Source organism: Apteryx mantelli, chromosome 10 (genome assembly GCF_036417845.1).
Source record: "Apteryx mantelli isolate bAptMan1 chromosome 10, bAptMan1.hap1, whole genome shotgun sequence".
NCBI classification, from domain to species: Eukaryota; Metazoa; Chordata; class Aves; order Apterygiformes; family Apterygidae; genus Apteryx; species Apteryx mantelli.
This window is the reverse complement of record NC_089987.1, coordinates 2,020,975-2,574,950: the sequence shown is the minus strand read 5'-3', so window position 1 is coordinate 2,574,950 and position 553,976 is coordinate 2,020,975. Positions and strand designations below refer to the sequence as shown.

The following is a 553,976-nucleotide window of genomic DNA, read 5'->3' as shown; positions in this document are numbered from 1 at the left end:
TACACAGTACACCTATCTCCGTGGTATGTAAACACTCGGCAGGGGTTAGCAGCGTGATTACAGCTGAGCTGCCAAGGGCAGTCATTCCTTCCTGTATTTTCCTATAGGTTGAGTCCAGGCTGTTGAATCTGAGCCCACTTTCTGCAAGATTTCATTTGAAATTCAGAGTATGGTCCTGGTCTGCATAATCGGATAGGTGTGGGACAAAACTGCAGGAGCAGAACCTGTGGAAATGTGACAGAAAAACTGATATTTGAAATATATGTTTTTAAATTTACTGCTGGGCAGTGTTCTGTGCTGAGAATTAATTTTTATTTTAGCTGATTTATAACCCTATGAAAATGGGCTTCAGTCTTGGAAAAAAATGCATACACTGCAAATACCAGAGGTGTGCTATCCAGTTTCCATACAGCCCTCCAGCATTCATATAGAGCATATTTGTAGGGGTGTCACAGCTGGCTTTCTGTTGGCCATATTTTGCTGAAGAACTAGGAATCTTGGCAATTATGAATTTTGTTGCTCTTCCAAAAGTAGAATCGACACCGTTACTATATGGTGAAAGGTTTCTCCATAGGAACTACATCTCGTAAGTTAGTCGGTAAATGCAAGATTGGAGAAGAGTTGTCATTCTCTGCCTTCCAGAAACAGTATTCTCCTGTGTGATTACTCAGGGTCCTTATTCTGCATTTTCTGTGTGTCCACAAAATTGTTGAAGTCAACAAGGAGTACAAGTTTCAGGAAGAGCATAATTTAACAGAGGTGGTCAAGAAAGAAAGCAGATCACCTTGTTGCAAGGAAACTTTGAGAGGAGATGTCTTGTAAGAGGATTAAGTGTTCAAGCAAGACTGGGCCATCGTCCTGCAGACATGCCCCCGGGGAGGTATTTGTGTTGACTGGCTCACCTCTGCGTTACGGAAAAGTTAATTTCAAAAGTAATAGCTCCAGCTGCAATGGCTGTCTCTTCTGAACAAGGCCATGTGATTCCTGTAAGCCATCCTGGTTCTGATGTGGTTTGGTGATTTGACTAATAATCGTCTTTATTTTCAACGTGCTGAGGGACCAGTAGCAGTGGGTGCTACGTGATGGCAGGCCCTGTACCCCATGGAGGGTCCAGTCGAAGGCAAGGCAGGTGCAGTGGGGGAGAGAGGGACTGGCGAACACAGCAAAGGGTTTGATGGCAGCAAGATGTTGCCTTAGGAAGAACTAAGAAATGGACAAAAACGTGATAGGAAGGGAAGAAAGCAAGGGAGGGCTATGAAAGAGGCAGGTGTGGAAGTGAACAGACTCCCAAGGAGAGGAAAGAAATGGATCAGGAACACGCGCTGGGCAGAGAAAGACCAGTCAGAGCTGTAGTGAGTTCTCTGAACCACGTTGCTGTGTCCGGCTGCTACTACCCAAATGTGAGACCTACTTCCACCCAGCAATTTGCTTCTCCTGCAAAGTCACAAGAGATGGTTGTTTGTGAAGGCACTACTTGGATTTCAGTTACCCAAGAAGTGAAGAGAAGCTTTGAGAAGCCACCCAGACTCAAGTCTGGGACAGGATTAAGGAAGGTACATTAGGTAACTTCCATCCTCTGCTGTCATGGCCTGAGCTTCAGTGTTGCAGCCATGCTAGGACAGCTTGTGATGCTCACCAGTTTGCATGGACAATATTCACCAGAACAGAGAATATGGGCAGCTGTTTTTATACTTAATGGATCCTGAGAGAAGATGGAGAAGCATAGGTGGCAGAAGGCAGAGGAGGAACATGCTTATTCCCCACGCAGTAGTTTGGCAGAGAGAGGACATGGTTCAGCTGCAGAGGAAGTGCACTTAGAGCTGCTAATCGTAAAGGGTTTTACAACTGATAAGTAGTGAAGCTGCTCGTTGCCCTTGGGGTGGAGCACGTTTGCACCGAGGTGCGGGGTGGACATGCACAGTAAGAGCTGATGAAGGGACTGCAGAAAGCAGTTTTATAGCATGAGACTGTCTTCCATCTGCAGAATAAATCCAGGCAGTTTCACGAGCTAACGGTTCAAGAGATGGTTAACAATGCAGAAAGGCAGTGGCTGGATCGCAGTCTTCCAGCACTAACCATCGACAATAGGAAATGCTTCAGGTACAGCTCTCTTCACTCACAGCTCAGCAGTCCTTTTTCTTTTTTTTTTTTCTGTTTTGGAACATCCCCTCCGCTCCATGAAACTGGAAAATTTCAGTGGCCTGGCTCTGTGGGAGATGCCGTTTGCAGGCCCCGTCTCCTCTGCGGGCTGGATTCAGCAGTGAGGCTGCGACTGCCATGAGGGGCCAGCATGACCCTTCTTGGTAAGGGGAGCCAGAGCGTGGCTTGAAGGAGCCCAAGTCTGTGGTGTACGATGGGAAAACTGATGTGTAAAATGGAGATAAGGGGCAGCGGGATGCTAGCTTCCCTGAGTTGCCATGGGGTCATGTACAAGAACAATTTGGTTTTCAAGTGAAATATTTGAGATTGGGCTGAGGACAAAAAACAAAATTAAAGAACCCACCTAGGCCAGGTTTCCAGACAATTTTTTTTAATAATGACATTCTAATGATTTAATTTTTCATCTATTAAGAACTTAATTTTCCATCAAGAAACAAGTCGGGTATAATTTTTTTCAATCAGGCCTACATTTCTTAAGTTTTATTCTTTCGGAGTGCCAGGAATCACAGTGAGAGGGAGGAAGTGAACTTTGCTTGCGAGTGCGATGTTGCCAGCCTCCCCTCCCCTGGGGGTGGCTTTTGGGCTCAAGGGGAGGAAGACGCAGCCTTGTGCTCCTGGCAGCTTCACTCCCGGGGCTGACAGATCCCGCCTGCCAGTGCAATGCATCTAGCAGCCCTAGCGGAGGGCTGCTTCAGTGGTAAGGATAGATACCCGAGTGCATGGAAGTGAGCAGAGCATGCATCTGGAGGTGGAAACTGGTCCTGTTCCTATTTTGAAAAGCCCTTGTGTCTCAAACCTGTGTTTTCACTGTATGTGGTTTCCATCTTCCTTGCAAATAATTTCTGCTGCTGTTGAGGGTAGGAACCTCAAATGACTGGCCGTTCTCCTGAGGTTTCCACATCCCCTTGAGATGCTGGCTGCAGTCGACATACTCCTTTCCTGATGAGATTGGCCTTGACCCAGAACTGAAACCGCTCAGAGAGGTTCACACCCAGATATTGAGTCCCTGCGGGGCTGAGGTCAGTGGAGTTCACAGCTGAGGTCTTGGTGCCGTTTGGTTCAAAGCTGAAGGGATTTTGCTGTCCTCAGTTGGCTCTTTAATACACACAGCAATAGCGGTAGCATAATGCAATTCTTCATGAAAGCACTGTTTAGCTTATCCTTGAGGTTTCATGCATTATACATTAAATCTACATTCTGCACTAGGCCATGCTTGTTCCGGATGGTAGCTGGTGATTTCGGCAATGCAAGATGCGCTGAAAAATGTTAGTGTATTGTATAGAGCAGCCTTTGATTTGCCCCTTTGCACACGATGGCCCAGCCGCAGGAGGTGTCTTGGGAGAAGCACTGCCCTCTGCCTGGAGGACGTTCGTGAGGGAGGTTATTGTGACGGGGATGGCTTGGGGTGAATTCTGCTTAGCTGGTCCCTTTCTAAAGGGACAAATTGTTGGCAGATTATGTTGCTTCTCTGTGAAAAGACTTGTTTTATAAAAAAAATGCGGCTTATTCAGGCTGCAAACAGATGGAGCTTTTAATCATTGGAAATCATTTAGACTCACCTCCAAGGTCTCCAAGCCTGTAGCGTGAAGATGGGGTACTTGTCTTGCCTCACCTTTAAGGTAAAAACTAACTAAATAAGAAACTGAAGGATTTAACACAACCTTCACATCCAGTAAATCAGTACGTTTCACATTCAGTATTGCATGTCGCTGTTTTTTTCGCATTCATGGTATTGCTGGCCCTTGCTCTTAATAAGTTGTGAGCAGACCTCCAAACTTAAAAGGTTGGCTTCAAAATGATGAGGTGTCATTGCCTATTACACTTGGGGATCTTTTGATTTACCTCCTCTTGGGTTTTTTGAATTTTAATAAGCACTTTGCTCTCATTTTAAACTTCTCTCTGCAACCCTAAATACCAAAAATTCAGTCCTGGGTTTTAAACAATAATTACTGGAAGTTAATTCTTGCATATTCCCATGACTCAAAGCACTTGGACTTTGAGAGAGTGCCTGACACCCTGGGATATGCAGCAACACAGCGAGGGCTGCCAGCGCTGCCTTTCTATACATTCCGGTGTCTGAGCTGTTCCGCTCCTTTTTCCAGTGGAAACTTAACCTTCAGCTTCTAAACTCTCCAGCATTTTTTGTTGTTGAGACACAACCACATTCTTTAAAGTCTGTGTTCCCGCTTCCCTCCCGCTCCTCCCCCCCCTGCCTCCAGTGTGACTCCCGATTAGCACATTTTGGGGGGGGATTGTGGGATTATGATCAGTGTTTTCTTTAGCTGCTGGGCAATTTCTTCCACCGTCCCAAAGCAGCCGCTGTAACTCTGGCTGGAGGCAAAGGTGTTGGTTTTCTCCTGCTTTCCTGTAGCCCAGAACAGCCTAATGTGGGTCTACGCTTTTTGCAACCTGATCTCTCGTTGGGGTCAGTACAGTCTGGGGCATGAATTTATACATGCCCTTGGCAAGCCCTGGAAGGACCATCACAGCCTTGGTGGTAGCCTTTGGCAGCAGCTGTGATGCAGACACGAGGGTTTGCAGAAGCCTTTGCAAGAGCCCCCAGCAGCCTGCTCCTGCTGCGTGCGAGGGGCTCCGGGCGCTGCTTCCCTAACGCTCCCAGACTGGCTCCAACCTGCTGGGGAAGGAAATCCTCTGTGTTACGGACAGACAGGGAGCACTGCTGAAAAACAAGTCGCGAAACAAACCTAGAAGCGGGTGCCCGCAGGAACCGAAGCAGCCAGGCTCAGCCGTGCGACGCGTCCTGGCTCGGCGGGTGTTAAAAGCCGGGGTGTCGCTCCCGCTCTCCCTGCGCCACGCAGCCCCCCCAGCCGCAGGGCGGGCGCGCGGCTCCCCGGGCGCGGGACCTGGTGGCCGCGGGCAGCTGAGCGCGCTGGGAGAGGACTGGGGTGGGAGATGGTGGCCTCTGCGTGGCAACGCGCTCGAAACCACCCGGGAGCGCCGGCTCCCCGCTGCCTGGGCAGGGCGGGTTTCAGCGGGGGACGCTGGTTGGTTTTCATGAGCGTGAGATTGCCTGGAACTGAGATTTTATTCCTCATTTAATAGCTTGCTAGTGCCAGGAGAGGAATTGGAAGAGAGGGAGTGTGCCTCCCCCTCCCGGGAGGCTGAGTAGCTCCCTCCTGGCCTCCTGGGTCGAGCCTGCAAGGTGCCGTGCTCGGGCTAGCGCTGAGCTTAGCAGCTTGCTGCCTGGTCAGCGGCCTTGGGTGCAGCGTGCGGCGTTTTGGCACAGCGTCTGCCCTCCGTCCTGGGTTGCGTGACCGTCCCCGGGGGCTTCTCCTCGTCTTCCTGGGCAGCAGAAGGCGGCAGAGCCCAGCGGGCTGTTCAGGTGCTTTTCTCTCCGTGTGCCGGGATCGCCTCCGTCTGTGTTCGTGGTTTGCCCTCCGGGTGCGTGGGGGTGGCCGAGCTGTTGTGGTTTGGGTTAACTCCCTCTCGGTTCAGTCACGTCATGCTGTGCTGCCGGCTCCGAGTTCGGAGCGGTCACATCCGCCTCGGATGCGGAGCCCGTCCTCTTCCTCCCCCTGTTGTTTCGAGCAACACGTGGTGCCAGTCGCGGGGCTGTGAAGCCTCGCTAGGTAGATACTGCCCCTGTTTCCCAGGGATGTTTCCTATTAGCAGAATAGCTGCCCGTTTTCCTCTCTGCTCCTCCAAAAACCTCATCCTTCCTGGTCTTGTGCTCTTCAATGGCATTAAAGGGCGGGTCTGTATTTATTCCTCAGAAGCCCCTTCTTGTAGCTTTGAAACATTGGCAGGTGGATGTTGTGAGTGTCTAGCTTTTCCTGTTGCTAGATGTTGATATTATCCTTTTTCTGCACCTCTCCTTTTTGTCCCTATAAATTGTCCCTTAATTGAGGGCAATGGCTTTATTTAATTTTAAATAATTTTACAATGACTTTGCTAAGTACCATGCAACCATCTGCTTCTCCACTCTCACTCAGAGAGTGCCAATTTTCTTCAGCTAAAAATTCTGTTGTGTGTTGCAATTAAAAAAAAACCCTCAGTGTAAACCCTTGCTGTGCCTTGTGGAATGATGCGTTTTGTTTGCTGTCGCTGGTGCATGAGCCTTGGGCAGCATCTGCCCTCCATGTTCCCGTGTGCTCCTGCGCTGGGAGCTGGAGCGATGCTGGGCTGGGCTCTGCCGCGGAGCTGTCCTGCGACCTGCTCTGCATCAGCCTTCCCTGTTCCTCAGTCTCCCCACCCACCTAGGAAATGGGAGCGAAAAGGCTTTTTGTTCTCTCTAGTAAAACCATTGTGAACTGTGGGTGAAAAGCAGCCTCTGGGCCTCATCTGAAACCTTTGGAGGTCATTTGAAAGACTCCTGTGATTTAATGGTCTTTGGAGTGTATCTTATAACTTTTGCATCACTTGTGTTTCAAGCAGCCTCTCATCTTTCTTATCCAGCAGACTGTTGTGTCGTTGTGGTTGTTATTGCTGGTAAGATGTTGTGTTTCACCACAGTTAAACACCTTAGTGTGTTACAGGCAATTGAATAGCCCCCCCGCCCCATGGCTGTGTGCATCAACATGCTGAACAGATGCATTAAACTTTTCAGTCTAATTAAGGAAAAAATTGCCACGTGCCTTTTCAGATAGAACCTGCTGATAATGATCCTTAATCTTGACGTTCTGTTCCAAAGTGCGTCTTTCCAGCACTTAGTAAAAGGAAGAGAGGGGAAAAAAAACCCTATTCCTCTACCAGGTCCTCCACGCGAGTGACACAGTGCGCTTGCGTGGTCGTGGCAGCGTCGTTGCCGAAGCTGTTCAGGCTGCCTCCCGGCGTAGTCTGCTGCTTGGTACTGCCGTCCCATCTGTCAGGATGTGCTTGTGTTTGGCTTCTCTTCTTCCTTCCCTGCCAGCGGCCCAGGGCCAGCCCGCGTACCAGAAATGCTGAACCCCCCCGGGAGCTGCACACGCTGAGTCCTGGCTTTCAGCTGGAGGGCTCAGCCTCTGGCTTATGTGTCAGATGCCCAAGCATCGTAGAGGAGGTGTCGGGATCTGCAGCAAGGTAACCGAGAAGAGATGCTGTGGGCATGCTCTAGCATCGCTCTGCAGCGTAGGTAGGTATCTGAGCCCTCTCGGGGAGCTGGAGCAAGTCCCTACTTGCCTTTCTCCCAAAGCACAGCCGGAGGCATGGCGTGCCCCCTCCCCAGGCGACAGCGCGGTGCTGGGGGTGCTTGCAGCCAAGGTGGCAAGCGTGGGTTGGTTTTCTTCCTCTGCTACAGGGGATTCAAGCTTCTTTTCCTGCCTTGCAGGAATGTACCTTTGCTTTACTGCTTGGCAGTGGTGGGGAGCACGTTTTGACCTTCCTGGTGAACCCGTTCTGCCTTCTCCCCGGGGCTTGCTCCTTGGCAGGAGGGTGCAGGGCTCTGCAGCCTAGTGAAACCCAGGTCCCGCTTCACTGCATGTTTCATTTAAAGCACAGATCATTATGATCTGGCTAAGTCTGGAAATAGGTGCTGAGTTCTCCTAAGTAACGTTCATCTTGCCAGACTGGAAGCAGAATATTGGGTACCTGGAAGTCTTTAAAGTTGCCTTAAGTGTCTGTGGTCCCTAAGTGTTTCTAGGATTAGATGGCAGCCGAGTTGTGATTTTTCAAGAGTCTCTCTGCGGACTTAATTCTAGGGCCTGCCTTCACTTTTTTAATTACCTGAGGAGCTCTGAAAGCATGACTTAGGGTTCCTGATATTTATAGTTGCACTCTTGAACCTCTGCAGCAAGTGTTTCCATCCTTACTTGGGTATATTTTCAGGAAAAAAGCTAATTCCTCCTAATTTCCATTAATGTAGTTATCTTCTGTTCCCTCAGTGTTTTCTTCCGAGAATATGAGTATGTACTGGCATTCATATTTTGGGGATTAGCAGTTGGATAGCACTGAAACTGCAGAAACTTGTAATAGGAAATTACTGTTTTTCGTGGGAGCCCTGGAAATGGGAAGCATGAACTCTGCAAAGCTGCTGCATCTCATGTGTACATTTGAGCCCTCTGTGGTATGGTGAGTCCTCTGAAACCTCTTTTTTGAAGGCAAGGACAGCTGGAGCTTTCCCCCCTGTAAAATTTCACTGAAACTGTTCTACTTTATCTACAGGATACATGTTTTCTTCACAGCAGTGGTGGCTGTAAAGAAAACCCTTCCAAAAAATCCCATCTGTGATCAAGTGCAGTGCAGCTGACACTGGAGAGGAGATGGGATTGCCTAGAGAGTGTGGCTGGAGGGAAGAAGATCTTGGTACCAATCTCATCCCTGAGAGAATTATAGCACTAGCATTAATGTCACTAGTGCCCATTTCACCTCTTGAGTCAGTGTAATGGATTGGCACGTTTCCCTAGCCCAGGCTTTAACATATCCTCGTCTGCAAAGTGGGCAAAAAAGTACATACATTATGCATTGGCACTTGGAGCTTAATTTATTAACATGTGAAGTGCTTGGAGATGTTTGGGTGGAGAATAGAAGTGCAGTATTAAAAGCTGGGAGTGGAAATAGGAGGGATCAGGAGATGGGGCTGTAGCAGGATGTCTGATCCTGGCAGTGCAAATCCCTGGCAGCTTCTGCAAATGGGTGCTAGAATCTCTTGGAAGCAGCATCCTGCTGTTGTCCCCAGATACCCGACTTGCCAGTGAGATATAAGAGGGTGTTCGACGAAAAGGCCAGACCATCCCTATGGGCAGACCGGAAAGCACTGGGTTCGCTGGACTTTGCACCAAAGGCGCGTGGGGAGGCCCTGCACGGCCATGGTGTGCCGGGGGCGTGCGCTGCTGCAGGGGGCTTGCTCTAAACTCGGTGGCGTGGAGCAAATGGGAAGCCCACTTCTGCATTAGGTTACAGCACAGTCCGAGTGAATTAGCATCCCATTTTACACAAACACAGAGGAACGCAATCTTGACAGGGAGATGGAGGTATCAGTATATCTCTTTAATGGACTTTGCTACCGAGAAATATTATGATTCTGTTGAAATGTAATTTTAATAGAGTTTCTCCATTTTCCCTGATACTCTCTGCAGAGCCTTTTTTGCTGCAAAGGATGCAGTAGATAGTTTGAATACTGAGTCTTTGTGGGCAGTCTAGTAAAAATATAATTATACTGTTTATCATTCAGTAAAAGCCTGTCTCCAAGAGGAGTCCTTTTAGGAAAGGAAAGGGTTTTTTCTTCCCTTTGTTAGGGACCAAAATTGAAATGGAACACTTGATATCTTAAGCAGCTCTCTATTCACCCGTCTTCTGCCATGCTAACAAAAAAGAAAAGAAAAAGGGAAGACTTGATGTTTCCTCTAATGCCAAAAACTACAAAGAAGGTCATTTTAAGTTTTACTAGCTTGTTAACTTCAAGTTGTTAATTTGAAGTGCAGCTTTCCCATGCGATGGCACAGCCTAAAAATGTTCTTTATTTGGTTTTTGAGATAAATAGCTAATACAGGGAGATTGCAATCTTTGGAAAAGATACTGGGTCAGAAGAGCAAGGAGGGAGACGCAATAAAACCAGCAACATGGACATAAAACTGATGCTAATGGAAAAACAAAACATAACCCTTTGCTAAATGCAGGGCAGGGAGTCTGGTATAACGGCTCCATCATCGCTTGCAGCTGGGCAGAGCGGTGGAGCTGGTGGACCTTACCCCTTCAGCAACAGCTTCTTGCTAGCACGTACAGTAGCAGGTGAGAGGTGGCTGCGACTCTTTGGGTGTACAGTGTTTTCCTTATTATATCTGGTGTGACAAAGAGCTTCTCCTGTTAGCATCATAAAAATAAAATAATGGCATGAAGCTGAATAAATGTGATCTATCGGATATCAGCATCTGATTCCTTTAAGCAGAAAAGGTAAAAGTGGGAATTAGTGCTGTGGCGCATCTGGGACAGCTTAGGGATGTAAATGAGGTGAGATCTTGTGGAGAGGTGGTATCTTCTACTACAACCAGCCAGATACGGATGAGCTGGTGGGCGTACAAGACCTGAGGAGGGGTATGTATCTCCAAGATCTTGCTTGCTTCCAGCTGTCACTTGGTTTAGTGAGGGACCAAGTCAAACAGCTCATCTGGGCCTGGTGATGGCCCATCTCAATGGGCCAGTCCTTAGTGCTCGGTTTCTCCTTTTGTGTCCTCTGTCTACTGTGTATCCTGAGGCATTGCCACTATAGGAAGTAGCACTTGTATCCCTTAGTATGATAGGAACTTGAGCAATATTGGGTGTCTGTGGGGACAAAGTGCAACCAATAATGTTAAAGTATGTATAGGTATATATTTAAGAAAAAAATCGTGTATGTTTTTATATATATTCTTAAGAAAGCGTAATCAGAAATGCATAATTCAGCTCACGCTGCTCGCGGTTCCTTCCCTGCGTGTCCGCGTGGAGCGAAGGCCGGGAGGAGCGCTCCCACGTCGCTGGTGCAGGTGCGCGGCGCTTTGGGCTGCTGCAATGGGCACTCGGGCTTAGTGCGTTGGGCCTCGGGCTGCGCTGAAGGAGGCTGACTTCAGCAGCTCTCTGGCATGTGGCAAAGGAAGCCTCCAGCAAAGAAAGCCCTGGAAGTCGTTTCCCTTGCCTAAGCAGGAATCGAACAAGCTGCAGCTGTGAAGGATGCGTGCCGAGGAGCCGGGCTGAGCCCGGGGAAGAGGCTGGGGGATGGCGGCTTGGCTGGGCTGGGTGGCACGTGACAAAGGCCCGATCCAGACCCCGGCGTGCAGAGCTTGGCGCCCAACCCTGAGCTTTCAGATGCTGCAGAGTTGCTGAAATACGGTGATCATTTCACTCTTTTTTCCCCCTAATCCCCAGTTACTCGTCTCTGCGCAGCACAGACTTTGCAGCTCCTGTGCTTCGGTGTGGCCAGGAGCTCAGCCAGGGCCAAAGCCTGCAGCCCCTGAGGGCTGGATCAGCCCAGGGAGCAGGGTGGGAAGCTCCAGCAGGAAGGAGACGGGATCTGCTTCTGTCAGGTGAGCCTGTGGGCACAGGGAAAGGCTAGTCCTCATATTTATCTTTAGAGGCCAAAGAAGGTTGAAGAGTCTCCTTTATAATCAGAGCTTTCGATGCACCTGCAGAAATAAGCAACCTCATCTCCTAGGCTGGAGCCTTCCTTGGTCTGGGCTCCTCGCAGCCGCTTCCAGGGCCAGGATATTCGGGACTCCCCAGGCTGCACTTGGGGCACCCCGGCCTCACCTGCGCTCTGGAAACATGAGCTGACGGCAGAGCAAAAGGTACAGCTGACCAGAAAGCAAAACTCTAGTCCGTGCAAATGTAGAAGCTTAAAATTTAGTTTCATTCCACAAAGGAATGAAAACAAGACCTTTTAAAATGAATGTCGTTCCCCCCCACCCACCCACCCCTTCTTCTTTTGAATGGAACTGAGACAAAACGTTCCTTTTTTGGATTGAAAAGCCTCCTTCCCCCCCGGTTTGCCTCCCTGTGTCTCTGGAGGCAGTGTATGGCTCGCGCTGGACCTCAGATTCTTTTCCACCAAACTTTGTCAGAACTAATGCACGTCTCTGCGAACTGTTTGGGCAGCAACGTTCAAGTTCCTTCGTTGCAGCCAAGAGGAACCATGTTCTGAATCCCAGCCCCAAAGAACTGGGAAGAAAAACTTAGTTTCCAGCCAGCAAAGATGGTCCCGTTTAAATCCTGTGCCACAGAAAACTTCCTCTGCCTGGTTCCCGTTTTAAGCAGCGGCCGTGCGTGCCGCCGAGCCCTCGGGTCTGGTGGCCCGGCTCTGCCGCCGACTTGCTGCGCCGCCCTGGGCAAGTGGGTCCCTGCAGGTGAGGACGCGTCTCCGAAAGTGCTTCGAGACAGCCAGGTACGCAGCGCTGTGCTGGAGCTGCTGTTGCCAACACGTATCGTAATTTCATTTATTTATTTATTTCCTCCCCTGTGACTAAGGGCAAAGCCAGCTTTCTTTTTTTCCAAACAGCTTAAAAGCCCATTTCGAGTGTAACTTTTGGCTCCTGGAGCCTTCGAGAGAGTATTGAGTTGCAAAAGGTGGTGGCTGCCAGCTCCTATATAAAACGCTGCATTTGTCAACCCCCCTGCCGTGGAAGTGCCACCGATTAATATATCGGTTCCTGCGAGAGGACGCTGACCTAGATTTTGCTTTAGCTGTTTAGGTGGAGACTTGACTACAGTGTGGCTTTTATCTGTCCGCAAAATAGATTTGGAGGATGTGGAGCCTACAGAGAGCTTTTATTTCCCTTTAAAACTATTGTGTTCACATTTGCTACCTTTTTTTTTTTTTTTTTTTAAATCTCACTAGCTGATCCCTTCAGGGGTTTGGGAGGTCAGTGGTTAAGAAGCTGATCGGCCACCTAAGAATGGTTGGGGAATCCGTTAATTCGGACATGTTTCATGGCGTAACTCGATTATCAGACACCTGAAAGAGGCTGGAGATAGGGGCAGCTGTAAATGTTTTGCCGGGATGAGCAGTTTTTCTGTTAGGTCTCTTTGAAGTTCAAATGTGTTAAAAATATGATCGTCACACCCATAGGCAGCCATTTCTTATCTGGCTTATTTTTGCCAGGGGACTCTAATGCAATGCACAAGGCGTTTGTATGGAATTTCTGGTGTAGTGTTTTACAGGGTGGGAAACGCAGGGTGTCTGGGGCAGAGTCCAACCTTGGAGTCTGCAGTAAAGGCTCACTAGAAATGGGCTGAGACTTGACTTGACGCCGCTTTGCAATTGTAACTCTTGCACTGCAGAATCTCCTAGTGCTTTTAGAGCATTAGTGAGTTGAGCTTCCTAATGCTGCTAGCCTCCTCGTCCGGGAGCCGAGCTGAGAAGTCGGGTATTGCACTTGTTGCAATGCCGTGGATTTGAGCTAGGGCAGAGTCAGGAGAGGTCTTCCTGATGCTAAATGCAGGAAAACTTCCTCAGTTCAGCTCCTCTAACCATTGTAGCTGTTCTCCTCCACGTCCGTGTTTCAAGTGGCATCCAAAGGGTAGGGGAGAAACGGAGCTGAAATGAATTCACTGTTGGGTGGAATTAGCCACAGTCCAGGTGTTCGTGTGTAGTGCTAACAACGGCGCACCTTGTCGCTGCTGGCGAAGTGGCGTGAAGGAAAAGAAAACGGTTAGCGCAATTGCTCTAGTGCTTCCCGCTGCAGCTCGGCAGAATCCGCTATCTGCCTTTGATTTACCACGCTGTCTCTGCCACTGAAAGAGTGCATAAATTGTTTCTTTGAATAGTAATATTTACAATGAGGTCTTACTCATTTTTGGGTAAAGGACAGTCCAAGCACATTTCTCAAGTCTTGATTTCATTAGCCCAGTGCTGCAGTTCATCAAACCCCATAAATATTTATCTTTCCAGCATTCTTTGTATGATTTCAAAACATTGGCCGTATTTTAGCAGGACACTTCGTGTTGTTTCTTGTGCAATAGCTTTCTCTTTACCATAGATACGCTGACAAAGAAATCTCTGATGGCCATAATGAATGGAGAGGCACGTTTTCCTCCAGACGTGTTTATAAACCTGGTAAAAGCCGCCTCTGCATCAGCGCTCGCAGAGTGGGTGGGGAGCGAGGGCCGGTTGGGGATTCCCCCGTGAATGTTATGAGTCGAAAGGATTTGCCGCTCTGCCAGCCCCGCACACTTAGAAATCGTGAGTCAGTGGTTAAAAATCATGAGTTTTATTTTTATTTTATAATAAGTAAATTCAGGGCTATTTCAGCTTGTGTTCTGACATCTGAGGTGCTGGGTAGAATCAATACCTACGTTCTGGGTTTCTCTGCAGCCCCAGTGGCTTGGGATTTGTTCTTTGACTTTAATGAAGTAGCTGAGATTTTCACTGACTCATGTCAAGGTGTTGAGACTGAGAAATGCATCGAGTGTTTGGAAACTCGTGGATAAAGCAACCCGAGTTGGCAGCAGCGGCTGTGCTGAGCGGTGATGGGGTCGGTGCTCCTGGCAATGGGGGCGACCAGCTCTTGCCTGGGGTCACAGGCTACCCGGGGAAAGCTCTTGGCTTGTGTCTGCTCCCTTTATAAGCTGAAAAAGACCATTTCATCTAGAATGAATAAGAAGTTTACTTGGCTTTTAGTGGCATTTGGATTTTTAACCCTGTTTTTGGCGCTCTAATGGAACAGGAGTCAGTTGCAAATCCATTTACACTTATGGAGGACGCCGTTATGGAAATGACAACCCTGTCCCTGCTGATTTAGATGTTTGTTTAAAGATTTATTAGTGTTTCTGATATTTTTCTAGTGCTGAGATGATTTAAAAATAAATAAATAAATAAAACAAAAGCTGTCCATGGGGGTTTTCACAAGTTTCGGTGGAGTGTAATGGGATGCATGGTCTTTCTTGGTGTTTGTGCTATCAAGAAATTGCCTGATAGACTTTAAACAGATGTGAAGAAACCAGCTGCTTAAGAAGCCTACTTATGAAATGTATTCATATTTAACATTTTTTTGAAGACTTTTTCAGATTTTTTCTTCAAAGTATTTTATTTGCCAAAAGGGGAAAAAAAAAAGTTTTTGAGGATAGAAGAAGGACAGATAATTAATATTATTACAAACCTAAATGGCTCTTACTTTATAGGATGATGCAGAGTCCATGGTTTAAAAAAATCACCTTCTACTCTCCCCCTAAAAGACTCTATTTCTTAATGAATAAATGTGCTCAAAAGCTATTCTGTTGAGTATTTTAGTGGGTTGGATGATCTTTATTTTATTACCTTCTGAAAAATATCTTTATTTTAAATTCTGAAAAAGCATTTTTTTTTCCTTCTGTCTCTTTTTTTTCCAGGCAGGTTTATTGATTCAAGCATGGGCTCCATCCTGTATGAATTCATCTCCTGAACACCTGTGCCAGGTATTTTTTTCCTCTTATTATATCTGCATTAGCTTGCAAGGTTTGTCTGTGCTTTCTTTTCATATAATTTCACTGCAGAAAAGTCCATATACTTTACTAGATACTGTCTTTGGCCTTTGGCGTTGTTTTCAAGGGACTGGGTTCACTGGAATCCTTTATTTATTTATTTTCCAAATGTCCCAGATTCTTTAATTGCAATAAGTAGTAGTTGAATTTACCTGCCTTCCTACTCAAAAATTGCAGGGCCAAAGTTGCCTCACCGACCTCATCAAAACCTCCAGAAATGGACACTGTGCATGCTAAACCTATTTCTGGTTTCTCGGGTTGTTGCTTAAATCACGTTAAAGCAGAAAAGCTTTTAGTGAAACAGAAAAACTGCCTTGCCGTTGACCACTTAGCTCTTATACAACAGCGTTACCTAGAAGTCTTTCAATGTATTTTACAGAAGCTCTGTATAGTCGGTCCCTTCTAGCAGATGGAGAGTCTAGAGGCACCAAGAGGTAAAATGAGTTATTCAGCCAGAAATGACTTGGGAGTTAGGAGTTATTCAAAAGCAGGAGGGCCTCCCGTACGCTGGGTCTGTGTCCTGCCACCTGCTAGTGATTAGCTGGTCCGTAGCTGCTGCTTCACTTACCAGCTGTCCCCAGGTGAGAGCTCACCTGTGGTGCTGCTGAACAAACTGGGGCTTTACTGTTGGTTCCACTCATGGAAATCAGAGGGTGACGGGGCTCCTGGAAATACGGGTGGTACGAGTGGGCCTTGCAATATCCCGAATGGAGTCCTCATTTCCTTACTAACACGGTTGCCCATGGAGCATGTGACTGGGGCTGGATGAAGGACCTTGGTCTCCCTGCTGATTTCAGTTGTGTTCTCGCAACCTTGAACACTGGGCCTGGGAAAAGCTATGGTCTTCCCAGCTGTTTCTTATCATGGAAGTACTATGTCAAAGAAGAAAAGCCCTGTGCGTGACCTGAGACATCCCACATTTCTAAAGTATCTGAAATACTTTAATACTTTTGTCAAACCAGTTCTCAATTTCCTTTCATCATGTTGAAGTTATGGTATTCTCTGATGACCACAGAATCCAAGGCAATGCAGAGCTCTGGCTGTACAGTTCAACTGCACTGAAGTACTTCATCCATGTATGTGATAGTTTTCATGTGTTTTCTTATTGGTGTTTACCACTATACAGTACATGTAACTATTTCCTCTTGGAAACGTGTATGGCTATAAAAGTTAAGAGGGGAGAATAAAGTTAGGTCAAACTTGCCCTCTTCCCCTGCAGAAGGAAAGAGCTGAACAAATTATGTAGTGCATAGGCACCGAGCCATTTCTCGTCATAGGGTCAGGATGATCCTCCGTGAATATTTTTCCATCTAGAATTTGCTAATCTGCTTTGCTGGTATTTTTGACCACACTTCTTTGTTTATTCCCCAACCACTTCAGATGAGCAAAATTGCATTGGCAAGAACATTTGTGGGAAAGCAACATCACGTTGCATATTTGTGCGAATGAATATTCACAAGAGAATCCGCATTGAAAGTGCTCGCACGGCCGTTTGCGAATTCTCTTTCGATTACTCACCAAAGAGACTTGTCGAGTGTTTATAACTGTTTGGTGGGCAACTGGCAAACAAGTTGGGAAGACTTGTAATTTATCTAAGCCTTTAATCTGCAAGTCTGGGGCAGAAATAAAAGCAGCTGGCCTGGGTGACTAACTGAGTGGCACTGGTAGTCGAGACTCATAACGACTCACTTCTGTCCATAACAACTACATTTTGTCTGTGGAGACTATTCATCAGAGTGAGGTGATGAAGAAATCTGTGGAAGAATCACAATCTGTTTATAGATTGTTATGACTTAAACTAAGAGCTGGATTTGTTGGATAAATGAGCAGAGCATTATTTGATGAACATTAGGGAAATTTGAAGACTTTATTTACCTTTCAGTTTTGAGTGTTCTTGAAGCAATTACCAGCTAATGACCGTGCTTCTGGAGTGCTGTTATTGAGTGATGATTATCTCCCAAGATTCCAAGATTCTTTGCCCTGAGTGCCCTGCACTCAGGGCTACTTTGATCTGTTTCTCTATTTCCCAGCACTTTGCCAAAAAACAAACCAAAAAAACCCCACTTCTATCCTAAAAGAGTTTTCCCATAGTGGAGAAGTAGTAATAAGTTGTTCCAGTGGTGGCTTCATGGACAGATATGGTTTTTTGGTCAATACTCTAAATGGAGAACAGCTACTGTCAAGTAAAACTTGTATCATTCTTTAAGGATCTGGTTGACAAAGGTAGGTGAAATATAGTTAGATATATTTTGAAACGCTGGACCTTAATCTGAAGAAAGCAATTAGCATTTTACAACATCAAGAGCACATACCAAATGGATTAAGAATTGGCTGATACATCTGAAAAAACAGTCATCATCAGGGAATCCTCATGGAAATAGGAGAGGTCGCTAGCAGGGCTGGCTGGAGTTTGGCTCGTTGTTATTCCATCATCTCATCAGCGACCTAAAAGTCATGATAAAATTACTGCTGATAAAGCTTTTGTATGGCCCAAGATTTGGCTGGGAAGTACACAGTGGTGAGAGTAAAGAAGTTATGCAATGTGGTCTGGAAGGCTTGGTAAACTCAGCCCACTGAAATAAATGTGCTTTTAAGGCACATGCGGCTCTACATGTGAGACGGAAGCAGGCAAGCCATACCTATCGCATTGCCGACCATGGCCTGGACAGAAATGCCTTTGCAAAGGCTGCAGGACAAGTAATAGAATTAACTCGCAGAATAACAGTCTGGCAGAAAAGGCCAGTGTGGTGCTGGGATGCGTATGCAGGAGAGCCATGTGCAGGCCTGGGTCTGGTATTGGTTTTAAAAAGAATGTCAACAAATAGAAGTGAATATGTAAAGGAGCTAGAAAAAGATTTAAGAGCTGGGGAAAGCAGGACTCTTAAGAGCTCTGCATCTACTGAATTTATGAAAAAAGATGGAGAGGTGACTTGGTATTTACATGCCAGGATCATTATGGGGAGAAAACTTGGGAAATGAGGGGAAAAGATCTAATGAGAATCTTAGCTGGAAGCTAAAACCAGACACAGTCAAACTTAGAAACAAGGCACATGTTTTTGTGTATGAAGGCCACAGAGGATTTACCATCTCTTGACATTTGTCAAATCAAGCCTGCATGCTCTGAGAAACGTGCTTTAGCCAGAACCCAAACGAAGCTTTAATTCTAGGGCTTTAGTTATTGGGCCTAATACAGCCAGGCGCGTGGGCAAAACGTAGCAGTCGGTGTGATGCAGGGGGTCAGAGCAGATGGTCCCGTGGCCCGCCAGGACGCAAAGCTCTATGAACAAATGCATTTGAAAATCCCGTTGTGTTCCCCTGGAAAGGACTGACACTTCTTGAGATTAAAAGGAGAGCTTGAGACCTGCAACCACAGTAATGTCCTTGTTGGCTGGAGTGTTGCAACAGGTAACGCTTGGCTCAGCCAGTTCTGTCTCCAATATGTTCATCAAAGGAGCTGAAGCGTGTAGGACTAATGCTCATTACCAGCTATATGGCTTTGGCATTTTCTTTCAGAGATTGCTATAAATAATTTTTAGAACAAAGTTTGTCTAAACATCTCCCAGTAGTTGGTCATTAGATTTATTTGGGTGCCTTTACAAAATGAATTCTTGAAATCCAGGGCAGTTTCATGCCTTTCTCCAGGAGCTCTGAAGCATGGGCAAATGTTTTTTGCCAAGGCAAGGGTAGCTCTTGGGTATATTTTTTTCCTTCCTTTCATATCAGTCTGAGCCTTCAGGCACCTACACTATAGGTACCATTCTGTTTGTCTCATTCTTCATTGTTTTTATCAGAAGAGATGCTTTTGATGAGGGAGAAATGTTAATAAATATCTTTTCTTTTCCCTCCATTCATTCACTAACCAAAAGAAACACTGTCCTTTGATCAAGCAAATATGATAGGCTTTTTGTGGCAAAAATGGGGAAGGAAAAATACTTTCAGGTCACATATGTGACTCATGATGATTTCTTGTCCTAATCCAATGCTAGGCTATGTTGTGGTGAAGCTGGGGGATTGAGCCCAGTGATGCTCTGTCCTAGAGTCCTGAAAAGGGCAATGTTTTTATTGTTTTTTCAAGCTGCAGGGTGTCCATCTTGCCTCTCAGTCAAATTCCATTTTCCTCTATTATTGTAGCTTTGAGTAATCAGAAAACTCTTCACTTTCCATTTTAATTATCTCTATTCTGCTGAATAGTTTCCAGATCACAGGTAAATGCCTCTAAGTAATAGGTAAAATAACATTATCCATCTGCCTCATCCTCGGCTGAAGGCTGCTGTAAATCTGTTGCTGTGATGTTACTGCCCCTGTGGCTCACGTGGCCCGGAGACAACGGCCTCAGACTCCCTCTCCCGCGATGAGGGGCTTTGGTGTTCTCCTCTTCTCTTCGCTGTTATGCGGCTTCAGCGGGAGAGGAAATACCGTGGTGTTGTCAGCTGAAATGTAAACAGAGCGTCCATCATTGGTCAGGAATCGTGGCGGTTCATCTGGTCTTGCGTTTGCTCGTAACCACGAGAGAAGCAGATTAACGTAAAAATACGCTGGTGCGTGCATGTGGTTTCTTACATTTAAAGCTAACCAGATGTTTGAAACATCTTCCTGAAACACAAATGATGATATAATGACTCCGTAGTAATGCAGAGCATTGGCAAGGGAGACATGAATATCCCTCCGAGTGGCATGTAGAGATGAACTCCTGATTCGTAGCCTTGGAAGGGTTGGGAAGTTCACAGGCTGCCTAAGGACAGAGGGGTTTCGGTCTAGGCCTGTGCTCTGTCCTCGGTGACACACGACACCTCTCCGGAGCAAGAGTATTTTCAGGTTAGTTAGTCTGAGAATAGCATCCAGTGCCAATCAGCTTGGTACTCCGGGACTTCTGCAGAAGTTTGCTTCTGCTGCGATGCCCCTTTGGCAGAGGGGTGGAGGGAAGCGCTGGGCTGCTTTGGGGCGCCTGGCCGGAGGGTGGACCTCTGGCTGGTGATGGACCTGAGCCCCCCAGCTGTGCCCCGCTGTTCACGTGCTGTGGGGTGCTCCTCTTCTTCCAGCATAGAAAGAGGAAGAAGCGCATGAAAACCAGACGTGATGACTAGACAGATACTGGTTTTGGCCTCTTGCCTGTAAGATTTAGAAAGCTAAAACGTGCAAGGCGGGGGGAGGCTACAGCGCTGTGGAGCACAGGTGATCAGATATGAAGGCTTTGGTCCCAGTGCCTCAGCAGACTGTTGTTACTGTTTTCAGAAAAATTGTGCATATGTTTCTTTTCATGGCAAATGCACAGGTAGTAATTTCCTGCCTCACTTACGTTTTGAGGCTGCGCTCAGTCAGTCTGTCTGTTTGTCCTCTGCTGCAGACACGCACGGCAGTGTGGAGCATGTGGCGCCTCTCAACACCTGCTGCAGGAGAAACATAGAAGCCTGAAATTGGGACTTGACAGGAGGGGGATGCCTTGGCTTTAAATAATAATAATAACAATAATAATAAACCCCTTTGTGTTAAATGTGTTTGGGTGAGTTACCGGGGAGCGAGGAGGAGGGGAAGGAGGCTGTAGAAGACGTGGTGGTTGTTGCAGTGTCACGAACGAAGTGGCGCAGAGAAGGGTGTCGCTCTTGGGACGAAGGTAAAACATAGCCCGTGTCATCCGTGGCAAGGTAAATGTGGAATGATTTTGCTAACGTGGGTGGACTTGAGCAGTGTTGAGGCAGGAGTAACCGGTCAGGATCGGATCCCGCACGGACGCGCTCTGCGGGCTTTCTGCTCCTCCTTGCACCGCTGGTTTGCTGCTTCAGCTCTAATCCTGCTTCTGTCCGTTTTGGTTTTCCTACACCCACTTAATAGTAGACGAAGATAGTTGAAGTGCTGACACTGGTTTTCTGCTCGATTTACAAGTTTGAGGCGCTATAGAGTGTCGCTCCAATTTGTAACCAATTACTTTACCACTGGATTTAATCAGAGAGGTTTGGGGCCCGTTTGATTAAACCTCAAATAATCGGCCAAATTTGGATTGCTTATCCAGAGTTGGAGCTCCGAGTCTTGGAAGCTCTTACCTACCGCGTGATCTCTATCGCCCCAGGTTTCTGCAGCGCTGATGGCTGCAGCCATCAAGCTGGTTGTAACCTCGAGTTTGCTCAGTGTGAAGTCGATTATAATCTTGTAATGTTTGAAAAATTATAACATTGATAATTGTGGTAAGATAAATGGGTTGATTTTTTTGCTAACAGAAGGAAAGATGAATAACGCTGGTCACTGAAGTGGAGGATCAGCTAAGGTGTTTGGAGAATTAATTGGCAGGTTTGCTTCTAGCTGCACAGTTAATTCTCTGGACAAGGTCTAATTGCTTGGCACTAGCACAGAAAATTTCATTTTCAGCGCATGATTAATTTGTGCTGCTTTATCCCCTGAGCCTACAGAACAGTGCCCTCTCGTGTGCAGCGCGGAGAGGAGCTGCAGAGGATAAACCCGCTTCCAAACTAGAAACATGTTTAAAAATGTCAGTAAGAAAATAGACTTACCTGTCCCAAAGCACGTCTTTTCTTCCTAGTTTTTATGGTGTGATGGTTATAAAGGCTTTTGTGTACTGAATAGGCTTCTAGCTGGCTGGGGGGGAAGGAGATAAAAACTCAGCAGAAATGGGGTCAGAACAGAAGAAAATGCCCTGCCTGCTTTTGGATAGGTTCCCAGTACAGGAATAGCAAGTAGATGTTTCTAAGAGGAGATTCATGGAGTCTGAGATTGGGGTCACTGAGGAAGAGCTAACTTAATAAAGATGGCCACTACGTTTTTCCTCAACTTATTTTAACCTTTTTAAGTCTATCCTCTCTATATGCAATGATTTGGAGTTTCCTGTAGAAAATCCATACACTTCCAAAAATATAGCTATACTATCACACATTCTCTAAAGCGTTAATTTACTGGAAATAATCTGCTGTGCCTTCATGGCTTTTCCGATAAAAATGCAAAGGAGCCAAATAGTTTGTGCTCTCTCGCATGCTGCCCTTGGCACGATCTTCCTTCCAGTCCTGCCGCATTATGGTGCTGTGCGGAGCCACCTGGTCTGCTGGTTGGATTCTGCGTGACGAACAGCGGTCTCCACGCGGTAGCAGTGATCCCTGCGTTCTTCTGTCTATTGGCCAGTCCTCCAAAGAGCTAATGGTTTCGGTCTTTTGTTTCTACAGTTGCTTATCTCAGTAAAGTTAGCCAGCCTAGAGCTCATCCATTCTTTATATATGTTTATATAAAAACAACAGTGATAACTTTGTCTCAGCTCTACTCTCAGTACAATGAGGAAGGCACTCTTAGCTACATGAGGACTCACTTTACTGTAGCAATGAAGCTTGTAACTGAATAGGCAAATATATTCTTTTTTTTTTTTTCCTGACACCGATATTCTTGTTGATAGATTCTTATATTTCTGCAATAACATCTTCTGCACACTACTATTAAGAAAAGGGGGCCTGTGAAAAGGTATCTGCCATTTGCCATTCATATTTTCTTCCTGGCAAAACAGATGGTCTTCCTAGTTAGCCTATAGCATCAGAAATGTCCAGTTTTGTACTGACGCAGTATTAGTGTTAGGCTATTTTTTCAGAACATCTCCAACTTTTGACTTGTTTCAGGGATACTGTGAAGAGAATCATAATATGTTCCAAAAAATTTCTTGGCTATCTTGAATTTGCAGGTATATAACTACTGATGGGCAGAATGTTTGGATGCTTTCCTTAAATCGGACTCCTCTTCCGTCTCTGCTGCTGGCTAGATATGAACAAATAAACTTACAGAACAGTATGTGTAAGGCTGACATGTGGATTAGAAATGCTGTAGTGCACTTTGACTAGTTTTATAATAAAAGCGCCTGTGGAAGAATGCTCTCTGGCAAGAGGAGCCAGAGCCGGCTCTGGGTGGCAGGATGTCACGCTGCAGTGTGCAGAGCGCCGCTGTAGGAAATTACTGTGTGCTGGGAATCAACCTGCGTGGTGCCGGGGGGAAGTGCCTGCTTTGTGACTGTATTTGGAAGTAATTAATCTAGGGATAAGACTTAAACCTGCAGTGAGGAGAACCCTGTTTTGCTGGTGCCTCCAAATTTTGTTGCTGTGAAAGGAGAGAGTAGAGTCTATTTTTGGAACGTGTTATGGCAGCGTGTGTCTGGTTGGATTTATTTAAGCTCTTATGAGGTGGAGGAATGTATGTTAAATAAAATAAACATTAGTTTAGGCGCTTTCTAGAACGGGGTGCATTTGCCTGATTTTTAGGAAGGGTGATGCATTTGGATGAGGGATTATAATATGCAGTCAGGTTCTCTTTGAGCTCACTCCAATGGCTGAGATTTGATGTTCAGATCCAGTATGCTGGATTCAGCCAAAGCAAGTTATAAGTGGAATGGAATTGCATAAATCAGAGATATAGTCCGCATGGGTGAGCCTCTATAGCTCAGAGCCCCGTTCAGCTTTAGCAGAGCTGTGTGCACAGCGCAGCATCTTCCCGTTTGGATCTCGCTGCAAGATCTCACTGTTTGGATGTAAATTGCAAGTGATGGCATTTCCGATGTTCAGTCCCATTTTACCTTTTACCTCCAGTAGACCTTTCTGCCTAAGTCATTGCTTATGTTTATGAGGAGGTAGCTTCCAGAACGTGCCTTTTGATCAGTGGTTACTTGCTCACCTGCAAACAGCCAAGGGGAATACCAGGACCTTTCATGCTGGCTCAACGGACAAAACAATGACCCTTGTCTATGGGGTAGGACAGCTGGAACAATAGAAGGCACCACTCAAAGCACTGGCCATGGAGAAGGCCTGAATCGGAAATTATTCAGGGTAGTTTGTAGGGTTTTCCCAGAGTGCTACTGTGAGCACAGGGCTGGAGCACTGACTGCATTGCTGGTGTGTGATTCTGTATGTGTCAGAAGTGGAAAACGGGCCAGGAAAAAGCAACAGAAGCAATGGTACTGTGCCCCAAGGAGAAGCCAAGAGAAGGAGAGACTTTTCAGGCAGAGTATTGGCTATAAAGGTAGGCTTGGGAATGCGTGCGAGGAAACTCTCCTTCTGTTCCTGCTTGAGTCAGGGGAAAATGACTTTTCATGCACATTTTTTTTACTTAAACAGTGAGCTACTGGACTCCTTTTGGAAACAGGGCAAGAAGATCCTGGATATTAGCTAACAATGCAGGTTGAAAGGTCCGGTACTGCCCTTCTGATTCTTCTGCCCATTACTTTGACACCTGGGTGCTTCCCAGTCTTTGCTCTAACCTTGCCACTGAATCCGAAGCAGAGCAGCCATGTCAATCCCGCTGTTCAGGCCAAGGCTCTGTGCGCGCTGGAAGTGCTGCCGAGCTCTTCAGCTGGACCTGGCGTAGCTGAGTTACGCTGGTGTCCTCACCGAGAGGCAGGGCTCGTGCTGTCGAGTGTGGCGGTGGGCCCGGGAGGTCCAGCAGCACGCGGTCAGCCGTGGCTAGCGCAGCGGCCGGGGCAGGCTCGCGTCTCGCGGACCTCGCTGGGGGAAGCGAGAGGTTGGCCTCGGAGTTAGGGCTTCCCTCCAGCACATGCCAACAGGTTTGTCATAGACAGGGGGGTTACAAGCGGTGGAAAGTGGTTTCATGCTGTTCTTCTGGCTTCTGAAGGCTCAGAGCTCTGAATTTCCTGTCTTTTGTGAATTTAACACCAAAACTGCGCCCCACCTAACATTGCTTTGCACTTAAAGGCTGTAACGGTGATTTCATGTTAATATAATTCTTCTACTCAGATAAAAATCAGATTTTAACAAATGAGAGTATGCATGGACTGAAGACTTATTGCAATATCTTTTTAATTATCAAGGGGGGAATCACATTTTACAAACTACAATAAATTGAATTTTATTATGGTTCATGTGAGGACTTATTTAATAGCAGATTACATTAGACAATAGCAAAATCCTTTTTCTTTCGCTAAGGTTTATTTGAAGCTTGTTGAACTCTTAACTAGAAAAATGAGCTGTGAATTGAAACAGAGGGTTACAGATATGGTCCAAAGGATGGTTGGTATATATGGTTTAGATTAACCTAGTTTAATTCCAGAGTGCAAACATTTTTAACATCTGTGAAATAAAAATCAGGCAGTTGTGCTTTATTAAGATTGAGCTTCTAATTTTTTCAATAGTTAATGTATTGAGTCTCAGATACTGAATTATGTCTGTTTTTTTTGGAAGGAGTTTCACATTTCCCCCCCCCCCCCTTCTTGTTTGTAATCACTGATAACGCCTGTGTTATGATAACTCAGGGCTGTCTGAGCCTGCTGCCATTGGCAGATACAGAGAGAGGATGACTTTTGTAATGAGGCGTATCCAACCTAACGCAGTACCCGCTGGGCTGTAGCACATCCGTCTCATGGTGCGGGTTATTGCTGGCCCTCCCTCCCTCCATCCCTCCCTCCATCCCTCTTTCTCTCATGCTTCCTCCGTTGTCACCCCTTGACTGAGCCACAGAATGCCTATTTTCAAGGCTGTGGCTTCTTCCTCCTCTTTTTTTAACATAAGGTGCATATTGAAGTGGCAGCGTAAGAAAAAGTATAGAGAAGAAAACAAATGGGGTGATGGAGACTGGGCCTGTAGCTGATCACAGCTGGGACTTGATTTGGTACTGAATTCAAGATGATAGAGTTGGGTTGTGGCAAGGCTGGAGACCTGGACCAGAAGAGGTCCTGCAGATGGCACGCAGCCACATGATTTCGTGTTCTCTTTAATAACACTGAAGCGTGTAAAGCTCTTGAGCAGCTTGTGCAGCTCTCAGTGATGACAAGTTCCCTTCTCAGGTTTCAGTGTGATGGTGTCTTGCGAATGACTAGTTTATTCCCTGAGTCTTAAGTTCACAATCACTGTGATGGTCAGTCCATGCAAAATGATGCTTGCAGTACTGAATGCTCTTGTTGCAGACAAACGTTTCAAGCTGGTGCTTGCTGGATATAAATTCTGTCCGTTGACAAGATGTCAGTAGCAGGGGGTCACTCTGCAATTCCCCCAACTTGTTCTGTGTGTTCTGAGATGCAGCAGACGACACAACTGAGCCCTGTGCTAATTGAATAGGAAGAAGCAGGTTAAACAACTCAGTGTTTCTAATCTTGCATGTACAGTGGGATGCCAATATGATCAGGTTTATGCTTCCACTTTAATTGTACTCCCAAGGAAAACTTTGGAAAAGAGAGCAGGGAAGAAATCCAATAAAACTATAAAGAGTTGCAGACATTTTCTGGCCCAATGGCTGCATCAAGCGTACCCTTTTAAGAGATTATTTTCATATGCATGCAGTCATCTCAGAATTCTGGAAAGGAACAGTTTGTCTGTGATTTATAATAAATTATTCATCCTTTTTATTACCATAATAATCGCTTTTTACGGTTACCCAAGTGAATGTTATTATGAAAGCACAGAAAAATCTATTAATTATTTTCCAGGATTTTATATCACTTAGTTTCTTCCTAGAGTTTTCCCATTCTATGGATTTTGATGTTATCAGAAAGCAAAGCATTTATTCTTTTTCTAAGATGAAAGTCTCCAAGCACATTTATTTTGTGTGTTGTGCAACAGCATTGTTATTTGTAGAGCTAGAGAAATATGAAAACAACTTAGCTGCAGAAGGTGTCAGTCTCTTCAGCTATCAGTGGATGCCCCTTCCCTGCCTTTTGGTCATGGAAGCGATATGGATTCTGGGTGCACTTCTGCTAGCCTCGTGGAGATGTATAATTGATCTTCAATATCTCAAAAATGGGGGTGGTTTTCTTTTTAAAATAAAAAACACTGACTTGTCCCAGGAACAAATGGAGGTAGGCTGAAGTGGAGGATTTTTTCCATTAGGAGAGGGAGGCTCTAGTGCTGTTCAGTAGGAGCCCTGAAGGCCAAAACTCATGCAAGTTTTAATACAGAGGCTGTTAAACTCATGAATGGGGTTTTATGATGTCCTTCTCTGGAGTGCTGAAGGACTAGACCCCTCACCAGACCTGTATTACGTTCATTGGGTTTTCGAAATAAGTAGTTGTTTAATAGGCTGGCAGCTTGGAGTACCATGTATTGCCATTTCTTTGGGAAGTTATGCTGCCCTAACTGCATAGAAGGCATGGTCTAGGTTATTGCATTAGGGTGCATCTGTGGTGTCTTCGGAGTATATAAAGGATTTGGATTTAGAAATAAAAGCTTTATGGAATATTGTTGGATGGCATATAGTCGTGGGTGTTGTACAGTGTGGGAGTACAAAAAGGAATGTGTAAATACTTCTCCTGGAGTCTTTGCATCTTGGTTTTGATGGTCTGACTTTTTTTCACGCTATCTCGACTGTTGTCTGTAATGCTAATTTGGTCAGCACCTAATTATGGATGCACGTATCTCTCGCACGATACAGTCACGATATCTGCAGTGAAAGAGGATGGAACACAAGGAAAACTCTGCACAGAGTAATAACAACCTTGGACTTCCTTATGCCTCCAGATCAGATCGAATGAAGCTTCCAGAGTTGGCTGCTTCCAGCTGTGCAGAAACAGCCCTTAAGAAATTCAATTGCTTGCTTTTACACATTTGGGTCTCCTTAAAAGGAACCTGTTAAATATATGCACGCAGTTCTTGCGTGATAGCATTCAGTGAGATGTTAAAGAGTAAAATGTTAATAAACGCCCAGCACAGCTGGAAGATTGGATCTTGGTTCATCCTGTATCGCTCTGGTTTGCTAGTCGCCCCCGCTGCAAACACTGTTTTTTGACCCCGCATACATCTAAGAGGTCACAGTTCAGCAGTGCAGTGAAGCACATTCGTAGGTTAAGGCATGGGACTAACCTTGTTGGGTCCAGGGAGACTAGTCTCATGCTGAAATAACTTGCTGAACTGGAGCCTAAATACCTAAGAAAAAACATTCTCTGAGAAACCTTTCCTTCTGAGTTTGTTTTACGTTTTACATCTCTTTAGCCTCTAAGTGCCTTAAGGGTTGGGAACATGTCATCTTCTGGGGGCTGTGCAGAGCCAGATCACTGCTTAGCACAGCCATAATCCTGTCATCTCTAGTTTAGATCATGAGCGTTTCAGAGAAGGAGCTCCTCTTTCTTTTCTGTATTAGCAGAGCACCAAGAGCCCTGTCAATGCTCGGTAAATCCAACAGCCTCTTGGGAGTTGATCTTTCTGTTAAAGTGCTTTTTGCTTTAAGAATGATGGAAGAACTGTATTTTATAGTAGAAAGGAAAAGTGTACAAGAACAGTATGGCATCTTTCTAATGTGTACATGATTCAAAGAAATAGCACAGAAGAGCAATTAAAAAGGCTTTGCTTGGGTGAGATTTGAAAGAGACCTTCTGGCAAGCTTTACAGAGACATGCCTAACAGATCAGGGGAAGAAACCTTAAACTCCTTTTGATGTGGGAAGAGATGCAGAGGAACAGGCTCTCCTGCCAGGAGAGAGGATTTCAGGGGGAAAAAAAATACAGAAGAACTCTAGGCTAGTTAAGTGGCTAAAAGAGGGAAGGAGGGTCAAGAGTAAAGCTGGAACACGTCCAGCGAGACTTGAAGAGAAATAATCCAAAAAGGAGGTAGGAAGCACCACCCTCCTACCTAAATTTCCTAGCTGCAAGATGCAATATTTCCACTGCAATATTGGCACGCTGTGGGGCAGAAAGTTGCACGTTGGCATGAAGGTGACACATCCTTCAGTAGAAGCTCTGGGAGGTTTGTGTACCACCAGGGTGTGACATGTTGAAATCCTCACTCACACACAGAGTGCTTTTGATCCAAGGTAATTATTGATTTTCTGCCAGTCTGTGTGTGTCCTTCCAAGAAATAGTCATTCACATTGGCACTGACATGAGAGCTGCTCCCTTTAACAGGCTTTAGAGAAAAAACAAAAGTGCAATATTACTATGTATATCTAAAAATGGCCTAGCCACACACGTTGGTTTGGTTGGAGCAGTCTTTGTAATCACTTACCTGTGCCTGAAAGTGGTAGAATAAGCTTCATAGGTAAATGTGATTGCCAAGGCATTCATCTCCACTGTACAGAAACAGAGGAAAGAGCCTTACCTGGTACATGCAATGTCAAATAGCCTTTTTTCCAAAACCATTCCACAGAGGAGACCATATGCCAGGGATTAGTTAAAGATGTTAATTCTAAATAATAATCAATGTTTGTTAAGAAATCAGTAGGTTTCTGGCTAAAATTAAAGGGAACTTTTAATTAGTGTACCTCTTTAATAGAAAATATGAATTCTTTAAGCTAAAACTATCTATATTTATAGAAATATACCCTTTCCCTCCCTGCCACCCCAATTACTTTGTCCTTCTCAGTGCTCTTCTTTCTATAAATCACTGAGTATTGCTTTTTGTCTTTGTGTACTTTAGCCATTTAAAGTTTGACTCTCCTCCTATATCTGATTTGAACCTGGATTTCCATTATCCTATTAAATGGCCTCCCTCGTGGGTTGTTCTGGAATGGTCAGTTTTCCAATTTCACGGAAATACTTGAAAGATTTTTGTGTTCATCTTGATGAGAAATGGACAATTTCAAAATGGTTTTAGTACAGCTAAATTTATAATGTACTGCTGGAGAATATGTTGATGAACTCAAATATTTGTAGTGCAAGGCTTCACAGAAACTGATAATGTAAAGGTTCAGAGTGCATGTCTCCTTCCCTTGGGGTTTACTCCTTTCCTTTTTCACACAGTGAATCCTGGATAAGTGTACTATCTACCGTTTCCAACTGCATCACTCATTTTCTTCTTGGCCCTGTCTCTGTCAATAGACTAGTAGGACTGGAAAATGCAGTAGCCTTCTTGCCATCTGGTTTCAGTGTTGGCTTATTTTCAACTTAGACGTGGCATTGGAAGTGAGCACTATTTGGGTGCTAGGAGGAAGCAGAAAGAAGCTAATAACAGATGAATTCTTTACTGACAAATGCCAAGTAAGCCACAGTGAGGGAATAATGGAGGTTGCTTCTACAATTTTTCCTTTTCTAAGTTTGTTATATTAATCGGGAAGAAGTACTTAAACTTCTTTGTGGTTGCTCAGTGTAGCCTTTGGCTGCATGCACAGCGGTGGTCAAAAAAGCAAACAGAAGTGTTAAGAGGCATACAAAACACGTGGAAAATATCTTGCCATTATATAAATCGGCTGAATGCCCTTGCCTGAAATATTGTCTCCCATCCTAGTAAATTCATCTCATAAAGGATATAGCAAAATAAGAAGGAATTTAGAAACAGGGGAAATGAAAAAGTTTAGGGATTTAAAACTTGGAGCTTTTTCCCCATAAAGAATTTTAAAATCACTGAAAATAGTATAAGGCAAGGAGGTAAGTTGACTAAATGTTCTTTCTCAGAATGTACAACAAGAAGGATGCCCAGTTAAAATGAAAATCAGCAAACTAGATTGTCAGATGTTGCATACCTTGCAGAATCACCCTGTGATCATGGGTTCCACAGGTTACCACTGAGATGAGAGTTTAATGATACTCTAGAAAACCAACCAGACAAACCCTAGAATATCTAGGAGTATGACTATTAAGAGAATCCAAATCTAACAAATCCAAGAACAAAGATATTTGTAAATTTTTGTATTTCTAGTCAAAGCCAGTTAGGTAAATAGACTGTTACCTTTGTGTCCAAGCATGATATTTTTGTGTTTACACTCACAACCTGGAGGAAAATCTTCCACTTCACATCCTGCACGGAGACAGAGGTATTCTGCTCAACAAAGCTGAGGTCGTTCCAATGTGTGCATAGGTGAAGCCAGTAGGAGAGCTATGGTGGTAATGCTCTAGCCTATTCTTGCAGTTCCGGGAAAGAAGAGAGATTTTAGCAGTGGGATTGCTTCTGTGAACCAGAGTTCCAAGCACAGAGCAGATTTGGGGATTTTGGGGGTGAAGAATCCCATAAGCCAGTAGGATCTCAATGCAGCTTCCTCTTGCCATCCTCCAAGGAACATGCTGTCCCTTATCTGTCTCCTCTTATCCATTTTTCTACTTCCATCATCTTTCATCTGCCCTTAATTAACTTTTCCTATTCTGCTGAGTGTACCTACTTCAGAGATTAACATTAAGAGGAAGTGCAAAGTTTCAAGAGAATTGAAAATCAATTTCTCCATCTTCATGTACCTGTCAAGGATTGAGTGCCGAGACTGGAATTTGTCTCCAATAGCTGATGGTATCATCTTCACCTAAATCACCTTTCCTGCACTGCTTAAAATACATTAGCCTGAGCACCCTGGCTGAAATCCAGTTCAAGTAAATAGTATTTGGTGAAATAGGAAGCAGTGGCTGTTTGAAGTGGAGGAACTGAAGTCAGTACCGACTCCTCAATGTATGGCAAAAACATGGTCTTGGGGTTGGTGGAAACAATGAATGGTCAAAACTTCTGGGTCCTCATCTCTGACCAAAGCTAAGCCCTAGTGGTTATAAAAAGGATGAGCACAGGGACTCTTGAGTTAGACCTATTCTGCTGCTGATCTATGTGATCTATGGGAACAAGGAGGGGGACTGTTTCTACATCTAATCATTTGCAGGCATGTGATTACAACATTTTAATGATCATGGACTAGGTCAGTTTTTAATTAACTGAGCCACATGATAGGCTTTCATGTTGCCAGCAAACTCTTTTCTTATTGATGTCTAGTCTGATGTTACAAAATAGCAGCTGTGCCAGTGAAATCACAGATTTATGGGTTAAATCACGTTGTGTAGCAGATTGTATTTCCCAATCCCAAACTGTTTTGCTCTGATCTGGATGGGACATGCTGGGTCTAAATTTTGGTGTGCAACAAGTCTTTCTTTGAGATAAATGTTTTATGTAGCAGGCGAAAAGTAAGAAGAATAATGCTAAAAAATACTTGAGAAGTGGCTAAGAGGGACGTTACAAGGAATCACATGATACTGCGGTCCAGTGGAATTTAATACCATTACTGATGGAATCACATGTTTTTGTACTAGTAAGAACCAATAACACCCCTTTCCTCCCCCAAAGGACTAAATATAGCCCAGAGAAACTCCAACCAAGGACTGGCACCAGATTGTAACTTTTCCACAAGCCCTGTATTGTGGCCAGTATAGAATTGTACTGTTCCAGGAGTAGATGGCAGAGGAGATTGCAGATTTCTGAGTCAGTCTACTTCCCCCTTTCCCCTTCACTGCAAGGAGAGATGTATCCTGTGCTGGCTCTGTGCATAACTTCACATCCATCATCGTGCTTTGGAAAGGGCAGATGTGTGACTTTGGTTTTCCTGGCCCATGTGTATCTGTGGAACATAGCAGTCCCCCCCGTTTTCCTCCTAGCTGTGTGATGGGAGTGGAGGAGATGGCCCCCCAGTGATTAGATAGGCCATGACCTTTCCAACATCGATGCACAAATCTGCTTTTTTAAATGCACATCTTGACACTCACGCACTGCACACGTGCTCTGCCCTAGACCCCTATTACATGCTAAGCATGAAAGTTTTCCATTTATTTCCTGGAGGTCTGGAGATTTCAAACAACGCTGTCCCTTTGAGCCATCCAGGTCTGGAGTGTATTTAAGCGCCGAAGTATAGCCAAGTTTGAACGCACTGAAATCTCTCAAAAATGTGCACGTGACCAAATCTTTCCTTATCGTACACTTCTGTTGAGCCAAGGAAGAACTCCCTGGTGATGTCAATCTCCAAGCCAGGGCGTGTTCTGGCGAGGCTTTAATCTTCCCTGAAAGTGTCCGGTACTGATCTCTTGTGAAGTCAGGGTTTCCAACCTGTTGCGCTGAGGAGTTCTGGGCTCAGAGGACACTAGTCTAACTTTTTTTCCATGTAACATAGGCTGTTGAATTATGATCCTTCAGTCATCACACTTGATATGCTTCTCTTCTCATTGTTTTAATTGGATTTAGCCTAGTTCTCTTATATCTTATTTTCTGCCAGCCTGGAAACTCGCTTGATTAAAACTGACTTGGAGCCAGGGCCACGCCGTCTGACACTGAATTTGGGCACCTTTTCTGTTTTAAGGAGGAAGGGAGGAGTCCAGTGCAGACTATGAAGTGTATTGCCTGGAACTGATATTCACCTTTACTGTTTCCAAGCAGATGTGCTAAACGAGGAAACTCTACATTGCTCTTTTGAGTTAATGTTAGCTCTTCTGCAACTTTGACTTGAGTGTCTCAGGACTCAAGATACACAGTAGGAAGGAATTCTTGCATATGGAAGTTCATCTCTGCCCCATGTCTCCATTAATTCAATACACAAGGCTTTTTTCACTGGAGGTTCCCCCCAACCCCCCCCCCCCCAAAACAAAAAAACAAAACAGAAACCCAACCCCTAGTGAGTTATGCTGCCTAAGACTCAGTGGCCTGACTTAAGGATCAAAGTTGGGTTTTATGATAGTGAAATTGAGCAAGGTATTGGCTCTCTGAGTCTGATCTAGAATTGAAATTTTGGGAAGGGAGAACAGAGATAGAGAGTATAGAGTTGTCCCCTTTGTTTGCCACAGCTTTCCTGTATCACCTCCCGTCTGCTGACCCTGGGAGATGCCTGCAGTGCCATGCAAGGGTGAGAGGTAGTTCAGTGAGCAAGCTGAATACCAGCAGTAGTTCACCTGTGTCAGCTGTACTGACTAGCAGAACTAATTAATTGAGATGGAGTGCTGTGTTACTGCTTTACAGCATTCTTCAGTAATATGTTTTTTCAGAGAGAAAAAACACGCTTCGTGGGTTTGTGTGCAAGCTATGTGGATGATTGTGTTTCTCTCCAGGTTAATAAAACCTCTGTTCATCCCATTCAGCTTCAGACCCTCTGTAGTGAATGAGAAGAGATGGGCATCTCCAGAGTCTGACTTCAGCCTGACTAAGATCTGAATGTTTCTTTTAGAAGTCTGCCAGAAAGAATTAATTATAAAAGGTAGTCAAGGGCAATTAGACTCCTAATTTAGATACTGCTGTGGAAACTGAGGTATGTGAATATCCTAGACCTTTTCCTTATTTTGGAGGTCCTTCTCTCTGTTTTATCGCGCTTGGGTTTTTGGAGCATGGTGTGATAGTGCATAGGTTCCTATAACTGCAGATGTTTTTCCAAAGGCAGCTTTTCAACAGTTATTTTTTGGAAAGCACAGTGTATATGTGTGTGCATGCACACTGGTATGTTACTGGTGGTTATACAGGCTCTGCGGCAGCCTGTGCATAAATAACAAATGATGTGTGGTCAAATAGCTGGTTGCATGCTCATGTGGTTTAATTTTTAGAAAGCCATCTATTCTGGGCTTACCTCCCAATGACATTGGCACTGTCACTTGCAGAAATCATCAGCTTATTGCTTAAGCTTGTCTGAGCAGGGGCAGATAGGATGATCTGAAGCTTGCTGCAACTTTACTAGCACATAGCACTTTTACCATATAATGTTATGGAAGTCTGTAGGCAAATAGCTGATCCTACTGTGTTGCCTGTAGCTCTGGTGGAGGAGGCTTCATTATAGGAAAATCTGAGCTTTATGAAAGCAGCAGCGCACTTGTGAGACAGGTAACTCCTAGTTACTGGCACAGCTTGTTGACTTTCCTCACCTTTCCTTGCAACATAGGTGACAGGTGGATAACCGGCTCACCTCCTACCTCCCCTGCTCAGCAGTCTTGGCCACCACTGTCTTTATTTTTTGAGACGTAGAGAAGCTATAAGCACTGCTAATGGCTGTGACAGGTCAACCATGTGATACCGTGAATGTTGTTTGTTTTGGGGCTGAGTGTGAAAATAGCAGATAATGCCATGGTGGTTAGTTTGCATGGGAGATCATTGTCTGATAAGTGTAGCATAAACATAAAAAGACCTACAGAAGAAAACACTGTAAGACTAATTGTAAAACTGGTGTTGATGAAATAAGAGCCACCGGCATTCTCCTCCTCACATTTTTTGCCAGGGAAAACACTTATGTGATCGACATATATTCAGTTTTGCTTGTGGGGAGGAATGAGCAGCAGAACTTGGAGAATTTCTGGTGATGGTTTATTTCCAAGACACTTGGCGTTAGCCTTTGATGTTAACGGTAATGCTGCTGTGGAGTTCAGTGGTTCTGCAAAGGTATTTCAGTCAAGTGTTTAATTCAGATATATGTATGAAACAGGATACAGTTCTCACAGGCAGGTTTTTTTGTTTCCAGATGATGCCAGTGCCTGTCATGAAAACATCTTCTTTCCACCATCCTGCCTGCCCTCTCTTATTGCTATCCATTTTGCATGTGGATTTCAAGTAACGGAAAAAGGCTTGTGAGCTCTGATCCCGGGTCATATCTATTCCAACTATTCTTGAACATGCCAGTCAAGAAGACATTGCATCACAGCATAAGATGAAGGTCTTGCCTCTATAAATAAAAGCTATTCCAAAAGTTTTGCAGAAGATTGATAGGATCAGGATGTATTCGTTAGCAGGGAGGGCTGGCTGAAATTTGGTGGTCATAACTCACCCTCAGTATGATTTGGGAAATTGAATCTGTTTTGTGTATGTGTGTAAGGGAGAAAAGGGCCTAAAAATGGAGTGAGTTGTCATCTTGAGATATTTTTTATGGGGGAATAAAATATTTTGATATTTTTCTACTGGAATGCCACCTTTATTTTAGACTTGACTAAAAGAACATACCCAACTCCTGTGTGCAAGCACATACACAGGGTGTAAAGTGAAACAGAACACTTCAGTTGACCTGAAATGAAGTTTTATTCCCCTGGTCTTTGCTTCCTTTTCATGGAAAACTCAAGATTTTCGTTTTGTTTTTTTCTGATCTGGAAGGAAGCCACGTTTCAAAATCTGAATGCTTTCTGAGATGGATCTTACCTTCTCCGCAGTGCTGGCCTTCTGCTCTGCTCCAGGTTCCTCAGAGCCACTTGCAGCTGGCTGTCACCGGTGCGGATGGGAAGTTTGCAAGTGTTTGCAGCTGCACCATTCAGGCGGCTGCGCTGAGTCCATTCCAAAAATCTCTGTTTTCAGCTCCAGGGGTGAACACTACAGATTATTAGTAGCATTTGTATTATGGTCACGCCAAGGAATGCTGTTCATGAACTCAGCTCCCTCAGTGGTGGGTATGCTGTGCATTATATTTCTCAGCACCTGGGGCCTCAGAGTCTGAGCGCTATAGGACCTTCAGGTGCCTCTGCTCTGTTGGAAGAAATAAGGGCACAAGCATGATGACAGGGTATGGCATGAGTGGACTTACTGAATAGGTTTGTTTGAAATGGTGTTGCTGTGTGGATGCTGGAAGAACTTCATCCCAGGGCATCTTTCCATTGCCCCCTTTGGGCTCCGTATGAGAGCTGCTCGCCCGCTTTACGCGACTGAAATCCCGCTCTGGTTTCTTGGTGTAATATCGACACACCCTTTTTTATTAAAGCAAGGCCCTTGGGGAAAGGAGAAGTTGATGGGGTGGGGACCCCTTGGTGTAGCTACGCCAGTTCCACGCCCAGCCTTCAGCTGGTCTGCTTGCGATCATCGTTCTGGGGAGCAGCGGACCAGGTCAATTACTCCACAACGGCTCCATCTATGACTCTTCAGTCATGCAGCTGTATCAGAATTACAACAAAAACAACCTCAGTTATCCTAGTTGGATGTGAAAGCAGACGCGTGTTCCATGAGAAGCGGTGATGCCAGAACGTGGAGGTCAATGTTGTTCAGTGTTTTTTGGCAAAAGAAAAACCTATCATATGGAAGCCGGTGCCTGGGGAATCTACATGGAGCGGTGAGATGAGCTTTGTGCATGACTAGAGATAATGGTGCTTGGGGAGATGATTGAGCCAGGGAATATTGGAGAGCAGCTTTGTGAGGCTGCCAGCAATCCCCCCAAAACCACTGGCCGCCCTTTGTGATGAAGTCACTGGAAGCAACATAACCACCCAGCCAGGGAGCCAACCTGCCTCCAGAACGCTTGAAGGCAATGGTGAGTTTCTGAACCATACATCTGAGGCCATATTTTAAGTAGGTGTTTTTATTCTCATCCATCTGTGAACACGGGTGCTCGTGATACTGCCTTGTTCTCCCCAGTTGACTCACAGAGTTGCCAAGTTTCCTTTTTTTCCAACAAAAGGCTCTCGGCTCTTCTTTCCTGGAGAACAAGGTGCTTAGTATTGTCAGCTACGCATGAGCCATCCCTACAGTAACAGACTTATGGTATGGACCCTACAGAGCATCCCTGCAGTAACTGCATCCAAGAGGATGTAGGCAATCAGGCAAATTTGTTCATGAAACTATGGAAAACACCACTGATGGTATATTTTTCAGAGCTATTTCCAACCTCCCACGTTAAAAGATGAGCTCAAAGTACCACGTTTTGGCTCTGGGTTTCCAATTTCTACAGACTTATGGGACTCTGAACAGCAGAAGGATGCAGGCTTGAAATTACCTTACGGCATCTATTACACAGATGCTAATGTGGAATGAGTGATCAAACCTTCAGCAGCAGGAGGGACCTGGGAGCTGGTGGAGATGAGAGCTAGACCAGCATGGCAAGCCAGAGACTATCCCAATCTCCGGGAGAAATATGAAGCCCGATTGCCCAGGTGGCAGTCAGAGCCCCGTTGTACCAGGCTGTAATGCGGTTTTGATGAGGTTAGCATTTTGCTCCGAAGAAATCTGCAGCTTTTCATTGTCACTCCCAAGAACTGGATCCACTCTGAAGTGAAACAATACATGGAAAATGGAATATTTTGCTTATTAAAGTAACTTGGAGTTCCAGCTTGGAGGTTGGCAACCAAACCTCTGAGAGGCTAAGGAGCTGGAGAGTGCACCGTTCCCCCCTTCCAAAAGAAACCTCAGTTTGTGCCAGTACTTTTATTTATAATGTTAAAATAAGTTGAGTACATTAAAAGGTATTATTGAGGGAGCAGGACTTAAAATATATCATTTTTATGTTATTAGGCTGTTCTAAGTGAGGTGTCCTACTGCAGGCAGATAGTCTGTCCCTCTGCCTAGATTCCACGCTGGAACTTACTGGAAGCTTTTCACCACAAGAATCTGAGAGAAATGATTATTTTCAAGAAAAGAAAAGGGAGACTGAGGAAAATAATAATGAAATACATAACCTCAAACCACGGTGGAGAAATTTCCTGACAGAAATTCGATGTCTCACAGCCACCTGATCGCCCCTGCTTATGCTAGGGGTTTTAGCAGCTGCTCGGAAGGGTGCTGGGCTGGCTGGAGGGGCTCGGGGGCCGCACCTGGGGCTGCGCGGTCGCCCACGGCCCCCCCCCCCCTTCCCGCATTCCTGCTTCTCGTGGAGCAGGAGAGAAAGCAAGGGAAATCCGGAAGGAATCCAGACGTTTTGAAAGCATCAAATAATTGCATTGACCTTTACTAACTGTTCCATCATGTTAACGTCCCATGGTCTGAACTGTGACATAAGGAAGCGCTGATGTCTGGGAGAGGACTTCGGCGTAATAAAGGTGTTGCAATTAGAGCCAGAATTGGGAGCCAGATATTCAGGGGAGGAGGAGAGAGGGAAGATATCCTTACCACATCCTGTCTGTGGGAGCCCTGAACATTGAGCTTGCTGAATATTTCATGTCAGAGAAAGGTCTCCGTGTCCAGCTGAATTCCCCGCAGTGAAGAATTTACAAGGGCTAATTTTTCACAGCAAAGTGCGTATGCTTATTCAGTAAGCATCAGGGTTGTGTGAGTGTGTGCATGCCCAGTTTGACAGCTGCGCTCACATGTGTGTTGGGCTTGTGCAATAGATATTTAAGTGTTTCAGTTAGGCATATGCCTCAGTACAAGCATTTTTCACAGGCATAAAACTGAGCCATGAGCCGGTCACTGTAAGGTTAGCTAAGGTACAAACTCTGTATGTGCAATGTGAATGTATGCACACACTGTATGTGCAGCAGGAACACACGTGTGCACGCTCTTACCCTGCTGTGATACCAAGTAGTTGAAGTAGCAAGTTTGTCTGCGAGCTCCTGCTCCTGTTGGAAAGGTGGTGCAGCATTGCAGCACATAGGTGGGTGTAGGAAGGAGGAAACATTCCTCCTGGGTCTGGAGGGGAGGACAGAAGACTATGAAGCAGATTAGTCCTAGTGCATTTGTCCACACATGTGCACGCATACTCATGTCTCTAGGAGGGTGGAGAAGCTTGGGCAGAGCTACCGACAGAGCTACCTCGCTAACTGGCTGACCATGGCAGGAATAGTGCAAAAAAGTGTCAAGAGAGAAATTAAATTACACTGAAGTTGATCAGAACGGAGCTAAGCAGTATTCAAATGGGACCCATGAAACTATACAGAGATGAGCAAAACAGGATGTAAATTTGAGAAGTTCCTGGCGTCTCACCTGGACACCCTGGGGCGATCAGAAAGTGGGTTTCACTTGCCTAAATTGTTGGGAGGAGAGTTGAGAAAAGGGGGAGGAGAAGTGATGGAGGTAGTGAGCAAAGGGTCTGGGGAAATGGTTCTGGTTTTGATCTACTTCTTGTATGGACTTGCCCATCTTTCTCCAGACTTTCCACCTATCTGAATCCCTCATGAGCTAAGAATAAGCTCAAATGTTTTTTAGCTAGAAAGGACTTTTCATCTGAATGTTAGAGGCTTCAAAAGAAAAGTGCCTTTCATCTTAGCTTGCATTTCAGTGAGACTCTTTCTGATGTCAGGGAACTCCTTTCAGTACTGCACAAGTTAGGTACTAGAGGGGAAAAATGATTTAGGAGACGGAGTGCTAAAACTTCCTCTGAAAGCTCTTTGGATGTGCTCTATATTATTAAAGCATTATTTAATACTATGACGGAAGTGCCTGGAGGCCACAGCTGAGATCTGTTGTGCAGAGTGTGATACCCGCACAAAGTGAGGAACAGTATGATTGGAGGAAAGTGCAAACGAGGTAAAGGAGAGCCACCATGTGGGAAGGAAAAGGGATGCAAGGGCAGGCAAGGTGAGTGGTCAAAATCACAAAAGAAAGCACAGAATAGCTCAAGGTATCCAGCACCACATTTCTTGAGGTCTTCCTTTTCTAGGCTTTGATGTCCTATAACTGATGCAGCTGTGGACAGGACGCGTCCTTAAAGCTAGTCTCAACTTATTCCTGTTTGGCATCTGTAGTTTCCAGTCTCATATATTCCTGACACCCAACAAATGTTTCTGTCTTGGAGAATATCAAAACAAAACATTGCTGGCAATGCTCTGAAGTTCTAAGTGAAATAGAAAGTGGTGGTTTGCAGCTGTAAATAAATGACTTGGGAAAAATTTCAGACCACTTATGTACGCAGAGGTCAAGGAAGTCATGAACATGAACTGAAAAGCAAAGGGGATCTATCCATTAAAATCTGTTTGCCTACAAAGGGCCTGTGTTCCTGCAGAAAGGATTCTTTGAGCTTTTTTCTGTCAAACCACATCACACCTCCCTTTGATGCTTTTAGTTGCTGCAGTTTGCCTACAGCAGCAGATAGCTATGAAAAGGATGCTCAAGACACAGGCAAAACCGCTACTTGGGTGTGCCAAATGGTGAGCAGACTGTAGGAAATGGTTTTAACTCATTAGCAGAGGACCCATGCCAGGGCTGGGTTTGCGGGACATGTGTACTGCGTGAGGCCACCACCAAGTCAGAGGAGGGAACTTTGTGCTGGCTCTAGCATGTGGGGATGGGAAGGAAGGCAGCCCCTTAGGGCATCCTCTCTCTGCTTGGCAGCACTGGATGGGGCTGGAAGTTGTTCTTCGCACAGCCCTTGGTTAGCTCTGTAGCTTTGGACAGTTGAGCAAACCAAGCAAGCAGCTCACACAGGGCTCCTTTAGCAAATCATCGGTTGGAGTAGGTATCGCTGCTGAGATGGATGAATTGGGACGTGCAACTTCTCAAAAGCAACGGCTTGCAGAACTGCTAGAAATAAGACTGACCTTCACAGAGAGGCTGAGGTTATATCTAATAGCTTATCCTGTACATCTCTCAGATTGAAATACTGTCTTCAGACTTTGCCACAGCTGCCGGTGCTCCTGGTTAGTGGAGTTGGCATAGCTCGGCTGTGAGATTTGTGCAGAACGCTTTCCTAGTGTTCTTTAAAGCTCCTTACGTGGTGGGTCCCTGTGGGGCCTGTTCACCTTCTCCTGCAGCGGGGCAGGGCATAAGGCTGAGCTCATAGGTCCCCTGCTCCTGGGCAGGGCTCAGGGCCGTGTGGGAGAGCCCTTGGGGAACTGGAGGTTCCCCAAGGCGCTTGTCAACACTCAGCCTGATTGCTCGAGCTTGTGTTGTGGCCAGAGCTTTGGCTTCAGTTATTTCCCATAAAATGTTTGACTTAACAGTTAGAAAAATCCTTATTTAAGGCTAAAAACTCCCTTTGGGATATGAGAATCCTTGAGTGTCTCCTACCCCTGACATCATCATCAGTAACAGCGTCCCTGCGATCAGGCCTACCGTGATAGCTCTGCTGCTGATGCACAAGCCAGCACCGACCTGGCTCTCTGTCTTGCAGCTGTGTTGGTAAATACATGCACAGGGTAATAGGAATGAGGGCTGTGTTTCAGGAAAGCAGGCCAGCACATGTGCATCTTTCTTGCTCTGTAACATTTTTGTATACAAACTTAATTTTTCACTTTTATTTCCCCCCTCCCCGCCCCAAATCCATGCTAGCAGCACCAGGACAACCAACCAGCCAAGCTGCACAGGGACTACCTTTGACAGCTCCCATCACACTGGGGCCTTGGTGCACAGACTGGAAGTCACAGGGGTTGCTGCAATATAAATATCTCATAATTAGCTTGCAGTGTGGATTTTTTTTTTTTAGGAAGTTTTTACAGCTCCAGAATCATTTGACTAATTTTTTGGCAGGGAGGAAATATGCAGAGAATCCAGGAGGAGGATAAATTGCCTTTGGTACCGAGGCTCGCATTTAAGTTGCTGCAGGGCACAGACAGATGATTGCTGTAGAAGTGGCAGCAGATGTTCAAGGTGTTGGTGTCCTGGGCTGTTTGGCAGCAGCCCCTCCAGGCGGGACACCGTCCCCTGAAGGGAGCTGTGGGCACGAGCTGCATGGGTGCTCTGGTGCAGACCTGCAGCGCTAGCCGTGAGCACCTCTGATGAGGATTAAGCCACCCCAGCTGGGTCAGCACTGAAGCTGGTGAGGAGTGTTCAGGCAATCTGCTAATGGGACTCAGCTGGGAGATGGTAACACACAGCTGGAAGTAAAACCCCCATCTGCTGGGGCAGCTACCTTGCCAAAAGCCTGCTCCAGGCTGAGACTGTGTTCTCCTTGGAGAGGCTTCTGGAGCTGCTCTTGCTCCAGTGAGATGGTTTTGACTGGGATTGAGGCTATTTTACAGCTGCTCCTCAGAGCTGGCGTTGTGGAAGCCCTGAAGTCCTGGACCGATCAGTGCCCCAGTGTAAGTGGTGTGGGGTTGCTTGGCTGTGCTGTGGGGTCTGTGTAATATCCACTTTGGAAATGGGGTTTGTGGAAATTGTTCTGCTTGAGCTCTTGGTGGCTCCCCGTCGGGAAGGCCAGTGCTCTTCACCAGATGTGACATATGCTGAAATAGTGCAGCCATGTCACGTTAGTGCACTTGGCTGAACTGCATGCAGCATAATGAGTTTTACGGACTCCTGAAATATCTCAGTGATACACCTTTCCTCTTCTGCACAAAGCAGCAGCCCACCCTGTTGTGCTTTGGCTTCCTTGCAAAGTCCTCGTGTCTTAGAGCTCTGCTTGCCTTGCAGCCTGGCTGTCTTTGCCATCCCTACGCATGGCTAATCCTCTCTTTCTCACTTCTGCTCACTTGCTGGCCTCAGCGGCTGCGAGTTGCCCAAATGCTGGGGCCCATTTCGTGCAAGCTGCCTTTCCCTGCAGCCTACGCCGGGAGCAGCAGCTCTTGCGGAGGGGTGGTAGGCAGGAGACTAGGTATGAGCTTGAATTTGGTGCATCCTCTATGGTTAGCCTTGAACAAATAGTTAAATAAGGAAAGACTAAAGGAAAATAAGATTGCTTTCTCTGTTACTATTTTTATTTCTCTTTTACTGTGTGGTCTGCTCATTCTGAAATTACAGTGTTTTCTTTTCCTCTTACCCTGATTTAGGGGAAAGGTTTAAGCTTCCCCCTCCTCCTTTGGATTGGCTCAGCTCATCAATGGGAAAAATGAGGAGCTTTCTTAGGAATACTGTGTTCCCTCCTTATTTCCTGCCAGTTGGCATCTCTGCAACATCTCCACTGCTGCATACTTTTGGGATGCAGTGAGATTTCTCCTGCTCTTTGAGGTTTGCTGCTATTTGCTTAAATTTCAGTGAGATCTTCTGCACAAACACGCACCCAGATTTAATTGTGAAAAGCTGATACTGAGATGAACTGTCTCTGGTTCTGTTTTCTTGGTCTAGTCTGTGTTTGCTTGGGAAGGCACAGGCTCTGGTTTGGGTTTGTCACAGTCCTTTCAGATAAGGTTAGATGTGTTTTGTCTCTGAATTGTAGCAAACAAAACTGTTTCCATATTTATTTGCATACCATGTGTTTACCAAGCCTAACTAAGAGCTCCAGTGTGGCATTTCAAATTTCCCTTCTTAATTTCCCGATCCAGCTGTTCTCTTATTAGTTGTTTTGTTCCTAGTAGCTGGGGTCCCAGATGTGCTCAGTGAGGCAGGAGCAGCTGAGTCGGAGGGAAACGCGGTCCGTGGCCACCCGCCGCTCGTCTGGAGCGGAGCGAGGACAGGCGCCTGCCGAGATGCTCGAGCAGCCTCCGCTTCCAGCACGCGGGTGCACCCGCAGTGACTGTGTGCCGGTGTCCTGTTTGCCGAAACGCTTCCCCGTTCTCCAGGGTGGACTCCTGCCTCGCAGCTACCGAGTTCCTGCATCTCGGGAGCCACAAATGACTCTTGAGGGTGCCAGCGTTGGTGGTCCTGTCCAGAGGTGGACACCTACCAAAAATGCTGACCAAACGCTCTCCAGCTCGTTTCTCGTAACCCATCAATCGAAACGTAGCCTCTTTGGGCTGTATTGATGTGGGTTGGATTTGAACAGACGATTAGCTCCATAGACCACTACCAGTTCCCAGAGCTCTGGAAAAAAAACAAATTCTTTCTATGGTGAGTCACCTTGCAGAAGAGTGCAGCCTTGAGTCCAGGGCTCGCACTGTTTTGATGTTTGCCTTAGGGCAAGTCATTTTTAATGCTGTTGTACTTGTTTCCCCAAAGTAATTTGAGTGTACTTCCAATAGACACATAGTACAGGTTCCAGGAAATCAAACATGAGCCACGAACGCTGCACAGGAGATGACTGCAAAGGCTTCAGCGTCCGAATCCAGCCTCTCGATCTGCTCAGAACAGCTGTAACTAGAAAAGGGAAGGGGGGGAAGGAAACACACTTCCTTAGGGGAAGTCAGTTCTCAGATCCAGAGCACGTTCAAGTGTGTATCCAGCTCTGGAAGCACAAATTCCATGGGATGAGCAGTCGGGAAGTCTTGAGGTCTAACTGGGATTTTGACTTTGGCTTTGAGCTCTTTTTGGCTTAGGTTTCTTGCCTGGAAAATACTGGTTTGATCATGCATTGCCACTTCATAAAGGTTGTGAGGACTAGCTAGCTGGTTCCTGAATGCATAAAGATTGTAATAATACTTTGCATTTAAATACTCTGTTAGCTTATTTCCCTTCTTTAACCTATCTGTGATACATAGCTACTCTGGGTTTTCCTCTGCAAGGAGTGATACGCATTCAATATGTCTAAGTGATGGAAAGCAGGAGGTGGAATGACATCATCCCACCCTGCTTTCCCAGTGCAGAAATTTAATCTGATTTTACAAAAGTAAACCTTTCTCTCTCTCTTTTTTTTCCTTTTTTTTTTTTCCTTCCCCCACCCCATTTGCTTAGAATCATTGCCCTTTTTCAGAATGGGCAAAGTGTGAAAACAGATTGGAAAGTGATAGAAGATGTAGGTCACTGTCACTTACTCTTCAGCTGTTTTTTCCTCTGAGTTCAGCTGCGTCCTTTCCTAATTGCATCCTTTTTCCTCTGTATGTTTGGTTAGAAGCAGAACCTCTTCCAAATCATATTTGTCATTTTCAACAAAGCTGATTGCATCCTCTGAGCATTTAAAAAAAAAAAAAGCTTGTAAAGAAGATTCTAGGTGAATTCTTCATTCTCGTGAGCCAGACACTCTGGTGTGTTGGCTCAGAACGGGACAATAACTACAAATAGCTGAAAAACAGAATTCTTATCCCTGGAAAGTTCCTGTATCTTATGATACAGGGCTCGTATCTGGGGCAAGTAACAGTGCATGTGGGGAAACATGTGGAATGCTGTCTGTCAAAAATGTGGTTTAAAAAAGAACAATTTTAAACTTTGATAATGTCTTGAGGATGTTGGGAATTTAAATACCAAATTTTGACTATAAAGTGCATAGTAAGTTACTAAAAATTATGTAAGTTTAAATAAAATGTAAAGGAAAAGTGCAACAGAACACTCCCATCTGCTGTGAAATTTTTCCATTGAACTTTTATATTTATATTGACAGATTCCCACAGAAAAAAAGTTGCAACTTAATTTTTCAATGGTAATTTTCCCTGTTTAAAGCTTTTAGTTGGCTTACACCAAGGCTGTCCATAAACCCTTCCAGTAACATGTTATTGAGTCTGATACATGGTTGAGGAAAACTTTTCCCTTGTCATTGGACCTTTGGACCTTCATTTCTTCAGTCTTTTTTTCATCCTGTCTGTGACTTTGATGCTGTTGCCTCTGTGTGTGTGTTGGGGGGGGGGGGTTAATTCTACTAACTCCTGTCACCAATGAACTCATAATTCATGTTTTAGGTTGAGCTGAACAAATTTGGAAATGGGCTTATGTTTTTTGTCTTACTTAGCAAGTTCCCCACCAACAGTGGTTTCGATCACGGATAGGAGGATCTGGTTTCTTCTCATACAGTCTCTTGAAAATTTGCCAGCATAAGCACCTCGCAGTTCAGGTCAATGGTATTTGTAGGCTAAAAGGTGCGTAAGAATATCTTTTTCTTGCAGACTTTCCTGAGATCTCTTTTCTACCATGAAGTCAGCTGCCCGAACAGCAGTGCTATAAAACATCTGCTACCCTAACCCAATGATAGGCTTCCATGTCTTGTAACAGGACCTTTTCATACAATAATTCAAATTTAGAACACTTGTGGTCACCGTGGTTTTTGGATTTTGCTAGCCCGTAAGACACATGAACCGTTGTTTGAAGGTAAAAAGGGTACTCGTGGTGAATTATGCTATACTTTCCTATGCCTCTGCTTAATTCTTTGCACAGGCAGGGCTCTGTCTTTTCTCATGACTTCTTGAAAAGCATTATACCGCTGAACCTTCTGCGGTTGCAACCATGTGTAGAAGTATTAACGGCTCAAAGGCAGATTCAAAGAGAACGCTAGAGCATTTCTTCGGAAAATATACAGCTATTGAACAGATCCACAAAACAGCGATTGGGTAAGAGCTAGCGCTCTCGATGCAGACCTCCAGCGCGCTGCTGCTGTTTACTTATGTATCCTCGTAAAGTTTAAATATAAAAGCTTACATGTGTGCTTCTTTATATTGACATTTATACTGTACCACACATGTGAACACACCACCTCTGAAGTGCTTTCAGATTGCAATTCTTGCTTTTTGCTGTGCAACCAGATTTCGGGGGGGGGGGGTGCACGCGCACATGCACACACACAAAAATAGACCTAGAGAAAAATGGCAGGATGCTGGGTTTTTTCCAAAACACTGCAGCCTTGTCAACAAACAAAAAGGCTGAGGATGACCTGGGTGCGAGTCAGCGTCCTTGTTACGAACATCCTCAGGCAAGGGAATGCCTGTGTCCCAGCTCTGTGCAGTGCAGGGAGCCTCGTTTTGTTTCCAGACTGGATAATGCTCCCCAGAAAAGCTCTTTCTTACAGTATTTTCTAATTTCCTGGATTCCCAGAGAGGGGTAGAAGTTTACAAGCTCAAAGTAAATGGGTTTTCTAACCTCAAAAAAATGTCTGTCTTCAGTTGAAATATTGGCGATAAAAGATCTTTCAGGGCGTGGGCCATTTCTTATTTTCCTGAACTGTCTGCTCATCTTAACAGGCTGTGTCCAAATAAAAATCTGTAGCTCTGAGCAATAAAAACACATATCTTGAGAAGAACCAAGCAGAGAGATGTGGCGCTGCTATTTTCTTCCAGCTAATATGTTTGTGCTGAGTTCCCAAGCATTTCTGCAGAACAACAACCCAGCAGATGTTGTGAATAGCTCAGAATTTGAACAAATGAAACTTTGAACTACATATTTTTAATAATCTGTCTGGTTTACTGGCATGTCAGAAACCTATTCATGGGTGCAGAAATGGGATTTGCCAAGTCACCCAAAATCACAGACAGAAATGCCCTCTGGGAAAGACATGATAGTCCATAACTTTGAGTTTCAGTTGCAGAAGTGACTCTTTGGTATAGGTCTAGGCCTGACAGAAGTTGGCTGCGGTGAGTTTTTAGCAATGTTTATTGAGTCTAGATGCAGTTCTGAGCAGGCACAGATGTAATTACGCATCAGGCTACGGGGAACGAGCAGGGGAGCAGATTTGGAGAGCCACGCTTGCGGAGGACAGCTCTGCAGAGCGTCAGCCCTGTTTCCAGGACTGTGATGGTCTCGGCATCCGCGTGTGGGCAAGATTACAAGGTGTCTGCTGAGCTGAGCAGTGGAGACCAAAACGTATGGCTTGGGCAGTCCACCTCTGGCATTTTGGTAGGGTGGCAGCCTTCAACCCTAGCTTTTCCCTTCCTGTGGGACCATCCTGTGATTTCCACAGGTTTTGGACAGGAATAATGCAGGATGAGAGGGGAGAGTTTGAGAGATGCTAGCCAGAGGGAAGAGCAGATTGTTCAGCATAGCAGGAGAAAAGAGAGACTTCTAGCTCCATGGGAGTCCCCTTGGAAAGAGGATCTAGCCAGAGCTGTTACCTTTTCTGCAGGGCCCCAGCCAGGACTTGGAGGCACCGAGGCTCCGCAGGCGACACGGCAGCGATGCGTGGGATCGCGTTGCCAAAGTCTGGGGGTGGGACAGGCACTTGGACAGACCACCTGCAGGTGCTCTGCCTTTGAACCCGCTGTCTCCGCACCAGGGAACAAATCCCGTACGTTTTTGTTAGTGAATGTTCCTGCAGGCTCTTCCTTGACACTTTCCCAGCAGCAAAAAGGACTACGGGCTCTTCTAAAAAAGCTTCTGTCTGTTTATGGGACTTGCATGATTTCGGAGGTACTAGTAGCTTTTATTGTGGCTGACATGCCTTTACTGTGAAAGATGCAGTGCCTGATGTGCTGGCTGGGATTTTTTTTTCTTCCCCTTAATCTGTCCCTTTTCTTTTCTTCTCCTTCCCTTCTCCACCCCAACCACGTTTCCTCCACTTTGCTGTCCTGTTCATTTTCACTGCATTATTGGCTTTAGCAAACAGCTGACTCTGCCTAAATATGGTTTGAAATCTTTGCTCTTTTTCACTTTTTTTTTTCCTGTTATGGATAGACTCTTTAGAAATAGATTTTGGGGCTAGGTTGTTCATATAGAAGGGGAAGAATTAAGAAAAATAATCTGCTCTTCATGAGCTTGGTTTAATCATATGGTGAACGAAGCTTGTTCCATGAATTATTTCTTTTTATATCTATAACGAACCACTGCACGCAAAATACGAACTTGTGAACTCAATTGTATGAGCGTTATTGGAAATCTTGCATAACCAAAATATACTGGATACCAAATAATATGGTATGTAGTTATCAATCATTGTGTAACTTAAATCATTCTCATGTGTCACTCCAAGGGATGCTTTCAGATTTGCTTTGGATGGGTTTTCTTCACTGGAATTAGTTGAAAACATGTTTTCACAGGTGCCAGTCATCTCCTTTGTGCATGAAAGCTTAAAAATAATTTCATTTTTTAAGGATAATTCAGTATTTCTTAAAAATATTCTATTTTTTTATGAGTGCAGAATGAATGGTATGTAAGTGGGAGAATAGAATAGTGTCCAGATTTTCATCTCCATTCGTATTTATCTTTGCTTAAAACTTGAAAATAAATGTGTAGATTTATAACTGTGCCCTGCTGGACCTCAGCTGTTGGTGCAAAGACTCAGGACCCTCTGAGTACATCCAACATGCTGCTCCTGGTCGGGGAGCTGGAGCCCCATCTGGCATGCAGAGCGCAGTACAGATCGCACAGAGCAAGCGTGGGCTGTGGTGACCCAGCAGGCCTGGGAGCAGAAGCTGGCTCTTCACTGTGCATGAATAAGGTCACCTTAATCTTGTGCTCTCATCTGAACTGAGAACAGCCCAGTCTGGGAGGTCATAAATAGAGGAGCCGGTGCAGACTGAAGCCTCTCGCTCCCAGCTGAAGTTGTGCAGCAAAGGCTCTTGCGGTTGCTGTTGCTTCTCAGATGCACGGTTGATGTCTGACCACTTGGGCAAGTCAGAAACTTTGAATCTATTGAATCGTGCAACAGCAGTGCCTAGACAAATTCCTGTCTTAATCTGGATTTGAGGCAATATCTGAAATAAGAACACTCCTCTAATACCTCTGCTGCAAATCTTCCATTTTAGCACGTCTTCACGGTACTCTGCAAAACTCAGATGTTCCCCTTCTATTCTGCCAAATCTTCAGCTGGTGTAAATGAACATAGAAGTTCCTTTGAGCTCAGCAGAGTAACATGACAAACATCTGGCCCCCTTGTATTATGTATATATTTGGACTAAATTTGTTGTAATGTTAGTATCTTTAATGCATTTATGCTGTGGTAGACACAAATTAAACTAAACTTCTGCTGAAAGCTGTGGAGGACTTCAGATTTCAGCTATGTTTGTTAAAGTTTATTAAAAAAGCACGAGAGCTCCATTTAGTCAAGCTTTCAGACCTTAACTCATAACAAGGGGCAAGTAAGTTTTTGACTTGGGGATTTGGTATGTCTGAGAATGTCACTGAAATTTCCCATTTCCTGCTCTTTACTGTTGGGAGAACGTTCAGCCTAATCTGAATTGGTGTAAAAGATAGAATGAAGATGATGCAGCTAAAATGCTAGCTGTTCTATGAATGTGCAAGTCTTCTATGCTGTTGTAAGAATGAGGTATTTCCTGATGTCTTCTTGGATGTCATGAAACTTTAATAGCTGGACACTGCAGAGGAAGTCAGATGGGAATGAATCAAGGTAAAACATGAGATTCCTGCTTTTTTGGTATGGACTTTCCTTAGCCTCATGCCACACACAAAAGCGGAAGGCAAACTTGCTTTGGGAGAGAAAATCCTCTTACAACTAGAGCCAGAAGCTGGAAACTGGACCCATGGACTGTGTTTTCGACTCTGTCACTGAGCTGCTGTGTGACCTTGAGTGTGTTGTTCAGCCTTGCCATGTTGCTTTCCCTCCTGTCAAATGCCAGTGATTAATTTTTGGCTTTCTTCTCGAGTGGTGCTGGCTCACTGGAGGTCTGCTGAGATCAGTCGGGATGCAGAGGGCTTCTCCAGTGGTAGACTCTAGCAAGAGGAAGCTTCAGGGTGACAGTTTCTTGCTAGCAGGATGGGAACTGTCCCCAGCAGCAAACCTTGGTGCACACTCCTAGCACCGCTGTGGTGGCACTGGAGCCAGGAGCTGGGCAGGTCCCCCTCGGAGCCAGCTCCGTCTGGCCTGACCAGACAGCAAGGTTGGCTTTTTACAAGTGTCTCACTAGGTGCTACCTGGGGGTGCTCGCAGAATCCTGGTGAGAAATGGAAAAGATTGAATGTGGAAATTTGTGCAAAAAAAGGGGGGGGGGGGAAGTGGTCTTTTAAGCAGCTTGGATTTGATTCTTTCATCAGGACATCCTCCTTGGCAGCTGAGCCCTCTCCTGAGAGAGCTTTCCACGCCCCCTCTCCTTCCTGGAACGAGAACACTGTCTTTGCAGATGGCAATTGTTTGTTTTGTGCTTACTGATCTATGGAGCAATTTAAGGGTGGGAAAAAAAAAAAAAGTCTCCAACCTTTCCTTTTTTAAGTTTAGTAGGAGTAATCAGTGCATCTGTTCGTGTTGTGTGTTCACTGAAGCCATCGCAACCCCTGCAGGGCTGCAGTCAACGGTGAGCTCCAATCGGATGGAGGCATCGAGAGGTTCGGATGGGGCGCAGGCTGATGCTTGTCCAGCCCACAAGGGAGCTTGCAAGGTGCAAGCAGCAGACTCCATGCAGGGGAGCTGCAGCTCATTTCTGGGCTCCCTGCAAGTCCCCGGCAGGGAAGGCAGCTGGTCAGAGTTGCTGGGGAAGGTAGATTACACCTCAGTACATGTCTAGGTGTGTGGAGGGGAGGCAGCATGTTCAGAGAGGAATTTGGAAATATTGCAGATTTAAGGAAGTGAGGCTAGAGCTGATCTCGAAGCGAGACTGGGGCTTGCCTCGCCACCTCTTCCAGTAGCCGTCTTCCTCTGCAGGAAGGAGTTCTTCTCCATGACCCTGCTCACTGCTCCAGCTCCTGGGCCTGCTGCCTTCAAAAATGATGCATTTGGTTAGGCTTTACATGAGAAAGACCAAGATACCCAGGATGCTGTTGTGCATCACGGGCTTTCCAAGTGTCTAATTTGGGTATGCGTTTCATGACAAATAAACAGTTTGAAGCATCATATCACAGCTACTGCTGGTGTCTATTTACTGACCCAACGTGGTGCTCCTGATCACAGATGCTGTGTCCCAGTATGCTGTACAGAGGCCTTGGCTTTGTCCTGCTTCAGCCTACCTGGTATTGTCTGCCTCTTAATTTCACTCTCTATAAGATCAAAATGTAATGGAGAGAAAGTGAATGGTACTTGAAACCATAAACTATTTGTGAGAGAACATAACAATCACATTTATTGTAGAATACTTTATATACGACCTGAATGATTCTTGTCTGTGAGGCTCCTTCTGGAGGCAGGGACGTAGCACTGTTCTCCTCAAAGCTCTCTGCCAGTGGCCATGGGATTTCTAGTTTTAGCCTCTTTGGATTTGGCATTAAGGTAACACAGCTGCACAGCTGGCCTTGATGGAGCTGTCAAGACTCTGCTCGATGAAGTTTTCGGAGGACAGAATTTCCCATCCCAGAGGCTCTGTGTTGGAAGAGCTCTTAGGAGGCAGAGTAAGCCGTGTTAGACTTGGTTTCCATCCCTTCCTTTCTCTCCCATCTTCTGGGCATAAGTTTCAGTCAGTGGAAGGAGACACTGACTGCATCTCCATCCATACTGCAGTCCTCCTCTGTCGACTTTGGGAATGTGTACGGGGCCTCTCCTGAAAAACGGGAAAGCACTTAACTGCCGGGGAGTGTTTGCAGGATGATGCAATTAATGACTGTGCTCTTTTATAGATGCTAAAGTTCAGGATAGTCTACCCCCTTCTTCACACGTGGGACAAGTTAGATCAGGGTTGACAAAGAGGCTGTGGAGAGGTCATCGGCCCCGTTGGGATCCCCACTGAGGACCACACAGAAGTGGTTCTCAGCATCTTCTGCAGACATAGCTGGAGGTCCCTGCTCTTGCCAGGGGACATGGCCACTTCTCCGCAGCAAGGATGAGTAGGCAGGATGGAGTAATCGCATGAGCTTGAGCCAGCTTCTGGATCACCCACCACTTGCACCAGCTGGATGCGGGGACCTTTTTCTCAGAAAGGAGCCTGAGAAAAGATAATCAAGAGAATCCCATGGGATCCCATTGCCCAGAGACAAATGTGAGGAAACATGGAGTTATACAGAATAAGAGGGCACCAGCCTTCAAGGTGAGGATCTTCCATAGTTTAGCTAGAGCCCACGAAGCCCTGCCGCCCACGCAGCGGCTGGAAGCCCTTGCGCTCCAGAGAAGGCATCCAGAGGAGGAAGGCCGGCACGAGTCCTCTTGCCCCCGGGGCTGTGTGCCCTGGGGCTTGCCCTGGAGTGACCCGATTCACATCTCTACCCTGTCCCACGTGCTCCTGTCCCACCTCCGCGCTCAGACTGATGGCAGGGAGGGTTTGCTGGGCTCTTCCTATCAGCCAGCAGGATCTGCAGGCTTGTTTCCAAGGGGAACAGGGAGCGAGGGGGAGTTTGGAAGGTTTTGGCAGTTTTCTGGCTGGGACTTTTTTGTTTGGGGGTTTGTTTGTTTGTTTGGTCTGAATGGTTTTTCTCTGTTTGGAGCTGGAACTTTGCCCAGAGGTCATGGTGGTGTTTGTGTGGTTGGAGGAGTTCTGGAATCAAAAGACCTTTGTGTTCTTCACTCTTGCTATGAAATGCAAACGTGTGCATGCTTTGCAAGTTTAACTGAAGCTTTAAAAAAAAAAAAGTTTGCTTTTTTTTTTTTTCTTTTGGAAATATATACCTATTTGCTGCTGTACCAAAGCCTACTACATATACATACACGCATGCACACACATATAGTCATTGTTCAATCTGAAGAAAAGAAAAAAAGGCAAACTTCTGGAAGTGTTTTAAAACAGATCAAGGCACTAAATTGTGTGTCTTTTCTCTCAGAACTCATTAAAACGTTTTCCTGTCCTAATTCTCTTCCTGTGTCCCACACTGTAAAACAAAGGTCTTGCCCTGTATTGTATCATGCAAACTGAACTGGTGATCCTCTAACTGTGTCTTTGGAGATAAGATCTGTGGGATTCTGCATGTGCATTAATTCATTTGCACATATGTGCTTATGTAACATTAGAGTCCTAATTGTCCGCACAATCATTTGTGCATTTAAGTGAAAGATCAGGCATCCATACAGTGGACCTGCAAGTGCTTGAGCAAAATAACAAGCTCAAATATAAAGATAAGCCACCTTCTGAAATCTGGATGCTTTCTAATGGGGGCTTTCAACCTGAAACACAGATTTGTGTGTTCAGGGAAATGTCTTTCTGCATAGCAGAAGCGGAGGCTGCTGTTCTCTGCAAGGGTGGCTCTGTGGTCATTGCCACTCATACACTGGTGTACTTTTTCAGAGCTATTTCTGTTGATTATGCTTGTGGGTTGTTGAAAGCAAGACAACTCCCCTATGCAATTGAGAGACACTTTTTGCTCAAGTAGAAGTTATCATAGGAAGTGATTACAGTGACTGTTGGGGGGGAGAACATGATCAGAGGATGCAGCTTTATTACAGAATGCCTATTTTGTTAATGAGGCTTTCTGCACTGAGTTGACTCGTAATCCCTGATTTCTTTACGAATCTTTGTTTCCGTCTCCCTTATATTGTCTGATGCCATGTGAATGCATGCTTCAAAGATGTCTCTAAGAGAAGGAACTACGTGTGCAATATCAGTATTGTCATGATTGACTTTAAGGTTCATTTTGACTTGAAGAAAACATGAGCCAGATTTTGTCCTGCAACATGTTGCTATGCAGACCCTTTGCTTTAAAACATAATAGTAGTTTAAAGCTGATAAAACTGGCAAACCCAGGTTTTTAAAATAGCTCAGTTTATTTTCTAGCTCATGTGATTGTAGCCCAGCATGATTATAAGACTAGGCAGGAACTATATTTCATCAAGTGATGAACTTGCAAGGTTTTTTTTGTTTTGGTTTGGTTCTGCACAGGTTGTTTGGCTTCCTTGAGCTCTAGCTTTCACTCTCTAAACTGGAGATAACGGAGCAGTCTTCACTCATAGACAGTGACTGAAACAGGGAAATTGGAAGACTCAACCAGGGTTTTTAAAAAAGTCCCAGTAGGGAGCCAATTAATGTGTAGTAAGTGATGGAAGAGACTGCTGGAAAGCTCAGTTGAAATTCCGAGAAACACTAGTATATCCTATTTTGAGCGATACTTGTAGGATGCTGAGAAGCATTCAGATGCAGCAAAGATGCGACTTGGCTTAATCCCTTAGAGACACATTCACATTTTCCAAATTTCGCAAGCCATGTTTCCCTGCTACCCATGACAAGGGCTGTGTCATGCCGGTTTGAAGTGCTAAATGCCATACATGTTGCGAACTGATGCTATGTCTGAAAGACAGTGACTCTGAGTTCAGACGCTTTAAAGCAAGTTGTTTTCCCACGGTGATTTTTGTCTCACTGGTGCTAGTAGCTCAGAAGTTAGTTGGACTAGCAGTGAGTCAGATCAAATCTGGATGGGTTGGAGTAAATCCGAAGGATTCTCTCTCTTTGGGAAAACTCTGGCTTGGATTAAGTTGCTATTTACTTTTCTAATGCAAAGGTACTCACTGTCCAACTAAAACTGTGAAAACTTTTCACATTCTTGACATCCCATTGAAAGTAACTTTTACAAAATATTGACTTTTTAAATGATGCTTTTCTTAAACAGCAATTCTTCCACTACAAAATACTGCAAAAAGCTGTCAATTTGGTTGAAACCTCCTGTCCGTTCCTAGTCGCCGATTCTTCTGGGTAACAGTTAAGTGGGAACTGCTGACTTTCTGCTGGTAAGTGATTTACTGCCCGCCTGGATGGAAAGGAAGTGGGAAGGGGTCTTTGGAGAGATGATCCTCACATGTGGGCTGAGCAGCTCTGAGGGAGGATCCCATAAGCACCCATGGCTAGAAGTGGGTTGAGTTGAATTTGTCTCCTTTTAAATATGTTTATTAATAAAAACACCCCACCCATCTCCCCTGGGAGATATTGTCCTATGAAAGGATGAGAAAAGCATCTACTTGCTCTTTGCTGCGTCTTACGCTTAAATGCCTGTTTTGCACGTAGAGGAACTGAGCTGAAAGACAGGTCTGCTCCATGTTTGAAAGGAACTCAGGGAAATGCTGTGTTGCACTGTCCATTCTTGAAGCCATTAGTCCTTGCGTACCACAGAGCATCCCAAAGACTGCGTATGTTTGGATTGAGATTCAATGTATATTTGAGTTAGAACTAAATGTTATAGCAGAGAGTTTTCTCTCTTGAATCATAGCAGCACTGTTGCAATGAACACAACAGGTAATTCATGCATCCAGAAAGTCCCAAGGGAACTACTAAAGACCTTACTCATTCCCTGGGTCTTATTTTACCTCTGTACCAACATGACTTGCTGTTTTGGGTTCTTACCGTTTTCTCTGTATCTGCTCTGAAAGGATAGAGACTACATGCTTTAACTTGAGCAGTTCTGACTTAAAATGAGGCAGAGGGTTTTTTTGAGGATAGGGAGCAACTGTTTCTTCTGTTATTCCAAAGAGTTTCTCAGGAATCTGAAAGAGGTATTTCTTAGCAAATGTTTATTTCTTCAGGGGTGAAATTAGGTGACCTATATTCCACGTAAGAGGTGCATGATAGGGCTTCTGCACAGGATGGAATTTCACTCTTGATGAATAATAATCAAATCAAAAAGAGGGAAACCACGTATAACTCCTGATCCCTTTTGGATTCGGGCTGTTCCCAGAAGTGAGTGTGACTAATAGGTTTGCTCTGGGGCAAGCTGAATGTTTTGAAATAAAAATAAATCCCAAAGCCCAGACTGATATGTGTGATGTGAGTCATCTTCAGACTTCTGTAACTCCTTCCCACTCTGTGGGATCAGAGAGCAGATCCCTGCTGAGCTTTACTGCGAGGGACACAATAGGGCATGGAAAGTCCTGCTGCGAAATAACTGCAGGGTGACTAAACCTTGCTTGAATTTGCTTTGACTCACTGGTGGGAGTATTGGGGTGTATTATCAAGATATTGGCACGGAGTATAGAGGACTGAGCTGCCTCTTTAAGATTTTGAGGGCTGGTTGGTACGATTGGAATTACTGCCTGTGGTCTCCTGTCCTTTCAGGAGACACATGGTGGTGGTAGCCATGGGAAGCTGCCCTGGAATGGCTGGAATGAATTGAGACTACAAAGTGTGATGGTTTGCAGGGGATGGTTACAATAGGCCAGTGAATTTTGGACTCTGCTGCTCAGTAACAGCAAAGTTAAGCAGTGCGATAGGGTGATGGTGCATGCGCCTGCTCAATATAATGTTCTCCCTGAGTAGCAGTGGCTTTCAACGAGATGCAAAGTGGCAGTTCCGAGAGCTTTGGTCGTTTTTAAGTAATGCCCAGACTGTGCACTTGCTCTTTGCATGAGATTGGATTTCACCCTAACAGAGTAAATGCAGGTCTAAACTGAGCTGAGCAAGCCTCAGCTGGTGCTTTGAAGGAGCTCAGGTCCTTTCACAGTTTTGGGTGGGAACCATGTGGAATGCAAAAGAAAGGAAAAGGTCACATGATTTCTACCAAAAAGCAGGCAGAAGTTGATTACTTGGATTGTGTTACCTTTGAGTCACTGAGTTTGGTTCCAAGAGAAATTAGTTGGAATTACAATCGATGCAAACCAGAACTGGACAAAGGTGCTATACGAATGCCAAAGAACCTGAGAAGTTGCCAAGCTCCGCACAGAGCGGGCTGTGTTTCTTCGGAGAGGTAATGTGTGCGAGGCCTCCACTTGTTCCCACGAGGGGATGCAGGACAGTGACCTTGAGAGGACTGATCTACAGTGATGCAATTAAAATTTACTTAGTGTATATAATTATCCACTTTGTTCTTTTAAGCAAAAATCTTTCCGATAACTCTGCTTGTGAAATGTGTCTCAGGGTAGATAAAAAGGAAGTTTAAAAAAAAAATCCAATATTTTTAGGCTGTATAATACTGAAGTACCAATTATTTCTTGCCAAAAGCCCTGATAAAGTATCTATATGTTTTTTCTTTTAATCAAAACTGTGATTTTTATATACAATGAGATATTCATGCCATATTTTTTGTTTTATGGAATATTATGTTATTTTAAAATTTGTTCCTGATTCAGACATTGAAATCCCATTGGGATGGAAGCAGATCTTTCAAAAAGTATTCCCCTGTCATTCTCACAAATACTTCTTTCGGATATTAAGAGGTCCAGTGCCTATTCATAAATATTTCTGGGTTTTTAAAACCCCATGAGGATCCTGGATTCCTGTATTTAGTTGCTTGCATCAACAGTTGCAAGAGAAACGTGAATTTGGAAGTAGATAAATGGAAGGGCTGTGTATCTTTAAAAATGTTTTTCTTTGCAGTAAAAGTAACAGGATTATTTATAGGCAGTTATTTAAGTTTCTTGTACTTTTAAGCAATATATATTTATTTACTTATATTTATTGAGGCCTGCTGGGTAGTTTTACCGAGGTCTGCTCAGCAGGAAGGGATGTACCAGCACCAGCCTGGTCAGGGCAGCCAGAGGCTGCACACAGCTTCCATGGTGGCACAGGCAGTTGCTCTCCAGGAAATGAGAAGAATAGCAAGAAATTTGGGAGCGTGAGGGACTTTGTGTGGGCAACGCTCAGATGCAGGCTGGGTCTGGACCGGAGCCTGCTGCCGGAGCAGCTCGGCTCTAACACGCCGGGAGCGAAGCAGAGCAAGCTCGGCGCTCTGTCGTGCGGGGAATCCTATGGCAGCTTCCAGACTGACCAGGCTCTTCTTGATGTGTTTCCCCGGGGAGGGAGAAGAGAGAAAACAATGGGATCTTGGTGAGAAATTTTTGTTTCTTTTGAAATTGTAGGAAGGAAGCTGGATGCAAGAGAACAGAAGCCTTTTGAAAACTGAAGAGATGTTTGCTGATTTGTTTGTTTCTGGATAATCCCTGCATACATTCTTAAATAATCAGAAATGGCTCTTTCGAGCACTGGTTCTCACCTAGCCTGGACGTTGGCTCAGGTGGGGATTTACCAGAAGCAGAGTAGCGAGGAAGGGAAGGGATGTAACCCAGTCTGCAGTGGCCGTTGGCCATGCCAGTGCGGCATACGAGCTGCCATGTAATGGGGAAGACCCCAGACAGCTTTGCTCTCCCCCGCGATTTTTCAACGTTTTCTATTTCCTACTGAACACTCTCCATCCTCCCTGCAGGACAGATGGTGGGAAATGCCTTTCCAGGGCAAGGCAGCCACGAACTGCTCATTCTTTCTTAACGCAGCTGAGCCCCGAGTTCGCAAAGGAGCGCGATAGCGTGGCTTCAATGCGTCAAGGCCTCTGGCCCCTTTCTCAGCTTTGCCTGTGGTTGAGCCAGTCTCAAATTAAAGGGAGCTTCATGACTCAGTTTTGGAGATTTTGATGCAGTCATTGTCTGGTTAACTTATCCCTTAGGGTGGAAAAACACCTCTTCACGGAGGGAAAGAGCAAAAACCACTTTGAGTTTGTGAATGTGTGTCTTAACAGCTTTACAGAGGAAGTTTAATACTGAAGAGGGGCCTGTGGTGTTAGCTCTCTCAAGCCTATACTTTTCAACCTTGTGGAGTTCCTCCTTAACCGCAGATTTATCGCGTTAATAGTATTTATTTTAAGAAGACATCCTGCCCCCTTGTGTGAAGTGTGGTGTTCTCTGTTGTTGGAAGCATCACATACATATAAACCAGAACATGCTGCAAAATATTATAATGACTAAACCGGGCACTTCTGTGCATTAATTCTGGCCAATTTGCTGAGAAATGATGTAATTTGTGGAGCTGGCGTGATGAGAAGATCACAAGTCAGGAGACCATAAACCCCTTTCCACCTGCCTTTCCATATTGGCTCCAAATGGTAGGAAGGAAAATCCATTGTTTAACATCCACACAAGCGTCTCGGTGCTGGAGCAGGCGCGTGTCCCTCTTCCTTGCAGAAAAGGGGAGCGCAGAGGTGAGCATGTTCCCTGCTTTGTTTGCAGGGGGCTTGTGAGTGTGGTTGCTGGGTGCCACTGGCAGGGGTGTCTGAAATCCTGCTGCAGATGAGCTGCTCTGGCTCCTCAAGCTCTCCCCTCCCCGGCCTCCTCTGCCCTTTCGGCACAAGCTTCTTCCAAGGGAAAACTAATAAAACGCTAACTCTCTCTTCCCTGTTACTTTGGTCTTCTCACTCCCCCCCTGGCTCTTTCCCCAGAACATACTTTATTCTTTTCCATTGTAAATGCTTTGTTCGTCACCCTTGCAATCCCCCCTTAGTTTCCATGTAGTCTCTCATCCTTTCCATACCTCCAAGCTTGCTGAAGATGCCATTCGCAATCGCTGCTTGCGATTCCTCTCTGTTGATTCCTTTTCTGGACTCTGCCTAGTCCAGCTACTCCTGCATGTTCTTGCTATAGCCTCTAGTGACCTCAGGGCTCTGTCCTTGTCCTCCAGGCATGGCTCGACCGTGCTTTTCTTCTGACAATCCTGTCTTTCATTGACTCCTGTGATGCCATCCTCTGTCTCTTGTTTCTCCTCCAAACTTTCTCAGGGCTTCTTCTCTTTCTTCTTTGGAGATTTTCTTTATTTGTCTCTGAAATTTTTTTGTCTTTCCTCAAGCCACCTCTCAAGCTCAGGGCAAAATTTCTGCAAGCATCTTGGAAGCGTCTCTGTCTTCCTTTTTCTGATCATCAGGTTGCTGCTGTATTTGGGGCACTGCCAAGCAAACTGTCCAGTACTGTTTCATAGCTTCCTTTAGTCCTCAATCCCCTGAATCCTACATAATTCCTTTATTTAATTAGCAAACTTACTGGGTCAGAGGCCATCTTTTTGTGCTGTGTTTAAAGCACAAGTCTTCAGAAATTGCTTGCCTTGCATAAGAATCCACCACTTTGATTGTATAGAGCTTACACAAATGTCAACTTTTTGTGCTTGCAAGTTTTGGGTGGGATTTATGGATCGGCCAAAGTTGTTGAATTCGCATCCAAATATGAACATGCCTGCATGACTAAAAGTTGTCAGGCTTCTGAATCTTCATTTGGTCTGTGGCCCATCTCAACATCTGAAAACTAGGATTCTCCATTTGCCCGTTTCCTGGTTGTTAGGGTTGGACTGTTTGCTGCGAAGGAATTTGTGTTCCAAATTTGTGCTTGATGTGGGCATAGGCTGTTTGCAAACTGGCAGAGGTTAACCCAGGGTAGGTGTATGGAGCTGACTCTAAGTCTCTTGGGTCATTGTCTAGAGTCTTAGCTATGTGTTTGATTTTCTTCCCAAGTTAAATCTCTGTAATGTTTTAGCTTGAACGTGCTTATGTCTGCAGCAGGCAGACCTCGATGTTAAAATTCATCCAGTTTTGGAGGTGTTGGTAAGTGGAGTTTCTTCCCTTCCTGTAATAGGAGTGACAGACAAATGCAGAGCTGAAATTCAGTTCTTAGGTTTCTATTTCATACTTAGTTTAAGAATATTTGGATCTGATCCTCTGGTTTAGACCCGTCTCACTTGGACATGTTAGTGAAGTTTGGTGATAGTCTGGAGGTGCACACTGTTTGGGAGACTGGCTAGGCAAAGCTTTGGTGGGAGGCCAGCTGCAGAGCTAACTTTGGGAATCTGTCTTTGCAAGCCTCCTGAGCGTCTCTAATTGCAACAACCCCCGTTGTCAGAATGTCAGGCAGTGGGTTTCAAGTGAGACTGGTAAACGCTTAAGTCGGAGTCTGAAATAGAGACAACTTGGCAGCTGTGTGGTGCAGTGTTTTATATAAAACAGACTAGTATAGGATTCCTTAAAGATAGTCTTTCTCTGTCTCCCACTGCCTGAAAAGCCACATTAACACACTCGGAAGAAACGACTTCTGAAAAGCCTGATGTTCTGTGGCTGTATTTACACTGCGGAGAACTGGGCCCGTGCCAGAAGCTTATGCAAACAACAAGTATTTCAATTCTAACAGACAGAAAGATGACAAAGCTTTTAAAGTTTTCCCCCCCCCCCCCCCCCCCCAATGGCAAAATTCCCAACAACAGCACTCTTCATGGTGTTTTGTTCTGACAGCCAGAGCATTGCCAGACTTGCCAGTTCAGGTCACATCCACAGACCTAAGAGGCTTTTCAATTGTTCTTGAAATTCTGTTAACTAAGGAACAGATTTTTGCCTCTTAAAATGATGGCTTGGGCTCAGTTTTGCTCTTTGGATGAATGTTTGTCCCTGGATAGAACCAGTTCCCAGGAACATCCTTAGGACATTTTTTGAGTCAATTGGCAAAGCCACCTCTGAGATCTCGACTCTGGCTCTCACTGATTTAGTAATACTTGGGCATCCAAACACTCTAGGCAAGATTTGAAGGGAGAGCCATGCAACCCTAAAAAATGAGAACTCAGCTGTACATCAAAACTATTCAGCCTGCTCCACCCACTTGGATAGCAGATTTTCTTCTCCTTTCTTAACTTACTTTTTGATTGGGTTTCCTATGATATTATCCAACAACAACAAAAAAAATCTGCGTAGAGTTAAGAGACCTAGCTGGAATGGGTCACGGGACATGCGCATCAGGCTACCTCTGCTGCGCCGTGGTTGCTGTGCAGGATGCGGAGATGCTCATCTGGGTCTTAAAAGCTGAGTCAGCTCTTGTGTTTCTGTTCCGGAAGTAACTCGCATCTCTCCTCCCAGCAAGGCACTGCCAGCTTATGGACATTCCCCGCTTCTGTTTGCAGTACCCTGGAAGCAAGAATCATCAGCAGGCCATGAAAGCATCCAAGGGCTTGTGTGCATGGTAGGGCCTTTCTCCAGGGAAGGAAGGGCAGGGCACTTCTTTCCCACATTTGCAGAAAGCATCCCTTTCTGAGCAGAATTCACAGGCTCATCCTAATGCTGTGTTTATCAGAATATAGTGTTCTGACCAACTCCTCTACAAATGCATCAGACCTAGATGAGACTCCTGTGATGACTTGTGGATTTCCAACTTATGAGTCAGTTAAGGGTGAACATAAACTTTTGCAGTGACACAGCACTGAGGCAGACTGACCACTTCTTTGCATGCCTGGATAAGTGAGCCATGGAGAGGGGAGGGTCTGGGCTAGCTGCAACTTCTGCTTTGTTTCTTACTAATTTTTGAAATTATTTTTCATATTTGTGGTGGTTTTGTGGCTTGGGTGGAGAGGTATTAAAGGGAGGGACGTTCCAAATGGCTTGGGAAGTCTATCCAACATGTGCTGTACCCCCCACACCAAGAGTTTTGAGGTTCTGGGGATGATACTGTGAGCATTTAGCATCTCCCCCTTGGCCTGGAAGCATCGCAAATCCATCTTGGCCTTATCTGCTGAGGATGGCTGATGGGACAGGCTGAGGCTGAGAGGAGACTATGCAGAGCACTCACTATGACCGGTAAAACATGAACATCAAACTGTCCAAGTATAAACATATACACATATAAAGTGTATATGAGCTCTAAATAGATTGTCTATTATAAATTGTGTACTCCATTAGGGGCTACTGGTTGCAGTGCCTTCTTTTCTAGGATTTGTCTATTGCCAGAGTCCAGTCATCCTAGTTCAACACTTTGGAGTCTCACTGCTATAGCTGATAAGTTCTGTATGAAATAAGGGTTCTGTATGCTCTCAATTTGATAATTAAATCCACTCACACCAGCTAATCCAGAGCACAGATTGCCTCTTTGCTGTCTCTTTACACGCACTACTAAGGAAGTCCTGCTGTAAATAGGAATATTGCAATGGGCTTAGATGGCCTCTGACTAAATAGGAAGAACTGAAGTTTAGTTCTTGATGTTCTAAATGCTGCAATCCAGAGATGATTGCCTAATCTTAGTCACTTGTGTGATGTGGGAATCCTCTGACCTTTAAGGACTTGTTTATAGATTCTTTACTGCACCTGAGGAAGACTATGCTGTTTCGCAGGTTGGTTTTCCCAGCTTTGGGAAGGAGATCACAGAAGTGACTGGTCAGTTATTTACCTTCACTGAAAAAAGTTTTGCTATTTTGTGATTATTTATTTATTTATTTATTTTTGGTGGTGCTGCTGACAGCTAGGATGAAGAAACGAAAAGGCTCTGTATGCTTAACATGTTAGCATTGTTTCTATTTAGAAAAGATAACACCAAGCAAACCTTTCCTAATGTAACCTAATATTCCCATGAAATTTTATGGGGAAATGTAGCTCAAAATGCAAAAATAACATTATCTTCTGACTGTATGGATTTGGCCACTTGTAAATCAATAGGATTCAGCTGGCTGGCAGAAATCGTTTGCCCTCTGGCATACAGCTGTTCAAAAGAAAGCTCAAAGGCCTCCGATATCTCCCTCAGCTAGGTGCTTTTCCTCTTGGCTTGTCTCCTTTTCTGTTGAGCCTGTGTCTGTGTGGTTTTGCGGCCAGAATATTCAGCTAAGAGTTCGGTGCCCTTGGAATCATTCCATGTCTTCGGTGGGCCTGCCGAGCACTGGAGAAATTGTGTTTTCACGCTTTGCCTCAGTTTCTCCATTGGTAAGACAGGTTCAAAGATACTGGCTTCCTTCATGAAGTGTTTTGGGAGATGTTGATTAAAAAGGTGGTGCTATTCTAAAGCTGCTGACTAGTAAGCTTTCCTTCTGTCTGTATTTTTTCAGTAGAAGTGGCTTAATCTGAGGTTGATCTGCTCCAGAGGGCTGTCTAGAGTTGCCTTCAGGATCAAGCACAACTGCCCATTTGAGTTTGCTTTCCAGCTACGCCTTGAAGCATAGCAATTAAAGCACCTCTCCCCTTCTCCGTCTCGCCAGCAGCTGTACCGAAGCATGTTTTTTATATTTTAAGCTCCCCAAGGCAGAGATTTTTGTGGTTCAGGTAGTATGTTTTACATGCTGTAAAACATTGCATGCATTTATTTTATGATATGGAAATAATAATATACAGACATTGCTTCACCTGTCTCTGCAGTGTGACCGCTCCTGGAGCGGAAAGTGGGAGTTGCTTAACAATATAAGCAACACCTTACAAATGCTGACAGAAAGACAACTTTGTGTGTGATTTGCATGCTTTTTTTTTTTTTTTTTTTAAGGGGTATTGAACCCTGAAAGTGTTTGCGATACCACCATACTTAAGCCTGGATGTGTCGATCAGTTAGCAAAAGCCTTTTCACTGCTAGTTATTTTTGCAAGATAAATCCCATGTATGAATTGTAGCATTCTGTTGACTTCTATGGGAATTTGTGCAAAAGCCTATTAGGGCATAGTTCTTTGCACTAATAACCTCACTATTAATTTATGTGTTTAGGACTAGAATTCTACAGTATTACAGCACTGAAAAATGCAGGTAGGCCCCTTGGAGAATGCCAAAAACCACACGGATGCCTAAGAATAGGAATCTCCTAAGTATCTTCCCAGATCTGCATAGTGTCTGGTGTAAAGCCCAGTTGTATCAGTGGATAGGTTCCCAGTAACTCAGTGTGCTTTGGAGCAGGCCTGCAGCACCAGTCCTGTTCTCACAGGAGCTTTATGGGCTTTCACTGCTTGCAGCATTGGGCCCAAGTAGCATACCCCCAAAAGTGCAGATTGGCTTGGTGTACCCCATCATAACTTAGTTCCCCTGTCCCACTGAAATATGCTAGACAACCATGTGCTTAGAGACCTTTTCTGCAAGGATCTTGTCCATAAATTTGCTTTACATGTGAAAGTAACTTTTCTTTCTTGGACTGCTCTCCGTTGGCCAAGTGCTGACTCCTGGAGCACCTTTGAAGTGATTTACATGATATAAGGGACAGGCCAATTATCTTTATGGGCATTTTACACAGAAGTCGCACCTTTTTAACAATCTGTAATTTATTTTATGCATCTATCATGCAGAAATGGGCTCTTCTGGCATGCACGTAAAATACGTATTTTATAAGGCAACGTTTAGAAGTCGTTGTCTTAGTGCTTCTCAGAGGACCTTCATCAGGCAGTTTCCTTCTTAGTATGAAAGAAACTCACATTAATTATGAAGAAGCTGATACAATTCCAAGGCTGGAAGCTGCAGGGCAAAGAAAATTTTGGGGGTTTTGGAATTAGCATCAGGCAATTCAAGGCGAAGGGGAGAAGGGGGGGAAAAAAAGAACAACTCCAAAGTGAAACATGTGGTTGCTCTCTTGCCTCGTTTGTATTGTCAGCCTTGTGATTTATGCTGGATGAAATTCATTCCAGATCATGAGAGCAGATTAATAAATGTTTTTCTGGACTTGATTGGAAAGATATTAGTCTCTAATATGTTTTACTAAAGGTGTGGCACGCCTATGTTTTGCTGATCAACTGCTTTCCCTGAGTAATGTGCTCTTACCATGACACTGATTTGTGGCATCCACAATACATACAGCAGGTTCAGAGGCAGATAAAACTTTTCCTTGCTGCATCCTGTTCAATTCAGAGTCTGTTTTTTAACCTAAAGTATGTTCTTTGTCCAGCCAAAAAAGCCAACCAACTTTTCTTTTTACGATCCTTTATTTGCCAAAGGTATTAAAACGTATATATTCCTGCAAGGAAGTTGCCAGATAAAACCATCCTTACTGTGTGTCTGCTCCCAGGTAGCTCTGCCAAAGAACAGCTCTGAAAGCTCCCCTCTGGTCTAGATTTCCTCCCGACTTCAGCCTCCCTCTGTGACAGAAGCCTGTGAATAGGAGCAAAAGAAGTCTTCCAAGAGAGCCATGAAGACATGACTTATCTTTACACCTCCTGTCTTGAGACGTGTTGGCAGAGCGTTATGTGTGTGGAGATCAATACTTGCACATGTGTTTATGTACACCACGTTCATGGTCTTGCCACGCTACTTAATTCTCGGCTGTTTCTCCTCCATCTGTGCTAAATCCTCTCAGAAACGTTTAAGTGACCAATGCCTTAAAACAGCCCTCCCGAGCGGCTCCGTACTGAAGTGAGTGTTTGGAGATCTGCAAGTTTGTCTCACACGAATGAGTCACCACCACTCTGAGTCAGTTCCCCTGACAGCTCCTTGAACGTGACTTCATTGCTTTAGGTTAAGACTGACTGATAGCTGAAACTTTCCCAAGAAGAAAGATTAATGACAGTGGAAATCAAAAGAGTGGGAGCTGCATGTTTATGGTGACTAAAGCAAAATGGAGAGCTGGACAAGAGGAGCACGTATTGGGATGTATGCCCTAGTGTATATCCCTGTGTTGACAATGTACTTCGGGAAGAAAATCACTAATATTTAACTTTAGATGCGCTGGGTTCATGGAAACCCCAAGATGGATTTATTATCCCTATCCTCACTGATATTGTACAGGGCTTTGCATCTGCCTTCCTATCCATTATCCTGAATTTTAGATCTATGGCTTAAATGCTGGCTAGCCTGAAGAGCATGTGGCTTTTTCTGCAGGGTTCAACATATGTAAGTGTCCCTATGGAAGGAAGTCTAAGAACTAACACTAAAATAATCCACTCATCAGCCACCTTCTGAACTCCCAGAGCTTTTCACTAATCTTTCCAACTTCCTTAACTGGACAGTGCTTCCCTTTGCCTGCAGACAATTAATGATGTATTTGGAAGGTCGTCTGCTTAATTGGATTGGAGGGCTGGCTTTAGCTGCTCAGCTGCTTGTTAGGCTATGATGCTTTTTTACCTTTTGCTTCACCCTTTCTTTTGAAAGTATCTTGAGACAAGCAAAGCAGCGTGCCCCAGGCTGATGCGTTTTACAGCTAGACTTTCCAAAACCCAGACTGTAAAATCCACTAACTCTGCACCCGTTATCTGTCCTGGAGAAGCTCTGTACCAGCTTGAATACTGGGGGGAGATGATAAGCTAAGAGGAAACACGAAAGAGATGGGGAAAAGAATTGTAAAAATTTCTGAGCACCCCTGTTTATTGCCCTAGGTTAAGAGTTGGGGCTATACTATCCGTAAAATATCAATGTCTTCCTAATAGTGTCTGCCTAAATGACAGGGCTGGCAGAGCCATCGGCAGGAGTCTGTTATTGCCATAGCCCTCGCTTTGTGGGCAAATTCAGGACTGTGGCTTCATGAGTTCTCTGTCCCAAGACCTTGTGTTGGCTCCAAATGCAAAAAAGTAATAACATAAAGCAAAGTAATTAAAGGCTTGGGAAACGGTTCTATGGAGAGCTTTCTGTTTTGTGTCAGAAATGTAGATCTGACTCAAGGGTCTGGTTTAAATATGATACAATCATAAACATACCCAGTTGTTAGAGAATAATGGCTGTTTAATTAAAGAACACTTTTTAGTGCAAACCAAATAAAACACAACAGCTGAAAGCTAGGGCCTGCAGTGAGGATCCTGAGAGGAGATAAATGCAGAGGAAGATGTGGGTGCTCTGCATCCTTCTGCCTAGCATCAACAGTGAAGGTAAAGTGAAGCCAGATGTCAGCTCTGCTGCGCTGGCTGAATTCCAGGTGTGCGCTCCCTTAATGTTCTGCCTACCTGGGGCTACTCTGCTGGAGCAGCTGCTGTGCTGTAACCGGCTGTATTTGTTGCTCTGGTTCTTAAAGCTGGCATGACACCGCTGTGATGGGATTTAAGGTTTGTGGCAGCCGAGGGAAACACCTGGCTCATCAGGGTCAAATTGATTTGCTTGTGCTTTGGGCAACTTTGGGCCCAGCCAGGCTTGCCAGCTGCCATTCCTTAAAGATGAATGAGAGGAAGAAATCCCTGCCCAGTTTGGTTTTGCTGTTTCCACTTAAGCAATTTTTCTCTTTTTAATGCTGTCATTTATTTCCCATTCAGGACCCATCTGCTGTGCAGAGCTACAGCAGGCTAACAAAGTTGAGACTTTCCACCTTTGCATCCTTAATCCCATTTTTTGCTGTCAGCCCACCCAGGCCAACATGCTGTTTCTCCAGGACCACCCACTCCAAAGGGATAACCTGCTGGAGGAAAGATCTGGTTTGACCCCTCTGTAGTTAGAATTTATGTGGAGCTCAGAGGCATGAGGGAGCTGTATGGCTCTTCCAAACTCCAGGGGGTTGGGGGTTTTGGTTTTTGGGATTTCTTGGCCTCTGTGAAATCCTGTGGCAATGAGTTCTGCAAGCTCTTTCATTAGGTGCGTGGAGAAATGTTTTGAATTCTCTTAGTCTTGAGCTTGCTGAAGGTTTCTTTGTTGTGAACTGTCCTGTTGCTGTGCTTGCTAACAGGTGTCACCTAAAATAAATCTGGCCTTGATAGAGATGTCATCGTAGTGGTGAATGTATCATCTGTTTTTCTGTCTTTAAGTTTTCAGGATAACTGGCTTTGTGCACATCACTGACTTTTATACAGTCCCTGAGTAATTGGATTACAAATCACTGTGGCTTTAGGTGGCGTAGACCAGATGCATAATCTCATCTGGCATATTTTTTTGATACCTCATTAAACGACTGAAAACCTTTTGGTTGGGTTTCCAACATATTTTTTTCTGCGTTTGAACTTTTCTTGCTGTGTTACTCATCTCTTAGAACCGATTCTAGCCGGTAGGAAACTCTTTCGTCGTTTGCAAAACATGAAATTGCTAACTGTTGAGATTATAACTGTTACTGTAATTACGTGGCATTTCTATGCCCGAGTGACCCACAAGCAGGTTTATGTCCAGGTGCCCTTTGCGCTGCCCTGCCAGCAGAAGGGCGATAGCTTCGTGGCCAGGGTGGCAATGCAACTGCTCCCCTGACTCCTCAACCTGCGCGTTGCTGTTTAAGAAAACACTGTGTCTTCCCGGCAGCAAGGAGGGGACGGCCTGGCTCTCCATAGGAATTTTTGCCTGTTTATTCCCATCAGCATCAGTTTTATGCAGCTGTATAAGGCCCCCTGTTTGAGATTGAGATGGAGTAAGTAGAAGCGAGTCTTTCTTTGCTCTTGGCCAAAGGTGAAGACCCTTGAGACAACAAGACTGTCCAAGAATCCCTTATTAAAGATATATTTTAGCCATGCTTAATGGTTGCACTTACCTCCTGTTTCCAGACCTAGAAAGTATGCAAACAATTTTCAACCTGACCTTTTAAACTGAATATACTTAAACATACTGGGCCACGTTCCCCTGGCAGCCGCCGTGCTCGAGCCTCGCGGCCGGGGTCCGGGGCTGCGCCGCGCGTTTCTGAGCGGGAGAGCTCGGCCGGGGCGCGCTCGAGAGCTGACTCGCGTGCCGCACCGCGGTCCTCAGTGTCACTAAGGCCGTGATGCGAGACACACGACGTTGGGGGCACCGTTAATGGCAGCAGCTGCTGTGCTTTACTCTTGTCAATGGGCCGAGGATTGTAGCGTATAAATAACGCATCTAGTGATTTGCTGGGCATCTGGTACCATGGCGAGTCAGATTCTTTTTGCATTTATTTTTATGCCAAGCTCGCTTTTCTTTCTTCCTTTCAAGAAGAGAGTTTGCTTTTCATGGTTTTTGGATGAGTTTCTTTTAATTTAACTGTTTGCTCAGGTGACTGCCACTATTGGAACCTGGGCCAAAAGCAGGAGGGAGAAGATTACAGTGAGGCTCTTGTTTGCAATGTATAATGTAAAATCTGTTAGAATTGAGGGGAGGAGAGGCTTGTGTATTTTCAGTGAATTCACTTGAAAGTAGTGGCATATCTTAAAGTGAAAATCCTGCTCTAACCATACTCCAACAAAACTCTTCTTTGGAAATGACTGTGAATCCATATATCCCATTGCTAAAGAAGAATCTGTCCTTTGAAGTTGGTACGCTTCAAGAAGAGACGTTTTTGTTTTGCTTATAACTTCCTGAGATTAGACCAATTTCACTGCGCTTCGGTGGAGACTTTGCAGCTGCTGATTCGTAGCACTCGTCTCAAATATTGACAAACTAGCAGGTTTCTGATCTTGGATTTTTCTTTCAGCTTTTGGCTTTTCAGAAACCAAAGCCTGAATATTTCCATTAACAGGATTTCAGGTTCTCGGAGAGGCTTAACATTTCTAAGGAAAACAGTTTTTTGAAATGTCACATTATGAGGAGGCGGCTGCTTTTCATTTAAAAAACAAACTTTTCAGTTAACAAATAATACTTACTGGCTCCGCAGAGGTGCTGGTGAGAGCGGTTCTCCCAAGCGACCCATTCGAGAGCTGGGAGGCCTTTCGGGAACGCGCTTGTGCTGCCCCGACGGACATGTGGCACCGGCAAGCAGCCACCGCACCGGGAAGGTAGCAAAACGGGCAGCAACGCTGTGCCCCAGTGCCTGGAATTTGTCGTGTTGTACATTTATTATTTATATTCATTGCAAAAGTGCTGTGAATGGAAAGGATCCGTTTTGTCTGCTCGGTCCTTCTCAAATACTTCTCCAGTATTTCCTAAGGTAAATTAGAAGTTTAAATACTACTATGTGGCTGACTTTCCAAAGCATTTTTAGTGTTTGAAAATGCAGGTGAGCACCTACCATGCTTTAAAAGAAATTCCATAGTGGACTAAACATCCGAGTCCTGGGGAAATCCCCTCACAGGAGCCCTTCTGCGCCGGACGGTACCTAATGTCGGTGAAAGCCAGGCTCTGGCAAGGTGACTGGTTACAGACCATCACTTGCTTGTTGGTGACTGCCCAGCTTCGCTCATGGCAAACACGAGTGGTGCAAAGCAGCTTAAACCTCTTTTAAGGCAGATTAGGCTTGTTCCGTTTACCTCCTTTTTGCAAAGGGCTAAAAGCGTGGGCCTGGCCGGTCGTTGCAGAGCGCCCCGCTGCTCGTGGTTCCTGCGGTAACTCATTTGGATCCAAAGGCACGTGGCACTGCACATCTCGGTCGCTTTGAAACGTTTGGCCAAGACTCAATGAATGCTAGCTTGTACCTTCGCTCTAGAATATGTTTCCTTTCTCCTTATTTTCAATCCTTGGACACGAAGCTTTTGTAATACTCCCCCTGAAAGCATGAACCTCCATAGAGTGTGAAATGGTTAGAGTCCTGAGAAGCTTTGGTTAAACCCGCAAAGAGCTACAGCTCAGCAGCAGCCAGCACCCAGCAGGTACCAAGACGCTCTCGGCCAGTTCCCAGCTATAAAAACACGCCGCTCACGCAGTTCGCACAACAGGCACAGATGCAGCGTAAACGGCTGCCAGTGAGAGGGAGGGATGAAAAAGACCATTTGGATGCGAAAGGAAAGGAGTTGTGCATACCTTCCCAAAACAAAAATAGTAGCTCTAAATGCACTTAGAGTTCTTCTGGCAATCATAACCAATGGATGGGAAGCGCATTAGTATGTTTTCCTGGGTTGCAGCAAACAGATGTTATTGTGTCCGCTGAAATCATGGCAATGAACATGAAGCCGAGCTTCCCTGCTGCCCTGGCATGAATTTTGATCTCCCTCTAGTGTAAATCAGGAGAGACTCCATGGAGGGCAATGCTGTTACACCATTGTAAGCCAGAATTGGCCTTGCTTTTGCAAGTCCCAAGGGTGGTATTTTGATATCTAGAAAATTAATGCTTGAGATGGATCTGACCCAAAACCCTGGATTTGAACTCTTTGCAAGTTCAGATCCGGATGCAAACTTCACAGCTGCACCCTATTGTCTCTGAGCCCAATAAAACCCTCTCTCTGAACCACCCACAAGCTTAATGAAAATGTAGATTGAGATCAGATCATTATGGCTTTGAGCCAGCACTGTGAAGCACACACAGTAAATAGCCTGACTCTTCTCTCGCTCATGGTGATGTAAACTGTAAGCAACTCCAAGGAAATCAGCTGGATTTCCTCAGCATGGAGCCAGTTGTAAATGGGAACAGAATAAGGCCCTAAGTTTTTTTTTTTTTTTTTTTACATTTCTGTTTTGAGGAGCAAGTGAACTCCCATCTGATGCTGACCTAGTCTGAGAGGTCATCTCCTTCAAGGAGGAGCGCTGCCAGGAGCTGGGACTGAATTTGTCCTGATTACCAAGACACATTGTTGGGGAACGTGATGTCAAATGATGGCTATTTTTGTTCCAAACTCAGCCCTCTTCTCAGTTTGTTAGGAAAGCTGATACTAGTGAGGAGTAGAAAAGCCCTGGGGGAGGAAAAAGGGGAAAGAAGGAAAGAGGGAGGTCTAAACAGCTCGGGCAGCAAGCGTGTGGATCCCTCCTTAGTGACAAGACATTTTCTGTAAAGCAAACGCCAGCATTAGACTTTCGAGGGAACTTTTCGCTGGAGGCCTGGGGTACGGGTACGTGCGAGATGGAGGTCTTGTCTTCTGCTGTCTCTCAGTCCTTTGCTTTACCGAAATGAGAACAAATGATTTAGCTCAAATGACTGTAAATTAGTCCAAATGGAAGATTTGTGTGTGTGTTTGAATAGAGAGCGGTCCTTGCTGCCTCAGTCACAAACTTGCTGTATATGTGATTTAATTTTCACTGTGCAAGTTTTCGCATCTGGAACAGTAATATTTACTGACGTTTCCTTGAGAGAAGGAAGACCTAGGTCTTAGGTATAAACTTTATCAGTGCTTACTGTAAGAATAAAAAAAACCAACTGCTATCCTCTTCCTTCAAAGAAATAAAGGGGATTTTGCTGAAATCATGATACAAGATCCCAAATAACTACAAATGCCAGACCTTCTCTCAAAGTTTTGACTGTATGTCAGGTAGTTTAGGCTGCTTTGCATGCATTAAATTACCAAAGCAGATTCCTCCCTGAGAGCTGTGGAGGCTGGAGCTCCTCTCCCATCCTTTGCTGTGCAGGCTGAAGTATTAGCTATAGCTCCTGTTTAACTGTTAATTTTTCAGACTTCAGTTTTGGGGTGAGTAGTATTTTTGTCTTTCTTTTAAACTGTATTTTCGTATAATAAACTTGCAGGATTTGTGCAGCTTAAGTCCAACTTCTGGTGGAATAAACTCAAAGTTTTGCTTGTTCTGCGGGGTTTAATTTTTGGATGTTGTTCCTAATGAAGGGTCCAATCTAGTTCCTGTTATCACTGATGTCCACGTCTCATTTCTTGAGAGCTGCCTTCATGCAAAAGCAGTTCTTTGCCAGGTATGGATGCGTGTGTTCATTTTGCTACATACTAAGAGGTATTTGAGTGCCAATTTCTCTGTTCTTGGTCTCTGCCGGAGTGGAAGCGGTGCTAGGAAGAGAAGAAAAGTCTCCACTTGGAGGAAGATGAGATGACTGGTTTGGAGAATTTTAATTTGCAGGGTCATAGGTCCACTCTTTTTTTAGAGACCATTTGCTCTTTTCCCAGAAGATGAAAGGATTTTGCTGTCAGCACTGACCACTATTGAAAAAAATCTCTAGAAACCAAAATCAAGTGGGACGATGGTTCTGCTATTAGCATCTCCTGAGGCTTGTTTCTGGGAAGCCACCATTAGAAAACCCTCCGTCCCTTCCATTGTGAAAGCTGACAAGATGGGCTGGCAAGGCAGAGTGATACAGAAACGTTAACAGCTTGGTGGTGGAGTCATGTGTTTTTGGAACCGGTGTCTCTGTTTATTAGATCACTAAACCTGTTTAAGAGTCTGTTACAGATGTCTGGCAAAATTCCCTTCTCCCATTCCCTTTTTTTCCTGAAGAGTAAGCAAAATACGTTTACTTCTCTTGCTTTCCTCCTAAGAGAAAAACTTAGCACCTACAAATTGCTTTTATCAAATAGCTTTTACAAGCTGTTTCCATATAATGTCCACAAGAAATTCAGAGAGGATCTACATTATTCACATGGTTGCTATGATGGAGATTTGCTTGTAGCTCCAATAGTGGAGCACTTTGTTTTTGGAGCTTGCATAGATCTGGGTAACCTTTTCCAGGATGAATAGCTTATTTGCTGAAAAATGCAGTTTGGGGGTTGACTGAAACTATTTACTGAATTGGCACTAGTAGCTCATCTTTTTTTTTTAAACAGCTGCAATGTTTTGGTTCAGCATTCTCAGAAGTAAATATTCACGTTCTTCCATTCTGCAGTGACATTTCATTTCATAACTTGCCTACATTTTAGTCATTTTTGCAAAAGGGAAAAATTATCCAGACTACCAAACCAAAACTAAGGGATTGGTCATGCATTTTGGTTGATCTGAATGTAAAGGATTATTTTTTGTTTTGTTTTTCTTTGCTGAGGCAAAAAAACATCAAAAGCTTTTCACTCGTAATGAAAATGTAATGTTGCTCTGCCCATCAAATCTGCTAGTGAATCAACAACTTCTATTTTTTTGCATGATTGTAAGCCTCAGTCACCAGTTTTCTCATCATGGGTGCTTTCCCTGCCTTAGTTTCTCATCATGAGAATGAATTAGTGTTTTATTAATGCTCTGATCATGGGAAGTTGCACTAAGATCTCCCACATGCACTTTCCCTTGTGCCTGTTCTCAAGAGCGGTTGGCTCCCAGCAAGAGCCTGCTCCCCTGCTAACTGAGGTCAATGGTCGTTTGACTATAGACTTCAGCGCACACAGGTTAGAAGCTCTTAAAATGCAAAGGGTCAAGATTCAGATCTTAGTTAACTGTGGTGTAAATCAGCAGGGTGTATATTAAGATCAGGACGTGTTTCTGTGAACCATCCGATTTGCTGCACAGAGTTTAAGCTGTTTGAATGCATCTACGAGACTTCTGTATTTTCCAAGACAAAGCATTCTGTGGAGTCAAAGAGGATCCCTGCTGTGGTTAGGGCAGCGTGGGTAGGATGCACAGGCTCTTACTCCATGACACTGATGCTAAAGGCATGTGCTGGTCTGGAATTCAAAGCCTAAGGCTAAGGCACGGTCTCACCGGTGCCAAGGAAAGCTGGTAAATGGTCTCCACAGTATTAGTGGATTGCTGCACAGTTGGTTAGTGTTAATATCCAGTGCTTGAGAAATCAATGGAAAATGAGTACAGCCTAGTAAATGACCCTGTGACTAACTAGCGTCCAAGTTGCATTGCAGCTAAACACTGTCTACCGTGGAAGTCTGCCTCTGGGCACACTGTCCAAAAGCCCCAGCACCTCCAGACTCAGCATGTTTTTTCATCTGCCCATAGCAGGCAGAACGACAGTCACCTTGGCTTTGAAATATAACCCATCTCGAGATGAAGCAAATGCCAGGGACTCTGCTGTGTGTGATACTGTGCTGGTTTTTTCCACGTCTTGAGCAGCAGGGGCAAACAAGTCAGAGCCAGGCACAGTGGTGCCCAGGGGCTGGTGTTAAAGCATAAAACTGAGGATAAAAGGGGCGAGCTGCAGGTCTTGGTTATGTTGTCTGCCTGCTTAGTAAAGTAAAGGGATAATGATATCACCTCTAATGGTCATTCCTGTGGAAGGTACCCCGGTATTTACTCCTGAGGTGCCTCTACCCCTTGCCTCTGCAGTGTTAGAGCATCTCAGGACCTCCGAGCCCAAGCAGGGTTGTTCTTGCAATCCCAGGATTATTCGTGCAACCTCCCATGCTCCCCTCCCCGCTGGGGGAGTTGTGTGGTGCAGGGAAAGGCAGGGTAGGCAATGTGGTGGCTGCAAGCAGGGGTAGGCAGCTGCGGAGAAACAGCAAATCTGCGCGGTTGGCCTCGTGTCTCGCTTTTGTATATTTGCTTCTGTTGTTTGAGAAAGTTTCTGCAGGGAGGAGGGGGTGACATAGCCCGAGCTGGTGCCAGCAACGGACTAAACGCTGACGCTGACTTTGTACCGGTGCCTGGGGAGCGCGAGCTGCCTTGCTGCCACGGGCGTGCGGGGCAGGGCGGACCCCTTCCCTGTCCCACGCGGCGGGGGGCACGTGTGAGGGGTGGTGGGACACAGGGAGCTGCACCACGTTTGCCTTTTTGCAAGCACTTGCAGAGCTGATGTCAGTTGAAAAGCTAACCAAGGTCCTTCCAGAGCTTGTCACCCAAGAACTTGGTGTTCTTGGGTGGAACAGTGCTTTGACCACAAAGAGTAATGAGTGATTGCTTAAATTCTGTCAGCACCTCCAGGTCCCAGCGAGCGTGCTGCCTTCTGGTGTGCAGTGTACAGGAATGTACATCCTTGGCCACAAGCTAGGATGAGCTGGCGTTTGAACCGCAGAGGCTTGTTGTTTGTGTTACGGTTTCGGCGTTGCATCAGGGCTGTCATGTGAAGCGATGACTGGAGTGAAGGTGCTGACAGACTCGGAGGGAGCTCCTGGTCCCAGGCTCTGTCCCTGGATGTATGGAAAGCCAGAACGGTCATATCTTCTCCATCTTCAAGCACTCATCCTGCCACCATTTGTTTCAGAGCCCGTTACTCCTTGTTTAGAAACTCCCTTTGGGACGTGCGTCTTCATGTACTTCCTTTTGCTCATCCGCGTGCTCTGTTGACCCCTCTTTGTTTTCCCTGCTTTGCCAGCCGCTGCTGTCTGGAGCAGTTTGTCCATGTTTCCATCATTTTCCATCTTTATTAACGACATGTCAGTTGTCCCATCCCCATATCTCTTGCTTTCCATGCACCTCACATAGTCTTACTGCAGTTGTGTCTCCTTTGGAAGTTGTTCCATGCAGATCGAGTGCACTGGGAAGTCGCAGTACGCCGTGTTAGACAGCGATGTTTCTGCAGAGGGTAAATGCCACAAGTCTGTGTGGCAAACTCAGAGTGACCCAGCACTCTGCCTCTTGCCAAGTACGTATGGAATGAGATGAATGTGCCCTGTCCTGCAAAAAATGTGAGGACTGGACATGTGCAAACCTCACTTGAAAAAATGGACTTCTCTCCTCCTGGGGTCTTCCTGTGTAGGTGTGCACTCTCGTGCTGACCAGTGTCCCACATGCAGGCAGAAACCAAATGCCAAAAATCTGCCCTAGTATGACTACCTCTTGGGATGCCACCAAACACTTTAAGATAACTCACTGATCTCTTTATATGCAGTTACATTTATTTATGTATTTTGTGGAAATGTTCCTGAAAGTTCCTGCAGGTAATCTGCACGCTCCTAGGGACTGCAGAGGTTGATAGCTGCGTGTGAACGATGGGCACGTGCGCTTCAGATTTGCAGTCCTGAATCTGCCTTTGGGGATGTAACTCCTTTACTCCAAGGCCCCCACGTCCAGATACTTCTGTGGAAGGCAGAATATGCAAACATTAAATGCATTTTCATATTTCTGTTTCAGGCCAGCTTTGACTTTGCTTGAATGTAGTGAAAACAAACAGATGTTCTTGAGAAGCCAGGGTGACCTGGAAACTATTAATTAGGTAGTGAGTGAAAGAGGAGATTGCAGTGTTTGGATTTCCTTTAAGGATAATTATTTTTAGCCTCCGCTGACGTAGCCCAGGACAAGCTAACAGCAACCTGCTGCTCGGCCAGAGGAGAAATCTGGAAAGAAAGATCCGTGTAGTTTCTAAAGGCGATGGCAGCTGAAATGCTGAGATTACCTGGGATTAGTTTAATCAAAGCCTAGACACTCATTTTTAAAAACAATGTGTATGTGTGTTCCTAGAAAACAACGATTAAGGAGAATCATGATATAGTCTTGTTCCTGGAACAGAAGCCAGAAAAATTCTGTTTTGAGGTCATTTCCATTCCCTTCTCTATATACTTCTGCTCTTTCATGTTCCTCTTGCACTGGAGATGTTCAGGTCTTCCGCAGAGCTCAATGCAGTTTTCATGGTGTCTTTAATCCTGGAACATTTGTGGAATATGACAACAAATGTGCCAGAACTTGGGATACCTGAGGGGTGTTTGTCTCACAGACCTTTTTACTTAATCCGTTTTCTGCTACCTGTTAAAAGAATCAAAACAGCAAGGCTGATTTAGGTTTTGGGAGGCTTCGTCTCCAGCTACCACCTAACTGCAAATGGTAATGGAGCTGCGAAAAGTTTTTAAAGGAGATTATCCTGTTGGATAGTGCCCTGTGGCCAGCCCCAAGGGAAAAAATGACTCCAAAGATCTATGAGATGGAGCCTGCCAGGAAAGCACAGCAACAGGGAAGGTTCATGTGTGTTTTCAGTGTCTGTTTTAGTTCCAACAATACTTTGTTCTTTCTGCTCAGAGTCTCTCTAGCTGTTTGCACAGGCAGGGATTTATTCGTGGTAGGTATTCATGGATTGCACCTCACTGTCACCTGGCTCTGGTAATGTGCTCCTCCTTGAGACAACACCCTATGCTTTCTGCTTTTCTTTGCAAAAATCTCTCGAGAAGCCTTTGTAGCAGCCTCCACCTAGTGTCACAATAACCAAGCTTGCAAACACAGTTGGATCTTTAGTTTGCAGTTCAATACCAGATGAATCTCTTTCCCCAAAGAATAACATGCTCGCAGGACAGGCAACTCAGTTTGCTGAGCCATCTAGAACTGCAGGGAAAACCTTGTGTATGCAACAAGGAGGCTGCGGCTGGGCTCCAAGCATCAGGAATGCCTCAGAATGGATGTACTGGATTGATGACAGTGGAATATAATTACAGAACAAAAAAAGAAATACACAGAGCAGGCTGTATGTCCCTACCCTCTGTCCTACACAAAGCAAGACCTGTGTTTCTTCCTGCCAAGATGTGAGCTGTACTAGTAACAAGCTCTTTGCACGCATGCAGTCTTTCATCTCCATTATCTCTGTTCTTCAGATGAGACAGAGCAATTTGTTGGCCCAAGGATGCGCAGCAGGTTCATGGCCAAGTAGAAAATAAGACTTCAGTTAGTGACTTGTCCCTTGCTCTAACCTCTGGCCACAAGAGTCAATCCCCAAAGCCCACACCACCGGTCCTGGTACATTAGCATCTCCCTTCAGAGCTTTGCTGCGGAGCAGAGAAGGGGAGTTAACCCCAGTGTTGCTTCACACAGCTGTGTTCCCCAAGCTCAGCTAAACTGGGAGGCTCGTAGACTTGATATTAAATGACCCCAGCTTGGTTTCTCCTGTCCTTCGTAAGCTCTGCAGCTCCTCCAGGCTAAAGGCCACACAAGCTATTTTAGCTGCATCCTGAGCTTCCAAGCATCTGGGGCATGTTCTTAGAAACCTTAGACTCGTGGAAGCAATGCATGGAAGTGGCCGGGGTGGAAGGGCTATGCTCATTTGGCCTCTGGGGAACGTGTGGGAGTCCTGGTATTATGTTCAGTTATGGAACTTCACCAGCTTAATCCTCCAAGAGGGATTTGTGCTCTCTGAACTGCTCTGGGAGAGAACCGGCCAAGGAGGAACAAGATAACAACACCACGTAGCAGAGGATTCAGAACGCGCTCGCTGCAAATCCCCTTCTTGGGCGTAACTTGGCAGGCCCCTCTTGATGTTAATGTTGACGTCAGTGGAGCTTTACCAGCTATCTCTGCCTGAGGATCCAGCCCAGGGCATGAAAGCACTGAAGGATATCCCAACAGGTTTAAAATCTGCCTCTGTGCACGCACGCTGTGGCACTTGGTTTCTTTAAGATCTAGAAAGGTACAGCATGGGTTCACTGGTGTTTTTCAGTGCTTTCAAGCACAGAGTTACACAAAGCAAGGTCCTCTGGCGGGATAGATCACTGCCCTAGATCCAGCAAGGCACTGAATAGGAAAGAAGGTGGGTTTGATGCTGGTGGTCACCTGCCTCTGTACTTCTGCTACGTATCTTCTTTGTGCTCATCCCTCCATGAGGGAGGGCTGGAGGGAACATGTACTAAGTCATGTAGCAGATCTGATGGTTGTTCTCAAAGTGGAGATCATGGTTTGGGAAAGTAGCTTCAGAAATATTGAAACACCAAGATGTCTGTGGGTCCGTGTGAGCCAGCACAAACTGCATCCAGTGAATGATCACACAGGCCCCCAGGGCCAGTGTTTGAAGCATCAGAAAGCAATGTGTGGCACAACGTCCCCTCACTGTGTGGCAGCAGGGAAGTTGGCGAGAGGTGTGGAAGGCAACTATCCAAGCAGTAGCAAAAAGCTGCTGAAAACCAATGCTAATTGCCGCCCTAACTACCCCAGACCTGATCTCCAGGTCCCTTTTGATGATCACGTGTCTGCCTTTTCCCTAAAGAAAGGCTGCTCTTTCTACAGGGCGAACGGGGTGCTGAGTGGTGGGATGGGTCTGGTACCTTCTACAGGACCATGCTGATTTTGATTTCATTTTCTCCTTCCCTGTTTCTGCGAGGCTGGGCAAATTTCCTAATGTGGAAAACTGACCATGGGCTCACTCAGCCTATGCTTTTCACACCTTCCTTGTGGCTCTGGATGTGCCAGGGCACATCTGTCACATTGCACTGATGTGTACCTAGCTGTGAGTGATGTAGGCTAGGACCTACTTACTTATCTTGTTTGACAGCTTGTCACCACCTAACAGTTTCCGCACCAGGTCAGAACCATGTCTTTTATCATTGCTGGGTGGGGAGGAAGACCTAAATATGTGTGCTTGACTTCTATTAAGCAAGCTTCACATTCTTAACTCTATTGGAAATCAGTCATCCCTGTGTTAGAAATTATCTCCTCCCCCTGACAAATGAAGTTGTAATAATATTTATTATGTTCCCAATTCATTTGTGGGGAGCAAGACTTGACTTGCTTTGTTGGGCTTTCTCCGGGAAAAAAAATGATGGACTGGGCTTGTTTTTGTGCCACTCTAGGTTCACACAGATTTGCACCTTGCAGGGACAAAGAATTTCCCTTTGCGGCTTAATCCATGATTAGTCTTAAATTACAGCCTTGGTGAGAGGAAGGGGACTCTGCCCTCCACTGTAGGTAGGAAGCTGGAAGTGCTGTTTTCCCTTGGAGACGTTCCTGATTGTATGAGTTACAGTGAAAAGGTGTTTAATTTTATAAACTTCCTACTGCCCTTTCCACATAATACTACCATAATCCCGTCTCCAGAAGATCGTCGCTAAAATGGTGGTTGTTTCAAGATGTGAGGAGAGGCAGCAGAGCGTAAATTACAGAGGCGAGGGCTCGTGGTGGTGTGGCCGGAGGCTGTCACATGCCGGTTCTTCTTAATAACCTCCTGTCGCTGACAAAAACATCGGGGAAGATCGGTTTGCACAGCTGAGGGGAAAAGGTGGACTATACCTCCTAGCACATCATCCACCTGCATCAGACCCGTCATGACCTGACCCAGCCTCAGCTTCTCCTCTGGCTCCGCTGGGATTTGGGTCAGGGCCCCGAGCCCCGAAGTGGGTGCAGGGTTTCACCTCCTGTCCCTACATAACGAGACCAACTATGCAAGAGCTGCTGGCTCCTCTGTTTGTGGAGAGTCCCATGATCGTTTTGTGGGATTGAGTCTTCTGACCAGCGAGGACTGTGTCCAAGTTGCTTAAAATTCTGCGGCGCATGTTTGTTGGGAGAGGCATGAGTTTTATAAGCGTTGTCCTTGCGAGTGAGGAGAGCGCTGAGTGCGTGGCCTAGTCGCATATTCTGAGCATGAATTGTATTACTCTGCTGTAGATTCTCTCTCTCTTTTTTACTTTTTTAATAAAAAATAGGCTGGCTGAATAAAGCGAACGATTTGAACATTCGCTATAGGAATAACAGCAAATCGAAGCGATGTTTACTTAACCTACAGTGAAAGACCCAAACTTTATGGTTTTTAATTTTAATACATATTTTACACAGGTGAGACGACAATGTTGTTAAAAATGAAAAGATTTGTTGATATAAAGCACAAACAGGCTGCAGCGCCAGAGCCTCCGAAGTGGCCTTTCCTCCCCTCGTCCAGCGCACCTGACGGGGTGAGCATAAACAGACCCACCGCTCCTCCGACGAGCCCGGGAGCCAAAGCCCGCCGAGCGACGTTAGCCTGAAAAAAATATACGACTGTGTTTATCGGTTACTGTTTGTAATTGCTGCGGGGGATAAGCCTGGCCCGAGTTTCGAGCGCAACGGTGTGCAAGCGGGTGCTGGTGCAAGCGCGCTCGGTGGCGGCGGTGGCTCGCTCGGCGCGTGGGTCCGGCGCGCGGGGCTCAGCCCCAGCGGGTGCTGGAGGCGGCAGCGGTTTGCAGAGCGCGAGGCCACGGCTCTCCACGGGCTGGAGCAAATGCCAAGGTAACAGGTGGAGGTAGCGTGCGTTTAGGAGCTTGCATGGAGCATGTATTTTCTGTTGGGCTGCGTGATTTATGTTCAACTTTAAAAAGACTCTCCAGAGCTCTCGGTTCAGTGCCATATTTTTGAATTTGCATACATCACGCAATAAATAAATCAAATCCCCATCAGCTTTGCCTCTGAGCAACATCCAGCTGCAGTCAAGTAGAAACACAAACAGGCCATTGCTGCGTCCTTCAGATCTCCTTGCTCTGAGCACGCCTCGCGTTTGCTGGCGCGGAGCGTTCGGAGTCGCGTGGCAGAGGGACAGGGAAGGTAATTCCCGATTCTGCTACTGACTCTCCAGCATGATCCTTTCCATTGCAAGTCACGTTAATTCTTGTGTCTGTGCCCCATTTTCATCACTGCTTCTCTGTCCTGTTGGTTTTGGGAGGAGGATAATCCATGCTCGCGCGGGAGGATTGGTTTAGGAATCAGTCCAGTTTGGGTTTTTCAGGTACCACCCGTTCGTGGTTCTTGCTGACTTGGTGGGGATGGAATTTCCCAGCATCTCAGCACGCTGGCTCAGCAGTCAAGAAATTTAAAGGAATTTGAAATAAGTGGGCATGAGGCGGTACGGCATGGGAGAGGGAGATACCCTTACTGCCCAGACAGCCTCAGCTCTCCCTGGCAGAGCCATCACCTCTTTCACGGCTTGCAAGGTTTTAGACTGCTTATGGCAAACGCTTGCCGAGTCCTCATGGGCTGAACCTGGCACAGGCTGGAAAGCACAGCTCCTGGAGCTCCAGCATCTGGGCGCTTGCAGCCGTGACCGGAGGAAGCGGCGCTGGGGGTTTCCTGAAGTGGCCTGCGTTTGAACGGGCACCAGGAGGTCCCACGGGGCAGTCTGGCATTTCTGCTTTCACCGTGATTTCCCTGGGTACAAGCTGGTTCAGCTACTGCACCGTGCATGATGGCAAGGTGCAACAGAGCACGCAGGCTCTTTAGGTGCCTTGAAAAGCATGGCCCCATCAGAAAATTAAGCACAAATGCTGGGAATTGGCCCCAGGTGGGCAGTGCTGAGCATCCATTGCAGGGGGCAGAGACGTGGCGATGCTGCTAGATTTGGAAGCACTGCCGGGTAGCGATGAGACCATGAGCGCTCAGCGTGGGTTGGAATTACTCTTCCCCCATGGCAGGCAGGTGGGAGGGAGGGATGAGAAGAGGAAAGGTGTGCAAAAGTCCTCGTGCTTTGTGACTAAGGGAGCAGTTCCCTCCTTGCATGTGCGTGAATTACCTAAACACTTGCAGAAAACACCAGGCTCTACAGATCGTGTTCATCTAGTGTAGAAAGGCACAACAAGAACCACGGGCTGATGAAGCCAGACACGTTTGTAGGTATCAGGCAGACATTTCTGACACCCGGCTCGACTGCTGTAACAAACTGCGAAGGGAGCTGAGGAGATTTTCTCTCTGCTGATAGCTTCCACTAGATGTCCTTCTGCATGACGCTGCACGCAGCGCCCCGCGCTCAGAGCAGCCTCAGCGCAGTCGGGTCGGCCTTTGCTAAGGCAGCGCATCAGAACGGCAGTGACCGAACTTGCCTTATGCTCGGGGCCTGCACTTCACTTCCAGCGTGCCAAACCTTGTGTTATTTATGGTTGCAAAGAATAAAGCAAAAATGAAGTGAATCAATTGCCCAGACTTCCCTTTTACTGGAATAAAAGCAGAACATAGAAAGGAGACTATTAATTATATGATGGATCTACCTTCTTTGAACAATTACACAAAGAATGCATTCCCTTTTAAGCATCTCGATTGCTTTGTGTGCATGCAATAAATCTTGAGATTTCTGTGAGGCTTGTTGCAAATCTTTTGGGGATTTCTGATTGCTTCTGAACGAAACAGTATAACCGCTTGGAGAAATCCCTTGTAGACCTCTGTCCTCGGTAAAAGTCTGCTAGCTGTAGCTGGGTGACTAAGTAGCTAAAGGTAGCTGTAGGGTGTACAGCAAATGTCCAGCTGAATGCCAAGGGTCCTCCTATGTTGCATACGCTCTAAAACCTGTTGCTACTGCAGCCCCGTGTCGAGGGCTCCTAGGTCGTAGCTCGGCCATTTCTGCGCTCTGGCCCCCGGATCGCTCCTCGCTTTATACTTGTCAGCGGCACCTTGGGGCCTCTCTGCGCAGAGGGAGAGAGGTTTCAGGGTAAACACAAAGGCAGACGGAGCTGGAGGGGAGCAGGGAAGGGAAGCAGCTTGTCCAAGATAGGCGCTGAGCCAGGCACGGATGACAGCACTCCCGGTTCTCACCTAGCTTAAGTAACGGCAGTAGCTCCATTGCTGCCGTATTTAAGTGCCGCTGCAGGTTTCGAAGCCTTTTCACTGCGTGCCCTGGTGAAGGAAGGACGTGCCGTCACCCTTTGCTATGGTGGGGACAAAGTGCAGAAGCGCCAGCACACCTGCTCCAGAAGCATTTGAGGCACTTAAAAGTGCAGCTGGACAACTAATGGGTTTTCAAGAACACCTCGCCGCTTTGAAATACTTTAATCATCTGACTTCCCGGGATTTGCTGCAGCGCGCAGAAAGCACGCAAGGGAGCAAGCCCGGGTTTCGGGCCAGTGTCCCAGCTGCTGAGCGCGTTGCTGCTCACGGGGGACAGCTTTGAGGGCTGCCAAGCAGTGAGGGCCACCGTCACAGCTCCCGCGGGTCCCTGCAAACGTGCCTGAGCTGAGAGGGGAAGTACTGGGGTGACACTGGGAAGACCAGCTGGTTGCCCAGGCCTCTCAGAAGATGGGCAGGAATATTTCCAGTGTTGCAGGAGGGTCTTGCACAGGCTGGTCCTTCTAGGGATGCTGCCTTGCATGGGACCCGCACTAAGTGCTGGCTGGCTCCCCTTTCTTTTGCTCTAGAAGTACAACCTCTCAGGCTGTAAGCAACAGCACTGGCAAGAAGTGATCTAAAACTGTGGTCATTCTTCTATATACCAGCGGTTATTTACTGTTATCTGTTATCCAGTATTCTAAATAATAGCAAAGGGAAGGGAAATTATCATGCTGTAGGTTCCTTTGATTCCACTTTAGACATGTCCCTGCCTATAAAAATATAGTGACTATTGGTACATTCCTTCCTTATCAGTAAGACTTAGATTTATACTATAAATACATTTGGTCTCTGGGCCGTCTAGATTCATTTTTACAACCTTACCTTCCTTCCTAGTGTTGGGCTGCATGATGCTGCCTACTCAGATTTGTAGCTGATCAGAGGTGTGGGGTGTTTTTTTTTTTTAAGTTGACTAAACTGTCTCTGTCACCTCGACTGCTAAAACTTAGCCAACACTTTTTTTTTTTATTGAGTGTTGACTCATTAGGATGTCAGTTGTGACTTGACTCATATGTCTCAGCTGTTTCTGAACTGCAGAGATAACTGATCTAAAGAGGGAACAGCCCAGCTTTCCTAACGACTTAATTCCTCTGGTATTCTCACTCAGAAAAGCAACCTGGGCGAAATGCTGAAGTCCCTGTTTAGGCAGAAACTTTTTTCCTCTCACAGGCATCCAGATTTGTTCAACACTAGCTAAATATGTTTGAAATATAGACCTGTCTTGCTCTTCTATTTTTGACTGCTGTCCCTCTGGCCCTGAAGCCTCCAAGAGAGGGAACTGTAGAGGATATTAACTTTTGGAAGATGGGAAGTTGCCATTTATTGGTGTTAGGTGGTTCCATTGCTTTGTAGATTTACGCTTTGTACTATCCAGTTTTCCTTTGGTGATTCTGAATAACGTAGAAAGGAAAGTTGAGGTCCAAGAGGCACTTAGTGCTGGGCAATGACTGGATGTGCGTAGTGCAGTTTGCTGCTGGTTAGAACAGATCATGCAAAATCACCAAGGAAGGAGATTTAACAGATTTTTTGCAGTGACTTCTTTAAATTAAGAAAACAAGATATAAGGTAAAAAATGCTTTTCATTTGGATTATAAGGTAGAAAAACCGCTCTCGCATTTTATGCATGCGCAAACCAAAAGCATGTCCTAATAGGCTGCCGCCTTTCAAATCTTTTCTGCAGTTCTGGAGCAGTTTCGATCTTGTGGTGTCACAGCCCCGAGACGAAGGCCATCGAGCTATGGGAGCGAGGAGACATGTTGGGGCTCATTTTTTGCAGTAAGGCAATGCTTGCACAGCCCAGATTTGAACACAATCTCCCCCACGTAGTGACAAAGCCTGGGGACGAAACGAGGCAATTCCTGCCGGAATCGCCATCCGACGTGAGAGCCCGCTCCCCGACCTGGGGTTGCAGCGGGCGGTGTTGAACTGCGCATGATGGTGACAGCTAGAAGCGAGGAGTTCTGCCTAAGGGCCTCACCGTTGCTCAGGCAGGTTTTCTGTAGATTTGGCGTTTACTTTAAAGCAGCAGGTCTGGGAGCAGGCATGCAGGAGAGGATCCTCCAGGCGGACGCAGTACGTGGCTGCTGCTGGCCGCGGGGGACGGACCGGGGAGACGGCACGATGCTGGGCTGGAGCAGCTCCTGTGCTTGAAAGGCTCCTCGGAGGCCACGGGCTTCACGCAGCGCCGCCTCCGCCATCCTCACCAGCTCCGACAGGCTGTGCTGCAAGGAGGAGGAAAGAGTAAAGGTGGTGAGAAGCTGGATTTGGTGCAAAAAGTGTCAGTTGTTGAGAGCAGGACAGAGTGAAGCCCTGAGCCCCATCCAGTCCATGTGGCTAGGCAACATCAAACGGTAGGCTCTTTAGGCCAGGAGCCTCCAAACATCCACACCTGCCATAACCTTGATGGGGACTCACCAGCAGTAAGCGAAAGAGGCTGCAGTAGCCACCCCTGCACTAATGCGGCAGCGTGACCGCTCGGAAAGGAGTAGTCATAGAGGAGGAGCTCCACATAAAAGCGGAGAACCAAATCTCGAACCGGTTTGTCCCCTGTCCTTGGCATCTGGCTCAGTTTGCACCAGAGATGCTGCTAGGTGTGAAACTCCGAGCTCGATTTCCTCCTCCGGGCACCTGCGTGTCAGCGGAGGCAGAGCCATGCTGTGAGCCGGCTGGCTCGGGGACCGGGAGTCGCGGAGCTGCGCCGCGAGCCCTGGCCAGGGCGATTCGTCTGGCAAATAAGCTAGCCCAGGCTAAACTCTGTGCAGATGCGCTCCTAGACGGTTAGTCTAGACCTGTGCTCCTCGCCCCGTGAATCAAGCTACTGCTGCGTTTGGTCGGCTCGCTGCCACGTGGCCACCACTAGGCAGGAGAAGGTGGAAAGTTCTCACGGTGTCCCTGGCTGTCGCTGAAAGGTCGCATTATAGCACACAAAAGTTTTGCTCTTAAGGTGGATATTGTCACAAGAAATAGAGAACGTTTGTGGAAGCAGTCAGGGAGAAGAGGTGCTTTAAAAAACAAAAAAGGGTTGTTTCAGCTTTGCTCTGCTGACTCTGTTAGGTTTGTTATGATTCCTCTAACGTAAGTGAGTATAGTGATGACATACGCAGATGATGCTGTGTTGGATCTAGCTAGCAAAGAGAAGAAGGGGTTAGCCCCAGGGAAAATTTGGATTTTTCTCCTTCAGAAAATGAAAGGCTGCAGCCCAAAACCCAAAGAAATTTATTCTCAAATTTTTGATGAATGGTTGATATCTTCTGGGGAAATGGATCACTTAAAAGAATTAATCAAAACTTAATTTGTCATTAAAATGCAGTTTTGACGTTTGTTAGGAGACTTTTGATCAGCTCTCACACCTGACGTGCGTGCATGAGTTAGATCTGTGAATGTACACATCTGTTTGCTTTAACTTGCAAACGGGTGCCAAGAGATTAGAAGGTATTGCCAGGAAAAACTCAAGTTGACGAATGGGAATTACCCTTCCTAGGATGGTTGTGAATGTTTTTAGGAAATAAAATCTCTTTCTGGTCTCTAACAAGTCGTTTGTGTTATAGGCATGATCAGTCAATCATCTACCATTTTATTTTGCTTTAGTTCAGCAGCCTCACATCTGTGTTCGCTTTGAACGCACGAGTGGGCAGACTGTCCTGCACGCTGGAGCTGCACTCAGCCCCGATCCGAGGGGCAGTGAGAAGGGAGGACGGCGCTGCTCTCCACCACAGCACCACCAGCATTGCACGGCATTTTCTGTGGCTTCACCTTTGCCAGAGGCCTTGGAAACAACAAACTCGAGATGTGCAATTGCTGGTAGGGGTGGTTGGCCTTCAAGAGGGAGACTACCCCTTGTTTGAGCAGAGTGGCTTTAGATTTAGGGAAATCCAAGTGCATTTTCTGTTTTGTCACGTGTTTCCCCAGTGGCCGTCCTTGTTTCTCCAGTCTCTGCCCTCGCTCTGAAATGGAGACGCCAGCTCTGCCCTCCCTCACGCAGCTGAATGCATCCAAGACTGTGAAGCTGTCAAGTGCTTTGCCAGTGGGGCTGTAAAAAACATACGAGAAGGAGGGAAATAAAATGACCTGCCAGAGGTGCACTAGCAGGTCTTTAATTACGTGCAGACGGTCAACAGAGGCAGGCAGCCTTTTACCAAACCTTGCTGAAGTATTAAGGAAGCGTAAGCCCTTTGGGGGAGCTGTTGCCTCATGTGCCACCTTCAAGTTCAGCCTCTTGGCCTCAACCCACCCTTTCTCGCCCAAAAGCTGCCATCGGGGGGGACCGAAGGGTGCCGAGGGCAGCTGTCGGGAGGGTCTGGTAATGCCCTTTGCGAAGAGGGATGTGGCCACGGTTCTGACCCTGGCAGGGGCACAAGGAAGCCAAGGAAGAGGTTTTCTGCAAAGCTCAACTTGTCACCCCTGATGGCTAGTGCAGAGTACGAGACATTGGATGTTGCTAATGGGGAGACTGGTGGTCCCTTTGGTCCTTGCAGAAATCTAGGCCTGCTGTTTTCTCGAGCACTTCCTGGATTTCTAAAACATGTTAAATATTGCTAATCTCAAATTTATGTTGTTGGTAGGTGAAGTTTATCTCCCTAGCAGTACCTGAAATGTGTTATTTTTGGGGTGCTTGCTACCATCACAGCTAGCTAGCAGATGCACCAAGCGTGTTGCAAATAATTCACCCTGTGCTGATGATACTCCGCTCACAAAGGAACTGCTGCTCCTCGCTGGTGGGACAGCTATGGTACTGCTCTCCTGCATGGAAATTCCTATGGTCTGAAATAGCTGTAGGCCTATGTTGAGTGCACGTGACCAGGCAGGTCGCTGGAGACACGAGGGTAGTAATCAGCCTCCAAATGTACTTAATATTTCCTCCTCTTCTACTCAGAGCAGCCGATCCAACTGTGCAAGCTTGTGTGTGTGTGTTTGTGTGGGCCGGCAAGGGAACTTCCTCTTGGTATCCCAGGTTGAAGACCTCCAGTGTGTTCCCCATAGTGGCATGTTTGTTTTCCCTTCTCCTCAAGTTTGAAATGGAGCATGTGCTTTCCAGTGTCCAAATAGCATTTGGATGTTGCTGTCTCTAAAGCTCAGTTCCATTGAGTTTGCTTCTTTTCTTTGGACTAATAATTAGCCTTCTAGCCCAACAGCAATAAGGTATGTTTTGGATGGAAGCTCGGCGTGGCCAAGTGCTCAATATAGCTTCTCCAGAAACGTATTTGTCCTACCACCTACATTTTGGAAGACTCTGTTCCCAAAGGAAAGAGTTACCTGGACGCTTTTCTGCTCTTTTCTTTGCTTTTTTTTTCTTTTTTCTTTTTTTCTTTCTTTTTTTTTTTTTTAGGATTGAAAAAAGGCGTTTCTTTTGTCCTTTGGATGCAGTTGAATTACAGGCACCCTCTGAACACCCATCCATCCCACAGAAGGTGCCAGAGGCAATTACATCTTGGAAACAGCTTTTCACGCAAAGGCTTGCAGCCGGCATTATCCTCGCAACCAGGGAAACGCACTGCAGATTGGTTTGACACCAACCCCTGCTACGTGCTTCTGCTGCTTCGCTCAACACATACCTCCCAGGCGCAAGGCGCTGTGTGCAGTCACTGTGTTTCCGCTATTTCTGTGTTCCACCAACACCCTGCTGTTCCTCTCTTCTTTTCTTCTTTTAATTTGTTTTTGTTGGTCCCATAAGCCAGTTGTGTTCCCTCAGCATTTTCCGACATAAGCTCCATGCCGGTCCTGCACCGTTATCTGCCCCGGCGTTGGCGGTTGAGATGCGGCACCCGTCGGTGGCAGGGGGGAGGACGTGCGGGCAGACGGGGTCGGTGTCTCGTGCCTCGTCCTTGCTTGCGTTGGGTGCACTGACTCCTGCCACGGCCTTTGCTGCTGCGTCAGAGTTACTGCGTTTATTAACGTGTCGGTTGTGCCTGAGCAAGGTGAGGTTTCGTACAAAGCGGAAAGGAGCAGTCAGAAGCCAATGTGAATTTAATTTTGAGTTATTTTGTCTTTCTCTTCCCTCAGTTTATGTGTGAGCTTTGCACGTGCATGTCTTAGGACAAGGGGATGGACATGTGGCTACAGCGCTGCCTTCAGCCGTTCTGAGGAATAGAAATAGGCAGTTTGGGAATGCCAGGCTGTGGCTTTAGGTTACACCCCGGAGGTACTGTTATAGTCCTCGCTCCGTCCCTGCCCTGAGATGGCAGCATGCTTCTCTGACTCTCCTTCCCATGGGGAGGACTGGGCTCAAGAAGAACTGAGGATTCCTCTAATCCCATCCATCTGTTTCTGGCAATGGGTGGAACCTCCTTAGGCAGTGAAGCAGTTCCCAAAAGCCTCCGGTCTGAAGAGCCTGAGGAAGGTGGTGCATACAGGTTATGCAGGAGGGCTGTGCAACAGGCACCTGATTTCCTCTTTCTCGTTTTTCCTTCTTCATATTTATCTTTCTCAGTGCTCATAACAAAGGCTGAGGTTTTCTATTTGCATGGTTTTTTTTTTTCTCTGTGAACTATCTCTGGGATCTTAGTGAGTCAGTGTCCCGTGAAATACCAACGTGGAATACCAGCATGTTACTGGTTGAATGCAAAAGCTGCTTTAGTCAGGAGAAGGTCTGCCACTGCCGTAGGTAATCTTTGGATCCGATGCAGTACGTGTGGCACATACGGAGGAGCGTATCCTACTCACGGCACACCTTGATCTGCCTCCAAGCTCCTTGTGTTCCCTAGTTCACTGCAGCCTCGATGAGCCCTGACTCCTCATCCGAGTGTCCATCAAAGCCCCTCTGGACATGGTGCTGTCAGCCCCACTCCACTTAGGGACTCGTGAGAAACCCCAGACAAATGAGAGGGAGGGAAACTACCTGTCGCTTCCATCCCACCCTTTCAAAATGGCCCTTCTTCAGTAGAGGACTTCCCAGCAGCTGCTGGGGATGGCGGTGCAGGTGAAGCAGGGCATGGCCACCCATAGCCCCGTGGACCTTCCCTGCTTTTTCCTGCGGAAACCTGCTCTGGATGTCATCAAGTCCCTGCTGCTGCTGGGTGGTGCTGCTCTTGCTGGCTGTGGGGGATGTTTGAGGCACCCTAAAAGGCAATTGTATCTGTGCAAATCCGTTCTTGCAAGCACCTTGGGCAGCTGGAGGCTGTAAGCGGACGCTTGCCGTGTGGTTTATCAAATCTGCCATTAAACCAGGCAATGTCTCTGTTTTTGCTCATAGCTGCAGGCCATGGCTCTGTGAGCTTCGTGATGGTGGGTGGAGTTAAATCGGAAAGGCTTGTCAAAGACGTCAAGCAAGGAAGGTAAAACAAGGACCCAGAGTCGCTGAGCAGAAAAAGTGGGAAGTTTTTTTGGAATTTCTACCTGTTTCCAGCCAGGCTGAAGGAGTTTATTTTTCGCTTTTCAAGACTAGTCCTAGGATCTGTGGGAGGATACTGAGTTCTGGGTAAAGATGGGGTGAAACCATTTGTGAGGAGCTCCCAGGAGAGTCTACAAGGAGCAAGATGGAAAGAAAGGGCAGGGCCAGGCTGCATTCCCTCACCCAGCAGCGGGCAGAGGTGCCTGGGCTGGAGAAGAGGTTGTGAAGACCAAGGAAGGACCTTTTATTGGGTGCAGTTATGGCTAGAGGGCTGAGCCGAATGTGCCAGCATGGCGAGGGTCTCACTCCCATGTTCCTGGAGCTGTGACACCGTGGGAGGGTGCCAGAAGATGTGCAAACTGGGATTCTCGGGACCGTGCAGTGTGTGCAAAAGTAGCAAAGGCAGAGCCCTGCTCCTTGGAGCGCGGGAGGAGGCAGGGTCCAGAGCCAGGCCTGTGAACGTAGGTATCCCCTCCAGCTGCTCTCCTTAAAGCGTCACTGTGTTTACAAAGCTTTCCAAAACATGCATGCACCCATGGCTTTGAAAAAAGTTGAGTATCAATACATCACCGAAAGATAAATGACACGAAGCATGCAGTGTCAATAGAGTGAGCAATTCAGCATTTTGAAATGTTTATGAATTCTATCAGGATATCTCCTGCTTCGGGCCAGTAATCCAAAATGTCCACAGCGCTGGGTCTGCTCCTCTCGGCTGTCTGCCTGCTTCTATTGAAATAAATAAATAAATCCTGTCATTTGCAAACAGCTGCACTCTTCCCTGCTATTTTTATTTTGGAACAGGATTATTTGCTTCAGAGGGAAGAGGTTTTACATAAGGAGCTCAAGATGTTCCCAGTCTTATTGCTTTCAACTTCCTCTTATCTTATTCCATAGCCTTTTGGAGAGCGGTACCATCAGGACAAGGCAGAAAAGGATCAATGATTGTCTTTGATTTGCAGTGTGAGTCAGCTGTGGTGTTATACGGGATACTTCAGCATTCAAAAGCTGTGCTGGGAGGTGGGATGCCACATTTTATTATAGGGAGACTCTTCCTAAGGCCTAACGCAGCCTCCCCAGCAAAGCAGCAGGAATTGTCCTGCTTCAGCCGTTAAAACTTGAATTTGATAGTTCGCCACGAGCATAACCTTTGCTTGGGAAGACTGGAAGTAAGGAGGTTTTTTTCCATCTCGAGTTCCTTTGTTGCCTTTATCCTCATCTCAGTGCCGTTTATTCCAGTGATGGGAGATACTGCGGAAAGGCTGCACGTGGCCGTGTGTGGCACATCAGACTGACCCCACGATTTGGCTCCAAATCCTGTTGATCAGGGTCAGCGGGTGGGTGGACATCTGAAGGCAACGGCCAAGTTTGAACAAGTCAGCTGTAAGTTCATATCCCCATCCCGTGTTTCCCACTGCATAAGGAGGAAAATGCATGTTTGACTCTTCCCCGGATTTTGGTGTGGTGCTGTTTCGAGAGTTGCAGAAAAATAAGGGGAACGTGTCATTTTGCTAGCGATACTCGGGGAGGACCTCTCTGTAATGTGCACGACAAATGGAGGCTGAAATGCTGGCAAATTCCCTCAGCTAACATAAACCCCTGCTTTTCCATATATAAATATATATACATATGTGTATATATGTGTATATGTAAATAAAAATATGTCTGTCTCTCTCTGTCTCTTTTCACTGCATCTAGCACAACAGCCAAAGAAAAGAAAACTAAATAGAAAACAGCACTCGGCAGTGTGGGCTGGAGCCCAGTCAGTTGTCAGAAATTCTTCCTGCCAGAAAGATCTGGAGATATCTGTACAACAAAATAGTCTTTTAATTTTACACCAATATCTGCAGCGGACAGGATATAGAATTATGATTTCTGGTTCAGATGGTGTTACTGAAATAACAGCAACGTACAAAATTGACTATTAAACTTCAAAAAGAGTATGAATGACTGCTGGTATTTGCATATCAGCAGAGCAGCAGTAGCCATAAGGATAGATGAAATTTGTCTCTGTGGCATACTTTACTCCTAGAGCTGGGAAATAAATAGGCACAAATAGCCAAGGAAATGCATGCTTTTCTCTTGTGTGATTTTTAAAGCATATGCTACTGGAAGATGTGTAAAAGACTTACTCTAGCTGGAACTTCTCACATGGCTGCTTAGGGCCCTAAAATATTCTCATCTGGAAATGGAAAAGGTTCTTTATTTTGTTGCAGATTTAATTAACAGTTGCGCTTTTTCCCCCCTTTCTGAACAGCTCAGAGCTATTGCAGTTGGCTCCTCTGGTGCTTTGCCTTACGATATCCCCCTCCGGTTTCTCCTGACTTATTCCTGGTACTCTGGGTCCCGGACTCTGCCTACTTTTTCTGCATGTTTCAGAACCATAAACATGATTGATCACTTTTTTTAGCAAGCTGTTGAATTATTTATGGATCTGCTGGGATTCTCGAACTGCCAGCTACAGGCACGCGGCCAGCGGGGAAAGGGGCCAAACTGTGAAAGGGAAAGCCTTCGCACACGCTGAAACGAGCTCCGAGGAGATGGGATGCGTGGTACTTGCGTTAACGTCCTCCGAAAGGTCTCACGTGTCCGTCCGCGGCGGCGGCCGATCCCCCAGCGCTGCGGGAAGCGCGGCACGGCCGACAGCGGGCTCGCCCGGCGCTCCATCGCGGCGGGACGCCCCGGCTCTCCGGGAGCGTCAGGCTCGGTGCAATGAGACGAATTTAGTTCTTGGACCTTTTAAATTCTAGAAAACGGTTTGTTGTCTGGACTGCGGCGTTTTGCAGCTGTTGCCTGTTCGCAGGGTGCCACCGGCCAAGACGGAGATGCCTCTGGAGCAGCCTGAGCTTTGCATGTCACGGTGACACGCTGAGCAACACGTGCTGGGCCGGCGGACGGAGGGGTCAGGCCGTGTCCGCACGGACGCGCGGGAGGGGACGAGGAAGAGGGTGAGGCCGGGAGGAAGAGCTTGAGGAAACCGCGCGGCCGGGGCGGCTGGACGTGGGAGGTCGGGGCCGCGCCGAGGCGGAGGACGGGGCCGGAGGAGCGCGAGGACGACGCGTCGGCAGGGCGGACGGCGCGGGAGAAGCGCGCGGAGCAGCTGGGCTCCCTCAGCCCAGCGCCAGCGCCTCGCTCCGCGGCGCGCCGAATCCGCGTGCGGCGGGAGGAGAGGAGGAGAGCAAGAGCAACGAAAGCTGTTAGCGATTAGCGCGGTCGGTGGCCTGGCTTTCCGGAGCTGTTAAAAGCCTTTAATTGTCCCTTTTCTAGCTGCGTTCCTCTCAGGGCTCTCGGGCCTGGGGAGAAACTGCCTGAAAAATAGAAACCATTCATAAAAAGAGCCGGGGACGGCTGGGTGAGCTCAGCTCCGCTCCGTTTGCCGTTCAGCCCTGCGCGCGAGGGAGGACGAGGGTGGCGAACGCGCCGCGAGGCGAGCAGAGCCGGCGCTTCGGGGCGCTCCGGCTGCGCTCGCTCCGCCCGCCCACCGGCCGGGGAGAGCTTCCTATCGCCGGAGCGGGGGCTGCTGCAACGCGGTGCCGATCGTCCAGTCCAAAAAAAAAAACAAAAAAAAAAAACCAGTTTCTCCACCCAGCCCTGCCCCAGGGCTCCTGCAGAGCCGGCGGCCGCCTGAGGGCTTCCCCGGCGGTACGGCTTGAGCTGCGGCTCGGGCTCGGGACGGCGAGCCCCCTGGGCGAGCGGGCGCCTGCGTCGCCTCCGAGGCTCCCCCTCCGAAGGAAAGGTGCTGGGGATGGGGGGGTTGAAGCTTCTGCATCTCCTACTCTAATTAGGATTTATTAAGAGCAATTGCAAAGCAGATTAAGGCTGTCACTAGCCAGCGTGTTTGAATAAAACAGAAAATGTTTGTTTTGCTTCAAAATTGCTTCTGGTTAAAAAAAATATATATTTTTTTGAAGCACATAAAAGATATCCCGCTAGCGGAGCTGCAGATGCCTTTTTTTTGGCCCTGAGCGAAGCGCCGTCCCCAGGGTAGGCACCTTAACGAAGAGGAAAACGGAGCTCAGCCCCCATCTCTGCCTCCACGGGCCGGGGCGGCTGCAATCGCCGTTGCTTGCTCGTCTTCGCATCGCCGCCGCGACGAGACCCGAATCGAGGCCGGCGTGAGCCAAGCGCTGCCCTCTGCAGCCGCCAGCCCGCTCTGCTCCCGCCCGCGCCGGCGGCTCGGCGCTCCCGCGCTTTAAAAGCGCTTTTGCAGCAGAAAGGTGCTGTTTCGCGATGCAGGGCTGCAGCAGATCCGAAGCGCCTTGCGCGCGCGGTGCGGCGACAACGGGCAGAGCCTGGGTGCCCCCAAAGCGTTGCCGCCTGCCCGACGGGTGACGCGGGCGGTAAATGACAGTGCCCGTCGCATCTGATGGAGGACAAGACCGAGTCCCTCCGTGGCGGAGTCTGAAAACGCAGCGGCCCTGTTGTCAGGTCTCTAACCTGGCAGCCGCTTACGAAGCTTTAAATCCCACTGCAAACGAGGCCACGGTTATTGCCGTGGAGGCCTCTTTAAATTAACAGCCAATAAAGAATACAGGTACATAATGTTCTTACGTGCTTACCCACAGGAGCTGCAGCAGCAAACGAACTGCTCTTAAGCGATTGAACGGATGACAGAAGTGTTACTGGAATTATCCCGTTCCCCTCGCATAGCTGGGCCTTTAGTCATTCTGGTGCCGTTATCCACTTCGGAGTAGCTGCGTGGTTATTAATGTGTGAATTTACTGCAGATATGCCCAAGAGTTCCCCTTGCGCACCGGCGTTTCAGATACTGAACAGAGGCGAGAGAAGGGGGAGGGATGGCTGGAGCACCAAGAACTCAACTTGCCCAGGTACGCGATGCCCACCTGGGGGCAAGTGCGGTCCTGCAGCACCCCCAGCCCTTCCCGCTGCAGTGCTTTCCTCTGCCTCCTTGGCATCGCCTCCTAAACGCTCTGCCGGGTGCCTCCCTGGCTTCTGCTCGTGCTCCATGGCCTGGAGAGAGCCCGCTGTCTCCCTGCAAGAGTCGTCCGGGTGCAAAGGGGCTACGTGCAGGCAACGAGGCCCCTTCGCTGGCCTGGCTTACGCGTTCGCCCCTTGGAGGTGCAGTAATTCCATGCTATTTGCAATATCTTCCTATGTTAGTCACCGCGTTACTCCGTAAAACCAGGGCTCTGCTCTGTCTCCGTTGGACATTTCCTGCAAGGGTGGGAGTTTGTGGCCGGGTCCTCGGGCTGCTGTGGGCGGGTGGAGAACTGTGGGTCTGGGCTGCTAACGAGCGGCCTTTTTTTTTTAGGAGATTTTAGTAAAATAAGTGCAGGTACAGGAAAAGAAAGGCATACGGCATGTGAATGAAGGAATATAATGCGTTCTGTTGCTCAAGACAGACAAAGCTAGAAAATCTTATAAGAGGAAGAACAGATAACTTTTTGACCTTATTTACATTTTGTAACTTCCACGGGCCTGATGAATGGGGGCCAGTTTTTTAAGAGCATTATAGCAGCTGTGTTTCTTAATCCTGAACCTCTGGGGTCTCTCTGTTCTGCTTATAGGTGTGCAAGTTTGGTATTAAAAGACTGATTAAAATATAATATACATTTTTGAAAGGTTTGAAGCAGCAGGTTTACATTTTGAGAGGTTTGCCCATGGTTAGAATGATGTATTGCACTGTCACTACAAATTTATGGAAAAAGGATCATTATCTTTGGGAGGAAAAAAAAAAAAAAGGAAAAAGAACCGGCGCTAAGCACTGAGGCATGGTTCTACAGACTCTAAGCAGATGTGTAATGACGCCTGACCTGGCTGATGTTAAACTCATTGGGCCACTTTTGCAAGTGTGGTTATGCTATGCCTCGAAGTTACACGCGGTTATGGGGTTTGGAAGCCTAGCAGAGACCTTGCAGGCCAGGCCTATATGGACCTGGCAGAAATATCAGCCAAGGGCTGATAGCTACAAAGATGGAGTACCTGGCTTGGTCCATCTCTGTGTTGCAAAAAAGCTGGAGGCGGATGGAGTATAATAGGGAGTATCACTTCATGCTCCTGGTTTTTATACTCTTCCCATGGCTCTTAGCCACTGTTGGAAACAAATACTGAATTAGATGAGTCTTTAGTCTCAGCATGGCCCTTGCTGCGTGCAGCCCGTATGGCTTGCATCACCCTCCGGCTCGTGTGCAGTGCCGCTGGAGAGCACGACGACGACCCCGAGGGCCTGTCCTGGAGGGGAGCTGAGGCCTTCGATGCCGAAGGACAGATTTCCTCCTCCTCCTCCTCCTCCTCCTCCTCCTCTTGGTACAGCAGCTTGATCTTCTTTGGGGGGGCTGAGTTTCCAGCTCTCTGCGTGTCCCTGGCTAAGGGAGCCTTGCTCTGCTAGGACTGGATGAAGTACTTTAAGACTTGGCCTGCTGTTTTCCCTGGGAATTTTGCCTGAGTAATTTGTGAGTAAGGATGTAGGCATTTGTCCACAGGATGGCTGTAACCAACCAAGCAAACATCTTTTAAAAGTTAGGAAAATTCAGAGGTGACGTGCAAGGAGAAAATATTCTTGCTTTTTTTTCTTTTTTTTTTCCCCCTTTTATGATGTAGGAAGGGTGGAAGTAGTTATTTTAGCTCCTCTTCTTTTTTTCATAGCAGAAATACCACTGTTGGTTGTTGTTTTTGTTGGAGGTCTCCTTGAAAAACTAGTATACTTTGGGTAGAGAGAACAGCTTTTTTTCAGCTCCCAGGTGCAGTGTCAGTAGACACTTTGTATTTTCCACCTTAAAAGTTTTCTCCCAAATATGCTCTCAGGGATGGGGCTGAAGGGGTGTTGAGAGAGTTATAAAATTTCTGCTAACGCATACCTTTCCCTCTCAGTTTCTCGGTGTCTTGCAGCAAGCTGATCAAGTCCCTAGTCATCCCCAGAGTTTCAGGTTCAACCATACCTAGGTAAAACAAGCAAATGTAGGGTTGTGACTGGGCCCTAATATGCTGCAGAGGAGCAAAGAATGGGCACACGTGTGGCTTGCAAGGGCAATTTTCAAGCACAGCTCCAAGCCAGAAGCAAATGGGCTATGAGAATAGCCTTCCCTTCAAAAATGAGCCTGAAAGTGAAATCTTTAGGTACGGCTGCATTCCGGATATATTATAGCGATAAAAGTGCATTTTTTAGTTGAGCTTGGAAGCTGCCAACTGACATGATGCCAGTTCTAGATGCCTGCCATTAACCTTAAAACAGTCTCACATTGTTGGATTAATGAGTCACCCTTGTATCAACACAGAGACAAGCCAAGCATATTATTTCTTCTGAGGGAAATTACTGGAAAAGACAATTCCTTCTTTTTTAAATTCCCACTTTACCTCCAGGTTTGGCATCCAGTAGCCAGCTTTGACTGTTACTCTGCAGCAAGCTGTGGGGTTGGGCTGGGGTTGTGTGAGGGAAAGGGAACGGGACCAAACCTGGGTTGGGGACGAGTTTGCCTTCCTAAAATATCCTCTGATGTCACGGCTGCTGGGTGTGGAGCGTGATCGGGTTTTGGAATGGGAAGAGGACAGACTAGGACTTCTGCTGCGAGGAAAATAAACAGAGAGGAGAAGTCTTCCATTGATTGGGGCTCCCGAGGAATTAGACAGGAATTTGCCTCACGTCTCTGCATATTTTTCTCCTTACCTCTAAAAAGGTTGAGTTAGGAATTTTAAGCCTCTGCTTGCTTACCAAAATCAGCCCTTTTCTGAGAAACACAAGGACTGACCAGATTGAGGGCAGGAGCCCTAACAGACGATTGCCTATTGGAAATTCTAGGCAGCTTTATACTCTGAGGACAGGTTAAAAAATAAATAAATAATGGTGCTAGTCGGGCGCTGATGGTGGTGACAGCCTTCACCCCCAGGATCGGGTAGGAAAACATTGCGCACAGCCTGATCCAACTCTGCAAAAGCGCTGACTTAGTGCTCTTGAGAGCAATGACGCCTTCCTCCTGACCAAGAAGTGAAATGAAGGCGGCATCTATGGGCCGTCTTGTCCAGCCCTTTGCAAGGAGAATGTAGGAAAGGTGAAGGTTGCTCCCTGGGAGCGAGGTGCAAAGGGAGGGTTACCGGAATATTCAAAGCTTCTCTTTCTCCTTTCCGTTTCTTTCTACCTTGTTAGGTTTGCTTGTGTTTAGCTCAGTCTCTGCAGCTCCCTGTATCTCATTCCCAGAGTTATGTTAGGGGTGTAATTGCCTCCTCTTAGGAAGAGGCGTCTCTCTGTGCTGTCCCTCCAGTCCAGCGTGCTGTCTCCAGAGCTGGCTGATGCCAGATGCTTTAGGGGAGCACAGAAACCCTCCATAACACACCTAATTCTGCAGTGGTATCCTATGGGAGAAATTTCTTCCTGCCCGCAGCTGGTGCATCTGTACATTGTGCACAAACGTCATCTTGATCTAATATTTGTTTGGAAAAAGCATGTGTTTCTCTGCACTTCCAATAATGAACTCAGAGTAACTTCCCTCATGCATTCACCTTCTAAATATGCTCTCAGGACTCCTGAGTGCACTTCCCACCCATGTTTCCCTAGCGCAGCAGAAGCGGTGCTTTGTCCGTGAAGCAAACACAAATGCAAACCCATCCCGACACGATCTGGAGCTGCCTGTGAAGACTTCAGCGTTAAGACGTGTGTCTATGTAGCAAGGATTCCCACTTCTTCCTTCTCATTTTGGAAATGAAGACCACAGTTTATTCAAAGGGTTGTTGCAGAGGCTTCTGTGATTAGGTGTGCGTGTCATGGGTGGTGTGGGGTGTGCACTGCTGGGGCTGAGAGGCAGATGCTGTCACTCATAGATAACCAGTTCAAAACCATTCACTGCCACAGGTCCCGCTAGTGGTGCAGAAGTACCCGGCTGAGCACGCCTGCCCTGCGGGTCTCCTTAGGGTACTTGCTGTCCTCAGGAGCATGCAATCATCTCAGCTCAAGCTCGCGCATGGGGGCATCCACATAACAAAAACCACCAGCCCTGCTGGGAAGTATCGTCAGATGTGCCAAAAGGGCCGATGACTCATTTCTCAGCTAAAGGTGGCCCCACAAAACCAGGGTGAGGATGTGCTGGCAGGGGGCCGTCTGCTTTGGCAGCATCCCTGCCCAAGGAGCATCGGTCCTGTGGGTTAGGAGAATGTCCTCTTTGGGGATGTTGGCCGAGCAGCCGAACACAAGCCTCCTGTCTGGAAAAGCAGAAAGGGGAGGAAGGTTGAGGGAAGCTGCCTCCTCGCTGTACCGGTGCTGGTGTGCCCAGTGCTCAGACTGGCGGCTCTGAGCGAGGCCCGGCTCCCTCCAGGGAAAGCAGCCCGGCTCAGCTGCTAATCTGTGTGCCAAGTGAGGGCAGGGAGCTGCATTGTGTATTAAAGCTATGTTAGCATGAGGAAGTTCCATAACAAATCATATTTTCTCTTGACCTTTCAGTTTCTGGAAACGTAGACACAATAAACAAACGTGGAAGGGATGAGCTTATGCTGAAATATGAGGATATAGCAGAGTGGAAAGTATAAAGCAAACAAGGAAGCAATTAAGTGCACAATGAAGGGAATTAACCAATATGCAATCCATTACGTATTTATTTATACTCAGAGGCATAACTAATAATAAACATAGGACTTCCACAAAGAAAACAGTCTCTGTTCCCTATTTTAAACAACCTTATGGAGTTGTGATGGTTATAGATGGAGAAATTCCTTCTATCACATTATCCATTTCCTGGTTCTTCTTTGCAGCACAATTTTTATAGCTTTTGTCTGGCTTTACAGAACGCCTGGGAAGCCTGCGATGCAGCTCCGGTAGCATCTTCGAGCAGAGGCAGTTATTGCCTTCAAACTGTTTTGTTTGTGCAGAGCGTAGCAGAAAGGAGTCCTGGTCCGCGTTGCAGCTTCTGGGTATAGTCATTATATAAATATTAAATAATCATCGTTGTGATCATTGGCTTCGAGACAGGCAGACGAGGGGATTGACTTTGCTTTTGCCAAACCTCATTGATCAGGTTTCAGTTCAGCAAACAGCAGTTCACGGCGTGTTTTGGGTCCCGTGGGCCTGACTATCCCAAAGTTTGGTGGAGGGAATTTGGGGAGAAGAAATAGTTTTTCTCTGGGCCATCTGTAATTGGTTGGTTTGAAATTCAGTCTGCAAATCCAAGCCACTTTGACTCAATGGATCTTGTGCTTGCTGAATTGGGCCTTTGCATAGATAAGTGGCCTGATTTTCAGAGGCAGCGGGTACCCGCAGGCCACAATGACTTTAACAGAAATTTTGGACATTCAGTAACTCTGAAAATAAAGCGCCTTTTGAGGTGCTTGGTGATGTGTTTGGAGATCCAAGTGGATTTACCTCTGTGAAGAAGCTACCAAAAATAAGATAACATAGAAGCTTGCAATGTGTAAACCCTTCACATAGATGCTCTTAATATGCAGTCAGAGTTCCTCTGAGCACCTTCACTCACGCACCTCTGAAAGCGGCGTTTGTTCATGTATGGGAAGGGTGTCCATCTCGGGAGTTATTGCAGTCTGCCCCACGCATGGTGGGTTCCCACCTTACCTTGCTGCATGCTCACCCCCGCAGCTAGGCAGGCCCAGAGGCTCATGGAGCTGCAGTTCCCGTCTCGCCAGGGTACTCCTGAAATGTTTCTGAGGGTCCTGATGCAGGGTCTTGTGTCTGAACCAGGTTTGCTTTTTTTCTCCTGGCAACGTTGCATTCCTACTTTGAAGCTGCATGCAGGACCCTGACGGCACCTAAATGGACACCTCTCAGGGCTGGCAGTAAACTTTAATAATGACAAATGAGTATCTTATCAATTGCTGTTAAAAACATCTCTCTCATCGTACTGGTGGTCTATACTCTGATGTTGTTGAGAGGCTTACATGTCACCAAAAAGGTTAGTGCACGTGTGGTTGTGTTTGGAAACATTTCCAAGTCCTTATTTTGCTACCAACATTAAGCTGGTTTGAAGAAATTTTCCCATTCATTGCTGCCTTTTTGGCTGCTGTAGGGCTGTTTGTGGCATGGCCTATGTGCACGCAGTGGAGGTGGCGGTCACCCGGCACGATGCTCTCCCCGGAGCACGAGGGTGCTCCACCGAGCCGTGGGCTGCCCTTTCCACGAGGAACACAATATCCACGTGTCTTGGCTCTGCCGTTCAGAGCTGATCACTGCTGGCCCTTCTCAGGACGATAATGCGGTGCAGAATTTCCCTCTTACAGTTGGGTCTGGATATTATTATACAAAGAAAAATAAATTGTGATCCCTAATCTTGGTTTATTTATGGATCTGGCTTTAGCTGTTAAAAACCCTATTTCAGATGTGATTAAAGTTCCCTTTTGTCATAAAAGAGCATTGGCATCAGACTGTCTCTCTTTGGAGAAGGGAAGCTTTGCTTCTCTTGTGGTCCTGGTGCTTCTGGTTGCTTTGATACACACGGGTGTATGCAGCTTCCAGTCTCTTCCCCGATGGGCTACCACCTTCCCCGGGGGAGGCAGGGAGAAGCGGGTGAGAAATGGTTTGCAGAGTTATCCCTTATGCTTTAGGATTGCCTGCAATCCTTTCAGATGTGTATGTCAAGTGACATTTATGTTGTTTATGAGATTAATTAATTTGCATAATAATCTGGGGATGTAAAATGTTATAAACGTGCTCATTATTGCTGGTTGCTGTTATTAATCGTGTGTTATTTAAAGCAGTGTTGTTTTGTCTTCTTTCTCCATCTAAGGACAGGAGCATGATTTCCAGCTATGCACAGTGATCTTGCAAAGAACATAGTTAATGCAGTGTTGTGGTTGGTATAATAAACACTCGATACATTCATGAACATATGGGGAAAGTATGGTGAGGTTTTTTCCCCTTATTTGCCAATTAGTAGAATGGCCCAGTAGATGTTGCTTGAATGTTTATATTTTTTCTTTTCTGAGTTTAGACAAAGCATGGGAAACATCATTCTGCAGTTCTTTTCCAGCCGTTATAAGGAAATGGAAATGAGGAGGGATAAAGAGATCAAGTATAGAGAACGCTACTTTTTCTAACACGTCGTCAGCTCTTCTATGTTTGATGAGCTGCGGCTGCCGCAATACACAAGTATTCAACCACTTCAGTCTCTTTTAATTATTTACCTTCGTGACGCTCTGCTAAGGCAGGGGGATGCTGCTGTTTCGTGGACAGGGAACTCTGACATGGCAAAGATGGAATAACATGTTGCTTAGCAGGTTTGTAACAGAGGAGGAAATCCAAGATCCTTGGTAACTTCTTACCTCTGGACTGCGTTCCACTTGTCCTCAAGGTAGCCAGCCTGTGGCTTGTAAGCCATTTGAGTGTGACTCTTGTGCTGGGCTTATATCGTGTAGCCAGAAGTTGTTAAATCCCACCTGTGTGAAGAAGTGAGCCAGCAGGGTCTCTGAGGTGGAGACAGCTGAGCCGGTATGGGGCACATCTGCATGGCCCACCCAGTCCAGCCCAGCTGTAATGCATGGCAGAGCCGGAGCCCTGGAGAGCCAGCGGCATTTCCTGCCTACGAACTCCTCCTGAAGTTCCCCTTGGCTCTCGGGGTACACAGCGTGTGTCTCGTGGTTCTCGGGCATGTGAAGATTTTGGTGCTTGGTTCACTGGGTCAGGAAAGCTGGCCATCCCCACCCTGACCTTCCTTCAAGTTGCCTGTTCCAAGAAAGTATGATACTTCCAAGAGATGGACCAGAAATTGTATTTTGATCCACACATGCCTGAACTTGAGAGGAATTGAAAGCCAGACTTCGCTGCTGAACCAAAACCTTGGATCTTCATACCCCTGAACTTTGGGAAAGTTCAGATTTGGAGCTGAATGTTGTGGTTTGGGCCCATCTTGAATACTTACCTTCTGAGCCACTTAAAACAAAATAGCATTTGACTTACAAAACAGTGGACAAGTTGAATTCATTTTCTGGGTCTCTTCTTTCCTCTGCAAAATGCCATGCAACTTTCTGTGTGGTCAGTGGAAGTTATGTCTTTAGCAAGGGAGTAGAGGCTCCTACATCTAAATTAAACATTCTCAATGGGATGTTAGGATACCTTGGTTGCAAGTTTTGAATTAATAACGTGAATACATAGCCAAGGTTTTGGTCCATAACAACGCATAACACATCCTGCACACACTTTTGCCCCCTCTGTAGAACACCAGAGAGAACATTAATAAAGGGCCTTGTGGCTGAATGCACACTATATTCTGTACCCAAATTATGCAAACTCTTCATTTTTATTTACTAACTTTAAAGTCACAGCATGTAATTTATATGAGCTCCAGTGCACTGGCATACAATAGAAACATCTGTGTACGAGGAAGACTCCAAAGAGCAGTGACTGCACAGCAACAGAGAGGCAATTCAGGAGCGGTTCTTGGAGGAACATGTGTTTCCCTGGGTGATAGTTTGGTCATTGGTGCTGTACAGAGCTGCATCCCAGCAGGGATTTCCTTTGTGTCCTTAGAAGGACACAAAAAAGTCATAGCTTTATCTGCTCCTCCCATGTTTGATTACACATGGGGCTGTTGCAGCTCGGCTGGGCTCCTTTGAGAGCACCACAAACCACAAAATGATGTAGAGGAGAGAAGTTAATACCCAGGTTTGGGGAGCACAGAACAGCTTAGGAGGTTGGTAATGCGCTATATGGAGTCTTTCATTGCTGGGTAGCATCCAGGCCATGACTGAAGAGCCCTGCCATCTAATGATGGTTTGGTGACTTACGGAAACTGGGATGGTGGATCTCAGTCGCAGACATGGCAGAAAAGATGCCCACACAGCAAAACCTGCTATCACGAGTGGTGTAATTGGCAAACTTGCCGATAACCTCAACAGAAAGTCTGAAACCCTACCCACATTTTTGAAGGGGTTTCTCCAGGAAAAAGAGTTGGAGAGGAAACATATATTCACCCATTGTGAATCTGGAACTTAGTTCAGATTTGCTTTGGTTATTAAATGACCTTATTGCTGGATTTTTAATGTGCTTTATTTTGAAACTTAAAAAAAAAACCTGTCGTCTTCATCCAGCCTCATTCAACTGGACAAACAAGTGTATTTCAACAAGGAATCATGGCTTTTAATCCTTGATACCCCATGGATTTAGATGGTGCTAGAGAAGTTATGTGACTCCTGTTCCCAGTTGGTCTCTGCTGAAAGCTGGAGCCACCCACACTGACGTTGGGTTATTCCTTTTGTGATGCCCCTGCAGGGAACAGAAGTTGTCGTGGCAGCAGCGGAGTGTCCACAGTGATCCCTCGAAGGTCTCGGGCAGACTGTGTCTGCGCGTGAAGGGTGCTGGGAAGGTGGTGTCCCTGCAGGAGCCTGACTGCCGAGGCTGCTCCAGGTTTGTCACTGACGTCCTGCGTCCGGCCGCAAGCTATCACTGGGGTGGTTTGGGAATGATCTCGACTGAACTGGGCATGGCGTGGGTGGCCAGGAGTGCTGCGTCTTGCTTGTCATTGGAAATCAAACTACTGCTCTGGCTGGGTTGACTAAAAGAGCTTGCCTGGCAAATCTGCCTGTTCCCTATAATTTTCCTAGCTCAATACACTTGTATTTCTTCCATAGGCACTGAAGAATTTCCCTGGGAAGCAGCAAGCATTTACCTGGCAAGGGAAAATTAGGAAAACATGTGATATAAACATAGCCATTTTTAGAGCAACTATTTAGCGGCTGGAAATGCAGAGGAGCCAATAGCAGGTGACCAGCCAGTTTTGTGCAGACGACTCCAGACGTTTTTTGAGAGAGTACTGCTCTGCAGCACGTTCTGGCGTTGGCTGTGGGCGCGCGTTTGTGAGGCTTTCCTGTAGCGGCTGATCCCTGGATCAAAGAGGGGATAGGTCTCGTTTAGAGAAGGTCATCTTTAGCTTCAGTAGAAGAGGCCGAGCTGTTGCAGCCGTGCGGGGTTGTCCCGGCAGGGCGAGCAACACGGCTTTGCAAAGACGTGTGCTCTGTAAGTCGCGGGCTCCCGCGCCTGGCATCGAATTTGCACCTTTGGGCCTTGCCTGTCAGCAGCTGTGTTCTGTTTTGCTTTCCCCTGCGATCGGTTATTGTCTGCCTGATTTAAAGCAGACAGTATTAAACATACAGCTTGTCCTCTGTGGGCATATGAGGTAAATGTATCATTCGTTTGTTTTTGTGGCAATTATACTTTTTTTTTTTCTTTTTACATAATTATTTTTGATTGTCGTCTTCTGACAGTTTCTTGGCCGGGATGCGCTGCAGCTGCCCTCATTAGGGGCTGTGCCAAACACAATCTTTTTGATATTGAATATTAGTCGGTGGCTGCAGCCCCAGATGGCATGTGTAGTAGCAATTGAATCCAATTACATCTGTGCAATGCTTTTTAAATTGAAAGTCCGGTAGAAGAGAGATGCTGAGCTCCTCGCCATTTAAGTGGCTTGACTAGACTTTCTCCTAGGACTTGAAATATCGGTAATCAGAAAGAAGGGGCTGTCCCTGTGGATTAAACTAAAAACATAGTAACACGACATGCTTTCGATGTCGTGCTTTTCCATGCATGATGCCCACGTGCCTGTCCTTTGCATAGGAGAGCAGTATCATTGCACCCATTTTACAGGTGAGGGAAAGTGAGGCAGGGAGCAGTGAGCAGGCTCATCTGACGTCACCTGGCAGGCCAGCGACAGGGCTGAACCCGGAGCCTACACCTGGATGTCCCCGTCCAGTGCCACGCTTGCTTGGCAGCGCTCCTCGGACGCCGGGCTGATTTTGGAGCGTACCCCTGGCTGGGGTTGATCAGATCTCTCCCCTTGCCCCCACCCCTCCTGAATTTTCAGATAAACATGGTATTTTACTTTGTTTTCCTCTCCTCTGCTATACTGTTGTATAACCTTGTTTGGACTATTAATAAATGCCAAAGGATCTCCAGCTAATGGATAAGCTAAAAAGCCCCTGGGAGTGATGAGAAGTTTGGGTGAGATGTGTTGGCCCTTGAGTGATGGGGAAACATCTGCATGTCACTTGGTTTTACTTTGTTGCTGTTGAAAATTTGCATTTATCGAGGCTTTCCAGGAATGCGATAGTGTTCTCCAGCGCAAAAGCATGAGTCGTTGTTCGGCTGCGACAGTGAATACCTTCGAGTGTGTCTTGTCCTGTGCACAGTGGAAGTGGAGCATATTTTATTCCCTTCCTCTTTGCCGCAGACTTTTGCGCATCTGAAGGCTGCTGTTGTGTCTTCCTTCAGCTGTCTGTTTTTCTTTCTGGCGTACGCAACCCAAATCCTTTCACTCTGCCTTTCTCAGCTGCATCTTGGCCCTCTGCTCCACATATTTAAGGCTAGAAAAGTCTAATCGGTGACTTACCGGTGTGTGCAGCTAGAACTCCATCTTGTTACCGCCCGCCTGGGAGTCCTTTGCCTTGCGAGTGCAATTTCTCTACTTGTCGTCCTCGAGCTGTTGTGAGCCGCCTCGGGCCAGGGCCGCCCGCGGTCGGCAGCTCCGCTCGCGTGGTGCCGGCGGCGCGGGCTGCGCGACGGAGCCGCTCGACGGCAGCGCCGCGGCGGCTCGGACAAGGTCAGTGCGGGGCACAGGCAGATCCTATTAGCTCTGCAACCTCCGTGGATGCATGCTGAGGGCAAGCGCATGCATGTTGGGGAGAAGCAGAGGAAAAGGGGTCTAAAGGATTAGCATGGATTAGTTCTGCAACGTGAGAGTTTGGGAGAGGAGCGGGCTGCGAGCTTGCGCACCCCTGGCACAGCTGGACGCAGCCCCGCCAAATCAAAAGGCCGCCGGCAGGAAAGCAAAGAGCCGCCCGTTGCGGTGGCGGAGAGCCCTCCTCGGGGGCAGAGGGGTGGGCAGCCAGGCGAAAGGAGGACAAGAAGCTGTTTTGGAGGGCGCAGTCAAGTTAAGCCTCACCCTAGCACAGTGACTCTGGTTTCTCCAGTCGCCTGCACGGGCTGGCGTCGCTGTTACCAGCCAGGGCTGTCAGAAATGATTTATGGACTCAGCCTTAATACTCACAGGGACAAAAATGCAAAGGGAAACGGTACGGCCGCAGGCAACAGGCAGGAAAGATGCTAGGGGTCTGGCGAGACCCGCCGCTTGCTTGTTCCTGCTTTGCATTAAGCTATTTGCTGGGACTTAAAAAGCAAAACAAACAACCCTTCCTGCGGAGGCGAACGGCGGGGAGTTTGCTGGGAGGGGGCTGCTCGGCTCCGGCGCGGGGGGCTGCGTCCGGGGCCGGGGGACCCCCGGGGTCGCGGCGCGGGGCGCTCTGCTGCGACCGGCCGCCGTCCCGGGCCACAGCTCTTGGGCTCGTCCAGCGCAGACCTGAGCTGCCCCAACGTGTTTTGTGTTAAATGTTCTTTTAATCCCTTGCAGACGACGTAGATGTGTATGAAGTTGATTGCATGTACATGCTAGGTTTGCTTCTTTTTTCATTTATATCACTTCTTTTTTTCCTTCAAATGTAAGCCTTTGGGGGGTTTTCAGGGAAGCATTCTTACTGTGTTGGTTGAAACCACTTCTTCATTGGAAATTCTCCTAATTTTTACTCAAAAATATATATAAAGATCTGATACTTGAAAGCAAAGCTAACCAATTTTGTCAACCCAAGATGCATTTGTAACGTTTCCTAATTAGCTGAAAATTTTGAGGAAAACTATTTCCAGTGAGAACTGGGCATTCTTGTGCGCTTGAGTTCAAAAGGTTGTCAGTAAATAGTAGCACTTCTCCTGGCGCTGCAGTTGCATTGCGGATTTCCAATCCCAAAGGTTTCAGATGCGATTCAGTCAGAGCTCTGAATTTCTGACGCTTTTTCTGAAACGCTTAATGCGAGGAGTTTCTGAAGCTTTGCCGCAGTTGTTTCCCCATTAGCAGTGAAATTCTGCACGTTCTCTGAAACCGGCAGAATCCAGGATGCGAAATGACGCCTGTTGCAGTGCGATGCGGGCTGTCGCTGACGAGGAGCCGCGTTAGCTGGCGACGGGCCGGGTGGGATCGAATTTGCTCTCAGCTTGAGTGACGCCCGCCCACCCAGCCTGGGACATGGGTTCCCGGGCAGCCGGCCGTGTCCGTAAGGGTGGTACCGCTCCCCAAACACAGTAGGTCTCTCTCCGGTTGTTTTTTTGGTGTCTCGCCAGCGGAGGAAGCGAGGAGGGGGGAGTTGTCCTCTGAGAAACGAGGAGTGTTTGCAGCCCTCAGCTCCCTCCCCGGTCCTGCTCTCTGGGACAAACTGTAGCTCATAAATCTCCTGCTCAGCAGGGAGCGTTTGTGCTATAAACTAATTAGGCAACTAGTCAAATACCACAAACACCTTTGCCCTCATTAGAGACCAATAACAGTCGCGAGGAGGTGCTGAAATGCCTCATTAGCAGCGAGCGGGGCCTCTTCTCTGGGGTGGGGGCTACAAAAACAAACCATCAGCCCAAGGATGCAGGAGGCCGTGACACTGATTTGGTGCACTGCTAATGATTTACATGTCAATTAGCTAGGCCGACGCCACGTGGGAAGTCCTGGGCTTGCGGGGCCCAGTCTGAGCCCAGAGGCGAGGCCCGTAGATGGCAGGGTGTATCTGTATTTGCTGTGGAAACAAGGGATTTGGCGGTCTTCTGGGATGAGGAACTTCTCTTGCTCTGCTTCTCTTCATCCGCCCTGCTGCTGTGCTGGCTCGGTGCTATTCTCCTTCTCCCTTTTCTGAACCCCTCTTCCCTTTGGTGGTTTTGGTTACGGAGGGGTCATCCAGGCAACGCAGATGAGCACTGGCCGGGGTGCCGAGGCATGGTGCATGGGTGCTGCTCTGCCTTCACGCAGCCCAGGGCTTGGGGCTGTCGCTCCAAGCTGACCCTTGAGCTGTTTGCCAAAAGGCAAAGGCATAAAAATGGAGGTGGAAATTCCTCTGTGGCACCAGCTTTTTGGAAGCAGTGGAGGTTGAGACACGTAAGAAAAGAAATGTTGGAATAACGTGAGTCAGGTGGGTGTGCGTCAGGCTGGCCATGGGAACGCTCCAGCGCGCTCCCTCTGCGTACACCACGTTGCTCTTGAAGGCCCCTTCGTTGCAGCCCTGGGTTGTTTCCAAAGCAGCTGGGTGGGAGCCAGAGTCAGGGCGACGCTGTCCTCCGGTGACTGCAGTTCTTTCTGCTGTTGTCCAGAAAAAGATGTTTTTCACACCCAGCGGTACCATTGCAGTATCTAGAGGCGCCCCATGAATGCAGGTCTGCATAGAAATAAACTGGGAAATATCTCCCAGGCAAGTTGCCCTTTTCCATACTGCTAAAACAGAGCTGAAACTGGTAACTTTATTAGGCCTGTGCTCTCATGGCGTCATGAATGACTTCAGGCTTGTCCAGGGAATGCTAGCTGGGAGATCAGAAGCATCAGATGGACTTCTTGACCAACTGCACTGCCTGTCCGGATAATTTTGTGTGCGCTACAGCTACCTGCATGGACAAAGACGCCTTCCACCCTGCACCTTCAGGGGCCAGGACTGCTCTGTACTGGAAGAGATGTCCTGGGGAAGTTAAGGTTGTATCTACCACTCAAGTACATTAAGAATAGTTTAGACAGACATCCCTCAGATAAGCCAAGATACGCAGCTGAGCCTACCCTGAGGCAGAAGGGGGCCTAGATTTGTCTTTCTCAAGCTTATTAATTGAAGGAGGGTTACACCATTAAAAAGAAAAAATCCAAGATCTGCCCTGTCCAACAGCAGCTGCCAAAATGCAGCACCCCTACAAATGGTCGCCTTTTAGAACCACCAAAAATGAAGCTAAATTCTAAATGTTCATTTGTTATGTGAATTTTTCCATGCTGTCTTTGCTTTGTTTGCAGCTGGGATGGGACTGTGTATGTATGTGTATCTCTTTTCCAGTTATTTTGTAGAATATTGGACAAGGATCACCAGGCAAGGAAGGCTAGGCTGTATGCTTTCCTTCTAGATCCTTTTCTGCCCAATTTTGAGACAATCTCAGAAATAATTTGGTGAGTATTGAAGTGAGTTCGAGGTTCATCCCATGATAGTGTCTGTTTCCCACTTCAGATCAGAGGCTTGGTTTTGTGATGTACAATGAGATGTTGCATCTAGTCTGGATTTTAGCTTCCTGGCATGTTAGTGGATAACCCTCAGTGCTCAAAAAACATAACGCAAAGCAGTGTCAAGCCAGTGAAAGACAGACAGTAAGAAGACAGTCTCTGAATGAGGAATTTTCTACAATGATTGCCACAAGTGGCAGAGAAAATTAACTGTGCTTAAGCCAGGCAGAAATTCCGGATTGAGAAATTAGGTTGAGGCTAAGACAGGTCCTCTTCTTCTGCCCGGACATGTCCTGCTAAATACCCTCACCGATTTCTCCAGTGGAGCAGAAAGCTGTAGCAGCATTCTTTGGATGCCATCCAGAGAGGCATGTGCGAGAGGGGTTGTTCTTCAGTGCATAACTACAGAGATTGTGTGTTTGCCCAGGTTTGTGTCACTGGGAACAACACGGAACAAATGGCAAATTCCTTATAAAAGTGGTTTTGTGGAGGGGTAAAATCTACAGCTGCAGCCACTTCCAGATGTGTGATGAAGAATGACCTATCTCCCCTGCCGTCCCTCCGACTTGAATGCCTTTACATACTGTTCTCTAGCTCTGAGGTTCACCCCAAAAGGCCCGTTAACACTTCTACACAGATGTGTTTGGGTGCTGATGGGTCCCTGATTCATTTGCTTTAAAAGCAAAAGCTTGCAGCTGGTTGAAAAAGCAAGGGACACATTTAGTAAAAGTAATAATAATGCTCAATGAAGAAATCCCTAGTGGATTTTCCCAGCCTTTGCTGCTTAATGAACCAACTGATTCAGCCTGTAGTGTTGAAATAATCCTTCTAAGCACAGTCCCATTAAGGCAGGGGAAAGATTTTATTGCAGAACTTTTGTTAATGAACCAAGATTTTGCTTTCAAAGGAAGAAATGGGGCTTTCTCTGTCCTGCCTTTTAGGTGCAGGTGAATTCATTTGTATTTTTTCCCTGTGTTTTAGGCTGACACCTAATCATTGGTATAGTTTGGAATGTTTCTTTCTCTTCTTTTGTTATTAACCAAGGGACAATGGAGAAGTTTATAGAAAGGAAATCCACTGAGTGCTATTGCATACAAAGACAGCACCTCGAGCTCAGGAAGTCCCTGAGGTGCAAATTTTTCAAGTCTGGGAGAATATTCTGGAAAAAAATTCAACGTATGTTTATTCTCTTCTTAAACCCTTCCCAAAGCATCTGCTTTTGGCCACTTCTAGTGACAGGATACTGATCTAGATGGACTTTGGTTAGCCATTATTACAGTCTTAAGTTGACTATCATCAGGTTGTGGCTATGTCTTTTATTAAATAGGATTAGAAGTGCTGAGGTACAACTGCATAGATCTTTCTTCATCTTCTTCATCCTGCCTTTCTTCTCTCCTTTCTTCTGTCAATCTCTTTGCTTTTAATTGGCTTTTTCACTGACTGTGGTACCACTAGCCTTTCTGAAGAGGTCAGTCTTGGGTGAGGTAAAGCTGTGCACCGCTGCTTTTGTGTGGCTTTATCTTCTACCCTTCAGAGCACTCTTGAGGCTGCTCAGGCCTCCAGCATTTGAGTGCTTTCCTCTTGGGTACCACTTGTGCCATAACAGTGTGACCACCATCATGGAGTACTGCAAATCTTGCTCTCCAGATTTCCAGATGAAGGATTTCCTATCTACATGCCCTTTAATGCTGAAGTTCCCTTGCCAAAACCAAGAAAATTGACTTTAATGAATAACAAGTATTCACACATGGAAGGAATTCTGGCTCATACGAGAAACTCCATTGATTTGAGTGGCAAAGCTGAGCAGTGACTGGGGGAAAGTGCTGAGGGTGTATGTGTTCAGGACTTCTGCCACACTTTCAGAAAAGCTTTGGGCCCACTTAGGGCACTCAGAATGCATGCAGATTTAGTTCACTATTCACTCGAAATCCCCTCTCAAAATACAAATAGGGATCTTTATTGAAATCCTTCCCTTGTTGAATCCAAAACCAAAATTCCCCTTCCTTTAGATAGGAACAGGATTTTCATCCCTGCAAAACCCTGTGTTTGGTCTCTGCCTACCTTAGGGAAGCCCAAGGTGAAGAAAGCTAGTTCACGGTCAACCAGACAAGTTGTAGGTGAAGCTGGTTAGAAGAGAGGAACTCAGGAGAACTAGACAGTGTTATCTTTCTTCCCATCAAAACCGTCTGGCCCTCAACTGCCAAATTGGTGCCAAGCCCCAGTGACCTTTCAGACTCATAACTATGCTTAGAAGATTTACAGCGGAAAGAAGCTACTTCTTGTGAGGAAATTCTTGCTCCTTCCTCCCAGGAGAACACGTAGCCGCAGTGATTCATATGTTCAGCATCCTGGCTTCTCATAACTGTCCAACATTGTCTACAATGCACAAACTTGTGGAGAATCCATGTTTGCTCACCACTGTGAGACAGGGTGATGTAAGCTCTTGCTCTGCCTTCTCCTGACTTTCCAGACTGTTCAAAGTTCAAAGCTTTAGTCTCATCGTTCAGGGTCACCCTGCAGGCCAGCCCTGGCTCAAGTGCTGACTGCCTCTCCTAAAGTGATAACATTTTAAAAGGGCTTTGGAATGACGAAAGTCCCAGAGTCCCGGAGGAAATGGAGGTGAAGCTCATTGACAGTCAGGGCCTGAGTTTCCAGAGCTGCCTAAGCCAGTGTCTGCCTGTTTTCAGGCAGTGCTGGAAACCACATTTAACATTTGCACTGGAACTGCTGTGAAGATTTCATTTTGCTGTCCACCAAGATGTTCTCTGCAAGGTACTGGTTCCCTTTAGGGTAACACATGGAGAAGAAATTCTGTTTTCCTTGGAAATACATGGCAGGCTTGCTTTGGAGAAGGTCTCCATCCTCTCCACAGCTCCCAAGGAGTAGTTAGCTACCAATAAACTCCCACAGCAGGCAAAACAGACTCAATCCAAAAGCCTTGATGTTTGCTGGGGTGAAAGCTGTCCTGTATGCAAAGCAACCTGGAAAGCTCTGAGAAGCGGAAGTTATGAAGGTCAAATCTGAAGTCAGTCATCAAAACTTACTTAATGAGAACTTTCTGCACTGTTGGATTGCTTTTTGGCCTTTCCCTCCACCCCTCTCTCCTGAACCCCTCCAGTATGCAATCTCTGCTAGGATAACCATAAGCTATAATCATTTTGGATACTTCCAGGAGATCTGGGGGTGCCAGGAGAAGACAATTCTCTGCGTTGGGTCAATTCTTCCTCTTTTTAGCCCTCAGTGTGAGCCAGCAGTATCAGGAGGCTGCGAGCATTTGTGGGATGAGGAAAGTTCTGCAGAACATGCCTGAAATAACCTTCTTACTGAAGGCAGTCACTTTTAATGCTGGGTTAGCCCTTCCGCCTCCTTTCCCCCTGCCCCCAGGCGAATGTGCCTCCATGCCGGGAATGCAAGAGAGCACAAGGCGTGCACACAGCGCAGGCTATCTGGAAAGGAGGAACGGAAAATAAACAGACACTTGTGGAATATTTTTTCTCTACGGAATAGACAGCTGCCAGGCAGAGCTCATTTCTGAAGCCCCGAGGAGCAATCTATGCCCCTTTTGTTCCTACCACTTTAAAGGGTTTCCATTTAGGCCTTCAAGTGGACTGGACGTACCTAAGGACGAGGCCCTCCCCTTCCCTCCTGCACGGGGAACTACCTGGCAGTGCTGCGAGCCCCGCGCACGGCGGCTCCCCGGTGCTCTGGTTGTTTGGTGCTTCTGGGAGCTTGGCTCCGACGCGGAGCCGCCTTTGCAAAGAGCACTTCTCCGCGGCAAGGCCACTGCGGTTTCAGGTTTGGTTGCAGGCGGTACAGCGCTGTTTATTTATCTGCCTCCTCGGGCTCGGGCGGTCACCAGGCAGGGGCTCAGGTTACAATCGCAGGCAGGGAAAAAGAGACCCAGTAAGGAAGGAAAATGGGCCAAAATCTCCCTTGCCCCCTATGATGCCTGAAGCTCTGAGCAATGGAGATGCAAAGCTGAGTGGTAGCTGAGCGCAGCTGTCCAAAGCAACCGGATGAAGCTGCAGGGATTCAGGGGCTGATTTTACCCAGGGAGAATTAATTATAGCCTCTCTGGTGATGGTTACTACCAACTTCCACCAGCTTGCCTGTGGTTCGTTGCAGGGCAATACTGCTCCCTTCACCATCAGTGGGCACTAAAGGTGTCCAGCTGGGGACCGCTGCACGTCAAGTCAGGGAGATGATTTGTAGGAGCTCCAGTTATTGCATCCCAGCAGAAGTTTGGGGCCTTTGGGGCTGAAAGCGGTACCACAAGAGCACATGGGAACAGAGCAGGGCTCTTATTTCCCCCAAATCTCCTCTTGATTTACGATGCGCCTGCTCAGCAAGGAGGAATGCCAGCGCTGCAAGGATTGCATTATCTGGGCTGCGCTGCTAATGAGGCCGTCATGTTGATTAAGTGTCAGCTGGGAATGTTATCTTGGAGAGGTCTCTCCCTCCCTCCTCAGTGACTGACACTTCTCCCCGAACAGGCGGACTGGAGAAAGTCCTCAAGGCTCTGCGTTCGCATTAAAATAAATAGCAGGAGAGATGGAGCAGGGCTGGTGGCAGATGTGTGCACAAGATTGCACAACTCCTTGGCGCGGAGGACAGAGCTGCCCAATTAAAACCAGTTACAGATGAGGAGAGGGGTGGATGCATGAGAGAAGTCATTTTGGATAATAAATAATTAGGCTTGAAACACTTAGGAACGGCTCGCGTCGAGGGCTGCTGAGGGAGCGGGGGAATGAATGGATGAACGGAGGAGGAATGCTGTTTAACTCAGCTCTATCTGCAGGCTGGACTTTTCAGTATAAAACTGGCAGCGCGGGCATAAAGCAAACAGGTGACTTTGGGAATCGCTTGACTTCCTTTTCTTCCCCTCCAGCGTGTTCCCCAGCGGCGCTGATCTGCCAATTCAGCCCCGCACGGCTCTGAGTGTAAATGACACATCTGGCAAATTTACCCAGGAACTCCAGGCCAAATCTCTTTGCTTTGCTAACAACTCAATATTTTGTCATATTCTGGGCCACCCATGAACGCCAGAGAAGTTAGAAATGCCAGCAAATCTGTTTGCCTGTCTGGCTATGGCTGGTGGGATCTGGCAGCAAGGAAGGTGGTCATGAGCTTCAGCTTGTGACTTCCCCCTACTTTGAGTTGATGGGCGCGTGCCGAGTTTGATCCCCGCTGGCGACTGTCACCCGTCACGTGGCACGGTGCGGAGTGTGTCCCTGGAGCGGGGCAGGGGCAGAGCTGCCGGGCATCAGCTTTGCCCGGCTTCCAGCTGCTCTTGGGCATCCACAGCGGGACAGAGGAAGCACAATCGTCATCAGCACCTCTGCAAATGCCCGTTGGACCCCTGCCTGGGGAGTCCTCTCCTCCCCGGCCCAGAGCGGGGTAGAGGTAACCTGGCACTCGCCGTGGGCCGTGCAGCAGCGCGGCCGGGCGGTTGCGTCTGCCCGCAAGCAGTGCGTGCATGGCTGGACCATGCAAGGGAGCAGGGCGGGACGGGACGTGTCCTCTTCTAAAGGGGCATTTAGACCCTGCATGGCCACTGCTGGGTCCCAGCCAGGACTCTTTGGCTGCCCTGGAGAAAGAATTTAATCTGGCTCAGTAGAGGCTACTTGTTTTGACTATCCTTTCGGTATGCAAAGTGCCTGGAAATGTCTCTCTTATTCACATGGGCACCTGGGCATATGTTTTCAAGAGAAACAAGCACGTTGTTTGTAGAAGGAAGCGTCCCGCGTGAGCCGCATTGCGTCCGCGGGATTTCCAGCTAGCAGTTTGGTGGTAGGGTGCGTGGCTGGCTGGGCTGGGGGAGCAGCTGTGAGTCGGCAGTGATTAGTGAGTCAGTCTGAGAAACGCTGTTCCCGACTTTGCCCCGGACCCCAGGCCGGACACTGGTGGGAACCACGGGGCTTTGGCCCGAGCCCTCGTGGTCCTGTGCTGCTTCAGCTTCACCGGGCGCCTTGGGGGATGGGGAGGGCAGAAAGGCAGCACTTCTGCTGCTGCGGTTTTGTGCTGGGTGCAGGGGTGTGGGGAAGCCGGGGATTGCCACCCTGGAAAGCAAAGACTGCCCCTTCTTAAATCAGCCGGGGTAGGTCACTGCCTTCAGCGTCCGGGATGGCATGTTGCTGCTTTATGTGAAGTTAACGGAGAAAAGCGAGCAGAAGAAGTTCAGGTGCTGGCAGCGTGTGCAGCGCTTGCAGACGTACGGCTGACATCTGCTGCTATTGCAGCTGACTCTCGGGTGCTCCGAAAAATCAAGCACCCATCCACCCCCAAACAGAGCAAAAACCTGAAATACCCACTCATTTGAAAGGCTCTTGGTCCCAAAGCTATTTTCCATGCCTGTGCTCACCAGTGGACAAATATGGGGGTCAAAGCCCCAAAATATGGGGCTTTTTGTTGTTACTTTTCAGGGTTTGGGGTGTTTTTTTTTCCTTCTCTCTCTAAAACCTAGAGAGAAAATCTCAAGGCAGTTTGTGCAATAGGAATTGCTGAACAAGGTAATTGCTTAATGCAGTTCCTTGGAGGGACTCTCTTTTAAATGGAAAGAGTAGTGTGTTGATTTGGTCACCTGCCAACCAGGAAATACCAAAAAGCTGAAGATGGACCCGTTACAAACAGCCTAACCAGCCTCAGATGTCCCTTCAATATTGGAATAGGGAAGGTAATAGAGAGCACATGGGTCCTGTAAATAATGAGATTATTAACAAATACACAGAAATAAAGCCATTTGGCTGCCTCGGAGAAGCACTGAAGCCACTGGTTTCAGATGAAATCTCTAAATTGCCCCCGACTGCTCTGCAACGGGTGTTTTTCCTGCAGCCTGTCAAGGCGAGAGGTTCTTGCACACCTCCCACGCGCCCTGGTTTCATCCTGCACCTCTCTCCAGCAGCGGGGCTGGAGCAGAAGGGAGGTGCCGATGCTCCGGGACGTGAGGGATCGGCAGGAGAAGGAGTTGGGGCGCTGGGTAAACGTGCAAGGTGGAGGAAGCTGGTGAGCTACCAAGGAAGGTGGGCAGAGGTGCGAGCCAAGGTCGCCTCCTCTTGCCCGCTTGACCCCTGTCCTGCCGCTGCGACTGCGGAGCTGGAGCCTGAAAACCTGGGGAGGAAGGAAGTGAGTCAGAGTCGGGGGACGGCTGGGAAAACTCGCAGCCGAGCTCTCAAAGCAGGAGCCCCGAGTCGGGGGTTCAGTCCCTCCCTTGGCATCTCAGCCAGCGCCGGTCCCGTTTGGGAGGAGGCTGACGGGAGCTGCAGGTGCTCGAGCGGGTTGTAAAGCAATCAGGTCGTTTGTCTCCGTGCCGAAAGATGGATCAAGGAGCCTCGCTCGAGGCATCCAGCCTTGAAAATATTGGCCCGGTTTTTAATCCCCGCGTCTGGGCTCCCATTCCTGGGGCTGGGACAAGGGTGTAGGCAGCCATAAAGGCAGCATATGCGCGTGTGTACAGTTTTCCCTTTAGGGGAAGCAGGAGGGAGAAGCGCGGCAAAAGCAGGGCGCCTTCGCAGCCGTGAGGATGGGGAACCCGGATCGCGTGGCGTGGGGCAGAGGCGACGCGAGCCGCGACTGCGTGGCGGGGTGGGAGGCTGCAGGTGCAGCGTTCGGGGATGGGGGGACCCGCTCCCCTGCACCGCCGGTGAATCCCCCCTGGAGCAGAGCTGGAGGTGCTGTGCCTGTGCTGGAGACAGCCATTGGACCTTGAATCCTGCCCTTCTCTTGCGCTTCAGCATCACTGCTTGGCCTTGAGAGCATTCGAGCTGGGAAGTTTTGAGCCATTTTTAGCTGCCTGGCTGAAAAGGGGACGGGCGGGAGGAGGGGGAGAGAAATGCCATGCGGTTAGTATTACATCCCCGACACAATAGGAACTTTTATTAGCAATTTTCCATTGTGTTGCAAATGGCAAAGATCATTGTTATATTTGCATGTTTCAGACTGTCCTGGAGAATTAGCTCTTCTCCGTGATTGGATAATAGTTTTCACATTGCATTAGCTTTGGTGTATGGAGTGAGATACAAAAACCACAGCTAAAGAGCACCAGTTCTCCTGTCATTAGAGCCATCCACTCCTATCTGGTAGTTCAATCTAGGAACAACCACTATAGGAAGCTCAGGCTCTTTGTGGGATACAGAAAGGGGAGATGGCAGGTGGACAGTACTTTTACTCCAAGGGTATTGATTGCACTTTTCAGGCCAATAAAAATGCATGCATTCCTGGATAAAATAACAGTAAGGACCTTCCTTTGCTCTAGGATAACCCACGGATTGACTAGATTTATACTTGGCTCTGTGGAGGACATGCAGCTATTGACAGCCTGAAAGAAATTAGGCCAAGAAAACAAAACAGAAACAACTGGGAATCATTGCAGCTTTCAGTCTGAAGTATTGCCTCCAGGATCACAGGACCCAGGCTCTTTGACTCCATGCCATGGGCCTGGTTTTTTTCCTTTGAGTTTCTGCACGGTGCTTTCCACAGCGGAGCTCTGCTCTGTGCTGTGGTCTGGAGGAAGCTGCAAGGCGCGTCTTCGCCCAGCACATCCACCAAGCTGCTGCGGATGGTGGGAAATCCCTCTGCCTCTCCCTGTCTTCCCCTGTATTGCCAGGTGTGGCTTTAAAGCCCTTATTAAATGGCAAAAGTCACTGCACCACTCCCTCGATCCCTGGGCCGCCTCTTGCAGCTCTTCACAAGCTCTCGAATCTCTGTACCCCTCCACTACAGCAGGAATCCCCAGCTAAAATATCCTGCTAAAGGGTGGGAAGCTGTTGCTGCTGAAGGTAAGCTGTTCTCCTCAGTCTTAGTTCTTCCCAGAAAGAGACAAGTAGGGAAGAAACTTGCTTGTGATTTATAGAAACCAACAAGTTAATCCAATTATCCCAAGAAACATCATTAAACTGATGTTGATTCCAGCCTTGGTCTATTTTCTCTTCTTCTCCCAACAACATTCCCATCTTTTGAGAAACTGCTCTTGAGTCATTTTATGGCTTTGCCAGACGTTAGAAATGAAACTCCATATGCTGCAGACAGGATTTCCATCCCAAGGATGAACTTTGCACCAGGACTGGATAAAAGCTCTCAGGCTATAGACTGAGCTTCACCGGGCTTGATGTGATCCGAGTGCAGATACCATACGGATGCAGTACCCTCCCTGCCTTCTGCTTTGCTGTTCCCAAACCCCGGCTCTGATGCGTAAGCCCAAGGGCAAACATGCATGGGTACTGTACAGCGTAAAGGTCAGCGTGATGTTAGGGCTGCAGAACATCTATTTGTCCATTCTGCTCACAGAAAAGGCCTTCATATTTTGTTACCATCTGGACAGCAAATGCGCCCTCCTAAGGGAACTTACTTTTGACCTTTGCTCGTTTTGTTTAAGAATGAGCATAAGGCAAACGTGTAACATTTGCACCAGGGACCTCCTGTCAGCACAGCAGATAGGTCTGGAGAGCTGACTTGGCTGTCTTGCTTGTGTCACATTTTTATGATACATGTATATAAAAGCATGTATTATACTTGTATTTAACTTTATTGTTTGTATTTGGCTGAAGCTTGGGAAGAGGGAGCCTCTATCTGAAGAAAGGTAGTTTTTAATATTAGACCTGTGATTAATAGTTTTAATGGGAACAGCGAGTCCCGCCGTATGCCGCGAGCTTCACACAATGTGCCTCTTCATTGCTGCGGGGCGACCGGGAGGCGAGGGCGTTTGCTGGGGGGCCTCTGATTCACGGCGCCCGTTGCATGGATCGTGGCCGTTAGCTAATCCAGGCTGCCGCAGCCCGTGGACGCGTCGGTGCTTGTCTCATCGGTTGGTGATCGCTGATATTTGGGTCGTTCCGGCGCCCGCCGGCTGGTGACCGTCGGGCTGGCGTAGCTCTAGCGCGATGGGATGAGCGAGGACCTGTGCCTTTCCGTCGGTGTCGCGTGGATTCGGCTCCCAGGAGCTGCAGCGTGCCCGGCAGACCCCTGCCTGTAGCTCTTGCTGCTTGTTGCACTTTTCAAAGTCCTGGAACTCAGCAAAAACCCCAGCGCAACTTCTGCAAGCTGCGACTCCGAGCTCTTTTCTGGAGGGGGCGGAAAGTGCCGTCTTCCAGTCGTCGAGGAACCTGCTAGCTGAGCTGTTCAATTATTAAGATTGCTCAAATAGCACAATTAAAGGTATTTATTAAATAAACGATTGGTTTATCTTTCTCTTGCCTTGCACTCAGCGGATGGATGTTGAACCGTCTCTCAATGACTCTACACGGGTCCCGCTGCGTGAGTCCCCCTCCATGAGCACTAGCGCAGGCACGGGCTGAATCGCGCCTTTGCTTCGGCTGATTGAACGAGACCAGCCGGGTTCGCTTTTTCTGCTCGGTGCATACTTGGTTTCTTTTGCCTGTTTCCTTGCACTGGCTGAAAAGCTGACCAGCGCGGGCTCTTCCAGATAGGCCTGGGGATGTTTCCATTTGCGCAAACAAAATGAGACGGTAAAAGCAAACCAAACAGCTTCCTCCTCTCCCCCCTTCCCCTCCAAATTAAAGACCATTTCTCTTCCCTTGTTCTGTAGCATGACTTTGTTTTAAAACGCAACCCCCAGTTCGGATCGTGCCACTTCTAGCACTGCCCCTTTAAAACCCGAATTTGGCAGCAGGTCGCGGCGGCTGTGGCTCCTGACTTGAGCAGATGGCTTTAGTTAGGCCACATTCGGTGGCAGGTCCCTGGGATGCTGAATCTCTGCCTCGTTCTCTCGTTTTCTGTCATCAATAAAGCCATTGAGAGAATCTTTAATAAATAAACAAAAAGCATTTTCAACAGACAGTGGGATGGAAAATGACTCATAGGAAAACAGAGTATAAAGTATACTCTAGTATTAGGTATTACATGTGTCGAGTTTCTGTTTTGGGTCCAAGAATGCTGTGGTTTTTCTCCAAGGATTATGCCATTGTGGAATAATGTCATTGTGGAGTATTTGGTCAAGATGAGCTGATTGAGTCTGGTGGTTACTTGCAAATATATATCTCTGTATTTTTCAGAGTTTGGAAAATCTTTGACAAGCAGTTTTCGGGAGACTACGGTCAAATTATTGCCATCACTCCTTCCAGCCCTGCCAAATACCATGCAAGCTGCTGGCGTCATGCTTTCTCTCTCCCTCTCCTCCTTTGCTTTTCTTCCTTTGTGTAGGTCCTACTTTTTTTTTTTTGGCCCTGGGAATGGGCAGGATCCTCCATACTGGCTTAGACCTAGCAAAGCCAATGGGACCGGTCCTAGAGGAAGGCTGGAAGTGCAGGGTCCCCACGGGACAGAGCAAAACGGGAGGGGAAAAAACCTGCATAAAAAAGAGCATGGCAAAGTGGGGCCCCCCCGCAAGGCCAGTGGGGCATGTCAAGTGACATGTGGCCCGTGCACATGTTACAGCAAGTCGTCTGGAGAGTCAAAGAGGTGTCCGAGGAGGGCTGATGCCCGGTTTCTCTTTCCTTGCATCTTGTGATCCTCATTTCCAGCACAGTAGTCCCTAGAAACACTGCTGTATCCGGTTTTGGTAGGAGGTGGTAGGGTATCATGCTTTTTTCCCATTATTCAAGTGAGCTGATGATTAGAAAAGGAAAAAAAAAAAATCTTTTACGGTTTGGTTTCCAGCCTTTCTGTGGAAAAAATGTACTTACTGACTATCCCAAGTCCTAGCAACTGTGCAATCGCGTTAGCTGGTTACCGTCGGCTCTACCTACACCGCCGGCGTTGTGCGGGGGCCTGACAGTGGTTTCACAGCTTGGGGTCAGCACAAGGCAAATTATACTTAAGCGCCATGGAAGAATGTAAAGGAAGTGTCAAAGGATGAACTTGAAGGAAAGGGATTATGTTGTGGGTTCCCTCTTTTCGTGAGTCGATGAAATATTTAAAGAGCAATATATACACAACTGTGGACAGTCTTCTAAAATTGAAAACACTTGAAGCAAAGTGAGATCATTGGGATACAGAAGGCCTCGTTTTCAAGCGGGTCCTGGTCAAAAATAAAAAATAAGAAAAGGCATGTACACACAAAATGCTGTTTCTGGTTTTGCCAGGCCGTCACAGTTATTCGGGGCAGCGCACGCAGGGCTCACCGGAAGCGTGGTCCATGCGTGACTTTCTGGTTGGTTTTGGCAGTGTTAGCGGGTAAGGGACGGGGAGCATCGCGTGGTGTGTACCCAGGCGGAGGAGCCTGCGCACCGGTCAGAGTGAAAACGGAGATACGCCCGCCGGCAGGGAGCCCTTTCTGTGCCTGGATGGGGTCTCGGTGGCTTTGAGGACAGCAGCTATTCTCCTAGGAGAGGCCGCGGGAATCGGGTGGACCAGGAGGCGGCGTCAGTCCCTGGAAAACCCTTCTGGTTGCATCAGATCACTGGGTAGGCCTGGCGTGGGCCATTCCTCTGACACAGTTATTCTTCATGGGCCTGTTGACCTGAAATTAAACCCTTTGGAAAGCCGAGATTGCAGGCAGCCTTTGTCTGTCCTGCTCCGAACACGTGGAGACTGGGGCTTAGCTTTGGGCAGGGGGCAGAAACGTGGGGGGACGCCTGCTTGCCATTCACATGGATGTTTTAAGTGGATTAAGAGGGGAACAATTGCTCTCCGCAGCTGTCTTAAGGTTTAAGGATTACCTGTAGGGCCTGCTGGAATCCATTTTTGGATGACTGGAGATTTTTTCCTATTTGCAGTGACAGAAAGTGTGTCCAGTGGTCTGGAAACGTACCCCATGCTGTCAAAAGAATGACGCTTGCTCTCTCTGGCTCGTGCTGAAGGCTCCCCCCTGTCTGGCGAAAGCAGCAGCCGGGGTGAGAGGTTGCTCCGGTTTCCCCTCGTTTGTCATGCTGGCAGCCGGGCGGCCTTGCAGGAGGTCCGGAGAGGGGGACACGGTGCGCACGGGGCAAAGCAGGGACAGGTCCAACAGGTCTCAGGTTGCTCCACCACGTGGCTCCTGCTCTGCAGAGGAACAGGGAGAAGACGGGAAAGCGAGAGCTGCCCGTGCAGTCCTGCCTGTCCCCTGGGATTCCTTGTTACCTCCTCTGATTTCCTGGAAACGCTCAGATTTAGCACCGGGAATAGTGTTGGAGAGTATCAGCCTTCACTGCTGCAGCAGAGTTGGTGCAGCTCGGTCCTTTCCTCTCCCCGGACGGAGAGGGAGCGCTTCTCACGAGGGGCTGCCGGGTAACTAGAAAGACCGCAAGGTATTTAGGGAAGGACATGCAAATATTGTAGGCTAGGAGGGACCCTGACTCTACTCGCAGCATTATCCAGCTGGAGGAAGGAGCATGGTTTAACCTCGCGTTGGATTTGCCCGTGGTGCTCCTAGTTCCCAAGCTCTCACCTGGAGAGCAGACGTTAGCCCTGCTATCGCAAGGGACGCTTGGTCTGCGTTTCAGTCTTCGCTTCTAAAATTTCCTCGGCACTTTCCTCCCATCGCCGTTTTCGCTACTAATACCCCGGGATAAAGTTCTTAGTGAAGAATCGGAGGGGCGGTAACAGAGACCTTTCTGTTTGCTAACAAAACCTCTTCACGGTTCTCGTTCTTCCTGAAGGTTTCTGGCAGCAGATGACAGGCTGGGACGGCAACGGGAGAAGGAGCACGGCTTAACTCCGCGCGGAGGGTCATCCAAGAGCGCGCCGCTGCCTGCTGGCATGTGGACCGGGTCAAGCGACAGTAAGGAAATAGTTTCTTATTCCTCCTCTGTTGGTAACGCGCTCACCAGCCCAGCGCAGAACGTTTTCCTCGCAGCGCGCTTGTGCCCAGGGCCGGGGACTAGAGGCAGGACTTGACTTGGGACGTTTTGCTCGCCGCGGGGCAAACGGGCTCTCGCGGCACCCGCCGAGGCGGTGGCTGCAGGAGGCAACGGTGGCCCGTGGCCACCTGCAGCACGTGCAAGGAACGTCGGTGCTTTCGGCGGCACTGCAGTCATCCGCGTTAGTGTTCGACCCCGCTTTTGGCTACAGCTGAGCCCCCGCTTCCTAAAATCACAAGCGGTAGGGAAAAACCAGTGTATTTATCCTAGGGTCGCTGGGACTTTGCCTTCTGCGAGGTCTGGGCTCGTCTTGCGGCGAGTGGCGGTGGAGGGGGGGGAGAGCCACGAGCCTGAGCGTGGCTAATGGCAAGCAAGGTGTTTCCTTCCGGCTGTTCCCCGTAGCAGAAGTCTTTCCTTAAAGATGAAGGCTGCGTGATATTGCCTAAAGATGGGAAATGGCCTTAGATTGTGGGCATTTTGTGCACGCTGCTTTGAAAGTCTCGGCTCTAATGAAACTATGAGTTAGAGTCAAGGTAAGGATGAAGAAATGGCTAGTTAGATGCTTTGGGTTTATGTATTTATGTATTTCCTCGGGTGACTTCTTTTCTAAAATGCATCGTGTAACATGCTGGTCTGGCGACTTGTTGAGATTGAACATCCTCGCATCCTTGTCCTGCACCTGTACCTGAGCGTTCTTACTGAGGGTTGAGGACTTTGTACTGTAAAATACAATTATGGTGGTTTAGAGTGCTTAGCTTCCCTGGCCAGACTAGTTAAGATAGGGACCGTTCAGAAATTGGGAAAGGGGGTGTCTTTGCGGGAGAAAATTTGTTCCAACTTTTGCTGGTCGTAAGGTAGCAAACCTATTGGCACGCAGGTCGTTTTCTTAATTTATTCTTTGTTGTTCGTTTTGTGTTATAGCATCTTAGGCTGAAAGTTTTACAATCCAGCGGCTTTATAATAGCATGAATCGGGAATTATTTGAAGTGATATTAAGGGTAAGGCTTGCGCGAATAAAAGCAGAGTTGGAACAGTGGTGGGGAGCTGGGAATGCCTTGAGCAGCACGGGAACCCCCGTCAGCCAGGTTAGATGTGCGTGTGCGTGCACGTGTGTGACACAGTAGTCGTTTCCGTGTTTTTCCCGGATGCTCCGGGAGGACGCAGCGCTGCGGGTCCCACGTGCCTTGCATGGGACAGGCTCTCACCCCTCCCTCCTCCTCCTCCTACTCCTCCTTCTCCTCCTGCCACGATAAGATGTTGCAGCCCAAAGTCTGACCTACTTTTTCTTACGCTGTGTCTTTGCAAAGCCGGTGTCGCGCGCTGTGTGTTGTTTCCAAATCCGAGGTGTTAGGGCAGTTAAGGAAAAAAAAAAAAAGAGGAAAAAAAAGGGAAGAAAAAAAAATAAAAGGGAAAAAAATCCCTCTAGAAGCTCAGCAACAGTGAGCAGCCTTCCAGTAAGGGCAGTGCGCTTCCCAGCTCTCCCAGCAACCCTGCAGTAAGAAACTGCCCGCAGCCCACCAGCGGTGGACCAGCGAGTGTCGTGCAGAGGCTTGGAGCGACCCTCTCGCATTCGAGCAACCATAAAAGAGCGAAACCAGTATGCAAATGGCCAGCGGAGTAAAAAGAATGTCATGAAAGAGAAACATATTTCACTTCTGAGCTTCTAGGGAGTTGGAAATAATGTGGAAAAAGATGTTGTTATTTAATACTGATGAATGATCCTCTGGCAGCACCATTAATCAAAGCTAATCATCGAAATGTTTTTGGGAGAGGAAATTTGTATGCACTGGTTTTGATTCCTGTATAGAATAAATGGCTTCATCGGTTTCTTCTATAGAGCTTGAAAACCGTCCAGTGGCCTGCTGTTTTCTTGACCGTCTAATGACTCAGTAAAATCTAGAGGGCCCAGCAGAGGTTTTGCTGGCATTAAGAGCTTGATTTAATGCTTTTAAAAGCAGCTAAAGGAGTCAGATGCACATTCTCCGTTGGCTCTCAGGGCTGATTTTACCCGTGATTTTAGCTCTGATTTTTTATTTTATTTTATTTTATTTATCTATCTATTTATTTATTTATTTTTGTCCCTCCTGATCATGTGCATGTTCGGGTACCTCTTTGGTATAGACTTGCGATTCACAGAGAATGATTTATTTTCCTGCATTTCAAGGTGATAGCTCTATGAATGATCCTTCATACAGGAGCCCTGCAACATTTACGCATCCTGTGTCGCGCCTGCTGAGCGCTGTATTTGGATGTGCGAAACGCTTCTTGCTTTTTTCGTATCAAGACGATTACTCTTCCGATTGCTCACCTTGCAATTGCAGACGTGCTTCTGCATTGCAGGTGTCACAGAAAAGACTGGCTCAAATGCCTTGTTTAGCAAGTGTCTGGTTAAAGACTGTAAAACCCTGCATCGAGGAGCCTGAAAATTGCTAGGCTGAGCGTGCAGCACAGCGCGGCGCACCGCCGGGGCGGCAGGGAGGCCGTGAAGCTGGCAGCTTCACCCCGGCTCGGGTAGATTTCGTGGGAAATCTGCTCAGCTGCCGGGGAAATCGCCTGAGGCTTGGCACGCTGGCCTGCGCTCGTCGATCCTCCTCTGCTCCGCGTGCCCGCGTTTCACAGCGCTTTCAGTGCCAGGCGCGCACCGCGCACCGTTAACGGGGCCGCCCAGCCTTGCCCGGGCGCCGAACGGGCAGGTCACCTCCGAGCTTTCCCCGGAGTGGGATTGGACCCTCTCCCCGCAGCAGGGTGGCACAGGGTGCCGACTCCAGCATCGGATTTATTTCCCACGCGCGGATCACGAGCCTTCACCTCGCTCGGAGTTTCCTTCTCTTCAGTGCAGCTGCTTTAAGGCGCAACAGCGGTTCTAGGTCAACCGTTCTGGGTGACTAAATAGTCGAGTCCAGTTTTATGAGTCCCCCAAGTTTCACGGAGACCGCTGGCCACGGAAGACCGCCGGATGAGTACTTGCAAATACTGACCGATACGGTCCTGCGAGCGATCGCGAGCCCAGCGTGAAGCTCTGCTTGGGAAAATACTTGCAAATGGTTTCCAGGGTGGATTTGCACAAAGGCTGGAAGATTTAAAAGCGCAAAAATTTGTGCTTTTTGTATGGATTTTCTTGCAACTGCAAAAGGAAGGTGAAATTCATCAGAGAGACCTGAACCCTGGGCCGTTTGTTTAAAAAAATGCAGCCTCTTGCCAACGTGATATAAAGAAAAACCGGAGGCGCAGCAGTGTAAAAGCTTTCTATCCCGCCGGATACTGCAGAGGCAGGCTTGCAAGCTGTTGACACAGGCGCCCGTGCACACAGCACCCGTATACACGGCAATTAGGCGAGCGGCAAAACCGGGAGTTCAAATGCAAGGGTCAGCCAGCAGCCTCCAACCACCCCACGGCTGTCAATATTTATACCAACCACAGTCAACATTAAAACCTTTTACGGTGGGGTTGGGACCACCGTGCAGAAGAAGAAGAAATCAGAGAAGGCAAACGCGTATAAAGTGCCTCGAAAATCCCCCTGCCATTGTCGTGTTACCTTCCTAACCCCTTCCTAACCCCTGCTCACGTCTTTGTGAAAGAGCCATTATGTGCGCTGTGTGTCAGCAAAGAAAGATGTTTGCTTTTTTCTATCAGTCTCAGTGGTTTAGATAACTTTTTCCTTGTAATTCCTGATGCTTATTTTTTCTCCCCAACAGCTGATAGCTGAATATATTCCCAATCTCAACACTTCGCCTTTGGTGTTTGTTTAATGACCTTCACTCACTTCAGTGGGATTAAGTTTGTCTGTCTGAGTGTTTTGGTTAGCATTAAATTCCCTTTATTTCGGGAAGCTCATTTCCACACCGTGCTTTCTCCCAGTTGTCTTCCTGTAAGTGAGGAGGGTAGTTTCTGATCCAGGTCTCCCCTCCTCCCCACTTCTGTTTTGCAATTTTTCCTTTTTGGCTTGCAACCGGGATTCCAGTTCTGCCTCTTGGAGCGTTGCAATCTACCTCGGAAAACGGCTTCTCGAGCAAGGGGAAAGGCTCTGCCGCCGGGGTGCAGGAGCTGGCGCCGGCGGTGGCCGGGGGAGCGTGCCCGGCCGTCGCCTGCAGCCCCACAGCCCCTCGCCGGCCGCTGTGCCCGGCTTGCAGCGCCGCGGCGTGTGCACCGGCTCACCAGGTGCGGGCAGGTCTTGTGCAGGGGTTCTGGGCTTGTGCACGCTCGGGGTTTTTTCGTTTTTTGATGCCACGTCCAGTTGGGGCCCCGCGGGCAGGCGGCCGTGCAGCCAGCTGGGGACAACGAGGCTCCTCCACGAAACAGCAACCAAAACGCTCCACCTGGAGGTGAAAGCAAATTATAACGGGGCCTCTGTGGCCAGCCAGTATTTTTAGATCAGGAGCTGGACCAAAAAAGCGAAGGACAGATATTCGTTTTGTGTCAACCTGAAACCAAAGATATTTTAAGAAAAAGAATCCATAATTAAAAAAAATAAATAAAAGGCATGGAAGAGTGCAAACCGGGCGGCAGAAGGGGGATGCACTGCCTGCGGCGGCCGGGGCTCCCCGCACCGGGCTGCTCCCCGGCGTGCACCGCGCTCTGCCCCCCGCAACAGCTTTTTTCTGTTATGAGCAATTTACTGAAATGTCATCGCCCAGAATAATTAGACTTATAATTCCCAGCAGCTCAGGACCGGAGGGAACCTTGGGGCCGTGACACAAGCAGTATCTCTGTAGTCTGAACAGCAGCTCTTTGCTGCCTGTGCTCAGATGAACGTTGAACCGACGGCACCGGTGATGCGCTCCACGGGGCATTTCCACCGCTCCTGCAAACTGAAAAACTCCGTCGTCTCTCAGGATACTCAGCGCGTAAATATTACTCCAAGGGAAATTAGTGCTGAATATATGTGGAAAATAACAACAACAGAAAAAAAGTCTTGCAACAATTACAGGAAATTAGTGAAAGTGAATTACACTAAACAAAATTACCCTGCTACAAAGCACATGTGTTCCGAGGAAGAACTTGAAAATCATTTGAGGAGGTTTTTTTTTTTTTTTTTGCAAAGCTAATGGATCTCATAATTTTGCACAGTCCTATTGGAAATAGGAAAGAACCTGCCGTGTCCAATTAGGAATTAGAAGAAGAGCAGCAACAGGGAGAAAGACTTCTATTGCAAAAAGTGACTTTGTTCTCAAGCTCCATGACATCCTGCTGAACTGGGAATTCTTTCAAGTACAGAGATATTTGCTGGTATCATAAAAATGCTGGTAGCTTGTTGCCAAGACTTCTTTTTTTCCCCTCACCAGATGCTGTCACTGCAAGCACCACCATCCCATCCCCAGGAGATCCAAGCTCCGGTGCGTGCATAGTAGGCGCCTTGTTTCACCCACGTAAATTTGTGCTGATGCTCTGTGCCAGATTTGGCCTTTCCTCTAAGGGAAGTGTTTTGTGCAAATTTAGGATTATCTCTTGGGAGATATGGGTTCATTCTCGCTCAGGCAGAGGAGAGAGGGGACCTGGGTCTCCGTGACCGGCCGAGCGCTCCAATCACTCGGCTGTTGGTTAAAAATGCAGAGAATTGGGGTGAGTGAGTTGCGGTAGGCAGGACATGGCATTTGGGTGCGATGGGGCGTGCGAGGTGGTTCTCGCCTGAGCCAAGACTCCAGGCCCCAAAATGTGGACAAAAGCACCGCGCCTCATGCCGGGATCAGTATTTAGCGTTTTTAAGTATTTACTGCTGTTTCAGGAAGCAGGAAATTCCTAGCACTATGTGGGAAGCACAAAGTTTGGTCACGCAAAGAGGGAGGAAAAAAGTTACTTGTAAAATGCGCTTGATCCTGGTGGGATTTAGTAGCCTCTGATGAGATTATTCTTTATCATTGCAAGGGCATGTCACAACTTTGGAACAGAGATATCTGATGGTTTGAGTCAAACCGGTGCAGCTGATCTCTTTGGAGGGGTAAATATCATTTCTCTCGCGCACTCCTGGCAAGGTATTTCTGCCACGGCCAACAGCTGGAAGGGCCATGACCTGCAAGTCCCCCTCTGCGGAAAGGCTGGGCTTTTCTCAAATGATACATTGGGTTATCGTAAAAATGGAGGAACTGGATTCAGTTCAGGTTTTCTAAGGTTTTTATTAGCTGTGTTTTCAAAGTGGGCTCCAGTTCCTTCTGCTGGAGTATGCCCCACCATCGGGCTTTGCTCTCCTGGCCATGTCCTGCAGCCCGTAACGAGCTGTCTGGGGGAGGTCAAATGCCTTCAAAATCAGGTGTGAACTGAGACTCACTGAAAACAGATCTCGTCGTTATAGCAACCAGGGCCCTTGGAGGTCCATGAACAGCCTCAAAATAGCCGTACTGGCACTGGTTGCTGTGGCAGTGGCAGGGCTTGGGTGGCCTCTTATCCAGTCGGGCCGAGATGGATGGTGGTGTCCAGCAGAGACACAACCGCCCTGGCTCCGTGTGTGGTTAATCTGCTCTAGGGGTTCATGTCTGGCTTTCCAGTGCAGATGCCTTTTGGCCCTCACACCTGATGAGTGTGGAAAACTTTTGCTTTGCATTTGTCATGGGTGAGATAGAAAACGTGATGGAGCCGCTCTTTTGATGAGCGCTGGGCAGTGTCAGTAGGATCATGCTCCCTTATGTTGGGGTAGATGACTTGCTGGGAGCTGGTGGCAACCACTGGAAGGTTAAATACATTGATGCCTGTTGGGAACTGGTCCACAGGCCAGGCAGGGAGCCTGATAATGCAATTCTGAGCAGGTTATTTTAGGCTCCTTTCCTCAGGGCTTGTTTTAACAGGAGAAGATGCCAAAGCAAGAGCAAGTCAATGGAGAATACTGGGTAAAAATGACCACAGGCTTTCTGGCCAGGAAAGGAAAAGATGCCCTTTCCTTTTAAAGTGAGCTAACTTGCCCTGCATGGAGCTTGGTTGATTCTCAGAGGGGCAAAGAAGGACTTGCACGTCACCTTTTGTGGAGTTTTGCTTCCTGGAAGGACAGCTCCTCAAGGCAGCAAAATGTTTTGCAAAGCAGCTTTGCATCCAAAGTCTGCAAAACACACGATGTTGACAATCCATCTGAAAAGCTACAGAAAAATATTCAGACCTAGCAATGAGGGAGGCTCGGAAACTTTGGAGAATATGTGACTATCAGCTTGGATGCTTTGGATAAGAGACCTGCTAGGACATGGGTAACCTCTTGTTATTCTCTTTACTTCACTAGCTGTCAGTCAAGAGCGGAGCTTTTTCACGTGGCTCCTGTAGTTAGGCTTCACCTCAGCGGTGACCTTGTAGCCACACCAAGGTGGTAGCAGCACCAGATGCCCTGGTGTCTCCTGCACCGCCTGCAGCTGGTTGGTACCATAACCAGCCAAAGAGGCCTTGGAGAGGGGACCAGAGCATCTTCTAGTAGGGCCCAAAATATTTTTGCCTGTGTGTTGGCTGTTCTCCCATTGCAGTTTCTTCAAGAGGCTTGCCATGGATAACTTGGAACTTAACCGGGGTCCTTGAGTCAGCAAAACAAGATGTTTCAGAAAGGGCTTTTGCACAAATCTGAACGCCTGACCTGTGTGCTCTGACTAAGCCCAGATCACTCGGCTTTATCACGGCTTTTTTTCTCCTAGAAACAGAGTGGTGGGAAATGTTAGGAGTGACCCTGGAAACGTACTCAGACTTTGTTGGAATCCGGATACCAAACTCCTGATAAGAGGGAGATTTAAAAAATTAAAATAACCATTAAACAAGAGTCATCTCCATGGAGCACGGCCCTCTTCCCCTCTCTGGGCCCAGTTCCCAACACATTCCATGGTGTGCTCTGTTGCTGGATAGAAAACAGCGTAAAGAATATTGATGGTTGTGAGTAATTTTCTGCCTGGGGGTCACCACATGCTGCTGGATGCTCGTTCTTGAGACCTGCATTTGAAAATCCTACATGACGCCACGCCAGCAGGGCAAGCATGGTCAGCTTCCAAGATCTCCACCCAGCCAGAAAGGAGATACGGCTCCTCTCGAGCTCCCAGTGCCGATAGGGTTTTGCCTCCCCCCTTGCTGCAAAGCAAAGCTTCGAGCTGCAGGCGACCGTGCAAGCTTCTAGCCGTGGTTGCTATAGGACAGCTCTGGTAAGAAATTTTACTGAGGTGGCAGAATTGAAGTGACAGTAATCAGCAGTCCATTTAATTTAAGTTTTTCAAGTGTAAAAGGACCCTTGTATGTGAATTACACGAGTCAGCACAACTGAAGTGGTGGACTCGGTTTTAAATAGCACTCTATTTTGGACTGTCTTGGCAGTTCGGCAAATTCTGGCTGGAAAAAAGGGGCCCTTAGGAACTGCTATTAAAACTACCTCAAATACCAGAATTTGCGGTCGCTGCTTTGCAGAATCCCTGCTCCTGTTTGGGGTCTCCGAGCTCTGATCTCTACACGTTGCACGAGGGGCCCCGGCACAGCTCTCCTCTGCGTGGGGGCCCCCCGTTCCTCCTTTTCGAGGGTGAACCGATTCCAGCACCTACCGGTGAGCAACAGCCGGTAACAGCGGCAAAACGCTTCTGCTGGCTCGGGCTGCCCCCCTTAAAATACAGCCTGGATGGAGCGAGGAAGGATCTTCAGGAAGCTCGACACCGTTCCCCCGCCATCAGGTGAAAGCTGTCAGCTCCCTCCTCTGTGCTCACAGGTAACGCGATGACAGATTCGATAGCAGCTCGGCCTAATTGACAGATTATTTTTTCTCCCCGTGAAGTTCACTGGGAGGTCAATGCACTTGAGGGGCTTTTTTGTTGTTGTTGTAGTGGTGATTCTTCTGGTTCAGGCTGTTTTTTCTTCCCCGGGGTTGTAACTCCTTTAGTAGATGAAGAATGGATTCACCTGCCTTACCTTAGGCATCGAAAGCTTAGACACTTAAGCCTGTGCTAATCACCCTCGACTCCCTTAATAGCATCAGAAAGGCAGTCAGCACATCCTCAGACAGGTGTCTAAGGGGAATTGCCTCACCAGCCTGCAGAGGACATGGCTTTATGCCTGCAGGTCTTTATGCCTGGCAGCTCTCACGTGTCCCCGTGCCCTGCTCATGACCGGCAGCTGAGGACCTTCTGCCTCACCCGTTCGAAGCTGTTTAGCTGCAGCTTGCAGGAGCTGAGAGCCTCTACAAGTTCAAGTCCTTCAAAGGTCTAAGCCTAGTTTGCTTAGATGCACTAGAAATGGGACTTGAATGACCAACTGTTTTCCCCTGCGGTCCTAAAGGAGCGATGTCTTTGGAGAAATATGCTGTCTAGTTCCAGGTTGTGCTTCTAGCACGCCTGGGTTCCTTTCTCCACAACAAGTCGAGAGCTTATGGGTAAGGATCAAAGGGCAGGCTAATAGAGGTGACACTGTTGTGGGTGTTTACTACAGGCCACCTGATCAGGATGAGGAAGTTGATGAGGCCTTCTACAGACAGCTGGAAGTAGCCTCACGATCCCAGGCCCTGGTTCTCATGGGGGACTTCAACCACCCCGATATCTGCTGGAAAGACAACACAGCTAGGCACAAACAGTCCTGGAGGTTCCTGCAGAGCATTGGTGACAACTTCTTGACCCAGGTGGTGGAGGAGCCAACAAGGAGAGGTGTGCTGCTGGACCTCGTACTAACAAACAAAGAAGGACTGGTGGAAGATGTGAAGGTTGGGGGCTGCCTTGGCTGCAGTGACCATGAGATGGTGGAGTTCAGGATCCTGCGAGGAGGCAGCAGGGCACCAAGTAGGATCGCAACCCTGGACTTCAGGAGAGCAAACTTTGTCCTCTTCAGGGACCTACTTGGAGGAATCCCATGGGTGAGGGCCCTGGAAGGAAGGAGTGTTCAAGAGAGTTGGTTAATATTCAAACATCACTTCCTCCAGGCTCAAGAGCGGTGCATCCCTATGAGTAGGAAGTCAAGCAAAGGAGGTAGGAGACCTGCATGGATGAGCAAGGAGCTCCTGGCAAAACTCAACCAGAAGAAGGAAGTCTACAGAAAGTGGAAAGGGGGACAGGCCACTTGGGATGAATATAGGAATGTTGTCAGAGTATGCAGGGATGCGACGAGGAAGGCTAAGGCCCGTTTGGAATTAAATCTGGCTAGAGATGTCAAGGACAACAAGAAGGGCTTCTTCAAATACATCAGCAGCAAGAGGAAGACTAGGGAAAATGTGGGCCCTTTGCTGAATGGGGTGGGTGCCCTGGTGACGAAGGATGCAGAGAAGGCAGAGTTACTGAATGCCTTCTTTGCTTCAGTCTTTACTGGTCAGGCCAGCCCTCAGGAACCCCAGACCCTGGAGGCAAGAGAGAAAGTCTGGAGAGAGGAAGACTTTCCCTTGGTGGAGGAGGAGTGGGTTAGAGATCATTTAAGCAAACTTGACACCCACAAATCCATGGGCCCTGATGGGATGCACCCACGAGTGCTGAGGGAGCTGGCGGACATTATTGCTAAGCCACTCTCCATCATCTTTGAAAGGTCATGGAGAACAGGAGAGGTGCCCGAGGACTGGAAGAAAGCCAATGTCACCCCAGTCTTTAAAAAGGGCAAGAAGGAGGACCCAGGGAACTACAGGCCAGTCAGCCTCACCTCCATCCCTGGAAAGGTGATGGAGCAGCTCATCCTGGAAGCCATCTCCACGCATGTGGAGGAAAAGAAGGTGATCAGGAGTAGTCAGCATGGCTTCACCAAGGGGAAATCATGCCTAACCAATCTGATAGCCTTCTATGATGGAATGACTGGCTGGGTAGATGAGGGGAGAGCAGTGGATGTTGTCTACCTAGACTTCAGCAAGGCTTTTGACACTGTCTCCCATAGCATCCTCATAGACAAGCTCAGGAAGTGTGGGTTAGATGAGTGGACAGTGAGGTGGATTGAGAACTGGCTGAATGGCAGAGCTCAGAGAGTTGTGCTCAGTGGCACAGAGTCTAGTTGGAGGCCTGTAGCTAGCGGTGTCCCCCAGGGGTCAGTCCTGGGTCCAGTCTTGTTCAACTTCTTCATCAATGACCTGGATGAAGGCACAGAGTGCACCCTCAGCAAGTTTGCTGACGATACAAAACTGGGAGGAGTGGCCGATACGCCAGAGGGCTGTGCTGCCATTCAAAGAGACTTGGACAGGCTGGAGAGGTGGGCAGAGAGGAACCTCATGAAATTCAACAAAGGGAAGTGCAGGGTCCTGCACCTGGGGAGGAATAACCCCCTGCACCAGTACAGGTTGGGGGTTGACCTGCTGGAAAGCAGCTCTGCTGAGAAGGACCTGGGAGTGCTGGTGGACACCAAGTTAAGTATGAGGCAGCAATGTGCCCTTGTGGCCAAGAAGGCCAATGGTATCCTGGGCTGCATCAGAAAGAGTGTTGCCAGCAGGTCGAGGGAGGTGATTCTCCCCCTCTCCTCAGCCCTGGTGAGGCCCCATCTGGAGTACTGCGTCCAGTTCTGGGCTCCCCAGTACAAGAGGGATGTGGCACTACTGGAGCAAGTCCAGCGAAGGGCCACAAAGATGATTAGGGGACTGGAGCATCTCTCTTATGAGGAAAGGCTGAGAGAGCTTGGCCTGTTTAGCTTGGAGAAGAGAAGGCTGAGAGGAGATCTTATCAATGTGTACAAGTATCTGAAGGGAGGGTGTTGAGAGGATGGGGCCAGACTCTTTTCAGTGGTGCCGAGCGACAGGACGCGAGGCAATGGGCACAAACTGAAACACAGACACTTCCATCTTAACATGAGGAAAAACTTTTTCACTGTGAGGGTGACAGAGCACTGGAACAGGTTGCCCAGAGAGGTTGTGGAGTCTCCTTCTCTGGAGATATTCAAAATGCGCCTGGATGCAATCCTGTGCAATGTGCTCTAGGTGACCCTGCTTGAGCAGGGGGGTTGGACTAGATGATCTCCAGAGGTCCCTTCCAACCTCAGTGATTCTGTGATTCTGTGATTCTGTGAACAGCTTGCTGTGTGATATGGGGTAAACCTGTTACCTGCAACTCAGAGTACCATTTCCGAGTGGAAGATCTGAAAGGAAAGGTTGTAGTGGGAAAGCTGTGTACTCTAGCTTTCATGTATTTGCCTTTATAGGAAGAGAGTATATCATTAATTGGAGGCAGAGGCCAAAGGTTGTTATACATTCCAGCACCTTTTAAAAAGAGACCTTTGCATAACCAGAGTCACAGAATAGTTGGGGTTGGAGTTGGCCCTCTGGAGTTGGCCTTGTCCAACCCTCAGCTAAAGCAGGTTTCCCAGGACTGCATCCAGTCAGGTTTTGAATGTCTCCAAGGATGGAGACCCCACCACCTTTCTGGGCAACCTGTTCCAGTGTTTGACCACCCTCACAGTAAAGTGGTTTTGTATGTTCAAGTGGAATTTGCTGTGTTTCAGTTTGTGCCCGTTGCCTCTTGTCCAGTCACTTGGCAGTCCTGAGATGAGTCTGGCCCTGTCTTGTTTACATCCTCCCATCAGATATTTATACACACTGATAAAATCCCCCTGAGCCTTCTCTTCTCTAGACTAAATAATCCCAGCTTTCTCAGACTCTCCTCGTATGAGAGATGCTCCAGTCCCTTAATCATCTTTGTGACCCTTCACTGGACATGCTCCAGCAGGTCCATGTCCCTCTTGTACTGGGGATCCCACACCTGGACCTAGCAGTGCAGGTGTGGCTTCATCTGTGGAGAGCAGAGGGGAAGGATCACCCCCCTCGACCCTCTGCCCAATGCAACCCAGGATGCCTTTGGCCTTCTTTGCCACGATGATGCATTGTCCAGAAAACACACCGAGCAGCCAGCCTGCTTTCAAAAGTCCAGGTGCCTGCCTCAATTTACGGAAGTCGTGCTGCATCGCCTTCCGGCACTCATGGAGCTCCCCTTCCCTCCGAATCAGCTGCAGGAAGCCGGGAGCAGCTTTTGCGTTGCTGCCGGTTGTGATCTGGCTGTGAGCGCGGGATTGACTGTGCCGACGTTCACCGCGGTGACACCTGCGAGCAGCAGCTGCTCGGGGTGCACCGCGCGATCCGGCTGCACAAGCGCGCGGGGAAGAGCGAGCGGTTGCAGAGGACCCGTGGCCCCGGCAGGGCTGCGCACGGCCGCCGAGGTGGCGCTTAGCTTCATGGCGGGGAGCGAGCCGGCCTCTGCGTGGCCCCCCGCGAGTATCCCTCACCTGCCAGCGAGCTCCTCTGGCACGAGTGTGTGAAAATTCACGCTGGTGCCTCTCCAGCTTAGCAGGGTAGTTCAATTGCGGTGCAGCGACAAGATGATAAGCAGTGAGTTGTATCTTGGCAGTGCTGCACTAAAGCAATGTCAAAACACACCTGCATTTTGCTGGCTAGGGTCGGTTCTTCCACCTATGAATTTGTCTGGGGGGATTAGAGGGATTTTATTCACTTGCCCAACAGTTTTCCGTGTCTGACAGCCCTAACAAGCCTGACCTTATCAGATGCGTGCAGTATTTCTGGCTCATCCGCAGCACGACTCGCAATGCACATCTTGTGCAGAGGCGTTGCAGAGCATCCATGCGATCAGGGCGGGTTTGGAAAGCATCTGACTGTTGTGTGTATGCACCGCAGTTGATCTGCTTGCGCATGCTGCATCTGGCACATCCCTGGTGCCAGCTCTGCTATCCGTATGTTGAACAAACACACACAACGCTCGGAAATCCTGTGCCCTGCGCTGCTCCACGAGTGATGGGATTTGCACGAAATCAGGAATGCCGGCTGGACCGACCCGTGACATGTCCCTCTGCAGCGAGGTTATCTGCAGGGGGTGTTCTCTGGCAGCCAGACACGATGGTTGGATATGAAGAATTTTTGGCTTAGAAATAATGCTTTAACTGTCAGTAGACCATCTCACACCCACTCTATTCCCCCCTGCTCCCTTTCCAGTCTTATCCCCTCTTCCCTAAAGAAAACCATCCCCCAAACAAAGAGGGTTGTTTTGTCTCATTGTCTTCTCTGGCAGTTGGAAATAAAAGTTTTTCCCATCTATCTTTTTGGCATCTGTTCACACTCTGCAGAACCCTGTTGGTTTTGCACTGATTCTTGCTCTGAGACTGACTGCAGGACCATGGGAAAGTCCTTATAGCTCCTCTGTGGTGGGGTAGCGATACGCAGGCTGATTAACGGCATCGCTGCCCGCTGGATCCTGTGCCGAGTGCGTCCTCGGCGAAGCCCGTTGGGCGACGTCAGCTGTGGCGCGCGAGGGTCCAGCCCTGGCCGATGGGAGCCTGGGGAGGAGCGGGGAGGGAAGCCAAGGGTTTTTACTTCTCGTTGTATTCTTCACACACACAAATTTGTACTTTGATGTAGTTTGTCGTAGCGAGTCGCGTGCATCCCTCTTGGGCAAGAAGTGGGGGCAAAACCCCCAGCTGGTTCTGGCCTGGAGCTGGGTTGTGTCTGGGAAGGGAATTATCCACCACGGCTTCTGGCATTAGCGGTGGCTCAGGAGGCCCCTGCCAATCAGACACGAAGTATCCCCCGGTTGGGAAGTGGAGCGTGCAAGCTGTGTCCCAAGCAGCGCCCCGGTCCTGAGCTGGGAGCTGAGGGAGAGGAGAGGTCGTAGGTGGCTGCAGGGAGACCCCATGGGCTCCTCTTGAGCCACCCGGCCTTGCGCCGAATGGCAGCACCGGCGTAGTCACCTCTGGTGGCCTCGCTTCAGTCTCCGTCCCCGTGGCCCTGCCTGACGCCGAGGGCTGCCCGCAGCAGCAACGCAGCCCCACGTGCGCCCGCCGTCGCGGCCTTGCTGCAGCCCTCCAGTGCAGGCTGGAGACTGCAGCCTCTGCTCAGGCCTGGGGGAGGGGGAATTGGGCAAAATACCCCAATCTTTGCAGCCTTTCTTTCCAGCCAAAAGTCCTTTCCTTAAGCTAGAGGGAATGTAAGAGTTCCCTTGAGGATGGTGTGGCCCTTGCGCAAAGCGGAGCGAGCGACGCGAGACGCGTGTGCTGCCATGCCTCACTCTCGGCCGATGGCATCGGCAGGGCTACAAAACGGTGTCGTTCATCCTCATGAAAGCCTTGACAAAATGTGTGTTTCTACTTGACTCTGCCCATTCACTGTTTAGATTATTATTAATCCAGTACATTTTTTAAAGCAAATGAGGTTTCAGAACGCCTGTTGATAAGATCTTTCTTGCCCTCGGTGGAATCATTAATTCAATATGCTGAAATACCATTTTAATTAGTTTGCACGGTGATCCCAAGAGCAATGAAATAATGCTCTTTATTGTGTGAGTATGTAGTGTGCTGTGCGTAATCCTATTCTTTATCTCGTCTTCTGTTCTGTCTCACTGGCAAATATTAGTGCATCCTGTCTCCCAGTCATATCCTTGTGCGAGCATGCCAGCAGTCTTAAGTTAAATACTCAATGTTACATTAAAAAAACATTGTAGTTATTACTCGACTGCCAGAAAAATCAGAGTTACAGGCTGCCCTTAATTGCTTATGTTGTAGCCAGGTATTATGACAACCCCCAAGCGGTGTGTGTAATATCACTTATCCCTAAGCCCCAGTCTTCCTTCTCTCTGCTCTGTTACTTGTTGCTCTGACGTAGTAGGACCTAAAGCTGCCCGAAGAGGCCAGAGGCTAGTTACAAGCATTTGGTCAATGGCAAACTCTGCTCCAAGGAGCGCCAGAAGGGCCCTATGAGTCCTGCCCCCTTGCACCAGGACCTCCAGCCCCGGGAAGACGGGATGGGGCTGGATTAAGGGACTCACCTAAGGTCATCCAGGTGCTCTGCAGTGAATACAGAAAGTCTTTGCTGTGTAGGGTGTGATCAAAGAGTTGCTCTGGTTTAATTTCAGGTGGTTTAGCTGTGGCCCCATGAGCATGCTGTTGGGGTACTGTCTATCAGTAAGATTGCAGGTGCATGCTGATCCACTCTGACCAGTTTGGACCTGTATGTGAGAGTCTACGTACTCAATCAGTGAGACTAAACGGACTTGGCTGAAAGGAGCTCCTGTTGCATAGACAGGCAATGAAGCATGAATTACCATGGTGGGGTGGTGGTCTTAAATGTACGCAGTACCAGATTGTGACGTGCTGATGCTGTCTTGTTAGCAGTCATGTCAGTGCTCTTGTATCCGCTGTGTCATGCTTGGTGTGGAGCTTCATTTAGTCCCATCTCTCTTGTTGCCCAGAGCTGGCTGGTGGTTGCACTTTCCTCCAGCAAAAGAGAGGAAGAGGAATTGGAGATGGATCACTTTCCTCTTTCCCACGCTCCATCCACCTTTGTTCCTCTGTCTTCCTGCAGAGCATCAGGGCTGAGTGGTTGCAGACACTGGTACTGGGTTGGCAGTTATCCAGCATAGTGATGCGAGGAAGAGGAGGTCCCAGTGCCCGTTGGGGCAAACTGCTGCAGTGGGGGAGCTCCCCAGGAGCCCCAAACACACAGAGCAGCCAGGGAGTCGGGGCTTGGCGAGGGAAGGGACACTTGCCCTGACCCTGATTTGCATGCCTTGAACTCTGCTCCTTGTCCAAAATATCCAGCTCACCTCCCAGGATAGACAAGGATGCTGGCAGGGTGGTGTCTGAGAGATTGCTCCCCTCTCCTTTCTGCGGGCAAAGCTCTGCTAGCTGCCGCAGAGGTTGGGTAAGTAGCTGTTGCCTGCGGCATCGCCTTCCAGCGCTTACCGCCCACCCTGCATGCCGCTGCTCTGTCCCACACCGTGAGCTAAACCAGTCGCTTTGCCAGAGCTGACTTAGGCACCAAGCACGCAGGCAGCTCAGCTGGCACAGCCGAAGGTGCCGTGGCCTTCAGCCAGGGCTAGAGCCAAACCTGCGGCCTGTGAGGGGCAGGGACAGAAAGGGACGGCCTGAGGACACGCTGTCCCAGCTTCAGCTTTCCCTCGGAGGAGATCAGTGATTGAGGGGGCGAACCGGAAGATGTCTGCGGCTGCAGAGAGGACCTGCCACCGGACTGCTCAAGTTTCTCCCCAAGAGTGGGTCTCATTTTGGATTCCCTGGTGGACATGGCATATTTCATGGATGATGCCTTGTTACCTTTTCTCCTTCTAATCTGATCCGTGCTGATGAATTAGAACTAGAGTCGTTACGGGAGTTAGTGCAGCATGTGTCCCGCGCTGATGTTACTGAAGGAATGCACAAAGCTCTAAGGGTAACTGCAGATGGACATAAATCACCCTCGCTGCTCATTTGCAGTGCTGCAAAAGCAGAGGGATTTTTGTTGCTAATGCCCTTGGTATGCATCTCTTAAAAGGTTATGTCATTTAATGGATGTCACAGAGCTGTGGTGAAACTCCTCCGTCAGATTGTGTCCCACTACGCTAAGCTCTGTATTTAAAGCTGCTTTTATTCTGATTTAGTTATAGTACTATTCTCTCATCTCTTTGGCACATTCCTTGGGCACAAACCCACTGTCTTGTGTACCTTCACATGACCAAGCTGCTGTAGACCTACATGTCCAGGGCTAAACCCCTCAGAGCCTTCAGTAGCTGAAGCACATCCTTTGCTAGTGGTGAAAATTGTGGGGATTTTGCAATTCACCTCTTCAAGGAAACACAACAGAGAAAGCAAACACAGATCCAGACTTTGCAACGATTTCAAAGAAACCCAGGCATTTTACTTTAGCTAACCCAAGAAACACACAGATCTAGACAAAATAATAAATGCCCAAGTATGTTTTCCTGCCCTTTTTATTTAATGGCTCTCGAGAGTTCTTTGAACGTAAGTCCAAGTCCTTTAAATAATCCCAGATCCTTCCTCTTCCTGCTTTCACGCACCTGAGCTCTCCTCTAGTGCACAGAGCACTTTTCTCACTTCTGTATCCGGTTTCTAAAAATGACCAGTGAGAGATCTTCTCTTTGGTAATGTTCCCATCCTTTTGCAGATGATTCTTGTTCAGCTGCACCGTGTGATCCAAGTCTCTCACCAAGTCTGTTGCGTAGTTATTTCAGTGCTGGAATTCAGCTTTGAAAACTGGTTTGCCTAAACGTTACCTGTGTGTCTGGCTATCGAGCATCCATGGGAACTGAGGATCATCAACGGAAGAAAACAATGAGAAAAACAGATAAGCTCCATATTCAGTCATAAAATACAGCCATAAAATATTCTCAGCTACCAAACAGAATTCACAGGCAGTACATAGGTTCCCAAAATCATCACAAGAGAGTCACATTTCTTACATGCTAAAGTTTTTCATAGAGTATTATGATAAGTTTGAAAATTTGTTGTACAAAAGCAAAGATGGAGGAAAATCTTTAGCCATAAAAGCAATTGAGGTTTGAAAATCTTTCTCATCCCTGCTCCCTTTGTGGCTGTCTTCCATTTCTAAGCCAGAGACCATTCCTACTGTCCCATTGCTCCTGTGGAATGACTTCCCGTTCCACAGGAAAGACCTGGAGATCCTGGTGTAGGTAGGGAGACTTCCCTTCAAATCTCAGCTCTGCTCTAAATTTGCAGCAGCTTCATCTGCCAGAACTTTAGGATCCTGAGCAAGGCAAAGCACTCAAGTTCCTTCTATAGACCATGGAGCGAGTCATCTCTTGAGGGAGACTTATCTTACTATCTTAGAGGCTGACGCTGGGCTGGGATGAATAGCCTTTTTGGACTGCCTAGCTTTTGCCTTTGGTTGCAAAGGAAGCCTAAACCTGAAGTTTGCATTAGATGCTTGACTTGTAGGAAGCTGAAGCCAGGTGAGATGGATCCTGCTCCTACAATGTGAGCTTTTGGCCTTGCTCAGCCTCATTTTCTTTCTCTATAAAAGGAGGTTAATAGTACTTCTCTACCTCATGTGAATATGGCAAGGATAAAGATGAGAGTGAATCTGAGATACTCAGATACTGTGAACTGCGTAAGTGCCAGAGATAGAGATGGGCTCTAAAACAGAAGAAAGTGAGCAAGAAGTATATGGAAACCTTATAGGCTTTTATGCTGCTCTTGTACAGTATAGAAGAACCTTGAACTTGATGCTACCTCTAAGTATCTCCAAATCAGGGAGGAGCTGTCAAAGCTGGTCCAGTTCTGTCTGTTGAACCAAATAGCTTTGAAGAAGAATAAACCCTTAATGGTTGGCTGAACATGCCAGCTTCTTTATCATAGAATGTGATTTACAAACCATGAGGAGGTGGTATGTGGCTAAATAAATACAGTTCGTCGGATAATGTGCCATAAGTTCAAAAATATAAGAAAAAAACTCTTGGGGCTGAGTTGCCTCCCAGGGAGGAGGAAGAGGAAGGACCAGAACACAGATGGTGTGAGAGAGATGCACTGCAGTGTACAGGCAGATCTCTGCTGGGACAGTTTGCAAGGTGCAGCATATGTCAGCTATGAAAGCAGCTCCTGGAGCTGCCCGGCAAGAGCCTGGCATTGCAGGGGCACGTGTGGAGCTGTGCCAGCATGAACGCTTTGGCCCAAATCCCATGAGCTTTCCTTGGCCCCGCTCCCACGGCTGTCCGTGGGAGGGGAGCAGGGCAAGAAGTCATTTCTGCTGTGCCCAGGGAGGTGAAATTCAGCATTGCCACTCTGCGTTTGAAGTGAGCTCCCATGTGCACTGCCGCCGGGGAAGGCACCCGCTCTTGCCTTGATGTTTGATGCGGAGCAAGGAGCCGCGGCCGGGTCTGGTTTGCTGACGGTAGCCTGCGCAGCGTGGAGGGTGCCCGGCGGTCCTCTGTGCCCTGTGGAGTCTCCAAGGCTTTGAAGTTCCATGCTTAGGTATAGTGCAGAGTCAAGGAAGGCATCAGTGTGCACCGCACATACAGCCTGGGTTGTATACGGGCTCCAGGATTGCCGGCCGGGTGGTGTGAATCCACGGGGAATAGGGCTGCCGGTGCAAGCTTGCATGGCGTGCTGAGGCTGCTCACTAGCCAGCTCGCGTTGCCGCTTCGGTGCATCACGGCGGAGGCTCGCTCCAGCCGGATGACAAGATTTATCTGCAGGCCAGCCCTCACCCTAATACCAGCAATACGCCTTGCATTAGGACTGAAATGTTTATTCATTGTTTTCATCCGCCCTCAAACCCATGCAGATGGTTTGGTTTCTGCTGCCGTCGTGTGCAGACGGTGCGTGTGCCTGTCAACACTTGGGAGCACGGAGGCGACTCGGATACCGAGCGGTCGGGCCCCGTGCAGCGCTCATGCCTGCAGGAGCGGGAGCAGGTATCTCTGTATCTGCGGTTCTGCAGGGGATGGAGAGAAGGCAGGTGAGAAAAGAAATGCGTCCCAACCTCTGGTCGGTTGGATTTGGAGTGACCGAAAGGCAGAGGCTCCTCTGCAAATGTCGTCTCCTCCCTCTGCCGTGCTAGAAGAAGGGATTTGTCTAGGCAGGTCCTGTCTCAGATTCCCCAAGGGTAACGTTGCTCACCGTGATATGCTTGCAGATAACCCTAAGACTTTAATTTTATTTTTTTTCCCGCTGCACGCAGGATGTGTATGGCTTTAATTTGCAAGTAGGGTAGGAAGAGACATAGACTCAGGATATCCTTTTCTAATAATACCCAATATCTTTTAAGGCATTACCTGAAAACTTGGGCAGACATGCATTTTATTACATACTTGCAAAATGATTAGGGTTATTAGCCTTAATGTGCACTGTAAAAATGAATAGTGGAATTTAACCCAATTGTGATAATATGGAACAGCAAAGAAATCCAGTTATGTAGCCTGTTACTAACCAGAAGAAGGGAACCCTCTGAAATGCTATTTTTCCAGTAGGATGGCTGCTTTCTAATTAAGTTTATTAAGTAATATCAGAAGCATATGGAAGTGGAAATGCCATTGGTTCATCATGAAGCGATTAAGTTTGTTAGAAAGTGAAGAGCACAGACAGTAATTTCTCATTGTTAGTGCTGAAAAGATAATATCTACCCGAGCTTATCTGCACAGCTATCTATCTAGTGCATGGCTCTTTAGCCAGCCCATTTGCTTGGCTTTTACCTTCAAAGCCTTTTTCGGTGTTATCATAGGGATTATTTTTCTGCTAAAATGAGAAGTAATCCCAATATTCCCTTCATGGAATCTGGGAAGTTATTAGGAATTTGCCCATGCGCATTGCATTTTTACACTGTATTATCCTTTGCCGATCTTTCCTTTAAAGATTTTGCTGCTTGAACAAATCTGTCTGTTTTCAGCCTAATCCAGCTATAGTACCTGTCTAGTCTAAATAATGCTACTTATTTTAAACCTCTTCCTCCTTTCTGCTTAATCAACTGTTGATGTTGCTTCTCATCATGAGCTTTAACTCCGGCCCTATTTTAATGAAGCACTTAAATGGGTGCTTATCTTTAAGTGTGTGACTAATTCCCGTGGCCAGCCTCAGCACCGCTCGCTGCCAGGCCGTTCGGCTCCTCCGGCTGGGAAAGCGCGTGGGCTGCTACTGGACCCGGCGGCCGAGAGCGAGCGGTTGCATTTAGCCCCTTGGAGCAGGTTTTGGGGCAGATGCCGGGCTTCTCCGCTGTCTGGTGCGTGTCACATCTCGCCTTCCCATGACACCGCAGCCCCTGCTCTGCTAAAATACGCTCTCTTCCGACCACCAGCAAACTTCCCAGCTGAGCATCGAATTGCTGCGTGCACCCCAAGGGCTCCCCAGGCCAGGAATTACAGGGAATTTCGCCCGTCCTGGGAGAGCTTCTGTAGCTCAGGTCTGAGTCTTTGAGATGGCCAAAGCCAGAGCAACTCAACCGAAACCCATAGCACCTAGTTACTTCTGGCCTCAGCAAGCTTTGCTTGTGTGTGCATGAATGAGCTGTTTCCATGCAGCTAATTTAAGAAGGAAGAAATTTGTGCCAGAAGGGGAAGTGCAGGGAATTGCCGGCTGTACTGTGATTAAGAGCGTTACTCCATTAAACCGGGGCAGCTACTACACGCTTCCGCGCTTGGGGGATATCGAGCCGCCCGTCCGCGCTGGAACCGATGCTGCTCACGGAGAGCCGTGCAGCCTCTCCCGGCGCTGGCTGTCGCGCCCGGCGGGGACGGAGGCTGCCGACGCGAGGGCAGGCAGGGTGTCGCTGCAGGCAGCTGCCTCTCGCTCCGTGGCAGCCCCGGAGCGGCAGCCGGCTGCTGCAGCGCTCCAGGTCTCGGTGCAGAAGTGGATCCTGCGCACAGCTGTCTGCCGTCAGGCTCTGGTTTTATTTATTTGTTGTAAGCAAAGTCTAGCGGGCCAGAAGACACTTGTTTCGCAGTTGCCATTTGTCTTAATTGCTTCGTATTTCCACACCTCTGCGTTGCTGGCAATGACTTCGTTTCCTCCAGAGCTTTCCTGCTGCTCAGCATCTTTTGCGGGAAGCTTCTGCCTTTTCTCTGGCGCGGGCCCTGCTGCCCCGTGCAAGCTCTCAGGGGACGGTTTCTCGTCTGCGAATCCCCCGCCTCGTGCACAAGCGCTTACTCAGGCCGGCATCCCCCCGACTCCGGGGAGGAAAGCAGGCAGGGGAAGAAGGAGGTGCGCAGCCGACTTCTGCAAAGTGCTAAGAGCGTGCAAATCCCCGAACGCTGTCGTTTCTGGATAAAACGGCGATGCAGTGTAAAGGCCTGCGCAGCTTCCTACCCACTGTTGCTTTGCGGTTTGCACGGGGACGGAGGCGGCTGGAGGGACAGACCCGCCGGCAGCCTGCCCGAGCCCTCTCCGCCTCCCAGCAAGTCGGCCGGGGTCACATCCTGCCTGCAGGGTGGTTCGGATCCCGAACGGGATGGGGAAAAGTCACGGTTTTGTTTGAACGTGGCTGGTGGCGGGTTTGCTGCTGCTGGGCTGTGGCCTCGCGGCGCTGAGCTACGGACCGGCAGCCTGCCTGGCCGGGGAAGTTTCTCCCCGTTTCTAGAAACTGCCCCGTGCCCTCGTCAGCCCCGAGCCCCTCTGCAGCGCCCCAAAGTCGGGCAAGTCAGTGGAGTGACCCAGGTGGTGTGTTTGCATTTAAGCACATATTTAAGGATAGGTGTGAGCTTAAGCACCTGCTTACCTTCAGCTGTGGGCTTAAGTGTTCTCCTGGGTCAGGGCTTAGGCCACGAGTTTGGAGGCTGCTGAAGCTAAAAATCCATTTTCTAACCTCTGATCCGGAATGCCTGCCTTTCTTTCCCACTTCTGCGTTGCTTTTGTTCCAGGAAAACTTTTTAAATGAAGGCTCAGCCGGTGCTGGAGCAGCATACGGGTCCCACCGTGAGGACTTCCGTGCTCGTCTCTGCTTAAAAGCAGGGGCAGGGGAGGAAGACAGGGAATAAACTGCCACTGGGATGATGCAAGTATAGAACCTGCCCGGGGACGTCACCGTACAGACTATTTACTTCAAAGATGCGCCCTTTGCCATGGCAACCGAGCGCCGAAGGCACATGCTGTACGAAGCAGAGGGCCCTGCTAAAGTCATTGCCGCGGCCGGCAAGGTCTGGTTACAGCGCCGGGCTCGCCGGCCGCGCGCGCCCGGGCGGCGGGAGGCTTTCCAGCAGCTCCTCCGCGCTATACGTCTTTCCATAGGAAACTCCTCCGGGGCCCAGCACGCTCTCCGCGTTTTATGCGATTGCACAACCCCAGGGCTGCTGCTCCGGTTAAGAGAAGGGAGGATCTTTTTTTCCCCTCCGCTTTTAAACAAGCTGTCGTAACTGCAGGTCTCAGAGCTGGCTGCGGCGCGGGCTGCCTCCCTCTCCCTGACCCACCGGCACGGCCGCGCCGGCGGCCAGGAAGGGAGGAGGAGCGGATCCGAGGGCCGGGCCGGGCTGGGCGAAGGCCGGAGCAGCGCCTCTGGCTGCCATGCACCGCCGGGGACGTCCCTCGGCTACGTCGCCTTGCAAGACGCCCGCGGAGACTCGCAAGACGTGCACCGTGCCAGCGCCGCGCGTTGCAGAGGGGTAATGTTGCCCTGGGAGAGGCAGGCGGTTGCCTAAAGTCCGTTGCGGACGCCCGCTGGCCTGTGAAAAATGGGCGATTTTTCCACCCTCCTCCTCTACGCTCGCAGGAGCCCGCGAGCCCGGCGCCGCGAAGCGCCCCGGCGGGGGGGGAGCGGACGCGCCGGAGCGAGGCGAGCGGGTAGCAAATATCGGAGCCCTGGCAGCCGCCCAGCTCGACCGCGCTTGTGATTAATGGGCTTGCAAAGAGGAGCTTCGCCTTCCTCCCCGGCGGCATCCTCCCGCTGCAAGGCCCGGCCGGGCCCGCGAAGCCGGCGCCGCTGGCCGTGGACAGGTTTCCGTGCCCGTTGCAACCTGCTACGCTCATGCGCGCCGTTGCGGGCGCCCGAGAGGAGCGTCTGGCCGTGGTATATCCCGCAAACCCCAAACTTATAAAGGCTGCGCATGGAGGGCTGAAAGTGTAATTTCGGGGGCTACTTTATATTATAGAGGCAATCGCTCTTGAATCCTTTTTTTTTTTCTTCTTAACTAAGAAAAAGCATTTGGCTGCGGCTGAAGCGCTGTTGCTCATTTAGCTAAACAAAGCACGGGGCTGTTTGTGTAGATATTATTTCTCTGGAAACACTGGTTTTAGTTAATCATTCCATAACTTCTGTTGGATTCGATGTTTATGTATTAGTCAAAGCCTCTTTCTGGGCATTTATGACATAATTTTGAAGTGTTGAAAAATCAACTTATTCTCTGCCTTCACGGTCTGATATCCTGGAGCATTTTTTCCTCTGCGAAGAAAATCCTCATAAACCACCTCATTCTTCAAGTGAAAGAACAGCTGAGAAAAAGAAGCCGAAACGGAGCTTTTGCTGGCTCGGCGAGTGAAGCGGCAACGTCCCGCTCGCCTGACAAGCGCAGCAGCTGGCGGCCGCTTTTGCGCGGGGCTGCGAAGGGAAGGTGCGTCCGGGCGGCTCCCTGGGGCTCGGACCCCCCTTTCCCGGTGCATCCGAGCCGCCGTTCCCGCGGGGCCGCAGCGGCTCCTGGTCCGCCCGCGGCGCAGCAGCAAGCGGAGTTAGGGGCATGCATCCGCGGGCAAAGCCGAAGCCCCACGTTTGGGTTTCTGTAGTGAGGGGGCTTTAGGAAACCTAGGAGGAAATAGAAACGTTTCCATTACTGCTTCGTTTCCATTAAAATAGTTTTTAGAAGCGCATAGGCGGCTTAAGTAACGTAAACACATCGGCTTTGTGCTAGCGTGCCAGAACAAGGGGGTGAAAATGATTATTAGAATAGGTCAACCATGGGAAAAACGCTGAGGAAACCTTTCTCTACCCTTTTGGATGGCTTTCTGCTTCGTGCCGTTCCTTCTGGTTTGTGGCGAAGTTTGCGTTTGGGGGGATTTTGACATTTTCCCCTCTCTCTTGCCCTTTCTCGCAGTAGCAGGGGGGCTGGCAGGAGTTTCTGAGGAACCTCCGCACTTCCACAAGTTTTTCATATTTTGTTTTTCCACTATGTAACCTTTTAAAAATTCTAGCCGTTAGAAATATTACAATGTTTCATATTTCCTTGGCCAAACTGTACCACTTCTGGAGTTAGAGCTGCTGCTTAAAAGCCACAAAAGGACAAAATGCAATATAAAAAATTTCCTAACAGAAAGAGTGGAAAACCCACTCTCCTCCACGTTCTTCATTCTGCCATATTCAGGGGTAAAAAAGGTGGGAGGAGGGAATAAAAAGGAAGAGTGACTCTAAATTTCAGTCCCAATGAAATATTAATAAAACAGAATATTAAGGCAAACAGACGTAAGAAAAAATTGCAAAAGATTTATGTGCATTTCAGGAGAGCTCACTCTTTACTGGTTTTCTTTCCAAGAAGGTCTGAAATCTAAAAAGTTGACCAAAAATAAAAAGGCAAAGAAAATGGCTTGTCTGGTTTTGCTGGCCAGGAAACAAAATGTCAAAGATGTGGTGTGTAAATGGTGACAAATACTATGCATTTTTAATTTCCTGCAATTTTATTATTATTGTCTGTTATTGTCTGGAGAGATGAGCTGAACCGAACACTTTATTCGGATGTATGGCGGGGACGTTGGGATGGGGATACGATCACGTTTCTTTACAGCGTGCTTCGGGCCTGTCTCGAGACATTAGTAAATTATTTGCCTTAGTAATAAAATCCGTAGTCAGGCAGAGTTCAGCCCATTTGGGGTTTAATTTATTTACCGGGAACAAAGAGCGGGGAGCGCTGGCGCGGAGCTGAAGCAGAGCACTTCGCTGCCTTGCACGTCGCTGCCGGCGCCGCCGCGCCGGGAAGGAGCCAAAATCGTCAGGCGCTGGCGTAGACGTCGTTCTCCTCCCCGTTATCCCAAGTGATTTCACTGCATTTGTCGAAATTCTGGGGGCGACGGGGCCGTCGGGCCTCGCCGAGCTGCCTCGGGGACGTGGGAGCGCCAGCGCCCTGCGAAGGCCATCCCGAGGCTTCGTCCGAGCCCGGAGCTCAGCGTCGCTGTTTCGTGTTGCCCCATCCTGCGTTTCGCCTACGTTTTTAATATGAGCCTAGATGTTAGTAGAGCCTTTGAGAAGGGGGGGAGAACGTGAGCGGCTCCAACTCCAAGGAACGCTGCTTCTGCCGGGCGGGGGCAGTCCTGGGGCGGCGGATAGAGCATCTCCAGAAAGCAGGCTCTGAAAGAAAGGATCCCAAAGTCTTTGAGGACAAATAAAAGGGCCTTTTGGAAGATCCTCTTTGCACCGCTTCGTTTTCCCTAGAAAGGGGGGGAGCTGCTCTCGTTGGAATTAGCATACACTTTCGTTATTATTTGTATGCATGTGAATAATTACCTCCATATGTGGCCCTGCCGTTTCTGCCTCCTCTTCTTCCTTCTCCTTCTCTTATTTACGCGTCCTGTCCAAGATCAGCACTTTTGCTGGTGTTTTGTTACTCCTGTTTGCAGTCCCGCGGTCGCGTCACAGCCCGGCGGTGCCTCTCAGTGGCCCGGCTGAGCTCATCTCCACCGTGATCCCGGAGTAAGAGGGCTGGACAAATTCAGCCTGTCCATCAACACGGTGCAGATGCCGGCAGGGTCTCCGCAGGGATTTGCTATCTAATCGCATTCGTAACCGGCTGGCGCTTCCATCACACGGGCTATGCAAAGAGCTCGAAAAAGCCGGGAAAGCCTTTGCACGGGAAACCCAGCGAAGTTGCTAAGAGGTGATTTCCTCCTCATAAATTGAGGAAAATGAAACACCGACTGACGCAATGCGTTGCTGCAGGCTCGTGGGGAGATGCAGATAGGACAAGGACAGTGCCTGGAGTCCACCCCTCCTTTCCTGATGTCTTTACAAGTGCCTACCTGCGATGCTTTCACTCGGTGGACAGACAGTCCTTGGCTTTGACATGCACCATGGCTTAAAAGGACATTCGCTTCCGTCCAGATGTCTCAGCTTTTGCAAAACCCAGCACAGGGAGCCCTTGCAAAACACCAGTGTGTGGCTGCGCTCGTGCTTCCACCTGCTCCTCCTTGTCCTCCTGGGCCAAGGGCTTCTCATGTCCTGCTCTTCGGTGCTGCTTTTCCCGACTCCCATCTTGTGGCCTCCGTTTCTGCTGCTTTAAAGTGAGTCATAGTCAAGGAGAGCTTTGCTAGGCTTTTTAGGACAGCAACATTTTCCTGCTTCCTTTGCTCAAGCAGAAATATGAATGAACGTGAGGATCACTGAAAAGCTACCATTTTCCTTGCAGCTCTGTCTTGATTAAAAATGCCGGCGTGGTTTCTATATTGGAAACGGATGATCCTTTACAAGTGGCTCCACTGCTCTCTCTGACACCTCGTAAAAGGACCAGCTGCCTCTGCAGGCTGCTCGCGAGATGCTAAAGCTGCCGGATGCCAGCAGTCCCACCCCGCCGACCTCGGGCTGGGGGTGCTTTCTCTGTCCTCGCGCAGAGGAACTCCTCGATACGTTTGTGGCATTCTGGATGTGTAACGGCATTGCTTTGGACAGTGGTTTAATTAGTTTCCAAAACATTTTGTATACAGAAAGTGCCGAGGGCCAAATCTGCTCTTGATTACCTTGTTTTGATTTTCCTGGAGCTAACTTGGGCTGTGCCTTGCAGAGCTGAAGAAAACTGGCGCTCTGTACGATTGCTGTTTATTGTGGATATCTAAGGGCACATGGACGCTTTTGCACGTGTACGCACCCACAAGTGCACACACGCACAAACTCCCCGGGCGCATCAGGATGCAGGTCTCTTCTCATGCTTGGTCTCTCTGCGCATTTTCCTCCAGCAGTCCTGATCGAGCCATGCTCTCCTTTTATTCTTCTCTAAGATCTTGAGGTGGGTCCTTACAGCACTTTGGTTGCTTTTCTCTTCTGATTCCCAAGTAGTTTCCAGTAGTGGCTCCTCTTGAAGTTCAGTGGCGATACGATGAATGGAAAAAAGAAACGTAAGCTCAACTGCAACAGTGCTATGTCCAGAAAAGTCTTGATCTGGTTTTATTTTTACTTTTTTCTGAATTCTCAACTAGTCAAGTCCCTTCTGTTCCTCCCCCAGTCTGTGTGCATATGTGTGCGCTGACCCCATGCAGATGGTTTGAAGAGGTAAGCTGGCCCTTTTGGCAAGTAGAAAGTGGGTCAGTGTATCAGGACTCCTCCCTTCCCCCCCAGCTCCTGTAATAGTTTTCTGGAGTAGTCGTGTCGATCCTTCTGAAATTCCCTTCTTGGCAACTTTGTGGGTGTGAGTACTTGTAAAAACCCTTTACTTTTGGCATGGAACAGATGTGCCATAGTGGACTGAAAATGCTCTTTCAGAATAAATGCAGTGATCTCAACTTGGGACCTGATTTTAGTTTCATTGCTCTTCTTCTGCTAGAACTTCAGTAGTGCTAGGGGTCCAGAGATCTGACCAGGCCGGTTCTTGCATGACTTGCTTTCTCCCTAATGTAGACCCGAGGAGCTTAGCTCAAGCCCATGACTCTCTTGAAGGAGACCAGTCTGTGGGAAGCTATCCAGAATTGCCATAAAGATTTCAAATAATGGAGAATCCACCAGGCATCTTTTTTTTGCTTCATGGTAGCCAGTAACACCCTTGTTGTGTTGCTGGGAGAGGTGGAGTTTCCAAAGTCCTGCTTCCTCGCTGCTCCAACTCTCTTATGTAATGCATGCATTTGCGTTCCTGTGAGAATTCCTTGCGAGCTGTTTCTGGGGGTGGGGCAGGGTGGAATTTGGCTTTGGGAAGCTGTTCAAAGTGTCTTTTAGGACAGAAGATGACAAGGCCGATGATGCAGAATGTACATACTTGTGCTCTTTCCTAGAAGGAGAGAAAGAAATCCAAGTCCTCTCTCACAAAAGTCAAACGCTCCTGCACGGGGCCGGACTGCAGCGAGGATTTGCACAGCGGCGCTCGTTAAATGATATGCAGATGTACGTGAGAGTCCGCTGAAATCAGTGAGCTATTTGGAAACAGGCTGGGCTGGAAGCGCTGCGCTCTTGGCGATTTGGGGAAAAGCTGTTTGCGTTTCTCCCAGCGGGGCTGCCGGCCGTCGCTGACCTCCGTGCGGCTCCAAGCGGTAGGTGCAGCGCGTCCCTCGCCGCCGCGACGGGCGCGCTGGAGGGCGGCGAGGCTGGGCTGCAGCCGTCCTGGCCCCGGCGCGGTGCCGCGACCCCCTTCCTCTTCCCACCTGGGGGAGCTCCATAGGGGCTCCGTACCCCCAAATTCCCGCTGCACCAACCCGAGGCGGCTGGGCACGGCCGCGGCTGCAGGAGAGGCCGTGCCTGGGCAAGAGGCGGCTTGCAGAGGGGCTTGCAGGGGTGGGAGCCGGCAGAAGGGGCAGGTATCAAACTGCAGGCACACAAAGAAGCCATTTTAAGGTTGCCCAGGAAACAGCAATTCTGGAATTTCCTAACTTTGGCGTGTTTGCTTTTGCAACCGTAATGTTCTTTTAATAACGTTGGCGGTGTATTCATGTGTGTCCGGGCAGTCAATAGTTTATAAAGTAGCGTCAATCTCTGGAGCCGTGGGATTGTCGGGGGGTGGAAAGCCCTGTATAAATGCGAGCAGTTATTTAGCATTTATTGTTTTCAGATTTTTCGCAGAGAAACCCAAAAGTCAGAGGATTGAACCGCTAAGCACTTCAAATGAACGGTTTAGGGGTAGAAATCCTGCCTCCTGAGGCTACGGTTGCTTTTTAAAGAGGATCATTTTGGAGATTAGTGTGGCCTTTAAAAGAAGAAAATAAGAATCTGGTTGGACTTGCTCTTGATCCCCTCAAATCGAGTCCGATAAACGCAGCTCCGATCCTCCTCCCGGCCTGGCGCAGCGGAGCTTGGGGGACGGAGCGTGCAGACCTCCAAATGGCTTGACGCCCGCGGCCGCGGCAAACGCGCCCGCGTTCGGAGGGTTGCCGTACCGCGGAACAGATGTTTGCATCTGCCGCCGCCGCGCGTGGCGGAGCGTCTCCCGAGCGGATCCGAGCCCCCCGGGGCCGCGGCCGCGCTCTGCCGCCCGCTCGCGCGCGCGCGTTCTGTCCTCTCTCTGTTTCTTATTGCGAGCCGTCATGATTTGCACGTTAATGTAATATCATGATGATAATCTGGCAGCGGCGGGGCTGGATGCAGCGTAGGAAAGTTCCTGCGTCTCCGGTTTCCATTATTCTTGGAAGGGAGGGCAGCGCGAAAGGCGGAGGCCGAGGCCCGGCGGGCTCGAGCCCGCCTCGCGGACCGCCGGCCCGAGCGCTGGATGGAGCAGCCGAAAGCAGGGAAGGGGACTGACTCCGTACGGTGCTCTTCGGGCTGGAGGCAGGAGCTGCGAGAGGTGCTGGGGCCCGAGGAGGCGCTTGGTGGGGCCGGTCCGGAGGAGGTGTCAAGCCACGGAGCAGGTACGGCTCGAGCCGGGGTTGTGCCAGGGTTTTTCCGAGCGGAGGAATAGAATAGGAGGGTTTGCAAAACGGCACCCACATCAGAAACGCCGCTTTTCCAGCCGTTCACCGCAGCCGCGAACCCTGTAGCGCTCGGTGGTTTCCTCGAAGCCCCGGCGGCCGGACTCAGGTGAGTCTGAGGTTCTCCGCTTCACTTAGAAAGGAAAGGATGTAACTGGAAACCTGAGAAAGTGATGCAAGAGCTTGCTAAGCGGCTACGGGCTGGAGCAGAAAAGAAAATAATCCAAATATATTTATTTTTTTTAAAGCCTAATTATTTTTAAGTCAGTATCACTTTTCCTTTTTAAATCTGACTCATGACTTCTGAGCGCTTGAGGTGGGAAGGCTGGATGTGGTACAAATACGCTTGACTCCAGGAAAACCTGGCAGAATACGGGGCTTCAAAAAAAGGGGAAAAAAAAAAAAAAAAAGAAGAGCTAATCCCTTTACGTTTTCTGTAGCTTTTAATGCTCTGCTACCTCCTGAGCTGCCTCATTCCTTTGTGCTGCCGGGGTGGGCGTCTCTGCGTTGCAGAGCTGCCTTGCCTCCGAGCAATTAGCCGAGTTGAAATTCCCCCGTGACCTCGGGTCATCGGGCTCCTCTCTCGGGTTTGGCATGTGTCAAGCTGCTAAAAATCCCGCGTGCCGCGACTGGTCGCGGCGGCCCTGGGGGCCGGGGAAGCGGAGCAGGTGCGGCCGGGAGCAGCGGGCCGGCAGGCGACGCTCCGGTGGAAGCGCGGCGCCGCGGGCGAGACCGTGAAGGAGCGGCTTGGCAGCGAGCCGCCCGTGACAGACGCCGACACGCTCTGCGCGATCACCTGCCCCCCGGAGCGGCGCCGCTCCGGCTTTCCGCCGGCACACCGGCGAAGCCTCCCGCCCGGCCGCCCTTGCAGGCGCGCGGTTTCCAAGCATTTCCAAGGCGGTGTTCCCGACGGCGACGGGAGCGGTTTTGGTGGAGACGCCCGCGCGGCGCAGGGTGGGCACGGTGCATCGCCTCCGCGTGTGTTGGTGTCCGGAAAAAAATGAAGCAAATCGGGGCAGTGCCCTGCGATTCGGCTGCTAAAGACTAAGAAGTCGCTCTAAGGTCTTGGAGCCCCCGGCCTCGGCGAGATCCGCCGGGAACTGCCCTTGACATGCGACTCCAAGGAGTGCTTGGGAGGGATGAGTCAATTAAAAATATCGGGATCAGGACGTGAACTTGGCCCGGATTTCCATCTGGGAAGAGCGAGCCCGTCTGAACCCCGTGTCTGCATGCGGCCGGGGCCCCGCGTGGCCGGGGGCGTTGGCGTTCGTGCCCGGGGACGGACCCCATCCGCCGGCACGCGCAGCCGGCGGCGCTCGCCCTGCAGCCGCACGAGGTGGGCTTCCTTAAGCAGAAACAGCTTGTCCGACCAAACTTCGCGTTTTCTTTTCCTTTCCACAATCAGAAAAGAACTATATTGTGATTAGAAATTGAGTGTTTTCTAACAGTTAGAAGAGTTTCCAAGCACTGACTCTTTCGTCGTTGTTGCTGTTTTGTTGGTGGTGGTGGTGGTGGTGTGTGTATCAAGAAACACAGAAAATTCCAAACAAACCCTTTTAATAATATCATGGAAATGGCTTTTTTTGGCCCGCTTTCTCCTGCGAGCTCTGTCCAATCTGGCAGGAGTGCGAGGAGGATCTGTTCGAGCAGCGTTGGATGCAGGCGAGCGATGGAGGAAGGAGAAGACCTGAAAAGTCGGGATACACTTGGAGGCAAGCTGCCTCCGGGAACCCAGGGGAGCAAATGGAGTGGGAAAGGTGCTCGGAGGTGTTGACAGATGGGATGGAGCAGGGGGACGAAGGGAAACACGGCAGAAAAGAGACCTGGTTGAAGGGATGTGACCCGTGGGCCAAGGAGATCGGCAAGCCGGGGCTCGCTGGCCATCGGGAAGGCAATGAGGAGGAGCGGGATTTAGCAGCCACAGGCCGGGAACGCTGCCCGGCCAGGGAGCGCCGCGGCGTTGCAGCGCCGTTGCGAATCGCCCCGTGCACCAAGACACCAGCTCTAGAAACGCTCCCAGTCCTGCTGCCTCCGAGGCACGGAGCGGGGGAACGACCCCGCGCCGCGCCGCGGCCGGCGAGCCAGCCCTCGCCCGTGTTTTCGCAAGACGCCTTTTCTCCAGTTTCTTCTGGAAGATTCCTCTTTTTCACAGCTCGGGCCAGCAGCGCCAGATGCTGCGTTTTCGCCCCCCTCTCCCCGGCCGCGTTGCTTCGGTTACTTCGGAGGGCTCCAGCAGTCAAAGGCTTTGAAATGAAGTTATACCAGCAGCGGGAAGCGATCCAAGCGGACGCGTGCCAAGCTCTGCAGAGCGGCCCGGCGGCTCGAGCTCCTCCGGCCCGCCCGATGGAAATCACCCATGCTGGCCGATAACGTGCGCGTGATTCACGCTCTGGCGAAACATGTGTTATAAGTATAGGTGTCAGTTAAAGTCCGGGCCTTAAAGCTATTTTAATATGGTCCTCTTTTAATGCAATTTCCTTTGTTTTTTTCACAGTAGTGCTCATAAAAAGCTGCCAGAAAAAGAGGAAGGCAAAGGCTAGCACAAATTTTTGGTTTTGAAAACGCTCAGAGGCGGCTCTTCTTCCAGGCCTGGTGCCCCAGGGTCTGTCGGAGAGCGTGACGTGGTGCCGTGAGACGCGGGAAGAGCTGCCTCTGCGGCACCTGTCTGGCCAGCGGCTTTTTCCACCCGGGAAGGACAGCTTATTCCCCCGGGCATCGCGGATATGGAGAGCTGCAATAGTGGCTAATGCTAAGGCAGGGGAGGCAGCTGATGGAGAAATCCATGGAAAACAAAACAACGGGAAAGCTGAGAGTCCTGAGAAATCAAGCCTGGCCCTTAATGAAGCACTACAATTGGATGGAAAATTTTGGCTAAAACAGTTTCGCGCCGGGGAAGAAAAGCAAACCGCAGCACCAGGCTGTTGCGTAAATTCTGACGTGTTTCACTGAACTGTTTACCTTGAAAAAAATGGAAAAGCATCCCAAAGAACCTGAAATATTTCAAAGTGCAAAACCTTTTTGAAATGGAAACATCTTTGGTTTCCTTTAGAAAGGCCCAAGCACTGAAATAATTGAGGTTGATTTGGTTTGAATGAAACTTTGTGCTCATCCTGAAACAGGTCTTTTCCCGCAGCTTTGCAGGTGGTGTTGGGAAGACCTTTCCGGGTGGCAGGGGGGCCTCTCAGCAGGTATCCGTGTGAGCCACGGCGGTGGGTTCGCTCTGAGGACCAAGGCAGGGCTCATCGCTCTCATCCGAGGGCGGAAGTTTTCCTCGTGATATGAGTCCATTTTCTAACTTTGGAGGAGGGAAAAATAACCTGCCTTGAACTGGGTTGGAAATGAAGCACTGATTGCTTTTCAAAGCAACAAAACACAGTTTCTTTTCAAACCACTCAGTCTTGCACAGAGGCTGTATTTTCTTGATAAAAGCAGCCATTGATATGCGGGTTTGGTTAAGAAGGAAAGGGGATCGTGGCCACTTTGCTGGACAGGCTGTAATGTGGCTGTCGGTATTTGCAAACCTCCTGCAGCTACAAAAAAAGTTGTTGCTATATTGCTCTTTGCTCCCCTACTGCAAATCATGGAAAAATCTGTCCGGCACAGTGAAAAACAAAATATACAGCTTTGGCAAGCATTTCTCCATCAAGGACCAGTGAACCTTCATCAGCAACCCTACAATAACAAGCTACTGTCTTCAGTGACGGAGGAAACCAAGCATTGGTAAGGGAGGGGAGAAAAGATTTTGCCAGCTGCCAAAGGGTGATGAAAATGTGACAAAAATTGCTCTGTACCTGATGAAATACATGACATCCAGGGTGCTGGGACGGGTGACCTGGTCTGGCTGCTCGTCTGTTAAATCCCTTTCCTTGCTTGCCTTTCTAGCGAGGCGTTTGGAGAAGCTGGGGCAGCAGCAGCATTATGAGAGGGGCTGAGTCCGTCTCTTCTTGTGGCTTGTTTCCTTTCCCCGGAGTGAAGCACGGTGTCCTCACTTCTGAAGCACTTTGGGAGCGTTCCTCCTCGTGTCCCTTGCTTCCACGGCTGCTGTTTATGGCATCTGCATTTTTCCGGCTGACCTCTGCACTGTCTCCGAGGCCTCTGCTCATTCCCTCTTCCCTCTCCGCTTGGCAGTAACGGTGTCAACAAAGTCTGACTCCCAAGAATGCAGCTTGAAAGTTTTCTGCCTGGTTTTGGGGGCCGTTTCTTCCCCCATGCTGTCCTGAATTACTGAATGTATGGATCTAGTCTTTGATGTTGACAGTTTTTCTGGCTCGTGACTGCATTGCTGTTGGAGACACATGCTGATTGTCAGGCATTACTCAGCGAGGCCTGTTTTTGAAACACAGTGTGACTGCCTGGGAGACCCACTGCCCTGTGAATCACGCTGATGTGAATCTGGGGTCACCAGCACAGTCTGCAGTCCCTAGCTGGCGGCTCTTTCGCATGTGGTGAGAAGCGAGTCGCTGCCAGAAGTGCTCCTCCTGGAGCTCTCGGAGGAGACGGGAAGGTGGTGGGTGGAAGCATGAACACCAGCAGGGACGGGAGGTTCACGCATGCCCGGTCCGCTCGGGCTGCTGTAGCACCCAGGCGCTGGACAGGATTCCCAGAGTTGGTGGGAGCATGGAGCGTGAAGCTTGAACCCTCTGTTCTCAAACTGCACCGTGTTGCTGGAGGAGCGCGCTTCTGCTCGGACGTGTATTTGGACTTTTGGTGCATTTGTGCGGGGCTTTGGGTGGAAGCAGAGCTCAGCATCTCAGTGATGTGCCTCTTGTCCGTTGCCAAAGTTCTGCCTCCTCCTGTACAAATGCCTGCGGCCTCCGTAGGCAGGTCTGGTGTCACAGGCAACAGGGGGGCAAGCTTTTTGTCACGAGAGTTAATGACAGGATCACACAGGATGATCTTGCCCTCCCCCAAAGCGCATGAGGAACAGATGAGGGGTGGAGGCAGCAGGGCCAGACTCTGGGTTTTGCACTGTCATTTGAAGCACTGCTAGAAGATGGCAGATGCCCTTGCTCTGAAATGACAGCATTCATTGGTGGGGTCAAGAAGTTGAGAAGTAGGATGAATTTCCTACAACAGGGTGGAGAGAAAAAGCTCTGGGGATGGTGGCAAGGATGGGATTCTCCAAACAGCTGGGAGTCAGCGAGCTCTTACACATGCCTTATTATTCCTGTTGGGTAAGGTCCAACTTTTTGTTCAAATTTAATTTCTGGCCTTAGAACATTATTGTCAAAATTCTTTTGTCTCACTCAAGCCTCTTCAATACCATCCCAAAACATCTCCCCACAACACAGCGGCCACTAAATGCTTGCTCCTCACTATAGAAACCATGTGTACAGTGGCTGTTGGATTGCTAGGAAGCCTTTTGCTTCCATGTTCTTTCTCCTTCAGCTTTTCATCACTGTTCTGCTTTTGGTGTAGGCTGGAGCCGGTCCATGGGATCTTGCTAGTCTCTTGTTTGGGGACTTTATAAGGAGGTTTCAAGGAAGCTGCCTGTTTCCTTTGCTGATTGTAACTTCCCCTTTCCACAGACTCCAAGAGCCTGGGAAGGCAAATGTGTTCGCAGCAGGCTTTTGCCAGCTGCGTTTCAGAAATGCTGCGGGAACTGGCATGCCCGGTTTCGTGATGGCATCATGTCTGGATGGTGCCGGCCTGGCCGGCATGCGCAGCGGGGCGAGGGATGCTCGGCTGGTGGCGCGCAGGGAAAGCTTGCAATGCTGTGCCTCCGCTGGCTCCGCTTGCCGGAGCGCGGAGCAGCCGCCAGACGGGAGGAGGGAGGCCTGCGGCGTGCTGCGTGACTTGTGCCGTCCCCTGGGGATTCCTCGGTGATGGCTGTTCTCTCCGTAAACAGCGAGGAGGCATTCGGGGCATCCCAGGAAATCAACACGACGCGGCTGTCGGAAGTGTCAGAGCCCGTTAGAAGTGTCAGCGTGCATCCCCCTGGCAGCCGCGCCGCTGCTTCTCGTCCTGCTGCTGTTTACCTCCATCTCTCTTGTGATTTCACTCTCTCTTTTTTCCATGAATGCTTAAAGCTTTAAATAGCAAAGCCTGAATATACGCACTGCCAGCCAGTAGCTGACTGGGAGCTCACCGCCGATAACCGAGCCTGCCTTCCCGTGGCCGCGTGCGCTGTGGGTGTCCCTGGCACGTTGCCACCAGAAGCATTGCTGCGACAGCACAGGAGCCTGCGAGGAGCCACGCAGGGCCCGCTGCAGCTCAGTCACTTGTCACCCACCTCCCTCTTATGTCGTTGGTGAAGGTTTGGTGGGGTGGGAAGCGCTTCGCAGGCAACGAGGATCCGAGCTTGGGCTTGACCCGCTGCAGAGTCTCTGGAAGAAGCAGAGCAGCTGTTAGTGGGTTCTTCTCGAGACGGAGAGACGATATTTTGGTCTTGGTCTGCATGGCACTAAGCAAGACAACTGGGGAAGTCTGACACCAAAAATCTCCGGAGAAGCTTGCAGCAGAATGAGTAATGCCACAAAAAGGAGGGCTTCAGGAATGACTAGACCATAAAGTCATTGCACGTGGCGAGCGGCTACGGAGGAATTTGTTTGCTTCTGGCCTGGTGATACCGCACAGCAATTTGGAGCGACAGATCGATGCAGTGTTCAGGTTGGCAGAAAGGCACATGTGCTTCCAAGGCCACGGCCTTCCCGTGCCTGCCCTTAGCCATCCGCCCACTTCGGAGAGGGAGCACTTGTCCTGCTGCGGCAGATGTCGCGCCCAAGAGGAACCTGCAATCCTTCGTTTCTGGGTCATCAGCGAAAGATGAGCAGAGGTAACCTGCGTTCACAGCTCCTCTACAGCCAACTATTTTGAACTTGTGGTGTGCGGATCTCCAGGGTTTGTGAAAGGAGACAGAAGGGAAACAACTTGTGCAATGTCTCCTGTGGTTGTGCAGGAGAGCCTTCCCCCTGGGGGCTGTGCCACCACTGGAACGTAGTCTGTAAATGTTCATGGGACGCAAACCCCGCTCCTAATTGTCGGTACTGGCACCGTCATAGAGCTGGGGGGGAGATCTGAGTATCAGGGACCAGGTGAGGAACAAGCAAACTGTGGTCTCAGAGGTGGGCTCAGCACAAGCAGCACAGCGGGACCTAGAAAGACAGCTATCCTTAAGACAGCGCAGCATCCTCAAGGAAAGATAAATGAGGTTTATTACTGAAAGGGATGGAAGTGCACCAAGATGCTGCTGCTGCTGCTGCGGAAAAAAGGATTTCAGCCCCTACTGACTTCCCCTGCTGCCCCCAACTGCTTGATCGCACAAGACTGAGACAAAACAACCAGACATCCGCAGGAACCCTTCGCTCCCCAAAACGGCCGCCTGCCGGTTTGTAAGGCTATTTGCCCCGAATTGCACGGCTGGGTTTCAAGTCATGCCCTTTTCAGAGGAATGATGCTCCCAGGTGGGAAGCCCCAGAGCTTTTAACCTTGCATCTGAAGTTTGCAAGCACAGCCATGAGGTTGTGGACGCGCAAAATTAGAGGCCATTATCAAACATCTGGGTCTCATATCTCTGTTTACCACAGACTCATTTAGAGCAACATTCATGGCATGTTAAGTCATTTGGCATCCTCAATTATAGCAGAAGATGCTTTCCTGCAGGAGAAAGTGTCTCTCTTTGATTTGGAGTACTAGCATGGTGTGCATCCTGCTCGGTCTTCACATCCATTTGGCTGCAAGGAGACGTTAAAAAAAGCAAACTCTGTTGATTTCAGCATTGTGTGAAAGTATTTTTCCCATCGTTCTCAGTTGAAAAGCATGATTTAATTAACATTTTTATATGTTTATTATTTAAGAAAGCATGTGCTGCCTTTTGGGGTTTTTTTTTGGTTTTACCCAACTTGTGTTTGTTATGAAATGGTTGAGTCATATTCCATGGTATAGCCAGAAGAAAGGGGAGAACAGTGTGAGGGACAAACAGAGAGAACCAGGAGGGAGAAGAAAAGGGGAGACCTTCAATTTGCTGCCCGACAACTTGGCTCCATCAGCCGCCTTTCCCTGTTTCCTGGGTACAGGCTGCTGGCCACCAGCCGCCACGAAGGGGCGTGGGGCTCTTCGTGGTCAATGCTGCTGGGTTTGAAATTGCAGCAATTTAGTTCTTTTACCATAAGACCAATTTGCCCCAACCTGCCTGATACGGGGATATTAAGTGCTATCTGAAAACCTGATGTGGCTCTCAGCCCCACTAAGCTCCTGAAACTCCCAGGAAGTCCTCTGCTCCCCGGCACAGCCACCTCTTAGGTAGCAGGCCTTTCGCCATGTCCAAAGGTGTGTTTGTCTGAGACACGTCCTGCCCAGGTCTCGCTCACACCCCAGCAGGATCCCAGCGCTGGGGACAGCAGGAGCAGCTCCCAGCCTCGTTCTTTACCACATGTGATTGCAAGTGGCTGCTGAGGTGAGGGTCCTCTTTGGGATGGTCAGAGGACCCCGAGCGGGTCAGGAGCCACTGGGCAGGGAAGGAGCTGGAGGTCGCAAGGAGTTTGGGTGTCTTCTGCAATCCCAAAATGGTCCTCGAACAGAAAAGCTTCTTAGTAAAGGTCTGTTAGACTCTGGCACTTGTGTTGAGCTGAGCATCCTAGACCTGTGGAGTAGATCCCTCCATCACATGCAGACAAGCCCTCCCTCCCAGCCCAGAAATTTCCCTTTATCCTTATTATTTGGATGTAGAATCTGTCAAGGAGTAGGTGCCAGCTGTACCTACAGGCAGTCTCAGATCTTGGACCCATAGACTTCGTCCTTTGAGCTTGCCCACACATGGAGTGATTCAGAAGAGACATTATCTGTAGTATCTGTTCCCAAGCAGTGCTTTGTGTGTGGGCGCTGGTGTGATTAGAGCATGCACACACAGAAAGATTCAGGGATAGCTGCTGTACTTTGAATTCACGCTCTCTGGTAGCCCACGCTAGCTCTCAAACATAAACGAGACCTGCAGTTCTCAGTGCTTGTGCTAAAGGTGCAAGCTGTGCATGCACATGTGCTTCCTCCCTCTGGTTATGATCCGAAACCATTGGTTTAAGCAGTACGGCTTGGGGTGGATGGCTTTTACGTGGCTGTTTCCTAATCTGCGTAAAGGAACTGTTGGGACGTACTTGCTTTCAGAGGGAGGCCACGCAAACCAGTAAGAGAAATCAAAGCTCATGATGATGTGCTTGTGCCTGGTGTGTCGGATAGTGTGGACCTCAGCAGAGGCGTGGTGCAAAGACCTCACTGCTGTGAGCAGGGGGTTATTTATGGGTTTGCAAGCCATAAGGGAAACTGCCGGCATGGTCCCTCAGCAGTTCCCAGGGTGCTTCCACCCACAGCAAAAGCCTGTGAATAAAATCCTCCTCATCCACCGCTGTTGGATGAAACGAGATATCACCAGAGGCTCCTTGTTGCTTGGCAGCAGAAAAGGATCTTAGGATCTCGGGAAATCTGTCCTAGCTCCTCGTTCTCTTCTGAGCATGGCTTGAGGTCATGCTGAGGGTCCAGAAAACCCTGTTCAGGTTCCTTACTCGGTTCTCCTGGAGTCTATCTGGTCAGTAAGGTCAGGTAAGCAACTTGTGCCGGTGTCCGGCTGAAGAGGCATAAAACTGGGCATTGACTCTTGATGCCGAGTAAAGTCCTCAGATGAGAGGCTGAGGGTGAGAATCGGTGCCATTGAGGCCCGCTTTAATGTCCAGCTCCTCCCTGCAGGCTTTCACCCAAGGAGGGTGGTGGCTGTAGGGAGCAACCTTCTGTTTGTGTGTGTTGCTGTGGTATAATATTCCCAGGGACTGGTTTTGCTGCATTGTGGCCTTGCTTAAAAAAAAAATAAATAAAAAAGGCAAAGCCATTTTTGGTCCAAGCCCTTGAAGCACATGCTTAACCTCACACCAGCGCTGGAGGTTCCCTCGCGCCAACGCTGGAGGCTTCACTCATCGCGAAAGTAAACATGTGCTTTAGGGCTCTGAAAACAGATTAAAAACAAGTATTCTGCCCTGACGGGGAAGGATAAACATTGCTAAAATGTTATCGTTTGTGGGACTGCGCTCTGGGTGCTGCACACAGCCGCAGCCGCAGGAGCCTCTTCCACGGCACGGGAAAGCGCCTGGGGTTTCGGGAAACTTTTGCTCCGAGCAGCTGGAGCGTATAGCAGATTTGTTTAGCGTCCTCTGCGCTTATAGATGTAAACAGAGCCCCATCTTCCGGGGGGGTCCGGCGATGGGAGCAGGCTGCCGGCGCTAAACCCGGAGACGCCGCTCCGGGGGGCACGGACGGCCCTCAAAGCCCCCTCGCTTGGGGACACCGGTGGCACAGAGCTGCTCGCCGGGGCGGCCACCTTCACGGCCTCGATGTGCACGGCTCCGGGGGCAAGGCGGCGTTAGAAACCCACCGTGGTCCCACCGCGGCCCTGCACGGCTCCGCCGGACCTGGGAACTGGTGGCAAGGGGCTCCCGCGGCGCCCGAGCAAGCCCCCATCCTCCTCGTGGGCTTTCTCCTTCCAGTTATCCTCCAAAACCTGCGCCTCGAGCGCCTCTCCGTTTCCTCCGGGAGAAGCCTTAGGAAGCAGGGAAAGGTATATAATCATAAAAAATAATAGCCCTTAGAAGCCTGGGTCTTACGGCTTCTGCAGAGGGGCCCGCAGCTCCGCGTACTGCTCGGCCTCTCCGCGTCTCTCTCTAGGTCTAAAGATAGCAGTGTCTGCAGCTGAGCTCGTGAATCAGTAGTAAAAAATGTGGGTCACCTCCTGTGTGAAGAAATGAACGTTCGGAGACTCATATGCTCCTGACCTCATTTTGCTGCATATGAATCAGGCCTTTAGTGCGATGGACCCCACAGCTGCTCCTACTACAGCAGCTTTATGCGCCATTACCAAACCGCACATCAGGCCTTCATTAAAAGCTTTTTGGGGCCAGTTTTCTCAGTTGTAACGAAAGGGCGTTAATTGGATGAGAGTGCAGGCGCGGCTTTTGTTCCTGTGGAATAAATCTGGCCAAAAATGGTCAAAACGGGCGTTCCTGCTGTGCATGCATGCACATGTGCGTGCGCACCGCCGTGCACCAGCCCGGGCACGTGTGCATGCCTGCTCACGACATTCGTGCGCGCCGCAGCACAGAGTCTCCGTGCGCCGATGCCGCGCGAGCTTCATGAACGTGTGCGTAGGTTTGTGCGCAAACACCGGTGAGCGCATGCATGGGGACACGGAAACCCCTTCGTCCGTGAGCCCAGGGCCACGACCTGTGCATGGGCTTGCGCGCAACCCCAGGGGTGCATGCAACCCGGGCGTGCACCCAGGCAAGGCTGCACGGACACACATGCACAGTGTCCGTATTTTCTTTTTTTTTTAAACCTACTGTTGCAAAATCTACTCCCGTTTTTCTTTGTTAAAGTAAAACCTGACATGGACTCCAAAACAGCTAGAAACTCTAAGGAGAAAGCATTAGAGTGGCATCTAGGAGACCTGAGTTCAGCTCTCGTCTCTGTCACAGGCTCCATGTGTGGTGTTGGCAGAGTTGCTTAGTTTTGCCGTCCCTCAGTTTCCCCTTCTGTAACCCAGTAATTATGTAACTTTTCTTGCCTCCGCCTCAGGAAATCAGCTCCGCTGTGGAAGCACGTGGGTCCTCTCTCGAGGGACACCATGCCAAGAGGGTGGGTGAAGGCGGTGGCACTTGGGGGACAGGACACTGCACGGGAACGGTCTGGCTCTTAGCACCCTACGCGGCGGTGCAGGTTTCCGTGACGTGACGGGTGAATCAATGCCCCCCGCGAACTGCTTAGCTCTGCCTCTCTGAGCCTTCCTTAAGCAAAATCATTATGGTCGTGTCGGGGGAAATCTCATCCCAGAAGGTGGAAGGGCGCTTTCCTCTTTGCATCCGCCTGCGCTAAAAGGTCCGGCGCGGCAGAGGAACGTTTTGCCCTTGTTGAGCGGATAAAATTGGAACGCGTTCAGAGTATACATTGCAGCCATTAACTGCAAACCTCAATAGCATATATTGCTTTTGGACGGCGGCTGAGTCTGGTGCATGCGGCGGTCGGTGTTTCTGCTCCCGTTTATCTTTTGCTACCCCACAGGGCTTCGCGTTTCAAAGCCTGGGAGTCAGGAAATAGTTAAGTGCTACAGTATTTTGATTAGCAGAGCCTTAAAGTCAGTAAAAGACAGTGAGAGAGAACTATCAGGAGCATGCTAATGAAGTGAAGTCATCAGCAGACACCAGAGAAGTAGTCCTGCCTGCTCCGCGCCCGTAGGGTGCTGCTGGATTTGAATAACATGTGTGCAGGTGGACTTTGCTGCTTGCAGACCTGGGCTCGGCTGCCTGGCGCGCGGCGCTTTGGATATTGCGCTCCTTCGCTGTGATTTTTCGTCTCGCTAATGATATTTCCAGCTCCGAGGGAGCTGCCGGAAGACTGGAGATAGTGCAGAGAGCGAGACTGTAAAGCCAGCAAAGGGCAGCTTCCGACTCCGCGCGGGAAAGGTGAGGGAATTCTCTGGGGAGAACCCCTTTGCTTTGCGCGTGTGGCAGGCGGTCGGGGGGGTGCAGGCGCTGGGGAGGGGGCGAGGGGGCCCTTCGCGGCGCTTCGGGGCCGGCGGCAGCGGCGGCGGCGTGGCGCGCTCGCTCTGCCTCGGCATCCCGAAAGCCGTGCGCGTCGCGCGGAGCGCCGGGCTGCGGCTGCCGCGGCGGCCGTGCCGTGAGCCCGCCCGGCGGGAGGCAGCGCCGCACGGCACCGCCGGCGCCTGCCGCGCGCAGGTGGGAAAGCTGCTCCGGGCGCCGGGGCAGAAAAGCCGGGGCTGCTCTCGGAGAACGCCGAACAGAGGAAGCGGCAGGGAACTGCCCGAACCGAGTCGCCTTTAGTCGTTGCAGGGATCGCTAGTCCTTCCTTGGAAATACGTGGACGACTTAAGTAGCATTGAAAATAGCTGTTCTCCTCTTCTGGGGCTTTGCAAAGAAACTCTGCCAAGCTTTCACCCTCCTTTTCTTAAAGTGTGCGCAGCTCCCCGGGGCAGGTCCTACCTTTTTTTTGAAAACGGCTTTCTTGGAATAATTTAGAAACTCGGGACACCGCGGAGCTGTAGTTAAACAGTCGCCTGAAGGCTGAATGCAGTAAGTCTTACTCAGAGAAATCCACGCTGGAGCTGATGACTCGACAATGTTGTTTAATTTATAAAAAGCCGTGCTGTGAAAACGCACATTTTTGTTTATTGGGAATGAAGGAAAAATGCGCAGAAGAGGTTTTGCTCCTAACCAGATGCGATTAACCCGTTCAAGATGATGAATGCAGATGCCTGTTGCTCGGATAACGCCAGCGATGTGCAGGCGGCTTTGCAGCGCCTGGATATGGGCACTCCAGTAACTCAGCCTCTGTCCCATGGAGCCGACAGCTCAACTGCTGTGTCGAGTTTAGCGCTTGTACCGGTTCTCAGCCACTCTTCGCATCTGTCCTCAAATTCTGTGCTTTCTGCCTCACAGTAGTTCTGATTTTATATTACAGGAATATCCAGGTTTGTGCCACGGAGAGTGTATTTGGCTGTCGAAGACAGACACCCAGGTTCTGGGTTTATATGAATTCCCGTAATACACTGTTACTCATTTCAAATAATGTTTCCTTAAAAAGAAAATCCGCTGATTTTATCCATGTGGAAATTAACATTAGGAGTGAAGCTGTTGTCGAAACTGAATTTTGGGGGGGCACAGGGATTCCCAGTGAAAACGGTGACACGTGTCTCTCTGCGATCCGGTATCAGAACCAGCATGTTTCCTTGCATCCGGTTACATCAGGAAAACCTCCAGGAACAGCACTCCAAGAGCGACGTCCCTCTATTCGTCTCCATCCCGCCCAGACCTAGACACCTACGCACCGCCGTCACGCCGAGCTGGAGGGGCAGCGTTGCACGTTTCTCCCCGTGCCGTGTCCGGATTTCCCGTCGGGATGGGCGTCACGGGAGGGTTTGCTCTTAGCAGGTGCTTCCTGCTAAGTGCGCCGCGTTACGCGCCCGGCGGTGCCGCGGCCAGCGGGTGCCGCCGGGAATCCCCGTCTGCTCCGCCTGCCGACCTCGCGCCGGGGGGTTTCTCCTCCATTGCAAACGTGGTTTTAATTAAACAGGTCGCCGGGAAAATTCCAGCTGGACTTCCTCCTCTCTCGGCTGATTCCCCGGCCCCATGCGCCGTGACCAGGCTTTGGGGGGCTTTTTGTCCCCCTCCGCGGAGGTGCCCCGAGCTCTCGGGGTGGCGTTGGCTTGATGCACCCGCCGCGTTTGCTTTTTAACGTGACGGTTCGCTCCCCGGCCCCGGGGAGGGCCGTGGTTTACCTTGCGGGCGCCGTCCCTGCCAGCGGGCTGTCGGCGCCGCTGCCGCCCGTGCCGAGCCGCGTGAGAAAAAAGCCGCTCGCCGCCTGCCGATTCCTCTCCTTCCCTGTAAGCGAACAGGCCGGCGTTCGTTAGTGGCACGGCTGCTCTCGCGCTCCGCGGCGGGATCCGCGTCCAGGCGGGCGCTCGCCAAGCGCCGGCTGCAAAGCGGCCGCTCCTCGCCGTCGGCCTCTCCCGCCGCTTTTCCGAGGAGCGTGCTTTCCGGAGCCGGAGCGCGCCTCGCCCCGCCGAGCGCTCCCTTTTCGCTAGTCTCCCGAGCCGCGGTGCCGCTGGAGCTGCGCCGTCCCGGGCTGGCGCGCGGACGTGCCGGGCACCGGTCCCGCGTTGGGTGCCGTTCTCGGCGCAGTTTTATCGCGGCGCATCGGGGGCTGCAGCACCCGGCAACCCGGCGGTCCTCGAGCGGGAGCGGACCGCAGATCCCGCGGCCCTTAAATACCCTCGAATCAGCCTCCATCGCCTTTGGCTTCGCATCCTTGGAAGAGAAAGGTGTTAAAGGGCCAGTGCCCCACTACTAAGCAACAGTTACCAACAACCTTAAGCAAATAAAATACGTGCGATTATGAGAACAGGGGAACTTAGCGGCCTCCCAGCATCTCCACCGTGCGAGGCAGGAGTGCGCGGCCGCCGCTGCCCGCTCATTCGCAGATGACAGCATCCGCACATCGGATCGGCTGGCCCTTGGGGATTAGACATCCCCGAATGTTTACGGCGGTTTCAAAATAGCCTGCGTTTCTCTGGCTGCTCAATAACACGAGCAAGAAGCGGAGCTTTACATGTTTTTGCCCTTCAGGCCTTTTTTTAAAAAAAAGTGCATTGTTGAGGGTCGTTGCCGCCGTGGCGTGCTGTTTCTGTTTGCATTTTTGAGTGCATCTGTCACCCAAATCCAGTTGGTGTCGTCTTATTGCAGAACAGGTCATCGAACCCTGAGCACGCGCCAGCCGAGAGCGAAGGAGATTCAGCCGAGGAGGCGGCAGCAGGGAGCGCGTTAGCCCAGCGGCGCTCGGGGCTGGTGTCTCGCGCAGGAACGCACGCTCTGAGCAGCGCGGGGAGTATCGCCGGCCACGGGCGGGAGTCGTCGGCAGCTCTCCCTGCGGAGGCGCCGGGTGCGCGCTCCCCGGGAGCCGTCTGTCCAGGCGGAGAAGGACTCGGCCTTCGGAGGTGCACGTCCCGCTGCCGGATCGCGGGAATTCCCCTTGCCGCCTTGCGCTAGTTGCCTGACTTGCACTTTCTGCGGCGAGAGGGGATGAGTCCGGGTTGAAGGCGCTTCCAAACAGGCGGAGCCGTGCGCAGTCGGGAAGGGGGCTGCACCGCTTTGCCTTTATCCAAGGAAAAGGGCACGTTCGGGGGTGAGGCTAGAGGCCGCTGGAGGCTTTTTCGTCATCCCGTGGGCCGTGTCGCGGCCTCCTCGGCTTTTCGGCGATGCTGCTCCCCGCGGGGAGACAAGGACGGAGGCAGGGCTGCCCGAGGGGCTGCGGGTGAAGGTTTCTGGCCCGCGGCTGAGCTTCGCGGTGGTTTGGCTGTGACCTTAGCTGCCGCACGTCACCGCTGCAAGGTGGGAATTTGGGATGCCTTGTGCAGGCTGGTCGGCACCGAACGCAGAGACCCTTGCGAGAACGGCGCTAAGGACAGGCAGCGTGCCAGGGAAAGGTGATCCCTCGGAAGAGAGGGGTGCATCCACTTTTCCCAGGGTCCAAACTCACCTTACCCTGGGAATTGCTTTCCTAATGTGCAAATTCGCATCAGTGCAGCACCAAATCTTCCCGGTCCTTGCGGTGCCTACAGGTTCTCCCTCGCGTTTCCCAGCCCGCTCGCTACAGCCTCAGCCGCCCCCCGGGACCTGCTGAGGCTCCCCGAAACCTCGGCTCGGTCTCCGCCGCCGCGCGCTCGCCTTTTCCTGCGCAGCCGACGCTTGCGAAGAGGATGGAGCCCTTCGGCCGAACGCCCCCGTCCCAACGCAGCCCGGAGCCCCTTCTCGCCTCCTTCTCCGTCGTCGGTGTTTAGGGCCGGGAAGTCTCTTTGGATTTCGAAAGGACTGACACCAAAACCGGCTTCGCCCGAGGGGGGATCTCCCCAAATCCGCAGCAGCGAGGAGCAGCCTGAGAGAGGTAATCGCTCCGCAGCGAAAGGCCGTCTCGGACGCTCTGATGAGAGTCATCAGCTCCACGTCTTGCCCTCGAGATGCTCTTTGGTGGCTCAGCTGGCATCTGGTTTCCACAAGTGGTGAACGTCCCCTTCGGCCGCAGCGGTGCCAGGCGAGGTGCGATTTCCCGCAGGGACCGCGCGGGAACGCCACCTTTTCGCGGACCCCGATCGCCGCTGCCCGTGGCGTGGCCGCGGTGGGCTTGGCTCCTCGCTGGAGTTCGTGGCTGGATTTCTGCTGTTCCCCCTCTTCCGCGCTCCTCCCCGCCGGGAAGCGGTGGTGCGGGAGCCTTGCTTTCCCGTTCCCGCGCCGGTGGGGCAGGTGGCACGGCCCCGTTGGGGCGAGGAGCGCTGGCCCTCGCGCTCCCGAGCCTGGCTGGCTCCGGCCGGCAGGCGGCAGCTGCGGCCAAGAGACCTTTGCTTAAGGAGTCGCATCGGTCTCTGGGAACTTGGCGCCGCTCCGCGACTTGCACAACGCTCGCGAGCATCTGCGAACGCTGCCACGCGCCTGCAGCCCGGCCGCGGGGGCTCCCGGAGGCGCGGGGAGGGCGAGGCTTGGATGAGGTTTTCCAGGAGCTGCCAGCCTCCTTTGCTTTCGGAGGACGAAGAGCGTTAGCCACGGGCCTGTAGCCCGGGGGCGACGCATCTTCCCGAAAGCATCCTCCCCAAATCCCCTCTTCAGTCTCGCTTCCTTCTTCAAAGCTCAAGGCAAAAATGGGCTTGCAAACGGCAAACTTTTTATCCCTTGACTCGGATTAAAAGGGAGTGAAAAGAGAAGCTTTGGGCTTGCATTTTTTTATTTGAAGAGAAGAAGAAAGCAGGGGTTCATCGCTGTACCCCCGTCGCTGGGTTTGGAAAGGTCTCTGGTAGGGCACGTGGGCCGGGGAGGCTGCGTGCAGATTTCGGACAGCAGCCCGGTTTTTGGGGCTGGAAGCTGAAGTCCTGGAGTACAACATCGCCATCTGTTTGCCACATGCGAACATACAGCGGGATAAATCCCAGCAGGAGAAATCCCAGCGGATGAGCCCCAGCAGGGCAGCTCCCGGCAGGAGCGAGCCCCGCGGGGGAGCCCCCCCCCGAGGCCGGGGACCCTGCGCGGCCCCGGGCGGGACGAGGAGGCCGTGGAGAGAGATGCAGCGCTGGTCTTCTGCAGGAGCCGGCGGCTCCCCCGGGCTGGGGCAGCGCGGCAGCGCCTTGCCGAGCTCGCAGAGCCGCCCCGATTGCACCCTCGCTCCCATCGCTGGCTCCCGGCGCTGCCCTGCTCGGCCGCTTCGCTGCTTGTTATTCGGGCAAGACTCTCCTTGCTTTCTCCAGAGAAAAACCCCTTTGAGAGCTTCCTCCTTCCAAAACACTCGTGCATCTCCTAATGCAGGAGCTGGCTGGGCAGGCAGGTGTATTTAGCCAAGGTGCGCTCGATGCACGCTGCATGGGATTGCAGCCGGTCTGCGGTGAAACGCAGAGCCTGGCTCCAAAACCAGGTGCTTCTGCTTCTTCCGAAAATCAAGGTTGGGCAGCCTCCGTTCAGGGAAGATGCCCTAGCAAAGACCAGGCTTTTTAATGCCCCCGCGAAGCACGAGGGGCGTTAAAATACTTTGTCAAAAAGTTCCTGTGCTTCCCCCGCTTCCGTGAATGGCGAGCGCACGGGCTTTTGTTTGAAAGCGGCCTTCTAGGAAATGGTGGGACAAGACTCAATTCCTCGGGCGTGGAAATGCTTCGATTCCACCGACGACCGCGGGCACGCGACGGGAGGACCCCAAGGGTGACGCCGCGGCGGCCGCTCGCGAGCTGTCTGGGAGACGCGTGCGCGCGCTCACGCGCTCGTGTGCCCGCACGCAAATGTTTTCTCTTTCGGAAAGCACTAATGGGAACAAGCCAACGTAGATTGTTCCGTTAATGTGGATTTACAGCACAGATCTGCTACTGTTTTGTCAAGACAAACAGGAATAAGTGGGCTTTTAGTGCTGGGAGAGCTGGCCCCGGGCTGTGTGCTGTTTACTAGGAAAGGGCAGCTGCTCGGAGGGGCTGCAGGGGAGCAGGAGGGAACAAACGGCAAAAGACGGAGACGGAAGAGCCGGGATTTGATGAAGGAAGAACTGAGATCAGGGACTGCGCTCTGGCCCCATATTTACACTCAGCCAAGTGCATTTTTTTCCCCCTAAAAGTTTTGGCTGGCGAACGCGCTGCTCGTTTTCCCCCTTTCCGTGTGTATTTCGAAAGCTGCCTTCTGCTCCCGAAGATGTGTCGGGGTTTGTCAGAACGGACGTAGCGCTCGGTGCCGCGGCTCGCTCGCCGAGGAGAGGTCTCCCGCCTCTTCTCCGAGGACATCTTCTCCCTTTCCCCCGTGCTGCATCTAAAAAAAACACCCCTCTCTCCGCATCCTGCATCCCGGAGCTGCGCGCAGCATCCCGGGGTGCATCTGCTGCTGCTCGGCACTGCACCGAGCGGGCGCTCCCGCTGCCGGGGAAAGCGCGGGGAGCGCGGTCGGAGCCCCGGAGCCCGCGGGCGCCCGCCCTGGCGCGGGTCGGTGCCGGGTCCGTCGCTGGGCTCGAGTCGGAGGTGTGAGATGACTGGAATGTGCTTGTCTGCGTTGAATATGAATACAGGATTGTTCTCCTTGTGCCATTAGTTACTATGCAAAGGCAAGTCCTAAAAAAATATTGAATTTCCTCTCTCATAATTTTGAGGAAAAACACTTATCCGGCATTAAGCGGCGATTGTGAGGTATCCTTTCATCTCGGCGCGCAGGGGAGTTGCTGCCGTGCCCCCGAGCGCGCGGGCAGGAATGTCGCCCTCTGTGCCGAGCGGAGCCGGGCTCGGCGCTGGCCCGGCCTCGGGAACGCGCCAGCACCGGGCACAGCCCGCCGACCCGGCGAGCACCTTCTTCCTGCTCCTTTGCTTTGCTTTTTTATTATATTTTTTTTAATGCACATGCAGCTTGATACTCTGTGAAAAGCTTCTTTTTACTCACGCGTTTGAGCAGAATTCAGGCCGAGCTGCTGCATCTACAATAACGTTTTAAAGAGGCTCCGTTGGCCGGAAAAGGAGCTGCGATGGAAAGGGAGGAAAGTCCAAAGGGGGTTAAGAGCAAGTCTGCAACGTTTATGACTGTGATAGCGTTGCATGGTAGAGCGGGGCTGGACTCGGTGCCCAGGTGCCGCTACCGGTGCTGCGCCCCCGGGTCTGTGTTAAGCTGCCCCCAGCTCTGCAGCGCGACAGTGACTTCGGGGTGACACACGCACGACTGGGGCCTGCCCGCTTGGGTCAAAACTAGGTGGAAGAAGACAGCGTTGTTCCCTCTTTCCTTATTTTTGTTGAATTCAAAATGTAAAGAAAACAGGATTAAACTCCAGCTGGGCTCAGCAGCTGGGGAGCAGGAATGGGCTCAGCGATTCTCCTCTCCTGTGCAACATCCAAAAGTTTCTTTCCAAAACCATGAAACTGGAAAACACGAGACTAAGCCTGCTGATTGCAAATGGAAGATGAAAATTGCTCCGTGCTGTTTGGCTGTTGAGGACAACCCATGAAAGCGCGACAGGACCTGGGAAAAGCAAATGTGGTGGTGACCTGCCCGGCAGACGGCTCCTGGAGGTGGCGGGGCGCTGGGGGCGTAAGGAGCAAGGGGGCCGCCGGACCCCACGCCGGTGCCCGGCAGAGGCTGCCGCATGCTGTTTGAATTGTTTCCAGTTCTGATTTTCAGAGAACGCCCCAAAAGGAAGGTCCCGGTCAGGAATCCCATTGCACAGATGGAAAGGCTGAGACACGGAGAGGGAGCTGCCGAAATCGCCCCCACCAGCGGGAAGGGACCCACTTGGCAGCACTAAACATTGCTTCTGCATTGGCCCCTGGGGCTCTTCCTCCAGGACTCTTCCCTCCCTCTTCTTCCTCCCAGGTGGGATACGCACCCATGTGAATCCTCCTCCTCCTCCTCCCTGGGGTTTAGCAGCATGCAGCTGCCTTGGCGCAAAGAGGGAGATGCCTAATTTGGCAAAATCGCAATCGTTCTGCATCTAAATATCCAGAAAACTGGGCCCTTGGGTTTCACATCTGCAAGGTCGGAACAGCGCAGAGCCCTGGATGAACTGCGTGTTTACACAGGGACGGGGGGCGGACGGTGCCCGCGAGCCGGAGCCGGCGCGAGCCGGACAGATGCAGCGTCGGATCGGGGAGGGCCAGGACGCGGCTCTTGCACCGTCCGCTTCTGCTCCTCCGCAGCCACCGCTCCCCGGGCTCCGTCCTGGCAGCCGGCTGCCGCGTTTCGTTAGCCAGGGAACATCGTGCTTCTAGCAGGCATCGCACGTATTTCCAACGCAAATAAAAGCAGAGCCGCGGCTCGGCGCCGAGGGGAGGGCGCGGGGCAGCGAGGCCGGCGGCCAGAGCCCCCTTCCTCGGGGCGAAGCTGCCCCCGTCTCTCTTGCCAGCTTTCGCTCCGTTTCTCGCGCCTGGGCGCAAGGTTGCAGCTTTTTGGCAGAAGAAAAGGGGCAAGGCGAGCGCCGGCTGTTTTTATTAGAGTTAAAAAGCGAGCTTTCAAGCAGACGTCGCTGCAAGCCCCGGGCCTGGGGCGCAGCGCAGCGCAGCGCAGCGGCGGAACCCTTTCCGTGGCTGTCGACCGCCGGAGGCGTTGTGGCTCCGGCCGCCCGGCACGTTTTAGCAGCGCGCGTGTGTCTGTTTGCGAGGGCAGACGGCACCGCGAAGCGCCGGGGGGCTGCAAGGGGCCGCTCGTTTGCCCGGGGCCGTCCCGGCATCCCGGGCATCAGCGCCCACCCAGGTTCGCCCAGCGGTGCCTCCTCCCTGGCACGGCTGCTCCGTGCCTCAGTTTCCCCGTGTGCAAAGCGGGGCGGCGGGGTGCGTGCCGGGGAGGCCGGCGCGGCACAGGCGGTGCAGCTCTCCCCACGGCTCGTGGTGACCTATTTACCTGCGGCAGAACTTTCTGCTCCACTTAGCTGACCCGGCACCTTTCTGTTTGCTTAAATCCGGGAACGCGTCCTCCCGGCCAAGGCTGGCGCGCGCAGGGATGTTTGCACGCACGCCCGTGCCGGAGGCACAGACGGCCGCTCTGTGCATCCTCGCCTCGGCGTCTCGGAGCAAGGCGGGCTCCCGCGTTACGATGCCGTTGTAAGAGCCGCCCGAAAACGCCCACGTTTTTTTTTCCCTTGCCCCCTTGGCCGCCGTCGCCCTCGGGGACGCGCCGCGCGGCGAGCAGAAAGCTGACATTGTGCTGCCCCGGGAGCCCGGCAGCGTCGCCGCTCGCCGGCTCTGGAGCTGCCTCAGTCATGCATGTTTGCATATGTTAAAAATATTTAGTCCACTGCTAAAAAAAATATTATGCCCGGGAGCCGGGGCCAGCTCGATATAATGCCACCTATGTGTCCGCGGCGCGGCCGGCCGGAGGCACAGAGGGGTACTATGCGCCCCGGGAGCGCGGCCACGGTCGCGTCTCTCGCCGCCGGGCGCGAACGTGAATCCTCTCCCTTCCCGGGCTCGCACGGCGAAAAGCGCCCGCCGGAGCCTCGGCTGCGCCGCGGACGCTCCCGGGCTTCGGGAAAGCCCCGGCTCTGGCGTCAGCCCCCCGCGGGGCGGTCCGGGACGTGGGCGCGCGCCGGAGCAGAGAGAACTGAGGCCGCCCAAAACTCATTTCACACGTGCCACGGAGCACGCGACTGCAATTCGCAGCTGTCAGCAGCCTCGTCCAGGTTTTTGCCCGGGGCCGAGAGGTAGCAAACGCTGCTCAAGCTGTGCAGAAGTTTCTAGATAAGCTGCATATAAATAATTTTGAGCCAGCTCGGAGGGCGGGAGGGGAAACGTTTCCCTGGAGTGATGTCCCCTGATGGGAGGCAGCACGGCAAGGGGGGGGAGGATTTTTGCGCAGGAGCATTAAGGAATAACTTCCTCTGCTTTTTATTTCTTTATTTATTCTGGGAGCGCGAAAAGGGTTTGGGGGAGAGGGGTGAAATAATCCCGGACGGAGAGCGTGAAGGAATCTTTACCCCCCTGCTTTTTCTTTTTTTGGGGGGGCTTTCTCTCCCCCGCCGGTGTTTGGGAGGGCGGTGGGCGAAGGCGCTCCGCACACTGTGGCCATTCATGGCTCAGCTGGGGGCGGCGGTGCGTGCCGGGCGCGGGTCCGGGGGGGACCGCACCGCGCTGCCGACCGGAATAATTTGTTCACAATGTAGAGCAGTGTAAAAGGGGCCGGTTGTCTGAGTGCGGGGTTAGCGTAACGTATAGAAGCGCGAGCATCAATAAGTCTATTTATTAGCGGAGCCTCCTGCTAAACAGGCCCGTGAATAAACCGTACAGCGCCTGCAAAAATGTAAATGTTAGCGATCCCTTGGAGACGTAATTACAGGAAAAAATAAGGACGGCTTTGGAGCGCTGGGGAAGCGGGCCGTTCGCTTCCCGTTCCTCGCTGCCGGGGCGGCGGCGGTGCCCCCTTCGCCGCAGCCACCCCAGCTCCCCGCCTGCTCGGAAAGGGGCGGCCGAGCCCCCGCGTCCCGCGCGGGGCATCCCGGCCCGGCGGCGCGCGGCTCCCGAATTCCTCGAGGCCGCGTGCCCGGGGCTTTCTCTGGAGCCCAGTGAAAGGTTTCATTCATGCCTCCTGCGCGGCCGTCTAGAGTTACCGCACCCTGGGCCCCTGCTCCCCGGCTCCTCTCTGTTTTCCTTTCATTAGCAGGATTCCCAGATTGGATGTCTGCGGAGGGCTGGGAAGAGACGCTGCAGGCGCGCTAGCGCTCCGGAGGGCCGTGCAAACGCCTGCCCCGCGCGCGCTCGCCACCCGCTGCCCCCAGCGCTGCGGAGCCGCCCAAGCCTGAGTGCTTTTCCCTTTTTTTTTCCCCCCCGTAGCGCGCAGTCGTGGCCGTGCTTCCCGAATCGCGTTCGAGGATGCTCGGAACGCCGCGGACCTCCACACACGGCTGCGCTCGGCGGGCGACGCCGCGCGGCACGCGCGCCCCCGTCCTAGCCGCCCGCGCTTGCACGCCTTTGCGTCGGCCTTTGCCCTCCGCGCGGGCGGGAACGTGCCGCGGGAGGCGGATTTCGTGCCCCTCGGCAGCCGCTCCGTGTCCTTGCTGAGCGGGAGACGGGCGGAAGAAACCTGCTGCAGGCTGGGGAGCTGCGGTAGTGGGGCACGTCTGAGCAGAGCTGCGCTTCAGCCTGCGTCCGCTGCTCTTTTCCAGTTCACGCTCTTCAGCAAACCTTTACCAGAGCAAGACTGGACTAGGCCGAGAAAAAGAGTTCCTGAGAAGTCCGTGCTTGGACGTGGAGGACTAGAAGAGGGTTGAGATGAGCCCGTTCCCGCGGGGGAGGCAGACCGAGGAGCCGAGGAGCCGCCGGGGCGAGCGCGGCTCCGCACCCGAGCCTGGCTGTTCCCTCTTCCGGAGCTCCCAGGTTTATGGATGGGCTGCTGAAGCAAACTGGCGTTTTGCAACTTTTCCAACCAAAAAGAGACAAGTCGTTCACCAGAAGCGCAGAGCGAAATGCTAGCTTTGCATTAGCAGTCTATCGCCTGCGGTAATTTTCGATTGTGCTTGTTTTTTGGACAAAAGCTGCGTTTTTTCCGTCAGCAGCGGGGACTGCTCTGCGGTGGATTCACGTTTCCTGACCACCGATTTCTTTCTTTAGTTGCCACCGCTGGAGGCCTCACAAGTAGCCCAGAAACCTCCTGGGACCTTTGGAGCAGGTGGGAAAGCGCTCGGATAAGAGCTTCCAGCTTCGCAGGTCCCGGTGGGGCTGCAGCGGTGTCGGCTCCTCGTTCCGCAGACGCGCTTTGAGCGACGGCGGCAATCCTTGCTGCCGATGGCTTGAGATGCGCCTTGCAAACCCGGCCGGGCTTGAAGTAACTAGTCTTCCTCTCCTCCGTCCGGCAGCAAGGGAGCCAGGCTCACCGGCCGCATCCAGCGAGGCAGGAGGAAACCGGGAGCCGGGAAGCGGCGGCAGCGCGGGGGACCACGGCGGCGCCGGCCGCGGCTCAGCCCGTCCCGCTGCCTTCCCGCGAACGGCCCGGCCGGCAGCTGCCAGGTGCCAAAAGCCCTTTGCCAAGTGGGGAAAAACTCCTCTGCGTGGGCTCACAAAGCAAAATATTGATATTCCATAATTAAAATACACTTGTAACCTCGTGTCCGTTAAAAATAAGCACGTGGCCGGCCGTACTTGGTTGAAAACCTTGTTTTGTTGCACATAAGATTAGGGTGGTTTGGAGCCCACCTGATGTGTGCGAAACGTGGATGCAGGTTAGATGCGTCGGAAGAAGTTTGGTGCGAGAAAGAGCAGGGCGCTTTGCTCCTAATGCCTGGCGCATCGAGCCTTTGAGATCCAGATGGGGTCGTCCCCACCCGGGGGGGAAAAGCGATTATCCATGGGTCTTAAAATGAATTCAGAGTTCTCCAAATGAGGGGGTGGGTTTTATTTTAATGCAGTCATATATATATTTTAAGCAATGTTTACTGGTGAAGTATTTCATGCAGAAAGATGCACCTGGGTTTGATTTATGTTACATGCGAAATGTCTTGGCCAAGGCAAAAAGCACAGAACTTTTGGGGGAAAAAAACTGAAGAAAAGTTTTTCTTTTATTGCGTGTAATGAGATGTTTGCTCTGTGACAACTGTAGAAGTGGTTTCATGTTAGCGGATTCAAAACAAATCTATGAATACAGCATGTATTTTAATATTCATTGTTTTGCCTGTGAACGAGCCTTCTAAAAAAGTCTCCGAGCCTGAGCCAGAGCTCGCTTGCTGTTAGACCAGTTTCAGTCCGTAGGAGCCCTTTGGCTTCAGGGAAAATCCTCTGGACTTACCTCATTAGCTAAAACGAGCCTTTCCCTGGCTTTATCCCTCCTTCAGGATGCGCCTGCTCCGTAGGGGACTGCCTGCATCATGTTTCACCATGATAACTGCTGAGTAGATGTTGCAGTCGGGCGCCGGTGCCTTTCGCTGGACACCGGCGTATCCGATCGGGATGCCGGCGCGGAGGCAGCCTGCCGTGCGGAAGAGGTGAAAGCAAAGCGCCCGGGTGTTTTCCCCGGGATGCCGGGGCTGTCGCCCTGCGAGCAGCCGCGCGGGCGCTTGCCCCGCGGCAAACCTTGGTGCTGGTTTTCATCAAAATCCCGGCCCGCGCTGAAACTGCGCAGGCCTTCGGAGAGCTTTTGGTCCGAGCGGGCGCTGTTGCGCACCGTGTTGCTGTCGGATGCTGGATGCGGTGGGAGAGGAGCCGTGGGGCGGGTTGTCCACGCCGGGCGCCGCAGCGGTGCCGAGCACGGCCGAAACCCTCGGTTGCGTTTTGCAGCGATGGCCAGAAATTCTTGTTTGCTTCTGGGGCTGACACCCCCCCCCCAAAAAAAGAAAGAAAATGATGTTAAATATGAGTTGCTCAAAACCGCACGAGTTTTTTTTTGCAAACAACGTCAAGAGTTGTTCGAGACCCAATATCGACCCAATACCGTCTTTTCGGAAGCGGTCTGTGCTTGTGCCTGCGCATAAGCGTGCAGCCCGCCGCGGGCTGTCCCGTTCGGAGCTGCTCGGCTGGTATCCCGTCGAGGCTTTCCGTTGAAATTCCGCTCGATTGCTGCGATTAGATGACAAATAATTCTCTGCACTTACGGAGCTACATAAATAATCGGCGCAACGCGAATATGTCATGTGGTCGCAGGCTGAGGAAAGTCACGTTGACCTCAGGTGGGGGTTTCGGCTGTTGTAACCGCACCTAACCCGCTCGCCCTTTTATCATTACAAATCGGGAGGGTGCATTTTTTTTAATACAGGACATGAGCAGACCTGGTCACGGACTGGGGAGAGAGAGGCCAAATCCCTGTTTGCCCATGGGGCTGCGGCAGCCCTGGGCTTTGCAGGGCCTGATCCTTCCTCCCGAGGCCGCCGCGGAGCCACAGCCGCCGTGGAGGCAGCGGCGGCTCCGGGTTTGCTCCGGCGTAAGCGGGCGCAGGCCGTTTTGGCGAGGAGGATGTGTGCCTTCGATACCGTAACCCAAACCTGGCAGCTTTCCCCGCTCTGGCAGGACTTGAGAAGCGCTGCCATACAAGCTGCTTTTCCAGAGAGGCCTGAAAACGCCATCCATTATCTGATATTTCGCAGCAGCTTTTTTAATTAAGGCTCTGGCTGCAGGACTGATCCGAGAGGTGTGTTTTGTCCTCGGGGACTTGGCACATCCTCGCGTCTGTCGCCCGCCGAAACTACAGAGTCACTTTTCCTCCTGTGCCGTATTCCGAGATGAGCTTTTTTTTTCTTTTCTTTTTTTTTCTCCTTTCTTTCCCTTTTTTTCTCCCCCCCCCCCGCTTACCAGAGGTGCAGATAAATCATTAGAGCCGCCGCTCGCCTCGCCTCGCCTTGCCTCGGCTCCCTCTCCCATAGCCCGACTTCTGTGCGCTACTGGCTGGTGCAGCGCGGAGGGGGCGTGCGCAGCCGGGCTCCGTGCCTGTGGTCAGTAATGAAGACTTCTCTTTTTATACACAGATTACGGAGGAACGGCGCAGGGCTAGACGGCAGCTCTTAATTTCCCTACTTTTTAATTTTCCACCCTCGCCGAGGAGAATGCAGCCCTTCCCTCCGGCCGCTTTATAATGAGGTGAGTAAACACCCTTTTGTCATTTAAGGCTCGCTCGCTGATGCAATGTAAATATTATTTTTGTTTGGTCGAAAGACGGAGAGGAAAGAAGAATGTGCTGCTTGCCACATGTCAGCGTTCGGGTTTTAATACCTCGGCTCCCGGCTGCGGCGATTCCCGAGGGTTTGTTTGCTTTAGTAATCTGCCTCGCCGGAGGGTCCCGCATTTTGCTCTGTAAAGTCCCTTTTGCACAAACTTTTCTTCCCCTTCCCCGTCCTGGCTCATTCAATGACTCGACGAGGTTTGCAGGAGTTAAAAGCGTCGCTGCTGCTGCGCCTGAAAGTATTTCGGCTATTTGTGTCATCCCAGACCTTTAAAAAGGAAAGGCGATCGCTGCCGTTCCCTTTCCCCCCAGCTAAAAATGCCCCCGTTGGTGCGCGGCCGGCGCCGCCTGAGCCTTGCCGGGGCTGGCGGCAGCCCCTCGGATGCGCCGGCTCCGCATTCCTCCTGTCATCGGCCACGGAAGGCGGCGGAGCCAGCTGCCGCCCCCCCCCGGGAGCCCCCTTCCCGGTGGGATCGTTCCCAGGGCTCCGCGAGCCGAAGGGTTAATGCAGCTCCCCCCGCCCCCGCCCCACCCCGGGTGCATCTGTGAAAAATATGAAGTGAAGATAGAGCTGCTCATCTGCTGAGCAGAGAAGTTGCCTTTGATGTCAGTCCTTCCTTTTCTTCTTCTCCTGCTTTTCCTCCCCCCCCCCCCCCTTTAACCCTTCTCCTGGTGTTTGCTACCTCCCCGGTGTATTTATAGCGCCGTAGTCCCAGGGAGAGTTTAATGTGCCTCGCGGAGACCCGCGCGACCCGGTGCCGGATCCCCGGGGTTTGCAGGCACCTGGGCACCGGCGTGCTTTTCCTCGGGGATATTCCTCCCCCTGGGAGACACCGGTCCTTTGGGAGCGCTCCCGGCGCCCAACAAGGTGGCAAAAGCAAGCGGGTCGCCGGCGGGATGCCGCCCGCGGTGGCCCCGGGCCGCTGCGCCTCCCCCCCCCCCCCCGGCGGTGGCACAGGGGGGGCCGAGCCCCACGGTGGCCGCGGTCGGGATGCTTTGGGGTTTTAACCCCTTTTCCTTCGGCGCCGAAGAAAATCGCTGCTGCCGCTTTAAGGCAGAAGTCCCTTTAAGTGACTTTCCATTTGCTGCTTTGGAGAGCTGAGAATTTGGTTTCCCAGATTTCCTTTGAATTGTGTGCAGTAGTTAGCGAGAGTTGAGAGGAAAAAAAAGAAAAAGAAAAAAAAAAAGCAGCTACCGCACACTCGGGAAACCTTCTGCAGCAGCAAGATACCGGGAGAAAGGGGAAAATTAAGAGGTTTTAAAAAAAAAACAAACAACCATCTGTTAGCGTTTTCCTTTGGCTTTCTAATTCGGTTACCTTGTCCCTGCGTGGGGAGCCTTCGCCCCCGGAGGAGGAGGATGAGGGGAAGCAGGCGGTGCCGGCGGGGGGATCCTCCCTCCCTCCCGCAGCGGGAGCCGCACGTGGAGGCAGCCGGCGGCGGGGGGCCGCGGAGGCGCCGGCGACCCCCGGGAGCGAAAAGCCTTCGCCGGCCGGGGGCACCCTAAATCCCGGCGGCGCCCCGCCAAACGCAGTTGCACTTGCTTTTCGTACTGTTTGCTCTTGGCGGGGGGAGGAAAAAAAGGGGGGAAAGAAGAAAAGCCCCTAAATAAGGAGCAGCCTCGAAGGGGGGGTGGGGGCAGGCTCTGTTTCCGCAATTAGCCGGCGCTCGCCGTCTCCCGCGAGCGGAAGGCAGCACGCTTTAGCCTCTGGATTTGTGGCGCTTTCTCCAAGTGCCAAGTCTGCTTATACGGGGACTTTGGCGCGCGAGGTGGCGGGATCGGAGCCACCCGCTGCTGCTGCTGCTGCTGCTTAACCCCGTCGCGGCCGAGGCGCCTTGTGGGCCCCCCCCGTCTCGCCCCGCGCCCGGCGGGGGGTCCCTGCGCTCCGAGGGCGCGCGGGTGGATGCCTTCAACCGTAAGAGGAAAAAAACCCTCCTGGGCACGTGCAGCCCAGCGCCCGGGGTGCAACTCATTTGCAGAGCGGGGCTCGGCCCCACATCCCGCTTCCCGCTGCCTTTTCCCCAGAGGCGTCCCCCATCCCTCCGTGTGCCCGGCCCCGGGCATCCCGGGAAGCCGCCGGCTGGGGGCGAGCGGGCAGGCGCCCGGCGGCGGGGAAACCTTCCCGACTCCCACTGGCACTGAGGCTCCTCTACCCCTCACTGGGAGCGTAAAGGGGCCTTAAAAAGGAAGTAAAAGTACCTTAAATTTAATTTACACTCACTTAGAGGCCTCTTTACATGGCTAGAGGAGCATAAAGGGGCCTTAATGCCGCGAGGAATCGGCCCTGAATATATCTGCCGTCTGACTGCCGGGCATTCATTTTGCAGAAACTCGCCCCAGGCTTGGATCCAGCTTTCGGGCTCTGAACCCAGATACGCGGATGTAAGTGGAGTAACAGCTCAGGCCTAATGGGGTTAGGCCTAATTTACATGCGTGCGAGTGAAATCAGAGTACGGCTTCCAAGGAATAGCTTACAGCGAGCTCGTTCTTGCCTTGCCAAGTAATTCGTGATACCTTACCATAAAACTTTTAATAAAAAGGATCAACTGTCTGTGTGTCTGCAGGGTCAGAAAAAAAAAATTATCTCCTTAAAAACTGCTGTCTGCTGGCGTTTGGAAATTGGAGTGGCGGCCGTTACCGTGTTTTCCTGCACGCTTTGGGCAGAAAGCCCCGTGGATTTGCCACCGTCGGGTCTCGTCGGGCTCCGGGCCGTTGGGTCGACGTTTCATCAAGGAGCGCTCCCACCGCGTTCGCTTCGGGGCTGCTGCTGACTTGCCTAGGGGCTCGCGCTCCTGTTTTTTAAAAACACCTTGGTGCCAGAGTGGAAAAGCATTAATGCGTCCTTGGAGAGTGCTAATGGATAAGGAGGAGGCCAGCGGGATAAGCAAGGGTCAGGCTGGTACCTAGGAGCCTTGGCGGGGCTTGCGCAGCATCCCGGGTGCCCAGCCTGCTCTGCACCTGCCAGGGAGGTGTCCAGAGGGCGGCTATCCGAAACGCCGGTCCTGGGGAGGCGACGGGAGCGGGAGAGCCTCAGCGCCTCCAGCCTGGGAACGGGGCGCTGCACGGCTTTCCCAGGGGAAATTGCCCCGGCGCTGGAGGGACCATTCCCGGTTCCCGGTTCCCAGTTCCCGGCCCCCCATTCCCAGTTCCCGGCCTGCCTCCGGACGGAGCTGGGCAGGGGGCAGCGGGGATGAGTCTCGGAGGGGCTGGCCGGCACGGCTCCATGCAGCTCGGCGCCTGCTCGCGGACGCACGGCTTCCCGGGGAGTCTGAGCCCGCTCTCGCCTTTCGGTTATCGCAAACGGAGCGAAGGTGGATGTGCCACACCAAGCCGGCTCCTCCGGCTTCCGGTTGCGCTGGGATCGAGCCTCAGGCCGCGCGCACCGGGAGATGCCGCGCGGTGGTTCGGTGTGTGCCTCTTCCCCGAATCACAGCTGCCCGCTCAGCGGAGCCCTTACGGGAACCATTACGGATGTGGGTCTTCTTTATAGGCATTTTCCAGGGCGAACCCCCGAGTCCTGCGAGATCCGGGGGTCTCCCTTGGGGGAATGGCTAGGCTGTGTTGTCACAGAGCATCTTGGCTTCTCTATAGCCTGCCAAGGAGCCGGAGGCAGCTTTTGCGCGGAGCGTGGACGGAGCGGGAGGGCTGGTGCCAGGGACGGGCGTCCCGTGCCGCGGGGGCTGCGATGGACCTCGCGCGGCGTCGAGCGCCCAGGGCCGTGCCGGCGTGCACGTGCCGGGGGCCGGCAGGAGGGCAAATAGGTATTTGGACTGTTTTGGTCTCCTCGCAAGCCCATATTCCTCCATGCCGATGCTTGCTGCCTTCCTGCCGGCTTCCTACGCGGCGCTGGGAAACCCACCCGGCGCCAAAGATGCGGCTAATCCCTTCCTGTGCCTCGGGCCTTTCCCGTCCCCGCGGTCCCCGTGAGCTCGGCCCTGCGCCCGGGAACCGCGGGCTCGCTGGGGACGGGAGCCGGGGGCAGCGCCAGGCTCCCGGGGGGCTGCAGCGCGGCAGCGCACGACCCCCCCGACGCGCGGCGGGAACCGAGCCCGCACGGCCGCCCCGGGGGTGCAGATAGGGATCTCCTTGGGAAGGCATGTGAAAAATGCAGCCACGGGCAACCCTCAGCGTCCCTTTAAAAAAAAAAAAAAAAAAGCGCTATTTTTGTTTTGGACGTGCTGCTTTTTAATTAAGGATAGCCACCCTCCCCTCGGCCCGCGGCCGCGTGGGGCCGTCGAGACGCACGGCGCGGCGGGAGTTGTTTCACGCCCCTTGCTGTCAACCTGCCGCGTTTCATTAGCAGCCTCCAGCCCGCGCGCAGGTTAAAACCCGGCTGCAACGACACCGGGTGCGCGGCGCCAGGGGCTGGCCCCGGCTTCCCGGCCAGAAACACCTCCAAATTCCCCCACGGGGAGGAAATGTCAGGGGACCCCGGGCTTTCTCCCAGCATTGTGCAGCCTGGTGATTTTTCTTCGTAGCCAGAATGTGCCGTCGCAACGGGAATTCCCGGGGCGAGGGACTGGCTGCCTTTCTCCCCAGCAGTGCCAGGCTGCTGCCGCGGGAGCGGTTTGCTTGCAGCGCTATTCCCGGCGGGATGCAGAGCGGAGCTCAGCTAAACGCGCTACTCGGAGAGGAGCGATACGGACCAACGGGGTTGCGCTGCTCCGGCCTTTTCCTCTGCGCGCTCGCAGTTGGAGAAATGCAGCAGCCCTGCACGGGGGAACTGCTGCTTTCCGCTGGGTTTCCCCGGCTGCAAGGCCATGGGGGGGCAATAAGCTAAAGCAGCTTTACAGCTCCGACCGCCGCAGCTGAAACCGCGCAGCCGAGGGATGCGAAACGTTCCTGCAAAGTGCTGCTGCCGGCCCCAAGGTGTGCGGGAAACGCCGACGGGCTCGTTCTGCGCCGGCTCAGGTATTGCGTCTCCGCACAGCTCTGATCGCTCCCTGGATCGGGTATCGTCCGACCCCCGGCGGTGGCAGAAAGTTGGCCGCCAGCGCAGGACCACCACGCGCTCTGCCCGCTCTCCGTGCTGCTCCTCCCTCCGTCCCCCAGCCCTGCGCCGCCCCAGAGCCACGTCCCTCCCCAGCGTCGCCCCGCGGGGCTCCCACGCTCGCGCACCGGCCGCGGCGAGCCGCGCTGGGCGCTGGGCGGCTGCTCGAGCAGATGGCGTCTCCCTTGAGCAGAGTCTCCTTCCCACCCCACTCGGACTCGAGGAATGGTTTTCATATGCCAGCGCTGGGCTGCAGAGGACGGGAACGAGCCCTGTGCTCTCCTGGTACTTATCAGTGTGCAGGAAACAAATTTTTCTAATTGACAGACAGCAAAACGCAGCATTTTACAGTGATGAGAGGCGGCCAGCAGTCTCTCAAGCGTGCCGCGGAACTGGAGCAGGACAACATCCAGACCCCGCTGATAGAGTGTGGCTGACCTGCCTTGGCCGGCTCAGGTCCAATAACTCACTCGTGTTTGCATTTAATTGCAAACGTAAAAAGCCCTTTCTTTTCACAACAACAAAGCCTTGAACCACACTTCAAAGTTGCGTTTCTGGGACAGTTGCATACCTTTCAAAAATAGCCTTCTGAGCAGTGCCAAGTGCTAAATGGATTGCAGAGGGCAGGTCCCCCACGTGGGGCTTCAAACAGCCCAGTGAGCGCAGCGCCGCCGCCGCCGCCGCCGCCGCCGCTCTCTGCGAGCCTGTGCCGGGGCGGCAGGTTGGACCGTGCCGAGGGGGCCCGAGCGCTGCAGAAAGCTGCGGCTCGGCTTTCCTCCTCCTGGGGCTTTTCTTCGTGTCTGAGGCCGCGGTGAAGCTCCGGTGGAGGTGGCAAAGCCACCCGAAGCCCATGCCTTGAGGGGCGTTCGGGAACAGGGTTATTAGTAGCGTGGAAATGCCGAGCCGAGGTCGGACCCCGTGGCCTGACGTGGCAGGAGGCAGCAGCTTATCATCTGGCAAGTTATAATCGATGTCGCAACGGCAGAGGAAGGGCAGGAGGGGAAACTGAGGCCCGGAGAGGAAGAGGTGCTGGCTCAGACGCCGTCTCCTCCTGGTCCCATCTGGGACCATCCTGGTTTCCTGGGAGTCTCCCATCCCTTCGGCCCAATCTTGCTCCCGCTTGTGATCACGTCTCCTCCGAACTGATGGCTGTGCCAGCTGCAATTCAGGGTCTTTTTATTCTGAAACAAGGAATTCTGCTCCCCTGAACATTTTTCTAGGCATCCGCTGAGTTTATTTGCTCCCTTGCCAGCTGACGATGTAGGGAAACGCAGTAGGAAGGCCACATAATTAGCGCGCAGGCGGCGAGAGGCGGAAGGTTTCGTAGCGAACAGGGTCCGGTTCTCGCGGCGGTTAACTGAGACGAAGCAGATGCTCCAAGCGGCACCGGAGCGCCTCGGCGCGGAGCATCTCCGCCCCCGCTCCGACACCCCTCGCTAGCGGTTCGGGCAGGAGCCGGGAGGTGCTCCGCGCGGGATTTCGGCAAGGGCTGCTCTGGGTTGTCCAAAGGGGAGGGGGAGGTTTTCAGCAAGGGGTTTCCTATTGCGAGGAAACGGGAGCCGCATCTCCAAGGAGCCTAGAGATGGGCCTGGCAGCCGAGGGTCCGTCTGCTGCAGGCTGTCGGCGTTGCGTTTGCTGCAGGAGCCTCTCGTCAGCTTTGCTGCCAACGGGCGTTTTGGAGCAAGGAAGCTGTTGATGAAGATGAAGAGTTTTGACCTGTGCCAGGAAACAAGATATCCGATCTCTTCCCAGTTCGTCTTTCTGAGGCCTCCTGAGAGGCAGCGTCCAGGAGGATGAAATTTGGCATTTCTGGCAAGGTGAAGCACGGGCATGGAGGCGAGAGGATTATTTTGGAAAGCTTTCTCACCTTCTTCACGCACCTTCGCTGTACGTCCCCCTTGCAGCTTGGGTCAGCAGACAGAGAGCTGGGAGCAATGCGTTTCTGCAGCTTCGTTCTCATCGTTCCCATCCCGGGGAAGGGGTGCTCGGGCCGTCGTGTCCCGGGAGCAGCCGCCTGCGCGCGGAGTTCGCCGTCGCGCAACGCCTATGTAAAGCACTGCAAAACCAGTGGAAGCAAATTGCTATCTACTTGAGATGAAACCCGGCTCCCAAGGAGAAGGAGACTGCATTTAACTCCGGGAAAAGCTCTCCGTATTTGAAGTGTGCTTTTCTTGGACTGCTACGCTGTATTTATGCAGGCTGGTATGTGGGGAGTAATTAGAACCTCATCCCGAGTACTTGACGAGCATGTTTTCCATTCTAGATGTTGACAGGTCAGGCTATCCGGCCATCCCTCTGTGCCTAAAAACGTTGACATTTTATCTTTGCTGAAAACAAAACAAGGGCCCACGAAGCGCTCGGGCCGTGGGGAGCGGTGCTTGCTACTCGTGCAGTGCCCGTGGCACGGGTGGTGCTCCACACGCACGTAAAAATTCCCGGCTCCCGCCTCCCGGATGAGACTTAATGCAGCCAGGGCTGGTAGGAGCAGAGGAAACGTGGGAGCCTGGTGCAAGCGTCCGTGGCGAGGGCTGGGGGCTGTCACGGCTGCGTGGCGGTGGTGCCTGGGAAAAGGGTGCCGAGGGCACGGAGCAACAAGGGCCGGGAGGCGCCTGCCCGGTGCAAGGAGAAGCCGCCCCGTCGCAGCGGGATGGACCCGGAGCAGCGCTGGCGAGTCCGTGCAGCAAGCGGCGAGAGCCGTGTGCGTCCGACCTCCGGGCTCCGGCGCTCACAAAAAGCCCAGTGTCTAGGCTGAAAGGAGAGGCAGGAGGCTGGCGGGGCCGAGGAGCGCGCAGCGGTCCTGCTGCCAGGGATGCGTCTTGTTATCCTCCCCCTTAAAGACCTCCTGAAGGCTGCAGCGAATTCCCAGAAGGAGCCTCGGCCGGGAAAGCTGAAGAAGCCGTTTGAGGAGGTTTCAGTGCAGGACGGGGAGTTTGCCCAGCAACCCTCCCCTAAGCGCTGAACTCAAATGAAATCATTTCGGATGAGTCATAAAGCGAACCCTAAAGGGCTCCCGAGCCTCCCGCTGCCGGGGATATGCGTCGATCCCTGGCAGAGGTCGGAAAACCTCCCCTGCGTCCTCACCCGCGGCGGCACCGCGCTGCCGAATCGCGGCCCGCACCTCGGGTGTCACTCGACACTCCTCCGGAGCGCGCTGGAAGGGCTGCCGAGAGCGCGGCCAGACGGCACGGCTTAGTCATCCGCGCCGGGATGCCTCTTCCCGAGCGAATGTATTCATAAAGCGGAGGGGCCGGATGGTCTGGGGCTGCAGCAGCAGCCGCCGGGGAGCGCAGGAGCCGGGCCGCCGGGCCAGCGCTCCCAGCAAGCGGAGCATCCCGGCGCTCCGGGCACCGCGCATCCCTGCAAAGTTGCCCGCCTGCGCCCTGGCGCCGCTGTGGCCGACGGTCCTCTTCGCCGGGCGCTGAGCAACCTCGGACCGCCTGCGTGCCCGGAGGTCCCTGCGCCGCTGGCGTGTCCTCGTCCCACCGGGTGGTGGTGGGAAGGAGCCCACAGCTCCCAGACGGCTGGGACGGGACCTGCCTGTACCCCCCTTCCCGCAGGATCTGGCCCCTGGTGCACGGCACTTCCATAGTCAGGCACCTCATAAATCCCTGTGCCGTGGATCCTCGGAGGAGGAGCTGCGGATGCAAGCCCTGTACAGAAGGGGATCGGAGGCGAAGCGGCGGAGGGGCCGGAGAAGCAGCAGCCCGGTGCTCCCGCGCATTGGGGCCGTGCGCGATGAGCTCTGCGGCGACCGTGGCACCACGGGTGTGCTGAGCTGCGCCGTGCTCAGCAGCCCCGTTGCTGCCACGGGCCGTTACTTGCTGCTGGAGCGCGCTTCAAAGGAGCAGGGCCGTTTTTCCTCTCGACATTTGCCTTCCGTGCAAAACAGCCCTGGTGTGTAATGCTTCTCGTTTCCTCCGTACATTAACGAGGGCTGGAACTGAAAAGCTGCACGTTTAGACTGACCTGGACCCTAACGAAGCGGGCGGCGCGGGGACACAGCGAGGCGGCAGCGTGGCCGGCGCTGGCACGGCCTCCGCGTCTGCTCCCGACACAGGGGTGTTTTCGTTGGCCGCCGTTCGGAGGAGCGAGCGAGGGACGGGGACAGGGTGGCGCAGCCGGGCAGCATTCCCATGCAGTCCCGGCAAAATCGCTCAGGACGGCGGCGGTGCGTCGCTGGGACGCAGCGGGACCCGCTGGAGCGCGGCACGGCTTCGGGAAGCTCCCGAAGAGGGAGGGAGCACAGGCAACCGTTTTCAGCTTCTTAAAAGGAATTAAGATACCTATATTTAGTAGGGAAGCACTGCTCCGGAAATGGAAAGTTTGGGCTTTCTTCTGCATTTTTTCAGCTGACGCTAATCGCTGAATAGTTCCGGCTGCTCAGACCTGTGCTTTTGGGTAATAAACCATTTCTCCAAAATATTTCACCCAGCTCTAGGAGCACAGCAAGTGACATGTCTCGCCACGGTTTCTCCACTCAGGCTGGTGTTTTATTTCATATAAAGTCCTTCTAAATGTGTTTCCACGGCTTCTTCTCTCTCCGGGGTGGGGAAGCATTTCATTCCCGTTTAATGGGACCCGGCTGAGAGAAGCGGCTCCTCCCGGAGCGCGGCGGAAGCAAGCGTCGCGCGCACCCGCGGGGCTGGGGAGCTCTTAACGTGTTGCTTTTCCATCAGGTCCGGGCGCGAGCGGGGCGCGGGGGCGCCGAGCGCGGCGGCAGGCCGTGGGCTCGCGGAGCGCTTTGCTGCCTTGTACCGCTGCTGTTTTATTTATACGGATTTCAAGCGCTATTTCACCTGCCCTGCGGCACCCGCCCCGGCCTGCGAATCTCCTCCTGATGGCTTTCCAGGCCCGCGGACTGGTAAAGGATTTAATAAACCCTGCCCTCGCTGTCGCTCCGAGTGTTTGGGTTAAACATTGGCTTTTCGTTTCCTTGAAATCAGTTCAGCGCGCGAGCAGGTGAGCTGCGATCCAGACCTCAAATTCCCTCGCCGCCCGGCTCCGCGTGCCAGCGCGCCGCGCGGGCCAAGCGGCTCGAGCAGGCGGCGCGGGAACCTCTCCCCAGGCTGCTCCGACCCTTAAATACCCGTGCGGTTGGAGCGGGAACCCTCTGCCCCGTCGGCCTTCGGCCGCAGGCTGCCGCCTCTGGATTTTGCAAGAAATCAGCGGCCCAGAGGGATCGTCTCCGTCCGCTTGCTGCTTTTCTTTCTTTTTTTTTTCTTTTTTTTAAATTTGGAAGAAGGTGTAAGGTGACAGTGCCGCAGTCTGCGGATGCCGTCGAGGTCGGTGCCGGGCCCAGCGGGCAGCAAGGTGCTCCAGCAGGACCCGGGCTCGCGGGCCGACGCGACGCAGGCAGCATCGGGGGGCTTTGAGACGCCGGTTAAGAAGGGTTTTCCTGCAAAAAACACCTCTTCAAATGCGAATCGAGGAGCTCAATCTCTTCAGCTTATCGGCGAGCAGAATAAGGGGCGATTCGATGACAAACCCGCGCGCGGAGGGACGGCGCCTGGGAGCGGGGGGTCTCCCGTCGAGCCAGCCACGGCGCAGCCGTCTCCGCTGCCTGGACGCCGAAGCCTGCGGGATTCAAACGGGAAAGAGGGAGTCGTTTGCACGAGCGAGGGTTGCTGGGGTTGGAATAGATTGCAAACGACGTGTTGACTTCTCTGTCGCCTCGAGAGGTAACTCGGGCTCCGGATGCTGGTGTGCAGGCTCTGCTTTCGTTCAGCCGCGAGCTCGGGGCTGAGGTCAGGATCCCTCGGTGAGACGTTTCTGGCCAGCGCCGCGCTGGAAAGCAGCGCCTGCCTCATCACCGGCAATAGTAGTAATCTTAATTTATCACATACTTTTCCTCCCAAAGCGCTTCCCCAGCCCGAGCGAGCTCCGCCGCCAGCTGTTTGCAGCAAGCGTTTCACCGACCGAGCGGGGCTGAAACGTTCCGTGGGCTGCGACGGCAGCGAAGGCTGCTGGGAGGGAAGGACAGGTTGCTCTGAAAAATCTCCTTTTGCAGCAGAGAGAAATCCTTGCTTGGAGGCGTGCTGGCCAGTGTTCCCGGCATTCCTGGGTGCGTTACTGGGCTCAGCCGCTCCGGTTGCTCTGCATCCCGGCGGATTTTGCACTGTCGCATGCCCCGGGGTCCCGCGCTCGGCCCCGACTCCCAAGAGGAGGGAGCTGGTGAACCTTCCCGCCCGGCTGGCCGTGTCGGGACAGGGAGGCTGCCGAGCATCGCGGTGCCCCCGTGCCGGCGCTCGGCGGGGGCTCGGCCGCCCCGCTGCCTCCTCCGGGGCCTCGGCGGCTGCATGGAAAGGTCATTTGTAAAAGCCGACGTTTCGTTTCATTGCTGACTCCCTGGCCGGGGTTGGAACCGAGCTCCGCTTTTGTTACCCGCGGCTCCTATTTATTTCTCTGACGGATCGGTGAACCGGGGCTGTCGCCGGGCATTAGGCCGGCCGTTTCGTCAGCTCTCCCTCCGCAAGCCGGCGGTTCGTTGGAGCGCTTTGCCCATCCGGATGCTTTGCCCATCCGGAAACGGCCTTTTCTCGGGGGCTCCGCGAGCGCGGCCCCGCGCGCACGGCTCGCTCGCGCGCCGCACGACGCGGAACAGCTGTACAAATGCAGCCGGTGATGAGTTAAAACTAACAAAAACAAAAGGCTCCCCGGGTAACAACTTCTTATCCAGCTATCATTAAAAAAGAACGGAGGGAAAGCCTGCGTAGGGCGGGAGGGGCTGGTTAGGGGCGCTTTTGGGGCCCCGTGTCCGACCTCGCGCACCGGGCGGCGGGATGGCTTGGACAATTAGGGGCTTGTGCGCCGGGGAGCCGCACGGTAGCCCTGCTCGGAAGGTTCTGTGCCCTCTCCCAGCTCCTAAGTAAACCTCTCGTCTCCCTGTCAGCTTTGATTTGTAACCGCCTTCGTGGCATCTGGTTTTCATATGACGGGAGGAATACGGGGGATGCTGTCTGCTCTCTTCTGCCCAGAGCTGTTCGTCTGCGGCCGGCTAGCAAAGAGCCCCGCTCCCGAGCGGCGCGGATGGAGGCGAAGGCGGAGAAGGGGCCGCCGCGACGGCGAGGCATCGCCGCCGTCCCCAGCGCTCCTCGGCAGCCGGCGCTCCTGCGGCGCGCGGGGCAGGCGCGAGCAGCCCTATCGGGGCAGGGCAGGGCATCCCAAAAAGAGGGCTGCTTGGAAAAAAAGGAAGGGAGGGGAGGGCTTGCGGCAGGGTGCCCGAGCATCCCGCGCGGCACCGGTGCAGCCGAGGGCGGTGCGGGATGCGGGTGGGCGGCGCGGGACGGCTGCTCTTTGCAGGCTGCTCTTTGCGGGCGCCCTCTGACTTTGCTGGTGGGAGAAATGGGATTGTTCCGATGTGGCACCGGCACCGTTTTGCGGCTGATGGGAAACAATCTGGTTTCTTGCCCGATTTTTATCCCTGGGTCTGTGGGAGCAGCTCAGAGCTGCTGTCGCGGGCTAGGACAGGCTCGCTGGACTCTGCACCAACCCCAAACGAAACAGGAATCTCTGCCTCCGACCGCTGACAGCCTGCGACACCGATCGGGGCGAGGGGGTTGCAGCGGGCAACCCGGTTCTGTGGTTGTGTCCCAGTGCTGGGACTGTGCTGGGGACGGTCTCTGTCCTCGGGGCTCATCGCGGCACCTCCTTTCCCACGGGCACAGCTCTTGCACCGGCTGGTTTGGGGGAATGCGGGCATCTCTTCCCCTCGCCTCCCTCTTGAGTCTGGAGGAAAAGATAAGGCTATTCCCTGATGTGATTTCCAGCAAAATCCCGATTCCCGGAGCCGCCTCTGCCCGGGGCCAGCGCAGCCAAGCAGGCATACCAGAGAGCTGATATCAAAACCAGCAGGGACCCGCCAACTGGGAACACTTAAGAGCGGGAGGGTTGCAAACGGCGTAGCCATGCCTGCAGCCGGCACGGGAGCGGCTCGTTCGGCCCGTGGGCAGGATGGGAGCCACTGGGAGACACGTCCCCGGCGGGGAAGACTGCACTGGGCAGAGCTGGAGCTTGCTACGTACGCTCGTGTGCAGGAGAGGGTTTCAAGCAGCACCTGGACTCTGCTGCAAGGTAGACCTTCCCTCCCTGCTTGCAAGGCCCTTGTAAGCCACTTTGATGTCCCATAAAGGCATTGGAGAAGCATGCTTTGACATCATCTATAATTCTAATGTGATGGCCTAATTTTCCTAAACCGGCAGCTTATTTTCAGCAGCAAGGAATGCTCTAGAGGAAGTGATTTTATTTTCCCTTCCCTTGCTGGACTTCCTAGGACGCAGCCTTTGATCCTGTCTCCTGATGGTATCAAGTAGGAAGCTGCAGCTCTTTGAAGTGGGCTTCACGTTGCGCTTTAAACTTCTGGGGGTTTTAAGCCTTCAGCGCTGGGTACATCTTTTGTACAGATCCCCCCTACTTCAGATCCAAGGATCGTGGCTGTAAAGGTATATACCGCGGCTCGGCTGGGAGCGCTCGGGCCCCAGGTCAGGAGCTTGCAGAAGAGGCAGCACATGAGACAAGACCCTCCCAGCGCGCTGGTGGCTCGCAGCCTGCTCGGAGAGGTTTTCTACTCCAAGGAGCCTGCGACTGTGCCCGTAACCCAGCCTTGGGGCTTTGGGTGCTGCTTGGAGAGCCTGGCCTTGCCGCTCCGGCCTGGGGCTGCGGAGGTAGCTCCCGTCCGGATCCACGGAGGGCTGGTGAAGTGCTCAGGGCTGCGGTCGCCTGGGTCCTTGTCAAACTTTCTGCTTTGCTTCCTCAAAGTTTCCTGAACTTTAGGGCAGATGAGCAGCCGCCCGCCCAAAACTTCACCCCAAAGACGCATCCTTCTTTCGTGCATCTCGTTTGAGAAGTGCCGTGGATCAGCTTGGCAGCGCGGTAACTGCTGCTGCTTGTTTATACTATTATATTTACCGAGCATCCAGGGCACACCGTGCTGTGCCGCGGTACAGGCGCAGAGCAGACCCACGGTCTCCGTCCCCAAACCCTGCAACCTGAGTCCGGCTTGAGATGCTGCCGCTTTGGGGGGTTTTAAGGGGGGATTTGCAGAAGGAGGGTGGAGTGGCTTCGGAGGTGTTTGCAAGCAGCCCTTCTTCTGGTGGGGGTCAGCGTGCAAGAGAGGACGGGCTGCACACCGGTATCGAAGGTAAATAGACGGCAGGGCAGGGCAGCGGCGCCTGCTGCCCTCGGCGCGATCCCCGCTCGGCCGCGCCAGCCGCAGCCCTGGGCACGCACCGCGCTCGGGTTTGCAGCCGCAGAGCTCCCTAGCCCGGCGCTCTCATCCCGCGTCTCCGCGCCGGTGGCTCCAAGCGCATTCCCAGCCTCCCCGGCGGCGATGTTTCCCCGCTGAGCCCGAATTTGCAGCCTGATCGCTCCCTTCTCCCGCAGAGCCAGCACCGGGACCGTCCCGTGAGCACCCTGCTGCCCCCCGCGTTATTGCCCAGCCGCTAGCGCCGGCGCCGTTGCAACCCCCCGGCCGTGCCGCTGCCGTGAGCTGAGGAGGATCCGCCCGGGACGAGCGGCCATGGCCTCTGCAGCCGTCGGGATTCGCCGCTGCGGCGCGCTCGGCCCGTGCGGAGCGGCCGTGGAGCCCCGCTAGGAGCGAGCAGCCCCGGTGCCAGGTACGTGGTGGGCGCGTGACCCCCGTGCTCGGGCACGAGACGGGTGCGTTCAGCGCGTGCCGGCGTCCCGGGGCGCCGCGCTCAGCCGGTGCTTTCGGAGACGCGGCGGGAACGCTGGGCGCCGCGCAGGTTTTTGTCCTGCTGGAGGAAGAGGCCGCTGCAGAGGATTGATGCAAGCACCCCGCTGCGCTCCGCGTCGTGCTCCAGCCGGGGGGTTAATCCTGCCCGTGCCGAGCATCAGCGTGGTGGCGGGAGCCTCCGCGGCTGCTCTGCTTTGCGCACGGGAAAATCTGCTCCAGTGCCCGGTGAGCCGCCTCCGGGCGATGGTTGGCAGCGGGGTGGATGGTGCCAAGGCAGAGGTGTCCGCAGCCCGGGACGGGTGGCAGGTCCCGTGGTGCAGCCGGCGGGCGTCCCCGCGTCCTTTGGGTGCCTCGTGCTCTGCGTTAAGGGGGGTTTTGCGTGTCGCGGGCTCGAGTTCCTGCAGCTGAGCAAGCTGCTGCCTCTTCAGCGGAGATGTGACCACCGGGTCCCCAAGCCTTCCCCGCTGGAGGCTCCAACATCTCGGCCTGGAAGTCTTTGCGGGAGGTGACTGCAGCCCGGCCGACGCTTGGTGACTCGCCAAGGCATCCCCACGTTATCCGATATCCTCTTGGCAGCGCGTCCCGCCCCACCTGGGCGCGAGGGCAGCGCCGCGGCCGTCGCGCCGCCTGGTAATTCAGGCCAGGACGCAATTATTTCGCTTCCCCTCCCGACGGGCTTCCTCGGCCCCAACTTCCCAGCAGCGTCCAGGGTTGAACTTTTGTCCCGCGGACAAAAGCAGCTTTCAGTTGCGCAACCGAGGCCATCTCAAAGCGGCTCAAACTCATCCCTTGAGGAAGGTTCCCGAGGAAGATGGAAAATAGGCCCTTAATTCCCCAAGGATTTTCCTCTCTTCCCCCACCCCATCTTCCCTTCCATAAACTTTTAAGCTCATCCAAAAACTGCAGTCTCCTGGTTCTATACGTTGATCACAGGACAGGGAAGCTGCAGCTTTGCCAGCAGCTCAGGATTTCCATTGAGTTATAAGTGGAAGCAAATGGTTTAAAAGGAAATTAAATTTACAGCTCTATAAAAAATGCATTTTATTGCTCTGCCCGTCATTCCATAGAGGCAGGGAGATAAAGGAATGCTTTGCATTTGTTTCTTGTCTCGGAGGCCGGAGGCAAAGAGGAGCAAACCCACCAATCACGCAAGAGCTGGGCATCCGCATCCGGATCCGTCCCGGCTCCCGGAAAGCCCATGGCAAAATCCCCACCGGCTCCCGCGACGGCGGGACGGGGCTCCTCGGAGCTATTTCTCGCAGATGCTCTGCCCGGGCAAGGCCGCATCCTGCTGCTCCTCGCACGGGTCTGCCTGCAGCCTGGTCCGCGGTTTGCCGGGAAGGTGCGAGGCTGCGCCGGGGTCTTCTGGTGCCAGGTGGGGCAGAAGGTGCCTGTAGGTCTCCGTTCGCCCGGTTTGGCCTCGCGCACCGGCCCTGTGGCTCCTGTCCCTCCGAGAACTGGGGCCAGGTCTTCAAACGGCACCGCCCGGGGAAAAGACGGAAGAGGCAGCGCCCCGGGAAGGAATTTACCTGCAGCAAACGCGCGGAGGCTGAGGACACGCTGGTGCAGTATTTAAGCGGAGCGGCGCTGGGAGCAAGAGCCCTGCAAGCTCAGCGAGCCGCTCACGTGAGCAAAAAGTGACTCACGCTCCGAAACGCTCGCTGGATGAGGCCCTGCGCTGGGCCCGGGGGCACGTCCTGCCCCGAGAGCTTGAACTCCATCCCTCCCGAAACCGCAGCTAATCACAGCAGCTCCTCCTCGCAGCTGCGAACACCCGCGCAGCGACAACTGAGGGCTTATTTACCGGGAAACATATAGCCGCTCTCCACGGTTTATTAATTAATCTCTTCCACATGTCGTTACTGCCCTGATTGGGGTGCTTAGAATAAACTGCAATAAAATAGCTGCATTAAACATCTGCGAAAGCCGGCGCTGTAAATTCTTCGGCAGAAACCGAAGTGAGAGGAGGGGTTTGTGCCTTAATGTTAAAACCAGCGTGGCACGGGACTGCTGGGGGGGAGCGAGCCTGCACGCGGCTCGTCGGCTCACCGGAGCCGGGGCTCCCCACCAGCGGGATGCGGGCGCTCCGGCACCCACCGCTGAGCACCGGGGCGGAGCGCCGGCCCCGCTGAGCGCAGGACGGGGAGCCCACGCCGGGGGCTGGCAATGACGCACGAAGTCCCACGGCGCAGTCCCGGCGCCCAGCCCCTGGGGAGGGAGCCGCTCCGGAGGCAGCCAGCTATGGAGCCGACCGGCACAGCAGCTCGGTAAAGCCCGCTCCACCCCAGGGCTGCGGGCTCAGCCGTGGCTCAGATCTTTGCTTGGATTCGGCGTAGCCGAGAGCTAACCAGCACGAAGCACCGGCGCCCTGTGCAGATCCTGCGCGGCCGGAGCAGGTTCCCGCCGGCCCGGCCGAGGGCCACGGCGTCCGATGGGAGCAACCCCGATGGGGGAGACGTCCTTCGCCTCCCGACCGGCCCCGCTCTCGGCGTGCCGGCGGGGTGGCCGTGGGGCGGCTCCGGCTGCACCCGGGAAGCGGCTGCGCGGTGCCGACGGAGGTTTGCCGGCGCCGGGTCTGCAAAGCGAGCGCGGCGGCTTGGGGCCCTGCGCGCGGGACGGGGGAGCCCGGCCCGGCCCCCGGCCCTCCCAGCTGTGTCAATAGAGGAGGAAGGAACAAAAGTGCTCTTTCTCCGCGTGTTGTTTTTGCAGGGGAGGACGAGCCAGTGGCCGCCGGCGTGCGGTGACACTCGCCGCTCGGGGCAGGCGTGCGCTGGGCTCAGCCGAGCCGTCGGCGTCCTTTGGGAAGCGCTTAGCAGCGGGGCGCAAGGAAGGGGCTCCCGAGGGCTCTGCTCGGGCACGTTGCCTGCTAGCCGTGACGCTACGGAGGAGAGAGAGCAGATCGTTGCAAGAAGGAGCCACCGGCGCTTCGTGGCCTTTCTCCATCGCGTGGGTCTTGCAACGCGTCCCAGGGGACAGAGCGGGCTTGAGGTGGCTGCGAGGGCGTCTCGCGCGAGCAGGAAGCCTCCCGCAGCCCGGCGGGACGGAGGACGCGTGGCCGGGCTGGCGGGAGCCGGCTGCTCCTCTCCATTCCCCCAGCGCCTTCCAGCGAGCATCTTCCGGATCCTGCAGGCAGCTCACTTGCAAGAAGCCCTCGGTGGAGCTTCACCATCGACACCCTGCAGGCGCCTCACCGCATCCCCACCGCATCCCCACCACATCCCCACCGCATCCAGGGCGAAGGAGCCCCGGCGCTGGGCTGTCGTGTCGGCACGGGCGCCCACGCGGCTGCGCCTCGGACTTGGAAAACTTTCCCTGCAGCCCCGGGTGCGGGGAAGACGCAGCCGCTGCAGAGCGCCGGGAGCCGGCAGGGCCGTGCCATGGCACCCCGGAGCGGCTCCATCCATCCGTGCCAGTGCGGGTCGAGGCACCCGCAGGTGCAGGGAGCGACGGCAAACAGCTGCCGCTCGACCCTCTGCCGCGTTTCCTCTGCAGCGCGTCGACGCGCAGCCTCTCCGGAGCCGCCATCAGCTGTGAAAACAAGCGGGGCCGCCGGCCCGCCCGTGGCAGGAGATGCAATCGTCTCCTCAGGGAAACCCCCACCACCATGGAGCAGCGGAGCGAAGCCGGGCGATCGGCAGAGGACTCCCGTCCGGGGCAGCACCGAGCAGGCGCTCCGCCTCGGAGCGTTTGCAGCACCCCGCCGCCCGGTCTGCCAGCTGCTGAACGATGAAACAGAAAGGAATCGGTGCAGCCCAGCACATGCTGGATGGAAGCAGCAGCTTCCAGGGTATTTCTTTGGCAGAGGGGCGGAGAGAGGAGTTTAAATTGGCTTCAGTCTGCAAACTGGGACTCGCCCACAAAACCCTCCATAAAAGACTGAAACAGGAGAAGATGCATCGTAGGGAAAGTGTTGGGAGCAGCGCAGAGAAAAAAGGGACTTTTCCCTGCCGGCAAGCCTGCCGGGGTGGTTCTGGTTTGCACAGAGCCGCATCGTTGCATAGATTCCAGGACTGAAATAATGAAATGTGAGAGTTAAGTCATCGCGCCTGTTCGTTTTAAAGGGCCTAGCCTGAAAACTGCCTTGGAGAGGCTCAGGAGGAGGCTGCAGCCCTGGCAAGAGCACACAGCTCCCCCGTCCTGCTCCCCGCATTTGGCCCAACTTTAGGAAAGCTTTAGCCCTCCCGTTTGAGTATTAAGATCTTGCATTTCAGGAGCACCACGAATCCGGAGCCGTCCTGCATAAGGTGCAAGGCTGGTGCAAAGCCAGGCTGCTAGAAGATGCATTTTGCACATCTGTCTGAGTGCTGTAGCCCGGTCTGTGCTGGAAACGCTGGGGATTTGCTCCAGTTCTCGTCTCAAAAGCCCCTTTCTGTAGCGTGAGCCATGCGTAGGCAGGGCACCGTGGGGGCGTCCAGCCCACATCGTGGTCAGGCCGTGGCTGCGGGTGCGCAGGGATCCTTGCGCCAGCTCCCTGGCTCCTCGCAGCAGCCGCCCAGGCTGGGGCTGGATTTGCATGGCCGGAGATGGTGTCTCCCGCCGTCATCGCGGTTGGGCTGAGCACGGTCTGTCCGTGTGCGGACGGGCACGGAGAGGCAGCGCCGAACCGAGCCCTGGATCCCGCTGCTCTTTGCATGGGGACCTGGGAGGAGCGAGGACGGGGGAGCCGGCAGAGGAACATGCTGGAGCTGCTGGCACCGGGGGACGGGGAATGACTCACAGCCCCGCGAGGAGCCCGAACCGCGGCGCGCACCGGGCCGGGCCGCTCGTCGGAGCCTCCCCACGCTCGAGCAGGGCCACGGCGGCTCCGGGTCCTTGCAAACGTGGCTGCAGAGCCTCCCACCGCCGCAGCGTCGCGCGGGGCAGGGTCGCTGCTGCGGCCTCCCTGGTGGTGCCACGGACCGGGCAGACCCATGCAAGCGTCTCCCCACCGCGGTGCAGCTCAGCACCCTGGGGGTCTTGCTCCCGCTCCGGCACATGGGACGCAGCGATGTTGGAGCTCTCTGCCAAGCCGGTGTCCGGTGGGAATGGTCGGGTTTCCTTCCACTGGAGCCTCATTTTCTTGGTGTACAGCGTGGGAGTGGGAGGTGGGACTGCTCCGGCCGGGCGCTCTGAAATCCCCCGTGCAAAGCGCAGCAGCGCTCACTAGTTACGTCCGTCACTTTTTTTGCGAAGCCCAACTTGACGCTAAGAGGATGAGTCACGCGGAGCGGAGATAAAGCGAAGTTGAGAGGAGCTATTCTGATTCACGCTTTCCCTTGAAAAGCGGCAGATTTATGTGCAGCCTTTTCAGGGGCACTGCGATATAAATCAGCTGCTCTCTTATGTCATCTCCATTGTTGCTGCCGTTTCCCACGCATATATCCATTTTAATCTCCAGGCTGACAGGGAGAAATCATTCCTCGCTGATGCCGGGGACAGCCAGCAGGCTGTGGGCAGCAGACGGGGAGTCCCTGGGAGAGGGGAGGGATGCTCGTTGTTAAAAGCAAGCCTCTTCCATCAAATAGATATATATTCTGGTGCCTCCTTCCCCAGATAGACGTGACGGCCAGGTCTGCTTGCTGCTTTTCACCCAATGGGGTCGTAAGCGCGTGATGGGTCAGGTTTGGGGTGCCGAGGCCGCTCTGCCTGGGGGTGTCAGGCACCGCGCGGGGGCCGGTGCCCGGGGACATGCGGCTCGGGAGGAGCCGGGAGCGCGTGCCCGGGTTTGCAGCACAGCTCCCGTGGATCGGCTGGTGGCTGGCGGTTGTAGCCCTGGCGAGGAAAACAACAAGCCGTTGCACTGCAATTAAACATCCTCCTAATTGTAGCGCTACATACTGCTCTTCCGCTGCTTTCTAAGTTTGGTGGCGTAATTACAGCAGCGGGCTAAAGGCAGCATCTGTGTTCCCACTGCACCAAACCCGGCCTTCCAGGGATTTTGGATTTGACCATGCAAATCCTGTGCTGAAACTTGGCATGCAATAAAAGGGAAAAGCAACCTCCAAGCTGTCCCGTGCTTTGGCCATTGTAAGGCACCGTGGGCAAAACTCGCTACGGCCTTCCCTGCAGATGTGCGTCCTCCCCTGCAGATGTGCATCCTTCCCTGCAGATGTGCATCCTCCCCTGCAGACGTGCTGCCGGTTTGTGTCCTTGCCGGTACGGCTCACTGGGCGGGAAGCGTCGTGTGCCAGAGCGCCGTTCTGCCTGCGGAGAGGAGGCACGGGGTGAGGGAGGTGTATTTTGGGGGGGGGGGGGTGGCATGCGAGGCTGTCTTATAAATTCGGTAGCTCTCACCAGGGTAGTCAGCAGGCTCTCGAAGCGAAGCAATGCCCTCGCCGGCCCTCGGGAGAGGGGCAGGCTGACAATTTTGCTGTCTTTATAACGTGCTTTTAAAAAACAGGCTAAAAAAAAAAAGAAAACTGCTTTGGCCGATCGTTGTATCTCTCAGTTTAGAAACGCGCGGCGAGGAAGATTAAAGGGCGGCGCGCGCAGAGCCAGCGTACGGGCGGGAGAGGGGCGTCAGGCGGCCCCGGCACCCCGGGAGCCGACGCGGGCTGGAGGGCTGGTCCTCTCCCGGGTCTCCCACCTCCCCGGCTGCGCTTCCTTCCCGGGGGGCTGCCGGCCGGACCATGCGCAAATCCAGGGCAAAGAAATGCCCCGCATTCCCTGGGGCTCCTCGCGTCTCTCCCTGCCGCCGGGAGCATCCCTGTGCCGTCGTCCCCATCCTTGCTCGCTCTCCCTTTCCGTAGGAAGCCCGGCTAAAGCTGATGCAGACGGGCGGCGCTGGCAACGGTGCTGCGCTTCCGCCCCCTCCGCCCAAAAGCACCAAATTCCCGGGCAGCCGCCGGTGCCGGGTGCAGGTGTGCGCCCAGCCGCCGGCCCCGGGGAGGCTGCAAGCGCCGGGGCAGCGAGCGCCGGCACGTGCACGCGCGCACACACGGATATTTAATTTTTCTTCTGGCTGTGGGCTGAAGGAATCCCAAGATAAATGCCACTTTCTGTGTTAAAAGGAGGACGTCTTGGAAGGCAGGGGAGGGAAGCTGAATCGCCGCCTGTGTTTGCGGTGGAAACGTGTCCAGGCTCCCGAATGTTTTCCGTAACACAGGCGGGTTTGTGTGGGTTCACCTGGGCAGGAAGCGCCGGGGTAAAGCGATACCCCACGGGGCGCAGGCGCTCCCCCTCCAACACCCCCTTTCCCTAAACCCGATAGCAGCGGGCGGCTGTTAATGCAATAAACAGCCACTTTACAGCAGCCCTTGCGCGCCGGCACCATGTGTGAAAATTATTAGTTGCAACATTTTGCTGGAAAATGGAGGAGAAGCAGCGGGCCAGGCCCTGCAGGCAGAGGTGCGCGTGGATACTGCGCAGCAGAGTTCGCTCTGCAGCCCCGTCCCTGCGGCGGCTGGGAATTTGTGCCAGTTTTCCGAGGGTGCAGACTAATGCTGGGGAAAACAGGAGACCCGAGCGCGTGGCCCGCAGCGCTCGCACGCCGTCCTCCTCCCTCGCTGCCCGCGCCACCGGCGCTGACCCGTGAGCCCAGTCAGAGGTGCAAAGTTGCATGCACAAATATTTTGTTTGGAGTTTTGTCACCCCCCCTAAATTAATGGGGCAGGTGCCTCGGCTTGCAAAGCGTGACCTTAATAACACGCTTTGCGCAATAAAAACCCCTGCCCTTGGGGACCCGGCCTCCTCAGGGCCGCGTCAAACAGCCGGCGGCCGAGATGGGAACGTAACGGTGCGTTTTGCCTCGCAAGCAAATAATTTATTAAAATCTGCCCCTGTCGTTTCCTTCCTCCTGGAAGTTGGTGGCTTTGGGATATTTTGGGGGAGGTGAGTGGCAGAGCGGCCGGGATCGCACGCGGGACTCGGCAAGCCCACGCGTCCCTGCGGCATCCCACGCCGTGAAAGCGCCGCCGCCGCCGCCTGCCCTGCGCGAGGCTGCTGCCCGCTTGTGCCAGGATTAAACCTCCAGGTGCAAGAAAAAGCCAGTCGGGCTGTGAATTCACTGTAAAACTATGCAGGGCTTAATAATATGACGTTTGCCCGGGTTCGGCCATTGCTTAATAGCTGAGGGATATAAATAGTTTCCGGTGTCCATCAGATTAGGTATTGTCTGGGATTCTTTCTTCGGAAGAGAAATCCTGCAGGGATGCGTGCTGGTGTGGGCTGAAGGGGCGGGTGGCTTTCGCGGCCTGTGTCCCCTGCCCCGTCTCTGCTGCCCCGGGCTCCCGAAAGCAGAGGCAGCTGCTGCCCCCCACTGAGCTCCGGCTAAAAGCGCTAATGAGTGGTTTTCCCCCATTTTTCAGGAGCAAGACATTTTTGTGAAAAATTGTCGCTCTTTGGAAGAATTCAGTTTTCCAGCCAGGATATAAAAACGCACATTTTTTCCTCCTTGCAGACTCCCAGAGGGTTGGGGTTTTTTTCTTCTTTTCTTTCCTCCTCCTGTGGCAGGAGACGAGGGAGGAGGGCGAGCTCCCGCGAGGCGGAAGGCTCGCAGCCCTCCGCACGGCACCGCCAGCGACGCCGGGCTGAGCGCGACGGCCGCGGTTGCGCCGCGCTCGGGGTTTGGGCCCCGCTTTGGGCACCGAATGCCCGCGGGAGCCGCAGAAGCAGCTGCCTTTGCACCCTCCTTACGCGGAGGGCGGCAGCATCCTTCCACCCGGGCTGCGCTCGCTGAGCCCATGTGGCTTCAAAACTCGAAGCCAAAGGGAAATTCCCAGGCCGCGCTTTGCATTTTGCAAGTAGGTGCCGAAGAGTGATAGCGTAGCCGCCCTGGGCTCGGGAACGGCCACCGCGCGCTCAGCGCAGAGGGGCGGCAGGGCACCCCCCCGTGCTTCTTTTTAACCTCACGTGGCGCCAGCAAGAGGGAAATGTTTCCCCAGTGCCTTTCTTCAGCCCTCTGAAATATGCCGCCTTAATTTTTCGGCTGATGAAAGAAAAATGCACAAGCGGAAGGAAGGAGATTTTGTCGCTTGGCATTTCGCGGAGGAGCTCAGTGAGTTTTCCCCCCGTGCAGTCGCCCGGCTCGTGCCCGCTCATGTTGCAGCGGGGTTTCAGGTCCCGTGCATGGAGGGGAAGGTCTGTCGGGGCCTCGAAACCCCTCCGCAAAGTGCTTTTGATTACTCGCCCTTTGAAGTGTTGTGCATGTGCAGGACTCGTGTTCAGCACCTGCCTGCAAGGCTGCCCGTGCCGCGCCGCGCCGCGCGCTTTGATGTCGGGTGGCGCGGGAGCCTCACCCTGCGCGGCCGGGACAGGGAAGGGAGAGTGCAGGGCTCAGAGAGCGGAAAAAACCTTGGCGGGAGGCAACTGCCGCGCGTCCTCCTTCCTCCGTCCCGTCGCCGGCCACTCGTCCCCGCAGGCGTCCCCTGGACCGGGCAAGGCAACATCGCGTTTGCGGGCTGATGAGGTCCGAGCCGCTCTCCGCTGTGCCGGGGCACGGTCCGCGCTCGCGGGGATCCTGCCTCCTCCCGGCCGGGGCTGCCGGCGCCCTGCAAACCTCCTGCACGCTACCAGCATCTTCACGAAGCAGCCGACTGAAGCTCGCCGTGAATGTGCCTCTGTTCATCAGCCTTTTTACGGCCGGGTGCGTTTTCTTTGGCCCCGAGCGTTCCTGCTCCCGTGGAGAACAGAGGGCGTTTCTCAGCGCCCGCGTCCGCGGCGCGGCGGGTAGCGGTGCGGGGAGCCGCGCCGGCCGGGCTCCCGCCGCCCGGAAGGCAGCGCTGGCGTGGCGCCCGCACCCCGCTTTGCAGCCCGGCTTTGAGGGGCCGTGGCGGTGTCGGGCCTCCTCCGCTCCGTCCTTTGGTGCAGGCACCGCGAGGCGCAGGCATCGCAGCAGTGCCTGAAGAGCTTTAAAACCCGGCGCTGGGTCGCTGCCTCCACGGAGCCGCATCTCCTTCACGCGTCTCCTGGCGAAGGAGCTGCAATGCCCAAGCGCCCTCGTAGCTGCGTTGCTGCTTGGCTCTGCTCCTCCTGCCCGGCTCGGAGCTGCCGCCCGTTGCGCCGTAGGGATCTAGATAGGGAACGGCCACGGCCGTGATCCTGCCTTCTGCCCTCCATCCCGTGCAATTCCCCGTGCCGATGCGGCTCCTCCAGGCACGTCCCTCCGGCGAGCCTCCAGCCCAGCCGCGCGCCCGCTGCGTGTGCGGGGCGAGGGCAACCCGAGCGGCCTGAGCGGCCCTTCCTGCCGTCGCGGAGGAGATTCCCTCCTCGCGGGCGCTCGCTCCCCTTCCCCCAGGCCCGTGCAGCCATCTGCTTCTCCTTCGCCGCGCGGAGGATTGCAACGCGCTGACGCACGCCGCTGGCCGAACAATGGGGAAATGTTCTGGAGCGCACATAAATCAAGGGGCTGGGCAGCGCAGACCTGGTCGTGTTTGGTTTTTCTATAGCTGAATAAAGGACATCAGTTAAGAAAAGGAGTAAATAGACAGTAAATTAAGTGGCCAGACAGAAGCGGTATTAAAATCCTTGCTCGCTGCAAGCTGTGAGCGCTGGCGGGGGTCCCTGTTTTCCAGCAGTGTACGTGGAGGGCTGTGCGCGCGCGCGTGGTTTTTATATCAGTGTCTGTGCTCCAGCTGCAGGTCACCGAAAGTCTAGGATGTCTGCATGACCCGCGGCTCTCGCACGCTCTCCTATCTCCTCCGCTCCCGCCGCGGGCTGCAATTGCTCTGGCTCCCGCAGGAGGGGAGGGAGATTGCGTCGCTCCCGAGCACGGCGGGCAGCGAGGAGACGGATACCCACCTCTCCGATTACACTCTGCCCTGCTCCACAGCAGACAGCTTCTCCTTTCCCATCAATCCCGATAACTACTTCTGGAGCATTTTGGTCTTGATCTGCAATGCGTGCAGTGGGTCTTTCTTTTCTGCTCTGATTAGAAGCCGCTAAGGATTTTGTAGTGGTAGTGGGGGAACGTTGCTGGTGCACGCGTGACGAGGGCGGTGCTCACGTTCGTGTTTGCAGCTGCGGAGGTGGCACTGGGGGTGTGATCCAATGAAGAGCTCTTCATGATGGGTGACCATCATGGTTCAAGGTCCCGGCGTGCTGGGCAAACCTGTTTCCATCGGCAGAGAGGAGGCGTGCTGGGAAAGGGGCAAGGTGCCGTGCAGCATGCGGTGCTTGCTGTTGGGCAGGGGCAGCTCTGGGATGCTGATCCGGAGGCCCCAGTTAATCTGTAACATGTCCCTCACCCATGGACCTGGGTGCAGCAGTTGGATGCATGATCCCAGCTGGCCCCTGGAAGTCCTCTTACACAGTGGTTCCCAGACACCTCCATGGATGCAGGTCCTCCAGGAGGCAGTAGACCCTTTTGCCAAGGCTTTGTATTGTCCTGTGGGAAACGCTGGCGGTTGACAGGGGCTACGGAGTTGGGCAACAGTTGCTTGGGTCTCTGGTTTCTGCCCTTTAGACCAGGTTGCCCGGCTTGCTGAGGTCTGGGCTCAGTACCCAGATGGCTCCAGGAGATGTAAGCTTCAGCCGGGCTCGATGAGGGCAGGAGAACAAGGCAGAAATGAAAGCGCTTTTCTTCAGAAGGGCAGGTGATGTCCAAAGCATGACCACGTAGCCCAGAGCATCCCGTAGCCGCTGGAGGAGCACTGCTGTCACCAACGCAGAGCACTCTTGGGTGACTCTAGCCACAAATCAGCCAGAGACCAACCCAACTGCTTGCTCCCATGAGAGCTGGAGCCGTGCTCCACGCAACGCCAGGCCAGCCGGGAATCTGTGTTACGCTCAACAGCTTGCTTGCTTTCTGCTGGTCAAACAAAACAGCGGGGCTTTGGAGGACAGTCCGGAGTTAAGACAAGCCTTGCAAAGGACGGAGTCGCCAGGCCTGGCTTCTCGTCCCAGCCCTCCTGCCAGTTTGCAGGGTGTTTTCCAGCAAAGCCGTGCATGGACCCTGCTGCCCCATGTACCGGGGGTGTAATCGGACCCGTCCCCTGCCAGGCAAGCGTTTGCGTTTGGAGCATTTTCTGAATGTTTTGCATTTGGGAGATACACGAGGAATGTCTGCTGGGGAGTGCCAACAGCGTGCGAACTCGAGGACGCTCTCGTGCCCGTCACAGCCTGGCTTTTGCAGGAGACCTGAGCCCACTTCTCCAGGGCTGTCCCGGCTCAGCTGCTCCCAGTTGTCCCAGCTCAAGTTTCACAGCTTTCCTGGTGCAAAAAAGGCATTTTGCAGTGAAAACCTGGATCCGTGGTTAGCAAGCGCAGCATCTGAGAGCAGCGTTGCTGCGTTTCTGTGGGCATCTCCCCGCTACACGGCGCGGCCAGGTGCCGTGGTCCATCACCCACATGGCACCGCCTGCCCTCCGCAGCCCCAGCCTGATCAAGGTGGGTGCCCCAAAATGACAGTGAGGGACGTCATTTGGGAAGTGACATTTTGGGAAGTGAAGCCGGAACCAGCCCTGGCCCATCCCTGGAGGAACACCTACCTCGAGGACCTCCAGCCCTCGCCGCCCCAGACTGCTTCCCAAGTTAGCACCTAGCCCGGCTCCCACATTCGGACACCTTTGGTTCCCTCTGCAGGAAATCTCCATAAATTGCAATGCAGTCCTTCTGCACTCAATTTATTTATCCCAAAACCTAGATGCGACCAGGAAGGCAGCTGTGGCAGGAGGAACACCAAGTTTTTATTGGCGTGGTTGAAGTTGGACTGGCGTGTCCTGCCAGAGCCACTGGCTACTTTTATCTTAGTCATTTGACTATTATGCTTAATCAGGAAGGAGGGATTTTTTTTTTTAAATCCACTTTTCTTTTATACAGAACAAATTATAATCACTTTTAATTGAAAAAAAAGCTGATAATATTCTGAACCAAATTTCTGGAAGAGAATAATTAACAGTGCAATAAATCCCCAAAGGAAATGCTCATTAATCTTGTCTTTCAGAAGGAAATTTCTGAAGAGAGCTTATTTAAAACATTGCTAATAATTATAGGAAAGTTGACAGCTTAAAAGCCCCCAAATCTAGTGGAAGTCTCCTCCTCTCAGATCCTGACTGTAACTAGTTCACACTGGCACTGAGCGGCTCCATTCTCGGGGCCAGGAAGGTTTTGCTGGAGGTGGCCGCGGCCGTGGTTGCCACCGTGTTCGTCGTGCGTGGTCAGGGCCAGGTGCGGCTCCCTGGGACGAGCTGGCATGGGATCGGCAGCGTTGCAGAGGACTTTGGGGTCTGCACTGCTGCTCCCGGTGGTTTGGGAAGGCCAAGGAAGGGTGGCTCTTCCCAAGGTGGCTGGAGGATCCCAGACCAAAGTTTGAGCTTTGGCTAATCCTTTGCCCAAATTCCCTCTGCAAAGCCAAGTCTCCAGCACACCCGAGGCTCTCGGGACCTGCCGGATTCGGCGGATGCTCTCGAAGCACCGGTGCTGCTGCCCGTCCTGCGTCATCCATTGCCTGTGTAAGTCCCGGAGGAAAAGGTCTCCTCCGGGTCTGCGGGAATAGCGTGCCGCCCGTGCGTGGAGTTGCCAGCAGGGTCCAGACAGCACCGTGCATTAGGCCGCTATGTTTTCGTGGGCTTCCCACGGATGGCAGAGCCCAGGTCAGCTCGTGCCACGTGTCTCCCAGTCCTTCTTTATTTCATTGTCGCGGTTGAGCGAGAACAGCTTGGAAGAGGAAAGACGTGATCTCGGTGCTGTTACAGCGGCCGGTCCTCCTCGGGAAGAACGGACGTGGGGGTCTGTCGCTCCGTCGTCTCTGGGGCTTTGAGGACAAGACCAAAAATCGCTGGTTCTGCGCAGCTCATCGGCTTGGTCGTAGAGGGACGGAGACGCGGGGAAATGTGGTCCTGTCCCGCAGCCCTGGCTGACTGCAGGGCGAAGGGGACGCGGGAAGGAGCCCGAAGGAGCAGAAGGGCCGGGGGCAGCTGGGGAGAGCCGAACTCACGAGCTCCTTGACGCGCGTCCAGCTGGCACAGAAATGAAACTCCGTTTGAAGCCTGCGACTGTTTTAATCGCAATGAGCCAATTAATTCCACTCGGAGATACGCGCGCATGCATCTCCCCGACGACAGAGCTGCCCGAATGAACGCGGCGATTCCGATCTCGGCGCGTCAGGATTTGTCCGTAGCCGGGAGCCTGGTGCAGAAAGCCCCGGGCGAACCCCACTCTCCGGCTGTGATCAGGAGCAAGCGCGCTGCTCGCGAGCGGCGCGGGAGATGCCGGCTGCCCAGCGTCCCCCGCCGGCACAGGCCGTGGCAAGGGGAGACGCGCTGCCGAGCAAAGGGGACACGAAGGATGCCAAAGGGGCAAACGGCTCGCCGAGGCTCGGGCGAAAATAGTGGCGATGTTCTCATCCGCGCTCGGGTTTCCTGTCCCTGTTCGACCGGGACTGCGTGCGGGAGCATGGGGAGGACAGCTTGGAGCGGGCACGGGCTCAGCCAGCAGGAAGGAAATGTGATATTGGCCTGGGAGTCGGGTCGTTGGCTTTTTTTTTTGGAGGGTCGCAAAAGGCTAGGAGGGAAACGCGCAGCAAAGCCGGGTTCTGCCCCGGGAAAGTGGGTCAGTGGAGAGGAGAGTGCGGGCAGCCCCGTGCACATCCCGCTTGGTGCGGACCCGGCAGGGCGGCCGGGGTGCCGCTGGCGTTAACGACATGGCAATGCAATCAAGGGACTTCAGCCGGCTCCGCTGCCGACACGGAGCCGGTGGTGTGGAGCACATACCCCGCTCGGGGTGGCATTTGCAGCTGGGCACTTTTCTTCTGCCTTTCCCCCCCATTGGCACTTTGGATAGGAGGGTTTGTTTGTCCCAGTGCTGGGGGACGGCTCCCCTTCCCCAAAACTCGTCCTTTTCATCAGCGCCTCCGAGGGCACGCGGAGGAATTTCTCCCTTATTTCACTGGCTCCCCTTAGAACAGCCTCAGTCCTGCCACAGTGTTTTTCCTTCTCGGGGGAGATGGCCAGAGCTTTGTAAAACCAAAAGAAAAGAGGCAGGAGAGTCACCCCCTCCTCGGCCTCTCCTAGCGCGGGCAGATTCACCCCGCTGGGGCAGGGAAGCCGCCCAGGTCACGCAGACCCGGCAGACGGGCAGATTTCAGAGCTGCAGCAATACTTAATACCGCTCCAAGGCCCCGCTTAAATGAGCGCTTAATCCCACACTTCATTTTGTGTTTAATGGGGCAGAAGAGACCCGGGGGGGTGGGCAGAATCCCCCCGAGCGCCGCTCGCGCCGGGACCCTGCTTCCCCGTGCAAACCCGTGGGGGGGGGGGGGGGTATTTTTAAGACAGTCGAACGAATGCATTAAAAAGAAATAAAAGCAGCGGGATGCCGTTCTTCCCAGCAAACAAGAGCAGCGTTGTGCGAGGCGGCGAGGGCAGAAGGCGGCCGTGGTGCCGAGCCGGGGCCGCGAGGCCAGCGGGTCCCCGTGCTGCAAGCCCGGCTGCACCGCCGCCGGGGAGCGGGACGCCGAGCTGCTCTTCGTCCTTCCTCATCTTCCTCTGTAAGCACGGGAAACGCTGGATAAGGGGTTAATTTCTTTTCTTTTTTTTTTTTTTTATTGTTTTAATGCTCCGGGGGAAACGGTGCCCCTGCGCTGCCCGGTGCCGGGGCAAGGGCGGCGGGGAGCGGGGCTGCTCCGCTCGCCTCCCGCCTGCGCTGCGTCGTGGGGGAGACGGCGTTTGCAGCGGGCGGCTGCTCCCCGCCTCGCTGCCCCGCGCGCCTTTTATCTGCGTCCTGTTAAATGATCTCAAATATGCGATATGATAAAGACAAACAAACACCCGTTCAATTTAGTTCGCCCTAATGCCAGACTCTACTTTTACCGAAGTAATTAAGATTAATGCAGCTGATAATTTGGGAAGCATTCTTAAATGTACCCTTCTGGCAGCATCTAACATATAATTTTACCTTAGAAGATTTATCGGAGCACTTAGGTACAGATAGTTCCTTAGCAAACAGGAGCATTTAGAAGGAAAATGAAAGATTAATATTTCTTAAATAAATGTCAAAATAAGTCATTCTTTATTACAGCCCTACAAAGATGTTGCTGTCAGTCCCAGCCCCTCTGCTGATTCCTGGAGGAGATTAAAAGCACTGCAGTCTTGGGGGCTCGGCCAGCAGGAAGAGAGGAGGTGCTCAGGTGTCATATTCGTATGATTTTTAAGGAAATCGGACACTGGTGATGGGTGAGCTTGGAGGGCTTTGCCCACCCGTGCCAAAAGGGACCGGAGCCAGCACAGTCCCTATTTCAGGAGGGAATCTGGGAGCTGGCCCTGGCTTTGCAGGCGGCTCGGGGCCGTATCGCTCCTCCCTGGGCGCAGAGCGGGCGGTTTGGGACGGGGTCGCGCAGCGCGGCGTGCTCGCGGGCCTCCTGCGCGCCGTCCGGGCAGCCACCTTCCTCCCCGCCGGAGGAGGAGGAGGAGAGTGGTCGCGGCCTTTGGTTTCCATGCGCCGCTCCAGCCGGACATTCAGACCCTTCGGGTGGGAGCCCGTCCCGCGGGAAAGGCGCCCGGGACCTTCGCGTCCCCTCCGTGCCTGCCGAGGAGCGGCGGGGCTCCTGCGGTTCTCTGGGCACTCGGATGCGGATCCTGGCTGTGCAGTTTCTTCTCCATCCCGAGAAGTGCGCGGCAGGGGCAGTTCTGCCTGCCCGGGGGGCAAGAAGCAGCTGACCTAGAACTTGTGTGCGCCGCGTGGTTATTTATCATCAGCCACATTATTTCCTTTGGAAAAGGCTCAGCTGATGTTGGCCGAGGCTTGGGATGTGACCGGAGCAGTCCGGAGCTGCTTTACGCCCGGTGACTGCAAAGCGTGCCGACTCTGAGCTGCCCCAAAGCAGCTGCTCCGGGGAATTACGGGATTTGCTTTGCCAGGTCGCCTTGGTCCGTCCAGGCTTTCAACGCGGACATGTGATTGGGGTGTCCTCCAGCGCGGCGCTGAGCTGTTTCCGCGTCTTCTCCGATTTCCGCCGTCCCAGCCACCTCCCTCTCCCTCCGCCCGACCAGGGCTTGCCAGGACAGCCGGAGCACCGGGGTCCCTCTGCTTCCGCCAGCTCCGGCTGGCGCTCTGCTCCTGCGGCCGCGCAGCGCAGTGTTTCCCGGGCCGCTGGCTGCAAACCCCGCCACGCGCCGCGCGCGGCTGAGGTTGCTTTTCGGCATGGCCGCGTGCGCAGGGCCGTGCCCTCTGCCCGGAGTTCGATTGAGATCATTTTGCATTAAAAGCCGAATAAGGATTAGGACTGTTTGCAAAAATCTGGATCCAGATCGAAAGCTGGATTCTCCCCAGCTTGGAAATTCAAAGCTGTTGAGATCCAGAAAATCAATTTTGGGCCATCGTGAGCAAGAAACAAACTTTCTGAATCACCTTCCAACTTCTCTTCTGGCCAGAAAAATCTGCTGGAAGCAACCTCTCCCCGTGCTCCTTGTCCCTGCTGCAGGCAGGCCGAACCATCCAAAAGAGAGTGCGTGTGTGTGTGTGTGCATGGGGGGTGTGTGCATGGGGGGTGTGCGCATGGTGTGTGTGCGCATGGTGTGTGTGTGTGCATGGTGTGTGTGTGTGTGTGCGCATGGGGTGTGTGTGTGTGCATGGGGTGTGTGTGCATGGTGCATGTGTGCATGGGGTGTGTGTGTGTGTGTGTGTGTGCACATGGGGTGTGTGTGCATGGTGCGTGTGCGCATGGTGTGTGTGTGTGTGTGTGTGCATGGTGTGTCTGTGCATGGGGTGTGTGTGCATGGTGTGTGTGTGTGTGTGTGCATGGTGCGTGTGTTCATGGTGTGTGTGTGTGCGTGGTGTGTGTGCATGGTGCGTGTGCGCATGGTGTGTGTGTGTGTGTGTGTGTGTGTGTGCATGGTGTGTCTGTGCATGGGGTGCGAGTGCATGGTGCGTGTGTGCATGGTGTGTGTGTGTGTGCGTGGTGTGTGTGCATGGTGCATGTGTGCATGTGTTGTACGAAAGCGTCTTTTCCACCCCGCGCTCCCGGGACCAGGGCTCCTGGCGCGGCGGGAGGCAAAGGGAGCCGTATCGTCCCCCCCCTTATTAAACGCTCCCGCTTGGTCTGCCGGGTGCAGACAAGGATTTCGCCTTTTCTGCAAAGGGCCGCAGTGAGCCAGACGCTCCCATTCTGCTTTTTTGTTTATTTGACCCGGAAGCGTGTTAATGTCGGGAGGGATTAGGAAGCGTTTCTGGGTTTGACCGTGTGGCACGTAAGCTCTTGGGAAGCAGCGGGCAGCTGGTAGCTCTTTGCCAGAGGAGCCGTGAGCTGCAGGCTGAGCCTGGGGCTCGCGGGGACACCAGGAGCGGCGGCCGGAGGCGCCCGGCGCTGCGCCGAAGGGCCCTGTGCAGCCGCTGCCGCGACTCGGCGTGGGCGAGAACTGCTTCTGCCGGAGCACGGTCTGCTAGCAAGAGCCCGCGGACATAGCGGACCGAAAAGAAAAAGTGTTTGGGAAAAGGAGCACCAGCCCGGAGAGCGCGGCGGCACTCGGGAACGAGACCCGCCGCGGCCGCGGGGTCTGCGGGAGCCGGGCCGAGGATGCGGCCGCGATACGTGGGGCACCGGCTCCAGCCATGCCTCAGTTTCCCCACCTCTTCCAAGGACGTAACACCTTGGGACCGGGCTCCGGAGCACGGCCGGGGAGCTGGCGGTTATGGGTCCAGGGCCGCGGTGGCACGGCCGTGCCGGAGCGCTTTTTGGGGCCGGAGCCTCCTTTTCTGCACGCGGGGCGGCCGAGCACTCCCCACGCGCTGGGGCCGCTGCGAGCCGCGGTGCCGGCAGCCAAGCACGGATTCCTGACATATTTTTCACTTTCCTTTGCAGCCAAGAAATCCATATTTCATGGGAGGCGAAAGCGAGTCACGGCAGTAGCTGAGCAGCGGAGGGGTGCCAAGGTACGGGCCGGCTGACGGCGCGGGATCCCTGCTAGCTTAGCGAGGCGGACGCTGCTCTTTGCACCCCGAGGGGCTCCGGGGCCGCGTCCCGGCCGGTGCCCTGTGGCTCCGGTGCCGGCATGGGATGCGGGGAGCCGGCCTGCCGCTTTGCCGACCCTGCAGCCTCGCACGGAGCCGGAGCTGGAGCTGCTCACGGAGAGGCAGAAGCTTGAAACAGTCCCGGCTTTGAGAAGGGGCCGGTTCGCAAGGGGAAGCGATTTTTCACAGCCTGGGCCGAAGGCTCGTCTGCGGCGACCTCTGCTCAAGCTGCCGGCACGGGGCTTGGATCCTCCAAGCGGCGGTTAAACGACCTTCTCCGTATGTTCCCGGCGGGCAAAAATCAAAGTTTGTTGAGCATCACCCCCCTCCCTGTGCCCGGCGCTCCGCGGCTGCTCGTCCCCCCCGCCGCCGCCGCCTGCACGGCAAAGGGCGTTTGCCCGGCGAAGCCAAGCAGCCGGGATCTGCGTTTTTCCTTCCGTGCCCTCCCACGGCTGCCGGCTGCTCGTGGCTGCAGCTGCAGAAACCGCAGCGCCCCCGGCCGCGATACCCGGCTGGAGGGGAGCGGCGGGAGCCCTCGAGCCCGGCCGCCCCCGCCGGGGCTCCCTCCGCACGTGCCCGCCGTAAGAACCGTCCCTGCCTCGATAATCTAAGTAGACGATACAAACAGCAGATAGGTTGGGGGGGGGGGAGCGTTATTGGGCCAGATTTGCAGATGGAGAGCTGAGTCACCGCGATTAAATGACTTATCCAAGGTCACGCAAGGGAGACGCGCGGCCAAGAATTGAACCCGGGGCTTCCAAATCCCCGAGCGAGGCCATCCGTCAACTCCCCGCTGCCGGCAGGGAGGAATTCCTGCTCCGGCACGGAGCGTTGCACAACTGACCCCGGGCCAGTCTGCGGGGACGGGGACGGGGAGCAGCGTTCAGACCGCAGCGTGCTGCCCTGCAGGCAGAGCTGTGGTTTCAGGCCCGCTCTTCCTACTTTGCTGCAGCAGCTGTTGGGGTTTTTCTTTTCTCTTTTTTTTCTTTTTTTTGCATTTTATACAACCGTTTGTTCCCCCGCCGGCGGCAGGCGCGGGGCGGCCAGAGGATGCAGGGCCGAGCGGCAGCTGCATCCAGGGGAGCTGCTCCACCGGCGCCCACCCGGTTATGCTGCCCACGGTGGGAGCCGGTCGGGATGCTCCGGTCCCCAGAGGGTCTCCTGGCCGAGCCACAAGGCTTCGGCATCCTGCTGCTAGGAATCAGCACTCTTTTCTCCTTGAAAAGAGACGTTACTGGGATGGGGAGTGATGTGCCCGTGGGCAGGGGGACGGCGGTGGCGGGAGCGTGCCCAGCACGGCCACGGCACGGCAGGCGATTGCAGGCGGGGAAGGCTCTCACCTCGGCCGGGCGGCCGCTTGATAAATATAACGTGTTTTTTTAAAACATAACCTTCTTTTGCCCCCATCCCTTCAGCCGCCTGGCCGCAGGTGAGGAAAAAGCAAGTGAGCAGGTGGAGAGGCTTAGGCCATTTCTCCTTAAAAAAAAAAAAAAGAGGAAATGGTCCCTATTTCCATTTTATTCTGGTTTTCTCATCCCGCAAGGGGTAAACTGTGTTTGTGCTGGATCGGTAAGCCCTAGGGTAAGAGATGCAGGCGGCTGCCTGGGGAATATTGCTTTAAATTAAAAAGCCCAGCCCTCTTTATCAAACGCCCCATCGGTAGCAACGTTGGCTGCACACGACTGAGAGGCCCCAGATTTCGGCGCCGTGCTTGCACCGCTCCCCTGCAAGCAAGCACACCCAGCGACTGCTTTTGCGGCGGGGCGATCCCGCGTGCCACCAGCTCGGCTTTGGTGAACCCGAGCGCCTCTGAGCCCCGCTGCCAGCGCAGGAAGCTCCGTGTTTATTTCTCCTGGCGCTCAGCAATAATGCAGCAGCTAACCCCGGCCCTTGCCATGCAAATGTTGCAGCTTTTAGGATACACAAATGAGCCTTTCCTTCAAAAAATGGCTCCTTTATGTGGCTGAAAGAGCACAACTGTGATAATGTAACTAGCGCTGGCCTTGGTTATTTTATCTTGGCAAGGAGCCTTTGCAAATTTAAACAGCAGTAAGCAGGCGTTACAGTTGTGGCTTGAAGCGGCATAAGTGGCGCATTGTTTTGCCGGCTCGATCCATGCATGCCAAAGGGCCGCGTGTTAGCTTTGGCCAGCGTGCTGGGGGCAAGAGCGATAGGCTCCGGCCCTATCAGGCCGGGATTCATTTCACTTAGCGGAGTGTGAAACCGCGGAGGAACCGGAGACCGGCAGCTCCCGGTGGCGGCGGGCGGCTTGACAGGCAGGTAGCGAAACAGCTGGAGCAGAGCGCCCGACAGCTGATAGCGCGGGAGCGGGCGCGCGGGACCTGCCTCGCTGCACGCGCCGCGCCGCCGGCTGCGCCGAGGCGCTGCACGCTGCCGCGCCGTGTCGCGTGTCCGGCCGAGCGCTCGCCCGGCCCTGCGCCCTGAGAGCTGCCTGCGTCGCCGCGATGCTTCCCCGCCGCGGCGCTTTCTCCGGCCGGATCTCGGAAGAGCACGTGCATGCCCGGCCAGCTGCGGGGATGCAGCTGGAGCGAGTCTATGTGTGTGTATATATGTATATATATATATATATATATATATATATATGTACTGCAATGTATTCTATTATTAACACATATATGTTGCATGAGATGCAGTAGCATCTCTGAGCCCTGCGTGCATACCCCATCCTCTGGGCACGGCACGGCACATGCAAAGCTTTCTCATGTGAAGTGAGAGCTCCGGGACGCCTTTGACCCATGGACGCTGCAGAGCTGCCCAGTTCTTACACCAGCTCAGTTAAATGCTGCAGGTCACCTAGTTTTCTTGCAGAAGTTCTAATTTTCTATCCGGATCTTTCTGAATGGCTAGTTTGTGCAGCGTGGGGTGGACTCCGGCATAGACGGAAATTGGGCTAGGCTAGTTGAAAGAATTACGATCAACACGATACAAATCAGCTGGTTTTCACAGTTTATTTGCAGCCAGGTGGGTTCCCCTGCCCTTTGCTCCCTGCCTCTTGCTGGCAGCATGCGTTTGCCCCCAGCTGCAGCGCGGGGCTTGCAGACACTGCAGAGGCGTTTTTGGTAAGACAGAAGAAAGAAACCCTTTCTGTTTCCAGGAGACTTTGAAAAAGAAAATCTTTAAAAATTCTCTTGAAATTGCTCAGCAGGTTTGGGGCTGGGTTTTTGCTCATGTTTGTTTTTTGCTTTTTTTAGTGTAACCTAAGTCTGGAGGCAAAATCCCGGTATTGCCTTTTGAAAGGTTGTGTTTGACTTTTCCTTCATGTTTAATGCCATGCTGCTCTGTGCTGTGAAGTCAGGTGGTACGTCCTTGGCTTATTTTTTATGGTCGCGTCTACTTAACAGTATCTAAAACTAGAGGGAGAAGGCAATTTGTGGCCTTGGAGAGCAACTGCTAGGAAACGAGCCCATCTTTCGCATCTTGACAGGCAAGAAGCGGAACCGCTTCCCGGAGGCGAGCCGAGCCCTGGCTGCAGCCACCTGCAAAAGGCGCCGCTCTGAGCGGCAGCAGATCCAAGTGCCACCAGCCCTGTGGGAAGGACAGGGCGGTCCTACCGGGGACGGGAGCAGAGGGACTTTTGTGGACCTGGCTTGTGAATCCTCCAAAATCTTTCCAGATCCTTCCAAAAATACAGCTAGCACAAGGCTGGGGGCTTGGGCCTTCCACCCCGTCCATGCCTGGAGAGCCCTGTTTTGCCACCGCCCCTCGCTTTGGCTGTAGGATGTGCCTAGTGGTTTTCCAGGATGGGGAACGTCCTCGGAGACATCCCGTGGGAACCACCGCCTCCCCTGGCCACAGCTTTTCTGCTCGTGCATCCGCTTCTCGCGGGCTCCCTTATCTGAGCATCTCCAACCACATCTGACAAGGCTTGCTCCGGCACGGCTTTGCCAGCTGCGGTGCATTCCCAGGGCGGCGCGCGCCCGGCTTCGCCGCCGGTCCCGGCACGCCGCAGCGGGGTGCTCCAGCCTCCACCGCGGCGGGCTGCCACGGGTTAGGTAGCCCCGGGCTCGCGGCCGGCGCTGCAGTGAGCCGCAGGAGCGTGCTTTGCAGCCATCTCGGAGGATTCAGCGTTTGCTTTCGTTCCCCAAACGATGCCGAGGGGGGCTCAGCCTTACGGCAGCGGCAGCAGAGGCTCAAATCCGTTCTCCCTGGGTTTCGGAGCAATGGTTTAGGGAGAGGTGCTGGGTTGTTTCCGTCGTCAAAGCAATGGGCCGGGGGACAGAAGCACCTTGCAGCAAAAGCCTATTGCCGCAGACCTCGACCTCGCCGTGCTGCCCGCCACGGCTGCGAGCAGCCAGCGCCTGCGGCCGGAGGGAGAGCAGGGAGAAGGGCGGCACGGCGCGGCGCGAGGGCCGGGAGTCCTCCCAGGACACCTCTCGGAGCCTGTCCTGACAGTCATTCCCAGTAATCCGTAGGTGGAGCTCTTCTGTCATCTTTTTCTGCTTATGTTGCTAATAAGTACCCAGAAATAGCTTCCCAGGGAGGAAAAAGTGCCTCCCTCAGCAAGTTTTGCCAAAGGTGAAATGCTCCGAGCAGCCTTCGAAGCGCCAAAAGCTGGAGGGCTCCTGGCCCGTGGGGGCCGTCGCGGGGGTCTCTCCTCCTCCCCGCTGCCCCTCTCCGCCGCGGCGCGAAGCCAAACCGCCCCCAGCCCCTGCGGGAGGAGAGCTGGGGAACGCGCTCTGCATGCGGCCCCGAGCGCCCGTGGGGTGCAGCGAGGACCCCTGGTTTCCACCCGCCCTGGCTCACAGCCCGTTTTTTTTTTTTTTTTTTCCTTTTTCCTTCTCCGTCGCAGGTCTCAGCTGAAAGGATGAGGCGAGTCCCCGCTGCTGCCGGCCAGCCGGCCCTGCCCAGCGCCCGGGATGGCAGCGGGAGCAGGGTGCTGCTGCCCTTCTAACCCAGCCGCATCCTGGTTGCCCGTGACCGAGGACCATGCCCATGACGGAAGGACATAACCTCACAGCACGAAGGGAGACCGGAGCTTTCTAGTCCTGTCCCTCGGTATCATGACTGGAGAGACCCAGCATGTTTATGCCATCAGCGATACTGAGGCCAGCGCCAAAGACCAAGAGAAAGACTTTGGCTTTGAGCGCTACGGCGAGAAGGATGGGAGGCCGTTCACCGGCGGCTTGCCCGAGGGCTCGGAGCCGTGCTCGCACAGTGGCAGCGAGGGCACGTCCCCCTTCCCCAGCGCCAAAGACAAGGAGCCCCACAGCCAGAGGGAGGCTGTGATCAGGCCGCAGCAAGTCGGGAAGATCGACTTCAAGTCCCTCCACAACAAGCCCAAGTTTGCCAGCGACAGCGCCTGGAGCACCCTCAAGGGGAGCCCGCAGTCCCCCACCGGGAAGAGTCGAGCCCGGGAGAAGACCAGGCGGTCGGGGAAAGGGGAGCGGAGCCACCACCAGCTCTACAGGCTCAGCATCACCAATGCCCGGTCAAACCCCACCATCGGCATCGCCTACCCCCAGCAGAAGGTCACCCCTCCGAAGAAGCCAGAAGTCAGCCGCGGGCCCATCTCCGGGAGCTACCGGTTCCACGTGCCCAGCATCCCCGAGAGAGAGGCCGAGCTGCAGCAGGAAGACCTCAGCTTCAACCGATGCTTCCCGGAGGCCCCTGCCAGCCTTACCTCCACCAACTATACCTCACAGCCAGCAGCAAGCGCGCGCCAGAACCACGGCGTCAAAGGACAGTCCCCAGCAGGCATTCCCCTCAAGAGCCCCGGCACCAATGGGCAGCTACATTATTTAGAGTTTCAGGCAAACGGGACTAATTCTTGGCCTTCTCCAGAGAAGAACTTTCCAGGTGCTAACTATGGGGTCTCGGTGCAGAAGCCGAGCTCTTTTCCCGAGGGCAGCAAACCCAGCGCCCACGGCCTGGGGTCCTTGCCGTTCCAGTACCCTTTTCAGCTGCTGCACGACGCGGTGAAAGAGCCCTACCACAACGATGCTGGTAGCCAAGAGTACGTGGATGTTCCCCTTGCAGCCAGCCAGGTGACTCACGCTGCTTTCGGCTTCCATTCTTCCTCCCGAGAGTGGCAAGACGAGACGCTGAGCAACGGCTCCTATGAGAGCGTGTCCCCCGAGGGCCGGCTGTACGGCCTGCCCTCGCAGCCGGCCCCATTCCTGCCCCCGCAGCCACCGGCAGTCCCCCACCATGGCCCTCTGCCGTGCTACAAGAGCAGGAGCGAGCATTCTGCTGATCTCAATGGTGCTCTCTCGTCGTCTGGTGCTATCGACCAAAATCCAAGCACTTTCCAAGAAAACCAAGCTGTTTTTCCGTCTAGTTTACACTCTCCTAGCATGCCAAAGCCAGTCAGTAAGAGGCAAGCCTCATCAAAAGACAATGTCCCTAGCCCACGGCTACTGATCCAGAGTAGCTCTCTTAGAAGGAATATGCCACCGAACTCTCTCTCCCAAGTGCACTTTCAGAACAAAGTCTATTGCGGTTCCCCAGCAGGCAGCGTAAGCACAGGATCCGTGCCTTTCGAGACAAGCATTCCCACTACAACACCAACCCACCCCAGGCTTGTGCAAGCTTGGGAGGGTGCCACTAAGGCGTTTTCTCCCATGGACCAGAATTCAGCACCTTATTCAAACCCTGTTGGAAACCAGTTCTCATTTGAGTGCCAGTCTGGCCCCGAGCAGAGGCAGCACAGGCAGAAAAATGCCAGGATGCCTTGGCAGCAAATGCACCTCACTTCTGCAATGCCTGGTCAAAACAGGATAGAGTTGTCGAGACAAATCACCAGCCAGAAGCTCGCTTTCTCCCTTGGCACGTCAGAGTGGCAAGGGGGTGTGAAGGGCCAGAAAGGCACCCCGTTAAGTAACTCTCCTGGGTACCACAGCAAAAAGCTTTTGTCTGGAGAGGGCCTTGGGGCCCAGAGGGGTGACCCCAGCCGGCAGAGCTGCAATTCGACAAGTGCTTTCTCTTTCGAAAGTGGAAAGGACCCAGGGTCTCCTGCCTGTGATTCAAGAAGCAAAGCACTCTTCTACAGCATGGGCCAAGCAGGACCTCCTCCTCCTCCCTCCAGGAACTCATCCAGCTCAGCGTTGGTCTTGCCACCATCAGCCTTGGTGGCTGCCTCGCCTTGCGAGTCTCCGCTGCCTTCCCCTGTCCCAAACCCCACCTGCAGCAGCACCTGCTCATCTCTCTCCCCCATGTCAAGCAGCCCACTCAACCCCAGCTTTGAAGACAGCCAGATGTCTGGAGCACTTACCCCTTCTCCCTTCTTCCATCACCCCTGTCATCCCAAGGACAGCAACAAAACCTTCCACTCCTCCGATGTACTGAGTTCAGGCTCGCTTCATTACCACCCATCAGACTCTGTCAAGTCCTTCCACTTTCCTCCTGATGCCCTGAAGGATGACACTCTCCTCAAATGCACCCCGGAGAGTCCATTTCACAAGCCCAGCATGGAGTTGGCCAAAGGATGCCTTGATGGTCTTGAAGGGGAGCAACCTCCTCCACCTTATTCCTCCCATCACCTGCTGGCCAACTCCCTCAGCAGCGCCAGCCTGGACCAACTGGACGTGCTCCTGACCTGTAAGCAGTGTGACCAGAACTACAGTAACCTCTCCTCCTTCCTGGAGCACCGGCAGTTCTGCGGCTCACATACCGCTTTCCAGGGTGAGGCGAAAGATGGTCCCCGGGCAGCGGAGTGCAGGAAACCGCTCCCTCCGGAATCTGCAAAGCACTCCCATGCTGGGCCCCACCTGGCACTTTCTCCTGACCCCCAGGCGCATCTGCTGGCTCTAAACAAGAATGACGATTTCCTGCTAGAGGGGGAAAGCAAGAGCGATGTCAAAGAAGATGCTCTGAAGGGCAACCTCTTCAATGGCCTAACCACAAACTCCTTGCCGCTTACTGCATCTGACTTGGAAATAGATGACGCCAAGCTGGACAGTTTGATCACAGAAGCCCTGAACGGCCTGGAGTACCAGTCAGATAATCCAGAGATTGACAGCAGCTTTATAGATGTGTTTGCTGACGAGGAGCTTACGTCCGTGAAGGCTGCTGGCAATGGGCTTTCTCACAAGACGAAGGAAGCCTCTGAGAACAAACCGAAGCACGCAGGAACCGAGGAGAAGCCAGCAAGCCAGCCAAAAGCCAGCTATTATTATGAAGACAGCCGTCCTAGAGGGGAGCAGGCTAAGAGGAGAGCAGAAAGGCAGCACGTTCATAAGGGGAGAGCGGGCCGGAGGTTGGCGGGCCATGAGGCTGAGCGGCAGGAGAAGCCCTGCACACTGCAGGCATCTCGGAGCAAATCTCCAGGTCGGGCAGCAGCTGGGGAAGGGGGACCTGACAAGTCAGCCAGGCTGAGGATGGGGAGAAAGAACAGCAGCGGCTGTATTCCACCGGCAGCCGTAACCAAGTCTGCCACAAACCAAAAGCCGCCCAGAAAGGTCAGCCAAGAGACTCACGCAAAAAGCGAGGTTGGGCCAGGTGTTGCCACCAAGAGCTCCAAGCCGTCCCGGTTCTCCATGAAGGACATAAAGAAGCGGAAGCCACGAAGCGGGACATGGAGCAAGGAGCTCATTCACAAAATTGTGCAGCAGAAGAACAAGTTCCACAAGCTGCACGTGAAGAGCAACAAGCACATGCAGTTCTCCTTGGTCACCGAGAGGCTGATGCCAGCTGCCAAGGAGGGTAAGTTTCAGGAGTATGACTACATTTCAGACTCAGATGACGAAGGGGCAGAGTGCACCAAACTCCATGGGAGGAAAAGGCAAGGAGCAGGATTTATTGGGAGGTCCAAATACAACTTTAGCAAGAAACGCCCTGGAAGAAGTGAAAGAGACAAAGAGAAAGATCCGGCCTGGAGCTACAGCAGAAAAAGAGAGAGTCAGAAAAGAGCGACTCAGGACCACAGGAGGGTTCCAAGTAAGGAGGCCACCAAGAAAGAGGACTGTGCAACCAGAGCCCGAAGACGGAGCAGCCAGTCATCTACTGGCAGCAATCACAGCGTTAGCATGTCCAGCGAAACTGGCCCCAGCCCCCCCTGCACTGAACGGGCTGATTCAGACAGCGAGAAGGGAAGCGTGCAGACAAGAAGGCACTCGGATAGCTTAGAGCACACACCAAGGACTCCACTCTGCCTTCCTGAGGACAGGAGCCCAAAAAAGAGCCATAAAAGCAAAGAGGACTTTTCAAGAGGAACCAGACGGTTTGGCTCAGCCAAATTTTTGCTAGCAGGCTCCAGGACACATCCAAGTACTAAATCAGATGTTCCTCTGACAGACTATACAAAGGAGGAGCACCTACCACAGGCCCACGAGAAGCAGCACCCCAGCACAGACACGTTTGGTAGGAGTCCCATTAGACCCTCCTGTAAGGAGGATGTAGAAGAACCCAAAGGAGCAGCAAGCCATGCAGGTGAGACAGGAAAAACTATTTTGGAGGCTCAGGAGTCACCTGAGTTGGCAGTGGTCAGCCACAGGCATCAGTTTCCCCCTTACACTGACGATGCTTTGAAGTACCCTGCAGAAGAGCTAATTGCTCCATCCCATGTCAGTAACGAAGCTAGTCCTGGCAATGCGAGTGCTGCCTACTCAGAAGCTGGCATCAAATACTTGAAGGAACATGGGCTCTGTGACAGTCGGAAGGACTATTCTGCTCCCGTTGCCCCGTACGGGGGGGATGCTGTTGGGATGATGCTTGCTGGCAAAGTGCCCGATCCGTACGTGAACAGTGAGAACACGTTTTTCGATCACAAAGGCCTGCCCGGTCACTATGAGTCCAATCTCTTCCCAAAGCCCCCAGCCTTGGGTTCCTCACACACTGATGATATGTACTTATGCCAGGATGACATTAATAGCGGTTCCTTTGAGCAGAAGCACGCCAGTATCTCCCCCTACGCAGCAGAAAATCCACAGGCCAAGGTCTCCTCCCCTCTCAGCTTCGATTCCTCTTCGATATTTGGAGAACTTCCTGTAACTGAGTTTGATCCGCCGTTATACGAAGGTGTTTCTGCAAGCAAGGACAGTTATGTGGCAACATTTGCCTGCCCTGGCAATCCACCCAGCAAGCCACTGCCATTTGAGCAGCCGTATCCGCCGTTTATGCAGGAGAAAGACTGGACCCTCATGGAGGAGGTGGCTCCGATGTTGCCAGAAGACATGACTCAGTTCCACAACCTTTCAGCGGAAAAGCCATTAGCCAAGAAATTCCCTGATGAAGGACCTGTCCCTCCCAACCAACTGTCTTTGCCACTGTCAGACAGAATAACAGATTATAACGTAACTTTTATGAACAATATATCAGATGATGAACTGGAGATCAAGCGATTAGTTACAGAACTGGAAAGTCAGCTGCAGACTGGCAAAATGAGTAATGAGGCATCTGTCGCTCTACAGAAACCTGAGCCACACATTGCCACACAGCTGCGAGAACAGGCAGCCGAGCAATTTCCACCTCTGCCTGTTGATCAAGAGGCTGGTCATGAAAAAGGACTGTTTTTGGCAGATGACCTTGGGAGTACAAGCCTTCTGGCCACGAAAGTCTGTGTCGGCGAAAGGTTGGGGAGCGAGAAGCCAGGTGTTGCCAATGTACACGGCAACTATGAGAGACCCAGAGAGCCCTGGCCCTGCCCCGTGGAGTTCAGCTCGCTGGAAGCAGGGATGTGCACACCAGGCCCCGAAGACTCACTCTCCGTGGACCATTTCTGCTCCAAAGATGCCGGTGATCAGTTCCAGGGAGCTGAAACTGCCAAGGAAAGTGACTCCAGAAAGAGGGAAAAGGAGTCTTCCTCTCAGGGTCTACCTGACTCGTGTATGCCAGACAAAATAGAGGCTCCAGTCTACACAGACCATATGATAAAAACCCCTCTTGTTGTCGCTGACCCCTTGTTCCCTAAGACTCTAGAGACAGCTGAACCAAACAAAGAAGATATTCTACCCTCCCTGCCATGTAAGCATGGTGCTGAGAGCTTCCCAGTAGCAGGAAAAATAGATAAAAGCTTTGATGATTCTGCAGAGCTGGAAAAATTTGATACACATCTTCCAACCCTTAAACCTGAATTTGGCTTTCAGCAGGGTCCGGCCCCAGCCTTGGATCTCGCCTTTTCGTCTCGCATCAAAGAGGTCCCAGATACAGAAGAAAGACCTTTAAGCAAGTCCGAGTCACCCAGAATGGTGAAAAGCACAGTGCACTTCAAAGGGGATAGCAGTGGGTCTGCGTTACTGGAAGAAACGGAGGAGAGCAAGAGCACTGCAGCCTACCAAACCCCTGGGACCAGCGACAAAGCCAGCAAGCGAAAAGTGTTGTTGCTTGATATGCTGAGTCTGCCCAAGGAGAGTGACTGTGGTTCCCAGAAGAGGCTGGCTTCCCGGGAGACTGCTGCAAACCCGCTGCAGCAGCTCCAGCTCTTCGTTGCCCGGACTGTGAAGAACAACGAAGACGAGCTGTTGATGCCATGCTTCCCCATGCTTCTTGCTCCCAACCACCCTGCTCCCAGTGCCAGGGTCCAGCCGGAGCAGAAAGAGGAGAGCAGCGGCAACTTGGAAAGTGAAAATCGGACGTGCTGCCCTGCCCAAGGGGAGGGGAATGTCCCCATTGGAGGTGAGGCAGAGAGCATAGCTACCCCATCCAAAGAGGCTGCAGTCTTCTCAGGTGCACGTGAGCAGCTGGAATCATTCAGTGAAATGGACTCTTACAGTGCAAAACAAACCACATTTGTGAACCTGGAGCTGCAGAATAATGTAACAGAGCTGCAGCACTTAGCAAATGAACATGCAGAGCAGAATGACATTAATATCTGTGCAGATGGTGTTTCCCAAGAGCATAATGACCTCTCACCACTTCACAACACAGGGGCGACCCCATTGCCAGGGCAGGGAAAGAAAGCTGATCAGCTTGTGGAAGAGCAGGAGCAAGATAAAAACAAAGCGACCTTGGCATTTAAAAAACATGAGCAATCCCTTTTAAGCCATAGTTCACTTGAGAAAGAAACGTTGGGCAGTGCAGCAGCAGAGAGGCTGGAAACAAATGAGGCTGAATGTAGATCCTGGTGTGAGGGATCTAACCCAGATGTACAGTCATTAGGCTCCATAAAAAACAAACGGATAGGACCAGGCAGAAATCAAGTAGGGCATGGGACACAGCCCCTGTGCAGCGCCTCTGTGAGTCCTGCCAGCCCGTTGAATCCCTCAGATGATCTCCACCAGGATCATCATTTGTTGCAGGACACAAAAGCCTGCACAGTAAATGCTAAGGTACCCGAAGAAGGAAATAGCAAGAAAAAGTCCCTCAATGGCTGTCGCTACACAAGCGATTCTCTGGCCAGCCTGCCCTTGCAAACAAACTTGTCTCATCCTAAATGCTTGCAAAGCAACGGTACTGAAGGAGGAGAGTTCCCCAGCTTCAGCGCTCAGTTATCAGAGGACAATAAATATAGTGCCTCCTTGCTTAGTGCAGAGACTTCGTCGAGTTCATTTATCACGAAGAGCTGCCCTCCCAACGCCGACAGTAGTCAGATTTGCCATCCCACCCCGAGCCCATTAGAGCAAGTGAAGTGGAGAAGAACACCCGCCTTTCCTCTTGCCCTGCATCCCTGTGGTGCCAGCATTCCTGCACCATTGGAGGCAAGGGGAAGCAGTCACCATCACCTTCCCGAAGGCGTCCTGAGTAACTACGGACCACCTGAAAGAGAAGGACGGGCAAGACCCCGTGCTTCTCTGTGTGCTGATGATCTGATGGGCCCTGCTTTGGAGATCGAAGGCCCCCAGAAACTGCATGTGAAGGACTGCTCACTTCCCTGCTTGCCACCTTTCAACCAAAAGGATGTTGGGAAAGAGGTACCAGAAAGCCCCTGTGCTGTGCTATCAGATTCTCATTTTAAAGAAAACAAAGCATGCACCATCACAGATACGATTATTAATTCCCAGTCCGTTCCTCCAGAAACCCAACGTTACTCAACCCAGCCCACGGCAGATCTTCTGCTGATTAGAGAAAGAGAGGTAAACTTAAATCAGAAAGAGCTTGAGAACTGCTCTCAAGATGAAAGTAAACATCAAAGTGAACCAGAGGCTTTGTCCAATGATTCTGTTGTTCAGCAGATACCACCTGCTGTCAGTAGCAGTCCTAAAAGGATTGCAGACCTTGGTCCTGCTAAACTAAATGCTCACCCTTTTTCAGAGGCAGCAGAGGTGAGATCTGGTGATCCTTCCAAAACTACAGAGAATGGGGGAAAGAATTTAAAAGGAGAGAAACCCAAAATCCGTGGGGCTGAGCGTGGTGGAGAAGCTGGGAGTTGTGTGTTAAATAACACGGACCAAGGAGAGGACAACACGTTTACTAGTCTTCCAAAGACTTCCCAAAATAAACTTCTAAAAGAAAAGAAGCCAAATGGGCTCCAGGTCACCTGTGATATTTGCTCAGCCTCTTTCCGGTCCAAGCCTGGCCTGACCAGACATAAAGCTGTCAAGCATCAGGTAAAGAGTAGTGGCGTATCACAGGCAAGCAAGACTCCTAGGTCCGATTTTATTCCAGTAGACAAAGCATCAAAAGCAGCCAGAAAGGTCTCTAGGAGGACCCTAAAGACGTCTGTCAAAGAGAAAACCTGCAGCTCACAAATGCCAACCACCACTGTTGAGTACGTTCCCAAGAAAATATGCACAGGCCTGGAGAAAGAACCCAATGCACAGATGCAAGAAGTGGTCAGCAGAGTACTCAGTGACCTCAGTGTTATATCCTTTGAGATGTCCCAGGAGCTTCATCGCACAGGTATTCTGAACAGAGAGATGAAGGCAAAGTATCAGCGCTCAGAGACAAGGGGAGCAGGTGAGGCAATGGCTGAAAAGCTGGATCCTGAAAAGCAAGCTGGGAAGGGAGAAAAGGGCAGAAGGAACCAAAGCAAAGATCCTGGAGGAGTAAACAGCAATTCTGAAAAACAGCTAAACAGGAAAGTGAGACGAAGGAAAGCAAAGGTATTTCCCAACAGAAATGAGCCCGATGGTCCATCTGAACTGGAGAATAATGTGAATTCGGATCCTTCCCCTGCTCTCCTCAGCAGTGTCAGCTCCAATCTGTCCAATATGATTGAGGGCTTGCATGAGCCAGGCAGCTGCATCTCAACAGAGGAACAGAATCAGCCCAACTCATCCCAGCACTCTCAAAAAGCAAAACAGTGCCCTTGTGCAGTTGAGCACTCACAGGACCCGGGCAATAGGATGGAGTCTTCAAAGGAAATGGTCAGGAAGGAGTCAATAAAGGGCACAGTTGCCTGTTCTACAGAGGTGGAAGATCCAAGTCGAGTGGAAAACACAGAGGCTTGCAAGAAATGGGTTGGTGGGTTTGCAAAGCAAGTGGAGAAGGGATTGGGCAAGGTAGGCAAAGAATGGCATCTTCATGGTGATGGCACAGATGAAATGAATATTGAGACAAAAGACAGTTCTGCGGGAAACAGCCAGGCTGGGAATCAGAGCAGTGCCCCACAGGGTCCCACAGGTTCTGGCGAACAGGACCTGCCGCTGGAAAAGCATGATTCAGAAACCATCCAAAAGGATCCTGTGCAAAGCACACTGCAAAACACTTCTGATGCCAGCTCTCCCTCCGGAGAGCCTAAGCGCTGGGTGAAGGGAGACTTGCAGCAGAGCAAAGAGCACTGCATGGACGGTGCAGCTGCCTCAGACCTCCAGAGCTTGTTTGATGATGACTCCACATTCTCCCAGCTGTTTCCGCGGGACGACCAGTTCATCCGGAGGAAGTGCACACGGGTGTATGGGAAGCGCACCAAGAAACCCAAGCCTGTCACCGAGGTAAACATCCGGCCAGCGGGTGCCATCGACCTCTTTACTATCCGATTAGCTTCTGACCTCAGTGAAACCAGCTCTTTCTGTGTCACTAGGGAGGATCCTTGTGAATATGAAACCATTTCTATCGACGATGCCTTAATGCTAAACATGTGTCACAGCAGTAAGGCAAAGAGCGGAGATGCTGTTCCCAGTGGATCTAAAAATACTGCGCTGAGGTCAGACTGTGAGAAGATCAACCAAGAGAAGGAGGTCATTGACCTGGCAGATAACAACGTGCTAACCTTCTTGTGCCAAAACAGCCAAGTGGAAAATGTCCCCAACTTGAACCTTTGGGGCTGTCTGGAGAAGGAGGGAGAAAGCATCTCTGCTGAGGAAATGTTTGAGCCTCCAATGGGCCTTGAGAATGAACACTCACTAGGAGAAACGAGTTCAGAACCTCCCGACCTGGCAGAGGAGCCCTATGATGGCAAGGTTAGCGAAGATTCAGACTCTCCTGAATTTCATACAATTGACATTGAGATGCTGAATGCAAAGCTAAAAATGAGAGACATGTGTTTCTTCGGCCCTTGTGAAGATCTTCCTGGCCATACTGATGAAAATACTGTGAGTTTCAAGCAGAAATCAGGCCAGCATAGCAAACACAGCAGAAATAGGCTAGAAGAAGGGAAGCTGGGGAAAAACCGCAGTGACGTAAACATTAAGACCAAAGACAAGCAATATAAATGCAAAGTGTGCTTCCAGTGGTTCCTCACGTTAGGGGAACTGGACTTCCACAAGCTCACCCATAACCCTTCCCCTCCTCCTACCTGCTACATGTGTGTCCAGCGCAAATTCAGCTCTCGGGAGCAGCTAAGGGACCATTTGAAAGAGAAGCATGCCAAAAACAAAGCTGGCCTGTGGGCTTGCGGGATGTGCCTGAAGGAGATTTCCGACGTCTGGATGTACAACGAGCACCTCCGAGAACACGCCACCCAGTTTGCTCGGAAAGGGCAAGCACAGAAGTCCGTGATGGGCCTGCCTGCCTGCTTTGGTGAGGACAGCGCCGCTGTCACCCACTTCCTCAACACCATCATGTATCGGAGACCCAGCAAGTCTTCCAGGCACGCTGACTCCAGCAACAAGCATCTGGTTAGCAGAGAGAGCAAGAGCCCCAAAGAGCTGCCCCTTGAGCAAGAGGCCACAGCGATGAAAGACCCCTTGGAAAGCAACATCAAGGTCAAGCCATCTGCACCCAGCTCTTCCAAAGCATGTGCCAGTCCATCTCCAGACCATATGGCAAAAAGTGAAAGCTCCCCCAAAACTGTCCCCATGCATCCAGACTGCAAGGATCCTTCCAGGGACTGTCATCATTGTGGGAAACAGTTTCCCAAACCCTTCAAGCTCCAGCGGCACTTAGTAGTGCACAGTTTACAGAAGATTTACTTGTGCCACAAGTGTCCGATGTTCTATCAGGAGACCAAAGAGCTTCGAAACCACCTCAGCCAGGAGCATGGGATACTGGAGGAGCAAGAGATCAAGCACACCACACTGTATGCATGTGAGCTCTGTGCAGACGTCATGCACGTTATCAAAAAGTCCTTCATATGTAGCATGTGCAACTACACGTTCTCCAAGAAAGAGCAGTACGACCGGCACATGGAGAAGCACCTTGCAGGAAGCAACAAGACCTTCAAATTCAGAGGGGTCATGAGGCCTGGCATTGCCTCCAGAGAGGGCAGGGAGAAGGTTAAAGATGAAGGCTCCCTCCAAGAGGGCATGCCACCAAACAAGAAAAGAAAGGTTGTTCACCATGGCAGCTCACTCCCGCAGAGCTCACCTCTGCACCTGGACCATGCTAGTGACCTGCAGCTGACAGAGGTTGCAACTCCCAGCCTGCAGGCTCCTAGTGAGTCTTTCCCTATAGCAGCTAGTGAGCCAGGAGCACCTCTACCCCAAACCTCTGTGAAAACAGAAGACCTGGTGGGTGACTTCTCTGACCTCCTTGCAGAGATGGAGAAATCTCAGTTTGATACCCTGCCTCCACCGCCCTGCCTCTCCCCGTCTTTGCCACAGGCTGCCACAAGCAATCCAGAGCTCAGCCATATCACTACCCTATCCATTGAGGAACTGGAGAAAGGAGCTTTTGATGGGAAACCACTTCCTTTCTTGGACTCACCTGAGTTTCATATTGACCTTGCTGGGTTAGCCTGTAACCAGGTAGCAGATGAAAAACTGTCTTCTTCACATCTTACTGAGAAACGTGGCAATGCCAATGCCCATAAAAAAACAAACTTAGGCAACAAAGATGAATACATAGCAGGTGTCCTGGAAAATTCCAATGCAGCCACCAGCCCTGTGAATGAGGTCCCATTTCTCCAACTTGCCAAGAAGGTCCCGGAGCTTCCTTCACCAAGGGCAGAGGCTCCTCAGGCCAAAGAGACCAACAAAACACTGTGGAGCAACCCCAGTGCAAACGATGCCCCTTCTTGGGAAGGAGCATCTACGACCGGTTCTTCCGAGGCTGCCCACCACCCCCTGTCCCTGAAGGACAAGATGACATCGCCTGTGCTGAACAAGGCTGCCAAAGAGTCAGCCCCGCAGAGGAAAACCGCAAGTAGCCCGGCCAGCAGCGACGCTGCTTCCAATGCAGCCAGCCCCGGGAGGAGTGCCGAGGAGGGTCCAAAACCCGGCTCGCTGAAGGAAAAAGCTGTGCCTGAGACGGGCGCCTGTGCCAAGGAGAGCAGTGCTAACACCAGCGGCAAGGAACAAGGCGCCAACCAAGGCAAATCCACCAGCCACCAACTCAAAAGTGAGGCGGCCAGCAACGCCGTGAGACACGGGCACGTGGAGCCGAGCAAAGCCACGGACAAGCCGGCTCTGAGCGTGCCGGGCAAGCTTCACCCAAAGAAGCGAAAAGAGCACAAGTCCTTGAGTCACAGAGGCAGCTCCGGCTCCCGGGAGAACATCGAGGGAGATGGGAAAAAGAAAAAAGCCCGGACGCCGGGTCCGGGCAGGAGTGAGAGTGCCGGCGAGTTGAAACGCGCCGACTGGACCAACGCCGAAGCTTCAGCCCTCTCCCCCGGGAGGAGGGAAACGCACTGCAACAGACTGATTCCCAAACCCAAAATAGCAGGAGTCGGCAACCAGCTGAAGAAGATGGTCCTGGACACCTACAACCAGAAGAAGGTGGAGATCCGTCATGCCAACGGGGACGTGAAGCGCAAAAAGGCCATTCTGGGGAAGAGCCTCCACCAGGTGCTGGCCAAGGGACCGGTCTCCTCCCTGCGCAGCTCCTTGCACAGGCCGCGAGCCGCGCGGGGCGCGAAGCCCGCCGAGCCGGCCAGCTTCCGCACCGCCGAATCCCAGAACAATCTGCTAAGCCAACTCTTTGGGCAAAAATTAACTAGCTTTAAAATTCCTTTAAGAAGAGATACTTCAGAGTAATTTATGAAAGTGACTCATGGTGATCCTCAGCTGCTTTCATGGGGTTTGCAAGGAAAAAATTATCAAAGCATTAAATTCGTTTGTGTAGCATGATTTTTCTGTCTAGCTTAAATGAACTTGCACTGCAGCCTCTGTGAAATAGTTTGCTTTGTGTCTACTAATCTACTTTAATTCACCTGATTTATCATGCAAATGCTAGAACTTTGATGTTGCTGATGATTTTCATGAACTGAAATTGTAATCGCTTTGGGCAGACTGAATCGTCAAGAGCAATTGCTTTATTGCAGAAGTGCTGAGGTTATAAGGATACTTGCAAATCTCAGACCCTTTTGAGACTGTGTCTGTGTTATCTTTGTACAAAGTACTTGAAGAGATGAACTTCATTCCGTAGACGTCTTATTCATAAGGTGCAGTACACTGTAGAAAGCAAATTTTTTTTGAAGATTTTGCACAAATAATCCTGTACAATTCATTTAATTGGGAGCTGGCCTAAGAGATGATACAATTAAAAAAATTAAATTAAGAATCGAGTGTCCCATATTTTGACAGCCATCCCTAAGAATTTGTTTCTACATTGTCAAGAGAATAATGAACCAGCTTTCGTGCTGCGTGGGCTATTATAGCATTTCCGACGTTGCTGCCATTCTTTGACCACTGTAGATGATGTAAATGGAGGAAAGCCAAGAACGCGAGCAAACTGCACCTTGACACTTGTGACAAACTCTTTTTGTAGTTTTTTTTGTTGTTGTTGTTGTTTTTGTTTGTTTGTTTGCGCAATGACAAAACTGTGCCAATTTACCACACCAGAATGGTACTGTCCGAGTGCCCTCAACGGTATAACTTCTAAACTATCTTACTGTATTGAGTTAGTGGCTATATAGGTATCCGCTTTTTACTATGCAGTTACTGGTGCTATTTTTATTTTGTAATGTGAATACAGACTTCCTTGATTGAAAAATAAAGGGAACCGTTAGGAAGTAGCAGTTACCTGTAAAAGAAAACAAAGCAGGAAAATCAAACTTTAAGGAAAATCCTGTATGCTGGTACTCCATAGTGTTGGAAAGGTTACGTCACGTTATACAAGCATGTTATACAACTGAACTTTTGAACCGGAAAGAAATCTCAGGTGCAAACGAGGACATGGAAGATAACTAAATACTATTGAAATACTCCCAAGTCAAGGAGGTGAAGTAATGCACTGATGTGATATGAACAGTCAGAGTACTTTGCGTCTGTCCTGCAATTTTTTTTTTTTGTTTTAGATTTAAAAGGGGGAAAAAAAAGAGGCTTTATTCTGTTAATATGTATCTTTACAATTCTTTGTATTGTATAAAAATATTGTAGGTAATTTACCTTGGGTGCAATGTGTTATGTCAAAAGTTTTTATTTTGATATTTTGTCAGAGAAGCAGAGAGAGAGCAGGAAACGCCTTTTTATGATGTTGTATGTGTGCTTTTAAAGTGCCTCTTTAATATTGTTAAATAAAGTATGAGATGAAAATATGGGGTGGTACTGTAAAATCATACATGATTAATCTTTTCAAATATATTCCAATATTTTCACAGAAATTCCCTGTCTGTGTGACGTTTGTGGGCTGTGTCTGTGCCGGCGTTGCCCCGCGCCGGTGCCGGGCCCTCGTCTCCCTCTCGCCTCCCCGCGCAGGGCTCCGCCGCCCGCCGGGCGCTTGCTCGAGCCACGCTGTGATTTTTCCACCCTGGGAACAATTTGATGTGGCCCCGGGAGGACATAGGCGACGCTGCTGCCAAATCGCAAGAATTTGCAAAATTGCGGCACTTTGCTCCAGCTAAGACGCTCCCGTGTCTCCTGGTGCCCCCCATCTGGTGCCTGTGTCCTAACAAAACCCAGCTGAAGCAGGATCTTTGGCTCCATTTCACGTTTTAAGGTGTTTCCCAGCCGGCCTTGCGCTGAGCCGCGCGCTCCGTGCGCGCACGTGCTGCCTATGCATGCTCAGCCCAAAAGTCCGGCTTTTATTTAGCTTGCAGAAATTTCTTCTCATTTTCTGGGACTTCTGCTCCATCTGCCAGCTCTGTTACTGTCAGGTTATTGCCCAAACCGTCCTGCGTCCCATAGGGAAAGGCACGGCTCTGTAACTGGGGTTTTGGCGCTCTCTCCGCTGCCCCTTGCCTCTCGGAGCCTGGCTCCGTGCCGGATACGAGCTTGCGGCATGGCCCGGCCTTCGCAGGACTCCTTCCCCGCGCGGGCTCATGCCGCTCGCCCCATGCCGGCGCCAGCACACGGGAATCGGCTGTGGGGCACCGGGGCCAGCGAGCTCGCAGCATCGCGGCAGACAGCTCTAGTCCCCACCAGCTCTGCAAGGGCGATAAGCTAAACAAAGCAGTGTTTAACCATCTGGGGGGGTTTCTGGGAGCTAAGCGGAGCTCGGCGGCAGTTGCTCGACACACCAGCCACCCTCGCTGCAGATTTTGCTGTCTCCTCTTCGCAGGCTCACCATCGCCGCTGCATCCTGAAGCAGCGAATGCCGCAGGTTAACTGGCACCGCATGGCAAAATACTGCTGTGATGCACATTCGGATTGCGCTTCCATTTCACGTGCTGTCTTGGGAAGATGCTGGGAGAAGAGGAGCGGCTGGTGTCTCAGCCGGGGTGGGTGAAGAGCTCAACCCCGATCCCACGAGGGGAAGGCGAGACGAGCGACGGCAGAAGCCGCGCCGGGCGGAGGGCTGCAAGCCAGCACCACCTTCCCGAATTGCGCCATGCCAGAGGAGCGCGCCGCCGTCAATGCGGCACTGGCACAGCGGCCAAACCTCCTGCGTGCCGCCCGGCCAGCGGTCGCTCAAGGGGCCATCGTAGCCCAGGACAGGGGCGAGCCAGAAAGGCACCAGCTCTGCCAGGGCAAGAGCGAGGTGCCGCAGGGACACCCTACAGCAGGAAGTCCAGCGCATTCATCAGGATGATTGTGTTCCCAGACATGGATTTCGGCTGGACCTCGGAGAATTGCAGGGCTGCTGAGGTTTCCCGCTACCTGGGAACAGCCGTGGGAGCTGCTGGTATAAAATAACACGCGGCATCTCCAGGTGAGTTGCTCCAGAGCCCGAAGTGCCTGTTCTGGTTCCTGATCCAAAGGAGCATTTCCAGCAGCCTCTGGCCAGCGAGAGCACGGCCCTTCGGAGCTGGCGTGTTCGGGCATCGGTCCTGTTTGAGGTCGTTGAAGCTGGTCGACCAGGTTGTGTTGCTGTTTGTAAAGGAGAAGGGGCAGCAGTGGTGCACGAGATCCAAGTGCTACCAGCTGTCCAGGAGCATCAGCTGCACCATTAGGCCACGTTGCAATGCACCACCATGCAATGCAACGCAATGCACCACCATGCAACGCAATGCAATGCAATGCAATGCAATGCAGTGCAGAGCAACACACTGCAACGCAATGCAACACAATGCACTGCACAGCAACAATGCAACACAATGCACTGCACAGCAACACAATGCAACACAATGCAACACACCACAACGCAATGCAACACAATGCACCGCACAGCAACACAACGCAACACACCACAACGCAACGCAATGCAATGCAACGCAACGCAATGCAATGCAACACCACACAACGCACCACAACACAACCCAGTGCAATGCAATGCAACACAATGCGACACTGCAACGGCCACCGAACCCAGGCACAGATGACCAAGTCGCGTGCGTCCCAGGGCCTGCGAGCCGGTTGGAGAGCTAATTTTGTCTTTTCAGGACTTGTCCCGCCATCCTCTGCCTCGTGCTGAGTTTACGGCTCTGAGGAGGCCAGGAGACACCACCAGTATTTTGCTTGGTTCCTACAAAGGGGCCCGACCACATTTCGCGTGCAGGCAGCAAGGAAGGGAAGCGGCACGGGTATCTTGTCCAGGAGGGAAGGACCCGATGTGGCACAGTTTGGGCATCACCACTTTGTCCTCGAGATGACCTCTGCAGGCCCAGCGCTGAGGTCTGAAGGTAGGAGGCTGACACAAAGCTGGGCATATTATATTCTTTAATTACTGTTGCAATCATAACATTTAAGCGCTGTCAATGAGAGATAGCTCATAACCGCAGGCTAGAATCCTTGCCACTTGGGGCTTGTAACTAAAACTGCAGGATTAATTTGATTAATTGATAGAATTATTTTCCAAACTACTCTTTTGTTTATGGAAGCTTAAAATGCTTGCCGCCTGCACCCTCCTGGTGTGTTGCAGAGTGGAGATAAAGCGGCTGAAAATAATTAGTATGGCTTAATTTAGGGAAAAAAATAACCTCAAAAGAATTTTGCAGAAAATTTAAAGCAGCACATTTTACTATGTTTTGGCAGGAAATATTATGGAGTTGGAAATGGGACTTTTATGTTTTGTCGCTACTATATTTCACGAGGGCTGCGAGCCTGCCGGAGAGAGGGGTATTTCATGCCTGTTTGTGACTGTGTTTTTCTTTCACCTCCAGATTCATTTCCAGACAAGGCACCCGGAAAATTATCCCACTGCGAGCGACAGGTTCAGCTGCAGGGCATGGGACCACCGAGGACTCCTTGCTGCAGGCAGGTGAGGGGACGCTTCTCCGGCCCCGTCGTGCCCCATCCATCGGTGGTCCCTCGCTCCGCTGGCGTCCGCAGGGTGATCTCCAAATTTGGGTCAGGTCTGGGATGGGCAGAGCTCGCCGAACTCACCGGGCGCCCGCTCCCGGGGCTTGGCAGAGGCGCGAGCCGGGCAGTCTTTTTTTTTTTTCTTCTTCTTTTTTTTTAATCCTTTCTTGCTTTCTTTCCATCGTCTCCTGCCTGCTCTCAACCCGCCCGTCCCCCTCCTCCTGCGGCCTCTGACAGCGAAACGGCTTGTGCAGCATGAGCGGCCCGGCAGGACCCCCACCCCGGCGCGTGCCGGGAGGAAAATCCGCCCCGTCCGTCAGCGCCGCTCAGCTCCCTAAAGCCCTCGAGTTTGCCAAGTCCTGCATCATCAGCCGGCATCCCTGGTGCATTTGACGCTTGGGAGATTGCAGGCCTCCGGCGGTGTGATCCCAAGGAGGAAGGAGAAGCTGGGCTGCTTCTCGCAGCCGAAGATTCCCGCACGGCTCGGCGGGCGCCTGGGGAGCGGCGGGGCGGAGGAGGCTGCGTCCGGCACGGGGTCCCGTGCCGCACGGAGCTGAGCCGTGCCTTGGCACCGTTCCCGATGGGAAGGCTGCCGAGATGCTCCATGGCCGTGCCGGGGGCTTTGCGGGCCGCTGCCAGCGAACGGTGGCTGGACGGCGTCGCCAGCCCGCTGGCAGGGCAGGGATGCCTGGGGGCTTCTCCGCTGCTCGCTGCCACCCAAAAAGGGCCAGTTTTGCTCCAGCAGCTGTTTGCTCCTAAAAGCCCCCCAGATCCCGCTGCCCTTCCTTTGGAGCAGCCGCCCGGGTTTGGTAGCTTTAGGTGCTTCAAGCCTCTCCGTAACGCCGGGAGGATAAGGAGACCGGCGTGACACCATGGTGGTCGCACTGCTAGACTTTTTATTTTTGTCTGAGGAGACTAGATGCTCTTGAGTTAAACTTGGCCGTGCCTTGCTCAGCACTGGTTTAAGCTCTGGCTCCCGCTGTGCCCGGCGGGGACCCCGCTGGCGCCCAAACCCTCCGCGGGCACTCAGCTCGGCACCCGGCGCCATCTCCTCCCGCGCCCGCACCCGTGAAATACGGCCGGGGCGCTGCCTTAGTTTTTCCCATTTGCATTCCTCCGCCAACATATCCTCTCCCCGCGTCGCTAATAATATCGCCACAGATTAATTGGCACTAATACAAATGTACACTGCTCCATAAAAAGATGTCACCTCGCTCACAATGGGCGAAACGGCTGCTCGCGCATTATCTCTGCTCTGCAGGCATGTAATTCACTCCGCGGGAAAACACGCTATTTATCCTGGTACCCTGTAACAGCCTCGCCGCAAACACGGCGCGCGCCGGGGGGAAAAACCCCGCGCCGGCGTGCACGCAGCCGGCCGTGCCACCGGCACCCGCTCGCGCCTCCCCAGCAAGGTGGGGGGCTCAGGGTGCCGGAGCCACGTGCACCCCGCGCCGGGATCTGGTCCCCGACCCGGCGGCGGAGCTGGAGCGACTGCAAAGTCTCAGCCTTGGGGGATCGAATAGGCCTTGGGACGATGCCGAAAAGCGAGCCGGGCGAATTCAAAGGACGCTGGCAAGGGATGCCCAAGGGTAAGGACTAAAGCCGGTTTCCACCTCTTCCGGCAGCGTTTGCTCCCAGGGCGTTTGCCGTGGCGGAGCCGCCGGGCAGCTTGCTGCTATTAGGTGCACGAGCGGCGCGGCGGCTGCACGCATCGCCGAGCCGTCGGGGCTCCGTACTGCAAGGATGAACCAGGCTCGCCAAGGCGGTGAGGGAAGCAACGCTCGGCTTGGCGCACAAGCGAGGAGGGGCCTTAGCTGCCCAGATGCTGCAGGAGCTCGTGGTGGGAGAGGTGTTTCCTGGGAGCAGCCTGGTCCTGGTTTCTGCCTTTCCCCATCGGAGAGGGTTTCCAGGCGTCTCTCATTCTTCCTGGCTGGAGTCGCTCCGGTTGCATCCTCTCCTTGAAGCGCAGCACCAAAAAATGGTCACAAAACCCCAACCAGAGCCCCCCCAGCCCGCAGGAATTGGTGGGACATGCTAAAACCAGCAAAGTTAACCTGCAGGAAGGGTGCGTGGGCGGCATAACAGGAACCTGGGAAGGGAAATTCCTCCCACATCCGCAGCCCGGTGCAATAACACCGGTGCAGCGAGTGTCTCCGGAGGGGGAAGCAATGTGACCACATGATGGACCTGGCCACGGGCAGTGGCATTCGCGGCAACGGGACCTGCTGCTCTGGCTCCGCCGCCGCAGCCCTGCAACCACCGCTGCACAGTGGCCCCGTTCCCCGGGGAGAGACGGGAATCTCCCAAGGCGGCAGCCCTGCTTCGCCTCTTCCACGCCCCAGCCCAACCTGCCAGTGCCTTTGCTGGCGTTATCTCCCGTCAGCGCTGATCCAAAGCAGAGGACAGTCACGTCTCATTGGCCTCGACCCTGCAAAGACTCAGCCTAAGACGTTGCACACGCGCTTAACTTTGTTACGCATGTGAGTCGCGGCAGGGAATTAAAAGGCGCTGGAAGCAGATCTGTGCGCCCTGCGGCTTAATGGCCTCCAGGAAGGCTACGGTTTGAACTGAACGGGGCCAAACGAGGTGAAAAAAGCAGCGGGCTACTCGCTGGCTTTGGGCACGACTGTTTTGGGGGCCGACTGGCCAACCGAAGGAAGAGCAAACCGTTTTTCATGGCACCATCTCCCTCCCTCCCTCTCTTTTTCCCCCTGGAACTCTTCTTAATTCCTAACTTAATTTCGTTTGACATCTTCATTGCCGGCTTGACCTCTTTACTGGAATCATGTGGTGCTTAAAACTCATTATTCCACCATTGAAACAGGAAGTTAATTAAAAACCCTTAAAAAAAAAAAAGACAAAAAAAAAAAGAAAAAGGAAAGCAGGAGCGCCGATCGGCAGCAGCTGTCATGCCGCGCGGAGCCCTTCGAGCGCGGGACCCGGGCGGCGGCGAAGGGCTGCAGTGAGCCGAGGGGATGCTCGGAGCAGCGGCCCGTCGCGGGAGCGGGGTCCAGGCGGCGCCGGAGGGGATGCGGCCGGGCACACGGCGAGAGGGGACCGTCGCCCCCTGCCCGCCCGCAGAGCCCCGCCGAGGCGAGGAGGGGCGATCGCCCGTAACCGAGCACAATTTGGCCAGTATTGGTTATTCTTGATGGAAAAAAACCCTTCTGGCCCCCAACAGGCACTGAGAAAATAGGAGCGGCTCCCGCTTACCCCTCTGGCGAGCCCCAAAATAGCCCCGCCGACGGCATGCTCCCTGCCATGGGGAAAAGAGGGAAAAGGGGATATGGCACGGTCCCGGGGTGCAGCCCTGCCGCTGGCGGAACCTCGCGGCTGGGCATTTTTTGGTTCGCACACGTGAAACTCGCCCAGTTTTAAGAGCCGTCAGCAGGGACGACGGGGGACGGTGCAGCCAGGCAGGGTGCGAGAGGCAGGAGGGGTTGCTGCAGAAGCACGGAAATTGGGGGGAAGGGAGGTGCAAGGTCCCAGCCCGGAGAGCATCCCTGCACCGGGATGGGGCTGGCGACGCGGCCGCGGCCCGGGAAGCCGCCAGCCGGCCGGGAAGCGCAGCGAGCCGGGAAGTCCTCAGCTCGGGGGCAGTGTTGCTGTATCTTTGGCCCAGCAGGTCCTGCCGCTGCGGCTGCCGCTGCCGGCGCGAGGGCTGGCGGCACCCTGCGACTCCCACGTGCTCCGGGGAGCGCGAGTCCGAACAAGGCGGCGACACGCGGAAACGGGGCTGGGATGCAGGGCCCTTTCCCACCGCCTCGGCTTCCCCGGCCCTTAAAAATGCTGCCTGCCCCCCCGCAAGGAGGGCTGCGACCCACCAGCTCCCGGGCCAGCAGCCGCCCCCACCCCGAATGCCCCCGGGGCAGTGGGATGGGGGGCAGTGGGGGGGGGGGGGTGTCTCCTGGGTTATCCCTGTGCTTATTCCCGATGTGGGGCGAGCTGGGGTCCCGGGGGGTGAGGTCTCTTGGGGGGCTCGGGGGCCCCAAAGGAGATGTCCTGAAGGGGGGTTGGGAGCTCCAAAGGGGGGCTGAGGCCCCACGGGAAGGTTTGGGGGGTCCCACAGGTGGAGGGGGTCAGGGCCCCAGAGGGGACACCAGTTGAGGCCCCAAAGGGGGGGTCTTGGGGACCCACAAGAGGGTTGGAGGGCCCCAAAGAGGGGGTTGGAGCCCCAAAGAGGGGGTTGGCATACACAAGGGGGGGGGCTGAGGGCCCCACAGGAGGGTTTGGGGGTCCCACAGGTGGGGTTGGGGCTCTCAGGGAGTCTGGGGAGACCCAAAAGGGGGCTTGAGGCCCCAAAGGGGCAGTTGAGGTTCCAAGGGGGGGGGGGATTGGGGGCCTTGTAGAGGGGTTTGGACCCTCCGTGGGGCTGAGCACCCAAAGGAGGGGCTGGAACCCCAAAGGAGGGGTTTTAGGAGAGGCTCGAGGACCCCAAAGGAGGGGGGGGCAAAGGGGGGGTGAATGAGGGTCCCAGTGGGGGGATTGGAGACCACATGGGGGGGTTGGGACCCCAAAGAAGGGAGTTTCGGGGAACCGCAGGAGGGCTTGGGCAGCCCAAAGGGGGGGGGGACCCCAAAGGGGGGGGATTGAGGGTCTCATGGGGGGGGGTTGGGACCCCAAAGGGGGGGGTGGGACCCCACAGGAGGGGTTTGGGGGACCCCAAAGGGGGGGTTGAGACCCCAAAGGGAGGGGGTTGGAGGACCCCAAAGGGGGGTGGGTTGGGACGTCGGTGGGGGGTTCGGGCCGCCCCCCCCAGCCGCACCGCGGGCCGCCCCGGCTCCGCCGCGCCCCCCAGCGGCCGCCCCCGGCCACGCCCCGCCCCCGCGCCGCCCGGCCACGCCCCGCCCCCGCGCCGTGCCGCGCCGCGCCGCGGTGGCCACGCCATCCGGTGGGCGTGGCCGGCGGGGGGGGCGGCGGCCTATGGGCGGCCGCGGCGGCGCGCGGCGGGGGCTGGCCCCGCCCCCGTGGAACGTTCCGCGGGTTTGATACATTGCGGGGCCCCATTGAGAAAAAAAAAAAAAAAAAAAAAAGCGGCGGCGGAGCCCGGCGGCGGCAGCGGCGGCAGCGGCGGCAGCGGCGGCGGCGGCCCCTGCTCCCCCGCCGCGCCGCGCCGCGCCGCCCGCCCGCAGCCGGCCCCGGCCTCGCCCCGGGCAGCGCCGGGCCGGCGGGCATGCGAGCAGCCGGGGGCCCGCACGCCGCCACCCACCTGCCGCCGTGCGCGCCGCCAGCCGGAGCGCCGGGCTCGCCCCCCGCCGAGCGATGTCCAGGAGGAAACAGAGCAACCCCCGGCAGATCAAGCGTGAGTGCTTCTTCCCCACCCCCCCCCGCCGCCGCCGCCGCCACCCGCCCGCTCCTGCCGGCCGCCCCGGCGCCTCGGGGCAGCCCGCCGGCCCGGCCTGCTTTGTCCGCTCCGCCTCGCCTCCCCTTTCTGTCCGGCTTCGGGGGGGGGGGCCTCCTCCTTCCCCCCCTCCCTCTTTTTTAACGCTTACCCCCCCCCATTTTTAATAAGCCCCCCGGGAGGCGAGCGGGGCTCCCTGCCCGCGGGTCCCCCGGCGCCCGGCTCTTCCCACGGGTCGCTGCGCCCCTGGCCGCGGGCTGCGGCGTGCGGCTCCCCGACGGCCCGGCGCCGCCCCCGGGTCCGGCTGCGCGGCCCCGTCTCGCCCGCTCATCGCCGGCCGCCTCGTCCCGGCCGCCCTCCCACCTTTCTCCTTCCAGCGAGATGTTTCCGATACCGGCGCTCCCGATCGGGGCGCAGATAAAGCTCTAAAATATTCCGTTCTGCAAGTCCCGTCCTGATAAGATCGCTCTGTCGGGACGGCCTGAAATTGTGATCTTATCTCCGCCTGCCTCTCATCCATCGCGGCAGGCTGCCCGGGGTGCGCGGAACCGGGGGCCGGGCCCGCTCCGCCGCCGCCGCCGCCGCCCTTGGCATCGCCTCGCCGCCGGCCTGCTCGGCCTCAACCTTTACCCCGTCGCTCCGGCCCCGTCCTCTGCCGCTGGCCCGGAGATTGGGAAGGGGCTGATAAGGGGCAGACCGAGGCCCGGCCGTGGGATCGCTGGGTATCTGTGTCCCCCCCCCCCCCCGAGGCTCCCCCGCTGATGCTAACGCCTCCGGATTATCACTCTCCCGGGGATCCAAACTGATCAACCGGGGAGAATCTGATTTCAGGGCTGGTGGAGATGAGGCGATTGCTCTTGCATATTCCGAGAAATTCTGCAAAGTGCTGGAACTTTTTCAGTGACGGGCTTAGCTTGCTTGCTTGCTTGCTTTTCCCCCTTTGAGCAGATCGAAGCTGGTGATAGCACTGAGATGTGAGGATAGGGAAGGCTGGCCACCATGTGATAATATAGCTTTATCTTTCTCTTGAAATAATTGCAAGGCTGAGTTGCACCTACCTGTTTCCCTGCCTGGGGTGATTGTTCTGGTGATAAAGCTCAGCTAGACTTTTACCCGGTTAGAGTTAAAAATAGTCCCAGCTGCCTCCTTGATTTTTTTTTTTTCTTCCTTGATAATTTTCTTGTTTAGTTTTATCCAACTTCTGTAGCTTCCCCCCCCCCCGCGCCTGCAGTTAAGAGGTAAAGTCTGATTGGGAGATTATTCCCTTCCTGGTGGCATTTAAACACGCGGGCTGGAGCCCTCCGTAACTCTCCCATTTTAACGAGCCGAAGTTAACGCAGAAGCGAGCGGTAGCGTCGCTGCCTCGAACGCTCAGCCGCCGACACAACAATGCTGATCTGCGCAGCGATAGCCGCCGTTCGGCGTGTGGGATACGCGCGCTGCTCGCGACAGGAAGCGAGCGCCCGGCGGCCCTGCCGCGGCACGGGGCTGCCGCCGGAGCCCCCCGGCCGCCGGAGCCGCCGGGGCCGCCGGGGCCGCCGGAGCCGCGGGCCGGCCGCGCGGGAGAAGGCGATCGGCAGCTGGCCGGGGCCGCTGCCAGGACGGGCAGCGTTTCTGAATGTGTTAGCCGCGCCGAAGGCGGCTCGTATCTCCTTCCTCTGCTGTTTTCTGCAGAGATGTGAAGAAACGATAAAGTGGGAGGCTGATCTCAGGCCGCCAGCGATGGCCAAAACTGATTAAAAGCTGAAAGCTTGGAACCCTTCCTGTATGTGTCAACATGAAAACAGTCATTAGAAACGTATAGCGCTGCGAGAGCGCGTTTCTGCCGCCTGTTACTGCTCTCTCCCGAGGAGGGGAAAGTATGCATGAATCAGGGCTCTGGTAACCAGACTCCTCTAATGTACAGACCGGACCTGTTTCCACAGAGTCTATCCTTTTTATCATCTCGGCTGCAGCATTAAAACCTCCTCCAGATTCGTATCTGCTCATTTTATTTTCCTCAGTGACGCTATGTTCCCTCTCCTTCTTCATTTTTTTCTTTTTCTTTTTTTTTTTTTTTTCTTCTTGATGTGAGATGCAGATAGGCTCGAAGGGGAGATCGCGGGGAGAGCGTGCGATCGCCAAGAGCGATAAGACAAAGATCAGACACTGGACTATATTTAACCAGCTAGTTTAACCTTCTTCTTCTTCTTTTTTTTTTTTTTCATGCTTTCTAATTTAGCAAGCTGCTTAAATAGGCAGAGCAACTTTTTTGCTGCCCCCCCCCTGCGCCGGGAGGTGCCAGGAGGGGCCGCGGGGCGGTGGGGGCCGGGGGGCGCCCCGCGGGAAGGCGAGCGCCCCGCCGAGCATCCCCGCTCCGCTCCCAACTCAGATGGCGCGCGGTGTTAAGGCATTAAAAGCTGGCTGTAAGCGGGAGCTGCTGGCAGTTCCCGATAGCGGAGAAAGCGCCTGGCGCGTGAGCCGTTCAACGCCGCGGTGCCGGACGCTCGCCGCGCCGCCGTCCCGGCGGTGGCCGCGTGCTGGGGTGCCTGGGCGGGATGGGGCCGGGCGCCGATGCCGCCGGCGCCGGAGGCTGCGCTCCGGCCCCCCGCTCCCGCCGGCGGCTCTCGGAGGCTGTGAAAACCCAGCAACCTGCGTGCAGCTGCTGCTGCTGCTTTCTTCTTTTTTCTCTTTTTTTTTTTTTCTTCTGTCTTTTGTTCTGCTGGTAGATAGATGTGAGGGGCTGATAGAGAGCAGGAGCTGATCTCCAACCCAGATAGCCTGTTATATTTATTAACTTCAAACATGGGAGTGCGGGCACACATATGATGAGCGAGGCTCCTGGCAGCTGCGTGTGCATGCAGTTACAGCGCTGGCTCTCCAGATTGGGGAAACTGATAAGCGGGAGATTGATCTCGTGTTGCTGATGTGCCTCTGTGTGTGTTGGGGTTGTTTTGTTTTTTTTTAATATACATATATATATTTTTTCCTAAATTAACTGGAAGTGAACGTTTTTTGCAGTAGTTGCAGGGGCCTGCCTGTGGGTGTTTTTTTTCCTTTTCCCTTTCTATTCTGCTTTCAGCTAGAGGAGATGTGAACCCCGATAGGCGCCGAGGCCCGATCTCCATGCTGATACAGATTGCCAAGTGCGATAAGGGCTACTTATCTCTCCCGACCAGACTGGAGCAGGATTCGCTACAATAACAAACACTGAAAAGAGGGGCAAAAGGGCTCCAACAATTTGTTCCATTGCAAATGTGATTAATGCAAGCGCTTTAATTATCTGACGGGGGGGGGGGCTGCATATATATTTTACCTCTTGGGGTGGTTTTCCCCCCCCTCCTTGCGCACACGCGCTCTGTGAAATGAGCTTCATTTAGAAGATGAGCTCTCCTCAGCGCCTTTTATCAGCTGCAGATGTTGCATTAGTTTGAAGGAGGCTGACTTTCTTTTTTGATCGCTATCTCCCATTCTGCTAAGTGTAGCAAATACATTTGGGGGGTGGGGGGTGAAAGCGGAGGAGCCATAGTTTTGTGCGTGGATATTCTTTAATTGCTATTAGATGGTGTCAGATAGCAAGCGCGATCTACACTGTTAAACCGTGCCTCTTCGCGATTGGGGGGTTTTTTTGTTCTTTTTGTTTTGTTTTTGTTTTTCCCCTTTCGCACTTGCTCAGCCTGGGTCTGTGCTGCTCCGTGGCGCTGCCCGGCGGGGGGACGCGGCCGGCCCCGCTCCCTCGGCTTCGCCCGGCGTGTCCCGCGCTGGAAAACCGAAGCGAATTTCTTGTAAAGATTACAGTAGCCAGCCCCGGAGTCTATTTTTAGTGCCGGCGCTGTAACCCCGTGGCTTTTGATCCTCCCGGCACGCCTCCTGCTCGCTCCGCTCCTTCTCTGTTTGCTCCCTATCTGTGCCGGCCCTTTCCTTTCGGGAGCGTGCAGGTGACGAGCTCCCACCGCTTTCCCTCTTCCGGCGTCCCCGGTGCATCTGCCCTTTTCCGTTGCTGCCGGAGCCGGGGCCTGCCAGCCTTCCTGGGCCGCCCCAGCGCCGTGCTGCCACTCCCTGCCTCAGTTTCCCCACCCGTGCGCAGGGGAGAGGTGCCCGGAGAGGGGCACGAGGGCAGCTGTCCGGGGCGGCGCGTTATTCCGGGTGGCTCCGTGGGGCACGGAGCGTCTACTGCCTCGGCTGGAGGGAGGACCTGAGGATATGCGCTGGCAGCGCCTCCCTGCCCAGCTCTGGCTTCAGAAACTGGTATTTTCGGTGACTTGCCGGGCTCCCGCCGCGGCCCCCAGGGACTCGCCGGCAGCCCGGGGACGAGCACCCGGCCCGGTGCCGCAGCATCGCCTGGACTCTCCGGGGCACTCTGCCGGCATCGGATGGGGAACGGTGGCCCGCAGCGGCAGGGTTGGCCACGGCGCTGCTCCAGTGGCAGCCGAGCCGCCGACCTTAAAGCCTGCCAAAAAGAGCCTTTCCTGGCCACGGCGTGCCGGGAGCTTGGCAGCGCCGTGGGAAAGCTGCCGCTCCGGGCAGGACGAGGGGCTCGGCGGGCTGGGGTGCAACGGCCGCAGGTGATGCTGGGCCGAGACTCTCTTTCCCATCCGTTTTCCGGCCGGAAAACGGCAGCGGTGACCCATCCGGCGGCCATAGGCGGAGCGGCCTGCGGAGCCCGGGAGCCCCGGGGCCGGGAGAGGCGTCGCGGCCGCATGTCGGTGGTGGCAGCAGAAGGGGAGAGCTCGCCTCCGGGTCCCTCCGGAGCAATGCGCTGGTTTGTGGCAACGGGAGCGCTCCGGGCTGTGTGCTGTGCCATGCCGGGAGCCCGCCTTGGCCGGATGGCTCTCACGGCTGTGCCTGGCCGGAGAGGAAGCACGCTCTTCCTCCTCCTCCTCTCTGTGTTGGGGAATGGGTTTGGCAGCCGCGGGCTCTTCCGCCGGAGCAAGGGCGCATGCGTGCGGGCCGGCCTCGGCCGCGCCGCGCTCGCCGGGAGCAGACGGCAGGTGGAAAAGCACCGGAGCTGGCGGCGAGCGCCGGAGCCGGCCCCCTTGGCAGCGCCGCGCGGGCCGCGGCAAAACCTGTTCCGCCGAAAGCCCCGGCGTGCGTCGCTCCCGGCGGGTGGCCGCAGGCCGGGCAAGGCGGCGCGCGCAGCCGAGTCGGCGAGGGCAACCGCGGCGGGTTCAGCAGGCGGCCGCCTCCGAGGCCCGTGGGGCGGAGAGGCGCTCGGGTTTGTTTGCTCTGCGTCTGATGCCGCTCTTCCTCCTCCTCCTCCTCCTCCTGCTCCTGCTGGCAGGTCCCCGGCAGCGGTGCAAAGCGGCGACGCCGTTCCCGAGCCGCGCTGCGCCGGGAGGCTGCCTCCGGCTGGGATTTAAACCCCTGGCTCGGCGCTCGCGCGCTTGGGCAAGGTCTTATTTTCTCCCGTGAGCGACGAGGCCGCCGAGCGAGCTGCCGACTCCCCTTCCGCCCCGTTGCGAGCCGGCCAGCTCGGCGGCCCGGGCTCGGCAGAAAGCAGTAATTTCCCCACGGGGCTTTGCAGCGCCGATTGCGCAAGGAGGCAGCGCCGCGGCGCAGGTGATGCGCGGCTCCGGGAGCGGGGCAGCGCCGTCCCCCTGCCCCCCCCGGCACAGCGGGGACCCGCCGGGGAGCCAAATCCTCCGGCAGCACCGGGCGCCCAGCTCCGGCCTCGGCATTCGCTGCCGGTGGGAGACGTGGAGCTGCATCCCACAAGGAAGTCGAGCCGGTGCCCACATGGCTTTGACGCCGCCAGCATCCCTGGGCAGAGGGATCCTGGGAAACATGACGCTCCGGAGCAGCTCAAACTGGGAGCGAAGGGGCTGGCAAAGCCTGGGACGGGGATGGTTTGGCCTTGGCGGTGCCGCCGCGTTTGGGGTTAAACAGGCCCTTTTTGGGGGAGGGAGGCGGACGCTTCCAACACGTGCTCCTGCTCCGGCGGCAGCCCGCACTTCCCCAGCGGCAGAGGCTGCGCTGCCGGCCCAGCCCCGGGGCACCCGGGCTCGGCCCCCGAAAGCTCTCAGCCGCTTCCGAAACGCGCCGCTTCGGGCAGCAAGGAAACCAAGCGCGGTTTTTCCGCTGCGCTTGCAGGCGGCGCGGCGCTGCAACGCGCCGGCGGCTCCCGGCCTCGCCGAGAAAACGGCGCGAAGGAAGTGAACAGCCCGGCTGGCGAGCCGTAGCCGCTTGGGGAGAAAAGGCAGAAGCAGCGAGACCTTGTGGTTTCTCAAGATTTCCTCATTAAAAACAAAAAAGGAGAAGGTGGAAAGGCGCAGTCGGAGAAGGCGCCCGCTCGCCATGGCCTGGGAGCGGTGTTCCCCGCGGCGCCGGAGCCGGCGGCACCGCACCGGCCCTCCACCGAGCCCGGCTCGGCTCCGGGAGTCCCGCGCTTCCGCCGATGACCTCATTTTTCCTATGCAGGGTGAAAAAAGGGAGGTTTCAGCCCTCCTCTTCGCGAGAAGAGTGTGAATGAAACCCGTGGGCCCACGTCTCTCTTTTTTTCTTTTTTTTTTTTTTTCCTTTTTCTCTTTTTTTTTGTGGCCTGTCCCGTGACCGTTTTTTGCTGCCTGACTCAGGAGTTTTGAACGCTTCAGCTTGGCAGAGCCGATGTCCTGCTTCGGATTTTATCAGGAAAGTTCAAGTGTTTCGGGGGTAATAAAGTTCCCTCTTCCGATTGCCGCGGCGGTAAAGGCTCCTCATTGTTCCTGTAGCAACATGTTTTTTTGGAAGGGACGAAATGCCGACAGGAATGCAACCGCTGACCTTGGGCTGCAGTAGGGTTAAGGAGTGTGTGCGTATGAGTCACTGCCGATAAGAGCCTTCCACGGCTTTTTTTCCTCCAAAATAATTCTTTATCTCCTCTTTCTCACATCAACATATTTTCTTGACATCTCCCATTCAAGAGCGCGTGGAGGAAAGGCGCTTCTCTAATTTGGTAATCTGATGAAATGGATATATATATGGGGGGGGGGGGGCGTTGCCTGCAGCGGTGCCCCCTGGTCCCGCGCCCGCGGCTCTTCCCGGGGCTCGGGATGGACTTAACCCGGCAGCCGTCGCCTCCTCTCGCCCCGCCGCCTTCCCCTTCCCTTGGCTTTCCAGAGGGGAAGTTCAGGCGCGCGCGCGCGCTCGCTCGCTCGCTTCTCCGTCTCCCAGCCGAGGCCTCTCGCGCTCGTCGCGGCTCCGATGATAATGCGGAAAGTTGAACTGGCCCCATTACTGCGCCGCGATGGTGGCCGCGATAAGGCGCCGATAATGGCAGCGATAGCGGCGGCTCGGTAGCCAATGGCTCTGCCGCTCCTCCCATTAACATTCCCCACCACGGATCGGCTCGGAGCTGCCTATCTGCTCTCCATTTCCACTCCTCCGCTAGATAAGAATGGAAATACTGACTTCATAGCTCACTGATTAAAGTGTCTGGATTTCTTGATAATACACAGATAAATTATGTTTTTCAAAAGGAAGGTAGGGAAGGGAGTGCGAGGGGAGGGAAAAACCTCCAGTCTTTCTTTTTTTTCTTTTTTTTTCCCCCCTCCCTTTCCCTCCTTCTTGCAGTGCCCTGTGTTTTTTCCGCTGCGAAATGTCCTTCCCCGGCGCTGACCCGCGCGCGGGGCCGGGAACGGCTGGGTGCGGGGCTGAACGCCCGGTGCGGGGCCACATGCCGAGTCACCGGCCGATCCGCCCGGCTCCGCCGTCCCGCCGCAGGAGCCGGCTGCCAGCTAGCCGGGACTTTTGCACCCGGCGGTGCAAAGAGTTTTCCTGGTGGCAATCGCTGCAGCTGGCCCCGAGGATGCTCCACAGCCTGGAAGAGGCATCGGGCACCTCCGTCGCGCCGTGCTGGCCCGGAGGCGAGCTGAGCCGCGGGGCCGTCGGGAGCCGTTTGCTGCAGGCCCCTTGCTGCTCCATGTCTCCTGGTCCATGCAAATGGAAGTGGGTCCATCACGCCGGCCACTTCCCAGGGAATCTCGCAAAAGGCAGGATGGAAGCTGGAGCGTGTTTCCTGCTCTCCTGCAAGGCTCCCAATTAAAGGCAGAGCTCCCTGGATCGGCCGGAGCATCTGCTCCGGGTTTGAGGATGCCCAGGCAAGGCCATCGGAGCGGCCGGTTCGCCCCCGAGGCGTGCTGTCACGTGCTGCGCAGAGCTGGCACCTCCTGAAAATCAGATTTCCAGCATGTGTTTTTTTTCCCTTTTCCTTAATTTTATTTTAATTTAGGTTGCTAAATTATTCCTGGTGGAGGAAATGGGACTTCCAGACTTTTAGTTTCCTTGCTCTGGAAAAGGTATTGACCACAAAAATCTAAGTTTGTTTCATCTAAATATAAAACTAAAGAGCAAACAGTATAAAGTTCATTTTTTAATGTGTTGCCCCATTCCAGTTGGGCTGTTCTCTTTATTTTTTTTAAAGGAACTGTGATAAAAAGCAGCGATAAAGCCAGGACTGTTTTGTGTAGGAGTCGGTATCTGTGTTATCTATCTCCCTTTTTCACTCTCCGAGCAGCTCTGTTGTTTTTTACTCTTATCTCGCTCCACCAAAATGCCAAGAACAGGAAAAAAAAAAAAAAAGAAGAAGAAGAAGAAAGAAAGAAAAAAAAAGAAAAGCCCAGGCGTGCGCGTGCATTTGCACAGCCCCAAACTTGGCGTCCGCGGAGCCGGGGCAGAAAGTGCGGCCGCTGGTTTGGGAGTTGGGGAAAGGTGGTGGCTGTGGGACGCCCCGTCCCCTCCGCTCGCCTCCTCCTCTCATCGCTGTAATGAAGTGTGCCCGGCGGAGAGGCGCGTCGCGGCCAGGGCCCCGGCGTCCCCATCCCGCGGGAAGCGGCAGCAGCGGTTGTCCCTGTCCCTGCGCCGCCGCCGCCGTCCTCAGCCGGTGGCACCGCGGAGCCAAGCGCTCCGGATGGGGCTGGCATCCTCCCTGCTCTCCTCCGTGGGAGCGGGGCCGCGGGGGCTCCGCGGGGCGGTGGCCGCCAGTGGCACCGGCAGGGACGGCTCTGGCCGGGTATCTCCAGGGTAATTTGTCGCTAGATTAGCAGGAGCGTGACCTCTGGCCCCGCCGTCACCCGGCATCGACGGGCCGTGCCGGCGGCCGAGCATCCCGCCGCCCGGGTAGTGTTTCAGCGCCGCGGCTTCCCGGCGTTTCGGAGCGCCGCCCGTGCACGGGGAAGCCCGGAGGGGCTGCAGCACCGGGCGCTGCTGTCCCTCCGGCAGCGGGGATGCATCTGGCACGATGCCACCAGGCGGGCACGCGAGTCCGGAGCTGGGTCCGGTCCCTTGCCGGGGGCCGAGCCTCCGTCCGCTGCGCCGGGAAGGGGCTCGCTGCACGCCCGCCGGCGAGGACCCGTTTAGGTCCCCTAATGGAACGGTCTTTCTTGCATTTTGGAGAAAAAGTGATGGAATCGAGGAGTTTGCAGCCCGGAAGCTGCCAGCACCGAGGCCCCGGGACGGGCTCTTTTGGCGCTTTCCCGAGCCCCTTTCCACAAAGCGCTCCGCGATGCTCCGCTGCCGCTAGCGAAACCCCCCGGGGCCGGCGGCGAGGAACCGAGGCGTCGCCGAGAGCCGCCGGCAGCAGCTCGCTCCCTGCAGGTTCCGCTGCCTCGGTTTCCCCCGCGGGCGGCGGGCAGCGGTCTGCCCCTCTTTGCCGCTCCGGTCTCCCTGCCGGCTGCCGGCACCTCTATCAGCCGGAAAGGCAGGATTGCATTAAAAGCGGCCTCCCCTCTCGGCGAAGCAATCTGTTCCTCCCCATCTGATGTGTCGCGGGGCCGGGGATAGCTCTATTAGAATCTCTCCTCTCTTAAAATCTATCAGCGCTTTATCGGCCCCATCTGAAACGTAAAGTCACTTCATTGTCATTGTTCCTGTATTTTCTTTCTCATTATTTCCCCGCGCCCCCCCCTCGGCCCGCTCCCTCCTCCCCGCGGCGGCTGCTTGATATGATGCGGCCTCTCTCGCTATTAGTATTAGTAATCGCGTCCCCTGAAGTGAAACAATCTCCTGTAATCTATCAGTGGTTTATCGGGCCTATCTGAGAGCCGAGAATGGCTGGGCCCGGCGATGGCGCCATGCTCGGGCGCTGATAAAGTTACAGAGTTCAGCCGGTGATGAATGTTAAGTAACTACACCCCGCGCAGATAGGATACGGACTTGGCAGGGGGAGCAGCTCCGGCTGAAACCAATCTCTCCGCTATCAGCAGGGCTGGTTTTTCTCAGGCTCTGCCTCTCCTTGTCTTTTCTTCTCCGCGGCGCTGGGGTCGCCGCTGCCCCGTTTCGGGGAGCATCCCCGCGCGCGCGCGCGTGTCCCCCGCGCTCCTCGGCGCCCCGCGGACAGGAGGCAGCTCTTCCCGCCGGCGGGGTTGGTTTTTTTTTTTTGTGCCCCCGCCTCGTTCGGAGAGAGGGCACCGCCGGAGAGCGGCGGGAACGGCCGGGGCGGGTTTTTATCTCGGCGCGATGCGGCGGGGCCCCTCGGCGGAGATAGGTACCGCTCGAGCTCCGGGCTGGGCCCGGCCCCGGCGTTATCGGCCCCTCGCACTGGGCTGATATTAAAAACGCCGATAGCGGGGGCAGCCCGGCGCCCGGGATGCTGCTCCGGAGCTGCAGCCGGGCTGATAGGAGGGAGGTTTGCCATGGGCGCCCGAATGCCCGGCTGCCCCCCGCAGCGCCGTCCTCTCCGGCCCCGGGGCTGCCGGGTGCATCCCGGTGCCCGGAGCAGCCGTCTCCTGCAGCCGCTCTTTAACGGGATCGCAGCCTTTGCCGCCCGGTTGCCCTGCTCTCGCTGCAGGCGCCCATCACCCGGGACTGGGCAGGGGCTGCTGTTGCCCCGCGGCGCCGCCGATGCCCCTTCGGAGCAGGGGAGCGGTGCCGGGTGTCCGGTCTGAGCCCTTTCCGCCCACCCCCCCGGCACGATCGCAGCTCGCCCTCCTTTTTGCAGCATGACCCCCGGACCATTCCCCGGCCCCGCGTCGGGCACATGGACCGATGGCCTCCTGCAGATGCCACCCCGCCGGTTCGATGCTGCGGCGTTTTTGGGGACCCCCCTAGTGTCCTGTCCCCCCCCCACCTCAAATCCTCTGCGAAATTGCAGCAGCCGCGGTGGCACAAGTGCCGCGCGGCCCAGATGGGAGAGATCAGCCAAGCGGAGGAAAAAATAGCCCGCTGGATAAGGTGACCTTTGGGGAACCCGTGCCGTGCCGTCGGTTCCCTGCCGCCGAAGCCTCGTTTGCCCCCGGCCGCGCCGCTCGGCATCCGTGTTCCTGGGCTGCCCGGAGGCGCCGTGGGGTTAGGGGCATCCGAGGCCGCCCGGAGCATCGGCACTCCTCGGAGAGAAACCCTAATAACTACCACGGCAGGAGGAAAGGCCGGGTGAGAAACGTAGGCCGGTATCCCATCAGATACTGTCGGTTTTGGATTATCCCGCAGCCCAGCCTGCTCCCGCTCTGCCCCGGGCGGTAATTGCTGCAGGCAGGCAAAGCCCAACCCTGCTACGAGACCCTGGAGAAGTCACCGGGGCGGACCGGACCCGGCCGAATGGACGCAGCAGCGATGAGGCTCCGGAGACGCAGCTTCCCTAAGGAAGCGGAGCCGGCGCAGGGCGAGGTGCAAGAGGAGGAGCGCGGTGCCGGAGCGGTGCCGGAGCCTGGGCCGCGGCCCCGCATGCCGGGGGATCGACGAGCATCATCACGGCGTGTTCTAGGCCAGCAGTGCCGGTTCGCGCTCCCACGGACTTGGTGGGAAGCCTCGGCCGGCTCACTTGCCTTTTCTTTTTTTTTTTTTGATTTGAAGATGAATTCAGGGTCAGCGTCGGGATAAGGAGGAGCTTGAAGGACGCAGCAGGGAGGAAGAAAAGAGCCGTTATCGGCTCGCCATCGGGCTCGCTGCCACACCGCCGTGCCGTGCCATGCTGGACACTTGCGCACCGCGGCGGCCGCACATCGGCGTCGGGTGCGAGATCCCGGGAGCCCTCTCCGACCGGGGGCTCTGGGGAATGCGCTAAAACATGAGGTTTCAGGTGGTTTTAGTGCCGCTTGGGCACCTGGGGACATGCCAGGTCAGAGGTGGCGCAGGGGGCTATCTCGCCTTGCATCCCCAGCTCCGGCGGCGCGGGGCCGGCCGGCCTTTGGGGAGGAGGCGTTCAGTCCGGCGGCTGCTGATACCCTTTTAAACACGAGTTTCTGGCCCAATAAAACCCAGAAGGCGAATGCAGATTGCCCCCGGACGGCACGCGTTATTTCCCTTTCGTGCCGCCGAATTACTAGGCGGAGGGGCGGCGTGGGACGCGGGAGCGCTGCCCCGCGGCGTCGGGTTCCCGCGGTTGGCTCCGCGCGGGGGGACCGGCCGCCGCGGCCCCGCGCGGGCTCCTCCTCCCGCTCGCAAAGCCGGTGGGAAAGTCTGGATCTGTTGCTATTTTCTATCTGTTATCGAGGCCTCTTATCGCTTTGCTCTTGTCTGCGTGCCTGCTTTCGGATAGTCCAGGGTCTCTCTCTCTCTCTCTCTCAGTAGCCTGGAAAAATCCCCCCCCTCCTTTTTTTTCCTCTTATTTAATTAACCAAACATGTGCAAGGAATCAAGTTGGTCCTAGGCTGGAAGAACCTTAATTTGAGTGAAATGCTCCAATCTCAGCACCTGGGTAACGAGGTCCCTAATGCGGCCGCCACCGCCGTGCCGGAGGTTTGGGGCTGTCCCAGCGGAGCCGGTGCCGCTCGCAGGGTGCTGCCATCTTTTCCCTCTCCGCGGGGCACCGGGGCTCGGGATGGTAAAGCGGGAGCTGCACGCGGAGCCGGGCGCGGGGCGCAGCTTCGGCAGCCGGCCGCCTCCGCTCCTCGCATCCGCTCTTTTGCTGGGAGCGTGACCCGACGCCCTCCCGCCCCGCTCGGCCCCTCGTTTGCCGAGCTGCCGGTAACGAGGTGGTCATTAGGCGCGTGGGGAGAGCGATGGGCTAAACACGAACCTGTCACCCTCCTTGGTGCAAGCATTCGGAGGACTCGCCGGGGGACCATGTCCTGTCCCGAGCCTGAGCAAGGAGGATCAACAGCCCATGCGATATATATAACGATGTATATATATAATATGTATATATATACACACACATATATTTTTATGTACATATTTATATACCTATATTTATATATATATATATATATATAAATAACCTCAACCCCTTGCTGCAGGTGCTGAAAGTGCAACTTTCCATGCACCAGGAAAGGCTGGGCTTCTCCGGGCGCCTGCCCTGCCCGGGCTGGGGGAGCAGGAGCAAAACCGTCCCGGCGGCCGGCACGCAGGGGTGTCCCCGCAGCAGGCTCCGGGCAGGCATCTGCGGCGGGCGCGTGGGGAAAGGCTGGTAGCTGGTGGAAAAGCGGTTGGATTTCACCCAGCGGGGCCGCCAGGGCGCTGGCAAGTTGCTCCTTTCGCGAGGACGATGGTCTCGGTAGCGATGGTTCTCCTGAGCCTGCGGGCAGCCCCGGTGCCGCCGGTGCCTGCTGTGCCATGGAGCTGGGAAGCGGATGGCGACCTGCTCCCAGGGGATGCAGAAGGAGGTCACGGAGGTGGTGGAGGAGACGTGATAGGACCACGCTATGGGAGATGGCGATGGGACTCCGGCCACCACACCGCATTGCTCCCGGCACAGCGTTTGTCCTGGTCGGTGGCGGCTCCGAGGCGCGGGACGGCATTTTGGGATAGGCGCAGGTGGAGGTGCGGGATCGGGCTCAGGAGGAGCCCCGCGATCCCGCAGGAGAAGGGGTGGGAGATGCCGGAGCCGAGCCAAGGTCCTGGCCTTTCCCTGCTCCATCCCTGGAGAACGCAGCTCTCGGGCCCGGGAGCCGGCGTCCCCGCTCCCGTCTGGGGCCAGCCGGCGCACGGCTACCTTGCGCACATCGTCTCAGATTAGTGTAAGTTTTTACAATCACTAGAATTTAAAAAAAGAAATCCTTCCTTGTTATCAAAAAAAAAAAAAAGAGAGAGAGGGAGAAGGAAGGCGGGAGGGAGAAGAGTTAATCGTCTAAGCGGAGTATCTTGGAACGGAGCATTTTTTGGCTCTTCCCCTCTCTGTAAAGCCAGCCTCAGTAATTCAGTTTTAAAGCATGAAAAAAGGGAGTTGATGAAATTCCACTATCAGCACTGAACCAATATGCAAAATATCTCGCCGAAAATCAAATAGCTATTATGTTTTCATTTCCATTTCAGCGTATTTGCTTAATGAAGAATAGACAGATCAGGCAAGCTGAGGGAGGCTGTGTGAGGTGATAACTGTGCAAGGCTTCCAGCAATCCCGGAGAAATGACGCTCCGCTCCCTGCTCCGGCTCTCTCTCCCTCTCTCTCTCTTTTTTTTTTTTCCCTTTTTTTTTTTTTCCTAACTATCCGGTAGTTCGTTTAACCCGCGCAGCTGGGAGCGTGGCGGCTGCCGGTGCTCCCCGGCCTGGGAACGTCCCTGCAGGGACAGGGCCGGTGGGACGGGGATGCCGGGATGGGGCCGGCGCACATCTCCCCGCTGTCCTGCTCCCAGGAGGGCGGCGAGAGCCGGGGAGGAGGCGAGAGCCAGGTTAACTTTATCGGGAGCCCGAGAGCCGTGAAGGCGTGAAGGAAAAAAATTAGCCTAACAATGTTTCATTTACAGCGAGGGAAACGATTTGTTAGCCGGCGATTGTTTCTGAATATTATCAGAGCCTTTTTAATTGTGCTGGAACTGAAATTAGCAGAATTAGAATAAATTGCCTTCCCTTCTCCCGCAGCCTCTTTATTCACGCTCATTGTTGTTGCTTTGTATAGATTATGGGGCCTTTGTTCTGCTGGTGTAAATATTACACGCCTGGAGTCACGGCGGGCGGGCGGGCGAGCGGCGGAGGGCTGCGGCACGACGGCCCCGTTTCGGCGGCCCGGGATGGAGGCGAGGGGGCGACGGCGCCTCTGCGCGCGCGGGGAGCTGAGCATCCCCGTGCACAGCGGCGTGGCGCTAAGAGCCGGCTGCATGCATATATATATATATATGCATATACATATACATATATATATATATATATACACACACACACATATATATATATATTTTTTATAAGGTTTCATGGTCTGCTCCTCGAGGGGATGCTGTGTCGCCATGGAGACGGTGGCGCCGGGGCGTTTCGGGGAGCGTGCCGCGGGGCCGGCCGGTGGCAGGGTTTGCCGTCCCCCCAACCGCAGCACCCGCCACGCGACCCGCGACGGGCGCGGGAAAGCGCCGCGCGCAGATTCGCGCCCTAAAACCCTTCCCTCGATGGCGCCAAAAAGCAGGGCCGCCGCGCGAGTTCGTAAAATCAGCCGTAAAACCCGCGTTCGCGCCCCGAAACGCTTCCCTTGGTGGCGCACAAACCGGGCCCCCGTGCAAGCCTGTAACCGCGGCAGTGAAACCGCCCCGGCGCGGAGCCGCAGCTCGGGGCTGGCCGGAAGGGCAGAAGGGCTCTGGGTGTTTGCTTGCCGTGCGGGTTTCCCCGCTTGGGAATAACCTGGGCTGCGCGGCCGCGGGGCGCGAGGGCAGGACGGGCTCTGCAACGAGGGGCGCCGGGACGAGCCGGGGGGTCGACGCCATCTGCGGGAAGCGGGGCGAACCTCCTGCTTTCGGCCGGCGGTTCGGGGTGGTTTCCCGTGGAGAAGGAAGGGCAGGGGGTGTCCGGAGAGGGGAGATGCCAGGAGGGCTTCTGCATTCCCGGGAGCCCTCAGGGCGGCTGCTAAAGCGAACCGGCTGGGGGATGATGCTTCCCGGCAGAGCCGTGCCGGGAGACCCCCTCCCCAATAACCGCCCCGCGCACCCTTGTGTCTCGGCAGGTTCCTTGGGAGAGATGGAGGACGGCGAGGACGCCGCGGCGGGGGACACGAGCCCCTCGGCGAGGGAGGGCAACACCTCGGACCGCGAGGGCTCCTCCGAGCGCGACGCCCCGAGCCCCGAAGGCGAACCTCGCCGCGACCTGCCCGGTGAGCGAGCGCCCTGGGCGCCCGCGGCTGCTCCGTCCCCCCACTCCGGGGCTGGCGTGCAAACAGCCGGGGAGCGAGGGTGCTCCGGGAGCAACCTCGGTGGCTCCGGCTGGCGTTCCCGACCCTTCCCTGGTGCAGAGCCCCCCGGTCGGGCTCCCCGGCTTGCAGCGAGGCGGGCGGTTTGGGGCAGCCGGGAGCAATCTCGGCTTGCACGGGCGCAGGCGCGTGCCGGGGCGGGGGGGGGGGGTGCTGCAAGCCGGGGCCGCTGGAAACCGGAGGCGAGTTGCTCGCCGGCGACGGCTGCTAATGAGCATCACGGACACGTATCCGTTTCGGCTCCTTTCGCCCGCCCCGGCGCGGGTCCCGGCGAGCCCGGCCGCGGGGCACTGTGCACAGCCGGCCGGGTTGCCGTCTGCCTGTCGCCGCCGCCGCCGCCGGCCGCGCGCCCCACCCCGGGGTGGCTGCATTTCAGCGCCGGGCCGAGCCAGTTCCTAGCTATCCTGCCGGTTCCTTCCTGTGGAGGTGGGGGCAAATCCTAATCGGTTAATGTTTGCAGCGCCCTTTGAGATAACCGGCGGCGGGGCAAGGCTGCGCGCCGCTAATGGAGCCGCTCGGTCCCCAGCAGGCGAGAGGTGGCTCCGGGAAGCGCCGGCTTCCTTCCTCCGCCGGCAGCCCTCCTCGCCGGGCACCGACCGCCGGGGGCCCCCGAAGCCGGAGGCTTCCCGCGCGCTCCCGGCGGCCGCTGCACCGGGAAGGGGGACCCCAGCTGCGGGGAAGCCCCAAGCTCCCCGGGAAGAGGCGGCCCCGGAGCAGCCCGCCGGGCAGCCCTGCTCCCGCGCGGAGGAAGCGGGTGGCTCCTATCTGATCTGGGTGCAGGGCTGGGGGCGAGGGAGCTGGGAGCCCAGGCGGAGAGCTGCACCTGGCACTAGCCTGTTTTGATAAAGAGGTGATAGCAGAGATAACGCCAAGCAGCAATAACGGCCACTAAAGCTTTCAGCACGATGGATAAAAATCAATATGCCAGGCACTTTGATTTATAGCCAAAAATAATAGGACTTTTATACCCGGTGATTGATTTATTTGATGTTAATCATTCCGCTTATCACCTGTATTAATAATCTCCAATGCCGGTGACGTCACCCCTGGGTGTTCTCTACGGCGCCTATCGATTGGGCTCTGCTCCGGTTATCCGCCCTGGACGCAAAGGCAAACATGTACTTTGGGCGCTAATCTTCCGCACTGTCATATGCAGATAGGCCTTATCTGCTGCATCTTTAACAGCAGCTAATGGAGAAAATAATTGTTATCAAGTTGCTATGAATACGCCACAAATGGAGCCGTGACGGGAGCGGGGCCGCGCCGGGCGCCTCGACGCGGGGCCCTGGGTGGGAAGGCAGAGGCGGGCCGGCCGCGGGAGCCGGGGGCGCCGGGGACCCTCGCGCGCGGGGACGAGTCCCTCGCCCGGGTTTGGGCTCCGAGGTTCGGCCCCGCGAGCGCGTCTCGGCAGGGCGTATCGCCTTGCCGGTGGTCCCCGGCTCCGGCGGGACACTGTCTCCGAAGCTCCCCGAGCGTGACCTTGTGTCTTCCCGTTCTTGCTGCAGAGGCAGAGGCTAAGGACGCCCTGGAAAGTCCGAGGGAGCCAGAGAAGCAGGATCCTGGAGAAAAGCCTCCGGAGCCGAGCTCCTGGAGCGGGCCAGGTGAGTGCCCTGCGCTCCCCGACGCGCCTCCGCTCACCCGCTCCGGCCTCAGCAGCCGGGCTGGGGCGTCCCGAGCCGAGCGCGGCCCGGGCCGGCCCCAGAGGCTGCCGAGGACTTTTCCGCCTGGTTTTTCCCAACGGCTCTGCCCATTCCTCGGCCCCGGGCGTCCAGGCGGGTTCGGGTGCCCGAGGGGCGGCTCCTTTGCCGGCTGCTCCCTTTGGAGAAGGGTCTGCGTCCATGGGGCACATCGGCTCACGGGGCTCGTGTCGGCACAGGGAGGCCGTCGGAGCAAAGGCAGGTCAATCCCGCCCCGGCGATGGTTTTCCCTGGCCGGCAGAGCCCGGCCGCGGCGAGGGAGGATTCGCGGCCGCTGGCCTGCGTTTCCACGCGCTCGCGAGGGCACTTTGATAACATCCGGGCGACCACAAGAAGAAAGCTAGAGTGGTTTCGCGATGGTTATCAAAACCCCAAGTAGCGAATGCAGCCGTCTATCAGCGTCTCGTCGCCTCCGCGCCGGGTCCGCGAGGAGCCGCCAAGCCCCGGCGGGGCCGGAGCGCGGTGCGGAGCGGGATGGATGGATGGAGGCAGCACCCCAGGGCCACGGCTCGCGTTTTGAGCTCCAACTGTCACTGCCCAGCGGCCGAGGATGCCCGATGCCGGGGTGTGTTTTCCCAGCGGCCCCGCGGAGCAGCGCGTTTCCTCCCTCCGCACATGACGGGAAGGGGTGACCTCGGTGCCGGATAGCCGTCGGCCTCCGCCGGCGATGGATGGCGGGGAGGTGGCGCGGGGGTTGCGGCGTATCCCGGCTCCGTGCCCGCCGGGGCTCCGGCGCCGCGGAGCCTTGGGAAGGGCCGGCTGCCAGAGCACGTGCGCCTCCCGCCAGCTGCCGAGATCCCCAGCGCCGGAGCAGGGAGGCGACGCCACGATCCGGCTCCCGCGGCGGTGCCTGCCGGAGAGGAAGGGCCGCTCCGGGGCAGAGCCCGAGGCCGCTTGCCGAGGGGAAGCGCGCGCTGGCCCCTGCTGATATCCCCGGCCCTTCCGGGATGCCACAGCAGGAAGGAGCTGCGGGGCCGCCGCTATCGCCTCTTTATCTGCTCCCCGGCCCCCGCGGCCGCCGGGCTCCCCGCGGCGCCTCGTCCCGCGCCTTGCCGCCGATCCCGGTCGTCCCCCCGGAGGAAACCTCCCCCTCGGCCGAAACAAGCCCCGAAGCTGCGCGCGAGCCGAGACCGCTGCCCCGAAACGGGCCGCGCGCCCCCCGGGCCGGGCCGGCGACGGCCCCGGCGAGGGCGAAAGTTGCCGCTCTCGCCCTGCCTCCCCTTCCCCCTGCCTTCGCCGGAGCTGGTTATTTGCATTCTTTATGTAAAAGAGATTTTATTATCGCCTTCTCCCAGCCCATCTCTATTCTGGTAATTGGAGTGGTATTAATTTCTGTGTGGCTGGGAGTTGCTGGCGGTCCGGCGATGCTGCAGCGATAGGGTGTTCCTCTCGCGCTAACCGCCGCGATAGCCCGTCTATCAGGCGCTCTGCAGGCTCTGCACTTATCAGGGATGGAACTGGCAAAAAGGGAAACTCTGAGCAGCCTGAATTTTCTTTTTATCTGGCAGGATCCGCCGTATGTCAGCAATGGCAGCCGCGGAGATGCGGCGGCGCGGGGTGGGGGGGGAGCGAGGAGGCGGCGCGGCCGCTGCTCCCCGGCGCCTTTGTCTGCGCCTCGCCGGGTCTCGCCGCTCCTCGGCGCCCCCCGGCCGCGGGGCTGCAGAGACGCTGACCTCCGCGCCGGTGCGATGAGTTTCGCTCGTGCTCAGCCAGCGCGCTGCTGCGGTCGGGCGCGTGGCCTTTGGGCTTTTCCAAGGGGGCTCGCGAATCCGCGCTGGCCCGTCGGCGTAGGGCCTACGGAAACGGCCCCGCTCCTGCGCGGGGTGGGAGCGCCGCAGCCCCCGGCCCCGCTCGCTCTCCCCGCCACCCCGGGGCTGCAGCGAGTGCCGGGACCCCGTGGCGGGTCTCCCCGCGCCGCCGCTGCCGCCGCGCGCCAGCTGGGCCATGCAAAGCGAGCGCGGAAGGCAAGGGAGCAGGAGTATTTTTTATCTTTGAAATGACCTTGTTCGCCGGAGGGGGCTGGCTGCTTGAAATTCTGATATGCAAATAGCTGATAGCTATAATCTATAATCCTCAACTTGGGAGCGTTTGCAGATGTACTGTGCCGTTTCGTTTGCCTCCCGTTCCGTCGGCTGGCTCTCCAGCCCATCGGGGCTGGCCGCCGAGCCGGGGAAAGGGCCGGAGCCGGACGTGCCGCCGGGGAGGGGGCGGCCGGGGGGCTGCTCTGCCCTCGGGGCTTTGGGTTGCTCCATCCCGGTGCCGGCCTCTCTCGGCTTTTGGGAGGGATCCCGCTGTGCCGAAGGCGGTGCAGGTGCCCGAGGGTGCATTCGGGGCCGGGTGTTGCACCCACTTGGAGAGGGGACTTCATGTCTTCCCAATTCCTCAAGCCCGTTGACTCGGACCCTGTGCAGAGCCGCGGCGGAGGCGAAGGCAGCTCCCGAGCCGGACTGTCCGATGGCTCCCTCTCCCCGTCCTTGCAGGAGAGACGGACAGGCTCGGAGCGCCGTGCAGCAGCTCCTTGCAAACCACTGCGGGTCTCACTATCTGCTCTCCTTCACCCCATGTTCCCATCTTTCCCACTTGTTTGTTTGCTTCGGAGTTGGGCCGGCAGCGGAGACTTTCAGGAGCATCGGCAGGGCTCCGGCCGGGCGTCACTCTGCTGCCAGCGCCGCTGCCCAGCTCCTCGCCGGCTCAGGTGGCGTTTGGGAACCCCGCTTCGCTCTCCCAACGGCAGGCAGCCAGCCCGGCGGGATTCGTGGCCGCCGGACGGGCGCGGAGGGACGCGGACGCCCCGTGAGCACGAGGCTGCTCAACCGCGTTACCGCACGTTAGCGAACCCGCGTGCGGCGCTGCCCTGGCGGATGCAAATCCCTGGGAAACGGGGCCCGCCGGCTCCATCTGCGGGGCGATTCCCTTTCCGCAAGGGAGAAGTGTGGGGGGGGGGGAAGCGAAGCTTTCCGCACCGGGAACCCGCTGCCTCCGCGCAGCCCCCCGGGGCGGCGGGGGGCCGTTCCTGCTCCCCGGCACGCCGCCCCCGCGCTGCCACGCTGCCTCGGCCTCCGCCACCCGATAGCGATCAGCCGCCACACCAAAGCGGGCTTATCGCCTGCCCACATCCCTCCCCGCCAGGAGGAGGGAGCCCACGGCGCCGCGGCTGCCTAACCCATCTCCCAGGTAGGTCTCGCCCGGGCGAGGCGCCCCGCGGGCAGAGCCGGCCGGGCTGCGGCGCCGCGCGGGCGATTTAGCCGCTCGCCGGGGCGCAGAGCCGGCGTTTCGGCGTTGCAAGGAGCTTTCCGCCTCGCTCTGCGCCCGCGCCCCCCGTGCCGCGCTGCGCCCGAGCGGGAGACGCTCCTAGCGGCATCCCCGCATCCTCGCGAAGGGATGCGCCAGCCTTGCCCAGGGCCGAGCCGCGCGTCCCGCCGCCCGTGCCCCCAGCCCGCTCTCCGGAAACCCAGCGGTCGCCGGACGCTCCAGCCGCAGCTCTCGCCGGGGCTGCTCAGCCCAGTTTTGCTTTATCGGCTATTTATTCCGGGGAGAGCGGGGGTCCTGGCTCTCGGCTCCGAGGGCTTTGCTCTGCCCCGGCACGGCACGGTGCCGGTCCCCAGCCTCGCCGCAAACCCTCCGTGCAGCGCGCAGGGCAGGGTTGGGGCGCGAGCATCCCCACGGGTGCACGTGTCGTGCCGGCGGGGTCTGGGGTCGGGGTCCCCGGGGGTAACCGGAGCGATGCAGGCTCCATCCCGGCATCGCACCAGCCGTGGAAAACACCCTCCGCGTGCCGGGGAGGGCTCCCGCGACGCCGCAGGGGCCGGGAGGCCGCCCGGCTGCACCGCGCCGCGCCACGCCGAGGGTGGGGAACTTTTCTTTTTTTTGCACGTCTAAATGAAAAGTGCAAACTTTTTCCCTTTCCTCCCCGCCTCCCCCTTCCCGTTCGCCTCCCTCTCTTGTTCGGTTGTGTTTATCTGCACTGTGACTCCTGTCTGAATAATCTCTCGCAGCCTGGAGTTTGTGTGCAAACCTCAAGGTTTATTATCGGGGCGAGCAGGGCATGGTGAGGAGGGACAGCGCGTTCTGACGGACAGGCCTGCGCGAGATCTCCCCGATTGCACCGGGCCTTGTGTGTGCGCCCGGCTGCCTCGCGCTGTTATTTTCCCCTTTTCCCTCCGCTTTGGTATGTGTGGGTGGGAAAAATTATTCCAGCTATTTCTCTTTATCACTCGGAGCCAAGCTGAGCCGCAGATAGATGTATTTGCTTTAGATTGCCAGGCTTTTGGGTGAAGGGAGCGGGCGAGGGGCCGGGGTTTGGGGCAGCAGCCCCCGAATTGAGGGGTCCCTGCGGGCCCTGGCCCCCCCGTCCTGCGCCGCAGCTTGGGGCGAGCGCGCTGCACGCAAAAGCTCGATGCCCGCACCGAAAGCGGCAGCCAGGCTGGGGACAGCCCCAGCAGGGCCGGTGACCCCCCATCCCGGGCTGGGGGCACCAAAGGGGACCCCGGCCCTGCTGGAGCTGCCCAGTGCCCCGGCAGGCAGGTCCCAGGCCTCGGTTTGGGGACACTGCCAGGGTGGAGGGATGTTGGGGCCATTTTGGGGACACTGCCAGGGTGGAGGGATGTTGGGGACGGTTTGGGGACACTGCCAGGGTGGAAGGATGTTGGGGACGGTTTGGGGATGCTGCTGGTGTGGAGGGATGACGGGCTGGGTTGGGGACTCTGCTGGGATGGAGGGATGCTGAGGCCAATGTGGGGACACTGCTGGGATGGAGGGATGCTGTGGTGAGTTTGGGGACGCTGCTGGGGTGGAGGGGTGCCAGGGCGGGTTGGGGGTCACTGCCGGGATGGAGGGATGTTGGGGACGGTTTGAGGACACTGCTGAGATGGAGGGATGCTGTGGTGAGTTTGAGGTCACTGCCAGGATGGAGGAGTGCTGTGGTGAGTTTGGGGACCCTGCCAGGATGGAGGGATGCCGGGGCGGGTTGGGGGCACCGTCAGGCTGGAGGGATGCTCAGGCCAGCTCCTGGAGCATCAGGGATGTCCCCGTGTCTGGCAGCAGCAGCCGCTGTTGAAATGCGCAGGCAGAGTCCCTCTCTGTCCCCATCCCTCCCGCCTTCCACTTTCCCTTGGGAAGGAGAAAAACCTGCATGTTTGGGGCGAAAGAGCCCTAGAGACGGTGCTGCCTGTCTCACGTTGACTGACAGCTGCCAATCAGGGCCACCTTGCTGCCCAGCTCCTGGCCTGGCGCCGGCACCAGGGCGTTTCCAGGCTCGTGCCCGCAGTCCCGGCACGGCTGGCCATGCCCGGCCCCAGGCCGCCGAGGGCCGGTGGCCGCCGAGAGCTGGCGGCCCCCGGCTGCGGTTTCCCCCTCCCCTTTTCCGGGACGGGATATCTCTCCGGCTCATCGTATCTGGGCAGCGGCTCGGGCCTCTTAACTCCGCTTCCTCCTGCCGCCTCGGCTTCCTGCGCGGCCCCGTTCCCTGCCGGCTCGCCGGGCGCGGGAGCCCACGGCAGGGCGCCGGGGCCGCGGGGGCTTTGGCACCGGCCCCCTCCCCAGCCCCGCGCGCTGCCGAGCGCTCCTGCCCTGGGCCGAGCTGGGGGTCCCGGCAGCCCCCCGTGCCGGGGGAAGCGGGGGGGACCCCGGTGTCCCCGTAGGTCCCTGGCACAGGGGTCCGGCTCGGGCACCCGCCCGGTGGCACTCACAACCTCGGGGAGCCTGAAAGTTTTCTTCCTTCCTGTCCTCCCCGAGCGCTTTCTAATTTTATTCCTAATGATTATTTCTCCCCCCCGCCCGCCGTGGCTGGCCCTGATCCCCCGATAGCGTCGCTCGGTGCAACAAAGAGCCCCGGGGCGGCAGGGGCTGATCATATCCTGGCCGGGAGGGCGCACATTCAGCTCTGAAATGAGCCGCGATAGCATCTCACACCAGGGCAGCGCTTATTGTCTGCAGCGAAAAGGGTGGGCTCCGGGCTGCCTTCTGTCCCCCCTTCCCGCTCCCCTCCTCCTCCTCCTCCTCCTCCTCCTCCTCCTCCTCCTCCTTCCTCAGCCCTTTCCTCCTCCTCGCAGCCGGCGTTCTGCGTTGCTCGCGCCTCCGGCCGCGGCATGGCCGGACAGAGACACAGTTGGGAGCAGGGGGACACGAGGAGCGGGATGCTCCTGCACCTCCGGGAGAGCCGCAGGGATGGGAGCAGGTTTGCAGGAGGCAGCAACACCCTGAACGCAAATGTCCTGGGAGCCGGCGGCTTATCGGGACGCATCCTGCTCGAGCAGGACACCTGGCCGGGGCACGGGGCGAGAGGCGTTTCTGTCGGGGACGGGGAGGATGGGCGCGTCTCCCGGCGGCCACGTGGCCGGTGGCTGCGCTCGCCTGCCAGCTGTGCGTGCCGGCTTGGGCACAGCTGGTGCGTGGCGCCGGCGCCGAGCCGAGCAGCCGGCACGGCCTGCTGCGGGGGCACTGATTTGCCCCCGTCCCGCGGCGGGCTGGGGGCTGCCTTCGCCCCGGGGTGCCCGGGGGGTGCTCGGGTCCCCCCCCCCCCGCCCCGGCCCCGCGGGAAGGCCGGGAAGTGCCCGCGTTGCTATTCAGGGTAGGTAACAGCTCCTCCATTAACCGGGGTCAGGGTTCAGCGCGATAAAGATTTGCTGTTGTACTGAGTCAAAAAATCAATAAATCGCAAGCGATGGTTGGGAGCGATAAGGGCAGCGAGCTCCCCTCGGCTCCCGGCCGGCGGGGGCCACCGCTCGCCCTGCCTGCCCGCTGCGGCGCGGCGCTGCTGCGGACCCCCATCCCTCCACGCGCCGGTGCCGCCGGAGCAGGGAGCAACACAGGGAGCACGCGGGGCTCCGGGACGAGAGGTCTCTCCGCGAGCCGCTCGTTCCTGCGAGCCCACCCGAGCCGCGATGCACCTTTGCTTTGCTTCCCCCTCTCCGGCAGCCCCCTCGCTGCCTGGTGCATCCGCCTTTGCCCCGGGGCGCTTCCCTGCCATCCGCCCGCCTGCATCCCGGTGCCGCGCGGAGCGGGCACGGGCACTGCCGCCCCTCCGCGCCCGCTCTCGTTTCGGCCCTGCTCGCTCCTTCGTCGCTCCCAAGGCCGCCCTGATTACTGGAGCACCCGGGACGGCAAAGCCGGGATAATCTGCTTAGCCCCTTTGGAGAGATTTCCCTTTGTGAGCGGAGGTGAAGAGTGGAGATGCTGTGTGTTTGCAGCTTAAGACTTCCCAATCGGCTCCCTCCATCTTATCTGAGCGGTGCCATCGCATCATTTCGCTAGTTGAGTTGTCAGGATTTATTCCTTCCGCCTCGCGTTAGCAGCTGCTAAAAACAGAAGCTGCGGTGTGCAGCGGAGGGGCCCCGCCGCCGGGATCATCCCCCCGGGTGCGCGCGGGGGGCTCGGGCCGGGGCCGCCGGCGCCGAGCGGGACGGGCGCCCAGCAGGGACGGACGGACGGACGGGGTGCCGGTCCCCTCCGCTGCCCGCCTCGCGGGCCGCCCCCACTCCAAGGGGGGTCGCGACGTTGTTTGGGGCCGGCTGCTGGGTTTCGCTGCTTTTTGCACCCCGGGAGCTCGTGGCCGGGAGGCTTCTCGTTTGGTTGCACGGAGTCCTGCACAAAGTGACCCCCCCCCCCAAGGGCTTTCGGCAGCCCGGCGCGCCGCCCCCGGGGGCCGGGGCGGGAAGCGCAGTATTAATAGGACTAATGCGCGGTGCCGCTCATGCTGGGAAGCGGTCTCATGACTCCCTGATAGCAGTATTTATCCAGATAGTATCCAGGCAGCTGCAAACACTCCGGAGCCCTCAAATCAGAGATCCTTTCAGAAGGGCAGATCTGATTCATTAGCCCATATTTGATTAAAGTCTCGGGAATATGTTCGGGGAGAGCGGAGGGAGGCCCTGGAAGTCAGGAGCCGTTTAGGAAAAGGGTCGTCCTTTCCTCGGCCCCGGCTCCTCTCCGGGATGCGGCCCTGGCTGGGGGCCGGCAGGGCTCGCCAGGGCCGCTGAGCTCGGCACGAGCCGGTCCGGTGGCCGCGGGCCGGTGAGCGCAGCCGGGGCCGCCTCTGCCCTTCCCACCTCCTTGGCGCCTGCGCGTTTCAAGGCTGCGCTCCTGGAGGAGAAGCTAATGTGTGTCGGTGTGCACGTGTGCAGGCGTGAGTATGCATGTGTGTGTGCATGCATGTGTGTGCACGCACGCATGTGCACGTGCACATGCACGTTTATGCATGTGTATATGTGCATGCATGTGTATGCATCTGCATTTAGAGCCCCAGAGCAGCCAGGAGCACACCCGGGACGCCCACCAGGGTGGACGGCACGTCCTCACCCGTCCCTTTTGTTGCACTATTTATTTCCGTGGCCGTAAGGACGGTTCTGGTCATTTGTGAATGGGTTTGTGCAGACGCGTGTTTTAACTGCAGGGGAGGGCTGGTGCTGGGCTCAGCCCGTGCCAGCCCGCGAGCGGCGGTGTGCCTTGCGCTGCGTGCTTGCGTGTCGCGGTGCTTGACCCGCTTCCTGCCCTCCTGGCCAGCGGTGCTTTGCAGCGCGATAACTCCTTACCGGCACTGAGCAATAAGCAGGGATTTACCCAGGAGGTTTAATTCCTCCTTGCACACCTCTTCGCCTTCTTGCTTCACCCGGCAGAGCCCGAGGAGGCACGTGGAGCACGTAGCCGCCGCCGCGGCGCTGCTGCTGGGACTGTGGCCCCCCCGGCAGCCCGTGCCCAGACCCCTCCGAGGTGACGGCCCGAGGGCAAGCCGAGCCGTGGCCCCCCCCTGCCCGCTCCTGATCGCCCCAGCTGGCTTTCCAGGAGGGAGCTCGGATGGCAGCCGTGCTTTTTCTCTTTCATTTATCAGCCGATGAACGGCAGCGGTGTGATGACAGGATTAATCTTTGCTCTCCAGCAGAGCTCAGGCTATTTCTTTGAAATCTCTCGATGAGGAGATAAGCGCAGAGCGCTGCGCCTAGGTGAGCGAGCGCGGTTATCCCACGGGCAAAAATAAGGGTGCAGGGAAGCAGTCCAGGCACCGGGCTGGTCCGGGGAGAGCCAGGCAGCTCCCTGCTCCCTGCCCTTGACCGCTGCGTGCTCCAAGGCGGCTGCATCCCGAGGTGCCGGCCCCGCCGCCGGGACCCGCCGCCCTCTCCAGCCCTGGGATGGCTCCGGGAAGCTCAGCAGGGCCAGGCCGGGCTGCCACAGGGATGGGAGACCCGGGGTTAGCGGTGTTCACGGGAGACCGTCCGTCTCCGGGATGCACCCCTGCCTCTTTGCAGCGCCCCAAAGCCTTTCCCTGGGGATGTTTCCAAGCCCTCCTAGATACTGAGGTCAGGGTGTTTTTTTCCGTATTACCATTACGTCCCGGCTGCCCACGCGCCCTGGCACTGCCGCTGCCACCCCCTCCCGCAGGGACGTCAGACCGGTCCGGCGTCGGCGGCAGACCGTGGCTCCCGGCCCTCCCCGGGAACGCGCCGGCTCTCTGCAGAGCCCTGCTGGGTCCCGCGCCGCGGTGCGAAGGGCAGCGGAGGGCGGTTAGGGCGGATGCAAAAGACGGTGCGCGCTGCCGCCGGCGGCCCCAGCAGGTGCAGCCGGCAAGGCCGAGCCTCCCGGCCCCGACCGCTGTTTTTTTCCCTCCTTCCTTTCTTTTTGCTGCTTCTCTTTGCAATCCAAAGCAAACAGCCCGATCCCTGCCCAATGTGGTTAATGATCTCGGAGATAGGAATTCCTGTGATAACTCCCGGGCCGGCTGGCAAGCCGGAGCCAATGGGGTGCCGCCTCGCCGGGAACCGATGGGGAGATTAGATAAATGGGAATTGTATTAACCTGCAGGGTGGTGAAACCGAGAGCCGGTGTCCCAGATCCTGCGGCGAGGGCAGCCCTGGAGGCGGCACGCACCCACGCGGGCACCCGCGGCGGAAGCGCGCGCGCATGGACTTTGCTCCGCCGCGCCGATCGGGGAGATTGCCGCGGCTATTAGCCAGCCGGGCCCGGCGCCGCCTCGCACCTCCCAGAGCCCCCGCGCCTCCAGGCCGGGCTCGGCTTCGAAAGCCCTGAAAATATAAATATGCAGCACTTCCGAGGCCTCCTCTTTTCCGGCTCGGTGTTATTTCCCCTGCGCCGTGCCCGGCTGGAGGAGGAGAAACACAGCAGTGCCGCCTGTTTATTTTGGAAATCACCCTTTTCCTCCTCTCCCCGGTGCCGCATGCCTGGTCGGTGCACGGTGCTGCGGGGCAGCGGCTCGTCCCGGGCTGCTGCTGCCTGTGCACCCCGCTCCCGGGGCAAAGCCGCCCTGGCCCGCTCCGAGGCCGGAGCATCCCGCGGAGGCGCTGGGCGGCGGGGCCGGCAGCGGCAGCACTATTTTTGTCCCCCTGTCTGGAACGGTTTTCTCTTTATCAGCGCCTGTGTGTTTTCTCTGCTGGGGATTGATACACAGAAGATGAAGTGCTCTGACATGGGAAGTGTCAGGCGAACGCTCTTATCTCGGAGACATGGTCTCCTGACCCAAACGCAGCTGATTACCAGTGAGACGTGGGGAAGGGGGGCAAAAGGGGGGGGGACAAGGGGAGAGGAGGTGGCAGTTGGGCTCGGACGGGGATGGGTTCCCAAAGAGCAGCCCGTTTCCTCCGGCGGCGCCGGCACCACACTCGACGGGCTGCTCAAATGAGCCCAGTGCCCGGAGCCCCGGGCAGGGCCACCCAGAGCCGGGTGCACCCGGGCAGAGGGGAGGACCTGCGGTCCCTGCTCGCTCGGGTAATGCACCGAGGTGTCGGGCACTGGTGCTTTGGGAATCAGGTGAAAGTCACTCATTGGAAATAATTTGGCGAGCAGAAAGATCGCAGGGTGAACACCAGCTTTTCCAGTGTGGTTAGCTCTGCAACCTGCCCAGCACGGTTCGGGCTGCAACCCTGGGTCTGGCCTGGCGGGGTTCGGGCTGCAGCCCTGAACTGCAACGTGCACCTTGCAAAGGTCTCTCCCCGCTGGGGTGCGGACGTGGGAATACCCCGTTTCGATCCCGCAGCCCCACTCAGCCCTGGGCCCTGGTTGCTGGCTGCATCGTGCGCAGGATCCCGGCCGCGTCCCGAGCCGCAGGGCAGAGCAGGGCTGGGTGGCCGTGCTCCCTCCCTGCCCTCCTGGCTCCCTCCCACCCATCGGGATCAGCTGCGGAGAGGGGCTGCTGCTGCCCCTTCTCACCATGAGGAGCAGCGGCGAAGGATTTGAGCCAGGAATGAATGCGACCGGCTCTTCAAAGGCCCCGGCTGTCATTAGCCGCGGGGTCCCCAGGGCGCCAGCAGCCCCTCCGGGAGCGGTGGCCGCGGCTCCGCCACCTCTGCCGTCCCCCTTCCTCCGCTGTTCCGGATCCGCTGCGAGGAAGAGCCGCCTTCCCGCAGGCCCGGTGCCACCAAAGACCCTTTCTGTGATCCGCCCGCCAGCGGATGGTGCTTTCCTCCGAGGGGCACCGGCAGCCCCCGTCTCCGCCGGGATGCGCACGGAGCCGCCGTCCCCGGGGCGGAGGAGGCTTCTCCCGCTGCGGACGGGGGGAGCCCGGGGCGGCAGCTCGGCCCGGCACAGCACGGAGCGGCAACCGCGGGTGCCTCCGGACCGCGCGCAACGCCCAGCGCTTCCCGTCGCTCACCTTAAATAACCCCGGCGCAGAGAGGATCCAGATGTCAGCCTGGCTAATAAACACATCAGATTTCAATCTCTGCAGCCATGGGATCGTTTTATCCTCCCTGCGTTTCTACTTCTGAAAGCAATTTGCCTTCAAACGAGCGAGCGGAGCCTCCTCCCCGCCCACAGGGTCCAGGCACCGGCTGCGTTGCGGCCGATGCCCTCGGAGGCCGGTGCCGCGGTCCGGGCGAGAGGAGCTGCATCCCCGGGATGAGCCCGCAAAACGGCGCCGGGGAAGGAGCCCGGGCTGCCGGGAGCCGTCGCAGCAGCGACCGAGGGAGACGCTGGGCTCCCCACACTGCTGCGAGTGGCCGAGGGCACCGATGAACCTGGCCGGGCAGCTCAGTGTCCGTGCGTCCGGCCGTCTCGCGGGCAGGTTCCCGGGGCCGCGGCGGTTCCCCGCTCCGGAGCGGCGTGGGGCGCGTGGAGCAGCCGGCATGCATACATCTGCGTATTGGTTACCTGCCATCTTATCTGCGCTCCGAAAGACAAAGGCACGGTTAAAACATTTTAGAGCAGCCTTCATAGCGTATTAACGTGTTATCTAACCCATTAAACCAGCGGCTTATCAGATCATCGGAGCCATTAAGGCCTGAAGCTGCCGCGACTTTGGGCGCTGGGATGGGAAGCGCTCCTTCCGCTGCGCCCCGGCGGCGTGCCGAGACCCCCCGGGAAGCGCCGGGGACGCGCCGCCAGCCCCGGCCACCCTCGGCCGCGGCGCGCGGGAGCTGCCGGGAGCTCGCCCGGGTTCGCCGCCGGCCGCCAGCGCAGCTCGAGGAGCTGCCCTGGGGCTCCCCCACCTTCGGCGACTCCGCGGTTGCGGCTGTTTTGTCCAGCTGTGGTTCGCTTTTCGCGCCATCCCCCCCCCCCAAAATCTGCACGAAACCCTCTCAAAGCCTCTTCCTCCCGCCGCCTCCTTCCAAGGTGCATCCGGGGATGCTGCGGTTAAAGCAGCGGCCGGGGGGGGGGGGAAGGTCTCCGAGCAAGGGGACCCCAAGGCGGTGGCTCGGCCCCTGCCCGGTCCCGCCGATGCCGGTCGGCGCCCTCACGCTCTCCCTGTCTCTCCGCAGATGAGCTGGAGCTGGCGGTGCTGGAGGGGGAGAGCCGCGTGCGGGCCCGGAGGAGCCTCCCGCAGGGCTTCTCCTGGGGGCCCTTCCAGGGCTCCGTCCACAGCGAGCCGGCGTCTCCGGGCCAGAACGAGACGGTAAGGAGCACCGCGGCGCTGGCCTCCGCGTGGAGCCGCAGGTCCCCAGGACCGGAGAGCCCTGCGCTCCCACCGGGAAGAGTTTGGGGAGAGGAAGCGGGTTTGGGGGGGCTTTTCCCTGCGGTGGCCGCGCTGTGCCCCAGCCCCGCGGAGCCGTGCCGTGGCCGGGCCCTTGGGACTCACTCCGCTGCGCCGACGCCTGGCTGCAATTCGGCTGCCGAAGCAGGTCTGCGGCTGCCGGCGCCCGAGCGCCGTGTTCGGTGTCCGCCCGCGGGAGCCCCCTGCTCCGTTAATCCCATTAATACCTATCGTGGCAGGGTGAGACCGCCGCCGCGCCAGGCTTGCGAAGCGCGGCTCCGCGCAGCCCCGCTGCTCTCTTTGGAAATCCCAGCCGCAGCCTCCTGCCTGCTGAGCCTCCCTTGAGCCACCGCCGCTGCCGGTCGGCCCCGGAGCGGCGGCGGGATCCCCTCCCACCACCCCTCGCCGGGGATGTGCAGGGGCTGCTCAGAGGAACGTGTCCCCTTGCAAAGGAGATCGGGGTGCAGGATTCCCAGGCGGAATTTGCGCCGCAGGCACTCCGGCTGTGCACACCCCGGCGCTGTGCCCGGAAAGCATCAGGCTCTGCCGCCTGCTGCGGAGGAGCAGGAGAGGAGGCAGTGCAGGGCACGAGGTGCAGGCAGCTGCAGCCGGTGCCATCGGCCGCGGGCGGCATTTCGGGCCGTGGGGATGACCGGAGCGACGCGGCAGGGCGAGGGGACGGGAGCCTTCAGCAGGGCCCGATTCCGGCAGGTTTAGTGCCTATTCTGCAGGGTTTTGCATCGTTTCTGTTGGAGCAAGGGCAAGCTCCGGCTGTCGGCAGTGGGGAGCACAGCCCGGCAGGAGCAGCCTTGGCCCGGTGCACTGCTGACCCGGGAGGCGACTGTCGGTGCGTCATTTCCCAGGCCCGGGCCAGGACGGCAGCACGCGTCCGTCTCGCCGGGGCAGGCTGACGGCTCAGCCTTCGGCGGTGCTTGGGTGGGAGACGGGGATTGCTGCAAAGACAGAGCGTGTGTGCATGCACGTGCATGTTTGCAAATGCTTGCACGCATGCGCACGCATCTGTGTGCATGCATGCGTGCATGCGCGTGCATAGGCAGATATACATGTATGTTAGCAGGGTGGCCGCGGGCCTCGCGTCCCGCACGAGGGATGCAGGCGGGCATTGCCTGGGCCGGTTGGGGCAGCATGCCCTGCCACGCGTCACGGGTCCTCACGGGGCTGCAGGGACGGCCACGTCCGCCCTGTCCATCCCCGAGCTCACAGAGTCCCGTCCCCCCCTCCCGAGCCGTACGAAGAGGGGGGAGCTCCAGCTGGGGGTCTCCGAGGCTGGAGGATCTTGCAGGAAGTCTTGGCTCCATCTCCACCTCCTCCTTTTCCCTCTCTCTCTCTCTCTCTCTCTCTCTCTCTTTTTTTTTAGCTCAGGCCGGTTTATCTTTGCCGAATTAAATCCTTGATTAACCCTTATCTGCCCAGTTTGGCTCCCTATCTCCCGGTTGGCGCCGTGTGTCCAGACACCCGGTACAGGATGATTGATTTCTTAAAGATATGCGCGGCTTTTTTCTGATACTTCATTTATTGTCTAAATATTTTTGCTCCCATTTCAGCAGCTCCCTTATCGAGCCGGGCTGATGATTCCCAGCCCTGCTTTTCTCCGCCGCTCGCCTCCCGCCCTATCTCTGCTTGGGGAACTGAGGAAGGAATCGCAGCTCCATCCCTGATACGGGCTGTCGCCCTTGGGTCCCTTCGCCTTTGTTGCTGGCGCGGGTGGGGGAGGCGAAGGAGGGCTCCCCCGAACGTCTGGCCGCGGCGGCCGTGGGGCGCTCGGCTCGCCGTCGCCCGGCTGCAGCCTCGGGGTCGTGCAGCTCGTCGGATATATGTTGGACATCGGTTTGGGGGCTCGGGAGCCGAATCCCCCATCCTGGGGCGTGGGTGGGGGGAATTGGGGATAGTGGGTGGCCTTAACTCGTTGCTGCAGGAGCATCGCTCTGCGCGTCCCCGAGGACGACGGGGGAGGCTCAGAGGTGTTTTAGCCCCGAGCCCGAGGGCTGAGGACTGACGGAGCTCGGGACGGTGGTGAGAGGGACCCTGGGCCGCCGGCTTGCAGCGCTGCTCTGCTGCCTGCACCGCCGGCCGCCTGCCCCGGCCCCGGACGGTGCCCGGCCGCGGCCGCCCCTGCCTCAGCGAGGCCGGGCAGCGAGGGCTCGCCGCTGCCCCAGATAACGGCGGCCCGGGCGGATGCGGCGCAGATAGGGTTTCCGATGGTTATCGGGGCCGGTTCAGCGCGGAGACACTGACCTCTTTGTTCGAGGGAAAACAAGGAAGGTTTCTCAGCGTGGGCTGGGGGCCGACGGCGGGAAGCGCGGCAGGGACGCTGCCAGCACGGCTGCGGCCGGGCAGCCGAGTGGGGACAGGCGCCCCGGCACGTGCGGGGTGACCCCCCCCCCCCCCCAGGGTGCACGGCAGAGGGTGCCGGGGGCTGCGGCACGGAGGGCATCCGCCGGCTGCACGGGGCTCCCGGAGCCTCCTCCGTCCGGGGACACCCCCAGCTCCCCCGTGCACGCAGCAAATCTGCGGACACGGTGGCAAAACCTCTGCAGAGCAGCCCAAACCGCCTCCCTGCCCCGAGGAAGGGCGCGGAGGGGCCGACGTTGCCTCCGGCATCCCGCTTTGCATCCCGGCGCGGCACCCTTCCGACGGAGCAGGCGGATCTCCGCACTGTCAGCCGCAGCGTGCGTGTGCGCGGGCGGGCGCTGCCGGCGTGTGCACCCGTGCGGCGTGCACGCGGGCGCACGTGTGCGCGTGTGCATGTGTGTGCGTGTGCGTGTGCGTGTGCGCGCGGGCGGTTTATCAAGCCGCGAGCACTCGGCTCCTCGCGGTGATAAGGCCTAAACCGGCTGAGACTGTCAGTCTGAGTTTGAGGGTTTAGAAATATTGGGACGAATAATTAGATTTCATATCGTTACCGCGGCAGCCATCGGAGGATCAGGCAGATTAATTTCCCCCCCCCCAACCCTTTGCTCTGCTCATTAATATTCATTAGCGGCGCCGGGAGGCAGCGCCGGGCTGGGGCTGGCACGGGCTCGGCGGGGAGGGCTGCGACCCTCGCGCGCCCGCTGCCCCGGCGCTCACCCGTCCCTGCCTTTCGGCCGTCGGCAGAGCCCGCCCGTGACGCTGGTGCTGGGAGACGAGAGCTGCTGGCTGTCCAGGCTGCCCCTCGTGCCCGCCGAGCCCGACGCCAACGCCGTCGTCTACAGCAAGGGTTGGTGTTTGCACCGCGCCGCCCCTCTCCGCCGGGCTCATCCCCCCCCCCCCAACGTTCCCGCGAGCCGGGCGCCGGGGCCGGCTGCAGGTGACGGCTTTGCCTGCGTCGGCGGCCGGGGAACCTGCAGCCCCGTCACCCCGTTTGGCAACGCGAAGCGTGGGGTGCTCCTTCTCCGGGCTCTTCCCCCCCCCCCCCCCCCGCCAATCCCCGGGGAGCAGCACCGGCACCGGCAGCTCCCGCGCTGCCCACCGAGGCGAGTCCGTGCCCAGCCAGGGCGGCGTCTCCCCCCGCCGCCTCGTTCCCCCTTTGCTGGGAGTCCCCTGGGCTTCCCCAGCATCCCAGCCTTCCCGGGCTGTTCCCTCCGGCTGGGGATGGGAGGCAGGAGGGACCCAGCACGCAGCAGCCGGTGCAAGCACTGGTGCGAGCCCTCCTGCAAGCGCCGGTGCAAGCCAGCGCCGGTGCAAAACTCAGCGCCAGCATCGCTGCAAACCTCGGCGCAAGCGTCGCTGCAGGCATGCGGCTGTGCCAGGCAGCGCGGCTCCGGCGCGGGCTGACACCGCCATCTCCAGGCGAGCCGGGGCTTCGGCACCGCCGGGCGAAAGCGCCCAGGCGCTGCTGGGGGCGGCGGGGGGGCCACCGCCGACCGCCGTCCCCTTGCCGCCCGCCAGACGAAGCCCTGTGGTGCAAGACCACGCGCGCCGTGCGGGAGGACGAGGCCGTGCGCGCCTTCGTCGTGGCCGAGCCCCAGGCCATCGCCAACCACGGGGCGAAAGCGGAGCCCGGCGACTCGCCCTACCCGGCCGCGCTGCGCTCAGACATCCAGCTCCTGCCGCAGCAAGCCGGCATGGCGGCCATCCTGGCCACGGCAGTGGTTAACAGTGAGTGTCTGGGGCCGGGCGGTGGGACCGGGCGAGGGGGCCTGTCCCGCTGCCCCCATCCCATCCCACCCATCCTGTCCCCTCCGCAGAGGACGTCTTCCCCTGCAAGGACTGCGGCATCTGGTACCGGAGCGAGCGCAACCTGCAAGCGCACCTGATGTACTACTGCGCCAGCCGCCAGAGCGCCGCCTCGCCCGCCCTCGACGAGAAGCCCAAGGAGACCTACCCCAACGAGCGCGTCTGCCCCTTCCCCCAGTGCAAGAAGAGCTGCCCCAGCGCCAGCTCCCTCGAGATCCACATGCGCAGCCACAGCGGTACGGCGCGGCGCGGCGCGGCACGGCACGGCGCGGGGGACGCCCAGCCCCCATGCGGGCACCCGGCCCGATGGAGCGGCAGCGGGGCTGCTCGCCCCCAGCGCAGTCACCGGTTTAGATGAGGCTCTCGCCCAGTTGGGTTACTGGTTTGGGGCAGCCCCCCCTGCCCCTGCGAGCTGGCGCCCGCTCGCGGATCTGCCCCCGTCTCCCGCGTGGCCACCCTGGGACGGGGGACGTGCCCAGAGCGCTGCCGCCACGGTGCCCCGCCGGCCGGCCGCCTTTCCCGTGGCACTGACGCGTCCGCCTGTCCGTCTTGCAGGGGAGAGGCCGTTCGTCTGCCTGATCTGCCTGTCGGCCTTCACCACGAAAGCCAACTGCGAGCGTCACCTGAAGGTGCACACGGACACGCTGAACGGTGAGTGAGCCCTGCCCGGCGTCCCCGCGGGCACCGTCCCCGCCGGGGCGGCCGTGCCACCGGGCCTGCGGCTCCCCGCTGACGCCCGCGCCGCGGCCCCCCCTCGCAGGCGTCTGCCACAGCTGCGGCTTCATCTCCACCACGCGGGACATCCTCTACAGCCACCTGGTCACCAACCACATGATCTGCCAGCCGGGCTCCAAGGGCGAGGTGTACTCGCCGGGGCCACCGACCCTGCCCGCCGCCAAACCCCTCGCCCCGGGTGAGTACGTGGGGCAGGGACACCTTCCCCCCGCAAGGTGCCAGGGTGCTGGCGTGTCCCATGTCCCCTCTTGCAAGGTGCCAGGGTGCTGGTGTGGCCCGTGTCCCCCCTTGCAAGGTGCCAGGGTGCTGGCGTGTCCCATGTCCCCCCTTGCAAGGTGCCAGGGTGCTGGCGTGTCCCGTGTCCCCCCTTGCAAGGTGCTGGGGTGCTGGCATGGTGCGTGTCCCCCTTGCAAGGTGCCGGGGTGCTGGTGTGGCCCGTGTCCCCCTTGCAAGGTGCTGGGGTGCTGGCATGTCCCATGTCCCCCCTTGCAAGGTGCCAAGGTGCTGGTGTGGCCTGTGCTGCCCCTTGCAAGGTGCCGGGGTGATGGCATGGTGCGTGTCCCCCCTTGCAAGGTGCCAGGGCGCTGGCGTGTCCCATGCTCCCTCTTGCAAGGTGCCAAGGTGCTGGTGTGGCCCGTGTCCCCCCTTGCAAGGTGCCAGGGTGCTGGTGTGGCCTGTGCTGCCTCTTGCAAGGTGCCAAGGTGCTGGTGTGGCCCGTGTCCCCCCTTGCAAGGTGCCAGGGTGCTGGCATGGTGCGTGTCCCCCCTTGCAAGGTGCTGGGGTGCTGGCATGGCCCGTACTGCCCCTTGCAAGGTGCCAGGGTGCTGGTGTGGCCCGTGTCCCCCCTTGCAAGGCGCCGGCGTGCTGGCGTGGCGCGTCTCCCCTTGCAAGGCACCGGGGTGCTGGCATGGCACGTGTCCCCCATTGCAAGGTGCCGGGGTGCTGGTGTTGCCCGTGTCCCCTCTTGCAAGGTGCCGGGGTGCTGGTGTGGCCCGTGTCCCCTCTTGCAAGGTGCCGGGGTGCTGGCGTGGCCTGTGCCGCCGCGGTGACGCCGGCACCTCTCTCCCCCGGCAGGGCTGAGCCAGCCGAACAACCCGCCGGTGCTGAAGTGCAGCCTGCCGGGCTTCCTGGCCGAGGGGCTGCCGGCGCTGCCGCCCCACGTGGTGCTGCACGGCCCGCTGCCCGCCGTGCTGCCGGCCCCCGACGCCCAGCCGGCCCCCGCGCCGCCGCAGCCCGCCTCGCCGCCCGCCGGCACCCTCTCGCCGCCCGCCGAGGCGCCCAACGGCGAGCCCAGGGCCCCCGCCGCCGACGGGCCTTCCTCCGCCTCCTCCTCCTCCTCCTCCTCCTCGGCCGAGCCCGCGCCGCCCGTCCGCGTCAAGGAGGAGCCCGCCGACAGCCCAGCCGGCGAGGCGGAGGCGCCGAAAAGCAGCGCCCGAGCGGAGCCGGCCGGCAGCCCCGGCTCGGAGCCGGACGCCGGCTCCCGGACCTCTTCTCCCCGCAGCCTGCACTCGGGCAAGGTGAAGTCGGAGCTGGCGAGCCCCACGCCGGGCTCCAGCCCGGTGCCCAGCGAGCCGGGCACGGGAACGGCCGGCGGCACCGTCTTCCTGCCCCAGTACCTGTTCGGGCACGAGGCGGCGGTGGTGCCGCAGGCCTCGGAGATCCTGGCCAAGATGTCGGAGCTGGTGCACAGCCGGCTGAAGCAGGGCCACGGCGCGGTGCCGCCGGGCCTCTACGCCGGCGCCCCGGTGCCCAAGGGCGCCACGTGCTTCGAGTGCGAGATCACCTTCAACAACATCAACAACTACTACGTGCACAAGCGCCTCTACTGCTCCAGCCGCCACCTGGCCGAGGACGGCCCGCCGGGGGCCCGCAAGCCCAAGGCGCCCGCCGCGGCGCCCAAGGGGGCCGGGCCGGGCGAGGGGCCGGGCGACGGGGACGGGGGCCGCGCCGCCACGCCGCCGGAGCCCCGGGCGGAGGCGAAGGCGGAGGAGGGCCGCGGCAAAGCGGGCTCGCCGGAGGCGTCGGACGGGGCGGCGGGGCGCTGCAGCGAGGACAGCCAGAGCCCCGGCAGCTCGGTGGACGAGGGGGACGAGGACCCCAGCAAGACGCTGTGCGAGGCGTGCAACATCCGCTTCAGCCGCCACGAGACCTACGTGGTGCACAAGCGCTTCTACTGCGCCTCGCGCCACGACCCGCCGCTGCGCCGCCCCAGCGCCGCCAAGGTGCCCTTCGTGCCCCAGCCCCTCCGCACCCGCAAGCGCCGCAAGCTCTACGAGATCCACGGGGCGCCGCCGGCTGCCGCGCGCCGCCCGCCCGAGCTCCCGGCACCCGCGGTGGCGGCCGTGCACGCCGAGCCACCGCCGGCACCCACCGCCAAGGCGCCCGCCCCGTCGCCCAGCTCCAGCCCCGACGCCGACGGCCCCATCGACCTGAGCAAGAAGCCGCGGCTGCAGCAGGGCGAAGCGACGGCGGCGGCGACGGCGGTGGCGGTGGCGATGGCGGCCCCGCTGCTGCCGCTGGCCGACTACCACGAGTGCACCGCCTGCCGCGTCAGCTTCCACAGCCTCGACGGCTACCTGGCGCACAAGAAGTACTACTGCCCCGCCACGCCGCTGCAGCCCGGCGCCCTGGAGCACCTGCAGAAGATCAAGGGCGCCGTGCTGCAGGGCCGCCGCAGCCCCGGCAGGGAGGACGCCAAAGCGGAGAAGGCGGCAGTGGCGGCGGCACCGTCGGCCAGTCCGGGGCTGCCCGCCGGCAAGGCGCTGGCCCCGCCGCCCGCCTACCCCTGCGCCGCCGGCGGGGACGGGCTGCAGCGGTACGCCAAGGGCGCCAAGGGGCCGCTCTCCGTCTGCCCCTACTGCCCGCTCAACGGGGCCGTCAAGGGAGACCTCGCCGAGCACTTCCGCAGCGCCCACGGGCTCTTCGTGGCCAAGCCGGCGGTGGCCCCCGACGCGCCGGCGCCCGGCAGGACGCCCGAGCCCCCGCCGCCCTCCTCCTCCTCCTCCTCCTCCTCCTCCTCCTCCTCCTCGCCGCCCCGGCCGCCGGCCCGCCTCCGCAAGGACAGCCTCAACGGCCGGGAGGCCGACGGCAGCCCCCGGCCCCCGGCCTCGCCGCGGCCCCCCGCCTCGCCGGCCGCCCCCGAGGCGCCGCGCGAGCCGGGCCGCCGGCCCCCCACGCCGCCCGCCTGCACGGACAAGGGCGTGCAGACGCCGCCGGCCAAGGCGGTGCCGGGCGCCGTGCCCAACGGCAACCACCGCTACTGCCGCCTCTGCAACATCAGGTTCAGCAGCCTCTCCACCTTCATCGCCCACAAGAAGTATTACTGCTCCTCCCACGCGGCCGAGCACGTCAAATAAGCCCCCCACCGCCGCCGCCGGCACCGGTTCGCCCGCCGGGGGATGCCGCGGGCAGGGATGCAGCGGGCGGGCGGATGGATGGGGAGAGCCCGGGACCTCGTGTCTGCATCTGTTGGTTGTGTATTTATAAAGGAAATGCGGCACACGCACACGCACCCCCGCGCACACCCCGTGCCAGCTTTGCAGCCGTGGGGGGGGGGGCCGACCCCGGCTCGCCACCTTCCGCACGGACCTAGGGGCCGCGGGGTGCCCGCGCAGCACCCCCGCCCCTCGCCCCAGCCTGCTGCGGGGGCTCCTCGCCGGCTCCGGCCCCCTGCCGCCCTGGGGCGGGTGATGCGGGGAAACTGAGGCACGGCCCCGGCGGGCACCCCCTGCCCCACGGCGAGGGCGGGGGGGGGTGTCCCCCAAACAGACACTACAGGGAGGGGGACGGGCTCGGGGAAGCAGGGGGGGACGGGGTTGTGCCAGGGAGCCCCGGGAAGCGTGTGCGTGCGTGTGCGTGTCCCTGTCCCTCCACCCCCCCCCCCCCCATCCCCCCCCCCCGGTCGATGGTCTGGTGGGTCGGAGCGCCCGGCCGTGGAGTGGCCCCTGGAACAAGACAGCACTGAAGCCGAGAATGAAGCTACCCTGGGAATCGTGTGTATAAGTGTGTACAGAAATAAATATGTCTAATAAAGCCGGGCTGCGCCTCGGTGCGGGGGGGGGGGGGGGGGGACCTGTCCCCCGCAGGGTGACGCTGCGGGCCAGGCCGTGCGTCCGGCGCTGGCGCAGGGGGTGCAACCCGCCTGCACCCCGGCTGCGGGCCCTGCCCGGGGACGGGGACACTGGGCCCGTGTAGTTGGCGTGTGCGGCCACGGGGTGGCAGGGACAGCCTGCAAACGGTGGGGCCGAGCGCAGCGTCCCTGCCACCCATGCGTGCCCTGCATCTGTGCCACCCTGTCTCCTGTGCATGCCATGCATCTGTGCCACCCTGTCATCTATATCTGCACCATATCTGTGACACCCTGTCACCCATATCTGCGACACCCTGTCCGCTGTGCATGCTGTGCATCTCTGCCACCCTCCTTGTCACCCATGCATGCCGTGCATCTCTGCCACCTTCCCTGTCACCTGTATATGCCACATACCTGTGACGCCCTGTCCCCTGTGCATGCTGTGCATCTCTGCCACCCTCCTTGTCACCCATGCATGCCGTGCATCTCTGCCACCTTCCCTGTCACCCATATACACCACATATCTGTGCCACCCAGCCTGGCCGTGCATTCGGGGCCCGCCAGCACGGGCTGGGGCACACACGGCAGGCGTTCCCTGCCACCGTGGGTCGAACGGGGCCGATGGCAGCTGCCAGCACCTGGACCCCCCCGCAGCAGGTGCTGGGACCAGTGCTGATGACTCATTAATTATCTGCCTAATGAAGAGCCCCAGGCTGAAATGAGCCGCAGCTGGGTTGCATTGCCCAGCAGCCGGCTCCCATCTCGGCCGCCCGTCCCGGCACACGAGAGGGTTCCCGCATTTTAGGGCTGTTTTCTGGCTGTAACCACCAGCCGCTACAGCCAGCGAGCTCTGGGAGGGCCGGTGAGTTTTGGGTGCCCGAGCACCCCATGAGCATCCCCCTGCGGGTGCTGGGGGCCGGCTGCCACCGCGTAACCCTGGCCCTGAGCACCGCGGGCAGGCAGCGGAGCTGGGAAACCAGCGGCTCCCGGCGCAGGCTTGTATTTCGGAGACCCGACCTGGGCTCTCCGTCCCCCACCGTGACCCGGTGCCAGGCCGATCAGGGGCAGGCCCAGCCGTGGCCCCTCCGCCCGCCAGGTCACCGTAACCCCCTAATTAACCCACGCGCTGTTTTGCTGCCGAGTTGGAGCCGCGGGGGTGTTTGTTTCCCGCGGTCCCGCGCAGCGGCCGCCCCCGCCGCGTTGCAGGTGGCGTGCCAGGGGCCACGTGGCACGGCTGGGGCCGTGGGGTGGCACCGGCTGCAGGAATGGGGTTGTGCAAGGCCCCGGCTGTGCTCGCTTCCACGAGTCGTGCCAACAGGGCTTGGCTCCCCCAGCCACGCACCAGCCAGGGAAAAGGGCCGTGGCTCTGCCGAAAAGGGGACATGGGTGCTTTCCTCCGTGCGGCCCCTGCTCCGGGTGCCCAAGCTGGACCAAGGGGACGGTTCAGACCTTGCAGCGGCACCGATTCCTGCAGGTAACACCCGGCTGTGCAGCAGGGCTGCAGCCGGCACGTAAATCCCTCCAGGCAAAGCAGTGAAGTCAGCGTTGTGCCGGGGGGGGGGAAGCACAGCTGTGTGTGGGGGGGGTGTAATGTACCCCCGGCCCCCACGGGCAAGGACAGGCCACTTTGCACCATCCCTGGGAAAGGGGGTGGCGTGGCACCCACCCCCCTCCCCGAGCAGGAGGGCTCAGCCCCGTGGCCTGCCTGGTGCTGGGGGCGGCGGGCAGCCCCCGTTCACCCCGAGCCAGCTGTAATTGCAGGCAGAAGTGCAAAGGCAACAGCTCCCCGGCTGCCTCTTGCGACAGGCTCCCGGCGCGCATGTGCTCTTGCAACACGGCGCAGCGCAGCCCCGGGTCTGGCGCCAAGTAGGGCTGCGCCGCGGGGTGCGAGGGGGTGGCCCGGGCCATCAGCGCTGCCCCTGCTCCCCACGGCAGGGCAGGCTGAGCCGAGCCCCAGCTCAGGAGCAGGGCAGGACACGGAGGAGGTCAATCCATGCACCGCCCCAGGAAGGTCACTGCCAGCAGGATGGGGGCCTCCTCCAGGCACAGCAGGAGGCAGAGCCCCTGCAGAAGAAGGGACACAGACCAGGGGACACCGCTGGCTGGAGTACAGAGAGCTTTACTTAAATATATTTACAGAGTAGCAGACACCACAGAGAAGACCTGGCCGCATTTGGCCAGCAACGTGCAAGGGAGAAGCATCCAGGCAGATCCCAGCTGCCCTGGTTGCACCAAGCCAGGGGGTAGGGAAAGGGGTGCGGGTGCCACGGTGGGGTGCGAGCAGCCTCCCCGTGTGCATTGACCTAGGAGGGATGGGACGTGCATCCCCGGGGCGCGCGCAGAGGGGCCGCGGCGCGGAGCCCTCATTGCAGCGTCTTCCTGCGGGGCAGCGGCGGGAGGCTGCGGGGCAGCGGCAGGAGGCTCTGCAGGGCCGGGGCGCTCTCCACGTGCTCCTCCTTGGGCTCCTCCGTGGCGTCCAGGAGCTGCTGCATGTAGCAGGAGGTGCCCAGCAGCACGTGGCCCGTGGCCTGCATGGTGAAGAGTGTCCAGCGCAGAGCTTCCCTGCACGGGGACGAGGTGGGTGAGCATCCCTCCTTGCACCCGCCCCGGCTGGCCGCCCATCACGGCCCTCCCAGGCCACCCCAGCCCTCCAGGACTCACTTCATGAGCCGCTTGGCCCCGTAGCAGCGCAGGTCGTAGGACATACTGTAGGTGCCGTAGAGGGTGGCTTTGACGTTGAGGCAGCCCAGGTCCTTGGGGCTGGTCTTGTAGAGGTCGAAGGTGATGCAGGCCACGTCGATCCTGCGGCGCGGCTTGTGGGACAGGCTCAGCTGGTAGCCCGGTGTCTAGGGCAGAGCAGTCCCCGGGTTATGGGGCAGTGTTGCCTCCTCCTAGAGGACCCCCAGCCTGCCCGGTACCTCCCAGCCAGCATCGCAGCAGCTGGCAGTTCCCAGGGCAGGATACAGCCCCACTAAACGGGGCTCCTGCCCACCCCAGGACCCCGTCCCAAGGTTGGGCACTCACCTTGGAGGCGCACCACGTCTGCCCCTTGCTCAGGGCCATGAGCACCGTGCCCTCCTCCAGCGTCTGGAAGAAAGCCTCCGTCTCCACGGCCGTGCCGTCCTCGTCCAGGACCAGGGAGACGGGCCCCGGCGCGAGCAGGGCGCTCTCAACCTGCAAGGGGTGATGGTGATGGGCAGGGGGCCCGGCCAGGCGGACATCCCTGCCAGACGGCAGCCAGGCGGCCCCCGGCTCACCTGGCACAGCAGCTCGGCGAGGCTCCGTGCCATGACGCCCTTGCGCAGGCTGCGGTCCCAGTTGCAGACGCGGTAGGGCCGGGGCCGCGGCGCCGGGCTCGACAGCAGCTGCTGGGTCATGGAGGCGCTGGCAGAGACGCATCTGGGGAGGGATGGAGGGATCAGGGGGGCTTCCGAGGCCACCGCCAGCCCCAGGCGGTGCCATCCCCCCCAAGCCATCACTGGGGACCAGCACATCCAATCCAGGGGCCAAGAAGTGCCAAAGCAGGGAGGGCTCCAATGTCCCCCCCCCCCGGGCTGGGGCCTCCCCACGGCACTTACTTGGAGATGGGGTCAGCTAGGCGCAAACTCAGGGACTTGGCGTAATCCATCTCGGCAAGGAACACGGTCGAACCTGCCAGGAGGGAAGGAGTCAGCCCTGGGCAGCAGCGTCCTCCAGCCCCTCACCACCCCCAAGGAGACCCCTTCCCACCAGCCCTGCACCCGCAGCACCTTCCCACCCTTGGCCCCGGCGCGGTGGTGAGCCAGCGCCCCGGCACGGCCGCCTTTACGCAGGGGCTGCGCCTGCCCTTTGGCCGGGGCCAGGCTGGGGGCAGCAGCCGTGACAAACTCTGCCAGCCGGGCTCTTGCGCAAAGCGGCACGTGGGCTCCTGAGTCAGCGCTGGAGCAAAGGTGAGACGCAGACACGGGGCAGCACCTTTGCCCAGGCCTCTTCGGGGAGGGAAGCAACGGGGTCAGAGGCACCCAGGATGGCTCCAACCCCTGTCCCACCCTCATGGCTCCAGGGCCGGCTCCAACATCCCCATCCCCATCCCCATCCCCATCCCCATCCCCATCCCCATCCCCATCCCCATCCCCATCCCCATCCCCATCCCCATCCCCATCCCCATCCCCATCCCCATCCCCATCCCCATCCCCATCCCCATCCCCATCCCCATCCCCATCCCCATCCCCATCCCCATCCCCATCCCCATCCCCATCCCCATCCCCACTCACCTCCAGCAGGCACCAAACCCTCTGCACTGGCTGTTCCCATTCACCCCCCTCACCTTATATACCTGCCACCCACCGGCTCCACCCCCCCAGGCCCCGCCCCTGCTGCCTGAGCCAATCCCCTCCTGGCCAACTGGCACAGGGGGTGGAGCCAGCCCAGGGGGGCGTGGCCAGCCTGGCACTCCTGCCCTGCTGCAAAGGGCAAGGAGCGAGCACCTCCCGGTGCCCCGAGCAAGTGTCCTCCCGGGCCACCCTGAGCGAGCACCCTAGAGCCCACCCTGAGCGAGCATCCTCCCGGGCTGCGCCGAGCGAGCATCCTCCAGGTGCCCCGTGCGAGCATCCTCCCGGGCTGCGCCGAGCGAGCATCCTCCAGGTGCCCCGTGCGAGCATCCTCCCGGGCTGCCCCGTGTGAGCATCCTCCAGGTGCCCCGTGCCAGCATCCTCCCGGGCTGCCCCGTGTGAGCATCCTCCAGGTGCCCCTGTGCGAGCAGCCTCCAGGTGCCCCGTGCCAGCACCCTCCTGGGCTGCCCTGTTCCAGCATCCTCCCTGTGCCCCAAGTGAGCATCCTCCAGCCTGACCTGTGTGAGCTCCCTGCAGGCTGCCCCAAGCAAGCTCCCTCCCTGCGCCCCAAGCAATAATCCCTGAGCAAGCACCCTTGAAGTGCCCCGGGAGAGGGAGTGTCCTCTGGGCCACCCCAGCAAGCCTCCTGCCACAGAGGGCTGGCAGCGTCCAGCCCGGGTGTCCCACAGCGCTTCTGGCCGTGGGGAATCACGGGTATGCTCTGCCAGAGCACGAGGCGGGGGCAGGCGAGCCCCGGTGAGGTGCAATTCGGGGCTGGTGATGCAGGAGAGGAGGAGAGCGGGGAGGGAGCTCCGGAGGGGCAGGCTGGCCCGGCCATTAGTGTGCTGCGGGCTCCACGGAGCCTGGCTTCCCGGCACGCTCGCCCCGGTGGATTCTCCGCTGGCCGCTAGCACGGTTGGGCCCTGGCGGGCCCCGCGCCCCTGCCTCAGCCCCTGGTTTCGTGAAGCGAGTGGCTCGGGGACCCGTCCCCTGCGCCGTCCGAGGCGGCTGAGCTCGGCGGGGGCCACGGGCAGGAGAGCAGGCAGCAGACAGCTGTTGTGCCAGCCAGCTCCCTCGGGAAGGGGTGACGGGATTGCTAAAGCGTAGTCAGATGGGGCCAGCCGGAGGGGAAGGAGAGCGGCGGGTGCAGGAGGCGAGAAGCAACCGGCCGTGGTCTCCCAGCGAGCCGCAGCACGGGGAGCTGCAGCCCGGCAGCGACGCTGGCCCCGGCGCGGTGCCGCCCGGCTCCCAGCCCCGAACCGCCGCCCCAGAGCACCCGGCTGCCTCCCGGCGTTCGCCCGAGGTGCCAAGAGCCGGGGCTGCTTCCAGCAAGCCCGGGGTGGTGCTGCATCCGACGGCAGCAGGGGCGCGCGGGCAATGCCGGCAGGCGGAAATGCCGCTGGCCGGACGCACTCAGTGCACCGGCCCCGGCCACCGCCAGGCGCTGCCGCGGGTGCTGCCCTCCCCACGCTGGGACACCCCTGGCCCCGCGCCCCGTCCCGCTGCCCGCGGCGGCAAGGGCTGCAACCACCCCTCGCCGCCCAGCTGCTGTTGCACGGCACCGAAATACAGCTTGCGGGGACCAGGCCTGGGGAGGGCTCGCCAGCTCCAGGGGCCCCGAGCAGCTCCAGGGCAGCACGCCGAGCGGGGCAAGGGGCACTGGGGCTCGGAGTGGGGCATGGCGAGCAGGGGGCCGGGCACGCTGCTGCCCTCTGGGCTTGGCATTGGAGCCAGCCGGGCCTGGACCCACGCAATGCTGCCTCAGCTGGAGCCCCAGTGCCCCTCGCCCCGCTCAGTGTGCCGCCCCGGAGCCATCGCCTCTGGCACATATGTTGCATCCATGTCTGCCGGCATACTTCTGCATGCATGTGCATATATCCTCCATGCGCGCATGTGTACCGCTATGTACAGCTGCACGTGTGCATCAATACCTCCACACGTGTGCATCAGTATCTTCATCTATATATATCTCTAGTTCCATGTACAGTTATGTCTCCATGTACATGTACATCTCCACATGTGTGCATGCATTTAGGTATGCCTTAATGTGAGTGCATGCACATGTCTAGGTCCATGTTCATATGTGTGCGTGTACATGTAGCTCCATGAGCACACCTGCATGTCTGTGCACCTCCATGCATAGACATGCATGTCTAGCCCCACATTCGCACACACGTGTACCCCTCTGCATGTGCGCATGCGTGCCCACGTCCACGTGCACACATGCATGTACCTCCACCCGTATGCAGGCACGCGTGCTCGCGCACCTCGCTGTGCTTGCACGCCTGTCCCCACATGCACGGGTGCAGCCGCGGCCCTGTGCATGCACGAATGCCTCGCTGCACGTGCCCACCTGCGAGCGCGTGCACTCCCCACGCGTGCCTGCACGCATTTCTCACCCTATGCGCACCCCTGCACGTGCGTTCATGCGTACCTCTCCCCACCCGCACACCTCGGTGCCCTCCACAGGTGTGCACGTGTGTGCCCCCCCACGCGTGCATGTGTACTCCTTCGCGTGTGTGCATCCACCAACACCTACATGCGTGTGCATGCATGTGTGGGCTGCCCACGTGTGTGCGCGCCTGCAGGTGCACCTGCCTGGACACGCGTGTGCGCCCCGGCGGGTGTGCACGCGTGCGTCCCCCCCAGCGCGCACGCGCGCTCGCCCCACGCGGGGCCGCGGCCTCGCGCGGCCCCTTTAAGGCGCGGGCGGGGCCGTGTCGCGCGCGCGCGCGCAGTGGAGGAGCGCGCCCGCCTCCCCCCCCCTCCTCCTCCCGGCGCGAACGCCGTCGCGCCCGGATGACGTCACGCCATGGCCGCCCTGCGCCGCCGCGAGTAGAGGCCCCGGCCCGTCCCGGCCCGTCCCGCGCCCCGCGCCGGAGCCGCTCCCTCGCCGCCGCCCGCCGCCCGCCCCCGCCCCGCCCGCGCCGGCCCCCGCGCCGGCCCCGCCCCGGCCTCGGCCCGCCCGCCCAGGTGAGCCGCTGCCCGCACGGCCGCGCTCCGCGGGCGCCGGCCGCGGCCTAGCGCCCGGGATGGGGGGCGGGCCCGGGCGCCGGGGAAGCGGCGGAGGGGCGGCCCCGGCGGCGCCGGGGAGGGGGCGGCCCCGGGCGGGGGGGGCTGGGGGGCGGCCCCCGGGGGGAGGGGAGAGTGCTGGGAAGGGGCGCAGCCTCCACGGGGAGGGGTTGAGGGGGAGCACGGGGGGGGGGCCTGGGAAGGGGGGGGCAGCCCAGGTGGGGATGGGTTTGGGGGGAGCCTATTGGGGGGGGGATCTGGGAAAGAGGGGGCAGCCCAGGTGGGGATGGGTTTGGGGGGGAGCCCAGGTGAGTGATGCTGGGGAAGGGGGGGGCAGCAGCAGCAGCTGTCGGGGGGGTGATGGGGGTCAGCCCCAGTTGGGGGTGCTGCTGGGCAGGGTGCTGCAGGGGGGGGTAGCCTTAGTTTGCAGGAGGATTGGGGAGGGGGTGTTGAGGGGGTGCAACCCTAGCGTGGGGGGGGGCGGCCTCTGTTTTGGGTGGGTTTTAGGGAAAGGGGCAGTCTCAGCTGGGGGAGGGGGGCGGCTTGGCCTCAGGAAGGTAGTGAGGGGGGCAGCCTGGCTGACAGGGGTACAGGGAGCGCTGACCGTCTCCCTCCCCAGGCAGGTGGGAACAGGGAGAGCTCCAGGAGCCTTGTCCCGGGGCCGCAGCAGCAGGACCTCAGCCTGGCAGGAGGCCCTGTGAGGTAAGGGAGGCCCCGGGGGGGGGGGGAACTGGGGGCAAGGGGGTGGAGAAGGGCTGGGGTGCTGCAGTGGCACCTGCCGCACGTGCAGGTGCCCGGTCCTCAGGGCGGCAGGACGGTCTGTGCGCTGTGCACCCGCCTGGTGCCAGCTGGGCTCGCCTGTGCAGCGAAAGCGCAGCCGTAAGGCTCGCTCTGCTCAGAGCTCTGCTCAGAGTGCAAGTGTTACAAAATGTAGCTGCTGCAGGTGGTTTAAATTCTTTGAGTCTTCCACAGCACTCCCTCTTCTGCAGAGCTGTCCTCTTGGGATACATGCTACCAATTTTTCCTCTTACTGCCGTCGGTAATTCAGCTTTTCTGACACAACCGTTAACAGTGCTGTTTTGGCCATAGCAAGAGCAGCATCTGCGAGGTGTGAATTCTTTCTCCTGATCTTCTTAAGGTTTGTCGAGATTAAGTAAAGAGGTCAAGGTCTTTTCCTAATCAAGTCAACTCTTTGCAAGCTATCTCATCCAATGTTCTGAGTGGAGTTAGACTCCCAAGTGTGATTATTTATGAATCCTACAAAATACAGTAACAATTGTACTTATTTTTTGTCGTGGGACTGAGGCTCCAGTAATTCAAAATTAACATTCATCAGTGTAGAGCTGCAGGAAGAGTGATGCATGTCCTAGTAACAGGAAAATCCATTACACTATGAAAACAAACTTCAGCCTTTTACAGCTGCATTTCTGTTTGGGTTTCAGTCTTAAAGTCTTCCTGACACAAAGTGGTGAACAGCACTAGTGCGGTGTTAATATTCTGGATCAGAGCTCTGTAAGCTCTTCTTTAAAAATAAATAAGTAAACAAACTTGCTGAAAATGGCTGTCACCAAGTAGTTCTCTTGAATTAGTACTGAAAGGCAGCTTAGTTTTCTGCATCAAAAGCTTTCCTGACAGCTGCTAATTGAAGTTTGCTATACATCTTTAAAGTCAGTGCTTCTCTAAGGATGGCAGATAGGTATGTATTTTATTTTAATTAACCCTGTTAACAATCCTAGTTTCATTCAGAACAAAGAACTGGGTTCTCTGCTTTTGTTCTACACCTCCTTTTGGTTTTACATGATGTTCCTTTCCTAGGTCATGGTGCATTTTATTTCCTTCTCTTCCTGTTGTTGCTGCTCTTCTGTATTTTTCCCATTGTGATCCCCTCCATTCATTCCTGGTTTGCTTCTGCTTTCCATTTCTCTGTCCCACAAATATTTTTGTGCTGTGTTTCTTTTTTAACCTGTCCTGTCAGCCCTATTTCCTGTTCTTTCTCCTCAAACCCACTCATCATTCTTCACCCGTCCTTGTGGCTTGACTTAGACCATGCTCTAGAACTTATTTCTCTTCCGCATAAACCTTTATGCATCTCATGAATGGCAATGAGATGCCTTTATGCATCTCATTAATTGCAAATGTTTTGATCTTGCGTCAAACCGTGTTTGGCTACTAGAAAGGAGGAAAAATACTTTCTACTACCCCAAAGACCTCTGCCTGAAACAGAGAGGCCTCCTTTCTATCTTGCCAGCAGCTTTGAAAGGTGCTGCTGTTTCCTTGCTTCTTTCCTGGCATCTGTCTCAAGGTGTCTGTCCTGCAACCCCCTGTGGAGCTCTGAGCTGTCTGCTCTGGGGGGGGTATGGCACTTGGCTATGGACTTTGTTCTTGCCATCTGACTGGCAATTTGTAGGATTTCAAGGTTGAAGCCGACACCTCTGTCAAGCTCCAGCTTTCTGTAGAGTACTTGGTGCTTTCCTGCTGTCGGAGGTGCTGGAGTTGTCCAAGACATTGGTTTGCACGCTGCTACATCCAAGGTGCATCCTTTGTTTGGAAAAAGCTTTTTTTCGGCACTGTAGAGGCTTAACCTTGGAGGGAGGAATTTAGTGAATGGAAATAATGCTTGCCAAGATTACTTTTACTTGGTGGCTGTGTATTTCAAATCCTGTCTTAACAGACAGCTTTATTCTGTAGATGGTATGATAGGTTAGAGTAAGCCACCTTCTTGAGGTTCAATGGCAGCAAGCTGGTCTTTTCAGTAGTAGTTCCAGTTAATCTGCTGCCAAGCAGGAAGCCTCTGTTCAGCGGCGAGTCAATTAGATGTAGACAAAGCTTAACTTTGTTGGCTTAATTAAAGACGCTGCTTAAACTTTTAATGCGTTCTAAATGAAAACAGCACAGCACAGAGGAATAGGAAACAGAACTTGAGCATCCTGCCAGTAATAGGCACTGTCAAGAGCCACAGATCCAGAATGCAAGTCAGTGAAACACCGCGCTGAGTTAGAGCAGCATATGAGGTACGTGCATGATCACAGGCTAAAACTTAATTGGTGCTTCTTCCTTCCACTGCTATCTCCTTTGACACTGTTAATTTGACAGAGAGTAGAAGTGGGGCTTGATCTTGAAAATAGACCTGAAGCTAAGAATTCCAGCACTCTGACTTGTCCACCTCTTGCCTTGGGCAAATCACCTATCAAAAGTGTAAGGTTAGAAATACTATTTAAAATGTATCCTTGGATTACCTAGCAACATTTGAGACAAATTTTAAAAAGCAGCTTACCTAGCAAAGGGTTTTTTTTCTTACTGCACTTAGTTTTGTGGCAAGGCTTCTTGGGCTTAATACTATATTTTAAGTTAAAAGAAGTCTTGAATATTGTTAAACTTTGGAAAAAGCATGTTATAATGTGGCTGAAGCTGATGAACTTAAATTCTTCTAAGATCTTGTCAACATACAGCACCCTTTTACCTGCCTGTAAGGTGCAGATGGGGGAAATCTGTGTAATTTTAAATGTCTTCAGTAGTATTATGACACTTATGTGGAAACAGAGAGAGACAAGGCCCCCTTTTTTGTTGCATCCGATTTCTTGCAAGTGAAAACAGCCATGTGAACTGCTAGTTTAGAAGGATCATTTTTTGTCCACCGTATACGACCCATGAAACACTGGCAAATTTAAGGATTAGTTAATGTTTCATTCTTTAATTTAAAAAATGCCAGAACTAAGGTGGCCTGTGAAACTTCAGTACTGCCTCCTGTTGCATATTTGTTTTGTAACTAAAAGCCTCTCTTTTCCACAGGCCCTGACGGTGTGTGTGGAAGTGGGCCTGCCTTGGAGATAATCAGGGCTGTGTACTGAGTGAGGGTGCTGTTTGCTGGACATGTGCCTCTTTTCCAAAAATTTGTGTGTGTGTAAGGAATGAGACAAGGGACTGCCAAAAGAAAAGGCTGTTTTGTGACCAAGAAAGCTGCAGACCATGGCAGCTGAATGTCCCCTAGGATGCTAGGCTGTACCTGCCTTTTTCATTCTGCTCCTAGGTGATGGTAGGCATGTCCCTTTCCGTCCTTTCTGGATACGCAGTGAAGAGAGGGCCAAATTTAGGTTTGCAAAAACTGCTGGGTGTTCTTGGCTGTAGCCAGTTGCAGTGGGGTTCTGCTTAGGTTGCTGAGCATGATACAAAGGTCTTACTACTGAAAAACAAGTTTAAAAGTTCAGGGCCTTTTGCTTTGGGGTTTTCTTCACTTTGCCTGACTGTATTCTTTTATTTATGCTGGGCTGTCTAATACTGCTAGATCACAGCACTGGCAGGGACATCGCAAGCCAGCAGGGACTGAGTAGGGGCAGAAGGAGCAACTGAAGGGAAAGTCCTGCTCAACCTGCGTGATATCTGTGGGGGCAGCAAGTGCAGCCTGGTTCACTTGGGATCCGAGAGGATGGCATGTGCTTACTGCATATGGAATGGCTGGGAAGTTTAGCTGCCAAATCCTCGATTCTCTTCTGAGAACACATGAACTGCTTTTAAGGGGCTTTCAACTTGACGAGATGTGCCCAAGTGCTTTTAGAGACAGAGAAACAATATTAGCTGAAAGCAAACCCCACTAATATATTTGCTCCAAAGCCTCTCAATGAAAAGGCTGTAGCAACTTGTTTGGCCTGGCAAAGTGAGTGTTTTGTAAACCTCATCTGAAATGCTTTAGTGACCTACTGTAAACTAGTCTGTTTCAGACACATGAAAAATTAAAATTTGATGCATTTTGAATAATTGAAGTGAGTTTTGTAATAATGGGAGTCAAACAACTTCAATCAAAGTTGATTTTGCTTGAACTACCTATAATTTTTAAGATACTTTTGAAGAGAAAGCACTGCTAGTGAGAATTATTATTATATAACTGGTTAACTGCCCCATCATTCTAAGTGGCAAGTCAAATACTCTTATTTGTAAATCAGTAGTTATTTTTGTTTTTATAACTGATTTTGAAAACAAATTAGTCAGAAATTGGCTTGGCTTTATAGCACAGAAATTCCAAACTTGCACTGGGCTTTTATGCTGAGGGATGAAACCTGCAGATTTCTGCTCTACTACTTAACTCAGTATTACTCAATTTAAAATACTTACATGTAGTCTTTTTCCTTAGCTTCTTCTAGTATTTGTCTGTATGTGTGACTGTATGTAAAGGAGGGTGGAAAGCAAAAAGCCTTGTGGGATTCCAGAGATAGGGGATCAGTGGTGTTTTGCAGATGGTTTTGAGACAGAGCTTGGGTGTTATACTTAAAAATTGAAGCTAAACTTGCTGCCTTGGAAAGAACAAAATCCACCGGAGCTCTCAAGGAAGCTCTCATGACTATAGCAAGTAGTCTGGCATTTTGTAAAGTTCTTAGTATGTTACTCTTGGCTTTCAGAAAATGTGGTTATTTCTTTTTTTCATAAATGAGTAACTACAAGTAATACCGATTAGGTCAGTGACAAGACATTCTCCTATCTCTGATCATGCTTCTGCGATGTTACTGTTGGATGTAAGCTTGTCGCTGTGGTGTTAGAGCTTCTTCACTCGCTTCCCTATGGGCTCCTAGCCTACATGGGGGCTGCACAGAACTAAGGAGTGGTTGGAGGACATGTTACCATCTTTATCTCACCCATTACAGGAGGAGTTGCTGTGATAGTGAATTAATGAGAGCCTGCTCAAAACTTTGGATCGCTGCTAGAGCAGTATCTTGTCATCATGAAGCAGAAACTGTATCTACTCCTGTTACGTGATTAGTTTGATAGTTTTCTCTTAATTTTCATTTCCCTTTTTTTTTTCCTGCTTCTAATTTTACTTTTGCATGTGGTGTGCCTGCTTTGGGGCAATTTCATGCTATCGCAAATGTGAAGATTGAAACAAAATTCCGGTTCTTTGGTCCTGGAGAAGGTTTTCTTGCATACTAGTGAACTTGGAGCCCTGGCTTTGGAGACTGGCTGAACTGTGGTTCCTCACTGAGATCATGCAGTGTAGGAAGCTGTAGCATAAGCGCCTTCTGTGCGTTGCTTTAGGGACTGCAGAGACAGAGGCACCAGAGGAGGATCTAGGACCCTTTGCCAAAGGCAAGCTTTTGCTGTTACTTCTGAATCCAGGGAAGTAAGCACCGTTTCTCATCGTTTGTGCTGATAGAAATTAATAGGAAATTATTATAACTGACCGACAAGCTGGATTTTTATAATAGCTTTAATAGCTGCCAATGGAGGTGAATGTTTTATGCTTATCAACTTAACTGGTGATGAAAATGCATTCATATTCGTTTTCCCCCATCCCTTTCAAGGGCATTCTGTCAGATGCAGAAAGGGATCTAGTTTGCTTAAAAGCTTTTGCTTTGTTGCTGCTTATTGGTGAGAAATCGGAAAACAAATTTCCTGAACACATCTGTACTTGACAGCTTTTATATTTCTACTGACCTCTTAAGGCTGACCTTTCAGATCTAATATGCTAAGTTGTTGTACGTGCACTCAAAGTGCAACTTCTCAGGCACTTAGACAATTAAAATTGCTGTCATAAAATTGCTCTTACAGTCAGTAACAATTTGTGCAGGCATTTCTGGACTCAACATCAACTTTTATGTGCTTTATAAGAATACAATTTGTTTCAGATTACAACCTGTTTAACTGCCCAGAGCTGCTATCACCAAGAGGCAATTGCAGTCTTTTTATTTGACTTTTAACTTCTCAGCAATATTCACAGCTCTGGTTGCAGAGCCAACTTGTTTAAATGTGCTAAGAAAAAGTAGCCAGCAGGAAGCTCAAAATGTGGCCCTTCTAATCCTGAGGGCTCTCTGACATGTTTAGACACTTACTAATTAGCTAATATTTGTGCAGTGTTTTGAAGCAGAGCAGAATTGTTGGGTACCAATATTTATATATACTTGCACTGCTTCTGGGAATGTTTTTTGTTTTCTTTTTTGAGAAATCTTTTCTGCAAACTGTCTGTAGTATAACGAGCAGCATTTCCTTTAGTGACTTTCATCTTAGAGTCTGTTACAAATACTAACTAATAATGCTTTTGCTATGGTGAAGGCAAGAGATGTCATCTCAGTGATGACAGTACATCTGGCAAAGTACAAGACATAAATACAACAGTCCCAGTCCTGGAAGGTTTATTCAACAGATGAGTAGCATGGATAATAAAGTTGTAATGCCTTCCTGATATCCGGTTGTGTGCTCTTAACATAGAAGATGTGTTGCATGTTCCCTGTACTTGTCCTCCTATCATATTTCAGTGCTGAGATCCCTAATTCTGTAATTACCAAAATATTTCGGGTTTCAAATTCTGAGAAGACTTGGATTTGCTTTGGTAGTATTTACATTGCATGGCAATCTGTTTGAATGCTGTGACTTAGTGCGCCTTCTGTCTGTTTGTTATTGCTATTTTTATGGTAAATGGCAACCTTTTTTATGTAGAACTAGTCAGAGGAGCATAGCAGAGAAGAGTGAGGGGGTTTGGTCAGGAAAGGCTTAAATAGTGCAGAGCTGGCTAGTGGTAATAACTTTTATTTCACAAAAGACTCCTGAATATGTTTAAAGAAGCTGTCAATGTCTTGTAGTATTTCTTCTTCAAAGGCCTTAAAAATAGGGGGTGAAAATCTGGCAATTTATGCAATGTTTTTGTTGCACCAGTAGTGAATGAGCTTGTGGGGAGACTGTAACTAGGAGTGGCTGAAGTACAACGTGATACATCTTCAGATGAAGAAATCCTCTTGATTTGTAATCCCATGGCTTTTCTTTAGCCTTAAATACTCTTCTTTAAGCCTTGGGTTGGTCTTCTCTTTAGCTTTACACCTCTAGCTGATGCCTGCCTGGGCTTGTTACTGTTAAAAACCCTTTTTTTTGTGAGGAGGAGGCATATATATATTCCAATGGTGAATTTAGTCCTTTGGAAAGGTGCCATCTTGAGAGAAGCTGATGCCTCTGTTTAGCTGTTCCATTGGTGCAATACAGAGAACTACAGTATGTGCTTTTCTGCTCTCTGTGTTAGCTGCCTCCGTGCTGGAAGACCTGCCTGAGCACCATTCACAGCCTCGGGCTCTTCTGAGGCAGCCAAATGCTCCTGGTTACTGCTGAGGGGAGTAAGGAAGGAGTTGCAATAGCGTCTTGTTGTAGGGCTAAGGACATGGTACAGCAATAGACCACAACCAAAGGGCAAGCATTTTTAATTACCAGCAGCCTTTGTCTCGATGTGAACCAGTAATCGTACTATCAAGAGACATATCTCTACCACTTTCTTGGGTCAGACAGCCCTGCTATAAATCTTTTTTTTCTTCTCTGGCATAAAATAATTAGATGTATGAATTTTTTTTGTATTTTTTATGTGAAGGATATTTTGTATCTTTGTATATGAAGGGTAGCACACTTCTATCCTGGCATAATATTGGAATAAATTCTTTAAGAAGTTTAAGCTCTATTTTCTGTATTTTCTTCTTGAAGATGATATGATAAACCATGTTCATGAGTTCAGGCAACTTTTTCTTCTTTCAGAGATAAAATGCAAGCGTACAGATTCTGTAACAAATGAAGTGAGCCTTTCTTAATTTCCCAGCTTGTTCCCTGTAACAATTGTTGTTTTTCACCCCCTGCAGACTATTGGGTACTGATGGATGTTTCCGACAGCCCTGAGCGAAACCCCTGCTCTCCTGATGAGGACCAGCAGCTTTCCGATGATGAAATCCTGAAGGAGAGTGGTTCGGATCGGGACCTTGATGGAGGCGGGCAAGGCAGTGTTTTGGAAGAGGAGGAAGAGGATGCAGCCAGGGGACTGAGTCAGGGTGAAGAGGAGAACCACTCAGATGAAGAGGACCGCTTAAGCGAAACCAAGTCTCAGGACTCTGACAACAATGAGCAGAGTGGGGAGCTGAAGAGCCCTCCACCTCACAAAGGAGAGGAGGAAGACCGGACAAATGACCTTGGTGATGAAGCGTCCTCTGTCACTCGGGAACTAGATGAGCATGAGTTGGACTATGATGAGGAAGTTCCTGAGGAGCCTAGTGCTGCTGCTGCAGAGGAGGATGCTGAGAAGGCTGGAGGTGAGGATGATGAGGAAGAGGAGAAAGGAGAAGATGCCCATGAAGATGAGAAAAAATCTAGCAGTAAAAGTGATGACGAGAAGGATGGCCAGGATCCCCTCAAGGAGAAGAAGAAAGAAGAAGACGATGGAGAAATTGATGATGGTGAAATTGATGTAAGTAGGACGTCACCCAAGGTGGGCAGAGTTCTACAGGGAGAGATCTTCTGTCCTGTCAGTATGTTTCAGAACTATTTGGCTCTTAGACTGCCATGCCTTTTTTCTTCTCTAACATGAATATCTGTTAGCTGTGTCCCCACTGTGTAGATAAGGCACTTTTTTGGAGGTAAGACCATATTATGTACCAAATTTAGTGGTTAAGGTATCTGTTGCCATATAGTATAGAAAAACTTTCTGTACCAAATGTTGTCAGAACAGTCACGAGTAAACTTTGTTCCCACCAAGTATAAAAGGGCTCTGGTTCTTTAAAGCAACTCTTCTGCCTTGGGTCTCAAAGGACTTTTGGGTGATGCTGACAGCAAATTACTTAGCCATGGACTAGGCATTCGTAAAGTCTCTTTTCAGTTTAGCTTGGGAGGCTGGTACTGCAGAGTGGCTACCATATTTGAGGTGTCAAGAGTATGAGGGGAAACCCATGAGCCTAAATTGTTTGTGCTGCTCTAGCAGCACCTGGAAGCATGGAAGAGGAACAGATTGCGCTAGGTAGTCTGTAAAGCGCATAACCAGCCAGACCCTGCTCGTGGTCTGGGTAACCTGTTCAGTGATGTGCAGTCCCAGTAGCTGCTCTTCCAAGGTTTAGAACAAATGTAGGTATTTAGAAAAAACAAAACTTGATTCTAATTGCAGTAGTGATTAGGGCAAATGGCACTTATTTATCCCTGTATGTCTTCAGGTAAGAAGCACTGCAGTACAGCAGTTGTACTTAATATAGCTTAGTATTAGTTCCCTCTTACAAGCAGAAGGGAACAAGACAAAGTGACTTTAGCAGTAGAGTGGAATCCCTCCTGTAGGTTCCTCACTTGCTTGAGACCATACTTAAATCTGAATAGCAGGACTACAAAGCACTACTAAAAAGTCGCTGGTTGTTAGGGTTCCTCACTTTCTGTGAGATAACCCAGACCACCTGGCTGGCTCTGCTCCTTGCTGTCCATGCCAAAAATGCTCCTGCAGAACTAGACTAGGCTGGGGCAGTATTGTGAGCACGTCCTGATGAGCGTGAGAGGAAGTAATGGGTTGTGGATAGGATCACTGGTAGCATTTCTCAGCCAAGGAATGGAGGGTTAAGATACTGTAGAATAGTGGCCTATTTCAATCTGCATTTGAGCCCAGGCAAAAATTATTGCATCTCCTTTCGTGTAGGCTGTCTGGCAGATGGGCTTGTTTCAGTAGCAGTGAGTAGAGTCCCCATGATCCAGAGTTGGCTTGGAAGAGAGCTAGCACATTGCTGTCCAGCTAACCTGTCCCTGCAGCTGGCCTCGTGTTCAGAAAGCTTGAGGGGTGATGTGGCATCCAGCTTGCAGGGGCCTTGCTGGAGAGGCCCTCCTGCCTTTTTATTGATTTGAAGAGTGGCCTCTTCCAGCATACATATAGATGTTAGGTTTCTTGGTTACACTAAGGCCAGAACAGAACCATTTGCTCCCTAATCAACTATTCTCTGACAAAGAAATGAAGAAGCGGTGGTTTGATGTTTTTTTTTAACATCTAATGGTGCTTAGACAAGTTCTGCCATTTAAAAAAGGTAAAGTAATTTTTCTTCTTCAAGCCCATTCTGGCAGGCGATCTGGTCAAACACTATGTATCTTTGAAATGTTTTGTGTATTTCTGATTCGGTTAGAAGAAGGAATTTCTGTAGGTTGTAGGAGATTCCAGGCAGTTAAAAGAAAAAGAAAAAACTTTCAGGAGTTCTGACTCTATGCCTACTTCTTGATTAAAATATGAATGCTTTCCTTTAGAGTCTAAGGCATTCTTAGGAGCGCTCTCCTCACAAAGCACGAGATGAATCTGTACTTTGATTTTCATACATTAACTCATAACAGGGTTCCCAGCTGCCTGATTCCAAGGAGACCTCACAGAAATAAATACTTTCCCTTTTGTTCAAGTACAACATTTGCAAAGACTTCACACAGTTCTTTTGAAAGAAGCTGAGTTGAGCTGGTTATACCATTCACATTTCGTTGAATGCCAGACCCAGCTTTTAGGGAAACTGTTAATTCTCTGCATTTTATTCTGCTTTCAGACTTCTGTCTTTATTGGGAGGGGGGGGAATATTAGTACAAAACTTAATTTGAATATATGTGTAGTCTTTAAAATGAGTTCTTGTTCAGGAGAGCCCTGCTTGTATTGCCCTCAAAGGAATGTAGTAGAAGAGGTTGTTAACCCATGTCTCTAGCTCCTTTGTTTATCTAGAGCCAAGTGGTGTTTTTTCCTCATTTCCAGCTGCTAAATTGATCAAAGTACATAAAACTTTCTTAATTTTTTCCATGTAGACAACTGCTGTCATTGCCACAGGGATGTTATGATTGCTGTGCAAAGGGAAGGCCTTCACCAGATGCTCTCTATTCAGATGTGTTTCATATGCTGAAAATGTTTGAACTTCTGTGGTGGTGAAATGGAGACAGACCAAGGGAAGGCTAGGGTGTGTTTTAGGAAAAATAACCGATTTCCCTGAGAGTGTGTCAGATACCTCTGACAACTCTCCGTTCATGTATGCCTTTCCCTTCTGCATCATCACCCCTTTTTAATTCCTTTTGACTTTTCAGATAGGGCCTAATGAAGCCAGTGAAAGGTTTTTCCTCAAGAACAAAAGCAAAGGCCAGTACCTTAAAGGTTCAGTTACTTTCTTCTGTAGATGGTTTCATAAATGTAATTTGGTGTTCATCTCCTGTGGTTCTTAATCTTTGAAGCAACCTCCATCTTCCAGAATTTCTTTCTGTGGATGCTGGGTTGTATGGCACTTAATGATAATGTAGGGTTTTGCTAGAACAAATTCTTATCTCATATGTGGAGCTAAGGAATAAAAAGGAAGGTGTCAAATTGTTGCTCCAGAGGACTGGAAGAATACATGTGACTTTCTTCCTGAAAAGCTTGGTGTGAGATTGTCACTTAATGCCTTGGGGAAGCATTTTATAGTTAGTTATTGTAGTAGAAATTGTCCTTCAGAATTTAATGTACAGGCGCATGTTGTTTGTATTGGGTCATTGTGTTAAATACCTGTACACTGGAATACTGCTGCGTATTTTAAATCAGCTAACAGAAGGAACTGGCTTGAGCTACGCTGGTATGGTATGAGTGCTGAGCTGGGGGCAGTCCCAGTTCAGAGGCCCTGATGCATGGTGAAATTACCCTGTGTCAGCTGAGCCACAGTCGCTATCAGTGTGCGTGCTTTTAGCCTGCGGGAAGGAAAGGTAATGCAATTTAGCTCATTTGCCTCGAAAGAGCATGAAGGTACTTCTAATTGCCTCGCACTTGCTGTGGGCTAAAAGCACACGTCCAGCATTGTTCAGCTGAGGTATGGTAAAATCTTAATTCACTGCACTGTTGAATTTAAACTTACATTGGGTAAAATGATGCAACTTGAAACTGTGGCCTATATTGTGGCTCCAAGATGTCCATAATGCCTCAGAGGTTTTGCAGTCATCTTTGAAACACTGAAACTGATGTTCTTTCTTGTTTGTAGCTGTGTGTTGCAAAGATGCTCTGGGGTGTTTATCACAGCTTTATATTTCATTTCTCTTGTGTTTTGCTCCAGGGTGTGTTTTCAGTGACTGATATTTGACCATATTGTGAAATGTCAAGTTGCTGCAAAAAAATGCACCACTTGAAATGTCAGCTTCTCTGTCTGTTCCAGGATGATGACTTAGAAGAAGGAGAAGTTAAAGATCCCAGCGATAGAAAAGTGAGGCCACGTCCCACCTGCCGGTTCTTTATGAAAGGTAATGACATGCTGTAATGGTGGGAGCACACCAAATATGCTGTAAATTTTCTTGTTCAGTTGTGCACCTGTTAAGCTGCTGTCTATGTGATAAACTTTGCTCCAGGCATCCTCAGTATCACCTTCCTGTTCCTTGGTGGCCAGATGCTGAATTTACATAGAGTTGATATTCAAATTTTGATAAAATTGCTTTGTCTTAAGTATGCTGATCCCAGTAGAAAGAAATAAAGGACAACTTGATGGTGTTTTTTGAAACATCATGGAATAAAACTGCTTGGGCTGATTTAACAATCAAATGTTGCTTGAAGAGGTTCTCAAGTGTTATCCTGCAGAAAACAAAAATGGCAAATACTCATCATTTCTTATCAAGTTCATGCCTTGCCAAAGCGTGATTGATGCTTGCAATCCCATACTCAGCTTACTTCCCCAAACAAGTGTTAAAAGACATTAGCTGATTTTTTAAATTGAAAATGAGGCTAGAAATACTGTTTTCCTATAAGAAATATTAATGTGACATCATGCTGACTCCTCCTGAGCTGCTGCAGCCCCCACAGACCTGCTTTAAAATGCCTCTGTTGAACAGATGCTTTGGCTGCATAGCGGTGTCAGGTGTTGGCAACTCAAATGCAGGCTGTTTGCATGAGCAATCCAGAAGCCGCAGCACGACGTTTGGTGCCATTGGGCCTGACAGGGTGAGGAGTGGTGGTGGCCAGTTCTTCCACTGGACAGAGGAAATGGTCAGCTGGAAAAAAATTCCTCCATTTAAAGAGAAACATTTTCTTCAAGCTGAAAGATTGCTCCGTAATGTATCAGATACTCCCTTTTTGGAATAGGGTTGGTATTTTCAGTCTCGAATAGAAGAAATGGGGAGCAGGAAATCAGAAAACAGTTCTTACTGCAAGTGAGACCTAAGACTTAAAATTTTTAACCACTTGTATTTCTTAATTTTTTTTGCTAATTCCTCCTCATGAGACATTCTCCAAAGTTTCTGCAACTGTACTTACAGCTATCTTAGAATAACTAGCTTTTTTTTTAATCTGAAGAGTAGGTTTTATAAAAAGCTTTTCCTATTTAAGCTGACTATAGCTCTGTTCCTCTTTCTTCAGCTTCACTTTACTTAAAGTTTGCTTGCTTACTGTGTTTTATTTACAATCACCCTTGAAACAGTTTATTAACATCTGAATTTAAAAGAAGGGTGGAGAACAGGGTGGAGTCTCTTATTCCTTGTGTCAGTGGCATATGCAAGGTAGGGAACTGGTTAGGGGGTTTCCAGAGACATGACTGTCAAACATAGCTTACCTGGCTTCCTGAATGTCTTCCGGTATCAAATTTTCTGCCTGTGCTGAGACATGAGTTTGGTGTAGTGGTGATGGAACAGGGAAGTGCATCTGCAGGCAGAGTTCTTTGTTCCTTAATTCTTAGCATGACTTACACCTCCATGCTGCAAGGAAATATTTGCCTGAGTCGAAGTTCAAGCTGAAGGCTCTCCTTCCATAGTTGTTTCTCTTTGAGTTTTGTGTTATTCAGGTAACGTTGACACCGACTCTTGCTTGCCCCTTAAAGGCTTTACTGACATCAAGGAGCTTAGACACTGCTCGTGTGGGACCTTGAAGATGCTCAGATTTTAGTCCCTGCTCTGTCTGAGGAGCGTGTCGTTGTTGCATCTGTCCAGCTTCATGAATGACTAGTTCGTGAAGCCTTCCAGTGAAATACCTTGGCATATGTACCAGGGCCTCTTACTTGTCAGGGTAATCATTCTCCCTGACACTTCAATAAGGATAGTAAGTGTTTGCGTAGGTGTCTGTGCTCCGCTTTCAGATCTCTTCTGGCAAGTGTTCAGCTAGTCATTGAGAAAGGATGTGTCAGTCATTGAGAGGCTCTGTAAAGGGATTTGCCTGCTCTCGTTATATTTGACAGTACAAAAGTACCTTGTATTACCTCAGATTGAGAATACCAGCTTAAGGTTAACCTGGGACTGTTGAGGAGCATTTCTGGAGACTGAGTGCTTCTCTTTGCCCAGGTGCAGTGTAAATTTTTGACAAGTTGCCCTCCCGGGGCTTCCTCCTTGGGTAACAGCAATGTTAACTGCTCCATTGCCCCTAAACTGCCCCTAAAGTCAATGTGTTAATGCCAGAGCTAGCACAGAATTAGCAATGACTTTGCCGTGCAGATACCTGCCGGGAAACCTGCACGTGTCCCCTAATGTTGAGTGAATTGCCAGAAGAAAAAGTGGGTTTTGTTTTAAGGCAAGTTGGGACAAGTTTTAATTCAAGTTGGGAGCTAGCTTTGTACCCTGTTACAGACCTCTGAGTGTTCCCACCTCTTCAGGAGTGATAACTTGAGCTAATCAACTGAGCAGCTTCAGACTTCTGTCCCTGGCCCTCCGTAGTAATGTCTCCTTTCCTGCTTTATGCTGGCAAGTACACAAAGTCAACTGAAGAGAAAAGCGTTGATGTATTTCCTGCCTCAGCATGGAGCTCTATTTTGAATGTGCTGTGATTCTTTCTTTGCTGTCAGGTTATATTTATTCCTTTCTATAAAAGATAAAGCTCCTAACTTGAAGCATTTGTCATTAATAAGCCAATGAGTTCCTCAAGTCTTATTACTGCAGTCACTTCATGGTGTGTATGCATCCATTCCTCCCTTCTCCCGACAATATTAAAATTCTCATATGTTCGTTCATCTGTGACTGGATCTATTGAATTTGTCTTGTCCGGGAAGGTGGGAGGTGGCAAGTGTCTTTCCATGTATATGGAAATAAGTAATTCTGGACAAAGTTGGAGAGAAGAAAGTTTGGGTGTCAGAAAACAGCATTATTTCTTGACTGGTTTTAGATGGTTGTGGGGTTGAACAAACTCTTGCTGTAGTGTTCAGGCATATGGTGATCTAATGGAACTGTGTTTTTCCACAGGTCACTGTACTTGGGGAATGAACTGTCGATTTATTCACCCTGGCGTGAATGACAAAGGAAACTACTCTTTGATCTCCAAGCCTGAGCCCTTCTCCCCAAACGGCGCACCTCCTATTGGCCCTCATCCACTGATGCCAGCCAACCCTTGGGTATGGACATGTTTTGGGTGAATTTATGGCTTCTGGACATAGCTTTTGTCTCCTGCCCTAGCAGAAGGGAATGTTTTGTTTCAGCCAGGATCTTAGCAAGATTCAGTACATCCATTGGAGATATAATTTTTTAAAAGGTCTCTTTGAAGTTGCTGGTAGAAGGGAATAATTTTCCACATGTCCCTCAGCTTATATCCTATTGCTACTTCCCTAAGGTATCTGGAGGTACTCCAGAGTAACTGGTTTACAAAGTACGTGTTTGCTACTTAAGAACTAAAGTCAAGTGTCTGTCTTTTTCCTTTTCTTACCCTCCTAACAGGGAGGGCCAGTAGTTGATGAAATCTTACCTCCACCCCCTCCAGACCCTCCAACAGAAAGTGCCTGGGAGAGAGGTCTCCGACATGCTAAAGAGGTAAATATGCTGACTTTTCTCCAAAATCCACTGACCTGTTTCATTGGTGGCCGAATGCTAGCAGAATTTATTTTGGAGCATGTAATGTCTTGCTCTTTTTAAGGAGCTTTTTTTTTTTTTTGCCTTTTAACCTATTAACTGCTGCTTGTTGTATATCACAGCTATTCTACAGTGAAGAGGAGCTGACCCCCAGTGAGGGGGGAGTGGGTTTCTTATCAATATGATCTAGAGAGACTCTGTGGCCCTGAGCCGTTCAGGGATGTTGAATTCTAGCCCTCAGTAAAGGAAAACTGTGTTTAAGCTGTTGCAGTTTCCCTCACTTCAGTGCCACTTTCTCTAGGACCTGTAGGATCCATGTCTTTGATCAGTTCAGAAAACAGGGTTTGCGTGTCTGAAGGTTTTTTTACCTGTCTGCTGTTCTTCTGAGCCGATGGACAAGTGAATTATGCTTTCTATGTCAAGAAAATTCCAGCGTCCTGCAGAGAAGGATACTTTAGTTGAAGAGCTGGTTTCTCCCAAATGAAGGGTTTTTAATATTCTAGTATTTTTTCTCTGCATCTCAGAAATGTTCCCTCTTTACAATGTTTTTATTTCATGTTGTGGCAGGTATTAAAAAAGGCAACTATGAGAAAAGAACAAGAGCCTGACTTTGAGGAGAAGAGGTTCACTGTGACTATTGGAGAAGATGAGCGTGAATTTGACAAAGAAAATGAGTTTTTCCGCGACTGGAATTACCGCATCACCAGAGATGTCAGAGATCCAGCGTAAGATGCAACTTTGTTCTTGCTATGTGGAATAGATGGGTGGGAAATAAATGCAGCATGGCAGTCTTCAGTTAACACACTCCTCCAAATCTGAGGAACAACCATCTCAGAATATGGCAACAACTTCTGTTACAATAGTCTATACACTGATAAAAACTTGAGCTGCCTCCACTCGCTCCAGTTTAACACTATCTTCCTTTACAGTTGTCTTTATACCTTACCACCCTCAATGTCCTTGGCATACGGGTCTCTCAAGGACACTATCTAGTTGTATGTTCCCTTCCTCATATCAGCTCGTTCTTCTCCTATTTTTTTCCTCTTGTTTTTCTTATTTACCCCATGAGAGTGTTAAAGTGCTAAACAAAGTTGGAGTATGCTCAACGTCCAAGAGCTTCAGGGCAGCAGTAATACTGTTGAACTGCTGCACTAGCTGGGTGTTCATGTGAAAGGGTGACATTTGGAATTGGTACAGGAGTTGGTTTAACAAACATCTTTACCAACCCCTGATAAACCATTCAATAAGACACTGGTCAGGAAGCAAATCTGTTAACTGCCAGGGCACGGATTAGGCAAAACCAAACTTCTAAAACTTGAGAGTTTAGTTGATTTCCCCCCCCCTCCCAAGGATGTAAAGTATAAAATGATGGAGGCCTCAGACACCCTTCTGTCATGACTGAGAGCAGGCAGAGAGTTAGAAGCGGGTGCAAGGATGCAGTGGTGAACTCTGGGAGGTTTACTTAAAAGTTCTAAAAACAAAAAATGGAATGGAAGAATAATTTTTAAAAGGGAGATTTGCGTTCTATGGGAATATAGGGAAATTCCCATTTCTCTCTTGCACACGCATCCTCTCTTCTTACTATATCTACAGATTATGGAAATGTTCCCATTTACACACAGAGAAAGTGTTTGCAAGATTTCTATTCCATCTATTTTGAGTGAATGAATTGCGAAAAAAGAGCAGGTTAAGCTTTGGTTCAATAAGCTTTGATTTGCTTTGGAGTGAAGTGCAATTCCTTTCCCCCATTTTATGAAAAGAAGCTATGTTACAGTCTGCAAAACTGAGCACAAAACAGCTCCAACATTAATTTTTTCCTGTGTAGAAATCGGTCTGTATCTTGGTCTTACATTCCTCCGAGAAGTCTTTTAGTTGCACTTAGGATGTATTAGCACCAGTGCTCTGTAGATTGACTGTTACAGTATCCTTATTTTTTTAATTTTACATGGAAAATTTGCATCTTAAATCAGTGTTCTGGTTGTTTTATGCCACTGCCTAACTGATATAAGGACTGTTTCTGTTAGATGCAGGACTTTGTTTTTTTCATATACTCAAGTAAAAAGTGTTATGTTGTATGTAGCTAGTGTCAAATAGAAGTAATCAAACATACGGAATTTTTAAAAATTCAAGAACCTTTGTGCATAACCAGACTGTGGCATAAAATATATTAATTCCATGTAAAGGGAAAAGTTATGAAGCTGCTACTTTTTATAAACTCCAGGAAATGGTGGGTTTTGTCTCATATACGCACTCATTGCACAGATTGACACTTTGTGGCAAACTAACCACTGGTGGTTCAGGTGGAATGTTAATAAATTGCTTTCAGGACTGTTTTGTGACATATGAAGATGCCTAAATAGTTCATGAATCCCTTTTTCTTTTTTGAAAAACTATAGGGAGGTGGACATCAAAGAAAACATTAACTATGGGTAAGCAGGTCTTTGATTCCAGTACTGTTGCAACTGTAAGAAAATATTCCCTTTCCTTTTTTCCATTGCACTTCTTAAAACTTCCTAGGCCACAGACAACTGTCCCATCAGGTCTGGTTGGCAGTTCGTTAATGGAATAGATGTATTTAATTTTTGGACAATACCAATTATTTACTCAAGGATTTAAGAATCAAATTATCCACAGTCGTCTAAATGCATAGCAGTGGTGTTTGTTTAAATGAATAAAACATGCACAAATGTTATAGGAAGGGCATGGGGAACTTTGAATTTGAGGCTGGGTCAAAAAGTTAAGAGCTTCCTTTTTGGTGTAGCTTGAGATTTTCTTCCCTCTTTTTGAACACCTGATGTCACTGTTACCTCGTCGACATCAGGAAGTTTGCTGCTGAATTAAGCACCAGTAATCAAGATTCCCTGGTATTCTTCCCCTTGGCTTATCATTTCAAACAGAAAAACAGAAATTTTAAAACATTTAAAAACGCTGAAGGAAATATAGGTAGCAACTTGACTTGCAGGGCAGCATTCACGTCTTTGCTTGTGTTAGCTTATTTGGCGCTTCTTTCAATGTAAAAGTGGGCCTGTTATTCTCCCTACTTGCAAGTTAGAGTCTGATTAAAGGTAATTTAGAATTTGAAAGCACTTGCTTTTGCTCTTAGTTCTGCCACTGACTCCTCTGTGGTCCTGGAAGTTTCTTGTTTTCTGTACCCACCTCCCCATCTTTACAATGGTTCTGATATTTTCAGTTTCCCAGGCAGGGCTTGGATATTGTTGGGTATGCGAATTAAAAACATCAAATAATGTTAATAGAAATCATTAAATGGCGGAAGTGCTGTAGATTTAAGGAGGGTGGGTTTTAGATCCTTTTCCTCACAAAAGCAATGACGATTTTGCAGTTGAGCAGGGTGTGGTGCGTTCAGTGCTCGCGAGTCCGTGTGTACGCTGGAGGGCCAGCATTTGTTTTCCCCTGGAGAATATCGGCTGCAAACGTGGTTACCTTCCTTGCATGAAGTAATGTCACCCGGAGGGCGCAGCGTTCCAGGCCGGCCTCTGAAGCTCAGCTTCTCTCAGTGGAAAGCTCAGCCAAAGCTTGTTTCCCGTGCAGTCGTAACTGATATGCACCCGCGCCTCTGACAGAGTAGCAGGAGAGATTGCGCTCCGTTCCGCTCCCGACGTTCCTGCGCGAGGGCGCTCGGGGGTAGCGCTGGATGCACGGACAGAAAGTGCCGTTCTAAATCAATGGGGCAAAACATGTTCTCTGCTACATTTGCATACTTTTGAAGTAGCTAGAAAAAGCAATTGGTGTGTCTGCACTTTTACCACATTGATTTGGGGGCTGAATTTGCTTGGTAGTGTTCTCTTTGGTGTTTATCAGGAAAGTTTTGTGCTTTTCTCTGATAAGCATCATTTTTAAAAGACTGTTTCTGTCTGTCTGGGATGTGTAGAAAATAACCGCTTTGTATGGTCGTACTCCATTGAACATGTTTTTTCTTGTCAGTATGCAGTGACTAAAACCTGACCTAGAATGTGTAGTGTTTCTGTACGGTGATAAGGTGATATTTCCCTTTCTAACCTACCCTGTTTTTCATTGTAGGCTTGATCCTTATACAGATCCCTATTATGACTATGAAATAGAACGGTTCTGGCGTGGTGGGCAGTATGAGAATTTCAGGGTTCAGTATACAGACCCAGATCCGTATCGTAACTACAGAGTAAGTAAGGTAATACCCCTTTCCACACTTTTCCTGTAAACTTTCTTCCAGGTACTTCTGGTGCTTGTCATGTTTCCATTATAGTTGTTGAAATAGGATTTGTTTCTTGTATGTTCCAGGTTCTTAATCTTTCAAACAGTTAAATCTTGAATTATTCAATTACTGTACAGAACACACTCTAGGTGCACAAATGGGAGCGCGTTCTGTTTGAGCGTGACGAGGGCAAAAGCACACGACTGAGACGGGAAGTCGGTGGCACTGCCAGATGTAGCCCTTCCTCCTCTCCTAACCAGAGATGGTTCCTCTTTGTGTGCATTGGCTGTTCCTCTCTTGCGTGGCCCAAGGGAGATAGACAGTTGTGCAGCGCTTTCATTTACAGTTGCAGCCGCAGCCGTTCTTGGAAATGTTGGAGAGGGAGGGAGTTTCCAGGAAATAATCTGACTGAAAAACGGTTCACTTGTTAGTTATTGGGACAGACGGAAAGGATTAGATTTGGACAGGTACGTTTTGTGTACAGAAGTAGGCTCCGGTATGACTGTCCATCTCTGGTGGAATTGCACATTAGCTGCTTTGAGTCAGATAAGGGAAAGCATCTAGCCATTTGCTAGAATCCTAGATGCAGTCAGTTGGTGTTGCACTGCTGTAAGGTTTAGTGCTCAGTGAAAATAAGGCTACTAACCCTTTTCCTCCCCTTCCTTTGCCCTGGTACAAACTGTTGTGCCTTGGCAGTAATGGCAAAAAGATAATTCCTGCTCAATGGGATGCTTTTCAGTAGTATTCGGCATATCCTTTAAAAAGTGTCTTTCCTTTTACTGTTACACCCTGCTGTTTTACCCGAGCGGTGCATAAACAGGAGCCTGTCCTCACTATCGTTACATAAGATGCACCATCAATTATTTTCATGTTGCTTATTTGCAAAGTTAATTAGCTTGTTATAAATATGGTTAGCAATGTGAGTAAATACTTGTAAGCATAAATGCATGTTTCTTAAATGGAAACAATAAGCCAAATCAATCTTTGACTGCTGCCTTTGAAAACTATAACTGTGATGAATATGATGCAGTGTTTTGTTCCTCTCTACTTTCTACCTAATCAGGAAATACTGATGGCCACCATACTCCAGTCTTTCCTCATTACTTTGCCGTAACAAGGGAAAGCTTCTGTAATTGCTTGTAGTCTGAGACTTCAAAACCATGCTGTCTTTTTTGTTAGGAGATGTCACCGAACTGTCATGATGAATTCTCATTTATCTTTAAAGGAAAGAGAGCGAGAACGGGAAAGGGAAAGAGAGAACAGACAACGAGAGAGGGAACGAGAAAGGGAGAGAGAACGAGAGCGGGAGCGGCGCCAGAGAGAGAGAGAACGAGAAAGGGAACGGGAACGTGACAAGGAACGGCAGCGGAGGAAAGAGGAGTGGGAACGTGAGAGAGAACGTGTGAAGAGAGATGAAAAAGACAGGCTGCACAGGGACCGGGACAGAGATCGAGACCGGGACAGGGAAAGAGAACGTGAAAAGGAGAAAGAAAAACCAAAGCCCCGGTCACCATTGCTACCAAGGTGAGTGTTTGCTTGAATTCAAACTTGAAATTTGGCTTGATGTTGTTTTAGCTGTAAATAATGAACCAGGCTCACACTAGTGAGAGTGGAGATCTGTTGTCTGTAGCTCTTCAGTAGAGCAGTAGTTTCAAGAGAAAAGAGACACTTCAAATTAGCCTTGCTGGCCACTAAGCGGAGCTAAAACGCCAGATAAGAACAGAGCGTATTTGTAACCTGACTGAAAGGAGGAGAGTGTCTGTCCTGTGGCTGTAGATATTGAGATGTTCAGCTTGTCCCCTGTTCCCTTGAATTTAGATTGCATCCTGGAAGGCTGGCTGGGTCCCCAGTGCTGAAGTAGTCCTGCAAATGACGGTGACTCCCTTTGTGGCCTTGACAGATGTCATTTGACAAGAATCAGGGCTGATGTGGGAGTTTGTGGATAGCAAAAGTATCTAGCGTTTTATTAAATAAGGAGAAAAAAATAGAGGCTAGAAAAAGTAAGAAGATTTTATGCCTTGAAATGAGTCTGTTAGATGTTAGGCTCAGATTTTAGCTTGGAGTCAAATTTCTTGTCCCTGACTGCCAGACTTCCTTCAGTTTTTCTGGAAATTCTGTTTCTGACCCATATGAAAGAGAAAATTGAATGAGATAGACTAAAAGTCTGGGAATTTCCGAAGCAGAACATATAGTCTGTTTCTTTGTCAATTAAGTACAGTAACTCATCAGTGTATTATATATTAGGTGTGTATGTAATGCATTATATAAATATCAGAGCTGAATATAGAACTTGTGTTATGGGAAGTTCTAACATTGCAACATCTTTTGGTTCAGAATCAGGAGAAAAGTATCCAAATTTCCTGCTGAAAGACATCTCCAGGAAAACTGATCAGCAGTGCCAGTATCTTGGAAACTAATAGCAGATGGAGTGTCCCAAAGGAGCGCTGAGGAAAGCGTGGGCACACAAGTGTGTGTGTGTGTGTGTTTGGCGGGGGGAACGGGAGGGAAGCTGCGTTTCCCAAGACGTATTGGAGATTCTTCTGGCTGAATATCTGTTTTGCTCCTCGGGCACTGGAGGAGACTGTGAAACGTTGTGAGTGTGGGGAAGAGCGTGTTTTAATGAAGAGCAGGGCTAAGAAGGCCTAGAACTAGATGCCGCATAGAATTGCTTGGTTTCAGGTGGAAGCAGGGATTAGTCTTGAATATGAGCCAAAATTTTTGTTTGTATTACTAGATGGAAAACTGATTTTTGATGATGACTTTTTTCCGAAAGGAAGTCTCAATTTCAGAATGATTTGGCTGTGCCTTGTGAAAGTTTTGGTGCAGTAGCAGTGTCAACGTGGTTATAGTGATACAGAGAACTCCATTTAATTATAATCTTCACTTGCCACTGTAATTTGTGCAGCTCAATTACCACAGTTGCTGTTGATTTGTGCTCTTGTTAGGTTAGTAATGGAAGAGATCTTGCTGTCCAGAATCATATGATGATGATGAAAGTGGCATCAACTGATTGGCAATTCTGGGATTTAGTCATTAAGAGTCACCATGACCATGCTCACTGCATGCAAGATAGAGGTTGCTGGCTGCTCCTTCCTTTTACGCTTGTGCTGGGTTGTGGGTAGGGCTTTGTGGAAAAGCTTTCGCTGTTGCTGTTGCCCGAGATGTGCTGGGTGGGAGCAGTTGCTCTATTCGCCAATCTTAAATCTGTCTCACCTCTTGTATCCGTTTGTGTCAGGCAACGGTACTGCCTGAGCTGGGAGATGGGATTTACGGAAGCTTTTTCCAATGTGGCTGTTCATGACCTCATATGCTCTGTGTATATAGGTTCCCCTCTTCCCTCACATTAGCAATACTTAGGTGGGCTGTGGACTACCTCTTTTACCTCCCAAACAAGCTTCTTAGGTCTTGGTAAAGTAGAAATAGTCCTTGATACATTTCTTTGCCTTTTTTCTTTTTTTATTTCTGCTATTCTTTCTAGAATTGGATAGTAGAGAATCTGCTACTGGCAATGTCCTGAGCCTGATATTGTAATGGGAGAACTGATGACAGGCGAGGCAGAGGGCTCGGAGAGAGGGAGAGCAAGCGGGACCTTCTTTTGGCTTCGTTCGCCTTGGGCTTAGAAAAAGAGAAAGGATGCTGGCAAGAAGTGTTTGTCTTTTTCTGTGTTGAATGGGGAGCTAGTATTAAGTGGAAAGCTTTAAATTCTCAAAAATCTTAGGTCAGCACCTACACACAGTATCTCTTCTTAGAGAAGAGTGGAATTAATGGGAATACTTACCAATAAACCCCAAAGCCCTACTTTAAGACAGTACTCCAGGTACTCCTAGTTGGACTTAAGTTCTCACTGTTGAAAAGCCATGTCAAAATGAACACTGCTACTACAACATCTATGCACATACGTATGTTTTCAGAGGAAATAAACCACAGAATTAAAAAAAGAGAACTTAAAAAAGAGTGGAAGCACAATTCAGTAAGAACGTGATTTCTTTTCCCTCGGAAAAGACATCCGCTCATCGAGCAGCTTGTGTTTCCATGTATCGTCCTCTCCAAAAGCCTCTATTGCAATTTCTGTCTCTGGACAATGCTGTTTTTTGCCCAACTTCCCCGTGCGCTCGTGACGGTGCCGCAGGTAGAGCCGTCTAGCCTTTTCTCCAAATACCTGCGTGCCAGGCGGGCTCTAGAGCCACCGGTTCTGTTTTGGCATCTTGCTATTCTGGGGATTAAACTGTTTCCCAAGTTTGCTCAATGAGTAAGGTCGTCGCAATCATTCCGTGTTTCCCTGATAGCAGCATGCACGTTAATGGAGTGGTGCTCACCTGTGAGTCTATAAATAGACTCCGTGCTTTCCCTAATCGCTAGATCCCGGCTTTTGGCAAGTGCGGCCTTTCCCGGACGCTGGTGGCTGGCGCTGCGTCACGGGGCTGCGCCGGGCCCGGGAGGCGGCGGCGGCGCGGGCTCGTGCCGGCTGCCCCGTTAGCATTCCTCCCAACGCACCGGTGGTGGCGCCTCCCGTGACATTCCCCGCTGGAGCACTGCTCTTCCCTTACTCATGAGTTGAGGAGACTTGAAAACTGTTCCCCAGAGATTATGCAACTGTTGAGGTATTAAGGAACTCTGCCAAAGGCAGACCGAGGACAGCTGTAATTACAGATAGGTGCCCGTCTGGCCATTAGCATAAAAGTTTCCTCAAGCAAAGGCAACAGAAAGGAGCAAACGATGACAAACAAAGTTAAGTTGCAAGGGTTGAAAGAAAACTTGAAAAGCAAATAGCCGGGAACACGAAAGCAAATTCCCTTTCAATTATATCGAAGCAGGAAACTTTAATCTGATCTCTAAACAGCAGCGGAGTAGTTAGGGCTAATAAGAGAAGACGATGACTTCCTTGCATCAGTGCTTGTCACACATGACGAGAATTATAACGTAACAACAAACAAACATTGTTAACCCTTACGGACCCGGTGGTAAACGCTCCTCCTTGAACCTTTCCAAAGAAGAGGCTGCTGTGTTTGGGGTTTAGGTATCTGATTGTTATATGAGGATTGGACTTTTTTGAAGGAACATGCAATTCTTGCTTTATACTCTGTTTTTTCTCAAACTTAAGATGAGCCATTAAAGAAGTGTATAATCTGAGATTGCAATGTTGGTAAAACTGTTCCTCCTCCTCCTCCCACTCCTCCCTCCTCAGGCATCAAACACTTGAATGAGCCAGGACACTTTATCGTCAGTTTGAGGGATAACTTGGCTGTCTGGCCCCGTGTTCTCCATCTCCAGAACAAGTTCTGATGCCCCAGGCTGTGACTGTTTTTGCTGAGTGCAAAATTTCTGCTTTATATCCATATCTTGTCAGCGTAGTCTACTGTTGTGCAAAGTGTTTCATGCAGTTGCTCTATCCCTGAAACACTTTATTTCAGGAGAATTGTAGCAGTGCAAGACACTCTAACCTGAGCACTCGATACAGCTGTAAAGCTGCTGGCCCTCAGCTGTGAGCGAAGGCCCAGCACACAAAAATAGCAATTTGTGTTAATCCTCCTATTGTTGCACAGGTCCTTATCCTGTCATCATCCAAGTGAATCTGATTGTTTCAGTAGCGCATTGAGCAACTCAGGTGGTGTTGTGTGACTTGTTAATATTTGTATTTCCAAAGCGCCAAGGAACGTTAGTATGAAATAAGACCCATCGGCTATGGTGGGAGCTTCAATATCCCTGCCCTGCTGACCGGGGTAGCGCTAGGGCGTTGTTGACCCAGCAGGGCGGGAGAGGAAGCAGTGAGACACTGTGGGCTAGAGACCATCGATGGAGTGTGCTTATGCAGCCATTTAAAAAAAAAAAAAAAATCCTCTGCAAGCAGGGATGCCTTAAAATTCAAAGTAATGTCAGAAAGGGTGGCCATTTTGTAGCAAATCATAGAATCGTTCATAAAATCCTCCTAACAAGGAGTGCAGTGCTCCTTCCAAGCTCGTGCTGAGGTTGAAGTAGTCCTTGATTAGGAGATGCTGTGTGTGGCTGCAGACCCTGTGACGAAAGGTTAAATAGTCCCTCTTCAGAGCTTGCTTGTGCATTACTTTTTCAAGCTAGTTGAAGTTGTCTTTAAATGAGGCATGTTAATGAACAGGGTAACTTGGCATTTAAAGTCAATGAATGCAGGGTGGCTAGGGCTGGCAAGCTAGAAAGTGTTAGAATGGAGCTGATCTGGGAAAGGAGTGGCAAAAATAAGGCAATGCAAATGGAGTGATTCATGATTTTGTGTGTGTGTGTGTGTGATCACAAACTCACTGAACTTGTTTTTCAGTATGTTCCTGGTCACCACCATCTTTCCTGATGGCTTCTGGTGACCCCCCCCCCCCCCCATGCCACTGGCCGTGTCTGTTCCTGACTCTTTTTGAGGTCTGTTTGCAGGGGCTCTGTATGAAAGCAGCTGTTGTTCAAACAGAGGTAGATATTCTGGTGGGCTTAAAACAGCATTTCATCCTACTGTGCAGAGATGGTGGGGATTTTGTCCCCTTTCAGTTTGCCCTGTGGAAATGTTGGCTGTTTCTTATAAGAAGCCTTGGTTCCCTCCTGTTTGTTATCCTGCCACAGGAGGAAGAGCAGATGGGGTAGGAAGAGGTGTGCTCTTCCTGGTTTCAATTCGGACATCCTCTTATTGGATCACAGGAGCTCTCCGAATTAATCTTAAACAAGCCATGAAATGTTCCTGTGGGGAAAAACTAGTCTTGTCAGTAGGCTTAGCTTTGCTTTCCAGGTGTCTGCATCTTCACTGGACGGCTTTTCAGAGTGCTGCGAGTTCAGAGAAGCAAGGAAGTGGCCCCGGGCCGTTGGGTTTCCCGTGCTGAAGGGAGGTAGATCAGCTCCAGTTTGGAGCTGGACTTGTGTTTCTCCTGGTCACAGGAGGGCCGCTGGGCCTTCTCTGGTGTTGCTCGGTGCAGTGCCGCTCAGCTTGGGAGAGGATTTCCTTTTTCCCTCCTTCAGGGACATGCTCTTTGCTGCCATACAGTTCTTTTTTCATACGCAAGTGCCCTTTATGGTAACGTTGTGGTGGCAGACGTTATAACAACTTGTTTACATCTCCATTTTTTTGCAGTGCAGCTTCCAACCTAAGCAGTGGAACCTGGTTAGACAACTTCACTTCTACTTATTCTCCCAGTTCATTTGGGAAGTTAGCTATAATGTTTTAATAAGATATCTCTGCAAACAAATAAAAAAAAAAAAAAAGTTTTGCTAAGTTCTCCATAATGCATTTTTGTTGACTGGAGTTTTTGTTAATCTTCAGGATTCTTGAGACTCTCCCTCAACTTCCACAGTAAAAAGAAAAGGGTTTTATAAACATAAATAACAATCAAGAAGGGCATTGAATGACTCAGATGTGGACCTCAAGGAATGCATTTTTCTTTGGTGTTTGAGAGTTGAAATTACTAGAAAGATTCTGTACACTGGATTTTATTGAAACATTGTAAAGAACGGGGCAGAATCATTGCACACTGCTACTTCACATTAGAGAGGGCTCTCAAGGCGTTAAAGGCTCAGCCCTTAGGGTAGATCGCATCCCAGATATGTTTATCTCTCCGCTGTGATGATTTCATGCTGGAGATGCAGATTCTATCTCCACTATTTAATTTTGAAGCCTCTCCCCATCAGGCTTTGAAGAAATCTTTTTTAAGTGACTGATAACTGCTTTGGATTGAAACATCTTCAGAAAAGCAGATCATTTGCTAATATTTCACCATGATCAGTGAAAGCATTGTAAATATTAGCACTAACTTCAAAGTTGCGAATTTCCCACGGTAGCTGCTCAGAGGTGGCTTTCCGGAGCTGTTGTCCTTCTCCGGACACACAAGCTCTGGGGAACTTTATTGTTCTGAGACTGAAAATCTGTCAGTGTGCAGGCACACTGCTGAAGTTTATTTTGAAAAAAATACAGGACCTTAACAACTGTTTTGGCACATGCTTCCAAATATTCCTCGAGTTCACTTCCTCTGGAAAATTCCACTGACTTTGAAGGAAAATTTTTGCTGGGGCTGGTGACGCAACATTTTACTTTCCTGCAAGAAATGAGGTGTCTTAAATAAAAGATGGACTTTCCTCTTTCAGAAGATTGAGCTGTAACTGCTGGCCAAAACAGTAGCCCTGGAGCCAGGCTGACGTCACTGGTTACTGCTGGTGATAAGATTTGCATTACCTGTGGTAGTTGTGTCATATGGGGAGGGGGGAGGAAGGAAGCACTTTCCCTGGGAAGCTTATTTTCCGTCTAAGATTAGAAATACTTCAGGGTCATTTGCATAATACACGAGGAGGAAAACTTGGGCCATGAGGCTAGACTTTCGCCTCTGAATTGTTGTAGAATTCGGTGACGTGCTTCAGATCTGGTTTATTTGCGAGCTGCAGTGTACATTGTTGGGAACTGGCTGACCTACACTGTGGTGTGCGTTGCCAGCTGTAGTTACCTTTGTTCCTCCTTTCCTTGCCAAAGCCACGTTCAGCTTCAGTTCTCCACTTGATTGCTGTAATTAAATTCCAGCCAAATATGCATTAATGTGTTCGTTCTGGAAAATAAAGCATTTGGTTATTTTAAGTTTAAAACGAGCTTCGGAAATAGCTAAGCTCTGCAGACGTTGTTCGTGCCCTGGGTGACGCAGGATGCTGCTGCTCTGGGTTCTGTAAGGAAATTAAGCTGCTTTTGATCGGTCTGTCATGTCAGTCTCTTTTATTCCCTCTAATTTTTTAACCTCTTGGCACAGGCGTACCTAATTATGGAATTAATTCTCAAAGACATTCCTGCATGTTTCCTAAAAATTCTAAGTTGATGAAGAAGAAAACCTGGGTTTACATGTGTACTTTGGTAGTGTATGACTTCTTTACGAGCCACTTCCTGTGCTGAAATAAGCTGGCTTATTGTCCCCAAAGCAGCCAGAGGGTGAGAAGAAGATCGGGAGCAGGACAGGATGGCTTTGCATGCAAAAGGTATGGAAGGATATTGTACACAGTCAACCAAGAGGCAAAAATCCACTGTAAAACCGAGCTTTGGTAGTTTTGTTGCTCGTGGACTACTTATCTGATGACCCTAATGGGGTAAGCAGTGACTGACTGCCACTTGAGATTTGCCCGCAGCTTGGATTACATCGGCCCCGGGTAACTGTGCTGCTCTGAAGATGAACTTGCATTAGGAGGGTGAGCTGATCTCATGTCTCACCACGCTGAAACAGTGAGGCCTCTCTCCTTCCCCCCTCCATTAGCCTCTATAGTCATCAGCTCCAGCAGTTACTCAGACCCTCTTATGGGCAGGTTTTACTCACTGACCCAGCAGGAAACTACTTTTTTTTCCCCCTCCCTATTGAATTAATGAGTTGAGCTTGCTCATGGAGAGCTCCAGTAAGTGCCAGGTCTAGCACAAGGTGAGAAGTGAAAAATTACCCAGTCTTAAGAGTGAAAGTGAGGGAGAAAGACTGCCCATTCTCAGAGTCAAATAAATTGTTAAATCCACCTAGCAGGCAGTACCATGAGCAGTTATCGTAGTTGGCATAGTTTATTCTGTGCAGCCTTCCTGCCTGATCTGGGTTAAGGGCTATAGGCTAGTTGCTTGCCTTCTCTTTCTCAGTGAGCTTTCTGCTACCTGCCTTCAGGCTTCCTCTGCTTTCATCCCAAGAACTGCACGGTATCAGTGGGCAGGGGTAAATTTGATCGAAACACAGACTTTCATGGGCTACCAGCCTTTAATAGGTCACCTCAGTGAAGCTCTTACAGGCTGTAATTGAGATGTTACTGTAAGGCAGATGGTGAAGATCTTGCTAGTTACTCTGGCTTACTTTGATTTCTGACTCTTGAATTTCACTGAAGGAAAAAAGCCAAATGGTAGCAGATACCAGTCTTAAGTTGAACAAGTTTATTTGGTGATGCTATGTGTTGGGCATGCAGGTAACTCTTGAGGAAAGACTTTGAAAATGTCCTGACATGAGCATCATGCTTCTTTCTTGGCTATAGTATGGTGACATATTTACTGCTGAGTCAATAGCCAAAGCATATCCAGAAATGAGACTTTCTGTTGTAGTTTTCCTGGGGAAAAAACCTCTCATCCAGAAAATGACCTCATCGAGAGGGAATTGCATCAAACCAGGTAGTAGGTGCAAGTAATGAGATTTGCTTTCATAGTCATCTTTGTTCCAAGCTCATGCCCGGGTTGTAGAGTTAAGTGTAAGTTGCCCTCATGTAGGACTTGAGCTGAGGCCCAGGTTTCTGAATGTGCTACTTTGGGACCTGACTGTGAGCAAGTTTGTCTCTTCTTGAGAGAAAAAGACATAGAATTAATTCTGTAGGAGACCTTTCTGAAAACTATTGCTGCAGAGAGTTGAACCTGGAAGAAGTGCTGGGACATTCATTAATGCTGAATCTTTCACATGTCTGTCACCTTTCACACTATGCTGTGGAATGATTCTCAGCAGGTTACATCCAGTTCTTGAGGTGGAAACTGCCTCTCTACCCACCTGAGCCAGCAGAATATTCCTTGGCATCTCCTCAAGCATGCAAACTGGTCTTCTGGGAAAGGACTTCAGAGTGGGACATGGTCAAGCGTTATTCACTAGCATCTTCGCATGGTGCTCTCCTTCCTCCTCCTGCTGCCCTGTAGCTTGCTGCTTGATGCAAAGTGTGTAGACTGTACCCCTACCTTCTTTTCTTCCTGCTTTGTGCTTAGTTGCTTTAAAGATACTCTGGAGGTCAAGATGGCTTCATGATGAGTTTGTACTGCATCTGCTGCTGTGGGAGATTGATCCTGGCTGTGACTGCTTATCATTATCAGTGTATAATAGGTCCTGTCTATCTCAACCCCGTATTCAGAGTCATGGTCTTCATCCCTGATTAGATACTCAGATATAGTTGTGAATGTTATGAAAAACTAGATCAAGCCACTGCAAATAACCTGTGTCGTGCTGAGTAGCACATAGTGGAGCAGCACTGCAAAAGGGTGATGGTGCTAAATGAAGATGCTGGTGAATAATACTGAGCCAAAATCCTGCTTGGGACTCTTTTCCTAGACAGTCAGCAATTTTGTGTACTAATGCGCAAGCCTCCTCTTCTGAGCCCAGAATGAGATTTGTGGGACAGGTGAACATGAAAGAAGTTTCTCCTGCCAGCAAATGCTATGTGTTGAGACGGGTGTTGAGACAAATTGTAGAACTGAAGTAGTTAGATCAGGAAAGATGGGGAAAGGGTGGGATGCTGCGCTGTGCTTTAAAGTCAATATATGCAAGTTCTGGAGTCAGGGAAGAGGTGGGAAGCACATGTTTCTGCTGTCCGTAGGACTTTGGTAACTTTGTGTTGAGGCTTTGTTCGATACCGCCTAACAAGGAGAGGATGAAACTTGTTAGTGACCAGCGAAGCCTTCAAAGGGCAGAACAGGCTGCTAATGGGGAGCTTTAATTATCCGGTTGTCTGTTGAAAAAGTGTTGTGGCAAGAAGTGCGCTCCATAGAATTATTAGAAAATTTGGAGGTTGCTTTTTTTATCTCACAAGGTAGAGGAAGTTGCTTGGGGAGTGGTTGCTTTATAGCCGTGCGTGACTAATAGGGTGGTACTGGCTGAACCTAGAGCTGGAAGGTGCGTCCCCTCCCCCACCCTCCCAAAATTCTCAGAGTGAGAGAGTTCATTATTTTGAGAAAAGGAATAAACCCGTAATTATACTCGTAATTTGATGAGTGTAATAGACTTCATAAACCTCTGAACAAGGATAAACTTTGCCTAAAACCTGATGGAGAAGGCTATGACCAGGTAATTGACCAGTCACATGCAGGTTGGAATAAGGGTGAGGAAAAAACCCAAGTTACATCCTCCATAGATAACAGATGTAACAAAGTCTAGGCCTGAAGAAACTCACCCTGGAGTGAGTAAGGAACTAGCCAGTGCAGAGACTTAAAAATTAGCACTGAATTTTTTTTTGAAGAGCTGTGGAGGGGAACCGAAGCCCAGAGCACCAAAGCCCAGAGCTCCGAATACGATTAGAGCATTTAAAAGAGGGGGGAAGAGAGCAGGAGTACCTAGCTTGCCTTGTCAAAGCTTCATGGTTACAAACAGCACTAGAGCACGTGTTTGGCAATCAGTTTATAAGCACCTAGAGAATATTGCGGTGATAAAACAGCCACTGTGAACTGCTTTATGCTCCCTTGATGAGGTAACTGGCCCATCAGCAAGGGTAAAAACAGATCCGTGTGTCTTGACTATGGTAAAGCCTGTGACACAATCCCACGTGATATTCTGATAAGGAAACTATGGGAAAGTAGTCCAGATTAAATCTCCTCTGTTTGTGCCTGCTGGTTGTTTCCAGCAGCGTGCTGTGTCAGGATGCGAAGGTGTTTCAGACGCGCACTCAAAGCGTGTCCTCAGTCTAGTTCTGTTGGTATTTTCATTGCATTGGGGGCTGTCTACCAGTTTTGGGTTTCTTCCAGCTCTAACTACCTGGCACGGGTGTAGGAAGAGGCAGGCTTTTGGTTCCACTTCCCTCTTGCATGTTTGTGTCTGCTCCTTTGAGGAAAAGTCCTGAAGCTGAAATGAGCTGGCCAGCTACCACTTGGTCAGTGCGAGAAAGTATTTCACAAAACTTGCAGGTATTACTGTTCTGAAGGGCTTGCAGTCACCTTGGAGGACAAAACAGGTTTGAATTTATATTAATTGGTTTCAGACCAAACTTTAAAAAAAAAAAAAAAAAAAAAAAAGGCTAGTAGTGCAGGGATTGGGTTGATGCCTGGGTGGCATGGCAGTTGCAGGCTGAACATCAGCTGTTTAGGGAGATGTCCAAAGCAGGTGTCATCCTGTAATGGGGTATCTGGAGCAGCACAGCTGAGAAATAAGACGTCTCTACCCTGCTGTGTGCTGGGGAGGCTTTACTTGGAGTACCACATTTCTGGAAAGGTGTAATCTAGCTAGGCGCTTTGCTCTGCAGTAACAAGCTGTGCACACTGTGGTATTGGGCCCACAATGACTGCCTTGATATCTTTTGTTTTCTGTAGCTTCCAACAGCATTTTGAGACTTGTAGGCAACACATCACCTGTAGGGCATAGAGTGGAGTCTCCTAGTGCTGGTCTTCTCTGGAGACTTCTCAAGTTTTCAAACAAGAATAAAATGCTTTTTAGAAAGGAAACATGATCTCTGAAGAAAAGTGTTCTCAACCCACAAGATACATGGGGAGAGAATGAAAGTTTTCTAACAAGAATTTCTTAGAGTAATATTTGACAGCCATCGTCTTCATATCCACTGGAAATGAGACTAGAGATCAATGTTGTGGTAAATGCTGATTTACAGAAGGATAGCTGTTCTAATATTTCATTGCCCTTAAATGATGCTAAATATCCTTCAGTGGAGGTTAAGAGCAAAGAGATAGAATTCCTGTCTCAGGAATGATGTGGGTGCAGATGTTTATTAGTACAAAGGATGAATTTCTGAGTTCTCTTCCTGGTCCTGTGTTTCTGTTAGCCTTTTTATATACAGGGATCCCAGTTACTTAAAGCATCTTTATTTTCTAGCCGTCAGCCTGAGCCACCAAAGAAGGAGAAGGAGGCAACTACAATTACCACCGCTCAGTCAAAGAGAGCAGATGAATGGAAGGACCCCTGGCGCCGATCCAAGTCACCCAAAAAGAAACTTGGTGTGTCTGTCTCTCCCAGCCGTGCGCGTAGGCGCCGAAAAACCTCTGCTTCTTCAGCATCTGCTTCTGGCTCTTCAAGGTAGGTGAAGGTGAAAAGCACATTACACCCAAGACTTGTTATGTGTCAGGGCGTGTGACATGACTCCTACCTGTCAGTGGAAGGAAGCAGTACAAGTCTTGCTGCTCTATAACAGGTATGGACCCAGGCATATAGGTAGTGAGATGGAAGCCAAAGAGAACACACCAATGTGGATGCTGTGAAGAGATGTGATTTATTGAAGACTAAGAAAAGACAGATATTTGGAAAAGTGTCTGGAGTTCTTTAGGGAAATTAGACTTGGAAGCATTCTGGGTTATTAGTAGCTCACCTAGATGAAAGCTGATCTTAATAGGAGCAGAAGCTGGAAGCAGTAAAAATTGGAGCCTCTTCACTGCAGGAGTGCTGGAGAGGTGAGGTGAGCCTACTCCAGGAAGAGCATGCTGTTGCTGCTACTACTGGGGAAAAACTGGGGTCACGGAGACTGACAGGAGCCCTTGAGGGCTGCAGCGGAGCACTGAAACCAGGACGTGGAGATACAGAACACTTTTCAGAAAGAAACATCCTGAATCTGGGAGACCTGGGGTATAGCTGGAGCCGTTCTCTTTAAAGACTTGAACTTGAGGCTCCTGAAGGGAGGGGAAAAAGTATCAGAGAGGAATGAGGAGCACATTGAATTGAAGATGTGGTTCTAAAAAGCAAAGCTCTCCTGAAGTACATGTAGCTTCCTAGAGTAGCTAGATGTAGCTTTCTAGAGTCATTGCATCTTTGATTTTTCCGTTTTCTCCTAAACGTGTGACCATTAGGTCAGGCTGACCTGTCATGGCATTTTCTGGATACAAGGTGGAAAATTATGTGGAAGAAGTGAGTTCCCGAAAAGGGATGCAGAGTCATTAGTTAAAGGAAGGGAAGCCTATTTTAGGACACGAAGGAGGGAGCAGCAACAGATTCTTGTTCTAAAAGAAAAGGTGGGATGAAAAGGGATGGGGACTGAGGAGGGGTTGTAGTCCTGGCAACTCCTGAGGAGAAGGCAGGCAATTTCTGGAGCAGTGATTGAGAACTTTTGGAACAGTATACTGGAAACAAGAACTTGGTCTCTGAAGACTTCTCAAGATACACTGAATTTAAATATTTTTCTTTCAGGTCCTCTTCTCGTTCATCCACTTACTCTGGTTCCGGTTCTTCACGATCTCGTTCCAGATCTTCTTCTTACAGCTCTTACTCTAGTCGCTCTTCAAGACACAGTTCTTTCTCAGGCAGCAGATCCAGGTAATCTCTCTTTGGGTTTGAAGGTAATGGTATACTCTTTTCCAAACACTTATTAGCAACTATTTTTGGCGCTACTTAAAAGCAAACAGCCAACTCTGGAAATAAAATATTCAAGCCACTTTCCTGAGTGAGGGAAATGTGATAGACTGCAAGGCAGCCTGCTCTTTCAGTTGTTGAATGAAGGAAATATGTCAGCCACCCCCTTTTCTCCCCTGTACCCCTACCCCCATGTACCATGCTGCTGTGGCTGGGCTGTTTCCCATACCTGTGGTAACTGAGCAGTTGCAAAAGCCTGGCTTACATTAGGGTTTTCATCATTTGCATTTTATGATTGGAAGAAGTTATTGGCATCTCTTTTCTATTGCACTGGAATTTCTATTTAAAGAGGCAAATCACATTTCTTTATTAAAGTAGTCCACACAGTTTTGTCTTTTGATAGTCCTGACTCTTCAAAGCAACAATTTGGTGTCCCATGCTGATTAAATATAGGCATGCTTGTTTCTCTGTCACTTCCTTGCCCCTGCAGACAGTTTCCCAAATCTGGAATATACATAGTAGGAGAACTGGCTCCCTAGATAGGCTGCAGAGCTAAAATCGCACAGAGGCTCAGAGTGGATCGCACAGTTAATAGGAGTGCATAGTATCATTTGGATAGGTGGTTTCTTCTAGTAAAGACTCAGGTGGGAGTTGTTCTGGAAGCGTGTACATACGTGCTTCTGGGTAAGCTGGAGGAAAGAGGCTGACTTTCCCCCATCTACCCCATGTCAGCCCCAACTGCCTTGTTCCTTGCAGAACAATGCCAAGTGTATGTGACTGTTCAGTCTGACACACTTGGATTAACATTCCTCTTTCCAAGGGCAAGGGAATGAGGAACACTCCAAATGCTTTCTGAAAAAACTTTGTTATCTCGGTTATGCAAGTCACCAAGGTGTCTGGCTCTCTGCAGTACTAGACTGCAAGGAGGGTGCTTCCAGGCTTCGCAGCAGGGTGAATCACTTGAACACCAGTATCTGGTGTGCTATCTAAGTGACTTACCTCGTTCGTCAGTCCCGATCTAGGAAACAGCTCTTGCCCTTTGATCTGTTGGCTTTGTTACACTCTGCTTGATTTTTCTCCTTGCGTTCCAGAAATTACAGTTATTCAGTTAGTTTTACTTTGTCTTTTTCCCATGAGGTTTTTGCTGCTGTCTAAAATACTGGAGACTGCACTAGGAGTTACAGGAAACACAAATCAGATTAAATAAATCATGCCAAACTTGCAAGTGCAAATCCTACTTACTTTCCTGTAGACATTCTCCCCAAGGTATGTAGTCTCCAGGTTTTGGTGTAGAATACCTAAGGGTGACTCTCTCTTGCAGTTGATCCATTTCTTTTCCTTCAGTTGGTCTGGTGACAAAACTCGTTTTTTCAAGCAGAGTCCAGATACAAAAATAGGATAAGTTTAGACTCACTGAAACTAATTCCTGGAACATAGTCACTAGCATAAGGAAGGAGTTGTGGCTAAGATGCAAAAGCCAGGGAACCCTTCTGCCTTCCCAGAGACTGAGCTGACTTTGTCCTTTATTTTTCCTAGATCACGGTCCTTCTCATCTTCGCCCTCTCCTTCCCCAACACCATCTCCACACAAGCCGCTTGTGAAAGCTAAAGGGGAGTTATTACCACCTGCTGGAAAAGGGTAAGACTTCATATCTATTTTGATAACGCAGTGCAGAAAAGGCTCTAAACAGTCACCTGGTTCCCCAGATCTGGTGACCTCATTCAGACCCTTCTGACCTGGTCGACAGTTTCAGGAAGAAATTGAAAATGCTAATATGACCTGCATAAAAGAGCATTTAGCTTGGAGTGTTTGATAAATGATGGCACTTCCGCTTATTAAATTCAAGTTAAACTGTACGAGTATCCTTAACTGTTATATGAATATGTGAGTGTTTAAACACATGCAGGATTTACTATTTAAACATTCTGTGTGTACAGATAAGTTTATGCAGGAGCTGTAAGAAAGTTCAATTCATTGATCTTCTGTAGCTTTAGTCAATACACATCCTTAGAATAAAGAAATGGTTCAGCCTCATCTACTTTTAATGTTGGAGACAAATTAAAACAAGCACCGTAGCAATGAAACTGTTCAGCAGATTATGCTTTTTTGAATATTTGAATTTGCTGTTTCACAAACTCTTGTCATAAACAGTAAATTATGGATATGTTGGAGGGTGTCACAACACTATAGCTATGTCACTTTTTTTTAAGGTGACCTGCAAATAAATTACACCATTGGGAATCCCCTGGGATTCTCCAGAATATAGTACAGTACCCTTTGCCACACTTCTCGTACCTTATTGACCTCCTTTTTTGTCTCCTTGACTCGGAGGGGTCGACTTTGTGAGGACTCGCTCTCTGCCTGCAGCAATGCCTTTACACCCTTCTGGTGAGCATTGCAGTGCTGGTTTGGTAACAAACAACACGAGGCAGCAGCCTGTGCTAGCTTGGGGATTGTTTTCCCTATGTAACACTGCAGGCACTTAATCCTGTGTTCTGCAGGGGATGAATGCAGATATTCTTAAGCACAAAGGAGGAATTAACAGTCCCTGTTTTTTGTATGCAGGCAGCGGCCTCCTCCCCAGTTAATACTAGGTGTGACATCGCTGCTGGTGCTATTGAGCAGTAACCAACTATTAGACTAGAGAGTGGGGTGCTCTGAGCCCAGACATGAGCAGCACTGGAAGAGCTGAATTGATCCCTGTCTCGTGTAGTGGTTGCTATATAAAATTGCAAAAATGTTGTGTAGCTGTAGTCGGAGGTGGTGCTCCCTGTTACGTATCCTACAGTGTAACGCAAGACAAGGGACAGGTGTTGACATTTGCGCAAACATGCTCTTTTGTACCCTGCTAATCAGTGTGAGGGAGCGAAAAGAGCAGTTTTGCATAAACTGCGTGCATTTGATCTTGAGGCCTGACTGACAGTTTGTAAGTGGGCCTGTCTCTTTTGGATAAGAATCTGTAGAACTGAATGGATAAGAATAAGAAACAACAGTGATTCCACATGTTCTACATGTAAATTAACTACTGAAATAGACTGTCTCCAAAATTGACCATCATCTCTGAAAAGGTGACTTGATTTAGACTAGTAAACAGATCCCTTTAAGAGAATCCTTATTGTCTGAGTGTTGTGGTGAAGTCGGGTTTATCTTTTCCGAGTGTCTCTAGCTGCAGCAGTTACAACGGTTTAATCAACAACAAACAGGGGTGCATTTGATGCCTTTTGAAAATACCTGTTCTGTACCTACTGAGTTAGATCATGCACATAAATATTTTAATTTTGTAGTGAAAAGTCTGTGAAGAAACTAGCTGCCCTTCCAGTCCCTCAGCCACTCACTAAAATTACAGCAGCTGCACCGGAGCCAGCCAAACCAGCGGATAATAGAGAGGCAAGAAGGAAGGAACGTCAGACCAGGACTCCACCCAGGAGGTAAGAGAGCTGGGGTGGAGTGAGGCTTGATCTCCTGGAAGATGGAATGAGTTCTGGGTTTCTCTCTGGAGTACCAATTGCAAGGACTCTTCCATATTAAAGGAAAAATCTATTTCCTGGGGTGGGAAGGAAATGGGAAGAGAGGAAAGGAGTGCAGGATGAACGCTAGTGATTCTCCTCAGCAAATGGCTCCTCTCTCTAAAGGGCCTGTTGGGTGAATGAAGTAGGTGGAATAGCTGAAATGTGCCAAAAGGCAGTGTCTGCAGAGTAAAGGAAAAAAAGAGAGAGGAAAAAAGCATGCTTTGGAGCAGCTGGTTGTGGAGGCTATCAGCAAGGCACACTTAATCTGGAGACCCACTCTGACAGGTTGGAGCGTCAAGATTTGTGGTGATGGGTTTGGACCCTGTTTACTATAAACATTTGCTAGTAGGTAGAAAGTATTTCTAGTGTGCGTGGTCCCAGGAGTTGGTTTGTCAGCCATCTAGCAGTCAAACCAGAAGAGATGAGAAAAAACTCCTCTACTTTCAGAGTCCCCAGTATGCTGCTTGCTGGCTGTATACTGCTCTACTTTCCCTTCCTGGCTTCATCCTGTGTGACTTGTCTGAATGTTGGAGAGACTTGTTTTCTCTGTCCTCTAATCATTTTTGCTGTTTTTTTTCCCTCCCTTTGCATTTGAAATGAGAGATGCTTCTGAAGGTTTTCAAACAAGCAGCACTTGTCCATATTTAAATATTTTTATCATGCTTAATCCATTGTGTGTATTTAAAAATGTTACAGAATAAATGTAGGTATGCCTTCAGTAAGGCATACACTGGTTTTCTTGGATAACTGCATGACATTTTTTTATCAGTGTTTCCTGAAGGTGGCCATGAGTCTGTTTTCCGTTCAGGTTTTTGGAAGCCTCAGTTCTTAATTTTGCATGGGATTACATCTCCTGTTTCTTCTCAGTAGCTAAAGAAAAGTCCTGGGCTGAGCTGTTATGTCTCTATGTGTGAAAACTGATCCCTAGAATTTCTTTTCTCTAGAAACTGCATTAGTTCTGGACTTTATTTCACTTAAATTAGTTAACCTTGGAGGTCTTCAGACACTTTCCATTAGCCTTTATTCCCATCTTTTTTTTTCTTGCTTATATTCACAGAAGCCCCACTGCCCTACGAGCTACCTGCTGTGCAAATGAGAGGACCAGCGCTATTTATGTTAGTACTGGTGTGTTAGTCACAAGAAATGTGTGTGATTATATAGCCTGAAACAAAAGATGGTCCCACTGTTTTATGCAGTTAGCAATTTTTCATTGTAGGAAGTATTTGCTCTGGTATCAGTGCAGGATTAAGGGCTTTAGCTCATTCTTTGTCTGGCTCTAATTAGCGTCATTCAGTCTTGCATAGAATGTCTACTGCTCAGAACTGAGATGCCAGCTCGGGATCGGGAAAACATTGTTGAGAAGAACACCTGAAACAATTGCGTTTGCAAAGCACCGTTCTTTTACATGAGGCGAGACAGTTGTGTTTCAGCATCATGCTCAAACTGTCCCTAAATGTTTAGGTTTTTTCCTAACCTTGCTTCAGTGCTGAGTGCAGCCAGGTGAGATTGTTTTTTGCTGTGTTGCAGACGGACTATCAGTGGCAGCATCAGCGGCAGTGCCAGCAGCTACAGTGGTTCCAGTTCCCGATCTAGGTCCTTGTCTCGCTCTCTCTCCAGATCTCATTCCAGATCAACGTCTGCCTCAGTCTCCCACTCCCCGTCTGGGTCCAGGAAATCCAGGTACAGCCTTGACCCTTAGTAACCTTTGTCAACCTAGCAGGAAATTATAACTATTTGTAACTGTTGAGGTTTCCTGCAACAAAAGCTCTCTTCAGGGTGAAATACCGAAGCTATAGGTAAGTAGGACATGAAATAAGATTGTTCATTCATATATTGTTATGAATCCTGAATCTTGAATCATGAAAGTAGAACAATATTGGTAGTGTCCATGGGATTATTCAAGGAAATGAACCTTCATGTGGGCTGGACTGTCTATTTTTACTTAAATTATGATCAAAACTTCATCTCCATGTCGACAGTTTTTAATTTAATGTTTTATCTTTCTGTGGAAAAAAAAAATCTGTAATTTATTTACAAGGTAACAGTTTCAGGCTATAGAGCTTTGCTATTCTAAACCTCTACTACCTCCAGTTATTGAATGTCCTTAGGGAAGATGCTTGGCCTGTCAGAAGTAGGTCAGAAAATACCTAAAAGGCACAGCTAATGGCCTTTTTCCTTTGCTGGTAAAGTTGCATGACCAGTTCCCGCTGTGTTTAGCCCCAAGTGAATAGTTATATGGCTGTTAGTCTGTGGGATTTGCAAATAGCTAACTAACTCCAGTAAAGAGTCAAGAAATAAACCCCTTTTGAAGTCCTTCATTCCGTTTTTTTGCATCAGTTGATACACAAGAATCTCCAAACCTCACAGGTAGCTTTTAAACACAAAGCTTCCCTGTGCTAAAGTATAGAGTTAAAACTAGGCTTAGTGTAGTCTAAAAATAGTGGATAAAATAGAACTTGGCTCTGAATGGTGCTAATTCACATATCTGAACACTGTGAAACTCCAAGGTTGAACATCCGCATTATTTTGTGGAAATGCAAACATGTTTACTACATGCTTGTCTCATTCATCAGATGAGGCAAGGGTGATGCAAGAGGTTCAGAGAGCACTCGGGCATGCTTGCTCTGCACTGCTCTGCTCTAAAAGGGAGCTGAGAGGAAGAAAATGTGAAAACCTAATGCAGGTACCAGGGGTGTGCTTGCTGCTTTTACAGGTGTATGGAGAAGGAGGTTCCTGTTCCCTGAAGCTTGCTTTCTATATATAACACATATAGATGAGGTGTAAGGGCAGAGATGGACAGTGAGCAGTATTCTTGCTAAAGTATGAAAGAAAAGGTGGTTGGCAGCTTTAGCGTTTGTTGCCAAGCCGCATGCTGCTGGTTGAAGCTAACCCTGTGCGTACTGTTGTTGAAACACAGTGCCCACTTGGATTCTGGGACCAGAGCATTTCTGCAGCAAGGGCAATGTGATCTGTGCCCAAACCAAGCCAGATTTACCATCACAATCCTGTAGCCAGGACCTTTCCCAGAGAAGGAATTCCTGGCTCATGGAGTCACCATCGTGGCCTTCGCTCAGACCTTCTCTCAGACCTCGGTTCTGTCAGAATACCCGCAGGTAGCGACTCTGTAATTTGTTCTAGGGCACGTCTGCCTCGCAGTTGCTGCAGCCTGTTCAGACATACGCAAGCTGGCTTTCAATTAGCGAGCTTGGATCTTGCTAGCAGGGCAGTCACTAGAATGCAGAACTCGGTATGGCCTGCGGAACCTGCTTGAGAAGCTCCGTAAATATTCATGTACGTAGCAGACACCTGGTCCTGTATGGCCGTGGTTACCATGTAAGCCAGTTTCTAGCTAGCTGGGCGTTTTGGAGCCACTTCAGTATAGAGAAGTTGCAGCAGACACATCCCTCTGAAGTGCAAGTCCACCCATGAATATCCCTGTATTCTTGTCTGATATGTTGCTAAGTAGAAAATGTTTCTTAAATGAATATGATGATTGTCTGACACTTTTAATTTTGTGAATCCCTTACAAGATAGCTATCTTATAGGCACCCTTACTTCCCTGTTGTTATCATTTCTGATAGTTTGTGCATCCTCAGAATAGGCAGCAGGGCTCTCCTGGACACTGGGGTGCTGTGGAGGAGCTATGGGCTGGAGGACTCCAGGTCTTTTAAAGTCTCCATGAATAATTGTGTACCACACAACACAAACGCTGCAGGGAAACCCTTGACCTGAGCCATTACCGCTGACATGTGTGATAGTGCACACCCTGCTTTCACTTTATGTTTACCTGGGGGAACAGTGGCCTGTTTAAGTGTTGCCTTAATGCTGTTTATAAATAAATGGTATTTTCTAGACTTGCATCTGACACATCTGAGGTTTTAATATCATCTACACATCAGGAAGCACAGCCTTTGTCTTGTCCTGGGCACTGCTCACCTTAACAGCTTTCTGACATCTCAGCCACTCTTTCTGGGCACGCTAGGGGCATTAAAGGTGTTTGTCTCATTTCTGCCTGGTTCTTGTTGCATTAACTGTAGTGGGTTGTTGGCTCTTTCCAGGTCCCTGAGCGTGAGCAGCGTTTCTTCTGTCTCTAGTGCCTCCTCCAGCAGCAGTTCTGTACGCAGTGCCGATTCCGAAGACATGTACGCAGATTTGGCCAGTCCCGTTTCCTCAGCCAGTTCCCGATCCCCAACCCCAGCGCAGCAGAAGAAAGGTAGAGGTATACGGTTTGGTATTTTCTTCTCCAAGGGGTCCTGGGAGAAAAGTAAAGGGGACCTGAGATCTGCATACAGTTTTCTTGGTAATATTACAGCCTCCAGGAAAATTGTTGGGCAGGGGTTGACACAAGTTTCAGCTACCATATGTCTCCTGTAGACTAGGGGAGTCCAGAGGCTTCACCCAAGGAGGGTGAGAGCACAGAGTGGAGGAGGCTATGGAGCAAACGTGCCTTCGCATCCTTTCATCCATGTGTCTGTGGCTGGAAAGATGCCTTTTCCTGCACAGGGGTCTTACTTGATGCTCCCTCTCTTACCTTGTTTTCTTTCACCCTTGTGAGATGATGCTAAATCTTTTGGACAACTCCAGTATCATGTTGCTCTTCCTCTGTTCTTTTTAGCCCATAGCAGTGTTGGAGGCAAGAGCCTTTTGTTCCTCATCTTCTATGTTAAGCATTCTCTCTGTGGAAATTCTGGTTTCCTGGGTCTTTTAATCTTGGGGCCACATGCTGTGCTAACTGGTGTGGGCTCTTTCAGTCCCTGAAGCATCCTCTTGCCCTGCCCTGCACAGGGAGGGCAGGCGAAAGGAACTCATTGCAGATCACTGTCTCCATTCTGGTTTCAACAGGAAAGTCAAAAAAAGAAGATAGCGCTAAGGAGGAAAAGCGGAAACGGGATGTGTCTGCTCAGCTCCTGAAATCAACCAAGCCCACCCAGGGGAGCAAATCACAGCAGCTCCTCCAGACCCAGCAGCCCTCCGCCCCCCAGTCTCAGCAAGGGGGCTTCAGCGCTCATAAAGAGATCAAACTGACACTCTTGAATAAGGTGAGAGATGGGGTGGGATGTGATTCCCTCTGCGCGTGGGTCAGAGGAGCGGATGGGACCCATACGCGGGCTCTGGGCTGGCGGAAGGGGAGCTCCAGGCTCCGTGTGGTCGGGATGAGCTCAGTCGGGTAGATCTGCAGCTGGGATTGGAAAGGTGACAGATGGAACCTGTCTGGCAGCACACACCCTGTGGTGACTTGAGTTGGGACTGTGTTGGCGGCTCCCTGGGGCACATTCCTCCTGCAGCTTCAAGGGCTGTTACCTGCTTTCTCGAAGGCTGCAGCCAGAGCACCGAGGCGAAGGCATGCACAGCACAGTCCCGTCACGGGTTCTCCCACATGTGCTTGGGCCTTGCCCACTGAAAGCATGTTCTCTGCACGCTTCCGAATGAGCTGTCCTCCCACTAGCCCACTCTGGAGCGAACTGCTGACAAGTCATTAAATGAGTCAGGAGGTAAAAGTGGCGACTGCCTCACCTCACTACACTTTCCGCAGGAAGGCCTGGCTCTTTCCGTGGCAGTTATGATCGAGCCTGATGCCCCAGTTTGCCTTCAGCTGAGATGCAATCTAGATCATGTGAGAGAGTTTGGCCTCATGGGGTTTTGTGCTGGAGCAGGGTGTTGGCTCCAGTCACGTGGTTAGGTTCCTGTTTTTGAAGTGTTAATGTTTTTTGGGTTTTTGTTTTTTGTTTTTTGTTTTTTTTTTGTCAGCCTAAATTCCCCTGTGCAGTTTGAGGCCACAGTTTTCCCTACTTCCCTGTCCTGTGACGTGAGGTGCCTTTATCAAATCTGTGAAGCATGCTGGGTTCCTCTGTGGGGAGGAGTAGGCAATTACACACAACTACTAACAGGCACGGTAGGATCCTGGAAGAAAGCATGACTCCACATGCCTCGTTGACATTTGCTATCCTTGGTGCTGTTGGAAAAGACTCTGCAGAAATGCCTCCATTTTCCCTTTTCTGGCTGTTATGAAAATACCCCATGAAACAGTGCACAGCATTAGCTCCAGAATATATCCCAGCTGCCAGAGGATGTTGCCGTTTGCTTACAGTGGTAGGGAATTAACTGGTCCCAGTGATGGCTGGGACTGGCATGCACTTTAATAGGGAACCCGTTTACACTGGTGAGCGAGCACATCCCTGGCCCCGTCACAGGAAGCGTGTCCGCTTGCTGCTGCTCTTCCTCCCTGCAGGGAGATGGCTGTTGAGCTCCGTTGTCTGTTTAATTCCATTTTAGGCAGCTGACAAAGGAAGCAGGAAGAGATATGAGCCAGCAGACAAAGATAGGCCGACCTCTCCTCCAGCCAAGCGGGTTAACCTGTCACCTGACAGAGGTGAGACATCAGACTTCGGAGGGATTCGGCTCTGGGCTGTCTGGCGTAGCTGGGTTCCTACTCCTGCCACTAGAGGCAGCCCTCAAGCACCCCACTTTGGGTGACAAATGTCCTGTGAAAATCTCTGCTGCAAGAGTCCACTTGCTGGAGAGGTTAATTGCAGGCATGTGTCCTTCCAAAGCCTACTGCCTTCAGTAACCTCGGAGGCGTGCGATTGCCACAGGATAACGCAGGCGTAGTAGCTGTCCTGCTGCAGAAACATGGTGGAGGTGAGACACTCGGGTCTGACTGTGAAGAAAGCGAGGTGAGGTCAGCCCTGGGCAAGCCAAACCTGACCTTGCCTAGCTGTCTTGCAGTGCGCGTTGCAAGTGCCTTGGCTCCACTATGCCTGCGTAACTCCACTGTAAAAAGAGAAGCCCTTGCTTTGAAGGTGCAATGTGCTCATTGCCGCTGTAGGTATACGTCCGTCTGTCCCATGAAGACCTGCTGTTCTCTAATACTATCATTGGATATGGCTATTGAATTTGTAGGGCTTTTCCTTCCTGTATCTCAAGGTCTTTTCTAGCTTGTAGTTCTGTGCATCGTAAGGGGTCTTTGTCTCTTGATAGAAAGGCTGGTGGCAGTGCTTAGAAAAGGGAGCACAGGCAGCCGAGGCCCCAGGAGGAATGCAGCAATTGGCTAGATCACCCGTCCTGTGAAATGAGATGATTTCCCCACTTGTGTGACACAATCTGATCTGCCCCGTATGTTTAGAAAGACACAGGCTTTCCGAGTGCTCTCTGAAGCCTCAGCAGTGATATTAGTGCCTCAGAAAACCAAGCCAGCATGATGCATCGAGAGGGACCTAACTGCAACACTCCAGCCTTTGCTAGCACTGCTGAAAAGCAAAGGGGGAAGTCATTGACAGAGGTGCTTCTGTTTGTCACACAAGCCAGCACTGACATGTGATGTTTTCCCTGATGTCTCGGCTGTAGGTGTATCTTGTTGACTCTGGGTGCTAGCCAGAAGAAAATTCTGTGCTAATAGCCTGGTTGCATTTTACTACTGCAAAGACAGCTTAGAAGGGACTGCGTGAGGTTGAAGTGCACTAGGATCTAGTTCACAGCTACTACTGAGCTGCAGGCAAGTGAATGGGCCGATGTAGCAAACTGTCCTGATTTATTGATGTAGGTATGTACAAACTACAAATAGTATACTATAAAACGTATTTTTAAACAATGTCAAATGGGACATAAGCCTTGAAGGTTACTCAGGCTAACCTTGTAGTGACAAGTAACCTTGGCCGAGTCGGGACTAAATTCAAGGCACAAGTCCGATATGCAGCTTGTGCTCGAGTATCGCAGTGCAAACCTCATCCATGTTTGTGCCTTGAGTCTCGCTTCCCTGTTCTGTATCTTCACTGTGGTTAAAATCTGCAGTGTCTGCAGCCTTGGTTTTTTCATGCTGTCAGTCATGTGGAGCAGAGAGAGGTGCCATAACGAACACCGGAGGCAGGTGGCTGATGCTCCAAGGAATTAGGCGCTTCTCCTCTCCAGAGTGCTAATGAAAGTGAGGTCAGCAGCCACTGGAATGTACTGTCCCGGTGCAGCGTAGCAGGCTGTGCTGCTCTGGTAGTCCTCAGGGCTCGCGCACAGCCCTGTAGGCATGCAGGCTGCCTTCCAGGTAGAGTTGCTTCTCCGTGCTCTGGGATAACAGTTGTTGGGAAACCCATTGTAGCAAAATCTGGACAATGCTGTTGCAGGACCCCAGCTGGCTTTCCACCACCTCTCGGTCCATGCAGCTCTGATGGGGCAGCTCCGTTCTGGCACACCATGTCAGTTCAGTCTGCGCTCAACGCGCGCAGTGATGCTGCCTGTGGATTGGCCCCAGCTGGCTCCAAAAGTAGCAGAGCTGCACTCGCACAGCGCTGCTTAAGCTAATACACCCTCTTTGCTGGCCAGCACGGAGCTTCCTTGGGTGTCTCCATGCCCATTGTACACAAACTGGATAATCTGACTAGGGATAATGGAGCACTGGCTCGGTTTGCAAGGAAAGGCCCTGCTCCACAGGTTTGCAAGCAAAGAACAGCCTAAAAGTACAGTGGACAAGCCTTGTTCCAGAAACTGGAGGGTGAGGAGAGGGCTGATACAGCTTTCTGCAGGTGACATTATGTGTAGTTGACTATGTGGCACAGCCTTGACTAGCTTTTTTACCCCTCGTCCCTGAAGATAAGCAGGTTCCTTTTCTGGCTGCTGCTGGACTTGGCCTTTCGCTGGCATGATCTGGCCATTCTCAAGATACCACCCTTAAAGTGTGGAAGCAGTATGGTAGGCAGGATAGCACCTTTGTGATGGGAGAGAAGATCTCACCTTTCTTTTCCTGATAGGCTCTCGCGACAGGAAAGCGACTGGGAGACTCTCTTCACCCAAGCAAGAACGACAGAGGGGCCAGAACCCGAAACCATCACCTGCTCAGACAGACAGGTCAGTTGCTGCTAGCTCTCCTGGCTCGTGGGCCAAAGCCATGGCTTGTCTCACTGGGACCTGATCTCCCTAAACTAACAGCCCTGCAGAGAAAAAACAGAGTCCTGCCTGTGTTCTCCTCAAACCTCGTCTAGGTGAGGTGGGGCTCACACAGAGAAGGTGGGAGTTTCTCGTGCGCCTCTGGCACATGTAAATCACTTCTGTTGGCTCACCTTTCCCCACTTGTCCAGTGGTTGAGTTCCTCCTCTTGGGGAGGCTTTGGGGCTCTGACCTTAGAGTTTCCAGTTGCCATGGAGGCGCAGAGAGGAAAGATGTGAAGCTCCTTGGACAGGAGCCACAGGCTCTCAGGGGTTCAGCTCAGCCCATGCGGAAGCCACCAGGTAGACTCCTCCAGCTCAGAAAAGAGCAGGAGCCTGGGAGTTTTCTTGAGGTCAGTCCCAGCAAGAGGTGCCAACTGGGTTAGATGCAGGCTCAATCATGCCAGTGCCTCTGCCTCCTGCTAGCACCTTGTAGTTCTAATGAGGAAGAAACTACAATCCCTTCATGCCTCCTGCCAAGCTGCTCTTGGCCTCTGGTTTGGTGCCCAGTTCTTCTTTGTGTGCTCTGGTGTACGCTGAGCCGCTCACTTTGCTGCTGTGAGATGTTAAAATGTGGCCCCTGGATGAGATTAAATGGTGACTCTCCCCGGCTTTGTGCCTGTCTGTCCCCTCCCATGACAGATGACCAGCTCATGTCCAGTTTCTTGGCAGCTTGCAGCTATTGCTAGCACTGGGAATACCCCATCGCAGAACTGGATGTGTGGCTCCAGGGGCCTTGGCCTGGACTCCGCTCGGAGCCTGTTGGCTAAAGGGTTGTGGAGCACCTTCTGCAGCACACCTAACGTTTGCTCTGGCTTCCTTGCCCATGGCCAGCCAACGCTGCTTTGCGTTTCTCTAGTTTCATCCCTCCAAGGATCTGCATGAACCAACAAATGCAGCCCCGTCCCGCACCCCTGCGTTCCTTGGCCGGCAGGGCTCGTGTCATCCCCTCTCCCCAGCCTGGGGCATGAGCGAGCCTCAGTTTCTGTGCGTCAGTCTTCCCAAATCGAAGTCTAGCCCCAGCCGCCACAGCCCCATCCTTCCTCTGGCCCTGAGGTCCTGTTTTCTAGTGCTGAAGAGGAACCTCAGCCTTTCCAGACTTGTGTTTTTGACCGCATCCCTGGTTCTTGACCCTCTTCTGCCTACTGCTGTTTGAGTTGGCAGCGTGGCCCGCCAGGTTGGACACACCCTGCGTTCAGGGACTGGGCGGTTGAGGAAACAACAGTTCTCTAGGGCAGCCAAGCTGTAGGTCTGTGTCCTGTTTTGAACTCTTTGGAGCTTTGGTTCATACTGGCACAGTCCCGCGTCTGTCGAGCGTAGCGCAGAAGGCTGCAAGGAGTGTTAACGGAGGAGACAGTGACTCCTGTCCCGACATCTGCCAGCAGGGTGACAGCGGCAGCTGCACGGGCTTCCCCAGGTGGTTCCATGTGGTTCAAGCCGTTAGAAGGAGCCAGCTGAGGCTCAGATGGTGCCTTTGCTGAAAGCTGTGTGTAGCCCTCCGCCTTACCGAGCTAGCAGGACTCTGAAACCCCAGCAGGCAGGTCGCAATGCAGCAGGCGTGGGACACCGCTCCTGTCATCCTCTTCCTCCCGAGGGGGGACGGTGGTGTGTGGCAGGAGGAGCTGCAGGCCGCTCTGCTCCTGCAGCAGCGGTGTTGGACTGCAGCGGTACGTCATGGGAGCAGAACGGGAGCGTGGGGTGGGGTGTTTGCAGGGCTCCCCGCAAATGCCGGCGAGATTTGTACCGCAAAACCCAGCAGCTGTGGCAGGCGCCCAGCTGCAGGGCAGGGTCCGTTAAGAACCGAGACCAGGAGGAGTCTGCAAGGCTGTCTTGTGTTTAACCGTGATACTGCGCTCTCCTCTCCCCTCTTGGTGTTCGGGGTGTTCACTTTTACGTCTGTGAGCTCCCTTGCGTGTGCATGTCTCTGTGCCATAACAGCAGCAAGCTGACACGGCCCTTGGGGGCTGCTCTCCTAGAGGGGTTGTGGTGCCGACTTTAAACTTCAGGATTCCCCCGAGGCAGCTGATCCTTCACCGTTTCAGCCTGTTATGACCCTAAGGCCTCGCGTCTCAAACCTGTTCTCTTCCACCGCTGCTTAGAGCGATGCTTTCTTCCAGAGCAGGCCCTCATTGGTTTTCTTTCCATCACGTTTGTACTGTTTCGGAGCAGGCTACACGCTGCCAGCAGAACACCCCTCTCACCGCCTTGTGCCTTTCTCTCCCTGCCAGGAAACGCCAGCTGTCACCTCAGTCCAAGAGCTCCAGCAAAGTCACAAGTGTACCGGGCAAAGCATCCGAGCCGGGCCCCACGGGCGCCAAGGCGGGCAAGTCTAGCACGCTGTCGCGACGGGAGGAGCTCCTGAAGCAGCTCAAAGCAGTGGAAGATGCCATTGCTCGCAAACGGGCCAAAATTCCTGGGAAAGTATAGTGGGCCGTGCGCAGAGCGCCGCTCTGCCCTGTTAGTGACTGTTCATGTTTTTATAAATAGTGTAAAAGCGGCCACTTTGGGATTTTGCAGTTGTCTTATTTTGGCTGCGATTCTTTTTAAAAAAAAAAAAAAAATTAAAGTTTGTCAGCTGAGACCACACAACCGCAACGACTCGCTCTGGCTCCCCCCGCCACAGGGCGAGCGGGTCTGGTCCCTCCGCTCTGCCAGCCGTGCACGGCAGCCCGAGCTGGCACCAGGACGGAGGCCACCACCGTGTTTTCCATGTAAATTATGCACAGAGGACTCCAGCCCTGTCGACTCTCACTACTTTCTCTCTCTGCCCTCTCCTCTTTGCTAGCCTTGAGTTGTATTCTTCTAGTTAGCCCTGCTGTGTGTTGAGTGTCTTCAGCAATGCAGTTCTATATACTGTGTAATGAGAGAACCGAAAACTGCTGTGAACTACTGGCAACATCACCTTCTCTCCCCGCCCTCCCACCCCAGGAACAAAACAAATATATATATATTCTTGACTAAAGTCTGATTGGGAAAATGACCTGTCTTTTATTTTAAGCATCAGATTGTTTTAGTTGATTTAAAAGGAACCCAGAAGGTATTGTCGGGATGTCTGTCTAACAAGGAGGGTCCTTTTTTTTCTTTTTTTTTTCTTTTTTTTTTTTCTCTTTTTTGAGGGATCTCCCTGAAATAAAGTATTTTGATAACCAGTTCTTCCCCTCTCTTCTGTTCTCTCCAGGGCCCCTGTCCTTCCCCCCCCCCTTGTCTCCGGGGACCTGTCCTCTGCTCTGCCTTCGGGGTGTGTTGCTGGTTTTTGCCGCGGTGTTGACAGCTCGGTGGCCGCCCCGATGCAGCAGCACGCGCAGCCACGTGGAGCTGGCGGTGCTGCCACGGCTGGCGGTGGAGCGCGGCTTCCCTTGGCACTGGGGCCTCGTCCTCCCACGGCCTTCGGGCCTCCTGGCTTGCGCCACACCGTTGTGGCACCCAGGCAAGTCACCGCTGGGTGACTGTGCGTAGGGTCCTGCGGGCGCCGGGCTGGAGCGCTGCGGCGCTGCCTGCTCCCCTTGCTCCTACTGGCAGCCCCTGCGCGGCGGTGGCAGCATGAAGCTGCTCTCCCAAGTGAGCCGAGTCCTTCCTGTGCAGGCTGCCGGGCTGGTGTGGGAGCCCCGACGCCTGATCCTTCCCTTTCCTTAGGCCGGGGGAGCTGTTGGGGATCTGTTGGGGCCCCAGTGCAATGCTGCGCTTGCAGCCGCCGGCAGCGTGGAGCAGCCCACGGCGGTGCCTCTGTGGTGCCGGGAGCTTGCTGGGGAGCGGCGGCGTGATGCTGGACCGCACGCCCGGCTCTGTGCTGGCTCTGCAAGGGCTCGGATGCGAGGAGGGGAGCACGTGTGTCCCCGGTGCTGGGCTGTGCCGCCCACGAGTCCTGTTGGCAGGGCTGCGGCCCCGCGAGCCGCTTGCAGCAGCGATGCAGCGTGGACCGCTGGGGCAGGAAAGATGCTGGTCATCCCCGAGTGCCTGTTGCCCTGTCCCGGCGCACCCTCTTCTCTGCTCAGCGCCTTCAGCCTGGCCGCGAGGGTCTTCGCCCCCTCGCACGCTCCGTTGGCGAGGGCTGGTTGCCCTCGGCCAGCCGGAGCCGCCGCGAAGCTGGGCAAGGAGCAGGAGGCAGTGGGGCGCCTGCTCCCCCCCCTCACCCCAGCCCCGGCGCTGCCCTTGGCCGGGGGGCAATGGAGGGGAAGACGTCGTCCTTTGGCCATTTCCGGGGTTGCCCAACTTGGGATTTCTTGGCCTTGCTGCAAGCCCGGAGCGCGGCTGCCCCGGGAACGTGACAGTGATATCACCGCCGGGCTTGCGCAACAGGGCCGGGGCTGGGCCGGAGGAGACAGCTCGGGTCCACGGCTCGGGGCCTGGGGACCGTCCCCATCGCCGGGGCCCCCTCCCCTTCCCTGCCGCTGCCAGCCCCGGGCGCACGCGAGGGCACAGTGGGGCCGGGAGGGCCGGCGCAGCGGCCGGCTCCCGGGGGCTGAGCGAGGCCGTGTCACGGCGCCGCTCTCCGCTTCCCTCTCCGTGTGCCCCTCGCTCCGTGCCTGGCCTCATTCCACGCCCGGCACAGCCTGCCTTGCCCTGGGCTATCCCGAGTCCGGGAGAGCGCCGGGCGGGGAGCCCTGCCCTGCCTCAGTTTCCCCTCCGAGGGAGCCGCGAGGGGCAGCGAGGGGCCGTGGCTCTGCCCCGGCCGAGGCAGCGAGCGCAGGGGACCAGGGCTGGCCGAGGGGCTCCGGCGGGGCAGGACCCTGACCCGCCGCCCACCCTGGGCTGCCCCCAGCCCCAGCGGCGCCCGGGGCCGTCGCCTGCCGCGGGGCTGGCGGGAGGCGATTTCCGGGCCCCGGGAGCAGAGCTGGGGCGCGCCGGGGCGAGAAGGAAGTGCAGCGGGCCTCGTGCAGGGAGGAGGAAGGGAGCCGGGAGCTGGAGTTTCCAGGTGTGTGTACATCACCTGCGCCAGCCCTATATATAAAGGCGGCGGCAGGAGCGCTGCCACTCGGCCGCCCGCACCCCCGGGGCAGCCGCAGGCAGCAGCTCGCGAGGCCGCCGCACGCCGCTGCTGCTCGCTCGCCCGCTCATGGTAACGCCCGGCCGGGTGTGTGTGCGTGTGTCTGTGAGTGTGTGTGTGCACACACATGCACATGAAATGGCAGTGCAGGGGAACGCATGTGCGCTGGTGTGTGTGTCTGTGTGTGCATGCACGTGCGCTGGTAGCGCTGTGTGTATGAATGGGTCTGGTGCGTCTGTGTGTACATGTGTGTTTTAAGCACGTGTGCTGGTATTTGTTGTGTGTGAGTGCATACGTGTGTGTGTGTGCATGAACATGTGCTGGTGCTGCAGGTGTCTGTGCACGTGTGCAGGTACTGCGTGTGCTCGTAGGTCTCTATGCATGTGTGCTGGTGCTCTGCATATGTGCATATGTGTGTGTGTGTGTGCATGTGTGTGTGCATGCATGCATGCACACGTGTGCTCGTGCTCTGCATGCCTCAAGCTTCCCTGGCCGGCGGGGGGGGGGGGGGGGGGGGGCTGCACACTCACCCCAAAGGGCCCCCATGCTGGGATTGGGGTGGTCCATGTCCCCGCGGAGGGTGCTGGGGCAGGGTGCGGGGCAGGGCACTGGGTGCTCCCCCGCTCACCACCTCCCCTCTCGCGGCAGGGCTGGCTCGGTGCCCTGGTGCTGCTGGGCGCCCTGTGGCTGTGCCGCGGCCTGCGGCGCCCGGGCGGCCCCCTGCACGTGCACTGCTACAGCGCCGGCGAGCTGCAGGACGGCGAGGCCCCCGCGCACCTCGTCAGCCGCAGCCTGCGCTGGGACCACTACGTGCCCGTGCAGCTGGTGCCGCAGCTGGAGCGCCTGCAGCAGGAGACGCAGCGCCGCCGCCGCCGGCACCATGAGCGCACCTGTCCCGCGCTGCAGCTCCACGTCGGCCTCCGCAGCGAGCCCAACGAGCGCTCCATCTCGCCATGGCGCTACCGGTGAGTGAGTGGGGGGACCACCCCGTGTGCGGTGCTGCCCCGTGCCTCAGTTTCCCTGCTGCAGCAACCAGCTAGCAGCTGTCCTCCTGGGGGGGTGGAGGGTGGGGTGTCACCCTGCTCCTGGGAGCACGAGCTTGCAGGGCTGGTACCCGGCAGCATCGCAGCAGCGCAGGGGCAGCCCGGGCAGGGGGAACTGGACTGACCCCTGCTCCCCTGCCCGCAGCATCGACGAGGACGAGAACCGGTACCCGCGGAAGCTGGCCTTCGCCGAGTGCCTGTGCCAGGGCTGCGTGGACGTGAAGACGGGCCGGGAGACCACGTCGCTCAACTCGGTGACCATCCACCAGACCATGATGGTGCTGCGGCGCAAGCCCTGCCCGCGCCCCGCCGGCCTCGGCCGCTTCACCTTCGAGGTGGACTACATCAGGGTGCCCGTGGGCTGCACCTGCGTGCTGCCCCGCACCGGGCGCTGAGCCACCGCCGCCGCCGCTGCCGCCGTGCTCCCGGGGAGCCCGGCCCTAGCGTGACTGTGTCACTGCACCCCACCGTGCTTGTTTTAAAGCACCCATCTATCACTGTGGAGCTGGGGTTTGCCCTCCTCTGGCTGTCACCTTTTTATTTATGAGTTATTTATAAGCCCTGCCCCAGGGCTGAGGGGCTGCGCAACGCCTGCTGGGCATCTTTTTTTTTTTTTTTTAGACATATATTTATTGCTGATCCCCTGCGAGAGCTGCGGCTGCAGCTCTGGGGTCCTGCATCACCCCAAGGCGCCCGCGGCCAGGCCCTGCGAGTGCTCCCTGCGCGCTTGCTCGTTATTTATTGCTCCGTATTGCTATTTATTGTGCCCTGTATGTGCTATTTAACGCTGCCCGCGGTGCTCTGGCTCCGCGCGGGGCACCGTGCAGCCTGCAAATAAAGCCTGACCCACCCCACCGCCACCCGCGTGTTGCCTGCTGTGTCCCCGGAGGGGTGCGAGGAGGGCTCAGCCCTGGCGCGGTGGGTGAAGCACCAGGGCACCCAGCAGCCCAGCGCAGGAGCCCCAGGGAGGCGCGGTGGATGGCTGGGGCAGGCGATGTGCCCCATGGTAGGGATGCCCCCCCCCCCCCCCCATTTCTCTCCCCCCCAGCACCCAAGTAAGTGGGATCCAGCCCTGCCGCCAGCCCTGGGGCACCCGCAGCCACCCACACCTTTCCCATGGCTCTGCCCCCACTCGCCCCCGGGCACCCACGTCCCAGGGGCCCAGCGCCACCTGCCGGGACCAGCCCCACACCACACACCCCCCCCCCCCAGCACCCATGGGTGCCACGGGGAGGCCATGCACCCTGCAACCGCCCCGGCCCGGGTCGCTGCAAAGGGGGGATCCCTGGAGCAGCCACTGCCACCTACCAGCAGTTAGTTTGGCCAGAAATGGGGTCGTCGCCACCAAGCAGGACTAAGGACGAGGCTGTCCCCTGCAGTCTTGACGGGGCAAGACGGCTCAGGGCAGCACATGACATGCAGGGCACAGCCATTTCCGAATAGCGGCTTATAAACTGACCAAGTTAAGGGAAAAAATTGCAGTTACCTAGGCCCTTGGTGTCCCTAGGAGCAGCTCTGGAGGGAGATGGTGCAACTCGGGTGTCCGCAACAGCTCCTGGCCGTTGTCTGTGTCACCCTGGTCCTCCCTGGGGTGCCCGAGCACGTCGCCCAGCACCGTGCCCCTCGCCTCCGCCCACTGTGGGGCTGCCACCAGCCGGGCGTGCAAGGCGAAAGGCCCCCCGCTGTCCTTCACAGCCCGAATGCCAGGGCTAAGGGGTGACATTAAAAGCCAAGTGGGGTCAGAAAATAACAAACTAATCCAGCAAAACAGCACCAATGCAAAAAAAAAAAGGTGTCTCCATCCCCATGCATGGGCCATGGGGACTGCGCTGCCCTCCGTGAGCAGGATAATCCCCCGTGCCCCAGGCACAGTCGGGGGCACAGCTGGGGGCCGAGGGCACCACGGGGGCCAGCAGCTCAGCTGCATGGGGGCTTTGACACCAGGGAGCGATGCTGCAACGCGCAGGGCACCGGGGCAGCAAGGGCTCCCTGGCTTGCAGCAAACAGCAGGAGCGGCTAAAGCTTTAACAACACAGCACTGAGCAGGGAAGTTTGTGTCATGTTAGAAAACCACCGGCTGTTACGATCAGGCTGTATCGCAATTCGCCTTAGGCCCCAGCATTGCTTCCTGCAAGCATCGAACCGCCCCACTAACGGCAGCGTGATGGCCACGGCATCGCCGACAGCGCCAGAGCAACGGGGCCGTGCCGGGGCAGTCGCTGCCTGAACTGAGGGGACGGCCACCATCGCCTTAGCGCGTGCCCGGTGCAGCCTGCCGCCGCAGGGGATGTGCCCGTAATCCTGCTGTTGGTTTGCCATTAAACCCCCCAGGCCAGCACCAACCCCATCCCCCCCGCTGCAAAGCCCAGGGCAGCCCGAGCAGGGGGGTCTCATTCCCCATGTTCAGCGCTGTAAGAGCCCGTGACAAATATAATATCCCAGTGCTGGGATATTGTGCAGGGATGTGCCAAGGGATAGACACGTAGAGCCCAGTGATTACTCTTAAGGCAACAAGGGAACGTACGTGCACAGAGAAATAACCCATCCCCTCCAGGGGGTCTCGCACTGAGCACTGGCGCTCTCATCCCCTGCAACCCCGGGCAGAGCCGAGCCAGACACGGGGTGGGGGTGTGTGTGTGGGGGGGTTTATTCATTTTATTGCAACAGCAACCACAAAAGGAGGCGATTAAAAAAAATGCGCGAGGCAGTGCAGGGAGCAGAGCTGCGTGCTCCCCCGGCCCGGCCCCGTGGGGCTGCGCGTCCCCCTGGCGAGCTTGGGGCCCCCCAGGGTGCTGGGCAGCCCCAGAGATTCGGGGGTGTCCCCCAGGGCTGCAGCAGGGAAGCGGCGGACGAGGGGCGCAGCCGGGGCGGCGGGAGGGCCCGGCCTCACTCGGCCTCGACGGTGATTGGGTTCACCTGGCCCCCCGCTTCCGCCGGCGGCTTCTTGCGCGCGTCGGCGGGGGGCCGGGGCGGCGGGTTGGTGGGCGGCTGCTTGATGGTGTCGCCCATGTGCGGCCGCTCCCGGGGCTTCTGCTCGATGGGCCTCCACTCCTCCCCGCGCACCGCCGCCTGCGAGGCCGCCGGGGCGGTGAGCAGAGGCGCCCGCGCCCCCGCCGAGCCCCCCGCCCGCCCCCACCCACCCTCGGCCCAGCAAATCCCCCCCCCCCCAAAACGACTCCTTAGCACCGAGCCTGGAGAGCCAGAGGGGCGGCACCGAGCCCAGCGGGACCCAGGCGTCCTGCCACCGCCGCGCCGCGTGCTCCCCCCGACCGCCCCACGGAGACCCAGCCAGGAGAAGCGAGTGGGGGGGGCCGGGACGGATGGCGGAGGCTGGCCCAGACAGACAGACAGATGGACGGACAGACGGACGGAGGCGGCTGGCCGGCCACCGCCAGCCCGGCACTCACCAGCAAGTAGATGCCGCTCGCGATGCCCAGGCAGACGGTGCCCAGGATGGTGGAGAGGAGGAAGCCGGCGGGGACGGCCAGCCTGCGCGGGGGGAGACGGTGCTGAGCGGGGGGGCTGCGCAGCCGGTGGGGGCTGCTCCCGCCGCCCCGGCCCCCCGCGCCGAGCCCTCGCCCCACTTACGCGGCGTGCAGGATGGCCCGGATGTAGTAATTCCTCGTGAGGGGCCCGAACACCTTCAGCACGGCGGTCATGTACTTCTGGCCGCTGCGTGGGAGCGACACGGAGGGGTCAGGGCGGCACCCGGCGCCGAGGGACCCCCCAGCACCCTGCTCTCGCATCGCCCCATCCCCGTGCTCCCTCATAGTTGCCCCCACCCGGCACCCCCAACGATACCAGCACCCCGGGGAACCTGCCCGCAGGATCCAGCCCCTGTTGGCAAGCTCCCCAGGTTGGAAAGCCTGGAAGAGGCTGTTTCCAGTCACCTCCGTGCCCTCCTCCCACCCCCGCACCCTCCAGGGCTGTCCCCCCCCGGGGGCCTTTCACCGGGGCCCCAAATTCCCTGTGCCGAGGGGGCGGCACTTACCACCTCTCCATGGTGGAGCCCTTTTTCCGCTTGCTCCTGGGGTATTCGAGCAGGCAGACAAAGACGCCTGCCGCGCTGTGGGGGGGGTGGTGTCAAGGAAAGGGATGCTCAGGGTCAGCGTGCCGGGATTATTCCCTGGGATGCCACCACCACCGGAGAGAGGAGAGGGGAGGCCGGAGAGGGATGTTATCTGCTGGCTGCACAAGCTGGGGACAGGGCGATGCAGGGGCAGGGGACAGGCAACCGGCCCTCCATCACCCACAAGTGACAGGGCCATCATCGCCCCCAACCTCCCAGGGACGTTCTGCAGAAACGTGAGGGTCATGATGCAGTTTCAGGGCTGGGATTTAAGGCCTGCAAGGAAAAGGGCCATTTGGGGCAAGAAAATGGTGACTTGGGAAAAGAAACATGTAAAAAAGAGGAACTTTTGAGAAAAGAAAGTGAAAGTACAGGCTAGTCGCTATGCACTGGCCCCCCACCCGCCTCACGCCCCTGCAAACCCGCCCGGCTGGTCCTCAGCATCCTCTCCGAAAGGATACATGGCGTACGCCGCGAAATACCAGCCCTTGAACTGCCCCGCCACGGCCACGATCCCGCCGGTCAGCATGACTGCGGGGACACAGCGGGGTCGGCCGGGCAGCCCACGCGCTGGGGCCCGGCACGGCCCTCCCCCGGGAACCCCACCACGCGCAGGGCCGGGAGACGCTCCGTGCCAGACCCCCCCGGATGGAGGGAGGGGAAATGCAGGGCTCCGGGGGGAGGTTTCGGGCCCTGTGGCCACACACCTCCACCCATGAGCTTTGCTCCTCTCCCAGCTGCCTTGTACGGACTGGGTGCCCGGAGAGAGGAGGAAGAGGAGGCTCTAGTCCTGCTAAACCTCTGTCCGGACGGGACTTTCCCGGGCAGCACCACACCTGCTGCTTGCCCCACCCTGGAAAACCCCACCAGCCCCACGGGACCCAGCACCCCTTGGTCGTGCCCCGGCCCGGGCCAAGGGAGCAGCGCTGGTCCAGTGGGGCCGGTGCGGAGGTGGGCAGCCCCCACACACCCCCACTTTTGCAGCGGTGACCCCGCACCGACAGCTTCCCCTCGGAGGCGAGGCCCGGCCCTGCCCGCTCCCCGAGCCGCCCTGGCTGCGCCCAGCTGGCCAGCGGGGCCGAAGGCTGGAGGATGACAGCCGCACCCCAAGGCCCAGCCCGAGCAGGGTGCCCGTTTCCTGGCCCGGGTTCGGTGCACGGCTCCGTCCCTGCAGCAACAAGGAAGCCACACGCCCCGGCCAGGGAGCGCGGAGCAAGCGCAGGGACGCTTCCCATGCCACCGGCCGGGGCAGCCCCATCCCGCTGCCCTCCACGCTTCGGGCTCCCAGGCGGCAACTTGTCCCCCTAAGCAGAGGGCAAACGGGGACAGGGGTGTCCGTGCCGAGCCGCCCGGGGCCAGCATCTCCCCAGCGCCCTTCAGCCCGCAACGCTGACACAAGGGGACCAACTTCCCCAAGGGATTAAATTATGACACCTAAACGCAGCGGGCTAGAGCGGAAAGAGAGGCTCCGACACGGCGACGCCAGGGCAGGGAAGGCCGGGAGCTTCCTCAAGCTCAGAACCCCCGCAGCGGCCACCGGAGACTCCGGCTGGGAAGCGCCCAAGCGCCCGCGTCCCCTGCGGAGCCCCCCTCCCTGCGCCGGGGCCGCCTGCCCCGCAGCACTGCCCCGGCCCCCCGGCCGCGCGCACTCACTGAGCCCGGCCGCCAGCGCCTGCTCGTTAGCCCACATGGCCCACTCGATCTGCCCCATGGCCCGGCTCGGCCCGGTTCGGCCCGGTTCGGCTCGGTTCGGCCCGGCCCGGCTCGGCTCGGCCGCGGCGGAAGCGGCGCGCTACAATGTAGCCGAGCAGCTGCCCCGCCCCGCCCCCTCCGCGAGCCCCGCCCCCGCCCCGCCCCCTCCGCCCAGGCCCCGCCCCCCTGTGAGGGCCCCTCCCACGGGGCAGCACCGGGACGGGACGGGACGGGACGGGACGGGACGGGACGGGACGGGACGGGACGGGACGGGACGGGACGGGACGGGACGGGACGGGACGGGGGCGGCCCCACGGAGGGACGGGGCCGTTGGGTGGCAGGAGCAACCCCACACCCCACTCGTGCCCCCGTCTGCCCCGCCCCCGCTCGCAGAGCTCACACACCCCAAAACACCGCTGCAGCTGGGAAAAAACAAACTCTTATTTGTTTACAAAAAGAGTAAAAACCAGGTTCTGGGGGGCCACGTCCTGCCCCGGGACGGCTTTGCACCGGGCCAGGACGCGGGGCATCAAACCCACGGGGCAGCCCCACGGCGGCACGGCCAGGGTCAGTCCTTGCCCCATCTCCCTGGAGGGGCTACGGGCAGGGCCAGACCCCGCCGCCCCCCCCCGGAGCCCCGCAAAGCGCCGTGCGTCGCAGCCGTCCCTCGTGGCGTCACCGCGAGCGTGGCCCCACGGCGGGGGGCTCAGGCGCTGCCTCGGGGCAGCCCGTCCGCCCCCAGGAGGTGCTGGCCAGGGTCATCCAGGAGCTGGGGGCCAGGGCCAGGCTGGGGGGCACAGGAGAGGCGTTAGGGAGCAGCCAGGGCCAGATCCCGGCTCCATGCAAGGCCGGGGCTGCCCCACGTGCCCCGGCCCCCCCATGGCCCCGGCCCCACGTACCTTGGTGTGCAGGATGTACTGAAGGGCCCCCGGCACCGGCTCCAAGACCACGGCCGAGAGCAGCTCCTCCGCCAGCGAGGCCGAGCCCACCGGCAGCCCTTGCAGGAACCTGCGGCACAGCCCGGCGCTCAGCCCCACGCGGCCGGGGGACACCCACCCCCCCACCCCAGCACGGGAGCCCCACGGCAGGCAGGGCTTGTGGCCCCCCCCCGGGACGCCAGCTCTCCCCCAGCAGCGCTCACCGGTCCCCGTTGGGCGCCGGAGGGAAGCTGCGTCTCACCACCTCCACGAACTCCGCCACGGTGTCGGCCAGCGCAAAGATCACGGCGTTGGGGCCGGCGTCAAAAGTGTAGGCAACCTGCGACGGGGTGGGGGACAACGGTGGGTGCCGGCGCTGTGCCGGGGCCGGGTGCTCCCCCCTCCCGCGCCGGCCACCGCGTACCTTGGTGCAGCCGTGGTGGGCGTTGTAGCGGTGGGCCAGGGCGATGATGCGGCGCGAGACGTCGTTGAGGTAGAAGATGGGGGGGAAGGTGTCGAGGCAGGTGGCGTGGAACTGGTTGCTGTCCCGCATGGTGAGCTGGCCGAAGCCCTCGAAGTCCCGCTCGCGGATGTGCTGCACCATGTGGGCGATGCGCTCCGGCACCAGGGCCTCCGCGCGGTGCTGCGGCGACACGCGGGCCGGGGTCACTCGCGGCGCCAGCCCCGGCCCCCCCACCCCATCCCCGTTTTTTGGGGCCATTCCCAGCCCATCACCCCCTCGGCTTCGCGTCCCAGCCCCCTACCTTCAGCAAGGGGCTGGTGTCCACGCTGGTCTGCATCCCCGCGGTGCTGCCCACCTGCTTCTTCTCGGCGCTGACCTGGCACACGAGGGGCAGGCGGTGGGACAGGCGGCACCCTGAGCCCCCAGCCCCAATCCCCGCAGGTTCCCGGATCCCGGCGCCGCAGGAGCGGGCACCCATGGTGAGCCGGGGCTGGGACGCTCTCGGCACGCTCTCTCCAAACCACGAGCAGACCCGTGGTCCCCTCGCACCCCCCTCCGTCCCCTCACCACCAGCACGAGGATCCTCAGCTCCGGCCAGTGCGTCTCGGGCGCCACTTGCTGCGCGACGCTGTCCTTCCCGTCCGGCCGCTCGCCCTTGTGCCACTGCACGAAGCCCCCGAACATGCTGCGGCAGGCGCTGCCCGAGCCCTGGCGCGCCACCTCGGAGAGCTCGCCCTCCACGCCGTACAGCCGAGCCAGGGCGTACACTGCGGGGACGGCGGCGCGTCAGCCCCGGCGCCCCGGCCCACGCGGCAGCCCCGGCGCGGGCGCCCGCTCACCCAGGCAGGCGTAGCCGGCTGCCGACGACGCCAGGCCGGCCGCCGTGGGGAAGTTGTTCTCCGTGGCGATGTGGACCTTGTAGGCCAGGCCAAGCGGGGCCGCGTCCTCGTCGCCGCCGCCGCGGCGCTTCCGGGCCAGGCGCCGCACTGCGAGGGGACGGAAGCCAGCGGGGGGGTTTAGGCAGTGGGAATGGGGAGAGACGGGAGGCAGGCTGGCGTGCGGCCGCGGCTGGGCACCACCGCTCCTCCCTCCCAGGCTGCTGACGGGGCAGGGGCTGCCCCCTTCCCCCGGGGAAACTGAGGCAGGGGATGGGGACTCACCTTCCCGCAGGCAGGACTGCAGCCGGGGGTGCCCCACGTCAGCCTCCTCCCCGTTCAGCCACAGCCGGTCCTCCTTGAAGTCCCTGCTGATGGCAGCGGTGGTGGTGGTCTTCAGCTGGCCGGGAGACAAGGGAGCTGAGCACCCGCACGGAGGGTGCACCGTTTTCCAGGGACTGACTGTCCCCGGGAATAAAAACGGTCCTGTTTTAATCCCTGCTCCCACGTGAACTCCTGCACCCAGCTTCAGCCCACGATGCGCAATCCCTGCTCTGTGCCAGGCCCCGGCCCCCCCGGCCCCGCGCCAACCTGGTCCTGGTGCAGCGTCACGCTCAGCGAGGAGTTGATGGGCAGGATCAGGTCGCTGTCCCGCTTGCCCCCTGGAAGAGAGGTGCAGGTGGAGCTGGCGCGGGGGTGTCGCGCAGGCGGCCGGGCCCCGGCTCTCCGCATCAGCACGCCCTGCTCACACCCTCCCGCTCCAGGCTGATCCGGCTCCGGCACAGGGCTGGCACAGCTCCTGCCAGCGCGAAGGCTGGTGCAAGCTGGCGTCTTTGGGGTTGGCCAGACCCCGCTGCAGGGGGGCACGACGGCAGCCCGGCGCAGAGGGCTTTGCTCCTGCCATACTCGCCCCCCTCCAGTCCTCAGGGGTCCCAGCCCGGGGGGGGGGGGGCTCCCAAGGATTTAGGGGAGGGGGAAACCCTGCAGAGTCACAGCCCTGGGGGCCCTTCTGGGGTGACACAACCCGCCGCTGCTTGCGCATCGCCCCACAGGGAGGTGCAGCCCCCCGTGCCCGCCCCAGGGGCCGAGCCCCGCCGTGCCCAGGGCCCCGCAGGCTGCTGCTCGGGTACTCACAGTACTTGATGACAGCCATGTTGGCAGGGGCCGTGCAGGTGACCATGGTGAGAGTCTTGTCCTCGGACATGGTGGCGCCCCGGCCACGCACGCAGCTCCCGGGCAGGATCCGAGCCCCAGGCAGCCGCGACGCGGGCTGGCTCCCGGCCCCCGGGCAAGCACTCAGCTTGGTCCCAAACGGGAACCGGCCCCCGGGCAGGACTCGGCCCCCAAAAGAGGATCCAGCCCCCTAAACAGGACCCGGCCCCCGGACGGCCCCAGCACCCCGCGCCGTCGGGGCAGCACCCGGCCAGCCCCGCTCCCGGCTCCCGGCCCACCCACGTGTCCGCGCCGCGCAACACTGTAGCGAGCTGCCGCCACCCCATTGGCTGGCGCCACCGCGGCCGGCCCCGGGCGCCCAATAGCCTCGATCGGACCACGGCGCTGGCCACGCCCTCCACCCACCCACCCACCCGGAACGCCAGGGCCGCCCCGGTTTGCCCCCCGGAGGGTTTTGGGCCGGGCGCAGCGGGGAGGGGAGGGGGAACGAGGCTGCGGGGCGCGCGGCGCCATGTTGGTGCCTGGAGCGCAGCACTGCGCATGCGCCGCTCCTGCCCGCCATGACACCATAGAGAAATGGGAGGGGGGGGGAGGAGGGAAGGGGGCGTGAGCCGGCCCCAGTGCTCCCAGTGCCCCCAGTACCCCCAGTGCTCAGACTGCCCAGTGCGCCCCGAGTTCCCCCAGTGCTCCCAGTGCCCGGGGTGCCCCCAGTTCCCCCAGTGCTCACACTACCCGGTTCCCCCAGTGCTCCCAGTGCCCCCAGTACCCAACGGTCCCAGTATCCCCAACGCCCTCACTGCTCCTGCTGCCCAGTGCTCCCACTCCGGGGCTTCCCCGGCCGGGGACACCCCGCACCCCCGGCAGGGCCGCCAGCCGGGGAGGGCACGCGCCCCCGGGGTATTTTTATGCACCGGTCACTCGCAGTGGAAAATATTCCGCAGATCTCCGTGCTCGGGGGGGGGCACGCGCACGCCTGGCCCCCGGCGTCAAATATATCACGCCCGGCTGGCTGAAAATAGCTGCGGGGGCACCGCGGCCGGTGGGCGCGGGAACCTCCGTGGGCACCGGGGACACGGGCTGCACGCGGGGCAGCGGCGCTCACCGCAGGGGATGGGTGCCCTGCCCCGTCTTATCCCGTCCCGTCCCATCCCATTCCATCCCGTCCCGCCCCATCTTGTCCTGTCCCATCCTGTCCTGTCCCAGCCCAGCCCGTTCTGTCCATCCCATCCTGTCCTGTCCCATCCCATTCCATTCCATCCCATCCCGTCCTGTCCCAGCCCAGCCCAGCCCAGCCCATTCTGTCCATCCCATCCTATCTCATCCTGCCCCATCCCATCCCATCCCATCCCCTCCTATCCCGTCCCATCTCATCCTCCCCCATCCTGTCCTGTCCCATCCCATCCCATTCCATTCCAATCCATTCCATTCCATCCCGTCCCATCCTGTCCTGTCACATCCCAGCCCAGCCAAGCCCATCCCATCCCATCCCATCCCATCCCATCCATGCCCCCAGGATATTTATAAGCTTTTTCCATGGGCGGGAAGCGAGGGGAAAACATGCAGGTTATTTTGGTGCTGCGGATTCTTTCCCCCCCGGCCAGCCGGGACAGGTGCGAGGCCGGATTTAGCCCGGCAGAGCTGCAAATAGCTCAGCGTGCGCAATATATAGCTTCCTCCAGGCGTCCGCCGCTATTTATACCCGGCCGATAAGCCCCAGCGCTGCCCCCACGTCAATATTAGCACCGCGCTCCCGGTGACTTTCTGGTGGAGGTGACAGCAATGCGGCCGGGGCTGTCCCCGCCGCGGCCGCCCCCCTCCCACGGGGGCTATACTTAGCCGGGCCGCGGCACCCTCCCGCGGGGCTCCCGGCCGGTGCCGGCTCCGGGAGCTCGGCCGCAGTCCCGAGCCTGCCAGCAGCCCGGCAGCGGGGAGGGATGGGATGGGATGGGATGGGATGCTCGGGGACGCTGCCGGGGTCCTCAGCGCCTCTCTGGCCCCACGGCCGACCTGCTCCCATCCCCACGCCTACGATGCACGGTGCGAGGAGGGGGACAAGCCTGCAGCATGTCCTGTCCCCCTCCAGCACCGAGACCCCCAGGACATTTCGGGCTCTCTGCACACCCCAGTGCAGCCCCAAGAGCATGCAAAGCCCCTGCGGGAGGGTCCGGGGCGGCCGGCGAGGGGATGCCCGGCCCGGCGCGCGCTGCCTGCACCTCCCTGCAGCCCCAAAGCGGCACTGGTGCCTCCCCGCCAGCGCGGCGGGGAAACCCAGGGCAGCCCGCGGCCACGGGGACGGAGGGGAGGGAGGGGAGGCAGCGGAGCCGGGGCCGAGCCGCTCACGAGCCCCGGCCGCTCGGGTTACATCCCGCGCTCAGCAAAACCCAATATCCCTGCTCCTATTTTTAGGGCCCGCGGCAGCACCGGGGCTGGCACCCCTCTTCCCGCCGAAAACCGGGCAGGAGGGTCCGGCGGGGGGACGGGGGCTGGTGCCAGCACCGGGCACAGTCCTTGGCCGTCCCAGCTGCCCATGGCCAAGCTGGACCATCTCTCCAAACCCGGCAAAGCACCCAGACCCCCAGCAGCCACGAGCTGGGCAAGCCGTCAAGCGCCGGCTTAGCCACTCGGGGCTGGCAGGGCACGGAGGGCTCAGCCCGGGGACAGCCCCAGCACCGGGCAGTAAGGGACAATCTCTCGGCTCAGACCTGCAGCGTTTGGCTCCGCTTTTAATTATTTCTGCAATTAAACGTCTCGGAAACCGTGGCAGCGCCGGCGGCCTCGCAGCCGGCAGCGCCGGCGGGAAGGGGCTGGGACGCGGCGTCCTGCAGCCCGGCGCGGCGCGAAGGTCCGCAGCGAAGCCGGTGCCGCGGCCGGCTCGGGGGCCGGCAGGGAGGCAATCCCGGGGCTCCGGCGGCCGGCTCGGCCCTGCGGGGCCCCTGCTCAGCTGCTCCGGCGGCCCTGCCCGGGGCACGGCGCGGGGCTGGCTGCCCCTCTCGGGGAGGCATGCGGCGGCTGCGCGCGGCGGGGGCTCAGGACGCGGCGCAGCACCCCCCGTCCTCGTGCCGGGCCAGCAGCGACATGCGGGAGAAGGTCTTGGAGCAGGCGCGGCACTGGTACTTCTTGACGTCGGAGTGGGTCTGGAGGTGGGCGCGCAGGTTGGAGCGGTCGGCGAAGGCCCGGCTGCAGTGGGGGCAGGCGTAGGGCTTCTCTCCTGCGGGACCCCCCCCCCGGGGAACGCCGTCAGGGGTGGCTCTGCACCCCGAGCGCCCTCGGCACCCTGAGTGCCCGGCTGGGCTGGCGGCCCCCTGGCACGTGGAGGATGCCCCCCAGAGACCCCCGTCACCCCATGCCCCAATACCCCTCTGCAGCCCCCCCCCGGCTGCCCTTCGGCACCGGCTGCACACCACTCTCATCATCTTCCTCGTAACCCCCCCCCCCCCCAGACACCCGGGCGCTTCCCAGCAGTCCCCGAAACGCGGTGGCACCGTCCCGGTGCTGCAGTGCCCAGAAGCGGAGGCAGCGGCCAGGGGCGCCGCCCCGACGCCGAGGTTCGGTGGCCGTCCCTGCATCGCGGCCGTGCATCGCTGCCCCCCCCTCCAGGCACCCCCGGCCACTCTCGGGGTGCACCTGCCCCTGGGCACCTTGTCCTCGCTCCGGAGGGATGTGGGGGCACCTCGCTAGGAGAGCTGGGACGCCTGCGCTGGCAGGGCTTTACGCATCTGAGGCACTTTACAAGCACTGCTTGGCCTCCATGGCCTAATTACAGAGGGGAAACTGAGGCACGGGGGCATGCCGCGGCCCGGGGTAGAAGGTAGGGAAGCCCTCCAGGGTCTCCAGCGCTGCCCTTGGGCCCAGCCCAGACCCGGCACGGGACCCCAGGCTGCGCCCAGCCCAGGCAGGTCCCTCCTGGAGAAGGAGCGACGTCGAGCCCCGAAGATCGCGCTTTTGCATCGCTCGGCCCCAAAAGGCAGAGCCACCGCCGACCGTGGAGGCGCGGGCGCCGGCGGGCGCAGCCCTACCTGTGTGGGTGCGGATGTGGCCCTGGAGCAGCCAGGGCCGGGAGAAGGCTTTGCCGCAGAGCTTGCAGACGCAGGGCAGCGTGTGGGTGCGGATGTGCATCTTGAGGGCGCCCAGGCTGCCGTACGCCTTCTCGCAGTACTTGCAGCTGAAACCCCGCCGGCTCTGCGGGTCGCGGGGCGGCTGCCGGCGGCACCCCGGCCCCGGCAAGGGGCGGCAGGGCTTGGGGCAAGGCAGCCGCCCCAGCGCCTCGGCCGCCCCGCCGCAGCCGCCCCGCCGCCGGGGCAGGTTCACGTTCTGGTTGTCCTTCAGCGGCGTCCCCGGGCCGGCGCCGGCGGAGCCCTTGCCGTCGGCGGGCAGCGGCAGGGAGAAGCGGGCGAAGAGGGAGCCGCGGTCCCGGGGCCGGGCGGCATCGCAGGTGGCGGTGGCGGCGGGGGCGCCGGCGGGCGGCCGGAGCACGGGGACCAGCAGCCCCCAGCACGAGTCGCACGCGCCGTCCATCTCTGCGGGAGGGACGGAGGACGTCAGCCCTCGCGGCCGAGGCCCGGCTGCACACTGCTGCCCCGTATCATGCCCGGTGGTGGCCCCCCCCCCCAACCGCTCCAGGCCCCCACAAAAAAGAGCAAAACCAGCCCCAAAAATGGGAACGTGGAAGGCACAGAAACCCGCGGTGCCCGCTGGAGCCCCGCTCACGCCAGCTGCCGGCACGCCGGGGTCTGGCCATGCCCATGCACCCGGCAGCCCCGGTGCCGGGACGCCCACGGGGGCTGCTGCAGCCTCCAGCACCGCGGGCTCGCAGCAAGACCCCCCCATGTGGGGGATGTTCACGGGGTCCCACGCACCCAGCCCTGGGTGAAACCACCCCTCCAGCACCCAGATTCGCCCTGGGCCGGGGGGGAGGTCTGTCCTCCCGAGCCCTGCTGGGGCGCCCCGTCCCCAGGGGGAGCCGGGGGGGGGGACTGGGGTGGCCGGGGGGGGGGTGGGAGGCAGGCAGAACCTTACCGTGAGCACGCGTGTCGAGCTGGCCGTAGTTGGGGATGCGAGTGCTGGAGGGCTTCTTCACCAGGAAGGAGCGGGGCATGGCTGGACCGGTGGGGAGACCGGGTGGGGGAGTCAGGGCAGGGAGACCAGGCAAGTCAGGGAGACCGGGCAGGGGAGGCAGAGGCAGGGAGACCAGGCAGGGGAGGCAGAGGCAGGGAGACCAAGCAGGGCAGGGAGACTGGGCAGGGGCAGGGAGACCGGGCAGGGCAGGGAGACGAGGCAAGGGCAGGGGAGGCAGGGCAGGGAGACCAGGCAGGACAGATGGACAAGGCAGGGGCAGGCAGGGCAGGCAGAGCAGGGAGCCCAGGCAGGTGCAGGCAGCCCGGGGCAGCCGGGACAGGAGCGGCGGAGCGGGCGGCACGGCCGGACGAGGCACGGCCGGACGAGGCAGGGCCAGGCCAGGCAGGGGCCGGCAGGCGAGCGCCTTGTCCCCGCGCCGCTGGGACGCCCAGCAGGTGCCCTAAGGCCCCGGGCTCATTAGCATGGGCAGCCCCCGGGGCAGCCCCCGGGCCAACCGCGGCCCGAGGGCTGGCCTTGGCCGCCGGCACGCCCCGCTGCAGGTGCAAGGGCCGGCGGCGGGGACAGCCCTGTCCCCCGGCCCAGCCGCCCCCCAGCCCCTCTGCCGTGCCCCCCCCGCCCCGGGGCCACCCCCCTGCCCGGCGGGGCTGGCTCGCGTCCCGGGTGCCGGCGGGGCTCCGCGGCCGTGCAGCCCTCGGGCCCCGCCGCGACGCGCTCCGGGCCCCGCGGAGAGCCTGCTCTCGCCGGGCGGGGGCCGGGGAGCTGATAAGGGCGCTCCTCAATGTTATCAGCCCCGGCCATTGTGTCCCCGAGCCTTTTACAGCCCCCCCCCCGGGCGATAGCGGGGGGCAACGTGTGCTCGGACAGGAGCGGCGCTCCGGTTGGCGCCTCCCGCGTGGTCCCGGCCTGCGGGTACGGGGGGAGACGGCCGGCGGCACCCCCGGCTCCCCGCGAAGCGCGCGGGGGCTCCGGGCTCCGCTCGCAGAGGCACGGCAGCGCGGGGCCAGACTCCCGCAAGCCCTCGCGGTACGGGGTAGGAGAGGGGCTGCCTCCATCCGAGCTAGGCTAAAAACCTCCTCGCTGCCCCGGCTCGGGGGTGGGAGAGGAGTGCAGGAACGATGCCACACAAAAGGGCTCAGCCTCAGGTGCCGGATGAACTCCGGGCTTTGGCACGGAGCCACGGGGAGCATTGCAGGGTGCCGAAGGGCTGTTTGCCCCCGAGCCGCCTCTCCGAGGTGCTGCCTGCTCTGTGCAGACCTCTGTGCAGCTGGGTTGAGCCCAGCGACACGTCCACCACCTGTACGCAGCCTGGCTCGTACCCCAAGCTCACCCTCAGCAGGGAACGGCACTGCCGTCGGGCTCCGTCTGCGGCCAGCTGGAAGGTCCTCAGGAATCGCCGGAGGGGTCTCTCCCAGCCCCGGGATTAGCGGCAAGACGTCTAGCCCGAGCAGAGCTATGGGGGTGAAATCCAGTCTCGCTCCGAGGGGTCACCAGTGGCTGCTCCCAGCCCTGTAGCCCGGGGCTGGTGCGAGGCCAGTCCTGCTCAGCCCACCCCAGCTCCTTCGCCCAGCTGGGACCCGTGTCCGGCTGTGCCCAGGGTGTGCTGGGTCCTTGGGGAACCCCAACAGCCTCGCAGAGCCGGGACGTCTCCCTGCAACACCTGGGGGAGAAACACCCAACGTGCTCCCCCAGAGGGGCTTTGGGAATGGCATGCAATGCCAAGGACCTGTGGCTGCAGGGACGGGGACAGGGACCTCCCCGCGTCCTGCCCTGCACGCCCAGGACTGGGGTGCCAGCGAGGGGGGCACAGCCGCAGGCAGCAGCGCACGCTGCCAAGGGGCAAAGCGCCGAAGCCTGAGCCCTGCTGGGGTCGTGGGGCCGACCCCGGGACACTCGCCACGCAGGCTCCCAGGAGGATCCCCCCAGTAACACAGCGGCACACTCCAGCTTTGGCAACGCCGCCACAAGGGAGGGGACCCAGTGCCACCGAGACAGGGATAAGCCGGAGATAAGCCTCCAGGAGATAAGGGCAGGCCGAGCATTGTCGGGGAGTCAATGGCAGGGAGGGCACCGAAAACCCAGGAGGGAGGAGGGCCCTGGTGATGAAACGGCATTGCCAAACCCTCCATGGGTCCATTATCGGCAGGAGTTAATGAATCAGGGGACGAAGCTGTAAAGATGAGTCCTCTGTTTGAGAAGGGAGCAACCGAGATAACCGATGCGGTGGGGAACGCACCTCCCTCCCGCAACCTGCCTGCCGGAGCCGAGCGCTCCCCTTCGTGCAGCGACAGGTTGGACACCTGCGGCCACGACCCAGGCAAGGCCGCGAACAACGCGGGAGCCGCGCGTCCCCACTGCCTCCGCTTCCCTGCTTGCCGATCACCCGGTCTCCCGGTCCTGCAGGGTTCCCAGCACGGTGCTCCTGAGCCAGGCCTCGGCGCAAGACAGATCACGTCCTGCCCTGCCGCCCGCTTCACAGGGCTGAGGTTGAAACACGGGCAGCAGGCAGGGTAGCGGCAAAGCCCCGCTCGTGGCTCGCGGGCACCCGTACCCCACGGGGGAGACGCTTCACACCGAGATCGCCCGTGGATGAAACTGCCTTTATTGAGAAAAATGGTTTGCTACAAATACGTCATTGATTTTTGTTTTCTTTTTCTTCTTCAAAAAACAGTATGTCTCTTTAAAAGTTCCAGTTGTTATGAAAAAAGTCACAAGTAACACACTGAACAGCATGGCCACCGGCACGGCGGGAGCCTCCCTGCGCCCAGAGCCACGGGCACAGCCCAGCCGGCACCACAGCCTGCCGAGCACGGCCGTACCCAGACCCCTTGCAAAGAGGAGGCGAGAGACGAGAGGGAGCTACCTGCAGAGCGCAGCGTGTGCCCGCAGCGTCGCAGCCTGGGCCTTAAAGTGCTTTACGAAAGCAGCCGTTGCTGCCCCTGCTCTCATATTGCCGGGGCAGGAAGGAGGAAGGAAGGAAACGCAGACGTTAACAGCGCTGCCTCGGACTGCCTGAGGCGGGTAGACAGGTTCAGCTCCCACACGCACAGCTGGGGTCCCCCCCAGGAGACCGCGGTGGAAGAGATCCCGCTGCTCACTGTCCCCCAGGGAATCAGGGAAAGCCCCGAGCAGGGCAAGGGGGCTCTCAGTTTGCTGAGGATGCAGTCCTGGTAAGGGAAGATGCCATCCCTTCACGCTAAACCCTGCTCGAGGGATGGGAGTGGAGCAGCTCCAGCCCTTTCCGTGTGGCCTGTGTCTGTTGAGCCTTCTGCTAGGGGACCGGACGGTGCGAGGGGGCCTGTCCGGCTCCGCAGGCTCCTTGTAGGGCTGCCAGCGGCACAGGGGAGCTCACAGCCCTGCAAAACACTCAATACTATTTAGATCAAGGTAAAAAAAAGACAGTATTGCTAAAGTGGAGCTGGAGGGAAACAGGTCTCTTGGATAAACCGTGAAAGGGTGCTTCTCCAAGCAGCGACGCGCAGGGCTGCGGGGACAGCTCAGCAGCCAAGCCCCCGGCACACTCGAGGCACCAGGCATCAGCTGCGCTGCAGTAACCCACCATGAGCACGTCTCCTGCCAGGGCAGACACAACAAGGGGTTTCAGTACCGTTTTTTAGTCGCATCACTGCAGGTCAGCATGCACATGGGGTCAAACACCTCCACATCGCTGCTGCACAGAGCCTGACCCCACAGCAAAGGCGCTTAGATAGCCCGCAGCCCCACCAACGAGCTCCAGCATTTTCAGAGGTGGGACCTGATCCTTTGAGAGGCCATTCTCATACCGACGGGCCCTGGAGAGGTTTGCTTTCCAGGCTGGGAGGCAGCCCACCCGCCTGCTTCCCAGGCTACAGGGAACAGCCCATGCACCCCCTTCTCCTGCTTGAATCGTGTGCTAGCGGCACAGATTCAGCAGGGCACAGGAGATATCCAGAACGAACAGACCACCGAAGACACCAAAATCTCCCCATCCTGGTTAAGACAGGCTCAGCAGGGGAACAGTCAAACCCACGCACAAGCCCTGCAAGGACCACACGACACCGAACCCAGCATCCTCCGGGGACAATCCAAACCCTTAGACCCCCTGTGCTGCAGGACTACAGATGCGGTCGGACAAAACCAAACCCCAACGGCCAAGACGTTAAACCAAGGGCCCTTCTACCCCGACAGCTCTGGCCAGGCAGAGCCTCGTCCGCCAGGGCAGCTCACACAAGCAAACAGCTGCCCGAGGACTACGGAGGAGCTGTTCACCTCTAGCCCGCACCATTTCCCCTGCCTGCAGCACCTTTCACAGAGGGTTTCCCAGTCTCGACCCCCGGCGAGCGACCCCCCAGGCACCTTAACACATCCGCAGGGCTCCGGCACCCTGTGCCTCTGGGATCCTGCTGGGACCCACCGCCCTGTGAGGCCCCAGCAGCAGCAGCAACCGTGGCTGAGCAGGCCCAGGCAGCACTAGACACCTACACGCGTCACCCCGGGTCTGCAGGCTCAGCCCGGCCAGGCTCCTTCGGGCACCTCGGATCAATCGCAGCTTCCCCGATGTGCGCGGCTGCTGCTCCCCCTGCAGGGACCTGCACGGCGGGATGCAGCCAGCTCCTGGGTCCCCTCCCCTGAGGCAGCTCAGCATGTCCCCAGCTCCCTGCCTGCGGGGACGTGCCAGGCGATGCACAGAGCGGGGCAGGGCAAAGCGTGTCTGGGCTGGTAGGAGAAGTAGCTGAGCCCCACTCGGGGCGGCGCAAAGCAGGCGAGCGGAGCAGGCTTTCCCCGTGACGGCACTCTGTGCCTGCTAACTGCACCGACGTCACAGATCTGACACCAGAGACACTTGTCACCCAGCAGCCCAGGAGACACTCCACTTCTGCTCTTCGCTATAGCATCAACCGAACTGGCACTGCCAAGGGACCAGGCATACTGCGCAGGCTCTGGCACAGGTGCCCAGTTAGTTCTGACCTTTACAGGTCCCTTGGTTAATCCCAGAGCAGAAGCAGAGCTGGTGGGAAGAGGAGGTCAATCCTGACCTCTACGCAAACCAGTGCAACTTCTAGGTCTGCTCTCGAGTGGAGCTGTGCCACCTGGCCCACGTCCCGCAGCACCCCGGCAGCGCACGGCGAGGGGCTGCTGCCCCGCTGCCCGCTCTCCCACCCCCTCTCTGCAAACCCCTGTGAGAATGAGACATCGACTCAGCTGCAAGTTTAGTGCTGAATTAGCAGGTCTGCAGACTTCATGCCTCATCACCTCGCTGCGGTTAATTCACTGTGAGGCTTGTGCTGATCCCGTTGTTAGTGTGACCCCAGAGGACGGCAGGGCCCCAGCACACGGCTCCAGTGACGTCTCTTTAGACAGGAAGTGATTTTTGCTGCACATGGGGACTGCTCCATCGTGCTGAGGACAGCAGCAGCTGGCCCAGTGGCTGGCAAAGGAGATCTCCGTGCCACCCGCTCCCAGCTGAGTGGAGCGGACACAAGCAGCAGCACGTACCGAGAGCAAGGGGACCACGTGCGATGGGTCAGCTGGCCTGGGCAGGCTGCAGCACAGCCAGGGTGCGAAGGACAGAAGGGGCCGGGTGTGGGGAAGGGCACGGCCTCTTCCATAAGTCCTGCAATGCAACCCGGACTAGTGCAGGGGCAAAACGCCGTGGCCAGCCCACTGCATCGCAAGAGCAGGAGCTTGAGAGCGAGTGGAAGAGAGCTGTCCCTTCTACCTAGGGCCGGGGCACCACATCACGTGAGGGCAGCGTGGAGACACAGCATTTGCTTCGCAGGTGCTTTCTACCGCACGTTTGGCCACAGGGAGGTCATGGAGCATCTCTCGAATCAGCATCTGCCCAGATGCGCCTCATTCCCAGAGAATCCTGGGGGAAGCAGATGCCATGCTGTGTTTTTGGGGGACAAGATGCTCTGCATTAGGGTTGGGATTCTAGCACAAAGACCACCACAGGCAGATGTCCCTCCCACACACCCATCACCTGGACACAACCCAGCCCGCTCTGCGCTGCCTGTCAGCTGGCTGCAACTAACCCGCCTGCTTGGTCGGTTGCACAATTGCAGACAGAAACTGCCACTCTGGATTACACCCACCACCTATCGCGGGTCCTGCCCACAGCCACAGGCAGCACCAGGCACCTGTTCCCACCATGGAGCAGCTCTGCCTACAGAGATGTTAACGCTGCTTGCTGTGTTAGGAGTCTGGCATATGAAGTCTCACAGTGAAATCCTTCTTCTGGTGCCATGCTAGATCTCTTTTGCCGAGAAGTTACAGGAGTGCTGCAGGTTTCTGTGGGTTCCCAACTGTCCCTGGTGGAGGAAAATCAAACCTGGGCAATTCCTGGCAGAGTTTTCACAAGCCCAGCACTGCGGGCTGGATCCCCTGCTCTTGGCTCCACGCTCAAACATCATAGCTCATCGTTTAATTACAAGCATTTGAGAGATCAAACTTCAGGCAGAGGAGGGAAAACCATCCATCAACATTAGGCCTGCATTTACAGCACAGAGCACTGCTAAAAGCCAGCTGAGCAAGAGCTGCTCTAGCCATCCCACCTGGCAAGAACACGCAGAGCCTGGCCACGCGCACTGGAGAGGGTTAATGGCCCAGAGATGGCAGCCAGCAGACCAGCTCTTGGAGAACACAAACAGGGCTGCTTTTCCCCCCAAACAAGGCAGCCCCGCGAGCCACTCGGCACACTGCTCGTACCTTACTGTACAGTTCTCTTCCCCAAAGGGACCCTATGGCCTGCGTTTCTGATCCGCTCCTCCAGCCAACAAGCTCTGCCCACGAGGTGCTGCTCTGACCTGGCCTCTCCTGCAACATCACCCACTTACAGAGAAACAAACTAACGAAGGAACAGAACGGCCCAGAAATAAGGAAACAGGAAACCCATGCACTTCCCTTTGCCCAGGCAGGGTCCCACCCACAGGTCCAGGGTCCAGCATCTCCCTCCCACCCGACTGCAAATCCACAGCATGTTCATTTGTTTTTTTTTAAAAAATATACTTTCTTAATAATGTTCCATAAAAATACTCTTGTCCCCAGTCACAGATATTGCAGTGTGAAGAGTAACAGCTTCTGTTCCTGCTCTATAAAACGTGGAAAAGGTATCACACCGATTAATGTAGAAAAATGCAAGAACTCCTAGTATCACAAGAGCTAGTACAAAATGAGAAAGGTGAGAGTTTCACTGAACGCCGGATGCCAGGACAGTCCATGGCTCCCTGCAGACTCCTCCAAACCCTCTGGCGTCACAGTGCACACGAGGGCAACAGTCTCGCTTCGGGACTTAGCCCAGTCTGCTTTTGGCCTTGCCTGTGCAGTAGCAGGAAAACAAGGCAGCTCTTGCCCACTGCGTGGGGGACAGGACAGACCAACATCTCCAGAAATAGCCTTATGGGATTTAAAAAATGCTCCATGCTGTTTTCTTCCTTTTTTAAAAGGATATGGATGATTCCAGTTTAAAACTAGGGCATTTTTGCATAAAATGCATCATAGTTTTACATACCTATTAAATTGCAACAAAGAGCATGAAGACAAATGGTGCCAAAAAGCATCTAATAATAAATAAATCCGGATACAGGTATATACTCCGTATATGGATATGAAACGCCCAACCGAGGAACAATCCCAGTCCTTCGGCACAGACACCTCTCTCCTCCCAACAGCGGACGTCTCTGCTCACTCACCGGTCCAGTGTGACGCTAAAGAGACTCCACCTTCTTAAACGAGGTGGGATCAGCCCAGAGAGAAGTTGGAAGAGAGGTGGTGGGCCTCTGGGGGTGCCAAGGGGCCAAGGAGCTCCGTACCTCCTCAGCAGGAAGGCTGAGTGTGCAAGAGGAGAAGGGGTGTGAGGGGAGGGGTCCGAACCGATGCTCCGCAGTCACCTTCAGTTCTCGGAGAGCGACAGTGCCAAGGCAGCCTGCAACGCTGCCTCCTCGTCGATATTATAGTCCTGAAAACAGAGAGTGGCCAGTCAGAAGAGCCAGCACTGACCACAGAGCCTCCTCAAAGCAGTGGGAACAGGCAAGGGAAGGAGCCTTCCTGCTCCCGAGCCTCCCACCAGGCTGCAAACAGTGCAGCTCCCCATTACCTCTGGCAAATGGGGCTGTGAGGTCCCAGGAGCAACACACATTTGAGTATTCTGTCTGTGCCTACAGTCCCTCGCCTGCTTGGGTCGAATCTGGTAACGTCACCTCTGCTCTTAGACCCAGCAGTGAGCAGGGGTGAAACAGGCCCATGGGGGAAGCAGTCTCATGTCTCCCCAAGTGAAGCGGGTTTTTCGTGGGAAGAGTTTAATGGAGCACGTGGAAGAGGTGACACATCTTCGCGAGTGTGGTAGCATTTCTCTTCTCCTTTTTCAGTGGCTTTTTCCTGGGTACGTGTTTGTTGAGGACCAGCTCAAACACCTCTGCAGGGCAGGCTGGGGAGCCCAGCCTCACACCGACGAGCTCTCTGAAGTGGGGCTAACGTGTGCTGCGTGTATCCTGCAAAGCCCGAAGGAGCAACTGTCCCCTTCCTCTCCTGCAGGGATGGACAACAATCTGACCTGGTCCTGGTATGCAAGGGCAAGGGCTGGTTTCATCTCCCAACCACTCAGCAGGGGACACAGGGAAGATGATTCGGCTTCGGCTCGTGGCCGTACTCACCACAAAGGTGTCGTAGGAGAACTTGTGCCTGTGGAGGAGGTGCTGCAGGAAGTTGGCGCTCTTGTAGCTCGGGTCCCCCCAGGGCATGGCTGAGCAGACTGGGCACACCTGCAGCAGGCAGGGATAGGGGAACCGTGACTCGTGGGCACAGACCCCCCTGCCTGCCCCCAGGAGGCCTCCGTCTCCCACAGAGGGGTGTATCCTGGGGGCTGGCGCAGCTGCGATGCAAGGTGGAGGTGAGCAGCGGTTCCCCTTCATGACAGCATGTGTCCTGCAGCAGGCTGCACTAAGCAGGGGGTTCGTCCCTTATTCCCTCTTGCCTTGGCACATCCCTCAGAGCACAAAAACTCTGGGTATGTGGCCCAGGCTGCTTTTAGCCTGGTGACAAGTTACACCTGTGTGCACAAGCACCTCTGAGACAGTGCCAGAGCTGCAAGTTCCTCACCTCAGTCACCCACAGCCAGGCTGACTCAGTAGAGCTAGGGGAGAGCAAACCCAGCACCCCACGGGTTGGCAGGCGCAGGGGGACGGAGATGACTCATTCCAGAGAGCCTGACAAAGCTAACGGAGGCAGCTCCCTACCTCTTGTCAAAGAGATTCAAAACAAATTAAATGACCTAGAAACATAGCGGCACTTTATGTGCAGCAGCAGCTCTGTGCGCAGGCAGCCTTAAATGCAGCATCGGTTAAGATATATTTGGATTTCCACGGGTTACCCCACACAGAACTGTCCCAGCCCAGCAGGCCGGCTTCGCTCACCACTTTGTTGGGGTCGTTGCGGTGGTTCTCCATGCAGTGCTTGACTAGCTCCTGCTGGTCCAAGTTCCGGGCCCCACAGTACGGACACACGAATGTTGAGCGATTGGGAATATTGCTAAGGAAAGCAAGAAGAGCTCAGACCTCCGGGAAGGGCTTGGACCAACTTCTCCTGAACTAATCCAGCCTCCCTTGCTGCTCCCTGTTCTGTTTCGTCCCACCCACCCGAGGCAGAGACCAGACCAGTCTGTCCCAGTCTCCAAGAGCTGCTGGGAGGTGAGGTCATTGGTGTGCCATTCCCACCCAGTCACAGGCCGAACCACTCTGGTTCGGTTGGTCCTTCCTCATGGGTCACTCTGTGCCTGGGCTGCAGATGCCATGAGGGAAAAGGGTGCCAATGTGTCTTCTTGAGACCAGTCCAGGATAATGAGAAAGTGAAATATATTCTTGGATTTTAGGGCTTATAACAAAGATGGATGCGAGCATCTGTGAGGTTTGTAAGCAGGGACAGGTTTCCCTTCCTGATGCATGGCAATACCTGGGGATGGGTTGGGACGTGGGGACAACAGGGACGAACTTCGGGCAGTTGGCCATCTGCTCTTGCACCTTCGCACAGGATGAGACGTGAGACCGCATTTTCGCTAGGGTTACCTAGAGAGAACAAGGAGAAGACACATGTTCCCGGAGGCTGCAGGAACCCCTTCCCCTGTCAGATGCAGCACTGGAGCCTCTGGTCCATTTTGGTAGAGCAGTTTCAGCCACACATTGACCAATCAACATCAGAGCGAACATTGGTCCATGCAGGTTGACCCCCACCAGCACATAAACGCTGCACCAACGCTCTCTCCCCTGCAGAGCAGGGCGATTTGGGGTTGCGTGCTCTCAGCACAACATGCCCCCAAAGGTTATACACAAAAAGCCACCCAGGCTGCATTACTGCAGCGTTAGCTCCATTTTCCTTTGCACTCCGAAACCGGGAGCACACAGCGCTGTGCAGCTTGGCTGACAGGTGGTAAGCCCAGACTGCTGACACGATCACATGAGACCATTTCTGGGTCACAGCCAGGGAGTTACAGGAAAATCCCCAAGGTTTACGGAAGCCAGAAAGGGCATCAGCCTAACTTGTAGAGACATAAAATGAATCACAGCTTTACAGCTAGTCCCAGGATTGTCCCAGACCAGATTGCCCCAGGCTGGGCCATGCGGTGTCTATTCCCTGCTGCCAGTTCAGCTCCCCAGCGGCTCTCAGGATCACAGCACCTTAAGCAAGAGCTCAAACCTTACCTCCAGGAGGAGCGGCAGAGCTGGTTTGTCTCAGCCTCTCCCGTGTTGCAGGAAAACCTCAGCGTGCATCTGAAGGTCCCCACTGTCTAATAATAGCTCCAGTCTGCTGACAAACGCAGCTAGGAGAGCACCTTCATCTGGGCAACCCTGCTTGCCTCGGGCAGCCAAGCCTGCCTGGCCCGTGGTAGCAGCCTTCCCACAAGGGCCACAACATCTTGCAGACGTAACCTGGGGGCCTGCTGAACAGGGAACTTTGCAAACCCAACTACGGGCAGCAGGTGACCTCCTTTTCCCTGGCACCACGGCTGCAGGGTCAGCAGCCACACCAGTGGCCGGCACACACCAGCATCCAAACGAAGCTGTGCCCACCTGGGAGAGGGCAGCTCCTTCACAAGCTTTACCTTCTTGCTGCAGCCTCTGCAAGGAGCCTTGTAGGACGATAGCTGTTTCTCCACGTTGGAGGCCTTCTCCACCTTCTTGGGGTCGAAGGGCATGCGGCAGAGCGGGCACAGCGGGGAGGGCACTTGGAGGCAGGGCTGCAGGCACTCTCCGCAAAACCTGGGGGCACGGAGAGCAGCGTCAAGCGCCTCGGCAGGATCCAGCGGCGTCCCAGCCCAGGAGAGGGGGGAGCAGGACCCTGGCCCCGGGGCAGGACATAGGCCCTGCTGCACACCCGCTCCCAGGGAATCTTGCTTGCCTTGGGCTGCCCTCCCTAGCGGGATCCAGGACAGATTTGAGGACCCTCAGAGGAGCCTTAACCATGGAGGAAACAGCAGAGCCTGCACCAGAGAGTGGAACCAGCCATCCCACCTGGATCTTTCCCACGGGTCTAACAGGCTCAACGCCCGCTGTGCCAATCTGCCTCTGGCCACGCATGCCCCGTCCACGGCACTGACCTCAGCATCCCAGCAGCTCCCGGATGCCCTGGGCCAAGCCCTGCTCCCCCATACTGGGCTGCTTCTTACAGCCATCCCCACCGACCCACAGTGCTGACAAACCTACTGGGCAGCCCCAACACCAAGGACTAAACACCTCCAAGACGAGCATTGGGAGCAACCGGACAGAGCAGGCGGCTTGGCACTGGGTACGAGGATGCCAGGCTCACCCCAAACCCCAGGTCCTTCCGCGTGCCCGTGCGGGGAAGGAGCCACTCTGGAGGAGCCGCATGCCCTTCAAACACTCCTCCACACACACGCCAAACAGCGACCTGCACACGCGTCTGGGACTGAGCCACGGTGCACAGATAAAGCCACTGCCTGGAGACCCGTGGCCAGGCACCGAGAGCTGCTCGTGTGCCCGGGCTGCGAGCGGAGGGACACAGATTAAACGGAGCCAAACATTAACCAGTGCCGAACATCCAGGCTGCGCAGGAGTAAAGCAAGTGGGTGAGCTATGGAATTAGAGCCTGGCTCACCTCCTCTCAAGGTCCTTATGCCTGCAGGAGCGGAGATGAGAAATCAAAGCAGCGGAGAGGAGAGGCAGGGAAGCCACCCTCGAGGCTGGCAGCAGGCAGGGAGGAGAGAGCCGGCTGCCTCTCCAGCACAGAGCAACGTGCCCAGAGCCCAGCGGCTCCAACCACACGGGTCTAGTGCATTCACGTCTCCCCTTTGCTCCGCTGCAAAGGGGAGCGCTGCTGAGACCGAGCAAAGCGATGGTCTGAGTTGAAACCACCAAAATCCCACCCCACACCCCCAGACAGGGGCAAGAGCTCAGATTCCTGCATCAGCGCTGAAGCTGCTCTGAATCTGCCCCTTGGGACAAGCTCCAGCAAGTCCAAACTGGGGACACATGGCTCAGACCCGCTTGGACCAGGCAGCACAACCCTGCAGGAACCTCTTCCACCTCCTTCCTCCACGCACACGCCACACCAGGCGACCAAGCCTCCTTCCCGGACACGGCGGGAAGTGGCCTGGGAGCACCCTTTCACCCGCAGTCTCCGGACGCCTCTGCAGTCCCACAGGGAGGCAAACAGACTTGGCCCCCGCAAAGTGAACAACTTCTGCAGCGCTCTGCCCAAAGGGGCCACGGCTGCGACGGGCCACCGCTAAGGTCACGGCAAGCCAAGATCCCCTTGTCACTCGCAGCAGCCCCGGCCATGTGGGAGGTGTCGGGGCACCATTCACAGGGACTGGGAACCTGTGGGAAATACTGCTCCCCCCCTCATTATCCACACAGAGCCGCAGCCACAGAGAGATCCGGGGCCCACCGTTAGCACGGTGGCAGATATCCATCTGCAGATGAAATCTCTCTCATGAAGCCTGGGAGAACCGCCGGGGGTGTCACACAGACCAATACTTCAAGTCAGCTGAGATCTAAACCCCGGCCTGCAGGTAGGGCAACCACACCATCCTCGTCCCCTCTTCCTACCGATCACCCTTACAAACCCATGTCATCCAGAACCAGGGTATGAAACGCTGCTAAATCTCCACAGCTGCACCAGGACCAGGCACAGGAACACAGTCAGCACCTCACCCCTGCCTGACACGCGCTGACTCTTCACATGAGCAATGACTAAGCCCTTCCCAGTGCAGATCTCTCCTTTGGGGGGTTCCCAGGTGGCCTCCTAACACACTTAGAGCTGCACCGTCACGCGGTGGCAGAGGAGCCGTGCAAGGCTACAGCTTGCAAGGGGAAAGTCATTGCAGAGATGTCCTCTGGTCCCAGCTCCCTGATGTCACTCCACCACCCTGGTGGCTGAGGGTTGCCCTCAATCCCAAATGGGTCAGAGCTGAGAAAGAGTCAGACTGAGCTGAGAAAGAGCCAGACTGTGCCATGGCCTCAACATGAGGCCAAGCTGTCTCAGAAATCGGCTGTGAAAGGGGAATCGAGGAGGCATCATCTAAAGAGTTTTCCTCGAGGTGTCTAGAAAGAGCAGCTGGAGCAAGGTCACAAAGCTGCCATCAGCACCTACCACCTCCTTGTCCCCAGCCAACTACCCACAGCCGAGCCACCAGCTGGCATCAGAGCCCCAGGTCCAGGGTGCCACAGGCAAACCCCAGCTCCCCCACGACAGGACCGCGAGCTCTCCTGACCCTTTTCCAGCCTTGGCAACCTCCTCCCAGCGTTCCAGGGGAGCAGAGGAGCAGGGCACAGCTCCAGCCCAGCTTGGCCAACGCGTGATCCCTTGGGCGACCCAGACACCCACACAGAGAGCTTGGGCAGGATTTACGCCCTGGCAAGACCCCAGCGACTCTGCCAGGGAAAGGATGCCTGAAGCCGGGCAGAGTTTGGGGAAGATCCCCCCGCCATGGGCTCCGGGGGGCACCCCCCTGCTTCCCCATCAGCTCCAGAGCAGGAACAGGGCGCCAGCCCACGGCGCGGGCGGCTCCTGCGGAGGGAGACGGGGGGTGAGCAGAGCGGGGAGGACCCTTGGGTGCACCCCACAGCGGGGAGCCCGGCTTTGGGGGCCGGGGACCCAGGTCCAGGCAGGGGGATGATAAGAAGGGGTCCTGGTGGGGGGAGGAAGCATATGGGGGCCCCAGGCAGGGGACAGGGACCCCAGGGCCAGTCGGTCCCCACTCCCCAAGGAGGGAGCAGGGATGGGGGGCCGAAAGGGGGGGCCAAGGCTAGCTGGGGAAAGGTATCCAGCCCACCGACGTCCTCCGGTGCCCACGGAGGAACGGGGAGCGTGAAGGGGGTCCCGGTACCGGCTGGAGGAAGGCGATGAGAAGGGAGCCCTGCTACTGGCGCGGGAGGCAGACCCAGCACCGTGCGGGATGGGAAGGGCGGTCCCGGCACCGGCTGAGGGGCAGGAGAGGGGTCTCGGTACCGACTGGGAGAGAGGAGAGCGGTCCCGGTACCGGCAGCAGCGAGGCCCCGGAGGGGGACAGGAGAGGGTGCCAGTACCGGTGGGGTCGCAGGGGAGGGAGGCGGGAATGGCCCCGGTGCTGACGGGGTGGGGGGGGGGTAGAGGGCCCCGGCGGCGAGGGGGGGGGGGGTCGCGGCTCCCGCCCCCCCGGGCCCGGCCTCACGTGTGGCCGCAGCCCGCGATGCCGACGGCGCGGTGATAGACCTCCAGGCAGATGGGGCAGCTGAACTGCGCCTCCAGCGCCTCGGCGGCGGGGCCGGCGGGCGGCGGCGGCCGGGGGGACCCGCCCGGGGCCTGGGGCCGCTGCGCCGCCGCCGCCACCAGCAGGCTGCGGAACATGGCGGCGGGCGGCGGCGGCGGCGGGCGCTGGGAGAGGAGGGGGGGCGCCCCGTTGTGACGTCACCGAGCCCGTCGCGGACGCGTGACGTCACGGCGTCGCGCCGGGTGCGGCGGGAGCGGCGCGGGCCGCCATGTGCCAGGCGCGGGAGGACTACGGGCGGCGCGGGCCGGGGCGGCGGGCCCCGCCCCCCAGGTGGGAGCTCCGCCCCCTTCGCCCCGCCCCCGACCGGCCCCGGGGGCACCGGCACTGCCACCCCCCTGCCGGGACCGGCCCCCGGGGAAACCGGGACTGCCACACCCCAGGACCGACACCGGGAATGCCCTGGGAGGATCGGGAACGGGACCGACCCCCGGGAGGACCGGGACCGGGACTGCCACCCCCCTCCCGGAACGGGCCCCCAGGGGGACCGGGGCTGCCACCCTCCTGCCGGGAATGGCCCCGGGGAAACCGGGACTGCCACCCCCCAGGACCGACACCGGGAATGCCCTGGGAGGATCGGGAACGGGACCGACCCCGGGAGGCACCGGGACTGCCACCCCCCCTCCTGGGATCGGCCCCGGGACTGATCCTTGGGACTGCCCCGGAGGGACTGGGACCGGGATTAACCCCCGGGGGAACCGGGACTGCCACCCCCTTCCCGGAACGGGTCCCGGGACTGATCCCTGGGACTGGCCCCCCCCCCAGGGAGTGAACCCTGGGACTGACCCTCGGGGGAGACCAGCACCGGGACCGACCCCCGGGGGGGGGGGGTCCAGGACCCAGTACTGCCCCCCTCACCCCACCCGGGACTGCGCCCGGAGGTGGGGGAGGTCGGGGTGACACGGCGCTTGCCTCTGCCCCCAGCTGCCCGCGGACCTGCGTGAAGTGCAAGGAGGCCTCGGCCGTGGTGGTCATCCGCGTCGGGGACGCCTTCTGCCGGTGAGGAGCCGGGATGGGGCGCGGGACGGGTCTGGGGGGGGGGTCCTGCTGCGCACGGCGGCAGGGGGGTGGGGGGGGCTCGGCAGCCCCCGCCGTGGCTCAGCCCGCCCGGCCGCCTCCCCACAGGGCCTGTTTCCGGGAGTACTTCGTGCACAAGTTTCGGGCCATGCTGGGCAAGAACCGCGTCATCTTCCCCGGCGAGAAGGTAGCGGGGTGCCGGGGGGGAGGGGGGGCTGGGCCACGGCTCCGGCGCCAACTTCTCCTTCTGCATCCTCCCTCCCGTTGCCGCAGGTGCTGCTGGCACTCTCCGGCGGGCCAGCATCCAGCGCCATGCTCCGACAGGTCCAGGAGGTGAGTGTGGGGCCGGTGGGAGCTGTGGCCGCGAGACCGTGGGACCCAGCGCCGGAGGGTGCCGGGGAGGAGGCTCCTGCCTCCTCCCCGGCACCCTCCGGCGCCGGGTCCCGTGGCCTCGCGGCACCGGGAATGACGCTGCTGGGCTCATCTCCCCATCCTCTATCCAGGGGCTGAGCCGGGAGACGGCCAAGAGGCTCCGCTTCGTCCCCGGCCTCGTCTACGTTGACGGTAAGGGGACCCTGCCGGCTCCTGGCCCCTCAAGAGCAGCAGTGCCCGGAGCGAGGGCTGGCACCGTGGCGCCAGGGGCTGCCAGCCCTTTCCGCTAATCCGTGGGGATGTGACACTCTGGGAGGGTCCCTTAGCCCCATCTGACGCGGCGCCGCTGAGCCCATTTCCTCCGCAGAGGGAGCCGTGTGCGGGCAGAGCCCGGCGCAGCGGGAGGAGAACCTGGCCCGCGTGGAGGCCATCGTGCAGGCCACCGGCTTCCCCTTCCACCTGGCCCACCTGGAGCAGGTAGGGAGCCACCCGGGGGTGACCGGGGCCGTGTGGGGAGGAGAGCTCGGCCGGGCTGGGGGCACGGTGCCTGGGCTGCCACGGTTCCCCCAAACCCGGCCGGAAATTATCCGGCTGCTGCGGAGGCTCCTTGCCTTGCACCCCGTAGCGTCGGGTTGGCACCCACCTTCCCGCGGCCACCGCAGCCTCCCCCAACCCGGCGCCCATCTCTGCCTCCCCCCCAGGCCTTCGACCTGCCCGGCTCCATCCTCCGGCGGGGGCCGCGGGGCGGCGACAAGCCCTGCCCCAGTTACAAGGAGGCCGTGGAGGACTTCATCCAGCAGCAGCGGCAGGAGGCGGCCGACGGGGACGGAGCCGCCTCCCTGCCCCGGCGCCTGGCCCAGCTCCGCACCCAGGATGTGCCTGCCGGAGAGGAGCCAGCGGCCCCGGGCGCCCGGCTGCCTGCCGCAGCCCGCACCGAGGAGCTGCTACAGCTTTTCGAGGCCGCGGAGACCCTGACGGCTAAAGAGGAGCTGCTGCAGATGCTGCGGTGAGGGGGGTCCCGGCCCCCGCGCTGGCCCGCCCTGCCCCTCGCTGTGTCTCCGCGAGCCTGAGCGGGAATCGCCCTGTCCCCCCAGGACGCACCTCATCCTGCACACGGCCAGGACCCAGGGATACACCAAGGTCATGATGGGGGACAGCTGCACCCGCGTGGCCGTCAAGCTGCTGACCAACCTGGCCCTGGGCCGCGGCGCCTTCCTCGCCATGGACACGGTGAGCGACTGCTGGCCCCACACGCTCTCTGTCCCATCCCCGTGATGCCACAGTGGTACCTGGCACAGCCTGGTGACAACTGTCCCTGCCTGGGGCAGGGGACAAGCTCCAGGGGGCCATGCCATGTCCTGCTGGCAGGGAGAGAAGGGGTAGAAGGGACTTGCTCCAGGCATCGTTGTGTCCCTCCGTGGGGGACATGCATGACTCGGGGCCACCGCTGCAGGGCCTGGGTGCTGCAGGGCTGTGCCGCGGGACCCCGCCGTCCCTCAGCACGCGTGTGCGTCCGTGCAGGGCTTCATGGACAGCCGTCACGGTGACGTGGCCGTGGTGCGGCCCATGCGGGAGTACATGGCCAAGGAGATCGCCTTCTACAACCACTTCTTCGGCGTCTCCACCGTCATCACGCCTGCCCTCCGTGCCAAGGTAAGGGCGTCCCCGGGTGCCCAGCTGGGCTCTGCAGGGGTGCAGAGGTTGGGGGGCTCTGTTTGGGGTGCAAGGGGGGGCTGACTGGCCCCCAGCTCTCTGCGCCCCGTCGTGCCCATGCCCTCTCCGCTCGCTCCCCCAGCGCCGCGAGAAGACCAGCATCCACCGCCTGATGGAGGACTTCCTGCTGGGGCTGCAGGCAGAGTTCCCCTCCACCATCAGCACCGTGTACCGGTAAGGCCTGGCCCCATCCTGCGCACGGGGCTGTGCACACCCTGGGGGGGCTGGCACGGAGAGGGGAGCACCCCAGGCTGGGCTGTGCCCCAGGGAACCGGGGCCATCCGCCGCTCACCGGCCCGTCCTCCGGCTGCAGGACGGGTGAGAAGCTGAGCACAGCTCCCGCAGAGGCCAGCTCGGAGCCGGGCGCTGAGCCCCAGCGCTGCCTGCTGTGCCTGTGCGCCCTGGACACCCTGGCGGGTGAGTGGGGACCGCGGCGGGGACACGGGCGGGTGGTGTGGGGCAGCCGCAGGCCCTGAGCTCCCGGCTGCCCTCGGGCTCTCGCAGAGGAGGACTTGGCCCTGGAGCCCACCCTGATCGCGGAGGAGGCGGCACAGAGGCCGCAGGGACTGGCCGAGGACGGCTGCTGCCACGCAGGGACGCAGGGAAGCTGCTGCCAGAGCTCCCCGACGCCGGGGTAAGGTGCCGCGGACAGCGCTGACGCTGCGTGGGGGCCCCGGGGGTCTCGGCCGCCCGCTCAGTGCCGTCTCTCCGCAGGGCGGAGAGCAGAGCTGCCTTCCTCCCACTGCTCTGCTACAGCTGCCGGCTCACCTTCAAGGAAATGGTAAGGCAGCGCCGGGCGCGGGGCGGCTCCCCCTCCTCCGGCAGGAGCTGTGCGGCTCCCCGTGGGTGCAGCGGGGACCCGTGCCCTCCGTCCCTGCCCATCCAGCACGGCCCCTCTCCCTCTCGCAGGGCCACCCAGACACGCTGCCACCCTACGTGCGCTCGGAGGCCCAGCGCAGGAGCCGCAGGTACCGGGGGGACGCCGGGGCGCTCCTCCGTGCTGGACCCCATGATGGGCCAGCGCGTGGCGCAACTGGCTGGGCCCTGAGGCCAGGTTTGTCCCTTCCAGGGCCGAGATGAAGCAGCAGATCCAGGAATTCCTGCTGGAGGATGACGATGAGGACCCCAGCGAGAGCTGATGAGCGCAGCACCGGCTTTGCCTCCTGCTGGGGACGGGATCCTGGGAATGGACCCCTGGTCCCTCTGGGACAGGGCACAGTCCCACCCCCGTGGGGACATGGTGCCTGTGGCCCAGTCTGGGCCCACCAGCACACCTTGTAGGATGGTGGGGGACCAGAGCCAAGGCTTGGGGACATGCTGCATCACCCACTGTGACACCTGGTGCCCAGGCAGCTGCTTCTAAACCCAACTTAAATTATTTGCTCAGCAGCAGGGAGGTCAGAGAGGGCCTCCAGCCCCCAGCTGTGCCCAGTCCATGGGTGCCAGGGTGGCCCTGGTCCCACCACGTGAGCCCCTGCTCCCAGCCCCAGGAGCGCGTGAACCGGGGAGGCCTCAGCTTTGTTTTATTATATATCTGTATAAATAAACCATTTGAATTAAAAAAAAAGAAAGTCTACAGTCCAGCTGGAGCTGCCAGGCACCGCCGCTGGGGCAGCCGGCAGCCCAGCCCACCCCGGCCCTCCGGGGCCGCGAGCCCCGGGCAGCGGGACCCAGGGTGCTATTGCTTCGAGTTCAACCTGGTTGTGGCGCGGGGCTGGGGAGGGGGCTCGGCGGGCACGGGGCTGGCTCTGGGCACCCCCCCGCTCTCCCGGCAGCCGGGGGTGCCCAGTGGGCCGTGGCCCCACCAAGGAAGGCACGATGTGGTCTCCACGGGGCTGGGGCATGGGCGCTGCCGTCCCAGTGAGGGGCGGGGGGGGGGAAGGCAGGCCGGACAGCTCGAAAGCAATGTTTAAGAAAAATAGCTTCCTTAAAAGCAAGAGTCCGGGCTGCCCCACGCGCTGAGCGCGCCGGCCCGCACCCCGTGGCGCCCGGAGGGGCTGGTGTCTCCATCCCGCAGCCGTGGGGACACGCAGCAGCCCTCGGTCCCCGGCGGGCTGCGCCCCAGCTTTCCCGCGAGGCTGCTGGCTTAAGGCATTGGCGGTGATGTCCCTGGGAGGGGGACCGCGGCAGGGCTGGTGCTGGGGGCCGGGGCGCCCGCCAGCTGCGGCACTGGCCGGTCCCCCTTCCTCTTACTCCTTCTCCCGCGTCCACTTGATCATGGTCTCAGGCGAGCGGTAGAGGAAGATGAGCTTGGCGTAGAGCTCCTCCTCCAGCTCCAGCTCGCCCGTCTCCCGCACCAGGAAGATGTCCTGGCACAGCTTGAGGATGCGGTCCACACAGGGCAGCTCCTCGAACATGATGGAGTGCGAGATCTCGCTGAAGAAGCCGCGCACGAACTTCCCGATCACCAGCACGATGGAGACGTAGAGCCCCATGATCCTGCAACGGGCTGGGATGAGTACGGGGGCTGCCTTCGGCCTCGCTGCCCCGGCTCCAGGGCAGTCCATGCCCCTGGCGCCGCAGGCATCCCGCCCCAGCCCTCCCGGCCCGCTGCTAGCCCCACGCACCCGTAGCCGGCCAGGAAGCCCAGGCTGGGCGGGCTGACTTTGTCATTGAAGATGACCATGGGCAGGATGTTGCCGTCGCGCGGCGGGGCGTCCTTCAGCCGCACCACCCACCACTCCAGGAAGCTGTCGCTGCTGCGGCCCGAGCCCACGCGCTCCCGCTTCAGCTGCACCTCCACGTCCAGGTAGCTGTCCTCCCCGTCTGCGGCACGCGCGGAGCCGTCAGGGCACGGCACGGCGCCCTGGGGACCGCAGGGACCCCCCTGCAGCCCAGCACCCTCCTCCGCACCCGTGCGCGGAGCAGGCGATGCAGCACCCACCTGGCAGCAGCTGCTTCACGGGGTTGGCTTCAGGGCCGTTGGGCGCGCGGATGTACTTGGGGAAGAGCTTGGGCACTTGCCTGCAACGGAGCACGGGTGAGCAGGGAGAGCCGGGGGGCTCCCGCTGCCCCCCGGGGGGGGGGGGTCACCCCAGCTCCGGGACCGCAGGGTCCCCTGCCTGCCCCCAGCACGGCATCCGGATGCGCCCAGGCGCACTCACACGGGGGTGTTGCGGGTGCCCTGCAGCAGCTCGGCCAGCTCCGCGCGCTCGGGCGCGCCGGGCTGCAGGTCGGTGGTGTGCTTGTCGAAGGTGTGCTCCACCGTGCCGCCCTTGCCCAGGTCCCTGCGGGCAGAGCGGGCGCCGAGGCTGAGCGGGGCCGGGGCGCAGGAGCCGGCCGCCCCGCTCCCCGCGCCCGGCCCTGGCGCTACCTCTGGAAGGTCCAGGTGAGGCGCAGGGTGATGTCCGAGGAGCCGTTCTGCAGCTCCCGCCGCATCTGCTCCCGGCTCGGCGGGCTGATGCTCCACAGCGAGCCCGAGCTGCCCTCGATGCGGGCCGTGACGATGTCCTCGTAGCTGTACAGCGTGATGAACTGCATGGCCACCTGGGCGCGAGGCACGGGGCATGGCTCAGCCCCGGGGCCACGGCCCCCATGCAGCCCCCCCAGGCATGCACGGCACTGCCCCCGGCGCAGGCACCCTCCGCGGGTGCACCCTGCACCCGCAGCCCGGCTCGGGCACCCGCAGGGCTGGAGCAAGGGTTTTGGGGTTCTTTCTTTACCGGCTGCCTCTCAAACTCGTTCGTCAGGGCTTCGTAGTCCTGGGGGGTGAACGGCTGGATCGACTGCTGCTGGGCGCTCATGGTGAACAGCGGCTGCGGGGCCACACGGACGGGGCGGCGTCAGCCTGGGGGGGCCCAGGCGTCCGGGCTCGGAGCCGCAGCCCCAGGAGCCCAGCGGGGCACAGCTGCCGCCCCGCGGTGCCCGGCCCGGCGTCCTCACCTCGTACCCCCCCAGCTTGAGCGTGACGGTGACGTCGATGGGGTGGTTCACAACGCCCACCACGGAGCGCACCAGCGACATGAAGAGCAGCGGGAACCAGATGATGGCCACGAGGAAGAGGATGATGAGGCCTCCCATGCCATACTTCACAATCTTCTTCTTCTTCTGCCCTTTGGGCTGCGGGTATTTCTGCAGGGAGACGGCGGGCTCAGCATGGTGCCAGGCTCAGGGGACCCAGCCAGGGACACCCCAAGGGCAACGAGCTCATTGGGGACCCTTCCCAGGCTAGGCAGAAGCAAGGGGAGTTTTGGGGGGGGTATCAGAGAAAACTGGCGCTCGGCAGCGACGTGGGGGACCCCCCAACTGCTTCATGACCCCATACCCCAGCCCCAGCTTCCACTCAGCTCTGCCCATGCCCCTGAGCCCCGCACCAGGACCAGGACCACCCAGAGGCTCCAACTCCAGGGCTGAGCCATGATCCTGCCCCTCTTGCCCTACAGCTCAGCTGGGCAAGGAGAGAGGGGTCTGCACACCCCACCCCGGCACCCCAGGCCTGGCCTGCGTGGCCAGCTAGCCCAGGGCTCGCTACAGGGGTCTCCAGCTCGGCCAGGCTGGGGGACACGCATGCACCCCTGCCTGGCACCCAGGAGCAGGGGACAGGCAGGGCGATGCCGAGGTCCCACCTTCTCCGTCTCGCGGCTGCACTTGATGATGAAGATGTTGGCGTAGATGTCTTCCACGCACATCCAGTTGGACAGCGACAGCGTAGTGTCGGTCCAGACCCAGTCCATAACGGCCCGCAGCTCCACCAGGAAGGGCACGAGGCGAAACCTGCCGGGGATGGGGAGAGGGGGCTGGTTTGGCACCATCCACCTTGCCCCACCGGCTGCCCCACGGCCAGGACAGCCCCCACGCACCCGATGGGAGACGTGGGGCAGCTCGGCCCCGCACCGCCCTCCGCCCTGCGTCTGCCAACCCATACCCTTGGAAGAGGAAGAGGTTGAGGTGGTTGTATTTCTTGGTGAGGAAGTTGCCCAGGATGCGGGTAGGGTAGCCGCAGCGGATCTGGTAGGCTGACAGCGAGAAGTAGATGCACTTCACGAAGTACCACAGCTGGGCCACCGTGTTGAGGCTGAACAACCTGCCGGCACCATGGCGGGGGGGATCCGTAACTCCTCCGGCCACCTGATCCCTCCCGGACAGGCCAGGCTGGGCCACCATGCGAGGCCAGTGGCTCCCAGCGGCACCAGGGGCTGGCGACATGAAGGCAGCAAGCAAGCGCCACGTGGCCTTGGCTCTGGGTACCCCCAGGCACCCTCAGCCCCAGCGTGGTCCACCCAAGGATCATCCTCCCACCCACTGCCAGGTATCCCCAGTGGATGCTCGGCAGCACCAGGCTGGGGGACATGGCAGGGCTGGTACCTTTCGGTCACAGCTGGCAGGATGAAGAACATCCAGAGGTGGATGCTGAAGACCAGGATGACCTGGAAGATGAGCTTGCCCAGCACGGTCTTGCGGAGGTAGAGCGCGCGGTCGATCACCATGGTGGTGAACTGTATGAGCAGCATGACCAGGAAGGCCTCCGGCACCTGGTCGTCCGACAGCGAGGACGTGATGTCGGCAGCCGCCGAGTGTTTCTGGAGACACAGGAGACATGAGGACGGGGCCCGGCCTGCCCCATGCCTGCCCCATGCCTGCCCCAGGGCTGGCTGACAGGGTGTGCGGGCACCCCGCGGAAATGCCTGTGGCCCTGCTCACCCCGAAGGCCCAGAAGCCGAAGATGATGATGATGAAGTCAACCACATCGGCCAGGAACATGAAGGCATAGACGTCGGTGGCGGCCCGGTACTGGGTGTGCAGGATGTCCCAGAAGAAGCCGCGCATGGGCCGGTACACGTTCTGCGCCCTGGAGGGGACAGAGGGGACAGGTGTCCTGCGGGCCACATGCCACAGCCCCCCACCCCGGCCGGCACCGTGGGGCACTCACATGGTGAGGAAGAAGAGCTTGACCCGGAGCCCAAACGCCTTCAGCTTCTCCCGAGAGTGGCTCTGCTTCGCCTCTTCCTCCTCCTCCTCTTCCTCCTCCTCCCCGCCATCCCCTGCAGGTGAGACACGACACAGGTATCAGCCCAGGGACAGCAGGGCCAGGGCATGTGGGACCGCATCCTGCCTGGCCCCAGCACCCCTCCACCCTGGGGGACATGAGCCCTGGCCAGGGTGCTCAGCACCCTCCGGGGTGCAGTGGCTGAGAAACGCCGTTCACCTTCCTCCACAGCCTCCTCCTGCTTCTTGCTCCAGCGCTTCTTCTTCCTCCTGAAGCGGAGGTGACTGCCGCCAGCCCCGGCACCCTCATCCTGCCCCACGGCATCGTCCTGCTGCTCCGGCCTCACGGCCACTCCCGGCACCCCCAGTTCTGCCAGCGCCTCCGTCCCCTCCTCGCCGGCCGCCGGGGGCTCCGCTTCCTCCCGCCTCTCCTCCTCGTCCTCGTCTTCCGCCCGCTCTGCCTCCAGCCGCTTCTTGGCGAAGGGGTCCTCCTCGTGGTCCCACAGCCCGTAGCACTGGGAAAGGCCATGGGTTAGCGAGAGCCCGGCCAGGACCCACCGTGGCCGCACTTCCTACCACCCCCCGGCTCCACGCGCTTCACCCCACCACGCTGCACAGGGAGCTGGGTGCTGCCCCGGCCATCCTGCTCCCAGCGCACCCAGGCGCCCCGAGCATCAAGGGCCCTAAAGCTTCCTAGTGGCCAGAGTCACCAGAAACCGGCGTCTCGGTTGGAAGCAAAGACGGAGATGCCCAAGAGCTGGACCCCCTCCAACGGCGACGGTCCAGCTGGACAGTCCCCAACGCCGGACGGGAGGCCGGACAGGGTGCCGTGCCCCGAGCCCCCTGCCCGCGGCAGTGCCAGCGCCCTGGGGCTCACCAGCAGGAGCGAGCGGTGGAAGAACAGCGCCAGGAGCTGGATGAGGTCGTACTTGATGTAGCGGTCGGTCTTCTCCAGGCCCAGGATGCGGGGCGGGAAGAAGGGCTTGCCCTCGTTGCGCACCAGCATGGCGTAGCTGTTCCAGGGGAAGAACCCGAACTGGAAGAGGTATTTCACCACCACCATCACCTGCGGGGATGCAGGGGTCAGCGGGAGGCAGCTGGAGCCCAGCGGTCCCTTCCCCAGCCACTCCGGCAGCGAGAACCGCAGCGTGAGCCGGCACGGCCCGTGCCCACCTCGGTGAAGATGATAGCGGTCATCCAGAAGCGCTTGCTGGGCCGGGGGACGGAGAGCATGGCCCAGAGGAAGACGAGGATGGGCAGGAAGAGGGAGATGACGGAGGCGGTCACCATGTTGTTGAGGATGATGATGAAGTAGCAGAGCAGCTCGGAGTGGGCGGCCACGCAGTGGTAGGCGGCCAGCAGCAGCTTGAGGAAGCGGTTGTGGGACCGGTAAAACTGATCCGACTCCTCCAGCGTGGCGAAGTAGAGCCGCCTGCAGGGCAGGTGGGGGCTGAGCCCGAGCGGGCTGTGCCGCCGCCATCCCGGGATGCCTGCCGTCCCGGGATGCCTCGCACCGACCCCCCGTCCCAGCACCGGTACCTGTTCAGGAGCAGCTCGCTGGCGGTGCGGGTCCGGTTTTGGGGAAGGGCCAGGAGCTCCCGCGAGCCGGCCACGTCCTCCTGCGAGCCCAGGGCCGGCTCCTGCTCCTCGCTGCTGCTGCGCCGCGCCGGGTAGCCCCCGGGGATGGCCTCGGGGCGCTCAGCCCTTTGGCCGAGGTCGGCTCCTTCGCTCCCGCTGGGGACGGCAAGGGGACAGGGGTCAGGCGCTCTCCCTGCGGGGAACGGGCACCGTGCCCGGGCGATGCCGGAGGACATGGAGACAGGGAGGGGTGCAGGGGCCCCCGCCGCCCAGCCGAGCCCCTCCGGGCCATCTATGCACCTGCCTTGAAGCGACGCCGTTTTGGGGGACGGTGGCCCCAGCCGCCCGCTGGCTCGGCTCCTCGAGGCCATCGTCCGGCGGCTGCAGGTAGAGCTCGTCCAGGACGCCCCGGTGCGTGTCCTCTCCCTGCAGCGGGCAGAGCGTCAGCACCGCTGTGCCCCACGCCGTGCCCCACGCCGTGCCGTGCCCCGCGCTCACCTTGGCCAGCCGCTGGGTGAGGACGTATCTCTCGACCCGCAGCACCGTGGACATGTCCGTGTGCTCCTTGGTGAAGGCGTCGAGCCACTGGGTGAGGCCGTCCACCATGGCCTGGCACAGCACCCACAGGAAGCGCAGGGTGTTCAGCGCCCGCTGCACCACGTTGCCCCGCTCTGCGACGGCGAGGAGAGAGGGCGGCGCTTCACACCAGCTCGGCCCCCCCCGAGGGCCCTGGCAGCCCCCCGCGCCGGAGCCATGGGGGTCCTGCCTCCCACCCACCTGATCCTTCCTCCTCCTCTTCCTCCTGGCCTTCGGCCTCTTCAGGCGTCTCAGCCTCTGACGCCCTTTGCTCTCCGCCGTCCCCTGCAAAGCAGGCGGTGGGTCACGTCCCCCCAGCCCGGCCACTGTCCCTGGGAAGGGGGTGTGTGTGCACACTCGCCTCTGCCCTGACACTTTCGCGACAGCTTCCCAACCCACCGGCCCACTCGACTCGCTCACTGACGGCACAGACACATCCACCTTAAAAGCCAGGGCAGGAGCCAAAGGAGGGCAAGCTTGTGCTCAACCCTACTGTAGACATCAGAGAGTCCCCTCACACGCAGGAAACCCCGCTGAGACGATGCTCTCCTTACGGGATCCCGACAGATCAGCGGCTGCCGTGCCAGACAGGGTCCCCTCCTCGTACCCCAGCCCCATTTTGGAGCCAGGTGAAAAGGGGCCGGGGCGGCGAGCGGTCCCACCTGCAGCGAGCTCAGCGTCCGGCTGCTCCAGCCCCTGCTGCTCCTGCTGCTCCTGCTGCCTCAGCGCGGTCTTGGTGTTGGTCATCCAGGCTTGGTAGGCCAGCTGCGCCGGGAGGAGACGGGGCCCGTGAGCGCCCAGCGGGCACAGCCAGGCCCCCGGACCCCCGCTGCCCGCCGGGGCCGCGCTCACCTGGAAAGCGCTCTGCTTGCCCGGCCGCGGCTCCTCCGGCGCAGCCTCCTCCTCTTCCTCGCTGTCCGACTCGAAGAGGAAGTATTCGCCCGAATGCAGCACTGCCAGGGCGGCACGGGGTGTCACGGCACGGGGTGCCACGGCCGGTGCCCGGGCAGACCCCGCTGCCGTCCCCCCAGGTCTCTGCCTGGCCGCGGTGCCGCGGGCACAGCGCTGCCGGCTCAGTGCCGAGGGCACCCGCGGGTGTCCCCGTCAGAGACAGCAGGGCTGAGGACTCGAATCGGAGGTCCCAAAGAGGAGTCCCTCTGGCGCTGGCGTTCGGAGAGGCTCACGGTAGGCGGCTCTCTGCAGCCGGCCGGGAACTGCCGCACCAAGCGGCGCCGGGAACCTGCGGCCGGTAACTCCGGACCCGGCCTGGCCCCCCCGCGTCGCTGCCCCGTTAGTGCCCGGAAGCAGAAAAAGCCCCAGTTAACGTCCTGCGGCCGAGAGAGGGGACGGGGGACATGCAGGGTGTCACCTTGCCAAAAGCACCGTCACCACCGCTCTGTGCAGCCCCCGCGGGTGTTAGCGGCCCCGGCGGAGGGACCTTGCCGAGGGGCTGCGCCCCGGTTAATGCCCCGTGCCGGGGCAGTACCTGCGGCGTGGTCTAACCATGGCCGCCACCACCGCTCCCTCTGCCGGGACGGGTCCGCCTGGCCACCGGGCTCTGTGGAACGGCACACGTGGGGCTGAGCACTGCCGCGCTCGTTGCACCGTCCCCCAGGAGGGGGCCAACCGGAGAGGGAAGGGGTGGTTCACCGCAATACTCCGCAGGACGGCGTGGGGGCTCCTCGCCGGTCCCCAGCCAGCGAGGACGTGGGACGAGCAAAGGGGGACGGGCACCGGTGACAGGTCGAGGTCACCCTGCCGTGCCCCGAGAAGGGGACAGGAGAGGCTGGAGGTGCCGGGACCCCCGGGGCTGCCCCCAGCTCTCACCTGCCCTGGCCTCGTCCTGGCCCTCGCCAGCGCCGCCGGGCAGCCGCTCCTGGTGGTACTTCTCCTGCTTGGCCCGGATCCGCTCCATCCTGCAAGGCACACGGGCTGCTCCGGAGCTGCTCCGCGCGGTGACCGCGCCGCGTCCCCAGACCTCCCCGGGGGACGTCCCTGCGGGGTGGGGGGGGGACAAAGCCCCAGAGGGACCCCGCGTACCCCGGCACGAGGCCGTAGCATCCCCCATCCCTCCCCAGGCACCCGGCACACAGGGGAGCCCCAATGCACCAGAGGCTAATGGGAGCCACGGGAAAGCGGTGGGGGGGGGGCCCAGGTGCCCCCCAAAAACTGACTCACTGCCGTTTGAGCTGGGCCAGCGACTTCTTCTCAGCCTGCCGGTGCGAGCGCATGCTCTTCAGGATGCTGGCCTTGAACAGCGCGACGCCCCTGCGGAGACGGCGCCGGGCGCCCGGGGTGAGGGGGGGCACGGCGGCCCCGGCACCCCCCAACCACGGGGACCCGGCGCCCCCCTAACCCACCTGGAGGCCTGCAGGGCCGAGGCCTGGAGGTCCAGCATGACGTGCAGGTAGTAGTGGCTGAGGAAGACGCGGCGCTGGAGCAAGAGGAAGAAGAAGCAGATGCTGTCCCAGATGATGCCGGCCTCCTCCACGGGCAGGGAGCAGTCCTGGTCCTTGCCCATCTCCTTGGCTGGCGGGGGAAAGAGGGGGGCAGGTCAGGCAGCGCCGCCCCCCCCGACCTGCCCCGCGCCGGGGGCCGAGGGCTGGCGGGATCCCCCCGGCGCCCCCCTGCCCGGGCACTCACGGTCGTAGTAGCCCTTGACGGTGCACACCAGGCTGAAGAGCTGGATCACCCAGCAGAAGTTGCTCTGCATCTGCTGCACGAAGACGCAGGAGAGGAGCTGCCGGGGCAGAGAGGGGCAGAGCGCGGGCTCAGGCGGCTGCCGGACCCCCGAGCCGCACCGGCGCCCAGGTCCCGGTGGATGCTTGGGGGGCTCCCGGGGTTCGCCGGGATGCCGGGAGCAGGAGGAGCGTGCCGGGGTAACCACGTGGCACCTCCGCAGGGCGGGCGGGTGACGGGCTCTGGAGAAACCGAGGAGCAGCCCCGGGGCCGCTCCACGAGGCACGGATGGGGCAGGGGGTCCCGGCAGCCCGGCGCCCTCACCGACAGCATGTTTTTGGAGATGATGACGGTGATGTTGTAGAGGATGAGGCAGTCCCAGAGCACGAGGCGAGCCCGCGCCGGCTTGCGCAGCATGGCGGTGCCGAAGAGGAGGAGGTAGAAGCAGGCGAGCAGGTAGCCGAGGCCGAAAAGGCTGATGCGGGTGGCACCGGTGATGAAGACCACGACCAGGACGAACCAGAAGAGGTAGCGGAAGACCACCACCTTCACCATGTCCAGGTATGACCTGTGGGTCGGGGTGCTCAGAGCAGGGTCCCCATCCCCTCCCAGCACCCACGTCGTTTCGGGGGGGGGGGGGCAGAAATGGGGCTGCCAAGCAGGGAAGGGGCAATTGGGGAGCTTGGCACTACCTCGGCTGGGGTGCAGCAAGGTGCTACCTGTCCCCACCCCCAACCAAACCAGCAGGACCCAAGTGTATGTGTCAGCCCTATCTGGGGGTCCCAGAGGCTGCTGGGGGGGGGTCCCCAATGCCCCTGGGGGTCCCAGTGCTCATCTCAACTTGGGGGTCCTGGGATATGAAGCCCCAGAGTCCCAGCCCAGGCTCGGGGAGGTCCTATCCCATTCCAGGGGGTACCGTCCTTGTCCCACAGGGTCCTGTCCCAGCCATGAGGGTCTAGTCCCAGCCCAGCCCTGGGGGGGTCCTGATGCCTACAGGGCTGCTGTCCCTGGCCCTGAGGAGCTCCGGGGTTGGGGATCCCGTCCCCATCCTGCGAGGACCCCAATGCCTGGGGGTCCCATCCCGTCCCAGCCCCCGGAGCCGTGCATGCCGCGCCGGCGGCGGGCGCCCACCGGCAGTGGATGAAGTTGGGCGTGGGGTTGTGGGGGTCCCGCGCCAGGTCGAGGCGGTCCGCGTTCTCGCCGGCGGCCTGCAGCCACTCCTCGGTGCGCTCGGCCACGAACACCCGCCACTGCTGGGCCGCGCACAGCAGCAGCACGAAGTCGTCTGCGGGCACACGGCTCAGCCCCGGCACAGGCCCCGCCCCATGGGAGGCGGGGCTCATACAGTCCCCACCCCTTCACTGCAAAGGGGGTGGGGCCAGCCACAAGCCCATCCCCCCAAGGGGCAGGGCTACTTCCAGGCTCCTCCTCCATAGGGATGGGGCCTCCACCTTCAGGGATGGGACCTCCACCAAGCTCCTCCCCAGGGGTGGGGTCTCCACCAAGCTCCTCCCACAGGGGGCAGGGCTCTATGCAGGCTCCTCCTACCCAAAAGGGGTGGGGCCCACCCCAACTCCACCCCCAACTCCACCCCTCCCAGCTGTCCTGGCAGGGGCCACCTCCCTTCTGCTCACCCCATCCAGGGGGAGAGGAGGAGACCCCCAGGGCTCTGCCTGGGGCTCGGGAGCCCCATGGGGGACAGGGGCATCAGGGAGGGGACAGGGACAGGGCACCGGGTACTCACTGATGAGGTTGGTGGATTTGGGGGCCACGTAGAAGTCGGGCAGGTAGAGCCACTTGATGAGCGCCGAGTTGATGGGGAGGGAATGGCTCCACCTCCAGGGATAGTCTGGGGGGGGCCAGCAGCCTCAGCGGCACGCTCGCCCCCATGTCCCCATGCAGAGTCCCCCATGTCCCTTACCCGTGTCCCCTTGCCCATGCCCCTTGCCCATGCAGAGGGCGGGTGGCATGCCCATGCATAGTCCCCCACGTCCCTTACCCATGTCCCCTTGCCCATATCCCCTTCCTGTGCCCAGGGTGGACGGCATGGCCACACACAGACCCCATCGGCACCCCCGAGCCCCTTACCCGAGCCCCCTTACCCATGCAGAGGGCGGGCGGCATGCCCACGCACAGCAGGTACTGGTAGAGGAGGAAGACCACGAGGAAGAGGCAGTACTTGGGCCAGAGGCAGGCGATGGCTGCCCGCCGGCGCCGCGTGAGGATGACGATGAGCCAGCAGCCGTGCAGGATCACCATGAAGTTCATCCGCTGCCCGATCACGTTCACCATCATGAGGAAGCAGATCTGGGGGTGGAGGAAATCAGCGGCTCAGATGCCCACCCCGGGGTGCTGGGAGCGGCAGTGCCCCCCAGGCACCCGCCACTGCCCGTTCCTCACCTCCAAGCCGAATTTGTAGTAGAAGTAGTTGAAGAAGTATTTGGCGCAGCTGATGAGGCCGTGGTCGAGGTGCTCACGGGACACGTCCTCGAAGATGGTCTCGGTGACGGGGGCCACCAGCTGGAACTGCTTGCGGTAATACTCCTGGTGCCGGTACACCACGGCCTCGAACACCAGCAGCAGCAGCACCAGCAGGTGGTTCTGGACGGGCAAGAGGGTGCTCAGGGCCTCAGGATGGTGCCGAGCACCCGTCCCCCGTGGCCTCTGCTCGATGCCCGTGTCAGCAGCACATGGGGGTCTCCACAGGCGCCCCAGGGCAGGGAGCATTGAGCAGACAAGCACAGGGGGGTCCTGCCTTCCCCCTCACCCACCTGGATGTAGCCCAGGTTGGGGAAGCCCTTGCGGATGCCGAACCAGTTGGCAGGGTCCACGGGGCCCCGGTACAGCGTGGAGTTGCCCAGCTCCTCCGGGCTCAGGTTGGTGGCGTTGTGCTGGGGCTGCAAGGGGAGCGCGAGCTGGGTGTCAGCACCCCCGGCAGACCCTGCCGGCAGCCGAATCCCACCCAGAAATGGGCATCTCCAGGTAGATCCGTGCCTCCGCAAGCACCCAGGCACCAGGCATCCACAACTCAGCGGCCGTGGCGCCCCGCTCGCTCCCCAGGCACCTGGGTGCAGTTGCTGGAGTACTCGCTGGGGTCAACGATCTTGAGCTGGTAGAGCATCTTGCAGACGATGATGATGCAGGTCCAGACGGTGGAGAGGCAGGAGGCCATGTGGCGGAAGCGGCAGTAGGGCATGGCGAAGGCCCACAGCAGCACCAGCAGGAAGTTCATCAGCGAGACCTGGGGAAGCGGCAGCGTCACAGCCTGGCCACCACCACCAGCAGAGGTGCCAACGTCCTCTGGGGCACGTCCCAGCGGGAGACCCTACCTCCTGCAGGGCCACCCAGACGGTGTAGAGAGCCACGAGTTTGAGGATGTGGAGCTCGAGCAGGCGCCCCACGAAGATCTGCGCACGGGTCAGCCTGTCCGAGAAGGTCCAGCCCAGCACGATGAGGCGCTCCAGCACCAGCCCCCATTTGGAGGGCACTATGGGGACACGGCCTGTCACCGTCCCACCCCTGCGCCTTCCTTGCCCTGTCCCGGCTTGGAGGACACCCCATCCCACCCTGCATCCCCCCTTCCCCATCCTGGAGGGCATCCCGTCCCACCCTGCATCCCCCCTGCCTGTCCCAGCTCCGAGGGCATCCCATCCCACCCCGCACCCTCCCTGCCCCATCCCAGCTCGGCGGATGCCCCGTGCCACCCCAGTACCCTGCGAGGCGGCGTCGGAGTCGTCCCCCTCAGCCCTGGCGCTCTCAGCGGCGGCCGCATCCCGCAGCAGGCGGCTCCCGTGCAGCTCCTCGGGCCTGCGGGGAGGACGGCTCAGCCACGGGCTCGGCACGCACCCACGGGTGCCCGGAGCGCGGCCCCGGCGTGGGGCCCTACCTGGGGATGTGGCAGGGCTGCGGCTCGGCCGCGGGGATGTGCTCCAGGTCGGTGATGTGCATGAAGGGCCGGTGGAAGTAGTGGAGCTGCAGGATGCAGGCCAGGAGGAAGAAGCCCGGGATGAGGGTGCTGGAGAAGAGCTCGGAGACGCTGAACTGCTCCAGACCCAGGTCGCCCAGCCTGGGCAAGAACGGGCAGGTTAGCGTGGGGCCGCATCCATCCCCCCTCCTTTTTCCCGGACCAGCCGGCAGGCATCCTCGGCAGAGCCCAGCCAGCCAGAGCCCAGAGCCCGTGCTCCTGGTTTCAACCCCAACACCCTGCGCCTCAGTTTCCCCATGCGCAATGGGCAGAGCCCAGCCCAGCACCAGCATCTCTTGGCCACGTCTCCGTGCCCGCCACCCTGCCACGAGGATGGTGGCGGTAGGGACGCCGGGCCGGGGACACTCACTGCTCATTGGTGAGACCCGTCAGGTTCCTCCAGTACATGGGGAAGTCCTCGAACTGGAAGGTGTACACGGCGATGAGCACCAGCATGGTGTACGCCACCACCAGCCACCAGAAGCCCTTCAGCACCTTGCGCCACAGGCTGTAGTACACCTGCAGGGACAGGACCGCGACGTCCCCTCGCACCGCTGCCGTGCCTCGGGGACGGGACGGCACCCAGCCGGGGCCCTACCTGGAAGAGGGTGAGGCAGAGCAGGAAGAGGAACATGTAGACGATCTTGTAGACGACGAGGCGCCCGGCGAAGCTCACCACGATGAACATGCCGGCGCACACGCAGATCCAGTACTTGGCGTAGAAATCCTGCACCAGGGCCCCCAGCTTCTTCAACACGTCCTGCTGCCGGCTGGGCTCTGCAAGGCACGGAGCCGGGCATGGGGCACAGATCCACCCGGACACCTGGGTCCCCCGGGAGCGCGCTGGCTGCCCGCGGTGGCCGGCTCAGCACGCTCACGTCGCTCAAACCCCGCTCCTGCCGGGTACACGGGCATGGGGAAACCCCAGTGGGGGTGCCCGGCTGGCAGCACCCGCTCGTACCTTCACCCCAGGCTGACAGGGAAGGGCATCGCACGCCCGCGTGGCATGGGGTGCTGGAGCTGGGGCACGGGGGGCACCCGTGTCCCCAGCCTGGCCCCACCGTCGTGCAGGGACCCCAGTGCCCTCACCCGTGTCCGAGACCGTCACCTCCAGGAGCGGGGTGGACGGGCACTTCCTCGTCAGGAGCTTCTCCTGGACGAACTGCCGCACCAGGAGCCAGAAGGTGAGGGTGAGCAGGAGCTGCGGGGACAGGCGGTGAGCGGAGACAGCCCCGGTCCCGCTGCCCGCAGGGACGGCGACGGGGACGGGGACGGCACGGCGTTACCTTGGCCCCCAGGTCCAAGCAGGGGTACTTGGGGCGCACCAGCCCCAGCTGCTCGAGGCTCATGAAGCCGACGCGGGTGGGCAGCTCGGGGGCCAGGTCCATGCCCCAGACGTACTGCAGGCTGCAGAGGGCGATGCCGTAGAGCAGGATGAAGGGCGAGCAGAGCATGGCGAAGTGGTGCCGGCTCCGCACGATCCAGATGAGGCAGGCCCAGAGCAGCAGCACGAAGGTCAGCCAGCTGTGGTACGTGATGCTCCACACCTGGAGCGGGGAGGGAGCACGCGGCCGCTCGCCTGGGCTCGCCCGTGGGTGCCGAGCCGGCCGGCCCAGGAGGTGCCCGGTGGCCCCGCAGCCCCGCGTCCCCCCCTCACCATCATGGCAATGAGGGCGCAGACGTAGCTCTGGTTCATGATGACGTGACCCAGCGTGTGCAGGGGCAGCCGCTCCGAGTGCCGCTTCTTGCCTGGCCGCGGGGAGAGGGAGCCGTGAGACGCCCCCCCGCCGGCACCCGCACCCAGCCCTCCCCATGCCCACCCCGGAGAGGGGCTCAGCCACGGACACCAGGCATCGCTCCATCCGGCACCGGGCACTGCCCCCGGGAGGGGCAATTGCCCCCAGCAGTGCTGGGAGTGGGCAGCAGGGGGCAGCTCTGCCCCACGCTTGAGGGGGGGCAATTGCCCCAGGGTGCAGGGAATTGCCCCGGGGGGGCAGGCAGGGGGGGGGGCTGGGTGCCAGGTTTGGGGCCGGGCGCGCGGGCAGACTTACCCGGCTGCGGCGCGGTGCCCATGACGTGGACGGTGCAGTTCTCGGGGCCGCTGCCCGGCTTCTCGGCGCCGGGGGACAGCATGGGCTGGGGGGGGGGGCAGAGAGGGCTGAGCCGGGCACGGGGGCCCCGGGCTCCCAGCACCCCCCCCCCCCTTGGGGCACACCGCCGTGCCCCTCTCCCCGTGCACGGGGGAGAAGCGCTGGGGACCCCCCATCCGTGCGCATCCAGGCCCCGCTCCCCCACCTTGGTGTCCTCAGCCAAGCCGTCGCCATCCTTGGGCCAGCTCTCCAGCTCCACCAGCTCCCTGTCCGGGCACCGCTCCGGCGGCGCGGCTCGCTGCGGGGGGAAGCAGCCGGCTCAGAGCAGCCCTGCAGGAGCCGCCGGGGCCAAGGGGGGGGTCCTGTCCTGTCCCCCCCCGCCACGGGCACCCCACTGCTCCAGCATCCTCTCCAAAGCGGGACACCCCTGGTGCAGGGGCTGGAGCTGTTGGGCATTGCCAGGGCAGGGGGACGCTGCTGCACCACCCACGGGGTGGGCATGAGGTCCAGCTCAGTCCGGCAGCCCCACTGGCATCCCGGCCGCAGGCAGGACGAGCCCCTCACCCTCTCGCCAGCATCCAGGCGCCGCAGCTTCAGGAGAGTGGCCACGGTGTAGTAGAGCAGGAGCAAGATGCCGGGGTTGGCGTAGACGGGCCAGGGGTGGCCGGTGTTGAGCACCAGGGCGTTGGGCTGGGAGCAGTTGGTGTACAGGACGATGTCCTTGAAGCCGAAGACCCTGCGGGCATGGAGCGGGCAGTGGTCACCCCGCGGCGGGCGCAGGGAGCCCAGGGGCCGCGCCACCATCCTGGCCCCATCCTGGCTCCGTGCCCTGGCACGGGGGCAACCTCCAGCCGCCTGAGCCGCGGCCCCCGGGGACCCGCCGCAGCCCGGAGCGGGCCGGGAGCCAAGCAAGGAGCCGGGCCGGCTGCCGGCTCTCCCCGGGGAGCCGGCCGGGCACGCGGCCCCGCGGGGGGCTGCAGGCGGCTGCCGGCAGGACTCACCGTGCCCAGATGGTGGGGGGCGGGAAGACCCCCTGGACGAAGGGCGTCTGGTAGACGTAGAGGCAGAGGAGGTGGGCGCCGGCGTAGACGCCGACGAGGACGCAGAGGGCATCGAAGGCCAGGCGGCTGGCGGGGAAGTGGCAGGCCCACCACGTGCACAGCCCCACGAAGAGCAGGTAGTAGACGCTGGAGGAGGCGGAGGGCAGGGTGATCCCTGGGGAGCAGGGCCCCCGCGGGCGGTCAGTGCGCGGCCGAGCATCCCCGGGCACGGCCGCCCCCCGCTCCTGCTGAGACCCCCCCAACTCGTCTCACGCCCGCGCCGCCCCTCCACACACACACCCTGCACCCACCTGCCAAGGCCAGCAGCAGGACGGCCAGCCCCGTCCCGGCTGCCCGCAGCAGCCAGTGAGCCGTCACCCGCAGCTTGGCGCTCAGCGGCGTCTCCCCGCCGGCCGCCCCGCCGCGCCGCTCCACGTCCTCCTCCGCCTCCTCTTCCCCCTGCCGGGCAAGGCGAGCGCGGGATGGCCGGGACACAGCGGCAGCGGGATCCCGAACCGCCCCCCGCTGCGGCATCAGCATCCCCGCCGCCCTGCAACCCTGCTGCAGAGGTCCTGGCACCGCGCGCGTGGCTCCACGCTCAGTGCTGTGCCTCAGTTTCCCCACAGCTCAGGTGGACACAGAGCTATGGAGCCCTATGCATGGCCGGGGACGGGGTGCAGCGGGGTTGGTGCAAGGAGGCACCCCCGAAACACCAGCACCCCCAGCCCACCCGGGTCCTGGCATCTGGTTTGGCCCCGCAAAGACGCTTGCTGAGGCCCAAGCCCAGCAGACGGCCGGGAGGGTGTTTAGGGAAGGCAGGGGGCTGGAAACCCGTCCCCGCGCAGGGCAGCCCTCCCTGTGCCAGCGCCGGCGCCGGCTGGGGGCATCCTGCTCGGCGCTGAGCCGGTGCGCAGCCCTGCACCTGGCTGTGTTTATCTCATTAGCCACTTGGAAAGCTCCTCCGAAACAAGCCTGTTTTCTTGGCGCCGGGGCCCGGGTTTATCTCATTAGCCGCTTGGAAAGCTCCTCCGAAACAAGCCTGTTTTCCTTGGCGCCGGGGCCCGGGTTCCCGGCGCTGAGCTTTTTTCCAGGCTGCCTTCCGCGCTGGCCCGTGCTCACGGCAAAGGCATCCGCATCTGCCCGGGCTCCGGTTACAGCCCGGACCAGCGAGCATCCGTGCTGCCGAGCGCCTGGGACGGCACTGAGCCCCACCGGGGGCTTTACCGGGCCTGGGGGACCGGTGTCCCCCGCCGCGAGCTGCGGCACGCACCGGCGGTCCCGCTCGCGCACCAGGAGCGGGTCTGGAGACGCAGGGCACCGGGCACCGCGCTCCCACCGGCCGGCCCGGGGCAGGAGCGGCTTGTGAGCACCCAGCTCCGTGGTCCCACATAATGCGGCTCTGTGCAGCCGGGCTGTTTGCTGGGATCCCTATGGAAACGGCGGAGCAAACACGGGCACTCCTCCGCTCCGGCGGCCGCGGCTGAGTCACGCTGGCCTTTATGAGGTGCCGCGCGCAGGGACCGGCGCGTGGGAGCCGCAGAGAAGCGGGAGCTGCGGGGACGGACCCGGCCCACCGGCACTGACCGCTCGCCGGGCGGCCAAAGCTCCCCTCCCGCTCCTCAGCCCTGAAACCTGTCCGAGATCACTGGCCCCGGGGTGCGGAGCCGGGGACACTGCAGTGCAAAGCCCCCGTGTCCCGGGCAGCCCCGGACTGCGCATCTGGGGATGCCGGAGCGAAGGCGGTGCCACCCGGCGCCAGGGCCCGGGAAGGGATGCAGGAGCGGGTGGGCTGCCAGCAGAGCCGTGGCGGAGGCTCGGATGGACGGTGCCGGGGGGGACGCTCTCACCTGCTCAAGGGGCTCCAGGGACTCCGGCCTGCGGGCGCGGGTGGCAGCGCCGGCCTTGGGGACGAGGCGGTGGCACAGGCACAGGCAGAGCGACGACACCAGCAGGATGCCCACGTCGGGCGCCACGAGGCGCACCGAGTTGAGGATGTCGTTCAGGTCCAGCCTGGCAGGGGAGAGCAGAGCACGGGAGGACTCGGTGGGGACTCGGGGACGTGGACCGCGACGCCCGGCACGGCTCGCACCCCGCACCAGCGCACGGAGGGGCTGAGCTCGGCGGCACCCCGACGGCTGCAGACGCCCCGGCTCCCTGCACGGCACCGGCCCCACGGCCGCCCCGTGCCCGCGGCGCTGCCCTCACCTGGTGACGCCGACGTGCCGGGCGAGGATCTCCCAGGTGCTGCCTGCGGGGAACCACAGGGGTGCTGAGCGCGGCGCGGCCAAGGGAAAGAGCCCGGCTCGGGGGCTCCCTGGCAAGCGCAGCTCTGGCCGGGGGCCTGACCACGAAGCCGGCACCCCGCTGTCCCCGACAGCCCGCCACCCAGCCCCGGGGCGCAGGGGGCTCCTCTGTGGGCCTGGGTGACACCTCGGAAAGCAGCAGGGCCCCAGGAGCTGGCAGGTGGCTGGGTTTCCCGGGCCGGGCGCTGCAGGTGGCGGGCCCGTGCCCCGGAGCGCGATGCCGAGCCTGGGGACGGGGAGCGCGGCTGCCGGCGAGCCAAGCCTGGCTCTCCGAAAGGGAAACGTTCCCCAGTGCCGCGGCTCCCTCGAGGGGGAGAGCGGAGCCGCGTTCAGCCAGGCCGGAGAGCCGCGAGCAGGCAGCGGCCAGGGGACCAGCCGGGAAAAGGGCTGCTTCCCCGTGGAAGCGGATCCACGGTCCCGCCGGAGCAGGGGCGGAGGCACCGCGGCGGTTTGCCCGGGCTCGGTGGGACGGGGCGCCCCACGGCGCGGGGGGCAGGTGCGGTGGGAGGGCGGGGGGGGCCCCGCGGGCGCCCCGCACTCACAGCTGGGCCCCAGCAGCTGGTCCAGGACGGGCAGCGTGTAGAGGCATATCTGGAAAACGAAGTGGGCGATGAGGAAGATGATGCTGGTTCCCAGGACAGCTTTGAGGAGGCGGCCGGTGTGACCTGCAAGAGGGGACGAGGCACCCCCATTACCCGCGGCATGCCAGCACCCCAGCGGGGCCCGGGGGGCTTCAGCGTGGCCACGCTCCAGCCCGGCTGTGGCCTCCCTGGGTGCTCCGGTCCCGGCTGCGCCGCCACGGGCAGGGACATGCGGTGGGGTCAGCTCCAGGGTGTCCCCGGGCGTCCCGGTGGCCCAGGGAGGTTGCCCCGAGATGGGTAGGGACCATCCGGCAGCGCTTAGGATCCCAGCAGGACCCTGCCAGTCCAGCACCTCCCCCCCCGAGGGCATCCCTTCATGCAGCGTTCCTGGGGAAACTGAGGCACTCTGCTCTCCACCACCAGCTGGTGAAGGGGGTGGTTTTTGGCCACTGGAGCTGTGCCGAGGTGCTGCCCATGGCTGCGTGTCAGGGGGATGAGGGAGGTGGGGAGCAGGGGTCCCCGCGGCCCCGGCGCGCTCCCTCGCCCGCCCCGGAGCCGGCCGTGCCCAGCGCCGCGCTCGCCCAAGCAGCGCCCTCCAACCCAGCCGGCACCGAGCGCTTCCCCGTCCCCGCTCCACGGGAAGCCGCATCAGATGCTCTTGCTCCGAGCCAGAGCGCTCCCCTTCCCAACCCCATCCCATCCTGCCCATGCCGGAGTGCCGGCCCAGGGCTGCCCCCCCTTCCCACGGCTGGAATTTCCCGGGGGCGGCAGCGCAGGAGCCAGCGCTCCCCCGCACCGCGCCGCCGGCCCCGTCACACCTTCCGCCAGCTGCGGCCGTGCCCCCGGCCCGCCCGCCCGGCTCCGCGGGCCCCGCTCCCATTTTCCCTGCCGCTGGAAAGGCCGCGAGCCCGCGGCCCCCGCGGCAGCTGCACGCCGCCCGGGGGGCGGCCCCGGGCCAAGCTCTCCCTCCGCTTGTTTTTTCCTGTAAGTCCGCGCGCTGGCTCTCGGCAGCGCCCGGGCTCCGACGCCGTGAAAGCCCATGAAATATTCAGAGGGCAGAGCTTTTAGCGATGGCAGTGCCAGGCGCTGCCAGCTCCCGCCGCAGCGCGGCTCAGCCTGGCGCAGAGGGCACGGGCACCCGGAGAGGGGCGCAGCCCTCGCTGCCTGCCAGCTCGCGACGGGCAGCCGGGCCCCGGCGTGAAGCAGGGTGCCCCCCACCCGCTGCGCGGAGCCCCCCAGCCGGCGCCTTGGCTCTCCTCCAGCGCTGCCAGCGCGCGCCCCCGGGGATGCGCCCTGGGTACCCGCCGTGGGGGGACGCACCCCATGCGTGCACCGTGGGTGCCCCCCATGCACTTTGCATCCACCGTGGGGACGTGCACCGTGCACCCGTGTGTGCCCACCGTGGGGACATGCCCCGTGCACCCACGGCGTGCACCCACCGCAGGCCACGGCGGAGGGGCTCGGCGCGGTACGTCCCCGCCCGCCCCGCGGGCACAGCCCAGCTCTGAGGTTTCTGGTTAATAAGGCTGGGACTCGAAACTGGCCTTTTCGTAGCCAGAAGCCTATTAATAGCCGGGCCGGGCTATAATTAACGGAGCGAGGCCGCCACACGGAGCCACGCGTCCCCGTGCTGCCCAGCCTGGGGGAAACCACAGAGGAAGGAGAGCAGGTACCCGCTCGAGGGCGGCTCGCAGCCCCCTCGCCCTAAAAATAGCTCCCGCGCACCAAGCTGCCCCGGGGCCGCCCGTGCAGCCTGCCCCACGGGGTGCCAGCCCGGAGGGGCCGCGCGCAGCACCCCCAGCCCCAACGCCGGGCTCCCACCGGGGCAGCGCCGGCCCCGCCAGCCTCCCATCGGTGCCCGGAGCCCGTGCGGGGGGTGGCACAGGTGCTGGCAGCCCCTGCGGCACCCGAGGCGGTGGCTGCCCGCCCCGGAGATCGCCCTCCGGCAGCGATCGGTGCACCCAGCCGGGGCTGCCGCCGCCGCCACCCCGAACCGATGGCGGACCCGGTCCCCACGCGCGTGGGGCTGCAGCAGCCCCCCCCCAGCCCTCACCTTTCACAGAGTGCTCGGAGGGTCCCAGGAACCAGGGCAGCAGCAGGAGGTAGAGCAGGTACACCAGCGAGAGGACGTTGAAGCGGAAGAGGCAGGCTGGGGACAGAGGCACGAGCAGAGTTAGCACCGGGGTCCCGCGGCACGGGGATGGCACCCACGGAGGGACGGCCCCAGCCATAACCTCCCCACCCCAGGGACTCTGGTGTCCCCTCACACACCCACCCCGTGGCACAGGAGAGACCACCAGGAAAGCCCAGAGCCCCCTGGAACAAAACAAGCTGGGAACCCCACAGCGATAACCTGCCACTCTGCACGGTGCCCGGCACCGGGTGCATTTGGGGCGTCCCTGCCCAGCAGCACGTCCCCAGTCGGCCCGGCACTGTGCCAGGGTCCCCCAGGAGCCGGAGCGGGCAGCCGCTCGGGGGGATTTCTGCATTGGATTTTGTCCCTTCCTGCTCTGCACCGGAGCTCTGGGAAGCGGGGCCTCTGGGAAGGTTTTGCCGTCTGAGCTGCCCGCGCGGTGCCAGCGCTGCCTCGCTCTGCCCTCGCCGGCAGATTGATCCGCGGGGCTGAAGCAAGGCGCTGCAGCCCCCCGCGCCCGCGGGGCCGAGCGGGCCACCTGCGGGACCCCGTGCGCGGGCAGGCTGGTCCGTCCCTCCCATCGCTCCCTGTGGGAGGACCGAGGGCACCCCACAGGGAAGGGATCGTCCAAGGGACGTTGGTGCAGCGCCTGGCACATGCCCAGGGGCTCTGCTCCATCTCAGGGGCAGGTCAGGGCCCTTGGCACAAGAGCGATGAGCAAAATCAGCTTTATTCTGATGTTTAAAATAAAACCCCTTCCCGTAAGACGGTGCTGAGCTTTGCTCGCCGCTATCGCAACGCCGTGATGTTACTTCCCAGCAGCGCCAGGAGCAGCATCTGCCCCGGCAGGACGCGAGGGACCCCCAGGCACCACGGCGCTGGCTGGGTGCAGGTGGCAGAGCCTCGGGGCGCCCCTGGTCCCGCGAGGGGCCGCGTGGCCGGGCCCCCCCCCATGGCCGGGCCGGACCCCGACCCGCTGCCCACCCCAGCGCGGGCACAGCCGCCGCTGGGGCGCTCACCTGCCCCGCCGGCGGCCCCGCTCCAGGCCCGCCACCAGCTCTCCACCTTCCCCCTCGCTTATTTTTAGCCCTAAATTACAGCTTGCTTTCAGGCGCGAAACTGCTGGAGGAGCTGGGGAGGGAGCTCTGCACCCGAGCCAGCACCCCGGGGCTGTCACCAGCACAACGGGGACGCGGACGCTGCATTCCCCACAGCCGCACGTGTGCACCGGCTGAGCCGTGACAGATGCCGGCACCTGCTCCGGTGGGGACGGAGGCATGCCCTGGGTGAGCCTGCAGCTGCCGCCCAGGCGGGAGGCCTCGGTGATGGGCACGGCTGCCCCTGGGCAGAGCCGGCTGCACGCTCGGCCCCATGAGACACCGCGAAGCCAGCGTGTGGCCAGCCGGAGGGGAAGCGAGTGGCAGAGCCCAGCAGCTTTGCTTTTTAGCCACACTCCCCCTCCACATGGTCCCCGGTTGGGGAGGAGGACGCCTGTCGCCTACCCCACGAGCTGGAGCGGCACATCCCCACGCTTCCCAACTCCCCATCAGCAGCCCCAGGCCCCAGCCCCAGGCAGAGGGGCCCTTGGGAGTCCCGCAAAAGCCAGGGAGCCCCCAGGGCCACCCAGGGAGGGGATGGTCACAAGGCACCGGCAGCGGGGTGCCAGACCCCCGTGTCGGCTCAGCCGGGGCAGGGACGCTCGCCCCTTCCCTGCGCCCGCGTGGCCGTGGGAACAGCCCCCCCCCGTGGGACCGGGGCTGCCCGCTGGGGAAGGGGGCAAAGCCCGGCGAGAGGCCGGGGGGAGCGGGCCGGGTGCCAGGGACGTGCTCCGCACCAGCGAGCCGGGCACAGCCCTTCCTGTGTTTACGGGTTTCTATGGGACGGCTCATCCCAGGGCGACATGCACGAGGGCAGCGGGGTGGCCGGGGAGGGCGCACGGCCCCCAGCACCGCTGCCGGCAAGACCTCCCCCCCCCCCCTCCACCAGCCAGCCTGGCACCCCCATCCGGCAGCAGGGTGGCACGGGAATGGGTCAGGAGGGGACGGCACCAGGAATGCACTCGACAGCCCAGGGCGCGGGTCCGGCCTCTCCCAGGCACCCACGTCCCAGGCTGCACCCTGGGGTGGGGGGTACCCAGGACCCTGCTCGCGTCCCCGTGCCTGCAGAGAGGCCCGTCACCCCGCCAGCCGGCTCCCGGCAGTGACCCCAGCCTGCAGGATGCGTCACCTCCCCGAACGCCGCGCTACGTTTCAGTGAACCATGATCTCATGGAGCAAATATTCCTCTTCCCGTGCCAGCGGCAACGAGGCCGAGAGGAACCTTCCTGGGGAGGGCCGCGAGCCGCCGTGCCGGCTGACGTGGGAGGGGATCACCCCTCCCACCCGGCCCCCCGCATCCCGCTTCCCGGGGCAGAGGTGCCCGCGGGGCCAGGACCAGCCCTGGCAGGGCTGAGCTGCAGCCAGCCCATGCCGAGGCTGTGGGCAGCGCTTGCCCCAACCCCGCTCCAGGACAGGAGCACCCGAAGGCGCCCAGGGGACCCAGCCCCAGCGCAAGCTGCTGTCCCCACCACGGCCACCCCACGGATGCTGCTGGCGAGGACAGGAGCAGCGGGGGCCAGAGCCCCATTGGCATCACCGGGGCTGGGGCCCAGCTGGCACAAGAGACACCCGGGGAGGACGGGGACTGCCGGGCACCCAGGACGAGCACGCACCGCAGGGACCATGCACCCACAGCCGGGACAGCACAGCCCAGCCAGCGCCGCCTGGCCCAGGGGACTATGCCACCAGTTAGAGGCTCCTGGGACACGGGGGCCAGGGACATCACCCCCGGGAGGAGGCGAAGGCCAGCTCCGAGGACACAGGCAGGTATCAGGGCTCAGCATTGGCTGTTACACTGCCAAGGGCTTGGAGAAGCCTCCTGCGAGCAGCGAGGCTGCAAACCCGTGCGGCCGGGTGCTCAGCAGGGCTCCAGGCAAGCCCCGGGCGCTCAGCTGCCCGGTCACAGCACTGCTGCTCCCTGAGCATCTGGAGCAGCATGGTCTGGTGAAGCACAGCTATCAGGAGCAGAGCCCGGCTGCAGCATCACTGTGCCCCGAGCATCTGGAGCAGTATGGTTTGGTGAAGCACAGCTATCAGGAGCAGAGCCCGGCTGCAGCACCACTGTGCCCCGAGCATCTGGAGCAGTATGGTTTGGTGAAGCACAGCTATCAGGAGCAGAGCCTGGCTGCAGCACCACCATGCCCTGAGCATCTGGAGCAGCACGGTCTGGTGAAGCATGGCTACCGGGAGCAGAGCCAGGCTGCCCAGCTGCAGCACCACTGTGCCCCGAGCATCTGGAGTGGCACAATCCAGCAAAGCACAGCTACCGGGAGCAGAGCCGCAAGCCATCGTGGTGGCCCCCAGAAGCATGTTCAGGCTGAGAGCACCCAAGCAAGCCGCAGGATTGGCCACATCCCTGGTCGTGGCGGGGGACCCAAAGGCACCCTCCCCTCAGCCCTGCTCCGGCCCTGGCAAACACAACCATATTTGGGCTGGAGACGAGTGCCGGAGCCACTGGCCTGAGTCACGCTGGCGGAGGAGGGACTGCACATGGCACGGGACAAGCAGAACAGCTCCTGCGCATCCCGTCACCCGGCCAGAGCCATCAACCAAGCCTGGCTGTGGCAGCACCCGCGGGACCCTGCAGCCAGGCAGCCCTGCTGCAGCGCGGCACCGCTTGCTCACCTCTCCCTGGCGCCGAGCCCAGCCGGCTCCCCGGACCCTGGCCCCGAGGCTGGGAGCAGGGGTGCAGCCGGCCACAGCTCCCGCTCCCTCTGCGGGCAGCCCAGCTCGAGCCCGGCACTGGGAAAGTTCCCGCGTCAGCCTCCCGGGAGGCCGCGAGGAGAGCGGTCGCTGCTCGCCACGGCCCCCACGCCGGGCCAGCCCCTCGGCCGCCAGCACCGGGGCTCTGCGGACCTTTCAGGCCTTGGGGAGGAAAGATTTTAACGGAGCTTCCCGAGACGGGCCCAGCTGCAGGGAGGCCGCAGCTCCTCCCCTGGCATCCGTGACTCCGGCTTGGGGCAGCCCACGTTTGGGACGTGCACGCGCTCCTCAGCTTTGCACCCGCCTCTCCAGGGCGCCTTCCTCGGAGGGGCCGGAGCACCCAGCCGCAGCGGCGCGGGCGCTTCACCCTGCACGGACTGGGAGGGAACCGGTTCCCCCGCCGCCGGCGGTGCCGATGGAGCAGGGGGAGCGCTCGCACGGGGAGGAGCGGAGGGGAAAACCAGTTCTGCCGAGTGGGGAAACGGCGCCAGGAGCAGAGCGGCGCCGGGGCCGGCTGCGCCCCACGCAGCACCCTGCTCCTCCCGGACCACCCTGCAGGGAGCCAGCCGGGACGGCGCGACGTGCCCCAGCCCAGCGCCACGGTGCCTGCTGGCACGCGGCTCCGCGCGGCCACCCGCTGCCTGCGACGCCTCTGCTGGGCATCGCCCGCGCCCCCCCCCCCCCAGCAAGGTCCGAGCACCTGGGCAGGCTGCGCCCAAGCGGTCAGGGCTGAGCAGGCTGGACCCGCGTCCCCAAAAAGCCTCTCTACAAGCCTCCTCCCCCGCCATCAGGGGACTCCGGAGCAGCCAGGAGAGCTCTGACGTTGCTAGAGGATTAATCCGTCACTGCAGCCGGAGCTGGCAGCCAGAAGCACTTGAAATATTAACCAAGTTAATATGCTGAGAGGCGGATAAATCACAGCACCGGGGAGCTCAGCAAGATGCACTGGATTTCTTTAAACACCAGCCTTTAATCTTCCCTTGAGAGCTCCCGCGCCACTGCTGGGGCGGCAGCGCCGGCAGGGGAGCCGGCCCGGGGGGAGGCCCGCGAGCGGTGCTCCCCTCCGCGCAGCGCTCCCCGCTGCCCCACGGCGAGGCCAGCCCCAGCGCGCCCGCGGGACGGCCCGGCTCCCCGCGGCTCGAACCTCTCCCATGCCCCTGGCGCCCAGCTGGCTCTCTCCATGCAGCCCAGGGAGAGCCTGCGGCACAGAAAACACCCACCTCACCCCAAATGGCTCGCCCATGGCCGCTGCCCTCCCTCGGCCGGTCCCGCACCCCTCCACCCACTCCCGCGCCGGGAGCTGCTCATTGATTGGCACCGGCACAGCCGCTCTCTCTGCTGGGACCCGCGGCCGCTCGGTATTAATTAGCAGAGCTCTTTAATTCACTGCATGCACTGCTATTTTCGCACAGCCCCGTCACCTGCGGTGGCAGCCAGGCAGCTCGGCCAAGCCACTTTCCCCCCGCGGGGCTGCGGCGAGGGCCCGGGGTGCCCGTGCCGGGCCTCTGCCTGGCCCTGGCCCAGCTCCGTCCCTGCCACAGGTAGGGGCTCCCGGGCACGGCCGGGCGGCAGCGTGGCTGGAGCTGGGTGGGTTTTGGTGCACGGAGGCCCCGGGAAGCGGGCAGAGCCAGGCGGAGGCTAACGAACCCGGCCACGCACGGCACCAGAGTGGCTCTCCCTGATCCCGGGAGGAGGCTGTGCCGCGGAGACAGGGTGGATTTTGCAGTGTCCCAGCAGCCGGGCAGCTCCGCGCGGTGGCCCACGGGGACAAGCCCCGGGGCCGGCGCTGCCAAGCGCAGGCAAGAGCCCTGGGAGAGCCAGCCCCAGGCATGCGGGGCACATTCCCGGCTGGATTCCTAGTGAGCCCCAACTCCTCTTTCCAGGACGAGGGACCGGCCACACCATTTCACCCCGCCGTATCCTGTTTTTGTGGAAAAACTAATCCCACTCCTGCCAGCGCGGAGAGACAGGGACCATCATAGCTCCCTGGGGCCACCGTGGGAGCTGCCCCAGAGGGCACCGGGCTTGGCGCCGTGCCCACGGCTAGCTGCTGCGGTGCTGCCGGCCCCGGGATCGCACAGCGCGATGGGAAAGGCCGAGGGCTAGGCCTGCCCAGGAGGACGGCACCGCGGCCACCCCAGCGCCGGGGAGCAGAGGCACCGGGCTGTCCCTGCAGCGGCCACCCTGGGCCTCCCGCTGCCCACCCTCATCTGTGCTCAGCGCGGGAGGAAGCAAGAGCGGAGCGAGGTGGAAGGGGCGGCCGCGGCGCTGAGCCAGGACCAGGCGCCGGCTTCCCCCCGCGCTGACGGTCCCCGTGAGCAGGGCACAAGGGGACGCAGCACCTGGGAACCCCCAGGAAAGCACGGGGACAAGGACAGCCGGCACTGACGGGACCTCCCCGTGCCAGAGCCCTCTGCTCCCACGCCAAGGGGCTGGAGCAGCCCTCAGGCCCCCAGAGCAGGGTGCTCAGCACCAGGACGCTGCCAGAGCCTCAATGATAGTTTCCATTCACAGCTCAGTCTCCATCGCTTACGCCACACGGGGATGTTACGGGGCAGGGTTTGAACAAGCCCCCGCTTCTCACCCAGCCCGAGCATCCCAGGACGTTCCCGGGTCTGCAGCCATGGCCAGGGTACGGGAAGGCCCCGCCGTGCCCAGACTCCTTCCAGCCAGGCTCTGGCACGGCAGCTAACCACGGGCTCCTGATAAAGTCCTGTAAATCCAGCCTGGGGCAATCGCGAAGAGACACCCAGCACCGCGGGCACCCAGCAGGCTGCTCCCTTGGCCACGGGCACTGCGGGACAGGGTGCCGGGTCCCCGGGGAGGCAGGACCCGGTGCATCCCCGAGCGGCTCCTCTCGCCCCGCGGCACCAGCACAACGCACCGCAGCTCGTCCCGGCACGCTGGGTGCCCGCCCGGACGTGCCCGTACTTCTGCCGAGTGCTCAGCCCGGGGGGAGACGGGGCACCCCGAAACAGGGGCGCAGGGCCACGTGCCGAGGGGCCCAGGGCTCGGCCCACAGCGGCACCAGGGGCCAGCCCTGCGCCCGCACCATCCCCCACGGTCCTGCCCTGGGGAGGAAGCAGGAGTTGTTTCTCTTGGAGACATCCGTGACTTTTTTTTTTTTGAATTTCCCCTCATTTAAAAAAAAAAGGAAAAAAAAAGCCCCTGACCACAGGAGGCAGCTGGCTGCAGCCCACACGGCTGCCCGCACCCGGGCTCCCCGCGGCGTGGCGGGACCCAGCCTGGCCCCGGCCCCCCGGGGGACCCCGTCTCCTCGCAGCAGGCCCAGGGGGCTGCGGGACTCGCGGGTGGGCGGCTCCGGCAGGCAGCGGGGCCGCGGCAGAGCCTCAGTTCGGGACCCCGGGGCGGCGCTGGCCCGCGGGGGACGAGGGGCTGCCCAAGCCCCGGCCGTGCCACAGGGCCCAGCGCCGAGCTGGCTTGGAGCCGCAAGCAACATCCTCCGGACGTTCGGGAAGAGCCCTAATTGCAGGGGAAGGAAGGCCGGGAGGGCCGCGGGCGGAGGCAGGCTGTGCTCGGGGGCCGCTGCTCCCCCGCAGAGCCCAGGGGCGGGTTGCATCGCCCCGTGCCTCAGTTTCCCCCCTCGCCGCACGGATCAAGCCCCCGCGGCCAGCCGGGATGGGGCGCCGGAGCAGGCGCTCGGTGCTCCTCTGCCATGCCGGCGGGACCCCGAGCCCAACGAGTCACCTGCACATCTATTTTGACAAGCGGCTAAATAGCAGAAACAAGAGCACCTTGGATTTGATCCCCCTGGACAGCAGCTGCCTAAACGAGGTCCCAAATTTAAACAACCCCCTGATGAAGCAGAGGGAATATTACACCGCGCTACTAGGGTTTCAGGAGCCCGCTGGGGAGCCAGCGGCCTCGGCCAGAGCCTCCGCGGCGCAGAGCGGAGAGAGTGGACCCGCAGGGCTGCAAGCCCAACGCAACAGGAGCAACGGCTCAGCCGGGGCACGAGAGACCCCTCCGCCCCGCGGGGGCTGCAGCCCTGGCAGCGCCCGAAGTCGCAGGAGGACACGTGTCACCCAGCAAGGCAGCACCCACATAGCCGCCAGCCCACGCCGCGGGAGGGGGCCAGCGGCTCCTGCAGCCGGGCAGCCCCGCCAGGGAGGCGGTGTGCAACCAGCACCCGGACACCTTCCCAGCCCAGTTTGTAGGCAGGGTTATAATTAACCTCCTCACATCCTGCACGATACACTGAGTCACTCCCCACATAAACTAGAGCAAATAGAGAAGCTTTTTCAACAGTCACCAACTTCCTCCGCCAGCAAGTCTCGCCCCGCTCGAGCTGCCTCTGCCGGAGGCCCAGAAAGCCCAGTTTGCTTCTGCAAAAGCCGGCCGGGCCACGGCAAGCTGAAATGCAGCGGGGTCAGGAGCTCTGGGTTCACTTGCTGGACATGGCCCTGACCTGCCAGGTGCCACCGCAGCGGGTACGCTTCCCTCGCAGGCAGCACGCGTTGCCCAGGGCTGCGGTGACACTTGCTTGTTGCAGAAGTTGCGTTGCAGCTTCTCCCAGCTGCGGATGCCCTGCGAGGCGCCGTAGCACCCGCCGGGCCGCCTGCGCCCGCACCGCGGGGCCGGGCACAAGGAGGCTGTTGAACAATCCTGTTTATGGAGCGCCGGGCTCCACGGCCCTGCAGAGGTTTTCCTTTGAGTCTATTTAAAGGTAAACGGAGAGTCCCCGAACACGTTTCCCCGAGCAGCCCAGGTTCAAAGAGCTGATTCTTGTTCTGCAAGTCTCAGGACACTGGTATTTTCCAGGCTAGTAGCCAGATGATTGCCTAGGTGGGTGGTGCATCTGCCTTCAAAGGCCAACATTGCTTAAAATGGGCTTAGAGCAGCTTTGGAGTGACGAATCCAGCCTCGCAGAGCCAGAGGCTGCAGCCGAGGTAGGTGTCCCGCTCCCCGCCGCGGCCCTGGGGAGGTGCCCGGCCGCGCAGCCGAGGCGGGGGCCGGCCACCTTGCCGGGAGCCCAGCGTCCTCCTCAACCCCAGCGCGAGGCCGAGCAGCCTGTTGCAAAAGAGCCTCCACAACAGCAGCCCCGTCTCCCAGGAGCAGGTTTGTGAAATCCAGCGGAGGAATGCATGCCCTTTCGACGGCGCGGGGAGCGGGCAAGGCCGCACCGGGGCAGGAGCCGCGGCAGGCACCCGGCGCACCAAGCCTGCTGGCGTCCGGCGCGCAGCTCTGGCCTTCGGTGATAAAACTTGCAAAACACCCGCCGCTTCTGACCTCCAGGGAGACGGTTTCAGCCCTGACTGGCTTCCACATGTCTGTCGTTAGCGGGTGCTGCTGCTGGGGCAAAGGTGCGGTGCCCCGCAGGGCCGCAGCCGGCGGCACGACCTGAGGGCGCGCTGCAGGAGCTGCCCGCGCCCCCCATGTCTCACTCCCCTTGGAGCGGCTCTGCTGGGGGCCGCAGTGCGTGCACGCCCAGGAGCCAGCACCCGGCCTGCCAGTGGCTCAGCACCGCACCAGCAAGGAAAATTTTGCTGTGTTTTCAGGATCAGGCACGTTCCCAGTTCAGCGTTCCAGAAGGCAGCGAGGAAAAGGAGCCTGTCCCGAGCCAGCGCCCCCCAGGCTCTGTGCCGGGTCAGGGCTCCCCTGTTCCTGCTCCCCCTTCCCTGGGCCCGGGAACAGGAGGAAAAGGGTCATTCCCACGGCAGCGGCCCCAGTTACACTCCAGCCTCGGGTGCCTGCAGCCAGGAGGCGCAGGCAGAGTCACAGCACCCGAGCGCGAGCACGCTGCAGGGGCCACGAGATGCCGAGGTTGGATTAAGACCTCTTATCGCAGCGCTGCGGAGCCGGGCGCCGCACGTCACGCTCCCGCGTGGGCCCCTCGCTTCCCGCGGGCGGCCAGTAGGCCTGCACTGATTCATCCCGCTTCCTCGCTGCGGGGAGAGCCCCGGACCGCCGAGCCGCTTCCCCGCCACCGCGACAGGCGGTGCCCAGGCACCGCGGCACGGGGAGCCCGCTCGTCGCGGGGGGGGGGAAGCTGACTCACCCATGGGTGGCCTTGGCAGCCCCCCAACACTCAGCACAGCCTATCCCAGCTGGGGGGGGTCCCACCTACCGCAGCCAGGCTCACCGGGGCACCCCAGCAGCTCCCCTCACCCATGGGTGGCCCCAGCGCACGCAGCGTGGGCAGCACATTTGCACCCCCCCCCAAACCGGACACCGGGGCCACCCACAAGCCTCCACCCCCCCCCCCAGGGCGGGCACCCCCAGCGCCGCCACCCTCCGGGGCGCCCCCGGCCGGGCCGATACAAAGTAGCGCCGAGCGGATACAAAGTATCGCGCGGGGAAGGGGGGGGGGGGGGTCCCGCCGCGCACGTGCGCCCGCGACCCGGCACTCACCGGCCAGCAGGGCCAGGGGCAGCAGCAGCCAGTAGAGCCCGGCGCACAGCACCCGCCGCTCCATGGCTCCAGGCGGCCCCGCGCCGGGCTCATTCCGCCCCGCCGGGGCTGGGCTGCGCAGGGCCGGTCCCGCAGCGAGCGGAGCGGAGCGGAGCAAAGCGCACCGCCCCGCGCCCGCCGCCGCCTTTATAGGCGCCGCCGCCGCCCGGCCCCTCGGCGGGCTGGTCCGCACGGCCCGGCCCGGCCCGGCCCGGCCCGGCCCGGCGCGGCGCGGCGCCCGGCACCACCTAGCGCCGCCCGCCGCGCACTGCAGCCCCGCCGCACTGCTGACACGAGTTGGCCGGTCTCAGCCCTCGCTGCCACCGGCGGCTCGCGGGCGCATGGGGTGGGGGGGGGGGGGAGCGCGGCCCCCTCGGTGGGCAGGGAGCTGGAGGGGGGCCGTGAAAGCCCGTCGCAAGGGGCAGCCGCGCTGGGGTGAGCCGAGGGGGCCTCCCGGCGCAGCTCCAGCCTGGCCCCCATGTTCCCTCTGCCACAGCGAGCAGGCAGGCTGCAGGCAAGGGCATTTGTGGCAAAAAAAAGACTGTGTGTTTCCTGTTTGCTCGTCGTTAAAAAAAAACGGCACTGGAGATAATTGAGGCTGAGTGCTTCGTTTAGGGCTCCGGGGTTAGTTAATGTCCGCAGAAAGCTCTGAAGCTGCGGCAGCGGGGTGGAAATGTCACGCGCTCCCGTAATTTGCTGCAGCCGGCTACCACACGCTCTGGGAGCTGGGGGCCCAGTCCTGCACCCTGGGAATGGGATGCCCCGACCCGCATCCCAGGAGCAGGGTGCCCAGACCCACATTGCAGGAGCTGGGGGCCCAGTCCTGCACCCCAGGAATGGGATGCCCCGACCCGCATCCCGGGAGCGGGGTGCCCAGACCCACATTGCGGGAGCTGGGGGCCCAGTCCTGCACCCCGGGAGCTGGGTGCCACTACATGCCCTGGGGCGCATGTCCGCGCACCCCGGGAGCTTGGGGCCCCGTTCGCTGCCCACCGCGGCACAGGCCCCAGCGAGGCCAGCCCGGGAGGCGCGGGGATACGCCTGGCGGCGAGGGCAGCACCCTTCGCAGCCCGCGGCACCAGCACCAGCACCGGCAGCACCGCTCAGCCCCAGCAGGAAACATCAACCCGTGAAATTCTCCACATTCTTTGGCTTTCTCACGTTGTTTTCCAAACACACTTAATAAACTGGCACCAGCTGGTGCGGGGTAACTCGCTCCCCACCTCGCCAGGCTCCGCTTCCTTCCCTGCGCTCCGGCCAGCTCCTTTGCAGCTCCTCTCCCGCCGGTGCCCCAGCTCCCCACGTTTTGCCTGAGCCCCCTGCCGTGCCGCCGCAGCCGGGTGGGTGTTGCTGCACCCCCACTGCCAGCGCCGCAGCACCCCGCACCGCAGGCCGGCTCCGCAGTGCCCCCAGCACCCCAGGACAGGCTGCAGGTGAGCAAAACTCCTCGAGCACCCTCAGGGCAAGGACTCGGCCCCCTCTGCCCGGCAGGCCTTGCCGTATTGATCCTCGGGAGCCGGGATCCAGAGGGATTCGCTGAAGTAAAACGTTCTTCAATACCCAGCCGCAAAGTCCTGCATTAACGAAGCGTCCGCAAACCCGCGAAAGCCGGGCTTCGAAATTACAGCTGCAATGCTCCGGGCTGCAACCCTCCGTCAGAGCAGCTGCCAGCGTTCCAGGAAAAGGTGGAACGATGGGAACGTGCGCCAGCCTCCCAGCTCCCAGCCCCAGAGCGCTCTCTACACCGCCGCGAGCCTTCCTGCCCCACCGGGAACCTGGCAAACACCACCCCGCTTTACAGGCCCAGGGATGGGAACGGAGAAGTAAACGGGCGCGAGGAACAGCACCCCGGAGCCCTGCTGCTGAGGCTTGGCTGGAGCTGCCATGAGCAGAATCTGGTCCTTGGCAGCCCCACTCCACTTTGCCCATCTTGCACCGGCTTTAAGAGATAGGATGGGGAGCAGTGCACCCCGAAATGCGCTGCGGCACAGCCTGAGTGCCCAGCAGTGCGTTTCCCTGGCTGAGCACTGCCTTCTCCCGTGTCCGGGCAGTGCAATTAGCATGCGGTGGCATTGCTGCGCTGTGCCCCGCAGCCCCGCAACCCTGCAGCCCCGCAGCGCTGCAGCCCTCCGCTCCGGGCTGTGGCAGGGGCAAGGGGCCAAGCTGGGTCCGTGCTCCCGGCCTGGCCCCCACCCAAGCCGAGACTCTCCAGATGCAGCCTCCCCTCCAAGCGGCCTGTGTGGGCATCGCTGCAGGCTGCCCACGCTCCCAGGGAGGGTTTGCATTTCCGCATGGGGCTGGAAGTGGCTGCGGAGTGAGTTGTGCAGCCAGTCCCTGGCCTTAGGGGTTTTGCACTGGAAGTTGCAATCACTTTTGCAAGCCGGTTCCTCCTGTTTGGATTGCCCTCAGGAGCTCAGAGAGGGAATCAGTGTGAAATTCCCACCCCAGTGCCCAGCGGCAGGAGGGAAGCCAGGGTGGCGGGTGCTGCGGGTGCCCCTCCTCAAGCCTGGCATTTGCACAGCATGCAAGCCTCCTGCCTGCGCTCCTGCTTCGCTTTCCCAGCGGCAAAGGGCACGGCACGCTGCCGGAGCACGGGACACCCCAGCCTGAGCAGCAGCGACGGACTGAAGCTGCAGAGGTGCGGGAACATCGCAGCGCCAGCATTGCTGGAGAGACCTGCAGCAACGCGAGGGCTCTTGCTCCAGGGTCAGACGGCGCAGAGGAGACCTCGAGCCGTGCCGGGAAGGCCGGGGAGGCTGAGCCCGGAGCCTCAGTGCTGGGAACAGGCAGCTCAGCCCAAAGCACGCTGGGGAGAGCAGATAAGCCCGGAGGCAAGCGCTGGCCCAGGGGCTGGAGCAGAGCTGTTTCGGGAGCTGCTTGTGCTCCTCTCCCCACTGCTCTAGGGTCTCTCAGACCCCAGGTCCCCTGCCGGTGAGCGGGGCCTGGTTTTAGGTGTGCTCCGAGGTTTTAGGTGTGTTCCTTGCACCCCGCGCATACTGTGGGCTGCAGCAGCCCCAGCCCAGTCCCCAGGGGGCCAGTGGGGTGCCAAGGGGAACCACACACCCAGGGCACAGGGTGGCCCTGCTGGGGGGCCGACATCGTCCCTGCGGGAGGGAGGTGGGCGGCGGGTGCAGGGGTATCCGATGTGCCCCGGCACACCGGCTGATCCACTGCTGAGCAGGATCCCATCAATGGGGTGCGCCAGCCGATGTGCCAGAGAGTGGGGCCAAGGCACCGCGGCATCCCAGCGGGTGCACCACGGAGCGAGGCTTGATGTCCCATGGAGCAGGGGCAGATGCGTTTGTGCATCAACTGGTGCACCGCGGAGCCGGGGACCGTAAACCACAGCACCAGTCTGAGACACCGTGGCAGGGTCTGATACACCATGGTGGCGTCCGATACACCATGGCGGGGTCTGACTCACCACGGCGGGGACAGAGCCACTGTGGTGGGGACTGAAGCACCACGGTGGGGGCTGATGCAGCACGGTGGGGCCTGATGCACCCCGGCAGGGTCTGATGCACTATGGTGGGGTTTGATGCACCACAGTGCACCAGCCAACGCCGCACAGAGCCGCGGCCGGCGCAGCAGGGCCGGGCACACCCCGGCCAGGCACGCACTGTCCCACTGCTCCCTCTCCTCCCCCCCCCCCCCCCCCAGCGCCGTGCACAGCCCGCCCCCCGCCCCTCCGGCCTCCCACGTGGCGCCCTGCCAGGAAGCGGCGCGGCGCCTTTAAGAGCCCAGTGGCGCCAACCCGCTCCCGGGCGCGCGGCGACTTCCCGCCAAAGCCGATACATTGTAGCGCGGCGGCGGCGCGCACGTGGGGGGGGGGGCGCCGGGACCGGGCTCGTCCCGCCGCTGCCCGCGCCCGGTGCCGGCTCCCCGCGCTCGGCCGCCATGGCCCAGCTCCGCCTCACCGATTTCTTCGGCCGCACAAAGGCGGCCGCCGGCGCCGACCCCAAGCGCGGCGGCCGCCGCCTCAAGGCCGCCCTTCCCGAGCCGCCGGGCAAGCGGGAGGCGGCGGCGGTAGCCGGTGTCGCGGCGGCGCTGAGCGCCCAGGCCCCGGGGCCGCCCGGCTCGCCACACACCCCGGCGCGGCCCGGCAGCGGCGCCCCGGCGGCGCGGGCGCTGGCGGGCAGGAAGCGGCGCCGGCAGGAGCTGGAAGAGGAGCCGGGCCCCGCGGAGCGCAGCGGGAAGTCGGCGCGGAAGAGGCTGGAGCTGCACCGGGACGCGGAGCCGGGGCCGCCGGCCGCGGTAAGGAGCCGCTGGGGCCGGCGCTGAGGCTTTCCCGGGCCGCAGCCCCCGGGGCTGGGGTTGGCGCAGGGAAAGCCTCGTCCCCGGTGCTAACCGCCGGGGTTGCACCCGCACCCCGGTGCAGGGCCGGGGGGGGGGCTGGGGGGGCTCCCCTGCACCCCCGGGCAGCAGCGCACCCCGCGAGCCCTGGGCCGCTCGCCATCCCCGCTCTCCCGCAGGCTTCCAGCCCTGCGGCCGCCGCTCGCCCCCCGCCGCCCTCCTCGCCAGAGAACGCAGCGAAGACCCCGGCCAAGGCGACCCCCGGCCCGGGGCAGGACGGTGCGGCGCAGCCCGGCCCCGCCATGCCGGGCCGGAGCAGAGGCTCGGAGCAGGTACGGCTGGGGGGGGTTGTAGGTGCTGGTGCCTGCCCCGGGGCTTGGGGAGCGCTGCCCACGCTGGGCGAGGTGACCCTCGGCACTGTGTCAGGTCACCCCCGCTCTGCTCCCTGCAAATGCAAGAGCTGAGGGCTAGAGAGAGGGAGGGAGGGAGGGAGGCCCCACCAAAAGGGGCATTAAAGATCCAGCAGGTCTCTGTTGCTGGAGACGCGCTTGGTAAAGTCACTGGTGTGTTGGGCCCGGATCTATCCATGTTACGTGAATGCTGGTGCTCAGCTGCCCTGGGGCTGTGCGGGCCTGGGGCGGTGGGGTGGTCAGGACGGTGCCTGCGTCAGGCAGAGCCCGCATTTTCTCTTTGTCTTTCCGAGTTTCCTGGGTTGTGTTTTCCTGTTTGTTTGGAAATCCCTTTTCCTAACCTGCGTCTCCTCTTCCCCACCCCAGGAGAACGTAGCCGAGCTGAAGTGCCGCTTGCAGAGGATGAAGGCCCTCGCTCAGCTCGTGAAGCTGCCATCTGTCTCTCCCGAGACCAGCGCTGACCTAAAGAGCCGTCTCAAGCGAGCACAGGAATTGGAACTGAGGATCCATGAGAAGAGAGCGGAAAACAAAGCAAAACTGGAAGCGCAGCCCTCGAAGGAGACCAGCAGTTCAGCGGCACAGGCCAGGTGAGAGGCAGGTTTGGGGAGTAGGAAAGAGCAGGAAATTCCCTGGGTGCGAAACAGAGCAGGGTGTCCCAGTGGCTGTCACTGCACTGCTTTGCCGTTCCTGCCTGGTGTGATGGAGGCCAGAGAGCCGCTTCGTGTGCGAACGTGGGGAAGGGTTTCACTGTGCTCTGGGTTACGGGACAGCCGTGTCCACGGCTGGATGAGCATCTACATCCCCAGGACTTCAGAGGATGGGTTATGTGACCCAAATAGCTGCAGAGGTTGCTTGGAGAAGACTACAGGGATGGGGGGAGGAAAGGGACATTACCTAACTAGGGTCAGCATGGCATGTCAGTCCCGACTTGCGGTGGGACGCTGAGCCTGCCCGTCCTGGCCTGGGAAGTCGCGGACCCCCACTGCAGGCGTACGCTCGGAGCCGTTCCAGACCCACGTGCAGAGCCCGTGGTGGTCGCACGCCAGGGAGCCTAACGCGTCTCCCCTCTTCCCTGGCAGCAAGAAGGCACCCGCTTACCAGCGGTTCCACACCTTAGCTCAGGACGTCCCCCCGGGACTCACGCTGCCCTACAAGTTCAAGGTGCTGGCGGAGATGTTTCGCAGCATGGACGCCATCGTGGGGATGCTCTTCAACCGCTCGGAGACCATCACCTTTGCAAAGGTCAAGCAGGGGGTGCAGGACGTGATGCGCAAGTAAGTCCAGCGTTGGGAAGGGAGGCGGGTGGCCCTGGGAGGAAGGGGCCTGCTGGGAGAGAGGCAGGGCCCTGTCTCGGTGGGAGAGGCAGTTGAAGGCACCGCAATAACGGGCCTCTTCGTCCTCTGCAGCACAGAGGTGCCACGGGCAGTGCTGTTAACTGGCCACATGCGTTGGTCTTGCTGATGCCTCTTGGGCTCCTGTGGGGCCCCCAGTTGAAGCTGTCAGGGTGGGCTCCCTGCTGTTGGCCCTTGGGGTTTCTGACCTTGCAGGTGTTGTTGCAGGCAGTTTGAGGAGCGACACGTGGGCCAGATCAAGGCGGTGTACCCCGCGTCGTACAGGCTCCGCCAGGAGAAGAACATCCCCACTTTCAGCAGCAGCATTAAGAAGTCGGATTACCAGCTCACGCTAGAGCCGGTGCTGGGGGAAGGTATGTGCCTGGGGTCCCGGGAGAGCTGAGGTGGGCTCGGAGTGCCTGGGTCCTGGTGAGGACCTCTGAGGCCCCAGGAATGCTCTCTGCACGCTGGCTCGCTTTGCTCTGGTCCATTGAATAGTTTGACTTGTAAGGTCCTGAGCGTACTAGAAGTGGAAAACACTTCTGGGGAGAGTGAGAAGATTGGGCAGTGGATCAGCCTAACAACAGGTCTCTGATCCTGGCCTTCAAGAGGCTCTTGAAACTTGGTTCAGACCCAGGCAGCTGCAGTGTTGCTCTGCTTTGCTGAGATGCTGCAGCCTGGCAGCAGATGACCGGCTTCACGCCCAGCCCGGAGCCGTGCCGCGAGCGCTGGGCTGCGGGTGATGCTCCAGCCTCTCTTTGCAGAGGAGAAGATGGACGGCCGCCCTCACTTGTCAGCATCGCGCCTGCTGGAGCGCAGGAAGGAGTTCAACCACAACCTGGTGAACATCGTCAAGCAGCACCACAAGGTGAGCATCCCGCTGTGCGGGCGGGCGCCAGCAGAGCTGCCTCGGCACGCTGCTCTCGGCATCCTCAGAGCCGCCGCCTTGAGCATCCCCTTGGGTCAGACCTTCACCAGAGGCACCAACGGTCTCTCTCCTTCCCTGGGTCGCTGGTGGGTTTTGCCATTTCGAGCTCTGGGATTCCTCCAGTTGCTATCTAGAGAAGTGGCTGGAAGGGCTGGGCTGGCATCCAGGCCGAAGCGTGGCGCGGGCCATGAAGCCGCTGGCTTCTGAGGATATTCTTGGCAGGCAGGCGTGGGTGGGGAGCACGGAGAGCCGAGGCAAAGATCAGGAAATGCATCATTTGAGAGGCCCGGGCTCGAATCTCCTGGCTCTGACTTTTCTCCGAGCCTGCTGCCACGTAACGCCGAGCCGCGCTAAGAGCGTGGTGCCGCTCCGGGGTAGCGGCCGGACCCCCCCTTACCTGGCTCGCAGGTCCGTAATGCGGCTCTCGCCCCGCTCTAGGCGTTCATGGCCTCCCTCAGCCCCCCGATGGTGGTGCCGGATGACAAGCTGACGCGCTGGCATCCCCGTTTCAATGTGGACGAGGTGCCGGACATCACCCCGGCGGAGCTGCCGCGGCCCCCCCAGGGCGACAGGCTCACCACGGCCCAGGAGGTGCTGACCACGGCCCGGGGCATGATGACCCCCAAGGTGAGTGACACAGGTCTCACTCCAGCTGCATCCCTGATGGGTGGCAGACCTCAAACCCGCTGCCTTTCCAGGAAGATGTTACTGGATAAACCAGGAAAGGTTCAGAGCCTTAAGATTGTGAGAGTGCTGGGAAGAAGTAGGCAAGTGAGGACTTGAGCATGAAGGTTGCTGCTCTGGGCTGTAGTGTAGGGCCTGGCTGCAGGCTAGAGAAGTCTTTAGTACTTACTGTTGGGCTGGGAGAGGAGATGAAGTACCAAAAGCTGCCCCCGTGGCAGGTAGGGTGGGTCAGAGCGGTGCGACACGGGAGCTTTGGACCGCTAAAGTGCAGCCGGGCCGGGACTGGGGGAGCGTGGCGGGGGAGTCGCGGGGGCTGCGGTGGGGGGAAACTTCTCCTTCCTCCAGCGTGAGCATCTCCCAGATGTAACCCAACGCCTCCTCTCTCCTCCACATGAACAGATGGAAAAAGCTCTTGCCAACATGGCCTTAAAAACAGCTGAAGCAAGTGTGGGGGAACCGGTGGTTTCCAATGCGGCGTCCCCTGCCAGCACCTCCAGCGCGCTCAAAGGGGTGTCCCAGGCCCTGCTCGAGAGGGTGAGTAATTCGGTCCTGGTGGGAACCGCAGCGGTGGTGGCCCTGCCCGAGGGGACCTGCGGTGCCTGACCTGTCCTCTCCGCTCCCCAAGATCCGGGCGAAGGAGGCGCAGAAGATGCAGGCGCTGATGACCCGGGCGCCGCAGCAGGAGGAGCGGCTGGCCATGCTGGGGCGGCTGCCGGCCATGGCCCGCATCCTGCGCAACGTCTTCGTGGCCGAGAAGAAGCAGGCGCTGACCCTGGAGGTGGCGTGTACCCGCATGACGGACAGCTACCACACGCAGATGTCTGTCGGTATGAAACCGGGGAGACTTTCTCTGAAGCATGGGAAGCTCTTTGGGGGCCTCTTGTGTCCCCCCTTCCTCCAACCGGCCGGACAAAACCCTTCCCGCAGGGCCCCTGCGCCCTGGGGTGGCAGCGAGGGTTTTGGCCGCGGGCCACCGGGTTGTCTCCGTATCCCTCCCCTGATGTGAGAGAAGCTGCTGAGTTTAGGCAGTCCAACAGTTAAGCTTGGGAGCAGTGTTAGCCCAGCCTGAGGGTGAACCTGGCCCTGGTGGTTTAGGACCTGGGATGAGAGGCTGGGAGTTGGTAAGACCAGGAACGGCCGCGGCCCCATCGGAGGCAGCCAGAGCAGCGCTGAGGAGGGGCTTTAACCCGCTGCTTCCCTGCAGGTGACATGGAGAAACACCTGCGCCTCTTCGCCGAGCTGCTGCCCGACTGGGTCAGCGTCCACACCCTCAGGACGGACACCTACATCAAGCTGGACAAGGGCAAGGACCTCAATCTCATTGCGGAGAGACTCGCCCAGGCAGCGAAGGAGGCAGAAGCGCCCTGAGCCCGCCGGAGGGCTGAGCAGTCTCGCGTGCGACCTGCGCTGTAGATGTAGCAAACTCTGGACGCTGTCCACAGGACTGGTGGGACTTCTGTAGGCTGATGGGAGCGTCTGAGGGTCCAGGAACTGGGAGGCTCATCCTCGGGGATGTCTGAGGTTGTGATGAACAGGCCTCACTTCCAATATTTCCTCTGCCTCAGTCCATCAGGACTAACTCCCCCCAACCCTCAAGAGCTCTGAAGGCGAGCAACCCTGGGTCCCATGGTGCCCACTGAAGAGGAGCTCGCAACCTTTTCTTGACTTACCGTGTTCTCCTGAAGGTTTGATGCAAGAGCTTTCTTCCGTTAACTGAGTCCTGGTGGGGTGGAGGCAGGACTGGGCACGGTGAGAGGGTGACAAGGAGGAAGATGTGAGAGAAGTCACAAATTGGTGATGTTTTAGAGCTCTGGGCCTTGTTCTGTTTTTAAGGGAGGGAAACATCTCCAGCTCTTGCTGGAAATGACTACAGGACTTGTCAAAACATCTTTGTATTAAATGTTTTAAATATAGCTGACTTGTGTTAACCCTGTGCTCTTCCTCCTTGATCTGCTCTGCTGGAGCACTAGGGCTCTCCAAGGCACTGGCTCGCGTGGGGAAGGGCTGGGTTGTCATCCAACTCCTGGAGGAAGACTTGCTGGAAAAAATGAGCAGGGGTTTGCAGAGAGCTGAATGCAGCTCTTGTAAATAGAGCTCAGTGCAGGGCAGTGGAGGAACTGCTGCACATCTCCTGCGGGAGAGGAGAGCTGACAGTGCCAAGGGCACGCGGGGGTGGCTTTCACATGAGGGAATGCCCAAGCTACTTGCATGGAGGAGCAGCTTGATGGGGCTGGGGAAGAGGGACAGGTCCTGGGGCCCCCTAACAGGGCTGGACTGCTGCAGGGGTACAAGCCTGGGGCTGGGTCCTGGTGCCCCAGCCTGGGTCACTGCATGCTGCAGGCTGCCAACCTCAGTGTAGGAGCTGGGAGCTGCCTCATCCCATCACTGTGTCCAAAAAGCTCACACTGCTGCTGTACCATGGGGGGGGGCTAAGGGCTTGCACAGACTTGCTCACTTCTTACCTGTGTTCCTGCACGTGCCCCTTCATCCCCCTGGATCTGTGACCTGCCTGATGGTGGGGTGACCCTGAAGGGGGTCAGGGAAGCATCCGCACCTGAAGCACTGGTTGGGGTGCTGGGCAGCAGGGGAGAGCCCAGCAACGCTGGCAGAGCAGAGCCCTCACCTCGGCCTCCTCCAGGGCCCCAGCTTGCAGGGAGCGAGGCCTGTTGCTCTGCCCTTGGCTGGCCCGAAGGGGAGCTGAGAGCCCCCTTCCTCCAGGCCAGCCCGGTCCACGGGAGCAGCCGGAGGGAGGAGGGTTAAACCCGGCATGGAGGCTGCAGGGCAGCGAGGGCTGGGGCTTCGGGTGCACCCCAGGAGCTTGCACCGCGTGCACCCGTGCTGCTACACGGGCAAAAAGCTGCCACCAGCCAGGATGCCGCAGCCTCACCTGCAGCAGGCGCATGGCCTGGTCACAGCCCTGGCTCCCTGCTGTCACCTCCAGGCCCTGCTTGCAGCCAGCGCTGGCGGGCTGCGCTTGCTCCCACGGTGTGCAGCTGCTTTCTGTGGCTCCTTGGGGTGGAAATGATTTTTTTTCCCCCTCTGTCTCGCAGCAGGGACCAGGCTCCTTGGGTCGAGTACACGCACACGGTGCTGACCCCCGCGCGTGCCCCTCGGCCCCGGGACGACAAGCCCGGCGAGAAGGGCTGGGGCCCCTCCAGCCCGAGGAAAGACCCCCGGACGGAGCAGACCTGCCCCGGGGAAGCGCGCCCTTCCCCGCCGCGACAGCTCAGTTTTGGGGGAAGATGTGCGCAAGGAGCATCAGTGGCTTCAGCTTCCGCAAGAACAGCTCTGAGACAGCTTAAAAAAAAATAAGTCATCAGCATTTATTTTATCAGCGAGTTCAACCCCTGTTAAGGCGGGGACGCCAGTCCCTAAGCATTTTGAGGCGTAGGGAGGTTTTGGCACACTGGGACGTATCTGCTCTCATGACCAAACCAGCCTGTGCCAGAGGGTCGGCACTTCCAAACCCTCCCGGGCCCGTCCCAACCCCAGTGACGGCAACTTTTAACGGGTTCCCCCAGGGCTGACAACGCACCACTTCACTTTGTGGGGCCCGGCGTTGCCTTCTGGCTATCAGACCCCTCCTGCCCTCGGCAGCACCAGTCTTGCTTTGGTCTCCTTAAAAAATAATCATAATAATAAAAAATAAATCGCTAGCCCTGCCTCTTGCTCTTCTTCCTAAAAACGATCAGGCTGTTCCCTCTTCCCAGAAGAATGAACTCAAAAAAAGGATTTTTACACTAAATGCACCTTAATCTGCGGCTCGGAAAACAAACAGGACTTACGCTTTTACAGCACCTGCTCAGCATCCAGACTGAAGCTGCAGGTTCCCCCCTGCCCCCCGGCTCGTGTCGGCACGGAGGAGCCGCCGGTCGACCCCGCCGCGGGAGCGACCTCAGTCGTACTGCAGCAGCGAGTGGAGAGGGACCGACGGGAGCTTTTCGGCCCCTTTCAGGGATCGGAGCTCTATGACGACCAGGCACTCGAGGATTTCTGCCTTCAGCCTCCCCAGCAGCTCGCAGGCCGCCCGCATGGTACCTGCGGGACGCGGGCGCAGCAGAGCCGTCACGGCCGAGCCTCGCGGTGACGAGCAAACCCCGCTGCTCCCGCCCCTGCCCTCGGCCCGGGTTCTCCCAGGCGGGAGCAGCCGGAGCTGCCCGCGCACCCGCGCTCGCTCCGCTGCTCTCACCTCCGGTGGCAAGCAAGTCATCAACGATAACCACTTTCTGTCCCGGTTCCACGGCATCGCTCTGGATCTCCAGCTCGGCCTGCAGGAGGGAAAGAGCGGCTTCACTTCATTCGCACCTTACAGGGAACCCCGCTGCAGCCCACTCGCGTGCTGGGACACGCAGGGGTTGACCTGAACGCTCAGCCCCGAAAAAAGCGCAAACACGCGCTCGAGCTAGAGGGGAGCGCCGCGGGAATGCAGAGCGGGTCGGGGATCGCCGGGGCCAGCCCTCCGGCACGTCGGGACTGCGAACTTCGATCAAGCCAGCTACGCTCCCATCGCGAGACGTTCCCCTGAAATCGCTCTCTGGTGGGGAAAGCCTCCCGAAACGCACCGGGCTGGAGCGCTCTGCCCGGCCAGCCCCGCGAGCCGCAGGCAGACGGTCCCAGGCCCGCTCCCAGCCCCATCCCCTGGGCAGGATCTGTCCTGCGCAGCGGCCGACCCAAGCAATCTGCAGAAATAACGCCAAAGTTGCGGGTTTCCGTTGCCAGCCTTCGCCGCTGTTAGTTACCAGTGGCAGCGCGTTATTAGGCCTGTGTCAGTGCTCTTCGGGCAGGAGCGGACGCGGCGTTAGGAGGTGAACGTCGCGTTTCCAAGCCATGCAGTTAAGGCATTCATTTACAGCACTTACTGGAAGAGTGGGCAACACCCTCGGTGCTCATGCATCCCCCTTTCCGCTCGCCTCCCTATCGCAGGGGCCACGCTGGCACCGGGCTTTGCTCCTCACCTGGGTTTCAGCACCCGTTAGCACGGCCTCACAGCAAACAGCCCTACGAGCCCCTCCAGGCAAGGCAATTTAGCACCAAGGTATGTTCAAAAAAAGAAAAAACCCCAAGGTGCGGTTCACAAGCACAAAGCGCGTGTGCGCGGCTCACGGCGGAGCCGGGTGTGCCAGAGCACGGACACCCCCCACCACCCAGCCTGGGCAGCCTTCCCCCCCGGCATTACCTTGCCGTATTCGAGGGCATAGGAGATGGACTCCGTCGGACCGGGAAGTTTCCCCTTTTTCCGTATCAACACAAAGCCGATGCCCAATCTCTGCGCCAGAGGCGGGCCTATGAGGAAGCCGCGGGAATCCAGGCCTGCGGGAAGCAGAGCAGCAGGAAGACGTAGGAGACGCTCATTCAGCTTGAGCTAAAAGAGGCGCATTCTTTGCACGACATCCCAGTTTTACCTTCCTGCACTCAGGGGGTCTCTGGAAGCGATCGGCTCTTACAGTCGCTTCCGCGAGCTAAAAGCAGGACAGCACGCTCCTGCGCAGTCAGCAGTTGCCGAGCTGCGCGGTGGGCGGCCGCCCAGGGCTCATGCTCGCACACCGTCCCTGCACCAGGACGTTTTGCCTCTCCACTAGCTATTTTCAGAGATAAGTTCAGCCAAGCTGCAGTATCAGCACAGCTCCGCCGCCGGGGACTCTGCCCCGCTGCGGGACGCACCACGGTTATCGGTAGCACTTGGGACCAGGCTTGGTCTGGGCTCGCTGCGCTTTGGGCTATTGCCGAGCCCAAGTGCTCCCCCCAGAAACACTTTATTCTCAGCGTCACACACTGTTGTGCTGCAACACGTCACCACTGCAGAGGCTGTTCCGGGTGGCTTGAAAGGCCTTCTGAGAAGGAAAAACTGCTGGGACAGGGTCTCCTTGCCGTGGGCCCTGCACGGGACCTTGCAGGCACAGTGTGTCAGAGACCTTCAGTACTAACTGAATGACACGTGGTTTTTTTTAAATGAAGAAAGCAGTGAATTATGAAATTGGCACTGCAGTATCACCGGATGGCATTTGCCACATCCCAAACCAGGCTTACGGCTGGTGTGGTCTGTGTAGGCGGCGTTCTGCCCGGGGGTTGAGGATGCTGCAGCGAGCACTCACCTGCAATGAAGTCGATGTGGGGGAAAGAGGCCCTCAAATGAGCTTCCAAAAGATCGAGCAAAGCTCTGAAAGCTGCAGGGTCCTTCAGCAAGGGGCTGATATCGCTGCGAACAGAGGAACAGGAGTCAGCTGCCTCCTGGGGCTGCTCTGGCTCCCAGGAGCACCCATGACAGAGAGCTCCCAAACCCGCAGGGAGCCCAGGTGCTGCCCTGGCCAGAGCCAGCCGGGCGCTGCCAGGCACAGGCGAGAGCAGCTCGCAGCTGCCCAGAAAGGGATGGAGCCAGCACAGCCCCTGCCTCTGTCCCGGCTCTGCCCTGCCCTGACACCAGCCCCAGTGCACCTCCTCCCCAAATGCACCCCAGCTCACATGCACCCCCTGCCCCTGTGCAAATCTACCCACAGCCCCAGCCCAAATCCACCTCCAAACAAAATGCACCTCCCCCCCCAAATGCACCCCCAGCCCAAATGCATCCCCCTGTTTCAGCCCCAATGCACCCCTATCCAAATGCACCCCCCCACCCCCAGTGCACCCCCTGCCCAAATGCACCCCCAGCCCAAAGGCACCCCCACCTCCAGTGCACCCCCTGCCCAAATGCACCCCCAGCCCCAATGCACCCCTGCTTCAGCCCCAATGCACCCCTACCCAAACGCACCCCCCCACCACCAGTGCACCCCCTGCCCAAATGCACCCCCACTTCAGTGCACCCCCTGCCCAAATGCACCCCCAGCCCCAATGCACCCCTACCCAAATGCACCCCCCACCCCCATTGCACCCCCAGCCCCAATGCACCCCTACCCAAATGCACCCCCCACCACCAGCGCACCCCCTGCCCAAATGCACCCCCACCCCCAGTGCACCCCCTGGCCCAACGCACCCCCCAGCCCAAGGGCACCCCACCCCCAATGCACCGCCAGCGCACGTGCACCGCTGCCGCTGCCCACCCCCAGCCCACACGCACCCCCGGCCCCTGCCCCCAGCCCCCCCGGGCGCAGGAGCCGGTGGCGCCCACCGGAACAGCACGCCGGGCACCGGGAAGTCGGCGAAGGGCCGCACGCGCTCGCGCACCCGCCGCAGCCGCTCCTCGCTCATGGCGCCGCCGCTCTGCGCAGCCGCCGCCGGGCGGGACCGGGCGGGACGGGGCGGGACGGGGCGGGCGGCGCAGCGGCGGGGCGCGGCTACGGCGGGGCACGGTGCCTTAGTACGCCGGTGCACGGAGATCGGGTACTCCGGTGCACGGAGATCGGGTACCCCCGGTGCACGGTGCCTTAGTACGCCGGTGCACGGAGATCGGGTACCCCCGGTGCACGGTGTCTTGGTACCCCGGTGCACGGAGCCCGGGTACCCCGGTGCATGGAGCCTGGGTACCCCCAGTGCACGGTGCCTTGGTACCCTGGTGCACGGAGCCCAGGTACTCCCCATGCACGGTGCCTTAGTACCTTGGTGCGCGGAGTCCAGGTACTCCCCATGCACGGTGCCTTGGTACTCCAGTGCATGGTGCCCAGGTACGCCTGGTGCACGGAGCCTGGGTACCCCAGGTGCACGGAGTTCGTGTACCCCCAGTGCATGGTGCCTTGGTACCCTGGTGTACGGAGCCCGGGTACCTCTGTGCATGAAGCGCTGACACCTGATGCGTGGAGCATGGGTACCACCTGTGCGTGGAGCCCAGATCCCCCCAGCGCACAGAGCCCTGGTATCCCGGTGCACGGTGCCCTGGTACCCTGGAGCACGGCACCCTGGTCCCCCAGTGCACAGTGCTCTGGCACCCCGGTGCAGGGTGACCCTGCTCCAGCCCCCCTGTGCCCAGGGCAGGGGTGCTGGCAGCTCCGCACCAGGCCTGGCCCCAGCCAGCTTGGCGAAAGGGGTCCCATGCTCCAGCGGAACACTTGGACCCCCCTTTGCCCTGTCCAGCGTCTCTCACGACCAGCTCATGAGGACTGAACTCCCTGCTCGTAAGGACCCTCTGGCTCTGCTCTTCCCTTGTCAGCCCTCGTGAGCCCTGGATTGCATGTTGTATTTGTTAAAACTGTTGGCTTGGATTAAACTCATCAGGGAAGATAACGCAGGAAGCCTGAGCGCTCCGGGTCCGGGAGCCGTCGCTCAGCTGCTGTTGGTGTTGCTCATTTGTAGGGCAGGTCAGAGCACTGGCACAGCTCTTATCTCCCACCGCCTGAAGCGTGAACAGCAGTTTGCCTGCAAAGTCCATTGTGGTCAGGAGACGTATTGCTGGGTGATTACAGGGCTCCTCTTGCATTAGCAAATATGACCTGGACATGGCCCAAATGCCTCCGGGTACTACCCACCGCTGAAGGCGAAGGCAGTTCCAGCGCCCTTCCTGGTGCGTGCAAAGGGGAAGACTCAGCTCCACACCCTTGGCGCAGCCGTGGTGGCCCACCTTCGACATGCGATCGATACGGGCAGCACACCGACAGTTATCCAGCCGTTTTGCCATGATCCGGTGTGGACCTGACTCCCCACGGGCCGGGTGCTGAGGGCCGCAGCAGCCCGGCGGCTGGACCGGTCGTTCCCAACAGCCTGCAGGTCCTTCCCGCTGCGGGACGTGGCTCTGGCACAGACGGAGCAGCCCGCAGGAGGGGAGCTGGCCTGCTCCATGGCTTAGCCGCGGTGGGCCAAGGGGCACGGCACGCCGCTCGCGAGACACCTGAGCCTGTCGGCGTCCTGGCACTGCTCCCCTCGCTGCTGCACCTGACCTACCCGTTGCTGCGCAGTTTCCAGCTCTCGGTACAAACCCTCAGGAACGGTTCGCTGCACGCTGAATCCTCCGCTGCTCCGCTCCCTTCCTGCTCCGTATATAGAGGGCTATAGGGTCTCCTTGGCAAAGGGCACCTGTTTAATGGATGTCTGCCCGAGGTGCAGAGGGGGACGAGTTGAAGGTCAGCGCAAAGGTTGCTCTCGGAAAGCTCTGGACTGACAGAGACAGCCCGCACAGGAGGAGGTCAGCGTGGCTGGCTTTCACAACAGTTCCCTCATGGACTAAGATTTTCCCTGAAGTCAGATTATCTCTTTGGCACCAGAAAATCCTCTCTAACAGCTGTTCCAGTGAAACGGCCACGAATCAGGCACACAGCCTTCCCCTGGAGCAGGGGCTCGGTGACACCCTTGCTCCCTCAAAAGAACTGGAAAGGTTTCTCTTTTGCAACTCTACCAACTATGATACCGGATAATGAGCTTTTCCAGCGACTCCTCTCTTCCTGGCAGGAGGAAGCGATGGACGTAATCTGCCTGCCCTGGAAACACACAGGAGCTGCCTCCAGCGCAAACCCCAGCCCTCCCCGCTTTCTGCCTGTCACTGGTGGAGGAGTCATAAACCGGGGTCTCCATCACCCTTTCCTCCCTGAGCTACAGCTCCATCCTTGCTTGTGACCCTCCTACGCAACCACCAGCGTTATTAGCAGAAGATACCACCACATTTTTTGAGGCTAAGCAGGGATGCCCAAGCCCCCGGTGCTAACCGGCCCTGTGCAAACCAGCCGCTCTCGCCCGCCGTGCCGCAGAGGGCTCCCGGCATCCCTCCGAGTCCCGCAGCCGTGGGATGAAACGGAGGGAAGATCGTTCCTCCTCCGATGCCGGATCAGGCCCCTCAGATGGTGACACCATCAGCTGGGCCAGGAAGAGTATAAAGATAACACCAAATAGCACTTCTAACACTTCAGCTGCCAGAAGTTATGCCACCTGCCAGATTGGGTTTAAAAACAACGTTTCTCAAATCTCTGAAACAACTTTACCTCCATTTCAAAGGACACGAACTGCACCTCCACGCAGAGGCTGGCTTCTAGCTTCCCAGGCGGATTAGTTTCCCTCTAATTGTTCAACCTTTCAGACAACACTGCTGGCTCCTGCTGCAATTTCCATCTGCAGAGAACTTTCCTAGGACCCGTTTCCAAATGTGATGTCAAATCGTGCTCGTTCTGGAACGGGGCCGGGGAGGTGCCTCGCGCGGCTCCGAGGGGTTTCGGGTTTTCCGTGCCGGACACGGGAATCGCAGCCTCAGCTTCGGGTATCGCAGCAGCGGGACCTTGCGTCTGTCTCCCTTTCAGGCACATAGGCAACGAGTGATTTAAAAGTGCTTTGAGATCCGGGCATGAGAGATGTTATGTATTAACCTGTCAACACTGATACTGTGGGTGTAAAAGCCTGATGGCAAACTCTAATCTGCTTAACCAGGCAATTACAAGAGCTGTGCTGAGTATGGAAGTTTCTGTTCTGTTAAGGATTTTAAAACTTCAGTGTGAAGTGGAACAAAATGCCCAGCATTTCAACATACCCCACAAGGGGAAACGAGAACTAAAATCTGCTTTCAGCTCCGCTGGAACGCTTCATTTCAGTGTCAGCCTTAGATATGCATGCACTTTAAACCAATTTTTAAAAACAAATTTGAAATATCTTATTTCAACAGCACAAGAATGCAGTTCCCCGGCCAGCTGCCTAGGCTTTGGACTGAAGTCTCAGCCCCAAATAATTCGCTTTGTCTCCTCTAACAGGGGCGAAGGGCCCGAGAAGCGGCCCCGTCCCCCGCAGCCTCCCCGCGCAGCGGCAGCCAGGGCCCGCCGGCCCCTCCGGCAGGCTTTGCAGCACGCCCCGGGAGAAGACCCGAAACGCCGCTCTCCTCCGGCCGGCCTGGCTGCGATCTTGAGCCTCCTCCAGGACCGATGGATTTGGCACGCATTCCTCGCTGCTGGCAAACGAGCCCGCTGGCTTTTCAGCCCCTATCCCTTGCGGCTGGGAATCACGCTACCAGCCTCCGCAGCACCCAGAAGGGCATTAAGTGATTCCAGGAGGAAAAAGGCACAGAGAGACACGTGCCAGCTGCCAGACTGGCTCTCAGGAAGCTGGATGGCAGATTTTTGGGTTTTTTTTCACTCCTAGGAGAGCACAGACTTTTGGCTAGAGATCCATCTTTATTTAGGATTCTTTACGTGCACGTATGTAATTCAAACTAGACTTTAAGCAATAATGAAACTATAAACCGTGGAAGAGGATATAAAGAAACCCAGCAAAGAAGGTCTTTTCTTAGTGTCTAAAATAGCCATTTTCCAAAAAAAGAAAAAGAACCTAAAATGAGATTTCGGTTCTTGCCTTATAACTGTTCTGAGAAGCTCACAGTTTAATGCAGGAGGCACCACTGTATCACTCTCTGATAACATACAGAAAACTCGCATCAAATACTCTCAGAAAACAAAACCAGAAGTACATTTCCAACTGTTTTAACTTTAAAAAAGATGGAAAACAAGCCTCTCTAACTGTAAAACAATTATTCGGATGCTGAACAAGTATTCAGAGTATCTCTCAGAAAGACAGTAAATGTGCATGTAGGATATAAAGTTTCCCAGTGCCAAGGACAACAGCAAGATCCCTGGGGAGAGGTTTCTCTTCTAGCCGTGCTGAGGAGGCTGCTTGCAATTCTGCACACAGTAAACCGCTTCCAAAAACAGGCTTTTCTCCCCGAATCCTTGATTTAAACAATAACTCTCACCTTCAAAGTTTCTTTCTTCGGGCGCTAGAAGCATTCAGCACTGTGACTAGGAAGATGTTGTCCTCACTGGAAATGAGTATTCTCAAGCCTCCGAGAGATCTTCCTCTCGGCTGCTTCGCTTTCTGCAAAATCACGAGGCTTTTGGCAGCTGTCCACCGCATTCGGGAATGGCTCGCTTCGACAGGTAGCGAGAACGGCCAGCGCCAAGCGGGCTTCCCTGCAGCCGGGAGCGCTCCCGACTCCAACGGCCTCCTTCTCAGCAGCATTAGTTCCAGTTCCTTTACTAAAAGACCCACCGTCATCCTCAATGCTCCTCCGGAAACAGTCCCCAGACACCGCGTAACGTTTTATTAGCAAAGACGTGGCCATCGTTCGCTTTCATTCAGTTCAGCTCCTTCCCGTTTTCACTTTTAATATTGTATTCCATGGCTTCCATTTAAAATGCAGAGGCATGTTATCTCCCATCACTGCACTCAATACTGCGCGCAGGGCATTAACCTTGGCTCCAAGTGTTTGGAATTGATCTTCTGGTTTCCAATTCCACTGCTCAGATCCCCAAATTGTTGGTCCACAGAGACTAATTTGCCACCGAAATAATCCATTTGTCGCTGCAGGATTTTAAATCGAGACTCCATTTTTGCAGCCATAGACTGGAAACGTGGCAGGACTTTTTCCGCGATTATTAGTTACATCAATTTCAGAGGCTTCTCTGCATGGAGGCTCTGACGATTACACAGCCTCCGGGGCAGAGCAGGGAGCCTCAAGAGGCTCAGCTAATTGGAAATTAAAGGCAAGCAAGAAATTCCTTGGACTCTTAGCCCAAGAAGATATTAAGCTTTTAGCGTTTAGGACGCATATTTAAATACAAAGAAAGGAATGTCAGTTAGACGCAGTCTTGGACAGACATCGTCTTTGCTTTAGTTCTCATGTCTTGCTTATGCAGCTTAAGAAGGAAGCCACCGACAAACCAGCTCCGCTGCCGCAGGGCCCCAACCCACGGCAAACGCTGCCAGAGCCATTGCCCCGATGCTGATACACCCACCACCCCCGGAAAGCCCACACCTGCCTCGGGACGCGCGGGTCCCCAAAACGCGCTGGGCGACTGTCTCCCGGACCAGCTTCGGATCAAAGGCTCAGGCTACTTAATAAAGGTGGACGTGCTAATACACGCTGCCAGCTCTGCGATCCAAGACGTGTATCTGCATTTTTGAGCTGCCCCGTACGGGCTGACGGGCATTTATTTCTGCGGCTGTGCTGCTGCGTGCGGCCCCAGGCCATCCATTCGCCTGCTCCCCACTCCAGCCTCTGAATTACACTTGGGCAGCTGCGTGGGCTGGGGAATTGATCCATGTTGAAAATAATCCAGGGAAAATGAAACAAGCTATTTTTAACCCAGGCCAGTCCCATGACCTGGAAGGCATACCTGTGAGACTACCCCCCAACAAGGTGTTATTCAGGTGTTTTACAGGTGTGCGCAAACAAATCACATACTGCATGTTTGATAAATTAGGGTTTTTTTGTTCATCAGTTCCTCATCTCACAACTTTAAAATCTGCACATCTTTGGAAAAGGCATTGATTTAAAATTCTTAAAATTAATTAAAATTAATTCTTAAAATTTAATTAAAATCAAAATTCTTCTTAGCTATCCAGCTCTATTCTTATTTAAAGCAGTAGCTTCCTCATATTAAACTTCGATCTTTTATAATAAATGAGCATGAAGCAGGTAAGTAAACATGAACTCAATTCACTTATAGCAGGCAGCTTTCCAGATCTGTGTGTATGAAGTTTATGTATGTCCAGCATCTACCATCTAGTAGCTTTGAGAAACTACTTTTTCAAAACGAGATGAGGTCTGTGCGTGCTGGGTGACCAAACACCGAGTGCACTGAGACCAGGAGGTCTTGTCCAAGCAAGTTACCCAGACAGGGGAAAAGCAGCATCTTCAAAACTGTAAGCTGTGAAAGGGAAATGAGTGAAGTGGCAGGCCAGCAAGCAAGGGACACGGGGTCCGGTACACTCGCGATGTGCATGCTGCAAATGCTGGGAGCAGGGGAAGCGTGTCTAGGCTAGCACGCAGCAGATGAGCTGTGATCCTGCTATGTGATCCCTTAATAAATGGTACGTAGAAGGACAAAGTGTTGTTGTAATTTGCAGCAGACATGTTCATAGCTATTTGGGAGCTGACAGCTATTTTCAGGGAGTTGTAGTGACAGACTCCCTCATCTGGTGGTATCTTTATCTGCTGATAGTAGTGGACTGTTGGGCTCTGAACATTTCTAGGTGACAGAAGCACTAAAGCAGGGGTGGAACAAACCCAGAAAATAAAAAGCTATTGTTTTTGTCTGATTTCCTGTGCCATTCATGACTGCTGGAAATCCTCCATCACTCCCCATATCATATCATTCAAGAACAGGCTGATCTGAATCTCGCAAGAACTTGAGCCATCCACACTGTGTCAAAACAAGGAGAAAAATTATGGATGAACAGGAAATGCCTTGAGACACTGGAGGAACAAGTAGGAACATCACAAGGCAGTTAAGAGATGTCTGGACAATAAACAAGTCCTGTTTGCAGACGAGCAGATAGTGAGATTCAGAGAACCAGCACGGGTCTGCTGGAGGATGCAGCACTGGCTGCTGCCATTGGTTGTGATTTCTGAAAGGGGAGGCAGTAAGAGCCAACACAATTATTACAATCTTACAGGATTATCCAGCTTCATGAGACGCATGCTAGGAATTACTGTGGCGAGGATTACAGGTAGTGTATACCATGGGAATGGATGGAATGAGAGCATTTGGGTTTATAGGGAGGGTAAGAACAAAAACGCTGCGAACGCAGTAGCAGGTACTAGCACAGCAGTTGCCACAGAAGCAGAGCTTTCAGTCCATCCAGAGTCCCAGGCTTTGCTTGGGAAGGAAGTAGGGCGGTTTACTGGTACGGAAGAGGGCATGTATACTGTTTAAAACACTAGGGGGTGGAAGTGGAGCTGTCAGTGCCCAAAGAGCCTGCCCAGGATTGCTTCTAGCTACTCCCCTGAGGCCCCAGAATAACCTCATTAGGTTCTGTACAAGAAACAGTTATTAGCAGTAGCAATGGGTGTGAAAAACACTCAGAAGCAGATGAAAAATCTCCAGCATGAAATTGTGCTACGGATCTCATTTACCATGAAGTATGTTTAGAGAAGTGCTACACCCAGGCTGTGGAAAGTTTGCACAAGGAGAATTCCTCAGGGAGCGTCCACTGGAAACAGGGTCAAGAGTTAACATCTGATGTAAATGGGCATTTCTGAGCCTCTAGTTGGCTGGGTCCAGATCTATGGGTCATGAGACTTGAAGCGTGACTTCAACCATATTTGGGCCCAGATTTCCAGAAATGAAGAAAACCCCTTAAACGAGCAACTGACCCCCAGCTTCCCAAGAACATCCTGCATACCAGCAGTAAGGCAACACTTAAACAAACACTGTCCTCACAGTTCTTTATAACATTACCTAGCGAATGTCTGCAGCTACAGATGGAAGGGACAGGGCGTTCTCCTCCCTAGAGCCGATCCTTTATTCTAGAGCACAGGAGGGAGCGCTTGTTTGCACTCAGCCACGCACAGCAGCCATCTGGGCCATACAGCTGCACCCAGCACTCGCAAGTTTAGGAAGAAAAGAAAAAACAAGCTGGTGCGCAAAGATCTCACAGTGGAAATCAAATGTTAAAAGCAGTTACAGGCAAACAAAACATGCCCAGTTTGGGCAGGGCACTCAGGTGGCTGTAGCTTCCCTGAACATTCCCTGCAGTCACTGTGGGGCATCGGAAGGAGTGATGATTTGAGAGGGCAGGTTGGGTGGAAGGAGCAAGAGGAAAGGTGCATCCATGGCATTTCTGAGGTAATGGCAGACTTGTGGTTGTCTAAAGAGCTTTTCCAGCTGAAATCATCTTCACTGAAAATTTACTATTTACGGCAACAACTAAAACAGAAGAAGAGTACACACTAAAACCCTGAGCGCTACCAATATAAACACTGGTCCTTTTGGAAGAGCAAATGATGATATCATACATCACACCCTTCCTGTGTAAACAGGAGTGCCAACATGAGAAAACATGCATTGTAAACCATATGTCCGGTTGGTTATGGCTTTTCTGAGTAGCTCTTGAGGGCCGCAGAAAAGATCAGTGAGGCCAAAAGCACTTCTTAGGATCAGACTTGGGCGGTTTCAGGCACTTCCCTAGCTTCTCGCAGCCTGGGGGAGACCAATTCTGTTAAAAACAAACAAGAGAGATACAGAAAAATGAAGTCAAGCATTCACGTTAAATACCTGCTGAGCCCTATACCCTAACTGCCCCCTTTTGGTTCTCACAGATGCTCTTATGTCCTGTTTGAAAAATGAAACTTTTCTTGCAGCTCTTCCCAACTCCAAATCCTATCCAAAAGGCTTTAGGAAAGACTACAGATCCTTCCGCAACAGATGATTCTCTCTTCTCCTGGGTTAGAGGCAGTGGTCTCCCCTGTGCATGCTGCAGTCTGCTGGGACTGTGGTGACCTTCCTCTCCCTCCTGTCATGCCTTGCAGCAACCAGACCATGAAGTTTTGGTGAAACCTCTCAGTTTGCCTGGGATCCAGAAAGGAGTTATAATTCTCAGCACTAAGATATCTATGCACTTTCTTGAGGAAACAAGCAAGAAGCAAAAGTCTTTGAAGGCCAAGGGTGAGAGAGATAAGAATGCTTGTATTTTAAAGAGCATTTTGACAGATGAATTCATGGATAGATGGAGTAAGAGGCATTTATAATGACAACTACTCCAATGCATGCCATCCAAAACTATTTGCCTCCCTTGTTTGCATGTTTCTTGAACCACCTTGCTTCACCATGAGTACAACAGAGACAGTGTCAGCAAAGAAACTCACTGCAAACCTCAGCTTCCAAAGGGATTAAGGGAGGAAGGAATTTGGCTACAATAATCTTTTCAATTTTATTGTTTTTTGTCATTTTAAATTTGGGACTGTGGTAATGTGAATGAAAGGTTACAATTCCTGTTGTGCCTTCAGAAATCTTTTGTGCTCATTCTCTAGCCCTCCCTCTCTCTATGTCTATCCATCCATTGGAGATTTGCACTGTCACCTATTAAAGGTCAATTCAGCTCTGAGCTACTGCCTTTTATTTTATTTATTTTTTCTCTTCTCATGATCTGCATTTGTTTGAAATTGAATTCCTTTGGGTGAAAAAGGCTTAGCCCTAAAAAAAATGCTGAAGCAGGTTTATATTCCATACAACTGACAACAGATGGCAGTGACACACCAGCTATCTCTGCAGGCAAGGGAGAACACAGAGGGGAATTTTGGCGGAAGGCACCTCACTGCATGAAAGGCTTCAGACGATGTAGAAACAATTAATGCTGTTTTTTAAATCTGTTTCTCATTTTCAAAATGCACAACCACTGCAGGAAATTTTATATGCTTGACCATTCTGCAGAGGCAATAGAGATCCAAAGAAACAAAGAAAATGTTCATTCTTTTGAAAAAACTAGATTGTATCTGCTTCAGTCTCACAGTCCAAGTCAGCTTTCCTGAATCCGTGCTTTAAGCACTGGGAGCTCCGAGCACACTGTGTGCGCTGCAAGTCAAACACACAGTCAAGCCAGCACGGCTCCACTGCATGGGACAATTTCTCCTATACTTCCACAAGAGCAAAACACAGAACTGGCTCCACAGGGGCTTCATCTACACTGCTGGTAGGACGCTCCACAGAGGTGCCAGCAAACACATCCCCTGCTCAGAGGGGTGGAAGTTGCTGCACTTCCATCAATCCCAAAACTGCAGTAGCAGCTACAAAATGATCCATCTGCTTTGCTCGTGGATAAGCAAGGACAATTCTTCACTTCTGTTCCCAAAAGGATATTAAATGCCCAGATCAAATAAATGGGTGACAGAATTTAGAAAACCGTTCAGCATGGTATTACTAAGTGATATTTATCCCTCAGCATTCTCCAAGGAAGGATTTAGGGCACAATCAACCCCAGCGATACTATCACCCAAACAAGATTTGGTTATCCTCATGTCTGGTCTCAGACGACAAGCAATAATTTGCTGCCTCTGTTGATTTCAGTTTTGTGACTGTATAATTAGCCAGTTAGAAGTTTACATGGAATATAAAATCCGTAATGTAAAAAAGCTTCCCTCTGGGATTTGAACATTTCCCCAGGGATTTGAATACTACCCAGCCCACTGGAAAGAGCTTTCTGTCTCAGACAGCCTGAATAATCTGGTTAGAGCTGGGCCAAGCATCAGAGCAGTTATTCACTGCTTCTGCTTATAGATTAGGCAAACACAGTTGGACTTGGCCAAGCGCAGGACATTACCAGAGCCAGAACAGAGCCCACAGTCTGGTGAGAGAAAAGGCAGAACCTCTACCTAATTGAGATAGGCAACAGGACATCCTCAGGGAAAAGTCTGACTCTCGATAACCCCCCAAAGAGAGGGCTAAGGTACAGAACGAAGTACAAGACCTCTAGTCCAGCGCTTCTTCCATTATACAACCTAAAGACACAGGGTGTTGATGAACATGGATATCAGATGCTTCCACAGCACCTAAACACATTGCACCAGGGTAGCTGCAGAATAACAGAACATGGGTACACTTTATGAACCAATTTTGGAGTTGGCATCAGTAGAGAAGAAATGCCTTTCCAGTCTCTGGCAGCAGCCAGGCACTGGGGAGAATGCCTGAACCCATAAGGTCCCAGAGGAGCATAGAACAGTGTTTATTAAGGGAAAAGCTGAATAATGAAAGAAAACAACACAGAAACAATGGTCCTTCAAATCTTCTTCCTACTTAACATCCAAAAATAAAAAGATGTGACAAAGCTAAGAAAGGTCTTTGTCTCCTTACTAAGGAGAGACTGTTCCACATTTTGCACTTTTCTGCCTGGCTGGAAATAGACCCTAAGCAGCAGGTATTCATCTTCTGCTTCAGAAGATTCTCCTTCAGCCTCAGGAAGATTTTGCCTGTTATTATTTTGTGCCAGCCTTTACAGGCACGTGACCTTAGACTACAGAAACTCTTGTCATTTGACAACTTTACCTCCTTCAAACCATGCAGTTTCTTCCCCAGGTTCTAAATAAACCAAGTACCATTTCAGAGGAAAGCCATACTGTAACTTTTCAATATGGTGTTCAAAACAATACAGAATTGGAAACAAGTATGGTATGCTTCAAGTCATAAAGATTTTGGAAAAGACCGGCATGGGTGGATTTGGGGAGACCAAGCGTAAGATCAAGGATACTCACACACATCACTGAAAAGACAAGAGCCACTGTCCCAGTCCCACCACTCAAAATGCAGAGGACTTTTTGAGATTTGCAGAGGGGGATTAGAAAGGAGAAGGACCTAGAGCTGTAGATACCGCGATATCTCTAAGGAAGGAAGTCACAGGGTTTATCACAGTGTGTTGGTAGACTTTCCAGACCTAATTCGACTCACTTTGTACTAACCCTTCTGTGCTACTGCATTCCACAGATAACAAACAGCTGGCTCTTCAGTGCAATAGCCAGACAGCCCTTCAAAAGGGCTATCGTGCATTTCTTCTCCATCCCCTTCCAACATTAGGTGAGATCTTTAAGCCTTTGCAAAATATATTTTAAGTCAAGGATTCTCATATTTATTTATGTTTTAACCCCTTACCATGACGGCCTTGTCGCATACGTTAAGCTGTGGCTCTCCTGGCACCATGGTCTCTTTGTGTTGCTGGACGACACCAGATATTCGCTCCATAGCTCCTTGATATTCAGCGCTGGCAAAACTAGAATGTGAAAAAATTACCGAGTTACTACAGGGACTCCCAAAATATATCTGGCTTGATACACAGCATAGTTAAAGTGTCTACATCACTAAGCTATTTCAGAAGAGTTTTCCCGAGCAATAGTGAAGGAGAAGCGCATGTAAACATGCAGTCAACGCTGACTGCCCACAGGTTCCTACGGAAGGAAGCACCCGGGCTGGCTGGGACTGGCGGCTGCGAGTCTGAGTTGCTCTGCCTGGGGGAGCAAAGCAGGCAGACAGCCTGCCCTCCCCAGCAAAGGGGCACACGGCAGAACATCTCTGTAGGGCCTTCAGCTTTGAAAACTGCTTGCCCCACTGGTCCCAAACGCCTCAGTTCCCAGTTGGCTGGGTATGCTGCAAGCCTGTGTTGATTCCTGAGGAGGATCTAATTGGCAAATTGGCGTGTACAAGAAAGGGAGCTTCTGGGCTTGTCCTGAAGTTCAACTGTGCTTTAAATGATTGTCTAGGGAGACTTCCTGGAATACAGGACAAACACCTTGCCACAGACATTAAGTAAATAAACAAGTTTGCTGAGGAGATCCTTCTAATGTGTCACATTAGAGGTCAGCTAGTTCTCTTCGCTTTCACCCTTCGCTCTTTCAAGTGCTTTTCAGCAACACATGCATCGCACACTTTATTGTAGGGAAATGAAGGTAATGACAATACTTTGTTTTTTAAGAGTTCTCTCAAGCTCAGGATTTCAAATCATCTTATTTACAACCGTTGGCTAATAAAACTTCACAATCACCAAGATGAATTAATATTATGCAAACAGGAAGATGGAGAAAAAGAATAGAAGTGACTCGTCCAAGACAAGAATACCTCCTCCATTTCGCAACATCCACCCCGTGGTTCTGCCCCATTTACATTCTTCCATTACAGCTTTATTGTTCCAAGCTGGGACCCATCTGTCATGCTCAAGTCCTCATACAAAGTTTTCTAAATAACCAGATTTTTATCCAAAGTATTACTCCAGTAGGTACTTGTTTAAGTGGTCCATGGTGCACTCCACTAATACTTCAAGTATTTTTAAAATGGAGGCTTATTACTCAATGATCTCATTTCGTCCATCACATCAAGAGTCACTTAAAAAACAGAGAGCGGCAAATTGCTTCCGAAGATAAAAGAGAAACAATGCAACTTGGTCCTGACCTCAGGCTCCCTTTGCTTACAGTCCAAGCTGGCCACCAGCCCCACACTCCAGCTAATTTCCTTCTTTGAAAAACAATCACATTTTGAAGCCCAGTAACGTGCCAACAGTTTCCAGTAAACCCTATAAATATCACATCTCGGCAGTCATCCAGAGAGAAGCTAATTGTGGGGATGGGCCTGAGCTTTGCTGATAGAGAACCAGATGGGAATTTGAAATGACAAGCTCAAGCAAACTAATCTGTTGCTCTCACACCCAGCTAGCTGTATCCTGGAGCAGAGGCTATCACCTGGACTGGCTGTATGACCTGCACAGACCAGCCTGAAAGATCATTCTTGGGAAGCTCCCGAATTTGCATGCGCCTCTCCCCACACATCCCACCTTAGCTCTAATAGCAGCGAACTGCACGCTCCTGTGTTCCTCCAAAGACTATGCTGAAAATGGAGGGACAGCCAGAAATTTGGAAGCTGCCAGAGACCATCTATGACTCACAGCCTTGATGAGGACACTGAAGGTAGCAATCACTTGGCTCAGTGAGTTTAGGCAGTGTTGCATCCCAGTGGCATAGTGGCCTTTCGATTTGGCAAGATTTTATCTGGAAGCCCTCTGGTCGCATTTCAAACACACAGGACTGCCAGCACGGCAGCATGCTTAAAAAAAAAAAATCAAAAGACATTTTTAAAAGAGGTTGGCAGGACTTAAAGCTAACCTACGTTGACATACAGGCGACTGCTAACACAAGGGAGCCTGCACATGGAGGAAAAATGCTGCAGAGGAAAACACACAATGGGAGTATACCTAAAAACACAGGAGAGAGTCAGAGATGTACACAATACACTGGACATCTGGGCTGGATCCTCCTCTGCTGAGACTAGATGAAACAGAGGAGTCGAAATGAGAACATTTTAAAGCCTAGATACTCTAGTGAGGCAAACTGAGACAAAATGTAGTTTAGTGAAACACATATATTTCAGTGTTTTAGATTTCTAATGCACCTATTGTTCCAGGATTTGAAAGCTCTTTCCAAACCCTAACTAATCACACTTTATTAAGACCCTCATATTAAGGATTAATATGCACTAATACATATTTGGACCAATTGTTAGAGTCCAACAGATTCTAGATATCTAATCATTTAATACCTTCTGCTGCTGCTTTTATAACCATCTAATGTGTTTATTTCTGTCACATACTTGTACTGTCTCTCCAGCATTTAAGAACTTCTTTTGGAAGTGAACCCATAAGATAAAATGTTGCTGCAAACTAATTAAGCTCCACAGCATCTTTGCAAATATTTAAGTGCTTAAGAGATAGCCCAATTTCATCCATCGAAATGGCTTCTTGTACACAGGATTCCAAATTAGCTATAATCTGGACAGGCCAGTGGAAAACACAGCTGTGGTCTGGATGAAAGATAAACAATCTGTTGTCATGACTGCTGCTTTTTGCTCCAAATATGCCAGTCCTCTTGCAGTGAAAAAAAATCTTTTGGCTATAATCTTAACTACTGCATTTATCCACAGCATTGCTGCTCTTTAGCAACATAAGACACATGAATGCTGCGGTATAGCAAAGTAGGCTAGAGTCATTTAAATCATCTTTGTACTTTGATTCGCATGTTTGGGACACTCCTAGCATTTTCAGCTAGCTCAGCAGTGACAGGAAATCTTGGCCTAACCTCAGTTCCTGGTGTTTTGAACTGCTCTCCCCTGCAGCTTCTACACTCTTAGATTATTCCAGCATTTAGCATAGGCTGAATGACTTCCCCAAAGCATGATAGAAACAGCTTGGCACATATAAAAGACTCACGCTTCTCACATAAGTACAAAGCTGGCTAAAGCTAAAGAACATATATAGATTATGCTCCAAGTCATACAGCTAACCTATAAACCTTGTCTCAGTAGGGCTTAACATGCTTTTAAGCAGGTTAAACCTGTTGACGCTGGCTTAAAAAAATATCCGATTGCAGCTGTCTTCCTCATGTTTAAGTACATGACAATGGCGGGACCCCAAATGCGGCGAGGAATCATTCAATACCGTCACAATCACAGATTGTCTTCAAGAGCCTCCATTAAACGCACAAACTATCTTCCTCATCTAGACGTAGGGCAAGTCTCCACGCATATTAGGGGACTGCAGTGCCTGCAGGCTGGCACTAGCCCTGGGGCTTGCAGTCATGTGAAGCTGGAGTGATGCACTGAAACAACCCGGTGCGGGCTGCGGGGGTTGGTTTTTTCCCGTTGAAATGCTACAGTGCTTGGTCACATGGAGAACCCCCTTCCTCGCTCTCATGACCAGAGGTTTTGCCCAGACAGGCCTGTTTAGCTCCACAACATGTACCAAGATGCAACATCCATGCAGTGTTTTGTAATGTTTTGTAATATTTACTGACTGCGTATTCTGGGTTAAAACTGCCTCCGGCCCTATGAAAGAAGTGCATTTTGAGACAAAATCTGCAACATAAGAGTGCCTTTAATCTGTATGTAAGATGGGGATAATTACTTCATGGTAAACAGTCTGAGTTGTTAATGGGTCTGGGAACCTCTTACTCTTACAAGGAGTCCCATCATTTGCTTGAGTGGGAATGATGGATTTGGGCTGCAAGGGCGGGATCTGCTACAGTCTCTATTACAAAAAAAAAAAAAAAAAATTATCTATACAGGTGTTTAGGCATTATTGTCTGAATGAAGATCCAGACTCACTGCCTCCCGGGCATGCTGCATTTTGTATTCTAGTTCAACAGTCCTGCAGAAGGAGAGCTGGGAATAGCACTGAAAGAATGAGAGAGCGGGAGCAAGGGTGAGCAGGTGGTGTTGTGAGGAGTTTGCTAAAAGGGATCCCCCAGCGTACAGGAAATTATTCCATGCTCAGAATGAACGAACGGAGTGGACAAAGTCCAGGGTCATTACACTAATTGACACTTTACCTCCAGGAAGTCTCTGGAGAGCCAATCAGGGCTGGATTGCAAGCGCCGGGTCCCAGGCACAGGTGTGGCCTGTGCTTAGTTCATTTAGCGTAATTGTGCCTTGGCAATCTGTTCTCATCTCCTCCCTCTCCAAACAGCTCTCAGTGTAACCTGCTCTGCTATTAACCCCACCATGCCCTACAGCGAAATTCAGGTTTGGAAGAAGGAGCGTTTGTCTAACATGATGCCTTCAATATTAGAGCACCATTTTAATCTTGGAATCGTCACAGTCTTTCACCTTCAGGTCTGCTGTCGCTCTGAGCTGTAAGGAAGAGGAGCGAGTAATTCTTTATCATAACAAATACACCGTCAAAGACATCAGAACCCAAGGAAATTAAAGAGCATTTTCAGTATTTTTTAAAATCTAGATCTTGATGTATTAATTTATACATCTCCCTGATGATCCATATATAGGCCCAGCACAGTATCTCTATCCTAAGAGCAACAGGATTGTGACATTATCAAGAGAAATGTAACAAAATGGTTATTATATAGTGTGCTTCATGCAAAGCTGACAGTGGGCTCTTAACAGCAGCTTTCAGATTTATAGCATGCTTTACCAGACTTACATGAAGCTAGGGAAAGAGCATAAACTTGGCTAATGATTTGTATCTTTAACTTCCTTTCCCACTGGAATTAATTTAATTAAAAAACATTATTTTTAATTGTGAAATACTCACACCCAGATACAGATAATTTGATTTTATCTGTTATCAGTGCTTTGAGGCTGCTCAGCACTGTAGTATCCAGTCTTGATCTTGTCCTATTATTCAGTCTTTCTCTGCTCCTGTTTTCCATTATCAAGTTTATCTGCAGTTTAAAGTCTGCACAATACATGATGCAAACAACAGGTTTATGGCTCTGCTTCTGAAATACGGCAACCTGTGATTCCTGGAAAGACTCACAGGCCAAAGGAAAACTAGAAAGGAATCAAACAGAAGAACGCAGGGTGGCCTATACTGTAATTCATCTCTCCAGTCCAGCAGCATCTGCAGGTCTCACATGTAAATTCTCCTGGAGATGTGTGGAGCGTTTGGCCATTTAGCCTTCTCTGGCTTGGGGTACTCCTGATGCACCTTTGTGGATTCTCTAAGAGCATCTACAGCCTTCCTTTCAGCAACGATCTGATTGCACTGATCCTCTACCTGGTCACCTATTTTCATGGACGTTGCAACACCCCAGCTTTGGGAATCTTACCTCTCTGTCAGATTTCGTTCTGGCTTACCAGAGGGTTCAAAAGGTACAAGGGAAAAAGGCAGAGTGACTACCTAAAGCCTTAGTCTCTGCATAAGCAGGCTACAAAAAATAATACCATACAGCTGATTCTCTCGTTATTTGTTTCAGTGGTATTTCTGAGTCATAAGTTGCGTAATGGGTTCTCAGACTGCTCTTAGGCTACGGTTGCGGCCTGGACCTGTCTTGTAGAAGATGCCATCAATTTCAAATAGAGTTCACGTTTTTGAAATCATTTCATCACTTCTAATATTCCTCTTTATACAGCATTGTTCTAGTCTAGACACTTACTCAGCAAAATACCTGCAGGCTGTTGCTCTGCCATGTTTAAGCGCAAGTTAACAGTTCCTCAGACGACTCGCCACGACGCAAAGTCCTAATCCTGAAGTGGGCCAAGCGAAGACCAGCTACTGATTTAGACAACTCTGCCTCCATTCCTCGTCCCTAGGCCAGCAACTGTCCTCTGCAGCCATGCTGTCCTTCAGACCTCCTCCCTCCAGAGCTGGGTGCGGGACAGGCCGTCATGCCCGGCTGGCACACTGCCTGACAGTCTTTCTGTGTGCAACCCCTGCTCGGTTGCTGCCGGACAGCAGGTTTTTCCTGGCATCACTGTGGCTTTTTATCCACAGTTCTCCACAACTTTTCCACAGTTTTAAAGTGTTCCTCCATACCACCTCTCCTGTAGCAGCAGCTAATTCATCCCTGCAATGCATCTGCTGCCATTTCCTTGTGTTTGAAGAAGACGAGGAGTCAGCACCTGCCCTGGGCAAGATTCTGCCTCTTTGTTATACACATTTTCTTCCAGTTTTGCACCTTCTTTCTTTTCTCGGTGGAGAGGTTTCTGCCCTGATGAGTAAAGTAAGATCGGCAACTTTTCTGTCAGATCCTTTGCCCTTTAGCTTCCCTTCAGGAGCTTCTTCCCTTCTTTTCTGATTCCATAACTAATGCAATTACTTCTCTGATGGTTTCCAAGATTTTCCATCTGCTCGAAATAGGCACTTGTGTGCTCTCTTGTTAATTAATGTGTTCTAAAATCATTATGTTCATCAACCAAGTTTTATCACTTCAATTTTTTTTTTTTTCCTGTAATAGTCAACTCTATTGCCCTAAGTCAAACACTGGTATTTCGACATTCAAAATTTAGCAAACTCAGTTATGAACAGAGACTAATCACTCAAAGAAGTCACTGCTAACCTGGAGTACAGACAAAGCATTAGTATGCTGTACTTACTTGTTATCAAGCTTCGTACCTCTGGCTCAAACTGACAGAATTTAAGAGATTCCTACTATCAATTCTTTCTGCAGCTTTGGAGTCTGACTCAAAACTCTCTTTCTACTGTAGTCTGTATTGGGTATTTTGTTAAGTATATTTGAAGTTGTGCCAGCTTTTGCTTTATATTATTACTTGTGTTCTTCCTGACTGTTATGAAGCATTTTAGTGAAGGCATGTATAAACAGTAATCTCTGATTCAGGTGATAAAACTGAACTATTTTCAACAATTGGTTGTGAAGATGTTACCAACAGATAATTTTACTGAATTTGTCAAATTCAGTTTGAATGTACTGCATTCGTGGAGAAACAAGTTCCCTATGTGGTACTCAGGGGAAACACAATACTCAGAGTGTAACAGAATTTAATGAAGATAAAGACTTATCAGATCCTTTAGTTCTGCTTCTGATATATTTGGTAACTAAGGCAGTCCACAGTTCAAGTGTCTTTAAATGAAGCAAAGAACCCCTAGTAATTGCATCTAGGGAGAAAACAAAATACTGCTTAGATTTAGAGAAATGCTTCTGCTTTGTGTGGTACTTAGCATACTATCTTATTTATACTTAAAATTTGAGAGCTATTAGAAAGATCTATTCCACAGCCTACACAGATCTAGTCAATCTCTTGGATGATAAAAGACACAAAAGGTTTACTTCTTACTATACAAGGATTAAATAACAAGGTTACTCTTACTGATATAAATACAGAGTTACCTTACCATTTTTGGCAACCTAAAGAAAGATTATTTACCAGTAACTACACTTCTTTGAAATATACTGGCCATATTTACCTTTCTATTGCTAGTGTTCTTATTACAAGCACCTTAACCAGATGCCAATTTTGCCTTATCAGTACCTATAGGCATGTTCGTGTCCTCCCTCATCCGGCAGCCATATAAAGGTAGAGAGCACCCTACGGTGCCGTTTCTCTCAACTCGAGGACCCGAGAATCCTGTAGTTCTCAGAAAAGTCATCTTCTTCTCAGAAGAAAGGCAGATAAAAGCTTGGTAGTGAACATATCTGACACTAACACTACACATATCAGTCCTGAAGGTCAACTATAGGATAGGGATCTTGCTCTATCCAGTCTGTTGATGTACGTACAGCATGATGGTGATGTAAATATGCCATCATCCGGGCAAAGACAGACAGCCTGCTCCTGGACATGAGCGAGAATTCATAACATGCGTTTGGCATTACTATGAATTCTAGCTATCAAAACGCAGTCAGTGAGGCTGTTGGATTCCCAGGGTGAAGTTCCCCACCAGGCAGAGAAATATCTGCAATTATCTTTCAAGGCAAAGGTGGAAAACACAACCGTGCCCCTTGGCGGAAGCTGGGAGGAGGCTAGCCACCGACAGAGGGGCAATAGCGACCACGGAAGGAACAATCACAGCCCTGCCAGGAGGGTGTGTTCGTAGAGTCAAACATGCTGAGGGACACAGGCACAGCCTTATATGAAGGGTAACATGAGCACAGGGTGCCATATGGCTCAGGACTGCCAGACGCGTCCTCAACGTGATGACAGGGCCTGCCTGTAATTGCCTGACCAGTTTTTCCACTGCACAAAAAGCGCTCCTGTGGGAGACAAGCTTTTGCAGATATTGTTTCCATGCAGGCTCCAGGAAATCCAATAAGCTGTGTCAGGAAGAGAAAGGACTTTCCTGGTTTACCAGTTTACCATGAAACCCAGGCAACTGATAACTTTACATGCTGTCTCTAGATCTTGAAGGACTTGAATCTTCAGTGATCCATTTAGCAGCCACTTCTCCAAGGAAAAGGTAAAAGGTTAATCCCCATCTCCGAGATGAAGTGAAATCATAGCCACAACCTTGAGAAAGACTCAGTGTCATGCAGTACCTTATGTGCATAGTGTCATGACCCAAAGACATTTCAGACAGGATTGCCTGAACATAAGACAAGTCAAGACTGTTGACTCAGTTGACTGAGCTGACTGATTTCTAGGATGCCCTGGCTCTGAGATCCCTTAGGATCCTAGAGCAACCCCAAAGATAAATATTAAATCTCACTAGAGGTGCATGTCTGATGCCTGGCCTTCAAATGAAGCAATGAACCATCTTACAGGTGGTTATGTACTTGATCCTCCCCCAAACTAATGTGAATTAAGAGATATGACAGGTGATTAAAATCATTTTAGGGAGAAAACAAGGTTGCACTAAAATAAGGAAAAAAAAATAGAAAATGAGCAAAACAGGCAGAGAAAAACATAGGACATGAGTGTGCAATGCAGCTCCTCCATAGCCTCCAGAATAGTAGCAGAAAAAATAATAAAACCTAGTACAGATTTAGCAGAGGAAAGCAAATAGCAAAAGTAAATGAAATAAAGGGAAAGGTACTGAGAAATCAGGGGTGCAATGCAAATTTTTCTGAAGGCTTTAGCAACATAAAAATGCTCCAGAGGAGCCAAGCTGGTGAAAGAGTCATATGATAGACCCTGCTCCTCTGGGGCTGTGTGAGGACGAACAGAGGAGCATGGTCAACAAGTACTGTGAACACGCACAGACCTTGGGCTGGAGCACAAGCGATGTGAACATACCCTGCATGTACAGACAGACAGATGCACACTTGCAGGAGAAAGCTGGATTCCCTTCTGAGAAACATTAGCGTAGGGACTCCCAACAGGCTGTCTGCCAAGGGGGATAATTAAGCTAAATAAAAATACACAACAGTAACAGCCCCACAAATGAGGATAATTTAATTACCACATTGGATACAGGAGACCCACTTCCCATGAGTTTTCCATTGTGACCAGAGAGGAGATGATAGCAACATAACATGCTGCAGAAAGGAAGATTCATTTGCTAAAAAGAGGCTTTCTATTAGGGTCTGCATATTAAACAACATCACAGCTTTCCATAATCATGTCATAATCTTTCCATAAAATTCAATCAAGGCAACAGCTTGTGAGTGTCCAAAAATCAATGGAACCATATGAGAAATGATTGCAGAGGTAACACTGGAATTTATTTCAATACTCAAGCCATGGTGGCTGTAAGGAACATCTAAATAATAGGGAAGCAGGTGTCCTGCAAATACCTCTTACAGGTCTCCTCTCCTTCAAATTCAGAGGAAACACAAACAATATGCAAACTGCAGTTCACTTAACAATACCAAACTGTTTGATTTTTGGAAAGAGGTCATTTCCACCCACTCATCTTCCTAAAATAAAACAGCTGTTAAGCTGGACAGGGCATAGTCTCATCTGGAATCCCAACCCAGTAGTGTAGTTCCACTGAGTTGAATTTAAAATACAGGAGCTGCAGATTTGCTTTATTCATTAGTGCAGAAATGCAATATAAGGGGAGAACTAATGTGCTGGGCTTCTGAAGAGCTTTATACACTGTGTAACATACCTCTAGGGTGCTCATCTGTTAAGTGAGTGAGAAGGGAAAATATTTTTCCTCCCTTTCTCTCTCTAGTGAAAACACTTAGCGGACAGTAAACGCTCAGTTCTTTTAAAAGTAATGGAGTGAGTGTATCCACTCAATTATTTAAAAGAGTTGAGTAATTGCAGTCCTGTCAGCTCAGGAAACATCTCTCTTCTGTTAAAGCCACTGCACAAAACCATTTCTGTGCAGGTGGTCACAGTAGTGCTAGTTTCCTTTTTATTTACTTTCACATTCTGTGAGTCAGAGTCACTGGTGAGGGATGAGGCTGCATGCCCCCACCTGTATCTAGTTCTGCCAAAGAATAAAACTCAGTCAGTAGAAGGAAGTGGGGAGGAAGGTGGGGACACCTTTGGAGCCTTTTTGGAGGTGCTGAGTTAATATGTGGATTGTGCTGGCTGATGACTATGTAAATCCTTACAGAAATCTCCCAGGGCATGGTGTATGCTGGAGATAAAGATTACAATAGTAGACTTATATGAAAATGGATTCAGACAGCTGGGACAGTCCAAGGAGGGAACAGGCTTGAGCAGAAAGTCCTCTTGCTAAAGACTCTCTGCAGAAGCTCCTTTAGTGGGTGCTAGGGAATTGGAAAGTTACCACATCTGCCCTCCGCAGATTCCAATGTAGCACAGAGGAAAAACACCACAGAGTATGCAAAGATCACTAAAGATATTTCCTCCCTACCCCCAAAACACACAGAGAATTGCAGCAGACTGGCTCCAACACACACTCTCACTGTCACCATTTCCTCACTCCACAGCTGCCCGAAACTTAGTCCTGTCCGGAAAGGCAAAAGCAAGCAATTTGCCTCCTCCGCCAGGGGTTGCTGGACACAAAGACACGAAGCACTGAACTGATGAGTACAACCAGGGACAGGTGGGCATCCATCTGGCCTGACCATTCGAAAACCAAGGTCTGTTCCTTCTTTGAAATTCTCACTAGCTATGGCTTTCTGGGACAGTTTTCAAAAGACTGCAAGAAACAGCTACCAAGGCAAGTGAATTATATAAAGCATAGACTTACATGCCTCTGGTATCACTACATTCCTGTGACATCCATGCTGGTATTATCACTACCCCATTTATTTTTTAGAAATGACTGTATCACTCCACACAGTCACATGAGCCTCCTAGATTTTGCTCTAACCTCTCATTTGTTTCAGTGACCACCACTTTTTAAAGCTATTTACTGGCTTTGTACATAAATATCATTGTGGCCATCAGCAGAGGTGTGGTGATGAAGGGACACAATGAAATGCAAATCTTGTAAATGCTACTTCATTACACTGCCCCTAATCACCAAAAGCAGCCTATTTTGTCCTTACACAGCAACAGTTGAATGAAAGCAATAAAAAAGACAATTAGGAAAGCGAAATTAGGGGAACAACAACATCTGTTGGCAAAGAATGATAAAAATGGTCTGAACAAGCCTGGATGTTAAAGCCAGACAGACACAGGCATGCAAACCTTCTTCTCTCTGCCCTGCTGCCTTGCTCCTCAGGTCCTTTGAAAACGAAAACACTGACAGTGATGAGAGTTTTCACCTCCTCATTATCAACTGGCTCACCTTAATGGATACTTTTCTCCGGGGTCCCTCCCCAAGTGGAAGAGCAGCGGCAGAGTGGTGTGCTCCTCCTGCGTATGTGTTGTCACTCCAGAGACATTCTGCCCAGGACAGAAATCGATGCCCTGCATTAGAGAGGAGGAAACGGGTCACCAAGGGTGAAGAAGGAGAGAGAATTCTGGCTGATGCCACTTTCTTCAGCATCTTGTTGTTAACCAAAACAGGTTAACCTTCCCCTGCGCTGCCAAACATACCCACAAAATACGGAATTAGTCTAAAGCTAGGGAGTTTGCTTTAGTCTGCAAAATGGATTCTGATCTGATGGGGTAAAATAAGGCGATAGTGTTGCTATTGCACTAGCAAAAAAGCTGAAGCAGGCCTTATGTTTTTGCCTCATAAAAAAGTAATCTCTATAAAATATTCATTAAAATGAAATGCCAAACAAAAGAAAGAGGTGAAACCATTTAATCATAGGAATTCTGCCTGTGGAAAGTATCTTCTCTGTTTGGTTTCTATAGCTCTGAAATGCACACAGAGGTTCTGATCACTTGGCAGCTCTGATTTAAAAGCAGCAGTCACAGGGAATCATCCAGCAAAACCGAGGGACGTAATCCTGCGAGGCCATGGGCACCCATTAGCCTTCCCAGAAACTCTGCATGCTCAGCATCTGACATCAGACCCAAAGGACCTATTTCACTGAAGAAAGAAGCAAATATGGCTAATTTTAAAAAGAAAACGGGTGCATTTATCTATCTGATTTATAGCTTCTCAGAAAGCTGGTATTGAGGCACTCACCTGGGAATGACAGCTGGGCTGGAAGAACCGTGTTAGGCCTGGAAACATTCCTGTGACTAATGTTCAAGTCTCTGGGGTCAGAAGTCGGGGTTTCCCTGGCAGCAGCAGTGGGTGGGAAGGCCACAAGCACAGGGACACTCCATTTGCTAGCAGCAACGGGTTAAAGTGCTCAGCGGCCACCCGAGGGACAGACGGAGCCGTCTGCTCAGCGGTCCAGAGCAGCGAGCCCTCTGCATCTGTGCCTTTGCGTGCTGTGCCAGGTTGCGTGTCTCCTGAACTCCAGCCAATTATTAGCCAGATGTCCAACTCTCTAATCACCTAGAGCCCGGCCTGCTGTCTTGAGGGCTAAGGGAACCCATTTAGCCCTGGGAGCAGCAAAAAATTTAAAGCGCTAATTTCACTGAAGAGAAAATAAAGCAGGGGGCCCCATCGACTAGCAAGGACTAGCACCTAATGGACTTGTTAAACCTCAGTTTTACAATTCCCGCTAACATGCCGTGCTACTTACAATACCTCAGAATGCCCTGAGACATGGACAGAGACATGGAGAGAAGGTAAATAGGAATATTTAAATGGAGGTGGGGAAGCAGCTGTAGCATTTGCTTACAAAACAAACAAACTGAAAAGCTCTCTACAGATGTTGGTTGGATTTGATTGGCAAACAATTTTCTAAAAATATCCTGTGTTTTTAATGGACAGCTGGTCAGTGGAGCAGTTAATATGCTGCTTTTCAATAAAGCAAGAAGGTTAGAAGCCCATGAAATCCCATTTATCTGCACAGAGCTATAGATTCCTGAATCACTGACTGGAAAAATAAGAGAGTTGCTTGATAGGTTGTAGTGGCCTACCAATAATGGACTTTAAATGGATACAAAAATGATTGACCTTTCCACCTTCTGATGCCACAGACCTCTGAAACACAGAGTGAAAAATAGAATTTTTTTCAAAAGGAACAGTTAATGAAAAGGTATCAAAGCTGACATAACATCCAAATTATAATTTGGATGCAAATCAAACAAGCTATTTAATTAAGAGCCTGCTAATTGGTACAATACTCTTCTGCTGCAAATGCTTTAGTCTGAAGGAAGATTTTAGTCTCTCGGGCATTTGTTTATACATTCCTCTGTTTACAATTTATCTTTTGCTTTTTTGTAAAATCCTTGTAGCAGAGACTCCAGAACACAGTCTAGGTTACGTCTCAAAGGTTCCTAAGAAAGTGCTGTGACAGCCTGGCCTGATGCCACTAGCCAAAAGGTATCTGTCTTTCTAATCTAAACAGTCAATGCCCTCTTCAAAAGTAGTCTATTGGGGAAAAAAAAACAATTTTCAAACATACTGTTTTACGACATTGATAAAGAACACTCTTAAAACGTGGCTGAAACCACCATGTAAATTTCTAGGGCTTTTCAACTTTATCTCCACAAATAAAACTGACTATTATTATTTTGGTGCACTATGTGACCACCAATATTCAACCTGCAGAGACAACTTAACATATTTTCTACTTGATCATCAACAAATGAGCAAAACATATGTGCTAAAATCATATCCTCACATCTGTGATTAAGGCACTGTCCAGCATAATAGTAATTAAAATACTGTAGAAACAACTAGAGGATTCTCTCATAATTCACGGAAACGAGCACGGCATAAAACTCTAATGGGGAGAGAGAGAGAACCCAAGTAAAAGCTAATGAAATGAGTCAGCAGAAAGCAAGTAAGAAGGTAATAGATACAGAACTAAGCACAGTCCCTTAAGAATCTCATTTTTAGAGAAAAATGTTTTTATCTGCTTCCTAAAATTATAGAGGTTAAACTCAATCAAGAAGCAAGAGCGAGCACACGTGGTGTGGAGCTGGGCTGCCTGGCAGCAAAGGAACAAACAAGGACTAAAGCACACGAAGCTTGTGGAAAACCAGATAGTCCCTGGGCCAAGTTAACCAGACCCGGGCTTTCCGAAGCTTGCCAGCCATAAACTTGCAGTCGCTTCCGGAGTTCACTCACATGCATCGGATCGCAGGGAAGAGATTTACTCATTGCACAAACACACGTCGAGTGAGGTGTTGAAGAACCTTAACGTGATTCACCACTTCTCAGCACCCAGCTCGCAGGAGAGCGAGCGATCGCAGAGGTAGCCGCTGCACTGAACGGAGGATGGGGGAAGAAGGACTCTCACAGTGTCGCAAAAGCTCTCCAGGAACAGTTCACACGTCTAAGGGAGGGAACTCTGATCATGCCATAGTGCAGCAAATCTAATTATTTCTAATTAAAATGTGTGTAAAATGTGTGTGTGTGTGCCTCTTCTTGATTGAAAACAGATGGGTATGATGACAGTGGTCGATGCCGCTCAGTTTGACTCAGTAAAACAGTTTTTATTTGACAGAAAAGAATATTTAACTTCTCCCTAAGCTCTATCTCATTCTGTTTTGCAACTCAAAGCTATTTTCAGTTCTCAAGAGGGAAAGAGAAAAATCAGCTACACCAATAAATCAAAAATCTAGGATCCTCTAGTCTGGATTGCTTTTCATTTCTGGAGCAAAACTATTACAAAATAAAACCTGCTTGAGATTTGAGAAGCATTTAAAGACAAGACAATCCACACACTGGAACATCTGGACAACGGCTCTAGTTGCTTGGAAAGCATGCAAGTCTGGTCATGTGTGCTGCTGGGAGCTGGGGCGGAGGGACACGCCAAAACTCCTTATATATGTCTTTGACAGGAGAGAAGAAACTGTCCTCTGGCAGGGAAGAATGGAAAGTAGCTCTGCTCTCCTGGGCAGGCTGAAGCACAACCAGGCTGGTAAAAGAGGAGAGTGCTCCTTCCAGGTACCTTTACTGGTGAAGGCCACCAGAAGAGAATTTTACATCATGTCACCATTTTGGATCATTTCCTGCTCTTCAATAAACAAAATGTTTTTTCTTTTAAAAGCATGATCTGACAACACGGCCCATAGGGCCATGTGAACACTGCAGGGTTTAACAATAAGTAGAAATGTGCCAAATTCTCAGCTGGAGCAAAAGCAACGTAGTTCCATGGGCAGCAGTGGAGCACTGCTGATTTACGCTGACAAGGAGCGGCCCAGCTCTCTGCCGCTTCCAGCAGGAGCTCCAGACGAGAGCTTCACTCAAAAAATAAAGTTATGCTACGTGGAAGAAGAGCAAAGAGGTACGTATGCTTGCCCTATCCACCAGAATAACACAACCCAAATCAACCACCACTTCATCTGCTATTATTTCCTTAAAACTATTTCTTTGAGACTGTTAATAACAACATGCAGAGGATCAATAGCCAGTTAAAAGCACAGCCCTAATATTTTACTCTGCACACTATCAAAGGTATATGCATGTCTACAGGTAACACCAATCAAATGAGGTGGAAAGGTCACTGCCTCTGTTTAGGCAAACTCTTGGATTTTTTCTCCTCAATTACAAAAGCATGAAAGCTAAATCAGAAGATCCTACCTAGAGCACAAGTCAGCTCTGTGCCTCCTAAGAGAGGCAATAAAAGGCTATCAGATGGCAAACAGAAATATCTCAGCTCATGCACCACGTCTCTTACACAGGCACAGTGTTTTGTACCACTGCACAGACCTGTTTGCTGTAGGAGAAATTCCAGCAATTATTAAAAAAAAAAAAAAAAAAAAATTTCTGCACATCAGGTAAGCCTTCCAGGGAACACGCCTGTCTACCCTTCTCCCCAGCAATTGTGCAACCTGGATTGTTGTTTTTTCCCTTTGTAAGATCTAGTGGCTATTGGTTGCACAGCTTATGCTTTAATTTCCAGAGCAAATAGACCACAGATGCTATGTCAATATAGACATGAGACAAATACAGCCGGTTGCCAGTTTGGGCTCTTCGCCAAGCAATGGAATCACCACTCGCGTTAATGTAAGCCCTTTGGCAAATCGTCACCCTGGCGCTATCCCAGATCAGTCTGACTTGACAGGCAACTGTGGATTCTGATAGTGGTGCAGCAAATCTGGGCTCTGTCTCCTGGTCATGTTTCCTCATTCCAGCACATAAAACCCGGAGCAACAACAAAACTGTATTAATATTGGACAGCGGGAGAGAGGAAAAAACACCAGCTAATTAAAGCCAGGAATGTTGTTTCTTGCCATTTGCCACAGCACTGGTAAGTGGTAATTCTCTCTCTCCTGGAAACTCCCAGCAAAGCCTCCCAAACTGGAACTCAGAACGACGAGACACCTGAAAGTGTGACTGCCAGTTTCAACCCTGTTGAACAAAAATTGCTTCTAATGTGTTAACTGTCTGGAAGAGACCACAGAAGATGGGCAAATCAGAAAGTCTCCATCGGCTCTCAAGCAGAAGCGATCAATGGCTAGCTCATATGCTCAGAGGACCACAATCAAATGTCATTATTTGTGAGGTTCTACTTGACTTCACATCCCCCTCGCAGAAAAGGCTTTATCGATTCCCTCATGTTGACGAGAAGGGCAATCAGAACAGGCTGCGGCACACATAACCCCGTTGGCATTTTACATTAAAACAATAGGGTTTTCTCACAGACACATACACAAATCATTTAAAGACACAGGAGCCTTTATGAAAAATCACTGAAGACTACTAACAAGATACTAAGCTGACAACAGAAAGGTTGATGTTATCAGCCATTCTCCAGCAAAACAAAGGGCTTTTCCACATTTTTTTTAATTTTTTTTTTTTTTTCCTTCTTGCACCACCGCTCATGGAGGGCACGAGAAATATTCTCTGCTGGATAATCTCTGTAGCAGGCAGAAGGAAGATCTCCCTTCTCCTGCTAGCTCATACTCCTTCCTCCTCTACATAGCATTAAATTAGGCAATTTCTGTAGGACTTAGGTAAATCCACAGAGAATACTCATTTTTTCCCTTTCAGGCCTCTTCTTCCAAATAAGGAAGATCAAACGCACCTCTCCCTTCAATCAGCTGGACAAAAGAACTCATAACCGTACAAACTCTGGGTGTTCATATTTTAAGAATGGAAAAGTTGCCTACTGTGGAACCACTTCTTTAAGCTAGTGAGTAGGGGACCTCTTTCTTCTGAGTCACTTCTGTCCTTTTCCTCTGCTTCCATTTATAAAAGTCAAGCCTTCTGGGCAACTGTGCACCCAGCATTACTGAGGTGGCCACCGAGAGACTGCCAGGGAGAAGGGCGCTCAGCCTGCTCCCTGGGCTGCCTTTGGCAATATAAGCTAATGTAGGTACCACAGAGCCACATGACTTGTAGGGGTACAGCCAAGTACTGTCACAGAAGGAGCAAAGTCCTTCCATTCAACCCAGCCCTGCTCCACCTGCTTGTCCTCCTTCCTGCAGGCTTAGAAGTTACCCTCACTGGTCTTCCCCAGACCAGAGACCGCAGATGCATGGTACAGGAACGCTCAATTCCTTACAGCCCTGGCAGAAGTTTGACTCTAGCAACAACACAATTTTTCCTTTCCAAGCCTTCTAAAGAGGAAGGTTACAGCAGTTCATAATGCCCTTTAGGGAGAAGGGGGTGAAAACCAGCTCTATTTTTCCCTAAGGCTTGACGCATTACAACCGAGACCTTCTAGCAAAAATTCAGCAGCAATAAAACAGTAGCATATAATATGCCAGGTTTGCATGCATTATTTTTCATGCACTTCACAATCCAGGCCAAATTTGGTGATAAGCAAGCATGACCTACAGGCTAAAAGGATGGATGAGCAGAGCAACAAGAAAAGCAATTTGCAGGAGACTTCCAGAAGAAGTCCTGTGTGTCTTAAGCTGTACAGGAGAGGGAGCTCCCCAGGTTTATCCTTAGTTATTACTTCTCCTGTAGCATCAGCCCTTCTGCCCCTTGCTTAGTAAAGCACAGTCGTATCACTGAATGCTACCTGGGTGCAGTTTTAAACCTTGAGGCCAGGGCAGAGCTGTGGTCCTCTAGCCTTGCTTCCTGAACAGTGAAGGACACAACTGGTCCAAAATGATTTGTCTAAATGAGCAAAATACATCCAATCTTGATCTTAAAATTGCTAAAGACGTCCTACAGTCCTTGGTAAGCTGGTCTGACAGTGAATTAGGTGAATTAGACAAATGCAGAGCAGAAATAAGTATACTTCCAAATGGTCTGCACTCACCTACAACCTGGCTATTCATATAGCTGCTGATTTTAGCTTCTTCTCTCTGGTACATTTTTATTTGTGTATATATATATATATATATACACACACACTTCATTATTTAACTAACTTACACTGTATTAAGCAAATAGCTTTCCAGGTTAGAGGCTAAAGTTGCACAAATTATTTCTAGTTAATCCTGAAACGCCTGGTAGTCCTAAACTGACATGCTTGTGCTCATGTAACAGTTTCACACTTTCCAACTCAACATGAAAATGTGATTCTGGCTGCTACAATAGTATAGTCACATCTAAAAGTCAAACAAAAACAGACTAAGTATGGATTAAAAACAGTGCAAGGTTTTTGTATTTCCTACACTGTCAATTAACCAGGGAATTCTGAAAGTGAAAGGAGTTTTGGCTAAAATGTGCAATAAATCTGTAAAAATAATGAGATACTCAATTATCCATAAAACAAACCTCTTAAAAATTCACAGACAGCTGTTTTGACACATCTGGCCAAGTTCAAATCTCTTTCAAGTGGATGACATACCAAGCTGATGCATCTGCTTATCCCAGGTCTGAGTTTAGACCTCTCAGATTCACATTTAAAAGTCTACTAAAACTCCACATTGGACTCACATAACGAGGCAATGACCTATGCTGACGATCCTGCAGTTACACAAGGCCTTATTAGCTAAAGTTCTACTGGGATGATAAATCAAACTTGTCAAACAGCAAATCTGCCAACCGTCAGAATTTCTAATGCCACACACGTGCATGCATTTAAATCTGCTTTCAAATGAAATTAGCAAACAAATTGGCCCCTTTGATTCTGGCAGAATAATTCTAGTCCAATATCAATACAGCTGAGAACATCAGTCACTGAGAGAGGCAACTGCATCATAAGGTGAGATTACAAAACTCCTAAAACAAGACTCAGAACTGCAGAACTGTTCTGCATCCTGATTTATTTCTATTTTTAAATTTGCAAGGCTTGTAATTAATGGCTCGAGGACATGGGGAGAATTGGAACAAATTTCAGCCCCAGCTTCCTCTGCATGTTGGTAATGGCTAGTCTGTCCACTAATGTGCTCCAATTTTACCCACATCAACCACATGTGATACAAGCTGCAGGAAAGCAAGTGAATTTTTAATCATCTCTCTGATGTACAGTATAATTGCCGACTTTTATCAGACAGCAGTTAAACAAAGACTTAGAAAGAAATAAATATTCCTTAATTGCACAACTGCCACTGCTCACAATAGGATAGCCTTTGAAATGAGTAACTGGTCCCCATTATCACAGCTACACACATACTCAGACATGTACAAATAGGTTCAGATCGATGTAGACATTTATTTATTTTCAAACGAGGTATGTAAGTATGTGTATGTGCTTATATTACAATGCAGAGCAATTATTCATGTGTGACATTATCTTCCACACACATGGAAAAAGCATGCATCTGAGCCCATTCATATATCTATGCACACGCACATACAACCTCCCAGTGCCTCACACAGGGAAAATCCTCCGCACTGTGCCATGTGTGATATATGGGCGTTATGCACACACTAACCTAGACAAATATATTATCTCATTTTAGCTGTGGAATATTAACATTGACACAAAGCGTGCAATGCATTTTTGGAGCCAACTTTCCTTTCCTCTTACTCTGTGTAAAACAGAAACTTTGACTCCTTGAGCCTTACAGTCTCAAAAAGACAAACACACATTCACGGCTCTGAATGTAAATGGCTCCCTTGGAGCTGACGTTTCCTTCTACCCCCAAGACATCCCCACCAAAGTAACCATGCACTTTTACATCCACAAATGTCATCAGCGCTTATTTCTGCACCTGTGATGCCTTGAGGACCTACCATAAGTTAAAAAAAAATATTAAAAAAAAAAATAAATCAGACAATCCCTCCCCAATACCAGCCTGCTGTCAAAATTGCTGAGAGCTGTGCCATAATACATTTACTTCATGTCTAAACATATAATCAGCAAGGCACACATGTGAACCTGCCATTCAAGAAATGGTTCAGAGTTTAGTACCCAAGTTTGAGGCAAGAAAGATACAAAAGAAGAAAAATAACAGTGCTTAACTTCTAATTGTGAGAGGATAAGCCAGGAAATTACAAAAGCAGGGCCTATTTGGCAAATAAAACGTAAAATATCTTAGAGTGATGTGGGCTTGCAAAAGTGCTGGTAATAGATTAAACATATGTACTCAACCATTTTCAACAAGAGCTGTTTTTTCCACTGTACAGTTCCTACAGCCTTCCTTTTCCCTTTCAGGAAAAAAAAACAAAGCCCCCCACCTTATTCCATTTAAGTAGCCAAGGGCACCAGGTTTTTTTGTACTGTATATTGGGAGACATATGATCAATTTGGTATCAAACTCCAAACCTAGTATGGGAAACACAGGGATGCCCATAATTCACCAGGGAAAGGAGCTTAACATTAAGGGCTAAGGAGTGCTGTTAAAAGGCAGCACCACTCAGAGCAACTCAGAAAGAGTTTGCTCATTTTCTTTCTTTCCTCTTTAAAGGGTCATTTCCCCAGAGGAAAAAGACTGGGGAAGGGGGGAGCGAGGGAAAGGAAGGTGCAGGTCTGTCTCCCGTTACCTTGCCGTACTCCTCCCAGGAGTTGCTCCAGGTCCAGTAGTGAGCCTTGTAAAGCCCGACTCTCACCGCCATCATCTCGTTGCCACGGTAATAGAATATGGGCCTGAAAAGGATGCAGAGGGGAGAGCAGAGCTGCGTGAGAAGGGTGAACGCGCCGGGCCCGGGCAGCCGCCGCCGCGGCCTCGCTGATAAGGGAGCCAAACGCTTTAATGGCGTCTGACTTCCGACTCGGCTATCAGTCAGAAACAGGCTGCCTTCTAATAGCCTCCACTGCAAGGTTTTCAATTAACATTTTTTAAAGTGTTCATCAAGTTGAGAGCTCACATTGCGCGAGAATGAAACGTTATGCAGCTTGGCTGCCAGCGATCGTTAATCCCTGAACTATCAGACCCTGTTATTTCCTATAGAGCGGGCCGATTTAAACACCAAACGTCTCAGAAGCGGCGCGCGTGTGCGTGTGAGCGAGACAGAGAGAAATGGGGATTCACCGAATGCGCGATGCCTAGTCTCCCCTTCCGGCGGAGGGCAGCCAGGCAGCACCAAGCTGTGTGCCGTTATGTCAGACGCGCAGGATGGCCAGGGAGGACGCCAGAGGCTGGCCTGTTCTGAACGCCATCGCAGAAAAACCCTCTATGAAAAAGCCTAGCAGCCAAATATGCTTCATTTTTAACTCCTATCAATTTCCTTTCCCTAAAACCTCCCCTTACATCATCCACAGATATAACTGAAAGCTGCTATTTTTTCCTCCTAAGTTCTCCCAATTAAAGATACGTCTGAAAAATGTACTCCATTCAGAGCAGCTGGTGGTTTGTAGCCTTGTACACACACTACCCTTCCCCCAGGCATCCCAGCAATGGTCCTGTTTGGTTTCCCTGATAACGTGCTCTCATTTCTTGAGGGAACAGTACAAAATTTTACTGAAACGGACTATCTGCAGGAGAGAGGATTGATTTGTTGGCGGCGCTCATCATGCAAGAACATCAGACTTAGCCAGCTCTTTCCAGTTGTTTCAGGTTGCTGACAGGATGAGATAGTAAAGTTGTTTATCGCTATTTGTAAGGGTATATATCTTTGTCTTCGATTCAAAGATGCCACGAGGCAGAAACTGCTTGCTCCCATGATGCCACCTTGAATAACAGTCCCTAAATGTACGATAGGATTAAAATCACCATGACTGAATGACAAGTGTGGCCCAAGATCTCTTCTATTTTGAGTAAAATTGTAGCCTCCTTTACAGGCTCCCTGCATAACGAGCCTTGTGTCCTTTGTCATTAGGAACTGCTCCCGAGCAAAGGGAAAAGGCTGCTCCCAGCAGGGCCCAGTCCTGCGTCCTTAACGCACCTGAAATGCCTGTGAAATCAAGGCATCTAAACTAGTCACATTAACAAAATTAAAAGCCCAAACAAACATGCCACAGCCAGACACATACCAGTCTGCTTTTTTCCTTGCCATAAATACTCATTATTTGACAAGCTATTATGTGCCCCTTTGATTTGAAGGCATGGGGATAAGGTTTTTGCTTATTTAAAATAAAAGTAAAGTATTTTCTATCTTTGAATGGGGATTACAGTTTATATTCAAAATTTTGCTATTACTGGTTTCATTTTCTGCCTTTCTCTTTTTCATTCTAAGTAAAGGAACACTACAACTGAATCCACTGTAAAGTTTTGGGGGGCTCTGGCAAGTGTGACCCCCTGGTTAGATCTGGGGAAAAAAAAAAATCACGTGCCCTGGAGTGACCATTACTGTAGCACAAATGGCACTGTTATAACATGCTGGTGGCTGCAACGCGATTCTCTTTTTTAACAATAAAACTTTTGGAAGTAAAGATGGGAATAGACTGTGTTTGAGGAGCCTGCAATGCCTCATGTCAGCCACTGGCTGACTCTCAGGTAATACTGTTCGCGTGCTTCTTGCTTTAGTGGGCACAAAAGCAATTTTACTGAACAAAGGCTCAAGTCCAGCACAGAAAAGAATTCAAATATGTTTTGCATGTGTATGTTTCCATGCTATCTCACAGACAAAGAATATAACCTGTACTCTGATTTCCAAGGCTGCCAAATTCTTCACCAAAATCACAAAACACCTCTCCTACTCTCCAAAGATATTCATTGTCAAATTTTAGTGTCTGTACCCAACAGCTCACAGCATTCCTCCATGCCCATAAAGGTTCCCGATCTTTAACCCAAATCTATCCTTACAAAAGCATCCACAGAAACAGGACTTTGGGAAGAAGTGAGCTTCCAGTTCATTCTCAGTGGCCCAGCCTTTGACTCCAACTTCCCTCACACAGGGACTGCAAAAACTGCAACTCTTCTGCAAAGAGCCAGCACGCTCTTGGATGCTTCTCCAGTAATAAATAATGCATTTTCCCCTGCCCAGGCTACAGTTCACAGGCTTTTATCTCTCCTGTTGCCATATGCTGCTCCAGGGATCCCTGCTAACCCCCTGACATTTGCATCTGTCCACAAAATCCACTGCACAGCAATATGTTGCGTGTCAGGAAATCCCACCTCAGCTAGCTCCAACAGAGAATCAGTACCTACCATAAAGCTCTGATGCTACCCCACTTTACCTAGCAGGAACAAAAATGCATTAGTTCAGTTTATAAAACACATGTGTAAATTTAATTTAAAGAAATAAACCAAAGTTTGGGATCCCTTCAGCTTGGAGGCATGGATGGGAGCTCTGGGTTCATAACTAACCTGTCAATGAGCCGTCCCTGCAAGATGGCAGGTAAAAGGTCGATGCCATCAATCTGTCTGTCACTTGGAGGCTGCAGTCCCGCCAGGGAGAGGCTGGTGGTGAAGAGATCCATCACATTGCCCAGCTGATGACTTACCTGAAAAATCAACAGAAAAGCACTTGCAAAAAGACCTTCAGTTAAAGCCAAAGTGGAGGAGGCTGGTTTTCACCAAAGCAGAGCGTTGCTGTCTTAATTTCCTTCTCTGCCAACCATCTTTAAGAAAATCTCCCTTTACAGTGCAGCAGTCATCAGCAAACCTCCTACTTAAAAAAAAGAAAAAGAAAAAGAAAAAAAGAGGAAAGGAGAAATCCAGACCCAAATTTCTTCTATTTCCATATTGTTTTCTAGGGAGCATTTGCATTTTGGTTCATTTTTCTCTCTTTCTTCTCACCTCTTTTTATGTATGCACTTATAGGAACATCTTTTTTTCAGAGTTCAATTTCCTTTTGCAAATTCTGAGTTGTTTGTGGTTTGAAAAATCAGCACTTAAAACAAGCAAAAAGTCCTTGATTCCCTCACCAGGTCATCTCTGGAGTCCAGAATACCCTGAGAGAATTCCCAGAAAGCACAAGAATAGATGGATAATAACAAAAAGAGCCTGATGACTTCATCGGCAAACCATTTCCAACAATTCAAGAACTGTAAAGTTGTGGTATTTTTAGTATATATTTTAATAAGGCAGAAAAACATCTGGCTTTGGCTCCAAAGGAGATCTGCAAGTTCTTTTACTTTAATTGGAAGACATAGTTATCTCTCTGGTCTTAATTATTTATATTTAAAAAGCCTAAAAAATCTGTTCTGACTGATTTTTTGCTCCCATCATCCTTGTGGTGTGCTGCTGTTATCTGCTGCAGAATGTTTAATTAGCCAGTGACACACTACATTGAAGGAGATATCTACAAATCAAGAGCAAGAGCAAGCACGTTTTGCACTAAGATGCACCAGCACAAGATGTGATATGAAAAGAGCCTTTTCAGCCATACCACTTCTTCTGAGACAAGAAGCCATCTGATACAAAAGCACATCTGTAAAGTACAGAAAAACATTTTGACTGAAATCCAAATTCTGCCAGCAGACTTGCTAATGTCAGTGTGAACATTATGATGCTGGGACTATCAAAGACTTCTTGTCTTTGAATCTTCTTGCTAGTCACAAACAGAGCCCCAGCTTGTGAGCTGATACTAATTACTTAAATACAATTACAAATGATAACATGATAAATGAATCTTTGCAACATGTTGGTTCGCTTGCTCTACAGGAAAATTAAGGGGGAAAATGCACTTTTTTACTGGGATACTAAGTCTTCTCATTAAGAGACTGGGCTGGAAAAAGTGAACATTTAAAGGAAGAATTAATAAGCAAAATAACTGGAAAAAGCAACATGCAGGGAACTGATTATAGGTTTAACATTAAAATATCACGTCACTTGATTATAGCAATTTCAATTTTTAATGGCTGTCATTCATCAGAAGGTGTTGGCAGGAACATGTAATATTAAAAGCAGGATGTAAGAATGCTTCCACAACTCTCATGAAGAAATCAAAGTGCAAAGCTCCAAGCAAAAGAGGAAGTCTGACCATGGAAACTCTTGCTCAGGAAAGCAGCTGGATCAGTTGACCAAGATCAATGGGTCTGGCAAGCCCACCCTCCCCCTAAGATGGATGCTGCCCCACGTCCTGGAGCTGCACCCAGGTGCATCTCCCTCTGGCCTGACAAACACCGACCGCCGGGGAGAACTGCAGCTGGCCGGATCCTCAACAGCCTGCGCTGCGGCAGGCAGTGCTGCACGCTCCTCGCACGGGCCCCTTACGTAGGCTCTTCTCTGGTCTCGGGCATGCACTTGGAAAGGCCTCGGATATAGAAAACGGCGTACGCTCATTCAAACAAGCCATGACCTCACTCCTTGCAGACCTGGATGGCTTCGTGAACCACTGGTGCGGGGAACGCCTCGCTCGCGCTGAAGTCAAGGGGGATTACAAGTGCTCAGCATCTCGGCAAAGATGCTCAGCCCCTCGCAGGCTCCTCTGCTGGCTAATTTACCCGGAACACGCCTGAAGAGCGCTGTGGGGTCAGCAAAACACCACATGCAGAGCTCAGAGTTTAACACAGAGCAGATCTGGCGCACACCTGCTCCCTGACTCCTGCTACATCAGGAACAGGCAGGCAGGCTGGTGTCCGGGACTTTTTGTAATTAGGCCGCTCACAGTTTATAAGGCGAATCCAAAAGTCACTTTTCTTGTTGTCAATCCATTCCCTCGCCTCATCTTTCGATAACAGGCAGCAAGCGGCAATCGCTGACCTGAGACTCGTGCCTCTAATATCACCTAATTTATACATCGCGTTGTGACAATCCTATGGGGCCACCATGGTCTTCTTGCACCGGCCCTTATTAACCATAACCAGATGTAGATGACTCTCTTTAATCATCCAATTACACTTCTGGTCTCAGACAACGTTTTTCCGTGAAGCAGAGAAAACTTCTTAAGGAAATTAAATGCCCATGCCACAGCCACTTGGATTTATCTGTGCTCTGCAGCACCACATTGAAGAAGGGGGAAAAAAAGGTTAATATTTATATAAAACTTTGAAGTATTTTCAGAGAAAAATAAAAAAATTACCATTTTCTCCTGTCAACAGTGCTCTTTCATTCTAGTTGCCTTTCCCTTTTTTTTTTTTAAGAAAAGAAAAAGAAAAATCCAGAGAGGGCAACAGCCCAGAGAAAATAAATAATATATAAAAAAGAGTGAGATCAGATATTGCTCGTATCAGTGAGAAACAGCCGGTATTACGCACGTAAGAACGGATTTTTCCCTCCTCCTTCCCCCCCTTCTTTTTAATAAACTCTCAGTATACACATAACGTCTTTAAGAAAATGAAATCCTTTTGCTGTGGGCCACGTCGCTAGAAGAAATAGTCACCACTGCCGTTATCAGTGCTTTCAAGCTTTAACTCTGAATCAAAGGTGACAATTAATAAAGTCGCCCCTGCCAGGAATGGAAAGGAGGAAAGCTAAATATTTGAAACTGGGTGAACAAATGTCAGGGTGTTTTTAAATAAAATCCTTTTACAGTTATCACAGCGAGCAGACCTGATATCCCTGTCTAATTCAATTTCAATTTGCGCCCCATGGGAGATAGTGAAGAAAAGGTTGCAGTGCTGTCTTTGGGTTGATATGTTCTTTTCTCCTTCAGGAAGCAGGCACGAGAGAGGAAGGGGAGGAGGGTGAGGGAACAGAAGAGGAGAAGGATTCAAATACCAGCAGAATATGATTCTTTTTTTCCAGCTGGATCCTTCCAGAAGGCAGATGTGATGTGGGGAATGTTGAAATGCTGATTTGTTATGAATTCACCTGGAAAACATAGCTGAGGAGGAAACTGCAGAAAGGCTGTTTGTGTGTGAATAAATATGCCTGATGAGGCACCAGAATTAACTGAATGCTGATGCCAACAGCAACATAGACTCCCGAGGCACCCTCCTCCCACACTAAACTGTAAATTAGCTGATTGCACCAATTAACCTAACCTCTATCAATATCTCCCTCAAGAGTGTTCACAATCCTGTCACCTAATTTCTTTTCTTTAAATAAAAAGGCGCTCCTTTAAAAAAAAAATAAACAAATGCACTCTTTAATAAAAGTAAAAACCTATATCAATGAGATTATTAATAAACTGCCGGACCCCATCAGCGGGATGGGTTGTGCCTTCCAGCCGATGTCTGGATTTCACTGGCCAGAAGGCTGAGGCAATAGATGCAAGTCCTGTTTTTCTGGCTGCAGTTGTGCCAGCTGAAACGGTCACTAGCCCTCCACCTCTGCTTCAAAACGTCCATGACTGGAGCTCACCGCCTGCACTGATCTCCCGGCTGAGCTGGCTCGCAGTTGCTCCCTGACCCATCTCACTCAGAAGGGTCAGGATGAGTTCAAACAGTTTAAACAGAAGGTCTTTGCTAAACCATCTGATTTTAAGTGAAATGTTAGGGAACAGAGCTAGTTCCCACTCCATCTCTATCAGACGGAAATAAAAGTTGCCTTCATCTGCAGCTGTCTGGTTCACGAGACAGCCGATTTGTGAGTCTACACCGGTCTCCCACAGGGCGCTGCTGGAGCTCGGTGGCAGACTCGTAGCTTAGCAGAGACTCCTGGGAACCACGCTGGTGCAGGAGGTGGGAATTTGCCCTTCAGCTTTGTGTTTGGCACTCCTGAGAAGCTCTTTGCTTCCACCCTGGTTTAAGATTCCTAAGCCTTTGTTTTCTTCAGTTCTTTTGAAAAGAAAGAGCAACGAGAGACTTTGAAGCAGTTTTTCCTTATTTTACAGTTAGTTGGACTGAGCAGGACTTAGACTGGTTTCAGCTCACAATAAAGATGATGTTGAACCTACAGACTTCATAAGATACCAAAAAAAAGCCAAAAACATAAAAGAAAATATATAGCTCTTCACCCACTACATCCAAAGAGGCAGTTATGAAGCAGTAACTACAGGCACCCTATATGCCAGCATAACGTGAGCTACATGACACAAAAGCAATGCCAAACCTCTCACCTGCGGTCAGTGCTGCTCTGGGTATCAATGCTGGAGCCTCGATGGCAAGAATACAAGCAGAAAAGACATATAAGTAGCTATCACATATTTACTTATCAGTAGCATCATACGTGGGTCCGACTCAGAGCAAAGCAGCACAACCTGGGGACAGAGCTCAGAACAGCCTTCTAAAGATACCTAAGCGGAGTCCAAGAGGATATCTGGGAGCATAACACCTCTGGGAGTCATGTCACCTGCCTCTGCAGACATTTAGCAGACAGCAGCACGAATTGGAGCCCAGGATAGGAAGGATTTAAAGTTAAGCACATGCTTAAACGCCGAGGATATCAACGGTGATGCAGGAGGGGATCCTCAGCCGCACACCTGCCCGATAAACCTTAGGCGCACACCTCAGCTCGCTGAGCAGGCGTCCCTGCGCATGCATGCGCTTGTGACAGTAAGGCACCCGGTCACCACGCTCACATGTGCAAACGTGTTAATTTTACACAGAAATGGCTCTTCACAGAAATTCAGCTGTGGCCTAAAGCAGGAAGCCATGCATCCCAGCAGACTGAGAATGTTTTTCACCACATAAAACTTCATCATCTGCTACACTACATGCAAGAGACTATCTGTGAGAGTGGTACCAGCAAGTTATAGCTAAAAAATAAGCAAGCACAAAGATTTCTCTACTCATGTTCCTAATTATCCTTAGAGTTACTACAACGGAAAGAATTTTTAAATTTGGTATTTACTTGTCCCCATTTATAATGCATGTTTACTTTTAGCACATTATTCAGTTTGGACATGGAAAACAAAACAGTCAGCTTCAGTTTCATGTTCTCATACGTTAGCCCAAGGCTGTTGTACTTGGCTTGTAAAGGCTTTATGGAAATGTTTAAATTTAAACAAAAAGACTGTTTTCATTTCCAATTAAAAAAATAATAAAATATTCCTAGTAGGTTTTGTGAACTCTTTAAAAATGATGAAACCAAGCTACCTTTGCTGCCCTCAACTGCAGACCTAAGCCATCTGATGGCATCCTCCTAAATGTAAATAATAAATTATTATTATTCTGCCTCAACTAAACCACTGAAAAGGAATGCAACTTAGAAAAATAAATGTTTGATTTATGAATAGTTTGTAGTCTTAAGCACAGTGCCCAGTTAATGAAGTATCACTTTCTTCAGGGATAAGAGATGCTCACAAAGGGGAGGGAATCTGTATTATTTACCCTGAACCCTGCCTGCAGAAGAATTGATTGCATCTTTCTTTAATGAGAACTGGGACAACAGAGGCAAATATTGCCACCTGAGGATTATTTTGAAGTGATCACATATGAATTTGTGTACAGGCAGGAAAGCGCAATATTCTGGTATCTAGACCTCCGTGAGTGGACCTGTTACCAGACACCAAAGCGAGAACTGTGAGGATCATATCGCCGGATACTTCAGGGTACAGAGTGCATGTGGGCAACATGCTCCTATCCTAGACCAGGACATACAATAGCAATGTGTCTTTGCACTCCAATTGGTTCAAGTAAGTAACCCACTAGAAATACTGTGGTCCAAAAGAGTAAAGAGTTTAAATAGACTAGAAAGACAAAAAGAGCAGGTTGCTTGGAGTTCATAAAAGTGTTGATCTTAGACACTCTAGATGCAAATTTGCAATAACTAACAGGAATGGCATCATTCTATAGGGGCAGCATTCAGCTCCTTATTTAGATAGGTGTTTGGAATGACAGGTGGGACATGTTAGAAATCTGACCCACAGTCCACTGAATCCAACAAGAATCATTCCATCCACTTCAGTCTGCTTAAGACTGACCAGAAATTGTTAAAAGCATATACTCACCTCTCCTGCAGGTATATGTCCAGGCCACCAAGCAATAGCTGGCTCTCTCATGCCACCTTCAAAGGTGGTTTGTTTACCACACAGAAAACGACCATTGCTTCCACCTAGAGAAAGAAGAGAAGCCACAGAACCTATGACATGCCAATATAATATTTCAAAGAGACACTGTCAACTAGGAAATTTTTAGACTAATTTTAAATGAATTTTGATTTCTGCATGAATCCTTCTTCAAATAACATGTCCAGAGTTATTTTATTAAAATATCTTTTTACGATCAAATTTTAGGAGTGCCTTTTTTCAGCACAGGGAGAAACTGACTGCTAAACACAACTTGCTATTAACAGAATAAAGAAGAAAAGAAAAAAACAGAAAAGACTTTGCTGGCATTTTCTTTCTCTTTAGGTGTGTTAACTGTTGTTTGTAACTAAAGGAAATCTGACACTTTCAGACAGGAAGTAGCTTTTTTTTTTGATAACCCTTTTAAAATACTAGAGCAGTATTAGATGCAGATATGCAACTAAGAAAAATAACTATACATTCCCTGAATGTTTACTCTCAGAGATAACAAGTGATTTGCAGGAATATCCTGGGTTTTTAACTCGGCATCACAGCTGAGCTTACTGAGGAACAAACAGGGAGGTCCCACAACTGATTCCAGGTCACACAAAGGCAAACATAGAGGCTCAGCTGGAATCAGAACTCAGGATACTCCCGGATTTGCGGGCAAATAACCACTAGACAGTCTGCCTCCAAACAGAAAAGAGTTGGTTATAAAATCAATTTGCAATGACTCCATTTGAGAGAAACGATCATTTAAACAAAAGAAAACCTGTGAAGTCATGCAAGTACTTTTTCTCCTTGATATTTTTCATGAGAGCTAACAAAAGAGGGACTCTTGAACCCTTCCCAATTACTCAGAAATCTCAAATACACATTTAGCAGATGGAGAGAGTAAAAACACTGCTAAGTTACTATGCTTGGACCTAAGTAAATTAAAAATATTCACCCATTGACAGTAGAGCACAAAGTGGAAATGCAAGCAGATGAACAGCCATACTGGGTTAGGCCAAAGGTCCATTTAGCCAAGGATATCTTCTCCAACAGTAAGCTGACTCTAAAATTGAATGCTTTGAACTTTGAGGCTTCTCCTAACCGCAGAAGGGACAAAGGGAAAACCCCAGATGCAGGTCTCTTTTTTTCCCCTCAGACATGGAGAGTGACACTTTGACTTCAATGCCCCAGTCCAGGCTTGTTCATCTGAGACTCACCTTGTTTAGGAGCTGAAATGAGAGCAGCCCCATTATCAGAGGTGAAAAACACAAAAGTGTTCTCACTGATACCCAGCTTCTGAAGATGTTTTAAGATTTTTCCAACGCTATCATCAATTTCTCGCACAGCATCGCCATACCTGAGACAGAAGTAGATGCAAAACATTAAGGCTCAGAAGAGGAAGAGCCCCACACAGCACAATGCACTGCAATGAGCCACAACGCTTTAAGTGGACACAATTTTTACCTGTGCTGCAGAGAGAAATAATTCGCTTATGCATCAGGTACTGTAATAAAGTTTTCCAGTGTCACTGCAAAAACTCATGTCTCTTATCTGCAGAGAGCAACTCCTCTTGGATATTAAGACTTAGAGTTTGTTCAGATCTGGGCCACCCTTGGACAGACACCAGCAACTGAGATAAATTTAACTACAAATACAGGCAAAGCCACTTCACCATAGGCTTGAACCTAATAACATCATTTTGCTTATAGACGTCAGTTTGAAACTGCAGTCTCAGAAGCAAGGTTCACAAAATCTACACAGCTACTCTTTGCTTCCTGTAAACTGCATTTTTGATGCATGCTTTTCTGCTTGCTGTTCTGATTTAAAGGCTTTTAAAACAGGCACTAATCATACAAAAGCCTTCCAAAAATCATCTATGCCACATTGAGCACTTCATTACTCACACAACTGGCAAAGGAGCTTAGACTCCACCTCCCCCCCAACCCCCCCCCCATTTTAGTCACATGATCTTCATTTCAGGTTATAGCAAAAGTATTAAAGAACAATCCAAGCAAAGTTCTCACTAATTAATATATGGTCATATATTTCAGCACACACAAACACTTTTGAGAAATGATCCACATAGCTGGATCTAATAAACATAGCTTTGTTTTTTTGTTTCTGCAGCATGAGGTATTAATTAAAAAAAAAAAAGACTTACAGTCCTCTCTGACTAGTACCCAGGAAATGTTTGGAGGCATAAACAGGAGCGTGGGTAGCATCAATTGCCCAGTATAAAAAGAATGGCTGTTGGCTGGCCTGCTGCCTGCTAATAAAATCGAGAGCTTCCTGTAAACAACAATAAAAATGAATTTAACAGAATCATCCTCTGCCATCTAAGTCTCTCCACGAAAAGGAGCAAAAAGTCACTGTGGGTTAAAAAACAGTACTAAAAATGACAGTACCTGCAGGTAGATCTGAGTCAAGTTGGCTTCACCTGTCTTCAGATCAATTTTGAAATCTTCATAATATCTTAAGATAAAACAAATCAGACAGAAAAAACAAATTCAATCTTGAGGAATATGCAGCACAAAAAGGCTTTTTAACCCCATTACTTAAACATGCAGGTCACTGTTACTTCTCAGCAAAAGGGCAGAATCATAACTTACGTAACCAGCCAATTCTCTTTAGACATTAAAAAGAATGTCACTCTTATTTTTTCTTATGGGAGAAAGCAGTGAAATGAGTAGATCCAAATTAATGATGGCTACAAGATTTGGAAAAACCTGAGCCACCAGTTTTTCACTGGGAACAGATTCGTATGCAAAACTGACTGAATACTGATACCAATACAGGTAGCAGTCTAAAAACTGGATTTAATCTCACGCTATCAGAATAGGGGCAGTATACTTAAAAATCATATGATGCTACTTCTTGAATACGGAGCTGTTCGATACCCGAGGAAAATTTTCAGAAGTACACAAACAATTTCTGGGAGATAATGCAATCTTGGAATCGGAACCTGGGCTGCTTTGAAAATGCTCGAAAAGCTGAGGTATCTTGAGACACCAATTAAGCAAAGAATGGAGGGGGAGGGAAGTGCTCAGGAGAATAATAGGAAGCGAAATAAGATGATAACAGGCTCAGAACTGAATAGGCAAGAATGGTACGGACTGCAAACTTGGAGTCTAGAATGGTGTTACACAAACAGACCAAAGGTTATTACAAACAGGAAGAGAAGGAATAAAGAGGTCTTTCAGCAGGGAATGGAACCAGCTTCCAAGAGCAGTAGTGGACTGAAATCCTCACAGGAAGTTTTTAAGGCATAATTGAGTAAGCAAACATCTCCAGGAGGTAGTCTAGAGCAGCCACGATCCCTCCATGGTCCATGGGCAACTTGCAGGTTGGCCTTGACACTCAGACCTTTATTAATCGCCAGAATCAAACATATTTAGCTGGCCTGTTAATCAGCCACATCTGGCACACCATACCCTGCTGAAGTGTTCTCTAGCACATAAGGGGATCTTGGGCTCTCCTAAATCCCTTTCATGTGCTGGGATTTGAAGCCTTTCAAACTGCACTGCATACCAGGGTAGTCAAAAATTCAGAGGTGCTACCCTGAAGTCCAGTACTAAAGCAGCTGGATTTTAAATTTAGATGATAAGTTGGAGATGAGAAGACAGAATTCCTGCAAAAAGGGGTTTAGGAGTATAGAATACGACCCATCCAACTAAGCCTGCAACTCTGATTCAGAAGCAGCTTCCGTTTTCGCCAACCCTTTTTCACCGAAATGGTTTGTTATGGTAGCACTTGTCTTCCAGCATACTAACGTGAGCAGGGAAAGCACAGAAAATAAAGCACCAGCAACTAGGTAATGTTTTTGAAAGCAACTGGCAGGCCAGTGGCTGAATTACCTGCCAATCATCTCCCAGTCCCTATACACAGGGATATTGGGGAGTTCTCTGTTATCATAAGGTCCAAAATGGCAGTTAGGGGATCCAAACCATTCATCAAACCCATGCTTCAGGGGGTGGAATTGAGGCCTGTGACCCAGATGCCTAGGAACAAAAGACATAGGTAAGTTCAAGTTCTACTGCATAGAAGCAAATAATAATCTCATCAGAATGGCATGCAAGAAAAAAAAATCTTTGCCTAGGAAGAAAACCTTCAAGCATTTTAATCAAATAAATAGCTGCAGACCAATGTCTTGAGCTTTCTTATACTTTTTGTTGTAAACAGATCCATGCAGACTCACTTCACAGCTTACATATATATCCTTTCTAGCCGGCTGTCCAGTCTTTGTTTTCCATTATTTCCTTCTATTGGTGTCTTCTTTCATGCTGTCTCAGTGATCCGTACTGATGGACTACACTACCCAAAGCTATTGCAAAGAGGCATATAACGCTCCCCTTAAGGATTCTGATCTATGACAAGTCACTTTTATACTAAGCTGTAAAAACACACTGCAAAGCTCATGAAATGTACCATTATATCTGCATTCATCTTATGGAATTTCATGCTGCCAAAATGGTACAAGGGGACCTGAATGTAAATGAGAATGAGTTCTTTACATGTACACGTGAACATAAAATACATTTAGCTACTCCTGATGACAGCTCCATTCTAGTATACAGCTTAAAAGACTTTCCATCTTTAACTTCAAGATGAAGCTCCTTTCTAATCTCCAACTTCTGGACTGCAAATTCTCCACTTCCTTCATTTATACTATCTTGAAGGTAAAGAATGCCCATCCTCTCCCTGTCTCTACAGGAGATCTTCGTAGCTACATGTCTATTTATCATTCTAGGTTCGATTCACAAGCCTACATCTGCAACCTGTGCATTTTGTGCCATCACCCTCTGCACACTTTCTGAACATAAGGAACATAAAATGTATTACCTGAACTAAAATGATCCCTGGTGTCATTTTGAGCTTTTCCAAAATGAGTTATAACAGAAAATAATCATCATTCCAGCTATGATCACATCTTGGTGATGTAACTAAAATTGCATGTCTCACATGCAGGACTCTCCCCTTTCCTCATTTATATACATGGTAATACAAAGCTATTCCTAGCTGTTTCCACAATAATAGGGGACATGAAAAATTATTTTATTCTAAGAAAGCGCTAAGAGAACTTAAAAAGGAAAATAAGAGACACAAACAAGCTATCAAATAATTACTGAAATGCAGAAGGCAAATTGTTCTCTCTCTCTCTCGCAATATAAAAATAGAGGAATATTTAATGAAATGCAACAAATTCTAAAATGGTCATAGAAAATACTTGACTTGCAGAACATATAGTTAAACTGCGGAACTCACTGTCACAGGACACCATGAAAGGTCTTTGAAAAGGGACACTAAAAGGATAAAAAATCTTCTGCTGTAAAGCTTAAAAAAAAAAATCTTTAAAAACCCTAAAATTCTAAGAGGGAGTAGGATGAGACTCCAATTTAACTACTGCATTTTCTTACACCTTTCTAGGAAGCAGGCAATGTCCACAAATGCCAGAGACTACTACTATACAATATCGTTCCCCAGTTCTGTCCAGTACAACAACTCTCGAGTCCCCAGTGACAGTGCATTGCACATTCATATTTAGTCTGCTTCTTGCTAACAGCTGCAGGTCCTTCCAGATTTGCTGTTTTCCAAATAACTGTCTGGAACCAATCTGTATTTGCATTGTTTATTTCTTTTCCCTGGGTGTATGAATTTACATTTATTAGCACTGAACTGCAACTTATTGCATTCAGCCCACTGATCTGATTCTTCATGGCCACTCTGCTGTTTGGATTTGTGGTAATAAATAATTCACTGTCTTAGGTTAGTTTGCTTCTTTTCCAATTTCAGCAGCACTGGTGAATTCGACCACAATTCAATCACACTTTTCTCTAACTTGTTAATGAAACTGCTAAATAAAATGTATTTCATTACCTTCCTAAAGAGTATCCCCCTTGGTACTACTCCTGTCTGAAGTTTTTTATTAACAATTACTCTGTTAACCAAGCAGTACTTGTCTGCAGTTTTGAAGTTGTTATTTATGTATTTATTTATTATAGCACTATCCCAAACTGTGAATTAACTGTTCAGAGATCTCCAAACTTAATGGGATTTCATTACAGCCCACAAGCTCATTTGAAATTTGAATGTTATAAATACACCAGTTTCAAGTATTACACTGGTTATTCCACCAACAGTGTTTGTTTGGTCCAAGTGCCTTTCAGGTTTTCCCCCTCCTGCCTTCACAGGCATTGCTGAACATTGTTGTTTCAGAAGTTCTTCTGTATCCTCTGCAAAGGTTTACTGTACTCCCATGCAAGTCAATAAAGCCAAAGCAGAAAATTCCAAGGAGTATAGTCTGGTCAAGTCTCTCTCTATCTGCTCCGACCTTCTACGCTAGGTGAATGGTTATCGATGTAGCTCTGATATCAATCCAATTGTCTTCATGTGTCTGCATCTCTATTTGTACGCGAATACACCTCTACCCCCCCAAAAAAGTTTGCACAATTTAGTCTACTCTATCAACAAAAGAGCAATATATAGCAGGGGCCAAAGATAAAAAGCATGTAGGTGCTGAAGGCAAGTTTCAACAGAACACCTTAGCATTTTTTTTTATTAAATTAAGTAGTGTGGTACATGGATGAAAGCCCAAGGAGTTGAAGTGTTTATATATACATGAATTATAGTATGTATTTATAATGATAGCACTCAGTTCTGAAATTAATCACAACAGGGGAGGAGAGCTACCACAGATTTCTAAAGATAGACATCTGAGCTTCAAGACATTTTTTCCTCCCAACTCTGGTTGTCCTCCTCCTTCACAATACATACACTTGAAAACTGAATCTTAAAGCAAAAGATCTTAAAACAAGTTTACCATTTGCCAATGATCTTATTGATGTATCCTGCTTTCTTTAGCAACTCTGGAAGCAGTAATTCAGAATCTGGGATTCCTCCTACTATATCCTGTGGAGTGTATGCTGTGGAAAACAAAAACATTCTTTCTGACTCTTACAAATATTAGGGCAAACAGCTAATGGCTACCCGTGATTAGAAGGATTTTTTAAGCAGATCAGAAATAGCAATTAGTTTGATGTTCCAGCAATATCACTGTTTAGGAATCTAATTCTCCGAGGCCAAGAGATGAAGAGAACAAGTTGATTCAGCAAATACATGTCTGAAGCCAAGAGAGATCTCCACCCACTTCCACACCATGGCCAACAAACAAAAGGGGCTGCTGGCACAGCATGAAGGTGAAGCCCTTGAAAGGGAGGTCATAAAGAAAGCAAGTGCTTTAGGAGTGCATTGAAGTTGTTTGGCTTTTATCCTGCAAATTTGCTTGATATTTTCTAAAACAAAGGCATTTTCCTAAATCAAATGACTGATAAACATGACTAGGTTGCAGGAGCTGAAAGAAATGGTACCACTCACACACTCAGCAGTTCTCTGGCCCTTGAGAATCTAAGATGTGACTTTGGTCAGCAAGGATATAGCCAAGCATGCTTGCTAATACACAGTGTGAATTAATACGTAGCTGCTGATTCTTGCCCAAGCATGTACGGTCTCACATGGCACCTGTCATTTTGGAACCAGTCACAGGAACTAAAATGAACACAGGGACATTATGAGTTGATACTCTTCCTTGGAAGCACCATGGACATGATGGTACTACACAACTGCCCTGGCTAACCTAGTTAGGAAACTGGCTGATGAATAAACCTGTAAGCAGCTTGTACTTAACCTAGGATGTTAATGGTATACCTCACATGACTTTCTGTCACCAGACATCAGCCAGCCTACCCAGAGGAACCACATCTCAGCCAACAGAGCAAATGGATTAACCATCCCTATTTATGCCTCGTCATTTGAGGAGGTTTTCTGCCTTTAGCTCGATGAGGGGGAAGCAATACATTTCACGCTTATTACCAGCAGTTAACATGGTAATCTTCTTGTGCCACTCTGGAGGATCCATAAAGGAAGATCGCTGAGCAAAGCCTCTGTTCAAAGCAAAACTTCCTACAAAACACCAAGTAACGAAGAGAGAAGGCAAATCTCTAATAAAGGTCATACCGTTTCTGGCATGTGCATTTGTGGTGTAAAAGCCATTCCTGATTGGGAGACGGCCCGTCAACAGTGCTGCCCTTGCTGCAAATAACAACAAAGAACATTTAACTTTACAAACACACTCTGCTTAAGATTATGGCATTAAGGCTGAGGACAGCGCACTGAATGACTGATCACTCACATGAGAACAGGTACAACTCCCTTTCCAAGTGAGCCATGGAGATAACCAGGTTCTGATATGACACCCTCAGAGTTATTCCAAGTCAAACCTGATTGGAATTTAGCCCTTCTATTAAATTAGTGTATCCACTGCTGAAAAGTAACTACTTCCAATAGGAAATGTAGCAGCCATTCTGTATCAGTAATGATAAATGGAATACCTAGCATATACATTTAAGAGGAAATCATAACACAAATTGATTACAAACTAAGGTTAGCTTGCCTGAACAAAAGTCATGTAAGAGTGAACAAAAGAAGCTGTCCATCCTTGACAATAAAAATCAGGGCCTGACTGCAGGAAGCATTTAGGCAGATGCTTAGCTTTAAGCATATGCTGAAGTACCACTGTAGTTAGCAGGACTTTAGAATATTTTAAATGCCTTTTCCGAGGAAGGACAGTCATTAGCACATTGACAAATGATTTCCTAAATGAAAGTCCAACAAGAAAGTCCTTGTTTCTCATTTTTGTTTTGGTACTTGGTTGCCAATCAAGTTGGAAAAAAAAAAAAAAAAAACAGAAACAGCAATAAGGATAAAAAATAATCTGTATCTCCCAGACGCAGGTGCTTCTTTTATCTCTTGTCTCTTCCCCAAGAATCTTGCAAGCCACCAGAATCAACAGTAGGACACAACCTGCTATTGTTCCTTGCATGAAAGTCTCACCAAAGCCAACAGAATCAGACAAATTATGTATTTTTTGTTCAACAACAATTTAGATACTGTTTTGTCTGTTAACCCCAAAATAATAACGAAGAAAAAGAATCAGTGACTGAGGCTGGAATACTAAAATGGAATATTTAAAAAAAATCCTTCAGCTGGACTGATTTGATGACCAAAACACTGCTTTATATGAACTAAAGATCGTAAGCTTTCCCCTCGAAAAATAAATAAAAGGAAGCAAAATAAAAGATCAAAGCACCAAATGCAAACTCTGCCCTGAAGGTAATCACTGGTTTGGTTGCTAGTTCATGTCAGATGCTGGCAAACATCCCAATCTTCTCAGAAGGTGGCATTCTTATATGCTAGTTTAAAACTCAAGTTTACTTACACGGAGAGCAGAGGGGGTTAGCAGTATAAAAATCCAGGAAAAGCATCCCTTCTGAAGCCATCTGGTCTAAGTTAGGAGTTTCCTTAGAAGGCTCTCCAAAAGCTCCCAAATCACCCCAACCCATCTGCAAAAAGAACACACCAAAAGATGTATAAGTACTTTTACCTTTCGATAAATGACAATGCTTCTGGGCCCAGATAACATTTTTATTTTATCCCTTCATTTCTAAATCTTTATAGTGCACATCTCTCTACTCAGGGAGTACTTCACAAATGTGATAAAAATTATCTTCCCAAACCCTGTGAGGCAGAGAATTACTCAATTTTTCACTGGCAGATGGGAAACTGAGGCACACATGAGACTAAATGACTTGCTAATGGACACAGAAACATTAGTAGCAGCACTGGATAAGAGCCCTAACATCTTCACTCCTACTGCAGTGTCTGAAGACTGACCAGTGCACATGTGCCAAGGAGGCAGAGGAATGATACACATGATATGCTCAGTGCTGTACAAGCGTTCAGTCCCTGGCTACGTCGGCCTTTGTGTTGGACCATTGACCCCAAGTCCCTCTCTCAGTCATCTGCATCTATCTATCTATCCATCTACGTATATATAATTAGTAATGCAAGGAAAAGGTCTAAATTCAAAAGCAGTGCTGCAGGAAAAGAGAGAAAGCGTGTATTTTAGAAGTAAGCTCTTGAGAAAAACCTGCCGGAGGCATTATATGTCACTGCTTATTTGCAAGACAATGATTTCACCCTGTGTCTTCCCCTAATTCAGCGGGGTCACACAGCTCCTGACCAGGAGGACCAGAAAATTGCCATCATGTTGTCTAAATTCATCGCTGAAAACTATTACTGGTAATAATACAAATAAAACTAAGTGACTTAAACAGAAGGTTCTAGAAGAGAACTTAATGAGCAATTAGGCACCATGGTTGCTAGAGATTATATTGTGCTTTTAAAAAGGCAATAGCTTTCTTTAATACAGATGTGTATCAGGTGAGCAACTGATATGGAGGGCATAATGTATCTAGAGCTTTAGAAAACCATCTGTCTGGCCCCATTTGAGAGTCTAACATTAACACTGCAGTGATGCAGCTTGGAAAAGAAAATTGTTGGAGAGCTGCAGAGCTGGTTGTTGAAGTCTGAGTGAAGAAGCAATTAAATGGTATCACATACCACTAGGATGCAGAATTAAAAAGGATTCAACAGGGTCACCTCCGAGTTCTCAGTTCTTCAATATCTTTATCATCAAGAAAGAAAAAGAAAGAAAGAAAGGATACCGTGTTGCTCTAATTCACACACAGTGAAGGAGTTACAGAAATTACAGAAGGATCAAAGGAAAAAGACCATGGAAATGTATTTTTAATGAATAGTATATAAATAAATAAATAGTTCACAGAGGCTCCAGTCAGGATCTGTGCCTCATCACGTCTTGTGCTGTACTAAGGCTTCTAGAATGGGCTAATCACTGTCCCAAGGAGCTTTCATCTTGAAAATTATAAATGCTGGCTTGGGGGGAAATATCCTTGAACGGGAAATTCAGATAGACTGCTCGAGGCTCAACTGGCTGGAAAAACCAGGCTTACAAGGTAATTATCTTGTACAAGAGTGTGGAAACACTATGAAAACAACAGCCAGATAGTCACGTTGAATTGTCAGAAGGGAGCCAAACAGGCGATAAGAGCTTGCACACCCTTCTAGTCATACGCCCACCCTCATTAGTTTTTCAAGCAGCTTAAAATGGCACACAATGCATTTCTATTACAAACACACCTAAAAGACGACAAGAAAATATTAGAAGTGAAGCAAAACAGAAAGATGCCAGCAACTTAAAGGTCATGTTGGAAACACATACATTTTCTTACCTCTGTGGCTAATACCACCAGAGTGGAGAAGAGAGCGAGTTTTCAGTTGGAAAGAGATTTGTGATTATTTTTGCTCTTCAAAGCATTTATTCAATTCAGAAAGCAAAAGTTAATGGAGCTAATTAGCTTTTTGTTTAGTTCTTAAGGAGGCAAGTCTACGTTTCTAAGAACCTATTCTGAAATGTGTTGGAGTTTCTTTGTCTATACTTGTAGCTGCACCATACTGAGGGCTGCTACAACTGCATCCATTGCTGGTATTAGAAGATATTGCCACAGTTATTTTTGTAAGTTACAAAAACAAGTCTTAAGTTTAGAGTGTCTCTATTAAGGTTTGAAAAAACAAAACATCCCTCTTCCCAACACTGTTACCAGTTAGTGAGTGGAATCCTTCACCAAGGACAGTGGGACTAATTGCTCAATCATTATGAATGGACCAGTAGATAAGATGATTAGACCTCTAGATAAGGTATGGAGGTGTTTAAGTACTGACTCCAAAAGACTTGCGCATAGGCTTGACTTTATAGATCTGGAAAGTCTCTTTTTTTTTTTTTTTTAGCAGGACATCCACAAACAAGGAATAAAAAGAGGTTTGCGTTAATTCTGTAATGCCTCTAGTGTATGTCACCTAGGGCGGCTCTGCACTAAAGGAGGGGCAGGAAACAGAATACGCTGGGCCTGGGCCTTCCTTTTCGATTCACCACTTTTTACATAAATTCTGGAAAGGACTTGAGAAAGAAAGCAACTGAGCATGTCGGTTTTCAGAGCACGTCTGAAAGAGCACAAGCTTATTAAAATATCCGTGTAGCATGCTGCTGAATCTGGAGGCCATGCCACCTGGAAGGGATCATGCATGAATCCAGAAACCAGGCCACCTAGAAGAGATTGTACGTGAACCCAGAAAGCATGCCACCTGGAAGGGTTTGTACGTAAATGCAGAAACCAGGCCGCCTAGAAGGGATCGTACATGAATCCAGAAACCAGGCCACCTAGAAGGGATCGTACGTGAATCCAGAAACCAGGCCTCCTAGAAGGGATCGTACGTGAATCCAGAAACCAGGCCACCTAGAAGGGATCGTACATGAATCCAGAAACCAGGCCGCCTAGGAGGGATCGTACGTGAACCCAGAAAGCATGCCACCTGGAAGGGTTTGAACGTAAATCCAGAAACCAGGCTGCCTAGCAGGGATCGTACACATCAGGGGAAGTACCGCTCAGCAAGAGTGAAGGGGACAGCGCTGTGGGGAGCACAGGGGGGCAAATAAATGTGTAAGACACTCTCAAAACATGAGTCTTGACAGGCCTGTCAGTGGCCCTGGACGTGGGCTTAGGAGGGTGCCCAGAAAGAGTAATTTGCAGGAGGCTCACGGAGAGCCAATCTGAGGAAATCCCTATTTGAAAACCGCTGCTTTAGCACCGGTACAGGCTCTGGCCCAGCACGGGCGTCGAGGATCCCGTGAGCTCAGGGGCGACGGTGGCAGCGTCTCTGCAAGGCTGCACGCACCACGCGAGCACGTTTCCCAAGCACCGTTCCTGGCGGCCAGCCCAGCTCGCCAGGCGCCGGCACTCGAGGACACCCCGCACTCGACTGTGGGAGGCGCAGGGCCACCGCGGGGGGGGGGGCAGCCACCACCCCAAATGTCCTCATCCTCCACCCTGCCAGCACCCCCCAACGTCCCCCCCTGCCTACAAGGTGACTTTTCCCCAGGGAAGTGTCCCCTGCCCCCAGGCACCCCCGAGGACCGCTCCCTGGTGACAATGTCCCCCCCACCCAAGGGGACATCCTTCTGGTGACAAGTGTCCCCTTCCCCCCCAGGCGGTGCTTGCCCAGTGACAACATCCCCAGCCCCCCCCCCAGAGGACCTCGCCTGGTGACAAGTGTCCCCTGCCCAAGGGGACACTCCTGTGTGACGCGTCCCCTGTCCCCCCCCAAGGTGACAAGTGTGTTCCCCCTCCACCTTTGACGACCATTCTTCTCAGTGACAAATGTCCCCTCCCCTTTTTGGGGACAACCCCCCGTGACGGGCGTCCCCTCCCCCTTTGGGACACCCCCCCCCCCCGTGACAAGTGCCCCTCCCCCCCTTTGGGACACTCCCCCGTGACGTGTGTGTCCCTCCCTCCCCCCCCTCCGGCGAGGAGCCCCGGCGCGGCGCGGGCGGGCGCGGCGCACTCACGTCGTCCATGAGGAGCAGCAGGAGGTTGGGCCGCGCGGGCCGCGCGCCGCCGGGGCCCAGGGCCCAGCACAGGCACAGCAGCGGCAGCAGCAGCAGCGCCCTCGCCATGGCAACCGCCGCCCGCCGCCGCCGCCGCCGCACGCGTCACGTGACGGGGCGCCGCGCACGTGACGCCGCGAGGGGCGGGGCGAGGGGCGGGGCAAAGGGGGCGGGGCGGCGGCCAAGATGGCGGTGTGCATCGCCGTGATCGCCAAGGAGGTGGGGCGGGGCGCCGCTGTGGGGCCGGAACGGGGCGGCGGGGCTGGGGCCAAGGTTGTGGGGCCTGAACGGGGCGGCAGGGCCAAGACTGAGGTTTGGGGCCTGAGTGGGGCCAGGTTTGAGGCTGTGGGGCCTGAGCGGGGCGGCAGGGCCAGGGTTGAGGTTGTGGGGCCTGAGCGGGGTGAGGGGAGCAGAGCTGGGGCTGTGGGGGCGGAGGGGACCGAGGCAGAGCCGTGGCAGGTGGGGGGGAGTGGGGCAGGCGCTGGAGACAGAGGTTGAGGTGGGCAGGAGCAGGATGGGGGGAGCTGGTTCAGCAAAGGCAGGGACAGCAGCATCCTGCTGACCTGCTGCATTGGAGGGGTTTTCCTCGGAAATCCTGGGACGGTCCGGTGGGCTGGGGACGGGCCCGGCTGGGGTAAGGGGTCACACCAAGCTGTGAGGAGGCCTGAACCTGGTGTGATGCCTGTGCAAACAGTTCTGTTGCCGCTGGTGTACAGAGCCAGATCTGTTCCACAAATGCTGCAAGATGTAAAGTGCTGCGATGCCTTTGAACGTAACTTACTCAAAATAGCTTACTTCTGACGGTAGCAATACTCGGCGTGAAAGCGCTGAAGTGGTGCTAGCCGTCGCTTACAGAAGCGAGCTGCTCGTGCTGGTTAACAGAGTTGTTGTCCTCTACAGAACTATCCCTTGTACATCCGAAGCATTCCAACCGAAAATGAGCTGAAGTTCCACTACACCGTGCACACTTCCCTTGACGTTGTGGATGAGAAGATCTCTGCGATGGGCAAGGCTCTTGTAGATCAGAGGGAGCTGTACCTGGGGCTCCTCTACCCAACAGAAGACTACAAAGTGTATCTTTCCAGCGCCTGAGTGGCTCACTCCCCTTGTAGTCTTGCCTTCTTTCTTCTCTCCAACTTCTAATGCAGTTCTTAAACTAAGGAATTGAAGGACTAGGCTTTTATGTTCACCAGGGCTCCCCTTCTAGCATGTATCAGTGTGTTATTTAACATTGCAACAGTGATATCAAAGGTAACGAAGGGTGCCAAAACAACCTTTTTGTCTTTAACAGACAAGTGGCATCAGCTGTGTTCGTTTCCTAGCTCAGTGGCCTGCACAGTTGGCTGTAGCAGCCTCAGAGAGAGAGAGAGAATGTGTTTAAAAACAAACTTGTGAGAAAAGGCTGAGACCAAGGGAGATACTTCAGCTATTATGAAAAGTTCAATGAAAACAGTTGGTTTCAGCTAACATGCTATAGTTGCGAAAGCCACAGAAAAAGAAAAGAATAAGTGTGAAACAAAATATTGTGTCTCTTTATGGTTTATGTAAACTAAGATAAAAATTATATAAATTACTATTAGTCTTGACCGATTTATGTCAATTGAACTGGTGTTGCACTGGAGTCAGTGGAACTATGCTGTTTTAAAAAGCTTGGTATCTTTTGCCTGTATTGCTTGAACTTACTTTGCTTTATTTTAAAGCCTTGGCTTCAGGTGGTGACCTTTTTTTACCTAGCATAACTGTCCTTAGGCAGATATTGACATCTGACATTCAACAAGTCTATGCCTGGGCCATGCAAGCGTGTATTTATATGGTCTTTACTGCAAAGGCCTCAACAGGGAGAATCTGTCTTCTTATTTGGTGCCACATTGAAAACATCAGCACAAAATAGACAGACTCATTCACTGACCACTTTGTCATGTAGAGGTTCAGGTTCGTCACCTTATTTAGCAACTGCTTCATTGCCCAGCTAGTGGTGAAAAAATTTACCTTCAACCTGTGTGTTGTTTTGGCATGCAAGGAAGTGCAATGCCTGGTTCATCTAGATTTCACATTTCATAAACTGGATTCTTTATGCTCTGCTTAGTTAAAACTGACTGTGACTAGGACAGAGCTTAGACTCTTCTAGTAACCCTAGTGAAAGTAGCAAGAGTATGAAGGCATCTGTGGGTCAGCTCTGTAGGTGTCTAAATCCCATGCATCTAGCCCAGCTTCTCTAAAATAAGTAGTCCAGGGCCACAGCTGTTCCAGTGTTTTTAAGTCACAAAGTTGATCATTTAAACTTTCTTTGGCTTTTTGTGTCTCATTGAATCCCATGGATGGAAGATGTCTGCTGTAACAAACCTGATTTCTGGGTTTTTGTAAACTGGCTGTTAATTTTTGAAGTTCCAGATCACACTGGCTGGTTTTAGATGATCTCTGGGTCTTCAGTCTCTAGCGTGTCAGAAGCAAACTCCTTAACAGCTGTGCAGATACGGCTACGTGACAAATTCCAAGGTGAAGTTTGTTATGGTGGTGGATTCTTCAAACACAGCACTTCGAGACAATGAGATCCGCAGTGTAAGTGCAGGAAATCAGAATGCAACTAGCCACATCAGTATTTTTGCTACTTCCACTTATTCACAAAATGCTGAGAAGCCAAAAAAGTTTTTTAATTTAACTACAATCCCTTTTCAGATGTTCCGAAAGCTGCATAATTCATATACAGACATAATGTGTAACCCTTTTTATAACCCTGGGGACCGTATCCATTCCAGGTAAGTAGGCTGACCACACAATCTTTCTGAGCTTTGTTACTTTTTGGGGACTTGCAGGGCACTTATGATGTAATAGGACCAAGAATGTAACCCCAGGGGTTGGCCAGTGCAGATGAGGGTGCTGTAACTTCTTAAAAGCTCTGTTCTCTTTGGGCCATTACTGCATAACAGAAAACTCTCTGCTATTCTCATTAGAAGCTACACTGAACTCTCTCTCTCGCCTCAGAACTGGAATTAGAAACATTGACTCAGGAAAATAAGAGATAATTACCTGTTTTACTGCAACATAGGTAAATAGACCTGGTTAAATGGTAAGCAGCAGCAGTTCTCCCAAGTTTATCTTTGAGTAAGAACTGATGGGCCCTTCAACATGCATAAATCCTGATGTTTGAGGACTGCTGCCCCCTGTTTCTCATCTGGAATCCCATAGTGAGTTTTTGTAATGTTGAGAGTTTCTACTGCCTAGGCAAGAACAACTTCTTTTACACTTTGCTGAGGTCACATTAAGACCTGTGCTTATTTCAGCTTAATACAAGAGTCATTGTTTACTTATGGAACATGTTATAGATAAAGAGTGAAACCACACATTCAGCCCTGGGAAAGCCAGCTTGTTAGCCAGTAACAGGCATTTTTGATATTGTAGAGGAGATCTGGTGTGCAGAACTGCATGCTTCCTTTAATATTGTTTTTCCTTCCTTTCTTTCTCTAGGGCTTTTGATAATATGGTGACATCCATGATGATGCAGGTGTGCTAAGACTCTGCCCATTCTCTTCTGAATGCGAGAACATACCCTGTGTACAGGAGCATGCCTACAAAGTGATGTATATATTGTCTTCCTTCTGTGTAATATATTAAATTTATTCTGTGTAAAATAAACTTGATGCTTGCAAGGTCTGCATGCATTTCTACTCTAGCAAACCCGAGCATAGCACAGAAGTTACTGTTCAGCTTTGGTTTTGCCTTCAGGTAATGTGTAAGAGCCAGCTCTTCCTTAATAAAGGCCAGCCACATCAGATAGGAGGTTTGTTCCCTACAGAAATGCATGCAGCTGTGCTCCTATGCAACCCTCAGATGTTTCTCTAGAAATTGGGCTTTGTATAACAGCAGTCCCTGCTGTGCTTATGATTAGAGCAAGGACAGCTGCACAAGAGATAGCTAAGAGATTATTATTGGGATCAACCTAGATTTCAGTCAGCTGAAAGGCACAGATAGCAACAACTGTTCCTCAAACACTGGTGCTTCAGAGCAGTTCTTCTAATGTAGGTGCACATCAGCAACAAGTAGTCATACTGCTGCTTGCCAACCCCCTTAGCTGCTGCTCCAGACAGTTCATTCTGATAGGAATGTTATGAGCAGTGCTTACTTCAAACATATTTGGTCTTTGTGCCATTTTTCCTTAGCCAGGACCACTCAGATCTGTGTACTTAGTCCAGTAGTTCTTAGAAAGAGGGAACAGTGCATAGGTCAGGCAAAGGCTCCAGATTTCTTTACAACCAGCCCCTGTTCCTGTACTCAGAGCTCTGCCCTGGCAGACAGAGCAAACAGCTGGTCTCTAAGTACTACCTTGAACATAAGTCCCACACTGATCTTGCCTTCCTGGGCAAGATTTTTTTGGGTGACTCACATTTGACAGTATTTCCCCTTATCACTTTGCAATGGGCTATCTGAATGAGGTGCTCTTTTTTAGCAGTATTTCTAGGCCAGGTCAGGGAGCACAGGTAGTGCTGTTGGGATAAGTCCATGCCAGGAGATTAAGACATCAGGATCGCACAGCTGCCTGACTCATCCCAAACTAATCTCTTAGCATCTCCTCTCACTGCAGCTCCCTGCTGTTCTAACTGAAGACCACCAAATCAATAGCAGGTATTTATACAAAAAATACAAAGCAGACAGGAAAAGCATATACACATTCCAGCTTCTTAGTCACTTGTGCAGTACACTAATACTACAGGAGGCCATGCAACTACAGCCAAGTTCAGAGATAATGCAGGCCACAGGTGCTAGCAGCTCCTCAGTGCTTTGCACACACCTCCTGCTCCATGTGCTCTTTCCTGCCGCACACTGCCTTGCTCCTGTCACCTGAGGTGCTTAGGCAGCTGCCCAAACACCTTCTGCCAGATTTTTAAGCTGAAGCAACTCCCCAGAACAGCTCACTGCATGCACTCTTGGTGAGAAGGAAGGGCAACCTAGCACACTCCATCACTATGAGGCAGCAGTCTATGCTTCCAGCAGCTAATCAGTTAAAACACACACAAAACACTTTAAAAAGCTACATAGCTCTAAAGGATACAAGAATCCTGGAGAAAGCCAGGTCAGTGCCGTGTCAGCTCACAGCCGGTGTGGTCTCACTGTAGATGAAGTTCACACAGCAGGATCATTTATTTTAAAAATAAGTGACATTTACAATACCTTTTCAAACAGAACTTAAATACATTTACTCAACAACAACCTGTCAAATAATGGGAGATTAAAGCATTTGAGCCTCTCCCACCATCTAAACAAGGCACAGCTGTACATTGCTATTCTGAAACATTTCCATATAAAAGTGTTCACTCTTTTCACTTGCGGAGACTGGAGTTCAGCATTTCCTCTTCCACAAGTCATTACAGGGCAGTCCAGACACTCAAAAATAGTTTGTTAAAAAATTAAGTTTCAAGAATTTACAAAGCCTATTAATGGGAAGTTTAAAGTCCTACAAAAAGCCAATTTTACAGTTTGAGCCTAGAGGTAGCTTGGATCAAGAAAGCAAGGCCAGCTTCACCAGCATGGTCCATGCTGCAGAAAGTGCAAAATCAACACATGAAGAGTTAAGGCACCAAGCTTTAAAAAACCCCAAGGTACTAAGGAAAAAAAAAGTCAGCAGGAGTTTTAGTCTGGCAGTGTCCCTTGAGCTGTGAAAAGCTGCTTTAGGAGTCAGTAGTTGCATCTGTTGCATCTGGGTTAGAGGAATCCTAGACAAGGATCCTGAAAGATTAGGGTGAGAATTACACAATAAAATTTATTTTAATGCAGAACTTAACACAATAACATTGTTTGCTGGTTTTCCCAGCCCACCTCTTTTAACACAAAATTTTCCTTTAAAAATGAGCAGTTTGAGCTCATAAAGACAGGCTCAGCAGCAAGGGCAGGTGCCAGGCAGCACAAGTTCCCTACTATCAGACTCCTCCTGTGTGCTTTATCCCAACCCACTAGTTCAGCTGAGGTTACACTGATCCCTAAACAGGGATCCAAACCAGGAATGGTGGCAGGAGTAAAGAGGAAGATCAGAGCCAAACTCACCACAGTGGAGGCTACTTTGAAATGCTGCTACTGCTAGAAATGAAGCGAGACATGTTAACTGCACCCCTTGATCCCAGTAACTTTGCTTCTGAATAGAAGTGTGGGGGGGAAGGGGTTGCTGACAACCAGGTCTTGGGTAACCACAGCAGACAGATAGATGCTTGCAGAGAAGCAACAAGGGATGCTTTTTCCCCATCCATGAGATCTTAGATATGGAGCAACAGCAGCAAGCTAAAAAATAGACCCAGAAGTGTCTCACTCAATCCTCTTTCCAAGAGTAAGGTCAGAAATGCACAACACTGAGGAAGCCTTTGCCATTAAGGGAAAGCTCACCAGCAGCCAGACCTACAGCTGCATCCCCAGACCTTCTCCATCATATTGGGGGAAGAAAACAGTCTTTGGAAAGGTCTTTAGGATCTTCCTATGGGCACGAGAAGTCAGCATCCAGATCCTGCAGAACTAGCTGGCAGAGCAGGTCCCAGAGAGCAGAGCGGAGGGTGCTTTGCAGCCCGAGCAGCAGGACAGGGCCAGCTGGACCTCCCTCGCTGCGCCGCAGGGCGGAGGGCATTTCTGACACCTAAAGGCCAAACCCTCAGATACGGCCCTTCTCTGTGGGAGGGGGATCAAACTGATGGGCTGGGAAAGCTCTTCCCTTCCCAGGATCTGGGTGCTCTCTCTGGCAGGAATGAGCCTGCTTTCAATAAAAAAAAAAATGCAATCTCCTAAGCAAGCCTAAGGTGCCCCCTTCCCAGGAGGCTGCCAGGGATCTGGCTGAAGCGCAGGTAGAACAGATCGTCTTCCCTTTAACAGCTCGGCACTCCAGCTGCACAGCACATGATTGCCTCATGAGTAATCCTCACAGCCAGGCAGATGGTGTTTTAAAATTAATCTTTTTTTGGCTTGGGCAGTTTTTTTTTTTTTTTTTAAATCTCTCCAATCCCATCTCTTCATTTCAGTCCTGTTGGCACCACTAGGGTGGTCCAGTCCTCCTTTTAGTATGGAAAATACCAAGGCAACAGTCTTGCCCGACCCCTAGACAGGAACAAAAACAGTGTCCTAAAGCACAGGAGCGAATCTCAGCCCGATACGGCAGCAGTCCAGTGCTGCCAAAAAGCACAGCTCCTCTGAGAGCAGAGCTCCCCCCTTCTGCCCCAGCTAACCCAGACCAAATCCTGCCTTGTCTGTGCACCCCCACGGGATCGCGGGAGCCTGGAGCGCATCCAGGCACATTTCCAGGGCAGAAGGAGCAGGGAGCAGAGCTGCACGATTGCAGGGCAAGGCTCCGGGATCCCAACCACCAGTAGGGCTGAGAGCACGATCCCCATCTACCATCCTCCCTCTCCCCGCAGGGCAGGGACAGCAGGGCAGCAGCAAGTTCTCAGGTGTTTCTGCTGCCCCCGAACCTCCTCCCGCAGCCCCCAAGAGGCCAGGGCACCAGTGAGGCTAATCTGCAGCGAGCTCGCAAATGCCACGAGCAACGGAGATGCGCTGGAGAACGGCTCCGGGCCCATCTGGGGACATGAGGGACGGCGGGGCAGCAGCGCAGGTGCCACGCGCCCTGGGCGCCCATCTGCCGCACCGTCGCTGGCTGCTCACTTCTGTCCTTTCCAATCTCTGCTGCCCACACGCCCGCGAGCCCAGCTGGACCCAGCCACCAGGCTCCCGTGGCGGGTGATGCTAACAGCGCGAGACAGCCGGAGACATTTCTAGCACAGGCCTCCAGGAGGAGATTGCTGCCAGGGCCCTTCTCCCTCCTCCCCGCACCGGGGCAGGAGGCTGCGGAGCCCTGCACGGCACAAGCCAGGGCAGCTCTCTACCCCCGGCATCCTGGGGATGCCCCGCTCGCGCCCGCTCGGCCAAAACGTGCAGGGAGACTCCTCACCCTGGGTCCGCTCACCTGTACGTCCTCCCTCGCACCCGTGAGCGCTGCCCTCCGAAATAGCTCCCCCGCTGGGAGAGCCCTCCCCGGGCGTGGAAGCGGCCCCGGTAGCCCCCGCGGTCGGTGCTGCTGATGCCCGGCATGTTGGTTCTCTTGGGCAGCACCTGGAAGGCAGAGCCGGTTCAGCCGCACCGTCGCTGCCGGCCCCGGGGCTGGGAGAGATCAAGGAACCGTCCCGGGGCCTCATCCAGCTCCTACCTTGATGACGCGGCCTCTGAACATGCTCTCGTCCAGCGCCACTGCCGCCTTCACAGAGCTCTTCTCCTCGAACTCGATGTACGCGTACCTGCAAGGGGAGAGGGGTGAGCGCTGTGCGGGGACACCCCGCTGCCGAGACGCCCGGCAGGTCCTCTCCCTCCATGGGGCGGTTGGGCCCCTGGCAGAGTGACTGCCACCAAGCCTGTCCCCAGCTCTCCCCATCCACCTGCATGTCCGGAGAGGCCACAAGCCTCCTGCAAGGCAGCAAGTCCAGCTTGCAGCAGGCACAGGAGATGGCTCAGAGGGATCCCCACCAGCAAAGCCGCTCCGGTGGGACCAGAGCCTGCTCACGGTCCCGGTGCTGGACCACTCATTGCCATGGAGCAGTGCTGAGCACCTCAGCAAACAGCACACAGGGAAACGGCAGAGGAGGGGGAAAGAGCAGCCAGAGCACGCAGGATCAGCCCCGTGCTTACAGAAGAGCAGCGGTTTGGACGCAGGCAGCACTCTGGGTTTAGGGCCGCGGTGGGGGGGAGCGCGCAGAACGCCAGCTGCAGCGGCGTGGAGAGCTCCCTTCCACCCCGAGCGCGGGGGCCGCGGGTTAACACGCTCCAGAGCGCCTTTTTACATGGCCTGGAAGCAAGTCGAGCTCTTCCCCTCCACATCACACCTGAATGAATCACCACACTAGCTTTTAGCTGGGATCTGCCTCTGGGTTGAGGGGCAGGGGACAACATCATCTCTCCTAGAGCACACCAGGCCCCCAGTATCCTCAGGGACTCGGGTGCAGACAGCACAAATTCCTGCCTTCTCCGCACACAGCTGCAGGCCATGATGTGCTGCTTTCTAGGAACTCAGAAGAGCAGCTCTATTTCTGTAGGACTTGCAACATTGCATAGGGCTGATGCCAAGCTACAAGGAGCTCTCGGTTTGAAAGCCCCTAAGCCAGGGCTTGCACTGACCCCACTAACCCACTGCAGAATTTGGAGCACAAACCCCTTCTCCGCACCAGAGGTTTCCAACCGAGCCTCAGCCATGTCTCGGCCGGAGGGCTGCAGCCCTGGAGCTGGCAGCTTCGGAGGAAGCCTCCCCCTCTGAGCCAGCAGTGCTGTTTGCAGAGCAGCCGGGTTGAGAGCCACGACCTCAAACCACAGCCCAGAGCGAGGCAGGACACATGCCTGTTCCCAAAGCCGAGGGGTGCAGGGTCTGACCCAGGGCAGTGCCCTCAGCCACCCGCAGCCCACCCCAACCCCAGGCCCCGTGCACAGCACTGACCCCTTGGGGTGTCCCGAGAACTTGTCGCAGAGGATGGTCACCCGGTTGATTTGCCCACAGCTGTTGAAGTGAGACTCCAGCTCCTCCGCGGTCCCACCGTAGTCCACCTGCAACAACAGTCCCGGCCCCTCGAGCACCACCAAGAGCCTCCGCCAGCCCCAGGCTGGGCCAGCCTCCCCAGCTCAGCTCTCCAGGGCAAGGGGAGTCCCAAAGCCACACTGCCTGTGAACGAGCCGTCCCTTTCCCCTGACAGCAGGGAAATCCTCACCAGCACACTCGTGTCACTGCTGTGCCCAGATCTGCACTGCCAAGTGACACCTCTGCCTGCAAGGAAAGAGGCACCACCCAGATGGCCAAGGCCAGAGCCCAGCTAACCCTTAGCTAATGCACCTCGCAGCCCCAAGCCTTGCTGTCTCCTGAGGCTCATGAGCAAGCTAAAGTCAACAGGGACTCACCCCGAGGGGACTCTTCCAAGGCTGAGAGTCACTGAGGCTCTGCATTGCTTATGCCCCCCAGGATGTCAGCACAACACAGGTTTGCAACCCAGGGAAGCAGAGCCATCACCCAAATCACCTGGCCTGGAAACCCAAGTCCAGGAGACACCCCCCCACAGCCTTCCAGGGGGGTATTTTGGGTAGCTGACGCTCACAACAGATTATCTGCAAGTGGCTGAGGACTGGGGCAGAAGTTAAGACTCAAACCACATTCCCAGTCTGGGCTGGGGAGAAGCAAAGCACTCTGAATGGGACCAGGCAGCCCAGGCAAACATCCACTTGGGCAAAGAGCTGCTGGTGGGCACTGCTCCAGGGACTCAGAACAGCACATGTAGCTTCCCACTTACATTGCCCACATAGATGGATCGCTGGTCAACCTCCATTTTCTCCTCTGTTGTCTTTGGGAACAGACCTGCAGAGACAAGGGCTGCCCTGAAGCACCGGCTGGAGATGCAGGAGCCCTCTCGCAGAGGGAGCCCAGCTGCCTGCGCAGCCCTGCTCGCTGCACAGCCTCCACCAAGCAGCTCCCCGCTCTCTCGGTCCTGATGCACTGCAACCTCCCCATGACCAGGCTTCTGTTCAGCTTTGGGCATTCCCAAATGACATCAGCCTCATCCTCCATCCCCTTGGCTCATCTCTCACTATAAAAAAATGACACAGGGCAACTGATGCTGCCAAACTCATTAATTTACTGAATTTTGGCTCACAAAGGTGGGAGGCAAGAATGGATATAACCTGCATCAGCACCATGTCCTGCCCAGGAGCCCGTCCCTGACCCTTCTTAGGCATCCAGTCCACAGCTGACAGGACACCAGGGACTGCCAAGAGAGGCAGAGTTGCATGCTCCAGTTCTGATGGACACCCTGTGGCCCCAAGGTGTCCCTGGTGGGGACAGCAGCACCCACAGACAGCCCATACCTGCCTCTGAGCTCATGATGAAGCGGCTCTCAGCTTCCAGCTGCAACTCCTTCAGCCTCTCATCCTCTTTCTCCATCTCCCGCACTCTGGCTTTGATGGCCTCCAACTCCTGAAATGTAAACCAAGACTTGTGCGAGCAGCACATGAAGCAGGGACACCTTCACCCCACTCCCCACCCCGGACTGCAACGCTACAGCACTGCACAGCGTGCATCTTCACCAGCAGTGCGCACCCAGGCTGGGGGACAAGGGTGGGCTGCGTGCTGGGGACAACAGCCTGCCTCATGAAAGGGGAGTTCAGCTCCTAGCTCCACTAGAGAGAAAAATGAAAAAAACACTTCCTTTCTTGTGTTTACCTGTGGAGCAGCATTTGCTGGAGCAGAGGTGCCCCAGCAGCACTGGAACTGCCAGATGCAACCGGAGATTTGAACTGGTGATGAACAGGAGCCATTTACTTAAGCTCAGGCAGACAAACAGCTCAGTGGGGAAGCTCAGCAGCAGGAGAGTGACAATTCAATTTCAGCTTCTCAGCTTAGGGATTTTAGCAAAATGGGGGCCCAAGATAACCCTTATTCTTAACTTTGGGGAGTGATTGAACAGAGGGGTAGAAAGTCTTCCATTTTCTTAGAGAAACAGGGAAAACTGATTTCACATTTAGCCAAACACTCACTGGGTCCTGCACACCCAGCTCTTCTGCACTGTCCCCCTCCAGGTGGCTCAGGTCCAAGTCTTCCTCTGCAGCCTTCTGCAGAGCAGCCATCTCTGTCACATCCCAGGACTCCTCCACTGCTGCCAGGGATGGTGCGTCCTGCCACCAGATCCCAGAAGTGTCCAGGAAGAGAGGACTGAGTAGGAACAGCAGCAATAAGCAAAGAGCAATTTAATGAAGAGCCTGAAGTAGAATACCAGCCAGGCAAAGGCTTTAAGGGCACTTCCTCCAGAAGGAAGAACAGCTGCCCCCAAAGCAGTTCACTCTCAGGGCTGCAGGCAGGCTTGCAGCAAGACTCCAGGACTGCAGGACCCTGACCTAAGGAAGGCTCTCTGGATCACACATACTGAGCCACTTCCCAGTATGGGAGGCTACAGAAGGGGCTGGGAAGCCAGGCCCAAGCACTGTAACCTCACTGCGGTCAAGGAAAAGGAAGAGGAGGCAGAACCTGCCCCAGCAGGAGAGCTCCCAGGCTGTATGGAGGAAGCAGCAGGGAGTCCTGCCTCACCCAGTGAAAGGCAGACCCACCCCCTTCCAGGCTTCGGCTCCTGGTCTGGGCTTACAGAAGGACAAACTCTCCTGTCCCTGAGAGGGAAGCTGACACTGGAATCCCAGTGCCTCCCACTGAGCCAGATCCATTCTGGCACCCCCCCTGCCAGGACCTGCCTTGGTCACCACCGGTATCCCCTGCTGAATCCGGTACCCCCTGCCGAGATCACCGAAGCAGACCCCGGCCCTACCTCGCCCGGGCCCCGAACATGCTTCCGCAGAGCCAGCGGGAGCAGCGAGGCGGCGCCACGTGCGGATCCCCCGCCGCCACGTGCGCCTCTCCCGCCGGCGCGCCACTTATCATACATCAGCAGCCAATCAGCGCAGGGCGCGCCGCGAGGCCCCGCCCCGTGGCGGCAGGGCGGGGACGGGGGCGCCGCTGCCCCTCCCGGCCGTGGCCCCGGGGTCGCGGGTTCGAGCCCCCGCGACGCCCCGGCCATGGACACCAGCATGCGCCTGGGCAAAGCAGGGGCGAACACGGCCCCTGCGGGCCTGGGGACCGCTGGCCCGGTCACCACTGGTGCTGGCCGGGCCTGGGGGGACATCACTGCTGTTTCTCTGAGTGAGGAACTGCAGCGGTGCTGGTGGGCTGCAGCCCGCTCCCGGGGACTGTATCCTGCCGCCCCAGCCCTCCCCACCGCTGCCCCAGGCACTGTGGACACCCCTGAGCAGCAGGATACCCCGGGGGGGGGGTGCAACATCTCGGGGAGGAGAAATCCCTTTGCAAACAGGTTGCAGGACCAGGGACCCCTGGGACGAACCAAACGCAGCCCCCAGCATCACCCGCCGTGGACACCCCTTCCCAGGGCCAGGCGCGGGGGGACCCACTGACCCCAGGGCATATGGACACCCCAGCGGGGTGGGGGGCCCAGGGAGCGAGGGGGCCCAGTACAAGTGGAGGCTGCGGAGCCCTCTGGTTGATATTAAATTGTCTTTATTACACAGATACAGAGTTAAGAACAGACATAACCTGAATCATAATAAAGTTTACATCTTTCACAGGTCAAACATACAGTACACTTAGAGAAAGCAGGGAACAGCAAGGGGGGGACAGCATGCCGAAGGAAAGTCCTATCACGTCACCTCTCTAGGCTGGCCACGGGGACCCGCACGGCAGGGCAGGGCGCCGCCGCTTCCACCTTCCGGGGCGCTCCGGCTCCCAGCGCCCCGGCGGATCCCGCCGGCCCCAGCATCCCCGGCCGATGCCCGCAGGCGCCGTGGGCAGGGCTCCCACGCGGGGCTGGCCGGGTGCCCTCGGGCAGCCACGCACGGAGCCCGGGATGTGCTCCGGGGAGCTGGGAAGCGGGCAAGATCCCGGAGGAGAAGGGCGGGCGCCCCGGCGCCTGCTCCGGGGATGCCACGGCGGCGGCGAGGCGGAGGAGGGCGAGGAGAGGAGCGCGGAGGGCGGCGCGGGCACGGGGGCCCCGGCCGAGACGGAGCGCAGCCCTGGCCAGGCTCGGGGCAGGGGGAGGACGGCTCCGCGGGAGCCCGGCCTCGCCAGCACGCCCCTGCCCGGGGCACTTTGGTTTCAGCTGGGATTCGGTTTGGGAATGCGAGGAAAGGGCCGGCTGAGAGCCACCCTTCTCCAGCCACCTCCTCCAGCCTGGCACCGCCACTGCCACCTCCCGGATGCCCCAAAGCCAACGGCGAGGGGCAGCTCCCGCGGCGGGCGCCCCGCCATCCCCGCACCCCGCCGTCCCCGCGCCCGGCCCGCCACCGACCCGCCGAGCCCGCTCCTGCTGCTACGCCGCAGCTGCTGTCCTCCCCTCATCACGCTTTTTTTGGGAAAAATTACACTTTAAAGCTGTCTGTCTGGTTTTGGCCGTCTGCTAGCGCCACATCGCCCGTCCCCTCCCTCCCGCAGCTTTTGGTTTCAATGCAAGGTTCTTTAGGGTAGTTTTATTGTTATTATTAAAAAAAAGAAAAAAAGAAAAAAAGAAAAAGCAAAACAGAAAGGAAGCGAAACAAGAGCGGAATCTCTGCGTAAACGCTCTCGTCTGCGGTTTCCCGGCGAGGCGGAGGTAGAGAGGCAGGGCCCGGAGCAGAGCGGGGCGGCGCGCGCCGGCCGACGGACACGCTTGGCCGCGAGGGGAGGAAAAGGAACAGACACCGGAGGAGCAGGCGGCCCCGCAGCAGCTGCGTCTGCAGTACTCTTATATATTACCTCTTCTCAGGAAACGTTAAGAAAAATAGACAATATTACATATGCCACACCATAAATAAAGCTCGAGGGGGGGCCCCCGGCTCCGCTCCCAGCCCCGGCGGGACGGGGACGCGGAGCAGGGTGAAGGGGAGCCGTGCGCCCCGCGCCACCGGCTGCGCCCGTCGCAAGCCGGAGACGAGCCCCAGCGGTGGCTCCAGCCGCACCGACCGCTTTCGCCCTGCGCCGCCTGCCCCGGGCTCCCGGCGCCCGCCCGGAGCTGCCCAGAAACCTGCCCTGGGGATGGCCAAGGTCTTGGGTGCATGCAGCCCTGCCCCGAGGTTTTGGGGTGCACGTGGCCCTGCCCTGAGGATGGATGAGGTCCTGGGGTGCATGCAACCCTGCCCCCAGGTCTTGGGGTGCACACAGCCCTGCCCTGAGGTTTTGGGGTGCATGCAGCCATGCCCTGGGACGGACCAAGTCTCGGGGTGCATGCAACCCTGCCCCAACGTCCTGGGGTGCATGCAGCCATGCCCTGGGACGGATGAAGTCTCGGGGTGCATGCAACCCTGCCCCGAGGTCTTGGGGTGTACACGGCTCTGCCCCGAGACCTCGGGGTGCAGCCGGACCCTTTGGCGAGGGTGTTTGTCACTGGCGCCCAGAGGGGCCGGGAGCCGCCAGGTCGCCGCGCAGCTCCCCGGGCCCTCCCAGGGGCACCGGCACGGGAGCGACGTGGCTGATGCGGTTTTGCACCCGGCCTCAGCCCCACGGCACGTGGCAGGCTGCTGCCAGGCCAGGCTGCAGAGCTGGCGGTTCCCGCGGCGTGGGAAGCATGGCACCCGCGCCGGGGAGATACAAGGCGCAGGGACGCCTGGGACCCCTCCGGCCTCCCGCCGCAGCGAGGGGGATGCCCGGGGGCCCTCACGCCGCCGCTCCATCCCGAACAGCCAAACGATCCGCAGGCAAACGCTGCCTGCTCCTGACCTGAGCCAGAGCCGGGGCCACCGCACCGCCGGCCGGAGCAGCGCCCGGCTCCGGCCCCTGCCGGCCGCCCCGAGCTCCAGCAGCAGGGCTCGGGGCAGGGGCACCGCGTCGATACCACCGCCTCAGAGGTGCCCCGTGTACCGGGCCCTGCTGCAACATGCACTGAGCCCCAGGCACGGCACAGTGCAGCATGGCACGGTGCAACACGGCACGGCACGGTGCAGCATGGCACGGCACAGTGCAGCATGGCACGGTGCAACACGGCATGGCACGGTGCAGCATGGCACGGTGCAGCACAGCACGGCACGGCACAGTGCAACACAGCACGGCACGGTGCAGCACGGCACGGCACAGTGCAGCATGGCACGGTGCAGCACGGCACGGCGCAGCACAGCACGGCACGGTGCAGCATGGCATGGTGCAACACAGCACGGCACAGCATGGTGCAGCACGGCACGGTGCAACACAGCACGGCACGGTGCAGCATGGCATGGTGCAACACGGCACGGCATTGCACGGTGCAGCACGGCACGGTGCAACAGCCCGGCTCGGCACGGCCCCGCGGGAGAGGGGCACACCAGGAGGGAGGCTCGAACGCAGCGCCCGCGGCCAGGCCTCTTGGTGACTCGCGCCTGGCAAAGCAACCAAATGGACCCCAAACCCTTCTTTCTTCTCTAAAGAAAACACACAGGATGGTTTTTGCAAATCCGGAAACTAAAGCTCCTAAACGAGCACATGAATTCTGCTTCTTTTCGGTTAAACCTAGCTCCTAAACGTCACATCCTCCAGTGGTTTCTCATCATCTTTTATTTGGCAAATGTCTCTTATTATTATCACTATCATTATTATTATTATTATTATCATTTTTGGACCTCTGCAAACACTATTTACATTCACATTAACGTACAGCATTTCCACCCTGGCCGTGCCGGGCGCACTCTGGCTTCCCTCCTCTCGGAGCCGTGGGACTTTCCGTATTGCACTCCCGTCCTCTGCGCTTTATACAATGACGCAAGAAATACAAAATAATCTACATCGTCTTTTCCTTCCTCCTCCACGAGGAAGCACTTGTTGGTTTCTTTCCTTTTCTTTCCTCCTAGGAATCGTTGCAAAAAATCTGACGCGGGGAGTGGAAAAAAAGAAAAGAAAACCCAGAATTCAAAAGCAACCGAACAGCAACCAGGTTCATCGCAGGGCCGGAGAAACCGTCTGGCGAGCCGCCGGACACGAGAGCCAGGGCGGGCGGCAGGAGCCCCGACCGCTGCCGGGAAGGGGGGACGCGGAAGGCGCCATTGCAGCTCCTTTTCCCCGGTGCGGCGCGGCGGCAGCAGCCGGGATGGCGGGGCGAGGTAGTGGGGCGCCGGCGGCTGCATCCCAGCCGGAGCGGGGCCGGGTGCACTCATCCCCGCCGCCGCCGCGGTACTGTTGCTTCCTTTCCTTTCCTTTCCTTTCCATCGCTTTTTTGCTTTGCGCTCCCAGAAACTCGTCGAGGCGCCGGCGCGCGTCCGTCCTGCGCTGGGCGCGGGCGCGTGGCCGTGCCGCAGAGCCCCCGGTGCCGCCGCCGCCGCCTCGGGCGCCCCCGGACCAGCCCGGGAGCAGGGAACGGCCGAGCAACCGGCACCAGAGCGAAACGAACTTTGGCAGTGGAGAAACGTTTGGGTCCTTCTCGTTTTTGGATCTCCTTTGGAGCAGAGGTGAGTCTGGTATGTTCTTGGCTAGCTAGCAAGGTAGTTTACAGGTGAGCTTCCGTCACGGGGTTTGACTTCGCGGTGGCTGTTTTTTTGGATTGTTTTCTTTTTTTTTTTTTTCTTTTTTTCCTTTTGTACGGTTTCTTACTTAAAGCCAAAGAGTTCGACGTTTTCATTTTTATTTTCTTTATTTTTTTTTTACAAAAAAAAAAAACAAAAAACAAAAACGAGAAAGAGAGAGACAGAGACAGAGAGATGAAGAAAAGAAGTTTCTTTCCTCCTGCAAGCGAGCTGCTTCGCGGCACGGCCCCGGGCCGCTCCCGCCGCGCGCCTCCGTCCATCCATCTGTCCGCCCGCACGCGCGGGTCGGCGAGTGCCCGCCTGGCTGGCCGGGCCCCCAGTCACATCGGGCAAAGTTTGCAGACCAAGACCTCATCCGGAAAGGACCAAAAAAAGGAAAAAAAAAGGAAAAAAAAAAAAAAAGGAAAAAACCAACCCGGCAGCAACGAGTAACAATCCCCCAAACGATAGAAAACCAACCAAAAAGCCAAAACGAAGACCGGAGAGAGAACGGAGCAGACCGGCGTTTGCCTGAACTCCACTTAAAGCCCAGCTTGAGGATCCGTGAGGATTATCCGCGAGAGATAGAGGTCGTTGTGGAGGTCAGACAGGTCAGGTAGCTGAGGAAGTTGCACCGAGTGCAGTCCGTTTCTTTTGGAGACAAGTGGTAGCAGCAGCGAAGCCCCGGGGCTTCCTCCGGCGCGGCGCGGCGCGGCACGGCAGGGCACGGCGCGGTGCTTAGCGGGAAGCGCTTTCCAGCGGCGCCGGGGTGGCCGGCGTGCCGGAGCGCGATGCCGCTGCCGAGCCCGCCTCGCCGGGGCTGCCGGCCAGCGCGGCGGCGGCGGTGGTGGCATCGGGCTGCGCGGAGCCCAGCGGCAGCCCGGCGCCCGGGGGGGCGGCAGCGGCGGCGGCGGCGGCGCCGGAGAGGCCCTGCAGAGTCTGCCCGCAGACGTGGTGGTGCTTCTCCCAATCCTTGTGCTGGCAGAAGGAGCCGCAGTAGCGCGCCGCGTTGCAGCCGCTGCAGGTCTCGCTCGCCTTGCGCCCGCAGTTCCAGCAGCTCTGCGGGCAGAGCCGGGGCGCCGGGCTCAGCGGGGCCGTCGCCCGCCGTCCCCCCCCCGGCGCTCCGGCCCCGCGCGGCTCCGGCCGGCCGGCCGCCCCGGCAGCCCCTACCTCGCTGGAGTCCTCCTGCTGATTGACGACGGTGAGCGCGTCCTCGGAAGCCTGCCGCTTGGCCTCGGCCAGGGCTCGCTCCATCTTGGCGCGCTCCGTGCTGATGAGCTCGTGGGCTTTCCGCTCCGCGTCCGACACGGCCTTCTGCAGCTCCGACATGGCCTGGCGCTTCACCTCGTTCACAGCTTCTTCTGGAAGGAAGGTGGCAGCGCGTGGCACGGGCTGCGCCGCGGCTCCGCGGAGCTTTTCCGCGGATCCGAGCCGCGCTTTAAGCTCATTGCCGCCCCGCCGCAGCAAAAGCCGCCCCGAGCAATGGCGCCGGCGGGAATTGCACGCTGCAAACGCATCCCGGCTGTGCCCTTTCCAACCCGCCGTGGATCCCAGCGCGGGATGGGGGCTCCTGCCTCCCCCCCTCCCCGGGCACCCGGCACTGGGGGCTGCTGGAAGCCCACCCGGAGCAGCCCGGCTCCCGCGGGGCGGCTCGAGCCGCGATTTCACTGGCCTCGACGGAGGCTCTCACGAGAGCAGAGACCCCGCCAGCTCGGCGCACGGATGGGCGCCCGCCCCGCACTCACCAGCCTTCCTCCAGATCTCCTCGGGCATGTAACCGGAGAGGGGCCGCGGCGCGAACTCCCGGTGGGCGTCTGCGAAGGAGAGAGGGGGGGGACGCCGTTGGGAGAAGCGACCCGCGGGGCGGCGGGGGCGCGCGCCGGCGGCTCTGCCCCGCCGGGGTCAATACCTAACTGGGGGGGCTCGGGGCCCGAGGAGCTGTTGTGGGGGCGGGCGGAGGGGGGGCTGCCTTTCTTCATGTCCTCGGCGTCGCTGTAGCGCCGCATCCAGTGGTTGAGCTCCTCGCGGTCGGCTTCCTGGCACCGCCGCAGCACCGTCAGCGACCGGCGCGTCTTTTCCACCATGTCCATGATACAGTTGAGCAGCTGTGGGGGGGGGGGACGGGATGGGGGCAGTGAGAGCCGGGGGGGCTGCGAGCTGCCGGGGGCGCACGGCGGTGCAATGCGCCCACTGTGCCGCGGGCAGCGAAGGACGCTAACCCGGGCTTCGAGCCCGGCGAGCCGCGCCGCACGCTAGCAAGCCATGGGGGGGGGGGGGGGGGCTACGTACGTTGTTGAGGTGTTTCCACTCCTCAGCCCACTCCCGGTCGGTGAGCCTGTGATCAATCACCTCCTCCTGGCGCGCCCCGTGCACCGCTGCAAGAGAGGCACGGGGTGGGGGTCAGTCCCGGCCCCCCCGCGCGTTCTCCCCGCCGCGCACGGGGCATCGGTGCAACGCCGCCGGCCCCCCGCTCCGTCTCACGCACCCTCCGGGAGCGCAGCCAGCCGGCACCGCATTGCACCGTGTTGCATTGCATTGCACCGCGTTGCACCGCGTTGCACTGCATTGCACTGCATTGCACCGCGTTGCACCGTCCGCAGAGCCCGGCGCGGGGCCGGCACTCACCCGCTTGCCGGTGGCGCTCGCGGAGCTCGCGGGGGTCGGCGTGGCGGTAGGCGTCGCGGTAGTGGTGCGCCATGGCCATGTCCTCCAGGCGGTAGTGCTGGGGCAGGGGGGCGGCGGGGTGCGCCAGCCCGTTGGGCGGGTGGCTCAGCCCGTTGCTGGGGCTGAACCGCTGCGCGGGGCTCATGGTGCACGGCCGCTTGCTGAGGTGCTCGGGGTGCAGAGGGTCTCGGTCCAAGCCGTTCTCTTTGGTCCTGAGCGGGGCAGAGCACGGCGGTCGCCACCGGGAAGCGGCGCTCGCCGAGCCCTGGGGGCAGTTTGCGCCGCGGCGCCGCCGCCGCCGCCGGCACCGTCCCGCCCTCACCTGTCTGGTGTCCTCCTCTTGCCGCTCTCGCCGACCTCCAGGAGCAGCTCGGAGGAGTCGATGGGCGAGGAGGCGTTGGCGTCGAGCAGCAGCTGCTCGTGCTGCGCCAGGTACTGGGCCGGCGTCTGCTTGGCCATGCGGGCGCAGTGCAGCAGCTCGCGCTGCAGCAGCGGCAGGTTGGCCTGCGAGGGAGCCAGAGTCCAGCCCGCGCCGCTCTGGCACGGCACGGCACGGCACGGCACCGCTGCCACCCCCGGGGAGCCGGGCCCCTGCCCCGCAGAGCCCCGACGCGCTCGGCACCGGGGTCGCTCCCGGCCCACGGGGCACCGGCACCGGCCGTAAACCCCCAGCCACCCACCGCACCCGCCCCGGCGCCGCGGCCCCGACGAGCGCGCGGAGCAGCAGCAATTAAGCAGCAGAAACACATTTCTGGCGCTTCTGCTGCCAGCTCTGCTTTTCTATTTAGGCAGCTGATCCGCAGCCAAATCCCCATCTGTCGGACACGCTAGCGCACAGCCGGAGATGCACGCAGCGGAGCGCCGGGCAGGCCCCCTCCCCGTCCCCGGCTCGGGGAACAACCCCCAAAGCAAAAAGCTGCCGAGCCTGGGAAACACGCTGAGCCCGGCTGGCTGCAGTTACGGTAACGAGAAGCATCTGGAGCCCTAGGTGGAAACAGCTGGGAGCGGGGTGCCAGGGACGCCGGCGGCACGGGCAGCGCCGTGCGGGCTCCCCCGGCCGCGGGAACGCCACGTTCGCCCCGTTCAGCCGCTCCGATGGACCCCGCGCGCCCAAACCCCCCCGGCTGCCCGGCAAATCCCGCCTGCCCTCCGCAAGCTCTCCGCAAGGAGAAGCAACGGCCTGGGGCGTTTGCTGTGGCTGGCGCAGACCTCGGCGCCGGAGCCTGCAGCTGCGCACGCGAGACGGGAGATGCAAAGGTGGGATTGGGGGGGGCAGTTTTTTGTTATCCCTCCGCTAAGGAAGGGCAGGCGACGCTGGGCCTGAGCATCTGCTGCCACCGCCGGCGCTGCCAGGAACGCCAGCAGTCAGCGCATCCCTCCAGAGCAGGGTGACAGCGCAGAGTCAGCGTGAAATTAAAGGGAAAATAAATTTGTAATGAATCGCGAATGGTTACCAGCTGGGCCTAACCCCCGGCTTTATTGCAAACAGCCCCGCCAGCGCCTCGGCCGCACGGGACTGGACACGCGCGGGCGGGCGGGAGGGCGACGCACGTGCGGGGGGACCGGGGACGGCCGCGGCGGCAGCGAGCGCGGGGCACCCACCTTGAGGAAGGGGATGACGAAGGGCCGCAGCGGGAAGTTGGTGGCCTCCTGGAGCTTGGTGTGAAACTCCTCGATGGTGAGCGTGGAGTTCTGCGGGGACAGCCCGGGCTCAGCGCCGGCGCCTCGGAGCCCCCCGCGCCCCCCGCGCTCCCCCTTTGTGCTCATCCGCCTGGCGCTGCCACGCTAAAGGGCGCGTTTGCACCGGGGGGATCTCCCGGCCCGTGTGCCGAGACCTTCCTCATCCAGCAGCAAACGCCCGAACCCCCCCCCCAGCTCTGCCTGCAAGGGGGAAACGCTTTGCACAACACTTTGCACAAAATGCAACGCTGCATTTGGAAACCCAGGAACCCCCCGTGGGCTTTGCAGCGGTGCCAGCCGCAGGGACCCGCTAATCCTGCCCCATGCCCATGCTGGTGGCATCTGCTCCGTCCACCTCCCAGCCCGGGCACCGAGCAGAGCCTGGGGGATGCCGAAACCCAGCGCCAGAGCTGAGGGTAGTTCGGCGCCGGCAGGACCCTCCCCTAGGTCAGCAGCCTCTCCAGCCCCAAAGGGGAGAGCGGGAGCCCCGTTCGGGTGCGGGGCCGGGACATCGCCCCGCTCCCGGCGCCGGCGGCTGCCCTTCCGCGCCGGCGGGCACCTACCACGAGCCCCAGGACCAGCGTGCGCACCCGCTCCCCGATCTCGGGCGAGATGTCGTTGCCGAACTGCTGCAGCGTGGTGAGGAAGCGCTTGAGCTTGCTGAGCTGGCGGGCGCCGCAGGCCGGCGGCAGCTGGTGGTTGGAGAGGGAGGCGGTGGAGGAGGTGGCCGGCCCGTTGCTGAAGCCATTGGGGGTGGACGGAGCCCCATTGATGGCCGTCGGCGAGTGGCTGCTCCCGTTCATCACTGCGGGGAGAGAGGGCAGGAGCGGTCGGAGCGGGCACCGGCACCGGCGAGGCGGTGCCGGGCCTGGGGGGAGCAGAGCGTCCCGCCGGCAGCCCCCGGGGGGGGGGCTCAGCCTGGAGGCTTCGGGAGCCCTTCACCGCCGCGTCCCGGCGGCAGAGGGCTGGGGCCTGGCCATCCCCCGCCGGGGAGCAGCGCTTCCCGCGCCCGACGCGCTCCGCGGGGACGCGACCCGCCGTGGCGGATGGGCTCCATCCTGCGCCCGGGGGAGCTGCTCAGCACCCCCAGGGACACGCTGTGAGCCCTTCTGCGCGGCGCCCAGCCTGCGTCGCGGCACGCCGGGGCGTCCGGCCCCGGTGCCCAGCCGGGGAGGATGGGAGCCTCCGTGCCGGGAGCGCCTTTGTGCCGCTTGCACCCCGGCTCCCGCAGGCTCCTTGGGAACGGCATCCGGGAGCGGGGCATGCGGAGCTGCGGGAGCCCCGGCGCGAGGGCGCCCGCTCTGCTCCGCTCCACGGCCCCGCTCCGGGGATGCGCAACGCCTCTTGCAGCGGGGGCACCGGCTCGGCACGCGGCCCCCCGACCCGGCCCTGTCCCTGTCCCTGTCCCTGTCCCGCCTGGCACGGCACTAACCTTGCGCGGTGCCCGTGCCTGCCGCACGCCGCCGGCCCTGCCTGCCTTTCCCGGCTTCTCGGGCTCCCGCTCGCGCTCTGGCAGGGCAGTATCAGCCGCCCGCTAAAGAGGTGCCAAAAATAACCCCGTGGCCACAACTGCTTTTATTCCCGCGACAGGTGCGTTACTAAGTTAGACTCCGCACATGTCCCTCGGCCGCCCGGGGCCGGGGTTTGCATCCGTGTGACCTGCCGAGCCGGCGCGCCGGGCCCTCCCGAGGCGGCCTCCGCGCGGCAGCGGTGGCGGCGGGACGCGGGGCCGGGGCCGGGGCGCTGGCTGCATCTCGGGTCTCTCATGAGAGCGTGTGCTTCATTTTACTTACAAAGACAGACCATCGACCATTTCAAGCAACCATGAAAACGGCCGCGAGGCAGAAACGTCGGCGGTCCGGCGTCTCGATCTGCAAGCAAAATAAAACACGCTGCGATGAGAGAGCAGAGGCGGCAGCTCTCCGGGCCGGCGGCGGCGGCGAACCGCCTGCCACGGCTGCGCGGGGGCTCAGCGGATGGATGCTCCAGCGCGGTCCTTGCCGGCGGGCGCGAGCCCTGCCCAGCCCCGACGCAGGCTGCACCCGGGGCAGTTTGCAAACGTCGCCCCGGAGCGAGAACAACCGAACCGGCGTCTCCGTCTCGGCGGAGCCCAGCCCGGCCCCCGCGGCCCCGCAGCCAGCGCCCAGCCTGAAGCCACATCTGCTGCCTGGCTCGGATTAAAAGGCAAAACCCATCAGATCGCAGACGAGCACAATCCGGTTTCAAATTAGGGAACATGTGGCTCGGCGGGGCGAAGCAGCCGTCCGCCCGGCCCCGCTGGTGGGGCGCAGCCGAGGGGCTGCTGCTTTGGCTCTCCTTACGGAGCTGGTTTTTCCCCCGCCGGGATTTAGAAGCGGGAAGCAGTTTCGCCTGGCGACGAGCAAAACCCCTGCGCGCGAGCGGAGCCGCAGCAGACGCTTCCCGGGGCCGGAGCTGCTGCGGCGCGGGAGAACCAGCCGTGGGAACGGGCTCCTGTCTGCCCGCAGCATCCTGACCCCCATCCGGCCGCGCACCGCGGGCTACGATGGCAACATGATCCAACCCCCAGCGCATCCCTCGCCAGGAGATGGGCAACGAGCCACGGCCACGTGGCCCAGGCCCCTCCGAAAGCGGAGCCCGCCGCCCCGCCGGGGCCTGGGACCTCGCATCCCCGCCGAGCGCTCCCGCTGCTCCCACGCCAGGAGCCGCGCACGGACCGGCAGGCAGATCCCCCTGTGCCTGGGACCCCCGACAGGGCCGGCTCCGACCCGCTGGGCGTTTCCGAGACCCCGCCGCATGCCCCCGCCGGCTCCGCGGCACCACGCGCTGCTCCGTGCCTCAGTTTCCCCATTGCACGGCAGCAGATCAGGACGCCCGGAGCGGCGCTGCAGCAGAGGCGCAGGGCACGCAGAGCTCTTGCCGGCGCTTCGCCCAGCCCGGGGCTCGGGGCACGCAGCGCAAAGCCCCTCTCGAGCGCCAGGGCGGCGAACGCCGCCCCACAGCACGGTGCCACGGGCGCCTCGCGGGGCTCTGGGGACGCGGCAGGTCCCCGAGGCAGCCGGGTGGCCTCCTCGCCCGGCATCCCGTCCTGTCCCGTCCCGCGCCACCGGTGGCTCGGTCCCCGCAGCACGGCTCGGTGCCCGTGTCCCCCCCCGTCCCGCCGGCTGCCCGGTACTCACTGGTGCTCGGCGTGAAGGAGGGGTGGCGCGTGGCGCCCTGCGTGACGGCCGGCGGCGGCGGCGGCATGCTGGGCGGCGTCGACCTGGGCTGCGTCTTCACGTCGGCCGGGGAGTCGGGCATGGTGGCGGCCCGCTTCTCCGCGTTATCTGCGGGCAGAAGGCGCGGGGAGGTGAGCGGCGCCCGCCGGCAGCACCGCGGGCAGCGGGCCGTGCCCCCGGCGCCGGCGGCTCCCCCGAACCGACGCTGAACTCGGGAGGGAGCCGCGGGCATTTCTCAAGCTGCCCTGGGCATCTCCGCGCCCCTTCCCAGGGCGGCGAGGCTCTGGGCAGGACAGGAGCAACCCTTGTCCCAGGCAGAGCTCAGGGCCAGCAGAGACCTTGCCCGACCTCCCGCATGGTGGAGGAGTGGTGGAGATGGTGCCCGGCCACCCACGCATGTGCGCTGGTGGCTGGTGCCCGGCCTCCCGCATGGGTACACAACGGTGGAGATGGTGCCTGACCTCCCGCACCAATGCACGATGGTGGAGACGGTGCCCGGCCACCCATGCATTTGCAACGGTGGAAGGTGCCCAACCTCCCGCACAGGTGCACAACGGTGGAAGGTGCCCAACCTCCTGCACCAGTGCACGATGGTGGAGATGGTGCCCAACCTCCCGCACCAATGCACGACGGTGGAGACGGTGCCTGGCCACCCACGCATTTGCAATGGTGGAAGGTGCCCAGTCTCCTGCACAGATGCAACGGTGGAGACAGGGCCTGACCTCCCGCACCAACGCACGATGGTGGAGATGGTGCCCAGCCACCCATGCATTTGCAATGGTGGAAGGTGCCCAGCCTCCCGCACGGGTACACGACGGTGGAGACGATGCCTGCCCTCCCATGCAGACGCACGCTGGTGCCGGGCTTGCAGAGGCTCGTCTTGGCTGCAGCACGCTCCCGAGCACGGCACTGCTCCTGAGCCGTGCTCCCAGAGCCTCTGCTTTGCGCCGGCAGCGCTGCTCCGCACTGCCGAGGGACACGGCCCTGCTCCGCACGCGCTCCCTCCACACAGCACAAGCTCCGCGCGGGGCACGGCCAGGCACGCGGACCACGCTATCCTGGGGCTGGCTCCCGCGCGGTGCGGGAAAGGGCCCGCACCTCCGGTGAGCCCCGCGGCCTCGTCACCCCATGCACCGGGGAGCGTGCAACGTGGGGCTCCCGGAGCCCGCTCGTTCCCCAAAGTGCCCGGGCTGCCCCGGGGTGGGCGAAGCTCCCGGCGCCTGCCCCGGCCACCCCCCGCGAACTGGGGCCACCTGCGAACCGGGGCCGCCGGGCACCGCTCCAGCCCCGCTGGCGAGCAGAGCCGGGGCCGCCGCGCCGTGACGGGTGGCCGCAAGTGCGGGGGCAGCTGCAGCGATCCGTCAGCGCGTGCCGGCCCGGGGCTCACCACGGCCCTGGCTGAGCCAAAGAAGGAAGCGCCCGGCGCTGCCCCGCCGCCGGCACCCGGGGTCCCCGCCGAGCCCGGGCAGCTCCCCGCCGGGCGCTGTTGATAAACACTAATCTAACATGCATGCTTAATGCACGGCAACTGCTGCGAGATTAATTGAACCCTGCGGAGCACGCTGCCCCGGCTAAATAAATCTGGGGTCTTAGCCGGAGCGAGATGCCGTCGGGGTCCGTGTCCCAGCCAGAGCCGCGGCGGGGAAGCAGGAACGCGGCGCGGCCGGCTCCGAGTCGGGTTTGCCATCGGCTGCAGCGTCGCCCACCACGGCGCCTCGCCGGCATCCCGGCGCCCCCGGGGACACACAGCGCCCTCCTGCACGCGGGCGCGTGCATTCGCTGCGGAAATGCTGCGGAAAGGCAAACCGCCCCACGGCGCAACGAGCTTCGCCGATGCCAGACAGCGCCTGCTCCTGCCCGCGAGGGGACCGTGCCGTCCCCGCTCCTGCCATTCCCACAGCGTCTGCCCGGCTCCGGCGCTCAGGGCACAGCGGGAGCATCCCCGCTGCCCACGCCGGGGTACGAGCCACCCAGCATCTATGGCAATCCTGCAAACGCCTGGACTTGCAACGGGGTGATTTTCCGGTTTCCCTTGCTCCGTTCCCTTCTCCTGCTCCAGCCGCAGGAAAAATCCTAAAAATAAGCAACACCCATCCCCATAAAACAACGTTTTGCTTTCAGAGTCTATCAAAATAAATAGGATGTTTAGAAACACCTATTTATTTTACTTTTTATGGAGCTGCCTGTCTCTGGGAGAGGCCTTCTCCGGGGACAGGGCAGGAGAGGGCTCGCTGGGAGACAACGGCCCAGGTGCGCCAGAGAGGCCAGAGGTGCTAGGTGTCACATCCTGGGACGCAGCATCCCCCGTCCCAGCTGGACCACGCTGCCTGCGGGACGTGGCATCCCGGCTGCAGCATTCCCTGCATCCCATCCCAGCTGGACCACGTCACCCGCGGGACGTCACCCCTGGTCGCAGCATACCCCATCTCCCGTGCCGGCTGGACCACGTCACCCGCAGGACAACACCACTGGTCACAGCATCCCCCGTCTCCCATCCCAGCTGGACTGCGTCACCCGTGGGACATCACTGCTGGTCGCAGCACCCCCCGTCTCCCGTCCTGGCTGGATCATGTCACCCACGGGACGTCACTGCTGGTTGCAGCATCCCCCGTCTCCCATCCCAGCTGGATCACGTCATGGGACAGGGACGTTCGGGGCAAGGGTAAGTCCCCACCGGTGGCTGCAACTTTATGCCAGGCTCGAAGGAAACGGCTGCGCACCAGGGCTTGGCGCTGGGCGAAGCACTGGGACGAGCCACACGGGGACGAGGTGCTGCGCCGGAGCTGGTGGGTTCGGCAGCAGCCGCGGGATAACGCTACAGCATTTCCCACCTGCTGCGAGAAGCCGATCCCTCCTCGCGGTGATGGGGCTGCAGCATCGATTTGGGGACCAGCCACAGCCAGAGCGCCCTGCTGCCGCCCGCGCGGGGAGGGAGCATCCCACGGAGGGGGGGACGGGGATGACGCTGAGCAAGGCGCAGCCAAAACCCTGCCACCGACGGCAAAGCAGCCGGCAGCGGCCCAGCGAAGCGCTCCACGCACAGAGGACTGCTCGCTTTGGGCAGCGCATCCATGACCGGCGGCATCGGGCCCTCCGGCACGCGGCGTGGAAAAGCGAGCGTGGGTGCAAACGCCTCCCCGGGGCAGGGCGCCGCGGGGCTGGCGCAGGAGGAGGCGGCGACGGCCGCGGGCAGGACACGCCGCCGGCTCTGCACCGCCGCTCGTCCCTCCCGGGCAGGCACGGCAGGACGCTCGCCCCCGTCCGCACCCCCAGCACCGTCCCCGTCCCCCTCCACCAGCCCGCCTGCACAGGCGCCCGCGCCGCGGCGCACCGGGAAACACGGCTACGCTCCTTCTGGCACCGGCACGGCTTTTCCACAACTTCACAGCGAGAGGAAAGTTTCCACGAAGCTGAACAAACACCAGGGGAAACTGCGTTTGGGTGTGTTTTCGCTTTTTTTTTTTTTTTTTTTTTTAAGGCAATAAATTTTCCCTGATGTGTTTATAATCCAAACACTGCAGCACGGGCACGGGAAACGGCCCCCGAACCTGAAGGATTTCTCAGCGTCGAGGCTGAGAAACGCCCCAAGCAAACAGCGCGGGGCACTCGGAGCCGCGCGAGCCCCGACCCTGCGAGCCAGCGGAGCCGGCAGCGGAGTGGGGCCGGCTCCAGGCCCTGGATGGGAACGGAGCGCCGCATCCAAGGGCATCCGCCAGCGGGACACAGGTACTCACTGCCCTGGAAATGCCGGCTCAGTCCGTCGGCCGTGCAAAGGCGCCGCCATCGCTTCTGCGCGGGCCGCTCGCAGGACGCGGGGAGCCGCAGCGCACTCTCGCCTCCCTCCCGGCAGCGCTCGCAAATGTGGCAATAATTCCCTGACATGACTCAAACTCCGCTGGAATTTTTTTTTCTTTCTTTTTTTTTTTTTTCCTCTTTGGGGTAATTTGTCCCAGCCGCTCGGGGCTGTGTCTGTTTTCCTACATCTGGTTTCCATTAGGCCTGTGCAGCCCAGATGAATAAGTAATAATATAAAAATAAAAGGATTAGTATTTTCTCTTTGGCTGCTCGGAGCAGGCCCTCCCCCGCCCTGCCTCCCGGTGGGAAAGGGATGCCGAATCCCGCACACCCCCGCGTGACCCACAGCCCTTGATTGGTCACACCGGCGGCTTTAACCCTCAGCACCCTGGCCGGGCCGCGGTGCCGCCGGGCGAGGGGCGACGCTCCGGCCCTCCCGCGGCAGCGCCGCTGCCGGCTGCCCCGGCCCGGCTCGGCCCTGGAGCCAGCACAAACCCCCGGCGCCGCCCGGACGCAGCAGCCCGCGACCGTGACGGGGGCTCGGGCTTTGCACCGCTGCTGGGGGCCGGCACCCCCCAAATCGCTCCCTTGTGCTTGCCCTTGGCTCTTCCATGGGAAAAGCTGTGGGAGAGCCCCAAGGGGGTCCCGTGAGCCCGCTGCCCTCCCTCCCACTGGAGACGGGTCGTGGGGGTCCACCCAGCCACGTGTGCCCCGGTGTGCAGCGCTGGATGCCGGTGGGCAGCAGTGCATGGCACCATGCAGCTGTGCATGGCAGCGTGTGGTGCTGGACACCAGCAGGCAGCAATGCATGGCACCGTGCAGCTGTGCATGCCGGGGTGCAGCCCCGGACAGCACTGTGCAGCTGCATGCACTGGAGTGCAGCCCCAGACGCTGGCAGGCTGCAATGCATGCCACCGCGCAACTGTGCATGCCAATTTGCAGCCCTGGGTGCCAGCAGGCAGCAGTGCATGCCACCGTGCAGCCATGCACACCAGCATGCAGCCCCGGACACCAGCAGGCAGCAATGCATGCCACGGCGCAGCCACGCAGGCCCCGTGCCCGCCGCGGCGCAGCCAGGCCCGCGGGCAGCAGGCAGCTCAGCCCGCCAGTCCTCCGCGCCGGCGCCCGAGCCCAGGGCCCTGCCTGCCTTTTCCCACGGCCCCGGCTGGCCTGTCCCACTGCCGCAGGGGCCCTGGGCCAGCAGCGGGCGGCCCCTGCCCTCCGCACCCTTTGGCAGCGCCGCGGAGGGAGGAAGGGGCAGGGTCCCCTGGCGAAGGGGATGCGCTGGCCCTGCGGGACGAGCCTGGTGATGGAGGGGGGGAAGGCGATGGAGGAGGGCACGGAGATGGCCGGGATGCAGCAGCGGCGGCCGGGAAGCCGGGTTTGCTGCGAGCTTCCCCTGCCGGGCCGGGCAGGGCTTGCCGAGGGAGGAAGGGGTTAAAAGGGAATTAAAAGAACAGCATCTTTCATGCTCTCCAAATGGCCACAAATGAAATCCAGATGCTGGAGGCGACGTCTCCGCAGCCAGGCTGCCTCCTAAACAAAGGAAAGCATTCCTGCTCCTCAGCTGCCGGTGCCACGGGGGCCAAGAACAACTCCCCGATAAGATCGCGAGGGACAGAGCCGCTCCATCTGGACCGCGTTAGGGAAGCGCCCAGCGCCGGCGGCCAGGCAGCGGCAGCGGCAGAGCACTAACACATGTGCGCGGCCGGCGCGAGGTGCCGGCGAGCCGGAGGGCGCCCAGCGCCGGCGCCGCTTCGCCCCGGCCCGATCCCCCGCGGGGCTGGGAGCCGGGGCTCGCCGGGGAGCCGGGGCCCGGCGAGCGCCGTCGGGGAGCAAAGCCCCCGGCACGCTCTGCGGGCAAGGAGCGAGCCCGGAGGGGATCCTCGCTCGCGCAGGATGGGAAGGGCCGGGTCCCGCGTGCGGGGTCGCATCCCTAAAAACACTGCGTTTCCGCTCCTGCCTCCTGCAACCCCCCCCCCCCGACGGCGCCCGACGGGGGCTGCCCTGCCTCCGCTGCCAGACACGAAGCCCTCGAGCCCCGACGGTGACCCGGGGCCCCGCTGCGGCCAGGACGGCGCTGCAAGAAGGTGCCGCTGCCCCGGGACCCCCTAGCAGACAAGATGCCGGTGCCCACGTCCCCCCCTCCCCGGCTCCCTGCAAAGCCCCGGCATTGCAGAGGGGCGAAATAGCTTCCCCCAGCCGCTCGTGCCGAGCCGACCCCTGGTGCTTTTCCGGGACACGGCTCCGTTCTCGCGCCGGGGGGTTGCAAAGAGCTTTGCAAGGGCAGCGCGGTGCCGGCACCCAGGGTGGGCACGGAGGGTGCCCCGCCGCCAGGCGCTGGCGCGGGAGGAAAGGGGGGGCTTCCCGGGGCAGATGGCACCGGCGTCGTTTCCTTCGCTGCGACAACTCTGAGCAGTTCCTCTGAAGCAGCACATTTTGGGGAGCGAGGTGGGGGGGTGGGGGGAAATCCAAGCACCGGCACTAGTCAGCACAAATGAAGCCTTTTAAGAGGAAATCAAATTAATTAAACCCCGACACAAGATGTAAATGAAACCTGGCTTTTGCCGGTTCCAGACCCCGAGCAGCACTTACAGGCGCTCTGCGAACAGGGAGCCTTTCGCTGCAGATAACAGATGCTGCGAGGAAGACGGGAACCAGATGTGCTCGCGCGGTGCCAGCAGAGCGCTGACAGCGCGGCTCTGCCGCGGCTCAGGTGTCCGGCGCTTGCCCGCAGCCGGCAGCGCCGAGCCGTCCCGCTGGGAGCACTTCCCTCCTGCCAGGCATCCCGGCCCCCGCCTGCCTGCAGGGAGGGATGCTCCTGGGAAGGGCGGTGCGGCACCCCTCCGTGCAACCTGCTTCTCCGCCCAGCCCGCGACTCCGGGCAGCGCGTTCCCACGGTTTGGTGCGGCCGGGTGCCCCTTGGCTAAGCGGGAAGAGCCGCCCATGCCCCAGCACGGCAGCACCCGCGCAGCCCGGTGCATGGGTTGCAAGCCAGCCTTCGGCCCTGCCATCCTCACCCTCTGCACGGGGGCATCCCAGGAGATGGCAGCGCCTAGCAGGGTCCCACCCCGCTGTCCCAACTGGGACGGAAAGGTGCCCTGCAGCCCCAGGCGGGTGACCCGCCGCGCTCCTCCCGCCCGCTGGGAGCGACCCCGAGCTCCAGCCCGCGTCCACCTCCACCGGTGTCGCGGGGCCTTTTTCCACCTTGAACCTTCGTGGCATTTTCAAGCAGATGAGCGAGGGGAGGCCGGGTGCAGCGCCTGCCCCCGCGCAGCCCCCCGACCCGCCGGCACCAGCGCCCACCCAGCCGGGACCGGCACCCGCCGCCTCCGCTTCGCCGGCTGCCCGGGCAGCGCCGGCGGGCTCATGGTCACCGGGAGCCGGAGTGGTGGAGAGGGAGATTATTCCGATTTTCTTCCAGGGGGGAAAATAAATAAATAAATAAATAGAAAATCCTCCCTGTTTTACAAGCCTTCATTTGCTATTGTTTATGTAAACAGGTAAATTGTTTCGTATCTCAATTAAAAACATCTGCCACATAAATGAATACCAATTAACTCATCCTGTTTTTAATTACTCTGTTAATTACACACAGGCAGCAAAAAGGATGGCATGGGAATAGGGAAAGCATGCTTACAACCCCCCCCTTCCCACCTTGCTCTTGGCAGGGATCCGAAATATGCCCAGATAATGATGGATTAAGGTGGCTGGTGAAAACAATGGCTCGTAGCCAGCTGCGGGCCTCGGGCTCCCCCCGCGGCCGGCCGGCCGGCAGCCCCCGGCGGGCGCCTCGCGGGGCAGCGCCCATCGGCCCCCCGGCTCTCCCGCGGGCTCCGAGACGCCACGCGGCGCGCTCCCAGCCCGTCTGCCTTCCTGGAAACACGCGGGCGGCCGAGCTACACCTTCCCCCTTGCGCCCGGGCACGGGGAAAACCACCCTTGCGGTACCCCCGCGAGCGTTCGCTTTTGGGCTTACCGGCCCCGCGGCTCGCACGGGCCTGCGGCCACCCGGGGCAGCTAAGCTGCGCTCGGCGTTTGCTCTCGGAGCACGTCTGGGGGACGGGAAACCTTCGGGCCCCAAAGCATAGGCGCACGCATGTGCCGGGAAGGGCACGGAGGAGGAAAGCGCCTTGCATACGCTCACCCCGAGGCACGTTTGCAGCGAGGACCGAACGCCTCCTCGGCATAGGAGCACCGCTCGGCCTGCGGAGACCCTCTCCGACTTCCAGTTTTAGGCGGAGGGGCGAAGGCCTCCCCCGGCACAGTGTGTTAGCGCGGCACTGAGCCACAGTGCTCAGTGACCCCTCGGGCCGGCAGCCGAGCTGGACCCGCAGCCCCTGGCCCCCCCCCCCCGGTGCTTCCCGGCTGCGGGAAGCTTTCCAAGCGAGCAGATGGGGCAGGGGGAACAGCGGCAGCAAGGAGGAGAACAGAAAAGGCTATTTTCTCACGCTACATATTTCACGAGTCGAACATTTTGTGCGTTGCAGCCTCGCCTGTAAAACCGTCTCGGGCTCAGCCCTGGGACCGAACGTCGGAGCGCGTGAGTCAACAACGGCTCGCGGGAACCAGCCGGCGGGGCGTGGGGCTGGGCGGCTCCGGCCGCCCTTCCACCTCGGAGCGGGCCCGGGGCCAGGGACCTGCCTGGCAAACCCCCCTGCCCGGCTCTCCCGCCCCAGCGGAGGCACCGGCATCGTGCCGGGCAGAGCGCGCTCACCGCAGAAGCGTCGCGCCCCGGAGCCGACGTCTCCGCAGTGCTGCCCGGGGCCGCGGGGAGAGGCGAGCACGCACACGCGCCCCGCGCTGCTTCCCAGCTGTCTCCCGCTCCTGGAAATTAAATATAGTTGCTAGACACTGCGAGTAAACAGCGCTGCAGCCGGCCCGGCACACCTGGGCACCGCCGGCCAGCCTGGCACGCTGGGCAGCAAGGCCGGCGCTGTGGGGGAGACCCCTGCCCTGATACGGGCAGAGCTCCCGCTGCGGAAGGCACATCCCCGAAACAGCCGGAGCCCCCGGCCCCTGCCCTCGCCGCAAAGCCCGATGCTCTCCCACGGAAAGGAGAGGCGCAGGCTAAAAATGTCGCGTGCAGTTTTCGCAGCCAGCGGAGAGCCCTGCCGGGGTGGCGCGGGCCCGCCGGGTGCCGGCTCCCCTCGTCCATCCGAGCAGCCCCTGGAGAGGGGCGGCACCGCAGAGACCTGCGGGACGGGGCCCTGCACCCTCCTCCCGGCCACGTCCAACGACGCGGCCCGGCTCTGCTCCACCTCTTTGGCATCCCCCGAGCTGCAAAACCAAGCCAGGGGCTGGGAGGAACTTTCTGATGCTGGGGGAAAAAGGGGAGAAACGGGGCACAGAGCCTCAAAATGCAGATCGATCCAAAGCGGGAGCAGGCGAGCGCCGGCAGTGCCAGGAGCGGGGACGATGCTCAGGGTGCTGGCCGGAGGGCTGGAAAAACGCCCCCTCTCCGCGCCAGTGCCGGATGGGGGCTCTGTGGGAGGCCCCTGCAGCATGGGAATGCCGAGATGCCGCTGGCTCCCTGGAGACTCCCGGGCCTGATCCTGCCTGGCGGATACCAGCACGTCGACGGCTGCGACGGACAGCCCAACCCAGGCGGCGCATCCCGGCCGCCCGCAGGCTGCTGGGTTACTCCCCCTCTGCCTTTTCCCATCTGTACACTCCATTTCAAGGCAATTTCACCCATGTGCGAATTAATCAAATGATGCGGGAAAAAGTATTAATAAGGATTTTGCAAAATAAACAGGAAATCCCTCAGATGCTTTCTGGAAACACTGGTCAGCATCTTCCAGAGGAAAGCTGCGGGCCGGTCGAGGTGGGGTTGCCCCTCGGGAGGCAAGGCAGAAAACAAGCTTCAGGAATTCTAAAAATAAACCCAGAAACGGGCAACTGCACTAAAACCAGCTCAACCCCCGAGCCCGCCGCCGTGCCCAGGGCTGCCCGGGCAGAGGGCTTCCTTCCCTGGAAAACCAGCCTGGTCCCATCCCGACACAAAGCTCCCCAGATTGACGCCAGCTTCAGGATCCTCCCTTCGCCCCAGCCCGGGGGAGCGAATAATTGCTGCCTCCCCCCGTTTCACGGCCCTGGGCCTGGCGCGAAAAGCAGAAGTCCGGCCTCCGGCACCTGGGTTGCTCCGCCGGCTCTGCCGGGCAGGATCGCCCACGCCGCCCCGGCGCGGAAGGGGAACAAGGAGGCGCCGCGAGAAAGGGCCCCTTGCACCGAAGCGCGGGGCGGCCGCGGGGCCGGGAGAGGCGCCCGGGGTGCACCAGCCCTCCAGCCCCCCGGCAAGGAGCCAGCGGCACGCGGCGACGCCGATGCTACCGGAGCTGCCCAAGGCGCAGGGCCGGGCTGCCGGGACCGCGCGGGCTCCTCGGACCAGACCTGTCCCTGCAGCTCCGGCACCGCAGCGCTGCATCCCTCGGTGGCACCCGGACCCAAGAAACCGGCCAGAGCCCCCTGCCCGGTGCTGGCCCCCGGGAAGTGACCCCAGCTGGCACCAAGCCCGTGCCTGTGCCCCTCGCGGGACGTTCCTCACGCTCCCTCCACAGCGGGGCCTGATTTCCCACGGATTCCCCTGGAAACCTCGCTGCAGCTCCCCTCCACGGCCGCACCACAAAGACGGGCCGGATCCCAGTGGGAGCCTTTTGCACCCACTTGGCACCGAGGCTGGCGAGGGGGCAGAGGCAGAGCGACCCCACAGCAAACCCCCGTGTCTGGCACAGGCTCCGTTCCCAGGCTCCCCGCGCTGCGGGGCAAAGGCAGCGGAGCTTCCCGCATCCCCGCAAGGGCGGTGAAGGCAGCCCCGCTCACCCTGCGGCCCTTCGCCCACGCCGCAGCACAGAAACCAGCACCAGGAAAGACATGGAAAACCAAGCCGCCCGGGACCTCAAATCCCCCCCCACTCCTTCCCAGGGCCCAGCCCCGCTGCCGACAGCCCCGCTTGCCGGATCAGGCCCCCATCGCCCCAAAGCCCTGGCAGCCGGCACCGGGCTCTGGCTCTCACCCCGCGGGATTGCACCCCCCACCCCACCGGCTGGGTGCAGCCACCAGCGCCGAGACCCCATTCTCCGCATGCAGCCCCTCGCAGCCCCACTCCAGGATACTGCCCAGGTTTTTCCCATGTGCAGACAAATGCAATTCGGAAGCAGAAACCCAGCACGCGATGCGGGCAAAGGAGACGGATGTCGCGAGAGACCCGGCCACCTTGCACAGCCGCCGGCTGCCAGCGCCTCTCCCCGGGGCCTCCTGCCGCGGCGGTGGCAGCCGTGTGCATCGGGTCGTGCCGGGAGGCTCCCGCGAGCTGCTGGGGTGCAGGAGGGAGGCTGCGATCACAGCCGCGGCAGCGTCCCCCGGCCCGGCCGCCCCAACACGTGCCGCAGCAACAGGCGGCGGCCGGGCAGTCCAAACCCACGCACGCGGTATCGGCACGGCTTTCCCAGCACTGCAGCCCTCCAGAGTATTTTTCCATCCTGCTTCAGGCCTCGTCTCACGCCCGGGACGATCCCAATTTCACAGACGACTCTGGCACTGGCCGAGGCCTTGCTCCCACTGTGTGTCGTGTCCATATCCGGCACCCAGCCCCGTCCTGGCACCCAGCATGCGAGCGACCCGCCTGCCCTGCCTGCACCCTTCGCTTTTTCTTCCTACAAGCCAACACCTGCAGCTGCAGATTTTTTCAAAGCAGAACATGCACAACATCTGGCCGCTGCTGGGTAAAACCTTACCTGCCAGCCCAGAAACCGGCGGGGCCCGACAAGGGGCAGCAGGCGGAGAAAAAACCCTCTGCACAGCCAAGTTCATCTTTGTTTTCCTTCCCGGGGGTTTTCCCCAGCCACAGCAAAAGCAAAATTCGAACTTCTCTTTTCATGGAAGCACCGGGCACGAGGACCTGCCTCATCTGCGTCCGGAGAAGCAAGTCCCCGCTGCAGGCGACAGCTCGGCCCCGGGTCTATCTCGCCGGGGACCGGCGCAGGGCTGCAGGTGCCTGGACTTTCAGCATACTCCCCGATTTCTGCTCCGGTTTCACTGTGCGTTTTCGGGACAATTCCCCAACATCTCCGTGCCCCGACCTCCACCGCTGCCAGCGCGCGTAGTGGAGCTCGCCCCACAGCGGTGCTCAGCAGACGAATGCTTGCAGAGTGGCTCCAAGTTCATCGACAAAGGGCTGCAGAATTAATATTCCTTTTAATTAAAGGCAGAAATCTCTCTTTGTTCCTGAACAGAGAGAACACAACAGAGGGAAGAGCTCAAAGCTCCTTCGGCGCTAGAGACGAGACCATTGCTTAGATTCAGAGACACTGTCAACATACACGTGACCTCAAATTAAAAAAACAAAATGAAAGCCAGAAGAAGCCGCAGCTCTTTGAAATTGCAGGAAAGTTGCAAAGTTTTCTCAGCTAAAAGGCAAAAATCCAACAAAGGTGCAAAACGCAAGCACACAGTCCGCAGTATCCAGAAGCAAAATCCAGCAGCAGGAGGACGGTGCAGAGAGACGCTGCAAGCCCCCGCTCCGCTGGGGAGAAAACGCACACGCGGGAACGCGCACCGCAAGACGAGGCGGCCAGCGCCACGCTCCGTCACTGGGCTCCGAGTCTAAGCTGGCAGCATCCCCTTAGCGGATCCCTCGGGATTTCGGCACCGCCAGTGCCACAGACGGAGGACGTGTGCTGCAGCCGCGAGGGCTGGAGCGGCACGCACCGCGGTGTGCGGGGCCACGGCACACGTCGCCCCGCAGCCCCCGGCCGGGCAGCGTGTCCCTGCCCTGCCCTGCCCGCGGGGAGGATGCTGCTGGCGCGGGCACCGCAGCCCGGCGTGCTGCGGGCGCTCGCAGGACAGGGTGACGGAGCAGGCAGTACTTCAGACAACAGCCTCCTAATGCAATTCGGCAGGGCGGCAGCGCTGGAGAGACGCCGCGAGGCAGACCCGCGCGTGGTTAATGGCTGTTAGGACGAGAAGCACAGCAGCACTAGGGCAGCGAGCCGGATGCCTCCTCTGCCAGGCTGCATTTCCAAGCCTGCATCCAATAAAACCGTCCCCTGGTGTACGTGAGGACACAGAACGTGTCTACAGCTCAGACCCATGCTGCTTACATGTAAATACACCGCACTAAACACAGAATTATAATGTTATTACAGCTATAACTTCACAAACCAGCCCGAGGTTTCCTCCCTCTGACTCAGAAACTCTCCTGAGAAGATTAGCACCTCCTCACCGCCGAGCAGAGCTAAATCTGTAAATCGGCTGCTCCCAGAGCCCGATTTGGAGTCGATGGGTTTTCATGCCTCCGAGGAGCAGACGGCTCCCAGGTTTCGCCGCCAGTCACGCAGGGAAGCAAACGCCTTCCGCAGCCGCGCAGGCGGGATCCGCGGGGCGCGCAGCGGCTCTCGCCGGGACACGGCGCCCGCATCCGCCCCAACCTCCCCGCCCCGCTCTCGGAAACCTCCGGCCGGCGATTCCCGGTGCGCGGACCCAGTAGAGCCCTCAGCGAAGCACCAGCCCCTCCGCTACCGCGGCAGGAGAGGGGACCCGAATCCCGCAGCCCCTCCGCACACTCCCCGCTGCCAGTTCTGCTCGGACGGCGCCGGCGGGATCGCAGCCCTCCCCGGGCGCCCGGCCCGGCCTCCCTTCGCAGCGCCTGGGCGCCCGCACGTCCAGGCACCCGCGTCCCCGACGGAGCCGGGTCCCTTGGCGCATCCGGACGCGGGGAGCCGGCTCGCCGCGCTGCCGAGACCCCCCCCCCAACGCCCAGGCACCCTGGTGCCGAGGAAGCCCCCCAAGCAACTCCCCCTTCCTCCGCCGCCGGCGAGCCCCAGCCCCTCGCCGACGCGCCCTCCCGGGGGGCGAGGGCTGCTGTCGGACCGGCACCGCCGGGCAGTGCTCCCCGGGCACCCCGCGCCCCCTTTCCCCGGGGGGGCCGCACGCTGCCGCCCGGCCGCGCTGGAGCCGCTGCCCCGGCCGCGGAGGGGCCGCTCCGCCGCCGCTCGGGGCCGCCGCCGCCCGCGCCGCTCCGCTCCGCTCCGCAGCCGCCCCGCGCCCCGCGGACGGCGGCGCACGGTGCCGGGGAGCCGCCCCCGGGCGCCGGGAGCCTCCCCGCCGCCCTCCCCCGGGACCCCCCCGTCGGCGGACGGCACTTACCGTCCTGAGGTGCGGCGGGGCCGTGAGGTAAATCCCAAGGCGGAGGCCGGCGCGGGCAGAGCCGGCAGCGGCCCCCGGCGGCGGCCCCGGCCCCGCTAAGGCCGGCGCGGGCGGAGCGCGGCCCCGCGGCGGCGGCTGCCCCCGGCCCCTGCCCGCCGCCGCCCGCCGGGGGCCGCCAGCCCGGGGGTCGGGGCGCTCCCCCGGGGCGGGGGGCCCGGAGGGGACGGTGGAGGGCGGCGGACGACGGAGCCGGTAGATCCGCGGGCGCTCGCTTCACCTCCTGCGCGCTGCCCGGCGGCGCTCGGCGCCTCGCATCCCCCGGCGCTGGCGGCGCCGCGCCGCGGCCATGGGGCGCCCCGGGGCCGCGCTGCGCTGCGCTCCGTGCCGCTGCCGGTGCCGCTGCCGGTGCCGGGCCCGGCGCCGCCGCCCGCTGCCGCCGCGCCGCCCGCCCGCCCCGGAGTGAGCGCGGCCCGCCCGCGCCGCTGCCTTAGACGGCGCCGCCGCCGCGCCCGGCAGGGGGCGCCCCGCCGCCGCCGCCGCCGCCGCCGGAGCGGGGCCGCGGAGCCCGGCTGCGGGGCCGGGGGTGCAGCGGGGTGGGGGGTGCGCGGGGTTTAGGGGGTGCCAAGGGGTCCCGGGGGCTGCATAGGGCCGAGGGGTGCAGGGGGGTTGGGGGTGCACGGGGCCGGGAGGCTCCGGGGGGGGCTGGGGGATGCACGGGGCCAAGGGGCCACAGGGTACTGGGGGGTGCACGGGGTGCAGCAGGTTGGGGGGCTGCACGGGGCCAGGTGGCTGCGGGGGGTCTGGGGTCTGCATGGGACTGAGGAGCTGCAGAGGGGGTCGGAGGTGCACAGGCTGCAGGGGGTCGGGGGCTGTGTAGGACCAGGGGCTGCAGGGGGGTTGGGGGCTGCATGGGGGCAGGGGGCTGCGTGGGGTTTGGGAGGCTGCAGGGGTCAGGGGGACTTCCTGGGACTGGGGAGCTGTTGGGGACCAAAGGGGTGCACGGGGCTTGGGGGCTGCAGGGAGCTGGGGATCAGGTTTGCAAGGGGCTGGGGGACTGCAAGGGGCTGGGAGGTGTTTGCAGTGGGCTGGGGCCAGGGTTGGCCAGGGGCTGTGGGTATTTGCAAGGGGCTGGGTCGGGGCTTGCAAGGGCTGGAGGGGCACGGGGGGGGGTGTTTCAAGGGGATGGGGGCTGCTTTGCTTTGCTTCCTTTCTCCCTCCCCTGCTCTCGCAGAGGGGCCGAGGGTCGGGGCTGCAGTAGGAGCAGCCACATGTGGGGTCACAACATCTGCACAGGGCAGGCCCCGCAGGCACAGCCTCCCTCGGTGTCCCGGGATCCCCACGCCAGGCCGGGCCGGGCCCCCAGGGTCACCCCCCATGCCAGCCCCTTCCCTTCGCCTCGGCTGGGCTCCCTAGGGCAGCCGTGCAGCTCCGGCGCCACGGGAATGCCAGCGGAGAGCCCCGCCAGGGCCCTTTCTCTACAGATGTGGGTGGAAGCGGTGGGTGCGTTTGCAGAGCAAGCGCGCAGGGAAGTCTCTGCCCACGCTGGGTCCCCCGTGCCCTTCCCTCGCAGCTGGGCCGTCCCGTGCAGCCGGGGGGGGGGGGACATTAAAAACTTCCCTCCCCCACTCGAATCCTACTACAATGTTGTTGCTCGTTTGTGCACTGGGTAACGCAAACCCTGCTAATTTCCCTGCGAGCCGAAGCCCTGCCTCTCTGCGTAATTACTGTGCTTGGCAGCTGCCTTCCCTCTGCAAGTTGCTGCGAGGAGCCTTTGCCGCCCGTGCGGTGGTTGTGTTAGTCATCCTCTCCCTCTTCGCAGGGCTGCGCCCCGGCGCGGAGGCTGGGGCTGCCGGGCGAGTGCAGCACCCCTGCCAGGCAGCGCCGCCCCGCGCTGCGCGGCTGCTGCGTGGGCACCGTACAGCCATTGCGTGGCCACCGCGCCAGCACTGCCACGGCACAGCCGCTGCACAAGCACTGCACGGCCGCTGCATAGGCACTGCATGACCATCGCGTGGCCGCTGCACAACCATTGCACAACCGCTGCATGGGCAGTGCGCAGCCATTGCACACCCACAACACAACACTGCACAACAGCTGCACGGCCACGGCATCGCTGCAACATAGGCACTGCACGGCCGTTGCACAGGCTCTACGCAACCGCTGCATGCTGCCGCGAAATGCCCGTTGCGAGGCCGCTGCATGGCCACAGCTCCCACCCATGTCACTCCGCTGGCCAGGCTGCGACGGGACAAGGTTGCAGCATCCTGACCTCAACCATCCTGCTCTCCCCCAGCCTGATCTCCAGCTCCAGTTTTGCATTCCTCTTTCTTCCCGTGCTCCAGGAGCCGACGTGTTTCTGCGCTGCCCCTTTTACGATGGCCCGTCACTGATGTCAGGGGGGCTCAGAGCATTTCCTTGCTTGGGACAAGCAGGTCCCTGCCCACCCCAGGGGCTGCCGAGAGGTGGCTGCCCATGGGATCTTCACCGTGGCGCAGCCGAATAGCGGGGCTGGCGCGGCCTCGCTGGGCGGAGGAGGCTCGCGGGAGCCCTCACCCCGCTTGGCCAGGCTGCGAGCGACACCAACCAGGAGGGGCCGCATCCTGCAGGTCCCAGGCTGCTGGCTTCTGCGGGGAGACCTGGCTCTGCCCGCTGATGGCTCAGGGTGGAGAGGCGCCAAGTGCCTGTTGCTTAACCGTAGCTGGGAGAAATTCCCTGGGGAGAGCGTTACGGTCTTGGTAGCTTTCTTCTCAACAACAGTTGATGCACGGTGCACAGCACCCCTGCTCCTGCTGCACCGCCGTTGCCAGCACTGCCGTATTATGGCCCATCCCAGCTGCCTCGCTGCTCGCTGCTCGCTGCCCGTGGCCACTGCCGCCCGCCGGGGAAGCTCGCTGCAGCGCTGCCAGCGAGGGCCGGCAGGAGGGCAGGAAAACCACCGCCGTGCGCAGCTGTGCGCTGCACTGCCACCGGCCCTGCCGCCGCGGCCCTTTGCATAGCCAGGCACCCAGCTGGCACATGCAAATGCCGGTGGTGCGCGTTCTCCAGCACATGCGGTTCCCCGGGTGCACGGCACAACACACATCCCTGGCTGCACAGCCGAAGAGCCTTCGTGGAGTGCAGCCAGAGTCCCACCATCGGCTCAGCCCGGGGGCTCCACCGGGGCAGACCCCGTAACTTCGCTGGGCGAGACGAGCAGGCTGGGCACGCCAGAGAGCCTTGACGGCCACCCCCGTGCAGCCGTTCCCCTGGGCACGGAAAAGGCAGGAACAAAGCTGGAGAGAGGCGCGCCATGTGGCCGAAGGAGCACCAACGGGGCACTGCATGCGCTGCACGGCGAATGCCCAGATGTCTGGGAGCCAGCCGGGGTGCTGGAGCCTTGATCTGTGCAGGATGGCAGCGTTGGCAGTTCGCTCCTCGCTTGGGCAGCACCGCTCTGGCTCGGGCCCTGCCACGGTGGCACATCCACTGGTGCCACCATGGGGCTCCGCTTGCCCAGCTGCTGCCACGTGTCCGCCCCGGCAGATTGCAAGCTGTCAAATACGCTGCAAAATCCAGCTGCAAACGCCCAGCTGGCGACATCCCCATGAGCCCGGTCAGACCCAGTGGGTCACCGAACCTGTCCCCACGCACCCCTGGGTCCCCGCAAAGCTGCCAAGGGCGGGATCTTGCTGCAACCCGCTGCCATTAGGGAGCGAGCGGGTTAGACATGGAGGCAGTTCTCTGCTGGGCACCGCGAGCGTCCTGCGCCGCCACCTCGGGCTGGCACCGAGGACACCCCGTCCCACCGCTGCCTGCAGACACCCGGTGTCCCCCCCGGGCTGCGTTTGGGTGGTGGGGTCTGTTTCGTTTCTATTCAGCGCGCACAGCCTGTAATTTGGGTCTATTGAAGTCATAATTCACTACTGTGAAAATAAACATTTGTGTTAGCTCGCTTTATTCGGCGGCCCTCGCCTGAATGTTAATAATTCGCTGCCTGCCTGCCTGCTTGCACGCGGCCTCAGCGCCGCGACGGAGCCCCAGTGCCATGGCCATGCCGGGATGCGCTTCCTCGCGTGCCGGGTGCGCCTATCCCGTGGGTCCCTGTGCATGGACCCCGGGGATGCCCTGCTGCGGGCGGATGGGGGATGAGAAGTGCCACTTAGCACTAAGCCAGGGATAACGGGGAAGCCAATAGCGAGGCTGCTGCAAGATAAAGGTAATATTTTGAGTAAAGAAGATAACGTTCAAAATCTGTGGGCTTTGGACCGTTTCCTGCCTGTGCCTGCTCCTGTGTTTGTTTGTTTGCACTGTTTGCAATAAAAATTAGAGGTGATTTTCCCCGTCAATGTCAGCAGTGGCTCCCCCATCCTCCTCTCGCCTCCAGCCAGGGCCTCCTGCCTGCAGCTCCCAGCCCCACGGGGCGACAGGGGCTCCATCGCCCTGCGGTTCCCCATGCCCGGCTGTGGGAACGGATCCTGCCGAAGCCCAGGTCCCTCCGACGGCTCCCAGGCCGTAAGGAAAGTGAGGAGCCCGCGGGGGAGAGGAAGGCTTAGCTGGGGGACGTCTGGGTCCCAGCTGGCTGCAGATTTCCAGGTCGACCGCAGCCGGCGACTCACCCCAGGTCCCTGCCTGAAAGCTGGAGGCAGGAGGCTGGTTTGGGGCTGTTTATACCCGGAGGGAACGGGCGGTTGCAAGGCGAGCTGGCACTGTCACCCAGCAGCCCTGGACAGCTTCCCCGGAGGGCCCGTGCCGCGCCGCGGGGCGCACGGGGGCTTCCGCAGCGCTCCTGCGCCTCTGCCCGCTCGTTGCAACACCTGGGGGCCCGCGGGGCTGCCCCGGACGCCCCCCACCAGCAGCGCTGCGGGCCGCGGGGCCCCAGGGCTGCTGCTGGGTTTCCTGCCCCGGCCGCTCGGGGTGCCGGGGGCAGCAGCAGGGCTGCGCGGCAGAGCAGCATCCCGCATCCCGCCGGCAGGAGCCCCGGGCCTGGCTGCCGCTCCGGAGGCTGGAAGCAGGGGGCTGGTGCTTTCCTCCCTGCATTTGCATCTTCCCAGCCTTTATCTTCCTCCCAGTCTCTGTATTGCTGCAATTACAGACACTTTAAAACACAATGATCTGGCTGTTAGTGTGATGGATGACAGAACCTTTCTGTCTGGTTTAAATCATTGCCGAGAGTGAGCAAACTTCCCCCGCGTTAACCCCTTCGCGGCCCCCCCAGCCTGCTCCCTCGCCAGCCCTGCCGCGTGTCTGCGCCCGCTGCCAGCGCTGCACCGCGACGGGCGGACGGGGCTCCCGGCCTTGCCACCCCGGCGCGGGCAGACCCCGCGGTTATCCCTCCCTCGGCTCCCTGGGATGGGCGCCAGCTCCGGGGCAACGGGGCAGAGCTGCCCGCGGCCCCTGATGCTCCCGTACGCAGCTGATATAACCTGGGTGCAGTGACCCCCACCTCGCACCAGCCCGGGGTGCAGGACGGGCACCTGGGCGGCCGCGGGAGCGAGCACGTGGAAACGGCTGGAAACGCGCCGCGGCGAGGCGGGAGGCACGGGGCGATCTCCCACTTCTGCATTCCCAGCAGCCGCGCTTCGCCGCGGTGGGAAAGCAGATTAGAGCGGGCGGCAGGGCCGGGAGATAAGCGCCTGCGAGCGGCCGATAGGCTGCCTGGCTGCGGCCCAGCGCGGGGCTGGCAATCCTTCCCCCAGCAAATCTGGAGCTGGGCACGGAGCCGGCCGGAGCGGCTGAGCCGCAGCCCCGCGCCAGGGCAGGATCGGGCCCCTCCAGCGGGCTCCCGGCGGCCAGGGGCAGATCGGGTGGAAACTCCCGCAACGACTTTCTGCCAGTCACGCGGGCGCGTGATTGATGGCTCGGCGCGCAGCAGCCCGGCGCGGGGATTAAGTGCACATGTTATGTCAATCCGCTCTCCCTTTGTTTTAGGAGGCAGCATCTCCTCCCCGGCCCCTGCCGCGCGCCCAGCATCGTCCCCCGCGCCTCGTCCTCCCGCGCTCAAAGCACAGCTGCCCTCCAGGTGTTCGGGCCCGCTGGGCGACGCTGGTGCCCTCACCCACCAGTGCTGCTCGCAGGTGCCGGCGTTTCGGGGCTGGGACCCACCAGGAGGGGATCCGGCCCCCGTCCTGCTCCACGTGCATCACGGCCCCCGCAGCGGGGCAGCCCGGGGGGCTCCCCAGGAGCCGCGGGGCTCCCCCGGGCAAACGGGCTGCCCGCGAAGGGGCCTTCGGGGCGAGGCGGGGGCTATCGGTGCTCGGCACGGCACAGAACGCCCGCAGATAAGGGATGCGCAGAGCGGATGTGTGCAGCCGGCACCGACCCTTGCAGGAAATGGTCACCGCCGTATCTGCCCCGCGCACATGCCCCCCGCCTGCTATCAGCCCCGCGCACACGTGCCGGGCACGGCTGAGCCACACCACGCGCCGGGGCAGCCCCGGCCCCGCAGGCAGGGACGGGGGGCCCGCGGCAGGCACAGCCCTTCCACGACCGCTCCGTGCGGAGCGGGATGCCCCGCGTTGCGGAGGCGGAGGCGCGGGGGCCGCATCCAGCCAGCGGCGCTGCTCGCACCCTGGGCACGGCGGCTGCCGGGGCCTCGGCTCGCTGCAGGAGGGCAGCTCGCTCGTGGGGGCACTGGCCCGCTCCGGCCCAGGGATGCTCTGCGGGAAGAGCGGGGATATTCTTAGGCAGCAGCCGCAGCCGAGCACTGCACCGCCGGGAAGGAGGCACCCGGCAGGCTGGGCTCCCCTGGGAGCCCGCGGGAGCTCGCAGTGGCTCCGGCCCCCCGAGCGCCGCGTTTGCCCCTTCCCTGGGCTGCGCTTTCCGGGGCGCTGCTCCCCCTGAGCTGCCTGCAGCCCCGGAGGGCAGTCCGGAGGCGAAGGCGCTGAGCTGTGCCGGTGCTCAGCCCCCGGCGTGCCGCAGGTTTCCTGCGTGACCCCGAGCGAGTTCATCTCCCCGTCTGGGTTTCTCGATCTCTACCCGCACGTGGGTGCAGCCCGGCTGCCGCCGGGGAGCCCTCGCACAGCCACGCGGCACCGAGGCAATGCGGAGCCCCGCGCCGGGGCGGGCGTCCCTTCCTGCACCAGGACCTGCTCGTGCCCCTCCGAGGGGCCCCGGCGCGGTGCAGGGAGGTGCAGCCCCCCCGGGCCAGGGGCAAGCGGGCACGTCTCCGACACGGCAGCCCCTCCGCCGGCTCCCTCCCGCGCGGTGCAATCGGGACGCGCGGCGTTTCCCACCCGACGCGTTGCGCCCGCGGACGCGGCGCTGTTAATCTCAGCGTCTAAATCCAGCCCGGGGCTAATCCCGGGAGCCGGGCTGCAGCCCCGGCGCCCTCTTCCCCGTGCGTTTTGCTGGCGCCGGCCGGCGCGGCCCTTCCCCGCTCCCGCGTTCGGCGGGGAATGCGCGGCGGAGATAAGGGCTGGGCGGGAGCCAGCGGCCGGCGAAGGCAGCTCGCCCGCGCCAGCTATCGCCCGCTGCAGCTGCATCCGCCGCCGGGACATCTGCTGCGCAGGAAGCGCCTCTCGCCAGCGTTTCTTAAGACGGGGGCTCGTTTGCGCTGGCTTCCCTCCTCGCTCGCCTGCCCGCGGGGGCTCCCGGGCCCCCGGCCCTGGCGCCTGGGCCACCCGGTCCCAGAGCCGCCTGGTCCCAGAGCTGCCCAGTCCCGGCCGCTTGCCCGTGCCAAGGGCCGGTAGGAGCAGCCGCCGACCTCCGCTGCCTCCCTCCGTCGCGGCAGCTCGAGGCTCTGCGGCTTTTGTGCAACTTCCATGAACATCAAAAAAAAAAAAAAAATCATGTTTTCCTGGCCGACAGATTCATTCCCGCTTTGTGGTGTTCGAAGGGAAACCGGACCCTACTGCTTATCACCTCGTCCCTCCCTGCTCCGCAGCCTCCAAAAAATCCCCAGCTTGGCTTAAGCACCAGGAGACTTTGGGATACATCACGGTTCCCCCGGGGCTTTCCACCTTCGGGGTTCTGGGCTGCTAAGGGCCAGGCTTCCCCGTTTCCCTTGCCAGGGCAGTCTGGACACCATGCAAATTTCGAAGTGGGGACTGCCACGAGTCCCCCCTCCAGGAGCTGGTGCACCGGGGTGCACGGAGACGGAGCTAAAGCTCTCGTGCAGGGCCGGCATGTGCCGGGGGGGACAGCAGTGCCGAGCCTCCGCGCGATCCACGTCCTCGCAGCACACCGGCGAGACCCCGCGCGGTGCGGGGGCTGGGAGCGCTCCGCCACGGGTTAACGCTCGCCCCTCTGCCCTGCCAAACCACAGGTAAGGGGCTGCTGCCAGCCGCCCCCATCTGCGCAGGGCTCTTTAATGATGGGAATTTAATTAGCTTGCATTGCGCTTCCAGCACCTCGGCTCCCTGCAAAAATCGATATGAATTAGCAGGAGCCGGTGCAGCACAGCCTGGCGCACGGCGCAGCCGGGGACGGCGCTGCCGGCCGGGCGAGAGCGGCTCCCGGGAGCCAAGCATCCCGGGCACGGCAGCACCGCTCAGGAAAACTGGGCGGCCGGAACATCCCTGCTCCGGGGTTCGCCGCAGGGAGCCCCAGCCTCGTGGCCGGCCCGTCGGACAGGCTCGTTATTCGTTGCGAGGTCCAGGCGCACCGGGGCAGCGGGGGACGCTGCGGCTGTCCCCGGCCACCTGCGTCGTTTCCAAGTTCCCAGGCTAAAAGCAGGGCTTGTTATCAAGAGCAAAAAATGTGGCACCTCTTGTATTTCATTTCCCTTTCTCCACCTCTTCCCTGCCCGCTGCGCATCCGAGATAACAGCTCTCAGCGCCGAAGCCGGAGCGAGGGGCAGGCAACGGCCTCGCCAGCCCTATCGCTGCCTCGCCGGCCGCAAGTAAATCAGGAAGTTTGCAGAGATATTTGGCCAACAAAATAAACATTTCTCCTGCCAAGCGCCTAACCGGCATCGCCGCGGGCCCGCAGCAATCTGCACAGCTCCCCGTGCTGCACCCTTCCGGTCACCGGCGCCCGCGGAGCAGCCGCCCGCTGCCCGCGCATCCCCCGGCTGGGTGCCCCGGAGCCTGGTCAGCCCCTGGCTCGGGACATAGTGCGCGGGAGGCCTTGGCTGCGGGTGACGGCGTTGAGTGGCACATGCTGTTTCGGAGCGGAGAGGGAGCCAAAGCCCCGCCGGGCGCTTTGCCCCGTGCCGGGCGCCAGTGGGGCTTGCAGCGGGCGGAGGGAAGGGGTTTCCTTCCCGCGCCCGGCCTGGCTCCAGCATCCCTTCCGAAGCCCTGCGCCCTCCGGGGCCTGGACCTGCTGCTGCCCCTCGCTGCACCGAGCTGCTCCAAGCGCCCAAGCCGGACCGCAGGGTCCCGGGGCTGGGGGAGCCGGTCCCCCTGCCTGACCCGCACGTGTGGCCGTGGGATGCACCGGCACACCTCTCGCCCAGCCCCGGCCCCGACGCTCCCGTGCTGCAAGCAAACCACTGGGAGAGGCAGCGGGGCCGGATCCGACCCCGGCGGTGCCAACTGTGGCACTCAGGATCCGGCTGATGCCTGGCCACGAGCGTGGGAACACGTGCTCCCGAGCCGCACGTGAGCTGCTGACCCGATAATGAAAGAAAGCACCAAGCAAACAGAGGCTTTAAACCCTGTAAATAAAAGGTAAATGCGGCTGATTACTCATTACGGAAAGGTTAATTGCAGAGCAGGCGCCGAAGGTGCCCTCTGTGCCGGCGAGGCATCCTGCGCGGCTCGGCCGGGCCCCCCGGCCACCCCCAGCCCTCCCCGCCGGCCACGTGGGCTCCGAGCGGGCATTCGGCACCCGCCTTCGGACAACAAGCGCATCCTCCAGCTGGGGTGCCCGGGCGTGCGGGCGCTGCCGCCCTCGCAGAGCACCTGCCCGGGGCCCAGGCTCTGTTTGACATCAGGGATGAGTCACCAGCACCGCGGCGCACGCACACGGAGCGGAGCGGGGCGGCCGCGCGGCCACCTGGCCCCCGCCGCCTTACCTTGGCCGGTCCTGCCGTGCGCGGGCGACGAGGGGCGGCTGCGCGGCTTGGAGGGTCCCCCGGGCATCCCGGGCGAGCAGGCGCCGGGACCCTCGCCGCGTCCAGCTGCCGGGGTGAGCGGCGGGCACGGGCGGGATGCTGCCGGCACCGCGCAGGCGGAGGAGCGGCGGGGAGCCGCGCGGAGCGGGGAGATGCCGAGCGCCGCCTGGGGTGTGCTGCCCGCTCGGTGCCTGCCCCGCCGTCCCGGCCCGCCCGGCGGGGGCCGTTCATGTGACCGCCGGGGCCACGGTGGCAGGAGAGCCGCATCCCATGGCGAGGGGAAGGTGAACAGCTGCCGGGTGGTGATAATGCGGCGGGCGGGGGGAGGCCGGGCAGCTGCGCCCGTGTCCTTCCCCAACAGGAACCATCTGCGACCAAGCCCAGCTCTGCCTGCCCTATCAGCCATTCCGGTCTGACTTTCCAACAACTTCCCCTTCGCGCTGGCTTCACTTCCTCACCGCGAGGGGCCAGCGCGCTGCAGCACGGCATGGGCAGCGCCGGGCAGCATGGTCCTGCATGGCCAGCACGGCGCGGCGCGGCACGGCACGGCACGGCGCGGCTGTCCCGGTGCAGCACGGCGCGAGCAGCCCGGCATGGCATGGGCAGCACGGCGCAGCACAGCTCGGCGCAGCATGGATGGCGCAGCATGGATGGCGCATGTGCAACCAGGACGGTGCAACGGCGCGGGCTCATCCCTGCTACTGCAGACCCACAGCCCCGCTGGCCTCTGGGGATGGCCACGGGGACGGGGACATTCCCAGCCGCTGGTCCCAAATTGCAGCTGCAGCATGAGCACCATGCAGAGCAATGCACGAGCCGGAGGGGCTTCCTGCCCCGTGCAGCGACGCATCTGCCCCGGCCTGCTCTCTGCATGGCACGACCCCCCCTCGGTGTGGTGCTGAGCCCCCCTCTGCTGTCATCAGCCCGTGCCCCCCCCGGCCAGCTGGGGACTGGGGTCTCTCTCCCACAGCCGCTTGGGCAGAGCAGCCCGAGGCAAGAGAAACAACTTGTTAGAAAACCGAAAGGCTGCTCCGGGTTGCAGGTGGGAGGGAGGAAACGCGTCCTAAAAATACAGCAGCGCCTGCACGGTCCCCGAAGGTGGCTCGGCAGATGGCACGTCTCGGGCAGCCACCTGGGCTCCCGCAGATGGCACCCGGGGCTCCCCGCTCCGTGCCCCCGCCCAGGGCTCCCAGGGAGCTGTGCCCGGGAAGGGGCAGCAGGATGCGGGCGCGGGAGGGTGCTCGGTGGCTTCCCGGACGCCGTGGGGCCATGGCTGGGGACAGAACGGGGCAAAGCGGGGGGAGACGGGAAGGTTCGGGGTCGGAGCTGCCGCCGGGGCCCCTCGGCTGAGTGCCGCGCTGCTGGGCGAAGCGGGGCGCCCCGGAGGGAGGCGCGGGCGGCTCCGCGTGCTGCGGGGGCATGGGGGGAAGCCCCGGCACGGGGCCACGGTGCCGGCAAAAGGACCACACGGCTATGAGCCACGGACCCAAACCAGCTGGGACGGCGTGCAGCCCGCGTGCCCGGGGTGCAGGCTCCGGGGGGGGGGGGACAGGACGCTGTGGCTGCCCCCATGCAAACCCCTGCCCCGCCGCGGCAAGCACCCCCATCCCACGTGCCGGGGGGTCCCAGCTCCGTCCTCCCCTGCCGGCGATGCCCGTGGCCGGCTGCCGAGGGACGAGGGCTCGCCGCAAGGGGCTCGCGGCCGCGCCGGCCGGGGCACGGGCAGAGGTTTCTGCGGCAGCGGGGCCGCGCTGCCGGGCGAGCGCTGCCGGCCCACGAGGCTGCAGGTTTCCGTCCGCTGTCGTGTGCTCTCGCCTCTTCCCCTTTTATTCCTCGCTGGGCTGCCGGTGGGCGCAGTGCCTCCGGCTGGGGGTTTTGCTGGGATGCCCTGCGACGAGGGCACAGACTCGCCTCTGGCTAGATATCGGAAGCGTGCAGGGGATTAAACAGCAGCGCTGGATCCTGGGGAGCGTCCCGGAGCGCTGAGTCAAAGTCGGAGGGTTTCAGGGCTGGCGAGGAAAATCCCGGCCAGCTGCGGCCCCGTGTCCCCCCGTCACCTGCGCCGGGAGGGTTTTCTCGGGCGGGCGAAGGCGCTTGCAGCTGCCCCGCCAGCTGCGCCGGGCCGGGCCGGGCGCCGGCGGCGGGGGCTCCCGGGGAATGCCCCGGCGCGGGGGAGCCCCCGGGGTGGCCCGGGCGCGCGCGAGCCCCCGGGCGCCGGCCCCGGGGACCCCGCCGCCACGCACAGCCGCTTTCCCTCTGAGTCAGAGCCGCGCACTTGCTGCCGGGCAGAAACTTCCCGCCCGCCCCGGCGAGGAGAAGCGGCGCCGGCTCCCGCCGCCCCGACACTCAGAGCAAGAGCGCGACGGGAAGCCAGAAACCCCCGCGAGACAGCTGCGGCCCCGGGCGCCCGCGGGAATGCCCCCGGCGCGGCGCGGCGCGGCACGGCACGGCACAGCGCGGTGCGGCGGCCCCGGCACGCTGCTGCCCGTGCCCACGCGCCCCATCTCCCCTTCCTCTTTCTGTTTTGCACAGAGCCGGGGAGGAAAAACGCGGCTGCCCCGGAGTCATCTAAAGAGAGGGGGAAACCTGAGGCCGCGGCGTTAAACCCACCAGGTCAAATGAAGCCGTATCAATAATCCATGAGCGAAATAATGGTATCAGCCGGCTAAATAATGGATGAGAAGCTGAGCCGGAAAGGGATGAGCGTCTCCGGCGCGGAGCGTCACCGGCCCGCGGGCTGGCTCTGCACCCAAGCGAGGCGAGGGGTGCTGGCCCCGCGCGCCCACATCGGGGCCGGGGCGGCTGCGCGCGCCGGGAGGCCACGGGCTCTCGGGGGACCAGACGGGTCCCAGCCAGGCTGCAGGGACGACGGTGCATCCGGGGGAGCCGCGGGATGGCATCGCCTGTCCTCGCCCGCTGGCCCTTGCGGCTCAGCCACCGGCGCTGTCTCCGTGCCCTGGAGCTGCGGCGCATGGACGGGGCTTTTATGCGCAAGGGGCGCTTGGCCGAGGGTCCCCGGCTCTGCGGGGCTCCCGGGAAGAGCCGAACGTCCCCAGCACCCAAATCTGCCTCTTCTGCCCCCAAATGTGTGGTGGGGGAGAGGCTGCGCCTGGGGCGACCCGGGGGCACGACAGCCCCGGGCAGGTCCGGCCCCTCGGTGGCTCGGCAGATGGGGGAGATGGGAGTGCCGGGCGCTTCCCGCAGGAGGGGAGAGGGAAGGCGACCGGTGAGCAGGGGAAGGAGCCGGCAACGAAAAGGAGAGATGTGGGCTGAGCTGGGGAGAAGGGAGCCGCGGAGAGCTCAAATGAAACACAAAGACGAATTCTTCAAGAAAAAAAAAAAGAAAAAAAATCAGAGGGATGTGGAGAGGGAGATAAGAGGAAAGACGGAGCGGCGAAAGGCAAGGAGTGGTGAGGAGCGCGGGAGCGGGCGGCAGGAGCACGGGCGGCGCCGGCAGCCGGCAGCCGTTGCGCGCGGCCCCTATCGCCGCTCTCCATCGCGGTAGCCTAACCTCAAGTAGTTTTTCACCGAGATTGGAGCGATCAGGTAGGGCTGCCCTCGCAGGCAGCTGCGGCGCCGTGAATAAGCACCTGCTTATCTCTGCCCAACGGCTGTGCGCCGCTGCAGATTGCGCCGAGGCCGCGGCGCTGCCTGCCGGCTGCGATTTCCATATCAGCGCCCTGCAGCCGCCGGCACCAAATAAACACAACAGCCGCGCGGACAAAAGGTTAATTATCAATTTTCAGAAAGGGAGAGAGGGGGGGAGCAGGGGAGGTAGGCGAAGAACCGCCGCCGCCAGCCGCCGGGACCCGCTGCCTCCCCGAGCTGGGGCGCTTGGCCCCGCTCCCCCCGCCGGCCCCGCTGCCGGCTCCAGGTGTGCCGGGGCTGTGCCAGGGGGATGGAGCCGGGAGCCCGGCCGGGAGCCCACGCATGGCTGCGTGCACGGGACAGGGCGCTCGCGCAGCGGGAGATGCTGGGGGAAACGGGCCCGCTGCAGCCCCCGGCGCGTGGCTCGGCTCATGCAGTGCAAGCCTGGGCAGGGGTAGGCAGAGCGGAGGGCTGGATGGAGTAAGGCTCATCCTCCTCTTCCTCCCGCTGCCCGGCTCCTGGCGCGATGCCCTGGGGCCGCATCCCCTGCAGCGGGGCAGACCCAGCGCCCGCGGGCAGCACGCGGGTGCCAACTGGGCATCGCGGGGCTCGCCGGCAGCCGGGACCGAGCGAGCTGCCCTCCGCCCGGCTCTGCCTTCGGACCCCCGCTAGCGCCCCGCGGGAACGCGGTCCGGGAGCAGCGGCGGGGGGAGGCGCGCGGAGCCGCGCTCTGCCGAGCCCCGCGACCGCGGAGGGCCTGCCTCTCGGCTGCCAAAACACGCTATAAATACCGGGCTAAGAATAACCAGGAATCCGGGCGGCGTGTGAACGTCGCGGCCGCCCCGGCCCCGCGCCGGCGCCCGCGTGCCGCCGTGGCTCCGCGGCGGCCCCCAAATCTAACCGAGTGCCCCCGTACGTCCGCGCGGGGCCCATCTGGCGTCCAACTGCTGAACGCAGATGCGCGCGGGATTTGAGAGCCGGCTGGCAGCCGCTCAGACCTGTCGCAAGCTGCACCTGCTGCAGGAGGTTTTCCCTGCTGGATTTAATCCCCCCGCGTCCCCCCCGGCAGCCTCCGGCGACGCGTGGGCAGCAGGGACCTGCCGCCTGCCTGCCCACCTGCCCCGCGCCGTCCCGCTGGGCAGATGGAGACTTGCAAACACGGAGGCCCGAGTTAAAGGCGGGCGAGCGAGGAGGCTGGTGCCGGCGCCGCGGGAGCCCCGAGCTCGGCCCCGGCGGGGAAGGGCCTCGCAGCCGCCCTCCGCACGGACGGCTTTCACCATCGCTGGGGTGTTTTTAGCAGGATGCAGAGGCAGCGCGGCGGGATAACTCAAATTTGGGGCTGTGGCACCAGGAGCGGGTGTTACAGGCTTGGCCTGTCTTCCCGCGGCGGGACAGCCGAAGCCACCCCACCAAAGGTGACACGTCCCCCACGTCCCACGCCGAGTGATGCCCCGAGGGCTGCCTGGCACCCGCGACATGCCTGGCCCCGGCCGGCGAACGCCACCGCTGCAGAGACCCGAGCCCTTCGTTGCAGGCAACACGCCCGGCGATGCTCCCGGGTGGGAGAACCTCCGGCCTTGGAAAGTCGCCAGCGCGCTGCCCCAGCCCGGCCTCCGCAAATTAACGTGCCGTTATTATTTTTTAACAAGGCTCTCCCAGATCAGCTGTTGACCCCAGTAATGATCGCTCAGCCTGCGGAGGGAATAAAGAGCAAATCCCCCTTTAAACGGAGCCGGCGCGGAGGGATTAGGCGCAGGGGGCGGCCTCCCCCCGGGCACGGGCTGGCTGCGCAGATATGCGGAGAGGGAGCCTCGTCTGGCCGTCTGGCCCGGCTGAAGTGGCCCCGTGCGATAGGGAGCGATTAGGATTAGACACGTCCAGGATGAGAGTTTTTTCACCAGATCGAGATGATAATGGGACCCGGGGGGAGGATTACGGTCCCCGTCTCTCCAGGAGAGCTGCCATCTGCGTCTCCCTCTCCTGATGTCCCTCTCCCCCTGACACGCCGAGCCGTCTGCTGTCCCGTGCGCGAGCATGGCGCCAGCATCCCTGCACGTCCCCGGGGTGCTCAGGCATCTCTGCATCCCTGCACATCCCCAGGGTGCCTGGGCATCCCTGTGGCACCCAACATCCCTGCACGTCCCCGGGGTGCCCAGGCACCTCTGCATCCCTGCACGTCCCAGGGTGCCCGGGCATCCCCATGGCACCCAGCATCCCTGCACGTCCCTGGGATGCCTGGGCATCCCTGTGGCACCCAGCACCCCTGCATGCTCCAGAGCTGGGGGGGGGGCCATGGCCTCCCGGAGGCACTGGGGGAAGCTCCCTGCTTTTCTGTTCCAGCCATGGAAATACTTTGCGTACTTCAAACAGCGCCGGGGGCGCCGGCGGGAGGCCCAGGAGAGCGGAGCCCCACAGCCTGGGGCCGCAGAGGGCTGGCACGCGGGAAAGCCGGGCCGGAACCGGGAGGAAGACAGGGCTAAACCCCGGCATTGAAAGGAGAAATGAGCTCTATGGAATTCAAGGGCCGATCTGCACAGTCGCTGTTTTCCCTTCCAAAATTAACTTGACTCCTTCGTTTCTGCTCAGAGGCATAAAGGGAACATTGCTCTGCGCAGGCGGCTGGAGGGGATGGCTGGGGCCGTGCCGGGGCTGCGGGCTCCCACGGCCGTGCCAGTGCCGGCGGCACGGTGCCGGGCACGGGCTGTGCATGCCAAGACCCCGGCTCTAGAAATAGGTGCCACCTTGCAAAGGAAGCAGCTGGGAGTGAGGAGCCCCGCGGAGCCTCCTGCACAGCTGCCCCCGGGAAGCTGCTCCGGGGACGGGAAAGGCCCCCGCGGCAGCGCGCCGGGAGGTTCGCCAGCCCCTCGCCGTTCCCATCCCTCGAGCGAGGCGAGCGGTGCCGCGCTGGCCGCCGGCACGGGAGAGAGCGGTGAGAAACGGGCCGTTCCCATCGCTCTGCGCCGCCGTCCCCCTCCGGCAGCATATTTCCCTGCTTAAGTCAGATCCACGCAGCGAAACACCCGGCTCTTGCCAAAGGAGCAGTTGCACAAACATTTCCTATTTGGGATGTGCGAGTCTGCTGCGCGGCTCGGCTGCTCCGTCGCTCACGCTGCCTTCCCCGGCGGCACCGTGCCGAGCCCCTTCCTGGCTTCCCGCCTCCGGCCGCAGGCCCTCCTCCGCCGGCGGCCGTGCACACACGGCACGGCACGGCACGGGCACACGCATGTGCGTGCCCAGCCGGAGCAGCCCAGCGAAGGCTGGAGCTGCCGCGGTGCAATTACAGCGCGTGGCGTTTTTGGAGTTTGGATACAGCCTTAATTGCAGTTTTGGCTGCTGTTAATTATATTAAAGGCGGAGTGAGCAATGGGCTTTTTATTAGTTAATGAGGATTTTCATTTTCCAGCAGAGGGGCCCTTTGATGTTTTCAGGGCTAATGGCTGTTAAATTCGACTTGTTTGTTTTTCCCTGGGCTGGGGAGAGGCGCATCCTTGGCATTGCCAAGAGATCCTGGCCCCGTGGTCCCCAAGGGATCCCGAGCTGGGCAAGCCCGCGGGGGTCGGTCCAGGGGTCCCAGGGGCTCATCAGTGGTGCCAGCTGCCAGCGCTGCCACGTTTTCCCTTAAAAACAGGCCAAAACCCCCGCGCTGCCGGCGCCCGGTGGCTGCGCAAGGACCGCGGGCTGGGCCGGCCCGGCGGGAGGGCAGGGATGCACGTGGCTCGCTCCGGCCCCCGAATTGCACGCGGCGGGAGGAGGAAGGAGTTTTGCAGCTGCCACTTCAGCCCTGCACCGTTCTCACAGCACAGAGCCGGAGCGGAAGTCCGTCCTGTTCCCGACATGTATTTTTACCGAATATCTTTCAAAAACCGGTGGCTGTACTCGGGGCAGGCTGCAGCCCTCCTCGCGCGATTAGCATTTAATATGATTATTTAGCATTCATTGCCGGCAGAGCTGAGAGCCACTGCTACCCGAGCCGAAATCATTTGCAAGTTTCTTTGCCTCGTTTTTCCCACCGTTACATCGCCAGCGATGCACAAACAGTTTGCCGTGAATATTCAGCGCCCGAGACGGGGAAGGCAACGCCGCGCCGGCTCCTTTCCCGAGTCACGTGGCCGCGGGGCTGCTCCCCAGCTGGATGATTTGTATAACTAATCAACGCAGAGCGTACTTTGAATTTCAAATGCTCACGGGGACCAGCCAGGCAGGAATCGGGGTTCTGGTGAATACGCAGGAAGAAACCGCGTTTGTCCCGAGCCTCCGCTTCAGCCCCATCCCTCACGTGTGAGCGGCGAGTGGCCGCGAGAAAGCGGCCGCCTCGCGGCACGGGCGTTCGTGCGGGTTTTCCCCGTGTGCCCGCAGCCCGTCGGTGCATCCATGGCACAATCCCAGGAAAATTCAGACCCTGCTCCGGCACTTTTTTGGGGGTGCCAGCCGCCCTGGCGCTGCGCCAGTGGGAGGGGACGGGGCACGGCGGGTCCTGGGGATGCAGCGGGACAGGAAAGCAGGTCGGCGGCCGTGGGAGCGCAGCGGAGCAGCCGTGCACGTGGCCCCGGCCGGCCGGAGCGAAGCTGCTGCACCCGGGAAGGGTTTGGGCTCCCCAGTGATGCATCAAGCCCGTCGGCAACGCTCCCGCCGGCCAGGACGCCTGGGCCCTCGGGGTTTGCTGCCGTTGTCCGGGGTCCTTCCCGGGTGCGTGTTGCTCCCTGCATCCCGGGGAGATGCTCGCTGGAGAGGGGATGCGGCGATGGCTCCTGGGCGGCCGCGGTCCCAGCTGAGATTTGGGGGCTGAGCAGGGAGGGACAGCAAGGGGACACGGCATCCCCAGCCCGTCCCTCCCTGCTCAGCCCCCAAATCTCAGCGGTGCCCCGGCGGGCAGCGGGGCAGGCGCGGGGGCAATTCCCCGGCAACTACCCTCGTCCTTCCCCGTCACATCTGCACCGGGGGGGGGGGGGGGGCAGCTTCAGCTATCAATGGTCCCGCCTTGATGGGAATAAAATATGCACTGAAAGACATGAAAATGGAGTAAATAAAAGAGATAAAAACGGAACGATCAAGCCAGCAACTTCTCCTCCTCTGATTAAAAAGGGAGCGCGGGGGGGCGAGGGCCGCGCTGAGCCCTTGAAGAGGCAGCTGCCGCGGCCGCCGCAGCCTGATAAAGGGTCGGAGGCAGCCTGCCTGCGAGAGATAAAGTGAAGTCCCGGCGTTTACCGTCCTCAATCCAAGCCGTACCATCAATATTAATACAGCCTGACAAACTGGCGTTTAAGATAGAATAAATATAGACTGCTTCTGCTATTACCTAGACCTTATTAATCTGCTTGGAGGCATTTAAATGCCGTTAAAAATATGGAGTTTACTCGCCGGCGACTCAATAGCTCCACAATCCATCACCGTTTTGTTTTCCGCTCCCCTCCTGTTCCCGAGTTATTGTCCCCGGGGCCCCGGCGTCCCGCATTCCCCCGGTGGCGGCGGCGGCGGCGGCCAGGAGCAGGGCTGAGCACCGAGGGGGCGGCGGGAGCCGGGAATTAGGGCTCCGGGAGCCGGAGCCGCGCCGCAGAGCCCAGGGCTCAGCCCATTAAAGCTGCCCGAGGGAAAGTCGGGAGAAGTTGATTACGGCCGCCGAGCGGCTCGCCGGGATGGGATCGCCGAGAGCAGCCGGCGCTTTCCTCGCGCGGGGGAAGGACGAGCGAGAGCCGGCGGGCGGCCAGGGCCCGGGGCAGGGAGCGAGCGGGTGCACCGCGCCGTGCGCCCAGTGGCAAAGGAGCCGAGTCCAGGGCTGTTTCCGGAGGAGTGCAAGGATGGGAGAACCCCCCCCCCGGGCCGGTTGTCATCCTCGGGGGGTGGATAAGTGCCCCGTCCCAGGGTGGGCTGGCAGGATGAGCAGCAGGGTTGCGGGAGGGCTCGGAGCTGGCTCCCGAAGCATCGGCTCCGCCGGCCGCCTGCTCTGGAGCCGGGAAACCCCCCGTGCAGACGCACCATCGCTCAGAGCTGCTTCGATGCTTTGGAGGCTGAAACGTGCCGGTTTAACCTCTTAAAGGCAGCTCTCGTTCCGAGGCCCTTTGCAAAACCAACCTCAAACGTGAAAAATCTCGGGATTTGGGGTTGGGCATCCCCTGGAACATCGATGTTCTGGTCTTCTCCTGCTCGGGGCCAACGGCAGGTTCCCAAGTGGGGAAGGCACCCTCGTCACCATCCTCCTCCTCCTCCTCTGGCAGGGACACTCAGCACATCGCCGCAGCCAGGACACGCTGCCCAGACAAGGGAAAACGGGCCTGGAGGAACAAACTCCAGGGCTCGGGCATCTCTGGTGATGCCGCTTTCCCAGATCCAGCAGCCAGACTCCCACGGGGGGCCGAGCAGCTGTGCTGCCCCGGAGCCCTCATTAGCCAGGGGGCCTCGTTAGCGAGCCTGGAGCCGGGAAGGGAAGGGAAGGGAAGGGAAGGGAAAGGAAGGGAAGGGAAGGGAAGGGAAAGGAAGGGAAGGGAAGGGAAGGGAAGGGAAGGGAAGGGAAGGGAAGGGAAGGGAAGGGAAGGGAAGGGAAGGGAAGGGAAGGGAAGGGAAGGGAAGGGAAGGGAAGGGAAGCCTCACCCAGCCCTCCCGCCCCACCACCGCCGAGTTTGCTGGTGCCTGCGCTGCACCGCGCTGCTCCGCTCGTGGCTTCGTCTGAAACCGAGGCAGGTTTTGCCCCCGGCGCAGGGGCAGCGTGCAGGGGGGCTGCGGGAGAGGGGCCGGGTTACCCCCAGGCGCAGCGCCTCTGCCACAGCAGGTGAAAGCACCGGCTTTTGGTATATTTAATATATACCCTAATATATATTTAATAGAGCTTGTGCAGCTGTTTCCCTTTCCTGTCTCGTTTGCACTTGCAGTGACTCCACGTTTTGGGGGCTTTGGCACTGGCCTGCAACGGGCTGCTGGGCAGCGAGCTGGCGCGGCACGGCACAGCACGGCATGGCACGGCACGGCACAGCACGGCACTGCATGGGGCTCGTCCCGGCTGCCGGCTCCTCCGGCACCTGCCGCAGGGAAGCCGGGCACCAAGGAGGCGCCGGGTTTCCTTGGTGGCGTTTGCCCCCTGGGCCCTCCCTCCGTGCTGGCTGCGCACCCCAGGCTGCGGGCAGGCACCGTGGGTGCTGTGTATGTGGGGAAGGGTGCACCCTGGTGTGGGGCAGGGGATATGGGTGCACATGGGCGAGGGTGCACCCCGGTGCGGGGCAGGGGATACGGGTGCATATGGGCGAGGGTGCACCCTGGTGCGGGGCAGGGGATATGGGTGCACGTGGGCGAGGGTGCACCCTGGTGCGGGGCAGGGGATATGGGTGCACATGGGCGAGGGTGCACCCTGGTGCAGGGCAGGGGATATGGGTGCACATGGGCGAGGGTGCACCCCGGTGCGGGGCAGGGGATACGGGTGCATATGGGCGAGGGTGCACCCTGGCGCGGGGCAGGGGATATGGGTGCACATGGGCGAGGGTGCACCCTGGTGCGGGGCAGGGGATATGGGTGCACGTGGGTGAGGGTGCACCCTGGTGCGGGGCAGGGGATATGGGTGCACGTGGGCGAGGGTGCACCCTGGTGCGGGGCAGGGGATATGGGTGCACGTGGGTGAGGGTGCACCCTGGTGCGGGGCAGGGGATATGGGTGCACGTGGGCGAGGGTGCACCCTGGCGCGGGGCAGGGGATATGGGTGCACGTGGGCGAGGGTGCACCCTGGTGCGGGGCAGGGGATATGGGTGCACATGGGCGAGGGTGCACCCTGGTGCGGGGCAGGGGATATGGGTGCACATGGGCGAGGGTGCACCCTGGTGCGGGGCAGGGGATATGGGTGCACATGGGCGAGGGTGCACCCTGGTGCGGGGCAGGGGATATGGGTGCACGTGGGCGAGGGTGCACCCTGGTGCGGGGCAGGGGATATGGGTGCACGTGGGCGAGGGTGCACCCCGGTGCGGGGCAGGGGATATGGGTGCACGTGGGCGAGGGTGCACCCTGGTGCGGGGCAGGGGATACGGGTGCACGTGGGCGAGGGTGCACCCTGGTGCGGGGCAGGGGATACGGGTGCACGTGGGCGAGGGTGCACCCTGGTGCGGGGCAGGGGATATGGGTGCACATGGGCGAGGGTGCACCCTGGTGCGGGGCAGGGGATATGGGTGCACGTGGGCGAGGGTGCACCCTGGTGCGGGGCAGGGGATATGGGTGCATGTGGGCGAGGGTGCACCCCGGTGCGGGGCAGGGGATATGGGTGCACGTGGGCGAGGGTGCACCCTGGTGCGGGGCAGGGGATACGGGTGCCGCGCGCGTGGCGAGGGCGCACCGCGGCGCGGGCCCGTGCGGGGCGGCGGGCGCAGATGGAGCGAGCCGGCGCGGGTGGCGGCCGGAGCGCGCGGGTGAGCGGGCGCCGCCTGAGCGCGCTCATTAGGAGCGTATTATTCATCAGCAGCTTCTGTCGCCTGCCATCTGTTCCCGGCTGCGAAGTCAGGCGGGCGGCATCGGCGTAACAGGGCTGACGCGGCCCCACTCCTGCTGTCGCACCTGGGCTGCCGGGAGAGCCGGGCACCCGCGCCACGGCTCCCCACGCCACGGCTCCCCGCGCCGGCCAGCCCGGGCCCGCTGCCTGCGTGTCACCCCATGCCACCATCCCCATGCGGGGCCGGTGCTTCGGGGCACCAAGTGGGTGCTTCGGGGTCCCCTGCCGTGGCCGCAGCAGGGGGTGTCCTGCAGGGAGATAGTCTTGGTGCAGCTGACTGATTCCCCGCTGCAACGTGTTTTCCTGGGAAAACACCACCGTGCAGAAACCATCCCCTCCGTCGGAACCCATCACTGTCACGGCGCTGTTGTTAGGAGGAGGGGAAAGTCCCAAAGCAGGGTGTGGAGCATGGGAACGTTCGGGTTTTGTGTCCCAAAGGTGTTGGGCTCCGAGCTCCTCCTTGACACGGAGCCGTCCTGCGAGGAGTGAACTGCTGTGATTGAACGAAAGCGGCGCCTGTTTCAACCCTGGCGAGTGCTGGAGGTCGCTTCTGTCCAGGTCAGGAACATCCGTATCTCCGGGGTGTCGGACCCCAGCTCCTGGCGGGATGAAGGAAAGGGTATTTGAGGGCTGTGCTTCGCCCCGTGCCTGCCGCTCCCGATGGGTGGCACGCGGGGTCCCGTGCCCGGTGGCCCACGGGGAGCAGCAGGGGAATCATCCAGCCTCTTCGCGGCGTGTCGCAGTGCCGCCATCCCTGCCGGCACGTGGGGAAGGAGCCGGCGACGCCTGGGGCTGGCGAGCTGGCGGAGGAAGAGCAGCGCCAGCCGTTTCGGACACCCCGGTGTCCCCGCTGCCGCCGGGCTCTCTTGGGGCTCTGCGCGGCCCTTCGGCTGGATCCTGCTGCCTGTGGTCTGCCTTTGCCCCTCAGCATCCCCGGCTGCTCCTCTCCCACCCGGCAGAGCAGGAACCCACAGACCGAACCGGGGCAGCCCCGGCTGGGGCTTGTCCAGCGCTGGGGATGCCGCAGGGTCTGGCTCTCGCTCACGCCCCAGGGTTAATCCCCCGCCGCGGCTCCAGGCTTTGTCTCTGCTCCTCGCCCCGCTCGGGGCTGATGTCGGAGCTGTCAGAGCTGCCAGCGCTGCCGGCCACGTCCGTTTGCAAAGCGGTAATTAATCGCACGAGCGCGGGGCTGCGGAGGCAGGGTTGCTCAGCTCGCCCCGGTCCCCGCCGCGCGGGAAACACGCTTCCCGGCCACGCTGTGCCGCGCCGGCAGGGCTGCTACGGCGGCAGCAGCGGTAGCGGTGCGCGCAGCGGAGCTCCCCGAGGGTGAGGGGCCCTTGCAGAGCTGGCTCCGGTGCGGAGCCCTCGCTCCAGCGCGGCAGCAGCTCCCACCTGCCTCGCAGCACGCTCTTCCCCCCCCTCTTCTCAGGAAAACATTTGATGAACTAATGCGAATGCGGCCTCCCCGCAGGCTCCGCAGCGAGCTGCCTACGCTGGGGGCGAAGTCCCCGCGCAGGGGACGGAAATCATCCGGCGGCGCTGGGGAGCACGGCTGCTCTGCCGCCCCCCGCAGCCCCGTCCTCCCCGTCCCCTCCCTGCTGCCTGCTCCGTTTTTGGCACCTGGCTGCGTCCTGCAGCTCACGCGGGAGGATCTGAGCACTCACCAGGCCAGGAACTGGCTGCCGTAAATTGGTAATTGCCGGGTTTTAATTACTTGGCAGTCAAAGGACCTTTTGCATCTGCCAGTGAGGCCACGAAACATCTCCCTGGGAGTGCGAGCAGACGTGCGGCGGGAGCTGGGAGGGGGCAGCCGTGGCCCCCAGGTCCACCCGGCCCCGTGGGCGCGGGGGGATGCTGGGCTGGTTCCCCCTCCCGGAAAGGCCGGTGGACGATGCACTGGGGGCTGTGCATGGGGACCGCAGCAGCCCCGGGCCTCGTGTGTGTCTCCTGTGCTCATTGCCTGTTGCAGGCACGAATGGAGGGGCAAAGGGCGATATCTGGAGGTGGTGCCCAGGGCCCCGCACAGCGTCCCTGGGGCAGAGCTGGTACCCAGGGCCCCACACAGCATCCTTGGGGCAGAGCTCGTGCCCAGGGCTCCACACAGCATCCCTGGGGCAGAGCCGGTACCCAGGGCCCCGCACAGCATCCCTGGGGCAGAGCCGGTGCCCAGGGCCCCGCACAGCATCCCTGGGGCAGAGCCGGTACCCAGGGCCCCGCACAGCATCCTTGGGGCAGAGCCGGTGCCCAGGGCCCCACACAGCATCCCTGGGGCAGAGCCGGTACCCAGGGCCCCGCACAGCATCCCTGGGGCAGAGCCGGTACCCAGGGCCCCGCACAGCATCCTTGGGGCAGAGCCGGTACCCAGGGCCCCGCACAGCATCCCTGGGGCAGAGCCGGTGCCCAGGGCCCCGCACAGCATCCCTGGGGCAGAGCCGGTACCCAGGGCCCCGCACAGCATCCTTGGGGCAGAGCCGGTACCCAGGGCCCCGCACAGCATCCCTGGGGCAGAGCCGGTGCCCAGGGCCCCGCACAGCATCCCTGGGGCAGAGCCGGTACCCAGGGCCTCGTACAGCATCCCTGGGGCAGAGCCGGTGCCCAGGGCCCCGCACAGCATCCCTGGGGCAGAGCCGGTGCCCAGGGCCCCGCACAGCATCCCTGGGGCAGAGCCGGTGCCCAGGGCCCCGCACAGCATCCTTGGGGCAGAGCCGGTGCCCAGGGCCTCGTACAGCATCCCTGGGGCAGAGCCGGTACCCAGGGCCTCGTACAGCATCCCTGGGGCAGAGCCGGTGCCCAGGGCCCCGCACAGCATCCCTGGGGCAGAGCCGGTGCCCAGGGCCCCGCACAGCATCCCTGGGGCAGAGCCGGTGCCCAGGGCCCCGCACAGCATCCCTGGGGCAGAGCCGGTGCCCAGGGCCTCGTACAGCATCCCTGGGGCAGAGCCGGTGCCCAGGGCCCCGCACAGCATCCCTGGGGCAGAGCCGGTGCCCAGGGCCCCGCACAGCATCCCTGGGGCAGTGCCAGTACCCAGGGCCCCGCACAGCATCCCTGGGGCAGAGCCGGTGCCCAGGGCCCCACACAGCATCCTTGGGGCAGAGCTGGTCCCCAGGGCCCCGCACAGTGCAAGGGAGATTCGGGGCAGGCCCAGGGCTTGCAGGGGCTGTGTACCCTGGCAGGGAGCTGGGCCAGCCTGGCAAGGGCTGGGCTTAGCACAGAAGCATGGGCAGAGCTGCCGGAGGGGCTGTGCAGCACCCCCTCACTCTGGGGTTAATGCAAACCTGCAACGAGCATCTCCCCAACCTGCGTGCCGGGACTGTGGCCGGTGCCCTGCTCCATCCTGCACCACGGAACAGGCACCTGGGATGCTCCCGCCGCGGCCGTGCCGTGGGGGCAGAGGGCCGGCAGCGCAGGCAGCGAGGTGTTGGGGCAGGAGAGCTGAGCGCACCCCAGGGCTGGCTACCCCCAGAGCAGCCTTCTCCCTCCTTCCTGCCTGTTCTCCCAGAAACAGCAACAGCCTCAAGTAAACAGGCAAATCCTCCGCTGCAGCCTGGTGCCAGCGGCTCCCCGTGCCCCGGCCAGCCTGTGGGTCAGGGCCCCCCCGCAGACCCCAGTCACCCTCCTTCCCTGCGAGCACGCAGCGCCGCTCGCCTGCCCCCCGCCGCCAGCGCCGCCTCTCCCTCCCTCGGAAAGGAGCGGGAGCCAGGCCCTTCTCCCGGCGATAATTACTGAAAAGTTCAGTGCTGAGAGAGACGGGGGGGGGGGTGGGGGGGGGGAGGGATGTATTAAAATGCATGTGCACAGCTTGGGCCTTGCAGCAGATGTTGGCATAATTAGAGAGGAAAAAATTATGAAATTAATTTGTGGCTCAATGTAAATTTTGGCGTTGGGGGGAAGCGCGGCTCCGCTCGCCCCCCGCCCGCCCCCCGCGCCCGCGCGCACGCCGGCGCGCGCCAGCTGCTGCCGAGCCGCCCGAGAGCCCGGCCCCAAAAGCAGCCGGGGGGGCCGTAGCGCAGCACCTAACGGGAGCGCGGCCCGGTGCTGCCGGAGCCCGTCCCCGGCGGGGCTGCTGCGAGTTTGCATTCGCTGGCAAGGCGCTCGGTGTCGAGCTCGGACAAAGCCTCCCTTTGCCTCCTGTAGCTTTTTAAATCTTTTCTTCCTCTGGGAGCCAGCGAGGAATTAATATCCTCCGCTTCCTCCCATCCACCGCCCGCCCCTGGGGAGGCGCCGCGCGGGCGCAGGTTAATGCGCGTATTGATCGGCAGCATCCTCTGGTTAAGCTTCCCGGTCGCCGCGATGCGCCGTTCCGTACCTTGTCGCTCCTGGCTGCCTGCTGGTGACTGATGTCCTGTCTCGGGGCGCGGGCGACCTGGCGAGCGCCCGCCTGACACCCGGGAAATGGGGTCCAGCACCGCCGGGCTCCCGCTTGCCTCGCTGGGGCAAATCCTGGCGGCTTGACGGGTTTCTGCTGCAGTGCTGGGAACAAGGAAGGATTTGCACTTGCACCACTTCAAGTTTCTCTTTATTCGGAAAACTTGCATGATCCCTGAATTTGCATTTGCAAAGGAGAAGGGGGAACTCCGGGACATGGCTCCTAAAGCTGGGGCCGAACACGCGGAAACCCAGCCCCAGGGCTCGGGAAAGCCGAACCGAGCCCCCCCAGAAGCTCAGCGTGCCCCAAAGCACGGGCCCGCGGCCTGTCTGGGGGGTGGTGCGGGGGGCAGGCACTCTCAGCTCACCGGCTGCCCCCGCACACGCCGTGCCGAGCCTCCCTGACCCTTCCCGGGATGCCCCCAGGATGCTGCTTGCTCCAGGCTTGGCTCCACGAGCCGGGAGCAATCGGCACCCCCCCAGTTAAGTGGAGGGAGTGGGAATGCATCCGTACAACTTGATGGCTCCGTGTTGGCAATAGCTAAAGGTCAGGCACAGGGTGGGTAATTCCCCCGGGTGGGAATGTCCGGTCACCGCCGGCGCTGTGGTCATCGGGGTCGTCCCGGCACCGCGCGGCTCCCTGTGCAGCTCCGGCCGGTCCCATCCGCTCCCGCCCAGGCCCGAATGTGGGTCGCAGTGAGCAGGGCGATGCATCGCCGGCCGCCGGGGCCGCTCGGCCAGCCGGGATTACCCTGCTGCTCCCGTCCCCGAGGGAAGCTCCCTTCCCGGGGATTACAGCTGATGCATCTGGAGCAGCGCTCGTGCACCTAGGTTTGGGATTTGTCGGAACATCGAATTCCGGTAATCTCGCCTGCCATCTGGCCCCGCGTCTGCGGACGGGCGGCCGTCGCCAGACCCCATGGCAGGGGCTCGGTGTCCCCTCGCCCAGCTCCATGGCTGCCGGGGGGCTACGGACCCCCTGCCGGGCGCCCCGTGGGGGGCCGGGCATGGGGACGAGGATGAGGCCAGGGTGGCCGGCGTCGCAGGCACAGGCCGGTCGGAGCGCTCCCACGGCAGGCAGCACCCGCGGCCCCGGGGCGAGCGCCCGCGGCGGCCGGCCGGCGGCGCCCCCCTCCCGCCCCTCGTTCCCAGCTCATTAAGGCTCTCCCATTATTCTGACATTTGTGCGCGTCACGTAGCGGGAAGAAGTAATTTACTTAGGAGAAATTAAAAGTTCATTTTAATTGAGCACACACTGCAGTATGCAAATGCGGGGCGCATTATGTACACTGATGCAGAGACAAAGGCTGTAATCAGCCGTTAACCCTGTGCGGGCCGGTCCCGCGCGTTGCTGCCGGCCGCGCGGCGAGCGGTGCCAGCGCGCAGGGGCCCCGCGGGCGAGCGGTGCTGTGCCGCGCGGGAACCGGCTCCCCGGCACGGGCCGGACTCACATGCTGGCGACGGAGGATGTCTCCCGACCCGGGATGGCTCCGGCTGGGCTCGGCGGGCGGCACGGTCAGGGCAGCAGCTCTGCTGGGGCTCGGCGCTGCCGACACGGCACAGCTCCTGCTGCTCGCCGGCCCCTGCGCGTGCAGCGGCCGCTGCCACCTCCAGCATCTCCCCGCCAGTGTCCCCGGCCACCCAGGCAAGGCGCTGCCGGCTCCGACCGGGCTCCCGGAGGCCGGAGATGGTGGCCACAGCTGGAAGCACCCTCTGACCCAGCGGCAGCGGCATTTGAGGTGGCTCCAGACGTGCCGAGCCCCCGGGTCCCAGCGTGGATGGGAACAGCATCCCCACCAGGCAGCGCCAGCCCCGGCAGTCTGCCGCGGGCGCCCGGGGCCCTGCGCCCGCTCGACGCTCCCGATGCCGGGAGTTCCCCGGCTGGCTTTGGCGTTTAGGCTTTTCTTTCTTTTTACCGCTTGCCAGACCTGAGATTTTTTAATGGCAGTGAAAATGGAAGCGGTTCGCAGGTGGGAGATGACAGCCCGCGGCAGGAGACAGACAAATTACCTGCGAGCCCGGCTCGAGACGCCCGCAGACTCCCAACACAGGGAGCTGCCCCGGCGCCCTCGCCCGAGCAGGAGGTGCCAGCGGGTGCGGCGAGCTGCCCGTGCTCAGCACCGCTGCCCGTGAGCCTGGGCACACGCAGGGCCCGCGGCCTGGCCAGGCGCGTGGGGGCCCTGTGGGTGCCCTGACCCCCTGGACCCACGTGCCCGCGGCTGAGTGCGCCCCGGGGCGATGCGCGCCGACGCTGTGAGCACCCAACCCCGGGCGCCGCTGCCGGGGGGACTTGGGGACGGGGCTGCCCCCGTGGGGCGCATGCACCAAGGGCTTCGTGCTGACCAGGAGGGGTGATGCTCTTCGGCCTCCCCAGGGCCCCCCATCGGCCCTCCTCCTCCGGGGTTCGGCGGCGGATGGGTGCCGGCAGCAGCACCCACGGCGAGGTCCCGTGCACCCGGCGGAGCCACGCTGGGACCCCCGCTCTGCCCCAGGCCGGGGTCAGGCCGCCAGGCGCTGCAAGGACGAGCGATGCCCAGCCGGTCTCTCCCAAGGCGTCCCATGGGCCGAGCAGGGAGCCGAAGGGGCCGTGCGGCGGGTGTGATGAGGTGCACGTCCTCTGCGGTGCGGCAGCCTCCCGCCGGGCACAGCACCCGGGGAGGGACCCGGCACGGGCCGGCGGCACCCTGACCCCTTCGGGGGGTGGCGGTGGAGCCCAGGAGGCACGTTTCGCCCCGAGCCCACACCTCCGTCACGGCCCCAGGACGCCCAGGCCCCGGCGCGCCGGGCAGGATCTCATCGCCGCCGGCTGACCTTTGCATCCCGTCCCACGTGCCGGGTGGGCGCCCGGCGCCGCGGCTCCAGATGGCACCCGGGAAAGAGTTAAGTCCGCTGTGATCAACAGCAAGAAGCAAGTGGTAAACAATTTTTCTCTCCCTCTGCTAAATTAATATGCAAATTCCCCCCCCCCACACTCTCTTCTCCTGCTTCGAAATTAGCGAGGTAGAATGCTTGGGCTAATTATGCATTCAAACGAGCAGGCTTCGTTAATGTGGCACTAAGAGGAGCCTGAAAATGATTGTGAGACGATGAAATTGAAATTCGAGCACGGCACTTCTAATGCATCTGGAGTCACTCTTGCGTGCCCCGGCAGATGCAGCCCGGCAGTGACCGGCGGCCGCTGCCGCCCGGCCCGCGGCGCCCCACGGCGCCCCACGGCGCCCCGCTGCCCCAGCCCGGCCCCTCCTGCCGGCACGCTCCTCGCTTCCCGCTCCAAAAACTGCAAGGTTGCAAAAGTCTCCGGCCACGTTCCCGGCCTGGCGGTGGATGGGGTTGGGGTTGCGCAGCGGGGACGAGCCTTCGGCCAGGCAGCGGCGCGGGCGCGCTGCGTCCCTCTGCCTCTTCCCCTTGGTCCTCGGCGGCGAACGTGCGGCACCCGGGGCGCGATGCTGCCTCCATCTCCAACATCCCTGCATCCCGCGTGCAGCCGGGAGCGCGTTCCTCCTCCCCGGGCCGCGTCTGTGTCCCCGCGGCAGCCGGCGCATCCGGGCACGGAGCATCTTTGGTAAAGCACCACGTGTACCAGGGCAAACCCGCTCCTCTGCGGCAGCGTGCTCCTGGGGATGCTGAAAACCGGTGGCCGGAGGGGCATCCCAGGGGAGTTCCCGGCCCCGCAGCCGCATCCCGGCGTGTGCAGCTCCCGGCAGCGGTGGGCACATCCCGGCGAGGCCAGGCGCTGCCCGTCCAGCAGCTCGTGCAGTCCACAGCACGGCTGGGCAGCAGTCCCGGCAGCTCCTGCCGCTTCCCGGGAAGCAGCACCGTGGTCCTTGGTGTCCGCGGAGGAACCTGCGGGGCAGAAGGGTCAGGGTGAGGCGACAAGCAAGAACACATTTCCCGCCGCAAGGGAGCCCCTCCGCCCGGCTCCGGTGCCACCGAAGGGCTGGAGCTGGGCTGCGGGACAGGGGAGACAGTGCCCGCTGGCAGCGCCGGTACCCTGGCTCTCCCTGCCGGCTGCGGAGAGCTCCAGGGTGGCACGCCGGCCGCCAAGCGCTGCTGTCCCCAGCCCTGACCCAGGAGCCACGGCTGGCACGAGCCAACCCAAAAACACCCATCGGGCAGCAGAGAGACGGATGTCGGCGCTAAATATTCATCGACAGTGCGGATTTTCCTGGAACTGCCCGTGAAGAGGCAGCGCGGGGGCTGCAGCGTGCTCCGGGCAGCCGTCACACGCCGCCGGCGGGATGGGGCGGCCAGGACGGATGGTCCGGAGGAGGCCGAGGATCCATAAGCCAGGCGCGCTGCTCGTAATCAGCGGGGAGCTGCAGGCTTTGGGTGCTCACCCGCCAGGAGCAAGTCGAAGGTGTGAACAGGCAGGCAGACGAGCAGCGCCCGGAGGAGAGGGCGAGGAACGGGGTGGGCGGCCCGGGAGGGCGGCAGGGATGTGGGCCCGGAGCAGGGTGGTGGGTGGCGGAGATGGTCCCTCGGAGAGGGGCGGGATGCAGTGGCGTGCTTTGGTCCAGGGGGATGCCCAGAGCCCCGCAAGGGTGCCGATAGCCCCAGAGGGATGCTGAGCCCCCCGAAGGGATGCTGGGTGCCCCAGAGGGATGCTGAGCACCTTGGAGGGATGCTGGGTGTCCCAAAGGGATGCTGACTGCCCTGGAGGGATGCTGGATGCCCTGGAGGGATGCTGAGCACCCCGGAGGGATGCTGGGTGTCCCAAAGGGATGCTGACTGCCCTGGAGGGATGCTGGATGCCCCAGAGGGATGCTGAGCACCCCGAAGGGATGCTGGGTGTCCCAAAGGGATGCTGACTGCCCTGGAGGGATGCTGGATGCCCCAGAGGGATGCTGAGCACCCCGAAGGGATGCTGGGTGCCCCGGAGGGATGCCGAGCACCCCCGGGGACGCACCCCCGCGGAGGTGGCTGTCAAGCTCAGGACCAGCAGCACCGCGTCCAGGCCAGCTCCGATGGCACGGCCAGCCCCGGCCCCGCAGGAAGCGCAGCGGGTGGGGGCCAGCGCAGGGCACGCGCGCGGGGACCGCCGGGGCTGGCTCCGCTCTGCGGCGTGCCCCGGGGTCCGGGCTGGCACGCGGAGGGGGTTGTTTTCCCCTTCTCTCCGGTAATTTTTCCCTCTGACTATGATGCATAGCGGTGCTAATTCGGCACGTTGCCATTAATTCCAGCACAGCTGCCGCTCTCTCCCTCAAGGCATTTCGCTAATACTCAGCTTCAGAGCCTCTCAGCAAATTAACATCATTTGTTCTGCAGAACATGTTTTATTTCTACACTACATGCATAGCTTATTACTGCACGAGAAACTCGGGGTGTGCACGGAGGCAGCGCCGCGCCTCCAGGGCCATCGGAGCGGCCCGGGCCGGCAAGCCGGGCGGGAGGGCAGGCGATGCCTCACACAGCTGTCCGGGTGCTCTCGGAAAGGGGGAAATTCAGGGAGAAAGACAGCGGAGGAGGCCAGCGCCCCGTGTGCATGGCCGGGGGGGCCGAGGAAGCCGTCCGGCCCGCGGGCGCTGTGCAGCAGGGTCCCGGGTGAGGGGACCCCTGCCCGGCATCCGTTCCCTCCTCTCTCCGCTATTCCCTGCTGCGAGGCTGCGCAGTTACGGTGCCTTTAGCAGCCTGGGTGCTGACGGAGCGGAGGGAGAGCCCTGCGTGCCGGCTGCTGCACCAGCTCCTCAGGGCCGATTAACCTCTCTGGAATTCCAGTGGATTCTCTCAGAGCAAGGGGAGAGCATGGGAAGCATGCCGGGAGGAAGCCACGGGCAGAGGGAGCCTGAACCCTGCCCCGAGCCCCCGGGGCTTGCAGAGCCCCATCCTGAAGGGCCGCGGGAGCCCAAGCGCCGTCTGGGGCGAGCGGGACAGCTCAGCCCGCCGGCGGCAGGCCACCGGCACTGCCGGCACCGGGATCACACCTTTCCCTTCGATTAAGGTTACTGAAGCTTTTTACCAAAACATAAAACCTGGTTGTTTGCATAAACAGCCTAATTGGGTTGCGGTGCGCAGCATCGCTAATGCCTGCCGGGCTGGCTGGGGAGCGCGGCGGGAGCACCGGTGCCGCGGGGTGCCGTGGCAGCACGGCTGGGAGCGGCGCGGCGCGTTGCACCGGCCGCGGCGGGACGGCCCGCCTGCTCCGCGCTGCAGCTCCCCGTGTCGGCGCCGAGCCGGCCGCGGTGCCCCGGCGGGCAGGAGGGCGAGCGGGTGCGGCGGCGAAGGCGCTGGGTGCCGGCGTGGCGGCGCGGGGCCGGGAAGCCCCCGTGGGTGGCTCGGCTCTGCAGGAGCGCTGCGTGCCCGACGTTGCCGGGCTGGAGCTGCGGGAGGCTTCCGTGGCAAAAGGCGGAGAGGCTCCATGAATATTTCATTAGGAAAGCAATGTGGTGTGCTGCAGCGAACATCTGGCTGGAGTCCCTGGAGACCTCTGGCTTGTGCAGGAAGCAGGAACTGTGAAATACGGAGGAAAACGAGGGAGAGGGAGAGAGGAGACGGGGGAAGAGCCGGGTGCCTGCCCCAGTGCCCCACGGTGCCTGGCGGAGGGAGGGAGAGCCGGGCCGGAGCGTGGATGCATCCTCACACGTCCTCCCCGAGGGCGACGGCTCCGGAAGCGCCGGCGGGAGCTTCGGCTGAGGCCGTCGAGCCCCGCAGCCTCCCATCGCTGCTGTCCCGAAGCAGGGACGTCTCGGAGCGCCTGCGGGAGCAGGGTCTGCCCGTGCAGCGCAGGCTGCTGGGGGCGCGGGCTTTAATCCAAATATCCCGTTGCAGAAGCAGGCAGAGGCGTTCGTGCGGCGATCCCAGGGGCTGGCTGCGGGGCGGCCGGCGCGGAGCAACGCGGCCAGCACCCGCTCGAGCCGTGGCGCTTGGTGCCGGTGCCTCCTTCCTTGCGGGACTGGGACAGCTCCTCGCGCCTCCTCGACATCCCTCCCAGCAGCTGCCGATGCTGTCGAAGCCGGATGCGGGGGCATCCCCCGGCCGAGCCCCTGCCCCGGCTCCGGCAGGCGATGGGCGCTGGGGCCGGGGGAGCCCGAAGGAGGCTGGTCGTGGCGGTGTCGGAGCGGCAAGGACGTCCCCGGGCACATGTCCACCGTGCACAGTGCTGCGGGGTGCAGCCAGCCGCCGGGTTCGGTCCTTGGGGGCCCATGCAGCGCCCGTTGCCTTCACTGCAGCCCCGACACACGCAACACGCGACGCGTCCCGTGGCCTGACCCGTGCACCGTGCAACCCGCGGCCTCGAGGCCGTTCACTGTGCACTACCTGCGCAGGGACAGGCTTTCCCGGCAGCCTCCGCACCTCTCCCAGGCGCCCCTCGCTGCGAGGGGCAGGAATCGCCCCCCTCATCCCTTCCTCTGCTCCGAACGTGGCCAGGCAGCACCGCAGCGTGCCGGG

At 55.8% G+C, this 553,976-nt stretch overlaps 17 protein-coding genes and 3 long non-coding RNA genes across 35 annotated transcripts; 8 read left to right on the top strand and 12 right to left on the bottom strand.

Annotated features, from left to right (window-relative positions):
• The first annotated feature begins 168,960 nt into the window (after nt 1-168,960).
• Nucleotides 168,961-185,626, top strand: LOC106491419 (uncharacterized). The gene is made up of 3 exons (XR_001293773.2): nt 168,961-170,055; nt 183,053-183,164; nt 185,574-185,626. It is a non-coding gene; the product is annotated as an uncharacterized lncRNA (long non-coding RNA).
• A 36,060-nt stretch (nt 185,627-221,686) lies between these two features.
• On the top strand, nt 221,687-236,476 carry ZNF469 (zinc finger protein 469). Its single transcript, XM_067302382.1, has 2 exons — nt 221,687-228,797; nt 228,873-236,476. Exons 1-2 carry the CDS (start codon nt 221,810-221,812, stop codon nt 234,974-234,976), a joined length of 13,092 nt encoding a protein of 4,363 aa, XP_067158483.1. The 5' UTR covers nt 221,687-221,809; the 3' UTR covers nt 234,977-236,476.
• Nucleotides 236,477-240,436: 3,960 nt separating this feature from the next.
• Nucleotides 240,437-244,856, bottom strand: LOC136992843 (uncharacterized). The gene is made up of 2 exons (XR_010885272.1): nt 244,773-244,856; nt 240,437-241,520 (listed from the first exon to the last, which is right to left on the bottom strand). It is a non-coding gene; the product is annotated as an uncharacterized lncRNA (long non-coding RNA).
• ZFPM1 (zinc finger protein, FOG family member 1) lies at nt 244,715-283,865 on the top strand. Of its 2 annotated transcripts, none has more exons than XM_067302380.1 (10): nt 244,715-244,865; nt 260,659-260,805; nt 262,407-262,502; nt 275,300-275,433; nt 278,629-278,731; nt 279,403-279,612; nt 279,702-279,926; nt 280,246-280,341; nt 280,451-280,603; nt 281,500-283,865. In XM_067302380.1, the coding sequence occupies exons 1-10, from the start codon at nt 244,826-244,828 to the stop codon at nt 283,779-283,781; spliced, it is 3,486 nt and encodes a 1,161-aa protein (XP_067158481.1). In that variant the 5' UTR covers nt 244,715-244,825; the 3' UTR covers nt 283,782-283,865. The 2 variants fall into 2 exon arrangements, with proteins under 2 accessions (XP_067158481.1, XP_067158482.1); XM_067302381.1 differs by lacking the exon at nt 244,715-244,865 and adding an exon at nt 256,588-256,591.
• LOC136992882 (uncharacterized) lies at nt 253,218-255,218 on the bottom strand. The gene is made up of 2 exons (XR_010885319.1): nt 255,012-255,218; nt 253,218-254,692 (listed from the first exon to the last, which is right to left on the bottom strand). It is a non-coding gene; the product is annotated as an uncharacterized lncRNA (long non-coding RNA).
• Nucleotides 283,866-286,617: 2,752 nt separating the features above from the next.
• Nucleotides 286,618-288,763, bottom strand: LOC106491418 (lipid transferase CIDEC-like). 3 transcript variants are annotated; one of them, XM_067302378.1, is made up of 6 exons: nt 288,748-288,763; nt 288,073-288,145; nt 287,752-287,893; nt 287,519-287,668; nt 287,156-287,340; nt 286,618-287,056 (listed from the first exon to the last, which is right to left on the bottom strand). In XM_067302378.1, exons 2-6 carry the CDS (start codon nt 288,120-288,122, stop codon nt 286,858-286,860), a joined length of 726 nt encoding a protein of 241 aa, XP_067158479.1. In that variant the 5' UTR covers nt 288,123-288,145; nt 288,748-288,763; the 3' UTR covers nt 286,618-286,857. The 3 variants fall into 3 exon arrangements, with proteins under 3 accessions (XP_067158479.1, XP_067158480.1, XP_067158478.1); XM_067302379.1 differs by lacking the exon at nt 288,748-288,763 and adding an exon at nt 288,224-288,243; XM_067302377.1 differs by lacking the exon at nt 288,748-288,763 and having other exon boundaries at nt 287,519-287,893; nt 288,073-288,185.
• Nucleotides 288,284-355,367, bottom strand: MVD (mevalonate diphosphate decarboxylase). Of its 2 annotated transcripts, none has more exons than XM_067302376.1 (10): nt 355,049-355,367; nt 354,506-354,576; nt 354,200-354,314; nt 353,879-354,025; nt 353,607-353,806; nt 353,341-353,415; nt 353,001-353,219; nt 352,801-352,916; nt 352,559-352,667; nt 288,284-288,337 (listed from the first exon to the last, which is right to left on the bottom strand). In XM_067302376.1, the coding sequence occupies exons 1-10, from the start codon at nt 355,116-355,118 to the stop codon at nt 288,299-288,301; spliced, it is 1,161 nt and encodes a 386-aa protein (XP_067158477.1). In that variant the 5' UTR covers nt 355,119-355,367; the 3' UTR covers nt 288,284-288,298. The 2 variants fall into 2 exon arrangements, with proteins under 2 accessions (XP_067158477.1, XP_067158476.1); XM_067302375.1 differs by lacking the exon at nt 288,284-288,337 and adding an exon at nt 352,083-352,446 and having other exon boundaries at nt 355,049-355,357.
• Nucleotides 292,437-343,020, top strand: ZC3H18 (zinc finger CCCH-type containing 18). Of its 7 annotated transcripts, none has more exons than XM_067302370.1 (19): nt 292,437-292,518; nt 300,411-301,009; nt 304,701-304,785; nt 307,696-307,844; nt 308,164-308,256; nt 308,863-309,020; nt 310,692-310,724; nt 312,334-312,451; nt 313,710-314,008; nt 325,990-326,190; nt 327,292-327,417; nt 328,990-329,091; nt 330,738-330,881; nt 332,490-332,642; nt 335,021-335,175; nt 335,805-336,001; nt 337,236-337,332; nt 339,698-339,794; nt 342,100-343,020. In XM_067302370.1, exons 2-19 carry the CDS (start codon nt 300,425-300,427, stop codon nt 342,296-342,298), a joined length of 2,991 nt encoding a protein of 996 aa, XP_067158471.1. In that variant the 5' UTR covers nt 292,437-292,518; nt 300,411-300,424; the 3' UTR covers nt 342,299-343,020. The 7 variants fall into 7 exon arrangements, with proteins under 7 accessions (XP_067158471.1, XP_067158470.1, XP_067158473.1 ...); XM_067302369.1 differs by having other exon boundaries at nt 335,021-335,181; XM_067302372.1 differs by having other exon boundaries at nt 312,334-312,460; nt 335,057-335,181.
• On the top strand, nt 343,412-346,394 carry IL17C (interleukin 17C). Its single transcript, XM_067302821.1, has 3 exons — nt 343,412-343,429; nt 345,504-345,820; nt 346,044-346,394. Exons 1-3 carry the CDS (start codon nt 343,412-343,414, stop codon nt 346,291-346,293), a joined length of 585 nt encoding a protein of 194 aa, XP_067158922.1. The 3' UTR covers nt 346,294-346,394.
• On the bottom strand, nt 348,522-351,782 carry CYBA (cytochrome b-245 alpha chain). The gene is made up of 6 exons (XM_067302867.1): nt 351,621-351,782; nt 350,429-350,498; nt 349,890-349,964; nt 349,487-349,570; nt 349,306-349,387; nt 348,522-348,967 (listed from the first exon to the last, which is right to left on the bottom strand). The coding sequence occupies exons 1-6, from the start codon at nt 351,676-351,678 to the stop codon at nt 348,785-348,787; spliced, it is 552 nt and encodes a 183-aa protein (XP_067158968.1). The 5' UTR covers nt 351,679-351,782; the 3' UTR covers nt 348,522-348,784.
• A 2,460-nt stretch (nt 355,368-357,827) lies between the features above and the next one.
• SNAI3 (snail family transcriptional repressor 3) lies at nt 357,828-360,573 on the bottom strand. The gene is made up of 3 exons (XM_067302865.1): nt 360,104-360,573; nt 359,104-359,604; nt 357,828-358,295 (listed from the first exon to the last, which is right to left on the bottom strand). Exons 1-3 carry the CDS (start codon nt 360,180-360,182, stop codon nt 358,114-358,116), a joined length of 762 nt encoding a protein of 253 aa, XP_067158966.1. The 5' UTR covers nt 360,183-360,573; the 3' UTR covers nt 357,828-358,113.
• A 4,136-nt stretch (nt 360,574-364,709) lies between these two features.
• On the bottom strand, nt 364,710-374,977 carry RNF166 (ring finger protein 166). The gene is made up of 6 exons (XM_067302366.1): nt 374,802-374,977; nt 371,232-371,388; nt 370,085-370,197; nt 369,550-369,664; nt 368,791-368,898; nt 364,710-368,096 (listed from the first exon to the last, which is right to left on the bottom strand). The coding sequence occupies exons 1-6, from the start codon at nt 374,975-374,977 to the stop codon at nt 368,031-368,033; spliced, it is 735 nt and encodes a 244-aa protein (XP_067158467.1). The 3' UTR covers nt 364,710-368,030.
• A 113-nt stretch (nt 374,978-375,090) lies between these two features.
• Nucleotides 375,091-379,410, top strand: CTU2 (cytosolic thiouridylase subunit 2). The gene is made up of 15 exons (XM_067302363.1): nt 375,091-375,170; nt 375,822-375,896; nt 376,023-376,101; nt 376,188-376,247; nt 376,418-376,478; nt 376,654-376,763; nt 376,988-377,292; nt 377,381-377,516; nt 377,808-377,939; nt 378,082-378,173; nt 378,313-378,416; nt 378,504-378,633; nt 378,714-378,780; nt 378,909-378,967; nt 379,069-379,410. The coding sequence occupies exons 1-15, from the start codon at nt 375,109-375,111 to the stop codon at nt 379,136-379,138; spliced, it is 1,542 nt and encodes a 513-aa protein (XP_067158464.1). The 5' UTR covers nt 375,091-375,108; the 3' UTR covers nt 379,139-379,410.
• A 95-nt stretch (nt 379,411-379,505) lies between these two features.
• PIEZO1 (piezo type mechanosensitive ion channel component 1 (Er blood group)) lies at nt 379,506-411,182 on the bottom strand. Its single transcript, XM_067302364.1, has 51 exons — nt 411,042-411,182; nt 400,789-400,884; nt 398,697-398,819; nt 398,057-398,099; nt 397,699-397,861; nt 396,163-396,310; nt 395,813-396,026; nt 395,376-395,547; nt 395,017-395,109; nt 394,773-394,857; nt 394,379-394,470; nt 394,008-394,268; nt 393,811-393,922; nt 393,320-393,498; nt 393,092-393,240; nt 392,644-392,823; nt 392,470-392,564; nt 392,087-392,244; nt 391,822-391,998; nt 391,529-391,654; nt 391,158-391,358; nt 390,860-391,064; nt 390,502-390,606; nt 389,889-390,042; nt 389,082-389,325; nt 388,722-388,818; nt 388,439-388,607; nt 388,257-388,346; nt 387,906-387,994; nt 387,565-387,636; nt 386,931-387,031; nt 386,741-386,843; nt 386,280-386,363; nt 386,001-386,173; nt 385,807-385,928; nt 385,464-385,658; nt 385,098-385,356; nt 384,802-384,990; nt 384,145-384,439; nt 383,869-383,980; nt 383,640-383,787; nt 383,304-383,518; nt 382,864-383,022; nt 382,565-382,712; nt 381,882-382,070; nt 381,662-381,754; nt 381,313-381,485; nt 381,104-381,226; nt 380,884-380,963; nt 380,567-380,765; nt 379,506-380,438 (listed from the first exon to the last, which is right to left on the bottom strand). The coding sequence occupies exons 1-51, from the start codon at nt 411,103-411,105 to the stop codon at nt 380,189-380,191; spliced, it is 7,566 nt and encodes a 2,521-aa protein (XP_067158465.1). The 5' UTR covers nt 411,106-411,182; the 3' UTR covers nt 379,506-380,188.
• A 3,704-nt stretch (nt 411,183-414,886) lies between these two features.
• CDT1 (chromatin licensing and DNA replication factor 1) lies at nt 414,887-420,654 on the top strand. 2 transcript variants are annotated; one of them, XM_067302864.1, is made up of 10 exons: nt 414,888-415,334; nt 415,553-415,705; nt 416,150-416,370; nt 416,863-417,057; nt 417,343-417,488; nt 417,879-417,982; nt 418,481-418,669; nt 419,126-419,260; nt 419,352-419,553; nt 419,931-420,654. In XM_067302864.1, exons 1-10 carry the CDS (start codon nt 414,978-414,980, stop codon nt 420,092-420,094), a joined length of 1,866 nt encoding a protein of 621 aa, XP_067158965.1. In that variant the 5' UTR covers nt 414,888-414,977; the 3' UTR covers nt 420,095-420,654. The 2 variants fall into 2 exon arrangements, with proteins under 2 accessions (XP_067158964.1, XP_067158965.1); XM_067302863.1 differs by having other exon boundaries at nt 414,887-415,334; nt 419,352-419,937.
• Nucleotides 420,655-422,024: 1,370 nt separating this feature from the next.
• APRT (adenine phosphoribosyltransferase) lies at nt 422,025-425,908 on the bottom strand. The gene is made up of 5 exons (XM_067302862.1): nt 425,829-425,908; nt 424,819-424,922; nt 423,903-424,036; nt 422,916-422,994; nt 422,025-422,764 (listed from the first exon to the last, which is right to left on the bottom strand). Exons 1-5 carry the CDS (start codon nt 425,906-425,908, stop codon nt 422,622-422,624), a joined length of 540 nt encoding a protein of 179 aa, XP_067158963.1. The 3' UTR covers nt 422,025-422,621.
• A 5,899-nt stretch (nt 425,909-431,807) lies between these two features.
• GALNS (galactosamine (N-acetyl)-6-sulfatase) lies at nt 431,808-481,827 on the bottom strand. The gene is made up of 14 exons (XM_067302362.1): nt 481,698-481,827; nt 477,654-477,777; nt 476,393-476,467; nt 475,200-475,302; nt 472,237-472,380; nt 470,788-470,854; nt 470,544-470,671; nt 469,600-469,739; nt 468,332-468,435; nt 461,920-462,056; nt 459,215-459,317; nt 449,711-449,832; nt 437,980-438,097; nt 431,808-434,557 (listed from the first exon to the last, which is right to left on the bottom strand). The coding sequence occupies exons 1-14, from the start codon at nt 481,803-481,805 to the stop codon at nt 434,471-434,473; spliced, it is 1,560 nt and encodes a 519-aa protein (XP_067158463.1). The 5' UTR covers nt 481,806-481,827; the 3' UTR covers nt 431,808-434,470.
• An 82-nt stretch (nt 481,828-481,909) lies between these two features.
• On the top strand, nt 481,910-485,383 carry TRAPPC2L (trafficking protein particle complex subunit 2L). Its single transcript, XM_067302355.1, has 5 exons — nt 481,910-481,955; nt 482,637-482,809; nt 484,208-484,295; nt 484,413-484,492; nt 485,202-485,383. The coding sequence occupies exons 1-5, from the start codon at nt 481,923-481,925 to the stop codon at nt 485,245-485,247; spliced, it is 420 nt and encodes a 139-aa protein (XP_067158456.1). The 5' UTR covers nt 481,910-481,922; the 3' UTR covers nt 485,248-485,383.
• A 3,308-nt stretch (nt 485,384-488,691) lies between these two features.
• On the bottom strand, nt 488,692-494,064 carry PABPN1L (PABPN1 like, cytoplasmic). The gene is made up of 8 exons (XM_067302861.1): nt 494,045-494,064; nt 493,266-493,440; nt 492,597-492,705; nt 492,026-492,090; nt 491,185-491,291; nt 489,910-489,997; nt 489,670-489,815; nt 488,692-488,804 (listed from the first exon to the last, which is right to left on the bottom strand). The coding sequence occupies exons 1-8, from the start codon at nt 494,062-494,064 to the stop codon at nt 488,765-488,767; spliced, it is 750 nt and encodes a 249-aa protein (XP_067158962.1). The 3' UTR covers nt 488,692-488,764.
• A 706-nt stretch (nt 494,065-494,770) lies between these two features.
• CBFA2T3 (CBFA2/RUNX1 partner transcriptional co-repressor 3) lies at nt 494,771-530,327 on the bottom strand. Of its 5 annotated transcripts, XM_067302357.1 has the most exons (13): nt 520,207-520,237; nt 517,797-518,236; nt 506,228-506,374; nt 504,863-504,940; nt 503,633-503,874; nt 502,992-503,081; nt 501,712-501,893; nt 501,351-501,601; nt 501,015-501,100; nt 500,635-500,830; nt 500,471-500,539; nt 499,896-500,086; nt 494,771-499,784 (listed from the first exon to the last, which is right to left on the bottom strand). In XM_067302357.1, exons 2-13 carry the CDS (start codon nt 517,870-517,872, stop codon nt 499,464-499,466), a joined length of 1,929 nt encoding a protein of 642 aa, XP_067158458.1. In that variant the 5' UTR covers nt 517,873-518,236; nt 520,207-520,237; the 3' UTR covers nt 494,771-499,463. The 5 variants fall into 5 exon arrangements, with proteins under 5 accessions (XP_067158458.1, XP_067158460.1, XP_067158462.1 ...); XM_067302359.1 differs by lacking the exons at nt 517,797-518,236; nt 520,207-520,237 and adding an exon at nt 530,141-530,327; XM_067302361.1 differs by lacking the exon at nt 517,797-518,236 and having other exon boundaries at nt 520,207-520,270.
• Nucleotides 530,328-553,976: the final 23,649 nt, after the last annotated feature.

Coding starts and splice junctions, on each gene's coding strand:
- LOC106491418 (XM_067302377.1), bottom strand. CDS start 287,893: ATGCGTCTCTGCCAGCGCCTCCATGACCCAGCAGCTGCTGTCGAGCCC. Junction 287,341..287,518: donor AGACGTGGTGCGCCTCCAAG/GTGAGTGCCCAA, acceptor GCTCTGCCCTAG/ACACCGGGCTACCAGCTGAG. Junction 287,057..287,155: donor GGGGCCAAGCGGCTCATGAA/GTGAGTCCTGGA, acceptor GTCCCCGTGCAG/GGAAGCTCTGCGCTGGACAC.
- TRAPPC2L (XM_067302355.1), top strand. CDS start 481,923: ATGGCGGTGTGCATCGCCGTGATCGCCAAGGAG. Junction 481,956..482,636: donor TCGCCGTGATCGCCAAGGAG/GTGGGGCGGGGC, acceptor TGTCCTCTACAG/AACTATCCCTTGTACATCCG. Junction 482,810..484,207: donor CCAACAGAAGACTACAAAGT/GTATCTTTCCAG, acceptor ACAGCTGTGCAG/ATACGGCTACGTGACAAATT.
- GALNS (XM_067302362.1), bottom strand. CDS start 481,805: ATGGCGAGGGCGCTGCTGCTGCTGCCGCTGCTGTGCCTGTGCTGGGCC. Junction 476,468..477,653: donor TAACCCCCTCTGCTCTCCGT/GTAAGTAAACTT, acceptor TGTTATTTGCAG/CAAGGGCAGCACTGTTGACG. Junction 449,833..459,214: donor CCTGGGAGGAGTACGGCAAG/GTAACGGGAGAC, acceptor TCTCTAATGCAG/GGCATCGATTTCTGTCCTGG.
- CYBA (XM_067302867.1), bottom strand. CDS start 351,678: ATGGGGCAGATCGAGTGGGCCATGTGGGCTAACGAGCAGGCGCTGGCG. Junction 350,499..351,620: donor GGCGCTGGCGGCCGGGCTCA/GTGAGTGCGCGC, acceptor GTGTCCCCGCAG/TCATGCTGACCGGCGGGATC. Junction 348,968..349,305: donor CGAGCGGCATCTACTTGCTG/GTGAGTGCCGGG, acceptor GCGGCCTCGCAG/GCGGCGGTGCGCGGGGAGGA.
- RNF166 (XM_067302366.1), bottom strand. CDS start 374,977: ATGTTCCGCAGCCTGCTGGTGGCGGCGGCGGCGCAGCGGCCCCAGGCC. Junction 370,198..371,231: donor GCAGAGGCTGCAGCAAGAAG/GTAAAGCTTGTG, acceptor TGTTCTCTCTAG/GTAACCCTAGCGAAAATGCG. Junction 369,665..370,084: donor ACGTCCCAACCCATCCCCAG/GTATTGCCATGC, acceptor TGCTTTCCTTAG/CAATATTCCCAATCGCTCAA.
- SNAI3 (XM_067302865.1), bottom strand. CDS start 360,182: ATGCCCCGCTCCTTCCTGGTGAAGAAGCCCTCCAGCACTCGCATCCCC. Junction 359,605..360,103: donor GCTCGACACGCGTGCTCACG/GTAAGGTTCTGC, acceptor TCCCTCCCGCAG/AGATGGACGGCGCGTGCGAC. Junction 358,296..359,103: donor CCACATCCGCACCCACACAG/GTAGGGCTGCGC, acceptor GGGGTCCCGCAG/GAGAGAAGCCCTACGCCTGC.
- ZFPM1 (XM_067302380.1), top strand. CDS start 244,826: ATGTCCAGGAGGAAACAGAGCAACCCCCGGCAGATCAAGC. Junction 279,927..280,245: donor CCACATGCGCAGCCACAGCG/GTACGGCGCGGC, acceptor TCCGTCTTGCAG/GGGAGAGGCCGTTCGTCTGC. Junction 280,604..281,499: donor CGCCAAACCCCTCGCCCCGG/GTGAGTACGTGG, acceptor CTCCCCCGGCAG/GGCTGAGCCAGCCGAACAAC.
- MVD (XM_067302375.1), bottom strand. CDS start 355,118: ATGTCCGAGGACAAGACTCTCACCATGGTCACCTGCACGGCCCCTGCC. Junction 354,026..354,199: donor GCAGTCCTGCCTGCGGGAAG/GTGAGTCCCCAT, acceptor GTCCCCTCGCAG/TGCGGCGCCTGGCCCGGAAG. Junction 353,220..353,340: donor ACACCAGCCCCTTGCTGAAG/GTAGGGGGCTGG, acceptor GTGTCGCCGCAG/CACCGCGCGGAGGCCCTGGT.
- CDT1 (XM_067302863.1), top strand. CDS start 414,978: ATGGCCCAGCTCCGCCTCACCGATTTCTTCGGCCGCACAAAGGCGGCC. Junction 415,706..416,149: donor GGAGCAGAGGCTCGGAGCAG/GTACGGCTGGGG, acceptor TCCCCACCCCAG/GAGAACGTAGCCGAGCTGAA. Junction 419,261..419,351: donor CCCAGGCCCTGCTCGAGAGG/GTGAGTAATTCG, acceptor CCGCTCCCCAAG/ATCCGGGCGAAGGAGGCGCA.
- PABPN1L (XM_067302861.1), bottom strand. CDS start 494,064: ATGTTCGGGGCCCGGGCGAG. Junction 489,998..491,184: donor TTCTCGGGACACCCCAAGGG/GTCAGTGCTGTG, acceptor CTCCCCTTGCAG/GTACGCGTACATCGAGTTCG. Junction 488,805..489,669: donor GTGCGAGGGAGGACGTACAG/GTGAGCGGACCC, acceptor GTTCCTGTCTAG/GGGTCGGGCAAGACTGTTGC.
- IL17C (XM_067302821.1), top strand. Junction 345,821..346,043: donor ATCTCGCCATGGCGCTACCG/GTGAGTGAGTGG, acceptor CCCTGCCCGCAG/CATCGACGAGGACGAGAACC.
- PIEZO1 (XM_067302364.1), bottom strand. CDS start 411,105: ATGGAGCGGCGGGTGCTGTGCGCCGGGCTCTACTGGCTGCTGCTGCCC. Junction 383,981..384,144: donor GGAGGAGGCTGTGGAGGAAG/GTGAACGGCGTT, acceptor TCTCACCTGCAG/GGGATGGCGGGGAGGAGGAG. Junction 383,023..383,303: donor CTGCCAGCTGTGACCGAAAG/GTACCAGCCCTG, acceptor TGGTGCCGGCAG/GTTGTTCAGCCTCAACACGG.
- ZC3H18 (XM_067302367.1), top strand. CDS start 300,425: ATGGATGTTTCCGACAGCCCTGAGCGAAACCCCTGCTCTCCTGATGAG. Junction 329,092..330,737: donor TTACCACCTGCTGGAAAAGG/GTAAGACTTCAT, acceptor TTAATTTTGTAG/TGAAAAGTCTGTGAAGAAAC. Junction 337,333..339,697: donor TAACCTGTCACCTGACAGAG/GTGAGACATCAG, acceptor TTTTCCTGATAG/GCTCTCGCGACAGGAAAGCG.
- ZNF469 (XM_067302382.1), top strand. CDS start 221,810: ATGACTGGAGAGACCCAGCATGTTTATGCCATCAGCGATACTGAGGCC. Junction 228,798..228,872: donor GGAAACAAATGAGGCTGAAT/GTAGATCCTGGT, acceptor GGATAGGACCAG/GCAGAAATCAAGTAGGGCAT.
- APRT (XM_067302862.1), bottom strand. CDS start 425,908: ATGAGCGAGGAGCGGCTGCGGCGGGTGCGCGAGCGCGTGCGGCCCTTC. Junction 422,995..423,902: donor ATGCCCTCGAATACGGCAAG/GTAATGCCGGGG, acceptor TCCCTCCTGCAG/GCCGAGCTGGAGATCCAGAG. Junction 422,765..422,915: donor TGACTTGCTTGCCACCGGAG/GTGAGAGCAGCG, acceptor CGCGTCCCGCAG/GTACCATGCGGGCGGCCTGC.
- CBFA2T3 (XM_067302357.1), bottom strand. CDS start 517,872: ATGAACTTGGCTGTGCAGAGGGTTTTTTCTCCGCCTGCTGCCCCTTGT. Junction 504,941..506,227: donor CTCCTTCACGCCGAGCACCA/GTGAGTACCGGG, acceptor TTTTGCTTGCAG/ATCGAGACGCCGGACCGCCG. Junction 500,831..501,014: donor AGTGGAAACACCTCAACAAC/GTACGTAGCCCC, acceptor CCCCCCCCACAG/CTGCTCAACTGTATCATGGA.
- CTU2 (XM_067302363.1), top strand. CDS start 375,109: ATGTGCCAGGCGCGGGAGGACTACGGGCGGCGCGGGCCGGGGCGGCGG. Junction 375,171..375,821: donor CGGCGGGCCCCGCCCCCCAG/GTGGGAGCTCCG, acceptor CTCTGCCCCCAG/CTGCCCGCGGACCTGCGTGA. Junction 378,968..379,068: donor GCCCAGCGCAGGAGCCGCAG/GTACCGGGGGGA, acceptor TGTCCCTTCCAG/GGCCGAGATGAAGCAGCAGA.